General features: G+C 45.1%; 2 protein-coding genes across 4 annotated transcripts; one reads left to right on the forward strand and one right to left on the reverse strand.

Annotated features, from left to right (window-relative positions):
* The first annotated feature begins 77,982 nt into the window (after positions 1-77,982).
* LOC138664901 (uncharacterized) lies at positions 77,983-80,651 on the forward strand. Its single transcript, XM_069751933.1, has 2 exons — positions 77,983-79,561; positions 80,040-80,651. Exons 1-2 carry the CDS (start codon positions 79,142-79,144, stop codon positions 80,565-80,567), a joined length of 948 nt encoding a protein of 315 aa, XP_069608034.1. The 5' UTR covers positions 77,983-79,141; the 3' UTR covers positions 80,568-80,651.
* A 45,623-nt stretch (positions 80,652-126,274) lies between these two features.
* CHD6 (chromodomain helicase DNA binding protein 6) lies at positions 126,275-378,853 on the reverse strand. Of its 3 annotated transcripts, none has more exons than XM_069751935.1 (38): positions 378,776-378,853; positions 320,726-320,775; positions 315,121-315,602; positions 312,653-312,800; positions 305,940-306,089; positions 302,215-302,280; positions 296,671-296,729; positions 286,326-286,443; positions 267,931-268,017; positions 264,739-264,873; positions 257,794-257,915; positions 257,461-257,704; positions 242,052-242,228; positions 239,607-239,750; positions 224,691-224,946; positions 222,141-222,351; positions 209,324-209,519; positions 208,949-209,113; positions 208,462-208,641; positions 208,251-208,361; positions 207,959-208,161; positions 206,958-207,157; positions 182,140-182,299; positions 173,583-173,672; positions 171,598-171,701; positions 164,492-164,618; positions 163,281-163,335; positions 163,097-163,154; positions 162,310-162,523; positions 161,724-161,932; positions 160,120-161,580; positions 145,086-145,136; positions 143,312-143,451; positions 140,876-141,079; positions 138,431-138,874; positions 130,334-130,510; positions 129,389-129,508; positions 126,275-127,260 (listed from the first exon to the last, which is right to left on the reverse strand). In XM_069751935.1, the coding sequence occupies exons 2-38, from the start codon at positions 320,756-320,758 to the stop codon at positions 126,373-126,375; spliced, it is 7,989 nt and encodes a 2,662-aa protein (XP_069608036.1). In that variant the 5' UTR covers positions 320,759-320,775; positions 378,776-378,853; the 3' UTR covers positions 126,275-126,372. The 3 variants fall into 3 exon arrangements, with proteins under 3 accessions (XP_069608036.1, XP_069608035.1, XP_069608037.1); XM_069751934.1 differs by having other exon boundaries at positions 305,940-306,086; positions 378,776-378,851; XM_069751936.1 differs by lacking the exon at positions 145,086-145,136 and having other exon boundaries at positions 378,776-378,851.
* Positions 378,854-576,716: the final 197,863 nt, after the last annotated feature.

Here is a 576,716-nt window from a genome sequence, read left to right on the forward strand (position 1 = left end):
TCGGCAGTTATAACATGGCAGTTAGACAGGGCAGGAGACAGGTAAGACAATCTAAATCTATTCCCTATTCACTTGAAACAACACAAATACTCACCATATTTATTTGCATATTCTATATCCTGGCTGCTGCATTCACTCACATTCACCGCCCTTGCATTAACTCTCTACACTCCATCCATATCGACCCCTCTGTCCTTGCCTCTCCTATGTATAGCACTCATGCTCTGTTCACATTGCTTAGCAGCGCAGATCCATTCAGTCCCACCATCCAACACAAGAGACGCTCTCACAAATCACTTAACCATCTGCTCACTCTTTCGATCCTCCTCCTCCTAGTTGCTGGAGACATCTCTCCAAACCCCGGCCCCCCATGTTATAGCCAGTCAAACCTCCCAATTGCTACACCCAGAAACCCCTCTAACCTTATTAATATTCCCTGCATGCCTTCTGTCTCTTTGAATTGTGCCCTTTGGAATTCTCGCTCTGTGTGTAATAAACTCTCCTTCATCCATGACTTCTTCCTTTCTAATTCTCTTAATCTCCTGGCTCTTACTGAAACCTGGATCCAGCAGTCAGACACCACCGCTGCTGCTGCTCTTTCATATGGTGCACTACACTTTTCTCATACCCCAAGATCGGACAACAGAGCAGGTGGAGGCGTTGGTCTGCTCCTTTCACCAAAATGTACTTTCCAAGTTATCCCCCAAGTACCCTCACTTGTCTTCCCTTCCTTTGAGGTCCATGTGGTCAGACTCTACGTCCCCTTCTCCATGCGAGTGGTGGTGGTGTATCGTCCTCCCGGCCCCTCTCATCAGTTCCTGGATCACTTTGCCACCTGGCTTCCACACTTTCTTTCCTGTGACACCCCCACCCTTATCATGGGTGATTTCAACATCCCTATTGCCTCTCCCCTCTCCCCATCTGCTTCTCACCTTTTGGCTCTAACCTCCTCTTTCGGCCTCTCGCAGCATACTAACTCGCCAACACATGAAGATGGAAACTCCCTTGACTTGGTCTTCTCCCGGCTTTGCTCAGTGGATGATTTCACAAACTCCCCTCTCCCACTCTCTGACCACCACCTTCTTTCATTCTCTATCAAGAACTGCCATCCCGCTCAGGTCACCCCCACTTTCCACACTTATAGAAACATACAGGCCATTAACACCCAGGAACTTATGAAGAACTTGCAGTCCTCATTGGCCCCAATCTCCTCCATCTCATGTCCTGATTCTGCTCTGAAGCATTACAATGAAACCCTGCAAAGTGCCCTGGATGAAGCTGCTCCTCCTATACATAAAACAACTCGGCACAGACGGCAACAACCGTGGCACACGCTGCAAACACGTTTCCTGCAGCGGTGCTCCAGGTGCGCAGAACGTCTGTGGAGAAAATCTAATCTACCCGAAGATTTCATCCATTATAAGTTCATGCTAAAGACATACAATTCTGCCCTTCACCTCTCCAAACAAACCTACTTCAACACCCTCATCACCTCCCTGTCCAATAACCCTAAACGTCTCTTTGACACGTTCCAGTCCCTACTCAACCCAAGAGCGCAGGCCCCAACCACGGATCTCCGTGCTGACAATCTGGCCAATTACTTCAAAGAAAAAATTGACCATATTCGACAGGAAATCATCTCCCAATCTCTTCATACCATGCACTGTCCTCCCTCCCCCACTGCATCTAGTTCACTCTCTGACTTTGAACCAGTTACAGAAGAAGAAGTAAGCAGGCTCCTTGCATCTTCTCGCCCGACCACTTGCACCAGTGACCCCATTCCGTCACATTTCCTCCAGTCCCTTTCCCCGGCTGTCACCTCTCACCTAACAAAAATATTCAACCTTTCCCTCACTTCCGGTATTTTTCCCTCCTCATTTAAGCATGCCATCATACATCCATTACTTAAAAAACCATCCCTCGACCAAAACTGTGCCGCTAATTATAGACCTGTCTCTAATCTTCCCTTCATCTCTAAACTCCTCGAACGCCTGGTCCACTCCCGTCTTACCCGCTATCTCTCAGATAACTCTCTTCTCGACCCTCTTCAATCTGGTTTCCGCTCTTTACACTCTACTGAAACTGCCCTCACTAAAGTCTCTAATGACCTACTAACAGCTAAATCTAATGGTCACTACTCCATGCTAATTCTCTTGGATCTCTCTGCAGCATTTGATACTGTGGATCATCAGCTCCTCCTCACTATGCTCCGCTCCATCGGCCTCAAGGACACCGTTCTCTCCTGGTTCTCCTCCTATCTCTCTGACCGATCCTTCACTGTATGTTTCGCTGGTTCCTCCTCCTCTCACCTTCCCCTTACTGTTGGGGTTCCTCAAGGATCAGTCCTAGGCCCCCTCCTCTTCTCTTTGTATACTGCCCCTATTGGACAAACAATCAGTAGATTTGGCTTCCAGTACCATCTCTATGCTGACGACACCCAACTATACACTTCTTCTCCTGATCTCACGCCTGCCTTATTAGAAAACACCAGTGATTGTCTTACCGCTGTCTCTAGCATCATGTCCTCCCTCTATCTGAAACTAAACCTGTCAAAAACTGAACTCCTCGTGTTTTCTCCCTCTACTAACCTACCTTTGCCTGACATTGCCATCTCCGTTTGCGGTTCCACCATTACTCCAAAGCAACATGCCCGCTGCCTTGGGGTCATCCTTGATTCTGACCTTTCATTCACCCCCCACATCCGATCACTGGCTCGCTCTTTTTACCTGCATCTCAAAAACATTTCTAGAATTCGCCCTTTTCTTACTTTCGACTCTGCAAAAACTCTTACTGTTTCACTTATTCATTCTCGTCTGGACTATTGTAACTCTCTACTAATCGGCCTCCCTCTTACCAAACTCTCCCCGCTCCAATCTGTCCTGAATGCTGCTGCCAGGATCATATTCCTCACCAACCGTTACACCGATGCCTCTACCTTGTGCCAGTCATTACACTGGTTACCCATCCACTCAAGAATCCAGTACAAAACTACTACCCTCATCCACAAAGCACTCCATGGCTCAGCACCACCCTACATCTCCTCTCTGGTCTCAGTCTACCACCCTACCCGTGCCCTCCGCTCCGCTGATGACCTCAGGTTAGCATCCTCAATAATCAGAACCTCCCACTCCCGTCTCCAAGACTTTACACGTGCTGCGCCGATTCTTTGGAATGCACTACCTAGGATAATACGATTAATCCCCAATCCCCACAGTTTTAAGCGTGCCCTAAAAACTCATTTGTTCAGACTGGCCTACCGCCTCAATGCATTAACCTAACGATCCCTGTGTGGCCTATATTAAAAAGAAAAAAAAAATTAATTAACTGGTTCATGCAGCTTTACATGAACACCCAAGCCTTACACTATGGCTGGTCCGAATAACTATAGCAATTGTTACCATCCACCTCTCGTGTCTCCCCTTTTCCTCATAGTTTGTAAGCTTACGAGCAGGGCCCTCACTCCTCTTGGTATCTGTTTTGAACTGTATTTCTGTTATGCTGTAATGTCTATTGTATGTACAAGTCCCCTCTATAATTTGTAAAGCGCTGCGGAATATGTTGGCGCTATATAAATAAAAATTATTATTATTATTATTATTATATATGTATATGTATATATATATATATATATATATATATATATATATATATATATATATGTATATATATATATATATATATGTGTGTGTATATATATATATATATATATATATATATATATATATATAGTATATGTATTTATATTGCATAGATAGAAGAAAAGCCGGCAATTCATCTGCCTTGTTGTGTAAAATCACTGCATAAGCCGACGGGATAGAAGAAATGGATTACATACAGTAAATACAAATAGGATAGGTAGATATATAGATGTCAGTGACAAATACAACCAGTACAGTGATCATGATCACAGTGTTCCAGGGGCATAGGGAAGCATCGCACAGGGAGGGGGCTCCCTGCATACTTCCTTGAGACCCTCTGTACAAGGCGATGTGCTCACCTTGTACAGAGCTTCTCCTCCCTGCAGGCCCCGGATCCAAAATGGCCGCGGGGCTGCATCCAGGTCGTGTAGGGAGGTGGCTTACCAGCGTCTGCTCAGAGCAAGTGCTGGTAAGCCTGCAGCCCTGCTTGTCAGATAGCTGATCTGACACAGTGCTGTGCAAAGTGTCAGATCAGCGATCTGACCGTATAACATGATGATCCCCGGCATGTTATAAAGTAAAAAAAAAAAATTCCTAAATAAAGAAAAAAAATATATTGTTCCCATAAATACATTCCTTTATCTAAATTTTAAAAAAAAACAAGGCTGTGTGCACACATTGCAGATTTTTCGTGTTTTTTCGCTATAAAAATGCAAAAAAAAACGCATACATTATGCATCCCATCATTTAGAATGCATTCCGCAATTTTTGTGCACATGATGCGTTTTCTTCGCGGTAAAAAACGCAGCATGTTCATTAATTTTGCAGATTTCCCACTATATTATTGCATTAAGAACCTCCAGAAAAATCCGCAAAAAAAACACACAAACACGAGAAAAACGCATGTGGATTTCTTGCAGAAAATGTCCTGTTTTGCTCAGGAAATTTCTGCAAGAAATCCTGAACGTGTGCACATAGCCTAAAAGTACACATATTTAGTATCGCCGCGTCCGTAACGACCCGACCTATAAAACTGTCCCACAAGATAACCCCTTCAGTGAACACTGTAAAAAAAAGGCAAAAAACAACCCTTTATTATTATAGCGCCGAACAAAAAGTGGAATAGCACGCGATCAAAAAGACAGATGTAAATAACCATGGTACCGCTGAAAACGTCATCGTGTCCCGCAAAAATCAAGCTGCCATACAGCGTCATCAGTGAAAAAATAAAGTTATAGTCCTCAGAATAAAGCAATGCAAATATAATTTTTTTCTACAAAATAGTTTTTATCGTATAAAAGCGCCAAAACATAAAAAAAATTATCTAAATGAGGTATTGCTGTAATCGTACTGACCCGAAGAATAAAACGGCTTTATCCATTTTACCAAACGCGGAACGGTATAAACGCCTCCCCCAAAAGAAATTCATGAATAGCTGGTTTTTGGTCATACTGCCTCACAAAAATCGGAATAAAAAATGAGCAAAAAATGTCACGTGCCCGAAAATGTTACCAATAAAAACATCAACTCGTCCCACAAAAAACAAGACCTCACGTCTCTGTGGACCAAAATATGGAAAAATTATAGCTCTCAAAATGTGGTAACGCCAAAAAATATTTTTTGCAATAAAAAGCGTCTTTTAGTGTGTGACAGCTGCCAATCATAAAAATCCACTAAAAAAAAACGCTATAAAAGTAAATCAAACCCCCCTTCATCACCTCCTTAGTTAGGGAAAAATAAAAAAATTTAAAAAATGTATTTCCATTTTCCCATTGGGGTTAGGTTTGGGGCTAGGGTTAGGGTTTGGATTACATTTACGGTTGGGATTAGGGTTAGGGGTGTGTCAGTGTTAGGGGTGTGGTTAGGGTTATGGTTGGGGTTAGTTGTGTGTTGGAGTTATGGTGTGGTTAGGGTTGGGATTAGGGGTGTGTTTGGGTTAGGGTTTCAGTTAGAATTGGGGGTTTCCACTGTTTAGGTACATCAGGGCTCTCCAAACGCGACATGGCATCCGATCTCAATTCCAGCCAATTCTGCGTTGAAAAGGTAAAACAGTACTCCTTCCCTTCCGAGCTCTCCCGTGCGCCCAATTAAGGGTTTACCCTAACATATGGGGTATCAGCGCACTCAGGACAAATTGGACAACAACTTATGGGGTCAAATTTCTCTTGTTACCCTTGAGAAAATAAAATTTTGTGGGGCTAAAAAACATTTTTGTGGGACAAAAATGATTTTTTATTTTCATGGCTCTGCGTTATAAACTAGTGAAATACTTGGAGGTTCAAAGTTCTCACATCACATCAAGATAAGTTCCTTGGGGGGGTCTAGGTTCCAATATGGAGTCACTTGTGGGGGGTTTCTACTGTTTAGGTATATCGGGCTCTACAAATGCAACGTGACACCTGCAGACCAATCCATGTAAGTCTGCATTCCAAATGGCGCTCCTTCCCTTCCGAGCTCTGCCATGCACCCAAACGGTGGTTATCCCCCACATATGGGGTATTAGTGTACTCAGGACAAATTGGACAACAACTTTTGGGGTCCAATTTCTCCTGTTACCCTTGGGAAAATACAAAACGGGGCTAAAAAAAATGTTTGAAAAAAAAAAAAGGAATTTATTTTCACGGCTCCGCGTTATAAACTGTAGTGAAACACTTGGGAGTTCAACGCTCTCACAGCACATCTAGATAATATCCTTAGGGGGTCTACTTTCCAAAATGGTGTCACTTGTGGGGGGTTTCAATGTTTAGGTACATTAGTGGCTCTCCAAACTCAACATGGCGTCCCATCTCAATTCCAGCCAATTTTGCATTGAAAAGTCAAATGGCGCTCCTTCCCTTCCGAGCTTTGCCATGCGCCCAAACAGTGGTTTACTCCCACATATGGGGTATCCGGGTACTCAGGACAAATTGTAAAACAACTTTTGGGGTCCATTTTCTCCTGTTACCCTTGGTAAAATAAAACAAATGGGAGCTGAAGTAAATTTTTTGTGAAAAAAAATTAAATGTTAATTTTTTTTTAACCTTCCAAAAATTCCTGTGAAACACCTGAAGGGTTAATAAACTTCTTGAATGTGGTTTTGAGCACCTTGAGGGGTCCAGTTTTTAGAATGCTGTTTCACTTGGGTATTTTCTATCATATAGACCCCTCAGAATGACTTCAAATGTGACGTGGTCCCTAAAAAATAAATGGTGTTGTAAAAATGAGAAATTGCTGGTCAACTTTTTGTGTAAATCATGTTTATTGAATGAGGTCACTTTTACAAAAACCATTGAAGTAAGATAATAGTAAAATGATACAACTTGAAATGACATTTGAGTTATTAACACTGTAGCCAAGAGAAAATATATAAAACAATACTCTCTAATCACACACCATGACTCCGTTATCTTCTTGCTGTAACCAATGATGGCGGAATATGCCTATAGTCACAGTCACAGTGTGGATCTGTTTCTCCGGAACTCCGTTTAACAGCTATGCTCAGAAATATCACCGGAGTAAATTATCCAAATTAAATCCTAATCATAACCCAAACACCTTTATAACCCATACAACAATTAACAGACAAAGAGAAGAGAGTGGGAAAGGATAGATAGAAAAGAAGAGACAAGAGGGGAAGGGTGGGGGGGCAACCGGTCTCCGCTGTCCCATCCAACTCAGCCTGGAATCAAAATCGGTGCTTATTCATTCACAACGCAAGGGGTCCAGTCTGAGAAAATTAAAGATTTGAGTCAGAGACTCCGCTGAGCCATGCAGTCAGACCTGCGGTCTCCCTAAACATTATCCAAGGGGCCCATATGTTTAGGACCTTGTCCAAGGTCCCGGTGTCCTGACCAACCAGTTGCTTCATTCTAAAGAGGTGGTTCAGCTCCACCACAAGCTCGGATCTTGAAGGGGTATTCGTCTGCTTCCAGTAGCGAGGTATTAAGTTACGCGCAGCTGTCAAGAAATGTCTGAGGAGGCCTTTCTTAAATTTAGCTACGGAAAGCTCACAGATAGATAGCAGAGCCACCTCTATTGTGGGTCGGGCTTTATGCATAGATAGCTTATTATGTAGGTTAAACACATCCTCCCAGAAACCTTTAATGCATGGGCAAGACCACCAAATGTGTATGTATGATCCCCTCTCCCCCCAACACCTCCAGCACGTGTCTGGGGTATTTGGGAACATAGAGTGGATGCTGTCTGGGCATCTATACCACCGAGCAAGAAGTCTATAACCTCTCTCTTGGTAGTCCGCACTGCTGGTCAACTTTTAACTCTTTTAACTCCCTAACAAAAAAATAGAATTATTCTTACCGTTAATTCGGTTTCTAGGAACCTTCAACGACGGCATATGGAGGTTGTCTCTTTGCCCTAATGGGGAACAGGAAACAGAGAGGTTAGAAGGACCTCCCACCTCCCACTCGCCAGTGACTTACAACTGAGACCATAGCACCGGTTTACCTTCTGAATCCCAGAATTAATCCAGGAAATATAGAGGGTGGGAAATTAGCGCCGTCGTGGAAGGTTCCTAGAAACCGAATTAACGGTAAGAATAATTCTATTTTCTCTAGTCACCTTCCACGACGGCATATGGAGGAATACCAACTAATTTGGCACTAGGGAGGGACAACGGCCTGAAGAACCTTGCGGCCAAAGACTAAATCCTTATTGGATAGTACATCCAATCTATAATGTTTCGATAAGGTATGGAGTGAGGACCACGTAGCTGCCCTGCAGATCTGCTCCGGAGATGCGCCTGCTCTCTCTGCCCAGGAAACCGACGTAGATCTGGTTGAGTGGGCCTTGATCCCTACCGGAGGTAGTTTATTTTGAGCAAGGTAAGATTCTGATATGGCTCTTTTAATCCATGTAGCAATGGTACTCTTGGCTATCTTCTTCCCCTTATTTTGTCCTGAGGAATGGACGAAAAGATTATGATCAGTTCTAAGATCACGGATTTGATCCAAGTAATGTAGCAGAATACGCCGAACATCAAGAGTGTTAAATCTCCTTTCTTCCGAGTTTGCAGGTTTATTGCTAAAGGTTGGTAAAACGATTTCTTGAGAACGATGAAAATCAGAGACCACTTTTGGAAGGAAAGAAGGATCAAGTCGGAGCACTATTGAGTCTTTTCTAACCAGTAGATAAGGTTCTCTTATTGATAAGGCCTGTAACTCACCCACTCTTCTGGCTGAAGTTATAGCTATCAAAAAAACAGTTTTGTAAGCAAGATTTTGTGGGGAACAGGTAGACAGAGGTTCAAAGGGTGGACCTGTAAGACCTTGGAGCACAACATTAAGATCCCATGGAGGAACAATGACTTGTTTCCTAGGGTTTATTCTAATCGCTGAGGTCATGAATCTTTTGATCCAACGATGGCCTGCTAAATCTTGATCAAAGATAGAACTGAGCGCAGAAACCTGGACCTTCAGAGTACTGGGTTTCAGACCAATCTCCAAGCCTTTTTGTAAAAAATCTAATATCTTCGGTATATATGGCCTGAGGGTCTGGAGGGTTAGGCAGACAAAAAGATGAAAACTTTTTCCAGATTTTATTGTAAATGGCGTTTGTTACTGGTTTCCTGGATCTTTGTAGCGTAGCCATAACAGAGTTTGATAACCCTTTTGCTTTCAATACCTGGGCTTCAGAAACCACGTCGCTAAATTCCATTTCGGGGGGTCTGAGTGGAGAACTGGCCCCTGAGAGAGGAGATTGTCTTTCATCGGTAACATTATTGGTCCGTCCACCTGTAGTTGTATGATCAAGTTGAACCAACTTCTCTTGGGCCAAAATGGAGCAACCAAAATTGTTGGGGTCCCTTCCATCCGTATTTTCCGTAGCACCTTTGCAAGGATCGGGATTGGTGGAAATGCGTAGGCCAGATGAAAATGCCAATCTTGAACTAAAGCATCTACTGCTCTGGGATTTCCTCTTTGATCCAAGGAGAAATATGTTTCGACTTTTGCATTTTGGCGAGAGGCAAAGAGGTCGACTTCCGGGAGACCCCACTTGTTTACCAGAAAGTTGAATGTTTGACGATCCAGGCTCCATTCGCCCGGGTGAATATCCTGGCGGCTCAGATAATCTGCCTGAGTATTGGCAGTACCTTTTAGGTGAGTTGCCGTCAGGGACAGTAAGTGTTTTTCGGCCCAGGCAAAAATTCGAGCAGAGACCTGTTTTAGGCTGGCGAATTTTGTACTGCCCTGGTGTTTGATATGGGCCACCTTGGTCATGTTGTTCGAGTATATCAGAACATGTTGCCTAGAAACCTGACGATTTGCTGCTAAGAGAGCTTCTTCCACAGCTTTGAGTTCTCGGAAATTTGACGATCTCTCTCTGACTGACTGGTCCCAACGACCCTGATAAGGAACCTGATTTATCATGGCTCCCCAGCCTCTCTTGCTGGCATCTGTTTTGATCGTGATTATTGGGAACTGAATCCAACTCACACCCCTGAGAAGGTTCTTGGATTTCATCCACCATGTTAAGGATGCTTTCACCCGACCTGGTGTATGAATCCTTTTGTTTAGAGAGCCGGGACGACCATCCCAATTGTCCAGAATGTGGGTTTGAAGAATTCTTGAGTGTGCTTGAGCCCAAGCCACCGACTGAATGCAGGCTGTCATGGAGCCTAGGAGCGACATCCCTCCCGGAGTGTAGGAGATCTCATCTCTTTGTATTTCCTGATCTTTACTACTAATGGTAGTCTGTGATCGTCTGGAAGAAAGGACATTTGTTTTGCCAAGTCCAGAACCACTCCTAAAAACTTTCTGGTTTTTGAGGGTTAAAGCTGAGATTTCTTTATATTCGGAATCCAACCCAGAGACTTCAATATCTCTAATGTAGTTGACACATGGGATATCAGGGTTATCTCGGTGGGAGCTACTATCAGCAGATCGTCCAGATAGGGCACTATACAGACCCCTTGTCTCCGGATAAATGACACCGCCTCTGCCATTACTTTGGAGAACACCCTCGGAGCTGAAGAAATGCCGAAGGGAAGGACTCCAAACTGATAGAGCTCCACTTGACGACTCCCCTTTATCGCAAACCTGAGATATTTTCTGTGTCTCGGGTGAATAGGAATGTGAAAATATGCGTCCTTTAGGTCGATGGTTGCCATAAAGGAGTGTTGATCTATTAAAGGAATGGCTGATTTTGCAGACTCCATCTTGAACCTTCGATATTTCACATGCTGATTCAGACCCTTTAAATTTATTATTATACGGACTTCCCCTGATGGTTTGCGTACCAGGAATAAACGGGAATAATGTCCCAGAGTCCATTCCGATTGTGGAACTGGGGAGATCACGTTTGCTCTTAGAAGATTTTTGAGACCCAATTTTAATAAATTGTGATCCTTTGTTGAAAGGGTAGTAATCTTTAGACCCTGAGGGGAGGGGGGGGGGAATTAACTCAATCAATAGGCCCTCCTTGATAACATTGAGGACCCAATGGGAACTGGTGATGTTTTCCCACTGACCCACATGTTTTGAGAGTCTTCCCCCCACCGGGTCGGAGTCATTGTTTATCCTGTTGGAATGGCTGCTGCTGCTGTTGTTGAGAGACAAAAATGTTTTTCCCTCTACCTTTTGCATAGCTCCATCTGCCTGTTTTGCCTTTACCTCTCGGTTGAGAGGGCTGAGACAGTGGGGCACGAAAAAAACGTTTTTTCGGTTGTTTTTGCTCCGGGAGCGCTTTTTTCTTGTTCGTAGCTTTGTCAAGAATGTCGTCTAAAGCTGGACCAAAGACATAGTCTCCTTTAAAGGGAATGGCACACAATTTAGCCTTAGAGGTGATATCACCACTCCATAATTTAAGCCAGAGGGCCCTTCTGGCAGAGTTGGAAAGCACTAAAGATCTGGCGGCAATCCTGATGGATTCCAGAGAAGCATCCGCCAGAAGCCCAGTAGCTTTATGTAGTATAGGGAGTGAATCCAACATCTCACCTCTAGAGGTACCTTAAGATATGTGAGATTCTAATTTTTCTAACCAGCAGGAGAGGGCCCTAGCCACACAGGTAGATGCAATATTAGCCCTGAGGATAGACGTAGAAGTTTCCCAAGACTTCTTCAGGAGACTCTCAATCTTCCTGTCCATAGGATCTTTTAATTGTGAAGAGTCCTCAAAGGGGAGTGCCGTTCTTTTGGCAACTCTGGCCACCTGCACATCAACCTTGGGAATGTCAAGTTTGACAAAATCACCTTCTAGAGGAAATCTATGTTTCATCTCTGAAGACATATTAAGGCGCTTTTCAGGGAGTTCCCATTCCTGCTCAATCATATTAACAACATTGGCGTGAACGGGAAACCCAGCCCTTTTCTCCGATCTGAGCCCACCAAACACATGATCCTGTATGGACTGTGGTACAGGTTCCTCTTCAAGACCCATTGTGTTACGGACAGCAGACACTAGGTCCTCAATATAATCTGAGGAAAAGAGGTATTTCCTGACCTCAGCCTTAGGAGATGCTGGATCTTCCCAACCAACAGATGAAGAATGAGAGTGGTCTGAATCAGAATCGGATTCTATGACCTGAATCTTCCTCTTTTTAGCTGGGGCATGTGGTGGCGGAGGTGGGGGGGTGGAGGTGTAAAAGCTGCCAAGGAAGATTGTACCTCCTGTTTAACAAGAGAGCGTATTTCATCTAGTAAGGATGGTTGCTCAGCTTTAAAGGGACTCTGTCACCTGAATTTGGCGGGACTGGTTTTGGGTCATATGGGCGGAGTTTTCGGGTGTTTGATTCACCCTTTCCTTACCCGCTGGCTGCATGCTGGCTGCAATATTGGATTGAAGTTCATTCTCTGTCCTCCATAGTACACGCCTGCGCAAAGCAATCTTGCCTTGTGCAGGCATGTACTATGGAGGACAGAGAATGAACTTCAATCCAATATTGCAGCCAGCATGCAGCCAGCGGGTAAGGAAAGGGTGAATCAAACACCCGAAAACTCCGCCCATATGACCCAAAACCAGTCCCGCCAAATTCAGGTGACAGGTTCCCTTTAATAATCCTGTCAGTGCATGGCTGGCAGAGTTTCTTATCCCAGATAGGAGGGAATTTAACAGAACAGACCGGGCACTTCTTCCTATTAGTAGCTTTAGGGGCAGACTTTTCTCCCTGAAACATAAAGGGAGAGAAGAGTGAGGAGCTAACCCCCTAAAGGACATAATTCCCCCTCCCCCTCCAGGATCCACGTGTGGGACGCCATAGCTCCGACAATGCCGGCCGGCGAAACCTGGAAGTACCGGCTTCAGGGAGATACGAAAACCGGAAGTGACGCGCGTGCGACCGCTGACGTCCCTTCCGGAATGCCAAGCCGAGCAGCATGGAGGGGGAGAAGCCGGGAAGCTCAGAGAGGATCCTGGCTGGGGATCCCCGGCCTGCTTTACCCTCGTGGGGGCGCGGGAAGGCCGGGAAGAGTCCCGAGGTACCTGAATACAGGACGACGGGAGCAGCATAAGGAGAGGCACGGAGCGATCACCAGCTGCCCGGCTAGACAGGTAAAAACCTGTAACAGTAACTGCAGTCGCCGGCCACTACAGCATATGGAAAACCTCTCCCTGTCCCATGGGGAACAGGAAAGACACTGGCGAGTGGGAGGTCCTTTTAACCTCTCTGTGTTTCCTGTTCCCCATTAGGGCAAAGAGACAACCTCCATATGCCGTCGTGGAAGGTGACTAGAGAAAAATTGTTTCCAAAATTGTGCTGATGTAAAGTAGACATGTGGGAAAAGTTACTTATTAAGTATTTTGTGTGACATATCTCTGTGATTTAAGGGCATAAAAATTCAAATTTGGAAAATTGCGAAATTTTCACCAAATTTCCATTTTTTTTCGCAAATAAACGCAGGTAATATCAAAGAAATTTTACCACTATCATGAAGTACAATATGTCTCGAGAAAACAACGTAAGAATCACTGAGTGAGTTATAACCTCATAAAGGGACAGTGGTCAGAATTGTAAAAATTGGCTTGGTTATTAACGTGCAAACCACGCTCGGGGCTTAAGGGGTTAATTAAACCATACTTACGACCTCGCCTAATTCCACCGAAGCCCTCGATCTTCCATAATAAAAGTAAAATTAAAAAAGCAATATACCATATCTGTAGGTTGTTCTGTCCCACCCTGTAATCCATGTCTGGGGATAATTAGTTTTCAACCAGGACGGTGCCAAGATGCAACCTTCCCAGCTGAAAACCACTGGTGAATGAGCTGTTGGGAGCAGAGCTTCAGTGTCAGTGACGTTACTGAGGCTCTGCTCCCAGCCGTGCTGAATTACGTTGACCTCTGGACCGTGGGAAAATGCCAGTGATGAGGTCACCGCAGTTCAAGCACAGTGTCTTCACAGCAGATCACCGTGAAAAATTCTCACAGTGATCTGCTGTGAAGACTCTGCTTTAACTGCGGTGACCTCATCACTGGCATTTTCCCACGGTCCAGAGGTCAATGTAATTCAGCACGGCATGGAGCGCAGCTTCAGTGACGTCACTGACACTGAAGCTTTGTTCCCAACAGTTCATTCACCAATGGTTTTCAGCTGGGATGGTCACATCTTGGCACCATCCTGGTTGAAAACTAATTATCCCCCAGACATGGATTACGGCATTAACATTGATTTCCAAGGTCTAGTGTGAAGTTTCCACAATCAGTGATGGTTTGGGGAGCCATGTCATCTGCTGGTGTAGGTCCACTGTGTTTTATCAACATCAAAGTCAGCACAGCCATCTACCAGGAAATTTTAGAGCACTTCATGCTTCCCTCTGCTGACAAGCTTTTTGGAGATGGAAACTTAATTCTCCAGTAGGACCTGGCACCTGTCCACACTGCCAAAAGTACCAATACCTGGTTTAAAAATAACAGTATCACTGTGCTTGATTGGCCAGTAAACTCGCCTGAACTTAACCCCATAGAGAATCTATGGGGTATTGTCAAGAGGAAGATGAGACACCAGACCCAACAATGCAGATGAGCTGAATGCTGCTACCAAAGCAACCTGGGCTTCCATAACACCTCAGGAGTGCCACAGGCTGATGGCCTCCATGCCACGCTGTATTGATGCAGTAATTGATGCAAAATGAGCCCCAACCAAGTATTCAGGGCATTTACTGAACATACATTTTAGTAGGCCAACATTTCGGATTTTAAAATAACTTTTGAAGCTGGTGTTATAAAGTATTCTAATTTACTGAGATAATGACTTTTAGGTTTTCTTTGGTTGTAAGCCATGATCATCATTAACAGAAATAAACACTTTAAATAGTCATTACAAATAGAGTGATCTATCTAATATACGAGTTTAAATTTTTGTATTGAAGAAATGAAATAAATTAACTTTTTGATGATATTCTAATTGTGTGAGATGCACCTTATATGGTGAAGACTGACCAATAGCTAACTCGATCACTTCAATTACATGCATGCTTTTCTCAGATTTGAGAAGGGGTTCACTGAAAATTTTCCACAGGAAAATTGCCCACACGGAAAATTGCCAATTGCAGTATCACAAAGTTTCAGATCTATGATATTTGAGGTGAAAGGTGAGGATGTTCACATGATGTGTGATCAACTTGTGATTTACAGCTGACCTAGTGCAAAACTGCAAACATGCTGAAGATCTGTGGTTTGTAGCTGTCTGTCATTCTCAGCGATAGAGCCCATCACTGCTATCAGTACCCACAAAAGAATCACTGTATTATCTGTGGAGTTACATGGGACAGCAGGTCAAATCTAATACATTATCATCTCAGTGGGTGCTGCTGGCTGAGATAGATGGTCCTGGAAGCCCAGAAGGCACAGCAGAAAGGTGAGATTCTGTAAGAATCTGTCAGAGGAGCGGAAGTGCCATAGCAGCTCCGCTCTCCCATTGACTTCAGTGGCAGTGGATCTGGGGCCTGCACTTCCTTCCCTGTCCACTTATGACTACCAAGAGTAAGAGTGAACAGACCCTACCTAGTTATGTATCATACACATATACTGCAGGTGCAGGCATAGGATGGAAGGAAATGCAGAGTGGATTTGAATAAGGGTCTCTAGGCCCAGACACACCACAATGAGAGTGGAATAAGGGTCTCTAGGCCCACATACACCACAATGAGAGTGGAATAAGGGTCTCTAGGCCCAGACACACCACAATGAGAGTTGAATAAGGGTCTCTAGGCCCAGACACACCACAATGAGAGAGGAATAAGGGTCTCTAGGCCCAGACACACCACAATGAGAGTGGAATAAGGGTCTCCTTAATAAACTGTTCTTAATAAACTTGTCGGTAGTTTTTATGTGGGCAATTTTCGCCGACATTCTGTGCTGCAGAGCATCTCACCTATAATTCTATACTATTCTCTGTTCTGCAGAGCATCTCACATATACCTGCATACTATCCCCCTGTCCTGCAGAGCATTTAACTTATAGATCTTTTCTATTCTCCATCCTGCAGAGTAACTCACCAATAATTCTATATTCTTCTGCCCTGCAGAGCATCTCATGTATACCTGCATACTATCCCCCTGTCCTGCAGAGCATTTAACTTATCTCTTTGCTATTCTCTGTCCTGCAGAGCTTCTCACATATAATTCTATATCATTCTTCTGTCCTGCAGAGCATCTCACCTATAATTATATACTATTCTCTGTTCTGCAGAGCTTCTCACATATACCTGCATACTATCCCCCTGTCCTGCAGAGCATTTAATCTATAGATCTTTGCTATTCTCTGTCCTGCAGAGCAACTCACCTATAATTCTATATTATTCTTCTGCTCTGCAGAGCATCTCATATACCTGCATACTATCCCCCTGTCCTGTAGAGCATTTAACCTATTGCTTTGCTATTCTGTCCTGCAGAGCTTCTCACCTATAATTCTATATTATTCTGCCCTGCAGAGCATCTCACCTATAATTCTATATTAGTCTTCTGCCCTGCAGAGCATCTCACGTATACCTGCATAATATCCCCGTGTCCTCAAGAGCATTTAACCTATATCTCTTTGCTATTCTCTGTCCTGCAGAGCATCTCGCCTATAATTCTATATTATTCTACCCTGCAGAGTATCTCACGTATACCTGCATACATTTAACCTATATCTTATTGCTATTCACTGTCCTGCAGAGCTTCTCACCTATAATTCTATATTCTTCTGTACTGCAGAGCATCTCACCTATAATTCTATATTATTATTCTTCTGCCCTGCAGAGCATCTCACGTATACCTGCATACTTCCCCCTGTCCTGCAGAGCATTTAACCTATATCTCTTTGCTATTCTCTGTCCTGCAGAGCATCTCACTTATAATTCTGTCTTCTTCTTCTGCCCTGCAGAGCATTTCACGTATACCTGCATACTATCCCCCTGTCCTGCAGAGCATTTAACCTATAGGTCTTTGCTATTCTCTGTCCTGCAGAGCATCTCACCTATAATTATATATTATTCTTCTGCCCTGCAGAGCATCTCATGTATACATGCATATACTATCCCCCTGTCCTACAGAGCATTTAACCTATAATTCAGCCTGTGGGTAATTTTCTGTGGGCATTCTTCACCTTGCACCTCAATTATCATGGATCTGAAACTTTGTGATGCTGCAATTGGCTCTGCAGAGCATCTCACGTATACCTGCATACTATCCCCCTGTCCTGCAGAGCATTTAACCTATATCTCTTTGCTATTCTGTCCTGCAGAGCATTTCACCTATAATTCTGTATTATTCTTCTGCCCTGCAGAGCATCTCACGTATACCTGCATACTATCCCCCTGTCCTGCAGAGCATTTAACCTATAGGTCTTTGCTATTCTGTCCTGCAGAGCATCTCACCTATAATATATTATTCTTCTGTCCTGCAGAGCATCTCATGTATACATGCATATACTATCCCCCTGTCCTACAGAGCATTTAACCTATAATTCAGCCTGTGGGCAATTTTCTGTGGGCATTCTTCACCTTGCACCTCAATTATCATGGATCTGAAACTTTGTGATGCTGCAATTGGCAATTTTCTGTGTGGGCAAATTTCCGTGTGGGCAATTTTCCATGTGGGCAATTTTCTGGTCACCGTGAGAAGAATGATGGAGTCAAGCAAGGACGCCAGGGCATGTGCAGAGAAAATTAAAGTCGGGTCATGTGAAAGAGCCAATCATGTCATCGGATATAATGCGTGTTTGCATGCAGATGTGCAAATGTTCACAACATATGTAGACGAGAGAGGATGTCAAATACCCTAACAAGTTAGTGGATAACACAATCCTAATTAACAATGGCATGCAGAGCTGCAAATTGAATAAACAAACATAATAGATGTCAAAATAGGATAAGTTACCAAAACAGGATAACACAATTAAAAATTGGCTACACAGCTGAAAGAAGTGTCTTAAGGTACCTTCACACTGAACGATATCGCTAGCGATCCGTGACGTTGCAGCGTTCTGGCTAGCGATATCGTTGAGTTTGACAGGCAGCAGCGATCAGGATCCTGCTGTGCCATCGTTGGTCGGAGCAGAAAGTCCAGAACTTTATTTCGTCGCTGGACTCTCGCAGACATCGCTGATTCGGCGCGTGTGACGCCGATTCAGCGATGTCTTCACAGGGCCGCGCTTAGTAACCCGATGTTTACCCTGGTTACCAGCATAAACGTAAAAAAAACAAACACTACATACTTACATTCCGGTGTCTGTCTCCCGGCGCTGTGCTTCCTTCACTGACTGTGAGCGCCAGCCGGAAAGCACAGGGGTGATGTCACCGCTGTGCTCTGCTTTACGGCCAGCCGGCGCTTACACAGTGCAGAGAAGCACAGCGCCGGGGGACACCGGAATGTAAGTATGTAGTGTTTGGGTTTTTTTTACGTTTACGCTGGTAACCAGGGTAAACATCGGGTTACTAAGCGCGGCCCTGCGCTTAGTAACCCGATGTTTACCCTGGTTACCAGGGGACTTCGCATAGTTGGTCGCTGGAGAGCTGTCTGTGTGACAGCTCTCCAGCGACCACACAGCAACGCTGCAGCGATATGGATCGTTGTCTAGATCGCTGCAGCGTCGCTAAATGTGACGGTACCTTTAGTTATTGCCAACACCTGTTAGGTGCCACAGGTAAGTTACAGGTGCTGTTAATTATACAAAATAGAGAAGCATCACATGATTTTTCGAACAGTGCCAATACTTTTGTCCACCCCCTTTTTTGTTTGGTGTGGCATTATATCCAATTTAGCTTTAGGACAATTCTTTTTGTGTTTTTTAATTTAAGACAAATTAAATGAAGATAATAATAACAAAGAATTTGTGTTCGCAATCATTTTCAGGAAGAAACTGAGTATTATCTGACAGAATTGCAGGGGTGTCAATACTTTTGGCCACAACTGTATATAATTTTTTAACCCCTTAAGCCCCGAGGGTGGTTTGCACGTTAATGACCGGGCCAATTTTTACAATTCTGACCACTGTCCCTTTATGAGGTTATAACTCTGGAACGCTTCAACGGATCTTGGCGATTCTGACATTGTTTTCTCGTGACATATTGTACTTCATTTTAGTAGTAACATTTATTCGATATAACTTGCGTTTATTTGTGAAAAAAACGGAAATTTGGCGAAAATTTAGAAAGTTTCGCAATTTTCCAACTTTAAATTTTTATGCCCTTAAATCACAGAGATATCTCACGCAAAATACTTAATAAGTAACATTTCCCACATGTCTACTTTACATCAGCACAATTTTGGAACCAAAATTTTTTTTTGTTAGGGAGTTATAAGGGTTAAAAGTTGACCAGCAATTTCTCATTTTTACAACACCATTTTTTTTTAGGGACCACATCTCATTTGATGTCATTTTGAGGGGTCTATATGATAGAAAATACCCAAGTGTGAGACCATTCTAAAAACTGCACCCCTCAAGGTGCTCAAAACCACATTCAAGAAGTTTATTAACCCTTCAGGGGTTTCACAGGAATTTTTGGAATGTTTAAATAAGAATGAATATTTAACTTTTTTTCACACAAAATTTATTTCAGCTCCAATTTGTTTTATTTTACCAAGGGTAACAGGATAAAATGGATGCCAAACATTGTTGTACAATCTGTACTGAGTACGCTGATAGCCCATATGTGGGAGTAAACCACTGTTTGGGCGCATGGCAGAGCTCGGAAGGGAAGGAGCGCCATTTGACTTTTAAATGCAAAATTGACAGGAATTGAGATGGGACGCCATGTTGCGTTTGGAGAGCCACTGATGTGCCTAAACATTGAAACCCCCCACAAGTGACACCATTTTGGAAAGTAGACACCCTAAGGAACTTATCTAGATGTGTGGTGACCACTTTGACCCACCAATTGCTTCACAGAAGTTTATAATGCAGAGCCGTAAAAATAAAAAATCATATTTTTTCACAAAAATGATCTTTTCGCCCCCAATTTTTTATTTTCCCAAGAGTAAGAGAAGAAATTGGACCTCAAAAATTGTTGGCCAATTTGTCCTGAGTACGCTGATACCCCATATATGGGTGTAAACCATTGTTTGGGCGTATGGCAGAGCTCGGAAGGGAAGGAGCGCCATTTGACTTTTCAATGCAAAATTGACTGGAATTGAGATGGGACGCCATGTTGCGTTTGGAGAGCCCCTGATGTGCCTAAACATTGGAACCCCTCACAAGTGACACCATTTTGAAAAGTAGACCCCTTAAGGAACTTATCTAGATGTGTGGTGAGCACTTTGACCCAACAAGTGCTTCACAGAAGTTTATAATGCAGAGCCGTAAAAATAAAAAATCTTATTTTTTCACAAAAATGATCTTTTCGCCCCCAATTTTTTATTTTCCCAAGGGTAAGAGAAGAAATTAGACCACAAAAGTTGTTGTGCAATTTGTCCTGAGTGCGACGATACCCCATATGTGGGGGTAAACCACTTTTTGGGTGCATAGCAGAGCTCGGAAGGGAAGGAGCGCCATTTGACTTTTCAATGCAAAATTGACTGGAATTAAGTTAGGACGCCATGTTGGTTTGGAGAGCCCCTGATGTGCCTAAACATTAAAACCCCCCACAAGTGACACCATTTTGGAAACTAGACCCCATAAGGAACTTATCTAGATGTGTTTTGAGAGCTTTGAACCCCCAAATGTTTCACTACAGTTTATAACGCAGAGCCGTTAAAATAATTTTTTTTTTTTTTTTCGCAAAAATTATTTTTTAGCCCCCAGTTTTGTATTTTCACAAGGGTAACATAATAAATTGGACCCCAAAAGTTGTTGTCCAATTTGTCCTGAGTACGCTGATACCCCATATGTGGGGGGGAACCACTGTTTGGGCGCATGGCAGAGCTCGGAAGGGAAGGAGCGCCATTTGGAATGCAGACTTAGATGGATTGGTCTGCAGGAGTCACGTTGCATTTGCAGAGCCCCTGATGTACCCAAACAGTACAAACCCCCCACAAGTGACCCCATATTAGAAACTAGACCTCCCAAGGAACTTATCTAGATGTGTTGTGAGAACTTTGAACCCCTAAGTGTTTCACTACAGTTTATAACGCAGAGCCGTGAAAATAAAAATTCTTTTTTTTTTTCACAAAAATGATTTTTTAGCCCCCAGCTTTGTATTTTTACAAGGGTAACAGAATAAATTGGACCCCAAAAGTTGTTGTTCAATTTGTCTTGAGTACGCTGATACCCCGTATGTGGGGGGGAACCACTGTTTGGGCGCATGGCAGAGCTCGGAAGGGAAGGAGCGCCATTTGGAATGCAGACTTAGATGGATTGGTCTGCAGGCGTCACGTTGCATTTGCAGAGCCCCTGATGTACCCAAACAGTAGAAACCACCCACAAGTGACCCCATATTGAAACTAGACCTCCCATGGAACTTATCTAGATGTGTTGTGAAAACTTTGAACCCCCAAGTGTTTCACTACAGTTTACAACGCAGAGCCGTGAAAATAAAAAATCCTTTTTTTTCCCACAAAAATGATTTTTAGCCCCCCAAATTTTTATTTTCCCAAGGATAACAAGAGAACTTGGACCCAAAAAGTTGTTGTCCAATTTGTCTCGAGTACGATGATACCCCATATGTTGGGGTAAACCCCTGTTTGGGCGCACGGGAGAGCTCGGAAGTGAAGGAGCACTGTTTTACTTTTTCAATGCAGAATTGGCTGGAATTGAGATCGGACGCCATGTCGCGTTTGGAGAGCCCCTGATGTGTCTAAACAGTGGAAACCCCCAATTATAACTGAAACCCTAATCCAAACGCACCCCTAACCCTAATCCCAACTGTAACCCTAACCACACACCTAACCCTGACACACCCCTAATTCTAATCCCAACCCTAATCCCAACCGTAAATGTAATACAAACCCTAACCCTAACCCTAGCCCTAACCCTAGCCCTAACCCTAACCCTAATGGGAAAATGGAAATAAATACATTTTTTTTAATTTTATTATTTTTCCCTAAGGCTAGGTTCACATTGCATTAGGGAAATCCGTTTAGCACTAGCGGATTGCGCTAACGCAATGTCTTTTTAGGTGTCGTGTTTAGTGGTCGCGTTAACGTCCCCGCTCTGGAAGATCGGGGATCGGACCTCGGGCGCGCCGCGGACGCTGCAAGCAGCGTCTGAGGCGCGCCACAAAAGAACGGCACCTTGCTAGCGCGAGCCGAAAATGGCACGCTCTAGCGATGCGCTACACCCGAAAATCACATTGCTGTCAATGGTTGTGCTAACGGACCCGTTGCACGGCGTTAATTGTGACATTTTCGCCGTGCAACGCTGTCCGTTAGCGTTAACCCATTAACGCAATGTGAACCTAGCCTAACTAAGGGGGTGATGAAGGGGGGTTTGATTTACTTTTATAGCGAGTTTTTTATATCGGATTTTTATGATTGGCAGCCGTCACACACTAAAAGACGCTTTTTATAGCAAAAAAGTTTTTGTGTCTCCACATTTTGAGACCTATAATTTTTCCATATTTTGGTCCACAGAGTCATGTGAGGTCTTGTTTTTTGCGGGACGAGTTGACGTTTTTATCGGTTACATTTTCGGACATGTGACATTTTTTTATCGCTTTTTATTCCGATTTTTTGTGAGGCAGAATGACCAAAAACCAGCTATTCATGAATTTCTTTTGGGGGAGACGTTTATACCGTTCCGCGTTTGGTAAAATTGATGAAGCAGTTTTATTCTTCGGGTCAGTACGATTACAGCGATACCTCATTTATATCATTTTTTTTATGTTTTGGCGCTTTTATACGATAAAAGCTATTTTATAGAAAAAATAATTATTTTGGCATCGCTTTATTCTCAGGACTATAACTTTTTTATTTTTTTGGTTATGATGCTATATGGCGGCTCGTTTTTTGCGGGACAAGATGACGTTTTCAGAGGTACCATGGTTATTTATATCCGTCTTTTTGATCGCGTGTTATTCCACTTTTTGTTCAGCGTTATGATAATAAAGCGTTGTTTTTTGGCTCGTTTTTTTTTTTTTTTCTTACGGTGTTCACTGAAGGGGTTAACTAGTGGGCCAGTTTTATAGGTCGGGTCGTTACGGACGCGGCGATACTAAATATGTGTACTTTTATTGTTTTTTTTGTTTTTTTTTTATGTAAAGAAATGTATTTATGGGAATAATATTTTTTTTTTTCTGCTTTATTTAGGAATTTTTTTTTATTTTTTTTTTACAAGTGTGGAAATTTTTTTTTTTACTTTTTCACTTTGTCCCAGGGGGGGACATCACAGATCACCGATCTGACAGTGTGCACAGCACTCTGTTAGATCGGTGATCTGACATACAGCCGGGCAGGATTAGAGCTGCAGCTGCAGCCTGATCCTGACCCGGAAGTGCTCCCTGCAGGACCCGGATGCAGCCCGGCGGCCATTTTGGATCCGGGGACTGCAGGGAGAAGACGCTCGGTACACGGTGAGCACATCACCGTGTACCGATCGTCTCAGGGAAGCCCGCAGGGAGCCCTCTCCCTGCGCGATGCTTCCCTGCACCGCCGGCACACCGCGATCATCTTTGATCGCGGTGTGCCGGGGGTTAATGTGCCGGGAGCGGTCCGTGACCGCTCCTGGCACATAGTGCCGGATGTCAGCTGCGATAGGCAGCTGACACCCGGCCGCGATCGGCCGCGCTCCCCCCGTGAGCGCGGCCGATCGCATATGACGTACTATCCCGTCCATGGGAATTAAGTCCCAGGTCACCTGGACGGGATAGTACGTCATATGGGATTAAGGGGTTAAGGGTCACTTCTGTCTGTCTGTCTGTCACGGAAATCCCAAGTTGCTGATTGGTCGCGGCAAAACATCCACGACTAGTGTTGAGCGATACCGTCCGATACTTGAAAGTATCGGTATCGGATAGTATCGGCCGATATCCGAAAAATATCGGATATCGCCGATACCGATATCCGATACCAATACAAGTCAATGGGACATCAAGTATCGGAAGGTATTCTCATGGTTCCCAGGGTCTGAAGGAGAGGAAACTCTCCTTCAGGCCCTGGGATCCATAGGGATGTGTAAAATAAAGAATTAAAATAAAAAATATTGATATATTTACCTCTCCGGCGGCCCCTGGACTCAGCGCGGGTAACCGGCAGGCTTCGTTGTTCAAAATCAGCGCTTTTAGGACCTGAGAATCACGTCCCGGCTTCTGATTGGTCGCGGACCGCCCATGTGACCGCCACGCGACCAATCACAAGCCGCTACGTCTTTGAAAGCCATTAACGCGCTCATTTTTAAAAATGAGCGCGTTAATAGCTTGCGGTGACGTCGCGGCTTGTGATTGGTCGCGTGGCGGTCACATGGGCGGTCCGCGACCAATCAGAAGCCGGGACGTGATTCTCAGGTCCTAAAAGCGCTGATTTTGAACAACGAAGCCTGCCGGTTACCCGCGCTGAGTCCAGGGGCCGCCGGAGAGGTAAATATATCAATATTTTTTATTTTAAATCTTTATTTTACACATCTCTATGTATCCGATACCGATACCCGATACCACAAAAGTATCGGATCTCGGTATCGGAATTCCGATACCGCAAGTATCGGCCGATACCCGATACTTGCGGTATCGGAATGCTCAACACTATCCACGACCAATCAGCGACAGGCACAGTCTGGCGGCAAATGGCCACTCCTTACTCCCCGCAGTCAATGCCCGCTCCATACTCCCTTCCAGTCAGCGCTCACACAGGGTTAATGGCAGCGTTAACGGACTGCGTTATGCCGTGAGTAACCCACTCCGTTAACGCTGCTATTAGCCCTGTGTGACCAACTTTTTTCTATTGATACTGCCTATGCAGCATCAATAGTAAAAAGATTTTTTTAAAAATAATTTAAAAAATAAAAAATAGTTATATACTCACCGTCCGTCGGCCCCTCTGATCCAGAACAGGCCTTTCCCGCTCCTCGTGACGCTCCGGTGGCTGCTCCATGCATTGCGATCTTGCGAGATGATGATGTCATCACAATGCACTCTTGGGACCGGAGCGCGCGAGGAGCATCGGTAAACGCTTCGCCTGGATCCGGGGGCCAACGGAAGGTGAGTATATAACTATTTTTTATTTTAATTCTTTTTTTTAACAGGGATATGATGCCCACATTGCTATATACTACGTGGGCTGTGCAATATACTACGAGGGCTGTGCAATATACTACGAGGGCTGTGCAATATACTACGTGGGCTGTGCAATATACTACGTGGGCTGTGCAATATACTGCGTGGCTGTGCAATATACTACGTGGGCTGTGCAATATACTACGTGGGCTGTGCAATATACTACGTGGGCTGTGCTATATACTACGTGGGCTGTGCAATATACTACGTGTGCTGTGCAATATACTACGTGGGCTGTGCAATATACTACGTGGCTGTGCAATATACTACGTTTCTGTGCAATATACTACGTGGCTGTGTTATACACTACATGGGCTGTTAAATACTACTTGGGCTGTGCTATATACTACGTGGGCTGTGCTATACACTTCATGGGCTGTGTTATACACTACGTGGGCTGTTATGTACTATGTAGTGTCGCAACCAGCGACGGGCACAGTCCGGCCGCGAATTCGCCCTTCCCTACTCCCCTCCAGTCAGTGCCCCCTCCCTACTCCCCAGTCAATGCCCCCATAGCAGTTAAGCAGTCCGTTAAACAGACTGTGTTACACCGCTGCATAACGTGGTGTAACGAAGTCCGTTAACCCTGCTATTAACCCTGTATGACCAACTTTTTACTATTGACAATAGTAAAAAGATCTAATGTTAAAAATAATAATAAAAAAATCATTATATTCTCACCTTCCAGCGCCTTTCCCGCTCCTTGCGATGCTCTGGTCCCAAGAATGCATTGCGGCAATGACCGGAAATGACGTAGCGGTCTTGCGAGATCGCTACATCATCACGTGTTATTGCCGCAAGGCATTACTGGGAACAGAGCGTCATGATGAGAATCGCTGAAGGCCTCGGCTGGATCCGGAGGCCGACCGAAGGGGAGTATATAACTCTTTTTTATTTTAATTCTTTTTTTTACCAAGGATATGGCGCCCACATTGCTATACACTACGTGGGCTATGCTATACACTACGTGGGCAGTTATATACTACGTGGGCTGTGCTATATACTACGTGGCTGGGCAATATACTACGTGGCTGTGCTATATACTGCGTAAGCTGTTATATACTACGTGGGCTGTTATATACTACGTGGCTGTGCTATGTAATACGTGGCTGTGCTATATACTACGTGGCTGTGCTATATACTACGTGGCTGTGCTATATAATACGTGGCTGTGCTATATACTACGTGGCTGTGCTATATATTACGTGGCTGCTATATACTATGTCGCTGTGCTATATACTACATGGGCTGTGTTATATACTACGTGGGCTGTGTTACATACTATGTGACTGTGCTATATACTATGTGGGCTGTGTTATATACTACGTGGGCTGTGCTATATACTACGTGCCTGTGTTATATACTACATGGACTGTTTATATACTACATGGGCTATGTTATATACTGCATGGGCTGTGCTATACACTACTATACATATTCTAGAATACCCGATGCGTTAGAATCGGGCCACCATCTAGTCTACTATATAATCGTCTAATTCTGTCTGTTTGTAACGGAAATCCCGCGTCGCTGATTGGTCTTGCCAGCTACCCGCGACCAATCAGCGACTGGCGCAGTCCGGCCGCGAATTGGCGTGGTATTTGAACCACGCTTCGCTGATTGGTCGTGGCTGGCCGGCTGTGACCAATCAGTGATATTGGCGCGGGATTTAAACACCGCTTCACTGATCATGTATATATTTTACCCGGAAAATCCTGTGTATTCATTGCATTATTCTTAAATCTTTATAAATGAACTACATACATATTCTAGAATACCCAATGCATTAGAATCGGACCACCATATAGTACTATTAAAAGCACCCAGGGCCATCTTTTTTAAGGGATCATAGCCACACATTCTTACCATACAAAGTGGATACAGTGTCATAGTCAGCGCAACTGCAAAAGATCCAACCCACTTATTGTTAATGACCATTTACTGAAAAGACCCATAGCATAAATGATAAGGGCAACGAATTATACCTAAGTTGAACAGAAACACCTCCCATGAGCTGGGGCTGGCAACCTGTTAACCTAGGGGGTCAGTGGGAGTTATGTTCCCTTCACAGGGCACAGCACTCAACCTCTGTCCCCAAAACGGACATCTACTATATAATTGTCAGGGTCACTTCCGTCTTTCTGTCTGTCCCAGATATTCATTGGTCGTGGCCTCTGTCTGTCATGGAATCCAAGTCGCTGATTGGTCGTGGCAAAACGCCCACGACCATTGCCACGACCAATCAGCGACGGGCGCAGTCCAGTGGCAACATGGCCGCTCCTTCCTCCTTGCAGTCAGTGCCCGCTCCATACTCCCCTCCAGTCAGCGCTCACACAGGGTTAATGGCAGCGCTAATGGACCGCGTTATGCCGCGGTGTAATGCACTCCATTAACGCTGCTATTAACCCTGTGTGACCAACTTTTTTAATATTGATGCTGCCTATGCAGCATCAATAGTAAAAAGATCTAATGTTAAAAATAATTTAAAAAAAATAAAAAAAATCATCATATACTCACCTTCCGGCGCCTTTCCCGCTCCTTGCGATGTTCCGGTGACCGGTCCATGCATTCCGCAATGCACTCTTGAGACTGGAGCACGCGAGGAGCGTCGGTAAACGCTTCCTGGATCCAGGGACCAACGGAAGGTGAGTATATAACTATTTTTTATTTTAATTCTTTTTTTAACAGGGATATGATGCCCACATTGCTACGTGGGCTGGGCAATATACTACGTGGGCTGGGCAATGTACTACGCGGACTGTGCAATATACTACGCGGGCTGTGCAATATACTACACAAATTACAGGGACATTGGAGAAGATAGATAAATTCAGATGAACATGTCAGGAAGTGATGTTTGGATGGTTCCTATATGTGAGCCTATATCAGAACGGACAATCCGATCCTTTATGTTCTTAGCTCTTTTATATGAAATCAAAGATGGACTCCTATATTCCACTATTTTTGGAAGACATTTTCCTAGCATTGGCCAATGCCGTTAAATTATGTTGGTAATTTTCCTACTCTCCTCACAGTATGTGGTCACTAATGTCAACCTTTTAGTAACTTCATTCCTATTTGATTTTTTTTCCAGCAACATAGATCTATCCACATAAATCATATTGTTATCCATTTATCAAGGAGTTGTTTCTGGTATTTACGGTCTTAAAACTTTTTTCTCATTCCGTCCAAAGATTTTTCCAATGTAGTAGAATCACTATAGATTCTTTTTGTTTGCAAATATGGGCTATACGGAAGTGATTCCACCATCCTGCTTGGGTGGTAGCTGTCAAATCTTAACACATTATTCCTTTCGGTAGGCTTCACAAACAATGCTGTACTCAATTGCCTATTGTTATTTTTAATCATCACATCAAGAAACTGAATTTCAGTCTCCCAAGTGAACCAAAGTAAATTTTATATCTGGATCCAACCCATTAAGAAAACAATGAAACTCCATAAGTTCATCTAAGGAGCCCAACCATAGGAGGAGGACATTATCTATGTACCTCCCCCACTGCAAAACTTTGCTAAAGTGGTTGGACACAGACGAGGTCATCCTCCATGGCCATCATAGTTAAATTTGCATACACAGGCGCCATATTGGCACCCATCGCGGTCCCTCATTGTTGCATATAAAAGGTGTCACTAAACAGAAAATAGTTGTTTCAATATTAATTTCAACAGTCTTAGAATAAAATCAATCATTTTTGTTGTATAACCAGTTTCAGTTAGTTTCCTCTATACCGCCCTAAGACGTGTATCATGACTAATAGAGATATACAAATATACTACATCAAATTATGCAAAAATGATGTTTTTGACAATTTTTACAGATCCCAATTTTTTAAAAAAATCTGAAGTGTCCAAAATATATGATTCTGTTTGTTTGGCAAGTGGGCCCAATATTCTATCAAGGAAAATACGAATATGACAAAAAATTGAAATCACTACCTGAAAATATTGGACGTCCCGGAGGATTTTCCATTCACTTATGAATTTTAGGTAATATATATCTCATCGGAGTAACCGGATTTTCAATCTGTAGAAATTTATATAGTTCATCAATAATATTCTTATTTTTACCTTCATTAAGTATATTGCTAATTTTCCTCAATATCATAAACTTTGGGTCGCCGTTTCATTTTTTTATATATTTCCACCTCAGATAATTGCCGTTCAATTTCAGCTATATACTTATGCGTGTCTATGACGACAGCACCACCACCTATGACGACTTGATGGTGATATCGCCACAATTGATCCTTTAGGATGCTAATAATAGCACCATTAAAAATGGGGTGAGTCATGTGGCATTATAATCCCTTACAGCTGATTACAGTGCCTTGCGAAAGTATTTGGCTCCCTGGAACTTTTCAACCTTTTCCCACATATCATGCTTCAAACATAAAAGATACCAAATGTAAATTTTGGGTGAAGAATCAACAACAAGTGGAACACAAATGTGGAGCTGAACGAAATTTATTGGTTATTTAAAATTTTTGTGGAAATTAAAAAACTGAAAAGTGGGGCGTGCAATATTATTCGGCCCCTTTAACTTAATACTTTGTTGAGCCACCTTTTGCTGCGATTTACAGCTGCAAGTCGCTTGGGGTATGTCTCTATCAGTTTTGTACATTGAGAGATTGAAATTCTTGCCCAATCTTCCTTGGAAAATAGCTCGAGTTCATTGAGGTTTGATGGAGATCGTTTGTGAACAACAGTTTTCAGCTCTTTCCACATATTCTCAATTGGATTGAGGTATGGACTTTCACTTGGCCATTCTAACACCTGGATACGTTTATTTGTGAACCATTCCATTGTAGATTTTACTTTATGTTTGGGATCATTGTCTTGTTGGAAGACAAATCTCCGTCCCAGTCTCAGGTCTTTTGCAGACTCCAACAGGTTTTTTTCAAAAATGGTCCTGTATTTGGCTCCATCCATCTTCCCATCAATTTTAACCATCTTCCCTGTCCATGCTGAAGAAAAGCAGGCCCAAGCCATGATGCTGCCACCACCATGTTTGACAGTGGGGATGGTGTGTTCAGGGTGATGAGCTGTGTTGCCTTTACGCCAAACATATCGTTTGGCATTGTAGCCAAAAAGTTTGATTTTGGTTTCATCAGACTAGAGCACATTCCACATGTTTGGTGTGTTTCCCAGTTGGCTTGTTGCAAACTTTAAATGACACTTTTTATGGATATCTTTGAGAAATGGCTTTCTTCTTGCCACTCTTCCATAGAGGCCAGATTTGTGCAGTGTACGACTGATTGTTGTCCTATGGACAGACTGTCCCACCTAAGCTGTAGATCTCTGCAGTTCATCCAAAGTGATCATGGGCCTCTTGGCTGCATCTCTGATCAATCTACTTGTTTGAGATGAAAGTTTAGAGGGTCGGCCAGTTCTTGGTAGATTTGCAGTGGTATGATAATCCTTCCATTTCAATATGATCGCTTGCACAGTGCTCCTTGCGATGATTAAAGTTTTGGAAATCATTTTGTATCCAAATCCGGCTTTAAACTTCTCCACAACAGTATTGTGAAGGATTAATATTAAGGCTTCTTTTTGTGCTTTTCGACTTCATCTTGTTGTTTATAAGATAAATTCTGTTATTTAACTAGGTAAAAGTTTATAGTTGTTTAAGGCCAGATTGTTCTAGCCTGAATAAGATATGAGACTGAGGGTGTATTGTTCTGCGAGACATTGACGCACAGGCTGTTATGTTTTTTTTCTATGCCACGTAGACACGGCCATATATGTAGTTTCCGGTTTTCCTGTATTTTTATAAGATAAAGGGACTCTGTCACCCCCTCCAGTCGTTAGAAACTAAAAGAGCCACCTTGTGCAGCAGTAATGCTGCATTCTGACAAGGTGGCCCTTTTAGTTATTGGTGCAGTCAAAGCAGAAATAAAGCATTTTATAATTTCGCAAAAATAACTGTCTTTTGTCCTGGAGGCAGGTCTTAACCCCTCTGCTGCACACGCCACACTGCCGTCACTCAAGGCGTCTTTGGCACCGGGCGCCGCCCCATCTGCGCTGTTTTCAAATCAAATCCGGCACCTGCGCTGTTTTGTTCTGCCTGGGGCAGGTGCAGTGAGCGCTGCCCGTCTGACCTCAGATGCAGTCTCGCAGACTGCGCCTGTGCGGCCACCCAGCTTGTGAATCCCAGCCCCACACTGTGCATAATGCATAACACACTGCGGGGCTGGGATTCACAAGCTGGGTGGCTGCACAGGCGCAGTCTGCGAGACTGCATCTGAGGTCAGACGGGCAGCGCTCACTGCCCCTGCCCCAGGCAGAATAAAACAGCGTAGGTGCCGGATTTGATTTGTAAACAGCGCTGAGGGGGCGGCACCGAAGAAGCCTTGAGTGACGGCAGTGTGGCGTGTGCAGCAGGGGGGTTAAGACTTGCCTCCACGACTAAAGACAGGTATTTTTGCAAAATTATAAAACGCTTTATTTCTGCTTTGACTGCACCAATAACTAAAAGAGCCACCTTGTCAGAATGCAGCATTACTGCTGCACAAGGTGGCTCTTTTAGTTTCTAACGGCTGGAGGGGGTGACAGAGTCCCTTTAAGCGCTGCAAGCATGATTTTATACTATTGGTTGAAGTATAACTTGCTAAATACTACAAAAGAAGTGACATAATAAATGGAGCTTAGAGATCTGCTCGATCCTCCCAAACAGAGACACGTCTCCGTCTGGTCATTTTCAGTTGCCGGCAACGCCCTGTGGATTAATTTGAAAATCACTCGGTCAACCGTGAAGGATCACTTCATATCCTCCCCCAACAGCTTGATGCCCAACGTGGGGCCCCCAAAAAGGGACGCTTCTGCCCCCTGGAGGACAACAAGACAAAGGACCCTTGGACCGGACACAGGCACTGGAAAATTGGGACTGATCATCCCCCACGACAACCACGGTAACTTGGCAGTTATACTGTTCAGACTGACCGTTTGGTGTGGTTTTTGTGGTGTGGTGTTTGTTGCTGCAAAGAGGATCTGAGGTTGTCCCTCAAGGTGGGGTGATTCTTGGGTGGAATCATATAGAGGTGTAGTTCCGTTGGGGGCCCAGTGTTCAAACCGCACCTCATAAGGGACGGACACCCCGGATTGACCAGTGATGTAATTCTCTTTTCGGTCAAAATATCCTGAAATCCTGATCACTGTTAGAATCAGGCGCGGTGAGGTGATCGAAGATTGGGTAGGATACGTAACTGAGGAATATATATATATATATATATATATATATATATATATAATCAGGGGTGTCTGGAGGGATAGTCTAAGACGCCCTCCTCCTTTCACTGAGTAGAGCGTTGGAATTTTGGGTTGTCCCAGTGGGGGACAGACCCGGTGGAGCAGACTGAACGGCCGCTCCAGTACTGTGCACAACTGAAGTAAGGATATTTAGCTCTAAAGGAGAATCATTTTTCCGTGGAAGAAAAAGAAGAGTTTGGATTTGTGTGATGGATCTGATACTATTAGTCTTATGATTCAAAGACGGGGAAAGAAATCTGTCAGGAATGCAGGAATAATATTCTCAATCATGGGTTTTCCTAAGGGGGGAGGCTACAGCCTATGTTATGGGACAAGGGTATCAGAAAGAACAAGGGAAGGTTAACTGATAATGGTTTGCTTAAAGACGCTGAGGAATTCCATGGTCTGGCACATGAATTGTGTGATGAAGGTTATGTGAAAGTAGAAGAGGAAGTGAATTCTGGTTGTTTCTGTTATTGTTACGTTGAAAACGGAAAGTTGTCTACTACTACAAAGACTGGATGTTTTGTGGTGCAAGAAGGAATTGAGAAAGTGACTGAGGGTAATGTGCCAGAAAGACAAACTACTAAAAATGAAGATCTGGGACAGGGGGTCTCCCTGCTAGATAATATGGTCCCTCCCCAGGAAATCACGCCTCTTCTCCCGACTGTAAGCTCCGTTCCCCTCAACCCCAAAGCACCAATATATCCTGGGTTGCCAAAACTCAGTGCACCCCCACCCTATGTTCCTGCCGGGTGGATTTGTGATGTATGCGGAGTTACTAATTCTCAGTGGGAAGAGGTCTGTTACAATTGTGGAGCAAGAAGACCAGAAGTTGTAGCCCCCACCTTGCTAAACGCTGATGGCACTTATTATCAGCCACTGCCAGCACCAGTCCCTGCTATGCCTAGTATTGCTAGTGGTTATGAGTATCCACCCCCTCCTACTTTAGTCACCCGGTCAGAGACAGGATACACAGAGCTAGAAGATTTCCAGGAAATGTAATACAATGTTATTCCTGGACCCCACCGTCATGATGTGTTCTTTAGTATAGGGACAGCAGCAGATTGGGGCCATAGTAAATGCCGCAAATAATCAACTCCACCATGCTGGAGGAGTGGCCGTAACAATTTCACAGAAAGGCGGACCCATGATACAGGAAGAATCTAAATCATATATACAAATGTATGGCCAGGTAGAAACAGGACAGGTCACAGACACCAAAGCAGGACAGCTGCCGTGTCAATATGTAATACATGCAGTGGGACCACAATATAATCCTACCAACATTCCTAGGTCTCAACAATTACTTACCGAGGCTGTCCAGAACGCAATCTTGTATGCCTCTTCTGTCCCCCTCGGTACGATGCTTCAACATACAATGGCCATACCATTAATCTCTGCCGGTATCTTTCAATATCCCAGGAAGGATGCCGCCATGGTCAATAGTATCAGCAATAGAGCGGTGTATACAGGAAAACCCCATAAAATTGGAGGAGGTCCAATTTGTCCTCGATAGCCGCCTAATGGCCAATCAGGCAATACAATCTCTAACTGTAACAGAGCCTCCTGCCCCGCTTCCGCCGCAGTAGCCTCTTGTGCCCGTACTACCGCCACCTCCTCCTGCCCCTGAGTCAGTAATATCCGAATTTGAAGAAGATGATGTGGAAACTACTCCTGACAGGCCAAAGTATACCCCCTTTTCCCCATCCCAAATAAACACCCTTTGCAACCAGTTACCCGATCCAGAAACCTCCCCCATGGCCTTTTATAGACAAATGTCAGCGAATCGAGAGATTTATTCCACTCCCCAGAGAGATCTGTTATACTTACTCCGAGTGAAGGCTGGGGAGGGGTATTTTGCAATTATTGAGGGTGGCATAACACATAATGTGAATTTGGATGGGGGAACATATGAGAGTGGTGTTGATTTCTGCAATGCTTTAAAAGTTTGGGCACAAGATAGACTAGGGGACCAAGCTACCTCCCTCACAGATGTTACACAGGACAAGGGGAGACTGCCAAGAAGTTTTATGGGCGTCTTATGGTAGTGTTTAAAGATTTGGGGTTTTCACTGTATAATAAAGCCCATTCACACCTTTTTGTGGCAGCTTTGATGTCTGGCCTTAAATATGAATTGAAAGAGGCAATAATGTCAGTCAGACCTGATATCGAGACTTCCACTCCAGATGATGCATTGAAAATAGTAAAAAGTTTTCAGAAGAATTTAGCCCGCTCTGCATCAGCAGGGAAATTAAAGGTTAAACCAGCAACTCCAGCAATTCCTACACCAACCCCAGCCCCCTCCCCAACTGCAAGCACACAGCTCCTTCCTTATCAGTGGCCTGCGCAGCAGCAGATTCCAGTTCCTGCCCTCCCACTGTACACAAATCCAGTCCCCTACTCCAATATCCCTTCCCACCCTATGTCTGGGAACCCCCCTCCTCAGCCCTGCCGCACCAGTTCTTGCTTGCCGTGCTGGAGCTGTGTCCGACTCAGTCACTTTCAGAGAGATTGTCATACCCCTGCTGACAGATGCTACCGTCAAGTTCCCCCTTCCAGTCGTAACCTGAATACTGGGAACCCTGGGGGATACTCTAGTTACAGACAGCCCCAAAATCCTGATAATCGCCCATACTGAAGGGGTGGCCAACCAGGGTCTGCCATCACAATGTCCTCCACCAAACCGGGGGCATGCTCATCAGTCACGCTTCCTGTCGGGGACACCCTTGTTAAGTTCATGGTAGACACTGGGGCGGCCAATTCCATAATCAAGTCATCAGATGTACCTATGGATATTCCTATTCAATTCTCAGATCAAGAGCTTGTTTTAATTGGAGTAGATGGTAGACCCAATAAACATACTCTTACAAAACCAATCCCTGTGGGACCTTTCCCTGAAGTTATTGCTCAGTTAGTAATCTCTCCCACATGTCCAGTAAATTTACTGGGGGCAGATTTATTATCACAGTTCCACTCCAGAATAAAATTCCAAGATGATGGTTAGATGGTTCTTACGTTACATAACCCTTATGCAGATGAAGATAGTGAGGAGATCTGTATCTTACACGCCTTTCCCACGGTAATGATGGCCCTGATAGGCCCAGATCCACCCCCAATAATGCCTGAGGACCAGCGACTCACCCCATATCTCTCAGAGATACCACCCAAACTTTGGTCAAAAGGGCCAGATGATATAGGGAAAATGCCTGTAGAACCAGTAAAAGTGTTTCTCAAACCTGGTGCCCCTTTTCCCAAAGTCCATCAATACCCTTTGAAACATGATCAGGAGCGGGGTCTCAAGGGGCAAATACAAATGTTACTCGATAATGGTGCCCTGGTACCCTGTTTTTCCCCATGTAATATGCCCTTGTTTCCCGTTAAGAAAAAGACCCCACCCGGCCAACCCCCTGTGTACCGGCTGATACAAGATCTACGGGCAGCTAATGCAGCTACTGTTCTGGAAACTCCGGTGGTGCCTAATCCACATACTCTTTTGTTCCAGATACCTCAGAATGCTGCTTGGTTCACAGTAATCGACCTTGCCAATGCCTTCTTCAGCATTCCATTACACTCAGATTGCCAGTTTCTGTTTGCATTCACTTATCAGGGATGACAATTGACGTGGACAATTATGCCACAAGGGGCCAAAACAGTCTTAATCAGCTTGCAAAAAATATGGGTGAGTGTCTTTTACCCTGGTAGTTAGATCACCCCTATGTCACGCTGCTCCAGTATGTGGATGATCTTTTGTTGTGTGCACGAACAGAGCAGGAAGCCATTGCTGCCACTGTTAGCCTCCTCAAGTATCTGGCAGATCTGAACTGTCGGGTTTCGGCCTCGAAACTTCAGTTCTGCCTTGGTCGAGTGATATTTTTGGGTCACAGTCTCCTTCAGGGTGTCAGACACCTCATGAAAGAAGGAAAAATAGCTGGCAGCTCCCTTCCTTTTCTGAAAGAGGAGACTGAACTCCAGCGTTTTCTTGGACTATGTACTTATTGTCATCAGTGGATACCGGATGCATCCTGTTGTGAATTCTGTGGCAGAGCTCCCTCCTGTGGTCACAAGTGGTACTTCGGCTGGTTCTCTCTGTGAGCTTCCGTTGGTGGAGGAAAGTGGTACTGCGGCTTCTGAGTTTCCTTCCTCAGGTGATGTGGTGAAGTCGTTAGGTGCTTCTCTATTTAACTCCACCTGGTGCTTTGATCCTGGCTTCCAGTCAATGTTCTAGTATTGGACCTGTTTCCTCCTGGATCGTTCCTGTGGCCTGCTGCTCTGCATAGCTAAGTTCCTCTTTGCTATTTGTTTGCTGTTTTTTTCTGTCCAGCTTGTCAATTTGTTTTTTTCTGCTTGCTGGAAGCTCTGGGACGCAGAGGGTGTACCTCCGTGCCGTTAGTTCGGTACGGAGGGTCTTTTTGCCCCCTTTGCGTGGTTTTTGTAGGGTTTTGTGTTGACCGCAAAGTTACCTTTCCTATCCTCGCTCTGTTCAGAAAGTTGGGCCTCACTTTGCTAAATCTATTTCATCTCTACGTTTGTCTTTTCATCTTAACTCACAGTCATTATATGTGGGGGCTGCCTTTTCCTTTGGGGTATTTCTCTGAGGCAAGGTAGGCTTATTTTCTATCTTCAGGCTAGCTAGTTTCTCAGGCCGTACCGAGTTGCATAGGCAGCGTTAGGCGCAATCCACGGCTGCCTTTAGTGTGGTTGGAGAGGATTAGGGATTGCGGTCAACAGAGTTCCCACGTCTCAGAGCTCGTTCTTGTTTTTTGGGTTATTGCCAGGTCACTGTATGTGCGCTGACCTCTATGTCCATTGTGGTACTGAATTACTTTTCATAACAGCATCCCGCATAATGTAACCCCTTTACAATGCCTTAACAGACGGTATAATTAACTATAAGGAAAGATCACCGGTTTGTATGGAAAGTCTTCATCGTGCCTTCTCTGAATTAAAGCAGCTTATTGCTTCTGCCCCTGCCTTGGGCGTGCCGGACTATACTCGACCATTCCATTTGTATGTGTCTGAAAATGAAGGACATGCAGCAGGGGTACTTACACAATCACATGGCAATAGGCAAAGACCACTGGGCTATTATTCGACCCGCCATTGATCCCGTGGCCCGGCCATCACCAAGTTGCATGAGGGCAGTTCACACCACTTATTTGTTGCTTAACAAGACTGCAGACATAATTCTTGGACATGAAACGCACATTTTTGCCCCGCATGATATTGCGGCAATACTGACTCTCCAACAGCCAAGACATCTGACTGTACAACGACATTTGCGGCTGCAATGTTCACTCGTTTTGCCTGACTATGTCAAATTGCATCGCTGTACTACAATCAACCCCACTACTTTACTGCCGGTCCCCAAGAAAGATGGCTGTGATGAGGATTACCTCCAACATGACTGTTCCCAACTTCTGACTGAAGAGACAGCTACTCCATCAAATGTCAGCAAAAATCCACTTCCAAATCCTGATCTGGTGTTATACACGGATGGTTCAAGATATGCTGATGAGTTTGGCAGATTCCACACCGTATACGCTGTTACTTCGGAAGACACTGTAGTACATGCAGCTGCGCTCCCACCCTCACAGTCAGCACAAGAAGCAGAACTTCAGGCTCTGTCTACTGCATGTATTTTGGCCAAGGACAGGCGGGCTTAAATATACACAGACTCACGGTATGCATTTGGTATTGCTCATGATTTTGGAATTCTATGGGCCAATCGAGGGTTTATTACTACCGCCGGTACTCTAGTGAAGAATGCTGAAGCTGTTAAAACCCTCATGGACTCAATCAAATTACCTACCCAGGTAGCCATTTGTTGTGAATTCTGTGGCAGAGCTCCCTCCTGTGGTCACAAGTGGTACTTCGGCTGGTTCTCTCTGTGAGCTTCCGTTGGTGGAGGAAAGTGGTACTGCGGCTTCTGAGTTTCCTTCCTCAGGTGATGTGGTGAAGTCGTTAGGTGCTGCTCTATTTAACTCCACCTAGTGCTTTGATCCTGGCCTCCAGTCAATGTTCTAGTATTGGACCTGTTTCCTCCTGGATCGTTCCTGTGGCCTGCTGCTCTGCATAGCTAAGTTACTCTTTGCTATTTGTTTGCTGTTTTTTTCTGTCCAGCTTGTCTATTTGTTTTTTACTGCTTGCTGGAAGCTCTGGGACGCAGAGGGTGTACCTCCGTGCCGTTGGTTTTTGTAGGGTTTTGTGTTGACCGCAAAGTTACCTTTCCTATCCTCGCTCTGTTCAGAAAGTTGGGCCTCACTTTGCTAAATCTATTTCATCTCTACGTTTGTCTTTTCATCTTAACTCACAGTCATTATATGTGGGGGCTGCCTTTTCCTTTGGGGTATTTCTCTGAGGCAAGGTAGGCTTATTTTCTATCTTCAGGCTAGCTAGTTTCTCAGGCTGTGCCGAGTTGCATAGGGAGCGTTAGGCGTAATCCACGGCTGCCTTTAGTGTGTTGGAGAGGATTAGGGATTGCGGTCAACAGAGTTCCCACGTCTCAGAGCTCGTTCTTGTTTTTTGGGTTATTGCCAGGTCACTGTATGTGCGCTGACCTCTATGTCCATTGTGGTACTGAATTACCTTTCATAACAGTACTGGAGGCCCAAAGTACTAATGATTCTCAATAGAGGGAAAAAAGAAGTTCTGAGACCATTTTTTTTTCTTTGCACTGTGTTTTGCCTTTTTTTTCCCCTAGACATTTGGGTGGTTCAGGACACAGGTGTAGCAATGGACATTAAAGGTCTGTCTTCATGTGTGGATCAGCTCACGGCAAGAGTACAAAGTATTCAAGACTTTGTGGTTCAGAATTCTATGTTAGAACCGAGAATTCCTATTCCTGATTTGTTTTTTGGAGATAGAACTAAATTTCTGAGTTTCAAAAATAATTGTAAACTATTTCTGGCTTTGAAACCTCGCTCCTCTGGTGACCCAGTTCAACAAGTTAGGATCGTTATTTCTTTTTTTGCGTGGCGACCCTCAGGACTGGGCATTTTCTCTTGCGTCAGGAGATCCTGCATTAAGTAATATCGATGCATTTCTCCTGGCGCTCGGATTGCTGTACGATGAGCCTAATTCTGAGGATCAGGCAGAGAAGAATTTGCTGGCTCTGTGTCAGGGTCAGGATGAAATAGAGGTATATTGTCAGAAATTTAGAAAGTGGTCCATACTCACTCAGTGGAATGAAGGTGCGCTCGCAGCTATTTTCAGAAAAGGTCTCTCTGAAGCCCTTAAGGACGTCATGGTGGGATTTCCTATGCCTGCTGGTCTGAATGAGTCTATGTCTTTGGCCATTCAGATCGGTCGACGCTTGCGCGAGCGTAAATCTGTGCACCATTTGGCGGTATTACCTGAGCCTATGCAGTGCGATAGGACTTTGACCAGAGTTGAACGGCAAGAACACAGACGTCTGAATGGGCTGTGTTTCTACTATGGTGATTCCACTCATGCTATCTCTGATTGTCCTAAGTGCACTAAGCGGTTCGCTAGGTCTGCCACCATTGGTACGGTACAGTCAAAATTTCTTTTGTCCGTTACCTTGATCTGCTCTTTGTCATCTTATTCTGTCATGGCATTTGTGGATTCAGGCGCTGCCCTGAATTTGATGGACTTGGAGTATGCTAGGCATTGTGGGTTTTTCTTGGAGCCCTTGCAGTGTCCTATTCCATTGAGAGGAATTGATGCTACGCCTTTGGCCAAGAATAAGCCTCAGTACTGGACCCAGCTGACCATGTGCATGGCTCCTGCACATCAGGAGGTTATTCGCTTTCTGGTGTTGCATAATCTGCATGATGTGGTCGTGTTGGGGTTGCCATGGCTACAAGTCCATAATCCAGTATTAGATTGGAAATCCATGTCTGTGTCCAGCTGGGGTTGTCAGGGGGTACATGGTGATGTCCCATTTCTGACTATTTCGTCATCCACCCCTTCTGAGGTTCCTGAGTTCTTGTCTGATTACCGGGATTTATTTGATGAGCCCAAGTCCGATACCCTACCTCCGCATAGGGATTGTGATTGTGCTATCGATTTGATTCCTGGTAGTAAATTCCCAAAAGGTCGACTGTTTAATTTATGCCTGAGCACGCCGCTATGCGGAGTTATGTGAAGGAGTCTTTAGAGAAGGGGCATATTCGCCCGTCATCGTCGCCATTAGGAGCAGGGTTCTTTTTTGTAGCCAAGAAGGATGGTTCACTGAGACCTTGTATAGATTACCGCCTTCTAAATAAGATCACGGTTAAATTTCTGTACCCCTTGCCATTGTTATCTGATTTGTTTGCTCGGATTAAGGGGGCTAGTTGGTTCACCAAGATAGATCTTCGTGGTGCGTATAATCTTGTGCGTATTAAGCGAGGCGATGAATGGAAAACTGCATTTAACACGCCCGAGGGCCATTTTGAGTATCTAGTAATGCCGTTCGGACTTGCCAATGCTCCATCAGTGTTTCAGTCCTTTATGCATGACATCTTCCGAGAGTACCTGGATAAATTCCTGATTGTGTACTTAGATGACATTTTGATCTTCTCGGATGATTGGGAGTCTCATGTGAAGCAGGTCAGAACGGTGTTTCAGGTCCTGCGTGCTAATTCTTTGTTTGTGAAGGGATCAAAGTGTCTCTTTGGTGTTCAGAAGGTTTCATTTTTGGGGTTCATCTTTTCCCCTTCTACTATCGAGATGGACCCTGTTAAGGTCCAAGCCATCCATAATTGGACTCAGCCGACATCTCTGAAAAGTCTGCAAAAGTTCCTGGGCTTTGCTAATTTTTATCGTCGCTTCATCTGCAATTTTTCTAGTATTGCTAAACCATTGACCGATTTGACCAAGAAAGGTGCTGATGTGGTCAATTGGTCTGCTGCGGTGGAAGCTTTTCAAGAGTTGAAGCGTCGTTTTTCTTCTGCCCCTGTGTTGTGTCAACCAGATGTTTCGCTTCCGTTCCAGGTCGAGGTTGATGCTTCTGAGATTGGAGCAGGGGCTGTTTTGTCACAGAGAAGTTCTGATTGCTCGGTGATGAAACCATGCGCCTTCTTTTCCAGGAAGTTTTCGCCTGCTGAGCGAAATTATGATGTGGGCAATCGAGAGTTGCTGGCCATGAAGTGGGCATTCGAGGAGTGGCGTCATTGGCTTGAAGGAGCTAAGCATCGCGTGGTGGTCTTGACTGATCATAAGAACTTGACTTATCTCGAGTCCGCCAAGCGGTTGAATCCTAGACAAGCTCGTTGGTCGTTGTTTTTTGCCCGTTTTGACTTTGTGATTTCATACCTTCCGGGCTCTAAAAATGTGAAGGCGGATGCTCTGTCTAGGAGTTTTGTGCCCGACTCTCCGGGTGTATCTGAGCCGGCGGGTATCCTCAAAGAGGGAGTAATTGTGTCTGCCATCTCCCCTGATTTGCGGCGGGTGCTGCAAAAATTTCAGGCTAATAAACCTGATCGTTGCCCAGCGGAGAAACTGTTTGTCCCTGATAGGTGGACGAATAAAGTTATCTCTGAGGTTCATTGTTCGGTGTTGGCTGGTCATCCTGGAATCTTTGGTACCAGAGAGTTGGTGGCTAGATCCTTTTGGTGGCCATCTCTGTCGCGGGATGTGCGTACTTTTGTGCAGTCCTGTGGGATTTGTGCTCGGGCTAAGCCCTGCTGTTCTCGTGCCAGTGGGTTGCTTTTGCCCTTGCCGGTCCCGAAGAGGCCTTGGATACATATCTCTATGGATTTTATTTCAGATCTTCCCGTCTCTCAAAAGATGTCAGTCATTTGGGTGGTCTGTGATCGCTTCTCTAAGATGGTCCATTTGGTACCCTTGTCTAAATTACCTTCCTCCTCTGATTTGGTGCCATTGTTCTTCCAGCATGTGGTTCGTTTACATGGCATTCCGGAGAATATCGTTTCTGACAGAGGTTCCCAGTTTGTTTCGAGGTTTTGGCGAGCCTTTTGTGGTAGGATGGGCATTGACTTGTCTTTTTCCTCGGCTTTCCATCCTCAGACTAATGGCCAGACCGAACGAACCAATCAGACCTTGGAAACATATCTGAGATGCTTTGTTTCTGCTGATCAGGATGACTGGGTGTCCTTTTTGCCTTTGGCTGAGTTCGCCCTTAATAATCGGGCCAGCTCGGCTACCTTGGTTTCACCGTTTTTCTGCAACTCTGGGTTCCATCCTCGTTTCTCTTCAGGGCAGGTTGAGTCTTCGGACTGTCCTGGTGTGGATACTGTGGTGGACAGGTTGCAGCAGATTTGGACTCATGTAGTGGACAATTTGACTTTGTCCCAGGAGAAGGCTCAACGTTTTGCTAATCACAGACGCTGTGTGGGTCCCCGACTTCGGGTTGGGGACTTGGTTTGGTTATCTTCTCGTCATATTCCTATGAAGGTTTCCTCTCCTAAGTTTAAACCTCGTTTTATTGGTCCGTATAGGATTTCTGAGGTTCTTAATCCTGTGTCTTTTCGTCTGACCCTTCCAGATTCTTTTTCCATACATAACGTATTCCATAGGTCATTGTTGCGGAGATACGTGGCACCTATGGTTCCATCTGTTGATCCTCCTCCCCCGGTTTTGGTGGAGGGGGAGTTGGAGTATATTGTGGAGAAGATTTTGGATTCTCGTGTTTCAAGGCGGAAACTGCAGTATCTGGTTAAGTGGAAGGGTTATGCTCAGGAAGATAATTCCTGGGTCTTTGCCTCTGATGTCCATGCTCCCGATCTTGTTCGTGCCTTTCATATGGCTCATCCTGGTCGTCCTGGGAGCTCTAGTGAGGGTTCGGTGACCCCTCCTCAAGGAAGGGGTACTGTTGTGAATTCTGTGGCAGAGCTCCCTCCTGTGGTCACAAGTGGTACTTCAGCTGGTTCTCTCTGTGAGCTTCCGTTGGTGGAGGAAAGTGGTACTGCGGCTTCTGAGTTTCCTTCCTCAGGTGATGTGGTGAAGTCGATAGGTGCTGCTCTATTTAACTCCGCCTAGTGCTTTGATCCTGGCCTCCAGTCAATGTTCTAGTATTGGACCTGTTTCCTCCTGGATCGTTCCTGTGGCCTGCTGCTCTGCATAGCTAAGTTACTCTTTGCTATTTGTTTGCTGTTTTTTTCTGTCCAGCTTGTCTATTTGTTTTTTACTGCTTGCTGGAAGCTCTGGGACGCAGAGGGTGTACCTCCGTGCTGTTAGTTCGGTACGGAGGGTCTTTTTGCCCCCTTTGCGTGGTTTTTGTAGGGTTTTGTGTTGACCGCAAAGTTACCTTTCCTATCCTCGCTCTGTTCAGAAAGTTGGGCCTCACTTTGCTAAATCTATTTCATCTCTACGTTTGTCTTTTCATCTAAACTCACAGTCATTATATGTGGGGGCTGCCTTTTCCTTTGGGGTATTTCTCTGAGGCAAGGTAGGCTTATTTTCTATCTTCAGGCTAGCTAGTTTCTCAGGCCGTGCCGAGTTGCATAGGGAGCGTTAAGCGCAATCCACGGCTGCCTTTAGTGTGGTTGGAGAGGATTAGAGATTGCGGTCAACAGAGTTCCCACGTCTCAGAGCTCGTTCTTGTTTTTTGGGTTATTGCCAGGTCACTGTATGTGCGCTGACCTCTATGTCCATTGTGGTACTGAATTACCTTTCATAACAGCCATTATCAAGGTCAAGGCGCACGGTCCTAGGAACAGTCCAAAGACTGTTGGTAACGCCTTTGCAGATATGCAAGCAAAAGCTGCTGCTCTCCTACCTGTTGAACCGACCATACCAACTATGTTAACCATACGCTCTCAGCGTAAACAGTTACAAGAAACACTGACTCTACAGGAACCTGCTGCTCCACGACAGACTGAGGTTTTCTGTTGGACCCTGCGAGACCGCTTAATGACAATGCAGAGAATGTTCCCAAAGGAAGAAGTGAAGCAGTGGAAGGCTGATGGAGCACGTATGGACAATGGTCTCTGGAAAAAGGACCAACTTCTGTGTCTCCCTAAGCGGATGTACCCTGCTATTGCCACGTGGGCACATGGGCCACACATCGAGGAAAAAAACAGGCCCTAGCCATGGTACAAAAATTCTACTGGGCTCCAGGTGTTTCTACAGTCCTGACAGCACTCAACCGTGCATGTAACATCTGTCAGACCTGCAATCCCAGTCAACTTCAACGTGTACTCCCGAAGCATCTTGCTAAGCCAGACTATCCTTTCCAAAGGCTTCAGGTGGACCACATCACGTTGTCTAAGTCTGGAAGGTATAATAATAATAATAATAATTTTATTTATATAGCGCCAACATATTCCGCAGTGCTTTACAAATTATAGAGGGGACTTGTACAGACAATAGACATTACAGCATAACAGAAATCACAGTTCAAAATAGATACCAACAGGAGTGAGGGCCCTGTTCGCAAGCTTACAAACTATGAGGAAAAGGGGAGACACGAGAGGTGGATGGTAACAATTGCTTTAGTTATTCGGACCAGCCATAGTGTAAGGCTCGGGTGTTCATGTAAAGCTGCATGAACCAGTTAACTGCCTAAGTATGTAACAGTACAGACACAGAGGGCTATTAACTGCATAAAGTGTATGAGAACATGATACGAGGAACCCGATTATGTTTTTTTTTTTTTGTTTTGTTTTTTTATGATAGGTCACACAGGGATCGTTAGGTTAATGCGTTGAGGCGGTAGGCCAATCTGAACAAATGAGTTTTTAGGACACGCTTAAAACTGTGGGGATTGGGGATTAATCGTATTAACCTAGGTAGTGCATTCCAAAGAATCGGCGCAGCACGTGTAAAGTCTTGGAGACGGGAGTGGGAGGTTCTGATTATTGAGGATGCTAACCTGAGGTCATTAGCGGAGCGGAGGGCACGGGTAGGGTGGTAGACTGAGACCAGAGAGGAGATGTAGGGTGGTGCTGAGCCATGGAATGCTTTGTGGATGAGGGTAGTATTGTACTGGATTCTGGAGTGGATGGGTAGCCAGTGTAATGACTGGCACAAGGTAGAGGCATCGGTGTAACGGTTGGTGAGGAATATGATCCTGGCTGCAGCATTCAGCACAGATTGGAGCGGGGAGAGTTTGGCAAGAGGGAGGCCGATTAGTAGAAAGTTACAATAGTCCAGACGAGAATGAATAAGTGAAACAGTAAGAGTTTTTGCAGAGTCGAAAGTAAGAAAAGGGCGAATTCTAGAAATGTTTTTGAGATGCAGATAAGAAGAGCGAGCCAGTGATCGGATGTGGGGGGTGAATGAAAGCTCGGAATCAAGGATGACCCCAAGACAGCGGGCATGTTGCTTTGGAGTAATGGTGGAACCGCACACGGAGATGGCAATGTCAGGCAAAGGTAGGTTAGTAGAGGGAGCGAATACGAGGAGTTCAGTTTTTGACAGGTGGTATGAATATTGTCTGGTGGTTGTCGACATGTTCTCCAGTTGGCTGGAAGCATTCCCCGTTACCAACATGACTGCAAAAATTACAGCAAAGAAACTGGTGATTGAAGTCATATGCAGATATGGTGTTCCAGAAGTCGTTGAAAGTGACCGAGGTCCGGCTTTTTCTTCTCATGTGTATCAGGAGGTACAGACAATGCTTGGAGCCACTGTAGCCCTCCATATTCCGTACCATCCACAATCCAGTGGGAAATTTGAGAAGCTGAACGGCACACTGAAGGGACAATTGACCAAAATGATGCAGGAGACTACGGCTCCATGGCCAGAGCTCCTACCCATTGTACTGTACCACATTCATACTACCCCTATTTCAAAACATCGCCTGTCCCCATATGAGATATTGTTTGGTACCAGGCCCCCAGTTACAAATTTCCAGCCTCAGCAGTTATCAGAAGAAACTGACCGTGCTGTTCAATATGTTATTCAGCTTAGTAAAAATCTTGCTAACACCCATGCTCTAGCTTCTTTTCCCTTCCAGATTCAGCAGAAACCGACACTTGTCACAACTTGAAGCCTGGTGATTTTGTGGTTGTGAAAAGGCAAGTCAGAAAACACGGACTGGAACCCTTGTAAGATGGTCCTTATCAAGTCCTCCTCATCACTCCTACGTCAGTAAAGCTGGAAGGAAGGCCGACGTAGATCCACGCATCACACTGCAAGCTGGTCAAACAGACTAGTAGCAAATAAGGGGTCATAATGTTTTGGTTTTTCGCATTTTCTATAATAACATTGGTAACCGCATGGTACAGCCTAAGTTCCCCAACATCCTTGAATAATAAGTTTGTACAACATCATGAGAAGTTACTGAGAGATTTGTTGGATAATTCCCAGTTTTTGGCAGTCTGTTGGATTTGCACACATTCACCAGTCTCAGCCAGAAGTATCCCCTTTTTGGCTATACCCATCCTGCCTGAGGAGTTGTTTGTCTGGACCAACTGTTCTGACACATTTGCTAACAATGCCACAGATAATGCTAAATTATGGAATACTACTGTTGGTATACCTATTGTGGGATGGGTGGGGTACCCTTGGTGGCAAGGTATCCTTTCAGGGAGCAATGCACACCTTCAATATCTGGCCTATAGGACCTAAGAATAGGATTAGTTTAACCAATCTAGGCCAAGTTCCAACGTATGGTTTACAAATTTGTTTTGATGTGACTTCACACTCTACTGATGCCTTCAAACCAATATTGTTAGAAAGAATGATACATAATACATAATGGAAATTTTCTAGTCTGTTTTTACAAGGTTCTAAAGACATCTGCGCTAGTATTCCTGGCAATATACCTTGTAATGAGTCCTCTGGTATGTGCCAGGAACCCCCACTTGCGGGAATCCTGATGTGGGTTATTGAAGTCCTTTGGGACAGTCTCCGACTTGGTGTTTGCTTCAGAATGTGTCTGCATTTATAGACTTAGTCCATAGATTGGTACTACAACATTCAGCCTTATGGGATTTACCTGTTGATATGTTCTGGGTGTGTGGAGACAATGCTTATACAGTTAGGGCCAGAAATATTTGGACAGTGACACAATTTTCGCGAGTTGGGCTCTGCATGCCACCACATTGGATTTGAAATGAAACCTCTACAACAGAATTCAAGTGCAGATTGTAACGTTTAATTTGAAGGGTTGAACAAAAATATCTGATAGAAAATGTAGGAATTGTACACATTTCTTTACAAACACTCCACATTTTAGGAGGTCAAAAGTAATTGGACAAATAAACATAACCCAAACAAAATATTTTTATTTTCAATATTTTGTTGCAAATCCTTTGGAGGCAATCACTGCCTTAAGTCTGGAACCCATGGACATCACCAAACGCTGGGTTTCCTCCTTCTTAATGCTTTGCCAGGCCTTTACAGCCGCAGCCTTCAGGTCTTGCTTGTTTGTGGGTCTTTCCGTCTTAAGTCTGGATTTGAGCAAGTGAAATGCATGCTCAATTGGGTTTAGATCTGGAGATTGACTTGGCCATTGCAGAATGTTCCACTTTTTGGCACTCATGAACTCCTGGGTAGCTTTGGCTGTATGCTTGGGGTCATTGTCCATCTGTACTATGAAGCGCCGTCCAATCAACTTTGCAGCATTTGGCTGAATCTGGGCTGAAAGTATATCCCGGTACACTTCAGAATTCATCCGGCTACTCTTGTCTGCTCTTATGTCATCAATAAACACAAGTGACCCAGTGCCATTGAAAGCCATGCATGCCCATGCCATCACGTTGCCTCCACCATGTTTTACAGAGGATGTGGTGTGCCTTGGATCATGTGCCGTTCCCTTTCTTCTCCAAACTTTTTTCTTCCCATCATTCTGGTACAGGTTGATCTTTGTCTCATCTGTCCATAGAATACTTTTCCAGAACTGAGCTGGCTTCTTGAGGTGTTTTTCTGCAAATTTAACTCTGGCCTGTCTATTTTTGGTATTGATGAATGGTTTGCATCTAGATGTGAACCCTTTGTATTTACTGTCATGGAGTCTTCTCTTTACTGTTGACTTAGAGACAGATACACCTACTTCACTGAGAGTGTTCTGGACTTCAGTTGATGTTGTGAACGGGTTCTTCTTCACCAAATTAATTATGCGGCGATCATCCACCACTGTTGTCATCCGTGGACGCCCAGGACTTTTTCCCAAGCTCACCAGTCAATTCCTTTTTTCTCAGAATGTACCCAACTGTTGATTTTGCTACTCCAAGCATGTCTGCTATCTCTCTGATGGATTTTTTCTTTTTTTTCAGCCTCAGGATGTTCTGCTTCACCTCAATTGAGAGTTCCTTTGACCGCATGTTGTCTGCTCACAGCAACAGCTTCCAAATGCAAAACCACACACCTGGAATCCACCCCTGACCTTTTAACTACTTCATTGATTACAGGTTAACGAGGGAGACGCCTTCAGAGTTAATTGCAGCCCTTAGAGTCCATTGTCCAATTACTTTTGGTCCCTTGAAAAAGAGGACGCTATGCATTACAGAGCTATGATTCCTAAACCCTTTCTCCGATTTGGATGTGGAAACTATCATATTGCAGCTGGGAGTGTGCACTTTCAGCCCATATTATATATATAATTGTATTTCTGAACATGTTTTTGTAAACAGCTAAAATAACAAAACTTGTGTCACTGTCCAAATATTTCTGGCCCTAACTGTAAATGGTTGTCAGTAGGGGTAAAGGGTACTTGTACTCTAGGTCGATTGACCCCGGCCACCTTTGTCCTCTCAAATAAACAGTTGGATACACAGACTATACCCCAAAATACATTATATAAAAGAGCTGCAGATAACTCATCCCGCTCTTCGTGGCGACCATATGTAGTACAGATGGGTATAGCCAATAAAATTGTCTGTTCTATTTTCATTTACCCTATGATTACACAAATGTGGGATAAATTGGTTAGGGCCACAGACTAGATGACCAAATTTTGGATATATTGGATATACTTAAAGGGAAGGTGCCGCAATTTTGTTTTTGTATTACAAATAATTGTTTATATAAACAATTATTTTTAATACAAAATAATTTTTTTTAACTTTAATATATTTTTTATTATTAATTATTTTTGCAGCCACTGGGCGCCGCCATTTTGCTTTGCAGCAGTGTAAGAGTCCCAGCACGACACTTACACTGTGCAAAATACGGCAGCCCTGGACATAGGAGGCTGCAGTCGGGAGCCGACCCCATAGCTATCATTCTGCTGTGATGTGGCCACGCCCCCTGGGCTGTCTCCACATCACAGCAGAGGCAGGAGATCGCCGCCATCTTGCTTCAGCCTACAGTGGAGTGTACCTGTGAGCTCCACTGTGACTGAGAGCTGTGCTGTTGGAGAGGCAGCTCCATCTGTCTCCCCTCACACTGTCAGCGGCCGTTCCCTGTCCTCTGCTGCCTGGTGTGTGGCTGTAATCCCTAGAGAGGGTGAAGGAGTGCTGCCGTCTGATGTCCTCTATCAGGAGCTGCAGAGAGGTAACAGAGGGGGATGGGGGAGGCTCTGTGCTGCTCCAACCTCACTGCAGCTCTTCACAGGACATCAGACCGTGCATCTCTCACTATACTGTGCTGAGCCATGTATCTAATCCTCTCCTGTGTAATACTGTCTGCTGGCCCCTGTATCTAATCCTCTCGTGTGATACTATGCTGAGCCATGCATCTAATCCTCTCCTGTGTGATACTGTCTGCTGAGCCATGCATCTAATCCTATACTGTGATATTATGCTGAGCCATGTATCTAATCTTCTCCTGTGTGATACTGTCTGCTGAGCCGTGTATCTAATCCTCTCCTGTGTGATACTGTCTGCTGAGCCGTGTATCTAATCCTCTCCTGTGTGATACTGTCTGCTGAGCCGTGCATCTAATCCTCTCCTGTGTGATATTATGCTGAGCCGTGTATCTAATCCTCTCCTGTGTGATACTGTCTGCTGAGCCGTGTATCTAATCCTCTCGTGTGATATTATGCTGAGCCGTGTATCTAATCCTCTCCTGTGTGATACTGTCTGCTGAGCCGTGTATCTAATCCTCTCCTGTGTGATATTATGCTGAGCCGTGTATCTAATCCTCTCCTGTGTGATACTGTCTGCTGAGCCGTGTATCTAATCCTCTCCTGTGTGATACTGTCTGCTGAGCCGTGTATCTAATCCTATACTGTGTGATATTATGCTGAGCCGTGTATCTAATCCTCTCCTGTGTGATACTGTCTGCTGAGCCGTGTATCTAATCCTCTCCTGTGTGATATTATGCTGAGCCGTGTATCTAATCCTATACTGTGTGATATTATGCTGAGCCGTGTATCTAATCCTCTCTTGTGTGATACTGTCTGGTGAACCGTGTATCTAATCCACTCCTATGCACTCCTCTCCCCCCTGCATATCTTTCCCCATTGCACACACAACTCAATGCGTGCGATAACAGGAGCTGCGGGCGTTATGCTGTATTATGGCATTACGTGAGATCTATATGACAGTATTATGTGATCTGTATGGTGGTATTATGCTTGATCAGTATTGTGAGAATTATATGGTGGTATTGTGTGTGATCTATATGGCGGTATTGTGAAAACACTGGCAGTATTATGTGTGATCTATATGGCGGTATGTGAACACTGGTGGTATTATGTGTGATCTATATGGCGGTATGTGAGAACACTGGTGGTATTGTGTGATCTATATGGCGGTATTATGTGAGAACACTATGGCAGTATTATGTGTGATCTATATGGCGGTATTATGTGAGAACACTGGCAGTATTATGTGTGATCTATATGGCGGTATGTGAGAACACTGATGGTATTATGTGTGATCTATATGGCGGTATGTGAGAACACTGGTGGTATTATGTGTGATCTATATGGCGGTATTATGTGAGAACACTATGGCAGTATTATCTTCAGAAAGCAGACCCATTCTATGGTGGTTCTGGCTGAGCACCTGCACGCGGGTCTGGGGTAATAGAGGGGGCAGCATGACCTCCAGTTAGGTGTAGTCAGGAGAAGGCTGGTGAGGTAGCTGAAGAGAGGGGTCTCATTTTTATCGTTACTATATGGCTACATTTCCTTCCCAGCATCACCCCGACTGCGCCTGTCACCTCGCTTTCACATATTGCCAGGACAGGATGGAGAAGACAGGATCTGAGGAGGGGAATGGGGTCTGCATGCAAAGTCTGGATTAGAACAGGCCATCAATCCGCAGAAATGTTTCCTGGATTTCTGTGAAGCAGACGGTCCATCCATGTGCATAAAAGACAGCGCTCTATGCATAATCCCTGGCTGCTCCGCACACCGAATAGGGGGCCCCCATAGACCAGCACACTGCTCTCCTGAAATACTCTGTGCTGCTGTCACCCTGCTCCCTCCACCACATATCTCCCAGAATCCTTGCTGCCTGCCATCCTCGGTGACCGTCTACTTGTCAGTATAAGGCTGCTTTCACACTAGCGTCGGTACGGGCCCGTCGCAGTGTGTCGGGCCGATGTACCGACGTATGCTGTGAAAGAAATGTCCGACGTGGGCAGCAGAAGCAGTCTTACGACGCTTCCGCTGCCCCATTGTAAGGTCTGGGGAGGATGGGGCGGAGTTTCTGCCGTGCATGCGCGGTCGAAAATGGTCGGACTTGACGCACAAACAAACGTTACATGTAACTTTTTTTTGTGGCGGCGGTCCACCAAAACATGACGCAACCGTCGCACGACAGTTGCGACGTGTGGCAATACGTCGATAATGTTAGTCTATGGGGAAAAAACGCATCCTGCAGACAACTTTGCAGGATGTGTTTTTTCTCCTGAACGACGCATTGCAACGTACAGCCAACAACGCTAGTGTGAAAGTAGCCTAAGGCTGCCGTCCACTATCAGTATTTGGTCAGTATTTTACCTCAGTATTTGTAAGCCAAAACCAGGAGTGGGTGATAAATACAGAAGTGGTGCATATGTTTCTATTATACTTTTCTTCTAATTGTTCCACTCCTGGTTTTGGCTTACAAATACTGAGGTAAAATACTGACCAAATACTGCTAGTGTGACGGCAGCCATACTCTGCAGTCACCAACAAAATGGCTGCTCACTGGGTTCCTGAATATCATCCTCTCTAATCCCTTAGCAAACACCCAGAAGGAGAGGAGAGGAGACATCACACAGGTCAGCAGACTCCGCCCATAATTACTGCAGTGCTGTAATGTGAGCTAGTTGTACACTAGGTTTTTCTGAAATTTCAGCAGCTGCTCCCCTTTGTGTTTAAAAGTGGAAATTCCAAAACTTTTCAAATTATTTTTCATATTTTACTAAATTATAAACAAATGATCATATTTTTTAAGAAAATGTAATCATTAATTCTTTACATTTTTACAATTTCTGAAAAAAATTTTTTTTTTGATGGCACCTTCCCTTTAACCCCTTCCCGACCTTTGACGCATACGCTGCGTCATGAAAGTCGGTGCCATTCCGACCCATGACGCAGCGTATGCGTCATGGCAGAATCGCGTTCCTGCAGGCCGGGTGAAAGGGTTAACTGTAATTTCACCCGGCGTGCAGGGACAGGAGGAGTTGTACTTTAGCCCAGGGGGGGTGGCTTCACCCCCTCGTGGCTACGATCGCTCTGATTGGCTGTTGAAAGTGAAACTGCCAATCAGAGCGATTTGTAATATTTCACCTAAAAAACTGGTGAAATATTACAATCCAGCCATGGCCGATGCTGCAATATCATCGGCCATGGCTGGAAACACTAATGTGCCCCCACCCCACCCCACCGATCGCCTCCCCAGCCCTCCGATCTGTGGTCCGCTCCCCTCCGTCCTGTGCTCCGCTCCCCGGTCCTCCTGTCCGCTCCCCCCGTGCTCCAATCACACCCACTGTGCTCCAATCCCACCCCCCTGCACTCCGATCCACCCCCCCGCACTGCGATCCACCCCCCGCACACCGATCCACCCGACCGCACACCGATCCACCCGCCCGCACACCGATCCACCCCCCCATGCTCCGATCCCTCCTCCCCATGATCCGACGCCCCCCCCCCCATGCCCTGATCTCCCCCCCTTATACTTACCGAGCCTCCCGGGGTCCGTCCGTCTTCTTTCCTGGGCGTCGCCATCTTCCAAAATGGCGGGCGCATGCGCAGTGCGCCCGCCGAATCTGCCGGCCGGCAGATTCGTTCCAGAGTGAATTTTGATCACTGTGATAAAACCTCACAGTGATCAAAATAAAAAAAAAAAAAAACAGTAAATGACCCCCCCCTTTGTCACCCCCATAGGTAGGGAAAATAATAAAATAAAGAATTTTTTTTTCCCCCACTAAGGTTGGAGTTAGAACTAGGGTTAGGGTTAGGAATGTGCACACGTATTCTGGTCCTCTGCGGATTTTTCCGCAGCGGATTTCATAAATCCGCAGTGCTAAACCGCTGTGGATTTATCGCGGATTTACCGCGGTTTTTCTGCGCATTTCACTGCGGTTTTACAACTGCGATTTTCTATTGGAGCAGTTGTAAAACCGCTGCGGAATCCGCAAAAAGAAGTGACATGCTGCGGAATGTAAACCGCTGCGTTTCCGTGCAGTTTTTCTGCAGCATGTGTACAGCGATTTTTGTTTCCCATAGGTTTACATTGAACTGTAAACTCATTGGAAACTGCTGCGGATCCGCAGCGTTTTCCGCAGCATGTGCATATACCTTTAGAATTAGGCTATGTGCACACGGTCCGGATTTGGCTGCGGATCCGCAGCGGATTGGCAGCAGTGTTCCATCAGGTTTACAGTACCATGGAAAACCAAATCCGCTGTGCCCATGGTGCGGAAAATACCGCGCGGAAACGCTGCGTTGTATTTTCCGCAGCATGTCAATTCTTTGTGCGGATTCCGCAGCGTTTTACACCTGTTCCCCAATAGGAATCCGCAGGTGAAATCCGCACACTGGAAATCCACGGTAAATCCGCAGGTAAAACGCAGTGCCTTTTACCCGCGGATTTTTAAAAAATGATGCTGAAAAATCTCACACGAATCCGCAACGTGGGCACATAGCCTTAGGGTTAGGGTTGGAATTAGGGTTGTAGTTAGGGTTAGGGGTGTGTTGGGGTTAGGGTTGTGATTAGGGTTACGGCTACAGTTGGGATAAGGGTTAGGGGTGTGGGGGGGTTAGTGTTGGAGGTAGAATTGAGGGGTTTCCACTGTTTAGGCACATCAGGGGGTCTCCAAACGCAACATGGCGCCACCATTGATTCCAGCCAATCTTGTATTCAAAAAGTCAAATGGTGCTCCCTCACTTCGAGCCCCGACGTGTGCCCAAACAGTGGTTTACCCCCACATATGGGGTACCAGCATAGTCAGGACAAACTGCGCAACAATTACTGGGGTCCAATTTCTCCTGTTACCCTTGAGAAAATAAAAAATTGCTTGCTAAAACATCATTTTTGAGGAAAGAAAAATGATTTTTTATTTTCACGGCTCTGCGTTGTAAACGTCTGTGAAGCATTTGGGGGTTCAAAGTGCTCACCACATATCTAGATAAGTTCCTTGGGGGGTCTAGTTTACAAAATGGGGTCACTTGTGGGGGCTTTCTACTGCTTAGGCACACCAGGGGCTCTGCAAACGCAACGAGATGTCCGCAGACCATTCCATCAAAGTTTGCATTTCAAAAGTCACTACTGCCCTTCTGAGCCCCGACGTGTGCCCAAACAGTGGTTTACCCCCACACATCGGGTATCAGCGTACTCAGGAGAAATTGGACAACAAATATTGGGGTCAAATTTCTCCTGTTACCCTTGGGAAAATTTAAAAATTCTGGGCTAAAAAATTATTTTTGAGGAAAGAAAACGTATTTATTATTTTCACGGCTCTGCGTTATAAACTTCTGTGAAGCACTTGGGGGTTGAAAGTGCTCACCACATATCTACATAAGTTCCTTTCGGGGTCTAGTTTCCAAAATAGGGTCACTTGTGGGGGGTTTCTACTGTTCAGCCACATCAGGGGCTCTGCAAACGCAACGTGATGCCCGTAGAGCATTCCATCAAAGTCTGCATTTCAAAACGTCACTACTTCACTTCCGAGCCCCGGCATGTGCCCAAACAGTGGTTTACCCCCACATATGGGGTATTAGCGTACTCAGGAGAAACTGGACAACAACTTTTGGGGTCAAATTTCTCCTGTTACCCTTGGGAAAATAAAAAATTGCAGGCTAAAAAATCATTTTTGAGAAAAGAAATTTATTTTTTATTTTCATGGCTCTGCGTTATAAACTTCTGTGAAGCACTTGAGGGTTCAAAGTGCTCACCACACATCTAGATTAGTTCCTTTGGGGGTCTAGTTTCCAAAATGGGGTCATTTGTGGGGGAGCTCCAATGTTTAGGCACACAGGGGCTCTCCAAACGCGACATGGTGTCCGCTAATGATTGGAACTAATTTTCCATTTAAAAAGCCAAATGGCGTGCCTTCCCTTCTGAGCCCTGCCGTGCGCCCAAACAGTGGTTTACCCCCACATATGGGGTATCTGCGTACTCAGAACAAACTGGACAACAACATTTGGGGTCCAATTTCTCCTATTACCGTTGGCAAAATAGGAAATTCCAGGCTAAAAAATCATTTTTGAGGAAAGAAAAATTATTTTTTATTTTCATGGCTCTGCGTTATAAACTTCTGTGAAGCACCTGGGGGTTTAAAGTGCTCAGTATGTATCTAGATAAGTTCCTTGGGGGGTCTAGTTACCAAAATGGGGTCATTTGTGGGGGAGCTCCAATGCATAGGCACACAGGGGCTCTCCAAACGCGACATGGTGTCCGCTAACAATTGGAGCTAATTTTCCATTCAAAAAGTCAAAAGGCGCGCCTTCCCTTCCGAGCCCTGCCGTGTGCCCAAACAGTGGTTTACCCCCACATATGAGGTATCGGCGTACTCGGGAAAAATTGCCCAACAAATTTTAGGATCTATTTAATCCTATTGCCCATGTGAAAATGAAAAAATTGAGGCGAAAAGAAATTTTTTGTGAAAAAAAAGTACTTTTTCGTTGTTACGGATCAATTTGTGAAGCACCTGAGGGTTTAAAGTGCTCACTAGGCATCTAGATAAGTTCCTTGGGGGGTCCAGTTTCCAAAATGGGGTCACTTGTGGGGGAGCTCCATTGTTTAGGCACACAGGGTCTCTCCAAACGTGACATGGTGTCCGCTAACGATGGAGATAATTTTTCATTCAAAAAGTCAAATGGCGCTCCTTCCCTCCCGAGCCTTACCATGTGCCCAAACAGTGGTTTACCCCGACATGTGAGGTATCGGTGTACTCAGGAGAAATTGCCCAACAAATTTTAGGATCCATTTTATCCTGTTGCCCATGTGAAAAAAAAAATTGAAGCTAAAAGAATTTTTTTGTGAAAAAAAAGTACTTTTTCATTTTTACGGATCAATTTGTGAAGCACCTGGGGGTTTAAAGTGCTCACTATGCATCTAGATAAGTTCCTTGGGGCGTCTAGTTTCCAAAATGGGGTCACTTGTGGGGGAGCTCCAATTTTTAGGCACAAGGGGGCTCTCCAAATGTGACATGGTGTCCGCTAAAGAGTGCAGCCAATTTTTCATTCAAAAAGTCAAATGGCGCTCCTTCCCTTCCAAGCCCTGCCGTGCGCACAGACAGTGGTTTACCCCTACATATGAGGTATCAGCGTACTCAGGACAAATTGGACAACAACTTTCGTGGTTCAGTTTCTCCTTTTACCATTAGGAAAATAAAAAAATTGTTGCTCAAAGATCATTTTTGTGAAAGTTAAATGTTCATTTTTTCCTTCCATGTTGCTTCTGCTGCTGTGAAGCACCTGAAGGGTTAATAAACTTCTGGAATGTGGTTTTGTGCACCTTGAGAGGTGCAGTTTTTAGAATGGTGTCACTTTTGGGTATTTTCAGCCATATAGACCCCTCAAACTGACTTCAAATGTGAGGTGGTCCCTAAAAAAAATGGTTTTGTAAATTTCATTGTAAAAATGAGAAATCGCTGGTCAAATTTTAACCCTTATAACTTCCCAGCAAAAAAAATTTTGTTTCCAAAATTGTGCTGATGTAAAGTATACATGTGGGAAATGTTATTTATTAACTATTTTGTGTCACATAACTCTCTGGTTTAACAAAATAAAAATTCAAAATGTGAAAATTGCAAAATTTTAAAAATTTTCGCCAAATTTCCGTTTTTATCACAAATAAACACAGAATTTATTGACCTAAATTTACCACTAACATGAAGCCCAATATGTCACGAGAAAACAGTCTCAGAATCGCTAGGATCCGTTGAAGCGTTCCCGAGTTATTACCTCATAAAGGGACACTGGTCAGAATTGCAAAAAATGGCAAGGTCTTTAAGGTCAAAATAGGCTGGGTCATGAAGGGGTTAATACTACTGTTGCTGTTCAAAACCAACTTATCATAGTCACTAATCAACATACTATAGTGCTAGATTACTTAACAGCAGCACAGGGTGGTATGTGTCAGGTTATTGGACCCACTTGCTGTCATTATATAGATCCCAATAGCACTATGAAGTTAAAGTTAGAAGACATTCAAAGACTCAGAGATCAATATAATAAAGACAATGATCGTAATAAGGACAGTTGGTGGGTAGACACCTTCTCCTTTCTCAATCCAACCAATTGGTTCAAAGGAATTGGAGGCTGGATAGCTGGAATCTTGCAAAGTTTGTTATTTGGTGTATTTCTGTATGTATTAGGAAATTCTGCACTAAGACAGCTAATGATGATACCAAAAGCGTTGCCACCCCTGCGCTTCTCTACACCGATTTCATGAAGTTATCTGATGAAGATGTTGAGGCCAAGCACATGGCTACCTTCAAAAGATCCCCATCATCAAAAATTGTTATTCGTAAATTCTAGCATACAGGGGGGACGGTTACGCCGCAACAGCCATGGCTAGTAACATGGCACCAGTCATGTGAAGACCAATACCCCTCAAGCTTATAGCTTGGGATAGTACCTCTGATGCTGGACATTAGTTAACAAAATTTATCCAGGGAGGATTGTGAAGGACTAAAATTAAGAAAGAGTAAAGCGGGCTTCATTTTGTGCTTTTCGACTCCATCTTGTTGTTTAGAAGATAAATTCTGTTATTTAACTAGGTAAAAGTTTATAGTTGTTTAGGGCCAGATTTTTCTAGCCTGAATAAGATATGAGACTGAGGGTGTATTGTTCTGCGAGACATTGACGCACAGGCTGTTATGTTTTTTTTTCTATGCCACGTAGACACGGCCATATATGTAGTTTACGGTTTTCCTGTATTTTTATAGGTTAAGCGCTGCAAGCGTGATTTTACTCTATTGGTTGAAGTATAACTTGCTAAATACTAAAAAGAAGTGACATAATAAACTGGGCTTAGAGATCTGCTCGATTCTCCCAAACAGAGACACGTCTCCGTCTGGTTATTCTCAGTTGCCTGCAACGCCCTGTGGATTACCGTATATACTCGAGTATAAGCCGACCCGAGTATAAGCCGACCCCCCTAATTTTGCCACAAAAAACTGGGAAAACTTATTGACTCGAGTATAAGCCTAGGGTGGAAATGCAGCATTTACCGGTGAATTTCAAAAATAAAAATAGATCATTATTTCCCCATAGCTGTGCCATATAGTGCTCTGCACCGTTCATATTTCCCCATAGCTGTGCCATATAGTGCTCTGCACCGTTCATATTTCTCCATAGCTGTGCCCCATATAGTGCTCTGCACCGTTCATTGTGCCCCATATACAGTGCTCTGCACCGTTCATTGTGCCCCATAGCTGTGCCCCATATAGTGCTCTGCACCGTTCATTGTGCCCCATAGCTGTGCCCATATACGGTGCTCTGCACCGTTCATTGTGCCCCATAGCTGTGCCCATATACGGTGCTCTGCACCGTTCATTGTGCCCCATAGCTGTGCCCATATACGGTGCTCTGCACCGTTCATTGTGCCCCATAGCTGTGCCCATATACGGTGCTCTGCACCGTTCATTGTGCCCCATAGCTGTGCCCATATACGGTGCTCTGCACCGTTCATTGTGCCCATATACGGTGCTCTGCACCGTTCATTGTGCCCCAGAGCTGTGCCCATATACGGTGCTCTGCACCGTTCATTGTGCCCCATAGCTGTGCCCATATACGGTGCTCTGCACCGTTCATTGTGCCCCATAGCTGTGCCCATATACGGTGCTCTGCACCGTTCATTGTGCCCCAGAGCTGTGCCCATATACGGTGCTCTGCACCGTTCATTGTGCCCCATAGCTGTGCCCATATACGGTGCTCTGCACCGTTCATTGTGCCCCAGAGCTGTGCCCATATACGGTGCTCTGCACCGTTCATTGTGCCCCAGAGCTGTGCCCATATACGGTGCTCTGCACCGTTCATTGTGCCCCAGAGCTGTGCCCATATACGGTGCTCTGCACCGTTCATTGTGCCCCATAGATGCTCCACATAAATCTCTGCCGCCGCTGCTGCTGCTGCAATAAAAAAAAAAAAAAACACATACTCACCTCCCTTGATTGCAGCTCCCAGCGTCTCGTTCCGGCGCCTCCATCTTCCCGGCGTCTCTGCTCTGACTGATCAGGCAGAGGGCGCCGCGCACACTATATGCGTCATCGCGCCCTCTGACCTGAACAGTCAGAGCGCAGATGCCGGGAAGATGGAGGCGCCGGCCGGGAAGATGGAGCGACGCCCGGCGGCTGGAACGCGGACAGGTGAATATGCTATACTTACCTAGTCCTGGCGATCCTCGCGCTGTCCCTCTGCCTGGTCTTCGGTGCCGCAGCTTCTTTCTCTATCAGCGGTCACCGGCACCGCTGATTAGAGGAATGAATAGGCGGCTCCGCCCCTATGGGAGGTGGAGCCGCCTATTCATTTTTTTAATGAGCGGTCCCACGTGACCGCTGAAGAGGGGAAGACACTGCAGCACAGAAGCCCGTGGGACGGCAGGGACAGCGCGAGGATCGCTGGGACTAGGTAAGTATACCTCAGCGCCCTCACCCCCTCACCCGCCGACCCTGCCACCCACCTTGACTCGAGTATAAGCCGAGAGGGGCACTTTCAGCCCAAAAATTTGGGCTGAAAATCTCGGCTTATACTCGAGTATATACGGTAATTTGAAAATCACTCGTCAACCGTGAAGGATCACTTCAGATCCTCCCCAACAGTATCACAGACCTGCCTGTTGTGTTCCTTGGTCTTCATGATGCTCTCTGTGCTTCAAACAGAACCCTGAGACTATCACAGAGCAGGTGCATTTATACGGAGACTTGATTACACACAGGTGGATTATATTTATCATCACTAGGCATTTAGGACAACACTGGATCAATCAGAGATCCACAATGCACTTCTGGAGTGAGTTTGCTGCACTGAAAGTAAAGGGGTTGAATAATATTGCACGCCCCACTTTTCAGTTTTTGAATTTCCACACAAATTTAAAATAACCAATATATTTTGTTCAACTTCACAATTGTGTTCCACTTGTTGATTCTTCAACAAAATTTACATTTGGTATCTTTATGTTTGAAGCATGATATGTGGGAAAAGGTTGAAAAGTTCCAGGGGGCCGAATACTTTTGCAAGGCACTGTATACTCGTGTATAAGCCGAGATTTTCAGCACAATTTTTTGTGCTGAAAATGCCCCCCTCGGCTTATACATGAGTCAATTGTCCAGAATGCTGGGAGGGGGAGCGGACATGATACTCACTCTCCGTCTCTGCATCTCTGTCACGGCGCCAGCAGCTCTCCTCTCCTGTGCTGAGTGGTTACGTGGTACCGCTCATTAAGGAAATGAATATAGACGCGTCTCCACTCCCATAGGCATGGAGCGCATATTCATTACCTAAATGAATGGTACCACGTGACTGCTGAGCAGAGGAGAGGAGAGCCGCCAACGCCGGACAACGGAGATGCAGACTGGGGGAGTTGAGCAATGTGGGACCGGAGGAGTTGAGCAATGTGGGTTCGGGGGAGCTGAGCTATGCGGGACCTGAGCATTACAGCAATACTGGACCGGGGGAGCCTTGAATACAACAGGCCGAGCCACACATACCAGGACAGTGGGAGCTGTGGCTGTTTGTGAGGTGGCTGTTTGTGAGGTACATGAAAAAATAATTACTTATCCACCATATGAATGTCAATTTCTCATAGTTTGCTATACACTAGGTTATCACGAGGATAAGCTGAGACTTACCCACATACTTATGAATAGTGACTCCTGTGTTCAGGAAATGTGTATATATTAGGCAGGGATAATATATATATACTAGCTGAAGAGCCCGCCGTTGCCTGGGCATAGTAAATATCTGTGGTTAGTTATAGCACGTCACTTCTCTTATTTTCCCATCATGCCTCTCATTTTCCCAATCACATCTTTAATTTTCCCCCTCACATCTCTCATTTTCTCCCTCACACCTCTCTTTTTCTCCCTCACTCTTCTCATTCCCGCCTAACACTTGTCATTTTGACCTCACATCTGTCATTTTCCGATCACTACACTATTTTCCCTCACTCATCTCATTTTGCACTCACACCTTTTCATTTTCACCTCACACCTCTCATTTTCACCTCAGTATATACATGTTTGTCATCTCCCTTATATATAGTATACACCTGTATGTCATCTCCTGTATATAGTATATACCTGTATGTCATCTCCCCTGTATATAGTATATACCTGCTGTGTGTCATCTCCCCTGTATATAGTATATACCTGTATGTCATCTCCTCCTATATATAGTATATACCTGTATGTCATCTCCTCCTATATATAGTATATACCTGTATGTCATCTCCTCCTATATATAGTATATACCTGTATGTCATCTCCTCCTGTATATAGTATATACCTGTGTGTCATCTCCACTGTATATAGTATATATCTGTGCGTCATCTCCTCCTGTATATAGTATATACCTGTATGTCATCTTCTATATATAGCATATACCTGTATGTCATCTCCTCCTGTATATAGTATATACCTGTAGGTAATCTGCTCCTGTATATAGTATATACCTGTGTGTCATCTCCTCCTGTATATAGTATATACCTGTATGTCATCTCCTCCTGTATATAGTATGTACCTGTATGTCATCTCCTCCTTTATATAGTATATACCTGTGTGTCATCTCTCCTGTATATAGTATATATCTGTGTGTCATCTCCCCTGTATATAGTATATACCTGTGTGATCTCCTGTATTAGACCTCGTTAACACGTTATTTGCTCAGTATTTTTACCTCAGTATTTGTAAGATAAATTGGCAGCCTGATAAATCCCGAGCCAACAGGAAGCCCTCCCCCTGGCAGTATATATTTGCTCACACATACACATAATAGACAGGTCATGTGACTGACAGCTGCCGTATTTCCTATATGGTACATTTGTTGCTCTTGTAGTTTGTCTGCTTATTAATCAGAATTTTATTTTTGAAGGCTAATACCAGACTTGTGTGTGTTTTAGGGCGAGTTTCGTTTGTCAAGTTGTGTGTGTTGAGTTGTGTGTGGCGACATGCATGTAGCGACTTTTGTGAGATGAGTTTTGTGTGGCAACATGCGTGTAGCAACTTTTTGTGTGTCGAGTTGCATGTGACAGGTTAGTGTAGCAAGTTGTGTGCAGCAAGTTTTGCGCATGGCGAGTTTTGCGCGTGGTGAGTTTTATGTCTGGTGCCTTTTGAGTATGTGCAAGTTTTGTGTGAGGCAACTTTTGCATGTGTTGCAAATTTTGTGCATGTGGCAATTTTTCCGCATGTGCAAGTTTTGCGTGTGGCGAGTTTTCCATGAGGTGAGTTTTGCACTTGTGGCAAGTTTTGCGTGAGCCTATTTTTTGCATGTGGCGAGTTTTGCGCGTGGTGAGTTTTGAGCGGCGACTTTTGTGTTTCGACTTTTATGTGGCGAGGTTGGTGTATGTGTGGTGAAATGTGTGCTGAGGGTGGTATATGTGTTCAAGCACGTGGTAGTGTGTGGCGCATTTTGTGTGTGTGTTCATATCCCCGTGTGTGGTGAGTATCCCATGTCGGGGTCCCACCTTAGCAACTATACGGTATATACTCTTTGGCGCCATCGCTCTCACTCTTTAAGTCCCCCTTGTTCACATCTGGCAGCTGTCAATTTGCCTCCAACACTTTTCCTTTCACTTTTCCCCATTATGTAGATAGGGGAAAAATAGTTTGGTGAATTGGAGAGCGCGGAGTTAAAATTTCACCTCACAACATAGCCTATGACGCTCTCAGGGTCCAGACGTGTGACTGTGCAAAATTTTGTTGCTGTAGCTGCGACGCCTCCAACACTTTTCCTTTCACTTTTTTCCCCATTATGTAGATAGGGGCAAAATTGTTTGGTGAATTGGAACGCGCGGGGTTAAAATTTCACCTCACAACATAGCCTATGACGCTCTCAGGGTCCAGACGTGTGACTGTGCAAAATTTTGTTGCTGTAGCTGCGACGGTGCAGATGCCAATCCCGGACATACACACACACATACACACACACACACACACATTCAGCTTTATATAGTATATATTATATATATATGCTGCACGGTCAGCTCTACCCTCACCTACTGTATCCTCACCCATCCCTTGTAGATTGTGAGCCCTCGCGGGCAGGGTCCTCTCTCCTCCTGTACCAGTTGTGACTTGTATTGTTCAAGATTATTGTACTTGTTTTATTATGTATACCCCTCCTCACATGTAAAGCGACATGGAATAAATGGCGCTATAATAATAAATAATAATAATAATAATATATATTTATATATCTCATTTATTCTGACATTTCATTGGTGGTAATTTGGTAACTTATTCACATATATACAGCCTCCGTTTTAGAAAAATCCTATGGTAGTGTAGTCCCTCTTTTTCTGGATTATGTACCCTTCTTGCTATGTATAACTTATATATATTTTTATCTGGTTTATATTAATAAAAAATTGATTTTATATAAGTACCGCTGTGGAGATCATTATACGTCTGGTCACCCTGGTAGTGAGATACTATAATGACAATAGCAAAAACTGGTAAGAATACCATTATAAAAGTTTTTTCCCCTGCATGAACTTAACTAAGGCTAAAACATTTAAACTTTGATGGCACTAAAACATTTGACATAAGAAAACATCTGAACGGCACTTCAAAGGGCGTTATACACTACGTAGAATGTCCCTGCCAGAAGATTTCTGGGGCCCTTACCACCAGGGAACTGAAGCTACGGGTGAGGGAACACATCCAAGATATAGATAAGGCAAAAACTGAATGACCTTACCCTCCTCAAAACCATACCATGTCATTTTAAGCAATTTTAGAATTGCAACTCTAGACATTTAAAAATAAAGGGTACAGATCAGATTGATATGGGGCTAAGGGGAGGAGATTAGGGTAAAACCTTGGCCCAATTAGAAAGCAGATGAATCTTTTGTTTGGGCTCTCTGACACCACAGGTCTTAAATGAAACATCACATCAGGAATTGGTTATTTTCTGTAAATTGGCGTTACTGCATATATTTTTTCAGGGTTTTGTTTTTATCTTTATAGTTGTTCGTTTGATTTTGTGTGTCTCATTATAAATATTTTTGTTACTTATTTAGTGTTGGTAGGTTTTCTGTTGGTCAGCATTCGTTGTTTGTTGTTTTCTAATGCACCATTTACCGTACTTATCGTAGAGTGGCGTAATCCCTTTTTTCGTACGTTACATGGTATAAGGAAGATTTTTCTCCAAGGAATCCTCTTCCTTACAACAGCATTTGAGGACTTTTTACCTAGCTTCTAACAAGCATGAGGACAAGAGAATAAGAACGACTATGTTATGCTTTCTATTGATTTCCAGTGTCCCGCCCTCTTCTTTTTATCTTGTTTTTCCTTTTTTCATTGGTCTTTTTATGTAAGCATGCCTATTTGTTTTTGTTTTTTTTTATTTTCAAGTGATGCAAAACTCTTATTACAATTTTCATTCCCGAAATCCCTCTCTCCCCTTTCCCTTCCTTTTATGTTATTCTGTTATTTAAATGGAATGTATGCCTTTATTCGTTTTTTTTTTCTAACCATGTTGACTAATATTTTGCACTATTTTTTATACATACATTTAATAATTCATACTGTATTTTAGAAAAACATATTTCTCTGTTTAAGGTTTTTTTTATATGGGCCTATATTTTTCCCATATCTTCCATTATACATGATTTTATTTAGATTGTTGGTATGTTTTCAATAAAATATTGCTCTCTTTATTCACTCATTTCTTTCATCTCCCCACACCTTATTTTTTCATTCCATTATTGTTTGTTTACAATTTATCTTTACCTTCATCAAACACTCTTTCACTTCAATGGGGGTGTTAACATCTTTTCTTTTTTTCTTTTCTTTACCCATCTACCTTAATACATTATGCTTACACTAATTTTGTATTTCTCACATTATTGTGGGACAATTGGTTGACTACATGACATGGTTCACAATCTTCTTAATTCACTATGGTAGCAGCAGCAGCTCTATATAACCCATGGTCGGTTGGTTGTGCTCATGCGCACCTGACTTCCTGAAGTGCGCTATCACATGACCCGCTTACGTTCTAATAAGTGGTTCACAGTGCATAGTTCAAAAAAGTCCTTTTTGCACAAAAGGGATGCAGCAGGAGTGCAAATGCGCCGCTTATACCAATCAGTGGGCAATCTCCTTCCTGAAGTCACTAGTTCCATAAAATCCCTCCAACAGAGTCTCCTCTTTCATTCTTTTTTACGTTTGTTCTTTTTTCTCCCTGTATACTGTGTGATCTGATTGGACATAGTTACTATATAACATCCTGTCCCCCAGAGTTTAAACATGCCCGGAAGAAGCGTGAGTGAAACAAGCGTTGAGGTGGGGAGGCATGGCTGTCACTTCAATCTCTTCTATGGTCACGGTTATTAGGTAATGTACCGCTTATTCTGTCTTCATATTATGATTGTATCTTTGCATAGTTCACATTATCTCCATGCTTAAACAGGCATTATACATATGAATTTTTTAGCCTTGTAGCATTTAATTATTTTGTGAATTCCTGTATATGCCAACTACTGTATCTTTTTATGCCTTTTGAATTGACCATGCTGTTGTCTAATTGTCTGATTATAATAAATTTTTTGATATACCACTGCACTTACACCTTATTAGTATCCTTCTTTATCCTTCTTTTTTGATGATAATAGGATAACTTCTGAATGAATATTAATATTATGAATATGAATATTATCCTTCCATGGTGTTGAGCTTTATACCGATTTATTGCAAAAGATGAACTCCTGCTTTTTTTGCATTATTATAATTTGACTATGCCTTACTGTGCGTCTCCCTCTTTTTGGAGGTCCATATCCGTTTTTCATCTTTATAGTTTTATTTATGTTTTACTGTTTATGAATCAATAAATATTTTTTAAAAATTTTTAGGATAGAATTTCTTATTCCCCCAGTACTTACCGTATTTTTCGCTTTGTAAGATGCTCCAGATTATAAGACGCACCCCAAATTTTGAGGAGAAAAATAGGAAAAAACTTTTTTTTAATAAATTGGTGCGGCGTCTTATAATCCATGCGTCTTATTACTTACCAGGGGTTGTGGCTGCGCTGGATCAGGGTCCCAGGGTCGTTGCTGGAGGCACGAGTGGGAGCATTGCTGCAGGCTGGGAAGAGGGGGTCTGCAGGGAGGCTTCTGTGCTGCAGGAGGCTCCTGTGCTGCAGGCTGGGATGAGGGGGTCTGCAGGGGGCTCCTGTGCTGCTGGCTGGAATGAGAGGGTCTGCAGGGGGGCTCCGGTGCTGCAGGGGGCTTCTGTGCTGCAGGCTGGGATGAGGGGGTCTGCAGGGGGGCTCCGGTGCTGTGTCCGGTGCTGTGGGGGGCTCTGGCGACATTTTGTGAAAGACCAGAGCCCCCCGGCAGTTCGTCCATGCGTTCCTGTACGAGTGACTCCGGGAAAATGGCCGCCGGAATCTCGATAGATGAGATCTCAGCGCCAAAATCTCGTCAGTCATACAGGAACGCATGGACGAACTGCCAGGGGGCTCTGGTCTTTCACAAAATGTCGCCAGAGCCCCCGCAGCACCGGAGCCTCCAGCATCACCCGGGGCAGCAGCGGTGGCGGGCAAGGTGACAGCGGTGGCGGGCGGCGGCGGCGGACACCCCCTCATCCCAGCCTGTAACGTAAGTGGTATATCTGCTTTGTAAGACGCACCCCATTTTCCCCCCCAAATTTGGGGGAAATAAAGTGCGTCTTACAAAACGGAAAATACGGTATTTCTAATTGTGGGCATTTTTGTTATGATATCGTACAAACTTTCTAAAAAGTTCAACTTTTATCTCTTCAGTCCACAGAGTATTCTCCCAAAAGTCTTGGGGATCATCAAGATGTTTTCTGGCAAGACGGAGACAAGCTTTTATGTTCTTATTACTCAGCAGTGGTTTTTGTCTTGGAACTTTGCCATGCAGGCGATTTTTGCCCAGTCTCTTTCTTATGGTGGAGTCATGGACACAGACCTTAACTGAGGAAAGTTAGGCCTACAGTTCTTCGGATGTTGTTGCGGGGTCTTTTGTGACTTCTAGCTTGAGTTCTCGCTATGGTCTTGGGATAATTTTGGTCAGCCGGCTACTCCTAGAAAGGTTCACCACTGTTACACGTTTTTGTCATTTGTCGATAATGGCTCACATTGTGGAGTCCTAAAGCTTGAGAAATGGCTTCATAACCTTTTTCAGACTGATAGATCTCAATTACTTTGTTTCTCATTTGTTCCAGAATTTCTTTGGATGGCGGCATGAGGTAAAGCTTTTGAGGTCCTTTTGGTCTACTTCACTTTGTCAGGCAGGTCCTATTTAAGTGATTTCTTGATTGAGAACAGGTGTGGCAGTACTCAGGGTGTGCATAGGGAAATTGAACTCCGCTTCCCAAAGATGTGATAAACCAGAATTAATTTATGTTTTAAGGGGGGGAATCGCTTTTTCACACAGGGTGCTGTAGGTTTGGATTTAATTTTCCCTTAATAATAAAGACCTTCATTTAAAATAATTTATTGGCTATTAATCTATTATTCTGTTAGCTTTTTCTAGGCTATCTCATTAGTCAGAATTCATTTTCTGTCTTGAAATCGTCTTCTCCTTGTCTGGCTGATGGTCTCAGACCCAGTTTCATGACCCTGTATGAGCAAATATTATATTTAATTATTCTCAAAAAAATCCGGATTACGTACCGGTAATGCTCTTTTAATGAGTCACGACAGCACCCCACATGAGAGAGAGGGATCCGCCCATAGGAACAGGAAACCTACAGAATAAAAGGAGGCGGTCCCCTCTCCTCCTCAGTTTAGTTTACAGAGTATAAAAAGGGAACTGCAAAAGTGTTAGTATTCATTCTTATTCAATAACATAAAAATTTCTTAACCCTATACAACCATTACTTCTCTGAACTTAAAGAAAAGTGCTGTGCATAATTTAGGGAGGGTAATACATGGGTGCTGTCGTGACTCATTAAAAGAGCATTACCGGTACGTAATCCGGATTTTTACTCTTCGTCACGACAGCACCCCACATGAGAGATTTTCAGAGATTCATTATTTGGGTGGGATTACTGTACTGAGCACAGCTCTACCAAAGGTCAAATCAGAGGAAGCAGAAAGGTCAAGTCTGTAATGGTTGTAAAAGGTAGAAGGTGAGGACCAGGTTGCGGCCTTACATATCATATGGATCGGTACATCTGCATGTTCCGCCCAAGAAGAAGCCATGGCCCGCGTGGAATGCGCTTTAATCCCCACTGGTGGGATTTCGCCCCTTGATGTGTAGGCTAGACAGATGGCTTCTCTAATCCATCGAGAAATGGTAGCCTTTGTGATCCCATATCCTTTCCTCAGGCCCTGAAAGGAGATAAGCAGAGCCCTACTCTGCCTCCATGTTTGAGATCTCTCTATATACGTCAGGATAGCTCTTCTGACATCTAAGGTGTGCAACCTATGTTGTTCTGGGTTTACAGGTGTATTAAAAAAGGAAGGCAGAATTATCTCCTGAGATCTGTGATAGGTGGATGCTACTTTAGGGAGGTATGAGGGATCAGGTTTTAGGACAATTCTATCCTGAAATACCACTAAGAAAGGCGGGTCTACTGATAGAGCCTGGATATCACTAACCCTTCTAGCTGAGGTAAGGGCTACCAATAAGGCGACCTTGTATGTTAGGACCTTTAGAGGTATGGTATCTAGTGGCTCAAATGGGGAGTCAGTTAAGGCCTCTAAGACTAAATTCAAATCCCACGGAGGTAGACGGGGAATATGGACCGGATTGGAACGTTCACAGGATTTGATAAACCTGGAGACCCATTTGTTGGCTGCTATGTTGTCCCCATACAAGGCTCCTAAAGCTGAGATCTGAACCCTTAAGGTGTTCACCGATAAACCTAATTCTCTTCCTCTTTGTAGGAATTCTAGAATCGGAACTATCGGAATCTGCTTAGAGAATGGTTTTGTATGAAAATCTAAGAATTTCTTCCATACCCTGCTGTACAATACGGTGGTAGATCTTTTCCTACTCAACAATAGGGTGTTAACTAGTTGTTCCGAGAACCCTCTAGATCTTAACAACTGCCTCTCAAATTCCACGCCGTCAAGTGAAGACCTTTCACTTGCGGGTGGAAAAATGGGCCCTGAGACAGCAGTTCCCTGTGTGAAGGAAGGATCCATGGATCGCAAAGAGACATGCTCTGGAGACACGAGAACCATGGTCTTTTTGGCCAGAAGGGCGCAATCAGGATTACTCTGGCTTGGTCCCTCCTGATCTTCCTGATCACTAGAGGTATCAGAGACATTGGAGGAAAGGCGTATGCCAGTTTGAAGCTCCAAGGATGGTGAAGAGAGTCCAACATATCTGGGTGATCCATGAGGTTCAGGGAAGCGAATGTCTTTACCTGTCTGTTGTCTCTTGTGGCGAACAGATCTATTTGGGGTACGCCCCATGCTTCTGTTATCATGTTGAATATGTCCTTGTTTAATGACCATTCCCCTTGTCGTAGCCTGTTTCGGCTGAGGTAGTCCGCCTTGGTGTTTTCTGCTCCTTTGATGTGCAGGGCTGTTAAGGATGGAAGATGAACCTCTGCCAACTGGAGGATGTTTGCTGCTACATTCATCAGGGTTCCTGATCGTGTACCTCCCTGACGGTTTATGTACGCCACTGCGGTGGAATTGTCTGACAGAACTCTCACATGCTTTCCCTGAACCTGTGGAAGAAAATGATTTAGGGCATATTCAACTGCTTTTTAACTCCTTCCAATTTGAAGAACACTCCTGCTCTGCCTGATTCCAGGTGTCTTGGATCAGACTATCTTCCATATGTGCGCCCCAACCCACAGGGCTGGCGTCAGTGATAATTGTTTTGGAGGGAATTATCATCCATGGTACACCCCCTGAAAGGTGATCCATGTCTAACCACCAGCTCAGGGATTCAATTACGTCACTGGAGAGAGTGATTTTACCCTCTAAATGTACTTCCTTCTGAATGGATAATATTTCATACTGCAATTGACGGGTATGATATTGAGCCCACAGTACGGCTGGTATACATGAGGACAGTGATCCTAGTAAGGACATGGCCTTCCTCAGGGTCATACGGGGCTTTGATACTGCCTCTGACACCTTTGTTTGAATAATTATTTTCTTTGACTGTGGCAAAAAACTCCTCTGACTTACAGAATCTAGTTGAATTCCCAGAAATATCTGGATGGTGTCTGGATTCAACCTGGATTTTTCGTAATTCACGATCCAACCTAGACCCTGCAAGGATGAGATCGCATTAGATAACCGCATTTCACATTGGTATCTGGAATTTCCGATAACAAGAAAATCATCCAGGTAGGGTATTATAAGAGTGTTTTGCTGGCGTAAGTGAGCCATCACTTCTAGGATCACCTTTGTAAAGATGCGGGGAGCCATAGAAAGCCCAAAGGGCATTGCTACATACTGGAAGTGACGAACCTGTCCTGCCAGGATGACTGCTACCCTTAGATACTGCTGATGTTCGGCATGTATAGGAAGATGATAATAGGCATCTTTTAGGTCGATTCCGGCCATGACACACCTAGGAAACAAGAGCTTGATGGTAGAACTAATAGACTCCATTTTAAAAGTTCGATTATATAGAAAGGAATTTAATTTCTTGAGATTAATGATGGTTCTGAATGAACCATCTGGTTTTTTGATCAAAAACAAAGGGGAGTAAAATCCCCTTCCTCTTTGATCTTGGGGAACCTCTACCAACACTTTTTTAGATAGGAGAGAAATAATCTCGGACTCTAGAGCCTCTTGTTGTTCTTGTCCCTTTGGAGATGTTGTTATAAAAGAATCCCAAGGGATTCTAAAAAATTCTAATTTAAGACCATCTTTTATAATGTCCAGGATCCAACGGTTGGATGTTATATGTTCCCACTTGGATAGAAAAAATTTTAATCTGCCGCCTACTTCAGGGTTAGCGGTACTTGCCACGTTTTGCGTTGTAAGACCCGGTAAACAGGGCTCCTTTTTGCTTAGGGTCTTTCGCCTCCCAGCGATCCCTTTGCTCAAATGGTTTCCTGGAAAAGGGTCGTCTCCTGAATGCTCTCCTGTAAGACGGAAGATACTGATTAGGAAAACCTTTCTTCCGTTCTCCTGCTTTCTTTAAGATCTCATCCAGAGTCTTCCCGAAAAGGAACTCACCCTGGCAGGGGAGCGCACAAAGCTTTGCCTTTGCCTGTGCGTCCCCTTTCCAGTTCTTCAACCAGAGTGCTCGCCGGGCTGTGTTTGTTAAGCCGGCTGACCTGGCTGCTAGGCGTAGCGAATCTACTGAGGCGTCTGCCAGGAATGCTACAGCCTCCTTCATCAGAGGGATCTTTGGTAGAATGGAGTCTCTTGCAGTTCTACCTCTGATCTGCTCCTCCAGTTGTTCCATCCAAACCAGCAGAGATCTCGCCGTACAGGTAGCAGAGATGGCTGGTCGGAATGCCCCTGTATTGGCCTCCCAAGATTTTTTAAGCAGGGCCTCTGCTTTACGGTCCAACGGATCCGTTAGCATCCCTGAATCCTCTACAGGCAAGACTGACTGTTTTGAGGTTGAGGCTACAGCCGCGTCCACTTTTGGCACTTTCGACCAAGTATTCAGCTCCTCGTCGCTAAAGGGATATCGCCTTTTAGAGGAAGATGGTAGAAAACCTCTGGCGCTCTGTTTGTCCCACTCTTTTTTAATTAATTCTTTAACGGTTGCGACAACGGGAAAGGATCTGCGCTTCCTTTGTCCTAACCCCGCGAACATAATGTCCTGAGCTGATTTTTTCCCTTTCTCATCAGGGCACCCCATCGTGTTTCTGACTGCTTTTACCAGGCTGTCCACGCTGCTGTTAGGCAGACATAACCCCCCTTCATCTTCGGATGAACTCGGCCGAGTTTCCGACTCATCTGAGGACTTATGCACCTCCTCCGATTCTGGATTTTCCGGAGATGGGGATCTGCTAGGTTGGCGGGAGCTAGAGATACTAGCCTGTGACAGTCCCTGCATCTCTTCTCGAATCATGGCTCTAACGTCAGATGGAGTCATAATGTTTTCCTGACGCAAGGTCAGTATGATGCAATCTGAGCATAACTTCTTCATATAGGAGTCTGGAAGGGGCTGTGAACATAAAGCACATTCTTTGTGCTTGGACTTGTGTGCCTTTTTCCTGGACTAAAGGAAGGGGACATAGGAGGAACATACATCAGTATATAGGTAGAGAAGTCTTTAAACTCACCCAGAGAAGCTGACAGGTACCGGATCTGGAGGCGGATTCTTTGAGGGATCTTTTTGCTTGGTGGAAGATCGCTCCTGACGACCACCATCTTTAATGCTGCTCCTGGCGCTTTTCTCCTTACTAGGAGAGCGCTCTGATACTACAAGGTGCGTTTCGTCGGCCGGTGAAGCCATACTCACATCCACACACCGGCCGACAGTAGCGCTGCAGCTTTTAAAAGTGGCGCCGAATCTCCTGCCTCCCCGGCCCGAACCCGGAAGTGCTCCAGCGACTTCCGGGTCAGACGCGCCGCTCATTCCTCCATGCGGCAGCGGCTGCTTATTTAGCCGGCCGCTTTGAGCGCGCGCGCCCTCATGGAGCCGGGCGGACCAGCGGTGACCGGACCCGGACCATGGCCATCCATCAGACGAGGGGGGAGGCTGTACACAGTGGCTCCCCCGCCGCTGCTACTGGAACCGCAGCCCCTGCCGTTCCTTACAGAGACCGACGCAGGCGGGTGCATGGCCCAGGATCTTCTGTAGGTACGTCCTGGGATTCCCATAGGAACAGGAAACCTAAACTGAGGAGGAGAGGGGACCGCCTCCTTTTATTCTGTAGGTTTCCTGTTCCTATGGGCGGATCCCTCTCTCTCATGTGGGGTGCTGTCGTGACGAAGAGTAAAACTGTGTCTTATGAAGATTGTTATTTTGTGTCAGTTATCAATGGTATAGCCACGTGATGCATTTTCATAGTCTTTATATTTTTATTGTGTCATTTTATTTGAATTAATAAAAAGTGGATATTTTTAATAATCGATTTGTTGGTAGGCTATTTTGTTGATTATTTAAGGGATCTTTGCATTATTTAGGCTTACTTATCGATTGTCTATGTTATTTTCTCATGACCTTATAGGCCCTCATGGATATAACGGCAAGAGATTCATCTTGGCTTTCACAAGCAAATTTGATTTTTAGTTTCAATAACTTTTATTTTCAATAACATAGCAATTGAACAACAGATTCCTTTACAAGGGAGTTCAATAAGCTTAAATCTAAACAAAGAGGAAAAACCATACATATATTAACTCAAATTCGAAAATACAGATATGACGAGACAAGAACATGGGGGGACATAAAAGAGGGAAAATGGGGAAGGAAATGAGATTCTGCACTTTACTTTATGGTAAGCTGCAGTACATTTACAAGTCAGGATTATACTTTGCTCCATTTTATGAGTTCCACCTCCCACCTCCCCGCACCCCACCCAACGTAGGCTCAACCCCAGTGTCATCAGAATCTCTCACAGGATAATGAAGTCTCAAATAGATAAAGTCAAGGTTTGTTCAAGATTCAAGTTCGTGTTAAGATCCATCCACTGTTTCCAAATTTGGTAGAAGGCCTCCCATAAATCTTCCCTAGTCGCATGTATACGTTCATATAAGAGGATTGTATTCATTTTATCTCTAACTGATTGGACAGAGAGAAATGGCGACCTCCAGTTGGTAGCTATATGTAGCTTAGCGGCCATAAGCAGCTGGCCTATCAACCTGTGGAATTTGTTAGAAAAGCCTGGGTACTTGGCTCCCAAAAGGAATGTGGCCGGATCAAGTTGTATTGCCCCGCCATACATTTTTTCAATTATTAATCCTACTTCCCGCCACATAGTCGAGGCTATCGGACATTCCCACCAAATATGCTTCATATCTCCCACTGCGCCACATCCTCTACAGCATTTATCTGAAATGTTGGGGTATATAGTGTGGAGTTTACTTGGGACTTGGTTTGTTCTGTGTAGGACTTTAATGGATGTCTCTGCCAGGGAGGCTTGATGACTACCCCTGGAAACTGTGTCACAGCATCGCCTCCAATTTTCCAAAGTTAATTGAATACCCAGGTCTTCCTCCCACTGTTTCATATAATGTAATTTTTCGACTCCATGTGCCGCATTGAGAGATTTGTATAGCAGAGAAATAGTTCCCCTTCCCAGTGGGTCGTCCATACACCTCTGTTCAAAGCCAGTCGCGTGAAAAGGGATTTTATGTTGTAGAAACTGTTCCGCAAAATGGAAAACCTGATAGATACGAAAAGTTTCGTTAATGGATGGATTGTATTTATGGAGGAATTCTTGTCTAGATAAAATTATATTAAAGGGTGAGCAGAGGTGTTTTAGAGTGGTAATTCCATTAACTTTCCACCAAGCAAAAGAACGTGGGTCAAGTCCTGGTGGGAACATGGGGTTACAGAAGAGGGGGGTCAGTGGGGAGGACTTAGATTGGAGATCAAATTTAAACCTTTCCTTCCTCCAAAGGATCAGGGAATGTGCTGTGAAAGGTGCTGTAATGTGTAAGCCTTTTGGTAGTTTTTGTGTGGACCACATAAAGTCAGGCAAGGAAAACGGAAGTAAGAAGGACGATTCCAGGCCAACCCATCTCGGAGCATGGTTGGCAGCGCAGGCATTAGTCAATTGGGCCAACTGAGCCGACTTGTAATACAGTGTGAAGTTGGGCATGGAAAGCCCCCCTAACCTTCTGTGTATGAACATTGTTTTTTGACGGATTCTGTTTTTTTTTCCCTGACAAATAAATTTTGAAATCATAGAGTGAATCTCGTGTAAAGTCTTATGGGGCAACGGAATGGGGAGAGAGCGGAATAAGTACAGAAATCTGGGAAGGGAGACCATTTTAATCGCATGCAATCTGCCCAACCAGGTCAACTTCATGGCAGACCATCTAGTTAAGTCAGCTCGAAGGTTTTTTTATTAACGGGAGATAGTTCCACTTGAATAAGGTCGACTTATGAGAGGTGAGATTGACTCCGAGGTAAGTTATATAATGTTCATTTTTTGTAAATTTAAACTGGGAAATAATATTTGTTTGCATGTCCTTAGTGGTGTTAAGAAATAGAGCTTCGGATTTGTCAACATTAATTTTGAGTCCTGAGATCGACTCAAATCTACGTAGGACTGAAAACAAATTTGGGAGAGTGGTAAGTGGACTGGACAAAGTCAGCAATAAATCATCCGCAAATAAGCTTGCCTTATATTGTGCGCCAAGTCCTACAGGCCCAAGTATGTTCGGGTTAAGCCTTATTGCCTCAGCTAGTGGCTCCATGGCCATGGCAAACAGGGCTGGAGAAAGTGGGCAGCCCTGCCTCGTCCCCCTTTGTATGTTGATAGGAGTAGGTCTAGTTGACGGGAGTTTCAAATAAGCTGTAGGGCTGTCATACAGTAGTTGGAGGCATGAAATAAGGGTGCGAGGGATGCCAAATCTGGATAGGACTTCAAATAGGTAGGACCATGAGACAGAGTCGAAAGCTTTCTCTATGTCTAAAGCTAATAGTAGCAGGGGTTGTTTGTGGAAGTTTGCTGAATGTATAATATTTAGATTTCTCCTAATATTGTCGGGGCCTTGTCTATTAGGTATGAACCCCACTTGGTCACGGTGAATAAGGGTAGGTAATAATTTGTTGAGTCTAGTAGTAATGATGGATGTAAAGAGTTTGAGGTCAACATTTTACAACGATATAGGTCTATAATTCTTGGGAAGGAGATGGTCCTTCTTTGGTTTTGGGATTACCGTCACATGGGCAATATAGAATTCAGGGGGCATCTGGGTGCCATTTAGTAGAGCATTACAGTCATTTTTAATGTGTGGTGTGAGGATGTTTGTAAATTTCTTGTAATATAGTGCTGTGAGGCCGTCGGGTCCGGGGGCTTTGTTTTTCTTTAGGTTTTTAATTACTGCAGAGATTTCGTCTTCAGATATTGGCGTATGGAGTTGATCTACAGTGGAGTTGGGGATTTTAGGTATTTTTAATTCATCTAGGAAAGAGGATAAAGATTGTGGCGAGGATATCCGTGGGGAGGTATATAGTTTCTGATAGTAGTCTCGGAATGTTTCGTATACTATATCCGGGTGTGCGGAAATTCTGCCTTTGGAATCTTTGATGGAGGTGACATTATTTAAGAATTCTTTGCATCTGAGCCTACGTGCCAACATGCCAGATGGTTTATTTGCGTATTTACAAAAAGTTGACTTAGGGTACCGTCACACAGTGCAATTTAGATCGCTACGACGGCACGATTTGTGACGTTGCATCGTCGCTTAATTATCGTTTCAAACATCGTAGACTGCGGTCACACTACACGATGCACGACGCTGAAGCGATAAATTCATGACGTATTTGCGATGTAGAAGTCGTATGGGACAGTCGTACGGTCGTGTCACACACGACGATTCAGAGCAAATTTTGCATAATCTGTGCGTGACGTTGTTCACAAGGGGCGTGTTGTGCCACTAGTTAGTGTGGTGATAGGCCAAAGGTTCTGTGCACACAATTGGTTGGAAAATTTGTCACCTGAGCGCTATTGTTCCCAATGCCACTTCACTGCTTTCAAAATTTCCTTTCTTCACTTCGTACTTGGACACTTGGTGGACCTGGACATCTGAATTTTGTACCTCGCTGAATATACCACGCTTTGCACCGCTGCTTCGAGGTATGTAAACCGCTTGGGCGTGGTGGATGGAACGCTGTATGGACGGCATGAGTGCTTCGTTCCACCACTGAAGCGAAGTGGATGGTACACTGTTGTGACTGGAGGGCTACAATGTGGCAGATGGTACGCTGTTGTGCTTGGTTGTGACTGGTGGGCTACAGCGTGGTAGATGGAACTCAGTTTGTTCGGCATGACCGCTTCGTTCCGCCGCTGAAGCGATGCGGATGGTACGCTGGTGTGACTGCTTATGACCGGTTGTGTCTGTTGAGATGGCACAATGGCACAATGTATGGTCACCATGAGCGCTTTGTGTGGCTGCTGTAGGGAAGCGGGCGGTAGTGGCCTATGGCGCGGCAGATGGAAGAAGCGATGCGGATGGTACGCTGTTGTGACTGGTCGTGACTGGTGGGCTACAGCGTGGTAGATGGAACTCAGTTTGTTCGGCATGACCGCTTCGTTCCGCCACTGAAGCGATGCGGATGGTACGCTGTTGTGACTGCTTATGACCGGTTGTGTCTGTTGAGCTAGAGCGTGGCAGATGGTACAATGTATGGTCACCATGAGCGCTTTGTGTGGCTGCTGTAGGGAAGCGGGCGGTACACTGTTTTGGGTTATGGTGGCCTATGGCGTGGCAGATGGAAGAAGCGATGCGGATGGTACGCTGTTGTGACTGGTCGTGACTGGTCGTGACTGGTGGGCTACAGCGTGGTAGATGGAACTCAGTTTGTTCGGCATGACCGCTTCGTTCCGCCGCTGAAGCGATGCGGATGGTACGCTGTTGTGACTGCTTATGACCGGTTGTGTCTGTTGAGCTAGAGCGTGGCAGATGGTACAATGTATGGTCACCATGAGCGCTTTGTGTGGCTGCTGTAGGGAAGCGGGCGGTACACTGTTTTGGGTTATGGTGGCCTATGGCGTGGCAGATGGAAGAAGCGATGCGGATGGTACGCTGTTGTGACTGGTCGTGACTGGTCGTGACTGGTGGGCTACAGCGTGGTAGATGGAACTCAGTTTGTTCGGCATGACCGCTTCGTTCCGCCGCTGAAGCGATGCGGATGGTACGCTGTTGTGACTGCTTATGACCGGTTGTGTCTGTTGAGCTAGAGCGTGGCAGATGGTACAATGTATGGTCACCATGAGCGCTTTGTGTGGCTGCTGTAGGGAAGCGGGCGGTACACTGTTTTGGGTTATGGTGGCCTATGGCGTGGCAGATGGAAGAAGCGATGCGGATGGTACGCTGTTGTGACTGGTCGTGACTGGTCGTGACTGGTGGGCTACAGCGTGGTAGATGGAACTCAGTTTGTTCGGCATGACCGCTTCGTTCCGCCGCTGAAGCGATGCGGATGGTACGCTGTTGTGACTGCTTATGACCGGTTGTGTCTGTTGAGCTAGAGCGTGGCAGATGGTACAATGTATGGTCACCATGAGCGCTTTGTGTGGCTGCTGTAGGGAAGCGGGCGGTACACTGTTTTGGGTTATGGTGGCCTATGGAGTGGCAGATGGAAGAAGCGATGGTAGGCATGAGCGCTTTGTGTGGCTGCTGTTGTTAAGCGTTTGGCACACTGGCAAAAGTATTGTTAATAGGACTCTTTGTCAACCATGTAATTTTTTTTTATAATTACTTTTTAGATGTCAAATCGTGTGGAGTTCATCAGGGATTTCATCGAGATTTATCAGTCTTTTCCCTGCCTCTGGAAAATAAAATCTCCTGAGTATTGTAACAGGGAAAAGAGGAGGGAGGGTTACTTACAGCTCATTGAGCTTTACAATCGTCAGGCACCAGATGAGGCAGCTAACGAAGCAGTTATTAAAAAGAAAATCCAGGCGCTCCGCACGGTGTGGAGGAAGGAGCTGAACAAGGTTCTTCAGACTACAAGGTCCGGAGCTTCCACTGAAGAAGTTTATGTGCCAAAACTGTGGTATTTTGAGCATCTTAATTTTCTGAGGGACCAAGAGGTGCCACGGACTTCAACGTGTCTTCGATTGTTGGCACCTGTGGAACCAATAGTTTCGGAGAACCACGCCGAGCAGGAGTCACAAGGGCAACAAGTAAGTAGCTCTTTGGACGAAAGTTCACCAATGTGTCCTATAATTACATAATTTTTCTCTGCATTTTAGGTTTTATACTTCTGATTATCACATCAGTTTGAAGTTGTTACAAAAACATGTACACATAAGTAACCCTGTCGCAGTCAAGTATTATATGGGGAACTTAATATGTATGAAATGGAGATATATGTAAACCATACCATCTAAGCAATATAGAAAATAGTATCGCTTCAAGCTGCCGATGTACTCTTGTTGAGACTATTTAGACTATAAAATATTGGTCAGGTTCCCATAGCAGTCAGAACAGTGTAGTTCAAAGTATTCAATAAAAGTGAGGGTTAAAGAATATTACTAAGCATCAAATATATTATAATCTTTTTGTTACCTACTACGAATATATAGTTTGGATGCGGTTATGGTGGTACTACTTTTTGTTGCCGGGTTCATAACTTTTTTTTTTTTTTTTTCCCCCCCCCAGGATGACAGTGCGCAGGAGAGTACACTAGACTGTTCACAGGACTGCACAACAACAGATTTAGTGGAGGCTGCACCTGCCAGGACTCAATCGAGGCAAGGTCCAAGAAAACGGAAAGCCATCTCAGACGCCTCAAATGAACTATTGAGCCTGGCAAAGAAGGTGTTGACAAGAAATGTTAGCCCTGCGTTAGAGGGGTTTGGACACTATGTGGTTGACAAACTGGCCAAAATGGACGACAACCAAAGAATACTAGCAGAGCGTCTGATTCTGGAAGCAGTAAACAAGGGTACTGATGGCGATTTGGACAAGAACACTTGTTTGGTCTCTTCCCGGCCAATACAGCGGACAGAGCCATCAAATTTCAATGGTTGGTCACAGGGTCAGACATCGATGCGACACAATCCTCACGTTTCCCACTTCGGCCAGCCACCCCCTAATAACTCCTACACGCCAATACCTTTACATATGGCTTCGCCCATCAGGCACCAAAATTTTCAGCCGGAACAATCGTCGTATCATAATTTGTGATTTCCTAACTACTTTTACATTCCTTTTTATTTTATTGTCTTGTTAAAATAATGTTTCAAATAAAAGCTTTTATTATAAATTCTATCACTACTTTTTGATTGGTGTGTCTCAATCACAGCACTGTATGAGGGAACAAATTAACGTAACAAATTCATGTACAGTTAACTAAAAAAAAAAAATCGAATGAAAGTTTAACAAAATCTTTTAATTGGAACAACAAAAAATGGATTATTGGCCCGCCTACAACTGCTGGCACATGTCCCGCAGCTTCTGCAGCTCCTCCATTGCCACATTGTGCTGCTCCTGAATATGTGCCATAGTGTGGAGTAACTTGTCTATGCCGGCTTCAATATCCTCCTTGTTGACAGTGACGACAGCTGTGGGTCAAAAAACATAACATTAATAACACAGTAGTCTCCCGATGTGTCTTTGCTTCTGTGAATGAAAATAAAAAAAAAAAAGTAAGCAAAACTGACTATGGGGGGAAGGGGGGGGGGGTGGGGGTTTGGGTTGGGGGTGAAAGAGTGGGCCTGCAACAAAATCAAAATAACTTAATTGTGGGAACCTACTAGGATGTTGAGGCACGGAGGGCACTTCGGGATCTGAGTCGCTGTTGAATGCCTCGTGCTGTCGGCGGCGGCGCTGTCTCTTTGCCTCTGTGAAGGAAAAAAAAAAAACAAGGTCTGTCAGCATATATGGCAACAGTGGCTGCCGGGGGAGGGGGGGGGGTGTTAAGAGGGGACCTGCAACTTAATCCAAATCACATAATTGTGGGAACCTACTAGTATCTGGAGGAGTTGACCCGGAGGGCACAGATCCAGGAGAGGCTGGGCGGGATGCCTCGTGGCGGCGGCGGTGCTGTGTCTTTGACTCTGTGAAGAAAAAAAAAAATTAAATTTTATTAAAAAAGGTCTGTTAGCATATATGGCAACACTGGCTGCCGGGGGGGGAAGGGGACCTGAAACAAAATCCAAATCACATTATTGTGGGAACCTACTAGGATCTGGAGGAGTTGACACGGAGGGCTCCGGGACATTTGACCCTGAGGGCACAGAGCCAGAAGAGGCTGGGCGGGATGCCTCGTGGCGGCGGCGGTGCTGTGTCTTTGCCTCTGTGAAGAAAAAAAAAAAAAAAAAAATTTTATTAAAAAAGGTCTGTTAGCATATATGGCAACACTGGCTGCCGGGGGGGGGGGGAAGGGGACCTGAAACAAAATCCAAATCACATTATTGTGGGAACCTACTAGGATCTGGAGGAGTTGACCCGGAGGGCTCCGGGACATTTGACCCTGAGGGCACAGAGCCAGAAGAGGCTGGGCGGGATGCCTCGTGGCGGCGGCGGTGCTGTGTCTTTGACTCTGTGAAGAAAAAAAATAAATAAATTTTTTTAAAAAAGGTCTGTTAGCATATATGGCAACACTGGCTGCCGGGGGGGGAAGGGGACCTGAAACAAAATCCAAATCACATTATTGTGGGAACCTACTAGGATCTGGAGGAGTTGACCCGGAGGGCTCCGGGACATTTGACCCTGAGGGCACAGAGCCAGAAGAGGCTGGGCGGGATGCCTCGTGGCGGCGGTGGTGATGTGTCTTTGCCTCTGTGAAGGAAAAAAATAAAAAAAAAAAAATAAAAAAAAAAAAAGGTTGGTAAGCATATATGGCAACACTGGCTGCCGGGGCGGGAAGGGGACCTGAAACAAAATCCAAATCACATTATTGTGGGAACCTACTAGGATCTGGAGGAGTTGACCCGGAGGGCTCCGGGACATTTGACCCAGAGGGCACAGAGCCAGAAGAGGCTGGGCGGGATGCCTCGTGGCGGCGGCGGTGCTGTGTCTTTGCCTCTGTGAAGAAAAAAAAAAATATATATTTTTTTAAAAAAGGTCTGTTAGCATATATGGCAACACTGGCTGCCGGGGGGGGGGGAAGGGGACCTGAAACAAAATCCAAATCACATTATTGTGGGAACCTACTAGGATCTGGAGGAGTTGACCCGGAGGGCACCGGGACATTTGACCCTGAGGGCACAGAGCCAGAAGAGGCTGGGCGGGATGCCTCGTGGCGGCGGCGCTGTCTCTTTGCCTCTGTGAAGGAAAAAAAAAAGTTAGGTCAGCAGTTCGCTGTGCCACATAGTACTTTTCACCGTTCATACTGTCCCATAGCTGTGGCACTGCAACGTTGAAACTGTCCCATAGCTGTGGCACATAGTGGCTCTGCAACGTTGAAACTGTCCCATAGCTGTGGCACATAGTGGCTCTGCAACATTCAAACTGTCCCATAGCAGTGGCACATAGTGGCTCTGCAACGTTGAAACTGTCCCATAGCTGTGGCACATAGTGGCTCTGCAACGTTGAAACTGTCCCATAGCTGTGGCACATAGTGGCTCTGCAACGTTCAAACTGTCCCATAGCTGTGGCACATAGTGGCTCTGCAACGTTCAAACTGTCCCATAGCTGTGGCACATAGTGGCTCTGCAACGTTCAAACTGTCCCATAGCTGTGGCACTGCAACGTTGAAACTGTCCCATAGCTGTGGCACATAGTGGCTCTGCAACGTAGAAACTGTCCCATAGCTGTGGCACATAGTGGCTCTGCAACGTTCAAACTGTCCCATAGCTGTCCAACATACTTTTGGGTACCTGAGTACTAACCTCTGCTAATCTCCTGGCGAAGCTCCTGCAGGCGCTCTGGCCTTTTCGACTTGAGATCGCCCCATTTTTTAACAATCTGGGCCTTGGTCCGAGTTATCCCAAACCGCTTCCTGAGGCCCTCAGACACCACACGGACAACTTCCTCCTTGTGCTGGTTGCGGTGCAGCACCATCCCTGTGGTTTCATACTGCATCCTATCCATTGTTCCAATAAGGAACTTGAGCTCTGGGATGCCCATAGGTGGACCACGGCGACTGGCAGCCATTATCACGATGTCAGGGGACAAAAACAAGCTAGGGCAGGCACGCAGGAACGCTGTAACGTCATCACGCCGTCATAGACCACGAGCGTACATTACGTGCCGCTCCGGCGTTATATAACGATACTTCGAACGGCATTTACTATGTGCGTTCCTTTCTTAACGCTCAGTCGTCACAAATGTGACGCTGTTCATAAACGGCAACGCTATTGCGATGCCAATGGCGCGGCAGGACGGCGGAGCGCAGCTCCTCCTCTGGGCGTTGCTCTTCAGGGTCATTCCATCTAAAATGGCGGCGAGAATGCGTTCTGCTCCTCTGGGGCAGCCAGAACTCCTTTTTTTTATTTCTCAGATGGATGCCATGGATTACGAGGGTCTGGAGAGCCGCCCTGCCCACCCACACATCCACAAGCGAGAAGTGCTTGGACAAATAACAAGAATGATGGAGAGGAGGTTTGGTGTCTGCCGCAGTCAGCTTCAGCTGCGTAAAAAATGGGCTGACCTCCGCTATAAAACGCCACAAATGTTTGCGGAGTTGCGTGCGGAGGCAAGGCGAGGCAAGTACTATTATGGGGGGATTGGGAGATGCATGCTGTCAGGAGGGGGGGGGGGGGGGGTGGGAGGGAGGCTTGCGCTCATGGTTGCCAACGTGACCTCAAATGCATTAAAACACATGCCCCGGTTTTGTACAATTTAGTTATTCTCCAAGCAGAATATGCGTTGTCCGTGAGAAAACTTGTCGGGTTCCCTAATCTCAACCTCCATCTTGAAATTATTAAGATGTCCATAATTTTTACTTTCTCAATTTCCCATAAATATTAACGGAGGAGGTTGGCCTACAGATGAAATAATACGTTTTCCAAAGACAGGAAGACCATTGAACCCCAGAGCCCACAGACATGTCAGAGTATCGCACCCCTGTAAAGTGTGATCTCTATTTTATGTTTGAGTATATTGTAAGCTTTGATCTTCAGCACTCAACATTTGTGTGTAAACATAGTGATTCTTTACTTTAGGTGTAGAGAGACAGCGGCGGCAAGTCAGACACACCATTGCCACCAGTACCCCATCTTCAGGCACCAGTGGGAGCCCACAGTCCGGGACATCACGTAAGTTCACAATCATTTATTGCATTTTTTTTAACATCACACGGGACATAACAGGGTACCTGAAATATTTGAAGACATTACAGACGCAGTAATGACCCAGCGGCCTACCACACCTCCACCATCTGTTGCGACCATGCACCCTCGCACCCCTGTGAAGTGTGATATAAATTTTATGTTTCAGTATATTGTTAGCTTTGATCTGCAGCACTCTACATGTGTTTTTAAAGATTGCGTTTGTAAACTTTCTGTGTAGAGAGACAGCGGCGGCAACAGGTACCTGCCATTGCCAGCAGCACCACAGCATCCACCACCAGCGGGAGCCCACAGTCCGTGACGTCACGTAAGTTAACAATCATAGATTACAGTTTTTCAACTGCATACGGGACATAAGAGGGTAGCGGAAATATTTGAATACATTACAGACGCAGTAATGACCCAGCGGCCTACCACGCCACCACCAGAGAGCAGACGGCCTCGCACCCCTACACCACCCTCAACACCTCCCTTTCGACACTCCTCTTCCTCCCCCGGGTCCGCGGCATTCTCCCCAGAAGCTAACATACGTAAGTGACCAAAACTGCGAGCGCTTCCCAACGGCGTGTTCCATAGTTAACCAGATCTGTTATTATTTGCTTTTAGGTGCTGCAGCAGTGGCCAGATCGCTGGGATGGGACATTAGCAGCTGTGGTTCTGGCAATGAGGAACCGGCGTCCCTTCTCCGTAAGTATCAAGATAATGCGAGTGGTTTTCTGCTGGATGTCACCATAGACAACCAAAACTGTAAAATTTAATAAAATTTACATCGCCCTGTGGTGCCAGACCAAATAGAAATTTACAACACAGAAAATTAGGTCCTGCCCCAGAGGTCGAGATGTATTTTCAGAGGAATCAACGTTGGTTCTCCAACCTCTTCTATCCACAGAAACGGCCACCGTAAGAGAGCTCCTGGCGAGACAATTGCGACTGGAGCGGACAGCAGCGCTCCTGCAGCAGACAGCAGCGCTCCTCCAGAGTCAAGTGGAGCAGCAGGGCGTGACGCTGCGACACCTCTTGGGCAGGAGATAATATTTTTTTTGGTGGGGGGGTTATGTTATATTTTGTTGTAAAATAATTTAAAACCAAGAAAGTGTTACAAAAAAAACCAAAAATCTTCGCATTCTTTCTTTAATGTTTACCAAGCTATAAGGGTTAACAGCACCATTGTATAGGCATCACATTTAAAGTTATTTAGAGAGGTTTATATGACAGCAAAGCAAAAAAACTAATTTTTATGTTATACGGCGCGATCCTGCCACGGTACAGCTCCAGAACCATTAAAGTACTGACAGTATTTTTCGCGACAGTCCCTTGCATCGTCTGCCTGTCTGCCAGATCCAAGAGCTTGAAGAGCTGTAAAATTTTCAGGTTGTGTACGCCATTCCCCGGGCACAATATCTCCGGTTCTTGCGTCCACTGCATCAATAAACGAAGGAGGAGAATAGGAGTTCTTATCATGACGTCTCAGGAAATTATGGAGCACACAGCATGCCAAAACCACAATGTCTATAGACGGCAGCTTCAAGTTGATAGCTATGTGGAACACTCTAAACCGATTTGCCATTATCCCAAAGGCATTTTCAACCACACGACGGGCCCTCGACAACCGGTAATTAAAGATTCTGCGCTCCGGTGTGAGTGTTCTCTGTGCAAATGGCTTCAGCAAATGTGGATGAAGAGGGAAAGCTTCATCAGCGATGAAGACAAAATTTAGGTTTGCTTTTGTGTCTTCATTTAGTGGCAACAGCAGTTCATTGTTCCTCAAGCTTTCCCCAAATGAAGTGTGTTCAAAAACACCACCGTCGGAGACTCGACCATTCATGCCAACATCCACATCGACAAACTCATAGTTTGCATTGACAAGGGCCATGAGGATCACACTGAAATATCCTTTGTAGTTGAAAAAAAAAGATCCAGAGTTGGCTGGTTGCGTGATGCGCACATGCTTTCCATCTAATGCACCACCGCAGTTTGGAAACTGCCACAGCTCATCAAAATCGGAACCAATCCTCTTCCAGTCATCCGCCGTCTTGGGAAACTGCAAGATGAGAAGGAAACATGTACAAATTAGGTCAAATATATTATGCACATACACTCTCATGTGGACATCCTACAGTGATTGAGGCGCAGTATGGATTAGTATAACAAAGTCAACAACACAGACTATGCAGGCAGCCATTTTTTTACAGATGGCTTCGGTGACTCAGAGGGGGTGCTAAACAATATATCTAAATAATAGAATCAATAAAATTACGTTGGGAGCAGCAAATAAAAAAGGGTGGCGCAGGGTTGGAGCAGCACATATCAGAATGGAGCCGCAAAATGGTAGCAGCACATGTCAGAATGGAGGCGCAGGATCACAGCAGCACATGTCTGAATGGGGGCGCAGGATGGGAGCAGCACATGATATGATGTAGAACATATACCTATAGAAATGCTCGCCATCAGGGCGTAGAACTGGTTCAATAGCTACTATAATATATCGACATAACACAGCAGCCAAAAAAATATAGTAGTACCTCCATATAATGCCTTAAGCTCTGCACAATGGCCTCGCATGTCTCCGGAATCACAACGCTCAGGAAAGGTCTGGAAACAGCTGCGGAAAACTGCAAATCCTGAAGAGACCTTCCTGTTGCCAGGAAGCGCAGTGTCACCGCCAACCTTTCCTCCACGGGCACGGCTGCACGCATCGGCGTATCACACCTTTGTATGAGTGGCGTAACAGCAGACAGAATTATTTTGAAGGATTCCTCGGACATCCGAAGGTAGTTTCGGAAATCTTGAGGGTTATTGTCACGTAACTCTCTTATGAGACCCATGTGTGACAATGTGGATCTTTTCTGCAGCCAGCTCCGGGTCCACATGCGACGTTTTCGTTTAGGACGTCTCTCCTCTTGGAGACGTGCTGCCTCAAACACCAGGGCAGCAGCAACAACAGAACTCTCATCGGAAGTGAGCATAGTTCCTAAAAAGAAAACAAACGTACAATAAATACACGTGCTTACAAAACAATTTTCTGACCATTGATCTAATAACTATATATGTTACTACTGGTATTAAATGGGGCAGTCAACCATCTCGATCTGTAAAAGGATTAATTAATTGGGCCACGCTACAGCTGTGTACCTGAGGTTCTCAGGCCTACTCAAAGGAACAATCAACCACACTCCAACGTTTATCCCCGTTTAAGCGCAACATATGCTACGCTGTAGCGTTATACATACCTTTAGCGGTAAAAGTCTAGTAGTTAAAAGTCCAGGGAATCCAGCGAATTTAGTTCTGTTTACAGCACGTGCTAGAGAGAAATGAATAGCGCGCTCGAGAGCTCCGGTTTTATCCGCTGGGAACAATAGTCCTTTGTCGAATGAGCGCACAGTATTGTACCGCCCAATCAGCACACGGGAGGTGGAGAATTCAGCGCTCCTACGTAGCCAGCTCCTCCGCCCTTTACATCGTATACAATATCGTGCACACCTTTGTCACACCATGCGATCATGCCGCCACAGCGGGACCCTAGACGACGAAAGAAAGTTTCAAACGATGTGCTACGACGTACGATTCACAGCGGGGTCCCTGATCGCAGGAGCGTGTCACACGCTGCGATATCGTACCTATATCGCTCGAACGTCACAAATCGTGCCGTCGTAGCGATCAAAATTGCACTGTGTGACGGTACCATTAGTCCATGTTAACGCTCTCTCTGTTTTATTTGTAAGAATAGTATCTAATTGTAGCTTAGTGTCTCTGATTTGCTTAATCAAAAAGAGGGAAGTGGTGGCTTGGTTAGCAAGTTCAAGTTTCATAAGTTTGGTCTCTAAGCGTGTTTGTAATTCAGATCTTTGTTTCTTTTTATTGAATGCAATTTTGATTAGTGAGCCGGTAATGAATTTTTTGTGTGCCATCCACACTAGTCCAGGGGAAGTGTCATCAGTGGAATTGGTCTGGAAGTACAGTCCCAACTCTTCTTTAATTTTTGAGAGAGCAGTGGGGTCAGTGAGTAAGGATTCGTTCAGTCTCCATTTGAATAATTTAGAGGTGGTGACTTTGAATTTAAATGTTGATAGGACAACATCGTGATCAGACCATGATGATGTAATATGACGAGAGAATAGGACCGATGGGATCGTTCTTGCTGTAGTTAGGTGTAGGTCTATTCGCGAATAGGACTGATGTACAGGTGAGAAGTATGTGTAACCCTTTACAGGACCATTTAATTCCCTCCACACATCGACCAGGCAGTTTTCTTTCATTAGATGTTGGATTTTCTTTTTGTCAGCCTTTGTTATGTCCGAGCGCTTCTGAGCGCTGCTATCTAATTTAGGATTAATGGTAAAGTTAAAGTCGCCGCACCAGATAAGGTGGTCATACGTAAGAGTGACTAGTTTTGATTTAATTAGCTGAAAGACCGACCTCTGGGAAGCTGCGGGTAAATAGCTATTAACAATGCAAATTGTCTGATTTCGTGATGTTCCAAGAGTAATGAGAAATCTGCCCTCAAGGTCCGAATGTGTGCTGATGAGTTGAAATGGGAAGTTATTTCTAATGAAAGTGGCAATACCTCTCGTTTTTTTATCCCAGCTCGACATATAGTGTTGTAAGTAATTGGCATCAAAATGTTTAGGGTGGGAAGAGGTGGAAAAAGGTCTCCTGGAGACAGATAATGTCCGGTACGTGCTTCGAGTAATCAAGAAAGGCTTTCTTACGTTTTATGGGCGAGTTGAATCCTCGGACATTATGAGAAATAACATTACACATTTTTCAGTGAATATTTACCGCTGAAGAATGAGGAGGCCCGAGCGGGGTCCAGATCTGTGTCCTCGATTAGCGGTTGTTGAGTTGACTGATAAGTGCAGTGATAATCTCTGTGGGAAAACAATAGGAAGGAAACAGACTGGGGGGAGACAAAGACAAACATAGCAATTAATATTAACAAACGGATATCAAATCCGAAAAATATGGCGATCTGGTTTACCATATTAGGTGGAGTACCAGGTGTCGCCAAGTTTAGGCAGCATGTTGTAGACCCGACATTTAGGCCCTTGATAGAAAGATAGGTGCAAAGAAGAGGAAAGAGAGAAAGAGTGAAGGGAAAAAAAAAAAAAGGGGGGGGAGGAGGAAGGAAGGGGGGAGGGGAGGAATGGGGGGAGGGGAGAGAGGGGGGAGGGAGGAAGGGAGAGGGGGGAAAGGTGGGGGGGGAGGAAGGGAGAGGGGGGAAGGGATAGGGAAGGAGGGGGGAGGGAGGGGGGAGGGAAGAAGGGAGGGGGGGAAGGAGGAGGAAAGGGGGGGGAAGGGGGAAACTGCAGAATGGGAATTGTTGGGGAGAGAAGGGAGAGCAGGGGGGAATCAGAGAGGGGTAGGGTAGGGAAGAAATAGGGTTGATTAAAGATGTAGGAATCTGATGGACCTCTTGCGTTAAAGCCAGAATAGTTTATCTATGTAAACGATCAGTATACAATTACTAATTCTGGAGGGCTGAAAGGAGAGACGGCAAGGAACTATCATCCCCTTCCCCCCAACTCCAGGAGCATTCAGGGTGAACAATAACAACCCACTTCGCCCCCCAGGAAACAAGGCAGATGATCTTGTAAGTTAGACAGATCAAACGATCCGTGCGTTTTGGCTCCTTGTTCTGGGGGTGTTCTGCCATTCTTTTGATGGTCTTGGTTTTCTCTGTGGCATGGCTGAAGTCTCTATGGAGATCGGGATCCCAGCTTTAATCATGGCCTGTTTCCCTTCTATTGTACGGCAGGTGTATAGTTGAGAGTTGTATGTAAAGATGAGGGCGAAGGGGAAGCTCCATCTGTATTTAATCTGTGCCGTCTGCAAAGCTGTTGTTACTGGTTTGAGGGATCTCCTCCTGGCGAGTGTGGTTGACGCGATATCCGCATAGATATGTACTGAAGATGGCAGTCCCGGCAGATCAGGATTATCTCGAGCAGCATTCAGGATTAGATCTCGTGCCTCCTCATAGTGTAGTTTTAGGATCACATCCCTGGGCACATCATTATTGCGCGGCCTGCCCAGGGCTCTATGGATTCTGGTGATATGCAGCATAGACTGTTCTGTGTCAGGGAGTAGCGCGGTGAAAAGAGCGGTAGCAGTGTCTTTGAGTGCTACAATATTTTCGGGGAGTCCTCTGATCCGCAGATTACCCCGACGTGATCTGTTCTCATAGTCTTCGCATCGGAGTTCTAGCTCTGCGACACGCTCTGCATGTAGTTTGAGGGTTTCACGATCTTCTAAGGCGTCTGCAGTGGCATCCATCTTTTCCTCCAGGGCCACCGTACGCAGCATAATGTCCTGTATCTGGGAGGAGATCTTCTGCATAGCTGAGGTAAGTTCTGACCGGAAAGTATCTTGTAAAGACTTGGTAAGAGCTGCTGTGAAGATTGTTGTCTCCATGTGGTCTCGTCCTGGTCTATAATATCTCCCGCGCTCCCTGCAGAGGCCGAGAGGAAAGATGTCGTAGTAGCCATCTTGGAGGTGCCGCCGCTCTGAAAAAGATCTGCGATGTTACGGCCCGGTGGTTGTGCCTCCCTTCTTAGGCTGCCGTCACACTAGAAGGATTTGGTCAGTATTTTACATCAGTATTTGTAAGCCAAAACCAGGAGTGGGTGATAAATGCAGAAGTGGTGCATATGTTTCCATTATACTTTTCCTCTGATTGTTCCACTCCTGGTTTTGGCTTACAAATACTGATGTAAAATACTGACCAAATACTGCTAGTGTGATGGCAGCCTTAGGCAACGCCAGGAAGAGGGTCACCTGAGAGTGTAGTGAGTCCAATTGTGGTGCGTTTGGTGTAGTTCAGGTTCTAATTAGGGCCTAAATAGGTAGGTTGGGTAGCGGAGATCAGCAAGACATGACTGTCACCGCCGAAGACCGCACATGCCCAAATTTGATTTTTAAAGGTGAGGCGATCCAAGAAAGAGTATCTGAAAATTTGCAAATTCAAAAGATTAGAAATCCTTTTCAATTTCTATTACGAAAACAACTTAGAATTTGGTGAAATAAGATGTTTTTAGAGAATTACCTTTTGAAAAATCTGATTCCTAGGTTTTACCTTTATTCTCATTTGTTGATGAGGTAATTCGAACTAAGAACATTAGAATAAAGTGGGAAGAAACGTGTAATTTGTGCTCTAGATCCTTAATGGAACTCTTAAATTTAACCAATGAAAAGAATTTTGAAGAATTGGAAGGAGAAATTGAAACTATTCGAAACAAACTTACCTCTGAGATGACTGCAGGGGCAATGGAATCCTTTAAAATGGAGATTGACGCACAATTTCCTGTATGGGAGAAAGAGGTCCAAGAAACTAAGTCAAGAAATTTCAGAGAGAACTTCATGACTTCTAAAATAAGAGTATACAAATGGTATACTATTACACCAAAGGAAATAAAAAGGAATAGGTCATCACCTTCTGTTTCCTCTATGTACTCCAGTGGAACTAGTGTGGATTCATACCGCAGAAGAGAACCAGATGTATTTACAAGAAATAAACTCAAAGCTGGTAATCAATAACTGCACAGCAATGGGAAGATGAAACCTCAAAAATCCAAGGACAGCAGGAAATAAATTACAGTTAATCAACTTGTCTAACATTGTTTTAGCACCTGCACACAAAGAAGTGTTGACTTAAGGCCTTACATTTTTCCCTGCCCCCGATCTTTTTGCACTGATTAAGACTTGAACCTCTTTGCTCAAAAATTGGTTTTCAAGAAAATATTTGACAAAGCAGATGGATAAGAGAACATGTGGACTACACGAGAAAGAGTAGCCACTGGAACCCTAGAGAAATTGCAGGGGACAGAAGTGACCACAGAATCTGAAGGTAAACAAGTCGAAACTTTTAACCCCTTAGTGACAGAGCCAATTTGGTACTTAATGACTGAGCCAATTTTTACAATTCTGACCACTGTCACTTTATGAGGTTATAACTCTGGAATGCTTTAATGGATCCCGCGGATTCTGAGATTGTTTTTTTGTGACATACTGTACTTCATGTTAGTGGTAACATTTCTTCGATATTACCTGCGATTATTTATGAAAAAATAATTTTTATGCCCTTAAATCAGAGAGATATATCACACAAAATAGTTAATAAATAACATTTCCCACATGTCTACTTTACATCAGCACAATTTTGGAAACAACATTTTTTTTGTTAGAAAGTTATAAGGGTCAAAAGTTGACCAGCGATTTCTCATTTTTACAACAAAATTTACAAAACCATTTTTTTTAGGGACCATCTCACATTTAAAGTCACTTTGAGGGGTGTACATGACAGAAAATACCCAAACTTGACACCATTCTAAAAACTACACCCCTCAAGGTGCTCAAAACCACATTCAAGAAGTTTATTAATCCTTGACGTGCTTCACAGCAACTGAAACAATGTAATAAATATAGTCCAACCTTTGAACCATTAATAATAAATGGCTACAAAGACCAAATACCATGTGGTGAGGTCTATAGCACCTTTTAACCAAACACTCCTAATTAGAAAAATAATACCGAAGAAAAATGGAGTAATGTCCGCAACATCCCCTTTAGTAAAAATATATAAATTACTAACTATGTCTCAAAATTACATCAATAATGTCATACATAACATCAAGCTTTAAAATCCAGTGGACATGTGGCAGCGGTGTCCGCAATAGTGCAATAATCAATATCTATATAGTATCATATTAAAGTATACGTAAGGGTAAGTGGGAGAAACATAACTATCCCCTCAGCTATTGTCACCGCTAAAGTGCGTATCAGGAATTTTTAATCCTCAGACAAAACCCACAAGAAATACGGTAAACTCATAGCTATCTATCAGTGCTTAACCATGATGAATACGACCACCGCCACGCCGCTGTCGACGCGCGTTTCGCAGACGCTTCTTCAGAACTGAAACAATGTGGAAGGAACAAATGAACATTTAACTTTTTTTTGCGAACATTTTATTCAGAACCAATTTTTTTTATTTTCACAAGTGTAAAAAGAGAAAATGAACCACAAATTTTGTTGTGCAATTTCTCCTGAATACGCCGAAACCCCATATGTGGGGGTAAACCACAGTTTGGGCCCATGGCAGAGCTTGGAAGAGAAGGAGCGCCATTTGACTTTTTCAATGCAGAATTGGCTGGAATTGAGATCGGACGCCATGTCGCGTTTGGAGAGCCCCTGATGTGCCTAAACAGTGGAAACCCCCACAAGTGACCCCATTTTGGAAACTAAACCCATTAAGGAACTTATCTAGATGTGTGGTGAGCACTTTGAACCCCCAAGTGCCTCACAGAAATTTATAACGTAGAGCCGTGAAAATAAAAAATCCCTTTTTTTTCCCTCAAAAATGATTTTTTAGCTCGCAATTTTTTATTTTCTCAAGGGTAACAGGAGAAATTGGACCACAAAATTTGACTAAAATAAAACAAGAGGAAGAATCTTCCCCTGCCGGCCGACACATCACGGCGGGCGCACTTCCTGGAGGAAGATGCCGGCAGCCAGGAGGGGACACAGGAGGACCCAGGGACACCGGTAAGTATAACAGAGTCCCCGAATCCCCCTATTTCTCTGTCCTCTGATGTTCGATCACATCAGAGGACAGAGAATGACGCGCCGCTTTTTTTTTTTAAACGGTTAATTACCGGCGGTCGCAAAACAGGGGTCGGTAAAAACCCACCCCGATCATGTTCTTTGGGGTCTCGGCTACCCCCGGCAGCCGAGACCCCAAAGATCTGCTGGGTGACGGCCTTCGAGCGCACTGCGCCCTCCATTTTTTTCCCGGAAAAAGATGGCGGCGCCCATCGGGAGCCACGAGGAGCATCGGGGAGACAGGCGAGTATCGGGTGCTATCGGGGACCCCATTTCTGTCCTCTGATGTGCGATCACATCAGAGGACAGAGAAATTAAATGTCAAATCGCGTTTTTCTTTTTGCGGCCGCCGGTAAACGGTTATTTACCAGCGATCGCAACCTGGGGGTCGGTAAAAACCAACCCGAATCATGTTCTCTGGGGTCTCGGCTACCCCCGGCAACCGAGACCCCAGAGAAAATCCAACTCTGGGGGCGCTATACACTTTTTACACAGCGCGATTAATTAACGGTGCTGTGGTTTAAGTAACCTTAACTGCCGCCATTAAAAGGCGTATCGGTGGTTGTTAAGGGGTCAAACCCCAATTCTAAAAATTTCCATCTTTGAATCTCCACCGTAATATTGAGATTTTTGTGAAATTGGTATCTGAGAAACTTGAGAAAATCTCAGTGAGACCTAAAAATGCTAATTTTACATCTGAACAGAGGAAAGTCCTCATGGACTTAAAAAGGATGAACTGAGTAGTAATCAAAAAGGCAAACAAAGGATAGCACTATATCCAAGGAACAGCAAAATTTTCTTTATGTTAAATCATAACATCCATTTTTTACGTGGTTCTTCATGCGGTATAAGTGTTTTGGCGACTTTAGTCTTCATGTTGGTACAATTACAGCGATACCAGATTTATATTGTGTTTTTATGTTTGTCTGCTGTCACACACCAAAAGATGCTTTTATTGCAAAAAATATTTTTTTTGCATCACAATATTTTGAGAGGTATAATTTCTCCATATTTTGGCTGACAAGGAGTCATGCGATGACTTGTTTTTTTTGCGGGACGAGTTGACGTTTTTAGTTTGCAATTTTCAGGCACATGACATTTTTAGATCGCTTTCTGTTCTGATTTTTGGGAGGCAGACTGTACAAAAAACAGCAATTCAGGAATTTATTGTGGGTGTTTATGTCATTCCGCGTGTGGTAAAATTGATAAAGCAGTTTTATTCTTTGGGTCAGTGTTACCGCCGCTGTGCCTGCTGTTATGAAGGCAATCCAGTGACACAGTGTGCCAGCAATCAGAGCACATACAGTGATTTGATAATAACCCAAAAACAATAGAACGAGCTCTGAGACGTGGAATCTCTGTAGACCGCAATACCTGAACCTATCCTAAACACAACTAAAGGCAGCTGTGGATTGCGCCTGTCACTACCTATGCAACTCAGCACAGCCTGAGGAGCTGACTAGCCTGAAGATAGAAAAACAAGCTTGACTTGCCTCAGAGAAATACCCCAAAGGAAAAGGCAGACCCCCACATATAATGACTGTTAGCAAGATGAAAAGACAAACGTAGGGATGAAATAGATTCAGCAAAGTGAGGCCCGATATTCTAGATAGAGCGAGGATAGCAAAGAGAACTTTGCAGTCTACAAAAAACCCTAAAGCAAAAAACCACGCAAAGGGGGCAAAAAGACCCACCGTGCCGAACTAACGGCACGGCGGTGCACCCTTTGCGTCTCAGAGCTTCCAGCAAAAACGAATAGACAAGCTGGACAGAAAAAGTAGCAACAAAAGCAAAGAAACACTTATCTAAGCAGAGCAGCAGGCCACAGGAAAGATCCAGAAGCTCAGGTCCAACACTGGAACATTGACAAGGAGCAAGGAAGACAGAATCAGGTGGAGTTAAATAACAAAGCAGCCAACGAGCTCACCAGAACACCTGAGGGAGGAAGCTCAGAAGCTGCAGTACCACTTGTGACCACAGGAGTGAATTCAGCCACAGAATTCACAACAGCCTGCCCGCCGGTCACTTCTGTCGCGGTCCGTCCTCCCGCTGCTGGTTCCGGTCCCTCTGGCTTCTCTCCTGGCGCCCTGTCTTTTCTCGGTCTCGCCGTGTATCTCCTCAGCTTCCGCACACATGCTCTTCCCGGCATCTGCGCATGCGTCGGGTCCCTTAAAGGGCACCCGCGCATTTTCCCTGTAATTTATGCTTTTGTTTGCTTTGGCTCATTAAAACCCGGCAGCCAATCCGGGTGAATCATTGGGTATTTCTGGACACCTCCTCTAAGGGGAGGTGCCTGGTTACTTGCTACTCACTCTGTAACCCTGGCCTGCCGCATCGTGTGCTCATACCCTTACCGCTACTGTATACATTTGCACTGCTATGCCTTCAACCGCACGCTCGTGCCTTTGTATCCTCTCCTGTCTTCTATATACCAGTACTCCAGTACCCTGCCCTAGTAGCATAATCCTCTACCTGTGTTTCGCCTTTTCTTTTCAGTTGCTCCCGTCTGTGTCTTAGTATCTGTGTTCATGGCTCCCGCACCCCTGTATCTCTCAATCTCCCGTCTCTCCATTCAATCATATCTCCTGTTCACTGCTTGAGCCGCCCCTCTTGGTATCGGTCTCAGAGGTTCTAGTGACCTCTGGGCTTGCTCCTGATGATCCCTGTATAGGGGTCGGTCTCTATTAGGTCAGCTCGCCCAGGGGTAGGTCTGTTCCACGGTCCAGCGGGTCCACTCTTAGCATCCGCCTCCCTGCAGCGTCACAGTCAGTACCATTACAGCGATGCCTCATTTATATCTTGTTTGGTTTTGGCGCTTTTACAAAATAAAAATCATTTTGATACTGTTAAACTGTAAAGCGCTGCAGAATATGTTGGCGCTATATAAATAAAGATTATTATTATTATTTTATAGAAAAAGATAATTATTTTGGCATTGCTTTATTCTTAAAACCATAACTTTTTTATTTTTCCGCTGATGGAGCTGTATGGTGACTTGGTTTTTGTGGGACAAGATGATGTTTTCAGCAGTACCATGTTTATATCCTTTTTTATCACGTTTTATTGAACTTTTTGTTTGATGGCATGATAAAGCATTGTTTTGTACCTATTTTTATGGCGTTCACTAAGGGGTTAACTAGTGGGACAGTTATATAGGTTAGGTCGTTCTGGACGCGACAATAACAAATATGTGTACTTTTTTATGGATACAATATGATATCCTGGTTTTTTAATATATATTTTTATAATTATTTAAAAAAAAACTTACTTTTTTACCTTGTCCCACTATGGGACTATCATGTTTTGCCAGCTTAACGCTTGTATAGCATGGGGTGAGGGGTGTGTTCCTCAATTGATGTCTCTCAATTGAAGCTCATCCCCAAACACTTTAAACTAGTGCATGATTGCCATGCAAGAGTTTTAAAAGTAATAAGCATTGATGGAGTACATGTGAATAATAGAGGAGGAGACTTGAAGCAACTAGCACAACTAGAATCACGTTGGATTTGGAGGATTGATACCGTATGCCCAAAAGACCTGAAGGAAATCTTGAGCTTTACACCATTTTTCTGACTTGGGTACAAGTCTCTTTTTTATTTTTAATCTCAATTTTAATCCTATTTTTAGGTTCCTTCATTTTTCCACATCTCCTGCAGTATGACTTTTATAGATTTGGAGTGCCCCCAAGGACCGTGGGGTCCGACAGTTCTTTAAAGGGGATGTGTCACGGCAGCAGTGACCCGGTCCGTGGCCCTAGGCATCCAATAGAAGTGAAATGGTAATTAAAGGGAAAAAAAGTTTATGGGGAATTGAGGAAAATGTTTGTGACGCCACCCGTGGTATTTGGCAATGAGATAGTGGCCGACACTGCAGTTCAGATCCTCTGGGGCAGATGGTGATGCAGCATTGGTGCAGCTCTCCATGGGTAGAGCTAACCCCAGGGCAGATGTAGTGTTGTATGACAAGATGATGGTGGTGGTTATGCTGGGCAGGTGTTGTAGGAATAACGCAAGGACACAGCAAGGTGCAGTTTCCACTTTTACTCACAGTTCTCTAGTCCACAATCGCCAGCCGGATGCTGTGTTCTCCGGGTCAGTGGTCCAGCAAACTCCCAGGCAAATTGGGATGCACCTTTCCAGGACTCCTTTCATATGCCTTTTTTCTGGCCATCTCACTACACTGGCTTCCACTTCTCCTGCCCAACGCCTCACCCACAGTGTCCCAAGCTAGCAGCCACGAATCTGGTCGGGTGACGTCCTTTCAGGTCCCTGGATTCTATATGGCTGCCTTTTTGGCGAATTGTGGGTGGATGTGGCTGTGACTTGCAAAAGCCACAGGCTCCGGTTTCTTAGCTGAACTTGAAGTATCCCACTAAGTTGGGGCCGGTCCCCTGTCTGCGACCTGGTCCCTCCACCCGACTACGGTTGGCTATGAGCCCCACGGGTGGCTTCTGCACTGCTCGTTCCCCTAGGACCCTTTCTGTTCTCCTGGGAGCTTCCTTCTGTCTCTCCCTCTCAATTCTCTTCAGGCTGTCAGGAGCTGCAGACCCTCACGTCTGCTCAGCTCCACTTCTCCTCTCACTCTTCTCTGCACTCTCTTCCTGCCTTCTAAGCTCCTCCCCTTTTCTTATCAACCCCGCCCACTCCCACCACCTATTCCTATCCAGCCTGTGATGAGGCCTTCCTCCCTAAGGGTACGGTCAGGTGCCCTGACTGAACTGGTGTGTGTTGTTGGATGTCAGTGTTAGAGTCCTGGGTGGTGCCACCTCCTTACCTGAGGTGCAGTACCTCTGTGGTGACTGGACCCCAGGGGAGCCACAGACAGGCTACTTCTTAGATCTTTGCATCCTATTGTGGTTTGGAGAGATCAGAATCAATGATTACCCGGAGGCAGTGAGCTTGTGGGACTGGGGAGAGTGGGCAGCCGTTTACTGTAATGGATAGGTTCGTTGGGGGTCTCGTGAGATGGGGGAAAGATGATGAATTCTGTTTTGTCCATGGTACGTTTTAGAAATCTAGCGGAGAAGGATGAAATAGCGGACAGACATTGAGGGATTCTGGTTAGTAGGGTGGTGATATCTGGTCCAGAGATGTAGATCTTTGTGTCATCAGCATAGAGGTGATACTGAAAGCTGTGAAATTCTATGAGCTGTCCCGGGCCAAAGGTGTAAATGGAGAAGAGCAGGGGCCCTAGGACTGAACCTTGTGGGACTCCGACAGATAGGGGGCGAGGTGAGGAGGTGGTGTACGAGTGGGAGACGCTGAATGTCCGGTCTGTTAGGTATGACGAGATCCAGGATAGGGCCAAGTATGTGATGCCAAGGGATGAGAAGGTCTGTAGTAATAGGGAATGGTCCACTGTGTCAAAGGCAGAGGACAGGTCCAGGAGGAGGAGGACAGAGTAGTGTCGCTTGCTCTTGGTGGTTAATAGGTCATTGGTGACATTAGTTAGGGCAGTTTCAGTGGAGTGGTGTGACCGGAAGACAGATTGTAAGTGGTCGAAGAGGGAGCAGGAAGAGAGATGGGAAGACAGTTCAAGATGGATGTGTTCCAGTAGTTTTGAGGCATAGGGGAGAAGTGACATAGGGCGATAGCTAGATACAGAGGATGGGTCAAGAGAGGGCTTTTTGAGGATAGGTGTGATTCAGATGGGTTAGAGTTGGGATGAAGACTGTTGTGAGGTTTGGGATGAAGTGGGATGGGGTCCGGTCAAGTGCACAGGTGGTGAGATGCGATCTTGAGAGTAGAGTGGAGAGTCAATCTTCTGTAATGTTGGAGAAGTTGGTTTTGGAGGTGGATGGCTGGGCAGTTGGGAGGAAGGGCTCTGGGGGTTGTCGACCAAAACTGTCTCTGATGTTATCAGTCTTCTGCTTGAAAAATGAGGCAAAGTCTTCAGCTGAGATAAGTGGGGAGGGCGGACGTGCTGGGGGATGGAGGACAGAATTGAAGGTGTTGAATAGCTTTTTAGGGTTGTGAGACAGGGATGATATGAGAGATGAGAAGTACGGTAGGTTTGTTTAGCTGTGGCGAGTGTGGCCTTGAAAGTAGTGAGGGACTGTTTGAATGTGATGAAGTTGGAGTGTGAGCTTTTCCTTCTCTGCTCAGGCTGGTGTGCCAGGGCTGTCTGTTGATTTTGTGAGCTTTGGTATGTGTGAGAGGGGCAACAGATTCCAAAATTACAGCATTTCTGGTGTTATATAGAGCAGCAGCAGCATCCGCATTGTGTAGGGAGCTTATTTCTGTAAGAGGGAGAACGGATTCAAAGAGTGAGTGTAGATCGAGGTGTTTAAGATTTCTAGGACGGTGTGCAAGTTTGTGGGTTGGGGATTGTAGACAAGGAGTGGAGAGAGAAGAGAATGTAAGTAGGTTGTGGTCAGAAAGAGGGAGAGGTGAGTTAGAGAGCTTAGATAGGGAGCAGAGGCGGGTGAAGACGAGGTCCAGTGTGTGACCATCTTTGTGAGTGGCTGCAGAAGACCATTGAATGAGGCTGAAGGAGGAAGTGAGAGATAGAAGCTTAGTGGCAGCGGAGAGGGAAGTCTCAATGGGGGTGTTAACATGAATTTTAATTTTTTCCCCTAGGTGATCTACTTCCAAAAGATTTGTCTAATTTTAATTTCTTTTGCACTATTTTCGTTGGGGCCCTAAGATCTTTGCCTTTCACCCATGTGATGCACAAATCCTCCCTTCCATTCTCTGTGGCCATAACTGACACAGGGTGATGCAGGTGGTTGGATCCTTGAGCCCCAAAGTAAGTTTGCGGAAGTTGGTTTTCTTTTTTTTTTCTTCTTAGCCCTTTGAAGGGCCTTGGCACTTCAGCACCTTCCCACAGGACCTACCTTCGAGTCCTGTATCTTTTATTGGTGTGCTTTTTTTCACTTTGAATTAAGTTATATATATAAACTAATTAATCATTTAATCAGACGCTGAGACTGGGGCCAGCGACACTCATTGCCATGAAGGCAGTTCCATACATTTACTGAGGTTATTAAGGAACCATTTAAAAGACTGACCTTAGTCTCTGTATACCCCTTCAGAAGAAGCCTACTTGAAATGTGTGTTAGGGGGTCTTAGAACATGGCTGACCTGTACTTAATAGTAGTAATTATTGATGCCTAGTTGTAAAATATGGATATGATACTTGCAGATACTGCACAGCACATGTGCTGGAATTTCCTCAGAATCTGTATTTTTTGCACGTAGCACTTTATAGTTACTGGTAGTAATTTCACCAGTGTTTTATCACTTGTGCTGTTGCATATACTTTACCAAAATATTTATCTTTGTGGGTATCATGTAAGTCCATAGCTAATATTTTATTCCTTATCTATAAGCTAGATCTGTTTATCTATATATCTATGCTATCAGGGATTCGAGTGGAGTAAAATTATTCCTAAAGAATTTTTGACAAATCACAGTCTGCCGTTTACTAATTATCACCACTAGGTGGCAACATAACGTTTGAAAGCCTTCCGCATTATGGCTGGAAATGTAATAGTGCTTATTAAAGATCATTGTGATTAATCGTTTGTGTTACTTGATGTTACTTATCACATATGGCTCCATATCCTTGTTATGCCCATAGCACTTTATTGTCTATTTACCCTTTATTCTGTTAGGTTTTTCTAGGTTATATCATTTGTCAAAATTAATTTTCTGTCTTGGTATCTTCTTCGCCTTGGCTAAGGCCCAGATTCATAACTCTGTATGAGCAGATATGATATTGAATTATTCTCAAAAAACCGTGTCTTATGAAGACTGTTATTTTGTGTCAATTATCTATGGTATAGCCACTTTTTGTTTTTTTGTGTGTGTCATTTTCTTTGAATTAATAAAAATGGTATGTTTTTATTAAAACAAGGCCTTCAATTGTTGATGAGCTGTTTTGTTAATTATTTAGGGGATTTTTGCATTATTTAGGCCCACTTAGTGTTTGCTCACCCACACAGACAGTATGGTATCCCACAGTTAACTTCCCCCCACAGGCCCGGCCCGCAACTCACCAAACATGTACACTATGAGGAAGTCTTCAGAGACTGGACAGACACCTGTCTGAGATGGGTTAGTGAATCCTGCATTGAGCAGGGGGTTGGACATGATGACCCTGGGAGGACCCTTCCAACTCCAACATGTCTCCACAGTCCCTCCACTCATTATGATGGTCCCCCTACTGAAATATAAAAGTACTGAAATGTAAATAACACCCCCCCCCCCCCAGTATAAACACATACAGTATGTACCCTCATTCCCCCTGGCTTGGGTCAGTGCACTGAGAGATAAAATAGAACTTTTATTAATAGTGGCTTTTATCGTGGCCAGTAGTAAAATCTATCTCTGCTCCAGTGCTAGAACCTAATACTCTAGCACAAAAAGAATAGGATATCAGCGTGCTGATGAGCCCAACAAAAACTGTGTCTGTGTGTGTGTTGGCGGTGTTAAATGCTTTGAAGCATATGATACACTGGATGGTGGCCCGATTCTAACGCATCAGGTATTCTAGAATATGCATGTCCACGTAGTATATTGGCCAGCCACGTAGTATATTGCCCAGTCACGTAGTATATTGTCCAGCGACGTAGTATTCAGCAGAGCCATGTAGTATATTGCCCAGCGACGTAGTATATTGCCCAGCGACGTAGTATATTGCCCAGCCACGTAGTATATTGCCCAGCGATGTAGTATATTGCCCAGCGACGTAGCATTCAGCACAGAGCCACGTAGTATATTGCCCAGCCACGTAGTATATTGCCCAGTCACGTAGTATATTGGCCAGCCACGTAGTATATTGCCGAGTCAAGTAGTATATTGCCCAGTCACGTAGTATATTGTCCAGTCGCGTAGTATATTGCCCAGTCGCGTAGTATATTGCCCAGCCGCGTAGTATATTGCCCAGCCGCGTAGTATATTGCCCAGCCACGAAGTATATTGCCCAGCCACGTAGTATATTTCCCAGTCACGTAGTATATTGGCCAGCCACGTAGTATATTGCCCAGTCACGTAGTATATTGGCCAGCCACGTAGCATATTGTCCAGTCACGTAGCATATTGCCCAGTCACGTAGTATATTGCCCAGTCACGTAGTATATTGCCCAGTCACGTAGTATATTGCCCAGCGACGTAGTATTCAGCACAGAGCCACGAAGTATACTGCCCAGTCACGTAGTATATTGGCCAGTCACATAGTATATTGGCCAGTCACATAGTATATTGGCCAGTCACATAGTATATTGGCCAGTCACGTAGTATATTGGCCAGTCACGTAGGTATATAACAGTGCCCACGCAGTATTTAGCAGTGTGTGCACCATATCCCTGTTAAAAAAAAATTAAAATAAAAAATAGTTATATACTCACCCCTGGGATCCAGCGAAGCTGTGTGATGCGGCCGCCATCTTCGGTTCCCAAGATGCATTGTGAAATTACCCAGATGACTTAGCGGTCTCGCGAGACCGCTAAGTCTTCTGGGTAAGTTCGCAATGCATCTCTGGGAACGGAAGATGGCGGCCGCATCACACAGCTTCGCTGGCGCGAGCGCATCGTCAGACGACGGAAGGTGAGAATAGCAGGTTGTTTTTTTATTATTTTTAACATTACATCTTTTTAGTATTGATGCTGAATAGGCAGCATCAATAGTAAAAACTTGGTCACACAGGGTTAATAGCGGATACGGAGTGCGTTACCCACGGCATAACGCGGTATGTGACCGCTAGCATTAACCCTGTGTGAGCGGTGACTGGAGGGGATTATGGAGCGGGCACTGACTGCGGGGAGTATGGAGCGGGCGGCGGGGACACTGACTGCAGGGAGTATGGAGCGGAGCACCGGGGACACTGACTGCGGGGAGTATGGAGCGGAGCACCGGGGACACTGACTGCGGGGAGTATGGAGCGGAGCGCCGGGGACACTGACTGCGGGGAGTATGGCGCGGAGCGCCAAGGACACTGACTGCGGGGAGTATGGAGCGGAGCGCCGGCCGGGGACACTGACTGCGGGGAGTATGGAGCGGGCGACAGAGACACTGACTGCGGGGAGTATGGAGCGGGAGCGCCGGGGACACTGACTGCGGCAAGTATGAAGCGGGCGGCGGGCACTGTGACTGTAGGGGAGGGACTAATCGGACTGTGCCCGTCGCTGATTGGTCGTGGCAGCCATGACAGGCAGCTGCCGAGACCAATCAGCGACGCGGGATTTCCGTTACAGAAGTTGAGGACAGAAAGATGGAAGTACCCCTTAGACAATTATATATATAGATTAAATAGGCACAGGGATGAGTGATATAGATATAAAAAACTGGTGCTAATTTTATTAGAATGCTCTTATTTAATTAGCAGAGGAGCAAATGCATAGGGCAGTACAGTAGGCCTAATTGTGGTGTGACCAGTTCCGCAAGGGAAGGCAGAGGTTTATACAAGATTGGGACCAGTCACCACTATAATGTAACAGCATACCTATCAGTTGCATTACTGTATATACAGTATATGAGGTTAACATTAGTGCTTATATTCTTTAGGGGTTTGATATTATGAGGGCATTAGTGCAATAAGTATTAGTTCAAGATTGGTAAAACAACAGTGTAATCATACTTACCGACCTCTCGAGTCCCTCCCGTTGTCCGTCCGTCTGCTCCGCTCCATGGGCGCCGCCATCTTGGAAAATGGCAGGCGCATGCGCAGTGCGCCCGCCGAATCTGCCGGCCGGCAGATTCGTTACAAGTACATTTTGATTGCTGTGATAGGTTCTATCACAGCAATCAAAATAAAATAAATAATAAATAACCCCCCCCCCCCCCTTTATCACCCCCATAAGTAGGGACAAAAATAAAATAAAGAAAATATATATATTTTTCCCCACTAGGGTTAGGGCTAGAATTAGGGTTAGAATTAGGCTGGGTTCACATTGCGTTAGTGGCAGTTCGCTAACGGAATCCGTTACATAGCGCCACTAACGCAATGTAACGGATCCATTAGCGCAGCCATTGACCACAATGTATCTAACGCATCGCTAACGTATGCCATTTTTGGCATGCGTTAGTGATGTCCCGTTATTTTCTGACGGATCTCGAACGCTGCTTGCAGCATTTTTGGGTCCGTTTTCGCTAGCGCAGATCAGGCATCTGCGCTACCGGGATCGCTACACGCAATCCCTTTTTGTACATTGCGTTAGCGCATTCCGTTAGCGTATGCGCTAAACGGATTGCACTAACACAATGTGAACCTAGCCTTAGGCTATGTGCACATGGTGCGGATTTGGCTGCGGATTCGCCGCTGTGGATTCGTAGCGGTTTTCCATCAGGTTTACCACGTAAACCTATGGAAAACCAAATCCGCTGTGCCCATGGTGCGGAAAATACCACGCGGAAACGTTGTGCTGTATTTTCAGCAGCATGTCAATTCTTTGTGTGGATTCCGCAGCATTTTACACCTGTTCCTCAATAGGAGTCCGCAAGTGAAATCCGCACAAAAAACACTGGAAATCCGCGGTAAATCCGCAGGTAAAGGTAAAACGCAGTGCCTTTTACCTGCGGATTTTTCAAAAATGGTGCGGAAAAATCTCACACGAATCCGCAACGTGGGCACATAGCCTTAGGGTTGGAATTAGGGCTAGGGTTGGAAATAGGGTTAAGATTAGACTGTGGTTAGGGTTATGGTTAGGGGTGTGTTGGGGTTAGGGTTGGGATTAGGATTAGGGTTGGGATTAGGGTTATAATTAGGGTTGGGATTAGGGTTAGGGGTGTGTTGGGGTTAGGGTTGTGACTAGGGTTATGGTTACAGTTGAGATTAGGGTTAGGGGTGTGTTGGGGTTAGTGTTGGAGGTAGAATTGAGGGGTTTCCACTGTTTAGGCACATCAGGGGTCTCCAAACGCAACATGACGCCACCACTGATTCCAGCCAATCTTGCATTCAAAAAGTCAAATGGTGCTCCCTCCCTTCCAAGCCCTGACGTGCGCCCTGGGGTACCTGCATACTCAGGACAAACTGGGCAACAATTATTGGGGTCCAATTTCTCCTGTTACCCTTGTGAAAATAAAAAATTGCTTGCTAAAACATCATTTTTGTGGAAAGAAAAATGATTTTTTATTTTCACGGCTCTGCGTTGTAAACTTCTGTGAAGCACTTGGGGGTTCAAAGTGTTCACCACATATCTAGATAAGTTCCCTGGGGGGTGAAGTTTCCTAAATGGGGTCACTTGTGGGGGGTTTCTACTGTATAGGCACATCAGGGGCTCTGCAAACGCAACGTGACGCCCGCAGACCATTCCATCAAAGTCTGCATTTCAAAAGTCACTACTTCCATTCCGAGCCCCGACGTGTGCCCAAACAGTGGTTCCCCCCCACATATGGGGTATCAGCGTACTCAGGACAAACTGGCCAACAACTTTTGGGGTCCAATATCTCCTATTACTTTTGTGAAAATAAAAAAATGTTGGCTAAAAAATAAATTTTTGAGGAAAGAAAAATGTTTTATTTTCACGGCTCTGCGTTATAAACTTCTGTGAAGCACTTGAGGGTTTGAAGTGGTCACCGCACATCTAGATTAGTTCCATGGGAGATCTAGTTTCCAAAATGGGGTCATATGTGGGGGAGCTCCAATGTTTAGGCACACAGGGGCTCTCCAAACGTGATATGGTGTCCACTAACGATTGGAGCTAATTTTTCATTCAAAAAGTCAAATGGCGCTCCTTCCCTTCCGAGCCCTGCTGTGTGCCCAAACAGAGGTTTACCCCCACATGTGAGGTATCAGTGTACTCAGGAGAAATTGCCCTATAAATTTCAGGATCCATTTTATCCTGTTGCCCATGTGGAAATGAACAAATTGAGGCTAAAAGAATTTTTTTGTGAAAAAAAAGTACTTTTTCATTTTTACGGATCAATTTGTGAAGCACCTGGGGGTTCAAAGTGCTCACTATGCATCTAGATAAGCTCCTTGGGGGGTCTAGTTTCCAAAATTGGGTCACTTTTGGGGGAGCTCCAATATTTAGGCACACAGGGGCTCTCCAAACGCAACATGGTGTCCGCTAAAGATTAGAGCCAATTTTTCTTTGAAAAAGTCAAATGGCGCTCCTTCCCTTCCGAGCCCTGTCGTGTGCCCAAACAGTGGTTCCCCCCCACATATGGGGTATCGGCGTACTCAGGACAAATTGTACAATAACTTTTGGTGTCCAGTTTCCCTTTTTACATTTGGGAAAATAAAAAAATTGTTGCTAAAACATCATTTTTGTGACTAAAAAACTAAAAAGTTAAATGTTCATTTTTTCCTTCCGTGTTGCTTCTGCTGCTGTGAAGCACCTGAAGGGTTAATAAACATCTTGAATGTGGTTTTGAGTACCTTGAGGGGTGCAGTTTTTAGAATGGTGTCACTTTGGGGTATTTTCAGCCATATAGACCCCTCAAACTGACTTCAAATGTGAGGTGGTCCCTAAAAAAAATGGTTTTGTAAATTTTGTTGTAAAAATGAGAAATCGCTGGTCAAATTTTAACCCCTATAACTTCCTAGCAAAAAAAAATTTTGTTTCCAAAATTGTGCTGATGTAAATTAAACATGTGGGTAATGTTATTTGTTAACTATTTTGTGTCACATAACTCTCTGGTTTAACAGAATAAAAATTCAAAATTTGAAAATTGCGAAATTTTCAACATTTTAGCCAAATTTCCATTTTTTTCACAAATAAACGCAAACATTATCGACCTAAATTTACCACTAATATGAAGCCCTATATGTCACGAAAAAAAGTCTCAGAACCGCTAGGATTCGTTGAAGCATTCCCGAGTTATTACCTCATAAAGGGACACTGGTCAGAATTTCAAAAAACGGCCAGGTCATTAAGGTCAAAATAGGCTGGGTCATGAAGGGGTTAAAGGCATGATATTGTAGAAATTTATTTAATTTCCGTAAATTTATGATGGTCCTAAAAGATCCATCAGGATTGGAAATACAACAGTGGAGAGTAAAACCCTTCCCTTTCTTGATCTTTTGGGTCTTCTACAATAACTTGCTTCTTTCTCAACTGCTGAATTTCTATTTCTAATGCCTGCTGTTGGTCCGAAGAATCAAGAGTAGTCAATACATAATGATTTGGAGTCATTTTCTCAAACTCCAGTTTCAACCCTGATGCAACTATACCTAAGATCCAGCTACTAGATGTTATTTTGGCCCATCATTGGTTAAAGAAATATCTTAATCTACCCCCCACTGGGAGATCAGTCTTATCTATAGTTGCGTCTGCGTCTTGATGATGATGAAGAGCCCCCGAAAGTATGCACCTCTTTTCTTTTGCTCTGTTGGTTCCCAATCTCGGTCTGAATGAGGTCTTCTGAAAGGCATTTCTGAAAGTAGGATTAAATACCTTAGGAAATCCTTATTCCTATCCTCTGCCTTCACAAGGATATCATCCAGCACAGGGCCAAATAGGTACTCACCCCTGCATGGAATAGTACACAATTTTGCTCTAGCCTGAGCATCACCTTTCCAGGTTTTTAGCCAGAGCGCTCGCCGCTAAAAAGACCTGCCGATCTGGCTGCTAACTTCAAAGAGTCTACCGATGCATCTGCCAGGTAGGCTCCCCCCTCACGAATCTGAGATAGAGAATCTAGCAGTTTCTCTCTACGAACCTTAGTTTTAAGCTGGTCCTCCAGCTGACTTACCCAGACCATAATAGATCTGGCAGTACAGGTACTGGCAATCGCAGGCTTAAATGCTCCAGATGACGTTTCCCAAACCTTCTTTAAGAACACGTCTGCTTTTCTGTCAGATGGGTCCTTAAGAAGGCCTACATCTTCCAGCGGTAGAGTGGCTGACCTTGATGTAGAAGCCACAGCTGCGTCTACTTAACCTTCGTCCGGCTGAGTAGGTACAATTGTAACTATTCCGTTAAAATTGCAATAACTTTTTTTTAGAAAAGCCGTAGAGGGCTGAAATTTCGTGACATCTCTGCAGTTTTGGTCCAGAATATATTGGCCAAATTTCAATAAAATCTATATGAAGGTACAATTGTACCTCTGCAGCCTGTTAACGTTGTAAAATTATGCAGCCTGACGAAGGTTAAGGGACTTTAACCCACTGAGACAAAAGTTCATCATCAAAGGGGTATCTCCTTTTTGTGGATGATGGTAAAAACCCCTTATCCTGTTTATCCCATTCACGTCTAACCAGATCATTAACTGTGTCTACCATGGGAAAGGATTTGCGATTTTTCTGACATAACCCTGCAAACATATTATCTTGGGTGGACCTAGGTTCTTTATTATCTGCGACTCCCATGGTTGTGCGAACTGCCTTTCCTAACGTATCCATATTCTCTACAGAAAACCATAGTCTTCCCTCCTCATCCAAGGAGGATGGTGAAGAAGAGTCTGAACATTCACCCTCCTGCAGAGATGGGCTGGAATCAGACAATAAGTCCATACTAGGTCTCTCATGCCGTATGCCTTTAAGGGAACATTTGATTTTTTCCCCTGATAACCGCTCAAGTCCAATGTACGGAGGGGAGCTTCTTCCTCTAAAGTAAGACAAATACACACCTGAGACAGCTTTTTAACCCCTTCATGACCCAGCCTATTTTGACCTTAATGACCTAGCCGTTTTTTTGCAATTCTGACCAGTGTCCCTTTATGAGGTAATAACTCAGGAATGCTTCAACGGATCCTAGCGGTTCTGAGACTGTTTATTCGTGACATATTGGGCTTCACGTTAGTGGTAAATTTAGGTCGATAATTGTTGTGTTTATTTGTGAAAAAAATGGAAATTTGGCTAAAATTTTGAAAATTTCACAATTTTCAAACTTTGAATTTTTATTCTGTTAAACGAGAGAGTTATGTGACAAAAAATAGTTAATAAATAACATTACCCACATGTCTACTTTACATCAGCACAATTTTGGAAACAAATTTTTTTTTGCTAGGAAGTTATAAGGGTTAAAATTTGACCAGCAATTTCTCATTTTTACAACGAAATTTACAAAACCATTTTTTTTAGGGACCACCTCACATTTGAAGTCAGTTTGAGGGGTCTATATGGCTGAAAATACCCAAAAGTGACACCATTCTAAAAACTGCACCCCTCAAGGTGCTCAAAACCACATTCAAGAAGTTTAATTAACCGTTCAGGTGCTTCACAGCAGCAGAAGCAACATGGAAGGAAAAAAATGAACATTTAACTTTTTAGTCACAAAAATGATCTCTTAGCAACAATTTTGTTATTTTCCCAAGGGTAAAAAGAGAAACTGGACCCCAAAAGTTATTGTACAATTTGTCCTGAGTACGCCGATACCCCATATGTGGGGGGGAACCACTGTTTGGGCGCACGACAGGGCTCAGAAGGGAAGGAGCGCCATTTGACTTTTTCAATGAAAAATTTACTCCAATCTTTAGCGGACACCATGTCGAGTTTGGAGAGCCCCTGTGTGCCTAAACATTGGAGCTCCCCCAAAAGTGACCCCATTTTGGAAACTAGACCCCCCAAGGAACTTATCTAGATGCAAGGTGAGCACTTTGAACCCCCAGGTGCTTCACAAATTGATCCGTAAAATGAAAAAGTACTTTTTTTTTTCCACAAAAAAGTTCTTTTAGCCTCAATTTGTTCATTTCCACATGGGCAACAGGATAAAATGGATCCTAAAATTTATAGGGCAATTTCTCCTGAGTACACTGATACCTCACATGTGGGGGTAAACCTGTTTGGGTACACGGCAGGGCTCGGAAGGGAAGGAGCGCCATTTGACTTTTTGAATGAAAAATTAGCTCCAATCGTTAGCGGACACCATGTCGCGTTTGGAGAGCCCCTGTGTGCCTAAATATTGGAGCTCCCCCACATGTCACCCCATTTTGGAAACTAGACCTCCCATGGAACTAATCTAGATGTGCAGTGACCACTTTAAACCCCCAAGTGCTTCACAGAAGTTTATAACGCAGAGCCGTGAAAATAAAACATAATTTTTCTTTCCTCAAAAATTATTTTTTAGCCAGCAATTTTTTATTTTCACAAGAGTATCAGGAAATTGGACCCCAAAAGTCGCTGTCCAGTTTGTCCTGAGTATGCCGATACCCCATATGTGGGGGGGAACCACTGTTTGGGCACACGTCGGGGCTCGGAAGGGAAGTTGTGACGTTTTGAAATGCAGACTTTGATGGAATGGTCTGCGGGCATCATGTTGCATTTGCAGAGCCCCTGTTGTGCCTAAACAGTAGGAACCTCCCACAGGTGACCCCATTTTGGAAACTAGACCTGCCAAGGAACTTATCTAGATATGTGGTGAACACTTTGAACCCCCAAGTGCTTCACAGAAGTTTACAACGCAGAGCCGTGAAAATAAAAAATCATTTTTCTTTCCTCAAAAATGATGTTTTAGCAAGCAATTTTTTACTTTCACAAGGGTAACAGGAGAAATCGGACCCCAATAATTGTTGCCCAGTTTGTCCCGAGTATGCTGGTACCCCATAAGTGGGGGTAAACCACTGTTTGGGCGCACGTCGGGGCTCGGAAGGGAGGGAGCACCATTTGACTTTTTGAACGCAAGATTGGCTGGAATCAATGGTGGCGCCATGCTGCATTTGGAGACCTTTGATGTGCCTAAACAGTGGAAACCCCTCAATTCTAACTCCAACACTAACCCCAAACCCCAACTCTAGCCCTAACCCTAATCACAACCCTAACCCCAACACACCCCTAACCCTAATCCCAACACACCCCTAACCATAACCCTAAGCAGAAGCCTAATCTTAACCCTATTTCCAACCCTAGCCCTAATTCCAACCCTAAATCTAATTCCAACCCTAACCCTAAGGCTATGTGCCCACGTTGCGGATTCGTGTGAGATTTTTCCGCACCATTTTTGAAAAATCCGCAGGTAAAAGGCACTGCGCTTTACCTGCGGATTTACCGCGGATTTCCAGTGTTTTTTGTGCGGATTTCACCTGCGGATTCCTATTGAGGAACAGGTGTAAAACGCTGCGGAATCCGCACAAAGAATTGACATGCTGCGGAAAATACAACGCAGCATTTCCACGCGGTATTTTCCGCACCATGGGCACAGCGGATTTGGTTTTCCATAGGTTTACATGGTACTGTAAACCTGATGGAAAACTGCTACGAATCCGCAGCGGCCAATCAGCTGCGGATCCGCAGCCAAATCTGCACCGTGTGCACATAGCCTAATTCTAAGGGTATGTGCACACGCTTAGGAAAATGCTGCGGGATCCGCAGCGTTTCCGCAGCAGTTTCCCATGAGTTTACAGTTCAATGTAAACCTATGGGAAACAAAAAACGCTGTGCACATGCTGCAGAAAAAACTGCGCGGAAACGCAGTGGTTTTCATTCCGCAGCATGTCACTTCTTTCTGCGGATTCCGCAGCGGTTTTGCAACTGCTCCAATAGAAAACCGCACGTTGTAAAACCACAAATCCGCTGCGGAAAAATCTGCAGAGGACCAGAATACGTGTGCACATAGCCTTACCCTAACCCTAGTTCTAACCCTAACCCTAGTTCTAACCCGAACCCTAGTGGAAAAATAAAAGTTCATATATTTTCTTGATTTTATTATTGTCCCTACCTATGGGGGTGATAAAGGGGGGGTTCATTTACTATTTTTTTTATTTTGATCACTGTGATAGGTTTTATCACAGTGATCAAAATGTACATGGAACGAATCTGCCGGCCAATTCGGCGGGCGCACTGCGCATGCGCCCGCCATTTTGGAAGATGGCGGCGCCCATGGAGAAGACGGACGGACACCGGGAGGCTCGGTAAGTATGAGAGGGTGGGGGGAGCACGGGGGGGGGGGGGGGGGGGGGCAGGCTGAATCGGAGCACAGGGGGAGCAGACAGGAGGAAGGATGGGAGCGGACCACAGAACGGAGTACTGGGGAGGAGATCGGTGGCGGGGGGCAGATCAGGGTTTCCAGCCATGGCCAATGATATTGCAGCATCGGCCATTTCATAGTTGAAATATTACAAATTGCTGATTGGCTGTTGCACTTTCAACAGCCAATCAGAGCGATCGTAGCCACGTGGGGGCAAAGCCACCCTCCCTGGGCTAAAGTTCCACTCCCCCTGTCTCTGCAGATCGGGTGAAATTGGAGTTAACCCTTTCACCCAATCTGCAGGGACGCGATCCCTCCATGACGGTACATAGGCGTCACAGGTCAGATTGGAACCGACTTTCATGACGCCTATGTGGCGTCACAGGTCGGGAAAGGGTTAATATAGCTGTCTGGCAAGAGTACTGGGCATAATGCACACTGCTTGTTTAGTTTTTGCTGTTTTTTTTAACCTAAAACAAAGCACAAGAAAAACGGAACACATCAGCTACCAGGTGTAGATCACACACTCACCCAAGGCTGATCAAAGGAGTACCGGTTCCGGAGGAGGTGAATTGCCACGTGACGTCGGGGTGTTTGAACTCTGCCGCCCCCGTACCACTGCGCTGCTGCTCCTTGAACGGCTACTACCGCTCTTTCTGTGCTGCTCGGGCACCTCCGCCTGAAGGTGCTCTGCGTCCCCCACAGAGGACATCTTGCCGCACACTGCTCACCTGCTCCGGCTGTTTTAAACAAAATGCAGTGCGCCTCCTCCCGGCAGTACTGCAACTACTTCCGGGTCACGAGCGCTTATCTTCCTGGGATGAGCGCCTGATTAGCGCCGCGCTCACGCGACCCAGGGCGGCATTCCCCGGCCCCTGGATCGCGACATACATATGGCCAGACGAGGGGGAAGGGGGGGGGAGGTCTGCGAGCAGTACACCCCCGACGCTTCTTCCAGTGCCCCCGTCTCTGCCGTTCCCACAGAGGCTTGATGGACCTGGGTGAGTTTCTTCAACCTGAAGATTCCCGTGCAGGACAGGAACCCAAACTGGAGAGGCGAGGGGGACCGCCCCTTTTTAACCTGTGGGTTCCTGTCCTGATGGTGGGCGAATCCCCTCTCTCGTAGTGGGTGCTGTCATGGTGATAGGAAAACTAAAAATTTCCGATGGGGAGTGCCATGTCCCATAACTTAAGAATTATACAGTATTATATTATGTTATTTTTCAGATTTGTTCTATTTGTCTCCCTGTAGTTCAGCTCTGATGCATGTAACCCATCACTTCTTCTTGTTCAGTTTTCTCTCAGTCTCCATTAACACATGTTACCCTCTCTACATACCCGTCTAAGAATTATCTTTTTACCTGCTGTTACTGTGTGCATAATACAAGAATTGAGCCCGAGAATAATCCCCTACTAGAATCTTCATACATGTCTCTTTAACGGAGATGACACTGGCAAAGTTCTTGGTACAGACATTCATAGAAACACTATCTCAAGAGCGCCACAGTTGCAGCCCAGTTATGGAGTCAGAACAAGACTTCAAAAGGCTATTTTTATGATGACAAGCGATTGTATAATGATAAGCAAATTGCCTCTTCAGAGAAAAAGAGGACTTACACTCTATAGCGCCACCTGTTGGAAGTAGCGATCCTACAAGTCACAATCAACCCTTTAACGAGTCGTGCAATATGACTTAGGATAAAAGCCAAATCAGTATCTCAATTCGCAGACACGGTGTTTTGGGCTGTTGGCCCTCGTCAGTGCGAAGAAACGTTGTCCCTTAGACCTCAGTCCAGAGCCTCTCACCTAGCCAAATTAGTTCTCATGCTTCGCACTGACGAGGGCCAACAGCCCGAAACACCGTGTCTGGGAATTGAGATACTGATTTGGCTTTTATCCTAAGTCATATTGCACGACTCATTAACCCTGCTGTTCTGTTCGGTCTGGGGAGACCTATTTTGAACTTTGGTATTTTTTGGGGTGTTCAAGATGCGGTTCTGAAACTTGTGGTTGATTGACTTAAATGAGGATGGGTCGGTCGGCCACGGGTTTCAGAGCCGCATCTTGAATATTTTAAAGAATATTGAAGTTCAAAGTCGGTCATTTTTGACCAACAGAACAGCAGGGTTAAAGGGTTGATTGTGACTTGTAGGATCGCTACTTCCAACAGGTGGCGCTAGAGTTTAAGTCCTCTTTTTCTCTGAAGAGGCAACTTGCATATTATATTTCCCAGAGGAGCATTGCACGGCGAATAAGCCTCCTTACCTTGACAAGCCAGAGCTGGTATATCACTCTCCACAAGGAGAAACGTTGCCCCTTAGCATTATACAGTACATGGGGTCTAAGAAATTTCATGGCCATGACAATTGCTAGGTAAGTGCAGCTGCTTCTTCAATTTTCTGACGCACATTGAATCTTTCAGCGAAATCACTGTGCAGAACTAACAGACGTTTGACTTTTTTTTTTCATAGGATTTTTCTCCCTAAATAGAAGCAACATCTACAAGCAGTGCTCCCCAACTCCAGTCTGCAAGAGCCACCAACAGGTCATGTTTTCTGTATTTCCTTAGTATTGCTCAGGTGAAATTTGCATTACCTGCACAGGTAACAATTGCATCACCTGTGCAATACCAAGGAAATCCTGAAAACATGACCTGTTGGTGGCTCTTGAGTTCCGGAGTTGGGGAGCACTGATCTACAGGATATGGTATTTAGTGAAAAAAACAAAAAACAAGAAAAAAAATGCACCTAAGGCGTAGGGCAAAAAAAAACACACTTCTTATTTCCGAGAAATGAGAAACAAAATAGAAACGGCTAAAAACACTGTGGGGCTGATGTATAAATACCACAAGACACTGCATAAAAAGTTACTCCAGGATTTGTCAAGACTAGCATTTTGCATGAAGAGTGCATGGAAGTAAGGTGCACCAAATTCATTAAGAAAGCTCCTCTAAATGAATTTGGTGCTGACATGTGCCACGGCAAATACTGTATGTCACTTGGCACTAGAGTACATTTCTGTTATACCTTATGCTACTTTTATGCCGTAAATTATAAATTTTGTCAGGTGAGCTCTAACAAGTTCCGCCTTTTCTTCAAGTTGTCCAAAGTGGACAGTATTTTTGTAATAATTTTTAAAAAAAATTGACACAGGGAAAATATATCTTTGTACCATGTTTGCTAGTAGACAAAAATATTAAAATTTTGAGAGTCCTCAATGGACAATGAACCTTTCACACTCCTTATCTATGAACTGCTCCAATATTTACTGCCACAACTGTTTTCTCCCCTTCCAATATTGATAGTTCTGGTTCATGTCACTTGTCTTATGATCTATTACATTATGCATGTGTCTTGTTGTGCATAAATATGTGACTTTTCAGATTTTGTGTTATTTTATGCTTGATGAAGAGACGCAAGTAATCTTGAAAGCTTGCAATTTTCTACCATCTTTTCAGTTAGCCATTAAAAGACATTAATCACTGAGAACTCTCAAATCTTAATATTTTTCTAAAAAAAAAAAAGTTAATTTTACAATACTTTAAATAGTATACCGCTTACTTTGTGGCAGAAATGTCATCACAATTTTGACACATGATGTTGCATATTAAAGGGACTCTGTCACCTGAATTTGGTGGGACTGGTTTTGGGTCATATGGGCGGAGTTTTCGGGTGTTTGATTCACCCTTTCCTTACCCGCTGGCTGCATGCTGGCTGCAATATTGGATTGAAGTTCATTCTCTGTCCTCCATAGTACACACCTGCACAAAGCAATCTTGCCTTGTGCAGGCATGTACTATGGAGGACAGAGAATGAACTTCAATCCAATATTGCAGCCAGCATGCAGCCAGCGGGTAAGGAAAGGGTGAATCAAAAACCCCAAAACCCCGCCTCCATGGCTGAAGATTGTTCCCTCCAAATTCAGGTGACAGTGTCCCTTTAAGTCAGATTTCCCCCTTGTTAGGGAAGGCACAAAAAGTGTTTAAAATAGAAATACGGTGCAAGTCATAAAAAGTTTTTTTTTTGCCCCAGAATTCCGACACATTTAGCTTGATAAATCTTCCCTGCGAGGGAAACAGCAGTACAGGATAAGAATAACCTGATTAAATATTTATACCTCCTTTTTTATTAATTCCCAGAGTTGGAATAGAGGCCCTGACATGTTTGTTTTAGTAAATACATGAATTGCCATAAAACAATACTGATTCATCTTTCAGAACTCTGCATTATGCCATTCCTCCTGTAAATGTAGGAAGACATTAAAAACTGGGAGTTACTATTCTCACGGTCAATTCACATGGTTCAATGATGGCTGACTGTCAAATTGAGTACGGGCACAAGCCACTCGAAGTGAATTTCAATGTCAAATTGATAATTTACTCATATTTCTGGGAGCAGAAAACTGTTATTTATAGTTACTACAAGTATTTACTGTAACAGGTCAGGAGAATGGATGAATCCTCTTTAAAAGTTTATGGGCAAAAACTGCACCATATGAACAATGCTATAGATGTTAATATAGCTATCCTAAAATGACCAGTCCTCTCCTCCACCCAACAACATACAGCGCACAAAATATCACAGAACTCAGATTATTAACAGCATTTTTATGTAGGAAAACCCAGATGTCAGCATCAGGATGAAGAAAACTAATCAGTTACTTGCACAGTTAACATAGTCTTTCAAAGATCAATTTCATCATATACATCATTAATAATTCCAAGTGTATAAAAGACAAGTGACAAAAGGAAAAAAAAAATCAAATAAATAACTCAGTGGATGAAATGTTACGGTTGTTGTGGACACATCTGGACCATTCCGATAAATTAGTAACACTACAAAAGAAAAAACTAACAGAACAAACAGAAAAAGTACAAAACCATGAGAGCCATTGATATGAGGCAGAGAATAACAGAACAGGTATTTAACACTTCCCTCACATTCAAGGCAATTCATTTATGTTGTCATTTTCTTATAGTACACACTAAAAAAATACCCCCAAATTCATACAATTTCCAATTCATGTTTTTTTTTTGTCTAATGGTATATGTGTGTGCATGAATGTATAGAAATATATATATTCAGAATTTATACATTGTGCGCATAGAGAATGAGTCCTGGATAGAGAGAATGTGACTGGGACGAGGAATAATGCTGTAACGTAACCACTAAATAAGGAGGACACAGTGTAAGTATCAACCTTGGTGCTGACGCAACTCATAGACGTGAATATAAAGAAGTCAAATCATACACCACAGTCATAACATGGCATAGTCTCACCCACACAACTGCAAGTGTCGTCTACCCCAAACTGGCATCATACAGTCACATGATAATGGCTCTGAAACCTTTCCCATTTTCTGCTTGGTATGATTGTGGTGGTCAGGTACGTGCTAAAAGCAATTAGATGGTTGAGCTTTTCGGACTATGGCCGGCACTAGCAAACAGAATTTATTCCCAAACCAAAGGATTTGCTTTGTTCTAAAAATGGATTGTCCGGAATTGGAAAGAAAAAGCCTGGGTTATTCCAATTTACAGCCAAATGACAAGGACAGTATAGCACTGTTCTAGGGGGGAATAAAAAGACTTTTTCTAATTTAAAACCAGTAGCTAAGACAAGGTAAGGCTTCAATGATCACGTCTCGTTCATAATTTATGATGTACAAAATGGTAACATAAAAATCATCCCATATCTAATCGTTATGACCTTTTTAAGTGAATCAATACATATAAACATTTATATATAAGTAATCGAAAAGCTTAAATATTCTGTATATAAATATACATATATACACACACATACATGTACACACTTTAACATGCAATCAGTTGCAAACTTTTCAGGAGAATACAAGGAAATTATTTCCCCCCACCCGCCCCACCATGGACCACTACTGTAAACATTCTAGGTAAGCAGTACATACGCAAGTCCCCCCATCAGTACTAGACTCAAGCTTGGCGGTGTTTCCTATGCCCATCTAGAAGAAAGCATCTATGCAGTGGGTACAGCAACATGGGCATCTCTACAGAAAAGTGATACTGTATTGATTTGTTCATTGCAAGCACAAACTCAGGAGTGTTTACCCTTATCAATCGAGCATACAGTGTTTTATTGGTTACAGGTATGATATGTTTATGCCCCCCGATACATTTACAGGTTGCGTTTTTGCCAAAAGAAAAGAAAAACATCTAAGAATTGTGTTCTTGGTTGTAATATGTACAGGATATTCTACAATCCTAAAGACCGATGATATAAAGTAAGAGCAGTAGTGTAAAAAAGTAGATAAATAACCAGTAAATCGATAGAAAGTAGATATCAACCTAGAGAGAAATAAACCAAGAACTGCCACCATCTACAATTTGGAACCCCCAAAAATATTTTTTCCTGACCTAGAAAAAAAAGTGAAAGGTATTGTCCAGCATCACATCACAGCTGGGGTTCTTTTTGCAGAAACGGCACCACCTTTCGCTACTGGCCCTCTCTGGTACTGCTGCTGTGCCTCATTCACTTTATGGGGGTCCATCTGCAATACCACACAAACCTACTGACAGGAGGAGCGCAGTTTCTGCAGGATGACTTTCTCTAATTAATACAACTCATTTTACGTAACTACATTTTTTTTTTTTTTTTTTTAAATAAAACTGGCTAAAGCTGGGTGCAAAGGGGATTTAGTTACTAAGTGACAAATGTAGAAGTCATAGATGAAGCGCAACAGCAATTTCTTTTCTACATACTTTTCCTTCATTTTCACAATATTAGAAAACATATCATTGAGCGGATTTCTATTGAATCTCCATTGAGCACCCTCAATTCTAACTGTACCTGACTGAAGCAAACACTGGCCGAGAGGTCATCCTAAGTATTCAATACTTACAAGTAGATTCATAATAAAGTGCTAATAATTCTGCAAAAAAAAATGTAACGCCTGAAGTTCCCAGTCTGAGTGCATAGTCAAGTAATCTTTTCGATCATGAATGTACCTTCATAAGGCTAAATAGTATCCATCTCAGAAAAAAATTGTCATTTACCAACCAATTATGACCAATCCAGTAATTCAGCTCAGGCTTCAAGGTTTTCCAACATGACACTCTGGAAGCCATGTTTGAATTTTGGTTGACAGGTCTTAACACAAATCATTTCCCCCCCTAAAAAAATCTGTAATCAGAGGAATGAGTAGAGAAAAATGGTGGTGGCACCATTTTATGAACCACTCGCATGAAATTCAAAGTTCTGGAGTTTTGAGAAGGATAGGAGATACCAGATCAAAAAACAAAACACAATTAATACTGGCCAGAGACATGAGACTGCTGCAGGCCAACTGCTACCAGTCCTGATTTACCCCAAACCAAACTAATTGGTCTCAGACAAATCTTAATGTTTCTGAAGCTCATAACCACATGCGTTGTGCCCTTGTATAAAATGAAGGGCACAAGAGCGCACAATGGACCATACGAACCTCTGTATGAAATCGGAGACATATAGAAGCAAAGTAGACGGCCCTATTGCAATTCTGGACAAGTTGAAGCGGGATGTGCACAAAAACCGGGATAATGGAAACCAATGTGCAAATAATACCTAAATCCAAATATTTGGGGTGTATTTTGCTTCTTAAATGTTAAAAATACCCCAAAATATTTTTATCCGAACCCCTCAATTTCATATTTGTACGTAAAAAAAATATAAAATGAAAGACTGCGTGCCCATGACAACACTTCTGTCCTTATATTTGGTTGCTAAAAGGCCCTTGGTCCCTACTGTGGCATTTTTGGCTTGTGAAACATATCATGGGTATTTTTAAGTTGCATTTTTTTAAAGACATTTTTACCACGCATTTTTTAAAGTCCTAATGTCCTATCGTTGATGACAAGAGGTGCCAGATGTGCATAGTAATTACTTATTGCCTGACATGTACACTCAACAGGTTAAGCAGACTGTGTATATGTATGAATGAGTCAGTGAGAGAGCTGGTGGCCAGATAGGGATCAGAACACCTAACGTGTAACGGTCAGCATAGTTACTCCTTTAGGCCTCATTCAGACATTTGGTTTTTCATCTACAGGCTTGATCCAGTTTTTTCACGGATAGAATACGTACCTATTAGTCTATAGTGCTGTTTATAGATCCTAAGTTTTTGCAGACAGCAGAAAAAAAAAAAAGACTGATACATGACCACCTTTTATCAGTCATGGATTAAACTTGCCAATGCAAAACTACAGGTCCGTGGAAATAATGGACAGCATACAGATGCCTTTGCAATGGGCAAGAAAAGCTTTGCAATATATATATATATATATATATATATATATATATATATATATTTTTTTATTTTTTTTTTTATTTTTTTTTTTTATTTATTTATTTTTTTCATATGAGAAAATCACTGATGAAACACTGATGGCAAAAACTGACACACGGACCAAACACTGATAAAACGCCAACCTTTTTTTTTTTTTCAAACGAGAAAAATAACTAACTTCTAAATGCCTTAATAATATTTTTTCCAAATTTAGTACTTGCTATGTAATTGTATTTGCAAAAAAAACCCATACACATTGAACAAAGTATGTTGTGGGTTGAACAATGGTAATGCCGATATAGTCATTTAACCTGGCCAAAGATGTTCAGTGATATTAGGTAAATATTTTTATATTCGTGCATGGATTAACAAGCTTTCTTTGAACTAAAGAGCTTTCGTAGTGATGAGCAAATGTGCTTGAATAAAGTGTTATCTGAGCATGCTCGGGTGTTAACTGGCATGCTCGAGTAATGTGTTTCAGTTCCCGCAGCTGCATGTCTGGCTGTTGTTCAACAGCCGCAACACGTGCAGGGATTGCATGCACTGTTTGTTAGGCAATCCCTGCATATGTTGCTGCGAGACATGTAGGCGAGGGGACTCAAACGAATGATGTCGAGCATGCCAAAGTCATTCGGTTAGCCCCCAAGCATTCTCAGATAACACCTTATCCCAGTATGCTTGATCATTACTAATCTTTCGTCCAACTTTTCTTTGGGGAAAAAAAAATCCTCCAACTTCATGTCAAATGATTATTGTCTCTGATCAGTCAGCTAAAATGATTTTTGTTCTTAAGGAGTAACCATTATTTTAATCATAGATCAATAGTAGGCACACAAATAAGCAGCTTTATAATATATTTCATTAGAGAAATCTGCTTCTTTCCCCCCCTGGAATGATCCTTCATTTTCCAAATTCTCAATTCCTGGGTAAAATCTGTATTCAGTGATGACAGATTTTCCTATCACTGAGATAGGAGATGGCACTTTCTACAGCTTTCTGTAGCTCTTCCTCCCATCTACATAGAACTTTATCAGCACCAACTGCTATCTCCATTCTCAGTAATAGGAAAATCTGTCTTTACTGAATACAATTTTTATCTGGGAATTGAAAATTTTGAGTCTTGGCGGAGAAAGAAGCAGATTTCCCTGATGAGATATATTACAAAGTTGTTTATGGTATTTTCTTGTGCACTATTGATTTATGAAAACAAAAATTAAAAAGGCAGTTACTCTTTACATGAGGAATGAATGTTTAAGTGGAACATCTTCACGTTCATCAATTTTAATCCAATGTGTATGGGTGCCTTAACCCCATCCTGGCAGGAGTAGGGAAATGAATAACTGTTAGAAAAAAAAGAAAACTTTACAAAGCAACGACAAGAATGTCACAATCAGCTTAATCACTCATCAACCGCAAGATTAAAAAAATATACGACAGTGATTAATATATCTGTCATCAACTACTCATGGACAAATCAATCTATTTTCTTCTTTTTAGAAAAAAGAATGAATATGATTTTTATCTTTTCCCTAAATCATCATTTTATTTATATCTGTACATTTTCATCTACACTAAAACTAGTAAAATATAATAAAATAGGGGAAAACTTTGAAATATTAAGAAAAAAATAAAATAAAATTAGCCCATGATTTTTTTTTCTTTGCTTCGTTTAAGTAAAGATTTTGGCTTACATACGTTAGAAACAAACTAACAATAAAAACCTCTCGATTCATCTTCTCCATAGGATCACATAGGAAAAGTGGCAATAAAAGTTTTGCTTCTGTTTATTTCTATCACCAATTGAATCCGTTCTGCATTTATGGACAGCAGATCTGTGCCAGATTAGTTCAGGTCCTGCTGGGTATGTTTTCTTTAAAGGGAACCTGGCAGCAATTCATGCTGCCCAAACCACTGGCAGCCTGAACCTGAGACCTTGTACATTATTGCAACTAGGTATGTTTTACTCTGAAAAACTATGGCGCATCAGAAAAATGAAATACTTTCACAGGCCAGCCAGGGATCATGAGTCACGGCGGGCTCTCCCCGCACACTACCATAGACTGACAAGTCTATCCTATGTGTGTATAAAGAGACATGCCAATCAAGGTGAGCAAGAAGCCGCTGTCTCTTGGACTAGTCCCCCAACCGGTTGTTAAGATGTTTTCTCTGAGAAGCCAAAGTGTTTCATAGAAAAATATACACGGCTGAAATAGCATAGATAGTCTCCGAATCATGCTGTCCATTAGGGTTGAGCGACTTTTACTTTTTTAGGGTCGAGTCGGGTTTCGCGAAACCCGACTACCTCAAAAGTCGAGTCGAGTGAAATCGGCCGATTATAGCGAAAAGTCGGAGATCGACCGAAACACGAAACCCAATGCAAAGTCAATGGGGATTTTTTTTTTTTGTTCTCTCTCTCGCTACAGCGCACAAGCGACAAGATGGCGATAGGCGTCCACGCCCCTAAGACCTATGTCATCACTCTGCCCACGCTCCTTCATTGGCTGAAAAAATGGCGCCAAGCGCGTCATACTAAACGCGACTTTGGCGCGAAAGTCGCGTACCGCATGGCCGACCCCACACAGGGATCGGGTCGGGTTTCATGAAACCCGACTTTGCCAAAAGTCGGCGACTTTTGAAAATGAACGATCCGTTTCGCTCAACCCTACTGTCCATGGTTCAGGCACCATGAATCTGCTGTCAGGTTCCCTTTAAGAAGCAGTCCCGCTTATAACATTGTTTCGATGCGTCCATTTATAATGCGGTCATCTACTCTACAGTGATTTTCTACCTTATAAACATATATATTTCTCTCACTATATATAAATTTTTCCACTTGCTTAAACTTGGTATACAGAAGGCCATACCTTTACATTTCAAATAAGGTGACTTTTGGATCAAGTGCTCCCTTTAAGCTAAAGTACAAGAGGAATTGGGGGGATAAAATGGGCTAAGTAGAAAGTGCCTAGTATGTAACGGTGCTTTAAATTTAAATGAGTAGTCCAGGATTAAAGAAAAAGATCTGCCATTTTTCTTTGTCCATACACTATGTTAGTGTTGTAGCTAACTAGGGATAAGTTGTAATTAGAAATTAAAACTATCACCATTTCTGGGGGGAAAAAATAACAAAACATGCCCTTTCTTCTAATCCCTGAAAAGTCCATTAAGGCAAAACTTTCAAAATGACTGCGTAACAAGGATTAAACATTAGTCTCTCCAGCGGATGTACACATCCCCAGCCACCTCCAATAGTGGGATTGCCTCTCCTGCCATCTAACACAACCCAAAAGCATATTAAAAATTGTAATAAGGGCGATCGCCAGGCAGATACAATTTACAAAGTATTCTCGGCTTGATGTATATATTGATATCTGGGTATATCAGTGACAATAACAGTTTAAATCAGACATAAAGGCAAATTTTCAGTATGAAATCTATCAGGTTTATTTTTAGCAGCCTAAAGCCGGGGTCACACTAGTGTGATGCGAGAAACACTCATCAATACCCGGCACTGCCGCCGGCACTCGGATGCATGTATTTCTATGCAGCTGAATACTCCGCTCTCGCGTGCCGGGTATTGATCCAAGAGACTCGCATCACACTTGCAAGTGTGACCCCGGCCTAAGTCCCACAAAAAAAGTGTCAGGAAAAGTATGAGGTGGAAATTTAAATGTGAGTAAGCCTTGTATAAAAGGGCTTGGGGTAAAATAGCTTGCCTTGCAATGCATGATAAAAAAATTTGCTCTGGGAGCAAAAATAACATTTTTGAAGATGGCGCGAAAAAACACTGCTTCCTTATTGCATAAAATGGCCATTCATCATTACTAAGGTCCATTTACAAGGTCAGTGGAATATTTTTGGAGCATCTGATGGATAAAACCATCATTACAGCCAGCGGGACCAGATGATATTTTTGCCCAGTGACAGTTCTCACCAGATTCGTGCTAGACTTCAATGGCGAGCGTAAATGGAAACTCAAGTGTGACAATTACAAACTGTGCCACCAATAATGGTGAATTTTAGAGGGGTCAGCCGAGATCAGCAATAAACAATCACCTGGAAACGAACCAATCCCCCAAACCATCAGTTTGAATTGGCATTTAGTAAGCTTAACCCCACTGCCCATGAGCCACCAAAGATTATTTTTGTGAAAAAAAAACAAAACCATGAGTGCACAGAACAGAGGAATCCCCACTGATTTCTTCTACATAAATTCTAAATAAACTTCATGACTAACTGTCCAAATGACAAAACTGACCCTTGAAGGTGTATTTCCATCCCAAAGTGATGGCATCTTGATCCTAAGGATGAAGGAGGTGCACTGATTCAAAGATCTGGCCCCTTCCCCACCTTCTCCTGCACAGATCCATTTAAGTACATGGGCTTGACTGCAGTACCCGGCACAGGTAGGTGGTGACCGGGATGACCAATGTGCAGACAAAAACAGTAAAGGGCCTGCAGAATAGGCTTCAACCTCATGTTTGCTGGGGAAAGGGGAGAGGTCATACCCCAATTACCATTAACTGATGGCAAATAATGGTTTGTGATGCTTTGTGGTTTATGCAGATCTATTTTTTTTTTTGGACCACCTTTTTTATGATCACAGAGTCCACTGCGCAGCCGGTAAACACGTACACACAAACAGGACGTCATACTTTAGATTTAGCTTTCCATCATGGTTGATTGTGGACAGCACCAGTTATATTGCTTTAGCCAAAAAGACCGGTCTTTGGATGAAGGGATTGCTGCTTTAAGGCTTTGTGCTACACTGTGCCTTTAAATCAAGTCAAGAGCCTGATCTGTGTTAAGGGAAAAGGCAAGAAACAGACATAAGTTGCTTTCATAAAAATAATCTATGGAATGGAAATTTAAAAAATAAAATAAAACGTAAATACAATTTTCTGCTTTCCTACAACATCCACGATTTGTGGTTCTGTCTACTATAAGAGTCAAGGTGTTAAAGACATACCACGGAGATAAAGGGGAGCGATTTAGGTAGAATTTTACTGGTGAACACTCCATAATGTAGGAAATATCTATGAGAGAAAGAACTCACAAGTCACAATTTCAAGGAGTCAAGTTCTAATTAGCATTGTCCGGAGATTCTCTCAAACCAGTATCGTCCTTCTCAGATGCCTGTGTTTCATTTGTATCTACATAGTTCTGGACACTGGGAGATGGCTGCTCATGGTCTGGGGATTGAGCAAAGGGCACAGACTCTGGTTCTGAAGTCTGAAGGTCCTCCTTTACTTTCTTTCTCTTCCTCTTTTGTGGATCATGACCACCTGCCTCTGAAGAACGGCTAGACTGCACCCCTGGTATTGCCATGCCAATGCCTGGCGACAGAAACATGGAAGGGTACAGTAGACTTGGGGACATGCCTGGGATAAGGAATGGGTTAAAAGCTACTGGGCAGCTTGCAGTCACTGTGGGATCCGTCTGCTCTTTGAAAGGGGAGCCCGCAGTTTTGTCTGAAGTTGTGGAATCTTGAGTACTAACTTGGCTGGTGTCTTTGTCCTCGGTGGCTTTCTCTGCATGAGTGGCACCACCTTTTATTGTGCTTCCTAAAGATGATGACACAGAGGATGAGATGGGAGAATTTATGATTCCTCCGACGCCAAACATCTGTGGCATGGCAGCCATACCCGGGAGCATCATGGGTAACATACTTAACGTGCTTTTTACGTCCTCATTGGCCGAAACTGTTGCGAATCCAGTAGGAAACCCCACCAGCCCTGTCAGTGGAATACCCTGCATATTTCTCATGTTTTGCAATCCCACTATATCCATTCCAGCGATTAAGCCGTTCATAAAAAGTGGGTTCATGCCAGACGATGAGGTATCAGATCCAACCACGCCTGGGGTCTTTATCAGATCACTACGTGGTCTTCTTCCTCTCCTCCTGGGCCCTGTGTCACATACAAGAGTATCTGACAATACCCTGCCGAACTTTGTTTCAGGAAGAAATCCCTGTGGACAAAAAACAGATGAGAAAACAAATACAAAGCTCAGACACAAAAAAGGACTTAAAAAATCCTCCAAAAATTTGAAAAAAGTCACAGAGAAAAAAGCAGAGATGGTTACCTGCTCAGGCCTCCAAAACAAATGCACTGGCAGGGTGCGGCGGACCCGTTTAATGATGGCAGAAACACGGGTGCCACAATACTGATGAAACAACCACTTTCAATCCAGTGTTGGCTGTTTGGTATTTTAGTGCACAAAAAGACTATTATCTTTTATCTTTCTGTGCACTAAAATACCAAACAGCCAACACTGGATTGAAAGTGGTTGTTTCATCGGTATTGTTGCACCTGTGTTTCTGCCATCATTAATCGGGTCCGCCGCACCCTGCCAGTGCATTTGTTTTGGAGGCCTGAGCAGGTAACCATCTCTGCTTTTTTCTCTGTGACTTTTTTCGGGAAAACAAGTACAAATTTTCCTAACTACAGATACAACTGTGTAGCCTAAGCTCTATGGACAATATAGGGATTCATCAGAGACTGAAGCTATTAAAGGGGTTATCTGGGACTTTTTTTTTCTTCCTATGGGACTAAGAATTTACAGACATGTAGCTGATAACTACTTGCCTGTTCTGCCCTGCGACTATATCTCCCAGCTCAAATGGCGATTCTCCTGCTTCCTTGGACTTCACATCGACAAGCAGTCCTTTCTCTTCGCGTCTGCTCTGTTGATGGGAGTCACTCCCTACGTCATGCTGATTGACAGATAGCTCCCCACAATCATTGGTCTGTGACCTCTCTGAAAGATCATCCCAGGACAGAACAGGCAAGCAATTATCTACTACCTGCCAGAAAGATATTAGCCTAAAAAAAGCCCCAAATAATCCCTTTAAGGCTCTGCACACACAGGCTCTACAGCTTCCAGCTATAATAAAGCTCTTACCGCCAGATCATCGACTTTAAAAAGGAACCTGTCATGTAAAAAAAACACTGCTATCCTGCATATAATGGGTCAATCTGCAGCTTAATAGTGTTAAAGTTGTGCATCCGCCACACAGAGTTTCAGTTAGGCTACTTTCACACTAGCGTCGGAATTCGGCCCGTCACATTGCGTCGGGCCGAGATTCCGACGCTAGCGTTGTTAGCGCCGCACAACGGGTGCAGTGGATGCATTCTCCGGCGCATCCGCTGCCCCATTGTGAGGTGCAGGGAGGTGGGGGCGGAGTTCCGGCCACGCATGCGCGGTCGGAAAAAGCGGTCCGTCTGGAGCAAAAAACGTTACATTTAACGTTTTTTGCTCCCGGCAGTCCGCCACAACACGGCGCAACCGTCGCACGACGGTTGCGACGTGTGTTAATACGTCGCAATGCGTCGGTAATGTTACTTCATGGGGCAAAAACGCATCTTGCAAACAACTTTGCAGGATGCGTTTTTTCCCCTAAACGACGCATTGCGACATATTAAAAAAACCGCCAGTGTGAAAGTACCCTTAATGCTCAGTATGCAGTGAGCAGCGGCTGTAACCACGCTCGGTAGTGACTGATAGCCAGCACTAAATTGAGGAGTCAGCTGTCAGTCAGTGCCGGTGTGGTTACAGCCACTGCTCACAGTATAATGAGTGATGACTGAAGCTGCGCCTCCATGAATCAATGCCGAAGGCTGCCACGGAGAATAAACTTAATTTCCTCCTGGTAGCCAGGAATGCTATTAACCTGCTGATTAACCCAATATTTGCATGTTAATATTTTTTGGTTTTTTTAACAAGACAGGTTCCCCTTTAATGAGGTTCATCAGAATTCCAGAAATTCTTTGCATGACATGGCTATAGTTGCAGGCTGAGCTACTGCTATACAAGCTCCATTTTACAGAATTTTTTATGTAGAATTTCCCCTATAAGCGGTATTTCTAGGGAAGAGTCTACAAGGTAATCATGTATGTGACATCACATAAACCAAAAATGTTTTTATTCTGATGGAGGAACATTGAGATATAGTAGAGACTCCATATAACATATTACAGCTTTATACAAAACTTAGCCATAATATAGAATTGTGCATGAACCTTTAAAATAAATGCAATATTAATCAGCTTGTAATCTCACATAATTACAGTGCAGTATCATGCAGAGGTTATCGTACCCTTCGTCCTGTGTCTTTGTTCGCAACAGCGATCCTATCTTCATTAGTGAGGATGCTGATGTCCACTTTGCTAAGATCCTTGCACCGCTGGCGCCTCGGTTTAGGTTTATCTGAAAAACTCTGCATGACATTAAGAGTTACTTTGGGTTTTCTCATACATTAACTACATTCTCGCTCTTCAAAGTACAAATATGTTGCTCTAATCTCCGACAATTAACCAATTAAGCCCCTTTCACACATCAGTTTTTTGCCATCAGTTGCAATCCTGTGGAATTTGGAAAAAACAGATCTGGCGACTGATGCCGCCGGATCAGTTTTCTCATAGACTTGTATTAGCGACGGATTGCGACAGATGGCCTCGCGTTTCATCCGTCATTCGCCGGATCCATCGAAAATTGTTTGTCACAGCGGCCGGAGACAAAGGACAAATTAACGTTTTTTCTGTCCGTCAAAAGACGTAGCCGTCGGTCGTTTGCTAGAATGTAAGCCTATGGTGCCGGATCCGTCAAATGACTGAATCCGGCGACGGATTCTTTTTTTTTTTTTTTTTTAACTGAGCATGCTCCGATCCAATTATCCAGATCCACTAGTCGGATCCGTCCAAAAACAGATCCGTCACATCAGTTTTTCACAATCTGCGACGGATCCGTCGAGCCAACGGATTGTGACTGATGGCAAAACACTGATGTGTGAAAGGGGCCTTAGTTAGCATCCAAGTAGTTTTACAGAGGGAGGAGGCTCCCTGTCACCTCACTGCTCCCTTTAAAACACAATTGTGGGGTGCTGATAGCAGACATGAAGGAATGGTAACCTATCTATGCATGCCTTTTAGGTCTTGGAAGAGGTTGTCTTTCATAAGCTGACTTTCAGTTTTAAACAGGCAGATGTAATAACTTATGAAACCACAAATGCCCATAATGATGATGACAGAGGTTAGCTACTTACACCTGCGTATGTTGGGATGTCTATTGTGCAGTCCGACTGCTGGCGCAGCCACTCCAGGAGGCTTTTGTTAGGAATCACCTTCTCTGCTTGAGGATTAGTGGCTGTAGCTGAATGTGAAGAAGTGACAGAGCCTTCTGTATGAGTTGAGCTCAGTTGCGTTGGCTCTTCCCTTAACCCCTGTATGCAAAAAACAGAACAGGTAATGGATAAAACAAGCGTGACTCCAAATAGGGTGCACGTTAACCCCTTCACAAACTTGTGATTTTCCATATTTGCCTTTTTGATTTGTGCTCCCCTTCTTCACAGAGCCGTAACTTTTTTTTATCTTTCCGTCAATATGGCCATTTGAGGGCTTGTTTTTTTGCGGAACGAGGTATACTTTTGAAAGAGGAGATTGATTTTACCGTATAGTGTACTGTAAAAGGGGGGAAAAAAATGTAAATGTGGTGAAATTGCCAAAAAAAGTTTTTTTTTGTTTTTTTTTTTTAAATTACCATGGTTGGCTAAATGCTAACAATGACCTGCCATTATGATTCTTCAGGTCATTTCGAGTTCGCAGATGCCAAACATGTCTAGATTCTTTTTTATTTAAGTGGTGAAAAAAGAATGCAAAGTTCGTAAGGGAAAAAAAAAATGGTGCCATTTTCCGAGACCTGTAGCGTCTCCATTTTTTGGAATTTGGGGTTGGGTGAGGGCTTATTTTTTGCGCACAGAGATGACATTTTTTACCGATAGCATTTTGGGGTAGATAAGATGTTTTGATCACCTGTTATTGCATTTTAATGCAATGTTGCAGCGACCAAAAAAGTAATTCTGGTTTTCTTTTTTTTTTCTTGTTACGCCATTTACTGATCAGATTGTTTTTTAGATTTTGATAGATCGAGCATTTCTGAATGTAGGGAGTCCAAGTAGGTGCATTTTTTTAATGTGTTATTTTGAATGGGGCAAAAGGAGGCGATTTGAACTTTTATATATATTTTCTAAAACATTTTTTTGCTACTTTTTACTTGCTTCAATAGCACTCTTAAGGCCCCGTCACACATAGCGAGATCGCTAGCGAGATCGCTGCTGAGTCACAAGTTTTGTGACGCAACAGCGATCTCAGTAGCGATCTCGCTATGTGTGACACGTACCAGCGATCAGGCCCCTGCTGTGAGATCGCTGGTCGTGTCGGAATGGCCTGGGCCATTTTTTGATCGTTGAGGTCCCGCTGACATCGCTGAATCGGCTTGTGTGACGCCGATTCAGCGATGTCTTCGCTGGTAACCAGGGTAAATATCGGGTAACTAAGCGCAGGGCCGCGCTTAGTAACCCGATGTTTACCCTGGTTACCATCCTAAAAGTAAAAAAACAAACGCTACATACTTACCTATCGCTGTCTGTCCTCGGCGCTCTGCTTCTCTGGTCTGGCTGTGAGCGCCGGTCAGCCGGAAAGCAGAGCGGTGACGTCACCTCTCTGCTTTCCGGCTGCCTGCCGCTCACAGCCAGACCAGAGAAGCAGAGCACCGAGGACAGAGCGATAGGTAAGTATGTAGCGTTTGTTTTTTTTTTACTTTAACGATGGTAACCAGGGTAAACATCGGGTTACTAAGCGCGGCCCTGCGCTTAGTTACCCGATGTTTACCCTGGTTACCGGGGACCTCGGGATCGTTGGTCGCTGGAGAGCTGTCTGTGTGACAGCTCTCCAGCGACCAAACAGCGACGCTGCAGCGATCCAGATCGTTGTCGGTATCGCTGCAGCGTCGCTATGTGTGACGGGGCCTTTAGGAGACTTGAAGCTGCTATCATCCGATCGCTTGTGCTGCCCTGCTATGTGTAGCAGAAATCTCCTATGAACACCAACCACGAAACAGCATTCATAGGAGATCTGGAATGTCAAGCACAGAGATCTTCTGCAGACTTGTGGCTGTCATGCCAAACCATCGGCATCCCACGATCATGTGACAAGGGCGTCAAATGGGCGGGGTTTGTGAGTCACTTCCGGTTGGCGCAAGTTAAATACCACTGTCAGAAATTGACAGCGGCAATTAAAACATGTTAACAGCTACGGGTGGATCGCGATTCCACGATCGCGATTAGAGGCATATGACAGCTGAGCAAATCAGCTGTCATGTGTTGCGACAGATGCAGGTTCAGTGCCGGAGCTCGCATTAAAGGGCAAGACACGACCTATACATCATAGGTCATGAAGGGGCTAATAACTAATAAGTTCTCCTTACAGACACAGCCTTTCACTCTCTGTTTTGGGAAGATACTAAGGATGTTTTAGCCATATTTATGAAATATACAGTCATCTAATGAGAACCTAGGTATTAAAAAGAATCTGTCACCAGGTTTTTGCTCCCTGATCGCAGAGCTTACTGAGCTGCTTGCTGCATTTTTATAAAAGAGGGATTTTTGGTTCTTACTGTAAAATCTCATTCTTGGAGCCTTCATTGGGGGACACAGGTAACCATGGGTGTATGCTGCTGTCGCTAGGAGGCTGACACTATGCAAATAAAGAAAAATAACTCCTCCCCGGCAGTATACACCCTTCGACAGGCATCAGGCAACTCAGTTGGTGCAAAAGCAGTAGTAGGAACAAGTATAAACAACTTAACCTATGTACCAACCCACAACAACGGCACGTTGGCCAATACGGTACAACATAAAGGGAGGGTGCTGTGTCCCCCAATGAAGGCTCCAAGAAAGAGATTTTACGGTAAGAACCAAAAATCCCTCTTTCTTTCTCGCTTCATTGGGGTACACAGGTAACCATGGGACGTCCAAAAGCAGTCCCCAGGGCGGTATAATAAGAATAGAGAACTAGGTCAGCCGGTGCGAAACTGCCGCCTGCAGTATCTACCTACCCAGGCCTGCATCTGCAGAAGCCTGAGTGTGCACCTTGTAGAATTTCACAAAGTGTGGATGGGCGACCAAGTTGCGGCCTTGCAAACCTGCGAGGCCGTAGCTTGGTGACAAACTGCCCAAGAAGCTCCCGCAGCCCGGGAAGAGTGTGCGATCACCCCCGGGGGAGGCTGCTTGTCTTGAACACGGTATGCCTCCAGGACTGCCGAACGGATCCATCAAGCAATTGTGGACTTAGAGGCGGGGAGCCCCTTCTGACGACCTTCCGAGAAGACAAACGGAGGGTCGGACTGACAAAAAGGAGTTCTGGCAAGGTAGACTCGGATAGCCCTGACCACATCCAAATTGTGGAAAGATTGCTCCAAAGGATGAACTGGGAAAGGGCACACAGAAGGAAGGACGAGGTCTTCATTGATGTGAAAAGCCGAAACCACCTTTGGCAGAAAAGAGGGGACAGGCCTGATGAAGGACCAGAAAGGGAGAACGCCAGAACAACGCCGCCAACTTGGAAACTCTCCTGATCGAGGTGATGGCGACCGAAAAAGATACTTTCCAGCAAAGAGATGTCCCGAATCGGTTCAAAAGGCGTACACTGGAGGGCGCCGAGCACACTGTTGAGGTCCCAAGGAGCGACCGGAGGATGGTAAGGAGGTGCAACATGAGCAACCCCCTGAAGGAAGGTTCTCACCTGGGGGAGAGAAGCAATGTCTCTTTGAAAGAGAATTGACAAGGCAGAAACATGACCCTTTAACGTGCTCTTATCATGGTTTGTATGACATGTTGAGAAAAAGCTGCGTCCTTCAGGATAGCGGCCTCAACGGCCATACCATTAAATTCAGAGACCGAGAACTCGAGTGGAAGAGGGGACCCTGCGATAGAAGATCTGGACGGTCAGGGAGCCTCAGTGTACCAGGCCCTGCGGGGCCAATCTGGAGCTACTAAGAGAACGGGAACCCCCTCTGACTTTATCCTCTTTACGACCCTTGGAAGTAAGGGAAGAAGTGGGTACAGGTAAGGCATCAAAAACTGAGATCACGAGAGCGTCGCAGCTGATGGCCCTCGGATTCCGGGATCGGGATAAGTACTGGGGAACCTTGTGGTTTGCTCAGGAGGCCATTAGGTCAACGTCCGGCACGCCCCACCTTTGGCAAATGTGGTTGAAGACAGCGGGGAGAAGAGCCCACTTGCCTGACATGAGCCCCTGATGGCTGAGAAAGTCTTGCTTCCTATTTGTCCTCCCTGGGATGTGGACAGCTGATATGAAGGGAACGTGGTTCTCTGCCCACCGCAGAATTTTTTGCCATCTCCGTATGACTTGCTTGTTGCTAGTCCCTCCCTGATGGTTTATATAAGCCACAGCTGTGGCGTTGTCCGACTGAATGCGGACTGGTTTTCCCGAGGAGGGTCTGCAAGCGCAGGAGGGCTAGAAAAATAGCCCTGATCTCCAAGAGATTGATCGGGAGGCCTGCCTCTTGAGCAGTCCAGCGCCCGTGGGCTGTGAAGTGGAGAAAGACATCACCTCACCCCTGGAGACTGTCATCGATGGTGATGACCTGCCAGTGGAGAGGGAGAAATGATCTCCCGCGCAGAATGGAAGTGGATAGCGTCCACCAAGTGAGAGACTGTCTCAAATCGAGAGGGAGGCGAACTGGGCGGTCTAAGGAGAGTGGATTCCTGTCCCAAACTGACAGAAGGGCCAGCTGGAGAGGGCGAGAGTGGAACTGAGCATAAGGGACTGCTTCCATGGAAGCCACCATCTTGCCCAGAACCCTCATGCCGAACCGTAGAGGTAAAGGGGTAGGACACTTTTGGGCTTTGATGCCCCTCCGAAGAGAGAGGAATTTCTTCCTTGGGAGGAAGACCTGAGCTTGAATGGTGTTGAATTCCATGCCCAGGAATGCTAGACGCTGGGTCGGAATCAAGGTGGACTTTTGTTCGCTGATTATCCAACCGAGGCGGGTTAATGTGTCCAGAGTGATTTGGAGACTGTGACCGCAGTCGCGGCGAGACGGACCCTTTACGAGGAGATCGTAGAGATAGGCGATTACGAGAATCCCCTTCGACCGAAGGATGGTCATGACCGCCGCAAATACCTTCGTAAAGACTCTGGGGGCGGACACCAATCCGTAATGAAGAGCCATGAATTGGAAATGTTGGTCCTGGATCGCGAGACGAAGGAGCCTCTGATGCTGAACACAAATCCGAATGTGCAGATACGCATCCCGAATGTCCACAGAGCACAGAAATTCTCCCGGTTCCATGGAGGCGATCACCAAGCGCAAGAACTCCATCTTGAAGTGCCGAATCCGGAGGTGGCGGTTCAACCGTTTTAGGTCCAAAATCGGGTGAAGACAGCCATCTTTTTTCGGAACTACAAATAGATTTGAGTAAAAAACGGAAAATCACTGGTTGGAAGGTACTGGGACGATTACCCCTAAGGCGTGAAGGGAATCGCCCGCATGAAAAAGCCCTGGGACCTGGGAGGGCTGTTTGGGTGGGCGGGAGAGGAAAAAACGTCTTCTTGAGGGCGACGAAAATTCTATTTTGTCACCTGATGTGACAATCTCCCTGACCCAGGCGTCGTCGACCACCGATAACCAAGGCTCTGTGAACAGAAGAAGCCTGCCTCCCACCCTGGAAAGATTTCCAGGTGGGGGTGACCCGTTATTTGGAAGAAAATCTGTGGTCGCCAGAACTGGAAGAGTTGGAGGAGCGGTCTTTAGCTCTCCAGTGAGGTGTAGGCCTGAAAGAAGGCTTCCTTCGGTCCCTTTAAGTGGAAGACTGGTCATGCTGAGAGGCACCACCTGAGGAGGCGAAGGAGTGAAAGGGGCGAAAGGAATGGGGTCCCTTTCTATTGAAGGGACGCCTAGGCTTAGATTGTGGAAGAGAAGTGCTCTTACCGCCCGTGGCGTCTGAGATCATTTGGTCTAGCTGCACTTCAAAGAGCCTGGATCCCTGGAAAGGCAAACCTGTGAGGGATTTTTTGGAAGCGGGATCTGCATTCCACACCTTCAGCCAGAGTACACGGCGAATGGTGACAATATTGCTGTTGAAGCAGCCGCATCCAGAGAAGCATTCAGAAGGTACTTTCCAGGCAGTAAAATCTGATCTGCTAAATCCGCTAGCTCCTGTGCGGGAGTCGAAGCTAAAATGCCTCTGCGTAGGGTGTTGGCCCAGGCCGACACTGCTTTCGCCACCCAGGTAGAGGCGAAATTGGGGCAGAGAGAGGTACCAGAAGCTTCAAAACTGATTTGGTTAGAGCCTCACTTTGTCTGTCCGTGGGGTCCTATAGAGACGCCGCGGCAGGAATGGACAGCACTGTCTGGGAGGACAATCTAGACACAGGTGGATCTACCATAGGAGATTCGGACCATTTGCTAACAAGGTCTGCAGCAAACGGGTATAAAATGTTTAAACGTTAGCTCCCTGAAAAACGTTTACCAGGCTGTTCCCAGTGTCTAGACGTAGTGTTATCAAATTCCTTATGATTGGGAAAAACTCTAGGATGCTTCATCCGTTTGAAAGAAACGGAGATGTCCTGAGAAGCTGCCTCTTCCTCCTTAAGTTCAACCGTTTGAATAATGGTTGAGATAAGGCTGTCAACCATATCCTGCATTGTGGATGTCTGATCTGCATCTGAGTCAGAATCCGACTGAGAGGGTACTTCTGACCCAACGTCCGCCTGCGAAGAGGGGGAACGGGTAGAAAGCGGTATTCCGGCTGACGCAGTTGGATCCGGAAAAGGGGATGAAGAACTAGACAGAAAACGCTTTCTGGTTCTTTTCTCAAGTCTGCCCCTGTGAGGGTCTTGGACAGGTGCGAGCGAATTGCTGTGAGAAGCGTTCGTGGCATTGGTGGCAGTAGTCAGCAGCGGAATACATTCTAGTACTTGAACCAGGGACTGAGACACTTTAGTCAGGTCGGAGACTGACTGAGACATTGCAACATCCCACTCCGGGGGAGGGAGGAGTGCACTCGTCCCGAGCATTAGGGGCCTCCTGAGAGACGGACATGATGGAGGAACTGCCGCGATGCACAGGAGGCAGCTGGCCGGGAAAGCGCAGGCTGCGAGCGTCTGCTCGTGCAGAGAACGCGCCAAACAGTGGGGCGTGGCTGCTGAAGAGAAACCAATCACCCGATAGGCCGGCCGGAAAAAGGGGAGTGTGGCCCGCTGGAGTGCGGCAAATACCAGCGTTGGGCTGCAAGCGAGGTCGTCCAGAGCTGGGGACGAGGAAGAAGGGGCGCAGCCTCCCGGGGCAGAGACTTGCCGGAAAGGAATATGGTGGAAAAAGCGCTCGAGGAAAGAGGCGTGAGATTTAAATAAAAGAGTGCCGATGGCCCCCAAACCCCCTAGCCCGGTAATAGAGTGCCCGTGCAGCGGCGAGTGCTGTTGGATAATAAGGTTAAGTGCCCCTGCATGGAGATTGCGACGATGCGGGGACAGGGGCTGCTGTTGCTTGCAGATCTTCCTACTTGAAGATGAGGAACGCATCAGGATCCCTTGGTGGCAGAGAGGGTCCTAGGAGATGTGGTCCTCCTTCCCGCGCTATATCAACCGGCGCAGAAGACGGCGTCAACCCAGCAGGTGACCACCGTCTTCCTCTCAGCCCACTCCGAGGAGAGGGATTAGGGGGGGGGGGGAGGCAAGGACTGGCCACTGAAAGTCAACATGAACACCCCAGGGTGACATGAAACAAAGTCCTGCCCAGCGGATCCAAGAGGGTGCGATGTGGGTGATACCACAATGTTCTCTCGGTCGTTTAATGCGGAGAATCAGGGTGAGAAGAACTGCACCCTGTAACCCCCAAAAGTCTATCTGAAACGAAAGGGAAAAAGATTAATAAACACACACAATCCCTGAAAGAAATGCGGATCTGGTGCTAGATCCAGGTCCGCCTCCTACAGACACTTAAAGCAAAAAACTGAGTTGCTTGGTAACTGTCGGAGGGTGTATACTTCCGGGGAGGAGTTATTTTTCTTTATTTGCATAGTGTCAGCCTCCTAACGACAACAGCATACACCCATGGTTACCTGTGTCCCCAGTGAAGCGAGAAAGAAATCACTGTTTTATCTACTGTCGATCTACCAGTACTCTAAATGCTGAGCTCTGCATAGTCCCGCCTCCAGCACTGATTGCAGGTGTGTACACTGTGCATAGGCAGAAAACTGCCAATCAGTGGGTAACAAATTTGTCCTTTTTGATTTACAAAGCCAAGAGATCGTATTTTTATTGCCGAAATGTACGCTTACCACAATTCCTGCATGCATCCCTCTGTCTTTCAGAAAAACCAGATCCATCCCCTCCACATTTTTTCTTCTTCCTCGTCTCCTTCTGAGAGAAGTCTCATCCCTCCTCAAACTGCCATTAACAATTTGTCCTGTCACGGGATGGATGAGTCCAGCCTGCAAGATTCCTGACAAGTCCATTCCTAAAGAAGTCTGCAAGCCAGTCATGGCAGCCATCTTGGGTGTGCTGCTATTGATGGAGTAGGTAGAGCTGCCTCCTGCAGCTTGCTCTCTACATAGTTCCATGGCGGTCTCTCTCCATCCATTCAATGCTGCACTGGTTCTGCCAAGTGGAGTTCCGAGATGCTGCATACTTCGGGGCTTGGCATCTGCCCTTTCACTGTCAAACTCAAATGGCCTTCTAGGCTTTCGTTCATCATTTGAAAATGTCGGGGTGGTGAAGGTTTCCTTTAATGGAAACACAAATGGATACTGATTTTACAATGCACATGCATTCTAGAAGAGATATAAAAAGTAGCACAGTTACCCCACACTGTGTGCTATGAGCATTACACCTTTATGCAGGCACTAACTGAACCTTTAAAGTTACAATACAGAATAACGGGCGGTTACGCTGTGCTCTCTAATTGGGGGCTCTTGTGCCTTCACCAGAGCTGGACTGTTTCCATAACTCCATAACAATGAATGCATGTATGCACAGGTACTTAACAGTGGGGAAAAGAAGTATTTAGTCAGCCACCAATTGTGCAAGTTCTCCCACTTAAAAAGATGAGAGAGGCCTGTAATTGGCATCATAGGTAGACCACAACTATGAGAGTCAAAATGAGAAAACAAATACAGAAAATCACCTTGTCTGATTTGCCAAGATTTATTTTGCAAATTATGCTGGAAAATAAGTATTTGGTCAATGCAAGATTTCTGGCTCTCACAGACCTGTAACATCTTCTTTAAGAGACTCCTCTGTCCTACACTCATTACCTGTAGTAATGGCACCTGTTTGAACTTGTTATCAGTATAAAACACACCTGTCCACAACCTCAGTCACACTCCAAACTCCATTATGGTGAAGACCAAAGAGCTGTCGGAGGACACCAGAATCAAAATTGTAGCCCTGCACCAGGCTGGGAAGACTGAATCTGCAATAGGCAAGCAGCTTGGTGTGATGAAATGAACTGTGGGAGCAATAATAAGAAAATGGAAGACATACAAGACCACTAATAATCTCCCTCGATCTGGGGCTCCACGCAAGATCTCACCCTGTGGGGTCAAAATGATCACAAGAACGGCGAGTAAAAATCCCAGAACCACATGGGGGGACCTAATGACATGCATAGAGTTGGGGCCACCGTAACAAAGGCTACCATCAGTAACACACTACACTGCCACAAATTCAGATCCTGCACTGCCAGACGTGTCCCCCTGCTTAAGCCAGTACATGTCCGGGCCCGTATGAAGATTGCTAAAGAGCATTTGGATTATCCAGAAGAGTATTGGGAGAATGTCATATGGTCTGATGAAACCAAAGTAGAACTGTTTGGTAGAAACAAAACTCGTCGTGTTTGGAGCAGACAGAATGCTGAGTTGCATTCAAAGAACACCATACCTACTGTGAAGCATGGGAGTGGCAACATCATGCTTTGGGGCTGGTTCTCTGCAAAGGGACCAGGACGACTGATCTGGGTACATGAAAGAACGAATGGGGCCATGAATCGTGAGATTTTGAGCTCAAACCTCCTACCATCAGCAAGGGCATTGGATGGGTCTTTCAGCATGATAATGATCCCAAGCACAATACCAGAGCAACGAAGGAATGGCTTCGTAAGAAGCAAATGAAGGTCCTGGAGTGGTCTAGCCAGTCTCCAGATCTTAACCCCATAGAAAACCTTTGAAGGGAATTGAAAGACTGTGTTGCCCAGCGACAGGCCCAAAACATCACTTCTCTAGGGGAGATCTGTATGGAGGATTTGGCCTACATACCACCAACAGTAAGTGCCAACCTTGTGAAGACTTACAGAAAACATTTGACCTCTGTCATGGTCAACAAAGGATATATAACAAAATATGGAGATGAACTTTTGTTAATGACCAAATACTTATTTTCCACCATAATTTGCAAAATAAATCTTGCCAAATCAGACATGGTTATTTTCTGGATTTGTTTTCTCATTTTGACTCTCATAGTTGTGGTCTACCTATAATGTCAATTACAGACCTCTCTCATCTTTTTAAGTGCAATTTGTGGTGGCTGACTAAGTACTTTTTCCCCCATTGTATCTATTCATTCTTTTCACCCATGTATGTCATGGCTGCCTCAACAGATGGGTTAGAGGGAACCCTGATTGATTATGACCTAAATGTCCAAGTTGGGAATACCCCTTAAACCCACAAGTTCATTGAAACCTACTTGCTTGTGCCTTACTATATACATGTATGACTAACCAGGCTTACCTTCTGACCATGTGACGCAGGAGAGCCATTGCTATATGTGGGATTTTGTGCTTCTGCAGCGCTGTAGCTGCTCCTTGGACACAGTTTATTATTTAATACTGACGGGACCATGCACTGTGCTTCAAACTGTTGGCTAGAGGATGGCCATTTCCCCTTCAGCACCGAATGGCAAATATTGTCGATCCGGTTAATGATCACTCGATCCTACAAAAGAAGGAAGACATTAAATGGATTCTTCTCATCAATATCAATTCCCTTACATAATGTTATTAGGATCACCTCAAAACTAAGGTTATCATCAAATGGATGCCCTGACTTCATTTTTTAAACTGTTCCCGCCAATTTGTTGTTGTTTTTTTTTTTTTCTTTCCTTCTTTCATGAGCCAGCTTATTTTTTTACGGGACAAGTTGTAGTTTTGAATTATACCATTCATTTAGCATGCAATTGATTTTTAGATTTTGTTTTTATGGGGTTCATTGTGAGGTAAAAATAACCTGGTAACTTGATTTTTAGGTATGTGATTACAGCGATAAACTTTTATTTCTCTTCAGAGGGCCTGTATTTTGTGGACAGTTGATGTTTTCATTGTTACCATTCTGAAATAAATGCAATATTTTGATAATTTTTATTGCAATTTTAAAGAGGTTGAGGCAATAGAAAAATGCCAAATCTAACATTTTCATTCCTTTTCTTATGACATTTACAGTACAGGTTAATTAACTTTATATTTTGATACGTCGGACTTTTATGGACCCCAGCAAAACCACAGATTTGTTTTAATTTTAAAACTGGGTAAAGGTGGTTTAAACATATTCATATTAAACCCACAATTTTAACACAAGTGTGTATGTATATAAAATATAAATCACCCCAATATATATATCTGAATCACCCCATTATATTTTCCCAATTAGAAAATAGAGAAAACAAAAAAAACCTGTCCATAAAAGTCCGATGTATCAAAGTATAAAATGAATTAACCTGTACTGTACATGTCGTAAAAAAGAAAAGATATAAAACAAGATTCATATACCCTAAGGAGGCTGAACATTTAAAAAAAAAAAAGTGTGTATATATTATACACACACATATATATTTTTTAAAATGTTCAGTCTCCTTAAAGGGAACCTGTCACCTCCTCAGACCCTATTAAAGTAAAAGAGCCACCTTCAGCAGCACTAAGGCTACGTTCTGTGAAGGTGGCTCTTATTTATGCTTATTATCCCTAGGAACGCTGAAATAATGAGTTTCATAAATTTCCCGCCATACCTCTATTGAGTCAGGGAGGTATGTTTTCTCCCCCTGACTCAACCATCTCGCAGCTGTCCCTCTGGCCTCCGGGCGCCGCCTCCTCTGCGTCTGTCCCCATATCCCTCCGCCTGTTTCCTCTAGAGATCCTCACTGCGCAGGCTCCAGATTCCCAGCCCCGCAGTGTGAATACATCATAGCCGCTACAAGCAGGCGCGATATCCTTACATCACCTGATCTAAGTTCCTGGGCAGCACGCACGGCGCATGCTCTAGAATGGATTGCAGAGCGCAGACACCGATGAAGTCAAGAGAAAGCGAGGAGGCGGCGCCCGGAGGACAGAGGGGGATGATGGACAGCTGCGAGGCGGTTGAGTCAGGGGGAGAAAACATCCCTCTTTGACTCAATAGAGGTATGGCGGGAAATTTATAAAACTCATTATGTCAGCATTCCTAGGGATAATAAACATAAGAGCCACCTTCACAGAATGCAACCTTAGTGCTGCAGAAGGTGGTTCTTTTACTTTAATAGACCCTGGGGGGGTGACAGGTTCCCTTTAAGGTATATAAATCTTGTTTTACATGCTGCAATGACACATAATTGTAGTATATAGAGAATGTCATTATCACAAGACGCCTTGTCACATGCTGCGCTTCAGAGAAGGCCCAGGGTGTAAACTATGGGTGTCTTCAGCAAGTCTTGGCTGTCGTGACAAACCATTGGCAGTATGCACTCAAGTCATGAGAAGGCTGATGGGAGCAGTTGTAAGTGGTTCTCGGCAACCAGTCCATGTCAAGAGATTGCCAGCAGTATTTAACGGAGTACATAGCAGAAGTCAGAGCAAGTACTGGTCACTGCAGATGCTGGATGTACAAAACAGCTGGCATCTGTTGGGTATAGTGCAGGCGCAGTTCCTGAGCCCACTGCATACTTGCGGACCAGACGCAAAAAGCACTATTAAGGGAAGGGTTAAAGATATGAAATTGTGTGAGAATGCACAATCCACATGGAACTTAACAAACCTTATTGACCTATAATGGGGTTTGTTATAGACCCCCAGCTTTGTTGGTAAGACTAATGCTACATGCTAAGCTACTCTTGCCATTAAAAGTGACAGAACTGCTGTAAATCTGAATAATACACCTGAAAGTGACAAACAATAAAAAATGGCGATTTGATTTTAACACCTTAGGCCACTCAGAAAAAGAGTACAAGGTTTTCTCCTGCAGCAGTTGGGCGATAGTCGGAGCTCTGCCATCTGGAAATTCCTTAGAAGTGGGTATTGTGCAACTTTTAGCTTCCTCTTCTGGATACTTTCCAAGAAGCTCTAGAAAAGACACAGGCACAAGCCAATGAGAGGAAAGAACAAACCAAATATTCAAACTTTAACCTCTATTCATACTAGCATCATGGGTTCCAATGATGTTAAAGGAGCCACAACAAATGTCATTGACTTAAAGGGAACCTGTCACCCCGGTTTTTCAGTACGAGATAAAAATACTGTTAAATAGGGCCTGAGCTGTGCGTTACTATTGTGTATTTTGTGTACCCTGAGTCCACCCCTAAGCTGCCGAAATAACTTACCAAAGTCGCCGTTTTCGCCTGTCAATCAGGCTGGTCAGGTCAGATGGGCGTGGCGACATCGCAGTATCTTCCCCCAGATCTTGCATGTATTTCCGTTGGTGGTGTAGTGGTTTGCGCATGCCCATCTTCTGAATCCACTGGGCAGGAGAAGAAAAAACGCGCGATCGGCGCTATTTCCCTGGTGATCTGTGGGGGCGGCCATCTTCCTGAGGCCGCGTGTGCGCATATGGAGTCCTCTGCTGCCCGGGGCTTCAGGAAAATGGCCGCGGGATGCCGCGCGTGCGCAGATGGAGATCGCGGCGGCCATTTTCCTGAAGTTGAGATGCGAACTCGGCTTCAGGAAAATGGCCGCCGCGATCTCCATCTGCGTACGAACGGCATCCCGCGGCTATTTTCCTGAAGCCCCGGGCAGCAGAGGACTCCATATGCGCACGCGCGGCCTCAGGAAGATGGCCGCCCCCACAGATCACCAGGGAAATAGCGCCGATCGCGCGTTTTTTCTTCTCTTGCCCAGTGCATTCAGAAGGTGGGCATGCGCAAACCACTACGCCACCAACGGAAATACATGCAAGATCTGGGGGAAGATACAGCGATGTCGCCACGCCCATCTGACCTGACCAGCCTGATTGACAGGCGAAAACGGCGACTTTGGTAAGTTATTTCGGCAGCTTAGGGGTGGAATCAGGGTACACAAAATACACTATAGTAACGCACAGCTCAGGCCCTATTTAACAGTATTTTTATCTCGTACTGATAAACCGGGGTGACAGGTTCCCTTTAAGAGCTTCCATTTTCTTTTGACACAATATTGCAATTTAGCTTTTGTTCACATATCCAGTAATCATCCGTTAGAAAAGAGTTGTGCGGAAACAACTTCGTCTGCCTGAAAAATCCTGATTTCAAATGGATCTGGTTTTTTTCTTTTTCCAACAATGAAGTCTATGGAAAATGGATCAGTTAATTAGTCATCTGTGTTTCTCCCATTTGAGTGTTAACAGATCCGTTTTCCATAGGTTTCAATGTTATTAAAAATCAGAAATTTTATTCGAAAGCAGTTTTTTTCAACAGCACAAAAAAGTTGCATTAATTTTTAGTCAACGGATTGCTGCTGGTTCCGTTCTAACTGATAACTACTGGACTTGTCAACTTATGTATAGAGAGGAGTTTGAGGTTTTATCAAGAATGTATAACGATTAAGAATACAATTGTAAGTACCGTATGCAGAAATCAAAATGACAAAACATTAAAAAACAAAACCAAAGAACATAAACTGCTTAATGAAATAGCAATTTGCAAAATTCACAGGTAAACAAAGTAATAAGATGCCCATTTTATAAGAAAGACTTTTCTTCGGCCTAGCAGAATTGACTCTCTAACCTGTGGGTTCAGACTTCCATATCCATGTTCTGCCATAATGTGTGGTATCTTCTGACAGGTGAACATGAGAGAGGAAAAAAAAGAGAAAAATCCCAGGCCAAGTGCTCAGTATTAAATCTGTACAGGCACAAACACACACTGCATGCAGAATGATTGCACACACTGACAATACAATGAAAGGGACAAGCCTCAGCATGAGACCACAACAAAAAAGGCTGAAAAAAATAAATCTGCATGCAATGACATATTTGTTAAGCCAAGACATGGTTTTAAGTGGATTGTGTTTAATTTTATTTCAATTTCCTGACTCCAAAATGACAGGAAGTGTTAGGCTACTTTCACACTAGCGTCGGAATCTCCCCGTCGCAATGCGTCAGGCAGAGATTCCGACGCTAGCGTTTAACGCACTGCACAACGGAGGCAGCGGATGCATTTCTCCGGCGCATCCGCTGCCCCATTGTGAGGTGCGGGGAGGTGGGGGCGGAGTTCCGGCCGCGCATGCGCGGTCGGAAAAAGCGGTCCGTCAGGAGCAAAAAACGTTACATGTAACGTTTTTTGCTCCCGGCGGTCCGCCACAACACGGTGCAACCGTCGCACGACGGTTGCGACGTGTGGCAAAGCGTCGCAATGCGTCGCTAATGTTAATCTATGGGGCAAAAACGCATCCTGCAAACAACTTTGCAGGATGCGTTTTTTGCCATAAACGACGCATTGCGACGTCTGGCAAAAAACGCCAGTGTGAAAGTAGCCTTACCTGCACAGGTGCCTAGCTGCGGCCTACTGCGCTCTCCACATTGTGAGGCTGTGGCCTCTGATACAGCTAGGGGCGCTGTTTGTTCTCTCTCTGCAGACGGATGACGTCCATAGGTGTGCATGAGAGTCACGGATCTCCGGTCCGGGTTTTCCAGGTGGCTGAAGGCCACAGGTTTGTGTGTGTTTAAAAACCCTCCAGTAAGGGGTATTGGTGTCAGGTGTCTGGCCAGGTCAGGTCAGGTGTGCGAGGTGCACGTGAGTGTCAGTCTGGTGTGTGCTGGTCTGCAGAGTGCATAGAGGCCAGCAGAGCCAGCACCCAGGGCAGCTGAATAGCCTGGCACCTGCATCGTACACGGAGATGCAAGTCATCCATGGTACTGTTCTCGGATGTGGACAGTCCTGTGCCCGGAGGTGGATGTCCTGTGCCCGAAAGAGGACTAGCATGTGCAATGATTGCAAACAGGTGGATATGGTGCCTGGCTGCTATCCGGAGAATATCCTGAACTGTGTACGACTGTGTGAGTAAAGAGTCTGTAAAGAGACTGTGATACAGCGATGCAGGACACCCACGAGAACTAGTCAGAGGAGGGCTGGCGTGTGTAGTGTCTGCAACATATGAGGCTGTGTGTATGGAGATGTATAGAGACTGTGAGATGGCGTGCGGTCTCCCAGGGAAACTGGACAAAGGAAGTCTGGCCTGTTTAGGGTCCGCAAATCTAAAGCCATGTGATATGTATTGCTTTGAACTGGTGTAAACTGGTCACTGATAATATCCACTGAAGTTATATGAATTTATGTGAATTTGGACTTTAATGCTGTGAAGAAACACATTAAAAGAGACTTTTGTGTTTGAATTTGTGGGTCACTGCTTCTTCACTGCCTACGATGCTACTGCAGCTTTACATATTGTGGAGAATGCGAGGGGCAGTGTGAACTGAGGCATACCCCAAAGCGTGCTGCATAGCATTGTGCAAAGTCGGCTGGAAATGTTTTTTTTTCTTCTCAAGACAGCTTGCTGTGGCTCAGCGGGGCCATGAAGATTGAAGGCTTCTGGCGGTAACTCGGTGGGGTTACGAAGATTTGCTGTGGATCGGCGGGTCCACGAATTCTGCGAGTCCACGAATTCTGCACAGCAGGAGCTGCAGTTCTGGCAGCAGCAGCTAGAGGCGCTGCAGTTGCAGCAGAGAATGTGTTTATGTACTGTTTTGGGCATAGAACCTGAAAATATTGAGATACCTGCCATAGGGGTCGCCAAATTAGGGTCAGAGTGTAATCCCGATAGGCTTCCCCCTAGAGGTATTGGCAGGAGAAACTGAAAACATTGTTTTGGGCGGGAATGTCACAGGGTCATACTGATGACTTATTATCTCGTGCCCATACGGGGTAACAAGTGTTCAACCCCACAGGTATGAACGGGGGGGTAGGATATGTGAGGCTGTGGCCTCTGATACAGCTAGGGGGCGCTGTTTGTTCTCCCCAGAGTGTGCATGCAGACGGATGAAGTCCATAGGTGTGCATGAGAGTCACGGATCTCTGGTCCAGGTTTTCCACGTGGCTGAAGGCCACGGGTTTGTGTGTGTTTAAAAACCCTGCAGTAAGGGGTATGGGTGTGTCAGGTGTCTGGCCAGGTCAGGCCAGGTGTGCGAGTTGCACGTCAGTGTCAGTCTGGTGTGTGCTGGACTGCAGAGTGCATGGAGGCCAGCAGAGCCAGCACCCAGGGCAGCTAAATAGCTTGGCACCCGCAGTGTACACAGAGATGCAAGTCGTCCATGGTACTGGTCTCGGATGTGGACAGTCCTGTGCCCGGAGGTGGATGTCCTATGCCCGAATGAGTCGGATGTGGACAGTCCTATGCCTGGAGGTGGATATCCTGTACCCGAAAGAGGACTAGCATGTGCAACGATTGCAAACAGGTGGATATGGTGCCCGGCTGCTATCCGGAGGATATCCTGAACTGTGTACGACTGTGTGAGTAAAGAGTCTGTAAAGAGACTGTGATACAGCGATGCAGGACACCCACGAGAACTAGTCAGAGAAGGGCTGGCGTGTGTAGTGTCTGCAACATATGAGGCTGTGTGTATGGAGACATATAGAGACTGTGAGATGGCGTGCGGTCACCCAGAGGAACTGGACAAGGGAAGTCTGGCCTGTTTAGGGACCGCAAATCTAAAGCCATGTGATATGTATTGCTTTGAACTGGTGTAAACTGGTCACTGATAATATCCACTGAAGTTATATGCATTTATGTGAATTGGACTTTAATGCTGTGAAGAAACACATTAAAAGAGACTTTTACCCTTCGCCACGACAGCACCCACAATGAGAGAGGGACCCGCCCATAGGAACAGGAAACCTACAGAGATAAAAGGGCGGTCCCCCTCTCCTCCTCAGTTGGTTTCCTGTTCCTATCGGAAATCCCTGGATAACCTACATGTCGGAGGTGGTTGGAGCACCTCCATCGTACCTGACCCATGCACCCGCCTGTGTGGTCTCCTTGTGAGCAGCAGGGGCTGAGGCATCAGTAGCAGCGTCGGGGGAGCCACTGTATCCAGCCTCCCCCCTCGTCTGGTTATGTTCCCGGCAGGTTCCGGGCCCTAAACCCGGCCTATGGTGAGGAGGAAGGAGGAGCGGCGCTTCTAAAAGCCGGCGGCAGCAGCGTCTCCCGGGTAAGTGCGCTCTATCCTGATTGAACCGGAAGTAGTGAAAGCACTTCCGGTTCGCGGCCTGGTGCGCGGCAGATCACCGCCCATTCAAATATGGAGCCGGGACACAGAGCGGTTGTGCTCGGAATGTCGTCCCCAACGTGTGAAGAGCATCCACCAGCGGTGGAGCAGGTGAGCGCTGGCAAGGACAGCAGCGCTAAGGCCTCAAAGTCCACAGCAGCAAAGAAGAGTGGTCGCTCTGTTAATGAGTCTGACACTCATGTTAGAAGGAGTAGAGAGTCAGATCTACTTAGAAGCCGCACAGCGTCTCCTCCTCCAAGACCGGTACAATGAATGCTTCACTGGGTGAGTGTATTTAATCTTCTACCTATACGCTGATCCCTTCCTTCTCTACCCTCTCCCCATAGGCTAAAATGATCAGTAAAACAAAGCATAAAGAGTGTGCCCTGTGTATACAACCCCTGCCTGATTCATATTCAAAGAGGTTGTGTTAAGATTGCATAAATCAAACCTTACAGGATAAGGCTGCAGTTACCACCACTAACATCAGGGCCATAATTAGGCAGGAGATCCAATCTCTAGGATCAAAAAGCCAAAAGAAACAAGGGAGTAAGAGCTGTCCCCTTCCTTCTAGTTCAGAGTCTGAAGAGGGGTTAATCCGGTCCTCTAATAGCTCGGAATCATCATCCGGTTCTTCTGAGGATGAAAGTGGAGCATGCTTTCCACTGGACAGCATAAATAACCTTATAAAATCAGTAAGGAATACCATGGGTTGTCCAGACACTAAAGGGGTCAGATCGGCCCAGGACATTATGTTCACAGACCTAGGTCACAAAAAACGGCGAACTTTCCCAGTGGTCTCCGCCGTGAAAGATCTTGTAAAGAAAGAATGGGACAAACAGGGAAAAGGGTTCCTTCCCTCCTCTTCCAAAAGGCGTTATCCCTTCAGTGACGAAGAGTTAGAAGTTTGGTCCAAGGTGCCAAAAGTGGATGCGGCGGTAGCATCCACCTTAAAACAATCGTCCCTCCCTGTGGAAGATGCAGGGATCTTACTAGACCCATTAGACCACAAGACTGAAGCTCTTCTTAAAAGGTCATGGGAAACAAATACGGGGGCCTTTAAACCCGCCATATCGGGTACTTGCACAGCTAGTTCACTATTGCTATGGATAGACCAGCTGGAGCAGCAGATTAAAGGTAGAGTGGCAAGAAAAAAAATCTTGCAAGCAATTCCTTTAATTAGAAGCGCTACGGCATTCTTAACAGATGCTTCAGTGGACTCCTTGCGACTGGCAGCAAGATCAGCGGGCCTTGTCAATGCAGCCCGACGTGCCCTTTGTGCATCGCCTTTCCTTCCCTTTAACCAATCTAAATCATGTACGATCCCGTGCCAGGGTGAGTTCCTGTTTGGGAAGGTTCTTGACGACCTACTTAATAAAGCAGGAGAAAGAAGGAAGGGATTCCCTAAACAGTTTCTTCCTTCTTATAGGAGAGCGTTTAGAAGGCGGCCATTTAACAGGAGAAGGCCGTTTGAGCCGCAAAGAGAGCGTTGGGAAACGAAGGAGAAACCGAAAGGTGCTTTATTCGGTAATCCCGAATCATCTAAACATGGCAGATACCATCAATGATGAAATTCCGGTGGGTGGAAGACTGAAGTTTTTTTACCATCAGTGGAAACATACAGTGGGGCAAAAAAGTATTTAGTCAGTCAGCAATAGTGCAAGTTCCACCACTTAAAAAGATGAGAGGCGTCTGTAATTTACATCATAGGTAGACCTCAACTATGGGAGACAAACTGAGAAAAAAAAAATCCAGAAAATCACATTGTCTGTTTTTTTAACATTTTATTTGCATATTATGGTGGAAAATAAGTATTTGGTCAGAAACAAAATTTCATCTCAATACTTTGTAATATATCCTTTGTTGGCAATGACAGAGGTCAAACGTTTTCTGTAAGTCTTCACAAGGTTGCCACACACTGTTGTTGGTATGTTGGCCCATTTCTCCATGCAGATCTCCTCTAGAGCAGTGATGTTTTTTGCTTTTCGCTTGGCAACAAGGACTTTCAACTCCCTCCAAAGGTTTTCTATAGGGTTGAGATCTGGAGACTGGCTAGGCCACTCCAGGACCTTGAAATGCTTCTTACGAAGCCACTCCTTAGTTACCCTGGCGGTGTGCTTTGGATCATTGTCATGTTGAAAGACCCAGCCACGTTTCATCTTCAATGCCCTTGCTGATGGAAGGAGGTTTGCACTCAAAATCTCACGATACATGGCCCCATTCATTCTTTCATGTACCCGGATCAGTTGTCCTGGCCCCTTTGCAGAGAAACAGCCCCAAAGCATGATGTTTCCACCACCATGCTTTACAATAGGTATGGTGTTTGATGGATGCAACTCAGTATTCTTTTTCCTCCAAACACGACAAGCTGTGTTTCTACCAAACAGTTCCAGTTTGGTTTCATCAGACCATAGGACATTCTCCCAAAACTCCTCTGGATCATCCAAATGCTCTCTAGCAAACTTCAGACGGGCCCGGACATGTACTGGCTTAAGCAGTGGGACACGTCTGGCACTGCAGGATCTGAGTCCATGGTGGCGTAGTGTGTTACTTATGGTAGGCCTTGTTACATTGGTCCCAGCTCTCTGCAGTTCATTCACTAGGTCCCCCCGCGTGGTTCTGGGATTTTTGCTCACCGTTCTTGTGATCATTCTGACCCCACGGGGTGGGATTTTGCGTGGAGCCCCAGATCGAGGGAGATTATGAGTGGTCTTGTATGTCTTCCATTTTCTAATTATTGCTCCCACTGTTGATTTCTTCACTCCAAGCTGGTTGGCTATTGCAGATTCAGTCTTCCCAGCCTGGTGCAGGGCTACAATTTTGTTTCTGGTGTCCTTTGACAGCTCTTTGGTCTTCACCATAGTGGAGTTTGGAGTCAGACTGTTTGAGGGTGTGCACTGGTGTCTTTTTATACTGATAACAAGTTTAAACAGGTGCCATTACTACAGGTAATGAGTGGAGGAAAGAGGAGACTCTTAAAGAAGAAGTTACAGGTCTGTGAGAGCCAGAAATCTTGATTGTTTGTTTCTGACCAAATACTTATTTTCCACCATAATATGCAAATAAATTGTTAAAAAAACAGACAATGTGATTTTCTGGATTTTTTTTTCTCAGTTTGTCTCCCATAGTTGAGGTCTACTTATGATGTAAATTACAGACGCCTCTCATCTTTTTAAGTGGTGGAACTTGCACTATTGCTGACTGACTAAATACTTTTTTGCCCCACTGTATAACTTCAAATCAGTGGATTCTCCACCTAGTAAAATCTGGATTAAAATTAGAATTCTTTAAATTCCCACAGGATACTTTCGTTGTTACATTACTGAAAGGGCCGGAACAGCAAAAAGCGCTTCAGTTAGAAATTCTAAGCCTTTTGGCTAAGAATGTTCTCGTAGAAGTACCAAAAAAATCAGGAAGGGAGGGGATTTTATTCCTCTTTATTTCTGGTTCCAAAACCAGATGGTACTTTTCGTACTATAATAAATCTAAAAAGACTAAATTCCTTTCTGTACGATCATACCTTTAAAATGGAATCAATAAAATCTACAATTAAACTTTTGTTTCCTAGGTGCTTTATGACGGGTCTAGATTTGAAGGATGGGAAGGATCATCTTCCCATTTATACGGAGCACCAACAGTATCTCAGGGTGGCGGTAGACCTACAAGGCCGGATCCGTCACTTTCAATTTACAGCCATGCCATTCGGCTTGTCTATGGCTCCTCGGGTTTTCACAAAAGTTATGCTCGAGGTGATGGCTTATTTGCGTCATCAGGAAATGCTAATTGTGCCTTATCTAGATGACTTTTTAATAATTGGAGATTCAGCCTCTCAATGTAAAGAACGATTGACTAATACTATTTCATCATTACAGGCTTTGGGTTGTATTGTGAACTTCAAAAAGTCCAGACTACATCCGGAAACCCGTCAGTCCTTCCTAGGACTAGTTTTGGACTCTGTAAGTCAAAAATGTTTCTTACCAGAATCCAAAAAATTAACAATAATTTCAAAAGTCACTATGGCAAGGGCAAAACCTCAAATGTCCCTTAGAGATGCCGTGTCTCTTTTGGGCTCACTTTCCTCCTGCATTCCTGCGGTCCAATGGGCCCAATATCATACCAGAGCCCTACAGCACCAGACACTTCATGCGCAATCTCGTTGCCATGGTCGTTTAAATACGAAAATTACCCTGTCTAAAGATGTACTTGATTCACTTCACTGGTGATTAGATAAAACCCATTTGTCCAGAGGAGTCTCATGGACAATAACATCCTCTAAATTAGTCACTTCCGACGCAGGGCCAGAAGGGTGGGGGGCCCATCTGGATAAATATATAGCTCAAGGTCGCTGGAATTCGTCAGAGATCCAGCAGTCCTCTAACTGGAAAGAATTGAATGCGGTTTATTATGCCTTGAATTTTTCCCTTCCCCAGCTCCGAGGATCTCATATCAGAATCCTGTCAGACAACACGACGGTCATCGCATATTTAAATCGTCAAGGCGGAACGCGATCTGAAAGTCTGATGTCTTCAGCAGCAAACATCTTCGACTTAGCAGAACTCAATTTTCTATCACTCACAGCTCTCCACATCAGAGGTATAGAAAACTCAAAGGCCGACTATCTAAGTCGCCACACGCTACGCCAGGGAGAATGGACCCTCAATCCTCAAATATTCAGAAACATAGTGGACATGTGGGGTCTTCCGCAGATAGATTTATTTGCAACCAGGAACAACACACAGGTACGGGCATTCGCTTCCTTGAATGTGGCAGACAATCCAGACATGATAGACTCGCTCCAGTATCCGTGGGACTACGATCTGGCATATGCTTTCCCACCAATGATGCTGATCCCATTGGTCATCAAAAAGATAAGGGAGGAGAAAGCAAGAGTAATATTGATAGCACCATTTTGGCCAAAGAGGCCCTGGTTCTCCTGTCTTCGAGCGATGTCAGTCTGCGATCCCTGGATTCTGCCAATGACATCAGACCTACTGTCTCAGGGTCCATTCTACCATCCACAAGTAAAGGGCCTCCACCTTACGGCGTGGAACTTGAGAGGTTAATATACAGCAGAGTATGGAGAAAATTCCTTAATTTCTACATAAAACCCTTCTCTACTAAGGTGCCTATTAAAGCTATCCTAGAATTTCAACAAAAAGGCCTTGCGCTGGGCTTATCAGTCAATACCCTAAGAGTTCAGGTGTCTGCCTTAGGAGCCCTTTATAGTGCTAACATAGCTGGTGACAGGTGGATAGCAAGATTTATTAGAGCATGTGAAAGATGTACACCAGTGCATATTCCACGTTTACCACCCTGGGACTTGAATCTGGTCCTTGATGCGTTGACTGAACCTCCCTTTGAGCCCTTACATTCTATCTCTCTGAAGAATATTACATATAAGGTAGCCCTATTGATAGCCTTGACCTCTGCCAGAAGAGTGGGAGACAGCCAGGCTCTCTCTATAGACCCTTCATTCTTAATGACATACCAGGACAGGGTAGTTCTCAAACCAGATCCATCATATCTCCCCAAAGTAGCAACAAACTACCATAGATCTCAGGAGATTTTTCTGCCTTCCTTTTATGACAATCCGTCAAATCCAGAGGAAGAGAAACTACATATGTTGGATGTGAAAAGAACAATCTTAAAATATATAGAGATAACCCAGTCCTGCAGACAGAGTAGGGCTCTGTTTGTATCTTTTCAGGGTCACCGAAAAGGCCACAGGGTCACAAAAGCTACCTTGTCCCGGTGGATCAAAGAGGCTATCCATCTTGCATACTTGTCAAAAGGCAAAGATCCTCCAGAGGGAGTAAAGGAGCATTCAGCTCGAGCCGTATCATCCTCGTGGGCGGAGAATAAAGACATCTCAATCGAGCTCATATGTAAGGTCGCAACCTGGTCGTCACCCTCGACTTTCTATAGACATTATAGACTTGATCTATCTTCTGCATCTGACTTGGCATTCGGGAGAGCAGTCCTTAGTACGGTGATCCCACCCAGGTGAAGGTTCTCTGAAAATCTCTCATTGTGGGTGCTGTCGTGGTGAAAGGTAAAAAGCCGGATTACTTACCGGTAATGCCCTTTTAATGAGCCACGACAGCACCCTGTCACTTCCCACCCTAATTAATTATGTATAGTTATATATACAGGCTATTCTCATGGGTGATTATAGATAACATACAAACAAATTGCGGATATATACTAATTTAACAACGGCGGTTCCTCTCGTACTCTGAAAAACAACTGAGGAGGAGAGGGGGACCGCCCTTTTATCTCTGTATGTTTCCTGTTCCTATGGGCGGGTCCCTCTCTCATTGTGGGTGCTGTCGTGGCTCATTAATATGGCATTACCGGTAAGTAATCTGGCTTTTTGTGTTTGAATTTGTGGGTCACTGCTTCTTCACTGCGTACGATGCTACTGCAGCTTTACAACATACATAACTAGAGAAATAGACAACACCTTTTTAAGTAGTGATGAGCGAACATGCTCAGAGAATGTGTTATCCAAGTATGTGCGTGTGCTAACTGGGTGTCTTCAGTGTGCTCGAAAAATATGCTCCAGTCCCTGCAGCTGCATGTCTCATGGCTGTTCGACGGCAGCAACACATGCAGGGATTGTCTAACAAACAGGAAATGCTTGTGCGTGTTGTGACTGTCGAACGGCCGTGGAAACTTGAACATATTTTTCGACACTCGGTTAGCACACGAGCATGCACATGTTCGCTCATCACTAATCATAAAAGATGTTGTCTATTTATTTCTTTCTTTCTTTTTTTTTAAATCACATGGCTAAAAACAAATGTAAAAAAGTAACATTCACCACACACAGCTCCCTTTCTAATACTTCATACTTCCCCCTCAATATAGAGGAAATAATCAATTCTTGCTGCTGCAGTGACCTGCAGGAGTCAGTGATTGGCGGCAGCTGATCACATATCCCTGAGTCCAGTGGTCATCAGCACATTAGCCAGTAGATATGGATGGGGGAAAGGAAAGTATCAGAGCAGAAATAAAAAGTGAGGTTACATTTTTTCAGGTGTAAAAAAAAGTGTCAATGATTAAGAGATTGGTTTATTAAAAAAAAAAAAAAAAAAGTTTAAAAATGGAATAATTCTTTTAATTTGGGGAATGAGTGCTGCACAGTTTTTTGCTACTACTTTCAGTGCCTGCACAGTGGTGACACATATTCAATCCTGCCAGCACTAAGAAGGATTCTGACATAATATACATCACCCTGTTCTGGTTGAATGATCTTTTACACCTAAGTGATTGCAGGGGATGCCCAAATCCATTCTACCCTCCTAGTAGCAAGCACTGCCGCTGGGAGATGCCGGCTAAGTGGTGCTCAGTACAGAGAGTTGGTAGAGGAATAGGGATATGCAATCCAGCACTTTGCATCCAACACTGAAAGAGCGCATTATTATTATTTTTTTTTACATCCTTCAATATTGGAAAAGGGGAGTTTACTACTAGCAAAAATGTTTTTGGCTAACTGTCACCAAGGCTACCGGAAGACAGTGATAAAACAGTACTAAGGTAGGGCTGCAGCACCATGAAGCACTGTAGGCCATCTGCTTTAACCCTTTCATGACCCAGCCTATTTTGACCTTAATGACCTGGCCGTTTTTTGCAATTCTGACCAGTGTCCCTTTATGAGGTAATAACTCAGGAACGCTTCAACAGATCGTAGCGGTTCTGAGACTGTTTTTTCATGACATATTGGCTTCACGTTAGTGGTAAATTAAGGTCGATAATTTTTGCGTTTATTTGTGGAAAAAAATGGAAATTTGGCTAAAATTTTGAAAATTTCACTATTTTCAAATTTTGAATTTTTATTCTGTTAAACGAGAGTTATGTGACACAAAATAGTTAATAAATAACATTACCCACATGTATACTTTACATTAGCACAATTTTGGAAACAAAAATTTTTTTTGCTAGGAAGTTATAAGGGTTAAAATTTGACCAGCGATTTCTCATTTTTACAGCAAAATTTACAAAACCATTTTTTTTAGGGCCCACCTCACATTTGAAGTCAGTTTGAGGGGTATATCTATATGGCTGAAAATACCCAAAAGTGACACCATTCTAAAAACTGCACCCCTCAAGGTGCTCAAAACCACATTCAAGAAGTTTGTTAACCCTTCAGGTGCTTCACAGCAGCAGAAGCAACATGGAAGGAAAAAATGAACATTTAACTTTTTAGTCACAAAAATGACCTTTCAAAACAATTTTTTTTATTTTTCCAAGGGTAAAAAGAGAAACTGGACCATGAAAGTTGTTGTCCAATTTGTCCTGAGTACGCCAATACCTCATATGTGGGGGGAGGAACCACTGTCAGGGTGCACGACAGGGCTCGGAAGGGAAGGAGCGCCATTTGACTTTTTCAATGAAAAATTGGCTCCAATCTTTAGCGGACACCATGTCGCGTTTGGAGAGCCCCTGTGTGCCTAAAGATTGGAGCTCCCCCACAAGTGACCCCATTTTGAAAACTAGACCCACCAAGGAGCTTATCTAGATGCATAGTGAGCACTTTGAACGCCCAGGTGCTTCACAAATTGATCCGTAAAAATGAAAAAGTACTTTTCACAAAAAATTTCTTTTAGCCTCAATTTGTTCATTTCCACATGGGCAACAGGATAAAATGGATCCTAAAATGTATTGGGCAATTTCTCCTGAGTACAGTGATACCTCACATGTGTGGGTAAACCACTGTTTGGGCACACGGCAGGGTTCGGAAGGGAAGGAGCGCCATTTGACTTTTTGAATGAAAAATTGGCTCCAATCGTTAGCGGACACCATGTCGCGTTTGGAGAGCCCCTGTGTGCCTAAATATTGGAGCTCCCCCACATATGACCCCATTTTGGAAAGTAGACCTCCCATGGAACTAATCTAGATGTGCGGTGACCACTTTAAGCCCCCAAGTGCTTCACAGAAGTTTATTGGAGTTATTGGAGTTAACCCTTTCACCCGATCTGCAGGGACGTGATCATTCTGTGACACAGCATATGCTTCACAGGTCGGATTGGCACCGACTTTCATGACGCATACACTGTGTCACAAGTCGGGAAGGGGTTGTTCCTTTTCAATTCCATTTCTCCCTTGGCTGCAGTTTGCTGTAAGAAACAGCTAACTGTGCCGCACTCACATTCCCAGGGTCCACTAGGAAGTCTCCGCCGCTGCTCCCGATGTCTGTGACGTCAACACGTCAAACTGCACAGCAGCCAATCAGTGAGCTCCATGGCTTTAGCGAGACATTCCCGTGTAGGCAGAACGCCATCTTCAGGGTCACTGAGCAGACTGATTGGCTGCCTAGCTGTTGACGTGACATCAGTGCCATAGCCAATGGCAGACATTGTGAGCAGTGGAGGAAACTCAAAGGTGGACAGCACGTTTTATTTTTTTTTATAGCAAACTGCAGCGAGGATAGAAATGTAATTGAAAGTGAACAACCCCTTTAATGCTTAATGGTTTCATAGAGCAAAGAAAGACAATTAGGCTGTCCGATTACTATGGAACATTCTCATGATAACAGAATTACTGACATTGCTTATTATAATCATGCCTTTATGTGAGAATACATAGTTTGATAGACTGTACAATACTCATAGTAGCAGGAATCAAATCCAAACTGTCCAGTAATATCTACCGGTGAGCCAGCATATATTTCAATATAAATTAAAAATAAGCAACAGGATGGAGTCCCTTGTTTAATTAATATATGCAATAATCTGATTTATGTAGATGTACTCAGTAATCGGACACTATACATTTCCTGTTATTATTATAAGATTTGACCCCGTTGGTAAACTTTATTACATAGAAAAACTACTGATAAATAAAAGTTTGGTGAGATAAAAATATATTCCTAAAGGAAAACTATCTTTAGAGAATGACCTATTGTTTAAATCCGGTTTTTCCATTTTTTTACATGTCACAATTTATATTATAAATAAACAATTTACACACTGGTCACTGGGTCTTTTTTAGACTCCCAACTTCCTGTTGTTTCAGGAAATGTACATAGCCACAATGATCAGATCCCGACCTCATCTTTTGTAAGGAAATGTCTAATGGGCCTGTGCAGTGACGTAGATGGAGGGGCGCGCAGGGGCGGCTGTGGCATCACCTAGTGGATCCTGTGTAATCAGCTGTATGTACCGGAGTAAAAGCACACCATACACAGTAAGTGGACAAAGGTTAGACAGCCATTCCAATGCACAAGAATGCTTGTCCCACTATGCGCTCCTGTGTTCTCTATGAGAACCACTACCAGGTTTACCTGGCTTTGGTTTATCTCTGGCAGTCCAAAATTGGACATGTAGAGTCCAAATTATTCGGGACTCCCATACACATACAGCTCTCGCTAAAACCCGTCCATATTGTCGCATTTAGCTGACATTAGCCTAATTTGTAGGCGTGGTGGAATGGCTCTCTTTACCTGTGGAAAAGGCAAGGACACCTCCCTGGTTTGGCCTTGACCAGCACACACATTTGCCCACCTTTTTGGAGGGGGTTTACATTTTGTTCCTCCTACTGCTGTTGCATTGGTCAGATGTAGGCTGTTTTTTTTAACAGATGTATTCTTAGTGTCAGCCTACAGGTGGCAGCATTAACCCATGGCTCCATTGTCCGCCAATGAAGCATTCGAGAAAAAAAAAACAATTTAGCTTTTTTTTTTTTTTTTTTTTTTAAACACCGTATTCATTGCATGGTAAAAAAAAAATGACTTGTCAGCATGATTCTCCAGGTCAGTAATTACAGAGATACAAACTTGCGCTTTCCAAGACTTGTATTGTTTTCAGTCAATGACGCTGTATGAGGGCTAGTAACTTTCGTCACAATGTGTTTTTTGCTAACACTATCTGTCTTGATTGCTTCTTATTACATTTTGCTTGCAGAGTTGTTCAATTTTTTTTTTACTCATTATGGCACAGAAATACCAAATATGTGTATTTTATTTATTTTTAATGGGAAAGGGGGATTAAAACTTTTAAAACCTTTTTTTTTCTCGTACTTTGTATTTTATTTTGTAGTCCCCTTAGGGGACTTGAACCTGTGATTGTCAAAACATTTGTACTATACAGTGCAAAACAACAGTATTGGAGTGTATAGTAAAAATCAGTCTCCTGTGAACACTAGCCACAGACTTGTCTTCCTGGCAGTTAAGGGTCCATCAGCAGACTACTGGATGTCATGCCATAGCAAGCCATTATGGACAGACAGCGACATTTACATTGGAGAGCAGAGCTCAGCTCCACGCGATGCTGCCAGAGGCAGATGATGGCTGTATTACATAACCATTATCTGCAGAGCTAAAGTTCATTACAGTGTTGTTAATAGTTTAATAGTGCAAATGTGCTAAACACTCCATTTAAAACTAAAAAAATTAAAATTATAGAAGAAAATGGACTCATTGCAAAGAACTGCACATTAATGGATCCATGGATATGTAAATGAGAATCTATGACTCTACATGCGATAATAAAGTGCACACATCAGACTATACTAAGAGTATAAGATGGGGGAAAAAAGGAGTGCTGTAAATCACTTACTCTTACAACCACAGTCCTCATCGATATTCTCTTTCTTAACTTCACAGACCTCCAATTTCACATTTACATCAGAAAGAGAGCAGTGCATTGGTTTTTCCTCAGAGTCTTTGTCTTTCAAATCCTCGGCATTTTGCTTTAAGAGGCCAGAAAGCATTTCTCCAGTTTTTTGTTTAGACTCGAAAGAGTCTTTATCATCTAGGAGTTGGGCTGTACAATTTTCCTCTGAACTTGAAACATCAGTTTGCACACCTAAATCTTTCACTTTGTGCTCATCACCACATTCTTCTATGGGAAGTTCCTTCATGTCATCTAACTCCTTTTGCCATTTTACAATTGGGTCATCCTTAATTTCCTGGAGTTCAGACCCCCATTCCTCTTTTTCCTCCACTGGGAGATTACAATTTGAGTTTTGAGGACTTTCCCCAATGATATCACAGCTTTTTTCTTCATTAAGACTAGTGCTCAAACCTGAAGGCTCTTCATAAGTTTTGTCCAGAAATTCAAATTCTAAACTTAAGGACTGATCTGCAGATTGGTCAAGGTTTGTACAAAAATGATTATCATTTAGAGTCTCTGAGTCTTTTTCTCCAATCTTTGGAGTCTGTGGTTGTTCTTCATCTCCTGCAGATAAACTGAGATGACTATGATTGCTGTTAAATGGTTTGTCTAATGTATCTTGTCCTTCTAAAGGATCACATTCTTGTCCATTGCTCCCCAGGAAGCAGTCTCTAGATACTGGCTCCTCTTCTGGTGTTAAATTTCCTTCTTTGGTCTTACTTAGAGTGTAATCAGTTGGTGCACTCTTTTCCATGCCCATGAAGCTTGCAACGAGCGAGGTCTGGTCATTGGTGCCAGCTTGCAGAAGAGAGCTGTTACATGCCTTCTCACCGTACATCATGCACATAAGAGAGTCGGGTAGAGAACACTCATCTTGGCTGTTGGACATCATATCACCAACTTGACAGATTAAATTTTCACAGGAAAGATCCTGGGGGCTGCACATTCGACTTTCAATTGGCTCATCCACAGCTTCAGCCTTAATTCCAGTCTCGGCCTCTGTCTTTGCAGCCTCATTTGTTCCTTCCATGTGACAAGGAGAAGCTTCAAATACTTTAGAAGCCATCTGGTAATGACAACACATGTTCTCATCACCATTTTTCTTGTGCTGAGAATAATTTCTGTATGCATCCAAGAAGGAAAGTTGAGGATCATTCATGATGTAGTAATCCGTACGGCTAAGTCCATGTTTGGCCGTACCTATTAAAAGATCTCTATCGTGTTTGCCACATTCCCACCACACAGGAAGATACAAACTAGGCCTACACAGCTTCAGACGCTCAGGAAGTTGTGGATGCCTCAACACTTGCTCTCTGACTTTTCTTAGAAGTTCTATACGATACAAGGTTCTTGCAGCACGCTCTTCTGTTATTGGGTCCAGAAAGAGAGAGGGATCAGCTGAACCTAATTATAAAAAATGTAAAAAAAAAAAAAAAAGGGAAAAAATAAAACACAAGTGGTTATATTTCATTTTCTTAAATTTAGGGATTATCCTACAGAAATAATAGAAAAATTCTGTTCTAACAAGAAGCGAGAGTAGACCTTACCGTCATCCTTTCTGAGTGGGAGACGGCAGACATTTCTACACATGGCTACAAAGCTATGGAAATATTTTTCTAGGCTCTCATCGGTCTTCTTGTCAAGGCGAGACAATGATCTAAACTGCATCCAATCAAAGCACTTCTTGTCTGGGTCATATATTACTCCAAAAGAGGACACCGTTCTGTAGAAGTCAGCTTGTTCTCTTCTGGTCCACCTAAGAAATGAAGACACGGCATGTATGGCTAATCCCAGGCACATTTAATTAAGATGAATTATGGGTGTTCCCCCTGGAAATGCATTAAAAACAATCACAACTAAGTCTGCAATTACCCTTTACTAGTGTGTTTGCTATTACAGCCTGATATGACCTGCAGTAATTGTGCAGTGTCAGATTATGCAGGGACAATGCCCACTGACAAAAAGTGAAGGATAACATTTAGTTCTCAATGTATTCATATATTTCCAGAAGGAGTAGCAGAAGAAAGGCACACCGGAGTTCTAACAAAATGTGCTTAAGTATGGTTATTTCATACAGAATGGCAGTTAACAAATAATAAAAAAAAGGATAAATACAAATACACATATAAATACCTCTTCTGCATTTCTTTCATAATTGGATCCATCTCGGCTCTTCTGACCATTTCTTCTTGAAGCCAATAGCTGTGACTTGTGGGAGCCAAAATCTCTGGCCGTGCCAACTCCTTCCGGTTACACCGCTGATATACAGTAATGAGTCTACGAAGTCTTGCTGTCAGTGCAGATGCAACAGGCCATAACAATCTGTCTGACTCAGGGCTATCCTGGGCTTCAGAGAACATGGAAAATATTAGCAGCAGCATGGCTGGACATTTTATATTGTCATGTGATGTAAGGAAAGTGATTTGCAAGCTAAAGTTGCCCCTATAGAAAATGATGCTGAGGGGAATAAGAAGGACCACGGATGTTGTATTTGAACATTAGATCTTATTGTTTTCAGCTTAGTCAAATATGTCACAATGTGGCTTTCTTTAGTCCAAGGGCAATTGTGGGTGCTGCTTTTGTGTTGTTATAGGCTTACAAACATAAGAAAAGTGATATTTATGTGCAAAATGAGATGAAAAATGAATGTTGCATGAGGTCATTGTTTCTAGGTGTATTGATAAAACAGTGGGAAATGTTAACATTTGATGCTTACACCCCATGGAAAACAGAGGCACACTTGACAGAGCCAGGGGTACACATGTATTAGTTAGACTGGTGGATTAGCAATTGGCCAATGGAGTGTTAGACTGACAGCTGATGAAAACGTATGGTTAGCTTCAGATATAATCTCTCTGGCATTCATGACTATATGAAATTATGTAAATGCTATTATCACATGTTCATGTTAGATGCTCACCTGGATTACTCTCTTCATCTGTCTGCTCCACATTGTTGGTACTGGGATTTGTTTCCACCTAGTCACCAAAAACCAATCAAGGAAAGGTTAAATACATTTAACAAGTTGTCAAGTTGCTTGCGAGTTTCTTCCAAATAGTTTTTCCATACCAAAATGAAAAAAATGACATGGGCTTGTTTCTTACCTCTTGCTGATGCTCTTGTTTACTGTCACTATTTTCTTCTTTTTCTCCACCACTCCTTAATAAAAAAATAAAATATAAATTTGTTGTTTTATGCAGATTTTGATGGTGTCAGGAAAATTGCCAAACTTCAACCAATACTGTATTCCTTAGGGGTTTTGCAGCCGATGCCCAGCACTCAGCATGGCCCCCACTCCAGAGGTCTCTGCAACCGTTATGTGACTCTGTCTCTAGTGCAGGAATCCTGCTTCATTTACTTTAAAGGGAACCTGTCACCCCGTTTTTTCAGATTGAGCTAAAAATACTGTTAAATAGGGCCTGCGCTGTGCGTTACAATAGTGTATGTAGTGTACCCTGATTCCCCACCTATGCTGCGAAATACATTACCAAAGTTGCCGTTTTCGCCTGTCAATCAGGCTGGTCAGGTCAGGTGGGCGTGGTGACATCGCTCTTTTCTTCCCCAGCTTTCCGTTGGTGGCGTAGTGGTGTGCGCATGTCCAAGTTCCGAATCCACTGCGCGCACGTGAAGAAACAGCACGCGATCTGCGCTATTACCCCTGTCATCGGTGGGGGCGGCCATCTTCCTGGGGCCGCGCGTGCGCAGATGGAGTGCTCTGCTGCACGGGGCTTCAGGAAAATGGCCGCGGGATGCCGCGCGTGCGCAGATGGAGATCGCGGCGGCCATTTTCCCAAAGCCGTGACAGGGGTAATAGTGCAGATCGCGCGCTGTTTCTTCACGTGCGCGCAGTGGATTCGGAACTTGGACATGCGCACACCACTACGCCACCAACGGAAAGCTGGGGAAGAAAAGAGCGATGTCACCACGCCCACCTGACCTGACCAGCCTGATTGACAGGCGAAAACGGCGACTTTGGTAATGTATTTCGCAGCATAGGTGGGGAATCAGGGTACACTACATACACTATTGTAACGCACAGCGCAGGCCCTATTTAACAGTATTTTTTATCTCAATCTGAAAAAACGGGGTGACAGGTTCCCTTTAAATGACTGATGTGAAGTGCCAGGCACAGTCAAGGGGTCCTTTTACTATACAGACAGGATCCCAGGAGTCAGATCTCTCCTGATCATATTGGATAGTACATCCAAAGGATAGGCCAAAAGCAGAAAATCTCAGAAAAAAACCATTTCATGTAACCTTTAAATTAGATTGAACACACTGTAAAGCAACTTTAACTATTTCTGTGATTCCTTACCGTTCCGCTACATCAGGAGCCACATCATTAACTCCATCAGCTGATAATGAATTCTTATCGGGCATCCCCACCTTCTCTAGAAAGCAAAGGGCTGGATCTGCTCTCATGGCACAGTATCGTTCATAACCTAAAAAGAGACGAAAAAACAACATACCATAAAAGGCAATACAGTACAAAAAACACCATACCATAAAAGGCAATACAGTACAAAAAACACCATACCATAAAAGGCCATACAGTACAAAAAACAACATACCATAAAAGGCCATAGAGTACGAAAAACAATATACCGTAAAAGGCCATACAGTACAAAAAACAACATACCGTAAAAGGCCATACAGTACAAAAAACAACATACCATAAAAGGCCATAAAGTACGAAAAACAACATACCATAAAAGGCCATACAGTACAAAAAAACAACATGCAGTGCATAATTACAGACCATGTATATGTTGAGGAGCGCAATAAGATCAAATACTTAATTAGCCTCAAGACATAAGAGATTGAGAGAAGCGACCCATAACGTGTATTGTTTAACCTTACATAAGCTTTCTCAGATCAAAGTAAGACACTAAAGATGGCTGCCATTTCCTGTTTCACCACACCATGTGCTGATATCCAAGATGATCAGTGGGACACTAAAGATGGCTGCCATTTCCTGTTTCACCACACCATGTGCTGATATCCAAGATGACGCCCACCCTGATGACCTCATGGATCTGCCCACAGTGACGCCCACCTTGATGACCTCATGCACCAACCCACCCTGATGACCTCATGGATCCGCCCATGGACTTGCTCATTGCCCAACACACTAACCAATGGAATACATCCAATCACTCCCATTTTAGAGCTAACCGAGCCCCCCTTACAGGGGTTATATAAACCTGTGTTCTGACTAAATAAAGACCTTGGAGCTGAGCCATAGATTGATCAAGGAGAGTTTACATCTGACTGTGTGTTATCGGATGTTATTTCTTTAGTGCGCACCTGATCAATATCCATTAGGCCAGGAGTAGGCAACTGGAGTGAACATTTCTTAATTGTTCAACCTAACATATTTGGCGCCCAACGTGGGGCCAGCAGAGGAAGAGCCCTGAACCCTGAGGACTGGCGAGTGGAACAGCAGGACGCGCTGAATACCCTGAACCTGGAGACTGATCACCTCCTTATCAGAACACGGTAAGTTATCACCTGTAGTCTTTATTTGTGTCCTTCGGGGTATCCTTTGGAGATTGCCTGACCGTGTACGGTTTTCGCGGTATCTGTAAGACGGCAGAAGGGTCTCTCCGATGTTGGTCATTTAATTGCAAGAACCGTCACGTTTTAGTTGCCTACTGCCTGTTACGTGTTGTGAAGAGGGGAGATGACTCGTAGTTAGGAGAGCAAGTGGATTTTTCAGCGTTTAAAAAAAAAATTCTTGTCTGTGGTACAGTACACGGTTGTCGCCTGTGATACGATTTTCAGTTCTGTGTAGGAGAAATTAGGACCTGGAGTGAATTGACTCGGCCTAGTAGAGGCCCGTTAACTTGGAGTGAGATGACTCAGTTCGAGTCTAATAAATTTAGTTTTGCCTTGTGACTTGGAGTGAATTGACTCAGCACAGGGCCTGGTAATTTAGGAGTAATTTGATTAAGTAAGGAATAATTGATTTGTAAAGTACGAAACACGGAAGTCAGAAAGGGACCATGTGACAAGAAGGAATAGGAAGTGTGTGCTGCAGACTCAATTCTCTTTAGAATCTCAGGTTTGAGTCATCTCCCCCATCTTATTGTTTGTTTGGTGTTTGTTATCTTGAGATATATATATATATTATATATATAGAAAGATGGAGAAAGTAATGCAGTTCTGCCATATTGGCACTAAGCCAAATTCAGATGGCAAGTTAGACCCGTGTACATTAGTGGCGACTCGTGAAGGGAAGAGTCATGTTAAACAATGTAAAAAGCTCATGAAGTTGTGTGGAATGCCAGAAGGGGGTAGGTTACAGCCCCTGGAGTGGAAGATTGTCTTGAAAAAAAAAAAAAGGTAATGGTTTGTTGTCTACTGCTAGGGCATGCCATTTTGTGGATGGCAAATGTGTTAATGCTGGCAGCAGCCATTTTGTGGATGGAAAATGTGCTAATTCTAATGGTAGCCATTTTGTGGATGGCAAATGTGTTAATTCTGATGGCAGCAGCCATTTTGTGGATGGCAAATGTGTTAATTCTGATAGCAGCCATTTTGTGGATGGGCCATGTGCTTATTCTGATGGCAGCAGCCATTTTGTTGACGGCAAATGTAATTCTGGCGGCAGCCATTTTGTGGATGGCAAAAGTGTTAATTCTAACGACGGCCATTTTGTGGATGGCAAATGTAATTCTGGCGACAGTCATTTTGTGGATGGCAAATGTAATTCTGACGGTGGCCATTTTGTGGATGGCAAATGTAATTCTGGCAGTGGCCATTTTGTGGATGACAAATGTGCTACTCCTGGTGGTTAGACTAAGGCTAAATACCACATCACTAAATCCTTGTTACCAGTAATGACCACTAACGGCCAATACTATATTCCTTCGGGAAGTGAACAGGCTTTACCCATGTTTCCTGTCTCAGTGGTGCCCAGTGGGGCACCGACCCTTTCCCCTATCACTCCTGTCGTGAATCCAGCAATCCTCCTACCTGGATCATCCACGGCACCGACCCTTTCTACTGTCACTTCCACTGCCAATTTAGCCGCACACCCACAGGAGATGCTCCAAGCAACAGTCTTTCCTCCCAATGCTTCCGCTGCAACAGCACTCTCACGCAGTCCACCTAACCCTATACCCAGTACCTCACAGGCTCTCTTGCAGCCAAGCGCACACCTGTATGGGACGGTGGCAACTGTATCAAGGGGGGGGGCTCAATCTGGGAGTGGGATACCAAAAGCACAGGAAGCACAAAGGGGAGGCAATGTTGGCAACCTATTTTTGAAAAAGAACTTCCTGAGGGACCCTTGTTAGTGGTGGGAAAGGGTGACATAACAATGGAAACGGACGATAATTGTTAATGCTGCCAATTCTCGGTTAGAGCACAACGGAGGTGTAGCTAGAGCTACAGTGGAAGCAGGAGGGTCGACTATTCAAGCTGACAGTCGAATCATTGTTGAGTCACGTGGTCAGATAGCTGTTGGGGACAGAGTGGTGACTAAATCTGGCAATCTTCCGTGTAGAATGATCATACACGCTGTGACCCCTACTTTTGACCCTATTCATCCAGACGTTAGTACTCAACAACTTCGTGCAGCAATAACTTGCATTTTAGAGTATGTGAATATTAGTGAGCAGATTGAGACCTTGACAATTCCCGCCTTTGGGGTTGGCACTTTAAGTTTCCCTGTTCATGCATGTACAAGAGAAATTGTTGGAATTATAATAAACAAGTGTAGCCCCCAAAGCATTTGCTGCCTCTCTGAAATAAGGTTAATTAGTAATGAGGACAGGACTGTTAAAGCTTTAAAGACTGCCTGCGTCACCTGGACCCCACAACATATTGGAGCTGCCCAAATAGAGCCCCTCATTCCAAGATTGTTACCTCCTCCTGCTCCTCATACACAAGGGATTAGATCTGTACTCCCGATGCCATCTCTACTCCCGCCTCAGGTGCCACCACCAACAGTGCCAATGCTTATGTCTGAGGACCCACCCTCTATGTCAAGTTTACACCCCAGCAAGCTGCTACTCTGCTGACCCAAGTTCCAGATCCAGAAAAACAGCCAATGCCTTTCTACAGAAGCATGCTACAAATCCAAAGTAATTACCCAGCCACGTGCCAAGATCTCATTTCCCTGGCAAATCTTAAAGCAGGCGATGCATATTGGCCTGTTATGGAAATCGCGTTCAATGATGCCTCACTTACCAGTGACACTACATGGGACTCTGGTGTGGAGTTCTGCCAAAATCTTAAGACATCGGCCTCGGATGAGTTGGCTGACCTATCACTTATTGTCGCCAATGGATTCCAGATGCCTCCAAGCTGATGCAGCCATTGTACGGTGACTTCAAGACGTCAGCGTTTCCACTATGTCCCTAATCCGTGGAAGCTTTCTACGCTCTTAAACAGGCCATACAGACTGCACCAGCTCTTGGAATCCCAAATTCTGATATCATCTTAAGACATTCGGTTCTTTTAATGGCTCCACATGACATAAAAGCTATTCTAGGCCAGACTCAACCTAAACACCTGTGGCTACAGCGTCATGTGAAACTCAAATGTTCCCTCTTGATTGCACCATCCTCAACCTGTCTAAGCTGCCTCCTCTTTCCAGGGGGGATGTGGATGATGATGCTGATGCTCTCAGTGAAGATGCCTCTACACACTCAGAGGAGGATCATGACTGTGTTGAACAAATGCAGGAAGAAGTAGCCTCCAAGAAAAACGTGTCTGAAGATCCATTCCCACATGCTGATCTGACGTTCTTCACTGATGGTTCCAAATTTGCAGATGAAACAGGAAGGTTCCATACAGGATATGCCGTGGTTACACATGACCAGGTTATCTCAGCCAGATCCCTTCCACCGCACATGTCTGCACAAGAAGCGGAACTTAAGGCTTTGACATTGGCTTGTCAGGAAGCGATGGAGAAGCTGGTCAACATCTACATGGATTCAAGATATGCTTTCGGAGTGGCTCATGACTTCGGCAGTATCTGGGCAGCCAGAGGATACCTAATGTCCAGTGGAACTCCTGTAAAACATGCTGCTACCATACAAGAACTTATGGCCGCTCTAGATCTACCTTCGGAGGTTGCAGTGATCAAGATCAAAGCTCATGGGAGATTGGATTCTCCAGAAGCAAGGGGGAACTTCTTTGCTGACAAAACAGCAAAAACTTATGCTGCTTATCCATTTGGGAAAGAGAAAGCAGCTATGTACGTGTCACAAGACACTGAAGAAGGGTCTCAAAGCTTACTTTAGAGGTTTATCCATCTACATCAAGACAAGACACCAGATGATGAAAAGAAGTCATGGCAAGAAAGAGGAGCTAAAAAGGATGAAGATGGGAGTCTAAAGGATAAACAAAGAGGTATGTCTACCCCGTAATCTGTACCCCTCGGTGACAGAATGGGCACACGGTATCACCCACAGAGGCAAGAATCAGATGAATGACCTGATTTGGAAGACTTATATGGCACCTGGGATCTCTACTGTCACGCAAAAATATTGCAATTCCTGCCTTGTGTGTGCAACATGCAATCCAGCACCGCCTCAGAAAGTTACACAGAAACATTTGGCTAAACCACGCTATCCCTTTCAGAGAATTCAGATCAATCACATTCAAATGCCAAAAGTAGGGAAGTATTAGAATGTACTGGTAGTGACTGACATGTTCTCAGGATAACCCGAAGCCTATCCAGTAACCAACATGACTGCCAGAGTGACTGTTAAAGAGACTGATGACTGAAGTAGTATGCAGATATGGGGTCCCAGAGGTCATTGAGAGTGACCAAGGACCTGTGTTCATTGCAGTACTGACTAAGGAAATATGGACATTGGTAGGAGCTGATTTGGATTTACATACTCCATATCACTCACAGAGCAGTGGGAAAGTAGAAATACTGAATGGCACCTTCAAAAATAAAATACTGAAAGCCAGTTAGGAGGTCAGACTTGGACAGACATTTTGCCTATTGCCTCATACTCATTCAGAGACACTCCAAGGGGTTCCACTAAACTCACACCATTCGAGATTCTTTTTGGGGAACCTCCAGGGTTGGGTCAATATTTTCCACAACAGCTAGCCTTAGGAAGTGATACTCTTGTAAATTATGCAATTGTCCTTGCTAAAGAACTGTCAGTAACACATGTACAAGTTTTATCATCCATTCCAGATCCAGATACCAGGGAAGGTACCCATGCTTTCCAACCTGGTGACTACGTGCTGGTAAAGAAGTTCATCAGAAAGACATCCCTGGAGTCGAGATTTGAGGGTCCCTACCAAGTGCACCTGACTACTCCTGCTTCGGTCAGGGTTGCTGAGCGCCTCCTGGATCCATCTCTCACATTGTAAACTTGTTAAGACAGTTAGGGACAGAGTAGGATCTGACCTGCTTGCCAAAGTCCAGCTACAAAGGGAGGTTTTCCACAAGGGAAAACTTGTCTCAAACTGGTGAAAACTCCAATTCCCCCCTCCCGGGCGAGACGGTCAGATCTAGGATGTGTTACATCAGGGTGAATCACATGTGTATTTTATGTAACCATGGAGATGGGAGATTGGAGAGTAATAGATCCAGCAGGTAGGAAAGTCCCAAGGACATGGGTAATGCACTCCGATATACCTCCCCAATATACCCAAAATTGGTCACACATTCTCTGGTGTCAATAGTATCCGTATTGTCATGAAGCCTCTGATTTCATAGTGACACTTAACACTGGTGGGTTAGGCAATCTCGGTGGGATCAAGAAAAGAAAAAAAAAGGTTAATAAAGTATTTAGGGGGGACTGTTGAGGAGAGCCATAAGATCAAATACTTAATTAACCTCAAGACATAAGAGATTGAGAGAAGCGACCCATAACGTGTATTGTTTAACCTTACATAAGCTTTCTCAGATCAAAGTAAGACACTAAAGATGGCTGCCATTTCCTGTTTCACCACACCATGTGCTGATATCCAAGATGATCAGTGGGACACTAAAGATGGCTGCAATTTCCTGTTTCATCACACCATGTGCTGATATCCAAGATGACGCCCACCCGGATGACCTCATGGATCTGCCCACAGTGACGCTCACCGTGATGACCTCATGGACCAACCCACCCTGATGACCTCATGGATCCGCCCACGGACTTGCTCTTAGGTCAACACACTAACCAATGGAATACATCCAATCACTCCCATTTTAGAGCTAACCGAGCCCCCCTTACAGGGGTTATATAAACCTGTGTTCTGACTAAATAAAGACCTTGGAGCTGAGCCATAGATTGATCAAGGAGAGTTTACATCTGACTGTGTGTTGTCTGATGTTATTTCTTTAGTGCGCACCTGATCAATATCCATTAGGCCAGGAGTAGGCAACTGGAGAGAACATTTCTTAATTGTTCAACCTAACCTTATTGTGCATTACTGTTGTGAAAAAATACCTACCATGCTTATAAACACCAACCAGTAGTGATTTATCAGCGTCTGCATCCCACCAGTCCACAGGTATTTCTACATAATCTATCTCAGGTAACAGGACGACCAAGTCTCTATAACAGAAAAGTAACTGATCAGAAATCGTTTTTTGTAATACCGGTTCATAGAGGAATCCTTTTTTCCATTCGTACAAATACTCTATTAAAGAGCTGCTTTAGAATAGTCTGGATTTCTCTTTCAGTGAACCAATAGATAATTTAAAGGGAATCTGTCACCCCAAAAATCGTGTATGAGCTAAGGCCACTAGCATCAGGGGCTTATCTACAGCATTTTGTAATGCTGTAGCTAAGCCCCCGATGTAACCTGAAAGATAAGAAAAACAGGTTATAGTATACTCACCCAGGGGTGGTCCCGATGGGCGTTGCGGTCCATGTCCGGCGCCTCCTAGCTTCATATGATGACGTTCTCTTCTTGTCTTCCTGCCGCGGCTCCGGCTCACGCGTACTATGTTTGCCCTGTTGAGGGCAGTGTAAAACTGCAGTGCGGAGGTGCTGGGCTGGGCCTCTCTGACCTTTCCCGGCGCCTGCGCACTGCAGTACTTTGCTCTGCCCTCAACAGGGCAGACAAAGTACGCCTGGGCTGGAGCCGCGGCAGGAAGAGAAGAAGAGGATGTCATCGTATGAAGATGGGAGGCCCTGGACCTTTACACCCATCGGACCCAAACCGCAGCGGGACCGCCCCTGGGTGAGTATAATATAACCGGTTTTTCTTACCTTTCAGGTTACATCGGTGGCTTATCTACAGCATTACAGAATGCTGTAAATAAGCCCCTGATGCCGGTGGCCTTAGCTCATATACAATTTTTGAGATGACAGATTCCCTTTAAAGGGAGCCTGTCAGCACAGGATGACTATTCAAGGCAAGTACAGGCGCTCGCTGCATCATGGCAGCCAATCACTTATATACATCTTCCCACCTGCTTGGTTTCCATCTTTCTCTAACATTCTCTTGTTCGATGAAGCCAGAAAGGTCACAGAAGAGGAGGGTGGAGATAGAGGGAAAATAAGCAGGTGGAAAGGTGTATATAAATGATTGGTCCCGCTGTGAAGCAACAACAGAGGGACTTAGTTTGAACAGTCATTCTTTGCCGACAATGTCCCTTTAACAGCAAACGGGTATTAAAGTGGTTTTCTGTGAATAACTTTCCCTCCACATCAGCCAGGTTGAAATAATAAACTCAGGTTTTACTAACTTTGTCCTGGTTCAGTGCTGCCTCTCCGTCACTGCTGCAGTTTTGCTAACAGGCTGCAGTGATTACATCACGACCGCAGTGACCCCCTGCTGTTTACATTGGCAGAGCTCAGTGATTGGTTGCAGCAGTCACCTTTGCTGTAGTTGTGACATCACCGCTGCAGCCTATCAATAAAGAAGCAGCATCGGAGAACTGCTGCTGGACCAGGGAAGACGGGGAGTAACCCTTGAGTTTATTATTTTAAAGAGAACCTGTCACCAGAAAAAACGTTATTAACCTGCAAGTTAATAGAGTTGTGAAGCTGCATGGCATCGGCATTTAGGCGAACGCTGTCGGGAGAAAATGAACTTGATCCTCCATAGAAGAGTCCCAGTTTCATTTACAGGGCAGCTCCGACAGCTGTAACCGCGCTCCTGGCGCGGTTACAGTAGCCGCTTTCTATACTCAGAGTGATGACTGAACCATCACCGGCGCCGCCCCGTGACTAAAAGCCAAACACTGCTGGGGAGAATAAAGCTCATTTTCTCCCAGCAGCAATTGGCCATCTGCAGGCGCCAGCCAGGATAGCAACGCTATTAACATGCAGATTAACCCCATATCCGTAGGTTGATAGTATTTTTTTCTGGTGACAGGTTCCCTTTAACCTACTCTTAGGAATTTAAGATCACTTACTCCAGTAATGTAATGTAAACCATCTAAGATGCCATTCAGATGCATCAAAACTAGTTGCTTTTATCCTCACCTCGCATTTACACCTTCCAACGCCTTGCCAGCAGCACTCCCCAAAACTTCTGCCTTGAGGTAGTAAAGCATGCGCACTCGAAGAAGGACCCTATGAAAAGGCAAAGACACTGTTCAGACTAAAGGACATTCTATGCAAAATAAATCTAAATTCAATTACACAAAATCTCAGTAATTTTATCTTCAATAACATTTGCTTTCAGGGCATAATCTTCTAGTAGTTTTTCAGCATTTAGAATACATGAACTTTACCTTACTTATGCCCTGGACTCAAAAGCAAAATGGATGTTGTATTCAAATAATGTTGGCACAAAATATTAAAGGCATTTTCCTCGTTTTTTCTAGAAAAATGGACCCCAAATGGTCATACAGTAGAAAAAAAAGAAATAGTACTCACCTTTAGAAATGGGCAAACCCAAAAAGTAAAATTCGGCATTTGTAGCGAGCACCTACTGTTCAGGCACGGACCTCGAGCAAAATCATTACTTCCAAACAGTCACGGTTCCCACACTATCAAATTACAGCGTGAGGCCACAGCTGTGATCGGAAGAATAAAAGTTTACCTCTGGTCACAGGTTGATGGGACTACAATAGTTATATTGTAAATAAACACACAGGCAGAAAAAAGTCCTTTAACCCCTTAGTGACAGAGCCAATTTGGTACTTAATGACCAGGCCATTTTTTTACAATTCTGACCACTGTCACTTTATGAGGTTATAACTCTGGAACGCTTCAACGGATCCCGCTGATTCTGAGATTGTTTTTTCGTGACATATTGTACTTCATGTTAGTGGTAACATTTCTTCGATATTACTTGCGATTCTTTATGAAAAAAACGGAAATATGGCGAAAATGTTTAAAATTTTGCAGTTTTCAAACTTTGTATTTTTATGCCCTTAAATCAGAGAGATATGTCATAAAAAATAGTTAATAAATAACATTTCCCACATGTCTACTTTACATCAGCACAATTTTGGAAAAAAAAATTTTTTTTGTTAGGGAGTTATAAGGGTTAAAAGTTGACCAGCAATTTCTCATTTTTACAACACCATTTTTTTTTAGGGACCACATCACATTTGAAGTCATTTTGAGGGGTCTATATGATAGAAAATAATGAAGTGTGACACCATTCTAAAAACTACACCCCTCAAGGTTCTCAAAACCACATTCAAGAAGTTTATTAACCCTTTACGTGCTTCACAGGAACTGAAACAATGTGGAAGGAAAAAATGAACATTTAACTTTTTTTTGCAAACATCTTAATTCAGAACCATTTTTTTTATTTTCACAAGTGTTAAAACAGAAATGTAACCATAAATTTTGTTATGCAATTTCTCCTGAATACGCCAATACCCCATATGTGGGGGTAAACCACTGTTAGGGCGCACCGCAGAACTTAGAAGTGAAGGAGCGCCGTTTGACTTTTTCAATGCAGAATTGGCTGGAATTGAGATCGGACGCCATGTCACGTTTAGAGAGCCCCTGATGTGCCTAAACAGTGGAAACTCCCCACAAGTGACACCATTTTGGAAACTAGACCCCTTAAGGAACTTATCTAGATGTGTGGTGAGCACTTTGAACCCCCAAGTGCTTCACAGAAGTTTATAACGTAGAGCCGTGAAAATAAAAAATCGCTTTTGTTTACACAAAAATGATCTTTTTGCCCACAAATTCTTATTTTCACAAGGGTAACAGGAGAAATTAGACCACAAAAGTTGTTGTGCAATTTCTCCTGAGTACGCTGATACCCAATATGTGGGGGTAAACAACTGTTAGGGCGCACCGCAGAGCTTGGAAGAGAAGGAGTGCCGTTTTACTTTTTCAATGTAGAATTGGCTGGAATTGAGATTGGACGCCATGTCGCGTTTGGAGAGCCCCTGATGTGCCTAAACAGTGGAAACCCCCCACAAGTGACACCATTTTGGAAACTAGACCCCTTAAGGAACTTATCTAGATGTGTGGTGAGAACCTTGAATGCCCAAGTGCTTCACAGAAGTTTATAATGCAGAGCCGTGAAAATAAAAAATATTTTTTTTTTCCACAAAAAGATTTTTTAGCCACCAAATTTTTATTTTCACAAGGGTAACAAGAGAAACTGGACCCCAAAAGTTGTTGTCCAATTTGTCCTGAGTATGCTGGTACCCCATATGTGGGGGTAAACCACTGTTTGGGCGCACGGCAGAGCTCGGAAGGAAGGAGCGCCGTTTTGGAATGCAGACTTTGATAGAATGGTCTGCGGGTATTATGTTGCATTTGCAGAGCCCCTGATGTACCTAACCAGTAGAAACCCTCCACAAGTGACCCCATTTTGGAAACTAGACCCCCCAAGGAACTTATCTAGATGTGTGGTGAGAACTTTGAATGCCCAAGTGCTTCACAGAAGTTTAGAATGCAGAATCGTGAAAATAAAAAATATTTTTTTTTCCACAAAAAAGATATTGTAGCCCCCAAGTTTTTATTTTCACAAGGGTAACAGGAGAAATTGGACTGCAATAGTTGTTGTCCAATTTATCCCGAGTACGCTGATGCGCCATATGTGGTGGTAAACCACTGTTTGGGCGCACGGCAGAGCTCGGAAGGGAAAGAGCGCCTTTTTGGAATGCAGACTTTGATAGAATGGTCTGTGGGCATTATGTTGCGATTGCAGAGCCCCTGATGTACCTAAACTGTAGTAACCCCCCACAAGTGACCCCATTTTAGAAACTAGACCCCCCAAGGAACTTATCTAGATGTGTGGTGAGAACTTTGAATGCCCAAGTGCTTCACAGAAGTTTAGAATGCAGAGTCGTGAAAATAAAAAATATTTTTTTTTCACAAAAAAGATTTTGTAGCCCCCAAGTTTTTATTTTCACAAGGGTAACAAGAGAAATTGGACCCCAGAAGTTGTTGTCCAATTTATCCCGAGTACGCTGATGCCCCATATGTGGGGGTAACCCACTGTTTGGGCGCACGGCAGAGCTCAGAAGGGAGGGAGCACCATTTGACTTTTTGAGCGCAAAATTGGCTGTCGTGTTTGGAGACCCCCTGATGTACCTAAACAGTGGAAACCCCCCAATTCTAGCTCCAACCCTAACCCCAACACACCCCTAACCCTAATCCCAACCTCATCCATAATCCTAATCACTAACCCTAACCATAATCACAACCCTTACCCCAAGTCAACCCTAACCATAACCCTAATCAAAACCCTAAATCCAACACACCCCTAATCCTAATCTCAACCCTAACCTCAAACCTAACCCTAATCCCAATACACCCCTAATCACAACCCTAACCTTAACCCTAATCCCAAACCTAACCCTAATCCCAAGCGTAACCCTAATGCCAACCCTAACCCTAATACGAACCCTAATCCAAACCCTAACCCTAATCCCAGCTCTAACCCTAACTTTAGCCCCAACCCTAGCCCTAACTTTAGCCCCAACCCTAACCCTAGCCCTAGGGCTACTTTCACACTTGCGTCGTTTGGCATTCCGTCGCAATCCGTCGTTTTGGACAAGAAACGGATCCTGCAAATGTGCCCGCAGGATGCGTTTTTTGCCCATAGACTTGTATTGCCGACGGATCGTGACGGATGGCCACACGTCGCGTCCGTCGTGCACTGTATCAGTTGTGTTTTGGCGGAGCGTCGGCACAAAAAACGTTCAATGAAACGTTTTTTTGTACGTCGCATCCGCCATTTCTGACCGCGCATGCGTGGCCGTAACTCCGCCCCCTCCTCCCCAGGACATAGATTGGGCAGCGGATGTGTTGAAAAACTACAGCTGCTGCCCACGTTGTGCACAATTTTCACAACGTGCGTCGGTATGTCGGGCCGACGCATTGCGACGGCCCCGTACCGACGTAAGTGTGAAAGAAGCCTAACCCTAAGTTTAGCCCCAACCCTAACCCTAAATTTAGCCCCAACCCTAAATTTAGCCCCAACCCTAGCCCTACCCCTAACCTAACCCTACCCCTAACCTAACCCTACCCCTAACCCTACCCCTACCCCTAACCCTACCCCTAACCTAACCCTACCCCTAACCTAACCCTACCCCTAACCCTACCCCTAATTTTAGCCCCAACTGCTGTTCTCCTGCCGGCCGGCAGATGGAGACAGATGGCGGGCGCACTGGGCATGCGTCCGCCATGTTCTGCTGCCGGCGGCCAGGAGGAGCAGCAAGAGGATCCAGGGACCTAGGTGAGTATGCTAGGGTCCCCGAATCCCCCTATTTCTCTGTCCTCTGATGTGCGATCACATCAGAGGACAGAGAATTACACTTTACTTTTTTTTTTTTTTTTTGCGGTCGCCGGTAAACAGTTAATTACCGGCGATCGCAAAACAGGGGTCGGTAATACCGACCCCGATCGTGCTCTTTGGGGTCTCGGCTACCCCCGGCAGCCGAGACCCCAAAGATTCTCCCGGTGCCGGCCGGCGGGACTGCGCATGCGCCCGCCATTTTGAAGATGGCGGCGCCCACCGGGAGACACGAGGAGCATCGGGGGAGCTAGGTGAGTATTGGGGGGCCACCTGGGACCCCTTTTCTCTGTCCTCCGATGTGCGATCACATCGGAGGACAGAGAAATTAAAAAGAGATCGCTTTTTTTTTTTTTTGCGATCGCCGGTAAACGGTTAATTACCGGCGATCGCAAATGCGGGGTGGGTTAAAAACCCCCCGAATCATGTTCTCTGGGGTCTCGGCTACCCTCGGCAGCCGAGACCCCGGAGAAAATCGGCCTCTGGGGGGCGCTATGGACTTTTTCCACAGCGCCGTTAATTAACGGCGCTGTGGTTTAAGTACCCTTAGCGGCCGCCGTTAAAAGGCGTATCGGCGGTCGCTAAGGGGTTAATTGAAAGAATGACACAGACTCCTTTAATGATTCAAAATTAAACCATATTCACGCCATCGCCCATTCTATTGAAGCGATCGTCTTCTCTAATAAAACAGAAATAAAAATCAATATTATCCCTCACCAGTCCGTCTTTCTGTCCCATGCTGTAATCCATGTCTGGGGATAAACAGATTTCAGAAAAACACACACAAAATTTCAGCTCACCCTTCTTGAATGATCTCCATGAGTTTTAATCAATCCGAGCACGGAAAGGGCTTCTGCCAAAGCTCTCTGGGAACGGTGAAAGTAAGAAAAGAATCCAGCTCAGGAAAATGTATAAAATCGAGTATTCTTTATTCCAAATAATTTTTAAAACGAGAAGAAACACTGCATGTCAAAAATCAACAATATCCAAAAAATGGAAGGACAACCATGGTACAGCTGAACGCGTTTCGAACACAAAGTGTTCTTAGTCCACTGTCTAGGCTGTGGACTAAGAACACTTTGTGTTCGAATCGCGTTCAGCTGTACCATGGTTGTCCTTCCATTTTTTGGATATTGTTGATTTTTGACATGCAGTGTTTCTTCTCGTTTTAAAAATTATTTGGAATAAAGAATTTTCGATTTTATACATTTTCCTGAGCTGGATTCTTTTCTTACTTTCACCATAAACAGATTTCAACCTGGACAGTTCCTAGATGCGACCATCCAGACAGAGAACCACACATGAATGAGTTGCTGAGAGATTCCCGCTAGCACAGTGAGAAAAAGCCTCATGGTGCAGAGGTGAGTTCACAGCAGTTTACCGGGAGAAACTTCTCACAGTGAACTCTCTGAGCTCAGCGTTGCACCTTGAGACTTTCTCACTGTGCTAGCGAGAGTCTCATCGAGAACACTGGAGTTCAGGGTACAGGCTGGAAACGCAGCATCAGTGACTGGCGGTAAACTTGATGATGCCACCACTAGTCACTGATGCTGCGCTCGCAGCAGCTCATTCTCCCAGTGATTCTCAGCCTGAACGTTCGCATCTTGGCACCGTCCAGGTTGAAAACTGTTTATGCCCATACATGGATTACGACGTGGGACAGAACGATGGACAGGTGAGGGATATTATTGTTTTTTTATGTTATTACAGGAGACTGTGGCTTCAATGGAATGGGCGATGACGCGAGTATGGTTTAATTTGGAATCATTTAAGAAGTCCGTTTCATTTGTTTAATTAAAGGACTTTATTCTGGTTGTGTGCTTGTTTGCAATATACCGTATTTTTTTGGGACCATAAGACGCACCGGACCATAAGACGCACCTAGGTTTTAAAGGAGGAAATTAGGGGAAAAAAACTAAAGCCAAAAATGTGGTCAATTCTGTACTTAACATCACCTATCCTGATAAATATGGTCCCCTCATCCCTATCCTGGTATGCATGGCCCTCATCAGTATCGCGCACTGTCAGCCGCCTGCTTCCTGCTGGGGGCGGCGGTCACGTGTGCCGATACTTAAGATAAATGAATATTCAGAATATTCGTTTCTCTAAGTATCGGCACACGTAACCGCCGGCAGTAGCAGGAAGCAGGCGGCTGACAGTGCACGATACTGAAGAGGAATGGATACTCACCGCGATCTCTGATGAACACCCAGTGAGTATTCCGGCAGCTGTGCTCTGCTTGTGAGCAGCGCATGATGGCCCTGCCACGCGCAGCTTACAAGCATTAAGCAGCTGCTGGCACCGGAATAGGATGCTGCGAATGCGAGGGAGCGGAGGAAGGCAAGATTAAAGGTTTGTTTTTTTTAATCTTTTCTGATGGGGCCATGCATAACAGGACTGGCATGGGGCCAATCATACCAGCAAGGATATTGGGCCAATCATACCAGCAAGGATATTGGGCCAATTATACCAGCAAGGGGATGGGGCCAATCAATCATACCAGGATGCCAGGAAGAAATGAATATTGATTGCCCTCCACGCCCATGGGCGTGGAGGGCAGTGCATATTAATTTATCTTTAGCAGCGGGCACAGGATTTAGCTGGAGGCACCGGCTCCAGCTTCCTGTGACCCGATGCTCCACCGAAACCGCTCCCCCACCTCCCCACCACAGCCAGAGCCAATATATCCGGACTATAAGACGCACCCCCCATTTTCTTCCACATTTTGGGAGGAAAAAAGTGCGTCGTATAGTCCGAAAAATACGGTAACTATAGGATTAGTAATGGATATGTGTCTTACAGACGCTTCTCCATTACTAAGTCGTGGGCTTGATGTCACCGGACAATACAAAGGAGATATCAACCCCCCACATATGAACCCCACGTACCACTGCTACAGGGCAAGTGGGAAGAGCTGGGCAAAGCCCCAGAATTGACGCATCTAATGGATGCGCCTTTTCTGGCCGACTGCGGGCTGCTATTTTTAGGCTGGGGGGCAATATCAGTGACATCTTACCAGCCTGAGAATACCAGCACCCAGCTGTCTGCTTTAGCAAGGCTGATTGTCAAAAATGGGGTAACGTCAAGTCGTTTTTTAAAATTATTTATTTAAATAATTTGAAAAAAAAAAAAAAAAAACACCGTGGGGACCCCTCTATTCTTGATAACCAACCTTGCTAACCTTGACAACTGAGGGTTGCTCCCTCAGCTGTCAGTTTTGCCTGGCTGGTTATCAAAAATACAGGGAAATCCAAGCTGTTTTTTTTTTTTTAATTATTTATTTAGAGCGCAGGCTGATGAATACTCCCCATCAGCTGCTCCTGCTCTTGCTGTTATTAGCAGCAGCAGGTGTAGGCTGATGGGAGCAGTAGTCCCATCTGCCGACACCAGTGACCGGAAGTAAACTTTATACCTCTGATCACAGCTGTGGGCTCACAATGTCATTTGACAGCGTGGGAACCGCAGCTCTCTGACCAGTGGTAATGATTTTACCGCCAATCTGTACATGCCAGCATGGAAAACACTGGATGTTCAGGCCCTGGTCCGGGTACTGCTCTGGTACCCCAACTTTGTTTTTTAACTGTTCGTCCTAACCAGCCGGACCCGAACATCCAGGAGTATGCCCATCTCTACTCACCTTCCTCGGTCCAGTGCCGCTTGTCAAGTCTTCTAGTCCAGCATCTTTGTTTTGTCTGTAGTCGTGACATCACAGCTACAACCAATCACTCATATCGACACTCTCCTGTTGTTAATGGCAGCAGATGCCAAGCTCAGTAATTGGCTTAAGTGGTGATGCACGCTGTAGTCATGATGTCAATGCTCCAGCCACTTTTATGCAAGTTAGAACTTCAAATACTTCGAAAAACTACCATACATTCAATCAACCTCTACACATGTAAGTCAAGACAACTTTAAGATCTATTCTCACGCTACAGATTTTGTTGCATGACTTTAAATTAGTTTCATTCTTTCATCAGCAAGCACATCTGCCGTGAATTCTTCAATTGGGTATGTCCACACATTCAGCATTTGCAGCAGTTTTTGTAATACAAATACTGGAGTGTTGGCTGGAAAGACTCTGGGTAAAATATGAATGTTTTTGATGTTTTTTTTTTCACCCATTCACTGGAATGGGTAAAAAAAGATGCAAAAATGGTGAAGGAATTAACATGTTGCAGATTTAAAACAAATTCAAATCTGCAAGGAAAAAAATAAGCAGCGTGTGCATGAGATTTCAGAAATCCCACTTTGCTGATACTGTCAAGCACAGCCTTTATAACTTTGCAAAAATGCAATGTGTGAACAAGTAGATAGACTTACTTATTGCAGTGTTGCTTCAGATGTTTTTTATAGCTGTCATCATGCAGGACAATCTCAGGGTTACAGCTAGCGAGCCAATCTGCGTTCTTGATCTCTGGGAGTAACATCTGGTTCTTTATTTTCTTCCCTTTTCTTCCACGAGGGACTGGTGCAGATAAACCTGCAGCAAATTACATGTATACATCATCAAAATGAGCCTTCTATCTAAAAATATGGTCTGTGAGCTAAATGCATCAGCATCTGCACAAATGTATTCGTTATTTTTCTATATTTTATGCTGGCATCCATGCAATGGTGTCTACAGGCATTGTGGTTTTAATCCCTTCATCCCCAAGCCAAATTTCACAACTCTGACCAGTGTCACTATATGTGGAAACACCTTTTGAATTCTTGAACGGATCCCACTGATACGGAGACTGTTTTTTAGTGAAATATTGTACTTCAATATTGCAACAAGATTGGTTTGATATGACTTGGGTTTATTTGTGAAACAAAAATTGGCAAAAATTTAGCAATTTTCAAACTTTCAATTTTTATGCCCTTAAACCAGAGAGTTATGTCACACAAAATATTACGTAACCTAAATAACATTTCCCACATGTCTACTTTACATCGGCACATTTTTTGGAAACTTAAATTAAGTTAACCAGCGATTTCTTATTTATCCAACAAAACCATTGTTTTTAGGGACCACATCACATTAGAAGTGACTTTGAGGAGCCCAAATGACAGAAAATACCCAAAAGTGACAACATTCTAAAAACTACACCCCTCAAAGTGCTCAAAACCATATTCAAGTAGTTTATTAACCCATCAGGTGGTTCACAGGAATTAATGGAGGCACTTGGGTCTGTTTCAGACCCCAACGTTTTTATTTTTAATTTTTCCTTTTTTTTTTCTGTAAATTTTTATTTTTTAATTAATGGACTGAAGGGGGCGACGGATCCCTTTCAAGGGTCTGTTCTCCCCCGAACCATTAACAGGCGAAAACGCCGAGTATATCTCCCCGTACCCTCTCCTGCGATGACTGGGGCACGCCTAACCTCACTTTGGGGTGACGATTCCTTCATGGTCCCGATCTCCCAACACCTACAAAATGGTGAGCACATGGAGTTTCCTCTTCATGTTCCTCTCCGGAGCCGAAAAACCCATAGCTGGATGGACAGAGGCCCCCACCCAATGGCGTCACTACAGCCCCACGACCGCAGGCGCAAGTCGAACGGATGGTCCTCTCCATCCCCCGCTATAGGGAAGATGGATTGAGGTTTATACCCTTAAGAAAAGAGGAGGCGCTGCACAACTCCGGCTCTGCAGCATCACCTCCGTGAGTATGAGTCCCCTCGTGCTTCCCTGCATCCGAGACGGAAGGTGCGGGTCCTGGTCCCTGGGGAGAGGAGGCACTGGCCCGGTGCCAGCGGCAGTCAGTCTGTGTCCCGTCGCGGCCCCCTTCTTCTCAGCCGGCGCGCACCGCCGGCAGGCCCCAGAAATGTAGCTCCTGGCTTTTAGCCAGATTAGGCCGCAAATTGCATGGCGCCTCACACCGCTGGAGCTACCGCCCACATTCCTGGCACTTCTCATCCTGAATGAGAAGAGCCCTGCTAATCTCGGGGGCCATGATTTTTCAGGCAACCTGTTTTGCAACGGCTGTGGGGCCACGCTGACTGACAGCACCACCAGCAACAGTACAGGACCGCCGAAAATCCTTCTGCGGTTTTCATACCACCGACTTCTTCCCTGGGGACACAGGAACAGGACCTTGGGTAAGCTGCATCAGTGTCTGGAAGAGAGCTTAACCCCTTCTCTGCACCTGTAGGGCATACTCTGTCTTTAACCATTAGGGACACACTATGTCTCAATCTAAGGAGGCCAAACAGGTTAACTAAAAACACACAGTGTTTTTTTTTTACCTCATGTGCCACTTGCAATACTGCCTTGCCACGTGCTCACAATACTCCGTTATGTACGAACTGTGACCCGGCCTGAGCACAGCCACCACTCGCCGTCGCCACAGACCCTACTGAGCCTAGTCCCCCTGAGTGGGCTGCTTCCCTGTCACGGTCTATGGCTTCCCTGGCCAAGCAATAGACTCTCTCCAGGGACTCTCTTTAAGTCAGAACGTCACTTTGTCGACCGCGGAGGACTCTGGCAATGGTAGGGAACAGTCCGTTAGCAGGGGTCGTACTCAGTCAAAGGGGGTTCAGGTCTCTAGAAAAATGACCCATGTCGCGTCCCCCGATCACGCTCGTGCTTCAGCATCTGCGAGCTCAATTTCTCGCTCCCCCTCTCCTGAGGTTCGCAGCACACATGACTCCGAATACAAGTCTGATGCGTCTTTAGTCCAGGATTCCTCGACTTGTCAAGAGACGCTTGATTCCTTTATTGAGGCGGTCAACAAGACCCTGAGGGTGGCCGAGGAATTCATATCCCCTCCGGAACACGTGGTGTCTTTTTAAAAGACTAAACGTGTCCAAAAAGTATTTGCCAATCATCCTGAGTTTAAGGACATTGTCCAGAAACACAGGGACCGACCAGATAAACGGTTCACTGGTCAAAAGCCTATCGAGTCCAAATATCCTTTTGCCCCGGATTTAATGAATGATTGGCTACAGTCCCCTTCAGTGGACCCTGCTGTATCTCGTCCAGAACACTCCTATCCTTGTCCGACGGTTCCTCAGTCAAAAACCCCACTGACGTCAAATTGACTACCTCGCTTGTTCGGTCTTCGAGGCTTCAGGAGCGGCGACCTTTCCATCCTTCACCGCGACTTGGGTGGCTAAGGCAATGGTCGCTTGGGCAGAGCTGCTAACCGCAACCATTCACGACCACAATCTTCCCCCAGAGGCTGCCAACCTCGCTAGTCAGATAGCTCAAGCCAGGGACTTCGTAGTTAACGCTTCGATAGATGCGGCCAATAGCGCAGCACAGGCAGCTGCAAATGCAGTCTCCATCAGAAGGGCCCTATGGCTCAGAGATTGGCGGGCAGATTCTGCTTCCAAAAAATCGTTGACCTCTCTGTCTTACCAAGCTGGTCGCTTATTTGGAGAGAAACAGGACCAAATCATTTCTGACGTTAGGGAAGAGTAAATTTTTTCCTCAACAAAGGCCCACCCGGCTGTTTTGGAATCAACAGCCTCGATCCCGGCCTTTTCGCAACAATTTCAGTTGGTCCTCTACAACCTTCTCTTCTGGATCAGGATGGGTTCCGCATGGAGACAGAGGTTCCCAGGTCTCATACAGACCTAACGATACCTGGAAATCCAGACCAAGGACGTCTGGATCTAAGGGAGCCAGATCCCTTAGATCTTCTACACAATGACTCGTTGCGACATCCGGCGGGCACCGACAAAGTAGGCGGCCGTTTACTTTCGTTCCGTCAAGCCTGGCTCTCAGTCGTCCACGACGAGTGGGTCAGAGAGCTGGTGTCCTCCGGATACAAAATAGAGCTTTCTTCTCCTCCCCGACACGTTTTTTTCCCTTCTTCCCCTTCAAAAACAAGGACAACAGCTTTTCTCCACGTCATACATGCGCTACGAAGGGACGGAGTCATTATTCTGGTTCCTCAGTACGAAAGGTTCAAGGGTTTTTACTCGAACCTACTTGTGGCCTGAAAGAATGATGGATCGCTGCAGCCCATACTGGACCTAAAGCTGTTAAACACGTTTGTCAAGGAACGACGGTTCAGAATGGAATCTCTCCGTACAGTCGTCGCCTCCATGGAAAAAGGAGAGTTTCTAGCATCCATAGACATCAAAGATGCTTACCTTCACATCTCAATTTTTCCTTCCCATCAACAGTTCCTACGCTTCGCATTCCGCGAGGAACACTTCCAGTTCGTTGCCTTGCCCTTCGGCCTCGCCACCGCCCCCAGAGTCTTCACCAAGGTCAAGGCAGCTGTCATGGCCATTCTTCACGCTCGGAGAGTGGTGGTACTTCCGTATCTGGACGACCTACTGATCAAATGTCCATCCCTTCCAGCCTGTGAGGAGTCCGTCGGTATCACGGTGAATACACTTTCTCGCCTGTGCGGGAAAATAAACTTCGAAAATTCTTCTCTGTTACCGCCTCAGCGAATTTCCTTCTTGGTAATGATCCTGGACACTTCCCGCGGGTTGGTCATTCTCCCTCCAGAAAAGGCCTTGGCCTTAAACCAGGGAGCACGGAGTCTTTCCCGCCCAGCCCCTCACTCCATTCATTTCAGCATGGGCATTCTCAGAAAAATGGTAGCAGCGATGGAAGCGGTCCCGTTCGCACAGTTCCATCTCCTCCCTTTGCAACATGCACTGCTGTTGGCCTGGGACAGGAACCTGTTTTCTCTCGACCATTGGTTCCGTCTGACTCTGTGGGTCAGGCAGACCCACAGGTGATGGACGCTGAAGTCCTCCCTGAACCAAAGGAAGTCTTTTCTCCCGGTACGCTGGTTAGTGGTGACCACCGACGCCAGCCTTTTGGGCTGGGGTGCAGTTTTCAGCCACCACACGGCACAGGGTCGTTGGTCCACTTGAGAGTCGCGCCTCCCCATCAACATCTTGGAGATACAAGCGATCAGACTAGCCCTACTGAGTTTTCACCATCTCCTCACAGGTCACTACATCAGGATACAATCCAACAACGCCACGGCGGTGGCGTATATCAATCGTCAAGGGGGAACCCGCAGCAGGACGGCCATGCACGAAGTGAGTCACATCCTCCATTGGGCCAAGAGCAACCATTCGCCAATCTCGGCAATCCACATCCCGGGTGTAGAGAATTGGGCAGCGGACTTTCTCAGTCGCCAGGGCCTTGACTCGGGAGAATGGTCTCTTCATCTGGAAGTCTTTCAGCAGATTTGTCATCGCTGGGGGACTCCAGATGTGGATCTCATGGCCTCAAGGCTAAACAACAAAGTTCCCCAGTTCATTGCCCAATCACATGATCTATGTGCCGTCGGAGCAGATGCCTTGGTTCTGCCGTGGCATCAGTTTCGACTCCCGTACATTTTTCCCCCTCTCCCCTTGCTCCCAGGGGTCATCAAGAAAATCAGAGCAGAGTTGGTACCAGTGATCCTAGTCATGCCGGACTGGCCGCGCCAGGCATGGTACGCGGAACTACCAGATCACATGGATCTACTTTCGCAGGGCCCGATTTACCACCAGAACTCCGGGGCCTCCTGTCTTTGACAGCGTGGATGTTGAATCTTGGATTTTAGCCAAAGCTGGATTCTCTCCTGAAGTGACCTCCATGATTAGTGCTAGGAAGCCAGCGTTCATGCGCATTTATCATCGCACCTGGCGAATCTTCTTCTCATGGTGCAACGCCCATGGACGATCTCCTCTGGTGTTCTCCATCCCTTCCATATTGGAATTCCTACAATCCGGATTAGAGTCGGGTCTCGCGCTTAAGTTTACTCAAAGGACAAGTTTCAGCCTTGTCAGTTCTATTCCAACGCAAGATTGCCACCAGATTACCGGTAAAGACGTTCATTCAGGGAGTGGGTTTCCCGTGTGGCGCCTCCCTATAAAATGCCGTTGGATTCATGGGATCTTAATTTGGTCATCGGAGTTTTACAGGAGGCCCCTTTCGAACTACTGCAGGACGTATCACTAACCTTTCTTTCCTGGAAGGTGGTTATCCTAGTGGCGATTACATCAATCAGACGAGTCTCGAAGTTGGCAGCCTTATCCTGCCGACCCCGGTTCCTGATTTTTCATCAAGACAAGGCAGTCTTGAGGACTTCCCCCACTTTCAAGCCCAAAGTTGTTTCCTCTTTTCACCTCAATGAGGAGATTGTTCTGCCTTCATTCTGTCAGGCACCAGTCCATCGTATCGAGAAAGCTCTTCACACTCTTGATGTGGTTAGGGCTCTTAGACGGTACATCTCGCGGACGGCTCCCTTCCACAAGTCAGATGTCCTGTTCCTGCTTCCAGAAGGGCATAGGAAGGGTCTAGCCGCTTCAAAGGCCACACTAGCCAAGTGGATTTGCTCGGCTATTCAGGAGAGCTACCGTGTAAGGGGCACTCCTGTCCCAGCAGGGATTAAGGCACATTCTACTCGGTCAGTGGGCGCCTCTTGGGCCATTCGGCACCAGGTGTCAGCACAACAGATCTGAAAGCTGCAACATGGTCCAGCTTGCACACTCTTACAAAACACTATCACATTCATTCTCAGTCTTCTGCAGACGCTGCTCTTGGCAGGCGCATTCTGCAATCGTCAGTACCACAGCCGTAAGCCAGTTTTATATGGGGTATTAGCAGTTGTATTGCTCCCCACCCAGGGACTGCTTTAGGACGTCCCATGGTCCTGTGCCCCCCAATGTGGCGTAGGAGATATAGGGATTTTTGTGTACTCACCGTAAAATCCTTTTCTCCGAACCAATCATTTGGGGACACAGCAACAACCCTGTTAGCCTATTGGCTTGTTGTTTAGTTCTTCAGTTTTGATATACCGTATATACTCGAGTATAAGCCGGCCCGAGTATAAGCCGAGACCCCTAACTTTGCCACAAAAATCTGGGAAAACTTAACTCCGGTATAAGCCTAGGGTGGAAAGTGCAGCAGCTACTGGTAAATTTCAAAAATAAAAATAGGTACCAATAAAAGTTAAATTAATTGAGATATCAGTAGGTGTTTTTGAATATCTATATTGAATCAGGAGCCCCATATAATGCTCCATACAGTTCATGATGGGCCCCATAAGATGCTGCATATTAAAATATGCCCCATATAATGCTGCACAAAGGTTAATAATGGTCCCATAAGATGCTCCATAGACACATTTGCCCCATACAATGCTGGGCCCCAAAAGATGCTCAATAGAGATATTTGCCCCATATAATGCTGCACAAATGGTGATTATGGCTCCATAGAGATATTTGCCCCATATAATGCTGCACAAATGCTGATTATGGCCCCATAAGATGCTCCATAGAGATATTTGCCCCATATAATGCTGCACAAATGCTGATTATGGCAAAATAAGATGCTCCATAGAGATATTTGCCCCATATAATGCTGCTCAAATGCTGATTATGGTCCCATAAGATGCTCCACAGAGATATTTGCCCCATATAATGCTGCACAAATGCTGATTATGGCCCCATAAGGTGCTCCATAGAGATATTTGCCCCATATAATGCTGCACAAATGGTGATTATGGCCCCATAAGATGCTCCATAGAGATATTTGCCCCATATAATGCTGCACAAATGCTGATTATGGCCCCATAAGATGCTCCATAGAGATATTTGCCCCATATAATGCAGCACAAATGCTGATTATGGCACCATAAGATGTTCCATAGAGATATTTGCCCAATATAATGCTGCACAAATGCTAATTATGGCCCCATAAGATGCTCCATAGAGATATTTGCCCCATATAATGCTGCACAAACGCTGATTATGGCACCATAAGATGCTCCATAGAGATATTTGCCCCATATAATGCTGCACAAATGCTGATTATGGCCCCATAAGATGCTCCATAGAGATATTTGCCCCATATAATACTGCACAAATTATTATTATTATTATTTATTATTATAGCGCCATTTATTCCATGGCGCTTTACATGTGAGGAGGGGTATACCGTATATACTCGAGTATAAGCCGAGATTTTCAGCCCAAAATTTTGGGCTGAAAGTGCCCCTCTCGGCTTATACTCGAGTCACGGTGGGCGGCAGGGTCAGCGGGTGAGGGGGAGAGAGCGCTGAGGCATACTCACCTAGTCCCGGCGGTCCTGACGCTCCCTCTGCCCGTCACACGGTCTTCGGTGCTGCAACTCTTCCCCTGTTCAGCGGTCACGTGGGACCGCTGATTAGAGAAATGAATATGCGGCTCCACCTCCCATAGGGGTGGAGCCGCATATTCATTTCTCTAATCAGCGGTGCCGGTGACTGCTGATAGAGGAAGAGGCTGCGGCACCGAAGACCGTGTGACAGGCAGAGGGAGCGGGACTCCGGGAGCAGGTAAGTATGCAATATTCACCTGTCCGCGTTCCACACGCCGGGCGCCGCTCTGTCTTCGCGTCCTCTTGCTCTGACTGTTCAGGTCAGAGGGCGCGATGACGCATATAGTGTGCGCGGCGCCCTCTGCCTGATCAGTCAGTGCGGAGAGACGCCGGGACGAGACGCTGGGAGCTGCAAGCAGCGAGGTGAGTATGGCATTTTTTTTTTATTGCAGCAGCAATGGCACAGCTTTATATGGCACAGCTATGGGGCAATAATGAACGGCGCAGAGCACTATATGGCACAGCTATGGGGCAATAATGAATGGCGCAGAGTACTATATGGCAGCTATGGGGCAATAATGAACGGCGCAGAGCACTATATGGCAGCTATGGGGCAATAATGAACGGTGCAGAGCACTATATGGCACAGCTATGGGGCAATAATGAACGGTGCAGAGCACTATATGGCACAGCTATGGGGCAATAATGAACGGTGCAGAGCACTATATGGCACAGCTATGGGGCAATAATGAACGGTGCAGAGCACTATATGGCACAGCTATGGGGCAATAATGAATGGTGCAGAGCACTATATGGCACAGCTATGGGGCAATAATGAACGGTGCAGAGCACTATATGGCACAGCTTTCTATGGTACATCTATGGGGTAATAATGAATGGTGCAGAGCACTATATGGCACAGCTATGGGGCCATAATGAACAGTATGGAGCATCTATTTTTATTTTTGAAATTCACCAGTAGCTGCTGCATTTTCCACCCTAGGCTTATACTCAAGTCAATAAGTTTTCCCAGTTTTTTGTGGCAAAATTAGGGGAGTCGGCTTATACTCGAGTATATACGGTACATAAAAACAGGTACAATAATCTTGAACAATACAAGTCACAACTGGTACAGGAGAAGAGAGGACCCTGCCCGCGAGGGCTCACACAAATGGTGATTACGGCTCCATAAGATGCTCCATAGAGATATTTGCCCCATATAATGCTGCACAAATGGTGATTATGGCCCCATAAGATGCTCCATAGAGATATTTCCCCATATAATGCTGCACAAATGCGGATTATGGCCCCATAAGATGCTCCATAGAGATACTTGCCCCATATGCTGTTGCTGCGATTAAAAAAAAATTGACATACTCACCTCTCATCACTCAGGCCCCCGACATTTGCAATATTCACCTGTCCTCGTTCCACCGCCGGGCTCTGTCTTCAGAGTCCTCTGCACTGACGTTCAGGCAGAGGGTGCGCACTAACTACGTCATCACACCCTTTGACCTGAGCGTCATAGCAGAGGACGAGGAAGACTGAGCCCAGCGGTGGAACGAGGACAGGTGAATATCGCGCAATGTGCTCACCCTCCCCATTATACTCACCTGCTCCCGGTGCGGTCCCTGGAGGCTTCCCTGATGGTCTTCTCTGGGCGCTGACAGCTTCTTCCAGCGTTGAGCGGTCACCGGTCCTGCTCATTACAGTAATGAATATGCGGCTCCACCCTTATGGGAGTGGAGTCGCGTCTATATTAATTACTATAATGAGCGGTACCATGTGACCGCTCAACAGAGGAAGAAGCTGTCAGCGCCCGGAGACCATCAGAGATGCAGGGACCGCGCCAGGAGCAGGTGAGTATGTCACTGCCACCGCTCCCCCGCCGACCCCCCTGAGACAATGACTCGAGTATAAGCCGACAGGGGCATTTTCAGCCTAAAAAAATGTGCTGAAAATCTCAGCTTATACTCGAGTATATACGGTAGTTTATTGTCCTTTGCTTAATACTCCTACTGCTTTGTTACCGAACTGGTTGAGTTTCAGCCAGCGAGAGGGTGTATACTGCAGAGGAGGAGTTAATCTTTTCTGTGTTCACTTAGTGTCCTCCTAGTGGCAGCAGTATAACACCCATGGTCCTGTGTCCCCCAATGATTGCCTCGGAGATAAGGATTTTACGGTGAGTACACAAAAATCCCTATTTTTCACAAAAACCATCTTAAGCAGTGAAATCCCCCACAAAAGTGACCCCATTTTGGAAACTAGACACCACAAGGAACTTATCTAGTTGTGTGGTGAGCACCTTAAACCCCTAGGTGCTTCACAGAAATTTATGACGTTGAGCCATGGAAAAAAAAAAATAATTACATTTTTCCCCAAAAATGTTATTTTAACCCTCATTTTATTTCCACAAGGGTAAAAGGGAAGGAGAAAAAAGGGAAAATGCAACCCCAAATTTGTTGTGTGGTCTCCGGAGTATGTGAATACCCCATATGTGGGGAAAAACTACTGTTTAGGTGCACGGCCGAACTCAGAAAGCAAGGAGTGATGTTTTGGACGACAGACTGTGATGCAGGCTCGGACTGGCCCACCGGAGAACCGTGGCAGGGCCCCCACTGCTCCAGGGCCCCCACTGCTCCAGCCTCCAGGGCCCCCCGCCGCCTGCCTTGAAGACGATACTCACCCTGCTCCAGCGATGGTCTCGGCGTCTGCACTGCAGCTCGTCCTGAACGAGCGGTCACGTGACACCGCTCATTAAGACCATGAATATGCGCATATTCATGACCTTAAATGAGCAGTGTCACATGACCGCTCAAGCAGGAAGAAGGTGCTGCGCCCGTGCGCTGGCGCCTGGAGCCGGGACAGAGCGCGAGGGATGTCGGCACGGCCGTGCAGTGGGACAGGTGAGTACTGTATGAGGGACGGGGGGGATGAAGGAGGACATAAGCCGGCGCGCCGAGCAGGAGCGGATGCGGAGAGATAAGCCATGCATACAGGGGCGGACTATGAGCCATGCATACAGTAACGGGGGAATATAAGCCATGCATACAGGGGCGGACTATGAGCCATGCATACAGTAACAGGGGGATATGAGCCATGCATACAGGGGCGGACTATGAGCCATGCATACAGTAACGGGGGGATATGAGCCATGCATACAGGGGGGAATATAAGCCATGCATACAGGGGGGAATATAAGCCATGCATACAGGGGGGAATATGAGCCATACATACAGGGGGGAATATTAGCCATGCATACAGGGGGGAATATGAGCCATGCATACAGGGGGGAATATGAGCCATGCATACAGGGGGGGGGGGGATATGAGCCATGCATAGGGGGGCGGAATATGAGCTATGCATACGGGGGGGATATGAGCCATGCATACAGGAGGGGGGGGGATGGGATATGAGCCATGCATACAGGGGGGAATATGAGCCATACATACGGGGGGGGGATATGAGCCATGCATAGGGGGGCGGAATATGAGCTATGCATACAGGGGGGGGGATATGAGCCATGCATACAGGAGGGGGGGGGATGGGATATGAGCCATGCATACAGGTGGGGGGGATATGAGCCATGCATAGGGGGGGAATACGAGCCATGCATACAGGTGGGGGGATATGAGCCATGCATACGGGGGGGGGGGGGGAATATGAGCCATGCATACAGGAGGGGTGAATATGAGCCATGCATACAGGTGGGGGGGAATATGAGCAATACATACAGGAGGGGGAATATGAGCCATGCATACATGGGGAGATATGAGTCATGCATACAGGAGGGGTAATATGAGCTATGTATGTGGGATGGGAGGGAGATGAGCCATGCATACAGGAGGGGGGCCGTTATACAGTATGGAGCATCATGTGTGGCCGTTATACAGTATGGAGCATCATGTGTGGCCGTTATACAGTATGGTTTTGTGGCCATTATACAGTATTGAGCATTATGTGGGATCATTATACAATATGGAGAACTGTGTGGCCGTTATACAGTATGGAGCACTATGTGTGGGTGGTCATTATACAGTATGGAGCAATGTGTGGCCATTATACCCATTATACACTATGGAGCATCATGTGTGGCCATTATACAGTATTGAGCATCATGTGTGGCCATTATACAGTATTGAGCATCATGTGTGGCCATTATACACTATGGAGCATCATGTGTGGCCATTATACAGTATGGAGAACTGTGTGTGGCCATTATACAGTATGGAGAACTGTGTGTGGCCATTATACAGTATGGAGCATCATGTGTGGTGTGGCCGTTATACAGTATTGAGCATCATGTGTGGCCGTTATACAGTATGGAGCATCATGTTTGGCCATTATACAGTATGGAGCATCATGTGTGGCCGTTATACAGTATTGAGCATCATGTGTGGCCATTATACAGTATGGAGCACTGTGTGGCCATATTTTTGTTTGCTTACAATTATTGTATATAAAACAGTGTGATCAGCAGTGCTAAATGGCTGCGGTTGGGACGTGGATATGGGTGTGACTAGTTGTGAAATGGGTGTAGTCAGAGGCGTGGCCTAAAATTTGCCACGGCGCACTACGCACGCCGCAAATTTTATACCTCGTTCCCTTCTTCAAAAGTTGGGAGGTATGGTACCGCATCTGCCAGATCACGGCAAGTGCCGCAAATCCCATAGGGAATGAATGAGGCCGAACGCAGTGTTGCCATAAGTGATCCGTTACGCGGCAGATGCAGAAAAACTGCCGGATCTGCTGCAAAAGGCGACTTTCACATCAGTGATTCTTGCCAAAGTCACTGCCGATAGTGTCATACTCACCAAAGGGGGAGGCAGTCCTAAAAGTGCTTAGGGCAGCAGAAACTCTAAATACGGCCCTGGGGCTACATTATATTCTGTGGGGGGACTGCATTATACTCAGGGTACTACATTATATTATGGGGGGCTACATCATACTATATGAGGGGTTACAGTATACTCTATGGGGGGCTGCATTATATTCTGTGGTGGGGCTGCATTATTCTCTCAGGGGACATAATATTATGGGGGCTACATCATACTATATGAGGGGGCTACAGTATACTCTATGGGGGGGCTGCATTATATTCTGTGGTGGAACTGCATTCTCTCAGGGGACTACATTATATTCTGTGGTGGGTGGCATTATACTATCTGAGGGGGGCTGCATTATACCCTATGGGGTGCTACATTATATTCTATGGTGGGGACTGCGTCATACCTGAGAGGGTTGCATTATATTTTGTGGGGTGCTGCATTATATTCTATGAGAGGGGACTGCATTATATTTTATGAGGGGGCTACATCATATTCTGTGAGGGGGCTACCCCAACCCAACATTATTAAGACGTGAACTACCTTATATTATACCCTGATATTAGCACTTTTTACCGCACAATTGGTGGTCTTGTATCTATTTCTATGTAGCTACATAGTGGGCCCCAAGAATGATTTTCTCTGGTGGGCCCAAGGTGCTCCAGTCCGACGCTGCTGTGATGGAATGGTCTGCGGGTGTTATGTCACGTTTGGAGAGTCCCTTATGTGGCTTAACAGTGGAAACTAGTGATGAGCGAATATACTCGTTACTCGAGATTTCCCGAGCACGCACGGGTGTCCTACGAGTATTTTTTTAGTGCTCGGAGATTTCGTTTTTATTGCCGCAGCTGAATGATTTACATCTGTTAGCCAGCACAGGTGCATGTGGGAATTCCCTAGCAACCCCCACATGTTCTTATGCTGGCTAACAGATGTAAATCATTCAGCTGCGGCAATAAAAACTAAATCTCAGAGCACTAAAAAATACTCGGGAGGACAGCCGAGCATGCTCAGGAAATCTCGAGTAACGAGTATATTCGCTCATCACTAGTGGAAACCCCCCCATAAGTGACCCAATTTCGGAAACTAGACCCTCTCAAGGAATTTATCTACATGTGTGGTGAGTACCTTGAAACCACAGGTGATTCACAGAATTTTACAATTTTGATCTGTGAAAATGAAAAAAAAAAAAAATTAAATTCCCACAAAAATGTTGTTTTAGCCCCAAATTTTCTCAAGGATACCAGGAGAAAATGGACCGTAAAATTAGCTGTGCAATGTCTCCTGAGTACATCAATACCCTATAGAACTATGTCTACTTTTGACGCACAATGTAAAGATCAGGATGGAGGAAGCGTCATATTGGAGTTCAGATTTTGCTGGACTGGTTTGAGAGTGCCATGTCACACTAGTAGAGTCCCTAAGGTGCCAGAATAGCAGAACCCCCCATAAGTGACACCATTTTACAAACTACACCACTCAATTAATTCATCTAGAGGTGCAGTGATCATATTGATGCCACATGTGCCACACAGAATTTTATACCATTGATCAGTGAAGAAAGAATAATTACATTTTTACCACTAAAATGTTGTTTAAGCTACAAGTTTTTAATTTGTCTAAGGACTAGCAGGAAAAAATGGATCCAAGTTCGTTGTAAAAAATATCTCCTGAGTGCGCCAATACCCTACATGTAATCACAAAATACTTTTCAGGCACAGTTCCAAGCTCAGCAGAAGGGAAGAAGCGCCATACTATTGTGCAGATTTTATGATTATAGTTTGCAGGTGCCATGACCAACTGGGAGAGCACCTGAAATGCCAGAACAGCAGAACCACTCATATTTAACCTATTTTACAAACTACACCTCTCAATGAATTTCATCTAGGGATGCAGTGATCATATTGACACCACAGGTGTGTCACAAAATTTTATACGATTGGGCAATGAAGAAAAAAGAATTACATTTTTACCAACAAAATTGTGTGTTAGTCCCATATTTTACATTTTCATACTGGGAAATGGGTAAAAATGGCACCAAAATTTGTCCCACAATTTCTTCTGAATATAGAAATACCCCCTATGTGGCTGTGCTCTACTGCTCAGTCATATGGCAAGACTTGGGAGGGACGGAGCGCTATTTGCCTCCTGGAGCACAAATTTTCATAGAATAGTTTACAGAGCCCCAACGTGTATCATACAGAAACCCCGGTTAAGGCGCTCAGCACAGAGTGTAGGATAAATGTGAGCCGAGACTTACTTCTGTCTTTGGGAGACAGAATGGAAAAAATCTTTATTTTTTAGAACTTTATTCTTCAGGTCGGTGCGATTACAGTGATACTAGATTTATTTTTATTTTTTTTATGCATGGCTGCTGTTACACACTAAAAGACGTGTGACATATTTTTATAGCTATAATTTTGAGAGGTAGAATGAACGAAAACCAGCAATTCAGGAATTGTTTTTAGGGATTTTTATTTTTGCCGTTCCTCGTGTGGTAAAAGTGATAGGCAGCTTTATTCTTCGGGTCAGTACAACTTGGCTTTTGCAGAAGAAGATGACAATTTCAGTGGTACCATTTTTATTTAAATTCGACTTTTTGATTGCATTTTATTCCACCTTTTGTTAGGCGGTATGATAAAGCATTTTTGGCTTGTTTTTTTATGTTGTTCACTGAAGGGGTTAACTAGTGTGACAGGTTTATAGGTCAGGCCGCTTCAGCGATACCAAACATTTGTATTTCTACATTTTTTTTTCTTTTCCTTTTTTACTTAGTCCCTCTATGGGACTTCACTTTTTTACTGTGATCGCTTATCAAGCATAGCTCCAGTATTGCTATGCTTTATAAACGGTCAGTGCTACTCTGACATACAAGCTTGATACACCATGCTTTGAGCATTGTGTAACAAGCTTGCTAGTTCTGGTGATCTGGATGTCGCCATGACGACATTGGGTCACCATGGCAATGATCAAGTTCCCTGTGATGACATCTCAAGGGCCCCCGCTAGCAGAGCAGAGGCAAGCCCACCTCCATCTGCCTGCTTTCTAAATGCTGCCATCACTATCGATAGCAGCATGTAGCGGGTTAAACTGCCGGGAGCAGTGCGGGCACGGGTATCATCTGTCCTATGAGTTGAACACCCAGCAACGATCATGCGCAAACAGTTCCTGTTGCATCAAAATCGTTAAGTACTTCCTAAACCAGGGAACATGGATACATCCAAGGCCATGAAGGAGTTAAAGGGAATCAGATGGCCAATTCAAGCTGCCCGAACCACTAACAGCATTAACCCCTTCACGACCTTGGGATTTTCCTTTTCGTCTTTTGCTCCCCTTCTTTCCAGAGCCATCACTTTCTTATTTTTCGGTCAATATGGCTATATGAGGGTTTGTTTTTTTGCGGGATGAGTTGTACTTTTGAACGACACTATTAATTTTATCATATAGTGTACTGGAAAATGGGGAAAAAATTATCAGTGCCGGAGCAAATACAGGAACACAACCTATGACGTACTTATACGTCATAGATGTCAAAAGGAACCTGTCATATAAAATAACGCTACACCATGGTGACAGAGCTGTAGGATGGCTAATTTGTTGCGTGACAAAGTGTAGTTTTTATTGATACCATCTGGAATTCTTAAGACATTTTTGGTTGCTTTTTCTTTCATTTTTTTTTTAAAGCAAAAGGATCACAAAATATATTTTTGGCTTTATTATTATTATTGTGACAAGCCAATTTTGCAACAATGCCAAATTAGTTTAGTTTTTTTTCAATACATTTAAAAAAAACAACAATTTTGCAGGTGTGATGCATAAAACCTAGTGTTACACAGGGACAGGAGGAGCTCACACATTGCCGCTCTCCGATCTCTACAGCCAGTAATTTAATAGGCTATAACTAGGCCTGGATCATAGCTGAAGAAAAGATTCAGGGCTTATTTTAAGGTCATGTGCACACATTCAGTATTTGGTGAGTATTTTACATTAGTATTTGTAAGCCAAAACCAGGAATGGAGCAATCAGAGGAAAAGTATAATAGAAACAAGTCACCACTTCTGCATTTATCACCCACTCCTAGTTTTGGCTTAGAAATACTGAGGTAAAAAACTCACCAAATACTCAATGTGGCCTAAGGCCGACTGCATAGAAATACATACATCCACACACTCCAGTCCTGAGTGCCGGTGGCAGTGCCGGGTATTGATGTGAGAGACTCGCGCGAGTTTCTCACATCACACTCGCAAGTGTGACCCCGGCCTAAAGCTGAGAATTTCAGGCTGAGATGTGGCCATTAGTAGCCAGGACATATCTCATATATCCTTTGCAATATATATATACTAGCTGAAGAGCCCGGCGTTGCCTGGGCATAGTAAATATCTGTGGTTAGTTATAGCACCTCACGTCTCTTATTTTCCCATCATGCCTCTCATTTTCTCCCTTACACCTCTCATTTTCCACCTCACTCCTCTTATTTTCCCCCTCATTCCTCTCGTTCTCCCCTAACACTTGTCATTTCGACCTCACATCTGTCATTTTCCGATCACTCCACTATTTTCCCCTCACACCTTTTCATTTTCACCTCACACCCCTCATTTTCACCTCAGTATATACATGTTTGTCATCTCCCTTATATATAGTATACACCTGTATGTCTTCTCTTGTATATAGTATATACCTGTATGCCATCACCCCTGTAAATAGTATATACCTGCTGTATGTCATCTCCTCCTGTATATTGTATATACCCATGTGTCATCTCCTCCTGTATATATTATATACCTGTATGTCATCTCTTCTGTATATACTATATACCTGTATGTCATCTCCTCCTATATATAGTATATACCTGTATGTCATCTCCTGTATATAGTATATACCTGTATGTCATCTCCCCTGTATATAGTATATACCTGCTGTGTGTCCTCTCCTCATCTATACCTATGTGTCATCTCCTCTTTTATATAGTATATACCTGTATGTCATCTCCTCCTGTATATAGTATATACGCGTGTCATCTCCTCCTGTATATAGTATGTACCTGTAAATCATCTCCTCCTGTATATAGTATATACCTGTGTATTATCTGCTCCTGTATAAAGTATATACCTGTGTGTCATCTCCTCCAGTATATAGTATATACCTTTAGGTCATCTCCACCTGTATATAGTATATACCTGCGTGTCATCTCCACACACATACATACTTACGCACATTAAGCTTTATATATTATATATATATATATTATATATATATATATACACACACACACTGTGTGTATATATATATATATATATATATATATATATATACATATATATATATATATATTTATTATATATATATATAAAGCTGAATGTGTGTGTGTATGTCCGGGACTGGCATCTGCACCGTCATAGTTACAGCCACAAAATTTTGCACAGTCACACGTCTGGACCCCGAAAGCGTCATAGGCTATGTTGTGAGGCGAAATTTTAACCCTGCGCGTTCCAATTCACGAAACAATTTTGCCCCTATCTACATAATGGGGAAAAAGTGAAAGGAAAAGCGTTGGAGGCAAATTGACAGCTGCCAGATGTGAAAAAGGGGAACTTAAAGAGTGAGAGCGATGGCGCCAAAGATTATATCCCGTACAGTTGATAAGGTGGGGCCCGACATGTGATACTCACCACACACGGGGATATGAACACGCACACAAAATGTGCCACACACTACCACGTGCTTGAACACATATACCACCCTCAGCACACATTTCACTACACATACACCAACCTCGCCACATAAAAGTCGAAACACAAAAGTCGCCGCTCAAAACTCGCCACGCGCAAAACTCGCCACATGCAAAACTCGCCACACGTGCAAAATTCACCTCTTGGAAAACTCGCCACACGCAAAACTTGCACACATGGAAAAATTGCCACATGCACAAAAGTTGCAACACATGCAAAAGTTGCCTCACACAAAACTTGCATACTCAAAACTCACCACACAAAACTCGCCATGCGCAAAACTCACCATGCGCAAAACTTGCTGCACACAACTTGCTACACTAACCTGTCACATGCAACTCGACACACAAAAAGTTGCTACACCCATGTCGCCACACAAAACTCATCTCACAAAAGTCGCTACATGCATGTCGCCACATGCAACTCAACACACACAACTTGACACATGAAACTCGCCCTAAAACACACACAAGTCTGGTATTATCCTTCAAAAATAAAAATCTGATCAATAAGCAGACAAACTACAAGAGCAACAAATGTACCATATAGGAAAAACGGCAGCTGTCAGTCACATGACCCGTCTATTATGTGTATGTGTAAGCTAATATATACTGCCAAGGGGGAGGGCTTCCTGTTGGCTGGGGATTTATCAGGCTGCCAATTTAGCTTACAAATACTGAGGTAAAAATACTGAGCAAATAACGTGTGAATGAGGTCTAATACAGGAGGAGATGACACACAGGTATATACTATATACAGGAGGAGATGACACAGGTATATACTATATACAGGAGGAGATGACACACACATATATACTATATACAGGAGGAGATGACACACAGGTATATACTACATACAGGGGAGATGACACACAGGTATATGTATATACAGGGGAGATGACACACAGGTATATATATATATATATATATATATATATATATATATATATATATATATATATATATATACAGGGGAGATGACACACAGGTATATACTATATACAGGTGGAGATGACACACAGGTATATACTATATACAGGGGAGATGACACATGTATATACTATATACAGGAGGACATGACACACAGGTATATACTATATACAGGAGGAGATGACACAGGTATATACAGGAGGAAATGACATACAGGTATATACTATATACAGGAGGAAATGACATACAGATATATACTATATACAGGAGGACATGACACAGGTATATACTATATACAGGGGAGATGAAATACAGGTACATACTATATACAGGGGAGATGACATACAGGTATATACTATATACAGGGGAGATGACACACAGGTACAGTACAGACCAAAAGTTTGGACACACCTTCTCATTTAAAGATTTTTCTGTATTTTCATGACTATGAAAATTGTACATTCATACTGAAGGCATCAAAACTATGAATGTGGAATTATATAGTTAAAAAAGTATGAAACGTCTGAAATTATGTCTTATATTCTAAGTTCTTCAAAGAAGCCACCTTTTGCTTTCATGACTGCTTTGCACACTCTTGGCATTCTCTTGATGAGCTTCAAGAGGTAGTCACCGAGAATGGTTTTCACTTCACAGGTGTGCCCTCTCAGGTTTAATAAGTGGGATTTTTTTGCCTTATAAATGGGGTTGGGGCCATCAGTTGTGTTGTGCAGAAATCTGGTGGCTACACAGCTGATCGTCCTACTGAATAGACTGTTAGAATTTGTATTATGGCAAGAAAAAAAGCAGCTAAGTAAAGAAAAACGAGTGGCCATCATTACTTTAAGAAATGATGGTCAGTCAGTCCCAAAAATTGGGCAAACTTTAAAGTGTCCCCAAGTGCAGTGGCAAAAACCATCAAGCGCTACAAAGAAACTGGCTCACATGAGAACCGCCCCAGGAAAGGAAGACCAAGAGTCACCTCTGCTTCTGAGGATAAGTTTATCCAAGTCACCAGCCTCAGAAATCACAGGCCCAGTGCTGTGACTGTAATTGCAGCCCAGATTAGAGACCAGGCATAGTGAACCAGCATGGCTACCACAGCATCTTGCAACAGCATGCTATTCCATCCGGTTTGCTTTTAGTTGGACCACCATTTATTTTTCAACAGGACAATGACCCCCAAACACACCTCCAGGCTGTGTAAGGGCCTCCACAGTTACCAGACCTGAACCCATTCGAGATGGTGGGGTGAGCTGGACCGCAGAGTGAAGGCAAAAGGGCCAACAAGTGCTAAGCATCTCTGGGAACTCCTTCAATATTGTTGGAAGACCATTCCTGGTGACTACCTCTTGAAGCTCATCAAGAGAATGCCAAGAGTGTGCAAAGCAGTCATCAAAGCAAAAGGTGGCTACTTTGAAGAACCTAGAATATAAGACATAATTTCAGTTGTTTCACACTTTTTTGTTAAGTATATAATTCCACATGTGTTAATTCATAGTTTTGATGCCTTCAGTGTGAATGTACAATTTTCATAGTCATGAAAATACAGAAAAATCTTTAACTGAGAAGGTGTGTCCAAACTTTTGATCTGTACTGTATATGCTATATACAGGGGAGATGACACACAGGTATATACTATATACAGGTGGAGATGACACACAGGTATATACTATATACAGGGGAGATGACACACACACACACATATATACTATATACAGGGGAGATGACACAGGTATATACTATATACAGGAGGATGCCAAAAGGAGAGCAATTCAGAGCAATGATTTATAAAACAAACTTTAATTACCATAAATAATACAAAAACATATATCAAAATATTACATTATCTAATGACTAGAGCACAGGATGAATGTCCCAGGAATGCAGGAAAAGCGCCCATCACCCCACTCCCCCAGATGTAAATACCCTTGTAATGGTATGCATAAGAAAAAGCACCTACACTATCCAACCAAGGTCACCCCAAAGCAGTGGGATTCTATAGTAATGCCATTAAGTATGGTGGTGGAAAAAGGGTGCTAGCACTTACCACTACACAGAGGTAGGGGGGGGCGGTCGGGCGATGGTCCCCAACGCACGTTTCGTGGCCACCAGTGCCACTTCCTCAGGGAGGAGGAGATGAAATACAGGTATATACTATATACAGGAGGAGATGACACACATATATACTATATACAGGGGAGATGACACACAGGTATATACTATATACAGGAGGAGATGACACAGTTATATACTATATAAAGGGGAGATGACATACAGGTACATACTATATACAGGGGAGATGACACAGGTATATACTATATACAGGGGAGATGACACAGGTATATACAGGAGGAGATGACACAGGTATATACTATATACAGGAGGAGATGACATACAGGTACATACTATATACAGGAGGAGATGACAGAGATATATACTATATACAGGAGGAGATGACACACAGGTATATACTATATACAGGAGATGACACACAGGTATATACTATATACAGGGGAAATGACACGTATATACTATATACAGGAGGAGATGACATACAGATATATACTATATACAGGAGGAGATGACACACAGATATATACTATATACAGGAGCAGATGACACACAGGTATATACTATATACAGGAGCAGATGACACACAGGTATATACTATATACAGGAGGAGATGACATACAGGTATATACTATATAAAAGAGGAGATTACACATAAGTATATAGAGGAGATGACATACAGCAGGTGTATACTATATACAGGGGAGATGACATACATGTATATACTATATACAGGGGAGATGACATACAGGTATATACTATATATAGGAGGAGATGACATACAGGCATATAGTATATACAGAAGAGATGACATACAGGTATATACTATATACAGGAGGAGATGACACATAGGTATATACAATATGCAGAAGGAGATGACATATAGCAGGTATATACTATTTACAGGGGAGATGACATACAGGTATATACTATATACAGGAGATGACATACAGGTGTATACTATATATAAGGATAGGTTCACACTTGCGTTGTGCAGTCCGTTCAACAAATCCGTTAAACGGACTGCACTAACGCAAGTGCCGACTTTGGCACTGCGGTAGCGCAGATGGAGCATCTGCTAGCTCCATCTGCGCTAGCAGTGACGGACCCGGAAACGCTGCAGCCCGCGTTGCGGATCCGTCACTCAATGACGTCACATCGCTAGCGCACGCCCATTGTGGGCGTGCGCTAGCAATGCGTTCGCCACTGCAAGTAATAGCGGCGTTAACGGACTACGTTACACCACGTTATTCCGCGGTGTAACGTAGTCCGTTAAACGGGTTCACACAACGCAGTGTGAACCCAGCCTAAGGGAGATGACAAACATGTATATACTGAGGGGAAAATGAGAGATGTGAGGTGAAAATGAGGGATGTGAGTTGAAAATTAAAAGGTGTGAGTGCAAAATGAGAGGAGTGAGGAAAAATAGTGGAGTGATCGGAAAATGACAGATGTGAGGTCGAAATGACAAGTGTTTAGGGGGGCATGAGGAGTGGAGGGGGAAAATGAGAGGTGTAAGGGAGAAAATGAGAGATGTGAGGGGGAAATAAGAGAAGTGAGGTGCTATAACTAACCACAGATATTTACTATGCCCAGGCAACGCCGGGCTCTTCAGCTAGTGTGTGTGTGTGTGTGTGTATATATATATATATATATAATTTTAATTATACAGGGGTTGGACAAAATGATGGAAACACCTGGAAACATCAACAGAAGTTAGTTTAATATGGTGTAGGTACACCTTTTTCGGCGATTACAGCCTCAATTCTCTGAGGTATGGATTCATACAAGGTGTGAACTGTTTCCAAAGGAATGTTAGTCCATTCTGCAGTTAAAACACCCTCCAGTTCTTTGAGCGACGATGGCGGCGGAAATCGACGTCTAACTTGAATCTCTAAAATCGACCATAAATGCTTAATAATGTTGAGCTCTGGGGATTGTGGGGGCCAGATGAGATGCTCAACTTCATTAGAATGTTCCTCGTGGCATGCTTTAACGATTCTAGTTGTATGAATTGGTGCATTATCATCCTGAAAGATGGCGTTCCCCTCCGGGAACAGTGAAAAACATAAAGAAAAAAAAGAGCCCTCACCGTCCGTACAAAAGGTCCGTTCTTTATTTATGGCTTCACAATAAAATAGCAGGACATGGCAGGGAGAAAAAATGGAGAAGGACAGAAGTTCCCTCCGGGAACAGTGCTTGAACCATTGGATGCACTTGGTCGCCCAAAATGCCTAAATAATCTCGGCTGTTAATTCATTCTTCCATGAATGGATATCATTGGCCTGGCGGATCTCCACGAAATAGCACCCCAGATCATCATAGAACCTCCACCATGTTTTACGGTTGGGAGAAGGCAGTCTGGATGGAATGCTTCTTTCGGCTGTCTCCAAACGTATACTCGGCCGGAGGTTGGAAATAGGGTAAACGATGATTCGTCTGAGAATATCACATGTTTCCACTGCTCGAGGGACCAATTCTGGAGGTTTCTACACCACTCTAAATGCTTGGAAACATTTGTCATTGAGAGCAGCGGTTTTCTAATTGCAGCTCTTCCGTGTAATCCAGATTTGTGCAGCTCCCGACGAACAGTTTTCGTGCAAACTGGGTTCTGTGTTCATTGAGCTCATCAGTTATTTTCGGCGCCGTGGACTTGCGATCCTCTCTAACAATTCGCTTTAGAGTCCGACGGTCCATGCTGACGAGATTGCTGTCACTGCATAAACTGTACTATACAATAACACCTATAGCAAGCCCTAAGAGCAAATAATCATTCCATGTGATTAAAAATGATATGAATAGTCAAAATCAGACAGATGAAGCTCTCCATATTCGACTCCCAATTAGTGTATGCAGGGAAGTTTGCATCTAAGTTACAAGGCTAACTGGAGGCTTTGGGAGAGGTTTCTTGCTTAACAGTAGTTTCCAGGATGGAGTAGCTAAACTAGAAACTGTGCCATATGTCCAAATGACTAGTCAGGAAAACTTTGCAGAAACCTCTAATCCACATATGCATTATCTTGATAAATTTGCCTACATGTCTAATAAAATTAAGAAGGACAAGACATAGGGGTGAACTGATAGCTATTTTTGACACGCTGTTCTTTATAGGGCAATTGTCTGACATCTACATGATTATTAGGGATCATTTAGGGGGGCTAGAACAAATACTGACATCTCTATATCGCACTACTTTAAAACTGTATTGACACCTCATATAGGTATGGCATATCCACAGAATTTATCAGAAGTATATGTCAATCTAACCAATAAAATCTGCAGCCATCTCGAGAACAGGACCCACCATACACAGCATTCAGCGGAAAGGTGGTCAACATTTCTATGTAACCACATTTCCACAGACAGCAGTGTGCATCAGAACCCCGTCTTGATGAGAGACGCAGGCCCGAATGATCCACAACATCTATGTGTGTCTGGCATATCCCATAAATTCAGTGATTTCACACACACAAAACTACCTCTACCTATGAAAAGTATCATCCATGCATCACAGGCTGATAAAAACAGAAAATAAATTATTTTAAAAAATATGCCCATACCTGAGTGATTTTGCAGAGCCAGGTTGTATCCGTCCTTTGTGGGAGTGATCAGGTCCCATATGAAACTTTTGATCTTTTCATCTCCTTTGTAATGTTTGACACAGTAAACCAGGAGAGCTCTGCAGATCATCTCCATATCCTTTTCGTTTAAATGCCATTTGAATCGCCCAAGTGTAAGGATATCCTTCCAACGTCCCCAGCTAGAGAATTAAAGATTAAAATGAAAAGGATTGAGCAAATTACAATACTTCTACAGAAAAGCAAAACAGAACTGCAGATCATACTGTGCATACTACAAAGAGGATTGAAACTGGACCTCAATGGGGTAATTTGACAAAATGAGGAGGCAGTCACAGCACTAATTTAAAAGGGAACATGTCATGTTCGATAATGTTATTAACCTGCAGATACAGGGTTAATTTTCAAATTAACAGAGTTATGAAGGTGATTGGCTGCAATTCTGGAAGTGCGGCACCTGGGGAAAATTAATTATTTCTCCCTGGGGCCACCAGCTTTCAGTCAAGCAGATGTGTTGGCATGGCTATAGTCACTGCTAACAGCACCAAGAGTGGCTTCTAAGGACTAGCCCTCTCACTGAACTGGCAACCTTCTCTGCACTGATGAGCCGGCTGTCATTCAGTGCAGGGGCATGCTTACAGCCGCCCCTCTCAGTGCTGTGACTGTAATTGCTCTGGGCACTCCTGCATGACTGAAAGCTGGCAGCTCCTAGGAGAAATAAAGTTAGTTTTCTCCGGAGTGATGCACTTTCAGTACTGAGTCCGGGCACCTTAATAATGCGGTTAACCTGCAAATTAACCCTTTATCTGCAAGTTAATAGACTACTGAACTGTGCAAATGTTACAAATAGCTCCTCCTGTTCTTCACTAATCGAGATATTAAACTCTGTTTAGAACATGCTGAGCTTTGCAAGCGTAGTCACTGGCACAAACTAGAACTAAAATTCTATAAACCATGCTTCCTTTATTACAACAATCACCTACCCGAATATTAGCAAATTCTTCTCTACCCTAAAGCATTCTGCCCGCAGATATCTCCGGGTTTTGTCATTCAATCGTCGGGACCTCGTAGGACGCTCCTCGGTATCACTCTCCAGCTCAGAAAACTCCATCAGTTCATCATCCTCAAATGAATTGTAGTGTTTTGTTTGCTTTCTTACACGGGGGCGGTCAATGACTAAACTGTCCTAAACAAGAGAAGGAGTGCAGAAATTACTGCTGTAGTGAGATACTATACTTGAATGCAAATTACAAAACTATCTGAAGCATCAGTTACCTTCTCATTTTTAGCATCTGTGTCCATCTCTGCAATCTTTGCCCATTTTTGCCAAAAGTTAGGGTCATCTAGAGAGATGTCTGTTCTATTACCAGAAGACACAAAACTGGCCTATGGAGGAATAATTGTATTTTTAGGGTTGATAAAATTCAAAGAATACATTTATGGATCTGTTTCTCTTCGCCACCCTCTTTTACATTGTAGTTCTTACCTTAGCAAATGTAGACCCCTTTCCCTCAGACTGGATGGTGATGGTTTGTGTTCTGCGCTGTAGAATTTGATCAATGTCCTCTTCACAGAATTTAGAACCTTCATCTTCTTCATCCATGAGTGCACCATATGCTCCTTTTCTAAGGAGATCTTCAACTTCTATTTTAGACAATGGCTGTACCTAAACACAACACTCATTTAGATCCTCACAAAATAATTATGTCTATTAAATTGGTCGTACAGGTTTATAAAAAACAAAAAAGTCTCCTTTTGTTCCAGAAACAGTGCCAAGCCTGTCTTTTAATTAACTGATGGACAGGAGTGGAGAGACTTCTGGAAAAAAGCAGACGTCAGTTTGAATCCTGGACAACCCTCTCTATGTATCAACATAGCATAATACAGGGATCCAGATTATTTTTCTGTTACATATAGTCTACAAGTTCTGAGGGACATATCTAAACTCAAACATTTGTGTTAATCACACTTACTCCATTGGTGTTGCCTTTTCTATTAATGTCTTGTAGCACAGCCTTGTCTAGTCCCAACTTAAGACTCGCTTTATCAAACATTTCCCGCTCATAGGAATTCCTGGTTATCAAACGATAAACCTTCACAGCTTTACTCTGTCCAATACGATGACATCGAGCTTGTGCCTAAAAATGTAGAACAAAAAGAAAAAAAAAGATGTACATCCCAGTTTTCTGTATTTTTTGTATTCTTGGGGATAAATTCTGATTTATGATGGTAAGGATCCTTACATTTCAACCTCTATGCTAGTTAATTCAAACATAATGCAAGTGAAAAAGTAAAATAAAAAAGTATTGAAATAAAAAATATTTATAAAGAAACGTGGTTTATCCTACTTGTAGATCATTCTGCGGGTTCCAGTCAGAATCAAAGATAATGCAAGTATCAGCAGCTGTCAGGTTGATTCCCAGGCCTCCTGCCCGAGTGCAGAGCAGGAATACAAAGCGATCAGAGTCTGGCTTACAGAATCGGTCAATAGCTGCTTGACGAAGGTTGCCCCTTACTCTTCCATCTATTCGTTCGTACGTGTACCTGTCAGATTCAAATCAGAACACAGGTTGTAGGTGGATCCTATTATGAGGACGACAATCATATTACACAAATATGTTTTCCACATCCAATATGTCAGGATCAGCAGGTATTCCAAAGTTCAGATCAAATCTTAACAGGTCAGGAAATGTTAAGATGTGAACACCCCTTAAATGTGATCAATATGACACAGATACATTTAAATTTTGTACGTATTTAATGTTCTTATATAAAAATTTAACCAGCATCTACATTTTCACAAAGCAGTTTAAAAAACAAGATTTTGGTTACTCAATGCAAAATCTGTTCCTCGGAGCCTTCATTGGGGGACACAGGAAACCATGGGTGTATGCTGCTGCCACTAGAAGGCTGACCCTATGCACAAAAAAATTTAGCTCCTCCTCAGTGTACACCCCACCGACTGGCACTAGGTTAAACAATTAGTGTGAAAGCAGTAGGAGAAGCAACAAGTAAAAGAAACAAACACAACTCAAGCTGTAACAATATAACACAGTAAGCAGAGCTGATAAACATGGGAGGGTGCTGTGTCCCCCAATGAAGGTTCCACGAAATAGATTTTACAGTGAGTAACCAAAAATCCTGTTTTCTCTATTGCTTCATTGGGGAACATAGGAAACCATGGGATGTCCCAAAGCAGTCCCTCGGGAGGGAACAGCAGAAACTCAGTTCAGGTCGAAGAACTCGCCACTGCAGCCTGCAAGATCCTTCTACCGTGGCTGGCGTCCGCCGAAGCGTAGGCATGGACCCTGTAAAATTTGGCGAACGTGTGGATAGAAGACCAGGTTGCCGCTTTGCAGAGTTGCAGGGCAGATGTCCTATGGTGTACCGCCCAGGAGGTGCCCACTGTCTGGATAGAGTGTGCCTTAATCCCAGGGGGAGGCACTCTGTTCTTAACCCAGTATGCCTCCAAAACTGCTGACCGGATCCAGCGAGCAATCGTAGCCTTGGAGGTCTGGAGCAGGCCGCTACGTGCACCCTCAGGAATGACAGAGAGTCCGTTTTCCTAAAGGGGACGGTCCTAGGCAAATAGACCTGCTCAGTAAACGCTCGAGAGGATGAGTCTGAGCCGGGCAAGGGGAAGGGAGGACAATATCCTCATATAGGAGAAAGGCAGACACCACCTTGGGAGGTAGAGGCCGCAAAACCACCTTGTCCTGGTGGAGAACCAGGAAAGGGGGATGACAGGTAAGAGCCAACAATTCCAAGACGCTTCTAATGAAGGCGATGGCCACAACAAACACCACCTTTCAAGACAGAAAGGACAGAGAGACCTCTTGGACAGGTTCAAAGGGAGAACTCCTAATGGCTTCCAGGACCAGGTTGAGGTACCTGGGGTCCATGGGTGTCCAGTACGGGGGCACAGCATGCGCTACCCCTTGGAGAAAATTTCTGACCCAAGAACGGGAGGATACATTTTTCTGAAAAAGAATAGAAAGCGCTGACACCTGGCCCTTTAGCAAACTAAGAGCCAGATCCACGTCAAGACCCGCCTGTATAAACGCCAGAATGGAATGGACAGCATTAGACTCACACCAGCTGAAAAAGGCTCTCCAAGTCCGATAATAGACCCGGGATGACGACGGCTTTATAGCCTGGATCACCCAATCTGAAAACCCGGATGCTTTCAGAACCACGGTTTCAACAGCCACACTGTTAAATCGAGCGACCGAGAATTCAGATGGCAGATCGGTCCTTAGGACAGAAGATCCGGTCTGTCTGGAAGCCTCCATGGGGTATCCGCAAGATTGATGATCTCTTCGAACCAAGACCAATCTGGTGCTATCCGAATGAACGCCACCCCTTCCGCGTTAATTTTCTTCAACAGCCTGGGTGGAGGGTGAAGGGGAGGAAACGGATTGATCTTTCCTAACTGTGACAGGATATTGCCAGACTGTCGACGCCTACCGCAAGAGAATTGCAGGACATGGAAAACAACAGTGGAACCTTCCTTTTTAGCTGAAACGCCATGAGATCTGTGATGAGGGAACCGCCGCCATCTTGGACTGGCATACTAACAGAGATTGGCGTGACTCCATTTTGTCTCCTGGTCACAGGTCTGCAGAGAGGAGTGCTCCTGGCCCCCACCTTTTCCTCTGAATAAAGTTCCTATTAGTATGGTAATGGGCTGAGCTCAGTGTAAAATGCAGAAGGTACTTCAAAGCTCAGTGAGGAAGCCACGCCAGCAGGGGGCTTGGAAATGCTTGGGGGCTTAATTAAAACACGCATGCCAAGTGGCCACTGGATACACATCTATTATGGCAGCCCAGTCGAACCGTCTCCAACATGGAATTGTGAATTATGGACGCATCGTCCGAGGCACCGGCTCATAAAAATATTCTCCTCGCCCTAAAGAAATTGCGCATCTAACAGTGCGACTCCCGTGTCCGTGGGAGGTCTGAAACCCGAGATATAGGGATCAGCCTCCCACAGGGACCGAATGGGTCCAGGTTTGATCCCAGTACGACCGGCAGAACAAACCACAGGCGCTGGTACTGCCCGTGTGCTGATCCGATCATCCTTGAGAGAAGTTATCCCATTTATTAGATATTGGAATAAATCTTGCAGGGAGGCAGAGGGGGTGGAGATTGCTAAACCCACCCAGCTACAGGCGGCGGGCACAGCCAGGTTTAAGAAGAGCTGAGGGCACTGGGAGACACTCACTCCACAGAAGAAGATGATGATGATATCTTAAGGAACAGGGTATGCCAGCCAGAGGGGAGCAAGCACACGCTTTCTGGGGGCTGCCCGGCAACTAAGTTTTGGACCTGCGGAATGCTGCGCGCCCCGGCTTCCACAAGCGACCTTCAACCTGGTAAATTGACCTCCAGCGTTATACCTTTAAGCCTTGTATTATTATTGTTATAATGTACTCTGACTAACTCTTGATATAGTTTGATTGTATATTTCTTGTAATTACCTAGTGCGCCCTCAAGGCAATTAAATCATAAATTAATTTTGGGCTGATCCTTTTACTCTGATTGCGAATCCTAGAATACCCAGTGTGGGTAACAGGGCAGTCTCCCCGGCGGCCATTTGCTCTAGGTGCAGTTCCTTTACTGACCTGAGAGACAAAGGGGGCGCCGGAGAGCTGGGCCTGTGTAGTGACGTCACGGATTGGTGACGTGGGAGGAAGGGGTAATCCTTCACAAGATCCACATCCGGAGTAACCCATCGAAGGCAAATCTGCTGGAAAACTTCCTGATGCAGAGACAACTCGCCCGCTGCAAGACCCTCGTGGCTGAGAAAGTCAGCGGCCCAATTATCCACGCTGGGGATATGCACTGCGGGATAGTGCCGGATCTGTCGCCTTTGCCCAGAGTAGAAATTTGGATAAGGCCATCGACAAGGTACTCAGAGTTAATCCCTGGTGATTGACATATGCCACCGCCGTGGCATTGTCCATCTGAACTTGGATTGGCAGACCCCTGAGAAGCCTTTCCCAGTGACAGAGGGAAAGAAGAATGGCCCTTTTTTTGAGGATATTGATCGGAGGAAGATTCTTCTGCTGACCAATGACACTGGACAGTCAGGTGACAAAAGACCGCACCCCAGCTGAGAAGGCTGTTGTCCATCATCACCACCTGCCAATGTACGGGAAGGAAGGACCGACCCTGGAAGATGAGAGTGGATGACAGCCACCAATTGAGAGATCGTTTGACTTGGGAGGAGAGCCGAACTGGACGATCCAGAGAGAGAACAGACTTGTTCCACTGAGAAATGATGACCTGCTGAAGCGGTCTTGAATGGAATTGCGCAAAAGGAATTGCTTCCGAGGTGGCCACCATCCTTCCCAGGACCGCCATGGCCGAGCGGAAGTAAGAAATCCGAGGGCCCTGCAGAGAGCGAAGCCCCTGCTGGAGAATTGCCCTCTTCTCCTTGGGAAGAAAACCTTTGTCTGGCAGGTGTTGAACAAGACTTTGCCCTGCTGACTAGCCATCCGCGACAGGGCATCTAGAACGATGGACAGACGCTCCTGGGCCTCATAAAAAGACAGAGACTTAATGAGAATGTCGTTGAGGTAGGATGAGAACTAGACCTCTGATCCTCAAAATGGCCATTAACACTGCCATGATCTTTGTGAAAGCTCTCGGAGGGGATGCGAGCCCGAACGGCAGGGCGACAAACTGAAAATGGTCCTGCCGCAACACAAAAACACAGGAATCAGAGGATGCCCTGGGAAGATAGGAACATGGAGGTAGGGGTCCTGGATGTCTATGGAGCACAGAAACTCCTGCGACTCCATGGAAGCAATTACTGAACGAAGGGACTCGATCCTGAAATGTCGCAGATGGACCCTTTTGTTCAGTAACTTTAAATCCAGGATAGGTTGAACCGCGCCGTCCTTCTTCGGCATAACAAATAGGTTCGAATAAAATCTTGTGAAAGGTTCCTGGTCTGGGATGGGAACAATGACACCTGAACTGAGCAGGGAGGCAATGGACGCAAAGAACCCCGGAACCAGAGAAGTATCTCTTGGAGGACGAGATTCGAAGAATCGATCTCGGAGTCGCAAAACAAAATCTATTTTGTATCCTAAGGATACAACCTCTCTGACCCATGAGTCCTCTACCGAGGTGAGCCAACGTCTCTGAAAATACGGAGACGGCTGCCCAATCTGGGAGATTTCATGGAATCTGGAGGAGAGTCATGCAGAGGAAGATGTGCCAGGTCTAGGCCTGGTGGATGTACCCTGCGCATTACTGGAACGCCAGGAGGGTGTGGGTTTAAAAGAAGCCCTTTTCCTATCCTGGCGAGCCTGTGGCCTCTCTTGGCGGGAAAAATCCTCCATTGCAGAGAAACAGCGAAAACTTGCGCTTCAGAGGTCGGCGAGGTTTGGACTGAGGAAGGAGGGAGCTTGTCCCTCCGGTGGCCTCCTTAATAATTTGGTCCAACTTGGAGCCAAATAGACAGGAACCCTGGAAAGGCAACCTGGTAAGGGACTTTTCTGAAGATAAGTCTGCCTGCCACGCCTTAAAGGTACCTTCACACTCAGCGACGCTGCAGCGATACCGAAAACGATGTCGATCGCTGCAGCGTCGCTGTAGAGCTGTCACACAGACAGCTCTCCAGCGACCAACAATGCCGGTAACCAGGGTAAACATCGGGTTACTAAGCGCAGGGCCGCGCTTAGTAACCCGATGTTTACCCTGGTTACAATCGTAAAAGTAAAAAAAACAAACACTACATATTTACCTTCCGCTGTCTGTCCCCGGCGCTGTGCTTTCCTGCCCTGACTGTGAGCACAGCGGCCGGAAAGCAGAGCGGTGACGTCACCGCTGTGCTTTCCGGCTGGCCAGTGCTCACAGCCAGTGCAGAGAAGCACAGCGCCGGGGACAGACACCGGAATGTAAGTATGTAGTGTTTGTTTTTTTTTACTTTTACGCTGGTAACCAGGGTAAACATCGGGTTACTAAGCGTGGCCCTGCGCTTAGTAACCCGATGTTTACCCTGGTTACCAGTGAAGACATCGCTGAATCGGTGTCACACACGCCGATTCAGCGATATCTGCAGGGAGTCCAGCGACGAAATAAAGTGCTGGACTTTCTGCAGCGACCAACGACATTTGTTTGACCAGCTTAGAGATGCCCTTAATCTGGTAGACTGGGACAATATCCTCAGAAATAAGAATACAGATAATAAATGGGAAATGTTTAAGAACATCCTAAATAGGCACTGTAAGCGGTTTATACCTTGTGGGAATAAAAGGACTAGAAATAGGAAAAACCCAATGTGGCTAAACAAAGAAGTAAGACAGGCAATTAACAGTAAAAAGAAAGCATTTGCACTACTAAAGCAGGATGGCACCATTGAAGCTCTAAAAAACTATAGGGAGAAAAATACTTTCTCTAAAAAACTAATTAAAGCTGCCAAAAAGGAAACAGAGAAGCACATTGCTAAGGAGAGTAAAACTAATCCCAAACTGTTCTTCAACTATATCAATAGTAAAAGAATAAAAACTGAAAATGTAGGCCCCTTAAAAAATAGTGAGGAAAGAATGGTTGTAGATGACGAGGAAAAAGCTAACATATTAAACACCTTCTTCTCCACGGTATTCACGGTGGAAAATGAAATGCTAGGTGTAATCCCAAGAAACAATGAAAACCCTATATTAAGGGTCACCAATCTAACCCAAGAAGAGGTGCGAAACCGGCTAAATAAGATTAAAATAGATAAATCTCCGGGTCCGGAGGCATACACCCACGAGTACTAAGAGAACTAAGTAATGTAATAGATAAACCATTATTTCTTATTTTTAGGGACTCTATAGCGACAGGGTCTGTTCCGCAGGACTGGTGCATAGCAAATGTGGTGCCAATATTCAAAAAGGGCTCTAAAAGTGAACCTGGAAATTATAGGCCAGTAAGTCTAACCTCTATTGTTGGTAAAATATTTGAAGGGTTTCTGAGGGATGTTATTCTGGATTATCTCAATGAGAATAACTGTTTAACTCCATATCAGCATGGGTTTATGAGAAATCGCTCCTGTCAAACCAATCTAATCAGTTTTTATGAAGAGGTAAGCTATAGGCTGGACCACGGTGAGTCATTGGACGTGGTATATCTCGATTTTTCCAAAGCGTTTGATACCGTGCCGCACAAGAGGTTGGTACACAAAATGAGAATGCTTGGTCTGGGGGAAAATGTGTGTAAATGGGTTAGTAACTGGCTTAGTGATAGAAAGCAGAGGGTGGTTATAAATGGTATAGTCTCTAACTGGGTCGCTGTGACCAGTGGGGTACCGCAGGGGTCAGTATTGGGACCTGTTCTCTTCAACATATTCATTAATGATCTGGTAGAAGGTTTACACAGTAAAATATCGATATTTGCAGATGATACAAAACTATGTAAAGCAGTTAATACAAGAGAAGATAGTATTCTGCTACAGATGGATCTGGATAAGTTGGAAACTTGGGCTGAAAGGTGGCAGATGAGGTTTAACAATGATAAATGTAAGGTTATACACATGGGAAGAAGGAATCAATATCACCATTACACACTGAATGGGAAACCACTGGGTAAATCTGACAGGGAGAAGGACTTGGGGATCCTAGTTAATGATAAACTTACCTGGAGCAGCCAGTGCCAGGCAGCAGCTTCCAAGGCAAACAGGATCATGGGGTGCATTAAAAGAGGTCTGGATACACATGATGAGAGCATTATACTGCCTCTGTACAAATCCCTAATTAGACCGCACATGGAGTACTGTGTCCAGTTTTGGGCACCGGTGCTCAGGAAGGATATAATGGAACTAGAGAGAGTACAAAGGAGGGCAACAAAATTAATAAAGGGGATGGGAGAACTACAATACCCAGATAGATTAGCGAAATTAGGATTATTTAGTCTAGAAAAAAGACGACTGAGGGGCGATCTAATAACCATGTATAAGTATATAAGGGGACAATACAAATATCTCGCTGAGGATCTGTTTATACCAAGGAAGGTGACGGGCACAAGGGGGCATTCTTTGCGTCTGGAGGAGAGAAGGTTTTTCCACCAACATAGAAGAGGATTCTTTACTGTTAGGGCAGTGAGAATCTGGAATTGCTTGCCTGAGGAGGTGGTGATGGCGAACTCAGTCGAGGGGTTCAAGAGAGGCCTGGATGTCTTCCTGGAGCAGAACAATATTGTATCATACAATTATTAGGTTCTGTAGAAGGACGTAGATCTGGGGATTTATTATGATGGAATACAGGCTGAACTGGATGGACAAATGTCTTTTTTCGGCCTTACTAACTATGTTACTATGTTACTATGACATCACAGCAGGATCCTGATCGCTGCTGCGTGTCAAACTGAACAATATCGCTAGCCAGGACGCTGCAACGTCACGGATCACTAGCGATATCGTTCAGTGTGACGGTACCTTAAGTCAAATAGTCTGGCAGATGGCCACAATATTGCTGGACGCCTGAGCCGCGCATGAAGCAGTGTCCAGGAAGGCGGATACCATGTACTTCCCTGCATGAGAAATCTGGTCCGCGAAGTCGGCCTATTCCTCCAGTCGGGCTCCAGAAAGAATACCCTGAAGGATTTGTTTAGCCCATGCAGCTATGGACTTTGACACCCAGATGGTGGCAAAGGCAGGGCACAATGTAGAAGTGACCACTTCAAAGGCAAACTTGACAAAAGATCCTGTCATTGAAGTCCTTGAGGGATGCTCCATTCATAAGCGGGAAGACCGTGTTGGTGGACAGTCTGGAAACTGGAGGGTCCATAGTTGGAGAAGCGGTCCAGTTCGCCGTGAGCTCAGGGGCAAAATGATATAGGATTCCGAGGCACTTCCCTCTTTGGAAGCGTATGGTCGGGTTTTCCCATTCCCTGGAAAGTACCTCCTCAAATTCTATGTGTGTGGTATAGACCTTGGGAGCTGGTCTCAACCGTCTAAACAAAGCCGCCTGTTCTGCGGGTTCCGTAACGGTGTCTGTAATGTTAAAGGTCTAATTGACCGCCACAATGAGGCTCTGGACCATGTCTCTCATATTAGAGGCCTGGTCAGAATCCAGGTCCGAGTTATCCTCTGACAGTAAGTCCGAAACCGCCTCGCCTGACTCGGAGGAGGAGGAACGGGAAGAAGTAGTCCGCAGGGAAAGACCAGAGGGAGAGACAGAGCGGGAGGAAGACCTAGAACGATGCTCCTGCCTGGATCTCATTTGTCCAATGCTGGTAGGCACAGACGGTGAGTTCTGCGATCCGCTAGCAACGGCGAAGACAAAAAGGGGCAACCTGTCAAAAGCGTACACCAGGGTCTGCGAAACCTTGGTGAGGTCCGCCACAGATTGTGACAGAGAGGTAGCCCACACTGGGATAGGGGCACCACTCACTCCTGGGGCAGTAGGGGACTCCTGGGCAGCAGGAACGGAGATGCTGATGCAGTCCTGACAGAAGGAAGAGGACTGACCTGAAAGAAGTTTGCATTTACATGAAGAGCAGACAAAGTGCCTGACAAGAGCAGAAGAAGAGGAAGCAGAAGTGCGAGAGCACTCTCCTTTTGGATTAGGCATGATAAAAAGAACAGACCCACTAACTAATGCCAGAAGATAAGGGGACAGAAAGATACATGCTGAGGAGAGTGTCAGTCTGCAGAGCAGAGCTACTCAGAAAGATGCAAGCCCTATCTGGTTACAGGCAGTAGGAGTGCTCCAGGACAATTGCAGGAATAAATGCAGAACTTGCTGCAGAGAAAAGCCACCTTCCGTGTTCCCATGCCGGCAAATGGTGATCGCAGGGAGGAAGAGGAGGGCCCGCAGAGTGAAAAAACACACAGAGATTCCTCGCCACTAGCGGAAAGGGAGTCGTGTGCAGAAGAACTTGCACAGTGAGGCAGGAAAAAAGACTGACATTAAGCTAAAACTGATTAATCTGTACACTGTGGAGGAGGAGCTAACTTTTTTGCGCATAGCGTCAACCTCCTAGTGGCAGCAGCATACACCCATGGTTTTCTGTGTCTCCCAATGAAGCGATAGAGAAATATAATAACCAATCAGAACCTAGCTTATTAGAAATCATGCCTCATTTCTGAAATATGAAGCTGCACTGGCTTAACCTCATAATAATAAAGTGCCATAAATGTATGGTGCCTTGTCCTGTACTTTAATTGCGCTATTGATATGCAGTACGGCTCTTTTTGGTGATCAATCTGGCTGCGCTCACCAAAACAGTTGGCTCCCCAGTGAGTGCCACTAGCAGTCTTTAAATGGCTCTCAATGGACATAAAATGATGGTGTTTGGCAGCAGAAAATCCAATCACCTAGTGATTGCCTGGCTGTGGGTTGGCATAGTTTCTGTCATGGGGGCATGGTTGCAGCTGCTGTGCAGTGAACATCATTTTTGGGGAACCATTTCTTTTTGGTGATTGGGGCCAAATGATCCAGCTTACCAGAGACTCGGACTGTCCATTAGTTCATGCGATATTCTAATGTTTGTTCTACTGTTCTATCTCCAAGCTGTACAAACCATGAATTATCAGCAGTGAGGATTGCTCACGCTGAGGTTTACAGCTGTGCTCAAAAGTGTACATACCCCGGCAGAATTTTTGCTTTGTTGGCCTTTTTTCAGAGAATATGAATGATAACACCAAATCATTTTCTCTACTCATGGTTAGTGGTTGAGTGAAACAAATTATTGTCAAACTACTGTGTTTTCTCTTTTTAAATCATAATGACAACCCAAAACATCCAAATGACCCAGATCAAAAGGTTACATACCCCATTTCTTAATACCGTGTATTGCCCTCTCTAACATCAATGACAGCTTCAAGTCTTTTGTGGTAGTTATGGATGAGGTTCTTTATTTTCTGAGATGGTAAAGCTGCCCACTCTTCTTGGCAAAAAGCCTCCAATTCCTGTAAATTTCTGGGCTGTCTAGCATGAACTGCGCGCTTGAGATCTCCCCAGAGTGGCTCAATGATATTGAGGTCAGGAGACCGAGATGGACACTCCAGAAGGTTCTGTTTTGTTCTGCTGTAGCCAATAACAGGTCGACTTGGCCTGTGTTTTGGATCGCTATCATGTTGGAACGTCCAAGTACATTCCATGCGCAGTTTCCGGGCTGATGAGTGCAAATTTGCCTCCAGTATTTGCGGATAACATGCTGCATTCATCATTCCTTCAACTTTGACCAAGTTTCCTGTGCCTTTGTAGCTCACACATCCCAAAACATCAGCAATCCACCTCCGTGCTTTACAGTAGGAATGGTGTTCCTTTCATCATAGGCCTTGTTGACCTCTTTCCAAATGTAACGTCTATGGATGTGGCCAGAAAGTTCAATTATGGTCTCATCACTTCAAATTACCTTGTCCCAGATGTCTTGAGTCTTGTCTCTGTGTTGTTTTGCGTATTGTAGGAGAGATAATTTGTGGCATTTAAGAAGTAATGGCTTTCCTCTGGCGACTCGACCATGCATCCCATTTTTCTTCAAGTGCCTCCTTAATATGCATTTTGAAACAACCACAATGCTAATTTTCAGAGAGTCCTGTATGTCAGCTGATGTTATTTGTGGGTTTTTCTTTGCATCCCGAACAGTTTTCCTGGCAGGTGTGGACGACTTTTTTGTTGGTGTAGCTGACCGTGGTTTTGTTTATACCGAGCATCTGATTCTCCATTTGTTAATCACAGTTTGAACGCTGCTGACCGGCATTATCAATTCCTTGGATATCTTTTTTAATCCCTTTCCTGTTTTATACAGTTCAGATACCTTTTCCCGTAGATCCGTTGACAATTCTTTTGCTTTCCCCATGACTCAGAATCCAGAAATGTCAGTGGCTGAATGAAAGATGCAAGAGTCTGTCTGGATCCCAGAAACTCAGTCTGCTTTTAGGCTATGTGCACACGTTCAGGTTTTTTCGCGGTAAAAATGCTATAAAAACTCATTTAAAACGCATACATTATGCATCCTATCATTTAGAATGCATTCTGCATGTTTTGTGCACATGATGCGTTTTTTTTCCGCGAAAAAAACGCATCGCGGTAGAAAAAAAAGCACCATGTTCATTAATTTTGCGGATTTTCTGCGTTTTCCCGCTATTCTATGCATTTGGGAAAAAACGCATAAAAAACACACCAAAAACGCGTGAAAAACGCGTGAAAAACGCTGTAAAAACGCATGCGGATTTCTGGCAGAAATGTCCGTTTTTTGTCAGGAAAATTTCTGCAAGAAATCCTGACGTGTGCACATACCCTAATGCACACACATTGATTACAAGCAAACAGATCACAGGTGAGGATGTTACCTTTAGTAGCCATTTAAACCCATTTGTGACAACTTCTGTGCATGTTATCAGGCCAAAGTCACCAGGGTATGTAAACTTTTGATCAGGGACATTTGGATGTTTTGGGTTGTCATTATTATTTAAAAAGAGAAAACACAGTAGTTTGACAATAAATGGCTTCACCCAACCACTAATCATGACTGGAGAAAAAGTTCTGGTATTATCATTCATTCTCTGAAAAACGGTCAAAAAAGCAAAAATTCTGCTGGGGTATTTTTTTTTTTTTTATCAGATAGATTTTTATTATCCGCAAAGAATAAACAATCAGAATATTTCTCATGACAATGTTTCATTAAACATTTACAGATAACTTTTTCCCCCCGACCCAGAGCCCCCCCACCCCGCCCAACCCCACAGACCTCCTGCTGGGGTATTTAAACTTTTGAGCACAACTGTACTTGTCTAATCGTCTTTGAAATCACCTCTTCAGTCCCAATCTTATGACATAGCCAGTTTAAAAGGTAAAAAAAAATCAAGAAAAGTCCTCTTTAAAAACGCTTTTCACTTCCAGGGGATAGAAGAGAAATGCACGATTACAGGGACTTCCAGAAAACACTAGAACAGAGGTCCTAGATCTCCCATGGGTGGTGGCCATAGATGCATGGCCACTATCGCTCTATACAACGCCTATGATACCAATGGTGACAGTTGAGCACTGTCACCAGCAATCCTTGTCAGTCCTAAATACAATGAAATTGGACGAGTGATACATTTTAGTGGTGGGCCGACACCTATAAGTACCCATTAGATTAAAATATTAATTTTTATCTCACTCAATTGATTTCACCATAAAAATGTTTGACAATGTCTCCAACCAGCCTTATTTAGTTTTCTCACCTCCTCTGAATAAGATAGTCCTCCAGGATGTCAAGGCACCTCACCATCTGGGAGAAAATGAGAACTTTGTGTCCACCAGCAATCAACTTTGGCAAGAGTTTATCAATAAGTACAAGCTTCCCTGCTGCTTGAATCATAGCTTGTAGCTGAAAATCAGATGCATCAGGACTATGAGTCTTGCGAAAATCCTCCAGAATCTTCTCTTCCGCACCTAATACATAAATAACATGTTACTGCATATGTGACCAACAAAGTTTTTTCAAATTGTTCAAAGTATTCTTGTCTTAAAGGGAATGTATTACCTTAATTGTCTTTACTAATTAAATCAGGTAGGGAATATATTTTTGTCATTTTCTGATTTTTTTTTTAACTTTATAATTTTGGGGAAGCTCTCTTGCCTTGTTTGAATGTCAACATTGACTTTAGGGGCATGATTTATGACAGCTTCACAGGCCTAAAAATTGAACAGTTTGGAAATGTCCATTGACTTTTCTAAACAGTGACCTAGGCATGCTCTGTGGAGGTAATTGTTACAGAAGCCCTCCTCCCAAAGTTTTTATCCTCTGATTACATTGCAGTCATCATACTATATAGCACTGTGTACTTACAATTGCTCATTGTACCCTTCTGCCCAGCTAATTCTTCTGTTTTCCATTAGGTTTATGACATCACATGAATAAGAACTGACTAGCTAAATCTTTCTAAGCTCTATTTAGAAACAGGAGGTTAATTTTCTTAGCACAAGTCATAACTTACTGCAAAAGTCCTTGGCAGGGGGAGGAGGGAGCAGCTGGGTCAGGAATTGACGAGGGAAATGATAAATGCAGGGACATGAGACTTCCTGTATCTACATAGAAGAATTAGATGAGTAGAAAGGCAAAATGAGCAATTGTAAGTACACAGTGCTATATAATATGATGACTGCAATATATTAAGAGGATATAAACTTTCATGGAAGTGCTTTTTTAAGAGGGTGTGCAAGTGTGTGTGGTAGCAATCTGTGACCATCATTTATAAAGGTGGGATCCTGTGATAACATTATTGAGATGTTATCTGTCCTTGTCTTGTCTGTGATGATAATGAAATGACTGCTAAAAATTAATCAGTACAGGGCAGGAGGTATCAGCCTAATATTAAGCTTACTGGCCAGTGTGAAATATGCAGAATTTCAGGATTTTGTTAATATTGACAATGAAATGTAATTATTTTTTATTTAAAAAAAAAAAACAGAACATAAAATCATAAAATCTTTATTCATGCAATGTGTTATTTTCTGAAGACATCCTCCCTTTAGGGGTTCATAACCCCAGATTTTTTCGGTTTTGCGTTTTCGTTTTTCGGTCCCCTCCTTCCCAGAGCCATAACTTTTTATTTTTCCGGCAATTTGGCCATATGAGGGCTTATTTTTTGCAGGACAAGTTGTACTTTTGAACGACATCATTGGTTTTAGCATGTCGTGTACTAGAAAACAGGAGAAAAATTCCAAGTGCGGTGAAATTGCAAAACAAAGTGCAATCCCAAACACTTGTTTTTTGTTTTGGCTTTTTTGCTAGGTTCACTAACTGTTAAAACTGACCTGCTACTATGATTCTACAGGTCATTACGAGTTCATAGACACCAAACATGTCTAGGCTATTTTTCATCTAAGTGGTAAAAAAAATTCAAACTTTGCTTAAAATTTTTTTTAAAAAAAAACAATTGCGCAATTTTCCTATACCCGTAGCGTTTCCATTTTTCATGATCTGGGGTCGGGTGAGAGCTTATTTTTTTCATGCTGAGCGGACGTTTTTAATTATACCATTTTGGTGCAGATACGTTATTTTGATCGCCCGTTATTGCATTTTAATGCATTGTCGCGGTGACCAAAAAAAACTTAATTCTGGTGTTCTAATTTTTTCTCGCTACGCCAATAAGCAATCAGGTTAATCTTATTTTTTATTGATGGACCAGGCGACTCTGAATGCGGCAATACCAAATGTGTGTAGGTTTGATTTTTTTTTTTTATTATTATTTTATTTTGACTGGGGCAAAAGGTGGGCGATTTAAACTTTGATTTTTTTTATACTTTGTAAAACATTTTTTTTTTAACTCCATGCTTCAATAGCCTCCATGGGAGGCTAGAAGCTGGCACAGCCTGATCGGCTCTGCTACATAGGAGCAATGCTCAGATCGCTGCTATGTAGTAGATTTACTGCATTGCTATGAGCGCCAACCACAGGGTGGCGCTCACAGCAATCCGGCGTCAACAACCATAGAGGTCTTCAATAAACCTCTGGTTGTCATGCCGACGCATCGCTGACCCCTGATCATGTAACGGGGGTCAGCGATGCGCGCATTTCCGGCCCGATGGCCGGAAGCGCTAGTTAAATGCCGCTGTCAGCGTTTGACAGCGGCATTTAACTATTTAATAGCGGTGGGTGGATCGTGATTCCACCCGCTGCTATTGCGGGCACATGTTAGCTGTACAAAACAGTTGACATGTCCCGGTCAGAAGGGGTTAAGTATTTAAGATGTTTCTACCATATGGTTATCTTTATAAAGGATGTTTACCATTAATAAGATATGGATGATTGCAGCACTTGCGTAGCTCCATCATAGTGTTGATAAGGTTAGGCATGTTATGCTGGTTGGCTCCCTTGGCCAGGAATGTAAAATTCTTCTCAAGGATTGCCCGGTAATACTTTTTCTGAATATTGGTCAGTTCCACCTCTATGATGGTCTCCTGTTTTGGAGCCAGGTTCTTTTCTACATCATCCTTTAATCGCCTTAGCATCATTGGCTTTAGGATTGATTGCAATTTTTTCACCTGCAGATAAAGCAAACCATTTTAATATGTCTTTTAGTATTACAATAAAAGTCTGCAATCTAGCTCCCTCTAGCTTTTATATTATGCAAGCCCTCGTTACAAAAATCTGACTTAAAGGGAACCTGTCAGCCGGGTTGTAAACAGTAACCTACAGACAGTGTCAGGTCAGCGCCATTAGCCTGATTAAAATGGTACCTGGTGATCAAATCCATCTTGTGATTGTTGTTTAATCTTTATTTTCAGTTAATGAGACTTTTGTGCTTCAGGGCGGCCTGTGTGTGTGTGTGTGTGGGGGGGGGTGTCTTCATGTGGTGATCTGCTTGGGTAATCATGTACATGACTTTTGACAGGTCACTGATCTTTGTGACCTGCCCCCTAGTTTACATGATGAATATTATATACAGCTCTGGCAAAAATTAAGAGACCACTGCAAAAATGTTCAGTTTGTCTGATTTTTCTCTTTATAGGTATATTTTTAAGTAAAATGTAGCGTATATAATAGAGTATTGAGTATAAACCTAAGGTGGAAAATGCAGCAGCTACCAGTAAATGTAAAAAGTAAAAATAGATACCAATAAAAGTAAAATTAATTGAGACATCAGTACGCTAAGTGTTTTTGAATATCCATATTGAATCAGGAGCCCCATATAATGCTCCATAAAGTTTATGATGGCCCCATAAGATGCTCCATATTAAAATATGCCCCATATAATCCTGCATGAAGGTTAATAATGACCCCATAAGATGCTCCATAGACACATTTGCCCCATATAATGCTCCACAAACGTTAATTATGGCCCCATAAGATGCTCCATAAAGATATTTGCCCCATATAATGCTGCACAAACGTTATGGCCCCATAAGATGCTCCATACAGACATTTGCCCCATATAGTGCTGCACAAACATTATGGCCCCATACAGACACTTGCCCCATATAGTGCTGCACAAACGTTATGGCCCCATACAGACACTTGCCCCATATAGTGCTGCACAAACGTTGATTATGGCCCCATACAGACACTTGCCCCTTATAGTGCTGCACAAACGTTATGGCCCCATAAGATGCTCCATACAGACACTTGCCCCATTTGCTGTTGCTGCGAGAGAAAAAAAATCACATACTCACCTCTCCGTCGCTGAGGCCCCCGGCACTTTCAATATTCACCTGACTTCGTTCCGGCGCAGCTCCATCTTCAGCGTCTTCTGCACTGACGTTCAGGCAGAGGGCGCGAACTAACCAGGTCATCGCGCCCTCTGACCTGAGCGTCACTGCAGAAAACGCTGAAGACGAAGCGGCGCCCGGAACGGGGAGCAGGTGAATATCGTGCAGCGCTGTGCTCCCCTCCCCGTTATACTCACCTGCTCCTGGCGCTGTGCAGTCCCTGGCTTCCCGGCGCCGCAGCTTCTTGCTGTACTGAGTGGTCACCGTTACCGCTCATTACTGTAATGAGCGGTACCATGTGACCGCTCAGTACAGGAAGAAGCTGGGGCACCTGTAAGCCAGAGACCGCGCCAGGAGCAGGTGAGTATAATTAGACAGCCCCCGCTCCCCCCTCCCCTGCCAACCCCTGGATATGACTCGAGCATGAGCCGAGAAAAATGGGCTGAAAATCTCGGCTTATACTCGAGTGTATACGGTAAATTGTTCTTTTAATCTATAAACTACTGACGACATGTCTCAGAATTTACAAGCAATAAATTTTGTATTTATTATCTGAAAATGAGAAATGGTCAAAATAACAAAAAAATTCATTGCTTGCAGACCTCAAATAATGCAAAAAAAGTACATAATCATTTGGAAAAAAGAATACTAATGTTTTAACTCCGGAATCAATTTTTTGTGGAATAACCATGATTTTAAATCACAGCTTTCATGCGTCTTGGCATGCTTTCCACCAGTCTTTTACACTGCTTTTGGGTGACCTTATGCCACTCCTGGTACAAAAGTTTAAGCAGTTCTTTGATGGCTTCTGACTATCCATCTTCCTCTTGATTACATACCAGAGGTTTTCATTGGGGATCAGGTCTGGAGATTGGGCTAATGGTTAGACGGAGACCTGGAGAGGCGTACAAGCCACAGTGTCTTGACCCACTGTGAAATTTGGTGGGGGATCGGTGTTGGTCTGGGGATGCTTCAGCAAGGTTGGAATTGGGCAGGTTGTTCTTTGCGAAGGACGTATGAATCAAGCCACATACAAGGTTATCCTGGAGAAACAGTTGATTCCTTCTGCTCAGGCAATGTTCTCCAAAACTGAGGACTGTTTTCTCCTTCGCCTCATTGGGGGACACAGACCGTGGGTGTATGCTGCTGCCACTAGGAGGCTGACACTAAGTGATACAAAGAAAGTTAGCTTCTCCTCTGCAGTATACACACTCCTGCTGGCTCTCAGCTAACCAGTTCTTGCTTAGTACAGTATCTGTAGGAGGCACACAGGGTCTGGTTCAGATCCCGTTTTTATTTTATTTTTTACTTTATTGTAAATTTTTATTTTTTAATTAACGGAGTGAAGGGGGCGACGGATCCATTCAAGGTTCCGATCTCCCCCGAACCATCAACAGGCGAGCACGGCGAGTATACCTCCCCGTACCCTCTCCTGCAACGTGGGAAGCCATGCCTGAGCTCACTTCAGAGGTGACTGTTCCTTCACGGTCCCGATCTCCCCACACCAGCAGCAGGCGACCACATGGAGTGTCGCCTCCATGTATCCTCTCCTTGACCCAGGGCTAATGCCGGACAACTGGCACTGTCCACCCGGGGACTGAACTCCGTGGATGTACAGAGGCACCCTCTCCATGGCGTCCGAGCAGCCCCCACTGTCCCACCACTGTGAAAGCAGATGGCACAAGGAGGCGGACGGTTCCCATCCACCTCCATAACAAAGGGATGATGGATTGAGGTTTAGCCCTCTATCCCTGCACCGTCCAGCTGCAATACCCGACCTGCAGTCATCCGCGGCAGCTCCATGCCGGGTTGCGCATCGATGGTGAGTGGATCCTGTCAGCGATGAGCCTCTGCAGCGGGATATTCACATGCTCACAGGCAGTCCCAAGCTTCCCTGTGGCCAACCTCCCTGAGGTAACGCTCCGGCCGGCTGCAAAAATTTGGCCCCTGGCTTAAGCCGATGTATAGGCCGCACCCCGGAAGCGCACTATGGTGCCCTAAGACGGCCCTGCCCGCTTTTCTGGCGCTTCTTGCCTGGCACGGAAGCGCTCAATTTTCTCGGCCACTGCAACGCCCCTCACTTCTACTACTGGTATCGCTCCCGCCAGCTGCGGAAACTTAGGCCCCGATATGGGCCTATTCATGGAAGTCTCGAGGCTCCGCCCACATCGTGCCTGTGGCTCCGCCCCCGAATTGGCGCTTCTCGCTCTCTGCGAGATTTTATCACCTCTGCAACTCCCAGTGGCCATCTTGGTCCACCCAGCCGGCTCACACAGGGGCGACGACTTTGTATTAAAAGGGCACAACGACTCAACATGGCATGATAAAGGCACATGACCAGTATTCCCTAGTCCTAAAAGCGCATGACCAGTATTCCCTGGTCTTAAAGGCACATGACCAGTATTCTCTGGTCTCAAAGGCACACGACCAGTATTCCCTGGTCTAAAAGGCACACAACCAGTATTCCTTGGTCTTAAAGGCACATGACCAATCCGAACCCGGTCACCCGAAATGAGTACAGGAGCCCTCCGCCGCTGATCCCAGTTTATCCCAGTGTACCTAGTTCCCTCAGTGGACTTCGTCACTGCCGCAACCCATGGTTTCTCTGACCAAGAGATTGAATCCCTCCGTGGCTCGGAGTGCTCGCAGGACCAATATACATGGTCCCTCTCCTACATGGGATCCGTCGGCAAGCAGGGGTCGCGAGTATTTTAGAAATGTACAGGCATCTAGAAAATGGAAGTTTTCATTTCATGATCTAACTCTCTCCAAGGTTTTGCTGAGAACAAGACTCTGAACATGGATCGGAAATTGCCTTGGACCTGGACTTGCCAGAGCTTCAGTAAAGGATGAACTCGCCTATTTATATCATCAATCTCTGTACACTGACGAGGACTCCGGTCCCACTCTACACTATGCAGTGTCCCTCATAAGGAGACTAAACTCCCTCGTAGAGAATTTGCCATTCAGTCCGGATATACGATTCACTGGACAGGAGCCTCTATGTGGGATGCCATGCCTGGTCTGATTTTTATGGGCGACCGGTGCCCTTTAAAGGACCTATCTCCCCACACCATCAACAGACAAGCACACCATTAACAGACAAGCACACGGAGTGTCGCCTCCATGTATCCTCTTCTGCATCCAGGCCTAACGCCAGACAACCTGCCCTGTCCACCCGGAGACCTGAACTCTGTGGATGTACAGAGGCAAACTTTTCGGGTGTCTGAGTACCCCCCTCTGCATCACCACTATTTAGCAGAAGATGCAAAAAGGCAGACGATTCCGCTCCACTTCCCTGTTAAGAGGATGCTGGATCGAGGGTTCCTAATTTTTAACTCTGTACCGTCAAAAGAGAGCGGCGATGGCAAGAGACTATGACTTGTTGGATGCAGCTGCGCATTCTGCCACTTGGCAGATTAACCAGGTAGAATCTCCTGTGGTATACCTACCAGTATCCCTGCCCAATGTGTCATCAATTGAAAATACCACTGACTGTCAGATAGCAAATCTGGTTCGTTCCGTTCTGCGGCTTCGGGTCCAGCGCTCTACCCTCCCTAGCCGCCGCATGGATTGCTAGAGCAATGGTCTCCTGGCTGGAGACCTTAACTTCTTTGATTCACACCAGTAACCTTTTCCTGAGGACAGTACAACTAGCCAATCAAATCTTTTGAGCGGGAGACTAACAAAGGATTGTACGTTTCTACAGCCCCAACCAGCAGTGGAAGGGTTGTCCAGAACAGCCTAGATCTAAGGGATCTTGGTTCCAAAAAGGGGAATATAAAGTAAGACCGATCCTGGACCTCAAACTTCGAACAACCTTTCACAAGGTTCTCCTTCTTCGAATGGAGTTCCTCTGCTCAGACATTACTTCAACAGAAAAAGGTGGAGTTTCTGGCATCCATCGACATTCGGGATGCTTACCCTCTTCAAAAATTCCTTCGCTTTTCCATTCGTGAACAGCATTTTCAAGTCACGACCTTGTCCTTCGGCCTTGCTATCGCACCCAGAGTGTTCGCAAGGCTCATGGCGGCTGTCATGTTCCTCTTGCACCCTAGAGGCGTGGTCGTCCTTCCCTGTTTGGCCGACTGTCTAGCCGCCCTTCCAGGATTACGCTAAGTAGTCTATATCACTTGCGATACCCTCTCACCTGGGCTGGCAGCTAAACTCAGACAAGTTCTCCTCATTTCCAGCCCAGCAGATATCCTTCTTGAGGATGATCCGGCACACTTCCAGAAGGATAGTAATTCTCCCTCGAGACAAGGTCATGGCCCTTCAACAGGGAGCTCGCGCACTTGATCACTCTTCCCTTCATTTCATTCGATTTGCTGGGAGGGTCCTGAGGAAAAATGGGGACGACAATGGAAGCAGTTTCCTTCCCTCCGCTCGTTTTCAGCAAGTCAAACAAACTTTCAGACAATAGCCTCTGAGCTCCTTCTTCATCCAGGGCCTTTCTCCCGGTTCAATGGTTATTAGTAACTACCAATGCCAGTCTTCTCCTGATCATTGCTCTGGAGATCCGAACGGTAGTCCTACAGCAGGTCCACTGCATTCTGGCGGGTCAACCCATCCGAATTCAATTGAACAATGCCACAGCTGTGCCATACGTCAATCATCTAGCAGGTACCCACGGTCAGGCGCTAAGGCTGAGGTACCTCACATTCTCTGATGGGCCGAAATCTATAATTTGGTTATCTCGGCAGTTCAAATCCCAGGAGTAGAACTCTGGGCGGCGAACATAGTCAGCCATCAGGGTTTCGCCTCAAGTGAGTGGGAACTTCACCCGGAGGTCTTCCATCAGACCTGCCTTCACTGGAGCTCTCCAGTTGTAGATCGGATGGCGTCCAGACTGATCGCCAATGTGCTTGAGTTTGCGGTTTGGCCTCGAGATCCAAGAGCCAGTCATCGCACTGCATGCTCTGGTTCTTCCGTGGTACCAGTTTCCATAACTCCCTTTCCACTACTTCCGAAAGCTTTTCGGAAGCAGAAAGGGCCCCAGTGATGCTTGGAAATCTGCACTGACCACGTCAGTTTTTTGCTTGCGGAGCTGGTAGCTTTCTGCCTTTCTGCACCAAACAGCAAGTAGGGACTTTCTCGCAGAGAGTCTTCACACGTAGTTCTTCCCTATCGCCTACCGTTAGATCATTGGGACCTTAATGGTCCTAGGACTCTTACAGTAGACTCCTTTTTTGATCCGGACAGACTGTACTATCAGGGAAGGTCCCCCTTTTTTCTCTGCGATATCCTCATCCTGACGAGTCTTTGGAGCTAGCTGCTCAGTTCTTTCAAACTTTTTTCCTTCAAGGCAAGGTTGTCCTCGGGCCATCCCCGTCCCTTGTTACCAAGGTGGTATTGTATTACCACTGTTATCAGGGCATAGTTCTTCCCTCATCCCTTTCGGCACCAGTCCACAAAATGGAATGAGTTCCCAATATTCCGGACGAAGTGAGTGCACTGAGTAGGTATGTCTCGAGGACGGGTCCTTCTGAAGGTTGGACACTTTATCTTGGGCTTCCTGATGTTTACAGGAAGGGTTAGCCGTTTCATCGGCCATGTTAGCCTGGTGGATTCCTTTCACCATCCTGGAGTCCTTCCGTGTTAGATGTCAGCCTATCTCCCTGTCTCTCGTGGGTTCTAGGCACCAGGCGTCAACAAGGCACGCCTGCAAGCTTGCGGATTCGTCCAGTCTGCATGCATTCTTGAAGCACTATAATTCCCACACTTCCACAGATGGGAGTCTGAGCAGGCGGACTTTGCAGGCCGTGGTTACACAGGGCCTGATCTGATGTTGTCCCCACCCAGGGACTGCTTTGGGATGTCCCACGGTTTGTGTCCCCCAATGAGGTGAAGGAGAAATAGGGATTTTTGTGTACTCACTGTAAAATCCTTTTCTCCAAGCCGTTCATTGGGGGACACAGCTCCCACCCTGGTATTAGCTTATGTTTGTTTTATAATCTGATATGCTATACTCTCATATATAATATGACATGCTGTAAGCTCATATGTTTTTATTGATCTCCTACTGCTTTTGCACTGAACTGGTTAGCTGAGAGCCAGCAGGAGGGTGTATACTGCAGGGGAGGAGCTCTTTGTATCACTTAGTGTCAGCCTCCTAGTGGGAGCAGCATACACCCACAGTCTGTGTCCCCCAATGAATGGCTCGGAGAAAAGGATTTTACGGTGAGTACACAAAAATCCCTATTTTTCCAGCAGGACAATGCACCATGTCGCACAGCTAGGTCAATCAAGGTGTGGATGAAGGACCACCACATCAAATCCCTGTCATGGCCAGCCCAATCTCCAGATCTGAACCCCTTTGAAAACCTCTGGAATGTAATCAAGAGGAAGATGGATATTCAAAAGCCATCAAAGAAGAACTGCTTAAATTTTTGTACCAGGAATGACATAAGGTCACCCAAAAGCATTGTGAAAGACTGGTCGAAAGCATGCCAAGACGCATGAAAGCTGTGATTAAAAATCATGGTTATTCCACAAAATATTGATTTCTGAACTTTTTTTTTGCATTATTTGAGGTCTGCAAGCAATGCATTTTTTTGGTATTTTGACCATTTCTCATTTTCAGAAAATAAATACAAAATGTATTGCTTGGAACTTCGGAGACATGTTATCAGTAGTTTACAGAATAAAAGAACAATTTACATTCTACTTAAAAATATACCTGGAAAGTGAAAAATCCAACAAACTGAAAAATTTGCAGTGGTCTCTCAATTTTTGTCAGAGCTGTGTGTCTATATACATACATACAGTACATATATATTTATTAAAAAAATTGGAACAGCACCAAACACAGTACCTTAAAGTGCACGCACCCCGAGCCAGCAATCTCAGAAGGCTCCTTGCAATAGTAGAAAAAAAAAGGGAAACAGAACAGCAGGTTTCCAGAAAAAAAAGGAGGTTTATTTGCCCAAATGGCGTGGCGACGTTTCGGATACAATCCTTTCTCAAGCAATATCTACTATATAATTGCCTAAGGGTCACTTCCGTCTTTCTGTCTGTCCTTCTGTCTGTCACGGATATTCATTGGTCGCGGCCTCTGTCGGTCATGGAATCCAAGTCACTGATTGGTCTCGCCAGCTGCCTGTCATGGCTGCCGCGACCAATCAGCGACGGCCACAGTCCGATTACTCCCTCCCTACTCCCCTGCAGTCAGCGCCCGCTCCATACTCCCCGCAGTCACTGCTCACACAGGGTTAATGCCAGCGGTAACGGACCACGTTATGCCGCGGGTAACTCACTTCGTTACCGCCGCTATTAACCCTGTGTGATCAAGTTTTTACTATTGATGCTGCCTATGCAGCGTCAATAGTAAAAACATCTAATGTTAAAAATAATAAAAAATAAATAAAAAATCATTATATACTCACCTTCCGCCACACTGGCTACGCTCCGGTGAGCGCTCCATGCAAGCGGCAGGTTCCGGTGGCAAGGATGGTATGGGAGAAGGACCTGCCATGACGTCACGGTCATGTGACCGCGACGTCATCACAGGGCCTGCGCGAGAAGGACCTGCCATGACGTCACGGTCCTCGGAAGGTGAGTATATGTTTATTTTTTAACCTGTGACATACTATGTAGCTGGGCAATATACTACGTGGCTCTGTGCTGTATACTACGTCACTGGGCAATATACTACGTAACTGGGCAATATACTACGTTGCTGGGCAATATACTACGTGGCTGGGCAATGTCCTACGTGGCTGGGCAATATACTACGTGGTTGTGCAATATACTACGTGGCTGGGCAATATACTACGTGGCTGGGCAATACACTACTTGACTGGGCAATACACTACGTGACTGGGCAATATACTACGTGGCTGGGCAATATACTACGTGACTGGGCAATATACTACGTGGCAGGGCAATATACTACGTGGCTGGGCAATACACTACTTGACTGGGCAATACACTACGTGACTGGGCAATATACTACGTGGCTGGGCAATATACTACGTGACTGGGCAATATACTACGTGGCTGGGCAATATACTACGTGGCTGGGCAATATACTACGTGGCTGTGCAATACACTACGTGGCTGTGCAATACACTACGTGGCTGGGCAATATACTACTTAACTGTGCAATATACTACGTAACTGGGCAATATACTATGAGGCTGGGCAATATACCGTATATACTCGAGTATAAGCCGAGATTTTCAGCCCAAAATTTTGGGCTGAAAGTGCCCCTCTCGGCTTATACTCGAGTCACGGTAGCGGTGGGGTCGGCGGGTGAGGGGGAGAGGGCGCTGAGGCATACTTACCTAGTCCTGGCGATCCTGACGCTCCCCCTGCCGTCCCACGGTCTTCTGTGCTGCAGCTTCTTCCCCTCTTCAGCGGTCACGTGGGACAGCTCATTAGAAAAATGAATAGGCGGCTCCACCTCCCATAAGGGGTGGAGCCGCGTATTCATTTCTCTAATCAGCGGTGCCGGTGACAGCTGATAGAGAAAGAGGCTGCGGCACCGAAGGCCAGCTGTGACAGGCAGAGGGAGCGTCAGGATCGCTGGGACTAGGTAAGTATGTAATATTCACCTGTCCGCGTTCCAGCCGCCGGGCGCCGCTCCATGTTCCCGGCGTCACTCCGTTCTGACTGTTCAGGTCAGAGGGCGCGATGACGCTTATAGTGTGCGCGGCGCCCTCTGCCTGATCAGTCAGTGCGCAGAGACGCCGGGACCGGATGCTGGGAGCTGCAAGCAAGAAAGGTGAGTATGGCATTTTTTTTTTTTTTTTTATTGCAGCAGCAGCAGCAATGGCAGAGCTTTCTATGGCACAGCTATGGGGCAGTACTGAACGGCACACAGCAGTATATGGCAGCTATGGGGCAGTACTGAACAGCACACAGCACTATATGGCAGCTATGGGGCAGTACTGAACGGCACACAGCAGTATATGGCAGCTATGGGGCAGTACTGAACGGCACACAGCACTATATGGCAGCTATGGGGCAATACTGAACGGCACACAGCAGTATATGGCAGCTATGGGGCAGTACTGAACGGCACACAGCACTATATGGCAGCTATGGGGCAGTACTGAACGGCACACAGCACTATATGGCAGCTATGGGGCAGTACTGAACGGCACATAGCACTATATGGCAGCTATAGGGCAGTACTGAACGGCACACAGCACTATATGGCAGCTATGGGGCAGTACTGAACGGCACACAGCACTATATGGCAGCTATGGGGCAGTACTGAACGGCACACAGCACTATATGGCAGCTATGGGGCAATAATGAACGTTGCAGAGCACTATATGGCAGAGCTATCTATGGGGCAATAATGAACAGTATGGAGCATTATATATGGCACAGCTTTATATGGAGCATCTTATGGGGCAATAATGAACGGTATAGAGCATCTATTTTTATTTTTGAAATTTACCAGTAGCTGCTGCATTTCCTACCCTAGGCTTATATTCGAGTCAATAAGTTTTCCCAGTTTTTTGTGGCAAAATTGGGGGGGTCGGCTTATACTCGGGTCGGCTTATACTCGAGTATATATGGTATTACGTGGCTGGGCAATATACTACGTGGCTGGGCAATATACTACGTGGCTGGGCAATATACTACGTGGCTGGGCAATATTCTACGTGGCTGGGCAATATACTAGAGGCTGGGCAATATACTACGTGACTGGGCAATATACTACGTGGCTGTGCAATATACTACGTGGACATGCATATTCTAGAATAACTGATGCGTTAGAATCGGGCCACCATCTAGTATATATTTATCCTGAAATTATCCTGTGCATTAGCAGCTATCGGATCACCGCTAACTGCTACTGAGCAGGCGCGACCGGCACCATTTCAAACAAATTTTTTTTCTTTATGACTTTCAGGATAATCTCAAACAAATGAATTATACACACATTACATATGCGATCAGGGACCCCCGCTGGCAACTATCTTCAGAAGGGGATTTATTTATATATATATATATATATATATATATATATATATATTATATATATATATATATATATATATATATATATATATATATATATATATATATATATATATATATATATATATATAGGTCTTCATGTGGTGATCTGCTTGTGTATGGCTTCTGACAGGTTACTGATCTTTGTGACTTGCCCCCTAGTTTACGTAATGAATTATATATATATATATATATATATATATATATATATATATATATATATATATATATACATATATATATATATATATATATATATATATATATATTATTCATTACGTAAGCTAGGGGGCAAGTCACAAAGATCGGTAACCTGTCAGAAGCCATACACATGAATACCCAAGCAGATCACCACATGAAGACCTCCCCACAGGCCGTCCCGGAGCAAGAGCATATCATTAACTCAAAACTGAAAATAAAACCACAAGACGGATTTATTCAACCACAGTATCATTTTAATCAGTATAATGGGGCCAACCTGACATTGTCTGTAGTTTACTGTGCACAATCCTGCTGACAGGTTCCTTTTAAGGGGTTGTCCAGGACTGAGGACTTGCACTAATGTCAGGAGGTCAGATGTATGTAGTCTACAAAGATTAAACAGCTTGAGTTCTGTACACTACAATGTGGCTGTTCCTGTATAAGGCAGATAATGACAACCTCTTTAACCTCTTCCTTCATGAACATTTGTTTTTACAAATGTATTTATAAAGGAGTATAAAGTTGTGCTCAAAAGTTTACATATCCCGGCAGAATTTTTGCTTTCTTCGCCTTTTTTCAGAGAATGAGCGATAACACCAAAACTTTTTCTACACTCATGGTTAGTGTTTGGGTGAAGCCATTTATTGTCAAACTACTGTGTTTTCTGTTTTAAAATTTAATGACAACCCAAACATCCAAATGACCCTGATCAAAAGTTCACATAACATACCCTGGTAATTTTGGCCTGATAACATGCACAGACGTTGACACAAATGGGTTTGAATGGCTACTAGAGGTAACATCCTCACCTGTGACCTGTTTGCTTGTAATCAGTGAGTGTGCATAAAAGCTGAGTCAGTTTCTGGGATCCAGACAGACTCTTGCATCTTTCATTCAGCCAATGACGCTTCTGGATTGTGAGTCTCGGGGAAAGCAAAAGAATTGTCAGCGGATCTACGGGAGAAGGTAGTTGAACTGGATAAAACAGGAAAGGAATACAAAAAGATATCCAAGGAATTGATAATGCCAGTCAGCAGCGTTCAAACTGTGATTAACAAATAGAAAATCAGGGGCTCTGTAAAAAAAAAAAAAAAAAAAAAAAAAAAAAAGGTCAGGTAGACCAACAAAAATGTCGTCCACAACTGCTAGGAAAATTGTTCGGGATGCAAAGAAAAACCCACAAATAGCATCAGCTGAAATACAGGACTCTCTGAAGACTAGCAGTGTGGCTGTTTCAAGATGCACAATAAGGAGGCACTTGAAGAAAAATGGGCTGCATGGTTGAGTGACCAGAAGAAAGCCATTACTGCGCAAATGCCACAAAGTATCTTGCCTACAATACACAAAACAGCACAGACACAAGCCTCAAAACTTCTGGAACAAGGTAATTTTAAGTGATGACATCAGAATTGAACTTTGTGGACAAAACCAAAAATGTTACATTTGGAAAGAGGTCAACAAGGCCTATGCTGAAAAAAAACACCATTCCTACTGTAAAGCACGGAGACAGATTGCTGATGTTTTGGGGATGTGTGAGCTACAAAGGCACAGGAAACTTGGTCAAAGTTGAAGGAAATATGAATGCAGCACGTTATAAGCAAATACTGGAGGCAAGTTTGCACTCATCAGCCCAGAAGCTGCGCTTGGGACGTACCAACATGACAACGATCCAAAACACAAGGCCAAGTCGACCTGTCACTGGCTACAGAAGAACAAGGTGAAGATTCTGGAGTGGCCATCTCAGTCTCCTGACCTCAAGATCATTGAGCCACTCTGGGGAGATCTCAAGCACACAGTTTATGCTAGACAGCCCAGGAATTTACAGGAACTGAAGGCTATTTGCCAAGAAAAGTGGGCAGCTTTACCATCTGAGAAAATAAAGAACCTTATCCACAACTACAACAAAAGACTTCAAGCTGTCATTGATGTTAGAGGGGGCAATACACGGTATTAAGAAATGGGGTACGTGAACTTTTGATCAGGGTCATTAGGATGTTTTGGGTTGTCATTATGATTTAAAAAGAGAAAACACAGTAGTTTGACAATAAATGGTTTCACCCAACCACGAACCATGAGCGGAGAAAAAGTTTTGGTATTATCATTCATATTTTCGGAAAAAAAGGCCAAGAAAGCAAAAATTCTGCCGGGGTATGTAAACTTATGAGCACAACTATATATGGACAGGGCTCGGGAACTGAGCCCGCTCCAAACAAGCAGAGCGTTGTCTGTTTTGTAAAGCTAACAACAGCAGTATGCTTTTCCAAGACTTAAAAAGCCTACTCTTTTTTTGAGCCAGTAGATTGTCAGAAGCTACTCACAACATAATTCTGCAATGTTAGGCTGGTTTCACATTTGCGGTTGTGTCCGCAGCATTTCTGACGCATACATCCGTATGCGTCTTGATTTCCTATCTTTAAGGCTACGTTCACATAGGCTACGTTCACATTAGCGTTTTGCGGGGCTGCGTCGGGCGCAGCCGCGGCGACGCATGCGTCATGCGCCCCTATATTTAACATGGGGGCGCATGGACATGCGTTGTCTTACGTTTTGTGATGCATGCGTCTTTTTTGGAGCAAGCGTCAGGGCGCAGAGGACGCAGCAAGTTGCATTTTTTTGCGTCCAAAATCATGCCAAAAAAGGACGCATGCGTCACAAAATGATGCATTTTGCATGCGTTATTGTTTGCATTGTGCGTTGCGTCGCCGACGCAGCACCGCACAACGCAAATGTGAACGTAGCCTAACATTGTAGGCGCAGGTGCATGCGTTCGCCTGCCTTTGCTTACGCATGTGTATTTTAGCTGTGTGCGGCTGATGCACCAAGTTAGAATTTTTTTGGCGCCAAATTTCCGCCACCATAGGCATGCGGAAGGAGTGCATCAAAACAACGCATTACAGTTTATGGGAACGCATAGGAACGCAAGGAAGTGCGTTTGCTTGCGTTTGCACAAGGGTCTATATACAGAAATCCCATGAGCCACACCCATTGTGTCAATGAAATTGTCCCTAAAAAAAAATTTCACAACAAAAGCATGCGCATTAACAACGCGAACTCATGCAAAAGTTGCGGTTTTTTTATCCGTCATGCGTAAGTTGATGTGGATAAAAAAATGCAGCGTCATCATGCGTTTGAATGTGTTTTGCATGCGGTTGCGTACGAAACGCTGCGGACTCAACTGCAAATGTGAACCTAGCCTTAGTGCTACTTAGGGGACAACCAACAGTTTTCATTATTATAGTGACATAATAAAAACTTTTTTAATTTTAAGGTACAATTCTCTTGACTCATTTAAGAAAACAATTATGAGAAATACAACTTACTTGTTCCTCAGTCTTTAGGTCTCCAAACTCCTCAAGGAAAGTGTTTTCGCAAGGAAACTGATTTGGTTCTAGAAAGTTGAGCAAGCTATACAACTCTTCCACGGAGTTCTGTAGAGGGGTGCCAGTGAGGAGCACCTTGTGTTCCTAGAAGACACACAGGTAGAAGATTTCAGTGCCCCCCTGAAACACAGTCAATTAAAGGGCACCTGTCCCTGATTCATGCTGCCTGTGATATGGGCAGCATGAATCAGGGATTGGCTGCACAACTACAGGTATGTTTTTCTCTTAAATGCTCAGTGATTTCAGTGAAAGTATAGTTTACAGACCTCAGCTCATACCACTCCTGTGATTGACCAGTCGCTCACGTGTATACACAGGAAAGTATCTTTAACCTCTTCACGAGATGTGCCGCACATGTTGTGTCTCTCTCTTTGATGTGGGTTCTGAGCCAACATCTTTCCCAGCACATGTCAGCTGTTTTCAACAGCTGAAATGTGCCCCTGATATCCGCGGGTGGAATTGCGATCCACCCGCGGCTGTTGATCCGTTAAATGCCGCTGTCAATCTCTGACAACGGCAGTTAATGTGATCGCGCCAGAAGCATGTCACTAATCCCGCCCATCAGCGCCTGTGTCACATAACTGTGGGTCGCCGATGGGTTGGCATGACAACCCGGGGACTGCAGCAGACGCCTGTGGTTGTTATTGCCGGATTGCTATGAGCGTCGCCCAGTGGTCAGCGCTCATCGCAAGCGAGCATTTCTGCTACACACAGGCGATCTGATCATCACCTGTATGCAGAAGAGTTAATTGGACAACTGCAGCTTCTAGTCTCCCATGGAGATTATTGAAGCAAGTTAAAAAAAATACATGTTTTAAAAAATATTAAAAAAATAAATAAAAGTTCAGATCACCCATTTGCCCCATTCAAAATAAAACAATTTAAAAAAAAAATAAAAAAAATACACATATTTGGTATTGCCGTATTCAGAGTCACCCGATCTATCAAGATATAAAAATAATTATTCTGATTGGTAAACGGCATAGCGGGTAAAAAAAAAGTCAAACCGCTGGAATTACGTTTTTTTCGTCCTGTAAAACCACAAGCCCTCAAATGTCCATATTGATGGAAAAATAAAAAACTGATGGCTCTGGAAAGAAACGAGCAAGGGCTGCGGCGTGAAGGGATTAATACTGTAGCATATCAAAGAAACCCATTCATGGCAACAATCATGCTCTGATTCATGCTTTTGGTGGATTGGGCAGCATAAATCTACTGACCAGTTACTTTTAAGAAAATAATAATCATACACTACTAAATTTCTTGAAAAAGGCAAATGATATTAGCCCATTTCCACCACAGCTAACTTTTGGCTTTTCCTTAAAGGGAACCTGTCACCCCCAAAATCGAGGGTGAGCTAAGCCCACCGGCATCAGGGGCTTATCTACAGCATTCTGTAATGCTGTAGATAAACCCCCGATGTATTTTAAAAGATGAGAAAAAGAGGTTAGATTATACTCACCTGGGCGGGTGGTCCGATCCGGTGAGCGTCGCGGTCTGGTCCTTGGCCTCCCATCTTCATGGGATGACGTCCTCTCCTGGTCTTCACGCTGCGGCTCCGGCGCAGGCGTACTTTGTCTGCCCTGTTGAGGGCAAAGTACTGCAGTGCGCAGGCGGCGGGAAAGGTCAGAGAAGCCCGGCGCCTGCGCACTGCAGTACTTTGCTCTGCCCTCAACAGGGCAGACAAAGTACGCCTGCGCCGGAGCGTGAAGACCAGAAGAGGACGTAATCTGATAAAGATGGGAGGCGCCAGACAGGGCCGCGACACCCATCGGACCGGACCGGGACCGCCCCTGGGTGAGTATAATCTAACCTCTTTTTCTTATCTTTTAGGATACACCAGGGGCTTATCTACAGCATTCCAGAATGCTGTAGATAAGCCCTTGATGCTGGTGGGCTTAGCTCACCCTCGATTTTGGGGTGAGAAGTTCCCTTTAAGTCTTTTTATTTTTGTAATAATTAAAAAAAAAAAAAATCTGAATTAATTTTTTGGTCCCACTTGAACCTGTGATTGCGGTATTGCTGCATATATTGTCAATCATGGCTTCATATACAGTTCAGTTATAGGCTGGGTTTCACAGGAGAACTAAGATGGTAGTGACAGCCTAGTTGCCAAGGCATTTCATTGGCATGCCATGATCATGTTGCAGAAGGGCTCAAGGACGTCACTGCATTCACAAACCGGCAACCGAACCATTTAAATACTTCTATCAGTGATTTTCAGCAGCATCTAATAAGCTAAATAGCAACAAATTGGAAAAAACAGCATCTAATAGGTATGGAGTGAGCCCACTATGTAAAGCCATATGCATGAACAGGTTAAATATAAGATATATAATCTGGCAAGTAAGTCTTCGGAAACTATAGAGTTCCCATGTTACTCACTAATCCCATGAGCTTGAGTCCTTCAAGAAGTTTGCAGTTTTTGTTTTTAAGCCGATGAGCTTCATCAATAATGACACCACTCCACCTGATCTTCTTCAGTTCTGGACAGTCTGCTAGAATCATCTCAAACGTTGTGATAATCACGTGGAATTTGAAGATCCCTGGGACAGGCACTCCCTTTACGTGACAAATCATTAAATGGTTATTATATAGGGTATCCCAGTGCAGGTGGCACACAATGAATTCTGCAAATATTAGCTGAATAATACAATGTAATGACAGCACAGTTCAAAGAAGCTTTCCGGTCTCAGATGCGACTGCAGACTGTCAAATTGTGACACTGTGTGATGAATTCACTTACACAATTCCCCGGTATTTCCGTTTACGAGTGGATGGTTACAGTGGGTACGGAAAGGATTCATACCCCTTTAAATTTTTCACTCTTTGTTTCATTGCAGCCATTTGGTAAATTAAAAAAACAGGGATTTTTGTGTACTCACCGTAAAATCCTTTTCTCCGAGCCACTCATTGGAGTACACAGGACCATGGGTGCTATGCTGCTGCCACTAGGAGGCTGACACTAAGTAAACACAAAAAGATTAGCTCCTCCTTTGCAATATACACCCACACACAGGCTCCAGCCAAGCCAGTTCTGCGACAAAGCAGTAGGAAATCAAGAACATTATATAAGAGTATACACATGTCAAACTAAAGAACATACTCAAGCCGTCAGGCCAACAGGGTGGGTGCTGTATCCCCCAATGAGTGGCTCGGAGAAAAGGATTTTACGGTGAGTACACAAAAATCCATGTTTCTCTTTCGCCGGACACATGGCCATGGGACGTCCTAAAGCAGTCCCTGGGTGGGTAACTGACAATACAGATCAAGCCCCATGCAGTGGCTGTCTAAAGATGCACTACCACTGCCTTCAATATCCATCTTCCCAGATCCGCATTCTGTGGAAGCCTGAGTGTGAATGTTGTAGTGCAAAGGGGTGCAGACTGGACCAAGTCGCAGCCTTGCAAACCTGTTCCGCTGGCACCTGGTGCCGAATGGCCCAGGAGGCACCCACCGAACGAGTGGAGTGTGCATTAATCCCCGCTGGGATAGGCTTGCCTCTGACACGGTTATTGTGGAGTTAGAAGCTGTGAATCCCTTCCTGTGACCCTCGGGATGAACGAATAAGGCGTCTGTCTTATGGAAGGACATCGTTCGTGAGACGTATCTTTTGAGAGCTTAACAGTGCATTGGTGTTGGGCAAAACTAGGGCAGGACAATGTCCTCGTTAAAGGGAACTGCCTGGCGTCGCAGTCTTGTCCGGGGCCTCCCATCTTCATGCTGCGGCGGGAAAGGTCAGAGAGGCCCGGCGCCTGCGCACTGTAATGTCTATTGTCTGTATAAATCCCCTCTATAATTTGTAAAGCGCTGCGGAATATGTTGGCGCTATATAAATAAAATTATTATTATAACTCTTTGCAGATGTTGTCCCAGGACTCCAGTGCTGCAAGGCTGCAGTGCTAACCAATGCGCCACCATGCTGCCCCAGACTAGCAGATCTGACTAATTGGATCCTAAATAAATCGGAGCATTCTCAGTTAAAAAAACCGAATCTGTCGCCAGATTCCGTCATTTGACAGATCCGATGCCCATAGGCTTCCATTCGAGCAAACGACTTTTTTTTTTCGAAGTACACAAAAAACGTTACTTTGTCCGTCTCTCCGGCCGCCGGATAAACAATTTTCGAATGCTCCGGTGAACGACAGATGAAACGCGAGTCCATCCGTCGCAAATACAAGTTTATGGGGGAAAAAACTGATGCAGCGGCATATTATGGACTAATATTTTTGGTGTACCAATTGTAAGACTCATGCTGGTGTGGTAGATGGAGGCAGGTATATCTCGCCCAGGTGTTTGTCCTATGTGAATTAGGCCACTCAGTATCTTCAGGGTGCTAATGGGTTAATGATTGCAGGAATAAAAGATGACCAGCTGGGTGTTTCCAGTGTCTGCCTGGGGCACACAGATTGCCTGCCTGTGTGAGACAAACGTGAGTGAAGAGCTCTGCTCAAGATCTGTATGATGTTAGCTGGGTGGGAGAAGCCCCCCAGTTGTTGAGATAGCAACGTATTTGTTTAGTTAGTGCCGGACAGGATAGGATTTATTTTTATGTTTTGTTTTTTGTGTTGCTTTCACGTTAATAAATCTGACCTGAGGTCAGCCTGCTCAGAAACCTGCTGTACACCTCAGATTCAATGCACAAACCACGTGTCCTTTGACCCCAGCAAAGGCGATCCCAGAGTGTTTTGTCACATTGTGGTGGAGAATGCGGGCATACCGTGGCACAGGCGACAGCATGGAAGACGTGGTGAAAGCCTTAGTACAGTCCACTGCCGTACAGCAGCAGGCCACTGCCGCACAGCACGAAGCTAATCGCTTGATGGCCGCACAGCTGAAGGAGTTACTGGACATGACGGTTGCAGACCGCCAACTTCTCCAACAGGTGGCGCAGCGCCTGGTGAGCATGCCTGACGCTAACCCGGAAGCAGAGTCCAGAAGGATCCATGTGAGTCGATACTGGCAAAAGCTGACTGCAGAAGATGACGTCGAGGCATACCTGACAACGTTTGAGCGGACGGCATTGAGAGAGAAGTGGCCGAAGGCACGATGGGCCGATTGCCCCGTTTCTCTCCGGCGAGGCCCAAAAAGCTTACCATGATTTGGACCCGGAGGTCGCTCAGGACTTTGAGAAGCTGAAAGCTGAGATCCTGGCCCGGCTGGGTGTGACGACGGCTGTCCGTGCACAGAGGGTACATCAGTGGACATACCAGCAAGATAAACCAGCGCGGTCTCAGATGTTCGACCTGATCTACTTGACAAAGAAATGGCTGCAACCCGAGGTACTGACAATACCCGAAATAATCCAGCGGGTTGTCCTGTACAAGTACCTGAGAGTACTACCCCAGCGCTGAAAAGGTGGGTAAGCCAAGGAAATCCCACGACAGCGGATCAACTTGTGGAGTTGGTCGAGCGTTATTCCGTGGCAGAAGGACTTCCCGACGACACCGCCAAACCCCGGTCTGTGCCTCCTCCTCGTGGAACCGGTAAGACTGTTCCAGGGACCACGGGTGAAGGAAAATCGCTTAAAACTGTGGGGGAGGAGTCCGGGACTGCTCGCACTCCGAGACCAAGAGTATTGGACGGTGGTCTCAGTAGGGGACCTGTTAGGTGTTTCCGCTGCCATGAGAAGGGTCATGTTTCTGCGAACTGTCCTGTTACCGCTGAACCCATGCAGTGCGACGTTATAGACTCTAGAAAACGCATGTCTTTGGTTACACAGCTAGTGAGTGTGAATGCGGGTCAAAATGATACAGTGAAACACCTGTGTGAATTATCTGTTGATGGGAAAAATGTTGTGGCATTACTAGACTCTGGAAGTGTGGTGACTCTGGTGAAAGCTAGTCTAGTGGCACTTCCGTCTGGTCCGTCTGACAAGTTTTCTGTGACGTGTGTGCATGGTGACACCCGCTCGTACTTAACAGCGGTCATATGGATTTCTACTCCCTATGGGTCAGTGCAGCACAAAGTGGGACTCGTTCCCGCATTGTTACATGATGTAATCCTGGGCAGGGATTTTCCCTATTTCTGGCAGTTGTGGGAGAATCAGTTGCTCCTTCACGGTAGCTGTACCCGTGAATCTTCTCCCATGCCATCTGGAGGTCCCGAGTCCCTAGAGGAGACCCCACAGGAAGATGTTGCTGGGGAGGTTAGTGAATCTAACCTTCAGTACCCCTTCTCCGTCATGGCGGGGGAAACAGAGGAAACTGAGGAACTTCAGCGAGAGGCGGAGGCAGACAGCCATCCGGCACCCTGCCTGCCAGATTTGGGAGTCCAGGTGGATGACTTCCACAGCGAGCAAATGAAAGATCCTACCCTGACTCCGGCTAGGAAAAATGTAAAAATGATAGATGGGGTACCCGTAGAACCTGACACTAGGCTAGCGTACCCATATATGGTTCTTGAAAATGATTTGCTCTACCAGGTAGAAAAAAAAGGGGAAGACACAGTGCAACGGTTAGTGGTACCCAAACCTCATCGGCGGAAGGTACTGGATTTGGCCCACGGACATATAATGGGGGGACATCTGGGGGTACAGAAAACCACAAAAAGGATATTGCATTGTTTTGTGTGGCCTGGAATACATTGTGATGTGCGTAACTATTGTGAGTCCTGTCCAGAGTGCCAAATCGCGGCCCCTAAATCTCAGTTCCGTAGCCCTTTGGTACCCCTTCCTATCATCGGGGTCCCTTTTGAGAGAATTGGGATGGATTTGGTTGGGCCCCTTCCCCGATCCGCACGTGGGCACCAACATATCCTCGTCATCGTGGACTATGCCACTCGTTACCCGGAAGCCGTCCCTTTGCGTAACACAGCTACCAAGACGATCGCCAAGGAATTGGTACAAGTGTTTAGTCGGGTGGGAATTCCAAAACAGATACTCACCGACCAGGGGACTCCCTTTATGTCGAGGGTAATGAAGGAGCTCTGCAGGCTCTTACAAATAGACCCGTTGCGTACGTCTGTCTATCACCCTCAAACAGATGGCCTGGTTGAGCGCTTCAACAAAACCTTAAAACAGATGCTCCGGAAGGCGATAGACAAAGATGGGAAGAACTGGGATTACTTGTTACCCTATTTGCTGTTTGCCATTAGGGAAGTTCCCCAGTCTTCCACAGGATTTTCGCCTTTCGAACTGTTGTACGCCCGTCGTCCCCGGGGACTGCTGGACGTCGCAAAAGAAACCTGGGAAGGTCAAGTCACTCCCTTTAAAACGGTGATCGACCATGTAACACAAATGCAGGATCGTATTGCCGCTGTCATGCCCATTGTTAGGGACCATATGTTACAGGCCCAGGGAGCCCAGAGGCAAAGTTACGATAGAGGCGCTAAGGTCCGTACATTTGCACCCGGCGATAGGGTGTTGGTCCTAATCCCTACGGTGGATAGTAAATTCCTGGCGAAATGGCAGGGCCCATTTGAGGTCCGAGAAAGAGTTGGTGAAGTGAACTATAAAGTGTACCAGCCGGGTAAGAGAAAACCGGAACAGATTTCTCATGTGAATCTGATAAAATCCTGGAAAGACCGCTCTGCCCTAACGGTGGATCTGCCATCTGCCCCGTCCGGTTTGTTCACCTACTATACCAGAGGTGCAGGTTGCTGAGACTCTCTCAGAACGACAAAAATCTGAGGTTAAGCAATTTTTGTTACAGAACCGACAGTTTTTCTCCGAAAAACCTGGCCGGACTAAGTTGGTGAAACATGAGATTGTCACAGAGCCTGGCGTCACTGTTCATGTGAAGCCCTACCGGATTCCGGAAGCCCGCCGTGAAGCCGTCTCCCGGGAAGTGATGGCAATGTTGGACTTAGGAGTCATTGAGGAGTCACACAGCGCCTGGTCCAGTCCAATTGTGTTGATACCTAAACCGGATGGCTCCATCCGGTTTTGTAATGACTTTAGGAAACTGAATGCAGTTTCTAAATTTGATGCGTACCCTATGCCCCGGGTCGATGAGTTGATCGACCGGCTTGGTAAAGCCCGATACATTACGACCCTGGATTTAACAAAGGGGTACTGGCAGATTCCTCTGGCCGAGGCGGCCAGAGAGAAGACGGCATTTGCTACACCGGAAGGTCTGTTCCAGTATGTCTATATGCCGTTTGGACTTCACGGAGCTCCCGCAACGTTCCAGAGATTGCTGGATCGAGTCTTGAGGCCTCACAGACAGTACGCTTCTGCCTACCTGGATGACATCGTAATTTACAGGATGGACTGGGAAACTCATCTCCAGAAGGTACAAGCGGTGATTGATGACCTGCGAGATGCAGGTTTAACGGCAAACCCCAAGAAATGCCACATCGGGCTTGAAGAAGCCCGATACTTGGGCTACGTGATTGGCAGAGGAGTGGTTAAACCCCAGATCGACAAAATACAGGCAATTCAGGGCTGGCCACAACCAGTGAACAAGAAACAAGTGCAGGCTTTCCTGGGGATTGCCGGCTATTATCGCCGGTTCATACCCAATTTTGCAGCCATGGCTACTCCCTTGACGGATCTTACCAAGGGGAAGGGTTCCGTCATGGTAAAATGGACCTCAGCTGCTGAAGAGGCCTTCCACAGCCTGAAACGGGCTTTGTGCTCTCAGCCCGTACTAGTGACTCCTGATTTCAGCAGCGAGTTTGTGGTACAAACTGATGCCTCTGATACTGGTGTCGGAGCTGTACTTTCCCAACTGAGGGACGGAGTCGAACACCCGGTCCTCTATCTCAGTCGGAAACTGAATGTACATGAGCAGAGATATGCGGTGGTTGAAAAAGAGTGCCTAGCCATTAAATGGGCTCTCGACTCCCTCAAGTATTACCTGGCTGGTAGGAAGTTTAGGCTGGTCACCGACCATGCCCCTCTCAAGTGGATGCACCTCCACAAGGACCGTAATAGTCGGGTAACCCGGTGGTTCCTTGCCCTGCAGGCTTACTCTTTTACGGTGGAACACCGACCTGGGGTGCAGATGGGGAACGCCGATGCCCTATCCCGAGTGCACTGTTTCAAAAGTGTTCTTGCTCGACCGGAGTGGTCTGAGCAAGGGGGGGGGGATATGTAAGACTCATGCTGGTGTGGTAGATGGAGGCAGGTATATCTCGCCCAGGTGTTTGTCCTATGTGAATTAGGCCACTCAGTATCTTCAGGGTGCTAATGGGTTAATGATTGCAGGAATAAAAGATGACCAGCTGGGTGTTTCCAGTGTCTGCCTGGGGCACACAGATTGCCTGCCTGTGTGAGACAAACGTGAGTGAAGAGCTCTGCTCAAGATCTGTATGATGTTAGCTGGGTGGGAGAAGCCCGCCAGTTGTTGAGATAGCAACGTATTTGTTTAGTTAGTGCCGGACAGGCTAGGATTTATTTTTATGTTTTGTTTTTTGTGTTGCTTTCACGTTAATAAATCTGACCTGAGGTCAGCCTGCTCAGAAACCTGCTGTACGCCTCAGATTCAATGCACAAACCACGTGTCCTTTGACCCCAGCAAAGGCGATCCCAGAGTGTTTTGTCACACAATGTTAATGTTTTTATTTTTCATATTTTTGTACATTTTTCCCTTTTTTCACTCGTATTTTGTTTTTATATTTATTTTTATATAGATGTATGTTCACTTTGATTATGTATATATTATATGTATTTTATGCACTATGTCATATTTTATTTCACATATTATATTTCGGTACCATTTGGATCAATTATACAACCATTGGCAAAAATTATGGAACCACCGGCCTTGGAGGATGTCCATTCAGTTGTTTAATTTTGTAGAAAAAAAGCAGATCACAGACATAGCACAAAACTAAAGTAATTTCAAATGCCAACTTTCTGGCTTTAAGAAACACTAAAAGAAAATCAAGAACAAAAAATGTGGTAGTCAGTAATGGTTACTTTTTTTAACCAAGCATAGGGAAAAAATTATGGAATCACTCAATTCTGAGGAAAAAAATTATGGAATCATGAAAAAAAAAAAAAAAAAAAAAACACTCCAAAACATCACTAGTATTTTGTTGCTCTGCTTGTGGTAGGACCCAGGATTCAATGACCAAGTCGTTAAACACAGGGCCCCTGAGTTCTGGTGGTAAATCGGGCCCTGGGAGAGCAAATCTGGTCGATCTGGAAGTCGACGACGAGCTGCACCAATTCCGCGTACCACACTGATGCGGCCAGTCCGGAGCAACTAGGATCACTGGAACCCTTTCTGCCTTGATCTTCCTGATGACTAACAGAAGTGGAGGAAACACATACGGAAGATGAAATTGACGCCACGGAAGGACCAGTGTATCCGCCCCAAATGGCCTCTGGATCTCGAGACCGAGCTATGAACTCGGGAACCTTGGCGTTTAGTCTTAATACCATCAAATCCCCGTCCGCAGTCCCCCAGTGATAACAGATCTGTTGGAAGACCTCCGGATGAAGTGACCACTCCCCCCGAGGCAAGACCCTGACGGCTGAGGAAGTCTGCCGCTCAGTTTTCAACACCTGGGATGTGAACTGCTAAGATGACTGAGTGGGTCATCTCGGCCCAGTGGAGAATGAGTACCACCTCGTGCATTTCCACCCTGCTGCGGGTGCCTCCCCTGATGGTTGATATACGCCATGTCTGATTGTATTCGGATGGGGCGACCTGCCAGGAGGTGATGGAATCCCGCAGGGCTAACCGAATAGCCCGGATTTCCAGGACGTTGATCGGAAGAAGCGACTCCCGAGGCGACCAGCACCTCTGAGCATTGCAAAGGCGAAAGACGGCCCCCCCCCCAGTCAAGAAGACTGGCGTCGGTGGTGACCACCAGCCATTGAACCAGGAGAAAAGATTTCCCCTGGGTTAGGAAAGACCACAACGGCTACCACCTGAGCGCCCTCTTGACCCACGGAGACAAGCGCCATAGACGATCGAGAGAAAACGGGTTCCTGTCCCAGGCCAATAAAAGCGCGAGTTGTAGAAGATGGAGGTGTAGCTGGGCAAAGGGAACAGCTTCCATTGCTGCCACCATCTTGTCCAGGACCCCCATGCCGAATCTGATAGAGAGAGGAAACGGGCTCCCTGTTGAAGAGCAAATACCTTGTCTTGAGGGAGAATCACCAACCCTTGGGAAGTGCCCAGGGTCATTCCTAAAAAGGATATCTGCTGAGCTGAGACAGGAGAAGATTTGTTTTAAGTTTATCAGCCAGCCCAGGCGAGAAAGTGTATCCAAAGTGATACGGACGCTCTCCACGCAGGATTGGAAAGACGGGCCCTTAATTAGGAGATCGTCTAAGTAAGGCAGAACGACCATGCCCCGAGAGTGCAGAATGTACATGATGGCCGCCATGACCTTTGTGAACACTCTGGGAGCGGTGAATAAGCCCAGGGGCAAGGCTGCAAACTGGAAATGTTCCTCGCGGACGGAGAAAAACAGGAACCTTAGGTGCGGAGGGAAAAAAAATAAATCGGGATATAAAAGGTAAGCATCCCGGATGTCGATGGATGCTAGGAACTCCCCCTTCTCCATCGAAGTGATGACCGAATGGAGGGACTCCATCCTGAAGTGCCAGACTTTGATGAACTTGTTTAGGAGGTTCAGATCCAGAAAGTGCAGCACCATTCCGTTCTTTTTCGGAACCATGAATAAGTTCGAGTGGAACCCTTTGAACCTCTTGTTTTCTGGGACCGGAATAATGACCCCGTCTTGACGTAGCGAATGGATGGCTCAATGGAAAGCCTGGGCCTCTGTTTCGGTGGGGCGAGAGGGGAAGAACAATCCCATAGGGCAGGAAGAAAACTATCTTGTATCCGGAAGACACCAGGTCCTTGACCCATTTGTCCTCGACGACGGAGAGACAGATATGACTAAACAGGAGTAGACGACCGCCTATTCTGCTGGTGTCGACTGGATAAAGCAGCGAGTCTTTGGACCAAAAATTTATGGGACATAGACCCCTTAGATCTAAATTGCTTAGTTCGGCTCTTCCATGACTGGTTGGTTTTATACGAAACCTGGGGACCCCTGTCCCCCCTCCCATCCCCCCCTCCCCGAGGGAAAAGCCCCGATCCGGAAAAGGAGTTCACATTGGACCAACAGGGATTGCTGCGAAAGGACAGGAGTCAGGTCTGTAGCGGACGATGAAAAGGTCAAGTACACAGACTCCGATACAGATACCATAATCACTAAATAATCCTGGTGAATCCACCCAGGATTTGGGATAACACCCTGTGGCACTTCCTAGTATGTAATAACCATAGAAATTGAAGCATACCATCAACAAGATATAACATCCAGAGCTATTTGAATATAAGGTATCGGTGCACCCAGTAGACAGTGTTACACCATGGAAATAGAACTAGGGCATAAGTAGCAAGGTAAGTCACTATGCACAACCACTATATCATACTAAAGTGCCAGTGCAAAATCAATATAGGGATGGTAACATTGTGCTACTATTGCAAAGGTTAAGAGGGAACTATCTCTATAGTCCAGTGACCCCTCAGTCTAGCAGATGTAAAAGGGACAAAAAGTTCCATCAAATGTCCTTACCAATATTTCCATCCATTAGTGTAAACACGCGCCCCTACGCGCGTTTCGCCCACAGCTTCCTCGGGGGCCCTGGACTATAGAGACTGTGTACTGGGTGCACCGATACCTTATATTCAAATAGCTCTGGATGTTATATCTTGTTGATAATACTTTTGGATTACTGTTTTATAGATTCTATTGTTAATAAAATTACATATTTTTAATATAAAAATTTGTGAGTTGGTATGCTTAAATTTCTATGGTGATGATGATGAAAAGGTCGCCTAGTCTTCTGTGGGGGGGAGGAACTTATTTTTCCTCCTGTGGAGTCCGAGATAAGCTGATACAGCTTCTCTCCGAATAAGCGACTGCTCTGGTAAGGCAGAGACGTTAGATACTTTTTGAACGCAGCGTACACTCACCATTCCCTGAGACTCAGTGACCTTCTGATGGTGATGGCGTTTGATGCTGCAAGTGCAGCACAGTTAGCCATGTCCAGTGAACGTGCATCAAATAATCCCCAACAAGGAAATCTGATTGGCCAGGTCTGCTGCCTCCGGGGGAAGATCACTATCCTGAATGGTTCTGGTCAGGGTATCTGCCCAAGAGACCATAGCTTTAGCCACCCACGCCACTGCAAAGGAGGGAGAGAGTGCCGAGCCCGAGGTTTCGAAAACAGAACAGGCAAGATTCTCTGACGGTCCATGGGGTCTTTAATCAAGGACCCGTCTGGTAAGGATAAGAGGGTTTTGGTGGCCAGGCGGGAGATAGGCGGATCAACTGGAGGGGATTCGGCCCATTCCTTCTGCAGATCCGGGTAAAAAGGGTATCTTGCCCCAAGAGGCTTCTGACCTGCGAAGCGTTTGTCCGGTCACTCCCTATGCCGCCTAACTATGTCCCGAAACTCGGGGTGGTTAGATAAGACCCTATGAGGGCGTTTGGTCCTCTTAAAGAACATCGCGTCATCCGGGACAGAATTGGAGTCCTCGTCAGCCTTCAAAGTCTGGTTCACGGTCCCAATGAGACTGTCCACTGTCGCCTTATAATCCGCAGAGTCTAGATCAAGAGGTATGTCGGAATCGGATTCAGAGTCCTGGTCACTGCAAGCCCCGGGGTGAAGGGGAGCAGGACACGGAGTCCACGGATACAAAGGCACGAGAATGCCCGGGAGATGAGCTATGGGTCCGTTTCCTAGATGCCTGTGGGGTTTTCGAAAGAGCGACACATGCTTGCTGACCGTTCCCGTGAGGTAGAGGAGCCTTCCGAGATAGGCAGACCAATGCCCTGACCCGTGGAGGGATCTTGGAAAGACTCAATTGCATTAACTAGAGAGGCCAAGGACTGCGACAGTGGCAAAGCCCTCTCATGGGGACTAGGTACACTGGGTTCGGTAGTGGCAGAGGGCTGCTGAATGCATTTGTGATCACAGGCCTTGCAGAGTGGCGTACTCTGTCCCCGTGGCAGTGAAGTCTGGCAAGTGGTACATGAGGTGAAAAACACTGTATGTGTCTTGTTATCCTTCTTGGATGCCTTAGAAAGTGACATGATGTACCCCAGTATGTCCCTGCTTTTGCCTATATGCTCCAATAGGGAGTGCCATGGCTTGTAAGTGATTACTGAAGAGAAGTGGCCAATGTGTGTGCCGCAGCTCAGAGTTCTTACCCAGTCATGTGGCCCAACGGTCCTCCCAGTGCACTGTGCCCCTCTGAAATACGATGAGCCTGCCAGCCATGTACTAGTGTGTAGAAAGCCGGCCGGGTGGAGAAAAATGGCCGATGGGAGTTGCAGAGGGGGCGTGAGAAGCGCCAAGAGAAGTCTTGCAGTGAGAAAAAGCGCCAAGATGAGAGCGGAGCCACTGTTGGAAATGTCATCAAGAGGGCGGAGTTCCCGGCCTGCGGCCGAGGATAGGCCCGAGCCAGGGACTACATTTTCGCCACCAGCCGGAGCGTCCCGGGCAGGGAAAGGGGACGCCATGGGGAATAACGCTCCAAGCGCGCCTGCGGGAGCCCTCCGTCCAGGGTTACTGACCCTTCGATGGCCCAGACGCACACCCAGCTCCTCTTACCAGCGGTGTTCATCCCGGCATGGAGCCACCACAGGAGAAAATTAAGCGCAGGACCCGGGCTGTTTCTGCTTCCGGGTCAGCTGCTGTAGCGTGAACGGTGCAGGGGACCCTCCATCCACCACTCCTTAGTCAGAAAGGAGAGGTATATCAGCGGCGTTGGAGTGGGGGCTGCACGGACGCCATAGGTGCCTCTGGACATCCAAGCGGTTCACTCCCCCAGGATGGGACAGAGCTGTTGATCCGGCACATAACGGAGGTGGTTAAGCCTAAATGCAGAGGGGGGTACGTGGAGGCAACACTCCATGTTCCCATCTGTTGTTGGTGAGGGGAAAGCGGTGCCCTGTAGGGAACAGTCTCCCCTAAAAATACCTCAGGCATACTGGAAGCAGACGATGCCGGAGGGGATTCGTGTAGGCAACACTCTGCGTTCCCCCCTGTTGTAGGTTTGGGGATAGCGGCACCTTTAAGGGATTCGTTGCCCCTTGGAATCCGTTGAAAAAAGTTAAGAATAAAAAATAAAAATGAAAAGCTAAAGATGTGGTCTGAAAATAAGACACATGTGCCTCCTACTGACACTAAAGGTACCGTCACACTTAGCGACGCTGCAGCGATACCGACAACGATCCGGATCGCTGCAGCGTCGCTGTTTGGTCGCTGGAGAGCTGTCACACAGACAGCTCTCCAGCGACCAACGATCCCGAGGTCCCCGGTAACCAGGGTAAACATCGGGTAACTAAGCGCAGGGCCGCGCTTAGTAACCCGCTGTTTACCCTGGTTACCAGCGTAAAAAAACAAACAGTACATACTTACATTCAGCTGTCTGTCCCTTGCCGTCTGGTTCCTGCACTGACTGCTGGCCGTAAAGTGAAAGTGAAAGCACAGCACAGCGGTGAGTCACACAGCGGTGACTCACCGCTGTGGCTGTGCTCTGCTTTCACTTTACGGCCAGCAGTCAGTGCAGGAACCAGACGGCAAGGGACAGACAGCTGAATGTAAGTATGTACTGTTTGTTTTTTTACGCTGGTAACCAGGGTAAACAGCGGGTTACTAAGCGCGGCCCTGCGCTTAGTTACCCGATGTTTACCCTGGTTACCAGTGAAGACATCGCTGAATCGGTGTCACACACGCCGATTCAGCGATGTCTGCGGGGAGTCCAGCGACGAAATAAAGTTCTGGACTTTCTTCCCCGACCAGCGATCTCCCAGCAGGGGCCTGATCGCTGCTGCCTGTCACACTGGACGATATCGCTAGCGAGGACGCTGCAACGTCACGGATCGCTAGCGATATCGTCTAGTGTGACAGTACCTTAAGCTAAAAAAGGCTTGGCTGGAGCCTGTGTGTGGGTGTATACTGAAGAGAGGGAGCTAATCTTTTTGTGTTTACTTAGTGTCAGACTCCTAGTGGCAGTAGCATAACAACCATGGTCCTGTGTCCCCCAATGAGGCAAAGGAGAAAGATCATTTTTTTTCTCATTAATGTACACTCTGCACCCCATCTTGACTGAAAAAAAACAAAACAGAAAGGTAGTAATTTTTGCAAATTTATTAAAAAATAAAAACTGAAATATCACATGGTCAAGTATTCAGACCCTTTGCTCAGTATTGAGTAGAAGCACCCTTTTGAGCTAGTACAGCTAAGAGTCTTCTTGGTAATGATGCAACAAGTTTATCACATCTGGATTTGGGGATCCTATGCCATTCTTCCTTGCAGATCCTCTCCAGTTCCATCAGTTTGGATGGTGAACGTTGGTGGCAGCCATTTTCAGGTCTCTCCAGAGATGCTCAATTGGGTTTACGGCAGGGCCAGTCAAGAATGGTCACAGAGTTGTTCTGAAGCCACTCCTTTGTTATTTTAGCTGTGTGCTTAGGGTCATTGTCTTGTTGGAAGGTGAACCTTCAGCCAAGTCTGAGGTCCAGAGCATTCTGGAAAAGGTTTTCATCCAGGATATCTCTGCACTTGGCCGCATTCATCTTTCCTTCAATGACAACCAGTAGTCCTGTCCCTGCAGCTGAAAAACACTCCCATAGCATGATGCTGCCACTATGTTTCACTGTTGGGATTGTATTGGCAGGTGATGAGCAGTGCCTGGTTTTCTCCACACATACCGCTTAGAATTATCACCAAAAAGGTCTATAGTCGTCTCATCAGACCACAGAATCTTATTTCTCATAGTCTGGGAGTCCTTCATGTGTTTTTTTTAGCAAAGTCTATGCAGGCTTTAATATGTCTTGTACTGATGAGAGGCTTCCGTCGGACCACTCTGCCATAAAGGCCCGACTTGTGGCGGGCTGCAGTGATAGCTGACTATGTGAAACTTACTCCCATCTCCCTACTGCATCTGTGGAGCTCAGCCACAGTGATCTTGGGGTTCTTCTTTACCTCTCTCACCAGTTTGGCTGGACGGTCAGGATTAGGAAGACTTCTGGTGGTCCCAAACTTCTTCCATTTAAGGATTATGGAGGCCACTGTGCCCTTGGAACCTTGAGTACTACAGAAATTCTGTTGCAACCATGGCCAGATCTGTGCCTTGCCACAACTTGCCTTGCCTTGGCCAGTTCTTTTGACCTCATGATTCTCACTTGGTCTGACATGCACTGTCTGCTGTGAGGTCTTATATAGACAGGTGTATGCCTTTCAAATCAAGTTCTATCAGTTTAATTAAACACAGCTAGACTCCAATGAAGGAGTAAAACCACCTCAAGGAGGATCACAAGGAAATGGACAGCATGTGACTTAAATATGAGTGTATGAGCAAAGAGTCTGGATACTTATGACCATGTGATAGTGATATTTCAGTTTTTCTTTTTTATTAAATTTGCAAAAGTTTGTACATTTCTGTTTTTTTTCAGTTAAGATGGGGTGCAGAGTGTACATTAATGTGAAAAAAAACTGTTTTGAATTTATCAAATGGCTGCAATGAAACAAAAGTGAAAAATTTAAAGGGGTCTGAATACTTTCCGTACCAACTGTATGTGACCGCATGTATGCGATTTACATACTTGAGCTGAGGACCCACACCGACTAGTCACACCTAGCTTCTTTCCATAGAAGAAAACTGAGTGGAGCCAGATGAAACTAGTTGGCACATGACAACAAGTATACAAATTGCTTGAACACTGTTCTCTTGCACAGAGAATACAGAGATAAATTGGGACACTGTCACAATTAAGACTACAATCACATAGAATGACAGCAAATTTTTTTTTTGCCAAAACCGGAAAACTTGTTTAATGTCACATTTACCTACTGTGGCAGGCTCACCTGAACATCCCTGTAGGACATTTCATACTGGTGGATCATCTGCCGACTAATCTGGCTCCCATGGTACACAACAGTATTCATCTCTGTCCATGTGCGAAACTCTCGCTCCCAGTTTGTGATTGTAGAAAGTGGAGCTATAATGAGAAAAGGTCCACGGATGCCCATAAAGAAAATCTCAGACAGAAAGGTGATAGACTGGATCGTTTTTCCGAGGCCCATCTCATCAGCGAGAATACAGTTCTTCCTACAAATTTAGCATAAAGCCACACATGAGAAAATTGGATAACTCAGAAATAGATGGATGGATGGATGGATGGATGCATAGAATCTCACCTGTTGTACCAATTGAAGAGTAGCCAATTCATGCCCTCCAGCTGGTACTCTCTTAGCTGGTTATTATTTTTGTACGTACGGGAACACTCCAGCTTCTGCCAGCTGTCAGAAGACGGACGCTCCTATATTAAAATACAAAACAAAAAACACTATCAAATATCTACAAAATCTCCACCTCCCACAGCAAATCAAATCATTGTTTGTGCAGCGGGTTACTATGAAGAGCCAAACTACTCACAATTCAAATAATCTCATCAAATGATTGTTGAGTGTTAAAGACAGAGTTGTATTTCATAAATCAAAAGTACATGTGAAAATAAGCAACTCAGATTAGAGTAATCTTCTTTGTCCTCCTGGATTAAGCGTTCCATTTCAATTAATTGATGAAAGGTGTCAAATTGGTTTTCAGTGACTACAGATTTCCTCATTACCGAGATAGGAGATGGCAAAGCCCATAAAAGCCTATGGATGAGGAGCAAGTATTGGACAGAGACCAACATCATACTGCAAATTCTCCTAAAACAACAGTTACACTTTGAGTGTAAGTGGAAAGTATGGAATGTAACACAAACAAAGCCTCAGTGTGTTATTTGCAAAAACAGGATTTTTGGTTGCTTACCGTAAAATCTGTTTCTCGGAGCCTTCATTGGGGGACACAGGAACCATGTGGTGTATGCTGCTGCCACTAGGAGGCTGACACTATGCACAAAAAAAGTTAGCTCCTCCACTGCAGTGTACACCCCACCGACTGGCATTATACACTTCAGTTAGTGAGAAAGCAGTAGGAGAAAAACAATAAGGTTGAAAACATAACCACAAAACATGAGAACTCTGAACGTGAGAACAGTCATAGAACAACAAAAACTGAATAACATGGGAGGGTGCTGTGTCCCCCAATGAAGGCTCCGAGAAACAGATTTTACGGTAAGCAACCAAAAATCCTGTTTTCTCTATTGCCTCTCATTGGGGGACACAGGAACCATGGGACGTCCCAAAGCAGTCCCTGAGGTGGGAAAAACAGACTTCCATCAGGTCAGAAAACTTGCCACTGCCACCTGCAAGATCCTTCTGCTTAGGCTGGCATCCGCAGACCTTGTAAAATTTGGCGAACATGTGGATGGAAGACCAGGATGCCGCTTTGCAAAGCTGTAGGGCGGAAGCCCTGTGGTGTACCGCCCAGGAAGCACAGACTGCCTGGGTAAAGTGAGCCTTTATCCCAGGAGGGGGTACTCTGTTCTTAAACCGGTAAGCTTCCAAAATTGCCGTTCTGATCCAGCGAGCAATAGTCGCCTTAAAAGCCAGCAGGCCTCTACGCGTGCCATCAGGAATGACGAAAAGAGAATCAGTCTTCCAGAAAGCGGCCATTCTAGCCAGGTAGATCTTCACTGCCCTGACGAGGTCCAGCTTGTTCAACGATCACTCCAGAGGATGAGTCGGAGCTGGACAAAAGGAAGGTAGAACAAAGTCCTCGTTGAGGTGGAAGGTGGAAACCACCTTAGGAAGGAAGGAAGGCGGAGGCCCGAGGGCCACCTTGTCCTGGTGGATGACCAAGAAAGGAGGTCGGCAAGAAAGGGCCGCCAACTCGGAAACGTGGCGGATAGAAGTGATGGCCACAAGAAAGGCCACCTACCAAGATAGAACAGACAGGGAAACCTCCCTGAGAGGCTCGAAGGGGGAACCCCTCAGAGCTTCCAGCACAAGATTTAAATCCCATGAATTCACAGAGGCCCTGTACAGAGGGACAGCATGGGCTACTCCTTAAAGGAAGGTCTTAACCTGTGGCTGAGAGGATAACGTCTTCTGAAAAAGGATAGAGAGTGCAGAGACCTGGCCCTTTAGGGAACTAAGAGCAAAGTCCGAATCCAGACCTGCCTGAAGGAAGGCCAAGCTGGAAGTGCAGGGAAAAGGACATAGGCGAAAAGCGGTTGGACTCGCACCAACAGAACTAAGCCTTCCAGGTACGATAGTAGATCCTGGAAGACGCAGGCTTCCTAGCCTGGGTCATGGTGTGAATCACCCAATCCGGAAGGCCAGACGCTCTTAGAACTGCGGTCTCAACAGCCATGCCGTTAAACTGAGCGACCGAAAATTCGGGTGGCAGAACGGACCCTGAGACAGCAGATCGGGCCTGTCTGGAAGGCGCCAGTGGGCGTCCGTGAGAAGATTGACTATCTCTGCAAACCAAGTTCTCCTGGGCCAATCCGGGGCGATCAAAATGACCGGCACCCCTCCGCCTTGATCCCTTTCAACAGCTTGGGAAGCAAGGGAAGAGTTGGGAACAGATAGGGGAGCATGAACTGCGACAAGAGAATGGCCAGAGCGTCGACGCCCACTGCGAGACCTGGAGAAGAACCGAGGAACCTCCCTGTGTTCATTCGGGACGCCGTGAGGTCCATGTCCGGAGTCCCCCATCGAAGAGAAAGCTGATGGAAGACCTCCTGATGCAAGGACCATTCCCCTGCCGCGAGGCCCTCGCAGATGAGGAAGTCAGCGGCTCAATTGCCAACGCCGGGGATAAGCACCGCGGATATCACCGGAACCGTTGCCTCTGCCCAGAGGAGGATCTTGCATACCTCGGCCAAGGAACTCCGAGTCACCCCCTGATGGTTGACATATGCCACCTCCGTGGCGTTGTCCGCCTGGATTTGGATAGGTAGACCCCTGAGAATCCTTTCCCAGAGACGAAGGGAGAGAAAGATGGCCCGAATCTCGAGCACGTTGATCGGCAAAGAAGACTCCTGCGCCGACCAACGACCCTGAACAGTCAGGTGGCGAAACACCGCGCCCCAGCCAAGCAGGCTGGCGTCCGTCTTCACCACCTGCCAGAGAACTGGAAGGAAGGGCCTGACCTGGGAGATGAGAGGTGACGTCAGCCACCAGTTGAGGGACCGTTTGACCCGGGGAGAGTGTCGGATTGGACGATCCAGGGACAAGACAGACCTGTTCCACTGTGACAGGATGGCCTGCTAAAGAGGTTGTGAATGAAATAGGGTGAAGGGTATCGCTTCCAATGTTGCTACCATCCTCTCCAGAACCTTCATGGCCGATCGGAAGGAGGGAAGCTGAGGACCCTGGAGCAAGTGTACGTCCCGATGAAGGATGGGTCTCTTGCCCTCGGGAAATGAAGACTTTGGGCTGACGAGTGTCGAAAATCATGCCCAGAAAAAGGAGGCACTGGGAAGGAACAAGACAGGATTTCTTCTTGTTGACAAGCCAGCCGACACGGGCTAGTGTCGAGGACGATGGAGAGGCTCTCGCGAGCCTGAGAAAAGGACGGAGCCTTGATGAGAATGTCGTCGAGGTACAGAAAAGGTACCAGTCCCCTGACCCTCAAGATGGCTATCAGTGCCGCAATGATCTTCGTGAAAACCCTGGGAGCGGTTAATCGAACGGCAGGGCGACAAACTGGAAAAGGTCCTGGAGCACTGCAAAGCCCAGGAATCTGTGATGTCCCGGGAATATCGGGACATGGAGGTAGGCGTCCTGAATATCTATGGAACACAGAAATTCTTGAGCCTCCATGGAAGCAATTACTGAACGAAGGGATTCCATCCTGAAGTGTCTCAGACGTACTCTCCTGTTCAGCAATTTGAGGTCCAGAATGGGACGAACCTTCCATCTTTTTTCGGTACCACAAAAAGGTTTGAATAGAAACCTGTGAACCGTTCTTTTTCTGGGACGGGAACGATTACCCCGGCTTTGAGGAGAGAAGCGATGGACGCGAAAAAGCCCGGAACTAGAGCGGGGTGTCTTAGAGGTCGGGATTCAAAGAAACGATCCCGAGGTCGTGAAACGAACTCTATTTTGTATCCCAAGGATACAACTTCCCTGACCCATGCGCCCTCTACTGAGGAGATTCAGAAGTTCCTGAGGAAGAGGAGACGGCTGCCCAGCCTGGGAAGTGGGCTGGGGTCCAGTCCTAAACCTGGAGGATCTACCTTGGGAGTAGTGAGAACGCCAGGAAGGAGTGGGCCTAAAGAATACCTTCTTCTCGTGACGTGCCTGTGGCCTCTGCTGCGTGAACCCTGAAAAGGCCGGCTGGTAAGGGACTTTTTGGAAGACAAATCCGCCTGCCAGGCCTTGAGCCAATGGTCCGACGGAAGGGAACAGCATTGCTGGAAGCCTGAGTCGCACAAGACGCGGCATCCAGGGAAGCGTAGACCAGGTATTCACCTGCATGAAAAATCTGGCTGGCAAGCTCCGCTAGCTGTCTAGGTGGAGCCCCGTCCGGGATGCCCTGACGGAGCTGTTTGGCCCATTTGGATACTTCGCAAAGGATTCTATGATTATCATTAGAATCCTTCAGAGATGCTCCGCCAGATAGCGGAAGAAAAGTATTGGTCTTTCAACAGCCTGGAAACCCGAGGATCCACCGAGGGAGAGGCAGTCCAATTAGCAGTGATCTCCGGAGAAAAGGGATATAAAACGCCAAGGCGCTTTCCTCTCTAAAAGCGTCTGGCCGGATTCTCTCTTTCTCTGGTCATGATATCCTCTAATTCAGGGTGAGGAGCGAAAACCTTGGAAGGTGGTTTAGCCCGTCTAAAGGAAACCGCCTGGTCTGCGGGTTCCGTAGCGGAATATGTGATGCCACAGGTCTGATTTATCGCTCCAATGAGGTTCTGAACCATATCCCTTATGCTATAGATTTGGTTTGAATCCAGCGCTGAAATATCCTCCGAAGGCGCAACAGAGAAAGCCTCGCCTGACTCAGGGGAGGAGGACCGGGGAAAAGCCGACCGCAGAGAAGGACCGTGGGGCGAGATGGAACGGGAAGAGGACTCAGACCAGCGTTCCTGTCTGGACCTTTTGCGGCCTATAACGGAAGGCTCAGACGGAGCCTCCTGCAACCCGTTGGCTACTGCGGGGGTCTGCAGGGGCAACCTATCAACCACAGACACAAGGGTTTTAAACAGCGGTGTTAGATCCGCTATGGATTGTGATAGAGAGGAAACCCAGGCTGGAGTGGAGTCTTCGCTCTATAGCAGAACAGCGGGAGGGTCCTGGGCAGGGGTTGCTGCAGGGCTGAGAGAGAGGATTGACCTAAGGGAAGATTGCAGTTCCAAGACGACAACGCAAAGTGTTTGACTAAGGCAGAAGTAGGAGGGCGGGAGCAACCTCCCTTAGAATTAGACATGTGAGAAATGCCAGAAGGTTAGGGGACAGGAAGGCAGAGGAGAGTGTCAGTCTGCAGAGCAGAGCTACTCACGACAGGCGAAGCGATCTTCGGATGGAAAGGATGCATAGCTGCCCAGAGGAGGATCTTGATAGAAGATGCACCTCAGATAGCGATGATGCTTAACGCAGAAATGCAGGCAGACAGCAGACTTCTGGTACACTCTTCTGTCCGGGACCAGCTGCAGCCGCAAGGAGTGGAGCAAGGCATTCCTGGCGCCGAAAAACAAATTTGGGGGAGCAGGAGAAAGTGGGCGGGGCTAACCGTCGGGTCAGTACCGCCAAAATGGCGCCGGTGGGCGGAGCTCACTGAAATGAACCAGTTGGGCGGGAGAAAAACCCGCCCGATGGAAAGCAGGAAGTGGACGGAGTCGCGGCCGGAAGTAGGCCCCGGGAAAAGCCGGGGCCTAAATTAGAGGCCGACGACCGCCGGAGAGGGCCGCGGCGACGGCGGACGTGCAGCCAGGAAAGCCAGCAAGACGGCCGCACCAGGACAGAAAACAGCACGGCCGCAGAAAAAGGCAGCACAGCTGCCTGCAGGCCTGCCGCACCGGCCCTACAGAAAAGCACGGTCGCCGGTGGAAAACAGCGCGGCTGTGTGCCGCCGCGCCAGAGAGGAAGGAGCGGCGGCAGCAAAAAGCAGCGCTCGGAGAAAGGAACAGCTGCAGCAAAAAGGGCAGTACGGTCACCCAGACAGTGCGGGGGAGCAGCGCGAAGGAGACATGACTCCTCCTAGGCCACCCCCGCCAGCCAGAGAAGGACCCAGAGGAAGAGGAGCAGGAATATTCACCTAAACATCCCACGTCGTCCGGTACTAACCTCAAACCGGTGAAGGTATCAGACTTCCAGGGAGCTGTGATGGACGTTCTCGTCTCCTCCAACCGACAGGCTCTGGTGGGCGAGTGGGTGGGGGACGGAGCTAGGACCAGACTTCTGAGCACGCTTGTGTGCTAGGATCATGGTCCTGCTGAGGGATCTATGAGGATATGGGGTGGCAGTACACGCCGTACTCATAGTCCGTATTGTGGGACTACAGGTGTGACTGTTCACCCTGTATCCCTCCAGAAAAAACCTGAAAGAAAACAACGCACGTTGAGGTAGATAAAGGTCTAATGAAAGACCAGTGTCCACCGCCTACTGACACTAAGCTAAACTAAAGTGCATAATGCCAGTCGGTGGGTGTACACTGCAGAGGAGGAGCTAACTTTTTTTGTGCATAGTGTCAGCATCCTAGTGGCAGCAGCATACACCCCATGGTTCCTGTGTCCCCCAATGAGAGGCGATAGAGAAATTCCTAAGACAGACGATAAATTACTGATTGCTGGGGGTCTTGAGCAAAGGGCTCTGGAACCTTGGAATAAGGCTCTGTGCAGCCCTGTATTGAACCGAGTGGAGATGTACATGATCGACCTCTGTTCTATTCATTGTTGGACAGGCAGAGATAGCCACCTTAGAGGGAATAACTCTTTATGGCGGCAATATCCAGTACATACAAGTACGTAGATGATAGAAGTCATGATTGAATGATCGTCTAGTAAGCCATCATTACACAAAGGCAGTCATACACAATTTATTCTATATCGGCTGTTAAAAGCCTTTCAAACTGGCCATACAAGGTCACTGACCACGGCAAATGAACGAACAATAATTCTAAGAATAATCTGCCAGTGAGCAATCAAAGGTCAAAGATATTTCGCTTAACAAAAGATCTTTTGCTGTTCTGTGATGCATGGGTCTTAATTCCACTAATAAATAAAATCTATGTTTCCATACCATTATGTTGATGTCAGGGAGAACTTGCAGGGCTTCAAACTCCCTGACTTTGCCTTGGTCAACATCTTCCTCAAGCTCCCATGTGCTTTCTTCATATGACAGCGAGCACCATTTCACTAAATAATGAGTCACCTCCTGTGAAAAAATACAATTTATGTTCTTTAATTACTATGCTGTCAAATTCTGTGCTGCTTACTGCAGTTTTGATGAAGCAGGAATTTTTTCAAAACTACTATAGGCAGCCCAGTAAGTGGAACATTGCTGAAATCAGAGTCTATGTCTCTATATCATGTTGCTCTCATACTAGTTGGCAAAAATGTGGTAACAGATCCTCTTTACAAGGTTACCCTACAAAGAAAATCCTTTTTAAAAAAAGAACTGAGGCCTACAAATAAATTTTTATGGGTACAGCTTCTTTAACCTCCCTCAATCAGCTCTTATAGCAAGTGGAAGACTGAACTAACCATACATTATATCATATGGAGGAAGGATTTCATGAAGGTTTACTAAACAGGTTCAAGAAGGGCCTGGATGCCATCTCTTAATATGGGTCAATTAGCATCAAAAAGTTAATTTATTTCAGTTCTTCAATATAAAAAGTGAAACTAATCTATAATATAATGCTAGGAGCGTCACTCTGTCCGAAGCCTTTATAGACTGCACAAGCGCGACGCGCCTGAGAAGTCCACAGAGTTACGCATCCGGCAGTAGCGTAGCGTGTGTGGGGGCTGCCTTATACTACAGGGTCTGCCTGTGGGGGGATCCTGCCTTATACTACAGGGTCTGCCTGTCGGGGCGGGCTGCTGCCTTATAGTACAGAGTCTGTCTATGGGGTGCTGCCTTATACTACAGGGTCTGCCTGTGGGGGGTGCGGCCTTATACTCCAGGGTCTGCCTGTGGGGGGGTGCTGCCTTATACTACAGGGTCTGCCTGTGGGGGAGGGGGGTGCTGCCTTATACTAAAGAGTCTGCCTGTGGGGGGGGGGGTGCTGCCTTATACTACAGGATCTACCTGTGGGGGGGAGTTGCTGCCTTATAGTACAGAGTCTGCCTATGGGGTGCTGCCTTATACTACAGGGTCTGCCTATGGGGTGCTGATTTATACTACAGAGTCTGCTTTTGGTGGTGCTGCATTATACTACAGAGTTTGCCTATGGGGTGCTGCCTTATACTACAGGGTCTGCCTGTGAGGGGGTGTTGCCTTATACTACAGAGTCTGCCTGTGGGGGAGTGGGGTGCTGCCTTATACTACAGAGTCTGCATGTGGGGGGAGGGGTGCTGCCTTATAGGTCTGCCTCTGGGGGGGGGGGGTGTTGCCTTATACTACAGGGTCTGCCTATGGGGTGCTGACTTATACTACAGAGTCTGCCTATGGGGGTGCTGCTGCCTTATACTACAGAGTCTGCATGTGGGGGGAGGGGTGCTGCCTTATAGGTCTGCCTGTGGGGGAGGGGGGTTGCCTTATACTACAGAGTCTGCCTATGGGGTGCTGCCTTATACTACAGGGTCTGCCTGTGAGGGGGTGTTGCCTTATACTACAGAGTCTGCCTGTGGGGGAGTGGGGTGCTGCCTTATACTGCAGAGTCTGCATGTGGGGGGAGGGGTGCTGCCTTATAGGTCTGCCTGTGGGGGGGGGGTGTTGCCTTATACTACAGGGTCTGCCTATGGGGTGCTGCCTTCTACTACAGGGTCTGCCTATGGGGTGCTGTCTTATACTATAGAGTCTGCCTGTGGGGGGCTGCTTTATACTACAAAGTCTGCCTATGGGAGCTGCCTTATGCTATAGAGTTGACAGAATGGGGGTGCAGGTAGGGAGCAGCACATGACAGAATGGGGGTGCAAGATGAGAGCACCACATGACAGGATGGGGGCCGCAGGATGAGAGCACCACATGACAGGATGGGGACGCAGAATTGGAGTAGTACCTACCAGGATGGGGGCAGCACATACCAGAATTGGGGCACAGAATGGGAGCACATGACAGGATGAGAGCACACGAAGAGAGTAGCACAAAACAAGATGGAGGTGCACAAAACAGGATGAGGGCTCAGGATGGGGCTGCACATGACAGGAAGGGGGCGCAGGATGGGAGCAGCATACAACAGGGTGGGGGCGCAAGATGGTAGCAGCTCATGACAAGATTAGGGCGCAGGATGGAAGCAGCACATACCAGGATGGAGACCATATACTAATATAAATGATCGCCACCCGGGCGTAGAACGGGTTTAATAGCTAGTATATTATATAGAGTCATTACAAACAGAGAGATCTATTTCAAGTGTTAATTCCTGTTAATGTTGATGATTATGGTGTGCAGCCAATGAAAACCAAAAAGTCATTATCTCAGTAAATTAGAATACTTTATAACACCAGCTTGAAAAAATGATTTTAAAATCTGAAATGTTGGCCTACGAAAATGTATGTTCAGTAAATGCACTCAAAAACTTGGTCGGGGCTCTTTTGGCATCAATTACTGCATCAATGCGACATGGCATGGAGGTGATCAGTCTGTTGCACTGCTGAGGTGTTATGGAAGCCCAGGTTGCTTTGATAGCAGACTTCAGCTCGTCTGCATTGTTGGGTCTCGTGTCTCATCTTCCTCTTGACAGGCCAGGACTCCCCACATTTAGATTTGCTGCAGCAAAATCCCTGGATTTCTTCAGTCAACCACAGAAAGATTTTTTTCTACACCGACCACAACCTGGACTTTGAAGGTATTTGGCATATGAATATCTTGGTTTTATTTATCAGTGGTAAATAAGTAATGGTCCACAAACATATACCTGAGACTTTACCACTAACAATTACATGAAACCAATTGGTTATCGTAACATCTCTGCAGCCAATTGAGGCAAGAAACTGCTATAAAAACTGTTGCAGATTTCTTACAGCACTATCCTTGAATGAGGTTCTAAACTACTAAACTTATAAAAAAAAACTTTCAATCTAAAAATTATATTGGACTATGCTTGATTAAAGGGAACCTGTCACCCCCAAAATCGAAGGTGAGCTAAGCCCACCAACATTAGGGGCTTATTTACAGCATTCTGTAATGCTGTCGATAAGCCCCCAATGTAACCTGATAGATGAGAAAAAGCAGCAGCACCGCAGATTTATCGTATATCCCCATCTACCATTGCATTTACTGTGGACAGTAGGCATGTACATTGAATGAGAAAAATGGTCAACTTACCTCTCCTGTGTCAGAGTCTTTTGTATGAGCAACTTCTAAAATTCTGTCCACTTCCACATAGTCTGGATTAAACATATCTTCATCTGGCTAAGAGAGAAATGTAAACAAAATGTAAGCAACCATGTTTTAGTATTGCATTTCCATTAAAACGATCAGATCAACCTATATGCAAGAAATATACAGTATCTGCTATTCTATTTACAACAATACACTTTAGATCTCTAAGATTATCCAAAAAGCCGTTATGACTAGTGTCACGGATCCCTTCTCCGTGGTGTCACTTATTCGTCACGTGCCTGCTCTCACACATGACTTGGGGTTGTGCCTGCAAGGGTTAATCTATCTCCCCAGTCTCAGTCCCAGCATTCAACCTCTGTCCTATGATGTAATGGGAGCATAAATAACACACTGACCCAGGCCACACACCTGCTCATACGCGCTGCCACCACTCATCGAATACACGAGCGATGAGTCCCGGACTAATAATAATACTAATAAAAATCTGACTATCACTCATAAGGCTCACACACCTTTAGGCTAAGGATTATTTTAGAACATTCAAGGTTCAGCTTGTTAAAGTTTTGTACTTTAAGAACAAAAAGTTCAATGCTTACAATAAGAAAAAGGTATAAAAATATGATAATAAAAAGACATACAACTTATGCAAAACAGTGTCAAAATAAACAGGAGAAAAACTTACAGAAATCATTTAACTGGTAGTTTGCTTTCTGCTCCCTGAGGGGGGGTGAATGGAGTTGGTGGAACACATCAGCTTCTCAGGCTGCCCTCACATGTGAACACAATTCTCTGTCTGCAGCCTAAATTTATAACTTTGGTCTGAGGTCAGGTTTCTAGACCGACCTCCCAGGTTAATATCATAAGTCTGTTTAATTGGGCACGGCCGCTCTACTAATGAATATATTATTTTCTCTTGTGAAAAGGTTCTCAGGAACACATCACCTCAGGCCGCAATTTAGCATCTCCCCTCCAAGACCTCAGAGGTGCCAAATGTTACCTTCTTTTTGGCTCTAGCTAGACCTCCTGGTGAGATCTGGAGACAGAATTTCTACTAGTCCCAAGGAAGTACCTATTAACACCTAGGTGCGACTTGCCTTCAGGACAGAGGTTACATCATCACTGGTCACACATATAACCCTAGACATATATCCCTACACACATATAGATAGATAGATAGATACACATATTTCACCACAACTAGTACTCCGCCAAGAGTCCAGCTGATCTATGCTCTGATGGACACCTGTTTGGGTCATACATGGTTCTGTTCTATCAAGTCTTCCAGCACCACAATGGCAGCTATTGTACACAGTTAGGCTTCTTTCACACTAGCGTCGGAATCTCCCCGTCGCAATGCGTCGGGGAGAGATTCCGATGCTAGCGTTTGCTGCATTGCACAATGGAGGCAGCGGATGCATTTTTCCGGCGCATCCGCTGCCCCATTGTAAGGTGCGGGGAGGTGGGAGCGGAGTTCCGGCCACGCATGCGCGGTCGGAAAAAGCGGTCCGTCGGGAGAAAAAAACGTTACATGTAGGGTTTTTTTCTCCCGACGGTCCGCCAAAGCACGACGCATCCCGTCGCAAGACGGATGCGAAGTGTGCAAATCCGTCGCAAATGCGTCGTCAATAGAAGTCTATGGGGAAAAAACGCATCCTGCAAGCACTTTTGCAGGATGCGTTTTTTCTGCAAAACGACGCATTGTGACGGATTTAAAAAAACGCTAGTGTGAAAGTACCCTAAGGGTCAATTTCCATGGGTTTACAGACAAAGAGCGACAATAGTTTTACATGCTGCAAACATCATGAATGTGCAAACTGTAAAGGGACAAAGAAACATGATTTTGATCAATCGTCTCCATACAGTTTGTAGCATGAGTTACACAGAACATCCTGTCAAGAAGTGATGACTTTTAGGCTATGTGCATACGTCAGGATTCTTTGCAGAAATTTCCTGAACAAAACCAGACTTTTTCTGCAGGAAATCAGCATGCGTTTTTTTCACAGTTTTTGCGCGTTTTTCTCGCGTTTTTTTTTTTGTGTGGATTTTTCCCCATTTTTCTTAGCTTCCCAATGCATTAAATGGCGGGAAATCCGCAAAAAATCCGCAAAATTAATGAACATGCTGCGTTTTTTTTACCACAATGTGTTTTTTTGTGGAAAAAAAAACGCAACATGTGCACAAAAATTGCGGATTGCATTCTATTAATAGGATGCTTAATGGATGCGGTTTTTTGCGGTTTTATCGCATTTTTAGAGCGAAAAATCTGGAACGTGTGCACACAGCCTTATGCATGCATAAGAGATAACATCAGCCAATAAAATATCCCTATCCTGGTGTGCATAGCTCCTCATCCCTATCCTGGTCTGCATGGCTCCTCATCCCTATCCTGGTATGCATGGCTCCTCATCCCTATCCTGGTATGCATGGCTCCTCATCCCTATCCTGGTATGCATGGCTCCTCATCTCTATCCTAGAATGCATGGCTCTTCATCCCTATCCTAGTATGCATGGCTCCTCATCCCTATCCTGGTCTGCATGGCTCCTCATCCCTATTCTTGTATGCATAGATCCTCATCCCTATCCTAGTATGCATGGCTCCTCATCCCTATCCTGGTATGCATGGCTCCTCATCCCTATTCTTGTATGCATGCCCCCTCATCCCTATCCTGGTATGCATGGCTCCTCATCCCTATCCTGGTATGCATGGCTTCTCATCCCTATCCTGGTATGCATGGCTCCTCAACCCCATCCTTGTATGCATTGTCCCCTCATCTCTATCCTGGTCTGCATGGTTCTTCACCCCTATCCTGGTCTGCATAGCTCCTCATCCTTATCCTTGTATGCATGGCTCTTCATCCCTATACTTGTCTGCATGGCTCCTCATCTCTATCCTTGTCTGCATCGCTCCTCATCCCTATCCTTGTATGCATGGCCCCCATCAAAAAAACATAAAAACAAAATATCTACTATATAATTGTCTAAGGGTCACTTCCGTCTGTCCTTCTGTCTGTCACGGATAATCATTGGTCGCGGCCTCTGTCTGTCATGGAAATCCAAGTCGCTGATTGGTCGCGGCAAAACAGCCACGACCAATCAGCGACGGGCACAGCCTGGCGGCAACATGGCCGCTCCTTCCTCCCCGCAGTCAGTGCCCCCTCCATACTCCCCTCCAGTCAGCGCTCACACAGGGTTAATGGCAGCGTTAACCGACCGCGCTATGCTGTAGTGTAACGCACTCGGTTAACGCTGCTATTAACTGTAATGTGCTGCTGCAGTGCAGTATAGAGCAACCTCCACCAGGGGGTGCTGGTTAAGGAAAGGAGGTTGCACACACAGCACAGCAACACTGAACAACAACACAGGTGTCACATGTAATGAAAGGGACATGAAACAAGCCAAGGTCATACACGGAGATAGCAACGCGGTACAGAAGGGGCGAGCAGAGAATAGTCGGGAACAAGCAAGACGTCAGAACCTACCGGGAACGTGGTAATCAAAATGTGAGACGTAAGACGGAGTCGGGGTACAGGCCAAAAGTCAGAACAAGTCATAAACGGGTGCAGTCAGTCAGAGGCAAAGAGGAACACTAGTACAGGGATCCAGGTCAGGAGCTCAAACAGTGCAGGATGAACTATAGCTGACACTGCCCCACAGGCAGCAGAGGACTTAAATAGCTCAGCCAGCTTCAGAGTGAGGCAGAGAGGATTAACTCCCACATGACCAGTCCAGAGACAAGAGAGATGAACATAATCTCAGAACTGGATCATGACATTAACCCTGTGTGATTAACGTTTTACTATTGATGCTGCCTATGCGGAATCAATAGTAAGAAGATCTAATGTTAAAAATAATAATAATTAAAAAAAAAAATCGTTATATACTCACCGTCCGTCAGCCCCTCGGATCCACAACAGGCCTTTCCCATTCGCGACGCTCCGGTAACCAGTCCATGCTGCGATCTCGCGAGATGATGACGTAGCGGTCTCGCGAGGCCGCTACGTCATCATCTCGCGAGACCGCAATGCACTCTTGAGACCGGAGCACGGGAGGAGCGTCGGTAACCGCTTCCCTTGGATCCGGGGGCTCCGGAAGGTGAGTATATAACTATTTTTTATTTTAATTCTTTTTTTAAACAGGTATATGATGCCCACATTGCTATATACTACGTGGGCTTGGCAATATACTACATGGGCTGTGCAATATACTACGTGGGCTGTGCAACATGGCTGGGTAATATACTACGTGGGCTGTGCTATATACTACATGGGCTGTGCTATATACTACATGGGCTGTGCAATATACTACGTGACTGGGCAATATACTGCGTGGCTGGGCAATGAGACTGGGCAATATACTACGTGACTGGGAATATACTACGTGGCTGGGCAATATACTAAATGACTGGGCAATACACTACGTGACTGGGCAATATACTACGTGGCTGGGCAATATACTACATACTAACGTGGCTGGGCAATATACGTGACTGGGCAATATACTACATCGCTGGGCAATATACTACGTTGCTGGGCAATATACTACGTGGCTGGGCAATATACTACGTAACTGGGCAATATACTACATGGCTGGGCAATATACTACGTGGCTGTGCTATATACTACGTGGACATGCATATTCTAGAATACCTGATGCGTTAGAATCGGGCCACCATCTAGTACTATTATACTTACCTTACAGTGCTCCCTCGCAGCGTCTTGTTCTGATGCCAGCAGCTGCTTTATGGCTGGGACGTCATGTGCTGCTCACAAGGAGAGCACAGCTGCTGGAATACTCACCACTCCCCACGCCGGGACTATGTGTATGGAGAGCATTATGTATTCATTGCTATTACAGTATTTTTCAGACTATAAGATGCACTTTTTCCCTCCCAAAATGTGGAGGAAAATGGGGGGTGCATCTTATAGTCTGGATATATTGGCTCTGGCTGTGCTGGGGGAGCGGTATCATAAAAGCAGCGGGTCACAGAGGCAGGAGCCGGCGGCTCCGGCTAACTCCTGTGCCCGCTGCTAAAGAGAAATGATTATGCACTGCATTCCACGCCCATGGGCGTGGAGGGCAATGCATATTCATTTCTTCCTGACATCCTGGTATGATTGATTGGCCCTATCCCCTTGCTGGTATGATTGGCCCCATCCCAGTCCTGGTATCCATGGCCCCATTGGAAAAGATTTTTAAAAAAACCCTTTACTCTTACCTTCCTCTGCTCCCTTGCAGTCGCAGCGTCCTGCTCCGATGCCAGCAGCTGCTTAATGCTTGTAAGCAGCGCATGGCAGGGACATCATGCGCTGCTCACAAGGAGAGCACAGCTGCCTGAATAGTGTTCATCAGATTCCGGTGAGTATCCATTCCTCTTCAGTGGCGCGCACTGTCAGCCGCCTGCTTCCTGCTGCTGCCAGCGGCCATTTCTCTTAAGTATCGGCACACGTGACCACTGTTTTTTTTTTCCCCCTAATTTCCTCCTTTAAAACTTAGGTGCGTCTTATAGTCTGAAAAATACGGCAAGTAGCGCGCACAGTGTCAGCAGCAGCCGGGCGGTCCCGTGTGCCCGCTACTTAAGAGAAATGAATAGTCACTGGGAGTGGAGAGAGGTGAATATTCATTTCTCTTAAGTAGCAGGCACACAGGACCGCCCGGCCGCTACAGGAGACGGCTGCGGCTGACACTGTGCGTGCTATTACAGAGATATGAATATTCACTGCCAGCGCAGTGACTAATCATTTCTCTTTAGCAGCTGGAACAGGAGTTAGCTGCATCAGCCGGCTCCTGCCCCTGTGACCCGATGTACCACCGCTGCCGCTCCCCCATCCATCTTCTGGACCCTCACTCGAGTATAAACCCCCTCGGCCTTTTCAGCACAAAAAATGTGCTGAAAAACTCGGTTTATACTCAAGTATATACGGGTGATGACTGGGCCTGTTTAAAGAGTACCGATCAGCAATCTGAGGCTGCCTTTTTTTTAATTTAAGAATGACACCTATTAAATAAAAGTGCATCTCTCGGGGGTGTGGCTTTGTAGTGGAGCAGGAAAGACGTGCCTGGCTGGAGCTCCGATTACCCTGAACCATAACCCGCAGCTATATTACCCAGAGAGATCTGGTACCGGTATCGCTGGGCTCCCCTGGGCACCTGGAGGCATCCGGCTTCTGAGGAGGTCGGTATCACGGCCGCAGCTGGATTTAATCCAGAGATACCTTGGTGGAGAGCAGTGTCTGCATGAGGCGGCAGCCATTTTCTAACAGTGCACCTGGAAGGAGAGGGACTCGGAGTGCTGGTACTTGGCTCTGGACGGACTAGCTGGAAATCCTGGAGGTATGAGAGGGGGAATGTGCAGTGTGTGCCCTGAGTGCCCTGAGAGACGGGGACCCGTGCTCCCTCATTAACTACATAAACTCTGGCCGGCTCCCAGCGTCTGCATTAGTCTGCATTATTGTCTGTGCTCCTCCCCCCTGCACCGAGGATAAACCTGCTAGAGATCCAACTTATCACTCACCCTGCTGAGTTTCTGTTGTCTCCTATCGCTGGGGCTACTGTTATCTCTCATTACGCTGCAGAGAGGAAGGGAGTGCATTGAACAGAGATACTGTATGCTGGACTCTTTTGGTTCTCAGCCTTGCTTCCCTGACCCTCCTCTCCCCTGGGGTCATAATTGCAACAATTTACTGACTTTACAGTGCACTGTTTTGCTGAGCCTGCAGGCTCCATAGCTACATTGAGCTCAGGGCCGCCATCAGGGCATTACAGCCGTGACTGGCGTAAGGGGCCCGGTGAGCAGAGGGGGCCCGCATTGGGCCCCCTCTTACCTGCTCACCGGGCCCCTACCGGCAGCCGCAGGCTGAACCGGGCCCTTAGCGGCGGCCGGCGCTGCAGCTGTACGCTATTGACATGCGGGCCCGCGCCCGCACGTCAATAGTTAACAGCCGCCAGCCGCAGCGTGCAGGTCGCCGGCGTCTGACGTCATTGTCAGTCGCCGGCGAGTGCACAGTGCAGCTGCGTGGAGAGAGGAGCGCGGCAGGTAAGTAGAACTTTTTTTTTTTTCTATTAAGAGCGGAGAGCGGCGATCGGGGGGGGGGGGGGGGGGTTTGGGCAGAAGGCTGGACACAGAGGGGGCAGAAGGCCGCTGGACACAGAGGGGGCAGAAGGCCGCTGGACACAGGGGGGCAGAAGGCCGCTGGACACAGGGGGGCAGAAGGCAGCTGGACACAGGGGGGCAGAAGGCAGCTGGACACAGAGGGGGCAGAAGGCAGCTGGACACAGGGGGGCAGTAAAGCTGGACACAGAGGGGGCAGAAGGCAGCTGGACACAGAGGGGGCAGAAGGCAGCTGGACACGGGGGCAGAAGGCAGCTGGACACAGGGGGGCAGTAAAGCTGGACACAGAGGGGGCAGAAGGCAGCTGGACACAGAGGGGGCAGAAGGCAGCTGGACACGGGGGCAGAAGGCAGCTGGACACAGGGGGGCAGTAAAGCTGGACACAGGGGGGCAGAAGGCAGCTGGACACAGAGGGGGCAGAAGGCAGCTGGACACAGGGGGGCAGAAGGCAGCTGGACACAGAGGGGGCAGAAGGCAGCTGGACACAGGGGGGCAGAAGGCAGCTGGACACAGAGGGGGCAGAAGGCAGCTGGACACGGGGGCAGAAGGCAGCTGGACACAGAGGGGGCAGAAGGCAGCTGGACACAGGGGGGCAGAAGGCAGCTGGACACAGGGGGGCAGAAGGCAGCTGGACACAGAGGGGGCAGAAGGCAGCTGGACACAGGGGGGCAGTAAAGCTGGACACAGAGGGGGCAGAAGGCAGCTGGACACAGGGGGGCAGAAGGCAGCTGGACACAGAGGGGGCAGAAGGCAGCTGGACACGGGGGCAGAAGGCAGCTGGACACGGGGGCAGAAGGCAGCTGGACACAGGGGGGCAGTAAAGCTGGACACAGGGGGGCAGAAGGCAGCTGGACACAGAGGGGGCAGAAGGCAGCTGGACACAGAGGGGGCAGAAGGCAGCTGGACACAGGGGGGCAGAAGGCAGCTGGACACAGAGGGGGCAGAAGGCAGCTGGACACAGGGGGGCAGAAGGCAGCTGGACACAGATGGGGCAGAAGGCAGCTGGACACAGAGGGGGCAGAAGGCAGCTGGACATGGGGGCAGAAGGCAGCTGGACACAGGGGGGCAGAAGGCAGCTGGACACAGAGGGGGCAGAAGGCAGCTGGACACAGGGGGGCAGTAAAGCTGGACACAGGGGGGCAGAAGGCAGCTGGACACAGAGGGGGCAGAAGGCAGCTGGACACAGGGGGGCAGAAGGCAGCTGGACACAGAGGGGGCAGAAGGCAGCTGGACACAGGGGGGCAGAAGGCAGCTGGACACAGATGGGGCAGAAGGCAGCTGGACACAGAGGGGGCAGAAGGCAGCTGGACACAGAGGGGGCAGAAGGCAGCTGGACACAGAGGGGGCAGAAGGCAGCTGGACACAGAGGGGGCAGAAGGCAGCTGGACACAGAGCGGGCAGAAGGCAGCTGGACACAGAGGGGGCAGAAGGCAGCTGGACACAGAGGGGGCAGAAGGCAGCTGGACACAGAGGGGGCAGAAGGCCGCTGGACACGGGGGCAGTAAAGCTGGACACGGGGGGGGGGGGGGGGGGGCAGAAGGCCGCTGGACACAGAAGGGCAGTAAAGCTGGACACGGGGGGCAGAAGGCTGGACACGGGGGGCAGAAGGCTGGACACAGGGGGGCAGTAAAGCTGGACACAGGGGGGGCAGAAGGCTGGACACAGAGGGGGCAGTAAAGCTGGACACAGGGGGCAGTAAAGCTGGACACAGAGGGGGCAGTAAAGCTGGACACAGAGGGGGCAGTAAATCTGGACACAGAGGGGGCAGTAAATCTGGACACAGAGGGGGCAGTAAATCTGGACACAGAGGGGGCAGTAAATCTGGACACAGAGGGGGCAGTAAATCTGGACACAGAGGGGGCAGTAAATCTGGACACAGAGGGGGCAGTAAATCTGGACACAGAGGGGGCAGTAAATCTGGACACAGAGGGGGCAGTAAATCTGGACACAGAGGGGGCAGTAAATCTGGACACAGAGGGGGCAGTAAATCTGGACACAGAGGGGGCAGTAAATCTGGACACAGAGGGGGCAGTAAATCTGGACACAGAGGGGGCAGTAAATCTGGACACAGAGGGGGCAGTAAATCTGGACACAGAGGGGGCAGTAAATCTGGACACAGAGGGGGCAGTAAATCTGGACACAGAGGGGGCAGTAAATCTGGACACAGAGGGGGCAGTAAATCTGGACACAGAGGGGGCAGTAAATCTGGACACAGAGGGGGCAGTAAAGCTGGACACGGGGGGGGGCAGAAAGCTGGACACGGGGGGGCAGAAAGCTGGACACGGGGGGGGGCAGAAAGCTGGACACGGGGGGGGCAGAAAGCTGGACATGGGGGGGGGCAGAAAGCTGGACACGGGGGGCAGAAAGCTGGACACGGGGGGGGGGGGGGGCAGAAAGCTGGACAGGGGGGGCGGGGCAGAAAGCTGGACACGGGGGGGGGCAGGAAGCTGGACACATGGGGGGCAGAAAGCTGGACATATGGGGGGCAGAAAGCTGGACACATGGGGGGCAGAAAGCTGGACACGGGGCAGAGTGCTGGACAGAGATGGGGCAGAGTGCTGGACAGAGATGGGGCAGAGTGCTGGACAGAGATGGGGCAGAGTGCTGGGCAGAGTGCTGGACAGAGATGGGGCAGAGTGCTGGACAGAGATGGGGCAGAGTGCTGGACAGAGATGGGGCAGAGTGCTGGACAGAGATGGGGCAGAGTGCTGGGCAGAGTGCTGGACAGAGATGGGGCAGAGTGCTGGACAGAGATGGGGCAGAGTGCTGGACAGAGATGGGGCAGAGTGCTGGACAGAGATGGGGCAGAGTGCTGGACAGAGATGGGGCAGAGTGCTGGACAGAGATGGGGCAGAGTGCTGGACAGAGATGGGGCAGAGTGCTGGACAGAGATGGTGCAGGATTGGAAACAGATGGGGCAGGATGGATACGATGGAGACAGATGGGGCAGGATGGGGAGATCATATGGGGTAGAATGGATACTCATGAGGGCAGGATGAGAGAACATATGGCTGGAGCCTGAAATGAGACACACGGTGGCCAGGATGGCGAATATTACCATAGGGGCTAATTAAGGGATATTATTATTGCAGTGATGTATTTATTTTATTTTTTGAGTATACTGTTTTAAATGGGGGGGGCGGTCCTGTTACTGTGTAGAGTGATACTATGTTGCCTTCTTCATGTGGTGTAATGTAGAAGTTGGGAAAATTAAGTAATGTGTTCTACAAGCGGAACTCGAGATAACTGTTTTATTTCCTGCAGAGACGAGTCCTGGCTGGATAAAGTGATGGCGGTCTGTGCTGGATGAAAGATGAAGGACTTCACCTAGAGACGTCACTGGTGAGTCAGTGTTACCTATACACTTACACTATACACTGTATACTATATACAGAGGTCCTGTGTACAATGTCACCAGTGATCACTGTATTATCTATACATTATATACAGAGCTCCTGTGTGTAATGTCACCAGTGATCACTGTATTACCTGTACACAGACACTGCTTACTAATTACAGATCTCCTGTGCATAATGGCACTGATGGTGATAGTATTGTGGGTTTTTTTTGTATTACTGATCAGTATTGTAGTATTCAGTCATTGTTGGTAATATGTGGTCTGGTCATGATGTGGAGGTAATATGTGGTCTGGTCATGGTGTAGCGGTATTTGTTCCTTGTATTTTATATTATTCGATCACTGTGGTGGTAATATGTCATCTGGTCATAGTGTTGTGGTATTTGTTCCTTGTATGTAGTATTATAGGTCATTTTAAAAATTGAAAAATAAATAAAAATATACCTAAATTGTATTGCATATTTTAACAAATATTTAGTAGGTTACAGTAGAGTAGGGCCCGGCCAAAAGCGTCTACCTTGTTGTGGTGGCGGCTTAAAAAATCTTTTGGCCAAAACAAAAGCTGCCGGCTATATGTGTGATCTGGTGATGGGAACTGTCAATGTGTGATAGGTGAGAAGTGGAGATTTTCCAAGAGAGAGTGGTGGGACTGTGGACAGTTCGTGGGGTGGAGCCTGGAGGCGGGGCTGGGGTGGAGCCTGGGCGGAGTTTCAAGGGGGCCCCGAAAATTTTGCCAGTATGGGGCCCCGAAATTTCTAGTGGCAGCCCTGATTGAGCTATACAAGTATACTCTGGCACGCTAGGCTAATTCTGTCTGCATTCCACTAAAGTGTCATATACAGTGGGATAAAGAGGGTGCCCTAGAAGAAAGACGTTTGGTGACACCTAGTGCTCAATCTAAGAACTGGTGATACATTCTATAATACACAAAAAAGACTCAGCTGGTCACCAACCGTCTTCACTGATACAATAGCGCCACCTAGTGTCCATGTTGAGCTCTAATTCCGTGCACATTATGAGGATTACTTAAAAAATCCTCCTCTCGGCTATATACCATCATACCAACCCTCCCATCGCAGTTGGTATTTATCTCTGACAATCCTCCGCCACGTCTCCACCCCAAATAAGCCCAGCTTATAATACACCTTAAGACTTTTGTAATGCCTTAAAGTGCCCCCCCTATATCCGCTAGGGGTCGCTCAGAAATATGTCCTCCTACTGACCCTCTTTCCTTGAACGGGATAAGCACCACGGAGGCCCTTTCCTACTCAACTCGCCCTCATGCCTAAAGCACGCAGAGCTAGCTCAAAACAACCCAGCAACAGATTTGCCGCTTTAACAGATCTGGACGGCGATATGTCTTCTGGCCCCTTCTCCCAGTCAGAATCCTCTAACTCGTCTATACCTGAGGGTGCGGACTCTGAAATGATTCCAGCTTTAACAACCAAGACCCCCAATACCTCAACCTCAGATCAATCTGCCTTACTATCACAGTTTCAATCAATTTTACACTCAGAATTACTCAAAATGTCAGAAAAATTGACCAAGGATTTAACCAAGGAGATCAGAGAACTCGGTTCCCGTACCTCTGACCTGGAGGACAAAATGGACGCTACCCACACAACCCTTGCTACTCACGAGAAAGACATCGAGATGCTACACGACAAAATTCACACCCTTAACAACAGACTGGAGGATTTTGAAAATCGAGCCCGCAGGTGCAACATCAGAATCAGGGGCATACCCGAAACAATCACCGATCTCCAGTCCACGGCGACGGCTCTCTTTCAAGAACTAATACCAGGAATCCCTATAGAGCGCCTAGAAATGGACCGAATTCATAGAGCCCTGAGCAAACGCAAACCGGAAGGTCCACCAAGGGATATCATCCTTAAATTACATCATTACAAAACCAAGGAACAGCTCTTACAGGCAGCAAGAAATTCGTCACCGCTGGTATTCCAAGGCCACTCATATGAACTGTTCTCCGACTTGGCCCCTACTACCATCGCCAAAAGACGTGCTATGAAACCATACCTGGAGGTCCTACGCTCCAACAACATCAAGTACCGCTGGGGCTTCCCATTTAAACTGATCTTCTCTCATCTCGATATGGTCCATACAGTTCTCTCCCCTGAAGGAGCGAGCCGTTGCTTGTCTAAACTACAACTCATGGACCTCCCATCATCCCCCCCACCTTCTTCCTCGAGGCCTCAACCTCCGACCCTCCGTCCCAGACCACGAGATCCACCGGCCCCCCCATGACGTGCTGGATATCCACTAACATTAGTTCGTGCCTATACTACTCCATAGGCTTCTCTTCAGGACAACCTCATAGCGTAGTCCCGGATACAACACGCTAGCCTATACTTTATAATGTTCAATGGAACAAATAGTTCATATGTGTTCTTTTTCAGTTTATTGTTACAGGCGTTCTTGGAGCGTACAGCTCCACTACCTACCCTACAGAAGCCGTTACAGCTTTCGCTTCAACCGAACTTCCAGACTGACAACGCCATTTGACTTGCTCTTCACTTCAGACAAGTGACTATGTTTATTACACGAGTTTTCATAGTGTTTTTTTTTTTTCTCTTTTCTCCTCTTTATAGCGTGTTAAGTTGTAGAATTCTGTCAGGCCTTTTAAATGGGCAGCCAGGTTTCAAATATTTCACTAGACCATATTAAGGCGTTAATTAACTATGTTTAATATAATGGTTATTTTCAGGTCTCGCACTACGCCCTCTATCCCTAATTCCCCCGGCACTATGAAAAGCCCACTCCTAGCCTGTGAAATTGAATTTCCAGTTTAACTTAACCCACTATCTCGTTCTCACTCCCGTTCTTCACGACATTTAAATATGTTTCATTGTGCCCCCTAGCGGACCCTCATGACCCCACAGTGTCCTTGTACACTGATGCTTCGCACTATGTGCTTAGCCAACAACAGTCCCACCCCCCCCCTTCCCAACGAGTTCTTCCTACCCTTTCCTAATCATAGTTATTGTTCAACCTGCCCTCCCTTCCATCCCTACTACTCGCCCGAGTACACTCTACCAATTTGGTCCACCTAACAATAATTTCTCTAACTCCGCCAACGACCCAAAACTTACTGCCAACATAAGCAAATTCAACAACCATCTATCATGCCATTAACGATCCTATCACACAATGTGAGGGGCCTAAATTCCCCTCACAAACGCACTAAGGCCTTTCGTTATTATAGATCCCAACAGGCAGATGTGGTTTGCCTCCAAGAGACGCACTTCTCAACCAGCTCCTACCCCAAATTTATGTCCACTTCGTATCCACTTTTCTACATGGCGAACGCCCCAAATAAAACCAAAGGAGTCGCGGTCTGTTTTAAAAAATCTGTCCCCTTCGTTTTTAAGTCGTCAGTGGCTGATAAGGAAGGACGCTATATCATGGTGACAGGTTCGATATCAGATGAACTGGTCACTTTAGTCTCCTATTATGCTCCCAACTCCCACCAAGCTGCCTTCTTTTCCCAGTTATTGGAATTAGTCTCCGAACATGCCCAAGGCACCACAATACTATGTGGAGACTCCAATTGCATACTGAAAGCTAGCCTCGATAAATCCTCAAGTCCCCATTCCTCTAATCCCCCGCAGCCTTACCCTTCTGCGGATTCAACCGCTCTTAATAAGATTCTCGTCCAACACCACTGGGTGGACTTATGGAGGGAGATCCACCCCTCCAATAGAGACTACACGTACTTCTCCGCACGCCACTTAGTGCACACTAGAATCGACCACATATTCGTTAACCCATCCTTCCTCCCAAACATCTCTAATATATCCATTCTTTCTACACCCTGGTCGGATCACTCCCCAAATCTCCTCACATGCTCGACGCTCCACCCACGGCCCCGTTCATTCAACTGGACTCTGAATGACTCACTGCTCTCTTATCCCGATATTTCTCAAAGGCTGAAAAATCACATTGATGATTATTTCTCCTTGAATCAACATTCAGCTACATCGCCAATCTCCCTTTGGGAAGCACATAAAGCAGTGCTTAGAGGTCTCTGCATTCAAGAGGCCTCCCGCAAAAAAAAAGACAGGAACGCGAGGATAGCTGAACTGGAGGGCAGGGTGTCAGCCTTAGAGTCTCAGATGAAAAGCACTCCTTCACCAACTACGTATCGCGACCTTCTCCATGCTCGCACTGAATTAGATCTTAGTCTCACCGGGCCATACGATGGTCACAGCAACGCTTCTACGCTCTCAATAATAAAAATAACTCTAATTTAGCTCGACGCTTAAAATGCCTACCCTTACCCAGGCCCCCTATTCGAATACGCACACCTGCTGGTATCACATCTAATCCACAACAAATTTCCCACTTTTTCCAACAAAAACTTAGGCAGCTGTACAAGGCCCCAATTACCTCGAATTCAGAAACAATAGAGACATTTTTAGACTCTATTCCCCTTCCAGCTCTTAGCTCCGATTTGATTGAACTCCTCAACCAAGCCGTAACGCCAAGTGAAATCGAACTAGCCATTCAACACTTGAAAACCAATAAAAAACCAGGCCCCGATGGTTTTACGGCCCTCTACTACAAGAAATATGCTCCAATTCTGATCCCCCACCTCACTAATTACTTTAACTCTTTGAGAGAAGGCAATAAGCCAGGTGCAGCCTCTCTAATTGCTGCAATATCTATGATACCTAAACCCAACACAGACCACCTACTCTGGTCTAATTATAGACCAATATCCCTTATCAACATAGATCTCAAAATTTTAGCCAAAATATTATCCCAAAGACTGAACTCTGGCCTGAGTACCCTAATCCACAAAGATCAAGTGGGTTTTGTCCCTCGGAGACAAGCTTCAGACAATATACGGAGGGTCTCCCATCTGTTGCACCTCTGCAAACACCGTGACATACCAAGTATGCTACTGTCATTAGACTTCAAGAAAGCCTTTGACTCTATCTCATGGCCATATTTGTTTGCGGTGCTGCGGAGATGGAAGTTTCCCGACCACTTTCTCTCTTGGATTTACGCTCTCTATAGCTCCCCTTCGGCCTACGTACGTTATAATGGCTTTTCCTCCACGTATTTCCCTATTAGTAGGGGAACCAGGCAGGGATGTCCCCTTTCACCCCTGTTGTTTCTTTTGGCGCTTGAACCTTTAGCTATTCATATGCGCCTTAATTCTGAAGTTCAGGGAGTGGAAGTGGCGTCAGTTTCTCATAAACTTCTTTTATTTGCTGATGACATGCTTTTGCTTTTGTCGTCCCCTAAGACATCCTTGCCGGCCCTCTTACATACCCTAGAAAGCTTCGAAACTATATCCGGCCTCCACTTAAACACCAGCAAATCCTACACTATGAACATATCCCTTTCGCGACCTACTGTATCACTACTTCAGCACAACTTTCCGTTCCAATGGGCCACTGACCATTTGGACTATTTGGGGATTAAACTAACAGCTAACCTAGACTCCCTTTATGCGGCTAATTATCCTCCTATGCTCCGGAAACTTCGCCTTCTGCTCCAATCATGGGAGAAACTACATCTCTCTTGGTTGGGCCGAGTACGTGCGCTAAAAATGACAATCCTCCCTAAATTGCTCTATCTATTTCGCGTTCTGCCTATACCTATCCCCTCACACTTCCTTAAAACGGCCCAAAGATCTATAGACACCTTCGTATGGAGAGGAGGCATCCCGAGAGTTAACAAGGCTACTTTATACCGCCATCGCCTAAAGGGGGGTTTGGGAGTCCCCAACCTCTTGAAATATTACCGCGCAGCTCAATTAGGCCAACTGACTTTATACCATGCTTATAACGAACCCCCATTATGGCTATCCCTGGAAGCATTCGAAATGCAACCCAGTACTCTAGACACAGTACTATGGATCCTCCCAACTCAACGCAAACATATCTCGAACCCCATTATAAAGCATTCTCTTACAATCTGGGACACTTTAAAATATTCCTCACAACTGATCTCACCCTTTTTACCCCTCGCTCCCATTTGGGGTAATACCCTATTCCCCCCAGGCGTGGGATCTATCAAAAGTTTTTATAGATGGGTCGAAGCCGGCATAACCAGGGTTCACCAGCTGTTCAATATTGATGGGATAATCCCATTCGCGGCTCTACAGGAAAAGTACCACTTCCCCTCCGGAGAAATCTTTCGATACTTACAATTAAAAAACTTAGCCAACTCCTTATTAAAAAATTCTACCCCTCCTTACTCCATGACCCCTTTTGAACAAAAGTGTCGTCAAAACCCACATGCCTCGGGGATTATTTCTCTCCTCTACTCATACATTAATGCCCCATCCCATAGGCATTGTTTGAAATATACCGTTCGTTGGGAGTCGGACATCGGATCTACCCTGACAGACTCGGAATGGTCCCAAATTTGGTCCTCATCTACTGGAGGAATGTTAAACACACTCATGTTAGAAACCAACTACAAAGTGTTAACCCGATGGTATCTGACCCCCGCTAGAGTAGCTAAAGCTGTGGCTAACCACTCCCCAAATTGCTTCAGAGGTTGCAATTCAATAGGAGACATGTTCCATATATGGTGGCTTTGCCCGATTGTCAGAAGGTTCTGGATTAGGATATACCATTTGGTTTTTTCCATAGCGAACATTAACCTTAAAAAAAACCCATGGGAGGCACTACTTAACAAGCGCATCCCCAACATCCCTAATCATACCCGATCCCTTATCTCATTTATATTTTTAGCAGCGAAACAAATCATTGCTTTGGCATGGAAAAAACCAAACTTAGACTTTTCCGCGGTCAAAACACGCCTCACCTGGTACATGATCAACGAGAAATTGTCGGCTATACTAATGGACAAAGTTGGAAAATTCGAGAAAATATGGCTCCCCTGGGCGGAATACACCAACCATACCCCTTTTGCCACACCGGTACTATACCCAACTAACTACATTCAGTCGGATTCAGAATAACCTACCAAACCCTTTAGACGTTATACACCTCTTTACTCGGGCTCCCCTCCCCCACTCCCCCTTTCCCTTACTTTGGTTAGGTTGTATGATTGCATGTCAGTTAACCACATGCACTATTGTTCAGATTGTATGTAAAGACTTATCCTGATTTTTTTTTTTTTTTTATTATCTTGATTATCGCGTAAATGTAAACCGAAAACTTTCAATAAAAATTTATTGTTTAAAAAAAAAAAAAAAAAAAAAAAGTGCATCTCTCGCAACCCCCCCCCCCCCAATAGGACCCGACTTCCAGTTTGCAAGAACTGCAGGATCCCATAACCCTCCGCATCTTTTGCAATGAAAGGGTAAGATCTGGCGTTGTTGCATATTTTCATAAGGTAATATCATTAGAACAATTACCGATCAGTGACAGCTAAGAAAAGACTGCTGGGTTAATGCAAGATCTCACTCTTTCACAACGACATGGGCCCTGGTAGGGTTGCGGTGTAACACTCTGTATGCTAGGATCCCACACTCCGGAAGTTCGGATCCAACATTTGCAAGAGCTCTTTTAGGAACACTGAAGACCACTTTTCTTAATAGGGGTTATGTAGAGCATTCAACAAATATGGAGCTGCCCACTCTTGTATTAAAATATTGTCTTAAAATAAGTAATGATCTGGAAACAGCGTTCTATTTTCTAATCATCAACCCATATAAATAAAGGCCCTAACGTTAGATAGAAACCCGACAGATCAAGATCATGGTATCGACATAAGGAACGTGTAAAAAGTAAGAAAAGTAATTTATAAGACAAGCTGACAAGCTGTTAGACCGATAGTAAAATTGTGGGAGTGAAACTGGTCAAGTAAAACAAAAACAATCCATGGAAGAATCGGACATGTACAGCACATACAAGACGGACTAAGAAAAATACAAGAGCAGCATTTTTGTACCGGACGCTATACTAACCTCAGTGAAAATATGCTTCATCTGTGCTTGCTTGTTTCGGAACCTCTTTATTTTCTGCTGAATCCTCGGATCTTTTTCAAGTTCTTCTAGAGTTGCCCACTTACAATGGAGATAGGAACTGGAAAAAGATACCAAGACAAAAGTAGTCATTAGAACTAAAAAAGAAAATAGGGATTTTTGTGTACTCACCGTAAAATCCTTTTCTCCGAGCCACTCATTGGGTGACACAGGACCGTGGGTGTATGCTGCTGCCACTAGGAGGCTGACACTAAGTAAATATAAAAAGGGTTAGCTCCTCCTCTGCAGTATACACCGCCCACTGGCTCCGGATAATACCAGTTCTTAGCAAAGCAGTAGGAGATTAACAAGATTTAGCCATAGGAACAACATGTCAAAGACTAAAACACTCATCATTGGCAACAAGCCAAAAACAAGGGTGGGTGCTGTGTCCCCCAATGAGTGGCTCAGAAAAAAGGATTTTACGGTGAGTACACAAAAATCCCTATTTCTCCATCGCCACATTGGGGGACACAGGACCTTGGGACGTCCAACAGCAGTCCCTGGGTGGGAATTAACAACCCAACAGTGTAAACTTATGGCACCTGCTCTCTACAGGTGCGCTACCGCTGCCTGCAGAATATGCCTACCCAGGCTTGCATCTGAGGATGCCCAAGTATGGACATTGTAATGCTTTGAAAAGGTGTGCAGGCTAAACGAGGTCGCAGCTTTGCAAAACTGCTCTGCAGATGCTTGATTCCGAATGGCCCAGGAAGCACCCACCGACCAAGTGGAGTGTGCCCTGAGACCTGCAGGGATAGGCTTGCCTCTGACGCGATAAGCCTCTTGAATGGTCGACCGAATCATCTGGAGATTGTCGACTTAGAAGCAGCCAGTCCCTTCCGGTGTCCTGCCTGGAGCACGAACAGAGCATCTGTCTGACAAAAAGATGCCGTCCTGGAACGTACTTCCTGAGAGCTCTGACAACATCCAAGGAGTGAAGAGCCTTCTCCACACGGTGCGTTGGAGTAGGGCAAAGAGACAGAAGTACGATATCCTCATTGAGGTGGAAGGAAGACACCACCTTCGGGAGGAAAGTAGGGGACGGTCTGAGGACCACCTTGTCTCGGTGGAACGTAAGGAACGGCGTCAGACAGGAAAGAGCAGCCAACTCCGAGACTCATCTGATCGAGGTAATAGCAACGAGAAAGGTCACCTTCCATGAAAGAAGAGATAAAGGGATGTCCTGCAACGACTCGAAGGGAGATTCCTGCAGGACACCCAGGACCAGATTAAGGTCGCAAGCCTCTAGAGGTGCTTTGTAGGGAGGCACCACGTGAGACTCCACAAAAGAACGTTCTGACCTGAGGTTTGGAAGCAATTTTTCGTTGAAAAAGGACTGACAAGGCTGAGACCTGCCCTTTAAGGGAACTCGGCGAAAGCCCCAAGTCCAGACCGGATTGGAGGAAATCCAGGATGGTAGGGATGTTGAAAACCATCAGAGGGCGACCTCTGCTTCTGCACGAATCAAAGAAGATCCTCCAGGTCCGATGGTAGATGCGCGATGACACCGGCTTTTGGCCATTGATCAAGGTGGAAACTACCTCACGGGAAAAACCTGCCTGAGTCAGAACCCAGGATTCAACAGCCATGCCGTCAAACACAGGGCCCCTGAGTTCTGGTGGTAGATCGGGCCCTGAGAAAGTAAATCTGGACGATCTGGTAGGCACCAAGGAACGTCTATGATGAGCTGGAACAGCTCTGCATACCACGCCCTGCGAGGCCAATCCGGGGCGATGAGAATCACCGGGACACCCTCTGCTCTGATCTTTCTGATGACTCTGGAAAGCAGGGGCAGGGGGGGAGGAACAGGTAAGGGAGGTGAAACTGACTCCAAGGAAGGACTAGAGCGTCCACCCCGATCGCTCTGGGGTCCCGGGACAGGGCCACAAACTGAGGTACCTTGGCATTGAACCAGGAAGCCATCAAGACCACATCCGGAATACCACAACAAAGGCAAATCTGTTGGAATATGTCATGATGGAGAGACCACTCTCCTGAGGCAAGACCTTGCCGGCTGTGGAAATCCGCGGCCTAATTCTCCACTCCTGGAATGTGAACTGCCAAAATAACAGAGTGGTTGTTTTCGGCCCAGCGAAGGATGTGCTCTACCTCGCGCATTGCAGCTCTGCTGCGAGTTCCCCCTTGATGGTTTATATAAGCCACAGCCGTGGCATTGTCTGACTGGATACGGATGGGGCGGCCTGCTAGGAGATGATGGAACCGCTTTAGGGACAGCCGAATCGCACGTATCTCCAGGATATTGATGGGAAGTCCAGGTTCCCTGCGCAGTGTGATGGCGAAAGACCGGTCCCCAGCCTAGGAGGCTGGCGTCTGTAGTGACTACCAGCCAATGGACTGGGAGGAAGGACCTCCCTTGGAGGAGAGAGGATCGGAGCATCCACCACTGGAGTGTCTGCTTGACCCGAGGAGAGAGAGGACACAGTCGGTCGAGCGAAGGTGGACTCCTGTCCCATGCATCCAGCAGAGCGTGCTGGAGGGGACGGAGGTGTAGTTGCATAAATGGAATCGCCTCCATTGCGGCCACCATCTTCCTGAGAATCCTCATGCCGAAATGGATGGAACAGGGGGACGGCTGAAGAAGTTTCCAGACTCCCTGTTGAAGAGCCAAGACTTTGTCCAGAGGAAGAAGCACCAACCCTAGGGAGGTGTCCAGGGTCATGCCCAGGAAAGAGATCCGTTGAGCTGGAACAGGAGATGACTTTTTTTAAATTGACCAACCAGCCCAGCCGAGAAAGAGTATGTAAGTAAATGCGGACGCACTCCTCGCAGGCTTGGAAAGATGGGACTTTGGCCAGTAAGTCGTCTAGGTAGGGAAGCACGACTACACTCCGAGAATGCAGAATGGCCATGACAGCCGCCATGACTTTGTGAAAACTCTGGGGGCAGTGGAGAATCCAAAAGGCAAGGCCGTGAACTGAAAATGTTCCTCTCCGACTGCGAAGCGAAAAAACCTTTGATAAGGTAGGAAGATTAGGAAGTGGAGGTACGCATCTCGGATGTCGATGGATGCTAAGAATTCGCCGTGTTCCATCGAGGCAATGGCGGAATGGAGAGATTCCATCCTGAAATGACAGACTTTGACAAATCTGTTCAAGAGCTTTAGGTCCAGGATGGGCCTTACTGTTTCATCCTTTTTGGGGACCATAAACAGATTTGAATAAAAACCGCAGAACCTTTCATCCTCTGGGACAGGGACAATCACTCAGTCTTGTCGGAGCGACTGAATGGCCTAGTAAAAAGCCCGAGTGCGCATTCCCGCTTCGGGAGGGCGGGAAGCAAAAAAACGGGATGGAGGGGGAGAGGAAAAATCGATTTTGCAACCGGAGGACACCAGATCCCTGACCCACTCGTCGTGAACGAATGCGAGCCAGGCATGACGAAACAAGAGAAGGCTGCCACCTACTTTGCTGGTGTCGTCCGGACGAGATTGCGAGTCATTTAGAAGAAGATGGTTGGGGTCTGGATCCCCTGGACCTAGACTGTGTGGAGTGGCCCCTCCAGGAATGGTTGGGCCTGTTTGAAGCCTGAGGGCTTTTGTCTCTGCCGGCGCGGCACCCCGAACCAGGGGAACTGGCTGAGGAATGCCATGCATAAGTTCCACGAAAGGGCCGAAAACGAGACTGCGACTGTCTTCAGAATGGTTGCCTGAACCTATGCTGGGGGAGGGAAGTACTTTTCCCCCCGTAGTGTCTGAAATCAGTTTGTCCAGCTTTTCGCCAAATAGACGGCCACCGAAATAAGGCAGAGACGTGAGGGACTTTTTAGATACGGAGTCCGCTCACCAGTTCCTCAGGCATAGCGCTCTCCTAATCGCTACAGCGTTTGAAGCCGTAAGTGCAGAGCAGTTCGCCGCGTCCAGGGAAGTGTTTACTAAGTAATGGCCTGCCAGGGAAATTTGATTTGCTAGCTCCGCTATGTAAGGCCTTATGCAGAGAGTCTGCCCAACAAGTAACGGCTTTGGCTACCCAGGTAGCAGCGAAAGAGGGAAAGAGTGCCGAACCTGAAGCCTCGAAAGCTGAGTGGGCGAGACTGTCAACTAGGCGATCTGTGGGATCTTAGTTAGAAGATCCGTCCGGCACGGATAGGACAGTTTTAGAGGACAAACGTGAGACAGGAGGATCAACAGGAGGGGATTCTGTCCATTGTTTGCAGAGATCAGGAGAAAAAGGATATTTGGACTCCAGAGATCTCTGGCCTTGAAAGCGTTTGTCTGGATGCTCCCTATGACGCTGGACTATGTCCTGGAACTCCGGGTGATTGGCAAACACCCTGTGAATACGTTTGGTCCTTTTGAAAGACACCGAATTATCCGTACTGGAGGACGCCGGTTCCTCATAAACCTGAAGGGACTGGTTGACGGCCTCGATGAGACTATCTATAGTGCTCTGATAACCTGGCGACTCCAGATCTAGAGGCCCATCAGACTCAGGATCAGAGTCCTGGTCGGAAGAGGTGCATAAACTCCGTCCAATATGGCCGCCGAGAGTTGAGAGGCGCTTCCCGCAGTGTGCGAGAAGCGCTGAAGCGGTGGGTGGAGCCTAGCGCGTGACGCGGAACGTGGCCTAGCTGAGGCCGAAGCCGGGGACTAAATTAGCTTGTGGTCCTCTTCAGGTGAGGTACGAGGGGAGGTGCAGTCAACCTTAATCCACCACCCTCTTGATGAGGGGGTGGAGAGGGACTGAGGAGCTCCATGCAGCACCGCTGTTCCACAGTGGTGGTGCAGAGGGAGGGCGGCCGGACTGTGCCCAGGAAAAGTGCCTCTGTGTATCCCAAGGGTTCGCTCCCCTAGGATTTCACAGGGCTAGTTCACGGCCGAACATCCCACGTCGCAGGGAAGGGTACGGGGAGTAAACTCGCCGTGTTCGCCTGTTGATGTTTCTGGGGAGATTGGCCCCCTTGAAAGGGTCTGTCGCCCCCTTCATCCTCTTGCGCAAGGTTAAAAATAAAAAAAAATAAAACGTCTGGAAAAAAAAAAATCAGACGCAGTTTGCCTCCTACGGACACGAAGCAAGAACTGGTATTATCCGGAGCCAGTGGGCGGTGTATACTGCAGAGGAGTACCTAACCCTTTTTGTATTTACTTACAAGCTGAGCAGGTGCTGCTGTGGAGTGCACACCAGAAGAGTGACTAATCCCTGGAGGAAGTGGGCGGAGCCAGCCACAGAGGCGCCGGTGGGCAGGACAAATATGTCGGGCGGGAAAAAAGCCCGCCCGCAGACCGGAAGAGAGAGAGCGCGCAAACTGGAAGTAGGCCCCGGAGAAGCCGGGGCCTAAAGTAGGAGCCGGCGGCCGAGGAGGCTAACCGCGGCGCCGGAAAGATGCGCCGGAAAGGCTGCGCCGCTAGAGAAAAGCTGCTGCCGAGAAACCCCCTGCGGCGCCAGAGCAGCGCGCCGCAGGAAGAAGCGGCGCGCCGGTCCGTCAGGGCCGCAGCGCCTGACTGCCCCCGGAAATCGCGGCGCGCCGACCTGTCAGGGCGGCAGCGCCGGAGAGCCCCCAGCAAAAACTGCGGCGCGCCGGCCCGACAGGGCCGTAGCGCCTGTGTGCCCCCTGGAAAACCGCGGCGCAGAGGTCAGTGCGCCGCGGGGAGAAGATGTGGCCCCTACCGAAGGACTAGTAGGAGAAATCGCAGAGCCCACCTCAGGCAAACGGCGCGGCAGCCTATAACGGCCCCGCGTCTGTAAGAGAAAATCTGCAGAGAAACTGCAAGCCCAGGTCGTGCTACGAGAATCCTTGCAAGCAGCGACCCGGGATACGGGAGCCCCTAGTAAGACCCCCAGGAAACTCTAGGAAGGGATGGGGGGAAAACCGCGGCGCCGGATACTTACCTCGAAAATCCCACGCCGGTACTAACCTTTAAAAGGGGGATGAGACGTCCAGGGAGCTGATGGACGTCCTCGTCTCCACAACCGACAGGCTCTGGTGGGCGAGTGGGTGGGGGACGGAGCCAGGACCGGACTTCTGAGCACGCTTGTGTGCTAGGATCTTGGTCCTGGATAGGGATCTATGAGGATACGGGGTGGCAGTACACGCCGTACTCATAGTCCATAATGTGGGACTACAGGTGTGACTGCTCACCCTGTATCCCATCCGGAAACCTGAAAGAAAAACGACGCACATTGAGGTAGATAAGGGTCTAATGAAAGACCCGTGTCCACCTCCTACTGACACTAAGCTAAACTGAGGAGTATAATGCCAGTCGGTGGGGTGTACACTGCAGAGGAGGAGCTAACTTTTTTATTTGCATAGTGTCAGCCTCCTAGTGGCAGCAGCATACACCCATAGTTCCTGTGTCCCCCAATGAGAGGCGATAAAGAAAATAAAAAATCATATTTTTTCACAAAAATTATCTTTTCGCCCCCAATTTTTTATTTTCCCAAGGGTAAGAGAAGAAATTGGACCCCAAAAGTTGTTGTACAATTTGTCCTGAGTACGCTGATACCCCATATGTGGGGGTAAACCACTGTTTGGGCGAATGGGAGAGCTCGGAAGGGAAGGAGCGCCGTTTGACTTTTCAATGCAAAATTGACAGGAATTGAGATGGGACACCATGATGCGTTTGGAGAGCCACTGATGTGCCTAAACATTGAAACCCCCCACAAGTGACACCATTTTGGAAAGTAGACCCCCTAAGGAACTTATCTAGAGGTGTGGTGAGCACTTTGACCCACCAAGGGCTTCACAGAAGTTTATAATGCAGAGCCGTAAAAATAAAACAAAAATTTTTTCCCACAAAAATTATTTTTTAGCCCCCAGTTTTGTATTTTCCCGAGGGTAAGAGGAGAAATTCGACCCCAAAAGTTGTTGTCCAATTTGTCCTGAGTGCGCTGATACCCCATATGTGGGGGGGAACCACTGTTTGGCCGCATGGGAGGGCTTGGAAGGGAAGGAGCGCCATTTGGAATGCAGACTTAGATGGAATGGTCTGCAGGTGTCACATTGCGTTTGCAGAGCCCCTAATGTACCTAAACAGTAGAAACCCCCCACAAGTGACCCCATATTGGAAACTAGACCCCCCCAGGGAACTCATCTAGATGTGTTGTGAGAACTTTGAACCCCCAAGTGTTTCACTACAGTTTATAACGCAGAGCCTTGAAAATAAAAAATCTTTTTTTTCCCACAAAAAATATTTTTTAGCCCCCAGTTTTGTATTTTCCCAAGGGTAACAGGAGAAATTGGACCCCAAAAGTTGTTGTCCTGAGTACGCTGATACCCCATATGTTGGGGTAAACCCCTGTTTGGGCACACGGGAGAGCTCAGAAGGGAAGGAGCACTGTTTTACTTTTTCAACGCAGAATTGGCTGGAATTGAGATCGGACGCCATGTCGCGTTTGGAGAGCCCCTGATGTGCCTAAACAGTGGAAACCCCTCAATTATAACAAACCCTAATCCAAACACACCCCTAACCCTAATCCCAACAGTAACTCTAACCACACCTCTAACCCTGACACACCCCTAACCCTAATCCCAACCCTATTCCCAACTGTAAATGTAATCTAAACCCTAACCGTAACTTTAGCCCCAACCCTAACTGTGGCCCCAACCCTAACCCTAGCCCTAACCCTAACCCTAGCCCTAACCCTAGCCCTAATGGGAAAATGGAAATAAATACATTTTTTAATTTTTCCCTAACTAAGGGGGTGATGAAGGGGGGTTTGATTTACTTTTATAGCGGGTTTTTTAGCGGATTTTTATGATTGGCAGCCGTCAAACACTGAAAGACGCTTTTTATTGCAAAAAATATTTTTTGCGTTACCACATTTTGAGAGCTATAATTTTTCCATTTTCGGGCACGTGACATTTTTAGATCGCTTTTTATTACGATTTTTGTGAGGCAGAATGACCAAAAACCAGCTATTCATGAATTTCTTTTGGGGGAGGCGTTTATACCGTTCCGCGTTTGGTAAAATTGATAAAGCAGTTTTATTCTTCGGGTCAGTACGATTACAGTGATACCTCATTTAAATCTTTTTTTATGTTTTGGCGCTTTTATACGATAAAAACTATTTTATAGAAAAATAATTATTTTTGCATCGCTTTATTCTCAGAACTATAACTTTTTTATTTTTTCGCTGATGATGCTGTATTGCGGCTCGTTTTTTGCGGGACAAGATGACGCTTTCAGCGGTACCATGGTTATTTATATCTGTCTTTTTGATCACGTGTTATTCCACTTTTTGTTCGGCGGTATCATAATAAAGCGTTGTTTTTTGCCCCATTTTTTTTTTTTCTTACGGCGTTTACTGAAGGGGTTAACTAGTGGGCCAGTTTTATAGGTCGGGTCGTTACGGACGCGGCAATACTAAATATGTGTACTTTTATTGTTTTTTTTATTATTATTTAGATAAAGAAATGTATTTATGGGAATAATATTTTTTTTTTTTTCATTATTTAGGAATATTTTTTTTTACACATTTGGAAAAAAATTTTTTAACTTTTTTACTTTGTCCCGGGGGGGACATCACAGATCGATGATCTGACAGTTTGCACAGCACTCTGTCAGATCACCGATCTGACATGCAGCACTGCAGGCTTCACAGTGCCTGCTCTGAGCAGGCTCTGTGAAGCCACCTCCCTCCCTGCAGGACCCGGATACCGCGGCCATCTTGGATCCGGGTCCAGCAAGGAGGAAGGAGGTAGGAGACCCTCGCAGCAACGCGATCACATGCCATTAATTAGGCTACTAATTTTTGATTGGTGGAGATAAAAACTCACTTATCAGCAGTTAGCATAATTTTTTTTTAATCTCGGGCACAACCTATGAGCAAAGATCTGTGTATGCCATGTATTGCAGCTCCGACGCATTCAGTTGGGACAGACGATCTGCTACGCTGGTGATAAGTGTAAGGGGACGCAGAACTGACTGGTGAGCGCTGGCCCTTCATTTTGCTGATTAGTGGAGAAACAAGAAAAGCCATCAATCAGCAATGACTAGAAATAGCGTGACCAGCCAGAAAAACAGGATTTTTTGGTTGCTTACCGTAAAATCTGTTTCTTGAAGCCTCCATTGGGGGACACAGGAACCATGGGTGTATGCTGCTGCCACTAGGAGGCTGACACTATGCAAATAAAAAAGTTAGCTCCTCCTCTGCAGTGTACACCCCACCGACTGGCATTATACTCTTCAGTTAGTGAGAAAGCAGTAGGAGATAATGAAACAAGGTTGAAAAACCATAACCACAAACTTGAGAACTGTAACGTGAGAACAGTCATAGAACAGATAACAGAAAACATTGGGAGGGAGCTGTGTCCCCCAATGGAGGCTTCAAGAAACAGATTTTACGGTAAGCAACCAAAAAATCCTGTTTTCTTTATCGCCTCTCATTGGGGGACACAGGAACCATGGGACGTCCCAAAGCAGTCCCAAGGGCGGGAAAACAGACTTCCATCAGGTCAGAGGACTCACCACTGCCGCCTGCAGGATCCTTCTGCCTAGGCTGGCGTCCGCCGATGCGTAGGTATGGACCTTGTAAAATTTGGCGAACATGTGGATGGAAGACCAAGTTGCCGCTTTGCAAAGCTGTAGGGCGGAAGCCCTGTGGTGCACCGCCCAGGAGGCGCCGACTGCCCGGGTAGAGTGAGCCTTAATCCCAGGAGGGGGCACTCTGTTCTTGACCCGGTAAGCCTCCAAAATTGCCGTTCTGATCCAGCGAGCAATAGTCGCTTTAGAAGCCGGCTGGCCTCTGCGCGTGCCAACCTAAAAAACATCCCACGCCGTACTAACCTTAAAAGAGGGTGAGACATCCAGGGCTGATGGACGTCCTCGTCTCCTCCAACCGACAGGCTCTGGTGGGCGAGTGGGTGGGGGACGGAGCCAGGACCGGACTTCTGAGCACGCTGGTGTGCCAGGATCTTGGTCCTGGTGAGGGATCTATGAGGATACGGGGTGGCAGTACACACCGTACTCATAGTCCGCTTGTGGGAATACAGGTGTGACTGTTCACCCTGTATCCCTCCGAGGAAAACTGAAAGAAAACGACGCACATTGAGGTAGATAAGGGTCTAATGAAAGACCCGTGTCCACCTCCTACTGACACTAAGCTAAACTGAAGAGTATAATGCCAGTCGGTGGGGTGTACACTGCAGAGGAGGAGCTAACTTTTTTATTTGCATAGTGTCAGCCTCCTAGTGGCAGCAGCATACACCCATGGTTCCTGTGTCCCCCAATGAGAGGCGATAAAGAAATTACTGTATATTATTCCAAGCTGAAACCTTTATTTATCTAGTATTTATCAATCACAATAACAAAAAATGTGAAATAACATACAAATTTCTATACTTGACATAGAATTCCTCCACCTCTAATGGTATTCCTCCAGGAGTGAACTGAAAAACAGAAACCAATGTATCAAGCAGTTAAAATATGGTAGGCACAAAAATACACCAGTCCACTATAAGGCATCTTTCACACTTCCGTCGTTTGGCCAACGTCGCAACGCGTTGTTTTGGAGAAAAAACGCTTCCTGCAAAGTTCCTGCGTTTTTTCTCCATAGACTTGCATTAGCGACGCATTGCGACGTATGGCCACACGTCGCATCTGTCGTGCAACAGATGCGTAGTGTTTTTGCGGTCCGTTGTGAAAAAAAAACATTGAATGTAACGTTTTTTCGTCCGTCGGAACCACCATTTCCGACCGCGCATGCGCGTCCGGAAATCCCCCCCGACTCCCTGGACTTCATAATGGACAGCGGATGCGTCGGGAAAACTGCATCCGCTGCCCACGTTGTGCACAATTTTGCACAACGTCTGTCGGGCCGACGGTTTGCGACGGCCCCATACCGACGGAAATGTGAAAGAGGCCTATGAGTGAGGACAAGAAACGCAACACAAGCCAACAAAGATTTATAGACTTGTAAATCACTTAACCTTTAGTGTTCAATATAATGAGCCCCAAATCCTAGATTAACCATTACAATGTATCGAACTTTTGACAAATAGTACATTAATCCCTTAAAGGGAATCTGTCACTCCCAAAAACCGTATATGAGAAAGCCACCGGCATCAGGGGCTTATCTACAGCATTCTGTAATGCTGTAGATAAGCCCCCGATGTAACCTGAAAGGTAAGAAAAAGAGGTTAGATTATACTCACCCAGGGGCGGTCCCGCTGCGGTCCGGGTCCGATGGGCATCGCGGTCTGGGTCCGGCGCCTCCCATCTTCATACGATGACGTCCTCTTTTTGTCTTCCTGTCGCGGCTCCGGCGCAGGTGTACATTGCCTGCCCTATTGAGGGCAGAGTAAGTATTGCAGTCCGCAGGCGCCGGGCCTCTCTGACCTTTCCCGGAGCCTGCGTACTACAGTACTTTACGCTGCCCTCAACAGGGCAGACAAAGTACGCCTGCGCCGACAAGAAGATGACATCACCGTATGAAGATAGGAGGCGCTGGACCCGGACAGAGACGCCCATCGGACCCAGACTGCAGCGAGACCGCCCCTGGGTGAGTATAATATAACTTGTTTTTCTCATCTTTCAGGTTACATGGGGGGCTTATCTACAGCATTACAGAATGCTGTAGATAAGCCCCTGATACCATGGGCCTTATCTCATATACGATTTTTGGGGTGACAGATTCCCTTTAATGACCAAGCCAATTTTGACCGTAATGACCGAGCCAAATTTTAAAAATCTGAACAGTGTCAGTTTATGTGGTAATAACTCTGGAACGCTTCAATCAGTCCCACTGATTCCGAGACAGTTTTTTGGGGGCATATTGTAAATTTTGGTCAATATAATTTGCGTATATTTATGAAAATATCCAAAATTTGACAAATATATTTTAGCAATTTTCAAAATTTTACATTTTTAAGCCCTTAAATCAGATAGTTATACCACACAAAACAATTAATAAATAACATTTCCCACATGTCTACTTCACATCAGCACAATTTTTCAAATATATATATAATTTATTTTTTTTTTACAATTTTTTTTAAGGAAGTTAGAAGGGTTAAAAGTTGACCAGCAATTTCTCAATTTTCCAACATAGTTTACCATTTTTTGTTTAGGGATAATATCACATCTGAAGTCACTTTGAGGCGTCTATATGACAGAAAATAACGAACAGTGACAGAATTCTAAAAACGGCCTCCTTCAAAATTCCATTAAAAAGAAGTTTATTAACCCTTCAGGTTCTTCGCAGGAATTAATAGAATGTGGAAGGAAAAAAATGAAAATTTTTCCTATTTTTCACAAAAATGTTGCTTTAGCCCCAAATTTATGACTTTCACAAGAGTAAGAGGAGAAAATGGAGCACAAAAATTGTTGTGCAATTTCTCCTGAGTATGTCGATTACCCATATGGGGGGAGGACTACTATTTGGACATACGGCAGGGCTCGGAAGGGAAGGAGCACCGTTTGAATTTTCGAACACAAAAATGGCTGGAATCGAGAGCGGATGCCATGTCGCGTTTGGAGAGCCCCTGTTGTGCCATGTGTCATTAGTATTGAGCGTAAGTGCTTGCTACTCGAATTTGCATCAAGGTGCTCGGGTATCCACCAAAGTATTGCAGGTGCTCGAGCGACCCCGATGCAAACTCGAGTTGTTGAGCACTTGCTCAAAAAACGCTAACCCAACCTAACCCTACCTAACCTCAGCCCTATTCTAGTATAGATGGTTAGCACTCGACTAAGTAGAGAACAGGTGCCAGTGAAAGGGAAACCAATGTTCCGTAAAGTCCAAATCAAATATAGAATCACTGCACTCAATAGAAAAGTATGTTTTCAAGTGAAATGAATTTTATTTATGGTGATGGGTGAAGCGACAGAGACGTTTCGGCCGAACTCCGGCCTTTATCATAAAGTCGCCTTGGAGGTCACCGAAAGGATATTGGAACCGTATTTTGGACCACTGCGCCACCGATGTTTCCCAGCTGTCACGGTCAGGAAAGCGCTCCCCTGGCTTACCCCTCTTGGACCATCCACTAAGCTGGATATGTTGCATCAATTTGAGAAATTCCAAAATACGGTTCCAATATCCTTTCGGTGACCTCCAAGGCGACTTTATGATAAAGGCCGGAGTTCGGCCGAAACGTCTCTGTCGCTTCACCCATCACCATAAATAAAATTAATTTCACTTGAAAACATACTTTTCTATTGAGTGCAGTGATTCTATATTTAACCTCAGCCCTAACCCTAATGGCAAATAATGAAAGAAATAAAAAAATTTAATGTGACTAAAGGGATAACATACCAATTATTGGCTTTTGATCACAGTGATCAAAATGATCACTGCCGGCAGGTCTCGGTGGGCGCCCTGTGCATGCGCCCGTCATTTTTTTTCCAGGAAGTATTGGTGGAGGATTGGGGACAGAGCTGGAGGGATGGCTTGGGGATCTCATTTCTCTCTCCTCTGCCATGTATATCATGTAAGAAGAGAGAGAAATGTTCTTAATAGCGGGCACACCTTTTTTTTTTATGTGATTGCCGGTATTTACTCAAAAATCGTGATCACGTGATCGGGGACCAGAAAAAAGGCCCTGATCGTGTCATTTTCTGACGCTGGGGGAAGCTATACCCTCATTACTGATCGCAGTTTTAAAACGACAATGCGGGACCAAAGCCCCTTAACGGCTGCCGTTTTAATGCCTATCGGTGGTCGTTAAAGGGTAGTCCCATCTCCAAAATGCTATCCCAATAGCTAGTAGGTGTAAAAATAATAATAATAATAATGATAAATAACTCAAATTTGAAATGTAGTATAGTTCTTCTGATTCGCTATGTCTCTTTCCTCATGCGCAGGCATTGCAGATCCTTAAGTATTCATGGTTATGACCACTAGCAACTAGCAAACTCACTAAATAAGTGGACATAACCATGACTACCTAAGGTCCTGCAATGCCTGTACATGAGGAAAGAGACATCGTGAATCAAAAAAACTATACACTTCTAATTGGAGGAATTTGCCAATATTATTATTATTAGACCTAACACATATTGGAATAGGATCTTGGAGATGGGAATTTCCCTTTAAGCCAATTTAACCTGAAAATGACCAAGCGCTGTAAGTGTAATCTTGGTCCTTGGCTGTGAGAGGTAGCCAAAGACCCCCTGGGGAGAAGACAGAAGTGGTTTATTACCACGTTTCTGTTCTTTTTCACTCCTTATATAGTGCCCAATGATCACCATGCTGTGAATGGAAGCATCAGCGCGAACAATGCTTTTACAGGACCTAAAGATCACATGATCCTTGGGTGTCTGTTAAGCATAGCAGGCTTGCTGGGTCCTAGCAGACTCAGATTATCTCTACAAGTGACGAGTGATGAAGATGGGGACTATTTTACCCTGTAAAATAAAAAATAATACTCAAAGTTTCCCAGAGATAAATATATTCAGTCATGAAAAAAATCAAACAACACAACCCTGTTTGAAATGTATGATTTTGCATAGCAGGATGTACGGTAATTTAAAGGGAATTTGTCAGCAGGATTTCACCCAATAAACTACGTATAGGTGCATGTATCTTTCAAAGTCAAGTCCAGCAATACCTTTCCAAGGCCAGCCCGTTCCTCCATTACGGAGAAGTCAGCATTCATAATTATAGGCAAATGGCTAAGGTAGATATAAAGCATCTGTCAATCTAGCTCTATTCCCCGCCTCCTCCTACATGACCGACGGCTTCTTTGCCTAAAGTCACACAGCATGGACACCGTCCGTTAAGAAGGAGGCGGCGGCGCTGGGCAAGCACTAGAGTTGGAGTGACAGATGCTTCAGATCTACCATAGTCCATTAGCATATCAATTCAAATGCTTACTGCTCACTAATGGAGGAAGAGACTGTCTATGTAAAGGTATTGCTAGACTTGTCTTTGAAAGAGCAACATGCTCATATAAATAGTTTGGGGGTGAAATTCTGATGGCAGATTCTGTAATTTAATAAAAAAAAGTCATAAAATGTCATAAAATTAGGTAAATAAGACAAATTATATATATTATTTAACAAAAACTAGACAAAATGCAGCAGCAGTGTGTAGAAAACTAAGAACACCATTACTAATTCCATAGTAATTAAGAGGGAAAGTAGAAGTCACATGCTGCTAACCAAATACCCTTAAAGGGGTGGTCTTTTAATAGATTTGTTGGGGACAGGATTTTGTGTACACATATGTATAAAGTATAACAGGTTCTCTGCCTGTACTTGTTAGTGCAGCTTTTTTCACAGACTGCACAGGTCTCCTATCCATACAATGGCTGTAGGTAGAGTAACATGTGACCAGACCTGTCCATCTGCCTGCTCCAAAAAAAATAAACAAAAAACTTCACAAGGGAAAGCTGCATTTCAATTGGAGGAGACTGATGGACTGGTCTGGTCATGTGAGCCAGGAAAGCTGCGAAGTCTGTGAGTTGCACTAACAAGTGCAGGAGGACCCATCATACCTTTCTAATAGTAAGTTGTACCCAAATCATGTCCCCCAACACATCTGTTAAACAAAGATAACAGTGAACAACCAGTTAGTTGTTCATCAGCAAGTGATACCACCTCTTTAAAAGCAGAAGTTTTGTCAGTTTGCAGGCCTGAAGCATTCATGCATGCGTTGAAGGGGTTGTCTAACATGTGCCATTCATGCTCTATGGAACTGCTGGAAAAAGTAGAATGCGATGCTCAGCAGTCTGATAGGGAATAATTGGAACAGAGGTTGAGCATTTGCTCCACTTTAATGAGGATAAAAGATCCCCGTTGTGCCGATTGGTGTTGGTCCCAGTGGTTGGACCCACCGGTCAACAAGTAATCACCTATTCCTTGGACAGTTGATAATTTGTTTTCATTGGACAACCCCTTTAAAGGGGTTCATGCATTCCTGCAATAGTGGCTTACCTCTTTCTGAACTATTCTTGAGGACAGGATTTTTTCAATTATGTTGGCATCATCTTCAGGCGGCTCCTACAATACATAAAAAGGCATGATTTTATAGTTTCCGTTAACTTCTTGTCCATAAACTTCCATTTTTTTGTATACAATCACACTATTCTATACAGGAAAATGATAACTGATCTTCTTATATTTGGTTGATAAGAATATGCTTATATGGCAAATATCACTGCTTGTTTTGAAGTTAGGGTAGAGAAATCACTTCAATAGATGGCACAAATTTTGATCACAGTGGGCATTTGAACAAATCCTACAACACTGTTGATTATGTTGAATATTTTTATGAAAAGCAGCAATGCCTCGTACCAACAATTTTCACGTCTTTAATTACCGTAGTTAAGAAATAACAGAGAAAATAGAGCCAGATGGCAGAATTTGGGCACAAATGTACTTCATTTTCTCCCTGGAGTGATTTTATGTACAAGTATTACAAATTTTGCAACATTTTGCACTGAAAAGCCGTAAAACAGGTTAAAAGGCAAAAAAAAAAAGTATTTTTGATTCTGCGCAAAAGTCAAGAACCACATTCTTGAAAAATTTTGAGATAAAAATATCAACAAATACCAAAAGACAAAAAACAAAACATGCGAATGATGAACTGGGTCCTTAGACTTTTTTTTTTTGCACATTCTTTTTTGCATACTTTCATACGTGCATCAAGAAACATTTAGAGCATTTTGCTAATGACCATCTAATGGTTACTGGCCTTAGGCCGGAGCCACACAACAGTATAACACGGCAGAGTACTATGTGATAAAACATCACATAGCACTCGGCCCAGTGTTACTCTATGGGGCAGCTCCCATCCGCGATTATTTTCTCATGCCGAACTGGAATGCGGAAACAATCGCAGCTTGCGGAGATTGGCAGCGAGAGTCAGCAAGACTCGGCTCACTTGCACCCATATACGTCTATGGCTGCGAGTGACACAAAGCACAGCACTCGGATATCATCCAAGTGCGGTTCGATATATGCCGGCAGCGAGGGGATGGAGAAATTAATTTCTCCACCTCCTCCACAGATGTGCGAGAGGGTCTGAGCACAGTAACATGTTAGCAGCAGAGCAGGAGCCGAGGGTCATTAGCATCTCGCATCAGAGGCGATACACTGGGGTGACTCCAGCCTTAGTCTGGGACTCTCAACTATTTTGCTTGTTCATGACATGGGACCCTATATGCTGTTTCTCAATATTTATCACATTAAAATCCAATACATCAAAGTGTTTATACCAGAAAACATTGCGAAGTTGAGTAAAATGTTGCAGCTTTTGAAGTTTTTACGGTCTACAAAAATGGGAATAGCTGAGGTGGGGCATAGATACGAGGCCTAAGCAAACTCATGGGAAGTGGTGGCCTTTCTATAGACCAAAGCATTACTCCAGTTCCTGATGAGGTGTACCCCACTGATAATATGTGCCAAATTAATTAAAGTGAATCTCTATTTCTATGTAATCTAAAACGGAGACTGATTCCAGTGATATGTCATTTAGTAGGCTGTGTGCTGTAGTTATAAGCAGGAGATTATCACTACAAGACTAGGTGTCTTGTGACTTGTAGTTAACTGCTCTGTGTAAGCCCACCCCCACCACTGATTAGCAGCTTCCTGTCAATATACAGTGCACACAAAAAGCTATGAGCGGGGTTATACAGAGAAAACTGTGATTTTATTAAAACTGCTGAACCCAGTAAACTAAGTGATACATCACTGGAATCAGGGTCTCTGCATCTATATCATGCTGCTTTCAAATGAGGCAGCGAAAACCTGGTGATAGATTCCTTTAAGTGGCGTGCGTCTCTTAATTACTTCAGCACCACTTATTCCTGTATGGCATACAAAACAGTTTTAATGAATTGGGGCTTGAGAATCCTTGGTCGGAGCTTAGGTCTTCACCGGCCTTCTCATCCTGGTTGACAAGTGACTCCTTTGCAAATTGTTTACCCAGGCATTTTGATCACCTCCCTTTCTTGCCCTATTTCCTCTCTTTCTTTCCTGCTTCATCCTTTATCTCTTTGTTCACTCAGTCTGAGATTTTCCACGTGAATAGGATGTAACCTTACATACATACTCTTTACTCTTCCGAGGTCTTGATTTGAGATGGACACTGGATTTTGTTATACATTGTGCTTTATTATGAAGACCAGTGTTAACAACATTGGTCTTGATGAATTGGGCCCAAATAGTGCATATCACAGTCTCTGCAAAACAAAAACTCCAATAAAAATAAATCTGATAGTTTGTGTTGACCGTAGGTCTATCAAGATGAACACTGCAACAAAAGACAGAAAGCCGAACACCTGACGAAGCTTTAGCTCTGTAGCGATACTCGTGGGGATCTCTCCATGCATATTTATTCATTGCGAGTGTGAATTTTGCAAGTTTCCTATGCTTGCAGGTCTTTGGGGTGCTTTATTTTGCATCACACTTTTTTCTATTTATATCCACCTCATTTAATGTGTGCAAACTGTAAAGTGCTGTGGAATATGTTAGAGCTATATAAAAATAAAGATTATTATTATTAATTAATGATAATAATTATTTACTTTAGTCATATTTTCACTTGTTGACAGGTTTCTATAATGTGTCTTATTTTGTGTCACACTTTTTGTTGTCTTTCATTAGTGTCTTAGAATTATTTTCATTCATTCCTTGCAATATATTTCATCTGTTCATGTGAGTATTGCATTTAGCCTCACACTTGTTTATTATTGCTCATTTGCCTGGTTTTTGGAGTTTATTCTTTTTGGATTATTTTATTCATACCCAGTTTGGTTGTACATTCTTGTACCTTTTAATTATTTTTAATGCTTGTCAGTGGCTTCTCTGTTTCAATAAAATGTCATATTTTTATATTTATATTTATTTGCTGCACACTATTCATTCCTTCTGTGCAACCTTTTTCTCCTTGATTACACAATTTGTTTTTTGTACAGTATTAGAAGCACCCTTATACATTATATATATTTTTTGTTGTGTCCGCTGCCTCTTGTCCCTTTATTCAAAAGATAGTCAATATCGCTAAGCAAAACGCCAAGCATTAGCCATGGAAATGTAATGCACGGTACATCACCAAGTGGGCTCATAAGTGGCCACAGTGGTACATGTAAATTTGGTGGAAGAGAGAGATTGTTCTCAAGCTGGCATCGTTATTGGAGAGAACTCAATCCTAAAGCATACAAAAGACATTGTTATGCACTTTGTTTTGTGCATAAGGACAATATCATATTAAAAATATTTTATAAAGTCCAAAAATATAGTGTACAAAGTTGGATACGGAAGATCATGACTAGTTTGCAGATAGCTTCATCACAACCCTTTTATTTGGCGGAACGGGAGTCCTATCTGAAAATCCATGCAACACAACACCCAACACCAGGGCTTAAACTACCCAATATATTTGTGGTTGCATGGAGGCACAATGGAGAACAGGGAATGTGCGGTATCTCCAGGTAGAGTTACTCCAGTTAACAACGTTTCACACATACACAACATATGCTTACCAACCTGATATAAAAGCTTAGCATAGGCCTGAGATTTAAGCGATAAAGAACACTGTCTTTGTGCTTTCATACCTTTTCTAAAGCATTACCTCCAGCATCAAGTCTATGATTACTGTCAGGTCAAATACAGAACACCATACAGATTTTAGGATATACACAAGAAAGCAGTCTGACCTCGGCTTGCCATGCCAGCGTTGATGCAGAAAGTGCAGATGCTCTCCCGGCTCCCAACACAGCGATAGTTTCTCCATCATCATCCACCACTTTGAAATCAAGATCTTCATTATACTTCCTTCGTTTCACTTGACGACCCGACCTCCTCTTCTAAGTAGAAGGGAGATTGTTATTTTACATGAAACCATAAAAAAACCACTTAATTTGGCAATGAGGGAAAAAAAAACGTATAAAAACAAATAACAATGGAAAAATAAGTGATACATTTTGGGATAAATCCTTTACTCTGCCAAAAAGGAATTATTAGATAGCAGTCAAAATGATAAATATGTTTTGTAACTCAAGAGTTTAATAACGTTTGCATTTTCTTAGTGACTCTAAAGTACGCAAAAATTATTTAGATCTGTAAACAGGAGCATAAATAGCATATACCGTACATAAAAAAGGAATATACAGAAAGTTAAAGTATGTGTTGTGTTTCAGATTGCACTCAACATACTGTATGTGCTTTAACCCCTCTGTGACCTTAGACGTACTATCCCGTCGAGGTGCCCTGGGCTTATCTGACCCTGGACGGGATAGTACGTCATAGCCGATCGGCCGCGCTCACGGGGGGAGCGCGGCCGATCGCGGCCGGGTGTCAGCTGCTTATCGCAGCTGACATCCGGCACTATGTGCCAGGAGCGGTCACGGACCGCCCCCGGCACATTAACCCCTGGCACACCGCGATCAAAGATGATCGCGATGTGCCGGCGGTGCAGGGAAGCACCGCGCAGGGAGGGGGCTCCCTGCGGGCTTCCCTGAGCCCCCCGCAGCAACGCGATGTGATCGCGTTGCTGCGAGGGTCTCCTCACCTCCCTCCCTGCTCGAGCCCCGGATCCAAGATGGCCGCGGATCCGGGTCCTGCAGGGAGGGAGGTGGCTTCACAGAGCCTGCTCAGCTGTGAAGGCTGCAGCGCTGCATGTCAGATCAGTGATCTGACAGAGTGCTGTGCAAACTGTCAGATCACTGATCTGTGATGTCCCCCCCTAGGACAAAGTAAAAAAGTAAAAAAAAAAATTTCCAAATGTGTAAAAAAAATAAAAAAAAATATTCCAAAATAATGAAAAAAAAAAAAAAAATATTATTCCCATAAATACATTTCTTCATCTAAATAAAAAAAAAAAACCAATAAAAGTACACATATTTAGTATCGCCGCGTCCGTAACGACCCGACCTATAAAACTGTCCCACTAGTTAACCCCTTCAGTAAACACCGTAAGAAAAAAAAAAAAAAAACGAGGCAAAAAACAACGCTTTATTATCATACCGCCGAACAAAAAGTGGAATAACACGCGATCAAAAGGACAGATATAAATAACCATGGTACCGCTGAAAGCGTCATATTGTCCCGCAAAAAAAGAGCCGCCATACAGCATCATCAGCAAAAAAAAAAAAAAGTTATAGTCCTGAGAATAAAGCGATGCAAAAATAATTATTTTTTCTGTAAAATAGTTTTTATCGTATAAAAGCGCCAAAACATAAAAAAATGATATAAATGAGGTATCGCTGTAATCGTACTGACCCGAAGAATAAAACTGATTTATCAATTTTACCAAACGCGGAACGGTATAAACGCCTCCCCCAATAGAAATTCATGAATAGCTGGCTTTTGGTCATTCTTCCTCACAAAAATCGGAATAAAAAGCGATAAAAAAATGTCACGTGCCCAAAAATGTTTTCAATAAAAACGTCAACTCGTCCCGCAAAAAACAAGACCTCACATGACTCTGTGGACCAAAATATGGAAAAATTATAGCTCTCAAAATGTGGTATTGCAAAAAATATTTTTTGCAATAAAAAGGGTCTTTCAGTGTGTGACGGCTGCCAATCATAAAAATCCGCTAAAAAACTCGCTATAAAAGTAAATCAAACCCCCCTTCATCACCCCCTTAGTTAGGGAAAAATAAAAAATAAATGTATTTATTTCCATTTTCCCATTAGGGCTAGGGTTAGGGCTAGGGTTAGGGCTAGGGTTAGGGTTAGGGTTAGGGCTAGGGTTAGGGTTAGGGCTAGGGTTAGGGCTAGGGTTAGGGCTAGGGTTAGGGTTAGGGCTAGGGTTAGGGCTAGGGTTAGGGCTAGGGTTAGGGCTAGGGTTAGGGCTAGGGTTAGGGCTAGGGTTGGGGCTAGGGTTGGGGCTACAGTTAGGGTTGGGGCTAAAGTTAGGGTTAGGGTTTAGATTACATTTACAGTTGGGAATAGGGTTGGGATTAGGGTTAGGGGTGTGTCAGGGTTAGAGGTGTGGTTAGGGTTACCGTTGGAATTAGGGTTAGGGGTGTGTTTAGATTAGGGTTTCAGTTATAATTGGGGGGTTTCCACTGTTTCGGCACATCAGGGGCTCTCCAAACATGACATGGCGTCCGATCTCAATTCCAGCCAATTCTGCGTTGAAAAAGTAAAACAGTGCTCCTTCCCTTCCGAGCTCTCCTGTGTGCCCAAACAGGGGTTTACCCCAACATATGGGGTATCAGCGTACTCAGGACAAATTGGACAACAACTTTTGTGGACCAATTTCTCCTGTTACCCTTGGGAAAATACAAAACTGGGGGCTAAAAAATAATTTTTGTGGGAAAACAAAAAGATTTTTTATTTTCACGGCTCTGCGTTATAAACTGTAGTGAAACACTTGGGGGTTCAAAGTTCTCACAACACATCTAGATAAGTTCATTGAGGGGTCTAGTTTCCAATATGGGGTCACTTGTGGGGGGTTTCTACTGTTTAGGTACATTAGGGGCTCTGCGAACGCAATGTGACGCCTGCAGACCAATCCATCTAAGTCTGCATTCCAAATGATGCTCCTTCCCTTCCGAGCCCTCCCATGCGCCCAAACGGTGGTTCCCCCCCACATATCGGGTATCAGCGTACTCAGGACAAATTGGACAACAACATTTAGGGTCCAATTTCTCCTGCTAACCTTGGAAAAATACAAAACTGGGGGCTAAAATATAATTTTTGTGGAAAAAAAAATATTTTTTATTTGCATGGCTCTGCGTTATAAACTGTAGTGAAATACTTGGGGGTTCAAAGCTCTCACAACACATCAAGATAAGTTCATTGAGGGGGTCTACTTTCCAAAATGGTGTCACTTGTGGGGGGTTTCTACTGTTTAGGTACATTAGGGGCTCTGCAAACGCAATGTGACGCCTGCAGACCATTCCATCTAAGTCTGCATTCCAAATGGCGCTCCTTCCCTTCCGAACCCTCCCATGCGCCCAAACGGTGGTTCCCCCCACATATGGGGTATCAGCGTACTCAGGAGAAATTGGACAACAACTTTTGGGGTCCAATTTCTCCTGTTACCCTAGGGAAAATACAAAACTGGGGGCTAAAAAATAATTTTTGTGGGAAAAAAATTTTGTTTTATTTTTATGGCTCTGCATTATAAACTTCTGTGAAGCCCTTGGTGGGTCAAAGTGCTCACCACACATCCAGATAAGTTCCTTAGGGGGTCTACTTTCCAAAATGGTGTCACTTGTGGGGGGTTTCAATGTTTAGGCACATCAGTGGCTCTCCAAACGCAACATGGCGTCCCATCTCAATTCCTGTCAATTTTGCATTGAAAAGTCAAACGGCGCTCCTTCCCTTCCGAGCTCTCCCATGCGCCCAAACAGTGGTTTACTGCCACATATGGGGTATCAGCGTACTCGGGACAAATTGGACAACAACTTTTGAGGTCCAATTTCTTCTCTTACCCTTGGAAAAATAAAAAATTGGGGGCAAAAATATAATTTTTGTGAAAAAATATGATTTTTTATTTTTACGGTTCTGCATTATAAACTTCTGTGAAGCACTTGGTGGGTCAAAGTGCTCACCACACCTCTAGATAAGTTCCTTAGGGGGTCTACTTTCCAAAATGGTGTCACTTGTGGGGGGTTTCAATGTTTAGGCACATCAGTGGCTCTCCAAACGCAACATGGCGTCCCATCTCAATTTCTGTCAATTTTGCATTGAAAAGTCAAACTGCGCTCCTTCCCTTCCGAGCTCTCCCATGCGCCCAAACAGTGGTTTACTGCCACATATGGGGTATCAGCGTACTCAGGACAAATTGGACAACAACTTTTGAGGTCCAATTTCTTCTCTTACCCTTGGAAAAATAAAAAATTGGGGGCAAAAATATAATTTTTGTGAAAAAATATGATTTTTTATTTTTACGGTTCTGCATTATAAACTTCTGTGAAGCACTTGGTGGGTCAAAGTGCTCACCACACATCCAGATAAGTTCCTTAGGGGGTCTACTTTCCAAAATGGTGTCACTTGTGGGGGGTTTCAATGTTTAGGCACATCAGTGGCTCTCCAAACGCAACATGGCGTCCCATCTCAATTCCTGTCAATTTTGCATTGAAAAGTCAAATAGCGCTCCTTCCCTTCCGAGCTCTCCCATGCACCCAAACAGTGGTTTACTGCCACATATGGGGTATCAGCGTACTCAGGACAAATTGGACAACAACTTTTTGGGTCCAATTTCTCCTGTTACCCTTGGTAAAATAAAACAAATTGGAGCTGAAGTAAATTTTTTGTGTAAAAAAGTTAAATGTTCATTTTTATTTAAACATTCCAAAAATTCCTATTAAACACCTGAAGGGTTAATAAACTTCTTGAATGTGGTTTTGAGCACCTTGAGGGGTGCAGTTTTTAGAATGGTGTCACACTTGGGCATTTTCTATCATATAGACCCCTCAAAATGACTTCAAATGAGACGTGGTCCCTAAAAAAAAATGGTGTTGTAAAAATGAGAAATTGCTGGTCAACTTTTAACCCTTATAACTCCCTAACAAAAAAAAAAATTGGTTCCAAAATTATGCTGATGTAAAGGAGACATGTGGGAAATGTTACTTATTAAGTATTTTGTGTGACATATCTCTGTGATTTAATTGCATAAAAATTCAAAGTTTGAAAATTGCGAAATTTTCAAAATTTTCGCCAAATTTCCGTTTTTTTCACAAATAAACGCAGGTACTATCAAAGAAATTTTACCACTATCATGAAGTACAATATGTCACGAGAAAACAATGTCAGAATCACCAGGATCCGTTGAAGCGTTTCGGAGTTATAACCTCATAAAGGGACAGTGGTCAGAATTGTAAAAATTGGCCTGGTCATTAACGTGCAAACCACCCTTGGGGGTAAAGGGGTTAAAGGTGCACATTATATTGAAAGGGCTATGCCAAAGCCAAATCCCATGCCACATGCCCTATTAAAGCACGTGGATATCATGGATGAGCGTAGCCTGTCTCTCACTCTGTCAGCCTATCCACCCACCATAGCTACCAGCTAAACCTTGGGCAAACTTCAACCGAAAAATAAATCGTAGTAATCAGACTATTCAATTCATAAGTATTATAGGACTATATTACGGGGGGGTGAGTACACAGTAAGACCGAATAAACAAGTTCATGCATATATAAAAGGGTTTCCCAAACTCCAGTCCTCATGACCCTAACAAATCAGGTTTACAGGATTCCTTAGTACTGTACAGGCGAGAGAACCTGTGGCAATGTCTGATGCCTTTGCAACTCCATGACCTGTGCAATACTAAGGAAATCCTGAAAACATGACCTGTTGGAGCAGTGGGGTGGAGCGTGAGGACTGGAGATTTCAGGAACATTGATATATAGATTTAAAATTCAATTTCAACATTCAAACAAGTGGACGGAAACTCAAATCTCCAACATATAAAAGAAACAATAAACTGGAATGTTGAGTGATGACAATCGATTGCGGAATTTGAAATGTGACCGGTCATTACTGTAATCAATATATTTATGACATCCGTGCCATTCCCCTGTGTACGAATCTAGATTTGCTGATTGTTTGTTAAAGCTTATCCTCTTTACACAGTGATGTAGCTGCAATATTGAAAATGCCAAGTATGAACCAAATACATGGTTGTCACATGCAGTTCCAAAATGTACATTTTAATAGCAGCAATTCATAGAACAATTTTATTTATTAAAAAAAGAAAGTTTATCAGTGCGAAACAAGCGACATTCCCTTGAACAGATTTTTTTTCTCTCCGTTCATTTTGAAAGCAACAAAGAAATTGATGTACTGGTGTATTGATTTATAGTTGTCCTAATGTGGCAGATGATCAATCATTCAAAGCCGGTTTCTTTGACTTTTTTTCCAGAGTATTATGAGACTTATGGGTTGGTGCATTATCCTGCAAAAACGAGAAAGTTTTCGCAAAAGGTCCATCCTTCACCTGACATGGTTACAAGGATGCTGAAAGTGGATGCACACTGCCCGAACCACAGGTAGCATGTATCAGACACTGGCTTTATGATATCAGCCATGTATCCTTCACTATGAAAGTCTGCGGTGTTTAAAAAAAAACAAAAACATATGTTAAAGTCAGCTGGTGACCTTCTCTCTGCCCACTGCCTCACTGGTCTCTCCCTATACATGTCACTCCAGGGAAGATGGCGAGGAGAAGCCACCGGGGACCTGTCTGTCCATCTAGTTTCCTATGCGACTTGGTCCTCGGTCACAATGGCATAACCTTTTCTACTAAAACTCTTGTCTGCTAGAAATATTTACAAAAACTATCATCATCTCCTTATATACGTTATGTGTAATAAGCATGAAATCCTCCATGTGTGAACATACATTAAGTGTACATTCATGGTGCAGACGAGCAGCACTTATACTTGGAGAGAACAGCAATATCCACATACCTGACTGTCTAGAGACTCTGTCGACTCCTCTGTGCTCTGAGAGCCCGAGTTTAACATAGAGAACTCTCCCTCCAAGCTATCTTCACATAATTCTGCTTTCCTCTTCCCTTTCTTCTTTTTCTCCACTGGGGTTGGTCCCTGTTCTTTGCTGTACAGAAAAACAAGACTTATTCATTAGTCATATAGGCAATGTATACCGTACAGTCCCAGGCCCGACATCATATGACTCTTGGAGGACGTCTGTCTGTCTGTCTGCTCAGCTTATTAACTCTGTAATTAAACAATACAAAAGAATACACATATTTCACAATAAAGAGCTAAACGTTTAAACCAGGGGTGTCAAACTGCATTCCTCGAGGGCTGCAAACAGGTCATGTTTTCAGGATTTCCTTGTACTGCACAGGTGATAATTTAATCACCAACTCATTATTTGTGTAGGTGATTAAATTATCACCTGTGCAGTACAAGGAAATCCTGATAACATGACCTGTTTGCAGCCCTAGAGGAATGCAGTTTGACACCCCTGGTTTAAACAACATTAAATAGCACAAGTAAAATAACTGTCTTGCAAATTTGTTTTTGCACTATACATTGTGAAAACAAAAATCTAATCCCTTTTCAATTGCACAGTTTTGCAATACGCTTCTAGGTTTTCTTGTGGTTCTCCATACTCAGAAACGGTTTTGTACATGCAAGTCGTGTAATTTCCTGCCTTACGGTTAAGATTTATGACAATCTATCACACAAAGAGTCAAGACATATGGTCAGTGTCTAGACACAGATACTCGCCATGCAATCTCACTTCAGATTTCCTCCTGGTATATATATTCTAATGAAGCCAACGGAGGAAAATGTTTTCATAAATTCACGTACATGTCACTTATGGCCAATAGCCTCTACTCAGGGGTATGATGTGAACTCTAACAATACATTATTATCAAAGCATGAAGTGATAAACCTATCAGCTCTATTAAAACTGATGAAAACAGGTGCAATGGAAACATGGCAAAAACATGACAATTGTAAAATATATGTGTAACAGGCAACAAGTGAACGGTTGGTTCTCGAATTAACGTGGGAAAAAAAACACCAAGCGAAAGAGTCGGAGTGACTTTGACAAGCGCCAAAATTTTAAAGCTAGACGACTGGGTCAGAGCATCTCAAATAGCAGATCTTGTGAGGTGTTCCCAGCTGTGAACTATCAAAAGTGGTCTGAGAAAAGACTACCAATGACCCAGGCTAACCTTTGTGGTCTGATCCAACGGAATAGCTCCTGCCGCACAAATTGCTGAAAAAGCTAATACTGGAAATGATACAAAAGATGTCAAAATACAAGGGGGTCGATTCATCAAATCTTTTACGCCAGAAAATTTTGAACAAATAGATTTTTTTTTTAACGCAATGTGAAGCTGCGCAAAAAGGTTGCAACTTTTGGCGTCGCCAGTATCAAGAAGCTCCACAAAAATAAGCGGAGCTGAGGATGGGCAGGCATGGGATAAGTGTTACACTGGCCCTTCAAATTCAGCAAATGTGCCAGCATTTTTTTTTATGGCAAAAATGCTACTCTGGTGGAGGCACTAACACACAGCCTACAGGACTGCAAACACCTGGGTGCTAGGTACCATTGGATATACTTAGCCACTAAATTACTTTCACCCTGTTCTTCTTCAGAAACGCCACTGATGTGTATTATTGATCAATGTCATGTTGGAAAAGTGCACAACTATCAAGGGCATGGAGTTATGGTAGCAGCTTCACTATTTTACATAGACTTGTACGGGTGCAAGTGAGCAAAGTCTCACTGCAAATCGCAGCATGCTGTCAAATTGGCATGAGAAAATAATTGCCCAGTGTTATTCTAAGGGGCAGCTCAGATCTGCAGAGTTCTATGCAATGTTTTATCGCATTGCACTCGGCCGTTTTATACGGTAGTGTGACTCCCTCATTACTGTCACGGTAAAAAAAAGTTTTATGAAAATTTTGGAAATCCTTCTTGTGTTCAGCGAGATAATTATTAAAATCTTACTTTTCAAACGGGGTGTACTTCTTATGATAAGCAGTGTGCTTATCAATTGCTCACACTGGAATAAACCTTTAAAAATATCAGATGGACGTAAATAGCAATGAAGTGAAGAGATCTCAAAACATCCACCACAGGACAACAATACTTCAAAATCAAAAATTTGACTATGCAGAATTGTATAGGACGAAGTCACTTAGTACCCGAGTATGATCGATAACACCTTATCCGAGCATGTTCGCTCATCACTAGTGAATACACATCCACATGCCAATTTTTCCAAACCTCAAATGTTACAGAACATCATCTGCAAAAACTTTTTCTGTAGGCAAACATTGCAGCCCAAGTAAATCATCCTGCCATTACATGTTCAGCATAATTACAGTAGTAAATCAGAAAATGTCACACACTCTAAGCTTAGAAAACATTAGTTAAGTGATAAGCCCACCTTGTTTTCTTAGATTTGGGTTTCGTAACAGTTTCTGAATTTGCTTTCTTCTCTTTCGGAGGTTTTGGCTCCTTTGGCTTTCTAGGTTTTTTCGGTTCCTTAGGGTTCTTGGGTTGCTTGGGTTCCTTGGCCTCTTTTACTTTCTTAGATTCTTTGACTTTCTCTTTCTTGGGTTCTTTCTTTTTCTTTGGTTTAGTCTCCTTTTCCTCCCCTTGCTCCTTTTTTTTCCGTTTTTTCTTCACACCCGTCCCACCCCCTCCACTGTCCTCCATCCCATTCAGATTAGTCACTGAACTGAGTTCACAGGTCTCCTCTCCAGGGTATAGTTCATTCTCTGAAAGGAGTAGAGGAGGGGTGTCCAAAAGAGTCACAGGGTGGAAATCTTCAAGGCTAGATTCAGAAAATGGGGCAAGTACCTGGCGCTCACAGGATATTGAGGCACTGGACATTGGTGAATAGCTAAGTGCTTTCAGGTTTGGTAGCTGATGAAAAGGAGAGAAACAGAACAAATTAAAAGGGAATGAGATCAGGTAATGGCCTAATGTTTCAACCAAGTTTCTATGTGTGATGTTTAAAAAAAAAACAAAAAAACTTCAGTAATATTTTTTCGATTTTCCATATTCACTATCGTTATTAAACAAATCTCACTCTGGCCACTGAGCCTAAAATTAGGAGCATAGATTATATGCTGTAGAATTCACTTTCAGCAGTCATCTCAGGCAGGATAACACCACTATGTATACACTATATACAATACATGACGCAGGATCTGCCAAACACCATAGCTGATGGTCACAGCTCATCTCCTCCTCATTCCCGCACAATGACCTCTGTATAGATCACAGAGCATGCTTAGAATAATCTTGTGAAGAAGTTAAGGAGTCAGGTCCTGTATTGGAGAAATAGGCAGGCACACCAAAAACACCAACCAGGAGTGCTAAATCAGCATGTATACAAAGCAACCAATAAAATACCAAAGAAAAAGACAAATTCCAACCAGAAATGCATCTTCAGAATGAGAAATTATGATAATCTTTATTAAATAACACAAAAAACATGACACCATTAAAAGAATTAAGTACATACAAAAAGCAGTGTATTACTACTCCTCCCCCGTAAAAAAAAAGACCAGGGGAATGCCTGTACCATAACACAAAGTGAACCCCAGCCATGGTCCAGCCCAAATGGGCCATGCAAATTTTATATATTTGAGCCAATAGAAGAATAAATTACATCTTACATCAACAGATAAGAGCAAATTTCCAATCCAAAAAAACCCTAACAATTTGGAACCAAACCCAAAATGTTTACAGGTACCTAGACAAAACGAAAGATGCAGCGATTAAACCTTTTGTGTATTGTTCTGTCTTCCTTCCCTCTCCAACCTCACCCATACCAGTATCACAGATACCGGTGACCAAATGGCCGCCTTTTAGGTGTGATGACACATTATTTTATTCAAACTGTACATTTAATCTTATATGCTTATTTCAAACTAGATGGTGGCCCGATCCTAATGCATCGGGTATTCTAGAATGCACAGCCACGTAGTATATAACACAGCCCATGTAGTATATAGCATAGCCACGTAGTATATTACACAGCCCATGCAGTATACAACACAGCCCACGCAGTATATAACACAGCCATGTAGTATATAGCACAGGCCACGTAGTATATTGCACAGGCCACATAGTATATTGCACAGCCCACGCAGTATAACACAGCCAACGCAGTATATAACACAGCCACGTAGTATATAGCACAGGCACGTAGTATATTGCACAGCCCACGCAGTATATAGCACAGCCACGTAGTATATTGCACAGCCCACGTAGTATATAGCACAGCCACATAGTATATAGCAGAGCCACGTAGTATATTGCACAGCCACGTAGTATATAGCACAGGCACGTAGTATATTGCACAGCCACGTAGTATATTGCACAGCCACGTAGTATATTGTACAGCCCACATAGTATATAGCAGAGCCACGTAGTATATAACACAGCCCACGTATACAGCACAGTTTACGCAGTATATAACACAGCCACGTACTATACTGCACAGGCCACGTAGTATATAGCACAGCCCACGCAGCATATAACACAGCCATGTACTATATTGCACAGGCACGTAGTATATAGCACAGCCCACGTAGTAGATTGCACAGCCCGCGTAGTGTATAGCACAGCCAACGCAGTATATAACACAGCCACGTAATATATTGCACAGCCCACCTTGTATATAACACAGGTCACGCAGTATATAACACAGGCCACGTAGTATATAACACAGGCCACGTAGTATATAGCACAGCCCACATAGTATATAACACAGAGTACACAGTATATAACACAGGCCATGTAGTTTATAGCAATGTAGGCACCATATCCCTGTTAAAAAAAAAATTAAAACTCCCGCCCGAATCTCGCAACCAATCAGCAACCCAGGATTTCCGTTACGGAAGTTACAGACAGACAGACGGAAGTACCCCTTAGGCAAATATATATATAAGTATTCTCTTATGGGCTCAAATATGTGACATTTGCAGGTTCCAGTTGGCTTTGGTCCTGGCACAGTAAACCCTAATCTGGGGTATAGTACAGGCATCTCACTAGTCTAGGGATGGAGTAGTAATACATTATTTTGTGTATGCTTTTAATGCTAACATGTTCTGCCAATGTGTTTTTTTGTGGTAGTTAATAAAGATTACTATAATTTATCCTATTCTGGAAATGCATTCCTGGTTTGCATTCATCTTTTTCTTTAGTATGTCATTGAGTTGGACCCTGACTATTGTTGTTTATTGTGCATTTAGTTGCAGCAAAGCATCTTTGTAAATTCTGTTAACAGAAACGAAGGCACGTTGTCTGTCCCAATAATGGTCTACAGAGAATAATTTTTAAAAATCTACAATTAAATAAAAACAGATTAGGAAAAAATAGGAATATGGGATACTGTTTTTAATAATTAAAAAATAATATAGGGAATATATTTCTCTTCGATAATGGAAGGAGAATATTGGAGAATTTGCATAAGGGACTTTATATGGAAACCAAACCTTCTTAAAGTACTGGCTAGCTTTACTAATAAAAGCATTGCTGTTCGGATTTTCCAGCAATATCAAACAACTTGCACAATCAACATAAATCAACTCCCTGAACCAAGAGAATAACGATTACAAAAAACCCTATACATCGGTGTAGGTTTCTCATTACCTTCGAAAACTCTGAACAAACAAACTTGGCTTATCAAACCTAATGCTTGTCATATGACTGCTGAAAGCAATTTACCACGCATGATTATGCAGGACAACACACAAAGAGTGGGCCAGTTTGGGTTCCATATACCCATTTACACAAACAGTCGAAGGCACCTTGATGACCAGGAGCAGAGGGTGGATTAGCAGCACTCTGGGACTTGAGAAAAGCACATATTACATGAGCCTTTTGAATGAATGGCCATCCATGTAATATTTCCCCTGTAATACAGCATGCTCTAATCACCGCATTCCATTCAGTTGTAACCATGATTGACTTCAATAAAGATAGCCTTGCCCATATGTAAAGATTTCTGCAGTCAATGAGGAGAGATGCCACTGTGAATCAGGAAATATAAACCAGAGGATTTTGCAAGATGAAGGCTAAAAGTGCAACCTGCATCTATTTATGCCAAATATGGAAGAACATCCCATAAGGTCCACATTCAGTATTTGGTCAGTATTTGTAAGCCAGAATCAGGAGTGGGTGATAAATACAGAAGTGGTGACGTGTTTCTATTATACTTTTCCTCAGACTGTTCCACTCCTGGTTTTGGCTTAGGCTACTTTCACACTTCTGTCGGTACGGGGCCGTCGCAAACCGTAGGCCCGACGGACGTTGTGCAAAATAGTGCACAACGTGGGCAGCGGATGCAGTTTTCAGACGCATCTACTGCCCATTCTGAGTTCCGGGGAGGAGGGGACGGAGTTTCGGCCGCGCATGAGCGGTGGAAATGGCGGACGCGTCGCACAAAAAAACGTAACACTGAACTTTTTTTTTGTGACGACGGTCTGCCAATTACCGACGCATCCAGTGCACGCCGTATGGACATACGTTGCGATGCGTCGGTAATACAAGTCTATGTGCAAAAAACCGCATCCTGCGGGCAACTTTGCAGGATGCGTTTTTTGCACAGAACGACGCATTGCAACGTCTTTATAAAGACGGAAGTGTGAAAGTAGCCTAACAGATACTGAGGTAAAATACTGACCAAATACTGCTAGTGTGAAAGTGGTCTTATAGTAAATAATGGAAATTACTCTTTCAGCTCTATTTGCTACTCCCCCCTCACACACACTTGCAGGATAATGGGCTATGCTCTTCACCTTAAGGTACCTTCACACATAACGATATTGTTAACGATATCGTTGCTTTTTGTGACGTAGCAACGATATCGTTAATGAAATCGTTATGTGTGACAGCGACCAACGATCAGGCCCCTGCTGGGAGATCGTTGGTCGCTGAATAAAGTCCAGAACTTTATTTCGTCGCTGGACTCCTGCTGACATCGCTGGATCGGCGTGTGTGACACCGATCCAGCGATGTCTTCACTGGTAACCAGGGTAAACATCGGGTAACTAAGCGCAGGGCCGCGCTTAGTAACCCGATGTTTACCCTGGTTACCATACTAAAAGTAAAAAAAAACAAACAGTACATACTTACCTACAGCCGTCTGTCCTCCAGCGCTGTGCTCTGCTCTCCTCCTGTACTGGCTGTGAGCATCGGTCAGCCAGAAAGCAGAGCGGTGACGTCACCGCTCTGCTTTCCGGCCGCTGTGCTCACAGCCAGTACAGGAGGAGTGCAGAGCACAGCGCTGGAGGACAGACGGCTGTAGGTAAGTATGTACTGTTTGGTTTTTTTTACTTTTAGGATGGTAACCAGGGTAAACATCGGGTTACTAAGCGCGGCCCTGCGCTTAGTTACCCGATGTTTACCCTGGTTACCGGCATCGTTGGTCGCTGGAGAGCGGTCTGTGTGACAGCTCTCCAGCGACCAAACAGCGACGCTGCAGCGATCCGGATCGTTGTCGGTATCGCTGCAGCGTCGCTTAATGTGAAGGGGCCTTTACTGATGACCCCCCTATCTGTATTCACTGGCCCTTTTTGACACAGGATGGTACTACTCAGCCAATCAAATTCAAAGAAGCTTTATTGGCAGGACTAAATAAACACGTGTACAGTAGGGAACAGGGAGTAGGGACTGTGGGAACTGGACACAGTGTTGACTTACCCCCGGCAGTGATTGGCTGCAGCAATCATGTCAGGACAATAGTGTAACAGGAAGTAGAGAAAATACAAGACCAGGCAGTGTTGTAACATAAATAATGTGTTCTAGATGTACAGATAATTTTTTTTTATATTTTAACCTATTTTGAGTCTTTAAAAAAAAAAAAAATAGTTGTAAACATTTTGTTAAAATAATTAACTATGCTAGCTATGTTCTGCCTCTTCCTTCTCACTGATCAGGATTCCAGGCTAGCTAACGATTCTGTACCCACAACATCTGAACATGTATTTATAATAAACAATTAATATGCAATCATAGAAAAGATGATTACCAACCTGTTGCTCTGGTTTCTGTATTTTCATGATCATAAATTAAGGTTTCACATCTAGAATACAAACAAGATTGAGGTTTTAACATTTAAACCAACACCTGTAATTTGTCTTGATTTAAAAAAAAAAAGAGCAAATCAAAAGAAAAAAACATGACCACAGCTTGCTATTAAGCACCATGTGAATACATTCCCATAGATCAGTATAAATAATCCAGGGTCTTAACCTGGACATTATACTAATTGGGCCCCTAGTTGTATCCTATAACATGTATAGACCAAAAAGCACATGCTATAGGGAAATTCCTTTTATAAAATTCAACTTCCCATTAATTGGACATATACTACAATGTCTGATCGGTCATGTAAAGATGCATTTAGACAGTCTCATCATGGCTGTTAAACGACCTCCAGCCGCACTTCCACGTGCACAGACTGATCCCTAATTTTCATTTAGGCCGGTTTCACACGTCAGTGGCTCCGGTACGTGAGGTGACAGTTTCCTCACGTACCGGAGACACTGACACACGTAGACACATAAAAATCAATGCATCTGGTCAGATGTCAGTGATTTTTTGCGGACCATGTCTCTGTGTGCCAAACACGGAGACATGTCAGTGTTCGTGGGAGCGCACGGATTACACGGACCCATTAAAGTCAATGGGTCTGTGTAAAACACGTACCGCACATGGACATTGTCCGTGTGCAGTCCGTGTGCCGTGCAGGGGACAGCGCTACGTTAAGCGCTGTTCTCCCCCCCCCCCCCCCCCCACTGGTGCTGAATCCGCGATTCATATCTTCCCTGCAGCAGCGTTTGCTGCAGAGAAAATATGAATAATAGTGTTTAAAATAAAGATCTATCTGTCCCCCGACCTCCCACCCCCTGTGCGCCCCCCCGCTGTTCTGAAAATACTCACCCGCCTCCCTCGTTGGCTGTCGCTGCTTCCTGGTCTGGCCGCATCTTCTCCTGTATGCGGTCACGTGGGGCCGCTCATTTACAGTAATAAATATGCGGCTCCACCTCCCATAGGGGTGGAGCTGCATATTCATTACTGTAATCGGCAGCCCCACGTGACCGCATACAGGAGAAGATGCGGCCAGACCAGGAAGCAGCGACACTATTATTCATATTTTCTCTGCAGCAAACGCTGCTGCAGGGAAGATATGAAACGCGGATTCAGCACAATGCAGGGGACAGCGCTAAACTTTAGCGCTGTCTCCTGCACGGTGCGTGTGGTACCCAGTGGGCACACGGGCGGCACACGTGTGCCACGTGAGCACACGGACACGGATAACTCCAGTACCGATTTTATACGGTACTGGAATTATCTGGACGTGTGAAACCGGCCTCACACACACATTGGCATTGTTCTCGGCAGCAGATATCCTTTTTAAGTTGGAAAATGTGCTGTTGAGAACTATGATTTCTCAGCAGGCTTAAAAATCATCCTTACAACCCCATGTACAAAGGTTGTGAAATATTAGGAATACAGGTAAAAGAAGAAAAAAACATAACTGGTGGAGAAAGGCTGAACTTGATGGACCTAGTTGTTTTTTCACCTGTGTAAGAACACTACAGATCAACAATAATTATAAAGGAAAAAAATCAGAAAATTAACAGACAAGAGGATAGAAGAGCTATGGACCACGGATCCATGCATTAATAAAAGTCCTTACAAAAGTTCCATTAGCAAGTTTCTCAAATATGAGGCCCCCCAATACGATCTTTTTTGTGCTCACTGTACTTACATGGCACCCCTCAGACTTTTCCTTCCAGCCTGGACAATCCCTTTAACTTGTCAGAAAAAGCTCCCAACCTATACTGTAGGTGCAGTGTTTCCATGACAAAAATCACCTCCCTGCCTTCCGAGCACTTTTATTTTTGATCATCATCACACTACCTCTGCAGAGTTTATATGAGTTTTCAAAATTAGGAAAGAGATGCTATTTCTCCCCAGAAGCAGTGCCATGACTGTCATATGTGGTGTCCGGTATTACGGCTCCTCTCCATTCTAGACGCTAAGCTAAATGCTGCACAATGTGAGCAGCTGGCGTGCCAGAAAGTGTAGTACATCCCGTGCACCTCATTTGGAATGACACTTTTCCTGCCTTGTTAATCAATGGGGCATGGAATAAAGAAGAGGTGGGGTGGTAAAGCCGGAAAAGGGATGCGGCCTGAAATTTAAAAAAAAAAAAAAAAATGTTTGGTGCAAATGAATGCAGCAAAGTATAGCAAGTAATAAGTGATGCACACTTAAACAAAATATTGTAAAGATGCGCTACATTTAGCACATAGCATGTGTCTTTGTTCCAAATTTATCACATTTTAAGACGGGCTAAATCTGTCACAGAATGGTGCAGTTTATTAAAAATAAAAGGTACTGAACAACCCTTTCAACTGGTCATAGGCAGATAAATGTGAGCACTTTCCACCGTGCCTTATTCAGGATTTGCTATCGAACCATGGCTTTATTATAGCTGTATCATGCAATGGAGGGGCACCGTTGGGAAGAGAAAAAACCTCTCCCAACCTACTTACCTGCTGCCGCCATACTCATGGTAAGTACATTTGGACTATAAAATACACCCATTTCCCTTCTAAATTGGGGGGGGGGGGTGCGTCTTATAGTCCGAAAAATACGGTAGCTGCCACAGTCAGCATTTACCTAGGCATCTAAGGGGTTCACATTGCAAGGTAAGAATAACAGGTTATATTATACTCACCCAGGGGTGGTCCCGCTACGGTCCAGTCCGATGGGCGTCGCGGTCCGGGGCCTCCCATCTTCATACGATCACGTCCTCTTGTCTTCACGCCGCGGCTCCTGCGTAGGCGTACTTTGTCTGACCTGCTGAGGGCAGAGCAAAGTACTGCAGTGCGCAAGCGCCAGGAAAGGTCAGAGAGGCCCAGCACCTGCGCACTGCAGTACTTTGCTCTGCCCTCCGCGCCAGGAAGACAAGAGGACGTCTTCATATGAAGATAGGAGGCGCCGGACCCGGACCGCGACGCCCATCAGACTGGACCACAGGGGGACCGCCCCTGGGTGAGTATAATATAACCTTTATTTCTCATCTTTCAGGATACATCGGGGGCTTATCTACAGCATTACAGAATGCTGTAGATAAGCCCCTGATGCTGGTGGCCACAGCTCATATACAATTTTTGGGGTCACAGATTGCCTTTAAAGATGCTTTTTCGGGGGTTTTCCTAATTATGTTAATAGAGAACAGAGTGGTTTATTACATTTTTTTTCTGGTTGTTATGTGGCTTTCTACCCCAGCAACCTGAGCCTTGTTACAGGGAACAATGGAGTTACTAGTATTCAGTTTTTTCAGCTGTACTTTATAAGTATTTTTCTATACACATGGTTTAACATGAACTCACGGAAACGTGTATGTACATCCCCATTGGCAATTACCAGTCACTGGTTTCTGCATTGGTGCACTCTCGCAATCCACGACACACAGGTTGGGGAGCCCCATTTATCCTGCCTCCATTCTTCGAGGTGTGTAAAGCATAATTATGTGCCTGTCAGACTCTGCGGCAGCTACAGTCACAGCGTGTGGGTTGTGTTCTGGGCACATGCAACTACTGTAGGACACCGAGGTGCTGGGAACCATAAGAAAAAAAGAAGGAAAACAGATTTCTAAATATCAATGAAGCAAACTAGTAAAATACCAGGAACTACCAGCTGGCTGCGCCTTATTTTTAGAGATGGGTTTGCTACATGGTGCATCCTGACATGAGCCAACACCATCGTATCTCTATGTGACATTTGGGTGCAGAGGAACCTGTGACGTCACATAATGGAGAGCTGCGGCACTACATCTGCCATACAGACGCTGGCTTTCCTCTGCTTTCATTAAGCTCAGCATGTTCCCTATATGTCGCTGCAGTGTTTTAATGATCTCTATGGCCCAGAATCCAATAAGCAAACTTCAGCTCAGCTAAAGGAGCAGCATCTCAGGAGGAAAGAAGCCATGGGGAGACGGAGGGGGTGATAGAGCATCTCCGTCCTTCAACCACCATATATCCCTTGCTAACAGGTCTGAACATTAATCTCCTCCTGGCACAGTCACCTCGCCAGACAGACTTTGCTTTCTGCTGCAATGAGCTCTACAACGGCTGCCAGGTTTGTACAGTGGCAGCGCCGCTTCTTTTTTATGCTTGAGGATCTCGCAGGAACTTGGAGTATAAAAAAAAAAAAAACAATCCAAGCAATATATATATAGCAGGGGACGTGTTGTTACATGCTAGGCATAAAGGATGGGGGCCTGTGCAGCAAACTGAACTTCTCTGCAATGAGTCACTCGTCACAATATATCGCCGTTTTGCTTCAAGGCCTAGCACCCAAGCATCGGCCACATACGTCTGATAGCTGCACAGCTAGAGCCTGATTTCTGTACGCTCTCTCCTCACAAAGATGAGTTTTATTTGATGGCCACATTTATCAGTAGATCTTTGGATACAATTTTAATAGCATATATAGAAGAAAAGTGTAATCGAGGAGAAGCCCTTTCAGATGGTGAGTGCAGGTGTCTTACCAATATATCGTTCACCATGGAACGCGGCACAAAAAGTGCCATTTTGGATCTAAATACTGACCCCTTTTTTTCCCCCAAACAATACCACCGTGCAAGTTAAAGCATACAGAATTAATGACCAAGTGATCAGGCAAGCAAAATGCAGGACCATAAAAATGCATATACATCCATCGAAAGCGCAGACGTGACCTCAAGGTGCATGTAAAAAATACTACATCAATTACAAGGGACATAATTGAATAAACATGTAATTTGTTTAACCCCTTAGTCACAGGGCCATTTTTTTTTTTATCTGACCAGTGTCACTTTATGTGATAAACAACTCTGGAATGTTTCAACATATTCCATTAATTTTGAGACTGTTTTTTTGTGACGCATTGTACTTTATGATAATGGTAAATTAAGCACAATATGTTTAGCGTTTATTTATAAAAAAATATCAGAAATATTACAAAACTAAAAAAAAAATTAGCAATTTTCAAACTCTGAATGATTCCTTTAATCCAGATAGTCAACTCATAGCAAAGCAATAGTAATAAACATTTCTCTCATGTCTGCTTTACATCAGCACCCTTTGTAAAATGTTGTTTTATTTTGTTAGCATTTAAAAAAGTTTAACAATGTAGCAGCAATTTTTCTTTTTTTTTTTTCAGCAAATTTACCAAACCTATTTTTTTAGTGACCTTTTCAGTTTTGTAGTGACTTTGGGGGTCCTATATATTGGAAACCCCCAAAAGTGATACCGTTTTAAAAGCAGCGCCCCTCAACGTATTCAAAATTGCCTTCATGCATCTTATTAACCCTTCAGGTGCTTTTCAGGAATTAATGCAAAGTGACATGACAGGAATGAAAAAAAATATTTTTACCATCTACAGTAGGTACAGAAAGTATTCAGACCCCTTTAAATTTTTCACCCTTTGTTTCATTGCAGCCATTTGATAAATTCAAAAAAGTTCATTTTTTTCTTATTAATGTACACTCTGCACCCCATCTTGACTGTAAAAAAAAAAATGTAGTAATTTTTTGCAAATTTATAAAAAAAAAAACCTGAAATATCACATGGTCATAAGTATTCAGACCATTTGCTCAGTATTGAGTAGAAGCACTCTTTTGAGATAGTACAGACATGCGTCTTCTTGGGAATGATGCAACAAGTTTTGCACACCTGGATGAGAAAAATAATGAGAAAAATAACTTTTTTTGAATTTACCAAATGGCTGCAATGAAACAAAGAGTGAAAAATTTAAAGGGGTCTGAATACTTTCCGTACTCACTGTAAATGCTGCTAACTTCTGAACAGGCTGCTATAGCTGGCAAACTCTAAAGGCCCCTTCACACTAAACGACGCTGCAGCGATCCAGACAATGATCCGGATCGCTGCAGCGTCGCTGTTTGGTCGCTGGAGAGCTGTCACACAGACAGCTCTCCAGCGACCAACGATGCCGGTAACCAGGGTAAACATCGGGTTACTAAGCGCAGGGCCGCGCTTAGTAACCCGATGTTTACCCTGGTTACCATCCTAAAAGTAAAAAAAACAAACGCTTCATACTTACCTTCGGCTGTCTGTCCCCGGCGCTCTGCTTCTCTGTACTGGCTGTGAGCACAGCGGCCGGAAAGCACAGCGGTGACGTCACCGCTATGCTTTCCGGCCGCTGTGCTCACAGTGAGTGCAGGAAAGCAGAGCACCGGGGACAGACAGCCGAAGGTAAGTATGAAGCGTTTGTTTTTTTTACTTTTAGTATGGTAACCAGGGTAAACATCGGGTTACTAAGCGCGGCCCTGCGCTTAGTAACCCGATGTTTACCCTGGTTACCAGCGAAGACATCGCTGAATCGGCGTCACACACGCCGATTCAGCGATGTCAGCGGGAGAGCCAGCGACCAACTAAAGTTCTGGCCTTCTAGCCCCGACCAACGACATCACAGCAGGATTCTGATCGCTGCTGCGTGTCACACTGAACGATATCGCTAGCCAAGACGCTGCAACGTTGCAACGTCACGGATCGCTAGCGATATCGTTTAGTGTGAAGGTACCTTAAGGCTGTTATTTGGCCATGAATTGCCATGGCAAACATCAGGAGCACACGATCAAGATCTCAGGGTGCTGATGGTGTTAAAGGGAATCTGTCACCCCATTTTTCGCCTATAAGTTGCGGCCACCGCCATCAGGGGCTTATCTACAGCATTCTGTAATGCTGTAGATAAGCCCTCGATGTAACCTGAAAGATAAGAAAAACAAGTTAGATTATACTCATCCAGGGGTGGTCCCGATGAGGTCCTGTCAGATGGGTGTCGCGGTCCGGCGCCTCCCATCTTCATGCGATGACGTCCTCTTCCTTGCTTCCTGACGCTGCTACGGCGCAGGCATACTTTATCTGCCCTGTTGAGGGCAGAGCAAAGTACTACAGTGTGCAGGCGCTGGGAAAGGTCAGAGAGGCCCAGCGCCTGCACACTGCAGTACTTTACGCTGCCCTCAACAGGGCAGACAAAGTACGCCTGCGCAGGAGCCCCGACAGGAAGCAAGGAAGAGGACGTCATCGCATAAACATGGGAGGCACCTGACCCAGACGCCCATCGGACCGGACCGCACCGCACCGGGACCACCCCTGGGTGAGTGTAATCTAACTTGTTTGTCTTATCTTTCAGGTTACATCGGGGGCTTATCTACAGCATTACAGAATGCTGTAGATAAGCCCTTGATGGCGGTGGCCGCAGCTTATAGGCGACAAATGGGGTGACAGATTCCCTTTAAAGATGAAGCCTCCACACTCTGTTAGCCATCTAGATACAGAAGTCAATATTGACCCCAGCATTGAAGGAGTTAAATGGCTGTCAGCTATAGTCTACACCCAACAGCTGCTCGATTGTGCCCTGTACGGTGATGCTATTATCTTATATTGCAGGTCAGTAAAAAGATGTATTGGTGGTCACTAAGGGGTTAAGAATAGGACAGGTGTAAAAGAAATGGTCCATTTCAACCAAGTTCCCCTTGTGCATTCATTTTGTGTTCTATATCATGTGTACATCAGACAGTAAGCAGGTACTACTATCTCCTGGACAGTGTGCTTTTATTTTTAGTAAAATTAGTTTCATATTCTGATCTGTAGTAGACAAAACAAAAACCCAGAAAACTTACAACTTTTACATAGCCCACTAAGCCAAATTCTTGACTTATATGTCTTGTTCTTCCATTCATTTTACTAATATACTGAAAAATGGGAAAACATTCACACAATATATTTTTTGTTTGTGGCACAAGTATCCGAGACCCATAACATTTTTACTTTTCCGGCAATTGAGCTGAAGGTTTTTTTTATACCATTCTCAGGTACATATAACATTTTGATGACTTTTTTTTTGCATTTTTTAGGAAGGGGTTTTGACTTTCTCTTCACGTTTTTACAGTATTGGTAATTACATTTTATATTTCAATAGATCAGACTTTTACTAACAACAATACCAAATGTGTTTATTTTTTCTCATTTCTATATTTTTAATGAGGAGAAAAATGGAAGGGGGATTCACATTTTTATATATTTAAAGGGAATCTGTCACCCCCAAAAATCGTATATGCGCTGCGGCCACCGGCATCAGGGGCTTATCTACAGCATTCTGTAATAGTGTAGATAAGCCCCCGAAGTAACCTGAAAGGTAAGAAAAACAGGTTATATTATACTCACCCAGGGGCGGTCCCGGTTCGTTTCGGGTCCGATGGGCGTCGTGGTCCGGCGCCTCTTATCTTCATACGATGACGTCCTCTTCTTGTCTTCCTGTCGCGGCTCCGGTGCAGGCGTACTTTGTCTGCCGTGTTGAGGGCAGAGCAAAGTACTGCAGTGCGCAGGTGCCGGGTCTCTCTGACCTTTCCCGGCGCCTGCACACTGCAGTACTTTGCTATATCTTTTCATTATTTTTTTTTTTTTTAAAACGCTGTGGGGTCCCCCCTATTTTTGACAACCAACCTTGCTAAAGTAGACAGCTGGGGGCTGGTATTCTCAGGCTGGTAAGGGGCCATTGATTTAGGCCCTCCAGCCTAAAAATAGCAGCCTGCAGCTGCTCACGGTAATATGCTGTGAAGACATTGAGCTTAAGGCCATGTTCACACGCTGCGGTTTTTACCGCGAAACCGCAGCGATTTTGCCGCTGCGGGTCCGCTGCAGTTTCCATTGCGTTTCCATTTACATGTAAACCAATGGAAACCGCAAACCGCTGTGCACATGCTGCGGGAAAAACCGCGCAGAAACGCAGCGGTTAAAAACCCACAGCATGTCACTTCTTTGTGCAGAATCGCAGCGATTCTGCACCCATAGAAATGCATTGATCCGCTTACTTCCCGCATGGGGCTGTGCACACCATGCGGGAAGTAAGCGGATAATGTGTGGGTTATACCCGGGGTGGAGGAGAGGAGACTCTCCTCCAGGCCCCGGGAACCATATTTGTGGTAAAAAAAAAAGAATTAAAATAAAAAATAATGTTTTACTCACCTCTGAAGTCTCAGCGCTGCACGCTGCCGTCCGGTCTCAGGTTTGCTATGCGACCAGGACCTGCGGTGACGTCGCGGTCACATGACCGTGACGTCACGAAGGTCCTTCTCGCACAGCATCTTTGGAACCGGACCGCTGCCTGCAGCGCCGAGGAGATCGGGACGTCAGAGGGTGAGTATATCATGATTTTTTTATTTTTAACATTACTATTGATGCTGCATATTGCTGCATATGCAGCATCAATAGTAGGGGTAAAATCCCGCAGCGGAACCCGCAGGACAAAACGTGATAAATCTGCAGTTATAACCGCAGCGGGTTTGCCCTGCAGATTTATCAAATCCGCTGCGGGAAAACCCGCAGGGACAGGACGCAACGTGTGAACATGGCCTAACTGTGGTGACCTCATCACTGACTTTTTCCCACGGTACTGAGGTCACCGCAGTTCAGCCTGGCTGGGAGTGCAGCCTCACTGACCGGCGGTAACGACGATGATGTCACCACTGGTCAATGATGCTGCGCGCGCAGCAGCTCTTACACCAGTGGCTCTCAGCCTGGAAGGTCGCATCTTGACAAAGTCCAAGTTGAAAACTATTTATTCCACAGAATTGGATTACGGCGTGGGACAGAACGACTGAGAGGTGAGGGATATGGTTGTTTTTTTTATTTTTGGTTAATACAGGAGACAAGGGCTTTGAGGGATTTAGGCGATAGATGATTGTGTTTGTTATTTTTAAATAAAAATGGAAAACTGTGTTTTGTTTTATTTGTAATAAAAGACTTTATTCTGGCTGTGTTCTTATTTACCATGTAACTATATGTAAACTTCATTACTAAGCCATGGGCTTGATGTCACTGGACAATACAAAGGTGACATCAACCCCACAAATATGAACCCCACTTGCCACCGCTACATGGAAAGTGGGAAGAGCCGAGCCAAGCTCCAGAACTGATGCGCCTTTTCTGAGCAGCCTCAGGCTGCAATTTTTAGGTTGGGGGGCCCTATATCTGTGGCCCCTTACCAGCCTGAGAACATCAGCCCCAGCGGTCTGATTTAGCAAGGCTGGTTGTCACAAATGGGGGGGGGGAGGGGAAGAACCTCACACCATTTTTTTTATTTATTTAAATAAAAAAATATAGCGTTATTCTTGATAACCAGCCTTGATGCACCTGACAGGTGAGGGTTGCAGCCTCCATGAATACTCCCATCAGCCACTCCTGCTCTGTTATTAGCGGCAGCAGGTGTAGGCTGACAGGAGTAATAGCCCCATCAGCCGCCGCCTGTTGTCATTGTTCACACTCGAATACTACTCTAATCATTCTCTGCCGGCGATCAGCGCGAGCAGGGGAGATTGATGAGAGCCGTCTTCAGAACTCGGCGCTGTGGAACAGCGCTTAATGTAGCACTTCTTCCCTGTGTGTTACATGAGTGCATGTGTGTGGGACGTGTTGCGGCCCGTGCTGACCGTACAAAAAAAAGAAAGAGCCCTTTTAGAAGGTGGGTAACATTTCTACCGGTAATTGCTTTTAGCTAAGCCTAGCCCTGACATAACCAAATTTCATGCTGCATTTCCTGGTGACAAACTCTCACAGATGACAATCACAGTGGCAGCCTTAGGCTATGTACACACGTTGCGGATTTTGATGCGTTTCCATAGCGTTTTTGGATGCACAGAATTGCATCAAATCCGCAGTGTAGTGCACCACCAATGTTAGTCAATGGGAAATTGAGAATTGGTGCGCACATGCTGCAGAAAAATATGCGCAGATTTGCAGCGTTTTATTTTCCGCAGCATGGCAATTATCTTTGCGGATCTGCAGCGTTTCTGCACCCATTGACTACCACTGCGTCAGGCAAATCCACCGCAAAACCACAGGTGTAAAAAGATCTGCGGTTTTGCTGCGGAGTTGCCTGCGATAACCGCTGCAGATCGGGAGGAGGAAGAGTGTGTGGGCGGAGACTGTGTGTGAGCGGAGAACATGTGCGTGTCTGTGTGCATCTGCGTGTATCTGTGTGTGTCTGTGTGTAGGCAGGCATCGTCCTATGAGACTACTAGTCCCATCCGGCTATGCCTGCTACAGTGACAGCTAGCCGATGATGGGACAGTAGTAATACCATCATCCAGCTACTGTGTATAAAAAAAAAAATACATACATATATACAGTACATACTCACTGTACAGCTAATCCCCGATGCCCTCAATCACCTGTAAAAAATAAAATAATAAACCAACAGTATACTCCCTGTTCCGACGTGATCCATTTAATGACGAGTGTCCCACGGCGATCTCCCCTGTAGAGTTCAAAAATAGGGAAAAAGGAAAAAATGGGAAGAAAATAAGTCAGCTCACCAATCCCTCAACAGTGCAATGATGTCCATGCACGGAGCCGCCTTGGTCAAGGGCGTAGTCCAGAGCCAGCAATGAAAAAGAAAAAATAATCTCCAGCATGGATCTTCTAAAAAGTCAATTTATTGAAAACACTTTAAAATGCAAACATTTGCAAAAAAGAGATGGGGGTCCCAGGTGGTCAACGCCGACGCGTTTCGACCATCAGGTCTTAGTCATGGCATGCCATGACTAAGACCTGATGGTCGAAACGCGTCGGCGTTGACCACCTGGGACCCCCATCTCTTTTTTGCAAATGTTTGCATTTTAAAGTGTTTTCAATAAATTGACTTTTTAGAAGATCCATGCTGGAGATTATTTTTTCTTTCCCCTGTAGAGTTGTCACATCGGTAGATGTGACCGCTCTCCATGGCCTCCGGTGATACAATCATTGGAGGTGATCTTCCCGCAGAGGATCACTCCTCTGTCAGAGGTCACTGAAGTTCAAACTGTCACTTGTGGCACCGCTGCATGGGAAAATTCTCATGCAGCAGTGCCGTAAAGTAAGAGCATAAACTACAGTGAACCCTCAGTGATAACACTGCAGGAGCCATTATCTCCTATCAGTGTGTCATTGGAGGCCCTGTAGAGTGGTCACATCAGGGAGTATACTGTTGGTTTATTTTTTATAGGAGATCGAGGGCGTCACATGGATTAGCAGTAACAATAAAGTTGGCAAACTGTGCTTAGTGTTTTACTTCATTAAAATACTTTATTCTGGCTGTGTGTTTACTTAACCTTTTACCAACTATAGGATAGGTATCTTTATTGACGCCTCTCCATTACTAAGCCGGCTTGATGTCACCTTATAATACAAAGGTGACATCAACCCCACAACTATTACCCCATATGCCACTGCTACAGGGCAGTGGGAAGAGAGAGGCTAAGTGCCGGAATTGGCGCATCTTCCAGATGCGCCATTTCTGGGGTGGCTGAGAGCTGGTGTTTGTAGCCGGGGGGCAATATCCATGGCCCCTTCCTAGGCTATTAATATCAGCCCACATCTGTCTGCATAGCCTTTTCTGGCTATTGATTATAGGGGAACCCCACATCATTTTTTGGGGGTCCCCCTATTTTAATAGCAAGTAAAGGCTAAACATACAGCTGCGGACAGATATTCATAGCCTGGGAAGATCCATGGGTATTAACCCATTCCTAGGCTATAAACATCGGCCCCCAGTCGCTGGCTTTCCCTCTCTGGCGCAGAAGCCCACACCTTTTTTTCTTTTATTCAATTTTTTTTTTGTATTTCATGTATTTCTATGCAGCTGAACGCTCTGGTCCGAGTGCCGTCAGCAGTGCCGGGTATTGAGGTGCGAGACTTGTGCGAGTTTCTCGCAAGTGTGACCCAGGGCTAATGCAGATTTTGTGTGTGTGTGTGTGTCTTTATTTAATTCTTTATGTACCATTTCATTATGTTTATTACTAAACATCGAGCTTGGTATTATCTATCTATCGATATATCTAGCTACCCATCTATCGATCTATAGATCATCTATCTATAAATCATCTATCTACAGATCATCTATCTATCTATCTATCTATAGATCTACAGTCATGGCCAAAAGTATTGACACCCCTGCAATTCTGTCAGATAATACTCATTTTCTTCCTGAAAATGATTGCAAACACAAATTATTTGGTATTATTATCTTCATTTAATTTGTCTTAAATGAAAAAACACAAAAGAGAATGAAGCAAAAAGCAAAACATTGATAATTTCACACAAAACTCCAAAAATGGGCGAGACAAAAGTATTGGCACCCTCAGCCTAATACTTGGTTGCACAACCTTTAGCCAAAATAACTGCGACCAACCGCTTCCAGTAACCATCAATGAGTTTCTTACAATGCTCTGCTGGAATTTTAGACCATTCTTCTTTGGCAAACTGCTCCAGTTCCCTGATATTTGAAGGGTGCCTTCTCCAAACTGCCATTTTTAGATCTCTCCACTGGTGTTCTATGGGATTCAGGTCTGGACTCATTGCTGGCCACCTTAGAAGTCTCCAGTGCTTTCTCTCAAACCATTTTCTAGTGCTTTTTGAAGTGTGTTTTGGGTCATTGTCCTTCTGGAGGACCCATGACCTCTGATGGAGACCCAGCTTTCTCACACTGGGCCCTACATTATGCTTATATATAACCGGAGAAGCAAGGAGTCATCAGATACATTTAGATAAAAAGGTATATATTTTATTAAGAGTCCAATAATAGGAAAAAAGTCACCATCAAACAATAGTCATAAAAAATAACACATACACAGGAAAAGAGACAGCAAAGCCCCAGGAACACCCATTGCAAACGCCCGATCATTTATGGTAATATGAAAGTGCTTGTGCAATAATATTACACTGGGCCCTACATTATGCTGCAAAATTTGTTGGTAGTCTTCAGAGTTCATAATGCCATGCACACGGTCAAGCAATCCAGTGCCAGAGGCAGCAAACCAACCCAAAACATCAGGGAACCTCCGAAGTGTTTGACTGTAGGAACCGTGTTCTTTTCTTTGAATGCCTCTTTTTTTCTCCTGTAAACTCTATGTTGATGCCTTTGCCCAAAAAGCTCTACTTTTGTCTCATCTGACCAGAGAACATTCTTCCAAAACGTTTTAGGCTTTTTCAGGTAAGTTTTGGCAAACTCCAGCCTGGCTTTTTTATGTCTCAGGGTAAGAAGTGGGGTCTTCCTGGGTCTCCTACCATACAGTCCCTTTTCATTCAGACGCCGACGGATAGTACGGGTTGACACTGTTGTACCCTCGGACTACAGGGCAGCTTGAACTTGTTTGAATGTTAGTCGAGGTTCTTTATCCAACATCCGCACAATCTTGCGTTGAAATCTCTTGTCAATTTTTCTTTTCCGTCCACATCTAGGGAGGTTAGCCACAGTGCCATGGGCTTTAAACTTCTTGATGACACTGCGCAGGAACAGGAACATTCAGGTCTTTGGAGATGGACTTGTAGCCTTGAGATTGCTCATGCTTCCTCACAATTTGGTTTCTCAAGTCCTCAGACAGTTCTTTGGTCTTCTTTCTTTTCTCCATGCTCAATGTGGTACACACAAAAGACACAGGACAGAGGTTGAATCAACTTTAATTTTAATCCATGTCAACTGGCTGCGAGTGTGAGTTATTGCCAACACCTGTTAGGTGCCACAGGTAAGTTACAGGTGCTGTTAATTACACAAATTAGAGAAGCATCACATGATTTTTCGAACAGTGCCAATACTTTTGTCCATCCCCTTTTTTATGTTTGGTGTGGAATTATATCCAATTTGGCTTTAGGACAATTCTTTTTGTGTTTTTTCATTAAAGACAAATTAAATGAAGATAATAATAACAAAGAATTTGTGTTTGCAATCATTTTCAGGAAGAAAATTAGTATTATCTGACAGAATTGCAGGGGTGTCAATACTTTTGGCCATGACTGTATCTATCAATATATCTATCTATCTGTGTGTGTAAACCTAATTCTTCAATGGAGTATGTAAAAGAAGAGGTTGGACAAGGAAATTACATCACAATTCTTTTTTTTTTTGTTAAATAAATCTTTGTTTAGCTTACAAAAACGCATACAAATCCACATGAAAATCCTCATCAAAAACGCATCAAGTCAGCGCGGATTTTCAAGTGCATTTTCTGCCATGAGAAGAATCTGCGCAGAAAATTCCACAGGCAAATCTGCAACGTGTGCACATACCCTTAGGCTATGTTCACAAGTTGCATTTTTGCAGCAGTTATTTATGCCAAGTTTAAGGCTTCTTTTACACTAGCGTCGGAATCTCCCCGTCGCAATGCGTCGGGGAGAGATTCCGACGCTAGCGTTTGCTGCATTGCACAATGGGTGCAGCGGATGCATTTTTCCGGCGCATCCGCTGCCCCATTGTAAGGTGCGTTGTAGCGTTTTTTTCTCCCGACGGTCCGCAAAAGCACGACGCATCCATCGCTCGACGGATGCGACGTGTGGCAATCCGTCGCAAATGCGTCGTCAATGCAAGTCTATGGGGAAAAAAACGCATCCTGCAAGCACTTTTGCAGGATGCGTTTTTTCTGCAAAACGACGCATTGTGACGGATTGCAGAAAACGCTAATGTGAAAGTAGCCTAAGCTGCTTACAAAAAGCAGGTTTTGCTCAGATTTTGCTGTGTTTTTTTATTAGTTTTTGCCTTGTTTTCGTCATGGTACATTTGTCTCTTGTGCATGCTGATAGATTTTATTTCTGCGATAAATTTTGATTCAACTGCATAAGGTTTTGGCACCAAAAATGCAGCCAAACCAGATACCTGCGTTGTTTGCTTAGTTTTTTCACTAGCCATTGCTTTCAATGGTTAAAAAATGTTTCAAAAACGCTGAAAGAAGTAACATGATGCAGTTTGCAAAAGCCAAGATCTTATTACAAAACCATCAGGAAGAAAAAAACAAGGTGTGTGCATGAAATTTCTGAAATCTCATTGACTTTGCTGGTACCATGAAACGCAGCTGAAAATTAGCAGAAAAAAAAAAGAGGAGAAAAAAAAGTGCAGCAAAAACGCAAAGTGTGAACATACCCTTAGTGTGGTGGCACCCAGAGACTTATCATAGGAAGATATTGTATCTGGTTTTTATGGGGGTTTCCAGACTTCCCCAGAAAGTAAATGGAATCTACAAAAGATTGTTCCGTTTTTGTGATGACGTGTTTTTGTGATGATGTGCTCGGGTAAGGTCTTAACTGAGCATACTCAGGTGCTAACTGTGTGGCTTCGGCGATCCCTGCATGTGTTGTGGCTGTCCAACAGTCACAAAACATGCATCCATGGGGTCTGAAACATTATTGGAGCACTCTAAAGACTCTCACTTAGCACCTGAGCATGCTAACACCTTATCCAAGCACGTTCTTTCATCTCTATTCCTTATCACTAAAGCATACTGCTATATTGATAACCCAAAATCCTTTCCTAGCAGAGTGGAAATCCCTTACTACCTAAAGGTACCGTCACACTGAACGATATCGCTAGCGATCCGTGACGTTGCAGCGTCCTGGCTAGCGATATCGTTCAGTTTGACACACAGCAGCGATCAGAATCCTGCTGTGATGTTGTTTGTCGCTGCAGAAAGTCCAGCACTTTATTTTGTCGCTGGACTTCCTGCTGACATCGCTGAATCGCAGTGTGTGACGCCGATTCAGCGATGTCTTCACTGGTAACCAGGGTAAACATCGGGTTACTAAGCGCGGCCCTGCGATTAGTAACCCGATGTTTACCCTGGTTACCGGCATCGTTGGTCGCTGGAGAGTTGTCTGTGTGACAGCTCTCCAGCGACCAAACAGCGACGCTGCAGCGATCCGGATCGTTGTCTGGATCGCTGCAGCGTCGCTTAGTGTGACGGTACCTTAAGATTTTCAGAATAAGACATGAGAACTGTAGTACAACACTTTGAGGAATATTCTGCTCTCGAGTGCCAAGAACAAAAGTACGGTATATTTTAATCAACAGATCTTGGAATAAACAAACTCCACAATTAGATGTATTTTTTAAAAATGTTGCACAGTTTATGGCTGATGGAATGGGACATGTAAATCGATTAGCACAAACTCTATTGTCATTCAAAACTACAACTCACACAGCACAAAATAGCAATCATATGGCTAAATTGATGGAAACAAAGCGTTATGGCATTGGGAAAGAGACCAAAAACAAAAATTCTCGGGAGGGAAGAAGTTAAAAAGGTGTTCTGTTCACGTAACAACTCAAAGTAATGGCAGACTGTCAATAGTGAAACAGTGAAAACACATCACATGCCTCATAGCTAAGTGAAGTCTGAGGTAGTCACAGGATACATGGTCAATATGGATGCCATGTCATGCAAGGGAGTGATGGAAAATTGGTAAGCTAATTAAAAACATTAAACAGTTTGCTATTTTAACTTTCTCAGTATCCTTGAATATTCTTATAAATACTATTGTTGCACGTTTCTTACCGGGGTATAACTAGAAATCTGTGTGGTTTAGACCTTACTGGTTGTTACTCTGCTTTTCAGGAAACTAAGGCCATGTGCACACATTGAGTATTTGGTCAGTATTTTACCTCAGTATTTGTAGCCAAAACCAGGAGTGGGTGATAAATACAGAAGTGGTGCAGATGTTTCTATTATACTTTTCCTCTGGCTGTTTTACTCCTGGTCTTGGATTACAGATACTGATGTAAAATACTGACCAAATACTGAATGTGTGAATGTGGCCTAAAAGATGGAGATGAATGACCACAACTTCATAAACTAAGACAATTTATTGTGAATTAAAGGCATATAGATAGCTGATCGATAGGGGTCTGACTGCCTGTAACCTACTGATCCTCATGGTGCAGGGGCCCATATTTTACAGTGGCACAGCGGCTTCAACTGATCCTGTATTGTTGATATGCCGGCTCTCTAAAGGTATGTGCACACGTTGCGGATTTGCCTGCGGATCGCAGCAGTTTTCCATCAGGTTTACAGTACCATGTACCACGTGGAAGCGCTATGTATTTTCCGCAGCATGTCAATTCTTTGGTGGATTTTGCAGCGTTTTACACCTGCTCCTCAATAGGAATCCGCAAGTGTTAAAACGCAGGCGAAATCCGCACAAAAAACGCTGGAAATCCGCAGGTAAAACGCAGTGCATTTTACCTGCGGATTTTTAAAAAACTGAGCCGAAAAATCCACAACGTGGGCACATAGCCTAAATATTATTTAAACTGATAAAAAAAAAAAAAAAAAAAAAGCTGACCAGGATACAGTAATCCCTCCTGATTCACAAAAACGCATGCAAATTTAGCCTAAGCAAGAGTGCATAGATTCTTAATGGTGTTAGGCTGGTTTCACATTTGCGTTTAAATCCGCAGCGTTTAAAACGCATCCGCAAGTGGTGAAAAAAACGCATGTAAACGTGTGTTAAAAAACCGCCGCATTTGTACGCGTTTACATGCGTATTTTCCTGCGTTTGCGCTTTTGGTACGCATGATGAGAAATTTCACAAGCTGTTTTTTGTTCATTCTGCTTCACAAAAATCGGAATAAAAAGCAATCAAAAATGTCACCAATAAAAATGTCAGCTCGTCCCGCAAAAAACAAGACCTCACATGACTCTGTGGACCAAAATATGGAAAAATTGTAGCTCTCAAAATGTGGTAACGCAAAAAATATTTTTTTGGAATAAAAAGCGTCTTTCAGTGTGTGACAGCTGCCAATCATAAAAATCCACTAGAAAACCCCTTATAAATAGAAATCAAACCCCCTTCATCAACTCCTTAGTTAGGGAAAAATTAAAAAATTTAAAAAATGTATTTATTTCCATTTTCCCATTAGGGTTAGGGTTTAAATCCCTTTATCACCTTGGTGGTGGGGGGTGGTTTATCAGTGTCTAGACTTGTTTTTCTCTATTGAAACGCATGCGTTCAAAAACGCATCCAAACGCATGTGCTTAAAAACGCATGCGTTTACATAGACAGCAATGCTTTTTTTTACGCAAACTGTGCGCAATCGAACGCATGCGTTTCCTGGCGGCAAATAGACGCCTCTAAAATTACTACATGTTGCATTTCCGCGCCAAGCCGCAAGCGACAAAAAGACGCATGCGTCGTAAAAACGCGGCAAAAAGCGAACAAAAAAAATGCATGCGTTTTTAATGTTAAATATAGAAAAACACGACGCATGCGTTTATATACGGTACAAACGCTGCGGCAAAAAACGCAAATGTGAAACCAGCCTTAGTGATGTTAGCCGCTGTAACGCAACTCTGGTTACTTGCACTGGGTGCGATCAGGCATGCTCGAATCTAACTGCATGGTCCTTCTCCCCCCGCCCAATACCTGCCGAACGGGGAGAGAAGCAAGGACCCTATCCACATTAGACGGTTTGTTTTCTGGAGCTGCCAAAACTATTTAACTCAGCAAACAATGTAATGTGTATGGCCAGCTTTAGCCAATCTGTAGAAAGACTGTATATAATACACAGATCGTTTTCTTGCTTACATAGAGCATTTACCCTAGTTTATTAGGAGTGCTTTATCCACCTCCTTATAACATTTCTAATGATGCTTTTATTACATTATACACGTTACTTTAGTGTGTGTATAACTATTTAATCCTGGCACGCATGTGCCAGCGAGGGACGTCTCCTCCCTGCACACGCCGGTTTGTCATCGTGACTCTGCGGGTGAAATACCTGCGGACTGCAGGGATGAGTGATGGCACTGGGTTTAACCCCTTCATGACCAGGGGATTTTTCGTTTTTCCGTGTTCGTTTTTCGCTCCCCTCCTTCCCAGAGCCATAACTTTTTTATTTTTCCGTCAATTTGGCCATGTGAGAGCTTATTTTTTGCGGGACGAGTTGTACTTTTGAACGACATCATTGGTTTTAGCATGTCGTGTACTAGAAAATGGGAAAAAAATTCCAAGTGCGGTGAAATTGCAAAAAAAGTGCAATCCCACATTGGTTTTTTGTTTGGCTTTTTTGCTAGGTTCACTAAATGCTAAAACTGACCTGCCATTATGATTCTCCAGGTCAGTACGAGTTCATAGACACCTAACATGATAAGGTTATTTTTTATCTAAGTGGTGAAACAAAATTCCAAACTTTGCTAAAAAAAAAAAAAAAAATTGTGCCATTTTCCGATACTCGTAGAGTCTCCATTTTTCATGATCTGGGGTCGGTTGAGGGCTTATTTTTTGCGTGCCGAGATGATGTTTTTAATGATAGCATTTCGGTGCAGATACGTTCTTTTGATCGCCCGTTATTGCATTTTAATGCAATGTCGCGGCGACCAAAAAAACGTAATTCTGGCGTTTCGAATTTTTTCCCCGCTACGCTGTTTAGCGATCAGGTTAATACTTTTTTTTAATTGATAGATCGGGCGATTCTGAGCGCGGCGATACCAAATATGCGTAGATTTGATTTTTTTTTATTGATTTATTTTGATTGGGGCGAAAGGGGGGTGATTTAAACTTTTATGTTTTTTTTATTTTTTTCACATTTTTTTAAACTTTTTTTTTTTTTACTTTTGCCATGCTTCAATAGCCTCCATGGGAGGCTAGAAGCAGGCACAACGCGATCGGCTCTGCTACATAGCAGCGATCTGCTGATCGCTGGTATGTAGCAGAAATGGAGGTGTGCTGTGAGCGCCGACCACAGGGTGGCGCTCACAGCCACCGGTCATCAGTAACCATAGAGGTCTCTAGGACCTCTATGGTTACAATATACAAGCATCGCCGACCCCCGATCATGTGACGGGGGTCGGCGATGACGTCATTTCCGGCCGCCCAGCCGGAAGCGGTAGTTAAATGCCGCTGTCTGCATTTAACTAGTTAATAGGTGCGGGCAGATCGCGATTCTGCCCGCGCCTATTACGGGCACATGTCAGCTGTTCAAAACAGCTGACATGTCCCGGCTTTGATGCGGGCTCACCGCGGAGCCCTGCATCAAAGCAGGGGAGCCGGCATCGGACGGTATAGTACGTCCGATGCCGGTAAGGGGTTAAACATTCTTTATGCACACAGAAAAAGTTAGTTGTAATGGCATCATTAGATTAGCTATAAAAAGTCTGATAAGGCGATAATACATGGTAATTGTTATTCCTCTTGACAGGTTTCAATTAAAGGTACCTTCACACTGAGCAACTTTACAACGAGAACGACAGCGATCCGTGACGTTGCAGCGTCCTGGATAGGATCCTGCTGTGACATCGCTGGTCGTAGCTGAAAGTCCAGAACTTTATTTGGTCGTCAGGTCGGCGTGTATCGTCATGTTTGACAGCAAAAGCAACGATGCCTGCAATGTTTTTTCATGGAGCTAACAACCAGCGAGAACGATAAGTACGTCACTGGATCGCTCCTGCATCGTTCTGGAGTTGCCGTGTTTGACATCTCTACAGCGACACTCCAGCGATCTAGTTTAGGTCGGATCGTTGTCTATATCGCTGGAGCGTCGCTAAATGTGACTGTACCTTAAGGTGGTATTCTCGTTTAGCTTTAAATCCTTGACAGTTGTGGGTCACCCCACTGCCATATTCTCCACAAAGTATATTGGAAAGAACATTGTGATTGCACATAGTCTTCTCTCCATTAACCCTTTCACCTTTCCTCTTCATGACCAGGCCAAAGTTTACAATTCTGACCACTAACTCTGTAACACTTGAACAGATCCCACTGATTCTAAGGCTATTGCAGATTTGCCTGTGGAATTTTCTGTGCAGATTCTGCATCTCTTGGCAGAAAACGCAAATAAAAATCCACGTGGATTTGATGTGTTTTTGGTGCAGATTTTCATGCGTTTTTTTCATGCAGATTTGTATGCGTTTTTGTAGGCTATTTAACACAAAAAAAAGAGAATTGTGATGTCATTTCTTGTCCAACCTATCTAGATGATAGGTAGATGATAGATAGAGATATTAGAAAGATCGAGAGAAAGATAATAAATATGGGATAGATAGATCTATAGATAGATAGATAGAAAGATAATAGATATGGGATAGATAGATCTATAGATAGATCGATAGATAGACAGATAATAGATAGATAAATACCAAACCAGATGTTTAGCAATAAACATAGTAAAATGGTATATAAAGAGTTAAATAAAGACACACACACAAAATCTGCGTTAGGCCGGGGAACACACTTGTGAGAAACTTGCACAAGTCTCGCATCAATACCCGGCACTGCCACCGGCACTCAGACTGGAGCGTTCAGCTGCATAGAAATACATGCAGCTGCACACTCTGGTACCGAGTGCCGGTGGCAGTGCCCGGTATTGATGCGAGACCCTCAGTATAGACCCTGAAACCCTCGGAACGCGATTGTTCCGAGCGTCTACTACCTGCAGTCCCAAGATCCAAAACTTCCACGGGGCTCCTTCTGGGTCCTGCAGGGAGGTGGCTTGCAGGCGCCTGCAAGCCTCCTGCACTGCCTGTCAGATCGCTGATTTGACACAGTGCTTTGCAAAGTGTCAGATCAACTATCTGACACTATATAGTCATGTCCCCCCCCCCGGAACAAAGTAAAAAAATAAATAAATATATATATTTACATGAGTAAAAAAAAAAATCATAAATATAAGAAAAAATATATATTCAGTGAACACCGTAAAAAAAAAAAATGAGGCAAAAAAAATATAGTTCTTACCGATAACGGTATTTCTCTGAGCCCATGAAGGCACCACGGAGAGAGGGGATCCGCCCACCAAGGACAGGAAACCTACGGATAAAAAGGCGGTACCACTCTCCTGCATCAGTTTGTTTACATAGATAACGATGGGAGACTACTAAGACATTTGTAAAATTTTTAACTGTTTAGCATAACAAGATACCGCGTGACTTTAAACTATAAAAGGACTATGACACTATTTCAATGTGTGCACCCATAAGTGAAGGGAGGGAATGTACGGGTGCCGTCATGGGCTCAGAGAAATACCGTTATCGGTAAGAACTATATTTTTCTCTGATCGCCCATGACGGCACCACGGAGAGAATTGCATAGATAGTACATTCAGGGGGGGACCACCGCCTCCAGAACCCTTTTACCAAAAGTAAGGTCTGAAGAGGAGATTAGGTCCAATCTATAGTGCCTATAGAATGTGGATGGTGAAGACCAGGTAGCAGCTCTACGGATCTGGTCTATGGAAGCTCCGGCCTTCTCCGCCCAGGAAGTTGCCACTGCCCTCGTTGAGTGAGCCTTAACCTCTCCGGGAACGGACATCCCACTTGCTGAATATGATAGACTGATGGCGTCTGTGATCCATCTTGCTATGGTGGCTTTAGATGCTTTTTTCCCCTTTCGGGGACCCTGGAAACACACAAACAGAGAGGAATCCTCCCTACTCTCTCTAGTGACTTCTAGGTAGTGTAAGAGACATCTTCTTACATCTAGAGTATGTAGTGTTTGTTCCTCCTTGTTCTTAGGGTTAGGGCAGAAGGAGGGGAGAGATATCTCTTTAGACCTGTGAAATTTTGAAGCCACTTTCGGGAGATATGCTGGGTCTGTTTTTAGGACAACCCTATCCTCTAGAAATTGTGTGTGAGGAGGGTTGGCTGAAAGAGCCTGTAAGTCGCTGACCCTACGGGCAGAAGTGAGGGCGACTAATAGAGCTGTTTTGAGGGATAGCGTTTTTATTGTAGATTCATGTAATGGTTCGAATGGAGGACTGGTCAGGGCTTTAAGGACCAAGTTTAAGTCCCATTGAGGAACCACTTTTACTGGCAGAGGCCTTGATCTTCCTGCTGCCCTAATGAATCTAGAGACCCACCTATTTGAAGCTAGGTCAAAATTAAATAGGGCTCCTAATGCTGCCACGTGAACTTTAAGGGTACTGGTGGCTAAACCCATATCCAACCCGTTTTGTAGGAACTCTAATATGGAATTGATGGGAATCTCTTTCCCTATTTTTGCACCTGAAAAGGACAGAAACTTTTTCCATATTTTGCCGTACTGTTTTGTTGTAACCGGCTTCCTACTTTTTAACAGAGTTGAGATTAACCCCGAAGAAAACCCTCTGATTTCTAATATTTTCCTCTCAAGAGCCAGGCTGTCAAGTGCAAGTTCTTTACTTGTGGATGACAGACTGGGCCCTGTGACAACAGATCCTGGAGGTCTGTAATACCCAAGGGTCGGATATTGACATTTTCCTCATCCATGAGAACCAAGGTCTCTTCGGCCAGAATGGGGCAATAAGAATGACCAGCGCCCCGTCCTCCCGAATCTTCCTCAGAACTGCTGGAATCAGAATGAGGGGAGGAAAGGCATAGACCAGATGGTGACCCCAAGGAATCAGGAACGCGTCCACAGCTACCGGGTTCCCCAGGGGAGATAGGGAGCAAAAGGAGGCTACTTTTTTGTTTAAATGGCTCGCGAAGAGATCTATTTTGGGAACACCCCATTTTTGTGTGATCTGGGTAAATATCTCTGGATTTAGTTCCCATTCCCCCTGTTTTAGGCTGGATCGACTGAGGAAGTCTGCCTTGTAATTGTCTACCCCCTTTATGTGTAGGCTTGTCAGGGATAGAAAGTTGCTCTCGGCTAATTGAAGGATCGAGTTGGTCACTTCCATTAGACTTTTGGAACGGGTACCCCCCTGATGGTTTATGTAGGACACTACCACCCGATTGTCCGACATCACCCTTACATGGTGAGATTGAAGGACTCCCGAGAATTCCTGAAGGGCAAATTTTACAGCCAGGAGTTCCTTCATATTGGAGGAATTGTTTGCAAGAGAAGGAGACCAAATGCCCTGAGCTACCAAGTCGCCCAGATGAGCTCCTCACCCTGAGGGGCTCGCGTCCGTGGTTAGGACCTTTGATATCGGGATTACCCATGGGACTCCCTGGGAAAGACTTTCCTGCAACGTCCACCAAATCAGAGAGTGATTGGTGCGAGGAGATAATGTTAACCGCCCGTCTAAATGCTCTCCTAGGAGGATTTGCTCTGAAAGTAGCTGCCATTGGAGATCTCTTGAGTGTAGTTGGGCCCACTGGACCGCAGGAATGCAAGAGGTCATAGAGCCTAACAGGGACATGCCCTGACGGAGAGTTATAGAGGGGAGAGATTGTACTCTTAACGTTAAGCTCATTATCTTTTGTATTTTGCTCTCTGGGAGCCGGCATTCCATTTTCCTGGAGTCTAGAGTGAGACCTAGGTACTCCTGAACCTGAGAAGGCACCAATCTGGATTTCTCTAGGTTTATTAGCCAGCCCAGGTCTTTTAGAGAATGAATCACTAAATCTAGCTGATTTTTGCAATGTTGCGGGGAGGAGCCTATCACCAGAAAATCGTCCAGATATGGTACGATCAGGGTGTTTTCTTCCCTGAGGTGAGCCATTACCTCCGCGACCAGCTTTGTAAAGACCCTTGGAGCTATTGCTAGGCCAAATGGTAGGGCTGTGAATTGGAAGTGGCTTAGGACTCCCTTGATGTGGATTGCCATTCTGAGGAATCTTTGGTGATCCTTGTGTATTGGGACGTGATAATATGCGTCCTTCAGGTCCAGGACCACCATGAAGCATTGAGGAAACAGCATTTTGATTGATGATTTTATCGTTTCCATCTTGAATGCCTGAACCTCTAGGTAATTGTTTAGGTTCCTCAAATTGATAATAGTCCTGAAGGAACCGTCTGGTTTCTTTCTCAGGAACAGAGGGGAATAGTACCCTTGCCCTCTTTCTTGAGGGGGAACTTCCAGGAGTACTCCTTTTTTTACTAACCCCACAATCTCGTTCTCTAGTGTTAACTGCTCTTCTGCCGAGGATCTTGTAGATGTTATCCTGAAAGAGGGACGAGGGTACCTCTTGAATGTTAATCTCAGTCCTGATTTTATGATGTTTAAGATCCATTGACTGGAGGTAATCTTTTCCCAGGCTGGGAGAAAGAGAGATAATCTCCCTCCCACCTGGGGTGAACCTTCATTGTGGAGGTTTCTTGCTGTCATTGAGGTTTTTGTTGAAGATAAACCCTTTATTCTTGTTCTTCTTATCTTCCCACTTCCCCTGGCCTCTCCCTGGGTTCTTACGGAAAAACCTCTTGTTGCGAAAGGGCTTCCTATAAGAGGGGAGACCTAGAGAGGGGAAGGACTTTTTCTTGTCCCCTGCTTTCTCCAGGATGTCATCTAGAGTCGACCCGAACAGAAACTCTCCTTCGCAAGGGATGGTACACAGTTTCGTTTTCGTCTGCAGGTCACCTGGCCAATTCTTAAGCCAGAGGGCGCGCCTAGCCGCATTAGCAAACACTGCTGCTCTGGCGGACAGCCTGATGGAGTCGGCCGAGGCGTCAGCTAGGAAAGCCGCGGCCCCTCTCATTACGGGTAATGTGTTCAGAATTGAGTCCCGGGAAGTTTTCCCCTTTAATTGACTCTCTAGTTGGTTCAGCCAGATCATCAGCGAGCGTGAAGTGCATGCTGCTGCAACTGCCGGCTTCAGGCCTCCTCCTGCTGCCTCCCAGGACCCCTTGAGAAAGGCATCTGCCTTCTTGTCCATGGGGTCTTTTAGAACCCCCATGTCCTCAAACGGGAGGGCGAATTTCTTTGAGGCTTTAGCAATTGCTACATCTAATTTGGGGGCCTTCTCCCAAAAGGAGCACGATTCCTCCTCAAAGGGGTATTTCCTTTTTGGCGTTAAGAGAGTCTTCCTCATGGGCTTCTTCCATTCCTTCTTAATCAAGGCCGCGATTGCTTCATTAAGCGGAAAAGCTCTTCTCTTTTTCTGTTCTAGGCCCCCAAACATGATGTCTTGTACTGTTTTTTTAGGATGGGGGTCTACCAACCCCATGGTACTTCTCACCGCCTTTATGAGGCCATCAGTATCCTCTAGAGGGAAACAGTTATGTCCCCCTGAGGAAGAAGTAGATGATGCAGATGAATCGGAGGAGACTGATGACATTGAACTCTCACTATCACTTTCGGATTTTGAGACTGGAGATGGGGAACTGTGTTTGGTCTTTCTCCTTTTTTTTTCCACTTTATAGTGACCTAAAGGTGTCCTCTACTTGCTCCTTAATTAGGCTTTTAAGATCTGTTGCAAACCCTGGAAGGTTTTCAGATACAGTCTGCTGAATGCAAGTATTGCATAGTCTCTTATCCCATGTAGGTGGAAGATCCTCTCTACAGATGGCGCAACTTTTGTGTTTAGTTTTAGCTATGCTTTTCCTCCCCTAAAAAGAGACAAATAACACTCTTACTGTCTCTGACATTCACGAAGATCCACTTACCACCTCCAGGACCCATAAATACCGGTTGGGGGTTCTCTGCCTCTGGCTTTCTCCCCGACGCCGTACTGGACTCCTTACTGTGTTGAGACCTTTGGCGTTCCTTGCTGGTGTCCTGGTGCCCTTTCTGCTGTCGCCTTTTTTGCTGCTGCTGCTGCTGTGGCGATGCTGCAGGTGGAGGTGATTCGGGCAAAGGTGATGCCGGGTCGCTCATACTGCTGCTGGTCTGCGGATGCTGCCTCGAGCTTGGCTTAGCTGGCGCTCCTATTCTCTTGAGGCTCCTGCTTATTACTGCAGAGCCACTGGGAGGATATGGATTCTGCTATTTGAATCCTCACGCCGCTCCCCCCACCTGCGCAGTAGCGACCGCCGGCGCCTGCGCATTAATCTTACATGGTGCCAAGACGCTCTAACAGCCGACCCACCGGCGCCTGCGCAGACCGCGCCAAGCGCCCGGCCGGAAGTCCCGCCGGCGCCTGCGCAGAGCGCACCAAGCGCCCGGCCGGAAGTCCCGCCGGCGCCTGCGCAGAGCGCACCAGGCCGGAAGACACGCCGGCGCCTGCGCAAAGCACACTAAGCGCCCGGCCGGAAGGCCCGCCGGCCAGGGAAACACGCCGGCGCCTGCATGAAGCGCCCGGCGCATACCGGCGCACGAGCGCACCACGAGACCAGCCCGCCGAACGGGAAGCAGAATGGCGCTGCTGACCGGCGCCCCCGGTCCTATGCAGACCCTGTAGCGCTTTCTCTGCACGCCCGGCTGGCGGTGCAGCGTGCAGACTTATGCTTGTTTTAGGGAGGGTCGCGCTGCACCTCCCGCAACCACAGAGGACCCCCCTGGATGTTGCCGCTGCTGCATCTTACCTGGGGAGGTGACCGCGAACTCCTTGTCACCTCCCCCGCACACCCTGTCGGCTCACTGGCTCCCAGCGGTGGCGCTTCGGGTCACCACCCTAGCCGAGGCAGAGGGACCCCAGCTGCCTGAATTGGACTGGTTGGCCCCGGAATTCCAACGACGACTGGTAAGTCCGTAGGTCTCCCATCAAGGACAGGAAACCAACTGATGCAGGAGAGTGGTACCGCCTTTTTATCCGTAGGTTTCCTGTCCTTGGTGGGCGGATCCCCTCTCTCCGTGGTGCCGTCATGGGCGATCAGAGAAACAACGCTTTATTATCATACCGCTGAACAAAAAGTGGAATAACACGTGATCAAAATGACAGATATAAATAACCATGGTACCGCTGAAAACGTCATCTTGTCCCGCAAAAAACAAGCCATGATACAGCATCATCAGCGAAAAAATAAAAGTTATAGTCCTCAGAATAAAGCGATGCAAAAATAATTTTTTATATAAAATAGTTTTTATTGTATAAAAGCGCCAAAACATAAAAAAAATTATATAAATGAGGTATCGCTGTAATCGTACTGACCCGAAGAATAAAACTGCTTTATCCATTTTACCAAACGTGGAACGGTATAAATGCCCCACCCCAAAAGAAATTCATGAATAGATGGTTTTTGGTCATTCTGCCTCACAAAAACCGGTATAAAAAACGATCAAAAAAAAGTCACGTGCCCGGAAATGGTACCAATACAAATGTTAACTCGTCCCGCAAAAAACAAGACCTCACATGACTCTGTGGATCAAAATATGGAAAAATTATAGCTCTCAAAATGTGGAGACGCAAAAACTATTTTTTTTGCAAAAAAGCGTCTTTTAGTGTGTGACAGATGCCAATCATAAAAATCCCGCTATAAATAGTAAATCAAACCCCCCTTCATGACCCCCTTAGTTAGGGAAAAATAATAAAATAAAAAAATGTATTTCCATTTTCCTATTAGGGTTAGGGTTGGGGCTAAATTTAGGGTTTGAATTATATTTATTGTTGGTATTATGGTTGGGATTTTATGGTTGGGATTAGGGGTGTGGTTAGGGTTGGGATTAGGGGTGTGGTTAGGGTTATGGTTGGGATTAGGGGTGTGGTTAGGGTTGGGATTATTGTTAGGGGTGTGGTTGGGATTAAGGTTAGGGGCATGTTCCGGTTAGGGGTGCGGTTAGGGTTATGGTTAGTGTGGGATTAGGGCTAGGGGTGTGTTTGGGTTAGGGTTTAAGTTAGAATTGGGGGGTTTCCACTGTTTAGGCACATCAGGGGCTCTAAAAACGCGACATGGCGTCCAATCTCAATTCCAGCCAATTCCGCGTTGAAAAAGTATAACAGTGCTCCTTCCCTTCCGAGCTCTCCCGTGCGCCCAAACAGGGGTTTACCCCAATATATGGGGTATCAGCGTACTCAGGACAAATTGGACAACAACTTTTGTAGTCCAATTTCTCTTGCTACCCTTGGGAAAATATAAATTTGGGGGCTAAAAATAATTTTTGTGGGAAAAAAATTATTTTTTTTATTTTCACGGCTCTGCGTTATAAACTGTAGTGAAACACTTGGGGGTTCAAAGTTCTCACAACACATCTAGATAAGTTCCTTAGGGGGTCTACTTTACAAAATGGTATCACTTGTGGGGGGTTTCCACTATTTAGGCACATCAGGGGCTCTCCAAACGCGACATGGCATCCTGTCTCAATTCCAGTCAATTTTGCATTGAAAAGTCAAACAGCGCTCCTTCCCTTACGAGCTTTGCCATGCGCATAAACAGTGGTTTACCCCCACATACGGGGTATCAGCGTACTCAGGACAAATTGTACAACAACTTTTGGGGTCCAATTTCTCCTGTTACCCTTGGTAAAATAAAACAAATTGGAGCTGAAGTAAATTTTTGTGAAAAAAAGTTAAATGTTCATTTTTTTTTAAACATTCCTGTGAAACACCTGAAGGGTTAATAAATTCTTGAATGTGGTTTTGAGCACCTTGAGGGGTGCAGTTTTTAGAATGGTGTCACACTTGGGTATTTTCTATCATATAGACCCTTCAAAGTGACTTCAAATGTGATGTGGTCCCTAAAAAAAAAATGGTGTTGTAAAAATGAGAAATTGCTAGTCAACTTTTAACCCTTATAACTCCCTAACAAAAAAAAATTTTGGTTCCAAAATTGTGCTGATGTAAAGTAGACATGTGGGAAATGTTACTTATTAAGTATTTTGTGTGACATATCTCTGTGATTTAAGGGCATAAAAATTCAAAGTTGGAAAGTTGCAAAATTTTCAACATTTTCACCAAATTTCCTTTTTTTTCACAAATAAACGCAGGTAATATCAAAGAAATTTTACCACTATCATGAAGTACAATATGTCACGAGAAAACAATGTCAGAATCATCAGGATCCGTTGAAGAATTCCAAAGTTATAACCTCATAAAGGGACAGTGGTCAGAATTGTAAAAATTGGCCCGGTAATTAACGTGCAAATCACCCTTTGGGGTTAAAGGGTTAAGGCAGAGGCATAGCTAGGGTTTTGGTTCAGGGGGGCGAAGCTTCTGAGTGGGCCCCTAACCAGTTAACCTTCATTACAATTTGGTGACGCGCCCTAATAGTGGAGAACCTCAGCAGATGACCGCGCTATTACTGAAGATAATCTCTATATAACAACCAATATGGATATTACCGTCATATGGTCAGTGGTAGATACCAGTCCTACAGAACTTATAAGAGATTATAGCACAGTTACAGATAATGACTTACCGCTGAGGTTTTCTGATGGTATCGTTCACTTTTCCCGTCTTTTCCATCTGGCACAGACCGACATGACAACTTCTTGCAGCCAGGACTCGTCTGCAGAGAATACAACAAAGACATATTTCACTTCTCATATTCCAGCCCCATCACCATCTATTCCCAACCTGCACAAACTCCTCATCCTGCTGATACCCCAATACTGAGCGGCTGCTGCCGTATGTGACTCTATTACTGCACCTGCTGTGCGGTTCTCTGTGCCTTCTAAATTCTAAAGCACCCCTCTATAATATAGTAATGCCGGGTGCAAGTGCCCTAGAAAACAGTGCCCACATTTTGCTCCCTAGAAAGTAATATTGCCATGTGTGCCCCTTTGATAGTCACAGTAACCTGAGATGCTTATAACAAGAAGTGCCCACTTTACATTTAATAATGTCCTGAGTCTGCCCCCCTGTACAGCTCCCCTATACAGTATAATGCCCCCTCACTGTATAGTACCATCTTCACAGTATACTGACCCCTTAGTAGCCCCCAAACTGTTTGATGGCTCCAACACTGTATGATGGCCCCTTCAATGTAATCTCAACACTGTATGATGGCCCACTAGATGGCCTTTATATAGTACAATGCACTTCACATAGGCCTAGTCTATAGCACAAGGCAGCACCCATAGGTAGACTCGATAGCACAAAGCAGCACCCCATTGGCAGACCCTGTAGTATAAGGCATCCCCCCATAGGCAGACCCTGTAGTATAAGGCATCCCCCATAGGCAGACCCTGTAGTATAAGGCATCCCCCCATAGGCAGACCCTGTAGTATAAGGCAGCCCCCCCCCCATAGGCAGACCCTGTAGTATAAGGCAGCCCCCCCCATAGGCAGATCCTGAAGTATAAGGCAGCCCCCCTATAGGTAGATCCTGAAGTATAAGGCAGCCCCCCTATAGGCAGATCCTGAAGTATAAGGCAGCCCCCTTATAGGCAGATCCTGAAGTATAAGGCAGCCCACCTATAGGAGATCCTGAAGTATAAGGCAGCCCCCCATAGGCAGATCCTGAAGTATAAGGCTGCCCCCCATAGGCAGATCCTAAAGTTTAAGGCAGCACCCATAAAAAAAAACAATAAATAAATGCTCACCTCTCTTCATCCTTGTTCCAGCGGTGCTCTGACCTCCCGCTCATCTTCTGACAGCGGGCGCCGGGTGGTGACTTCATCGCGCTCACTTTCAGCGTCGGCAACGCCAGACGCTGACAGGGGGATGATGGGAGAAGTTACAGTAGCGTAGCTCCGGGTGGGCCCCCTCTGAGCACCAGGTCCGGGGCGATGGCCCCCTATGCCCCCCGGTAGCTACGCTACTGGGTTAAGGACCACATCATATTTGAAATGACTTTGAGGGGTCTACAAGTGCTTCTCACTAAATTAGAATATCATCAAAAAGTTAATTTATTTCAGTTCTTCAATATAAAAAGTGAAACTCATATTATGAGTCATTACAAACAGTGATCTATTTCAAGTGTTTGTTTCTGTTAATGTTGATGAATATGGCTTACAGCCAATAAAAACATAAAAGTCATTATCTCAGTGAATTAGAATAATTGACAAAAAACATCTGCACAGGCTTCTTAAGCGTTTAGAAAGGCCCCTTAGTCTGTTTCAGTAGGCTCCACATTCATGGGGAAGACTGCTGACTTGACAGATGTCCAGAACGCAGTCATTGACACACTCCACAAGGAGGGTAAGCCACAAAAGGTCATAATAATCTTTATTTTTATATAACGCTAACATATTCCGCAGCGCTTTACAGTTTCACACATTATCATCGCTGTCCGCAATGGGGCTCACAATCTAAATTCCCTATCAGTATGTCATTGGAATGTGGGAGGAAACCAGCGTACCAAGAGGAAACCCACGCAAATACGGGGACAACATACAAACTCCTTGCAGATGTTGTCCTTGGTGGGATTTGAACCCAGGACTCCAGCGCTGCAAGGCTGCAGTGCTAACCACTGAGCCACAGCGCCACCCATTGCTAAAGAAGTTTGCTGTTTACAGAGTGCTATATCAAAGCATATTAATGGTAAATTGAGTGGAGGGGAAAAAGTGTGGTAGAAAAAGGTGTACAAGCCAGCGGGATAACAGCAGCCTTGAAAGGATTGTTAAGAAAAGGCCATTCAAAAATTTGGGGTAAATTCACAAGGAGTGGACTGCTGCTGGAGTCATTGCTTCAAGAACCACCACACACAGACATATCCAGGACATAGGATGCAAGTGTCATATTCCTTGTGCTAAGCCACTCATGACCAATAGACACCGTCAGAAGCGTCTTACTGGCCAAGGAGAAAAATAACTGGACTGTTGCTCAGAGGTCCAAGGTGTTCTTTTCAGATGAAAGTAAATTTTGCATTTCATTTGGAAATCAATGTCCCAGAGTCTGGAGGAAGAGTGGAGATGCACACAATCCAAGCTGCTTGAGGTCTAGTGAGAAGTTTCCACAATCAGTGATGGTTAGGAGAGCCATGTCATCTGCTGGTGTAAGTCTACTGTGTTTTATGTGCTTCCCTCTGCTGACAAGTTTTTTGGAGATGGAAATTTCATCCTCCAACAGGACTTGGCACCTGTCCACACTGCCAATGTGGCGCCCCGGGGTCCTGGTCGTCACAGTAACATTGCTTTCCTCATAGGGAGAATGATGTTACGTTTGGAAGCGATGAAGAATATCTTATCAGGTAATCACCATACACACAACATGTTCACACTCCAGACCACAAGGGGGAGCTTTTGATCCTATTTCTAGGTGACTCCCCTGCATATGCATATATATTGTGGTTTGGAGGAAAAGTCAGTTAGATAGTGCCAGGAAGCAGACTGGAGCAGTTTGAGGCAGGAAGAACGTATGAGGTGCCGTGCAGCCACGAGAAAGTGCTGCAGCTCCTGGACAGAGAATACCGAAAGTAGAACACCGTTCAGTGAGCGTGAAGGAGAGAGAAGCACAGGAGAGTGATATCAGGGGAGACCAGCTGCCTCCCTCTGAAGCGCAGATAACCGGTAGCCAGAACACCGAGGTTGTAAGGGACTCTACAACTTACAGCAGAGACCGGCAGGACAGCTGAACTGCAAGTTACCTGTCCGCCACACACACCTGAAGACACAGTAACACATAGAGCTCGGGGCGTGATAGAGTCCCTGTAAAAAGGCTCGAGTTACTTGTCATACAGGTATTGTCCTATCCTATATGGGGGACAGAGAGAAGAACTGTGAGGACCTTATCTGAAGCCATAGGCAGTAAGGGACCACAACACCACCACGCTAGAGGAAGGCTTTTAACTCCACCTGGTAAAGGGGAACTCTGGATTCGCTTCCAAGCCATCCGGACTCTGCCAGCCCTGTGATCTGGTACCCTGGACTGTGGCTGCCTGAAGTCTTCAGTAAACCAGGTAAAGAGACTGAAAACCTGTGTCCTCATTCTTTACTGCACCATTCACCATCTTCCATCTATACATCGGGAGCCCTGGGGATATACTTCACCTGTGAGAAGTTATACCATCTAACTGCCATAACATCACCCTAGTGGACCGCTCTAAGCAGCGTCGGTGCCCACTGACCGAATACCACAGGTGGCATCACGACCACAAACTTTATTCAATTCCCCTTTTACATGGGCGCCCAGGGCCATGGACTGGGTCGCCAACGTGACATCCCCCTGTGAACACCGGACCCGGTACCGGGTACCCCACGGCCTTGGCGGGCAACTCACCAAAAGTACTAATACCTTGATTCAAAACAACAGTATCACTGTGCTTGATTGGCCAACAAACTCACCTGACCTTAACCCCATAGTCTCTATGGGGTATTGTCAAGAGGAAGACACCAGACACAACAATGCAAATGAGCTGAAGTCTGCTATCAAAGCAACCTGGGCTTTCATAACACCTCAGCAGTGCCACAGGCTGATCACCTCCATGTCCCGCTGCATTGATTGATGCAAAACGAGCCCCGATCAAGTATTGAGTGCATTTACTGAACATACATTTCAGTATGCCAACATTTCTAATTTTAAAATTATTTTTCAAGCTGGCGCTATAAAGTATTCTAATTTACTGAGATAATGACTTTTGGGTTTTCATTGGCTGTAAGCCATAATCATAAACATTAATAGAAAAACACTTGAAATAGATCGCTCTGTCTGTAATGACTCTATATAATATACTAGATGGTGGCCGGATTCTAACGCATTGGGTATTCTAGAATATGCATGTCCACGTAGTATATTGCCCAGTCCCGTAGTATTTTGCCCAGTCACGTAGTATAATGCTCCATGCAGTTATGGCCCCATAGATCCCCCATATAATGCTCCATGCAGTTATGCCCCCATAGATGCCCCATATAATGCTCCATGCAGTTCATTTTGGCCCCATAGATGCTCCATATAATGCTCCATGCAGTGATGGCCCCATAGATGCCCCATTTAATGCTCCATGCAGTTCTTTATGGCCCCAAAGACGCTCCATACAGCATTGTGCCACATGTAATGCTGCTGCTGCAATAAAAAAAAAAAAATCACATACTCACCTCTCGTCGCTGCTCCTCAGCGTCCCGTCTCTCCGCACTGACTGTTCAGGCAGAGGGCGGCGCGCACACTAATATGTCATCGCGCCCTCTGACCTGCACAGTCACTGCAAGAGGACGGGAAGACGAAGCGGCGCCTGGCGGCTGGAACGTGGACAGGTGAATATGAAATACTCACTTGCTCCTGGCGCTCCTGACGCTGTCCCTGCCTGTCCCATGGTACCGCAGCTTCTTCGCGCCTGCGCGAGAAGGACCTGCCATGACGTAACGGTCACATGACCGTGACGTCATGGCAGGTCCTTCTCGCACAGGGCCTGTGATGACGTCGCGGTCACATGACCGTGACGTCATGGCAGATCCTTCTCCCATACCATCGTTGGCAACGGAACCTGCCGCTTCCATGGAGAGGTCACCGGAGCGTCGCGAGGAGCGGGAAAGGTGAGTATATAATAATTTTTTATTATTTTTAACATTAGATCCTTTTACTATTGACGCTGCATAGGCAGCGTCAATAGTAAAAACTTGATCACACAGGGTTAATAGCGGCGGTAACGGAGTGAGTTACCCAAGGCATAACGCGGTCCGTTACCGCTGGCATTAACCCTGTGTGAGCAGTGACTGCGGGGAGTATGGAGCGGGCACTGACTGCAGGGGAGTAGGGAGGGACTTATCGGACTGTGGCCGTCGCTGATTGGTCGTGGCAGCCATGACAGGCAGCTGCCGAGACCAATCAGAGAATGAATATCTGTGACAGAAAGAAAGAAGGACAGACGGAAGTGACCCTTAGACAATTATATAGTAGATGAGTTTCACTTTTTGTATTGAAGAACTGAAATAAATTAACTTTTTGATGATATTCTATTTTAGTGAGAAGCACTTGTATATGACTGGTGTTTTTATTTTCGCAAGGGTAACAGGAGAAAATGGACCCCATAATGTGCGCAATTGCTCCTTAGCATGCAGATACCCCATATGTGGAGGAAAACCACTGTTTGGACAAACGGCAGGGCTCGGAAGGGAATGAGCGCCATTTGACCTTTTGCAAAATTTGCTGGAATCATTAGCGGACGCCATGTCACGTTTGGAGAGCCTCTTATGAGCCTAAACAGTGAAAATCCCCCACAAGTGACCTCATTTTGGAAACTAGACCCCTGAAGCAACTTATCTAGATATGTGGTGAGCACCCTGAACCCCCAGGTGCTTCACATAAGTTTATAACGTAGAGCCGTGAAAATGTTTTAAAAAATATATATACATAACATTTTCCCACAAAAATGATTTTAGCCCCAAATTTTGCACTTTCACAAGGGTAACAGGAGAAAATGGACCCTAAAATTTGCTATGAAAATAGCCCATATGTGAGGGAAAACTATGGTTTGGGAAGTGGCAGAGGTCAGGAATTAAGGAGCGACGTTTTGGCAGCAGATTTTGATGGAATGGTCTGCGGGTGTCATGTTTGGAGAGCTCCTTAAGTACCTAAGCAATGGAAACTCCCCCACAAGTTACACCATTTTGGAAACCAGACCCCTCAAGGAATTTACCTAGACATGTGGTGAGCACCTTGAACTCACAGGCGCTTCACAGAATTTTATGCTTTAGCCCCAATATTTTTCATTTTCACAAGGATAGCAGGAAAAATTGGACCCCGAAATTTGTTGTGCAATTTCCCCAGAGTACACCGACACCCCATATGTGGTCAAAAACTACTTTTTTTTTTTAAACAATACATTTTTATTGAATTTTACAAATAGGGTGAAGAAAACCTCAATACAGACGTATGTTTACAGCATACGTACAAGAGGGCATATAAACATTTAACAAACAAACAAACAAACAACAGGGTAGGAGGCAAGGGAGGGGGGAGGGAAGCCCGAGGAGGGGGGTATATTATGTCCAGTCCCAGTTAAGTGATTCAATCAGAATCAGTAGGACCTGGATTGGTTAGACAAACTTCAGGTGTGGCAAAGGGGGTGTGGTTGGCATACTCCACCCAGGGAAGCCATATGTCGAAAACTACTTTTGACGCACAGTGCAAAGCTGAAAAAAGAAGAGCCATGTGGAGTTCAGATTTTGCTGGACTGGTTTGAGGGTGCCATGTCACAATGGTAGAGCCCCTGAGGTTCCAGAAAAGCAGAACCCCCCATAACTGATTTCATTTTACAAACTACTCTGCTCAATGAATTCATCTAGGGGCGCAGTGATCATATTGACACCACAGTTGTCACAGAAATTTATGACATTGCACAGTGAAGAAAAAACAATTACATTTTTACCACTAAAATTTTGTTCTAACCCAAAATTTTACATTTTCACACTGGGAAATGAGTAAAAATTACACCAGAATTTGTCCCACAATTTCTGCTGAACGTAGAAATACCCCATATGTGGCTGTACAGCATTGCTTAGCCATACAGCGAGACTCCTGGAGAGCAAATTTTCCTAGAATAGTTTGCAGACTTCATATACAGAACCCATAAGTGCTAGAATAGCAAAATACTCCCTCAAGTGACCCCATTTTAGAAATTATACGTCTTTGGGAATTTATTTACAGGGAAAGTGACAATTGTGATTCCATGGGCATTTTCCAGAAACAAGCAGTTGTGGATATTGCCGAATGAAAATTGCTATCGCATTGTGCCAATGGGAGCAGAGAGGGGGCTCTCTCCCACTGCAATGCTTATCAGTGTTGATGTTACTATTGACAGCAGAATCAGAGTGGTTAAATGCCTGCGATCAGTGCTAGCACCGATCATGGACGTTGCTGCAGAGTGTCAGCTCTCGTATGGAGCTGACACTCGTATTTGCTCAGTGTGAGCACACACAATTGTGAAGAGTATATGTACGGAGGTTTGCAGGACTTCAGGTCTCGCAGCTGCGTACATATATGGCATATGTCGGGAAGAGGTTAAACACTAAGTTTTGAGACTGACACACATTTTAGTTTTCACAAGGTTTGCTACTTCAGTTTTTATTGCATTAACTTGTTTGTTATGAAGATCAGATGAATTGCAAAAACATCGGCAGTCATTCCTTGCCATGAAAATTAACTTAAATCACATAAACCCAATTTCTACTGAATTTCAGCTCTGCACAAAATGACCCACTTGCATCATTTCAGGGATCTTCTCATTAGCTCCAGAAAAAGTATTAATGAGGATAAGGCAGCAGATATCACTGTCATGCTGACTGGTTGCTTTAACCCCTTAAGGACGGAGCCGCTTAGTAGCTTAATGACCAGGTCTCATTTTTTAAATCTGACCACTGTCACTTTATCAGGCAATAACTCTGGAAAGCTTCAATGGATCCACGATTCTGAGACTGCGTTTTTTTTTCATGGCATAGTGTCCTTCATTATAGTGGTAACATTTCTTCATTATGACAAAAATCAGAAATTTGGCAAAAATGTTGTAAATGTTACAATTTTCAAACTTTAATATTTATGCCCTTAAATCAGATATGTTTTATTATACCGTATATACTCGAGTATAAACCGACCATAGTATAGGCCGACCCCCTAATTTTGCCACAAAAAACTGGGAAAACTTAATGACTCGAGTATAAGGGTACCGTCACACAGTGGCATTTTGATCGCTACGACGGCACGATTCGTGACGTTCCAGCGATATACTTACGATCTCGCTGAGTCTGACACGCTCCTGCGATCGGGGACCCCGCTGAGAATCGTACGTCGTAGCAGATCGTTTGAAACTTTCTTTCGTCGTCTAGTGTCCCGCTGTGGCGGCATGATCGCATGGTGTAACAAAGGTGTGCACGATATTGTATACCAAGTGCGCATAGTAACCATCGGCTTCTACATCGCAAACACGTCATGAAATTATCGCTCCAGCACTGTGCATTGTGAAGTGTGACCGCAGTCTACGACGCTGGAGCGATATTGGAGCGATGCTGGAGCATCACGGATCGTGCCGTCGTAGCGACCAAAGTGCCACTGTGAGACGATACCTTAAGCCTAGGGTGGAAAATGCAGCAGCTACTGGTAAATGTCAAAAATAAAAATAGATACCAATAAAAGTAAAATTAATTGAGACATCAGTAGGTTAAGTGTTTTTGAATATCCATATTCAATCAGGAGCCCCATATAATGCTCCATACAGTTTATGATGGGCTCCATAAGATGCTCCATATTAAAATATGCCCCATATAATGCTGCGCAAATGTTGATTATGGCCCCATAAGATGCTCCATACCGACATTTGTCCCATAAAATTCTCCACAAATGCTGATTTTGGCCGCATAAGATGCTCCATAGACACATTTGCCCTGTATAATGCTGATTATGGCCCCATAAGATGCTCCATAGAGATATTTGCCCCATACAGATATTTGCCCCATATAACGCTGCACATGGCCCCATAAGATGCTCCATACAGACATTTGCCCCATATGATGTTGCTGCAATAAAAAAATAAATAAATAAAATATGACACTCACCTCTCGTCGTTCAGGCCCCTGGCACTTGCTATATTCACCGGTCCGCGTTCCACCGACGGCCGCCGCTGTGTCTTACCCGTCTTCTGCACTGACGTTCAGGCAGAGGGCGGCGCGCACACTAATCGTGTCACCGCGCCCTCTGACCTGAGCAGAGGATGGGGAAGACGCAGCGGCGGCCGTCGGTGGAACGGGGAACAGGTGAATATCGAGCACTGCGTTATACTCACTTGCTCCTTGCGCGGTGCAGTCCCTGGTTCTCCAGGCGCTGACAGCTTCTTCCTGTATTGAGCGGTCACATGGTACCGCTCATTACAGTAATGAATATGCGGCTCCACCCCTATGGGAGTCCATATTCATTACTGTAATGAGCGGTACCATGTGACCGCTCACTACAGGAAGAAGCTGCCAGCGCCGGAGAACCAGGGACATGCAGGAACCGCACCAGGAGCAGGTGAGTATTATTAGACAGCTGCCGCTCCCCCTCCTCTGTTGACCACTGGGAATGACTCGAGTATAAGCAGAGAGGGGCAATTTCAGCCTAAAAAAATGGGCTGAAATTCTCGGCTTATACTCGAGTATATACGGTAAATAAAAGTTGACCAGCAATTTCTCATCTTTGCAACAAAATTTTCAAAACTTTTTTTTTATATTTTTTTAGAGACCATGTCAGATTTGAAGTGACTTTGAGGGGTCTATATCAGGGGTCCCCAACTCCAGTCCTCAAGGCCCACCAACAGGTCATGTTTTCAGGATTTCCTTTGCATTGCACAGGTGATGCAATTATTACCTGGGCAAGACTAAGGAAATCCTGAAAACATGACATGCTGGTGGGCCTTGAGGACTGGAGTTGGGGACCCCTGGTCTATATGACCAAAAATACCCAAAAGTGACAGCATTCTACAAGCTGCACCCTTCAAGGTGCTCAGAAGCTCATTCAAGAATTGTATTAACCCTACAGGTGCTTCACAAGAACTTGAAGCAATGTGGAAGGAAAAAAATAAACTTTTTTCACAAAAATGTTACTTACGACCCAATTTTTTTTATTTTCACAAGGGTATAAGGAGAAAATAGACAGCAATATTTGTTGTGCAATTTCTCCTGATTATGGCGATACCACATATATGTGGGGAAAACCACTGTTTGGGCACACGGCGGGGCTTGGAAGGGAAGGAGCACTATTTGACTTTTTGAACACAAAATTGTCTGGATTCGAGAGGACGCCATGTCGCCTTTGGAGAGCCCCTGATGTGCCTAAACAGTAGAAACCCTCCCACTAGTGACCCCATTTTTGGAAACTAGGCCCCCCAAGGAACTTATCTAGATGTGTGCTGAGCAACTTGACCCACAGGTGCTTTGTAGAAGTTTACAACGCATAGCCAAAAAAAAAATGTATTTTCACAAGGGTAACAGGAGAAAATGGATCCCAAACCGTGATGTGCAATTTCTCCTGAGTATGCCAAGACCCCATGTGAGGGGAAAACTACTTTTGAGGCACAGTGCAAAGCTCAGAAGGGAAGGAGCAGCATATTGGAGTTCAGATTTTGCTGTAATGCTTTGAAGGTGCCATGTCACATTGTCAAAACCCCTAAAGTGCCAGAACAGCAGAAACCCCCAATAAGTGATGTCATTTTACAAACTATACCTCTCAATTAATTCATCTAGGGGTGCAGTGATGATATTGACACCACATTTACCTCACAGAATTTTATACCTTTGGACAATAAAGAAAGAATAATTACATTTCTTTCACTAATAATGTTGTTTTCCCATAAATTTTTAATTTCTATAAGGACTAATAGGAAAAAATGGACATCTCAGTTTGTTGTGCAATTTCTCCTGCGTCAATACCCTGCAAGCAATCAGGAACTACTTTTGAGGCACAGTGCAAAGCTCTGAAGGGAAGGAGCGCCATATTATAGTACAGACTTTACTGTTATGGGTTGAGGGTGCCAATATCCACTGGTAGAGTCCCTGAGGTGCCAGAACAGCAGGGCCCCCCCATAAGTGACCCCCTTTTACAAACTAAACCGCTCAATAAATACATCTAGTGACACAGCCACCACAAATGTTTCGCAGAATTTTAGACCATTGGGCAGTGATGAAAAAAAACAATTACACTTTTACCACAAAAATTTAGTTTTAGCCCAAGATCTTACATTTTCACAAGAGGAAATGGGTAAAAAACACCAAAATTTGTCACAATTTCTGCTGAATGTAGAAATACCCCTTATATGTGGCTGTAAAGTACTGCTTAGCCATACGGAGAGACTCAGAAAGGACGCAGCGCTATTTGCCTCCCGGAGCACAGATTTTCCTAAAATAGTTTTCAGACTCCAACCTTATACAGAGCCCCTAAGAATCTCCCCTCAAGTGTCCCCATTTTGGAAACTACCCCTGCCAAACGGGTAGACGCTAAGGCTACTTTCACACATCAGGCTTTTTGTTTCAGGCACAATCCGGCAATTTTTGGAAAAAGCGGATGCGTTTTTTTTTTTTTTTTTATGCCGGATCTGTTTTTTTTCCCATGTTTTTTTTAGCGTCGGATTGTGCCTGATGGCCAGACGTTTCATCCGGTTTTTTTCCGGATCCGTCCAAAATAGTCGTTTCCGGTAGACGGAGAAAACGTCCACTGCAACTTTTTTTGTCCAGCGGAAAAAAACGCACACTGACGGAATCGGCCAAAAACACATGAAACGGAGGTGAGAAACAATGAATCCGGCGCCCGGATCCGGTTTTCATAGCATTTTCCACACAAATCAAGCATTCATTCTCTTTCTCTCTCACCATAAAGTCAAAAAATCCATGCGCATTAAAGAAGACCGGATCCAGCTAAAAAACGGATCCGGTGCATCAGTTTTCAACAATTTACGTCGGATCCGTTTTTTTTTTTTAATTAGCCGGATTTAGCCTGAAAACAAAAAACTGATGTGTGAAGCTAGCCTAATGGACATTGGGGTTCAGAAGTGAGGGAGACATTTGTATTTGGGAGCGCTGAATTTCTTTTGGGTAGGCAAGAAACCATAGCGCTTTTCCAGAGCCTGTGTGCTACCAATAACGTGGAAGCTCCCTATATTCCCGTTACATTATGGATCTGAGTGGGGACTTGCTTTTTTGGTGGATTGAGTTGAAGCTTCTATTGGGAACATATTGAACAGCTGGTGGGGGTGCTGACACTGCTCCTGGTTGTTAGTGCAGAAGCTCGGCTACTGGTAACGCTCAGCTCCTGCACTGATTGGGCAGGAAGTGCTGATATTTCAGCATCTCCTTCGCGACCATGCTGTGATTGGTCAGTCAGATTGACTGACCAATCACAGCGATCTGGGTGCTGGGACCGACAGCATGGGTACCCGCACTTTTTCCCGTGCCTCTTAACTGTCAGTGACAGATGTCGGAAGTGAACTGTTACTGCATGCAAAGATCGTAACTTATGCTTCTTTCAGACATCCATGTCTCGATCCATTTTCACCACAGATAGAACACGTACCCCATAATAATGTATGGTGCTATTCACATGTTCGTGTTTTTTCACGGACCGTGTGTCCATGCGAAACTCAGAGAAACATGTCAATTTTTCTCCAGTATCACAAATAAAAAAGCCAATCCAAGTCTGTGGGTTCATGAAAAATAAGTACAGAACATGAATGGCATCCGTGTGCCATCTGTGTGCTGTCCGTATTTAACATTATGTAATCCAACACAGACTTACATGCTAGTAGCCGCAAGAAGAGAACCATATAGATTAAAATATATAAACTGCTTCATTAAATTATTTTAAGATAAAACAACAAGACCAAACGATATAAATAACAAGGTGTCCAAACAAAAAGAGCCTGACCTCATAACACCACAATATATACACTGCTCAAAAAAAATAAAGAGAACACTTAAACAACAGACTATAAATCCAGGTGAATTATAACTTCTGTGAAATCAAACTGTCCACATAGGCTTCTTTCACATTTCCGTCAGTACTCGACCGTCGCCAAGCGTCGGCGCGACGTACCGACGGAAGTTTGTGAATTTGTGAGTGACGTGAGCAGCGGACGCAGTGTTTCAACGCGTCCGCTGCCCATTGTTAAGTCCCAGGGAGGAGGGGGTGGAGTTCCGGCCGGGCATGCGCAATAAAAAATGCAGGACACAACGTATGAAAAAACGTTCCCTTGAACATTTTTCCGATACGACGGCCCGCCAAATACTGACGCATCCAATGCACGACGTATGGAACGTGTGTCCATATGTCGCGATGCGTCGGTAATACAAGTCTATGTGAAAAAAACGCTTCCTGTGAACAACTTTGCAGGATACGTTTTTTCCACAGAACGACGCATTGTGACGGTCTGCAAAAGACGGAAATGTGAAAGTAGCCTTAGGAAGCGACAATGTTTGACAATCAATCTCACAAGCTGCTGTGCAAATGAAATAGACAACAGATGGAAATTTTTGGCAATTATCAAGACACACTCAATAAAGGAGTGGTTCTGCAGGTAGGGATCACAGATCACATCTCAGTACCAATGCTTTTTGGCTGATGTTTTGGTCACTTTTGAATGTTGGTTGTGCTTTCACACTCGTGGTAGCATGAGCCGGACTCTACAACCCACACAAGTGGCTCAGATAGTGCAGCTCATCCAGGATGGCACATCAATGTGAGCTGTGGCAAGAAGGTTTGCTGTGTCTGTCAGCGTAGTGTCCAGAGGCTGGAGGCGCTACCAGGAGACAGGCCAGTACACCAGGAGACTTGGAGGGGGCCGTAGGGGGGCAACAACTCAGCAGCAGGACCGCTACCTCAGCCTTTGTGCAAGGAGGAACAGGAGCCCTGCAAAATGACCTCCAGCAGGCCACAAATGTGCATGTATCTGCACAAAATGGTTAGAAACCGACTCCATGAGGATGGTCTGAGTGCCCGACATCCATAGATGGGGTTGTGCTCAGAACCTAACACCGTGCAGGATGCATGGCATTTGCCACAGAACACCAGGATAGGCAAATTCGCCACTTGCGCCCTGTGCTCTTCACAGATGAAAGCAGGTTCACACCGAGTACATGTGACAGAGTCTGGAGATGCCGTGGAGAACGATCTGCTGCCAGCAACATCCTTCAGCATGACCGATTTGTGTGTCAGTAATGGTGTGGGGTGGCATTTCTTTGGAGGGCCGCACAGCATTAGGTACCGAGATGAGATCCTCAGACCCCTTGTGAGACCATATGCTTGTGTGGTTGGCCCTGGGTTCCTCCTAATGCAGGACAATGCCAGACCTCATGTGGCTGTTGTGTGTCAGCAGTTCCTGCAAGATGAAGGCATTGAAGCTATGGACTGGCCTTCGCATTCCCTAGACCTGAATCCGACTGAACACATTTGGGACATCATGTCTCGCACCATCCACCAACATCATGTTGCACCACAGACTGTCCAGGAGTTGGCGGATGCTTTAATCCAGGTCTGGGAGGAGATCCCTCAGACCATCCGCCGCCTCATCAGGAGCATGCCCAGGAGATGTAGGGAGGTCATACAGGCACGTGGAGGCCACACACACTACTGAGCATCATTTCCTTCTCTTGAGGCATTTCCACTGAAGTTGGATCAGCCTGTAATTTGATTTTCCACTTTGATTTTGAGTATCATTCCAAATCCAGACCTCCATGGGATATTCATTTTGATTTGCAATGATCCATTTTTATGTTTTATTGTTCTCAACACATTCCACTACGTAATGAATAAAGATTTGCAACTGAAATATTTCATTCAGTGATATCTAGGATGTGGTATTTTAGCGTTTCATTAATTTTTTGAGCAGTGTAGATCGGCTACATTACATACAATATCTAAGTATCCGCTATGTTGCAGATTATACAATATCCATATTAATAACTACAGTATTGTGATATAGTCGATTTATACAGGTGGTTTATTCTGAACCTAGTGCTATACACTGAAATATGAAGATTTATCCTTCCTGATATAGATTATAATGGTCATGGTAATCCACAAAAAATCTCCATCTGCATCATAAATTCCCGGCCTAAATGGCCAAAAACAGATAGCATTTCAGTTCATAAAGTACAATGCAGCACTATATCTTATTTAGATGGTCGCTAAAAAAGCCGAATGATGCGGTGTGTGGACCAGTCAGATCTCCCTCGTGCGCCCCAATGCGCGTGTCTCCTAGAGCTTCTTCGGGGGTGTCATTTAACATTGTAAAGGATATGAGAAGCTTTTTCATTAACAATGCAAAAAGCCGGATTACGTACCGGTAATGCTCTTTTAATGAGTCCACGACAGCACCCCACATGAGAGAGAGGGATCCGCCCATAGGAACAGGAAACCTACAGAATAAAAGGAGGCGGTCCCCTCTCCTCCTCAGTTTAGTTTACAGAGTATAAAAAGGGAACCGCAAAAGTGTTAGTATTCATTCTTATTCAGTAACATAAAATTCTTAACCCTATACAACCATTACTTTTTTGAACTTAAAGGAAAGAACTACACAGAATTTAGGGAGGGTAATACATGGGTGCTGTCGTGGACTCATTAAAAGAGCATTACCGGTACGTAATCCGGCTTTTTACTCTTCGTCACGACAGCACCCCACATGAGAGATTTTCAGAGATTCATTATTTGGGTGGGATTCCTGTACTAAGAACAGCTCTACCAAAGGTCAAATCAGAGGAAGCAGAAAGGTCAAGTCTGTAATGGTTGTAAAAGGTAGAAGGTGTGGACCAGGTTGCGGCCTTACATATCATATGGATCGGTACATCCGCATGTTCTGCCCAAGAGGAAGCCATGGCCCGCGTGGAATGCGCTTTTATCCCCACTGGCGGGATTTCACCTCTCGATGTGTAGGCCAGACAGATAGCTTCTCTGATCCATCGAGAAATGGTAGCCTTTGTGACCCCATGTCCTTTCTTGCGGCCCTGAAAGGAGACAAGCAGAGCCCTACTCTGCCTCCATGTCTGAGACTTCTCTAAATACGTCAGGATGGCTCTTCTGACATCTAAGGTGTGCAACTTATGTTGTTCTGGGGTTACAGGTGTATTAAAAAAGGAAGGCAGAATTATTTCCTGAGATCTGTGGTAGATGGATGCTACCTTAGGGAGGTATGAGGGATCAGGTTTTAAGACAATTCTATCCTGAAAAACCATTAAGAAAGGTGGGTCTACCGATAGGGCCTGGATGTCACTAACCCTTCTAGCTGAGGTTAGGGCTACTAATTAGGTTAGGACCTTTAGAGGTATGGCATCTAGTGGCTCAAATGGGGAGTCAGTTAAGGCTTCTAAGACTAAATTCAAATCCCACGGAGGTAGACGGGGAATATGGACCGGATTGGAACGTTCACAGGATTTAATAAATCTGGAGACCCACTTGTTAGCTGCTATGTTGTCTCCATACAAGGCTCCTAAAGCTGAGACTTGAACCTTTAGAGTGTTTACCGATAAACCTAATTCTCTACCTTTTTGTAGGAACTCTAGAATCGGAACTATCGGAATTTGCCTAGAGAACGGTCTTGTATGAAAATCTAAGAACTTTTTCCATACCCTACTGTATAATAGGGTGGTAGATCTTTTCCTACTCAACATCAGGGTGTTAACTAGTTGTTCTGAGAACCCTCTTGACTTTAATAACTGCCTCTCAAATTCCATGCCGTCAAGTGAAGACCTTTCACTTGCGGGTGGAAAAATGGGCCCTGAGACAGCAGTTCCTTGTGTAAAGGAAGGATCCATGGATCGCATAGAGACATGCTCTGGAGACATGAGAACCATGGTCTTTTTGGCCAGAAGGGCGCAATCAGGATTACTCTGGCTTGGTCCCTCCTGATCTTCCTGATCACTAGAGGTATCAGAGACATTGGAGGGAAGGCGTATGCTAGCTTGAAGCTCCAAGGATGGTGAAGAGAGTCCAACATGTCTGGGTGATCCATGAGGTTCAGGGAAGCAAATCTCTTTACCTGTCTGTTGCCTCTTGTGGCAAACAGATCTATTTGGGGTACGTCCCATGCTTTTGCTATCATGTTGAATATGTCCTTGTTTAAAGACCACTCTCCTTGTCGTAGCCTGTTTCGACTGAGGTAGTCCGCTTTGATGTTTTCTGCCCCCTTGATGTGCAGGGCTGTTAAGGATGGAAGATGAAACTCTGCCAACTGGAGGATGTTTGCTGCTACGTTCATCAGGGTTCCTGATCGCGTACCTCCCTGACGGTTTATGTACGCCACTGCGGTGGAATTGTCCGACAGAACTCTCACATGCATTCCCTGAACCTGTGGGAGAAAATGACTTAGGGCATATTCTACTGCTTTTAACTCTTTCCAATTTGAAGAACACTCCAGCTCTGCCTGATTCCAGGTGTTTTGGATCAGACTATCTCCCATATGTGCGCCCCAACCCACAGGGCTGGCGTCAGTGATAATTGTTTTAGAAGGATTTATCATCCATGGTACACCCCCTGAAAGGTGATCCATGTCTAACCACCAGCTTAGGGATTCAATTACGTCACTGGAAAGAGTAATTTTAGTCTCTAAATGTCGTACTTCCTTTTGGATAGACAATATTTCATACTGCAATTGACGGGTATGATATTGAGCCCACAACACAGCTGGTATACATGAGGACAGTGATCCTAGTAAGGACATGGCCTTCCTCAGGGTCATGCAGGGTTTTGACATTGCCACTGACACCTTTGATTGTATAATTATTCTTTTTGAATGTGGCAGAAAACTTCTGACTTACTGAATCTAGTTGAATTCCCAGAAATATCTGGATGGTGTCTGGATTCAACCTGGATTTTTCGTAATTCACGATCCAACCTAGATCCTGCAAGGATGAGATCGCATTAGACAACCGCATTTCACATTGGGATATGGAATTTCCGATAACAAGAAAATCATCCAAGTAGGGTATTATTAGAGTGTTCTGCTGGCGTAAGTGAGCCATCACTTCCAGGATCACCTTTGTAAAGATGCGGGGAGCCATAGAAAGCCCAAAGGGCATTGCTACATACTGAAAGTGACGAACCTGTCCTGCCAGGATGACCGCTACCCTTAGGTATTGCTGGTGTTCGGCATGTATGGGAAGATGATAGTAGGCATCTTTTAGGTCTATTCCGGCCATGACACACCTAGGAAACAAGAGCTTGATGGCAGAACTAATGGATTCCATTTTAAAAGTTCGATTATATAAAAAGGAATTTAATTTTTTGAGATTTATGATGGTTCTGAATGAACCATCTGGTTTTTTGATCAAAAACAAAGGGGAGTAGAATCCCCTTCCTTTTTGATCTTGGGGAACCTCCACCAACACTTTCTTAGATAGAAGAGATATGATCTCGGACTCTAGAGCCTCTTGTTGTTCTCGTCCCTTTGGTGATGTTATTATAAAAGAATCCCAAGGGATTCTAAAAAATTCTAATTTTAGACCATCTCTTATAATGTCCAGAATCCAACGGCTGGATGTTATATGTTCCCACTTGGATAGAAAAATTTTTAACCTTCCGCCCACTTCAAGGTTAGCGGTACTTGCCACGTTTTGAGTTGTAAGATCCGGTAAACAGAGCTCCTTTTTGCTTAGGGTCTTTCGCTTCCCAGCGATCCCTTTGCTCAAACGGTTTTCTGGTAAAGGGTCGTCTTTTGAATGCTCTCCTGTAAGACGGAAGATATTGGTTAGGAAAACCCTTCTTCCGTTCTCCCGCTTTATTTAAAAGCTCATCCAGAGTCTTTCCAAAAAGGAACTCACCCTGGCAGGGGAGCGCACAAAGTTTTGCCTTTGCTTGTGCGTCCCCTTTCCAGTTCTTCAACCAGAGTGCTCGCCGGGCTGTATTTACTAGGCCGGCTGACCTGGCTGCTAGGCGTAGCGAATCCACTGAGGCGTCCGCCAGGAATGCTACAGCCTCCTTCATTAGAGGGATCTTTGGTAGAATGGAGTCTCTTGCAGTTCTACCTTTGATCTGCTCCTCCAGTTGTTCCATCCAAACCAGCAGCGATCTCGCCGTACAGGTAGCAGAGATGGCTGGTCGAAATGCCCCTGTATTGGCCTCCCAAGATCTTTTAAGTAAGGCCTCTGCTTTACGGTCCAATGGGTCAGTTAGCATCCCTGAATCCTCCACAGGCAAGACCGATTGCTTCGAGGTTGAGGCTACGGCTGCATCTACTTTTGGCACTTTTGCCCAAGTATTCAGCTCCTCATCACTAAAGGGATATCGCCTTTTAGAGGATGATGGTAAAAATCCTCTTGCGCTCTGTTTGTCCCACTCCTTTTTAATTAACTCTTTTACAGTGGTAACAACGGGGAAGGACCTACGTTTCCTTTGTCCTAACCCCGCGAACATAATGTCCTGAGCTGACTTTTTCCCTTTTTCATCTGGACACCCCATCGTGTTTCTGACTGCTTTCACCAAGTTGTCCACGCTGCTGTTAGGCAGACATAACCCTCCTTCATCTTCGGATGAACTTGGCCGAGATTCTGACTCGTCTGAGGACTTATGCATCTCCTCTGACTCTGAATTTTCTGGAGATGGGGACTTGCTAGGATGGCGGGAACTGGTGCTACTGGCCTGCGTCAGTCCCTGCATCTCTTCCCGAATCATGGCTCTAACGTCAGATGGAGTCATAATGTTTTCTTGACGTAGGGTCAGTATGATGCAATCTGAGCATAACCTCTTCATATAGGAATCTGGTAGGGGCTGTATACATAAAGCACATTGTTTGTGCTTGGATTTGTGTGCCTTTTTCCTGGACTAAAGGAAGGGGACATAGGAGGAACATACATCAGTATATAGGTAGAGAAGTCTTTAAACTCACCCAGAGAAGCTGACAGGTACCGGATCTGGAGGCGGATTCTTTGAGGGATCTTTTGGTTTGGTGGAAGATCGCTCCTGTCGACCACCATCTTTAGTGCTGCTTCTGGCGCTTTGCTCCTTACTAGGAGAACGCTCTGGCACAGCAAGGTGCGTTTCGTCGGCCGGTGAAGCCATACTCACATACACACCGGCCGACGCTAGCGCTGCATTTTTAAATATGGCGCCGAATCTCCTGCCTCCCCGGCCTGAACCCGGTAGTGCTCCAGTGACTTCCGGGTTAGACGCGCCGCTCACCTCTCCATGCGGCGGCTGCGTTCATTTAGCCGGCCGCTTGAGCGCGCGCGTCCTCATGGAGCCGGGCGGACCAGCGGCACCAACCCCGGACCATGGCCATCGATCAGACGAGGGAGGAGGCTGAACACAGTGGCTCCCCCGCCGCTGCTTCTGGAACCGCAGCCCCTGCCGTTCCCACAGATACCGACGCAGGCGGGTGCATGGCCCAGGATCTTCTGTAGGTACGTCCTGGGATTCCCATAGGAACAGGAAACCTAAACTGAGGAGGAGAGGGGACCGCCTCCTTTTATTCTGTAGGTTTCCTGTTCCTATGGGCGGATCCCTCTCTCTCATGTGGGGTGCTGTCGTGACGAAGAGTAAAATGATGATACATTGGTCCATATGTTCGCTTTACCATCAAACACTGATGATACCGGTACCATTTTTTCATGTAGGTGTTTAAACACTGACGTAAGAATGAGGCTAAAATACGATTAAAGCAAATCTGTCACAAGGTTTGGCAGACATAAGATACGGCCATCACCTTTCAGGGCTTATCTACAGAATTCTATAATGCTGTAGATAAGTCCCTGATCGGACATGAAAGATAACAAAAATATGTTTTATGAGGCTGCCGTCACACTAGCAGTATTTGGTCAGTATTTTACATCAGTATTTGTAAGCCAAAACCAGGAGTGGAACAAATAGAGGAAAAGTATAATAGAAACATATCCACCACTATCACCCACTTCTGGTTTGGGCTTACAAATACTGATGTAAAATACTGACCAAATACCGCTAGTGTGACGGCAGCCTTATACTCACCTGCGGGTCCGGGCGGTCCGCTCCGATGGGTGTCGCAGGTCCAGTTCTGGCGCCTCCCATCTTTTTATGATAGCCGCCCTCCTGCTTGCTTCATGCCTCCCTGGCATCGCGCTCCTGCGCAGGTGTACTTATCTGCCCTGTTGAGGGCAGAGGAAAGTACTGCAGTGCGCAGGCGCTGGGCCTCTCTGACCTTTCCTGGCGAATGCGCAGTGCAGTACATTCCTCTGCCCTCAATAGGGCAGATAAGTACACCTGCGCAGGAGCCATGAAGCAAGGAGGGTGTCGATCATAAGATGAGAGGTGCTGGACCCGGACCAGTGACACTTATTTTTCTTATCTTTCAGGTCAGATCGGGAGCTTATGTACAGCATTATAGAATGCTGTAGATAAGCCCTTAAAGGCAGTGGCCATATCTTATATCGGCCAAACCTGGTGACAGGTTCTCTTTAACTACAGGACTGGTTGAGCACCAGTGCAGAGCTTGCTCAGAAATGGCAGCATGCGGGCATAACGATCCTAATGTACAGTTGAGACGAAGGGTATTGAAAGTTGGCCTGGTGTCAAGAAAGACAGCAAAGAAGCTATTTTGTAGATTGTAAGCCTTCGCGGGCAGGGTCCTCTCTCCTCCTGTACCAGTTATGACTCGTATTGTCCAGACTCCATTCCCGCACCCTCCTGTACACTTGTACACCTGATGTCCTAATGGATGAATTTATATTTTCTTTCCAATAAAGAGCACGATTATACAGCTACAAAAGGGTGAGTGCCGCATATACTTTTCTTCTTCTGCTTGGTATGACTCGTATTGTTTAAGATTATTGTACTTGTTTTTATTATGTATACCCCTCCTCACATGTAAAGCGCCATGGAATAAATGGCGCCATAACAATAAATATAATAATAACAATAATTCCTTTCCAAGATAAACATCCAAGGACAAACTGACAGTCTGCAGAAAATAAAGGGATCGTTCTGCAGAGCACTGGGGTAAAGTTGTATTATCTGATTATGAATGTCCAAAGACAAGGTGAGCACTACTATGAGTCCTGTGTCAAAGGAACAGTAAGGCTACTTTCACACTAGCGTTAACTGCAATCCGTCACAATGCGTCGTTTTGCAGAAAAACCGCATCCTGCAAAAGTGCTTGCAGGATGCGTTTTTTCCCCATAGACTTGTATTGACGACGCATTGCGACGGATTGCCACACGTCGCATCCGTCGTGCGGCGGATGCGTCGTGCTTTGGCGGACCGTCGGCACAAAAAAACGCTACATGTAATGTTTTTTGCTGCCGACGGACCGCTTTTTCCGACCCCGCATGCGCGGCCGGAACTCCTCCCCCACCTCCCCGCACCTCACAATGGGGCAGCGGATGCGATGAAAATCTGCATCCGCTGCACCCGTTGTGCGGCGCTTACAACGCTAGCGTCAGTAACCTCAGCCCGACGCACTGCGACGGGCCGAGCCCGACGCTAGTGTGAAAGAAGCCTAAAGCATTCTATTCATATATGGGACTGCTTTTCATCCAAGGGAATGGGCTCACTCACAATTTTGCTAAGAACACTGCTATGAATAAAGAATGGGACCTAAACATCCTGTGAAATGACAGTGAATAACCAAGGAAAACTGTAAATGAAAGTAGCGCTGCCCACACCAGGACAAGGATATAAAAGCATACATTTCCTGGTGTGGGCAGTGATACATTCAAATCCAGTTTTCCTTTGGTGTACACTGAAATTTCTGACCTAGGGAACTGGACATAGTCTGATTAAGGCCGGGATCACACACAGCTAGATATGGCCGAGTCTCGCAGGTAAAAACAAGCTCTGGCACCGGCACTCCAGAGCGGAGCGTGCGGCTGCACAGCAATACATGGAGCCGCACGCTCCGCTCCGGAGTGCCGGTGCCAGAGCTTGTTTTTAACCTGCGAGACTCGGCCGTATCTTGCTGTAGTGTGACTCCGGCCTTAGTGTGTTGATACCAGTGCTCTTCAGCGCGGTGCTTGACATTTGCACAGCATCCATTGGTGAGCAGATACTATCCCCTATCATCGTTTCCTACTTTATATAGTTTTACACTACAGAGCACTTCTTAGTTTGTTTTTATCTAAACCTCCTCCGAAAGCAAGTTCCCCAATGATCCAGGAGCAATTTGGTGATGAGCAACGCCTTTTCCAGCATGATGGAGACCATGTCACAAGGTAAAATACAGTTATAACTAGGCGGCTTGGTGAACAAAATATTGAAAGTTTGAATTTTGGCTCCATGGCCGGGAAACTCCCCAGATCTAATTACCATTGAGAACCTCTGGTCAAACCTTAGGAAGTGAGTGGGCAAGCAAAATCATATACATTGCGATCAACTCTAAGTACTGAATAGGTAAGAATGGGTAGTCATCTGTCAGGATTATCGGATATTCAGCATGTCAAAGGGCAGAAGTCTTGAAAAATAAGGTAAATATTGAGTCTTTACATAAAGTTGATGTGTCTGTAAATATAAAAGTTTGTAAACTTATGAAATACTTATATTTGTATTCCCGCAACCATCTGACTAAAAGATCTAAAAGCAGTGAAGCAGCAAACTTTGTGAAAACTTTTCACTACAACCCTATACATAATCACACAAACCCTGTGGATCTGCCATAAACACTCAGGATAGGAATACCACTGCATAAGTTGTAGGCAGCACATCCCAGAGTGACTGGAGAGACCTGTGGCTTGGTGTTCATCACATGGTACAGATGTGTTTCGTACACAGCTATGAAAGCAAATAATGGTAATTTAGAATACTGATCCTGAAAAAACACATCCACATAGTTGCTGTACAATGTAATGTTAATCACAAAAAAACTATCCAAAATTTTGATAGATCCGAACGTCTGTGTGATTTGCAAACTGTATGGTGAATGTAGACGGCCCCCTATATCTAGCTCCATATGTAATACAGAAAGATGGAAAAACGTCAGTAAAGGTGTTCTATCCATGTCTAAGTACTGCTAGAAATCAGAAACTGGTATGTCACCGCAGGATCTATGTGGGGGATGGGAAGCGACAACCTCTCAATGCATACTTATAGCTCAGGCCACAAGTTGCCATATCACAGATTTTATTACGTTTTTAAAACGTGACAGTGGTAAAAATGTTTGCTAGTTACGTGGGCATACTCATCTGTAAATCAGGAGTGGCATTAAAACTGCAGACATATTAAAGTTAAATCTAGGCTACCACAATGTGACACCAAATCACCATTGTAAAGAAACACAAACATAGCAATTAATTAAGAGTATAACATTTCATAAGATCATACATGGCCTGACAACCTACATTTCGTCTAAGCAGTAACTAATAGTACAGTAGTCACGCCCCCTCTCATCCAAAGGACTGTATTGTACACCCCCATTGTAACAAGGAACCATCAGGAAACGGTACCCTTATGGCTCAGGGGTCTTGGGTTTTGAATATGGCCAAGGACAACAGCTGCATGGAGTTTGTGTGAGGTTCCCACGCTCCAATAGTGTACTGATCTGTTTGTATGGCACTGAGATTATGAGGGACCAGTGTGTGTGTGTGACAATCTCTGTACAGCGCTTTGGAATATGAAGGCACTATATACATAAAGACAAATTATTACAACTTAGAAGCAGTCTGTAGCTTAAGATCTTTGCGCCTTTACATGTATTGCTGGCTTACAGCAGTGAGCAGATGCAGAAAGTGGAAGCCTAAGGGTAGGTGCACACGATCAGGAATTGGCAGCGCTTTGGATGCAACACATGTCCGCTGCGTCCAAAGCGCTGCCGGCTATTGAACGCAGGTGATTCCGCATGTGGTCACTGAACCGTGCGGATTCACCGCGTCCGAGTACATTATACGGGTGATGTTTATCTTGTGGAGGCTCGTGTCTTCGCAAGTTAAATAGACATGCTTCGGTCTGGAGAGACGCGACGCATGTCCGTCTCCACAGATAAGCCGTGAGTGTCGGTGCACACATAGTGGGCATGAGATTTCTTGAAATCCCATCCACTATGCTGTAACATCTGGCCGCTGTGGGATGGACGCTGCACAAGTACGCAACGTCCAACCCACAGCATTTACTGATCGCGTGCACCTACCCTTAAACTTGCATGGATGGCATGAAGCAGTCACTCACGAAAACTGTGGGTACAAGTCCACAGGCTCAAATCTCCAGACTCCGGCCAGAGCAGCAAAGGGCCAAAGGCCTCATTCAGCCGTCAGTGATTTTTACCATACTCAGTAAAAGGACAGAATATCGTCATTTTTCTAATAAACGAGAAGGTTTTTCACGTATCTCTTATGCTACAAACATGAAAATCAGACTATGGTGGCACCGCTCAGTCCACAAAATAAACTCGGACATGCGAACAGACACAGAATGTGGCTAAGTTCCCACGATGAGCTTTTATAGCGCTTTTGACACAGTATTTTTGCTGTATCAAAAATGCAGCATCGTACAATTTTAGCAGCAAGGCGGATGGGATTTATAGAAATCTCATGCCCACTGTGCTTTTTTTTTTTTTTTTTACTCCGCGTAAACTGACCTGCGGTACATATTCCAAATCCACAGCATGGCATTTTCTCTTGTGGATACACTAAGTTTTCTCTGCACATTTTCCCCATAGAATTCCATTAGATGGGGAAAATCCAGGGGTATAAAACGCATGTGCATTGTTAGCGTGTCTCCACTGCGGAAACGCATGTAATATGTATCTACATATATCAATAAGGTTTTGTCAGAGCCAAATACCAGGCAGAATCAATAACAAAGCAAATGACACACCAGAGATGAAAACGTGATAAAAATGCTTGTTAAAAAAAAAAAAACACACATAAACCAGATGAAAAGACACAAGTAACGTAATTTAAATGAAAGGAGCAAAAATTCTGCAACATTAAAAAAAAAAAAGCAAGCACCAAAAGTTATTTGTGGGAAGGTAGCCTGAGGCCACATACATGTGTTTTTGGTCAGTATTTTACCTCAGTATGTGTAAGTGGGACAGTCAGAGGAAAAGTATAATAGAAACCTGTCACCACTTCTGGATTTATCACCCAATCCTGGTTTTGGCTTACAGATACTGAGGTAAAATACTGACCAAATACTGATAGTGTGACGGCAGCCTTAGACTATGCTCACATGTTCAGTATTTTACCTCAGTATTTGTAAACCAAAACCAGGAGTGGAACAAATAGAGGAAAAGTATAATAGAATCATATGCACCACTTCTGCATTTATCACCCACTCCTGGATTTGGCTACAAATACTGAGGTAAAATACTGACCAAATACTGATAGTGTGAACGTGGCCTTATGGATACCAATTTTATCAGTGAAAAAAAAATACAGGAAACAAGAGGCCGGGTTCAGAAGGCCGTATTTCACAGTTGTTGCCCGAATCAACAAGAAGTGGCCACAATACAGGATAGGACGATAATGTCAGACATTCAGCTATGGCTCCTAAGGCCACAATGTCATCCCTCACACGTCACAGCCTAGCTCCTGACGATGGACGGTCATGAAACATTAAATTGTGAATGGGCGACATGATGGCATTGTGGAGGGACAGCAGGCCAGCATGTTGGCACTCACCGGGCCCATTCCATTTTCTTAATACCCGGTTGTGGTCCGTTTCTAGCCCAGCTGTTCAGGTGGCACATGTGTCATACACTCCATGCCCACATTTCTTCCCCCTTATTGACACCAACAAGGAGACAGCCCACATACCCCCATGGGATGCTAAACAGCAGCACGTTATAGAACTGCACAGTGTGAACGGGACCCACACACAACGTCATCACTAACACTGCACATCTGAAGGAGGCCATGATCCGGAGAGGCAATAATCAGGGGGCTGCTCAACGTCACATGAGGGGCGCAGGTGAGACCAGGCCTGACGCCAGGTGCCCACACATGACAACAGCCCTTCATCTGCAGTGGCCACACTCACGAGTGACACGGGCATACGCCTGCACCTACACACCGGGCACCTCACTAGGGATGGCTGTGTGGCCTTCATACCAATTCACAGGGCAGCATTTTCATGCCCTTATCGCTTCCAGTTTCCCCACTCCTCCCCCACTTGGTACTGCCCACAGTACACGCTTTGTGCAGTGGGCAGAACCACAGGGGTAGAATGGGGGGGGGACGTTAAAAACCCAAAACACAAGAACCTGCGAGGGACCTAGAGGAAGGGAGACGGAGGAGGGGTTAATAACCTCGCGCTGGCTATACACCCGCATTCTGCCGAGGTGGACACGTTTACAGACACCCCCTCCCACCTCGCTGAAGCACACACAAAAAGCAGAGGAACAGTACGGAAAAATCACAGTTTCATTCATAAGAGATGCCCAGGAAGGGGATGGATGGCCACCACACGCCCGGGGCCACCCACAAACTAGCACAGGTGCTGCAAATTAAAAAGTTAAGAGGAGAACTTACCTAAAATGGCCACTGCTGCAGCCAAAATACAAACAGCTATTATTTGGTGAAGTTTAGCACAAGACACCCTGCAAGGACACCCTAACCTGGTCGGGGAACGCCTCCTCTGCGCGCTCATTGGTTACCTTAGTGGCAGACAGACGAAAAGCTCACTAATGATTGGTCGCTCACATGTCAAACAAGTGGTGGTCGTTTCAAGGCTGGTTGCGGCGCGGTTATTGCTTTGCTCCATTGTGCTGCTATTTGCATGGATGAGATGTGCTCTGCGATTGGCTGAGAGCACAGGAAGGGGGGCTAGAGGGGGTGCAGGGTGAGAGACCAGGGGGGGCTCAGGGGTCCTGCTGAGATCTGAGCTGCTGCTTCCTGCTGTGCTGGAGCATGCCTTGCAGCTGCTTGTGTCACTACACACGGACTTGGTCACATTGTGAGGACCCCCTACATGGCACAGTGTGGAAGGGCCTTGTGAAACTCTGGAGCCCTGACCCTATTTTTAGGAAAGTCACCCAAACCAGGGACAGGTTCTACATTGGAAAAGTTCTGTACCCATCACATCACTGCGACTAATGGGGCAGGTCTATGGTGCAATGTTTCTGTCACCATTGCATTAACTAGACATTGATGAAGTTCCGCTAGTCATCTCACCGCTGCAGCCAATCACTAGTCAGGTGACTGAAGAACAGACTGGTATTTGCACTCCCTGCAGAGACCACTGGTGGCGCTGTAGCCACATGGGACTGAACCAATGGGTATGGGCTCCTTTGTTTTTATTAATGTTAACAGAATGTGAGGTCAGACAATCCCTTTCCCAAGAATGGCATCTTGCTCCATCGGGCCAGTGCTTGGCTAAAACAAAAACGAGCTATTGCTCATGCTCCTTGGTCCAGCGCTGCGTCTCCACCACTGCTCCTGTGATTGCCTACGGACTGCAGCGTTGTCTTAACTAGAGTTGAGCGACTTTTACTTTTTTAGGATCGAGTCGGGTTTCGCGAAACCAGACTTTGTCAAAAGTCGGGTCGGGTGAAATCGGCCGATTATTTCGAAAAGTCGGGGGCCGACTGAAACACGAAACCCAATGCAAGTCAATGGTGAATCAAAGTCTGCAGTGAGTGGAGGACAGGAAAACACCTACAGTGCCCATTTTAATGCCAAAAACATCAATTCTTATTTCTTAAGCTTGTCAATCTTAATTTACTTTATAATAATAGTTAGGCATTGAAAACGGGGTCATTTGGCTAAAATTGTTGGCGGGTAGGGCTGGCTCAAGATTTTCGTGGGCCCAGGGAACGCGGAATACGTCACGGCAGTGGAGCAGGGAGAGGTAAGTATTTCAACTTTGCAAGTGCTGTGATCCTGAGCAAGCAGGGGGGGCCACTTGTTGGCACTGGCACAGGGCCCCTCATAGTACGGCGGTGTGTTTGACGGCGGGTGGCGCCTCCCACTGCCAGAGACACTTTTGCGTACTATGAGGGGCCCTGTGCCAGTGATGTCGCCAACGAGTATGCCCCCCCCCACCTGATGAAGGAACCTGCACTTTCATCTGCACCTTCCACTTTGTCCCTGTGTAAGGTGGTATAGTATGGGGGAAGGGGAACATGACTTTCAGCAGGGTCAGATTCTGGCTGTGTAGAGTGCAAGGGGAATGTAGTGGTCTGGGTCAATGTACCAGCAGACTCATCTAGCAGTGGCTGGGCAATGGACAGGATGAGGAGGAAACACAGATATAGGCCCAAATAAAAAGTAGGCTAAATGCAGTTCAAAATTGGTAACAGGAGGCATAGCTTTGTTCAGTGGAGGACAACGGTAATGAGTGGCGCAGACACAGTTAGTAGGCCCAAAATAAAAAAGTAGGCTAAAAGCAGTTCAATATTGGTAACAGGACTAAAGGAAGCCTTCCGCCAGCTAAAGGACGGGACGCCCTCACCAATATTCCTGTACTGGCTGCACCTGATCCAACTAAACGTTTCCTTGCTCACACAGATGCTTCTATGTTTGGATTGGGGGCAGTACTAAGCCAAGTCGGGCCGGACGGCCAAGAACACCCGGTAGCTTACCTGAGTCGGAAACTACTGCCCCGTGAAGTGAGCTATGCGGCCATCGAGAAGGAGTGCCTGGCAATAGTATGAGCACTCAAAAAGTTACAACCATATTTGTATGGACGACAGTTTTCCCTCCTAACGGACCATAATCCCCTAGTCTGGCTTAATCGGGTCTCCGGAGACAACGCCAGATTACTGCGGTGGAGTTTAGCCCTACAACCTCTGGACTTCACCATCCACTATAGACCCGGCAAACAAAACGGTAATGCCGATGGGCTAAGTCGACAAACGGAACTTGTACCAACCCCATAAACTTCGGTCATCCCCAAACCGATCCGTTATGGATCAGACTGTGTATGCCGATCGCGTCGCTGAAAAGGGGAGCCGTGTTACAGAACCCCCAGCACCAAGTATATATTATGTATAATAGGTTCCATGTGAAATGCATCAGTCCACAGGCTGCGCCCCTGGGCAGAGAGGACACGATATCCCCCTTCTGTCCTCCCTCACCTTTGTAATTCCCTCAGTAAATATCAGCAGGCTCCGGCCCCCTGCGGCTATTGTAATTTATGTCTGGCCTGCTTTTTCTATTGGCCTGCCCTGTGTATCTGTGTTATATATTCTGTGTGCTGTGAATAAAGTGTGTTCTTTTAGACTGGAAATACGTGGAGTAGCAGTCAGCTTTTATATGCTCTCACGTAATCAAGGAATTCCGTTCCTTCATTCAGAATCCAGCAAAGCAGAGTGGACCTCCTGAAACACGGGGGGTGCTGAAAGAGGTACTGCAGCACAGTAGACCCCGTTACAAGGACTAATCAGGTGGCATAGCTAGGTACTGGGGTGGGCTCCTCTGCTGAGTAGCAGACAGTGGTAGTAGGCGCAAAGTATTAACTGGTCTAAATGGAGACCAGGGCCCCTGTATATTTTAACTATCATTTCAACAAATTTGTATTGGCAGTGCCATTGAAGGATTTAACAGCACAGACTACACAGTGGTGGAGCAGGGAGAGGTAAGTATTGCAAGTGGTAGAGCACTGTTCAAGCTCGGGGGAGCACTCTCGTGGGCGGTGGTACTGGCACAGGGCCCCTCATATTACGACCGTGTGTCTGACGTTGGTTGTACACCACCACCGTCAGAGACACTTCATTGTACTATGAGGGACCCTGTGTCAGTGCCGTCGCCCAAGAGTGGGAGCACCCACCTGTCCGGGCAAACGGCACTCGCACGGGTGCTTGCGCCAGGTGGTGACCACGGCCCTGTGGGGGGAGTCAGCCCATTTAGAGAGTTATAAAAATGGCCTATGGTGGACATTCAGCAGCGGCAAATGGCGGAATTGGAGAAGTCAGTAAGAGGATGCCAAAAGCAAGACATTTTTCAGGCAAGCTACGTGTCAGCAGGAGAAGGTGGGGCAAAATAATTTGAAATCCATGATTGGTTAATTTTAATGAAGGTTAGATCATCAACATTCTGGGTAGGCAGAAGTGTCCTTTTTTCGGTCAGTATTGAACCAGCAGCACTGAAGACTCTTTCTGATAGCACACTAGAAGCAGGGCAAGCGAGCTCCTGTAATGCATATTCTGCCAATTCAGGCCAGGTGTCTATTTTAGATGCCCAGTAATCAAAGGGGAGTGACCTGTGAGGGAGAACATCGATAAGGGAGGAAAAGTAGTTGGTAACCATACTGGACAAATGCTGTCTCCTGTCACTTTGAATCGATGCAGCAGTACCTGTCGTGTCGGCGGTCATTGCGAAATCACTCCACAACCTGGTCATAAAACCCCTCTGTCCAACGCCACTTCGGATTTGTGCACCTCAAACACCTCTGCCATGTTGCCCCCTACGGCTCGTGTGAGAACCATCACCGCCGCTGTGTGCTGGGAATGCCTGAACCAGTCTACAAGAGTTGCTTGTTTGGTAGCCAATATTTGCTCAAGGTTCTCATGTGGCATGATATTTTGTAATTTTCCTTTATATCGTGGATCCAGGAGGCAGGCCAACCAGTAATCGTCATCGGTCATCATTTTGATAATGCGGGGGTCCCTTTTTAGGATACGCAAGGCATACCCAGCCATGTGGGCCAATGTTCCAGGTGTCAATTCACTGCTTGTGCTGGGTGGAGGAGCACTTTCTTGCAAATCAACATCACTTGTGTCCCGCAAAAACCCTGTACCTGACCTTGCAACGCCACCAGTTTCTATTGCCCCCTGTGAAGCATCCTCCTCCCATAAATATTCATCCCCATCATCCTCCTCCTCTTCGTCCGCCACCTTGTCCAGGAGAATTCCCTGAGCAGACAATGGCTGACTGTCATCAAGGCTTCCCTCCTCCTCGGCTGCAGAGACCAGCTTCTTAATGCATCAGCAGACGCATTAGTGGGATGCTCATGCTTATGATGGCGTCGTCTGCACTTACCAGCCGTGTGCATTCCTCAAAACACTGAAGGACTTGACAGAGGTCTTGGAGCTTCGACCACTGCACACCAGACAACTCCATGTCTGCCATCCAACTGCCTGCCCGTGTATGTGTATCCTCCCACAAATTAATTACAGCAAGCCTCTGTTCGCACAGCCTCTGAACCATGTGCAGTGTGGAGTTCCACCTTGTTGCAACGTCGATTATTAGGCAGTGCTGGGGAAGAATCAGCGATCGCTGATGGTTCAGCATACAGCTGGAGTGTACAGGCGACCGGCGGATGTTCGAGTAAAGTCTTTGCACCTTCAGGAGCAGGGCTGGTAACTCCAGATAATTTTTGAGGAAGCACTGCACCACCAGGTTCAAGGTGTGAGCCAAGCAAGGGATGTGTTTAAGTTCTGAAAGGGCTATGGCAGCCATAAAATTCTTTCCGTTATCACTGACTATCTTGCCTGCCTCAAGATGTACACTGCCCAGCCATGACTGAGTTTGTTGCTGCAAGTACTCGGCCAGTACTTCCGCGGTGTGTCTGTTGTCGCCCAAACACTTCATTTCTAACACAGCCTGCTAACGCTTACCACTAGCTGTTCGATAATGGGACACCTCGTGTGCAACACTGGCAGCTGCGGATGGAGTGGTCATGCGACTGCGCTCTGTGGATGAGCTTTCGCTTCTGGAGGAGGAGGAGAGGTGGCGACCGCCTACAGCCAACTGTTTCCTAGACCGTGGGTTAGGCAGAACTGTCCCACTATGGCTGTCCCCTGTGGACCCTGCATCCACCACATTAACCCAGTGTGCCGTGATGGACTCGTAACGTCCCTGGCCATGCCTACTGGTCCATGCATCTGTTGTGAGGTGCACCTTTCTACTTAGTAACGAAAAAGAAAATCCAGCTCACCATAGTAACAGTTCCACTCGGAGCACGGAAACGCTGTGTCAAGGCGTGGGGAATCCAAAAAGCAAAAAAAGAATATCCAGCTCAACGAGACAGTGAAAAGTAAAAACTTGGTACTTTATTCACTTCATATAGAAGCAGAGGATAAAAACATCAGCACAATAAGGATAAAAACACTATCTATCTACGCGTTTCAGGTGGCAAAGCACCCTTAATCATGATATCATGATTAAGGGTGCTTTGCCACCTGAAACGCGTAGATAGATAGTGTTTTTATCCTTATTGTGCTGATGTTTTTATCCTCTGCTTCTATATGAAGTGAATAAAGTACCAAGTTTTTACTTTTCACTGTCTCGTTGAGCTGGATATTCTTTTTTTGCTTTTTGCACCTTTCTACTGACTGATTGCCTGAGTGCATCGACAATGCGGTCTTTGACATGCTGGTGGAGGGCTGGGATGGCTTTTCTCGCGAAGAAGTGTCGACTGGGTAGGTCATAGTGTGGTACTGCGTAGACCATCAGGGCTTTGAAAGCTTTGCTTTCAACCAACCGGTAGGGCATCATCTCTAACGAGATTAGTCTAGCAATGTGGGAGTTCAATCCCTGTGTACGTGGAGGAGAGGATGAGTACTTTCTTTTCCTAACGAGAGTCTCTTGTAGGGTGAGCTGGACTGGAGAGGTGCATATGGTGGAACTAGCGGTGGTGGTGGGGGTGAACATGGCGGATTGAGAGAGGGTTGGTGATGGTATTCTCAATGTTGGCCTACATACAGTGTTTCCTACCAATAACCTTGTGATTCCCTGACTGCTTTGGCCTTGTGACCATACCTCCACATTTGCTGCTGGTGGTGTCCTAACCGGTGGGCTTACAGTGAGGGAAACAATGTAGAGTTGCTGACTACCTTCATTCTGAGCAGGTGCACCAACCATACGGGACGTTTGGTAGTTAGTCCAGGCTTGCAAGTGTATGCTGGTTAAATGTCTAAGCATGCACGTTGTATTTAAATTTTGAAGATTCTTCCCTCTGCTAAAGGTCTTTGAGCATTTCTTACAGATAACTTTTGACTGATCATTCGGATCTTGGTTAAAAAATTCCCACACTGTACTCTTCCTACTATGGAATACCTTTTCAGGCATTGCACGCTGTGCTACTTTCACCGGATGGCCACACTGTCCTAACACTGTTTTTGACAAACGTTTTTGGCCTGATACGGGCCTGCCAGATGACAGCTGTTGCGATGTAGATGGCTGCTGCGGATCATCCTCCTCCGCTTCTGAGCTACTGGCAGCGGCACCCTCTTCCCCCAATGGCTGCCAATCTGGGTCAACAACTGGGTCATCTATCACCTCCTCTTCAATGTCACGTGCACCTTCCTCTGTGTCACTGTGCAAGGTACTATAGCTTTCGGGACGGGGCACCATAGTCTCATCAGGGTCAGATTCTGGCTCAGTACACTGCGAGGGCAATGTAGTGATCTGAGTCAATGGAATAGCATTATAATCTAGCTGTGGCTGTGCATCAGTGCACTCCATGTCCGATTCATCTTGTAATGGGCAGTTAACAATTTCCCGTTCTAACTCAGGCATGGTATGTGTAAAGAGCTCCATGGAGTAACCTGTAGTGCCACCTGACGCATCCTTCACTTTTGGTTTGGGTGAAGGACACAAGGAAACGTCTTGTTCCTGACCGGGAGCATCCACTGACGACTCGCTGCTTTTATATTTGGAACTTTCTGAAGAGGAGGCGAAAGAGCTAGAGGCTGAGTCAGCAAGGAAAGCCAAAACTTTTTCCTGCTGCTCCGGCTTTAAAAGCCATTTTCCTACTCCCAGATAAGGGAGCCTTCGAGGCCTTGTGTAGTCAGACGATGATGCTGGCTCAACACCTCCAGCCTTAGGGTACCGTCACACAGTGGCATTTTGATCGCTACGACGGCACGATTTGTGACGTTCCAGCGATATATCCGTGACGTTCCAGCGATCTCGCTGTGTCTGACACGCTCCTGCGATCAGGGACCCCGCTGAGAATCGTACGTCGTAGCAGATCGTTTGAAACTTTCTTTCGTCATCTAGTGTCCCGCTGTGGCGGCATGATCGCATGGTGTAACAAAGGTGTGCACGATATTGTATACGATGTGCGCATAGTAACCAACGGTTTCTACATCGCACATACGTCATGAAATTATCGCTCCAGCGTCGTACATTGCAAAGTGTGACAGCAGTCTATGACGCTGGAGCGATATTGTTGCGATGCTGGAGCGTCACGGATCGTGCCGTCGTAGTGATCAAAATGGCACTGTGTGACGGTACCCTTAGGTGCTATTGTGCTTTTGCTATTACCACCAGATGCACCACCACCATCAGTACCAGCTCCCAACCACCGCCCACGGCCTCTTCCACCTGACTTCCTCATTTTTTGGAAAATCTAACCAAAATAACAACTGTTATATGGTACTGTATGTGATTTTAAATCTCCCTTTTTTGGGGGAGGCTGAACAAAAAATCAGGCCCTGTGCAAAAAAAAAACACAATGTAAGTGGCCGAAAGTGGCTGGCTGATATACCACAAACTAACAGAACTGCAGTATATCCACTTTGTGATAATTTGAGTCTCATTTTTTTGGGAGGGAGACTAAACCAAACCTCAGGCCCTGTGCATAAAACAACACAATGTAAGTGGCCGAAAGTGGCTGGCTGATATACCACAAACTAACAGAACTGCAGTATATCCACTTTGTGATAATTTGAGTCTCATTTTTTTGGGGGGAGACTAAACCAAACCTCAGGCCCTGTGCATAAAACAACACAATGTAAGTGGCTGGCTGATATACCACAAACTAACAGGACTGCAGTATATCCACTTTGTGATAATTTGAATCTCACTTTTTTGGGGGGGAGACTAAACCAAACCTCAGGCCCTGTTGTTAGGTGTCAAGTTCCCACCTCTGCACAGGGGGAATCTCGAACCATCTCTGCTGCGGTCTCCCATTCTTCTCCAGCCACAGTGGAGTCTGCTCAGCAGAGATGTTGTTCCCAGCATCTTGCTCAGTCTCACTCTGTGCATAGGATTACTGCTGCTTTGCCTGCTTCTGCCATTGAGGCCAGTGTTGGGCAGCGGCGAGCAGACGCTTTTGAGATCTAAGTCCTGCTTTTTCCCTTCTCAGCATGCCCAGGGTGAGATCTCCCATTGGAGTTCGAGGGTCACATGCTCAGATGCTGCAACGGTTCCCATTGGTCCTTTATTGGAAGGTCCTGAACGTGCTGCAGCTATATAAGCTGCGCATGACCGCACGGCCATGCGCTAGTGTACATTTGTAAACGTGTGTGTGTTGTGAGTGAAAGTCGTTCATTGAAATCCCCTCCCTATTGGATGACTGTTCGCGGAAGTTGGGTGATTGCTATCTAGCGCCCGACTTAGCCACCAGCACGTTACACACCATACAGTGTCTAATTGCTGTGACCGCCAGTGCGGCGCAGTGCGCTTTCACAGCGCTTTCCTGAACCAAGCCTGGGTGGTTAGTGGCGTCTGCCAGTGCGGCACCGCATGCACTCTCGTGCATCTTTTATTATTACTTTGGTTATGCTGACACCCCATTAGCGGTGTCGAGCGCAAGTAGTCTAGTCGGACTCGGATCCCAAGTCTTGGGACTGAGCTTTGTGACTCCTTGCTTGCGCTCTTGTGTGCGGTACCGCAGCCCTGTGTCTTAACAGGGTTCGCTTCCTTCACACAGGGTGAAGTTAACCCGTGTGTGTATTCTCATTGTACCGCCATATAGTCCATCATTACTTGGCAGCAGGTTCCATCTCTGCACGGTAGACCCCGGCCTGCGAACGCACCTTAATCTATCTTATTATTTGGTGCGTTCCGCTAGCCCTAACATTACACTAGCACCAGGGTCTGGCTAGTAATGACGGACATACAGCAATCCTTGCGGTATATCCAGCAGCTGGAGGATAGGTTGGCGGCTCTCGAAAGCTCAACCTCAGCTGTGGATGTTACCGCAGTTGCTGTACAGGCTACTAGCGTGGCTGCAGCAACCTTGTCCACTGCCACCCCTGTTCCGACATTATCTCGCCTCCCGCTGCCAGAAAAATTTTCTGGAGATAGTAAATCTTGTAGGGGATTCGTGAGTCAGTGCTCTATTTACCTCGAGCTCCTGGGTGCATGTTTTCCCACAGAGCGGGCTAAGGTGGGATTTATAGTGTCTCTCTTGTCGGACAGGGCGTTGGAATGGGCTACGCCGCTATGGGAGCGTGGCGATCATGTGGTGCAGAGTGCTCCGCTGTTTCTGAGCACTCTGAAACAGGTCTTTTTAGGACCTCAAGTCACCCATGACACGATACTCCAACTGCTGGCATTGACTCAGGGTTTGTCCTTGGTCAGCCATTTTGCCGTCCACTTCCGTACCCTAGCATCTGAGCTGGAGTGGTCGGATAAAGCCCTTATCCCCATATTTTGGAGGGGGCTGGCTGACCACATTGAAGGACGCTCTGGCCACTAGGAAGATTCCTGCCACACTGGAGGAGTTAATAACTATCTCTACTCGTATTGACCTCCGTTTTAACGAGCGGAGGTTAGAATGAGCCCAGTGTAGGCAGAGGTTTCGGCTGGCTCCTACCTTCGCCAAACCTCTGGAATCTCCGGTCCTGGTTCCTGAGTCACATGAGGCCATGGAAGTGTCACGAGCGGGATCTAAGTCCCGGACCGCTTGTGCACTCAAGGTCTGTCATGTTTGCCAGCAGTCAGGACATCTTGCCACCAGATGTCCCCAGCGGTCGAGGAAACGTCAGCGTCTAGTGGTAGTGGATGGAGGTACACTAGACACGGCGACATTTGCCTCCAAATTGTCCTTTAAGGGGACAATTATTATAAGCTCATCCTTCCACTCGGTAGAGCTCTGCGTGGATTCTGGGGCGGAGGGCAATTTTATGTCTTCTGCCTTCACCCAACGTCACGCAATACCCCTGGTTATGCTAGCTCAACCAGTAATGGTACGAGTGGTGAATGGGTCGACACTGCCCTCACAGATAACACACCAGACCATCCCTTTTACTCTGTCCATGTCGCCATCCCATCAGGAGATTATATCTCTGCTCATCATTCCTGAGGGAATTGATGAGGTCCTGTTGGGAATACCTTGGCTACGGTACCACTCTCCTCATATCGAGTGGTCCTCAGGCACAATTCTGGGATGGGGTGAATCTTGTGGGGGTAGGTGTCAGAGGTAGTGCGTTCAGGTTGCTACTACAGAGGTACCCGCAGATCTTTCCTCTCTCCCTAAGCAATACTGGTCTTATGCAGACGTGTTCTCCAAAAAGGCGGCAGAGACCCTTCCGCCCCATCGCCCTTATGACTGTCCTTTTGATCTCTTGCCTGATGCTGAGCCTCCCCGGGGTCGAGTCTATCCGTTATCTTTCCCGGAGACGGAGGCAATGTCACAGTACATCCAGGAAAATCTGGCAAGAGGATTCATTAGGAAGTCAGTGTCACCTGCTGGGGCAGGGTTTTTCTTCGTGCAGAAGAAGAATGGGGAATTGCGTCCATGCATAGACTACAGGGGTCTTAACGCCATCACCGTTAAGAATAAGTATCCTTTGCCCTTGATATCTGAGCTCTTCGATAGGCTTCGGGGAGCAAGGGTATTTACTTAATTAGATCTGCGGGGTGCTTACAACCTGATTCGCATCCGTGAGGGGGACGAATGGAAGACGGCTTTTAACACCAGGGATGGGCACTATGAATATCTGGTGATGCCCATCGGGCTCTGTAATGCCCCAGCCGTCTTCCAAGACTTTGTGAACGACATCTTCCGGGATATGCTCTCCACCTCGGTCGTAGTCTATCTGGATGATATTCTCATCTACTCTCCAGATATTGACTCCCACCGGAGAGATGTTTGCAAAGTCTTCGACCTCCTACCGGCAAACTCCCTCTATGCCAAGTTGGAGAAGTGTATGTTCGAGCAGGAGTCCTTACCTTTCCTGGGCTATATCATCTCTGCCCTGGGATTGGCTATGGAGCCTGCCAAACTACAGGCTGTGATGGACTGGCAGGAACCCCAAATTTGAGATCTTTGGTTCCAAACACCGTGTCTTTGTGCGACGCAGAAAAAGTGAACGGATTGACTCTACATGCCTGGTTCCCACCGTGAAGCATGGAGGAGGAGGTGTGATGGTGTGGGGGTACTTTGCTGGTGATACTGTTGGGGATTTATTCAAAATTGAGGGCTTACTGACCCAGAATGGCTACCACAGCATCTTGCAGCGGCATGCTATTCCATCCAGTTTGTGTTTAGTTGTACCATCATTTATTTTTCAACAGGACAATGACACCAAACATACCTCTAGGCTGTGTAAGGGCTATTTGACCAAGAAGGAGAGTGATGGGGTGTACACCAGATGTCCTGGCCTCCACAGTCACCAGACCTGAACCCATTTGAGATGGTTTGGGGTGAGCTAGACCGCAGAGTGAAGGCAAAAGGGCCAACAAGTGCTAAGCATCTCTGGGAACTCCTTCAAGATTGTTGGAAGACAATTTCTGGTGACTACCTCTTGAAGCTCATCAAGAGAATGCCAAGAATGTGCAAAGCAGTCATCAAAGCAAAAGGGGAATACTTTGAAGAACCTAGAATATAAGACATATTTTCAGTTGCTTCACACTGTTTTGTCAAGTATATAATTCCACATGTGTTAATTCATAGTTTTGATGCATTCATTTCTATATATATATATATATATATATATATATATATATATATAGAAAAACTTTTTGTTTCTCCAGCGATCAGTCCAATGGTAGAGTAAAATATACCTTTTATTTATCCATTAAAAAGTTCCAGATTTCCTCAGTAACAATATTGCATACATTCAATCCCTTATGGATGACGTGTTTTGACACCACATGTGTCTTTCTTCAAAAAAGGGAACACTACAATCCCACAACCTAGATATCACTGAATGAAATATTACAGTTGTAAATCTTTATTCATTACATAGTGGAATGTGTTAAGAGCAATAAAACCTAAAAATGATCAACGTAAATCACAACTAAAATACCACGGAGATCAGGAGTTGGAATGATGATCAAAATCAAAGTGGAAATTGAAGTTACAGGCTGATCCAACTTCAGTGGAAATGCCTCAAGACATGGAAATGATGCTCAGTAGTGTGTGTGGCTTCCACCTGCCTGTATGACCTCCCTACAACGCCTGGGCATGCTCCTGATGAGGCGGCAGATGGTCTCCTGTGGGATCTCCTCCCAGAAATGGACTAATGCATCTGGGAACTCCTGATCAGTCTGTGGTGCAACGTGATGTTGGTGAAGGGTGCAAGACATGATGTCCCAGATGTGTTCAGTCGGATTCAGGTCTGGGGAACGGGCGGGCCAGTCCATAGCTTCAATGCCTTCATCTTTGCAGTAACTGCTGACACACTACTAAGGAAGGTGCCGTAGTAGGATCCCACACCACAAAGTAATAAAAATAAACTAGGCACTCAACTTAAAGATTAATTTTTTTACTTTTAATGTAGTCAAGGCAAAACGTTTCGGCTGCATTTGGCCTTTATCAATTACAAACTATACAGGAGTGTCAGGGATTCCTGGGAATCCTGTGGACGCTGCGTCTTTCTCCAGGCACGTGCACACATTCAGGTCCCCTGGCTTGTTTACCTTTGGAATTTTTCCTCTTTAAACACCCCATACACTTGTGAAAGTGACCATACCGAGATGTGCCTCACTAAAAATGCACAGGATTCCCACGAATCCCTGACACTCCTGTATAGTCTGTAATTGATAAAGGCCAAATGCGGCCAAAATGTTTTGCCTTGACTACACTAAAAGTCAAAAAATTTATCTTTAAGTTGAGTGCCTAGTTTATTTTTATTATATTGTCACATGTGCTCAGTGTGAACCTGCTTTCATCTGTGAAGAGCACAGGTCACCAGTGGCGAATTTGCCGATCCTGGTTTCTGTGGAAATTCCAAGCGTCCTGCATGGTTTTGGGCTGTGAGCACAACCCCCATATGTGGACGTCGGGTACTCAGACCATCCTCATGGAGTCGGTTTCTAACCATTTGTGCAGCTACATGCACATTTGTGGCCTGCTGGAGGTCATTTGGCAGGGCTTTGGCAGTGCTCCTCCTTGCTCAAAGGCTGAGGTAGCAGTCCTGCTGCTGGGTTTTTTCCCTCCTACGGCCCCCTCCATGTCTCCTGGTGTACTGGCCTGTCTCCTGGTAGCACCTCCAGCCTCTGGACACTATGCTGACAGACACACCAAACTTTCTTGCTACAGCTCGCATTGATGTGCCATTCTGGATGAGCTGCACTACATGAGAGCCACTTGTGTGGGTTGTAGAGTCTGTCTCATGCTACCACGAGTGTGAAAGCACAACCAACATTCAAAAGTGACCAAAACATCAGCCAGAAACCATTGGTACTGGGATGAGGTCTGTGGTCTCCACTTGCAGAACCACTCCTTTATTGAGTGTGTCTTGATAATTGCCAATAATTTCCATCTGTTGTCTATTCCATTCAATTGCACAACAGCATGTGAAATTGATTGTCAAACAGTGTTGCTTTCTAAGTGGACAGTTTGATTTCACAGAAGTTTGATTTACTTGGAGTTATATTCTGTTGTTTCAGTGTTCCCTTTATTTTTTGAGTAGTGTGTATATATATGTACAGTGGGTACAGAAAGTATTCATACCCATTTAAATTTTCACTTTTTGCTTTATTGCAACGATTTGGTAAATTGAAAAAAAGTTCATTTTTTTCTCATTCTTGTACACTCTGCACCCAATCTTAACTGGAAAAAAAAGAAATGTAGAAATTTTTGCAAATTTATAAAAAATAAAAATAAAAACTGAAATATCACATGGTCATAAGTATTCAGACCCTTTGCTCAGTATTGAGTAGAAGCACCCTTTTGAACTAGTTCAGCCATGAGTGTTTTTGAGAATAATGCAACAAGTTTTTCACACCTGGATTTGAGGATCCTTCGACATTCTTCCTTGCAGATCCTCTGCGGTTCCGTTAGGTTGGATGGTGAACGTTGGTGGACAGCCATATTCAGGTATCTCCAGAGATGCTCAATTGGGTTTAGGTCAGGGCTCTGGCTGTGCCAGTCAAGAATGGTCACAGAGTTGTTCTGAAGCCACTCCTTTGTTATTTTAGCTGTGTGCTTAGGGTCATTGTCTTGTTGGAAGGTGAACCTTTGGCCAAGTCTGAGGTCCAGAGCACTCTGGAAGAGGTGTTCATCCAGGATATCTCTGTACTTGGCCGCATTCATGTTTCCATCAATGACAACCAGTCGTCCTGTCCTTGCACCTGAAAAACACTCATATAGCATGATGCTGCCACCAACATGTTTCACTGTTGGGATTTTATTGGGCAGGTGATGAGCAGTGCCTGGTTTTCTCCACACATACCGTTTAGAATTATCACCAAAAAGCTCTATCTTCATCTCATCAGACCAAAGAATCTTATTTCTCATAGTCTGGGAGACCTTCATGTGAACTTTTTTGAATTTACAAAATGGCTGCAATGAAACAAAGAGTGAAAAATATAAAGGGGTATGAATACTTTCCATACCCACTATATATATATATATATATATATATATATATATATATAGTTAGGTCCATAAATATTTGGACAGATACAACATTTTTCTAATTTTTGTATTAGACATTACCACAATGAATTATAAACAAAACAATTCAGATGCAGTTGAAGTTCAGACTTTCAGCTTTCATTTGAGGGTATCCACATTAAAATTGGATGAAGGGTTTAGAAGTATCAGCTCCTTAACACGTGCCATCCTGTTTTTAAAGGGACCAAAAGTAATTGGACAATTGACTCCGAGGCTATTTCATGGTCAGGTGTGGGCAATCCCTTCGTTATGTAATTCGCAATTAAGCAGATAAAAGGCCTGGAGTTGATTTTAGGTGTGGTGCTTGCATTTGGAAGGTTTTGCTGTGAAGTAAACATGAGGTCAAAGGAGCTCTCCATGCAGATGAAACAAGCCATCCTTAAGCTGCGAAAACAGAAAAAACCCATCCGAGAAATTGCTACAATATTAGGAGTGGCAAAATCTACAGTTTGGTACATCCTGAGAAAGAAAGAAAGCACTGGTGAACTCATCAAAGCAAAAAGACCTGGGCGCCCACGGAAGACAACAGTGGTGGATGATCGCAGAATAATCTCCATGGTGAAGAAAAGCCCCTTCACAACAGCCAACCAAGTGAGCAACACTCTCCAGGAGGTTGGCGTATCAATATCCAAATCTACCATAAGGAGAAGACTGCATGAAAGTAAATACAGAGGGTTCAAGCCCTCATAAGCATCAAGAATAAAAAGGCTAGACTGGACTTTGCTAAAAAAAAATCTAAAAAAGCCAGCACAGTTCTGGAAGAACATTCTGTGGACAGATGAAACCAAGATCAACCTCTATCAGAACGATGGAAAGAGAAAAGTATGGCGAAGGCGTGGTAAAGCTCATGATCCAAAGCATACCACATCATCTGTAAAACACGGCGGAGGCAGTGTGATGGCTTGGGCATGCATGGCTGCCAGTGGCACTGGGTCACTAGTGTTTATTGATGATGTGACACAGGACAGAAGCAGCTGAATGAATTCTGAGGTATTCAGAGACATACTGTGTGCTCAGATCCAGCCAAATGCAGCAAAACTGATTGGTTTTCATTTCATACTACAGATGGACAATGATCCAAAAAATAAAGCCAAAGCAACCCAGGAGTTTATTAAAGCAAAGAAGTGGAATATTCATGAATGGCCAAGTCAGACACCTGATCTCAACCCAATTGAGCATGCATTTCACTTGTTAAAGACTAAACTTCAGACATAAAGGCCCACAAACAAACAGCAACTGAAAACCACTGAAGTGAAGGCCTGGCAGAGCATCAAAAATTAGGAAACACAGTGTCTGGTGATGTCCATGAGTTCAAGACTTCAGGCAGTCATTGCCAAAGAAGGGTTTTCAACTAAGTACTAAAAATGAACATTTTATTTAAAATTATTGAATCTGTCCAATTACTTTTGGTCCCTTTAAAAACATTGTGGCACATGTTAAGGAGCTGAAACTCCTAAACCCTTCATCCAATTTTAATGTGGATATCCTCAAATGAAAGTTGAAAGTCTGAACTTCAACTGCATCTGAATTGTTTTGTTTAAAATTCATTGTGGTAATGTCTATAACCAAAATTAGAAAAATGTTGTCTCTGTCCAAATATATATGGACCTAACTGTATATATATACAGTGGGGCAAAAAAGTATTTAGTCAGTCAGCAATAGTGCAAGTTCCACCACTTAAAAAGATAAGAGGCGTCTGTAGTTTAAATCATAGGTAGACCTCAACTATGGGAGACAAACTGAGAAAAAAAAAATCCAGAAAATCACATTGTCTGTTTTTTTAACAATTTATTTGCATATTATGGTGGAAAATAAGTATTTGGTCAGAAACAAACAATCAAGATTTCTGGCTCTCACAGACCTGTAACTTCTTCTTTAAGAGTCTCCTCTTTCCTCCACTCATTACCTGTAGTAATGGCACCTGTTTAAACTTGTTATCAGTATAAAAAGACACCTGTGCACACCCTCAAACAGTCTGACTCCAAACTCCACTATGGTGAAGACCAAAGAGCTGTCAAAGGACACCAGAAACAAAATTGTAGCCCTGCACCAGGCTGGGAAGACTGAATCTGCAATAGCCAACGAGCTTGGAGTGAAGCAATCAACAGTGGGAGCAATAATTAGAAAATGGAAGCCATACAAGACCACTGATAATCTCCCTCGATCTGGGGCTCCACGCAAAATCCCACCCCGTGGGGTCAGAATGATCACAAGAACGGTGAGCAAAAATCCCAGAACCACGCGGGGGGACCTAGTGAATGAACTGCAGAGAGCTGGGACCAATGTAACAAGGCCTACCATAAGTAACACACTACGCCACCATGGACTCAGATCCTGCAGTGCCAGACGTGTCCCACTGCTTAACCCCTTAGCGACCGCCGATACGCCTTTTAACGGCGGCCGCTAAGGGTACTTAAACCACAGCGCCGTTAATTAACGGCGCTGTGGAAAAAGTGAATAGCGCCCCCCAGAGTCGGATTTTCTCCGGGGTCTCGGCTGCCGGGGGTAGCCGAGACCCCAGAGAACATGATTCGGGGGTTTTTTAACCCACCCCGCATTTGCGATCGCCGGTAATTAACCGTTTACCGGCGATCGCAAAAAAAAAAAAAAAACGCGATCTCTTTTTAATTTCTCTGTCCTCCGATGTGATCGCACATCGGAGGACAGAGAAAAGGGGTCCCAGGTAGCCCCCCAATACTCACCTATCTCCCCCGATGCTCCTCGTGGCTCCCGGTGGGCGCCGCCATCTTCAAAATGGCGGGCGCATGCGCAGTGCGCCCGCCGGCCGGCCCCGCGAGAATCTTTGGGGTCTCAGCTGCCGGGGGTAGCCGAGACCCCAAAGAGCATGATCGGGGTCGGTTTTACCGACCCCTGTTTTGCGATCGCCGGTAATTAACTGTTTACCGGCGACCGCAAAAAAAAAAAAAAAGTAAAGTGTAATTCTCTGTCCTCTGATGTGAACGCACATCAGAGGACAGAGAAATAGGGGGATTCGGGGACCCTACAATACTCACCTGTGTCCCTGGATCCTCTTGCTGCTCCTCCTGGCCGCCAGCAGAAGAAAATGGCGGGCGCATGCGCAGTGCGCCCGCCATCTGTCTCCATCTGCCGGCCGGCAGGAGAACAGCAGTTGGGGCTAAAATTAGGGTTAGGGGTAGGGTTAGGGGTAGGGGTAGGGTTAGGGGTAGGGGTAGGGTTAGGGTTAGGGCTTGGGTTAGGGCTAGGGTTAGGGTTAGGGCTAGGGTTAGGGCTAGGGTTGGGGCTAAATTTAGGGTTAGGGTTGGGGCTAAATTTAGGGTTAGGCTTCTTTCACACTTACGTCGGTACGGGGCCGTCGCAATGCGTCGGCCCGACATACCGACGCACGTTGTAAAAATTGTGCACAACGTGGGCAGCAGCTGTAGTTTTTCAACGCATCCGCTGCCCAATCTATGTCCTGGGGAGGAGGGGGTGGAGTTACGGCCACGCATGCGCGGTCAGAAATGGCAGATGCGACGTACAAAAAAACGTTTCATTGAACGTTTTTTTGTGCCGACGGTCCGCCAAAACACAACTGATCCAGTGCACGACGGACGCGACGTGTGGCCATCCGTCACGATCCGTCGGCAATACAAGTCTCTGGGCAAAAAACGCATCCTGCGGGCACATTTGCAGGATCCGTTTCTTGTCCAAAACGACGGATTGCGACGGAATGCCAAACGACGCAAGTGTGAAAGTAGCCTTAGGGCTAGGGTTAGGGTTGGGGCTAAAGTTAGGGCTAGGGTTGGGGCTAAAGTTAGGGTTAGAGCTGGGATTAGGGTTAGGGTGTGGATTAGGGTTGGTATTAGGGTTAGGCTTGGCATTACGGTTACGCTTGGGATTAGGGTTAGGTTTGGGATTAGGGTTAAGGTTAGGGTTGTGATTAGGGGTGTATTGGGATTAGGGTTAGGTTTGAGGTTAGGGTTGAGATTAGGATTAGGGGTGTGTTGGATTTAGGGTTTTGATTAGGGTTATGGTTAGGGTTGACATTAGGGTTGTTTTGGGGTAAGGGTTGTGATTATGGTTAGGGTTAGTGATTAGGATTATGGATCAGGTTGGGATTAGGGTTAGGGGTGTGTTGGGGTTAGGGTTGGAGCTAGAATTGGGGGGTTTCCACTGTTTAGGTACATCAGGGGGTCTCCAAACACGACAGCCAATTTTGCGCTCAAAAAGTCAAATGGTGCTCCCTCCCTTCTGAGCTCTGCCGTGCGCCCAAACAGTGGGTTACCCCCACATATGGGGCATCAGCGTACTCAGGATAAATTGGACAACAACTTCTGGGGTCCAATTTCTCTTGTTACCCTTGTGAAAATAAAAACTTGGGGGCTACAATATCTTTTTTGTGAAAAAAAAAAATATTTGTTATTTTCACGACTCTGCATTCTAAACTTCTGTGAAGCACTTGGGCATTCAAAGTTCTCACCACACATCTAGATAAGTTCCTTGGGGGGTCTAGTTTCCAAAATGGGGTCACTTGTGGGGGGTTACTACAGTTTAGGTACATCAGGGGCTCTGCAATCGCAACATAATGCCCACAGACCATTCTATCAAAGTCTGCATTCCAAAAAGGCGCTCCTTCCCTTCCGAGCTCTGCCGTGCGCCCAAACAGTGGTTTACCCCCACATATGGCACATCAGCGTACTCGGGATAAATTGCACAACAACTATTGCAGTCCAATTTCTCTTGTTACCCTTGTGAAAAAAAAAACTTGGGGGCTACAATATCTTTTTTGTGAAAAAAAAAATATTTGTTATTTTCACGACTCTGCAGTCTAAACTTCTGTGAAGCACTTGGGCATTCAAAGTTCTCACCACACATCTAGATAAGTTCCTTGGGGGGTCTAGTTTCCAAAATGGGGTCACTTGTGGGGGGTTACTACAGTTTAGGTACATCAGGGGCTCTGCAATCGCAACATAATGCCCACAGACCATTCTATCAAAGTCTGCATTCCAAAAAGGCGCTCCTTCCCTTCCGAGCTCTGCCGTGCGCCCAAACAGTGGTTTACCCCCACATATGGCACATCAGCGTACTCGGGATAAATTGGACAACAACAATTGCAGTCCAATTTCTCCTGTTACCCTTGTGAAAATAAAAACTTCGGGGCTACAATATCTTTTTTGTGGAAAAAAAAATATTTTTTATTTTCACGACTCTGCATTCTAAACTTCTGTGAAGCACTTGGGCATTCAAAGTTCTCACCACACATCTAGATAAGTTCCTTGGGGGGTCTAGTTTCCAAAATGGGGTCACTTGTGGAGGGTTACTACTGGTTAAGTACATCAGGGGCTCTGCAAACGCAACATAATGCCCGCAGACCATTCTATCAAAGTCCGCATTCCAAAACGGAGCTCCTTCCTTCCGAGCTCTGCCGTGCACCCAAACAGTGGTTTACCCCCACATATGGGGTACCAGCATACTCAGGACAAATTGGACAACAACTTTTGGGGTCCAATTTCTCTTGTTACCCTTGTGAAAATAAAAACTTGGGGGCTAAAAAATCTTTTTTGTGGAAAAAAAAATATTTTTTATTTTCACGGCTCTGCATTATAAACTTCTGTGAAGCTCTTGGGCATTCAAGGTTCTCACCACACATCTAGATAAGTTCCATGGGGGGTCTAGTTTCCAAAATGGGGTCACTTGTGGGGGATTTCTACTGTTTAGGCACATCAGGGGCTCTCCAAACGCGACATGGCGTCCGATCTCAATTCCAGCCAATTCTACATTGAAAAAGTAAAACGGCACTCTTTCTCTTCCAAGCTCTGCGGTGCGCCCAAACAGTGGTTTACCCCCACATATTGGGTATCGACGTACTCAGGAGAAATTGCACAACAACTTTAGTGGTCTAATTTATCCTGTTACCCTTGTGAAAATAAAAATTTGTGGGCAAAAAGATCATTTTTGTAGAAAAAATGCAATTTTTTTTTTACACGGCTCTACGTTATAAACTTCTGTGAAGCACATGGGGGTTCAAAGTGCTCGCCACACATCTAGGTAAGTTCCTTAAGGGGTCTAGTTTCCAAAATGGTGTCACTTGTGGGGGGTTTCCACTGTTTAGGCACATCAGGGGCTCTCCAAACGCGACATGGCGTCCAATCTCAATTCCAGCCAATTCTACATTGAAAAAGTAAAACGGCGCTCCTTCACTTCCAAGCTCTGCGGTGCGCCCAAACAGTGGTTTACCCTCACATATGGGTTATCGACGTATTCAGGAGAAATCGCACAACAACTTTTGTGGTCTAATTTCTCCTGTTACCCTTGTGAAAATAAGAATTTGTGGGCGAAAAGATCATTTTTGTGTAAACAAAAGCGATTTTTTATTTTCACGGCTCTACGTTATAAACTTCTGTGAAGCACTTGGGGGTTCAAAGTGCTCACCACACATCTAGATAAGTTCCTTAAGGGGTCTAGTTTCCAAAATGGTGTCACTTGTGGGGGGTTTCCACTGTTTAGGCACATCAGGGGCTCTCCAAACGCGACATGGCGTCCAATCTCAATTCCAGTCAATTCTACATTGAAAAAGTAAAACGGCACTCCTTCTCTTCCAAGCTCTGCGGTGCGCCCTAGCAGTGGTTTACCCCCACATATTGGGTATCAGCGTACTCAGGAGAAATTGCACAACAACTTTAGTGGTCTAATTTCTCCTGTTACCCTTGTGAAAATAAAAATTTGTGGGCAAAAAGATCATTTTTGTAGAAAAAATGCGATTTTGTTTTCACGGCTCTACGTTATAAACTTCTGTGAAGCACATGGGGGTTCAAAGTGCTCACCACACATCTAGATATGTTCCTTATGGGGTCTAGTTTCCAAAATGGGGTCACTTGTGGGGGGTTTCCGCTGTTTAGGCACATCAGAGGCTCTCCAAACGCAACATGGCATCCAATCTCAATTCCAGCCAATTCTACATTGAAAAAGTAAAACGGCGCTCCTTCACTTCCAAGCTCTGCGGTGCGCCCAAACAGTGGTTTACCATCACATATGGGGTATCGACGTATTCAGGAGAAATCGCACAACAACGTTTGTGGTCTAATTTCTCCTGTTACCCTTGTGAAAATAAGAATTTGTGGGCGAAAAGATCATTTTTGTGTAAACAAAAGCGATTTTTTATTTTCACGGCTCTACGTTATAAACTTCTGTGAAGCACTTGGGGGTTCAAAGTGCTCACCACACATCTAGATAAGTTCCTTAAGGGGTCTAGTTTCCAAAATGGTGTCACTTGTGGGGAGTTTCCACTGTTTAGGCACATCAGGGGCTCTCTAAACGTGACATGGCGTCCGATCTCAATTCCAGCCAATTCTGCATTGAAAAAGTAAAACGGCGCTCCTTCACTTCTAAGTTCTGCGGTGCGCCCAAAAAGTGGTTTACCCCCATATATGGGGTATTGGCGTATTCAGGAGAAATTGCATAACAAAATTTATGGTTACATTTCTGTTTTTACACTTGTGAAAATAAAAAAAATGGTTCTGAATTAAGATGTTTGCAAAAAAAAGTTAAATGTTCATTTTTTCCTTCCACATTGTTTCAGTTCCTGTGAAGCACGTAAAGGGTTAATAAACTTCTTGAATGTGGTTTTGAGAACCTTGAGGGGTGTAGTTTTTAGAATGGTGTCACACTTCATTATTTTCTATTATATAGACCCTTCAAAATGACTTCAAATGTGATGTGGTCCCTAAAAAAAAATGGTGTTGTAAAAATGAGAAATTGCTGGTCAACTTTTAACCCTTATAAGTCCCTAACAAAAAAAAATTTTGTTTCCAAAATTGTGCTGATGTAAAGTAGACATGTGGGAAATGTTATTTATTAACTATTTTTCGTGACATACAGTTAGGCCCATATATATTTGGACAGAGACAACATTTTTCTAATTTTGGTTATAGACATCACCACAATGAATTTTAAACAAAACAATTCAGATGCAGTTGAAGTTCAGACTTTCAGCCTTCATTTGAGGGTATCCACATTAAAATTGAATGAAGGGTTTAGGAGTTTCAGCTCCTTAACATGTGCCACCCTGTTTTTAAAGGGACCAAAAGTAATTGGACAGATTCAATAATTTTAAATAAAATGTTCATTTCTAGTACTTGGTTGAAAACCCTTTGTTGGCAATGACTGCCTGAAATCTTGAACACAAGGACATCACCAGACGCTGTGTTTCCTCATTTTTGATGCTCTGCCAGGCCTTCACTGCGGTGGTTTTCAGTTGCTGTTTGTTTGTGGGCCTTTCTGTCTGAAGTTTAGTCTTTAACAAGTGAAATGCATACTCAATTGGGTTGAGATCAGGTGACTGACTTGGCCATTCACGAATATTCCACTTCTTTGCTTTAATAAACTCCTGGGTTGCTTTGGCTTTATGTTTTGGGTCATTGTCCATCTGTAGTATGAAACGACGACCAATCAGTTTGGCTGCATTTGGCTGGATCTGAGCACACAGTATGTCTCTGAATACCTCAGAATTCATTCGGCTGCTTCTGTCCTGTGTCACACCATCAATAAACACTAGTGACCCAGTGCCACCGGCAGCCATGCATGCCCAAGCCATCACACTGCCTCCACCGTGTTTTACAGATGATGTGGTATGCTTTGGATCATGAGCTGTACCACGCCTTCACCATACTTTTCTCTTTCCATCATTCTGGTAGAGGTTGATCTTGGTTTCATCTGTCCAAAGAATGTTCTTCCAGAACTGTGCTGGCTTTTTTAGATTTTTTTTAGCAAAGTCCAGTCTAGCCTTTTTATTCTTGATGCTTATGAGTGGCTTGCACCGTTCAGTGAACCCTCTGTATTTACTTTCATGCAGTCTTCTCTTTATGGTAGATTTGGATATTGATACGCCGACCCCTGGAGAGTGTTGTTCACTTGGTTGGCTGTTGTGAAGGGGTTTCTCTTCACCATGGAGATTATTCTGCGATCATCCACCACTGTTGCCTTCCGTGGGGGCCCAGGTCTTTTTGCATTGATGAGTTCCCCAGTGCTTTCTTTCTTTCTCGGTATGTATCAAACTGTAGATTTTGCCATTCGTAATATTGTAGCAAATTCTCGGATGGGTTTTTTCTGTTTTTGCAGCTTAAGGATGGCTTGTTTCACCTGCATGGAGAGCTCCTTTGACCTCATGTTTACTTCACAGCAAAACCTTCCAAATGCAAGCACCACACCTCAAATCAACTCCAAACCTTTTATCTGCTTAATTGAGAATGAAATAACGAAGGGATTGCCCACACGTGTCCATGAAATAGCCTTGGAGTCAATTGTCCAATTACTTTTGGTCCCTTTAAAAACAGGATGGCACGTGTTAAGGAGCTGATACTCCTAAACCCTTCATCCAATTTTAATGTGGATACCCTCAAATGAAAGCTGAACATCTGAACTTCAACTGCATCTGAATTGTTTTGTTTAAAATTCATTGTGGTAATGTCTATAACCAAAATTAGAAAAATGTTGTCTCTGTCCAAATATATATGGACCAAACTGTATCTCTCTGATTTAAGGGCATAAAAATACAAAGTTTGAAAATTGCAAAATTTTAAAAATTTTCGCCATATTTCCGTTTTTTTCATAAATAATCGCAAGTAATATCGAAGAAATGTTACCACTAACATGAAGTACAATATGTCACGAAAAAACAATCTCAGAATCAGCGGGATCCGTTGAAGCGTTCCAGAGTTATAACCTCATAAAGTGACAGTGGTCAAAATTGCAAAAATTGGCCTGGTCATTAAGTACCAAATTGGCTCTGTCACTAAGGGGTTAAGCCAGTACATGTCCGGGCCCGTCTGAAGTTTGCTAGAGAGCATTTGGATGATCCAGAGGAGTTTTGGGAGAATGTCCTATGGTCTGATGAAACCAAACTGGAACTGTTTGGTAGAAACACAACTTGTCGTGTTTGGAGGAAAAAGAATACTGAGTTGCATCCATCAAACACTATACCTACTGTAAAGCATGGTGGTGGAAACATCATGCTTTGGGGCTGTTTCTCTGCAAAGGGGCCAGGACGACTGATCTGGGTACATGAAAGAATGAATGGGGCCATGTATCGTGAGATTTTGAGTGCAAACCTCCTTCCATCAGCAAGGGCATTGAAGATGAAACGTGGCTGGGTCTTTCAACATGACAATGATCCAAAGCACACCGCCAGGGCAATGAAGGAGTGGCTTCGTAAGAAGCATTTCAAGGTCCTGGAGTGGCCTAGCCAGTCTCCAGATCTCAACCCTATAGAAAACCTTTGGAGGGAGTTGAAAGTCTGTGTTGCCAAGCGAAAAGCCAAAAACATCACTGCTCTAGAGGAGATCTGCATGGAGGAATGGGCCAACATACCAACAACAGTGTGTGGCAACCTTGTGAAGACTTACAGAAAACGTTTGACCTCTGTCATTGCCAACAAAGGATATATTACAAAGTATTGAGATGAAATTTTGTTTCTGACCAAATACTTATTTTCCACCATAATATGCAAATAAATTGTTAAAAAAACAGACAATGTGATTTTCTGGATTTTTTTTTCTCAGTTTGTCTCCCATAGTTGAGGTCTACCTATGATGTAAATTACAGACGCCTCTCATCTTTTTAAGTGGTGGAACTTGCACTATTGCTGACTGACTAAATACTTTTTTGCCCCACTGTATATCCTAGCTATTGAACCCGTTCTACGCCCGGGTGGCAAGCATTTATATTGGTATATGGTCTCCATCCTGTCATGTGCTGCTCCATCCTGCGTCCCCATCCTGTCATGTGCTGCTCCATCCTGCGTCCCCATCCTGTCATGAGCTGCTCCCATCCTGCGTCCCCATCCTGTCATGTGCTGCTCCCATCCTGCGCCCCCATTCCGACACGCGCTGCTCCCATCCTGGGCCCCCATTCTGACATGTGCTGCTCCCATCCTGCGTCCCCATCCTGTCATGTGCTGCTCCATCCTGCGTCCCCATCCTGTCATGAGCTGCTCCCATCCTGCGCCCCCCATTCTGACATGTGCTGCTCCCATCCTGCGCCCCCATTCTGACATGTGCTGCACCCATCCTGCGCCCCCATCCGGTCATGTGCTGCTCCCATCCTGCGCCCCCATTCTGATATGTGCTGCTCCCATCCTGCGCCCCCATTCTGTCATGTGCTGCTCCATCCTGCATCCCCATCCTGTCATGAGCTGCTCCCATCCTGCGCCCCCCATTCTGACATGTGCTGCTCCCATCCTGCGCCCCCATTCTGACATGTGCTGCACCCATCCTGCGCCCCCATCCGGTCATGTGCTGCTCCCATCCTGCGCCCCCATTCTGATATGTGCTGCTCCCATCCTGCGCCCTCATTCTGACATGCGCTGCTCCCATCCTGCGCCCCCATTCTAACATGTGCTGCTCCCATCCTGCACCCCCATTCTGACATGTGCTGCTCCCATCCTGCGCCCCCATTCTGACATGTGCTGCACCCATCCTGCGCCTTCATTCTGACATGTGCTGCACCCATCCTGCGCCCCCATCCTGTCATGTGCTGCTCCCATCCTGCGCCCCCGTTCTGTCATGTGCTGCTGCCATCCTGCACCCCCATTCTGTTATGTGCTGCCCTATTCTGTCATGTGCTGCTCCCATCCTGCGCCCCCGTTCTGTCATGTGCTGCTCCCATCCTGCGCCCCTGTTCTGTCATGTGCTCCCATCCTGCGCCCCCGTTCTGTAATTTGCTGCTCCCATCCATATGCCCCGTACACTGCTCCATAAAGATTTATGGCCCCCATAAGATGCTCCATAGTATATGCCCCGTACACTGCTCCATAAATGTTGATGGCCCCCATAAGATGCTCCATAGTATATGCCCTGTATGCTGCTGCGATATATAAAAAAAATAACATACTCACCTCTCGTCGCTGGGCGCTAAGTGCTGGGGGGCCTGAGCAGGCGGGGACACCGGCATGCTGTGGGGGTCAGGTGCCGGAGTCGCCGCTAGCTCAGGCCCCGACTCTTGCTATAGTCACCTGTCCCGTTCCAGCGTTGCGTGCCGCTTCTTCCGGGTCCTCTGGCTGTGACTGTTCAGTCAGAGGGCGGCGCACATTAAGCGCGTCATCGCGCCCTCTGAACTGTGAATGTCACAGGCAGAGGACCCGGAACACGGAGCCGCACGCAGCGCTGGAACGGGGGACAGGTGAATATATTTACCCTCCTGGCGCGTCCCTGACTCTCCGTTGGAGATCGCGGTGTGCGTTCAGTGTTTACCCCATACCGCGATCTCCTGGGAGCGTCACTCTGTGGGGTCCAGAATGCGACGGCGCTTGCGCTTGCGCAGTCTATAAAGGCTTCGGACAGAGTGACGCTCCCAGCGTTATATTATAGATATATATATCTAAAAAAACAGGCAGCACTCCAGAAATCAAAGCAAAAAACCTTGGCTTTACTGATCCATTAGCAGCAACGTTTCGGCAGATTTCTCTGCCTTTCTCAAGACAGAAAGAAATGCAAAGAAAGGCAGCGATATCTGCCAAAACGTTGCAGCTAATGGATCAGTAAATCCATGGTTTTTCACTTTGATTTTTGGAGTGCTGCCTGTTTTTTTTCTGATTTTCTATTTTGTAGGTTTGGACATCACCTTTACAGGTTTTATTGCACCCATTTTTTTTGTAGTGCTGCCAAATTTTCTTTAATAATTATATATATATTTAAACATTTATTTATAGTTATACAGTGTGTATGTATACACACTGTGTAAATATACATAAATGTTTAAATCAGGTCCCTTTTCACCAAATTCACCAGACTAATAGAATATGGAAATACCGTATATACTTGAGTATAAGCCGACCCCCTAATTTTGCCACAAAAAAACTGGGAAAACTTAATAACTCGAGTATAAGCCTAGGGTGGAAAATGCAGCAGCTACCGGTAAATTTCAAAAGTAAAAATGGATACCAATAAAAGTAAAATTAATTGAGACATCAGTAGGTTAAGTGTTTTTGAATATCCATATTGAATCAGGAGCCCCATATAATGCTCCATAAAGTTTGATGGGCCCCATTAGATGCTCCATATTAAAATATGCCCCATAAAATCCTGCATAAAGGGTAATAAGGGCCCCATAAGATGCTCCATAGAGATATTTGCCCTATATAGTGCTGCACAAACGTTATGGCCCCATAAGATCATCCATAGTGTCAATTGCCCCATATAGTGCTGCACAAACGTTATGGCCCCAAAAGATGCTCCATACAGTCATTTGCCCCATACAGTGCTGCATATGGCCCCATAAGGCTAGGTTCACATTGCGTTAGTGGGTGTCCGCTAACGGACTCCGTTACATGGCGCAATTGTCGCAATTAACGCTATGTAACGGATCCGTTAGCGCACCCATTGACTGCAATGTGCTAACGGATTGCTAACGCATCGTTAACGTATGCCTTTTTTGGCATGCATCAGCGATGTGCGTTAGTTTCGGACGGACCTCAAATGCTGCTTGCAGCGTTCAGGGTCCGTTCTTCGCTAGCGCAGATCGGACATCTGCGCTAGCGGGATTGCCAAATGCAATCCCTTTTTGGACATTGCGTTAGCGCAATCCATTAGCGTATCCGCTAAACGGATTGCACTAACGCAATGTGAACCTAGCCTAAGATGCTCCATACAGTCACTTGCCCCATATAGTGCTGCACATGGCCCCATAAGATGCTCCATACAGTCACTTGCCCCATATAGGCTGCACAAACGTTATGGCCCCATAAGATGCTCCATACAGTCACTGCCCCATACAGTGCTGCACAATTGTTATGGCCCCATAAGATGCTCCATACAGTCACTTGCCCCATATGCTTTTGCTGCGATAAAAAAAAAAAAAATTATATGCTCACCTCTCGTCGCTCAGGACCCCCGGCACTTTCAATAGTCATCTGCTCCTCGTTCCGGTGCGGCTCCATCTTCAGCACTGACATTCACGCAGAGGGCGCGCACTGACCATGTCACCGCGCCCTCTGACCTGAGCGTCACAGCCAGAGGATGCTGAAGACTGAGCCGCACCGGAACGAGGAACGGTGAATATCGCGCAGCGCTCCCCTCCCCGTATACTTACCTAATCCTGGCGCGGTCCCTGCACGTCCCTGCTTCTACCAGCGCTGCATCTTCTTCCTGTATTGAGCGGTCACAGTTACCGCTCATTACAGTAATGAATATGCGGCTCTACCTCTATGGGAGGTGGAGCCGCATATTCATTACTGTAATGAGCGGTACCATGTGACCGCTCAGTACAGGAAGAAGCTGCAGCGCTGTAAGAAGCAGGGACAGTGCCAGGAGTAAATGAGTATAATTACACAGCCCCCGCTACCCCTCCCCTGCTGACCTTTGGGTATGATTCGAGTATAAGCCGAGAGGGGGACTTTCAGCCCCAAAAAATGGGCTGAAAATCTCAGCTTATACTCGAGTATATATGGTATATAGTCCAATAAAGTGAATGCTGAAAGGAAAAAAAAATGTCCAAATTGCTGTTTTTGTAGGTTGTACACCCCACAAAAATAAAAATAAAAAAGCTATATCAAACTGCTATATGTACCCTAAGAAATAATCAAGAAAAAAATACAACTTGATGCTTAGAAAACTAGTTATAACACAGTTCTATGAATTAAAAAAAAATTATTAACTCAGAACATAATGACAAAAGTCAATTTTTTCGTTCCAAACAAGTTCTTCATTTATTTTAACCAATAAAACAGATAAAAAAAACTATTTGAAGAAACAATGGAATAATTGTTCTTTTCTTACCACTTAACCCCACTTGTAATTTTTTTTCTTGTTTTTCAGGATATTATATGGTAAAATGATTAGTGTAATTCAAAACTACAACTTGTCCTGCATGTGGATTGCCTTTGGAAGAAGGGGAGGAAAAAAATGAAAGCACAAAAAGTTTCCTGGTCCTTAAGAGGTTAAATGCATAATAAAGTGAGGGTGAGGAAGTCCCAGCACCTATAGTGGTAACACAATGCTTCTAAAGCATCGAAAAGAGTGGATGACAAGTTACAGAGCATTAGCATCCAGACAGTTCTTGGAAATATTAGACTGTGCACCTAAAACAGTTTTAACTTGTGGAGGATGAGGGCTCCAAGACAATGCTTTTTCACATGTTTTGTGTGAAAGGACCGGTACACTTTTAATATAGCATGTCACATTGGTAGATAAGGCCCACTCTGCATTAAAATGACATACGAGAGTACCTTTTGTTGGTGCGCTAGTTTTAGTAAATATGGAATATTGAATTTTGCCAACATATACCGCAACACGGTAGACTTTCCTTAGTACAAGCCATCAATACTAGATCAGTCGGGGTATGACTCAGCACCCGCGATGATCAGCTGTTTGAGGGAGCTCTGGCACTGGAACTTGATAATGGAGCAAAGCTACAATTCCAAGCGTAGGCATTACAAAATATAGGTACAGTATGTGCTTGTCCCAAGCAAAGTAAAACCCATTATAAACAGTGAAGAAGCTGCATGAAAACTTACAAGCAATTAAGTCTTTAATACTTCATAAATCAGAAGGACCAGATGGCTTTTGACCTCCTATTATAAAAACACATATGCATATCATATCCTACAGATGTGTTCAATAAAGTGGCCACTACAAACTCGGTACCTGATGTAATGTTGGAAGCCACCATCAATAAGCCCCCCGTACAGATAGCTGTCGGCTAGTAACTTTCTTGCTGGACTCTCCTATACTCAAGAATGCTTACTTTGCTTTTGTTTCTTATGAGAGAGCTGTTGGCAGACATTTCGGGTCACAAAACTTATCTATTAGAGAAAAAAGTACCAGCAGTCCAAAATTACACCTGCCACTATCCTTATCTTCCCTGACGATCTTTTGTTGGATGCCCACACATTAGACTGTTGGCTGAACCTGTCGATATCAGTGGGTTTGGCCGACATTAGTCTAATGTGTATTAAGGCCTGACCTTTCTTAAAACTAGGCAACTCTTTCACATGTTCTCAACATTACAGACCTATATTGAATAGAGACAATAAGTTATATGCAAAAGTAGTAGAAAATAGACTCATGGCTATTATACCTCTTCTCAAAGACCTGAATCAAGTTGGATTTGTAATGACTGGCTGGCCTCTGATGGCACACGCCGTTTCATAAACCTGATTCAATTGGCTCATCAGTTTTTTCGAACGTCTTCTCTAATTTTCACTTTAGATGCAGAGAATGCATTTAGTACAGTGCAGTGGGGTTACCTCAGTTTTCTTCTTGAAGTATTTGAAATTCTAGAATTCTTTAAATCATCCCTAATGGGACTATATTGTAACCCTTTAGCTAAGGTTTATTCTTCAGGTTATATTTGAGATTAATCTAAAATTAGTAATGGAATCAGACAGGGTTGTCCTCTCTATCCATTGAGTTTTGCATTTCTAATGGAGCCTCTAGCGAAAGCATGACATTTTTGGAATCACTGTTGGCGACAGGCAACACAAAATTGGACTATATGCCGATGACATAATCTTCTCACTGACAGAATCTCAAAATTTCTTTCAGCTAATCAATACTATTTCAACATTTGGAGAACTGCCCTATTGCATAACAAATGAATATGAGTGAATCTGTTACACTAAATATGGATCCCCAATGTGACATCTGTGTCGGTGCCTGCCCTTCTCTCAGCTTCTGTTATCAGGCGGTGCCACACTCTTGTTGTGGATGATGCAAGGCGACAACTCTAGTTCCGTGTCCTCTGGTACTTGTTCTGTCTGTACTGGGAGTTAACCTTTCAGTGTTTGCTTCCTTCTGTGTGGCCTGGGTGTGGGCTACAGGCTATTTAACCTCCTGAAAGCCTGCTGTCCACTGACAGTTATAATTTGACTTGCTCCAGAGAATTCCTCAGTATCCTGCTTTGACTCCTTGTAGACTTTTCTGATTTTGACTGTGGCTTGGTTTTTTTACTACTCTTCTGCCTTGTGATTTTGACCCTGCACTGTCCTCCAGGTTCTGATCCAGCTACTGGACTATTCTTCTTGCCAGCTCACACCAGTGAACGGCAGCTAATGCCACAGCCTCAGCCTCAGCCTAGGAGTCCTAGTTAAATCCGGGGTCCTTGTTTAGGGGTTAAAGTGAAGGCCAGGACAACCTCTAGGATATGGAAAACAGAACCTGTTTGTGGTAGCCCTCTTTAGAGCTTTTAAGTGACCACAAACTGTCCAATTACACCCTATGTCAATACAGTGCATTCCACTGAAAAAATCTTCATATTAAATACTGAGTAGTGATGAGCGAACGTGCTTGGATGAGGAGTTATCTGACCATGCTTATGTGCTAACCGAGTGTCCTAGTCGTGCTCGAAATAAAATGGTCAAGTCCACGCGGCTGCATGAGTCGTGGCTATTAGGCCATCCCCGCATTTGTTGCAGCTGTCTAACAAACAGGCAATTCTTGCATGTGTTGCGGCTGTATAATAGCCACAAGATATGCAGCCGCAGGGACTCAAACATATTTTTCATGCACGCCAAAGACGCTCGGCTATCACATAAGCATGCTCGGATAAGGTGTTATCGCTAATACTGATGCATTAACCTTACAACTCAACCCACACAATTTTTTTCATTTAACTATGAACTTTTCATTTCTCAAGTTCCCCAGCCACTTAACAAATATTCTTCTTTCCAATATCTTGGTTAGGTAAAGTTACCACTACATAGTGGTTTATTCTTGATATAATATAAATTTCTAACAGGGCTGATTCCTATGCCCAGATCACAGTGTATAAAACTTTGGAAAATGATCAACAACTTTATTTGTCAGAACAAAAAAAAACAAAACACTTTTCTACCATCTCCAGACCCTGGAATATTGCTGAATTTAGGGTACCTAACATTTAAAATGTCATCAGGCAGCAAATTTAGTTCAGAATAAGACATTAGTGGTTATCTAGAGAAGATAAAATGTGGCTCTCAGTAGAGCAGGAGCCGAGGGTCATTAGCATATCACATCCGATGCTCTCACATCGGATGCCATATGTAGTGTGACTCCGGCCTAATAAGACTCCTCCATCACTTCAAGTCTCCAAATGTATCTTTCTATAGAAAACAACAAACCATCCTAATCTTAAAGGAATCTCCATTTTCTATAATGCCACCCTTCATCCTCTTCCATTTTCAAAATCATCTCACATGTGAAGTGGAAAGGAATACTACTTTCCTGACCAGTGATTGGATACAAGCCGCCCAACCGATTTTGTAAAAGAGTAGCCTCAGGGATTCTACAAAAAAAAAAAAAATTACTTTGCTGGTCTTTTACTCCAACATCTATTCATAAATTAACAACATATATTCATAAATTAAACTCTTCCTACCCAGATTCCTGCTGAAGAAATTGTAGAGAAAGGGGTGCCATGTTTCTCATGTGTTGATTATGGCTTTAGAATCATTATTTTTTTGTTATATTTTTCAACATACAGTCATGTCCGAAAGTGTTGGCACCCTTGAAATTCTTCCAGACAATTAATTAATCTCCCTGGAACTTATTGTGTTATACACTTGTTTATTTCCTTTGAAACAACTAAAAAAACAGAGTAGGAAAGGCAAATTGGACATAATTTCAAACAAAATCCCCAAATTGGACCGGACTAAATTATTGGCACCCTCAACTTAATTTTTGGTTGATCACACTTTGGAATAAATACCGTAACTAATCAATCGCTTCCTATAACCATCAGCAAGCTTCTTACACTTCTCAACTAGAATTTTAGACCACTCTTCTTTTGCAGCCTGCTCCATGTCTCTCATACTTGAAGGATGTCTTGTCCCAACAGCAATTATAATATCTCTCCACAGGTGTTCGATGAGATTTGGATCCGGACTCATTGCTGGCCACATCAGAACTCTCCAGAACTTTCCATAAATTTCTGGGTGCTTCTTGAAGTATGTTTGGGATCATTGTAATGCTGGAAGACCTAGGACGCAAACTTTTTTGATACTGGGCACCACATTGCGACCCAAAATCTTTTGATAACTTTAGTAATCATCAGATTTCATGATGCCTTGCATACAGTCAAGGCACACGTGCCAGAGGCAGGAAAACAACTTTGAACCTCCGCCATATTAATTTGAATGTAGGTACTGTGTTCTTTTCTTTATAGGCCTCTTCTTTCCGCTCAGAGAGGTTCCCTTATGTTCAATGCACAAATAATACAACTGTGTTCCGAACCTAAGCTCTGTCTGGAACACCGTAAGTAATGGACTCTTTGTTATGTCTGTATGAACTCTTGTTTGTCACAGAAGTACTTAAACATTATGCTACCACCTTGCATGACAAGCATATAATAATAATAATAATTTTATTTATATAGCGCCAACATATTCCGCAGCGCTTTACAAATTATAGAGGGGACTTGTACAGACAATAGACATTGCAGCATAACAGAAATCACAGTTCAAAATAGATCCCAAGAGGAATGAGGTCCCTGCTCGGAAGCTTACAAACTATGAGGAAAAGGGGAGACACGAGAGGTGGATGGTAACAATTGCTTTAGTTATTCGGACCAGCCATAGTGTAAGGCTCAGGTGTTCATATAAAGCTGCATGAACCAGTTAACTGCCTAAGTATGTAGCAGTACAGACACAGAGGGCTAATAACTGCATAAATTGTATGAGAACATGTTGCGAGGAACCTGATTATGTTTTTTTTTTTTATTATGGGCCACACAGGGATCGTTAGGTTAATGCATTGAGGCGGTAGGCCAATCTGAACAAATTAGTTTTTAGGGCACGCTTAAAACTGTGGGGATTGGGGATTAATCGTATTAACCTAGGTAGTGCATTCCAAAGAATCGGCGCAGCACGTGTAAAGTCTTGGAGACGAGAGTGGGAGGTTCTGATTATTGAGGATGCTAACCTGAGGTCATTAGCGGAGCGGAGGGCACGGGAAGGGTGGTAGACTGAGACCAAGGGAGGAGATGTAGGGTGGTGCTGAGCCATAGAGTGCTTTGTGGATGAGGGTAGTAGTTTTGTACTATATTATATCTATACTATACTATATTATATATTATATCTTATTTGTTTATCTATTTGAATAACCAAATGAAAACTATTGACAAGTAAAAAAAGAAACAGATGAACTGTTCACATAATCTCTGCAGCCACTTCAAACAGATGATCGGCAAAGTGGCCGGGAGGCGAATCCCAACAAATGTGAGGCTGTATCCTTCCTTTCTGAGCTTTTCCCTGTATAGAGCATTAAGAAACAAGGACTTTTATGTCAATAACACAATAACTTTAGCTAGAGAAAACAGAAAAAGGAAATCGGTGACATATTGTATAAATAAAAACATGAACCAAGATTACAACAAAAACATGATAATAGAAAGTTATCCTGGTGATAATTAATTGGTAGTACAACAAGTGTACTATATTTCATTTTAAACCTATCCTGGGCAGGCAAGGACGAAAACCATGCCAAAATTAGGCATATAATATCGCTAAGTTAAGATTGTCATAATGACAACCCAAAACATCCAAATGACCCTGATCAAAAGTTCACATACTCCATTTCTTAATAGCGTGTATTGCTGCGTATTGAACCCTCTAACATCAATGACAGCTTGAAGTCTTTTGTGGTAGTTGTGGATGAGATTCTTTATTTTCTCACATAGTAAAGCTGCCTACTCTTCTTGGCAAAAAACCTAAAGTTCTTGTAAATTCCTGGGCTTTTTAGCATGAACTGCACACTTGTGCACTTGAGATCTTCCCAAATTGGCTCAATGATATTGAGGTCAGGAGACTGAGATGGCCATTCCAGAACCTTCACTTTGTTCTGCTGTAACCAATGACAGGGCAACTTGGCGTTGTGTTTTGGATTGTTGTTATGTTGGAATGTCCAAGTACGTCCCATGCGCAGCTTCTGGGCCGAAGAGTGCAAATTTACCTCCAGTATTTGATGACAACATGCTGCATTCATCTTCAACTTCGACCAAGTTTCCTGTGCCTTTGTAGCTCACACATCCTCAAAACGTCAGCAATCCAATTCCATGCTTTACAGTAGGAATGATGTTCCTTTCATCATCAGCCTTGACGACCTCTCTCCAAATGTAACGTTTATGGTTGTGGCCAAAAAGTTCAATTTTGGTCTCATCACTCCAAATTACCTTGTTTCAGAAGTTTTGAAGCTTGTCTCTGTGCTGTTTTGCATATTGTAGGCGAGATACTTTTGTGGCATTTGCGCAGTAATGGCTTTCTTCGGGCGACTCATTTTTCTTCAAGTGCCTCCTTATTGTGCATCTTCAAGTGCCTCCTTATTGTGCATCTTGAAGCAGCCACACCTCTAGTTTTCAGAGAGTCCTGTTTTTGAGCTGATGTTATTTGTAGGTTTTTCTTTGCATCCCGAAAAAAATTCCTGGCAGTTGTGGATGACATTTTTGTTGGTCTACCTGACCATTTTGTTTTTACAGAGCCCCTGAAAGTTTTGGTGTTATCATTCATATGCTCTGAAAAAAGGCCAATAAAGCAAAAATTCTGCAAAGGTATGTAAACTGTTGAGCACAACTGTGGTGTGTCACTTCCTTGGGGGGGGGGGGGGCATGCTCAGGAGAAATTGCACTACAAATTTTGGGGTCCATGTTTTCCTATTACCCTTGTGAAAATAAAAAAATTGGGTCTAAAGTAAATTTTTGGTGAAAAAAAGTTAAATGTTCTTTTTTTTTCCACATTCCAAAATTTCCTGTAAAGCCCCTGGAGGGTTGATAAACTTCTTGAATGTGGTTTTGAGCAACTTGAGTGGTGCACTTTTTATAATGTTGTCACTTTTGGGTATTTTCTATAATATAGAGCCCTTAAAGTCACTTCAAATGTGTGGTGGTCCCTACAAAAAATGGTTTTGTAAATTTTGGTTGGAAAAATTAGAAATTGATGATCAACTTATAACCCTTATAACTTCCTAATCCACGATGGAGAAGGAATGTCAGGCAATTGTTTGGGCCCTGTAGGGTCTAGCACGCATGCCAATTAACTGTGGAAATGGACCACAACGCCCTCAGCTGGTTCCATATTATATCTGGAACAAATGGGAGGTTGCTATCCTGGAGACTTGTGCTCCAGCAGTACCACTTCACCATTCTCCATAACAAGGGCTGTGATCACGGTAATGCCAACAGGTTATCCTGATGAGGGGATGTTGCGAAGCGGCGCATGGGGGAACACCAGAAAGTGCTGCCCCCTAGCTCCCTCTATGGGAGGGAGGTGGGAAGAATATGGGGGGACTGAAGCAATGCCCATCAATGGTATTATGTCATACTATAATCCTCCTTCAATATATGTATCTATAACAATACACATATCTCAGCAGGTGGCCCTGCCTTCTCCGCTTCAAAAAATAAATTCACACCAGCATAGCTAGTATTCAAACTCCTACATGAAGACCTCCTGCAGAGCCCATGTAGTGTAACTGCTTTGTTCAAACAACTAAGATTTCATAAGGAGAATATGGACTTATTGTACATCCTAGCTACAGACTGTGTACATTTTCGACATCTCTGGAGAGGGCCGAGCGACTTCCAGTGTCTAAATCCGTTCTAGCAACCCAGAGTGGGGAGATACGTAGAATGACTAGTAGGACCCAGGTAGCTAAGCTGTGTTTATTCTCAATGGGTAGCAGGGGCCCATCCAGATCTGATGGTGCCAAAACCCCCTCCCTACGACTGTACATTAACGAGTTATAACCCATCTTACCGTTTGAATTTTTTAGTTGTTAGATGCAAGGAGAGGGGATTTAGGTTCAGCACAGCTGGCAGGAGCGGAGTAACCCCAAGGGGTTAAATGCTCATGTAAAGCATAGCCTATTGCTTTTTCTCTAGGGAGGTCGCGACAACATGTTGTGTGGGAGAAGTCAAGTAACAGAGGGGACCAACAGCCTCCCATATGTCAGCCCCTCCCCCAACCAGCCAGGCCTTTCATCTGACTGGTAATTGACTCTTATAATCTGCATACTTTGTTTTACTACTATTGTATTTGCATATATGAACATTGAATATGTATAACCAGTGTGTATATAGCGTTTTGTCTAGTGTGCCCTAAAGGTGATTAAATATATAATTTAACCATGGGCTGCTTTTTTATCTCTATCCATGAATCCACACGTCCCTGTTCTCAGCGTAACTTTCCATGGGGTTGGTTACTTGCCTGATATAATCCCGTTAATGGACTTGGCTTGTATCTAACGAGGTACTGGTGGCAGTCCTACCAGGCTGGCTACTCGCTGTTTCAGTTGTGCTAGTGAAAGTGACCTCTCAGCCTGTCTGGTTGTGTTATGATTAGGTGGCCTTGGAGCAGCATGAAAACCTTCACTGGAGTAGGTGGTAACTATACTGACCGCAAACCCTGATCTATCACCGCAACTAGAAGTAGCCGTGGGGTGTGCCTAACAAAAACCTAGACACCTCGACACAGCCGGAGAACTAAATACCCCTAAACATGGAAATAGGAAAACTATCTTGCCTTAGAGCAGACCCCCAAAGGATAGGCAGCCCCCCACAAATAATGACTGTGAGTTGGAGAGGAAAAGACACACGCAGGCAGAAAACAGGCTTAGCAAAGGAGGCCACTACTAGCTAAATAGAAAAGGACAGGACAGGATACTAAGCGGTCAGCATAAAAATACTACAAAAATATCCACAGCAGAAAATACAAAACTCCACCACTGTTATGATCCGGTGACCTTGGAGCTGCATGAGAACTTTCACTGGAGAAAGTGGCCACTATACTGACCGCAAACCTGAACTTAATACCGCGACTAGAAGTAGCCGTGGAGTGTACCTAACAATCCTAGACACCTCGTCACAGCCGGAGGGCTAAATTTCCCTAAAGATGGAAATCGGAATACTGTCTTGCCTCAGAGAAAATCCCCAAAGGATAGACAGCCCCCCACAAATATTGGCGGTGAGTCGGAGAGGAAAAAACATACACAGGCAGAAAAAAACAGGATTTAGCACAGGAGGCCACTCTAGCTAGATAGGACAGGATAGGACAGAGTTCTGTGCGGTCAGTATAAAACCCTTCAAATATCCACAGCAGAATATACTAAAACCTTCCTACATCTAACTAAAGATGTAGGAGCGTATATCTGCAACTCCAGTGAAACCAATCAGACTGAAAAAACACAGACACAGTCTAATCTGGACAAAACAAAAACAAACGAATAGTACTGAAAATAAGCACACTGCATGTGTGCCACAGGAAAAGAAACAAACACTTATCTTTGCAGAACTGGCAGATAAGCAGGAGAGGCCAGGCTGAGATCCAACACTTCCAGAGAAACATTGACTACTGGCAAGGGCTAAAGGATCCTGCACACCTAAATATCCCAGTCAGAATTGTAATTATCCGATACACCTGGCCAGGACTGCGAGTCAGAAACAACTGCATTCCCACCAACAACCACTGTAGGGAACCCAAGAGCAGAATTCACAACACACCACCTAACTAAAGATGTGGAGAGTATATCTGCAACTCCAGAGAATCCAACCAGACTGAGAAAAACAACTGACACAGTCTAAGCTGGACAAATAGAAACAAAAGATCAGCACTGAAAAATAAGCACACTGCATGTGTGCTTCAGAAAAAGAAACAGACACTTATCTTTGCTGAACTGGCAGATAAGCAGGAGAGGCCAGGCAGAGATCCAATACTTCCAAAGAAACATTGACAACTGGACAGGACTAAAGAGTCCTGCAAAGCTAAATAGCCCAGTCAGAATTGCAATTAGCGGATACACCTGTCCAATACTGCGGCCCAGAGAACACTGCATTACCATCTACAACCACCGGAGGGAGCCCAAAAGCAGAATTCACAACAGGTTGTGAGTGAGTGTGTTGCCACGTCAGCGACTGCTAAGGCCACATCCTCTCACTCCCCATGCCTTCCTGGCAGTGTTTACTGACCCACCAGAGAACCGGAGAATCCTCCGGTGGGCCCTTGCTTCTACTTCTGGAGAGGTCATAGGGCAGACCTTGCAGTTGCTAAGGGGCTCTTCGGTTGGGGAGAAAGGGGGGCCTTCAGAATCAAATCCTCCGGTGGGCCCAATGTTCTTCAGTCTCACACTGCTTCCTGGGCCCGTGTAGACACGGGGTGTATGTATAAGACTGTGCCAAGCTGACCTCATGTGTCCTCAGGGGGTGTGGAATGTCACGTTGGTGCAAGTGAGGAGAGTGTACCTCGTGATCCCTCGGACGTGTAAGTGATGTCAGGCGCGGTGGCGTGATGCAGTTTCTTCACATGTGGTGGCAGCAGTGGGATTCTGTGCCATCCTTCACAGACCCCGATAAAGTTGCTGTTACTGAATTAATGATCAGCAGGTTGGTTCAGGGAAATAGTAAAGTGGAGGACTCCTGCTCTCAGTTCTGACACTGGGCAGTGGAAACCTCCTGGAATGACCCAGCTCTCTGCAGTCAATTATGCCAGGGTCTTTTTAGCCATATACAACATATAATGGTTTATAGTCCCTCCCTGTTTTCACTGGAAGAGGCTATGTTACTGGCAGTACATTTGTACAGATGTCTTAGGGATATGAACACATTTGTAAGTGTTTTAGTGACTTCTCCCTCACATCCTATTGAGGCAGGAGAACTGATGCAAACTGAGAACTGCAGAGTCCAAGGAGGGAATTTAAATTGAAGTACCTGCGCATTTCTGTTTATAATGCTGTCAAACGGATCATGTAGTGATTCAGTATTTCAGATACAATAATGAATTCCTTAAAGGTAAAGAGAAAGAAAAAAAAACACCAAGATGTAAGGACACTGGTTCTAAGGCCGGCGTCACACTAGGCGTAAGTAAATACGGTCTGTTTTTTACGGCCGTAATACGCAGTAATTGTCCCAAAACACTGTTCCGTATTCAATGCGAGGATGCGATTTTTATGCACAAATTTATCCGTGTGTCATCCGTATGGCATCCGTATGGCTTCCGTTCACGGCGATTTTTTTTCTCGCAGGCTTGCAAAATGGACATATCATGGATCCATCGGCTCAAATATTCTTAAAAACATATATACAGTCTATATATATATATATATATATATATATATGTCAGTGAGACACATATATATATCTACTATATACCGTATATACTCGAGTATAAGCCGAGATTTTCAGCCCAAATTTTTGGGCTGAAAGTGCCCCTCTCGGCTTATACTCGAGTCACGGTCAGCGGTGGGGTCGGCGGGTGAGGGGGAGAGAGGGCTGAGGCATACTCACCTAGTCCCGGCGATCCTGGCGCTGTCCCTGCAGTCCCACTTCTTCGGGTGCCGCAGCTCTTCCCCTGTTCAGCGGTCACGTGGGACCGCTCATTAGAGAAATGAATATAGACTCTACTCCCATAGGGGTGGAGCCGCATATTCATTTCTCTAATCAGCGGTAACGGTGACTGCTGATAGAGGAAGAGGCTGCGACACCCGGAGACCAGCTGTCCGGGAGAAGGAGCGGGACGCCGGGAGCAGGTAATTATCGCATATTCACCTATCCCCATTCCCCACGCCGGGCGCCGCTCTGTCTTCCCGGCGTCTCTCCGCATTGACTGTTCAGGTCAGAGGGCGCGATGACACACACACACATACAGCTCTGCTGCCCGCACACACACACACACATACAGCACCGCACAGACACACACATACATACAGCTCCACGCACACACACACATACAGCTCTGCTGGGTCTCCAGCAGTTAATTTTCTACCTGGGAAGCCCTGACTGCAAGCCTGATGCACTGGGACAGATGGAAACTCCACCAACTGGCCTGGTTGCCTGCAATGCTCTGAACTTTGTACATATTTTCAATTGTCTCATATTGTAACATCTTTATATAACTTTTTATAAACACTGCCTTATCTTTCGGAGTAAAAATATTTAAAGTACTAGTTCGTTCTTCCTGTTCTAAAACGTACCCTAAGTCTTCTGAAGGGAATTACGCTACTGTTTTGGGTTAGCTTCGGACCCGTTTAATCGAAGTTGGTGGCAGCATACGTTTGTACTGGGTAGTTGGGAGTCGTTGTAGCGACTGCGGCGTTGATAATTATTGTTCCTGCCTGAGTGGGAGTAGTTATATCGCCTCGCTGCAGCGTGCCCAATAGCCAGTACATAGCAGGCAGCCTTTCTGGTGACTAATTACCCAGGCGCAGTACCTAATCTGACCTGAGAGTAAGGGGGGTGCCAGAGAGCTGTAAGGTTCAAGTGGAACTGTAAGTGGGATATACATAAATCCCTGCAGTTCGTGGTATATTGAAGAGCAGTGGGATACCTAAAATAAGCCCCTGCTGTAAACTAAGAGGTCAATAGCCTTGTGTGTGTTTTTTCATCACATTGTGGAGTGGAGGGATAACTAAGATAAGCCCCCCTGCACATGTGACAGCCGTCTGTTGGCCTAAAGTAACCCCGATCTGTGACGTGGGGGTGACGGTCACGGTGTGAATTGTGACAGGTGTCAATTATGACACCTATCCATTATTAATCCAATAGTACGAAATGGTTAATAAAACACACACACATTATTAAAAAGTATTTTAATGAAATAAAGACACATGGTGTTTTAATATTTTATTATACTCTTAATCCACCTGAAGACCCTTGTCACCTGAAACAAAGTTAAAAAAAAATAAACAACAATATCTCATACCTTCCGTTATTCAGTTTTGTCCCAAGCTGTAAATTCATCTGAAGGGGTTAAATCATTTTATACCCAGGAGCTCTGCTAATGCAGCTGTGCTCCTGACTGTAAAACTTAGTGAATGAATGGAATGCACGGGAATATACTGTAGTTACCTCGAGTCACGGTGATGTGCCCTCTGCTGGATGAACTCATATGAACTGGAGCGTGGGAAAATATTCTGAAAAGTTCCCAGAATTTAATTTAATTTAATAGCTAGAGACCCCAAATTTGACACAAAGACACTTCTTACATTACTAAAGAGGAATATGTAATAAAAGAAGGGATTTGTGAAGGAGATAGCAAAAGCCGGCAATTGAATTGCCGGCTTTTCTGCTATCTAGCGCTGTATGAAGTATAAATACATATATATATATATATATATATATATATGTATGTGTGTGTCTCACTGACATATATATATATACATATATAATGTATATACCATATGTGTGATTTTACTGTACACCCCACTGAATTGCCGGCTTTTCTATAGAACACCGGTGCGTATTTCTCGCAAGTCACGCGCATGGTCCGTGTGTAATCCGTAATTTTCTTGCCCCCATAGACTTTCATTGGCGTATTTTTTGCGCAATACGCTGACAAACGCAGCATGCTGCAATTTTCTACGCCCGTAACATACTGTATATTACGGATGCGTGTGCAATGCGTATTTTCTGGACGTATTTTCTGCGCTCATACGTCCATAAAACTCGCTAGTGTGACGCCAGCCTAAAGGTTTGAAGTTTTCTTTTATGCATACTACTAGCTGTTTTTTTTTTACAAGTGTCTTTGGTTACCAAATCTGGAGTTATTGACTCTGTATTTGTTGACTCAGGTTCCGCCTTGACAATGATTTTCTTGTCAAGAATGGATACAGCTAAAGTTGTGTTGGGAATAAGCAGGTTGGTGAAACACAATCCTTCTAGCAATTGGGATACTTGCAAGTTTAAAGGGAATCTGTCACCCCCCAAAATCGTATATGAGCTGCGGCCACCAGCATCAGGGGCTTATCTACAGCATTCTGTAATGCTGTAGATAAGCCCCCGATGTAACCTGAAAGATGAGAAATAAAGGTTATATTATACTCACCCAGGGGCGGTCCCGCTGCGGTCCGGGTCCGATGGGCGTTACGGTCCGGTCCAGCACCTCCTATCTTCATACGATAACGTCCTCTTCCTTGCTTCCTGTCGCGGCTCCTGCGCAGGCATACTTTTTCTGCCCTGTTGAGGGTAGAGCAAAGTACTGCAGTGCGCAGGCGCCGGGCCTCTCTGACTTTTCTCGGCGCCTGCACACTGTAGTACTTTGCTCTGTCCTCAACAGGGCAGACAAAGTACACCTGTGCCGCAGCCTCGGCAAGAAGATAAGAAGAGGACATCAGCATTTTGAGGATATTGTTTCTGAGACCGAATATGAAGTTCTTCCCCCTCTTAGGTCATATGATTGTGCTATTGAATTTATTCCAGGGGCCAAATTGCCTAGTTGTCTTCTGTTTAGACTCTGCCTTGCTGAAAGAGATGTCTTGAAAGAGTACATTCTAAAGAGTCTCTCCAAAGGTCACATAAGGCCTTCCACCTCACCAGTAACCTTGGATTTTTTCTTTGTAATTTTAGAGAGATTAAGAAGATTACTGTACATAATCCATACCCATTACCTCTTGTTCCTGATCTGTTTAATCAACAAGCGGGGACCAAGTGACTTTCTAAACTGGATCCTAAAGGGGCATATAACTTTATACGTGTTTGCCAAGGTGATGAGTATAACACTGTCTTTAATACACCCGAGGGTCACTTTGAAAATTTGGTGATGCCATTCGGTTTGACAAATGCTTCTGCTGTGTTTCAGAACTTCATAAATGATGTTTTCTTCTTTGGTGGGTAGATTTGTGGTGATGTAGGATGGAGGGGCCAGGGCCACTGCCATGGCCGACAGCAACCGTTGTATCGCCCCCCCTGGTCCCCTTTCAGCACAAGTTCATGTTTCCTTCTCTGAGTACCTCTGTACTGCTTCTCTGCATCATCTGGGATCTCCCGGTACGAGAGTGTATTTTCTACAGACAGTCACGCAAATAAAGAGTCACAGTCTGGCTTCACTTTAACTTCTTTACTTATCACAGCATTATCCAGGGCACAATCATTCCTTACAATTGGCAACGCTTTCCCTTGCCTCTTCTCTCTGCCGCTAAGCCTGTCCCCGGGATGGTATGTTTCCTCCGGTCCCTCAGTGTCCTCAATGCCCAGAATTCCTGCTTTTCGCAGGGGTATTCTCTGCCATTTCGCACCACTCCTTACAATAGTAGCCCATGCAAAAATCTGCCACATCTTGGATACCTTGCTCCTGTTCCTCTTAGCTTTCTTTCTGTAGCACTGCGGTCCCACTTATACTGCACCGCTATCGCTGGTGTTACTGGTGTTACTGTGCTTCATTCTGTACTCTGGCCCCTGGATACTATCTGCTGGGCCCACTCTTCTGACAAAAGTTGCCCTGGGCTAGCCAGAACTGTGTCCTACACGGGCGCCCTGGTCCCAACTGAACTAAAACAGGAAGCCCTCACTATCTTATTCCCACTGTGCCCCTCCTATGCTAACTATTTTCTGTGATGCCCCATCTAGTGGCCTACTTGGGATTCTACTCCCCTAAGGCTACTTTCACACATCAGGTTTTTTGTTTCAGGCACAATACGGCAAGTTTTGAAAAAAAACGGATTTGTTTTTTTTACGCCGAATTTGTTTTTTTCTCATAGACTTGCATTAGCGCCGGACTGCGCCTGATGGGCAGACGTTTCATCCGTTTTCTCTCTCTCTCTCTTTTGTTCCAAAGTTGAGGGACAAAAGTCCATTCAAAATTCTTTGTGATGGGGTGGTGGTGGGTGCTGTGGAATTCATCTCAGACAACGCATTGTGGAATGTCAGGTTGAGGCACCGGATGGCTTGGCATCCAGCAAGTTTTTTGTGCTTTTCTCGCCCTCGCTTGGTAATGATCTTTTTAATGGAGTGCATGACTCTGTTGTCTGGACATCTTGGAGAGCTGTTCCCAGGTTCTTTTGGTGGCAGAGTACTCGAAAAGATGTTGATGAGTATGTCCATAAGTGAAGAGTTTGCGCCAGATCTAAAGCCCCTCACCAGGACCTGCCAGGGTTTCTGTTGCGTAACCTGTTTCAACCTGCTAACCGCAGATATAGAAGGACCCTGTCTTTAAGGTGGGAGATTTTGTTTGGCTATCCTCAAAAAATCTTAGTCTTAAAGTTCCATCAAGGAAATTTGCTCCTAAATTTGTTGGTCCGTATAAGGTAATTAAGATCATTAAACCTGTAACGGTCAAGCTCCAACTCCTGGTTGCATGAAGGATTAAAAATTCTTTCAATTCCACTCTTCTTAAAAAGTTTGAGGGCATGCCAAGTTGTCAGGACATCATTGCAGTTGGCTGGGAAGAGGACAAGGAGTATGAGATGTAACAAGTTTTGGGTTCCAGATATGTCAGGCATTGACTGCAATATCTCGTTAAGTTGAAGGGTTTTGGTCCGGAGGATAATTACTGGGTTGATGTGAAAGATTTGCATGTGGGTCACCTACTGAGGGTGTGCTATCAGAGGCATCAGCAGTTGGGGATCTTAGTGGGTCCAGTGGTCCCTTCTAGAAGGGGGAAGTACTGTCATTCGTCTGGGTTCAAACCATTGAGCCTGTGCTTTGTGGTCGACTTCTCTGTACGCCGAGCCACAGAAGATATTCCTTTTCTCCAGGTGTTTAGTTTCTGTTATCCTTGTTGCAGTCTTTTTAGGATAACAGGTATTTTCATTTACTCATTTTAGCTGCCCTATCACCTTTCAGGTGCAGCTTTATATACTTCCCCCCCCCCCTATAGGTATTTCCTGCTGGTGATAGTTTCATTTGGATATTTGGAGGTTCAGCCATACTGCTGTAGCTTAAGCCAGTCAGTGAAAGACCAGCTAAGGTTTATCTCTTTGCTGTTTATGATCTTTACCCTGCATCTACTGTATTTTCTGTTTCTATTTAGGAAGTAGGCAGCATATTTTCTAACAGTTCATACTTAATCCTTTATTTTGTATTTTGTGGTTTGTTTCACTCACTCTGGGATCATTTTCTATTTCAGCATACTTTCCCTTCTGTAGGTAATTTACACTCCGCTTTGCCCTCTGATTCTTTAGGAGGATTGCGAAGCACTCAACGGCCTTTCAGGCAGCATAAATCCAATTTGTTATCATCTAGTCTCTGGTTAAGGCTGTCTCTTGTTAAGGCTATCTCAGCTCATGCAGGAACCACTAGGGACTGCGGGGTCAGGATCTCTAATCTGTAGGGAAAGAAAAAGCCAGCTCACCAAAACTCCAGGTGCACGGAACTCTGTCCTGATGAGATGTGAATAGTAGAAAAAAGAGTCTTTGTTCCAGCTCCTTCATGATAGAAGAATTTTTTTCTTCAATTTGTTTAACCCATTTAAAACATAATGAGCTCCAAGACCGCACTATAGTGCACACTGGGACAAGAGAGCAAAGCGTTTTGATCGCAAAAGCAATCTTTGTTAAAGCTCTCTTGTCCCAGTGTGCACTATAGTGCGGTCTTAGAGCTCATTATGTTTTAAATTGATTAACCCCTTAACCCCCAAGGGTGGTTTCCACGTTAATGACCGGGGCAATTTTTACAATTCTGACCACTGTCAATTTATGAGGTTATAACTCTGGAATGCTTCAACGGATCCTGATGATTCTGACACTGTTTCCTCGTGACATATTCTACTTCATGATAGTGGTAAAATTTCTTTGATATTACCTGTGTTTATTTGTGAAAAAAACTGAAATTTGGGAAAGATTTTGAAAATTTCGCAATTTTCCAACTTTGAATTTTTATGCCCTTAAATCACAGAGATATGTGGAACGCCCCCAGACACAGGGCCACGCAATTCCGGTACCAGGCCTCTCTGGTTCGGTTCTGAGGCGGTCACGGTGGCTAGACCCGGTCCGCGACCCTGCTAAGGGGCGTCCAATGAAAGTAGTATTGCAGTCTGTCAGGGGTTCGTGATGCCACCTGTGGTATTCGGTCAGGGTGACCGACGCTGCTGTGGGGTCCACTGGGGTGATGGAATGGCAGCTGGATGGTGTACCTTCTCACAGGTGAAGTATATCCCCAGGGCTTCCCAGTTTGGTGGATGGTGATAGTGTGAGGTGCAGGCAATAACGAGGACACAAGGTTGCAGTCTCTTTACCTTTTTACTGAAGGCTTCAATATACTCAGTCCAGAGCACGTTCAACCGGGCTATCAGAGACCGGCCGGTCCGATGGGCACATCCAGAGTTTCCCTCGCAGATGGAAATCGTTGCCTACCAATAGCGCCTGTGTGTTGTAGTCCTACCCTGCTGAGCATTCAGAATAGTCCTCACAACTGCTGTTCTCCTCTGTTCGTTCTCTACAGCTTTCTCTCTCTCTCTCGTTCTTTGGTTCCAGATGTTGCTAGTTTCTAACGTCCCCCAGGTATATTTTGGCTAGGATGCCACCGGTTTGACGGGAAGGCTTGGAGGTCTTCCGGGACCCTAGAGACGCCCCTCTCCCAATGTTGCCCCCTATGTCTTCGTAGGTGTAGAAGGTAGACAGACAACCTATAATAAACTGTCCAGCGGAATTTGAAGTAAGGCCTGAAGTCAGTTACTCCTATGGTGATCCGGCCACTGACTACGCGCCTCAGTAAGATGTTGCCTTCCTCTCTCGGCACGACTCTTACTTGCTCTCCTTTGTGCTGATCTCGTTTACACTGTTCCACAATATTCTTCCCTTCTCGTCTCTCTCTTAGGATACCTGTTGTGGATTCTGTTTTTGGGCTCCCTCTGGTGGTTACAGATGGTACTGGGTGACTTGTGTTCTCTGCGGTCTCTGGTGTCCACCTGTTCTATCAGGATATGGGAGTTTCCTATTTAACCTGGCTTTCTTGTCATTTCCTCGCCGGCTATCAATGTAATCAGTGTGTCTTGTTACCTCTGCTTCCCGCTTCTGTATTCTTCAGGACAAGCTAAGTTTTTGATTTTCCTGTTCCACGTTTTGCTTATTTTTTGTCTTAGTCCAGCTTGCAGATATGTGATTCCTTTTTGCTGGTTGCTCTAGTGGGCTGATATTACTCCTCATGTTCCATGAGTTGGAACATGAGTTCAAGTAATTTCAGGATGGTTTTTTGTAGGGTTTTTCGCTGACCGCGCAGTTCACTTTTGTATCCTCTGCTATCTAGCTTTAGCGGGCCTCATTTTGCTGAATCTGTTTTCATAACTACGTATGTGCTTTCCTCTCATTTCACCGTCATTACATGTGGGGGGCTGCTATTTCTGTGGGGTGTTTCTCTGGAGGCAAGAGAGGTCTGTGTTTCTTCTAATAGGGAAAGTTAGTTCTTCGGCTGGCGCGAGACGTCTAGAAATCATCGTAGGCACGTTCCCCGGCTACAGCTAGTTGTGTGTTGAGGTTCAGGATCGCGGTCAGCTCAGTTTCCATCACCCTAGAGCTTGTTTTGTTTTTTGTGCTTGTCCTTTTGTGATCCCCTGCCATTGGGATCATGACAGTATAGCCGGCCAAAAAGTGGTAATCGTATTGGCTGAAGTAGGAGGAAAAGTAGTCTGAGGAAGTTTTTTTTTTTTTTTTCCCCTCAGTGTTTGCTGCATAGCCTTAATTGCAGCCTGGCTGCGTCTTACCTCCTCTTAATCCTTGAATGGCTCTGACCTCAGCTGTTTATCATGGACGTCCAGAGTTTGGCTTCCAGCCTGAATAATCTTGCTGCTAAGGTTCAAAATATACAAGATTTTGTTGTACATGCTCCTATGTCTGAACCTAGAATTCCTATCCCAGAGTTTTTTTCTGGAGATAGATCTAGTTTTCTGAATTTTAGGAACAATTGCAAGTTGTTTCTTTCTTTGAAATCTCGCTCTTCTGGAGACCCTGCTCAGCAAGTCAAGATTGTTATATCTTTCCTGCGGGGTGACCCTCAGAATTGGGCATTTGCATTGGCACCAGGGGATCCTGCGTTGCTCAATGTGGATGCGTTTTTTTCTGGCATTGGGTTTGCTCTATGAGGAACCTAACCTAGAGATTCAGGCTGAAAAAGCTTTATTGGCTCTCTCTCAGGGGCAAGATGAAGCAGAAATATATTGTCAGAAATTTCGGAAATGGTCGGTGCTTACTCAGTGGAATGAGTGCGCCCTGGCTGCAAGATTCAGAGATGGCCTTTCTGAGGCCATTAAAGATGTCATGGTGGGGTTCCCTGCGCCTACAGGTCTGAATGAGTCTATGACTATGGCTATTCAGATTGATCGGCGTTTACGGGAGCGCAAACCTGTGCACCATTTGGCGGTGTCTTCTGAACAGGCACCTGAGACAATGCAATGTGATAGAATTCAGTCCAGAAGTGAACGGCAAAACTATAGGCGGAAAAATGGGTTGTGTTTTTATTGTGGTGATTCGGCTCATGTTATATCAGCATGCTCTAAACGCACAAAAAAGGTTGATAAGTCTGTTGCCATTAGTACTTTACAGTCTAAGTTCATTCTGTCTGTGACTCTGATTTGTTCATTATCAGCCATTTCCATCGATGCCTATGTGGATTCAGGCGCTGCCCTGAGTCTTATGGATTGGTCATTTGCCAACCGCTGTGGGTTTAGTCTGGAGCCTCTGGAAGTCCCTATTCCTTTGAAAGGAATTGACTCTACACCTTTGGCTATGAATAAACCTCAGTACTGGACACAAGTGACCATGCGTATGACTCCCGTTCATCAGGAGGTGATTCGCTTCCTGGTACTGTATAATTTACATGATGTCTTAGTGCTTGGTCTGCCATGGTTACAAACTCATAACCCAGTCTTGGACTGGAAAACGATGTCTGTGTTAAGCTGGGGATGTCAGGGGGTTCATGATGATGCACCTCCGATTTCTATCGCTTCATCTACTCCTTCTGAGGTTCCGGTATTTTTGTCTGATTATCGGGATGTTTTTGAGGAGCCTAAGCTCAATTCGCTTCCTCCTCACAGGGATTGCGATTGTGCTATAGATTTGATTCCTGGCAGTAAATTTCCTAAAGGTCGTTTGTTCAATCTGTCAGTGCCAGAGCATACTGCTATGCGGGATTATGTTAAGGAGTCCTTGGAAAAGGGACATATCCGTCCATCTTCGTCCCCTTTGGGAGCAGGTTTTTTTTTTTGTCGCCAAAAAAGATGGTTCCTTGAGGCCTTGTATAGATTACCGTCTTTTGAATAAGATTACAGTTAAATATCAGTATCCTTTGCCATTGTTGACTGATTTGTTCGCTCGCATTAAGGGGGCTAAATGGTTCACTAAGATTGATCTTCGGGGTGCGTATAATCTTGTGCGGATAAAGCAGGGTGATGAGTGGAAAACCGCATTTAATACGCCTGAGGGCCATTTTGAGTATTTGGTGATGCCTTTTGGACTTTCTAATGCTCCTTCTGTCTTCCAGTCCTTTATGCACGATATTTTCCGTGAATATCTGGATAAATTTATGATTGTGTATTTGGATGATGTTTTGGTTTTTTCGGATGACTGGGAGTCCCATGTTCAGCAGGTCAGGAAGGTGTTTCAGGTCCTGCGGGCCAATTCTTTGTTTGTAAAAGGTTCAAAGTGTCTCTTTGGAGTCCAGAAGATTTCTTTTTTGGGGTATATTTTTTCCCCTTCTACTATTGAGATGGATCCCGTCAAGGTTCAGGCTATTTGTGACTGGACGCAGCCTACATCTCTTAAGAGTCTACAGAAGTTCTTGGGCTTTGCTAATTTTTATCGTCGTTTCATAACTAATTTTTCTAGTGTTGTTAAGCCTTTGACGGATTTGACTAAGAAGGGTGCTGATGTTGCTGATTGGTCTCCTGCGGCTGTGGAGGCCTTTCAGGAACTTAAGCGCCGGTTTTCTTCTGCTCCTGTGTTGCGTCAGCCAGATGTTTCGCTTCCTTTTCAGGTTGAGGTTGATGCTTCCGAGATTGGAGCGGGGACGGTTTTGTCACAGAGAAGCTCCGATTGCTCAGTGATGAAGCCATGTGCGTTCTTTTCTAGAAAGTTTTCGCCCACTGAGCGGAATTATGATGTTGGTAATCGGGAGCTTTTGGCCATGAAGTGGGCATTTGAGGAGTGGCGTCATTGGCTTGAGGGTGCTAGACATCGTGTGGTGGTCTTGACTGATCACAAAAATCTGATTTACCTTGAGTCTGCCAAGCGTCTGAATCCTAGACAGGCTCGTTGGTCACTGTTTTTCTCCCGTTTCGATTTTGTGGTTTCATACCTGCCAGGTTCGAGGAATGTGAAGGCGGATGCTCTTTCTAGGAGTTTTGTGCCTGACTCCCCCGGAAATTCTGAGCCCACTGGTATCCTTAGGGATGGGGTGATTTTGTCGGCTGTCTCCTCAGACTTGCGACGTGCTTTGCAGGAGTTTCAGGCGGATAAACCTGATCGTTGTCCGCCTGAAAGACTGTTTGTTCCGGATAATTGGACCAGTAGAGTCATCTCCGAGGTCCATTCTTCTGCGTTGGCAGGTGATCCTGGAATATTTGGTACTAGAGACTTGGTGGCCAGGTCTTTTTGGTGGCCTTCCTTGTCGAGGGATGTGCGTTCTTTTGTGCAGTCTTGTGAAGTTTGCGCTCGGGCTAAGCCTTGCTGTTCTCGGGCCAGTGGATTGTTGTCACCTTTGCCTATCCCGAAGAGGCATTGGACACACATTTCCATGGACTTTATTTCGGATCTCCCTGTCTCTCAAAGAATGTCCGTCATCTGGGTTGTGTGTGACCGCTTTTCTAAGATGGTTCATCTGGTACCCTTGCCTAAGTTACCTTCCTCCTCTGAGTTGATCCCTCTGTTTTTTCAGAACGTGGTTCGTTTGCATGGGATTCCGGAGAACATCGTTTCTGACAGGGGATCCCAGTTTGTGTCTAGATTTTGGCGGACGTTCTGTGCTAAGATGGGCATTGATTTGTCCTTTTCGTCTGCATTCCATCCTCAGACGAATGGCCAGACGGAACGAACTAATCAGACCTTGGAAACTTATTTAAGGTGTTTTGTTTCTGCTGATCAAGATGACTGGGTTACCTTTTTGCCGCTTGCCGAATTTGCCCTTAATAATCGGGCTAGTTCTGCTACCTTGGTTTCTCCTTTCTTTTGTAATTCGGGGTTTCATCCTCGTTTTTCCTCTGGTCAGGTGGAGCCTTCTGATTGTCCTGGAGTGGACATGGTGGTGGATAGGTTGCATCAGATTTGGAGTCATGTGGTGGACAGTTTGAAGTTGTCCCAGGAGAGGGCTCAGCAGTTTGCTAATCGCCGTCGCCGCGTGGGTCCTCGACTTCGTGTTGGGGACTTGGTGTGATTGTCTTCTCGTTTTGTTCCTATGAAGGTCTCTTCTCCTAAGTTCAAGCCTCGGTTCATCGGTCCCTATAGGATCTTGGAAATTCTTAACCCTGTGTCGTTTCGTTTGGATCTCCCGGCATCGTTTGCTATTCATAATGTGTTCCATCGGTCGTTGTTGCGGAAGTATGAGGTACCTGTTGTTCCTTCGCTTGAGCCTCCTGCTCCGATGCTGGTGGAGGGAGAATTGGAGTATGTTGTGGAGAAGATCTTGGATTCTCGTGTTTCCAGACGGAAACTCCAATATTTGGTCAAGTGGAAGGGTTATGGTCAGGAGGATAATTCTTGGGTGGTTGCCTCTGATGTTCATGCTGCTGATTTGGTCCGTGCATTTCATAGGGCTCATCCTGGTCGCCCTGGTGGTTCTCGTGAGGGTTCGGTGACCCCTCCTCAAGGGGGGGGTACTGTTGTGGATTCTGTTTTTGGGCTCCCTCTGGTGGTTACAGATGGTACTGGGTGACTTGTGTTCTCTGCGGTCTCTGGTGTCCACCTGTTCTATCAGGATATGGGAGTTTCCTATTTAACCTGGCTTTCTTGTCATTTCCTCGCCGGCTATCAATGTAATCAGTGTGTCTTGTTACCTCTGCTTCCCGCTTCTGTATTCTTCAGGACAAGCTAAGTTTTTGATTTTCCTGTTCCACGTTTTGCTTAATTTTTGTCTTAGTCCAGCTTGCAGATATGTGATTCCTTTTTGCTGGTTGCTCTAGTGGGCTGATATTACTCCTCATGTTCCATGAGTTGGAACATGAGTTCAAGTAATTTCAGGATGGTTTTTTGTAGGGTTTTTCGCTGACCGCGCAGTTCACTTTTGTATCCTCTGCTATCTAGCTTTAGCGGGCCTCATTTTGCTGAATCTGTTTTCATAACTACGTATGTGCTTTCCTCTCATTTCACCGTCATTACATGTGGGGGGCTGCTATTTCTGTGGGGTGTTTCTCTGGAGGCAAGAGAGGTCTGTGTTTCTTCTAATAGGGAAAGTTAGTTCTTCGGCTGGCGCGAGACATCTAGGAATCATCGTAGGCACGTTCCCCGGCTACAGCTAGTTGTGTGTTGAGGTTCAGGATCGCGGTCAGCTCACTTTCCATCACCCTAGAGCTTGTTTTGTTTTTTGTGCTTGTCCTTTTGTGATCCCCTGCCATTGGGATCATGACAGATACCGCCGCAAGGTGTGCAGGCGCGGTTCCGTTACGTTCTGTTCTGTTCGCTAGGCACCTGCCAGGTTCCCACGCCTGACAGGGACCCCCCTGTGTCTTCTCCCTGCAACACCCCCTGCTACGGGATGTTGCCTGGTTCCAACCCAGTCAGCTTCTGACTAACTTCCTCCCCAGCCCCTAGTTTTACCAGTGTGAGGAGTGGCCCAATAAATAAAGCCTTTTTCTCCCCCTAGTGGCCGGAGTGTGAAGTGTAATGTGTTCTAGTGATACCTGGTCAGGAGAACTCCTTAGTGCCATCAGACGTACCGCTGCTCCCCTTAGTGGCAGAGCGCAATACTGCAACGACCAGGTCTCTGGGGCGCTGCATATGTCACACAAAATACTTAATAAATAACATTTTCCACATGTCTACTTTACATAAACACAATTTTGGAACCAAAATTTTTTTTTGTTAGGGAGTTATAAGGGTTAAAACTTAACCAGCAATTTCTCATTTTTACAACACCATTTTTTTATAGGGACTACATCACATTTAAAGTAACTTTGAGGGGTCTATATGATAGAAAATGCTCAAGTGTGACACCATTCTAAAAACTGCACCCCTAAAGGTGCTCAAAACCACATTCAAGAAGTTTATTAACCCTTCAGGTGTTTCACAGGAATTTTTAGAATGTCTACAAAAAAATGAACATTTACCTTTTTTTTCACAAAAATTTAATTCAGCTGCAATTTGTTTTATTTTACCAAGGGTAATAGGAGAAATTGGACCCCAAAAGTTGTTGTACAATTTGTCCTGAGTATGCTGATACCCCATATGTGGGGATTAACAACTGGCAGAGTTCGGAAGGGAAGGAGAGCCGTTTGACTTTTCAATGCAAAATTGACTGAAATTGAGATAGGACACCATGTCGTGTTTGGAGAGCCCCTGATGTGACTAAACATTGAAATCTCCCACAAGTGACAACATTTTGGAAAGTAGACCCCCTAACGAACTTATCTAGATGTGTGGTGAGCACTTTGACCCACCAAGTGCTTCACAGAAGTTTATAATGTAGAGCCATAAAATTAAAAAAAATCATATTTTTCCACAAAAATGATCTTTTTGCCCCCAATTTGTTATTTTCCCAAGGGTAACAGAAGAAATTGAACCCCAAAAGCTGTCGTGCAAGTTGTCCTGAGTACGCTGATATCCCATATGTGGTGGTAAACCACCGTTTCGGTGCATGGCAGAGCTCGGAAGGGAAGGAGATGGATTGGATAGATGGATTGGTCTGCAGGCATCACGTTGCATTTGCAGAGCCCCTGATGTACCTAAACAGTAGAAACCCCCCACAAATGACCCCATATTGGAAACTAGACCCCCTAAGGAACTTATCTAGATGTGTTGTGAGAACTTTGAACCCGCAAGTGTTTCACTATAGTTTATAATGCAGAGCCGTGAAAATAAAAAATCATTTTTTTCCCCACAAAAATGATTTTTTAGCCACCAGTTTTGTATTTTCACAAGGGCAATAGGAGAAATTGGACCCCAAAAGTTGTTGTCCAATTTGTCCTGAGTACACTGATACCCCATGTTAGGGTTGGCGGAACGCACCGAATATATTTATTAGATGGGATTGGTGCGTTCGCAACCCGGGATCCACCGTGCAAGAAAAGAACCTGCTGCTAAGTAAATGGCGGTACTATATGGCGGTAAGAACCAGCTCTGTTAGCTTCACAGAGCAGCCAAGAAAGCGAAGCTCTGTGCCCTGTTAGACATTCACAGAGACACAGGCTAACTACCCAAACGAGAGCAGTCAGTGGTCATGCATGCACACAAAACATCTCGCTGGAGATGCCAGCATTCTAGGGGCTTATTTCAGCCAGGTCCCTGAATACACACAAACACAATCTCCTTGCTGGAGGTGCCAGCATTCTAGGGGCTTATTTCAGCTGGGTCCCTGAACACATACAAACACATGACCACACTGGCGCAAAGCACATAAAATAGGAAGGTACTAGCACATGCTGTTGTGAATTCTGCTTTTGGGCTCCCTCCGGTGGTTGTAGATGGTAATGCAGTTGTCTCTGGGCGGCAGTCTTGGACAGGTGGATCCGCTAATTGCAATTCTGACTGGGCTATTTAGCTTTGCAGGACTCATTAGTCCTGGCCAGTTGTCAATGTTTCTTTGGAAGTATTGGATCTCTGCCTGGCCTCTCCTGCTTATCTGCCAGGTCAGCAAAGATAAGTGTCTGTTTCTTTTTCTGAGGCACACATGAAGTGTGCTTATTTTTCAGTGCTGATCTTTTGTTTCTATTTGTCCAGCTTAGACTGTGTCAGTTGTTTTTCTCAGTCTGGTTGGATTCTCTGGAGTTGCAGATATACTCTCCACATCTTTAGTTAGGTGGTGGAGTTTTGTATTTTCTGCTGTGGATATTTTTGTAGTATTTTTATGCTGACCGCTTAGTATCCTCTCCTGTCCTTTTCTATTTAGCTAGAAGTGGCCTCCTTTGCTAAGCCTGTTTTCTGCCTGCGTGTGTATTTTCCTCTCCAACTCACAGTCATTATTTGTGGGGGGCTGCCTATCCTTTGGGGGTCTGCTCTGAGGCAAGATAGTTTTCCTATTTCCATCTTTAGGGGTATTTATTTCTCCGGCTGTGTCGAGGTGTCTAGTGTTATGATCTGGTAATTCAGTACCACAATGGACATAGAAGTCAGAGCACATACAGTGACCTGACAATAACCCAAAAACATAGAACGAGCTCTGAGACGTGGGAACTCTGCTGACCGCAATCCCTAATCCTCTCCAACCACACTAGAGGCAGCCGTGGATTGCGCCTAACGCTCCCTATGCAACTCGGCACAGCCTGAGAAACTAGCTAGCCTGAAGATAGAAAATTAGCCTACCTTGCCTCAGAGAAATACCCCAAAGGAAAAGGCAGCCCCCACATATAATGACTGTGAGTTAAGATGAAAAGACAAACGTAGAGATGAAATAGATTTAGCAAAGTGAGGCCCGACTTTCTGAACAGAGCGAGGATAGGAAAGGTAACTTTGCGGTCAACACAAAACCCTACAAACAACCACGCAAAGGAGGCAAAAAGACCCTCCGTACCGAACTAACGGCACGGAGGTACACCCTCTGCGTCCTAGAGCTTCCAGCAAGCAAGAAAAACAAATAAGCAAGCTGGACAGAAAAAAACAGCAAACAAAATAGCAAAAGCGGAACTTAGCTATGCAGAGCAGCAGGCCACAGGAACGATCCAGGAGGAAACAGGTCCAATACTAGAACATTGACTGGAGGCCAGGATCAAAGCACTAGGTGGAGTTAAATAGAGTAGCACCTAACGACTTCACCACATCACCTGAGGAAGGAAACTCAGAAGCCGCAGTACCACTCTCCTCCACCAACGGAAGCTCACAGAGAGAATCAGCCGAAGTACCACTTGTGACCACAGGAGGGAGCTCTGCCACAGAATTCACAACAGTACCCCCCCTTGAGGAGGGGTCACCGAACCCTCACCAGAGCCCCCAGGACGACCAGGATGAGCCATATGAAAGGCACGAACAAGATCGGGAGCATGGACATCAGAGGCAAAGACCCAGGAATTATCTTCCTGAGCATAACCCTTCCACTTAACCAGATACTGGAGTTTCCGTCTAGAAACACGAGAATCCAAAATCTTCTCCACAATATACTCCAACTCCCCCTCCACCAAAACCGGGGCAGGAGGATCAACAGATGGAACCATAGGTGCCACGTATCTCCGCAACAATGACCTATGGAATACGTTATGAATGGAAAAAGAATCTGGAAGGGTCAGACGAAAAGACACAGGATTAAGAACCTCAGAAATCCTATACGGACCAATGAAACGAGGTTTAAACTTAGGAGAGGAAACCTTCATAGGAATATGACGAGAAGATAACCAAACCAAATCCCCAACACGAAGTCGGGGACCCACACAGCGTCTGCGATTAGCGAAACGTTGAGCCTTCTCCTGGGACAAGGTCAAATTGTCCACCACATGAGTCCAAATCTGCTGCAACCTGTCCACCACAGTATCCACACCAGGACAGTCCGAAGACTCAATCTGCCCTGAAGAGAAACGAGGATGGAACCCAGAGTTGCAGAAAAACGGCGAAACCAAGGTAGCTGAGCTGGCCCGATTATTAAGGGCGAACTCAGCCAAAGGCAAAAAGGACACCCAGTCATCCTGATCAGCAGAAACAAAGCATCTCAGATATGTTTCCAAGGTCTGATTGGTTCGTTCGGTCTGGCCATTAGTCTGAGGATGGAAAGCCGAGGAAAAAGACAAGTCAATGCCCATCCTAGCACAAAAGGCTCGCCAAAACCTCGAAACAAACTGGGAACCTCTGTCAGAAACGATATTCTCTGGAATGCCATGTAAACGAACCACATGCTGGAAGAACAATGGCACCAAATCAGAGGAGGAAGGTAATTTAGACAAGGGTACCAAATGGACCATCTTAGAGAAGCGATCACAAACCACCCAAATGACTGACATTTTTTGAGAGACGGGAAGATCTGAAATAAAATCCATAGAGATATGTGTCCAAGGCCTCTTCGGGACCGGCAATGGCAAAAGCAACCCACTGGCACGAGAACAGCAGGGCTTAGCCCGAGCACAAATCCCACAGGACTGCACAAAAGAACGCACATCCCGCGACAGAGATGGCCACCAAAAGGATCTAGCCACTAACTCTCTGGTACCAAAGATTCCAGGATGACCAGCCAACACCGAACAATGAACCTCAGAGATAACTTTATTCGTCCACCTATCAGGGACAAACAGTTTCTCCGCTGGGCAACGATCAGGTTTATTAGCCTGAAATTTTTGCAGCACCCGCCGCAAATCAGGGGAGATGGCAGACACAATTACTCCCTCTTTGAGAATACCCGCCGGCTCAGATAAACCCGGAGAGTCGGGCACAAAACTCCTAGACAGAGCATCCGCCTTCACATTTTTGGAGCCCGGAAGGTACGAAATCACAAAGTCAAAACGGGCAAAAAACAGCGACCAACGAGCCTGTCTAGGATTCAACCGCTTGGCAGACTCGAGATAAGTCAAGTTCTTATGATCAGTCAAGACCACCACGCGATGCTTAGCTCCTTCAAGCCAATGACGCCACTCCTCGAATGCCCACTTCATGGCCAGCAACTCTCGATTGCCAACATCATAATTTCGCTCAGCAGGCGAAAACTTCCTGGAAAAGAAGGCGCATGGTTTCATCACCGAGCAATCAGAACTTCTCTGCGAAAAAACAGCCCCTGCTCCAATCTCAGAAGCATCAACCTCGACCTGGAATGGAAGCGAAACATCTGGTTGACACAACACAGGGGCAGAAGAAAAATGACGCTTCAACTCTTGAAAAGCTTCCACAGCAGCAGAAGACCAATTGACCACATCAGCACCCTTCTTGGTTAAATCGGTCAATGGTTTAGCAATACTAGAAAAATTGCAGATGAAGCGACGATAAAAATTAGCAAAGCCCAGGAACTTTTGCAGACTTTTCAGAGATGTCGGCTGAGTCCAATCATGGATGGCTTGGACCTTAACAGGGTCCATCTCGATAGTAGAAGGGGAAAAGATGAACCCCAAAAATGAAACCTTCTGAACACCAAAGAGACACTTTGATCCCTTCACAAACAAAGAATTAGCACGCAGGACCTGAAACACCGTTCTGACCTGCTTCACATGAGACTCCCAATCATCCGAGAAGATCAAAATGTCATCCAAGTACACAATCAGGAATTTATCCAGGTACTCTCGGAAGATGTCATGCATAAAGGACTGAAACACTGATGGCGCATTGGCAAGTCCGAATGGCATTACTAGATACTCAAAATGGCCCTCGGGCGTATTAAATGCAGTTTTCCATTCATCGCCTCGCTTAATACGCACAAGATTATACGCACCACGAAGATCTATCTTGGTGAACCAACTAGCCCCCTTAATCCGAGCAAACAAATCAGATAACAACGGCAAGGGGTACTGAAATTTAACTGTGATCTTATTTAGAAGGCGGTAATCTATACAAGGTCTCAGCGAACCATCCTTCTTGGCAACAAAAAAGAACCCTGCTCCTAATAGCGACGATGACGGGCGAATATGCCCCTTCTCCAAGGACTCCTTCACGTAACTCCGCATAGCGGCGTGCTCAGGCACAGATAAATTAAACAGTCTACCCTTTGGGAATTTACTACCAGGAATCAAATCGATAGCACAATCACAATTCCTATGCGGAGGTAGAGTATCGGACTTAGGCTCATCAAATACATCCCGGTAATCAGACAAGAACTCTGGAACCTCAGAAGGGGTGGATGACGAAATAGACAGAAATGGGACATCGCCATGTACCCCCTGACAACCCCAGCTGGAAACAGACATGGATTTCCAATCTAACACTGGATTATGGACTTGTAGCCATGGCAACCCCAACACGACCACATCATGCAAATTATGCAACACCAGAAAGCGAATAACCTCCTGATGTGCAGGAGCCATGCACATGGTCAGCTGGGTCCAGTACTGAGGCTTATTCTTGGCCAAAGGCGTAGCATCAATTTCTCTCAATGGAATAGGACACTGGAAGGGCTCCAAGAAAAACCCACAACGCCTAGCATACTCCAAGTCCATCAAATTCAGGGCAGCGCCTGAATCCACAAATGCCATGACGGAATAAGATGACAAAGAGCAGATCAAGGTAACGGACAAAAGAAATTTTGACTGTACCGTACCAATGGTGGCAGACCAAGCGAACCGCTTAGTGCGCTTAGGACAATCAGAGATAGCATGAGTGGAATCACCACAGTAGAAACACAGCCCATTCAGACGTCTGTGTTCTTGCCGTTCAACTCTGGTCAAAGTCCTATCGCACTGCATAGGCTCAGGTTTATGCTCAGATAATACCGCCAAATGGTGCACAGATTTACGCTCACGCAAGCGTCGGCCGATCTGAATGGCCAAAGACATAGACTCATTCAGACCAGCAGGCATAGGAAATCCCACCATGACATCTTTAAGGGCTTCAGAGAGACCCTTTCTGAAAATAGCTGCGAGCGCACCTTCATTCCATTGAGTGAGTACGGACCACTTTCTAAATTTCTGACAAAATACCTCTATCTCATCCTGACCCTGACACAGAGCCAGCAAATTTTTCTCTGCCTGATCCAATGAATTAGGTTCATCGTACAGCAATCCGAGCGCCAGGAAAAACGCATCAATATTACTTAATGCAGGATCTCCTGGCGCAAGGGAAAATGCCCAGTCTTGAGGGTCGCCACGCAAAAAAGAAATAATAATTCTCACTTGTTGAACTGGGTCACCAGAGGAGCGAGGTTTCAAGGCCAGAAACAATTTGCAATTAGTTTTGAAATTCACAAACTTGGCTCTATCACCATAAAACAAATCAGGAATAGGAATTCTTGGTTCTAACATAGGATTCTGAACCACCAAATCTTGAATCTTTTGTACATTTATAACGAGATTATCCATTGAAGAGCACAGACCCTGAATGTCCATGTCCACACCTGTGTCCTGAACCACCCAAATGTCTAAGGGAAAAAAAAAGGCAAAACACAGTGCAAAGAAAAAAAAATGGTCTCAGAACTTCTTTTTTCCCTCTATTGGGAATCATTAGTACTTTGGCCTCCAGTACTGTTATGATCTGGTAATTCAGTACCACAATGGACATAGAAGTCAGAGCACATACAGTGACCTGACAATAACCCAAAAACATAGAACGAGCTCTGAGACGTGGGAACTCTGCTGACCGCAATCCCTAATCCTCTCCAACCACACTAGAGGCAGCCGTGGATTGCGCCTAACGCTCCCTATGCAACTCGGCACAGCCTGAGAAACTAGCTAGCCTGAAGATAGAAAATTAGCCTACCTTGCCTCAGAGAAATACCCCAAAGGAAAAGGCAGCCCCCACATATAATGACTGTGAGTTAAGATGAAAAGACAAACGTAGAGATGAAATAGATTTAGCAAAGTGAGGCCCGACTTTCTGAACAGAGCGAGGATAGGAAAGGTAACTTTGCGGTCAACACAAAACCCTACAAACAACCACGCAAAGGGGGCAAAAAGACCCTCCGTACCGAACTAACGGCACGGAGGTACACCCTCTGCGTCCCAGAGCTTCCAGCAAGCAAGAAAAACAAATAAGCAAGCTGGACAGAAAAAAACAGCAAACAAAATAGCAAAAGCGGAACTTAACTATGCAGAGCAGCAGGCCACAGGAACGATCCAGGAGGAAACAGGTCCAATACTAGAACATTGACTGGAGGCCAGGATCAAAGCACTAGGTGGAGTTAAATAGAGTAGCACCTAACGACTTCACCACATCACCTGAGGAAGGAAACTCAGAAGCCGCAGTACCACTCTCCTCCACCAACGGAAGCTCACAGAGAGAATCAGCCGAAGTACCACTTGTGACCACAGGAGGGAGCTTGTTGTGAGTTCTGTTTTTGGGCTCCCTCTGGTGGTTACTGATGGTACTGGGTGACTTGTCTTTCCTGGGTTTCTGGGTTCCACCTGTTCCATCAGCATATGGGAGTTTCCTATTTAACCTGGCTTTGCTGGCATTTCCTCGCCGGTTATCAATGTATCCAGTGTGTCTTGTTACCTCTGCTCCCTGCTCCTAGAACCTTCTGGTCAAGCTAAGTTTGGATTTTCCTGTTTTGGTGTTTTGCTTTATTTGGTTTTTAGTCCAGCCTGCAGATATGTGATTCTTGCTGCTGGTTGCTCTAGTGGGCTGAAATTGCTCCTCATGTACCATGAGTTGGCACATGAGTTCAAGTAATTTCAGGATGGTTTTTCGAAGGGTTTTTCGCTGACCGCGCAGTTCACTTTTGTATCCTCTGTTATCTAGCTTTAGCGGGCCTCATTTTGCTGAAACTGTTTTCATACTGCGTATGTGCTTTCCTCTCATTTCACCGTCATTATATGTGGGGGGCTGCTATTTCTGTGGGGGATTTCTCTGGAGGCAAGAGAGGTCTGTGTTTCTACTAATAGGGGAAGTTAGATCTTCGGCTGGAGCGAGACGTCTAGGATCATCGTAGGCACGTTCCCCGGCTACTTTTATTTGTGTGTTAGGTTCAGGGTCGCGGTCAGCTCAGGTTCCATCGCCCTAGAGCTTGTTTGTATCTGTGCTTGTCCTTTGGTGATCCCCTGCCATTGGGATCATGACAGTATAACCGGCCCACAAAGTGTTAATTGTATTGGCTGAAGTAGGAGGATAAGTAGTCTGAGGAAGTTTTTTTTTTTTTTTTTCCTTCTCTTTCCCTCAGAGTTTGCTGCCTAGCCTTATTGCAGCCTGGCTACTTCCTCCTCCTCTTAATCTTTGAATGGCTCTGATCCCAGCTGTTTATCATGGACGTCCAGAGTTTGGCTTCCAGCCTGAATAATCTTGCCACTAAGGTTCAAAATATACAGGATTTTGTTGTACATGCTCCTATGTCTGAACCTAGAATTCCTGTCCCAGAGTTTTTTTCTGGAGATAGATCTCGTTTTCTGAATTTTAGGAACAATTGCAAGTTGTTTCTTTCTCTGAAATCTCGCTCCTCTGGAGACCCTGCTCAGCAAGTCAAGATAATTATATCTTTCCTGCGGGGTGACCCTCAGGATTGGGCATTTGCATTGGCACCAGGGGACCCTGCGTTGCTTAATGCGGATGCGTTTTTTCTGGCATTGGGTTTGCTCTATGAGGAACCTAACCAAGAGATTCAGGCTGAAAAAGCTTTGTTGGCCCTCTCTCAGGGGCAAGATGAAGCAGAAATTTATTGTCAAAAATTTCGGAAGTGGTCGGTGCTTACTCAGTGGAATGAGTGCGCTCTGGCTGCAAAGTTCAGAGATGGCCTTTCTGAGGCCATTAAAGATGTTATGGTGGGGTTCCCTGCGCCTGCTGGTCTGAATGAGTCTATGACTATGGCTGTTCAGATTGATCGGCGTTTACGGGAGCGCAAACCTGTGCATCATTTGGCGGTGTCGTCTGAACCGTCACCTGAGATAATGCAATGTGATAGAATTCAGTCCAGAAGTGAACGGCAAAAGTATAGGCGGAAAAAAGGGTTGTGCTTTTATTGTGGTGATTCAGCTCATGTTATATCAGCATGCTCTAAACGCACAAAAAAGGTTGATAAGTCTGTTGCCATTAGTACTTTACAGTCTAAGTTCATTCTGTCTGTGACTCTGATTTGTTCATTATCATCCATTTCCGTCGATGCCTATGTGGATTCAGGCGCTGCCCTGAGTCTTATGGATTGGTCATTTGCCAATCGCTGTGGGTTTAGTCTGGAGCCTCTGGAAGTCCCTATTCCTTTGAAGGGAATTGACTCTACACCTTTGGCTATGAATAAACCTCAGTACTGGACACAAGTGACCATGCGTATGACTCCCGTTCATCAGGAGGTGATTCGCTTCCTGGTACTGTATAATTTGCATGATGTTCTAGTACTTGGTCTGCCATGGTTACAAACTCATAATCCAGTCCTTGACTGGAAAAAAATGTCTGTGTTAAGCTGGGGTTGTCAGGGGGTTCATGATGATGCACCTCCAATTTCTATCGCTTCATCTACTCCTTCTGAGATTCCTGTGTTTTTGTCTGACTATCGGGATGTTTTTGAGGAGCCTAAGCTCAGTTCGCTTCCTCCTCACAGGGATTGCGATTGTGCTATAAATTTAATTCCAGGCAGTAAATTTCCTAAAGGTCGTTTGTTCAATCTGTCAGTGCCAGAGCATACTGCTATGCGGGATTATGTTAAGGAGTCCTTGGAAAAGGGACATATCCGTCCATCTTTGTCCCCTTTGGGAGCAGGTTTTTTTTTTCGTGACCAAGAAAGATGGTTCCTTGAGGCCTTGTATAGATTATCGTCTTTTGAATAAGATTACCGTAAAATATCAGTATCCTTTGCCATTGTTGACTGATTTGTTTGCTCGCATTAAGGGGGCTAAATGGTTCACTAAGATTGATCTTCGGGGTGCGTATAATCTTATACGAATAAAGCAAGGTGATGAGTGGAAAACCGCATTTAATACGCCTGAGGGCCATTTTGAGTATTTGGTAATGCCTTTTGGACTTTCTAATGCTCCTTCAGTCTTCCAGTCCTTTATGCACAATATTTTCCGTGAATATCTGGATAAATTTATGATTGTGTATTTGGATGATATTTTGGTTTTTTCTGATGACTGGGAGTCTCATGTTCAGCAGGTCAGGAAGGTGTTTCAGGTCCTGCGGGCCAATTCCTTGTTTGTAAAAGGCTCAAAGTGTCTCTTTGGAGTCCAGAAGATTTCTTTCTTGGGGTATATTTTTTCCCCTTCTACTATTGAGATGGATCCCGTCAAGGTTCAGGCTATTTGTGACTGGACGCAGCCTACATCTCTTAAGAGTCTACAGAAGTTCTTGGGCTTTGCTAATTTCTATCGTCGTTTTATAACTAATTTTTCTAGTGTTGTTAAGCCTTTGACGGATTTGACTAAGAAGGGTGCTGATGTTGCTAATTGGTCTCCTGCGGCTGTGGAGGCCTTTCAGGAACTTAAGCGCCGGTTTTCTTCTGCTCCTGTGTTGCGTCAGCCAGATGTTTCGCTCCCTTTTCAGGTTGAGGTTGATGCTTCCGAGATTGGAGCGGGGGCGGTTTTGTCACAGAGAAGCTCCGATGGCTCAGTGATGAAGCCATGCGCGTTTTTTTCTAGAAAGTTTTCGCCGGCTGAGCGGAATTATGATGTTGGTAATCGGGAACTTTTGGCCATGAAGTGGGCATTTGAGGAGTGGCGTCATTGGCTAGAGGGTGCTAGACATCGTGTAGTGGTCTTGACTGATCACAAAAATTTGATTTACCTTGAGTCTGCCAGGCGTCTGAATCCTAGACAGGCTCGTTGGTCACTGTTTTTCTCTCGTTTCAATTTTGTGGTTTCATACCTGCCAGGTTCAAAGAATGTGAAGGCGGATGCTCTTTCTAGGAGTTTTGTGCCTGACTCCCTTGGAAATTCTGAGCCCTCTGGTATCCTTAGGGATGGGGTGATTTTGTCTGCTGTCTCCCCAGACTTGCGACGTGCTTTGCAGGAGTTTCAGGCGGGTAAACCTGATCGTTGTCCGCCTGAGAGACTGTTTGTTCCGGATAATTGGACCAGTAGAGTCATCTCCGAGGTCCATTCTTCTGCGTTGGCAGGTCATCCTGGAATATTTGGTACTAGAGACTTGGTGGCCAGGTCTTTTTGGTGGCCTTCCTTGTCGAGGGATGTGCGTTCTTTTGTGCAGTCTTGTGAGGTTTGTGCTCGGGCTAAGCCTTGCTGTTCTCGGGCCAGTGGATTGTTGTCACCTTTGCCTATCCCGAAGAGGCCTTGGACGCACATTTCCATGGACTTTATTTCGGATCTCCCTGTCTCTCAAAAAATGTCCGTCATCTGGGTTGTGTGTGATCGCTTTTCTAAAATGGTTCATCTGGTACCCTTGCCTAAGTTGCCTTCCTCCTCTGAGTTGGTTTTTTCAGAATGTGGTTCGTTTGCATGGGATTCCTGAGAACATCGTTTCTGACAGGGGATCCCAGTTTGTGTCTAGATTTTGGCGGACGTTCTGTGCTAAGATGGGCATTGATTTGTCCTTTTCGTCTGCATTCCATCCTCAGACGAATGGCCAGACTGAACGAACTAATCAGACCTTGGAAACTTATTTAAGGTGTTTTGTTTCTGCTGATCAGGATGACTGGGTTACCTTTTTGCCGCTGGCCGAGTTTGCCCTTAATAATCGGGCTAGTTCTGCTACCTTGGTTTCTCCTTTCTTTTGTAATTCGGGGTTTCATCCTCGTTTTTCCTCTGGTCAGGTGGAACCTTCTGATTGTCCTGGAGTGGACATGGTGGTGGATAGGTTGCACCGGATTTGGAGTCATGTGGTGGACAATTTGAAGTTGTCCCAGGAGAAGGCTCAGCAGTTTGCCAATCGCCGTCGCCGCGTGGGTCCTCGACTTCTTGTTGGTGACTTTGTGTGGTTGTCTTCTCGTTTTGTTCCTATGAAGGTCTCTTCTCCTAAGTTCAAGCCTCGGTTCATCGGTCCCTATAGGATCTTGGAAATTCTTAACCCTGTGTCGTTTCGTTTGGATCTCCCGGCATCGTTTGCTATTCATAATGTGTTCCATCGGTCGTTGTTGCGGAAGTATGAGGTACCTGTTGTTCCTTCGCTTGAGCCTCCTGCTCCAGTGCTGGTGGAGGGAGAATTGGAGTATGTTGTGGAGAAGATCTTGGATTCTCGTGTTTCCAGACGGAAACTCCAGTATTTGGTCAAGTGGAAGGGTTATGGTCAGGAGGATAATTCTTGGGTGGTTGCCTCGGATGTTCATGCTGATGATTTGGTTCGCGCTTTTCATAGGGCTCATCCTGGTCGCCCTGGTGGTTCTCGTGAGGGTTCGGTGACCCCTCCTCAAGGGGGGGTACTGTTGTGAGTTCTGTTTTTGGGCTCCCTCTGGTGGTTACTGATGGTACTGGGTGACTTGTCTTTCCTGGGTTTCTGGGTTCCACCTGTTCCATCAGCATATGGGAGTTTCCTATTTAACCTGGCTTTGCTGGCATTTCCTCGCCGGTTATCAATGTATCCAGTGTGTCTTGTTACCTCTGCTCCCTGCTCCTAGAACCTTCTGGTCAAGCTAAGTTTGGATTTTCCTGTTTTGGTGTTTTGCTTTATTTGGTTTTTAGTCCAGCCTGCAGATATGTGATTCTTGCTGCTGGTTGCTCTAGTGGGCTGAAATTGCTCCTCATGTACCATGAGTTGGCACATGAGTTCAAGTAATTTCAGGATGGTTTTTCGAAGGGTTTTTCGCTGACCGCGCAGTTCACTTTTGTATCCTCTGCTATCTAGCTTTAGCGGGCCTCATTTTGCTGAAACTGTTTTCATACTGCGTATGTGCTTTCCTCTCATTTCACCGTCATTATATGTGGGGGGCTGCTATTTCTGTGGGGGATTTCTCTGGAGGCAAGAGAGGTCTGTGTTTCTACTAATAGGGGAAGTTAGATCTTCGGCTGGAGCGAGACGTCTAGGATCATCGTAGGCACGTTCCCCGGCTACTTTTATTTGTGTGTTAGGTTCAGGGTCGCGGTCAGCTCAGGTTCCATCGCCCTAGAGCTTGTTTGTATCTGTGCTTGTCCTTTGGTGATCCCCTGCCATTGGGATCATGACAGGAGCTCTGCCACAGAATTCACAACAGTCTAGGTTTTGTTAGGCACACCCCACGGCTACTTCTAGTTGCGGTGATAAGATCAGGGTTTGCGGTCAGTATAGTTACCACCTACTCCAGTGAAGGTTTTCATGCTGCTCCAAGGCCACCTAATCATAACAGTACAACTGGCCAACAATGAGTTAAATGCATCTCAGAAGAAGGGAGGAAAGGTCTTGAGCCATTTTTCTTTCTTCAGTCTACTTTGTCTTCTCCTCCCTCTTAATCTCTGGGTGGCTGAAGAGCCTTGTGCTAGCATGAATGTTCAGGAATTAGTTTCTCGTGTAGACCAGCTTGCTGCTAGGGTACAGGATATCTCTGATTACATTGTTGAGACTTCGGCTTTAGAACCGAAGATTCCTACTCCTGATTTGTTTTTTGGTGACAGGTCCAAATTTTTGAGTTTTAAAAACAACTGTAAACTGTTTTTTGCATTGAAACCTCGATCCTCCGGTGATTCCATTCAACAGGTTAAAATCATAATCTCCCTGCTGCATGGTGATCCACAGGATTTGGCATTTTCCCTGGAATCTGGGGATCCTGCTTTGCTTAATGTAGACTCCTTCTTTCAGGCGTTAGGATTACTGTATGATGAACCTAATTCGGTGGATCAAGCTGAGAAGACCTTGTTGGCCCTGTCTCAGGGGCAAGAGGCGGCTGAATTGTATTGTCAGAAATTTAGAAAATGGTCTGTGTTGACTAAATGGAATAATGATGCTTTGGCGGCAATTTTCAGAAAGGGTCTTTCTGAATCCGCTAAAGATGTTATGGTGGGGTTTCCCACACCCTCCAATCTGAGTGATTCTATGTCTCTGGCCATTCAGATTGACTGGCGCTTGCGGGAGCGCAGAACTGTGCGTGCTATGGCGTTATCCTCAGAGCAAATTCCTGAGCCTATGCAGTGTGATAGGATTCTGTCTAAAACAGAACGATAAGGTTTCAGACGTCTCAATAGGTTGTGTTATTATTGTGGCGACGCTTCCCATGTCTTTTCTGTCTGCCCTAAGCGGACAAAGAGGATTGCCAGTTCATTTACCATCAGTACTGTACAACCTAAATTTCTGTTATCTGTGTCCTTGATCTGTTCATTGTCATAATTTTCTGTCATGGCGTTTGTGGATTCAAGCGCCGCCTTGAACTTAATGGACTTTGACTTTGCTAGGCGTTGTGGTTTTCCCTTGCAGCCTTTGCAGAACCCTATTCCTTTAAGGGGCATTGATGCTACACCCTTGGCTAAAAATAAGCCCCAGTTTTGGACACAGGTGACCATGTGCATGGCGCCAGCCCATCAGGAAGATTGTCGATTTCTGGTGTTGCATAATTTGCATGATGCTATCGTGCTGGGTTTTCCGTGGAATCCTGTTTTGGATTGGAAGTCCATGTCTGTGACTAGTTGGGGTTGTCAGGGGGTTCATAATGATGTTCCTCTGATGTCTATCGCCCCTTCTTCCTCTTCTGAAATTCCAGAGTTTTTGTCTGATTTTCAGGATGTATTCGATGAGCCCAAGTCCAGTTTCCTTCCACCGCACAGGGACTGCGATTGTGCTATTGACTTGATTCCAGGCTGTAAGTTTCCTTAGGGCCGACTTTTCAACCTGTCTGTACCTGAACATGCCGCCATGCGGAGCTATATTAAGAAGTCTTTGGAGAAAGGGCATATTCGGCCATCTTCTTCACCGTTGGGAGCGGGGTTCTTATTTGTTGCTAAGAAAGATGGTTCCTGAAGACCCTGTATTGATTACCGCCTCTTGAATAAGATTACGGTCAAGTTTCAATACCCGTTACCTTTGCTTTCCGATTTGTTTGCTAGGATTAAGGGAGCTAGTTGGTTTACTAAGATTGACCTTCGGGGGGCATATAATCTTGTTCGTATTAAGCAGGGTGATGAATGGAAAACTGCGTTTAACACGCCCGAAGGCCATTTTGAATACCTTGTGATGCCATTCGGACTCTCTAATGCTCCATCTGTTTTTCAGTCCTTCATGCATGATATCTTCCGGAATTATCTTGATAAATTCTTGATTGTATATTTGGACGATATTTTGATTTTTTCCGATGATTGGGAGTCTCATGTGCAGCAGGTCAGGATGGTATTTCAGATCCTTCGTGACAATGCCTTGTTTGTGAAAGGGTCTAAGTGTCTTTTTGGGGTGCAGAAGGTCTCCTTTTTGGGCTTTATTTTTTCTCCCTCGTCTATAGAGATGGATCCGGTTAAGGTTCAGGCCATTCATGATTGGATTCAGCCCACATCCGTAAAGAGCCTTCAGAAATTTTTGGGTTTTGATAATTTTTATCGCCGTTTCATTGCTAATTTTTCCAGCGTGGTTAAACCCTTGACTGATTTGACGAAGAAGGGCGCTGATGTGGCGAATTGGTCCCCTGCGGCTGTCTCTGCCTTTCAGGAACTTAAACGTCGTTTTACTTCTGCTCCAGTGTTGCGTCAACCGGATGTTTCTCTTCCGTTTCAGGTTGAGGTTGACGCTTCTGAGATTGGGGCAGGGGCTGTTTTGTCTCAGAGGGATCCTGTTGGTTCCTTAATGAAACCGTGTGCCTTCTTTTCCCGTAAGTTTTCGCCTGCTGAACGCAATTATGATGTCGGCAATCGGGAGTTGTTGGCTATAAAGTGGGCGTTTGAGGAGTGGCGACATTGGCTTGAGGGTGCTAAGCACCGTATTGTGGTCTTGACCGATCATAAGAATCTGATTTACCTCGAGTCTGCCAAACGGTTGAATCCTACACAGGCTCGATGGTCCTTGTTTTTTTTCTCGTTTTGATTTCGTGGTCTCGTACGTTCCGGGTTCTAAGAATATTAAGGCTGCTGCCCTCTCTAGGAGTTTTTTGCCTGATTCTCGTGAGGTCTTGGAACCGGTCGGTGTTCTGAAAGAAGGGGTGGTCCTTTCTGCCATTTCTCCTGATTTACGACGGGTTCTTCAGGAATTTCAGGCTGACAAACCTGACCGTTGTCCTGTGGGGAAACTGCTTGTTCCTGACAGATGGACTAGTAGAGTGATTTCTGAGGTTCACTGTTCCGTGTTGGCTGGTCATCCTGGCATTTTTGGTACCAGAGACTTGGTTGGTAGGTCCTTTTGGTGGCCTTCTTTTGTCGCGTGATGTGCGTTCTTTTGTGCAGTCCTGTGGGACTTGTGCGCGGGCCAAGCCTTGTTGCTCCTGTGCTAGTGGGTTGCTTTTGCCTTTGCAGGTCCCTGAGAGGCCCTGGACGCATATTTCTATGGATTTTATTTCCGATCTTCCTGTTTCCCAGAGGATGTCGGTTATCTGGGTTGTTTGTGACCGATTCTCTAAGATGGTTCATTTGGTGCCTTTGCCTAAATTGCCTTCTTCTTCTGATTTGGTTCCGTTGTTTTTTCAGCATGTGGTCCGTTTGCATGGTATTCCGGAGAATATTGTGTCCGAGAGCGGTTCCCAGTTTGTTTCTAGGTTTTGGCAGGCCTTTTGTGCCAAGCTGGGCATTGATTTGTCTTTTTCTTCTGCATTTCATCCTCAGACAAACGGCCAGACCGAGCAAACTAATCAGACTTTGGAGACTTATTTGAGATGCTTTGTGTCTGCTGATCAGGATGATTGGGTGGCTTTTTTGCCATTGGCCGAGTTTGCCCTTAATAATCGGGCTAGTTCGGCTACTTTGGTTTCGCCTTTCTTTTGTAATTTTGGTTTTCATCCTCGTTTTTCTTCTGGGCAGGTTGAGCCTTCTGACTGTCCTGGTGTGGATTCTGTGGTTGACAGGTTGCAGCAGATTTGGGCTCATGTGATGGACAATTTGGTGTTGTCTCAGGAGGAGGCTCAACGTTTTGCTAACCGTCGTCGGTGTGTTGGTTCCTGGCTTCGGGTTGGGGATCTGGTTTGGTTGTCTTCCCGTCATGTTCCTATGAAGGTTTCTTCTCCTAAGTTTAAGCCTCGGTTTATTGGTCCTTATAGGATTTCTGAGATTATTAATCCGGTGTCTTTTCGTCTGGCGCTTCTGGCCTCTTTTGCTATCCATAATGTCTTCCATAGATCTTTATTGCGGAAATATGTGGAGCCCGTTGTTCCCTCTGTTGATCCTCCGGCCCCTGTGTTGGTTGATGGGGAGTTGGAATATGTTGTTGAGAAGATTTTGGATTCCCGTTTTTCGAGGCGGAAGCTTCAGTATCTTGTCAAATGGAAGGGTTATGGCCAGGAGGATAATTCTTGGCTTTTTGCCTCTGATGTCCATGCCGCTGATTTGGTTCGTGCCTTTCATCTGGCTCATCCTGATCGGCCTGGGGGCTCTGGTGAGGGTTCGGTGACCCCTCCTCAAGGGGGGGGGTACTGTTGTGAATTCTGCTTTTGGGCTCCCTCCGGTGGTTGTAGATGGTAATGCAGTTGTCTCTGGGCGGCAGTCTTGGACAGGTGTATCCGCTAATTGCAATTCTGACTGGGCTATTTAGCTTTGCAGGACTTTTGTATTTTCTGCTGTGGATATTTTTGTAGTATTTTTATGCTGACCGCTTAGTATCCTGTCCTGTCCTTTTCTATTTAGCTAGAAGTGGCCTCCTTTGCTAAGCCTGTTTTCTGCCTGAGTGTGTCTTTTCCTCTCCAACTCACAGTCATTATTTGTGGGGGGCTGCCTATCCTTTGGGGGTCTGCTCTGAGGCAAGATAGTTTTCCTATTTCCATCTTTAGGGGTATTTAGTTCTCCGGCTGTGTCGAGGTGTCTAGGTTTTGTTAGGCACACCCCACGGCTACTTCTAGTTCCGGTGATAAGATCAGGGTTTGCGGTCAGTATAGTTACCACCTACTCCAGTGAAGGTTTTCATGCTGCTCCAAGGCCACCTAATCATAACACCGTGCGGCCATGCGAGCCTTAAATAGTTGCAGCATGTACAGGACCTTCCTAGAAGGACCAATGGAAGTTGCTGCAGTACTGAGCATGTGACCCTAGATCTCCACTGAGAGATCTTGCCCTGGGCATGCTCAGTGTGTGCAAAGCAGGACTTAGTCCCAGAAAAGCCTGCTCGCCGCAGATCAGTGCAGGGTACAATAGCAGAGCCTGGAGAGGCAGTAGTAACCCTATGCACAGCAACAGTCCCAGTGAGACGCTGGGAGCGACGTCTCCGCTGAGCAGGCTCCACTGCGGCCGATGCAGAATGGGAGACCGCAGCAGACATGGATCAAGATTCCCCCTGTGCAGCAGAGGAAACTCGACTCCTAACACCCCATATGTTGGGGTGAAATGTTTCTTTTTAAATTTGTAAAAAAAAAAAAAAAGAATTGTGCCTTTTTCCGAGACCTGTAGCGTCTCAATTTTTTGTGATCTGGGGCTGGATGAGAGCTTATTTTTTGCGCACTGATCTGATTTGACAATTTTGGTGTAGATACAATCTTTTGATCACCCATTATTGCATTTTATTGCAATGTTGCAGTGACCAAAGAAAGGTAATTTTTTTCTCGTTATGGCGTTTAGCAATCGGGTTCATTCTTTTTTTGTACTGATAGATCGGGCGATTCTGAACACGGCGATACCAAATATGTGTAAATTTGATTTTTTGTAATTGTTTTATTTTGAATAGGGCAAAAGGGGGGGGTGATTTGAACTTTTAGATTTTTTAGATTTTTTTAAATATTTTTAAAAACTTTCTTTACCTTTTGCATGCTTCAATAGTCTCCATGGGAGACTAGAAGCTGCAGTACTTTGGTTGCCTCTGCTACACACAGGCGTTGATCAGATCGCCTGTGTGTAGCAGAAATGCTCACTTTCTATGAGAGCCAACCACGGGGCGGTGCTCATAGCAATCTGGCAATGACAACCACAGAGGTCTGCTGCAGACCTCTGGTTGTCATGCCGACCCATCAGTGACCCACGATCATATGACAGGGTCACCGTTGGGTGGGATTAATGACGGACTTCCTGTAAGCGAGAGTTAAATACCGCTGTGAGAGTTTGACAGTGGCATTTAACTAGTTTACAGCAACGAGTGGATCGCGACTCCAACCTAGGATGCTGCAGGCACATGTCAGCTGTATAGATCAGTTGATAGCTGCCCGGAAAGGTGCGGGCTCATTGCTGGAGCCCGCACCAAACAAGGGGAGTCTGACGTGCATACTATTACGCCACATGTCGGAAAGGGGTTAAGAGGCTTTTTTTGCATTTTGATATAATATTGTATGTTTGGCGTGCACTCCACAAGGAATCCACATCAAAGAAATTACATATCACTTATTTTCAACACCTAGGATTTCAAAATCTTGTAAGAAAAATACATTAAATAAACTCATTGTAAGAACAGCAAAGTGTATTTTCCATTGAAATCAATAGGAAGAGTATTCAAAGAGTATGTGACGTGGTTTTGCTCTGGATTTTGGAGTGAATCTGTTTCAAATTCCTTCCTAAAGCTCTAATCTTGTGTCCCAGTGGTAACTCACATGCCTCCTCCACGCCACCCTACTCACCATGGTCACTGTGCAGGGTCTCCTCATGTCTGGCTATCTCATTGAATTGCCTTTTACAGTAGTTCTCTGCATGACTGCATCAGCATGTAGTTTCCATTTGGCCTTAAGGAATTTAACCCTGCTGTGTCCTGCAGAGATTAGGTTCCCTGGCCTACCCCACAGGGCCGCCATCAGGGCATTACAGCCGTGACTGGCGTATGGGGCCCGGTGAGCAGAGGGGGCCCGCATCGGCTCACCGGGCCCCTACCGGCAGCCGCAGGCTGAACCGGGCCCTTAGCGGCGGCCGGCGCTACAGCTGTTTAACACTATTGACGTGCGGGCCCGCGCCCGCACGACAATAGTTAACAGCCGCCAGCCGCAGCGTGCAGGTCGCCGGCGTCTGACGTCATTGTCAGTCGCCGGCGAGTGCACGCTGCAGCTGCGTGGAGAGAGCAGGAGCGGCTGAGCGCGTCGGGTAAGCAGAACTTTTTTTTTTATTATTGAGAGCGGCGATCCGGGGGGGGGGGGGGAGGAGGGTCCAGGGCGGTAAAGCTGGACACAGGGGGGGGGCAGAAAGCTGGACACAGTGGGGGGGGGGGGGGGCAGAAAGCTGGACACAGGGGGGGGGGCAGAAAGCTGGACACGGGGGGGGGCAGAAAGCTGGACACAGGGGGGGGCAGAAAGCTGGGCACGGGGGGCAGAAAGCTGGACACAGGGGGGAGGCAGAATGCTGGACACAGGGGGGGGGGGGCAGAAAGCTGGACACAGGGGGGGCAGAAAGCTGGACACGGGGGGGGCAGAAAGCTGGACACAGGGGGGGGCAGAAAGCCGGACATGGGGGGGGGCAGAAAGCTGGACACAGGGGGGCAGAAAGCAGGACACGGGGGGGCAGAAAGCTGGACACGGGGGGGGGGGCAGAAAGCTGGACACAGGGGGGCAGAAAGCAGGACACGGGGGGGCAGAAAGCTGGACACGGGGGGGGGCAGAAAGCTGGACACGGGGGGGGGGGCCAGAAAGCTGGACACGGGGGCGGCAGAAAGCCGGACACGGGCGGGGGGGGGGGGGGGGGTCAGAAAGCTGGGCACAGGTGGGGGGCAGAAAGCTGGACACAGGTGGGGGGCAGAAAGCTGGACACAGGGGGGGCAGAAAGCTGGACACAGGGAGGGCAGAAAGCTGGACACAGGGGGGGCAGAAAGCTGGACACAAGGAGGCCAGAAAGCTGGACACAGGGGGGGCAGAAAGCTGGACACAGGGGGGGCAGAAAGCTGGACACAGGTGGGGGGCAGAAAGCTGGACACAGGGGGGGGGCAGAAAGCTGGACACAGGGAGGCCAGAAAGCTGGACACAGGGGGGGCAGAAAGCTGGACACAAGGAGGCCAGAAAGCTGGACACAGGGGGGGGGGGGGCAGAAAGCTGGACACAGGGGGGCAGAAAGCTGGACACAGGGGGGGGGCAGAAAGCTGGACACAGGTGGGGGGCAGAGAGCTGGACACAGGGGGGGGGCAGAAAGCTGGACACAGGGAGGGCAGAAAGCTGGACACAGGGAGGGCAGAAAGCTGGACCCAAGGAGGCCAGAAAGCTAGACACGGGGGGGGGGGGCAGAAAGCTGGACACAGGGGGGGCAGAGTGCTGGACACAGATGGGGCAGAGTGCTGGACACAGATGAGGCAGGATTGGAAACAGATGGGGCAGAGAGCTGGACACAGATGGGACAGGGTTGGACACAGATGGGGCAGAGTGCTGGACAGAGATGGGGCAGAGTGCTGGACAGAGATGGGGCAGAGTGCTGGACAGAGATGGGGCAGAGTGCTGGACAGAGATGGGGCAGAGTGCTGGACAGAGATGGGGCAGAGTGCTGGACACAGATGGGGCAGAGTGCTGGACAGAGATGGGGCAGAGTGCTGGACAGAGATGGGGCAGAGTGCTGGACAGAGATGGGGCAGGGTGCTGGACAGAGATGGGGCAGGATTGGAAACAGACGGGGCAGTGCTGGACACAGATGGGGCAGGATTGGACACAGACGGGGCAGAGTGCTGGACACAGATGGGGCAGGATTGGACACAGATGGGGCAGAGTGCTGGACACAGATGGGGCAGGATTGGACACAGATGGGGCAGAGTGCTGGACACAGATGGGGCAGAGTGCTGGACACACATGGGGCAGAGTGCTGGACACAGATGGGGCAGAGTGCTGGACACAGATGGGGCAGGATTGGACACAGATGGGGCAGAGTGCTGGACACAGATGGGGCAGGATTGGACACAGATGGGGCAGGATTGGACACAGATGGGGCAGAGTGCTGGACAGAGATGGGGCAGAGTGCTGGACAGAGATGGGGCAGAGTGCTGGACAGAGATGGAGCAGAGTGCTGGACAGAGATGGGGCAGAGTGCTGGACAGAGATGGGACAGAGTGCTGGACAGAGATGGGGCAGAGTGCTGGACAGAGATGGGGCAGAGTGCTGGACAGAGATGGGGCAGAGTGCTGGACACAGATGGGGCAGGATTGGAAACAGATGGGGCAGAGTGCTGGACACAGATGGGGCAGGATTGGACACAGATGGGGCAGAGTGCTGGACACAGATGGGGCAGAGTGCTGGACACAGATGGGGCAGAGTGCTGGACACAGATGGGGCAGAGTGCTGGACACAGATGGGGCAGAGTGCTCGACACAGATGGGGCAGAGTGCTGGACACAGATGGGGCAGAGTGCTGGACACAGATGGGGCAGAGTGCTGGACACAGATGGGGCAGAGTGCTGGACACAGATGGGGCAGGATTGGACACAGACGGGGCAGAGTGCTGGACAGAGATGGGGCAGAGTGCTGGACAGAGATGGGGCAGAGTGCTGGACAGAGATGGGGCAGAGTGCTGGACAGAGATGGGGCAGAGTGCTGGACAGAGATGGGGCAGAGTGCTGGACACAGATGGGGCAGAGTGCTGGACACCGATGGGGCAGGATTGGAAACAGATGGGGCAGAATGGAGACATATGGGGCAAGATTGGAGACAGATGGGGCAAGATTGGAGACAGATGGGGCAGGATGGATACGATGGAGACAGATGGGGCAGGATGGGGAGATCATATGGGGCAGAATGGATACTCATGAAGGCAGGATGGGAGAACATATGGCTGGAGCCTGGAATGAGACACACAGGGGCTAGGATGGCGAATATTACCATAGGGGCTTATTAAGGGATATTATTATTGCAGTGATGTATTTATTTTATTTTTTGAGTATACTGTTTTAAATGGGGGGGCGGTCCTGTTACTGTGTAGAGTGATACTATGTCGCCTTCTTCATGTGGTGTAATGTAGAAGTTGGGAAAATTAAGTAATGTGTTCTACAAGCGGAACTCGAGATAACTGTTTTATTTCCTGCAGAGACAAGTCCTGGCTGGATGAAGTGATGGCGGTCTGTGCTGGATGAAAGATGAAGGATTTCACCCAGAGACGTCACTGGTGAGTCAGTGTTACCTATACACTGACACTATACACTGTATACTATATACAGAGGTCCTGTGTACAATGTCACCAGTGATCACTGTATTACCTATACATTATATACAGAGCTCCTGTGTGTAATGTCACCGGTGATCACTGTATTACCTGTACACAGACACTGCATACTAAATACAGATCTCCTGTGCATAATGGCACTGATGGTGATAGTATTGTGGTTTTTTTTTTATTACTGATCAGTATTGTAGTATTCAGTCATTGGTGGTAATATGCGGTCTCGTCATGGTGTAGCGGTATTTGTTCCTTGTATTTTATATTATTCGATCACTGTGGTGGTAATATGTCATCTGGTCATAGTGCTGTGGTATTTGTTCCTTGTATGTAGTATTATAGGTCATTTTAAAAATTGAAAAATAAATAAAAATATACCTAAATTGTATTGCATATTTTAACAAATATTTAATAGGTTACAGTAGAGTAGGGCCCGGCCAAAAGTGTCTACCGTGTTATGGTGGCGACTTAAAAAATCTTTTGGCCAAAACAAAAGCTGCAGCTATATGTGTGATCTGGTGATGGGAACTGTCAATGTGTGATAGGTGAGAAGTGGAGATTTTCCAAGAGAGAGCAGTGGGACTGTGGGCAGTTCGTGGGGTGGAGCCTGGAGGCGGGGCTGGGGTGGAGCCTGGGCAGAGTTTCAAGGGGGCCCCGAAAATTTTGCCAGTATGGGGCCCCAAAATTTCTAGTGGCAGCCCTGCTAGCCCATGCCAGCAGGGTCTATATTAGGCAGCTCCTCCCACCACTTTTTGCCTGAACGTTGGTCCCTAGCCTGCTAGCACCTGTTTATGTCTTTTTCAGTATTCAGTCTCCCGTTATCGCCCCAGCCTATTTACCAGGTCAGTGTGACTTCTCCATCTCTGACTCAGGCTTTGTTTGTGAACCTGTGCTGCCTTCCCTAGTCTCAAACTGTCTGGCTACGCTTTTGTCTCGCCCTCTTGTACATCATACCCACACTTCTGACCTTCTGGTAATCTGCTGCAGTGCCAGAGACTTCACTGGAGGGGTTCTTGGTGTCTACTTGCAGCACAGCCTACCTTGACCATCAGAGGCCCTAGTGAAGACCCGGTAGACACTTAATCATGTCCCTCCAGGGTAAGCCCAGCCCGTGGCGCTGTGCAGGGCCGGACTGGGACTAAAATTCAGCTCTGGCATTTGAAGTTACACAGGCCCACTTGTCGCATGGTGAATGTATAATATCTTTGTACACTTGTAGGTAGGGCCGGTTTTAGGCAAAGTGGGGCCCTAGGCAAAGTTTAAAATGGGGCCCCAAATGCTAACATATTGCACATCACACAAAAGCATTTCAGTTGTATTTACATGTGCTGAGTTCAGGCCACTAAATGAGTTTGATTGACAATACTGAAGTTGTTCAACGCTTGTTTCCCGGCCTCTTTCCACCAGCTGAGGAATAATGATGGGACAGAACCATCACTAATAGATCACTAACAGATCATCATACAGTATCATGTTATCAGCAGCACATCTACAGTTTACACCGGCGATGTGCTGCTGCGAACAATGATTTTTGTTCCAGCAAAAACAATCTGAATATGTAGCATTTTACTTGTTTAGTAAAATACACCCCATAGTCTTCCATATATTATAATGTGCACCACAGTCCTCCATATAGTATAATACACTCCCTATAGTCCTCCATATATTAAAATACACTGCTCAGTCCTCCATATAGCATAATACACTCCTCATAGTGCTCCATATAGTATAATGCACCGCCATAGTCATCCATGTAGTACAATTCACTTCCCATAGTATAATGCACCCCACAGTTCTTCATATGGTATAATGTATTCCCCATAGTCCTCGATACAGTATAATGCAGCCCACATATAGTATAATGCAGCCACCACCCTACAGAATATAATGCAGCCACCCCAGAGTATAATGCAGCCACCCCATAGAATATAATGCAGCCCCCCTCATAGTTTAATGCAGCCTCCTCATAGAGTATGATGCAATCACCCCTCAAAGAATATAAATATAATACAGCCCCCCATAGAATATAATGTAGCCCCGAATAGAATTTAATACAGCCCACCTCCCCACAGAATATAATGCAGCCCCATCAAAGAGTATGATGGAATCATCCCTCATAAAATCTACTACAGCCCCCCATAGAATATAATACAGCCTACCTCCCCATAATATATAATGTAGCCCCCATAGAATATAATGCAGCCCCCCATAGTATATAACACAGCCTCCCCATAGAATATAATATACCCCCATAATATATAACACAGTCTCCCCCATAGTATATAATATACCCCCACAATAGTATATAACACAGCCACGTAGTATATAACACGGCCTCCCCATAGATTATATACCCCCCATAGTATATAGCAAAGCCTGCATAGTATATAGCACAACCTGCATAGTATATAGCACAACCCGCATAGTATATAGCACAACCCGCATAGTATATAGCAAAGCCCGCATAGTATATAGCACAACCCGCATAGTATATAGCAAAGCCCACATAGTATATAGCAGGGGTGTCAAACTGCATTCCTCAAGGGCCGCAAACCATGCGTGTTTTCAAGATTTCCTTAGCATTGCACAAGGTGCTGCAATCATTATATGTGTAGGTGATTAAATTATCACCTGTGCAGTACAAGGAAATCCTGAAAACATGACCTGTTTGCAGCCCTCGAGGAATGCAGTTTGACACCCCTGGTATATAGCACAACCCACATAGTATATAGCACAACCCGCATAGCATATAGCACAACCCACATAACAGATACACAGCCCACGTAGTAGTATACAGCACAGCCCACACAGTAGTATACAGAACAGCCCACACAGTAGTATACAGCACAGCCCACGTAGCAGTATACAGTACAGCCCAAGTAGCAGTATATAGCACAGCCCACGTAGCAGTATACAGTACAGCCCACGTAGCAGTATACATCACAGCCCATGTAGTAGTATACAGCACAGTCCACACAGTAGTATATAGCACAGCCCACATAGTAGTATATAGCACAACCCACATAGTAGTATATAGCACAGCCCACACAGTAGTATACAGCACAGCCCACACAGTAGTATACAGCACAGCCCACACAGTAGTATACAGCACTGCCCACATAGTAGTATATAGCACTGCCCACATAGCAGTATATAGCTCAGCCCACAGTAGTATACAGCACAGCCCACACAGTAGTATACAGAACTGCCCACACAGTAGTAAATAGCACAGCCCACACAGTAGTATACAGCACTGCCCACATAGTAGTATATAGCACTGCCCACATAGCAGTAAATAGCTCAGCCCACAGTAGTATACAGCACAGCCCACACAGTAGTATACAGAACTGCCCACACAGTAGTATACAGCATAGCCCACACAGTAGTATACAGCACAGCTCACACAGTAGTATACAGCACAGCCCACATCGTAGTATATAGCACAGTCCACACAGTAGTATATAGCACAGCCCACACAGTAGTATACAGCACAGCCCACAAAGTAGTATACAGCACAGTTCACACAGTAGTATATGGCGCTGGTGGGGGGTGAATCGGCGTGCAGCAGCCCACTACTGGCAACGGCCCTTCTGGCATTTGCCAGAACTGCCGATGGCTAGTCCGGTCCTGGCACTGTGGGTCCACACTCACCAGCGTTACATCTTGAACATAATAAAATTCTGTCCTTGGTTGAAGCAAGTATCAGATGACCTTTGGATAAAGGCCTCAGCAGAAGGTAAGTTCATTGAAAATGTCATGGTTTTGGTTTTCATGCCTGAGGCGCTTAAAAAGCCTCAGATTACCATATGCAATGCTGCAACAGCTGAAATAAAATATGTAAAATATGTTGTTGTTGGTATAAAATTATGAATCTGAATAATAATTTTGGAGGATTCCAAGATAATGTATTTTGTTAAGCTATGTTGTGTCTTTCAGAGATTAGGTTCCCTGGCCTATCCTATGCCAGTAGGGACTATATTAGGCAGCTCCTCCCAACACTCTTTGCCTGAAAATTGGTCCCTAGTCTGCTAGCACCTGTTTATGCATTTCTCAGTACTCTGTCCCCCATTATCGACCCAGCCTGTTTACCAGCTCAGTTTGACTTCTCCATCCCAGACTCAGGCTTTGTTTTGTGAACTCATGCTGCCTACCCTGATCTCGAACTGTCTGAGAACACTTTTATCTCGCCTTCTTGTACATCATACCACATACCTCTGACCTTCCGGTCAGCTGCTGCAGTATCGGGGACTGCCCAGGAGGAGTTCTTGGTGTCTACTGGCAGACAAGTGTATCCTGACCATCAGAGGCCATAGTGAAGGCCCGGAAGACCCTTAGTCACTTCCCTCAAGGATAAGCCCAGCCCGTGGCTCTGTGGGTCCACCCCTTCCAGTGTTACATCGTGAACATAAAAAAATTCTGTCCTTGTTTGAAACAAGTATCAACTGACCTTTGAATAAAGACATCAGCAGAAGAAAAGTTCATTGAAAATGTCATGGTTTTGGTTTTCATGCCTGAGGAGTTTAAAAAGCCTCAGATTGCAATACGCAATGCTGTGGCAGCTGGAATAGTATAAAATATGTTGTCATTATGGTTTAAAATGATGAATCTGATTAATCATTTTGGATGATTCCAAGACAATGTATTCTATTAAGCTATGCAGTGTTATCACTAAAGGTGCATTTCCACTGAAAGAACGTGTCTAGAAAACTCATACACGATAAACTTCCAGTTTAAACAGGCTGACGATCACCCGAAGAAAAAGCAAAACTCTCGTTCATTGGATGAAATGATCTTTTAGGCAGAACAAAGGATCATCGCTCTCAGCAGAACATGTGATTTAAAGAGAACTCATCAGCATGATGTTGCAAGTTAAAGGGAACCTGTCACCTGAATTTGGTGACAGGTTCCCTTTAACATAAAGACATGGCCGTAATGTAGCTGATATTCAGATTAAATGTATACCTGTGGTGAAGAAATCCACTTAATTGTTGTTCTTTAATGAGCAATTGATGTTTTCTGGTAATGAGATTTTGTTGCCCAGGAGCTAGACTTTTCCTTCCTCGTCCCCTCCGACTGCCTTCTGTGTTTGAGTGACAGGTCACAGCTTTATCATTGACTTGCCTCCTGTTTGAAACGTTGTGCTGGTGCCGTCATTCCTGCTTGTGGTGCGTGCAACAACTGATTTCAGGTTGGTCTTCAGTAAAATGGCACAGGGGCAGTGCATGTGCAAATTGAGATATTGGCTCAATGACATCTCTTAAAAACAAAACTGAACCAAAGAAAAGAGGAATAGACCTATTTACAGACAAGCCTCAGTGCACCGAAATCTCATTGCCAGAAAACTTGAAATGGTGATTAAAGAACCACAAAGCAGATTGCTTTACGAAAGGCATAAATTTAACCAATATATCATCCCCATTATGGCCATATCTTTACTTTAACTTGCAAAATCGTCCTGGAAGGTTCTCTTTAAAAAAATGCAAATGAGGAATTGAAACCTGTAGTAACATCATATATTGGCAACAAGGATTGGAAGTTGTTAAGATACTAGGAGGGTCATGGTGGTAACTCACATGCGTTTCCGCCACCGTGCTACTCACTTCACTTGCTGCTGTTGGATCGCCCCCGTAGGGCAGTGGGGTACTCGGTACCGGGTCCTTCGGTTCTCAAAGGGGATGTCACGGTGGCTGACCCGGTCCGTGGCCCTCGGGAGGTCCGTTGTAAAAGGGGGGGGAAAGGTCTTTAACCCCTTACTGACCTCGGACGGGATAGTACGTCCGAGGTCAGCTCCCCTGCTTTGATGCAGGGCTACGCGGTGAGCCCGCATCAAAGCCGGGACATGTCAGCTGTTTTGAACAGCCGACATGTGCCCGCAATAGTGGCGGGTGAAATCGCTATTCACCCGCCGCTATTAACTAGTTAAATGCCGCTATCAAACGCAGACAGCGGCATTTAACTACCGCATCCGGCCGGGCGGCCGGATATGAGCGCATCGCCGACCCCGTCACATGATCGGAGGTCAGCGATGCTTCTCCATTGTAACCATAGAGGTCCTTGAGACCTCTATGGTTACTGATCGCCGGTAGCTGTGAGCGCCACCCTGTGGTTGGCGCTCACAGCACACCTGATTTTCTACTACATAGCAGCAAACAGCAGATCGCTGCTATGTAGCAGAGGCGATCGTGCTGTGCCTGCTTCTAGCCTCCCATGGAGGCTATTGAAGCATGGCAAAAGTAAAAAAAAAAAAGTAAAAAAAATGTGAAAAAAATAAAAGAATATAAAAGTTTAAATCACCCCCCTTTCGCCCCAATCAAAATAAATCAATAAAAAAAAATCAAACCTATACATATTTGGTATTGCCGCGTTCAGAATTGCCCGATCTATCAATAAAAAAAAAGCATTAACCTGATCGCTAAACGGCGTAACGAGAAAATAAATCGAAACGCCAGAATTATGTTTTTTTGGTCACCGCGACATTGCCTTAAAATGCAATAATGGGCGATCAAATGAATGTATCTGCACCGAATTGGAATCATTAAAAACGCCAGCTCGGCATGCAAAAAATAAGCCCTCAACCGACCCCAGATCATGAAAAATGGAGACGCTACGAGTATCGGGAAATGGCGCAATTTTTTTTTTTATTAGCAAAGTTTGGAATTTTTTTTCACCACTTAGGTAAAAAATAACCTAGACATGTTAGGTGTCTATGAACTCGTAGTGACCTGGAGAATCATAATGGCAGGTCAGTTTTAGCATTTAGTGAACCTAGCAAAAAAGCCAAACAAAAAACAAGTGTGGGACTGCACTTTTTTTGCAATTTCACTGCACTTGGAATTTTTTTCCCGTTTTCTAGTACACGACATGGTAAAACCAATGATGTCGTTCAAAAGTACAACTCGTCCCGCAAAAAGTAAGCCCTCACATGGCCAAATTGATGGAAAAATAAAAAAGTTATGGCTCTGGGAACGAGGGGAGCGATAAACGAACACGGAAAAATGGAAAATCCCATGGTCATGAAGGGGTTAAAGGGGAAATGTTCATGATGCCACCTGTGGTATTCGGTCAGGGTGACCGACGCTGCTTAGGGGTCCGCTGGGGTGATGTTATGGCAGCTAGATGGTATACCTTCCCACAGGTGAAGTGTGTCCCCAGGGCTTCCCAGTGTGTAGATGGTGTGAGGCGCAGTGAAGAACGAGGATACAAGTTGCAGTCTCTTTACCTTTACTGAAGGCTTCAGCATCCACAGTCCAGAACACCGGATCACAGGGCAGGCAGAGTCCAGCCAGTTTGGAGGCAAATCCAGAGTCCCCTTATCCAGGTGGAAATCAGTAGCCTTCCTCTAGCGCCTGGGTGTTATAGTACTTTACTGCTAAGCGTCTCATAAGGTCCTCACAACTATTGTAGATGTTCTAGATGTTGTGTCTCTCTCTGTCCCCAGATGGATAGGACCGTATGACTGGTGGCCTGAGGCTTTTTACAGGGACTCTAGCATGCCCCGGCCCCCACAAGTGGCCACCATGCCTCCTGGGTATAGGGCGGATCAGTAACTTGGAATTAGCTGTCCTGCTGGTCTCTGGAGCAAGGCATAAAGGACTGTTGCTCCCTCGGTGTTCCGGCTACCGGATCCTGCGCCTCAGAAGGAGGCAGCCTGTGCAGGGCAGAACTCCTTCTGGTTTTCTCTCCTTTTGCTATGACTTCTTCTCACTCTCTACAAAACAGTTCTCTGTTCGTGTCTCTTTCTTAGGATGCTGCCGCACGTGGGGCAGGCGCAGCTCCGTGGCCTTCTTTCTAGGCCTCTGACAGGATCCCATCCCTGTCAGGGATCCACTACCTGAGCGGAGTTCAGTTAGCAGCTAACTGGGTGAAGCCCAGCCAGCTTCTGCCTATCTTCCTATCCAGACCACCAGTTTTACCTAATTGTGAAGAGTGCCCTAATAAATAAGAGCGTAGCTCCCCCTGGTGGACTGGAGTATGAAATGTGTTGTATGTATGTGTTACCTGGTAAAGAGATCTCCTTTACTGCCTTCAAACGTAACATCACTCCCGCCTAGAGGAGAATTATATTACTGCAACGACCAGGACCCTGGGGCGCTGCACTATGTTTTGCTTGCTGCACTTCCAACTCTGCTGCATATCGCTGATGTCTCCACATGGCTATAAAAGGGTGCTGCCAGATCCTGCAGGAATTTAACCCTGTTTTGTCCTGCAGTGTTTGGATTACCCATCCAATCATCATCCAGCAGGGTCTCCACAGCTTTGCCTAAGCTTAGGTCCCTGGTTCATGTCAGTCTCAGCAATTAGTCCTGTGTTATTTTGTTTTGTCTCACCTGTTAACGACCCAGCTCGTTAACCCATTCTTTCTGACCTCCCTGTTCCTTATTTCGGCCTAGTATTCTGAACCCATGCTACCTGCTCTGATGCCAAATCATCTGACTACGCTTCTGTCTCACCCTTCCTGTAACTTGTATACCTGCTCTGACCCATGGGTCAGCTGTTGCAGGTCCAGACACTGCCCTGGAGTGGTACCTGGCAGCTATTCTGTGGTCCAAGTCTATCCTCACCATCAGAGGCATTAGTGAAGACCAGGTTTCCACTTAGTCACACCCTTTCAAGGTAAGTCTGGCCAGTGACGCAGTGGGTCCACACACACCAGCGTTACAGTAAGGTCAGGTCTTGGACCCCACTGATAAGGCCAGATCTAGAGATCCCAAGTCTCTTGTGTAAGTCCTGTATGAGGAGGTTTGTTCGCAATGTGAAAATCAAGACAAGCTGATGCAGTCTATGAATGTGATGACAACTTAGCTGCAGAATTTATCCACCTCTGTGTCCAACCTGTCCCATGTCTCAACCGTGAAAGCCCTCCTTCCTCAGTATTTTCATCATCTCCTGAGGAGCCGCCTGGAGTTCCAGTGTCTGGTGGAGGACCTAAGCTTAAGCTTCCACTATCGTCCTGCTTCATTGGAGATCCCAAAGAGAGTCACGGTTTCATTAATCATTCCAGATCCACTTCACTCTCCATACTCATCTTTTTCCTTTGGACAAGACCAAGACTGTGTTCATGGTCTCTCTGCTGTCCGGATGAGCTCTGACTTGGGCAAACTCCATTAGGGAACATGGTAGTCCTGAGACTTGTAATGCTGGGAGATTCTTGGAGCTATTCCAGGCAGTATTTGATTAACCTGACTGTACCTCCTCTACCGCTTCCTCTATGTTTACACCAAGACAGGGCATGGATAACGTGGCTCAGTAAGCCTTTTGCTTAAGCACACTGGTGACGAAGCTGGCCTTGAATGCAAATGCCCTGGTGGCGACCTTCTGGCAGGGTCTGTCTGATCAAATTAAGGATGAGTTGGAAAGCCGAGATCTACCATTCTCTCTAGATGCCCTTATACACCTTGCTACTAGAATTACTAGTTGATGTTTATAGGCTGTATTATTTATTGATGATTTCACAAAAGTGTTTGTTTTTTTATAGACTGTGATATACGAGTGTTGCAATATTGTTCCGATGCTATACTCTTTTGTATTGAGTGTTTTTTTTGTTCCTACAATTTTTTATATTGCCATAGTATAAGCATAATGTTGGTCTTTATTTTTGTTGTCTTCATTGATGATGTCATAATGGTGTTTCTTGTTTATAGTTTGTTTTCTAATTTTCTGAAGGTTTCCATTCCCCAATTGCACTTTACTTTGTTGATACGATGCCTGTCCTTTTTATCATGATGTAAAAAACATTCATGACTTAAATTAGAGTATAAAGTAGTTATCTCACAACACTGTTAATATGTATTTCTTGTCTGTCTTCTAGTGTTGCATTACCACAATATTGTTTGTCCTCATTCGTAGGCATTGTTCTTCTGTGTTGATGTGTGCCTTTAACCCCTTAGTGACAGAGCCAATTTGGTACTTAATGACCAGGCCAATTTTTGCAATTCTGACCACTATCACTTTATGAGGTTATAACTCTGGAACGCTTCAACGGATCCCGCTGATTCTGAGACTGTTTTTTCGTGACATATTGTACTTCATGTTAGTGGTAACATTTCTTCGATATTACTTGCGATTATTTATGAAAAAAACAGAAATATGGCGAAAATTTTTAAAATTTTGCAATTTTCAAACTTTGTATTTTTATGCCTTTAAATCAGAGAGATATGTCATGAAAAATAGTTAATAAATAACATTTCCCACATGTCTACTTTACATCAGCACAATTTTGGAAACAAAATTTTTTTTTGTTAGGGAGTTATAAGGGTTAAAATTTGACCAGCAATTTCTCATTTTTACAACACCATTTTTTTTTAGGGACCACATCACATTTGAAGTCATTTTGAAGGGTCTATATGATAGAAAATAATGAAGTGTGACACCATTCTAAAAACTACACCCCTCAAGGTTCTCAAAACCACATTCAAGAAGTTTATTAACTCTTTACGTGCTTCACAGGAACTGAAACAATGTGGAAGGAAAAAATGAACATTTAACTTTTTTTTGCAAACATCTTAATTCAGAACCATTTTTTTTATTTTCACAAGTGTAAAAACAGAAATGTAACCATAAATTTTGTTATGCAATTTCTCCTGAATACGCCAATACCCCATATGTGGGGGTAAACCACTGTTAGGGCGCACCGCAGAACTTAGAAGTGAAGGAGCGCCGTTTTACTTTTTCAATGCAGAATTGGCTGGAATTGAGATCGGACACCATGTCACATTTAGAGAGCCCCTGATGTACCTAAACAGTGGAAACTCCCCACAAGTGACACCATTTTGGAAACTAGACCCCTTAAGGAACTTATCTAGATGTGTGGTGAGCACTTTGAACCCCCAAGTGCTTCACAGAAGTTTATAACGTAGAGCCGTGAAAATAAAAAATCGCTTTTGTTTACACAAAAATGATCTTTTCGCCCACAAATTCTTATTTTCACAAGGGTAACAGGAGAAATTAGACCACAAAAGTTGTTGTGCAATTTCTCCTGAGTACGCTGATACCCAATATGTGGGGGTAAACAACTGTTAGGGCGCACCGCAGAGCTTGGAAGAGAAGGAGTGCCGTTTTACTTTTTCAATGTAGAATTGGCTGGAATTGAGATTGGACGCCATGTCGCGTTTGGAGAGCCCCTGATGTGCCTAAACAGTGGAAACCCCCCACAAGTGACACCATTTTGGAAACTAGACCCCTTAAGGAACTTATCTAGATGTGTGGTGAGCACTTTGAACCCCCATGTGCTTCACAGAAGTTTATAACGTAGAGCCGTGAAAAAAAAAATTGCATTTTTTCTACAAAAATGATCTTTTTGCCCACAAATTTTTATTTTCACAAGGGTAACAGGAGAAATTAGACCACTAAAGTTGTTGTGCAATTTCTCCTGAGTACGTCGATACCCAATATGTGGGGGTAAACCACTGTTTGGGCGCACCGCAGAGCTTGGAAGAGAAAGAGTGCCGTTTTACTTTTTCAATGTAGAATTGGCTGGAATTGAGATCGGACGCCATGTCGCGTTTGGAGAGCCCCTGATGTGCCTAAACAGTGGAAACCCCCCACAAGTGACACCATTTTGGAAACTAGACCCCTTAAGGAACTTATCTAGATGTGTGGTGAGCACTTTGAACCCCCATGTGCTTCACAGAAGTTTATAACGTAGAGCCGTGAAAAAAAAAATTGCATTTTTTCTACAAAAATGATCTTTTTGCCCACAAATTTTTATTTTCACAAGGGTAACAGGAGAAATTAGACCACTAAAGTTGTTGTGCAATTTCTCCTGAGTACGTCGATACCCAATATGTGGGGGTAAACCACTGTTTGGGCGCACCGCAGAGCTTGGAAGAGAAAGAGTGCCGTTTTACTTTTTCAATGTAGAATTGGCTGGAATTGAGATCGGACGCCATGTCGCGTTTGGAGAGCCCCTGATGTGCCTAAACAGTAGAAATCCCCCACAAGTGACCCCATTTTGGAAACTAGACCCCCCATGGAACTTATCTAGATGTGTGGTGAGAACCTTGAATGCCCAAGTGCTTCACAGAAGTTTATAATGCAGAGCCGTGAAAATAAAAAATATTTTTTTTTTCCACAAAAAAGATTTTTTAGCCACCAAATTTTTATTTTCACAAGGGTAACAAGAGAAATTGGACCCCAAAAGTTGTTGTCCAATTTGTCCTGAGTATGCTGGTACCCCATATGTGGGGGTAAACCACTGTTTGGGCGCACGGCAGAGCTCGGAAGGAAGGAGCGCCGTTTTGGAATGCAGACTTTGATAGAATGGTCTGCGGGTATTATGTTGCGTTTGCAGAGCCCCTGATGTACCTAACCAGTAGAAACCCTCCACAAGTGACCCCATTTTGGAAACTAGACCCCCCAAGGAACTTATCTAGATGTGTGGTGAGAACTTTGAATGCCCAAGTGCTTCACAGAAGTTTAGAATGCAGAGTCGTGAAAATAAAAAATATTTTTTTTTCCACAAAAAAGATATTGTAGCCCCCAAGTTTTTATTTTCTCAAGGGTAACAGGAGAAATTGGACTGCAATAGTTGTTGTCCAATTTATCCCGAGTACGCTGATGCGCCATATGTGGGGGTAAACCACTGTTTGGGCGCACGGCAGAGCTCGGAAGGGAAGGAGCGCCTTTTTGGAATGCAGACTTTGATAGAATGGTCTGTGGGCATTATGTTGCGATTGCAGAGCCCCTGATGTACCTAAACTGTAGTAACCCCCCACAAGTGACCCCATTTTGGAAACTAGACCCCCCAAGGAACTTATCTAGATGTGTGGTGAGAACTTTGAATGCCCAAGTGCTTCACAGAAGTTTAGAATGCAGAGTCGTGAAAATAAAAAATATTTTTTTTTTCACAAAAAAGATATTGTAGCCCCCAAGTTTTTATTTTCACAAGGGTAACAAGAGAAATTGGACCCCAGAAGTTGTTGTCCAATTTATCCCGAGTACGCTGATGCCCCATATGTGGGGGTAACCCACTGTTTGGGCGCACGGCAGAGCTCAGAAGGGAGGGAGCACCATTTGACTTTTTGAGCGCAAAATTGGCTGTCGTGTTTGGAGACCCCCTGATGTACCTAAACAGTGGAAACCCCCCAATTCTAGCTCCAACCCTAACCCCAACACACCCCTAACCCTAATCCCAACCTCATCCATAATCCTAATCACTAACCCTAACCATAATCACAACCCTTACCCCAAAACAACCCTAATGTCAACCCTAACCATAACCCTAATCAAAACCCTAAATCCAACACACCCCTAATCCTAATCTCAACCCTAACCTCAAACCTAACCCTAATCCCAATACACCCCTAATCACAACCCTAACCTTAACCCTAATCCCAAACCTAACGCTAATCCCAAGCGTAACCCTAATGCCAACCCTAACCCTAATACCAACCCTAATCCAAACCCTAACCCTAATCCCAGCTCTAACCCTAACTTTAGCCCCAACCCTAGGCCTAACTTTAGCCCCAACCCTAACCCTAAATTTAGCCCCAACCCTAAATTTAGCCCCAACCCTAGCCCTACCCCTAACCCTAACCCTACCCCTAACCCTACCCCTACCCCTAACCCTACCCCTAACCCTACCCCTACCCCTAACCCTACCCCTAACCCTAACCCTACTCCTAACCCTTCCCCTAACCCTACCCCTACCCCTAACCCTACCCCTACCCCTACCCCTAACCCTAACCCTACCCCTAACCCTACCCCTAACCCTAACCCTACCCCTACCCCTAACCCTACCCCTAACCCTAACCCTACCCCTAACCCTACCCTTACCCCTACCCCTAACCCTACCCCTAACCCTACCCCTAACCCTAACCCTACCCCTAACCCTAACCCTACCCCTAACCCTACCCCTAACCCTAATTTTAGCCCCAACTGCTGTTCTCCTGCCGGCCGGCAGATGGAGACAGATGGCGGGCGCACTGGGCATGCGTCCGCCATGTTCTGCTGCCGGCGGCCAGGAGGAGCAGCAAGAGGATCCAGGGACCTAGGTGAGTATGCTAGGGTCCCCGAATCCCCCTATTTCTCTGTCCTCTGATGTGCGATCACATCAGAGGACAGAGAATTACACTTTACTTTTTTTTTTTTTTTGCGGTCGCCGGTAAACAGTTAATTACCGGCGATCGCAAAACAGGGGTCGGTAATACCGACCCCGATCGTGCTCTTTGGGGTCTCGGCTACCCCCGGCAGCCGAGACCTCAAAGATTCTCCCGGTGCCGGCCGGCGGGCGCACTGCGCATGCGCCCGCCATTTTGAAGATGGCGGCGCCCACCGGGAGACACGAGGAGCATCGGGGGAGCTAGGTGAGTATTGGGGGGCCACCTGGGACCCCTTTTCTCTGTCCTCCGATGTGCGATCACATCGGAGGACAGAGAAATTAAAAAGAGATCGCTTTTTTTTTTTTTGCGATCGCCGGTAAACGGTTAATTACCGGCGATCGCAAATGTGGGGTGGGTTAAAAACCCCCCGAATCATGTTCTCTGGGGTCTCGGCTACCCTCGGCAGCCGAGACCCCGGAGAAAATCGGCCTCTGGGGGGCGCTATGGACTTTTTCCACAGCGCCGTTAATTAACGGCGCTGTGGTTTAAGTACCCTTAGCGGCCGCCGTTAAAAGGCGTATCGGCGGTCGCTAAGGGGTTAATATTCATAGACTGAGGAATTAAACTGTGACCCTACTGATGTAGGTTCTCACACAAAAAGTAACCCAAAATATACTGTACAAAATAATCTTGACTGGGAATGATTTTGAAGCCAAGTACTGGTCTCTAGAATCTGTTTTGGTCCTTATTCATAGTTCACTTTTTGTTCCACACATTTCTCTTTGGAGGCAACAACAACATTAACAGAGTTGTTGAATGCAGCATTGTAGACTTTAAAAAATGATGACCCACATTTTTGGTGTCCAGCTGAGAAAAGGCAACCATATTGTGCAATGCCGTCTTTCATAGACTAATGATCATACGAGAGCACTGTCGAAACATGTGTGGCATCCCAGCTGCTGACTCTGGTAATGAAACGCAGGGCCTGGCTGAGTTTAACTACAGTATGTGAGGAGGAGAAAATGTCCAGTCCAGGTGGAGATTCAGCGGCGGCCACAGCCGCAGCCCTCATAATGCAGCCAGATCCAGTGGTGGCCGCAGCCACAGCTTCCATAATGCCATTATCAGTGCCATAGATACCGGGAGCAGCCTGGTTACCACAGTACTCCGGGGAGTCACACACCTTGAGATTTTAACCCCTTTACCCCCAAGGGTGGTTTGCACGTTAATGACCGGGCCAATTTTTACAATTCTGACCACTGTCCCTTTATGAGGTTATAACTCTGGAACGCTTCAACGGATCCCAGTGAATCTGACATTGTTTTCTCATGACATATTGTACTTCATGACAATGGTAAAAATTCTTTGATAGTACCTGCGTTTACTTGTGAAAAAAACGGAAATTTGGCGAAAATTATGAAAATTTCGCAATTTTCCAACTTTGAATTTTTATGCAATTAAATCACAGAAATATGTCACACAAAATACTTAATAAGTAACATTTCCCACATGTCTACTTTACATCAGCACAATTTTGGAACCAAAATTTTTTTTTGTTAGGGAGTTATAAGGATGAAAAGTTGACCAGCAATTTCTCATTTCTACAACACCATTTTTTTTAGGGACCACATCTCATTTGAAGTCATTTTGAGGGGTCTATATGATAGAAAATACCCAAGTGTGACACCATTCTAAAAACTACACCCCTCAAGGTGCTCAAAACCACATTCAAGAAGTTTATTAACCCTTCTGGTGCTTCACAGGAATTTTTTGAATGTTTAAATAAAAATGAACATTTAACTTTTTTTCACAAAAAATGTAATTCAGCTCCAATTTGTTTTATTTTACCAAGGGTAACAGGAGAAAATGGACCCCAAACATTGTTGTACAATTTGTCCTGAGTACGCCAATACCCCACATGTGGGGGTAAACCACTGTTTGGGCGCATGGCACAGCTCGGAAGCGAAGGAGCGCCATTTGACTTTTCAATGCAAAATTGACTGGAATTGAGATGGGACGCCATGTTTCGTTTGGAGAGCCCCTGATGTGCCTAAACATTGAAACCCCCCACAAGTGACACCATTTTGGAAAGTAGACCCCCTAAGGAACTTATCTAGAGGTGTGGTGAGCTCTTTGACCCACCAAGTGCTTCACAGAAGTTTATAATGTAGAACCGTAAAAATAAAAAATCATATTTTTTCACAAAAATTATCTTTTCGCCCCCAATTTTTTATTTTTACAAGGGTAAGAGAAGAAATTGGACCCCAAAAGTTGTTGTACAATTTGTGCTGAGTACGCTGATACCCCATATGTGGGGGTAAACCACTGTTTGGGCGGATGGGAGAGCTCGGAAGGGAAGGAGCGCCGTTTGACTTTTCAATGCAAAATTGACAGGAATTGAGATGGGACGCCATGTTGCGTTTGGAGAGCCACTGATGTGCCTAAACATTGAAACCCCCCACAAGTGACACCATTTTGGAAAGTAGACCCCCTAAGGAACTTATCTAGAGGCGTGGTGAGCACTTTGACCCACCCAGTGCTTCACAAAAGTTTATAATGCAGAACCGTAAAAATAAAAAATCATATTTTTTCACAAAAATTATCTTTTCGCCCCCAATTTTTTATTTTTCCAAGGGTAAGAGAAGAAATTGGACCCCAAAAGTTGTTGTACAATTTGTCCTGAGTACGCTGATACCCCATATGTGGGGGTAAACCACTGTTTGGGCGGATGGGAGAGCTCGGAAAGGAAGGAGCGCCGTTTGACTTTTCAATGCAAAATTGACAGGAATTGAGATGGGATGCCATGTTGCGTTTGCAGAGCCCCTAATGTACCTAAATAGTAGAAACCCCTCACAAGTGACACCATTTTGGAAAGTAGACCCCCTAAGGAACTTATCTAGATGTGTGGTGAGCGCTTTGACCCACCAAGGGCTTCACAGAAATTTATAATGGAGAGCCGTAAAAATAAAACAAAAATTTTTTCCCCCCAAAATTATTTTTTAGCCCCCAGTTTTGTATTTTCCCGAGGGTAAGAGGAGAAATTCGACCCCAAAAGTTGTTGTCCAATTTGTCCTGAGTACGCTGATACCCCATATGTTGGGGGGAACCACCGTTTGGGCGCATGGGAGGGCTCGGAAGGGAAGGAGTGCCATTTGGAATGCAGACTTAGATGGAATGGTCTGCAGTGGTCACATTGCGTTTGCAGAACCCCTAATGTACCTAAACAGTAGAAACCCCCCACAAGTGACCCCATATTGGAAACTAGACCCCCCAGGGAACTTATCTAGATGTGTTGTGAGAACTTTAAACCCCCAAGTGTTTCACTACAGTTTATAACGCAGAGCCGTAAAAATAAAAAATCTTTTTTTTTCCCACAAAAATGATTTTTTAGCCCCCAGTGTTGTATTTTCCCAAGGGTAACAGGAGAAATTGGACCCCAACAGTTGTTGTCCTATTTGTCCTGAGTACGCTGATACCCCATATGTTGGGGTAAACCCCTGTTTGGGCACACGGGCGAGCTCGGAAGGGAAGAAGCACTGTTTTACTTTTTCAACGCAGAATTGGCTGGAATTGAGATCGGACGCCATGTCGCTTTTGGAGAGCCCCTGATGTGCCTAAACAGTGGAAACCCCCCAATTATAACTGAAACCCTAATCCAAACACTCCCCTAACCCTAATTCCAACGGTAACCGTAACCACACCTCTAACCCTGACACCAGTGGCGTAGGAAGGGGGGTGCGGGGGGGGGGGGGGCGGGCTGCCCCGGGCGGCACAATGCGGGGGGCGGGTATCAGCGGCTGCGCGCATTCATTCTCTGCTCCTTCCTCCCTGCATAGTGAGGACTGGAGCAGAGCGCTGGCAGTGCGCGCGGCCGTGCAGAGTTGCTGGCTGCAGTGTAGCAGGGGCACACAGTCACACACGCTGTGACTCACCCCCGCACCTGCAGTCAGCAGCAGAAGCTCCGATCCCTCCCCTCCAGCAGCGTCACAGCTCTCACACTGTGAAGAGCCATGGATGGGCGGGGCTAAATGTCGGGGGCGGAGCCACGGACAAGCAGGAAGAAGAGGCAGAAGGAAATATGAAAATCAGAGCGGGAGACAGAAAGATTTGACTGTGAGAGACAGAAAACACAACAGAGAGGCAAGACACAGGTGAGAAGTTTATATATACAGTTAGGGCCAGAAATATTTGGACAGTGACACAATTTTCGCGAGTTGGGCTCTGCATGCCACCACATTGGATTTGAAATGAAACCTCTACAACAGAATTCAAGTGCAGATTGTAACGTTTAATTTGAAGGGTTGAACAAAAATATCTGATAGAAAATGTAGGAATTGTACACATTTCTTTACAAACACTCCACATTTTAGGAGGTCAAAAGTAATTGGACAAATAAACATAAACCAAACAAAATATTTTTATTTTCAATATTTTGTTGCAAATCCTTTGGAGGCAATCACTGCCTTAAGTCTGGAACCCATGGACATCACCAAACGCTGGGTTTCCTCCTTCTTAATGCTTTGCCAGGCCTTTACAGCCGCAGCCTTCAGGTCTTGCTTGTTTGTGGGTCTTTCCGTCTTAAGTCTGGATTTGAGCAAGTGAAATGCATGCTCAATTGGGTTTAGATCTGGAGATTGACTTGGCCATTGCAGAATGTTCCACTTTTTGGCACTCATGAACTCCTGGGTAGCTTTGGCTGTATGCTTGGGGTCATTGTCCATCTGTACTATGAAGCGCCGTCCAATCAACTTTGCAGCATTTGGCTGAATCTGGGCTGAAAGTATATCCCGGTACACTTCAGAATTCATCCGGCTACTCTTGTCTGCTCTTATGTCATCAATAAACACAAGTGACCCAGTGCCATTGAAAGCCATGCATGCCCATGCCATCACGTTGCCTCCACCATGTTTTACAGAGGATGTGGTATGCCTTGGATCATGTGCCGTTCCCTTTCTTCTCCAAACTTTTTTCTTCCCATCATTCTGGTACAGGTTGATCTTTGTCTCATCTGTCCATAGAATACTTTTCCAGAACTGAGCTGGCTTCTTGAGGTGTTTTTCTGCAAATTTAACTCTGGCCTGTCTATTTTTGGTATTGATGAATGGTTTGCATCTAGATGTGAACCCTTTGTATTTACTGTCATGGAGTCTTCTCTTTACTGTTGACTTAGAGACAGATACACCTACTTCACTGAGAGTGTTCTGGACTTCAGTTGATGTTGTGAACGGGTTCTTCTTCACCAAATTAAGTATGCGGCGATCATCCACCACTGTTGTCATCCGTGGACGCCCAGGCCTTTTTGAGTTCCCAAGCTCACCAGTCAATTCCTTTTTTCTCAGCATGTCTGCTATCTCTCTGATGGATTTTTTCTTTTTTTTCAGCCTCAGGATGTTCTGCTTCACCTCAATTGAGAGTTCCTTTGACCGCATGTTGTCTGCTCACAGCAACAGCTTCCAAATGCAAAACCACACACCTGGAATCCACCCCTGACCTTTTAACTACTTCATTGATTACAGGTTAACGAGGGAGACGCCTTCAGAGTTAATTGCAGCCCTTAGAGTCCATTGTCCAATTACTTTTGGTCCCTTGAAAAAGAGGACGCTATGCATTACAGAGCTATGATTCCTAAACCCTTTCTCCGATTTGGATGTGGAAACTATCATATTGCAGCTGGGAGTGTGCACTTTCAGCCCATATTATATATATAATTGTATTTCTGAACATGTTTTTGTAAACAGCTAAAATAACAAAACTTATGTCACTGTCCAAATATTTCTGGCCCTAACTGTATATATGTATATATATATATTACATCATTGTCTAAGGGTCACACTTCCGTTTTTCTGTCTGTCCTTCTGTCTTTCTTTCTTTCACGGATATTCATTGGTCGCAGCCTCTGTCTGTCGTCGCTGATTGGTCTCGGCAGCTGCCTGTCATGGCTGCCGCGACCAATCAGCGACGGGCACAGTCCGATTAGTCCCTCCGCTGCAGTCAGTGCCCGGCGCCCAGTCCTTCCTCCCCACAATCAGTGCCCGCTCCATAATCCCCTCCAGTCACCACTCACACAGGGTTAATACCAGCAGTAACGGGCCGTGGTGTAACGCACTCCGTTACCGCTGCTACCGTATTAACCCTGTGTGTCCCCAACTATTTACTATTGATGCTGCCTATGCAGCATCAATAGTAAAAATATGTCATGTTAAAAATAATAAAAAAACAAAAAACCTGCTATACTCACCCTCCATCGTCTTTCCCGCTCTTCGCCACGCTCCAGTGCCCGCTCCATGCAAGCGGCAGCTTCCGGTGCCAAGGATGGTATGTGAGAAGGACCTGCCATGACGTCACGGTCATGTGACCACAACGTCATCACAGGTCCTGCGCTCATACCAACCCTGGGACCGGAAGCTGCCTCGTGCGGTACAGGGCCAGAACTTCATCGGAGGGTGAGTATATTTTTATTTTTTATTTTAAGTCTGTGTACTACGTGACTCTGTGCTGTATACTCCGTCACTGGGCAATATACTACGTGGCTGGGCAATATACTACGTGGCTGGGCAATATACTACGTGACTGGGCAATATACTACGTGGCTGGGCAATATACTACGTGGCTGGGCAATATACTACGTGGCTGGGCAATATACTACATGGGCTGTGCAATATACTACGTGGCTGTGTTATATGCTATGTGGGCTGTGCAATATACTACGTGGCTGTGTTATATACTACATGGCTGTGCTATACGCTATGTGGGCTGTGTTATATACTGCGTGGGCTGTGTTATACACTACGTGGCTATGCTATATGCTACGCGGGCTGTGTTATATGCTACGTGGGCTGTGTTATATGCTATGTGGCTATGCTATATTTCTCTGCTGTATCTGCATCATGAATCGTGCTATGTGTTAAAGGGGGGGCCCACTGAGACCCTTTCGCCCGGGGCCCTCTAAAACCGCGGACGGCGCTGCAGCTGTTTAACGCTATTGACGTGCGGGCCCGTGCCCGAACGTCAATAGTTAACAACAGCCACCAGCCATTTGGAGGCTGGCAGCTGAAGTCGGCCGCAGCACACACGTCACCGGCTTCTGACGTCATTGTCAGTCGCCGGCGAGTGTGCGCTGCTGGAGGGAGCTCGCCGCTTGGAGCGCTGGTCAGGTGAGGAGACTCTGTGTGTTTGTTTTTTTTTGATAAGCTAACGGTGGACACACTGGGGCAATGCTGGAGACACTGGGGCAATGCTGGAGACACTGGGGCAATGCTGGAGACACTGGGGCAGATTGCTAGACACACTGGGGGCAATGCTGGAGGACACACTGGGGCAATGCTGGACACACTGGGGCAGATTGCTGGACACACTGTCTGGGGGCAATGCTGAAGACACTGGGGCAGATTGCTGGAGACACTGGGGCAGATTGCTGGAGACACTGGGGCAATGCTGGAGACACTGGGGCAGATTGCTGGACACACTGGGGGCAATGCTGGAGGACACACTGGGGCAGATGATTGCTGGAGACACTGGGGCAATGTTGACGTCATTGTCAGTCGCCGGCGAGTGCATGCTTCAGCTGCGTGGAGAGAGCAGGAGCGCGGTCAGGTAAGCAGAACTTGTTTTTTTTTGCAGTCCCGATCATGAGTGTTGTCCTATTTTTGGTAACCTTTGTGTGTATTGAGCTGAGGGGGGGGGGGGGGCGCCAAACTCGGGAGCAGCCCCGGGCGGCAAAAGCTCTAGCTACGCCCCTGCCTGACACACCCCTAACCCTAATCCCAACCCTATTCCCAACTGTAAATGTAATCTAAACCCTAACTGTAACTTTAGCCCCAACCCAAACTGTAGCCCTAGCCCTAACCCTAGCCCTAACCCTAGCCCTAACCCTAACCCTAGCCCTAACCCTAGCCCTAACCCTAGCCCTAACCCTAGCCCTAACCCTAGCCCTAGCCCTAACCCTAACCCTAGCCCTAACCCTAGCCCTAACCCTAGCCCTAACCCTAGCCCTAGCCCTAATGGGAAAATGGAAATAAATAAATTTTTTTAATTTTTCCCTAACTAAGGGGATGATGAAGGGGGGTTTGATTTACTTTTATAGTGGGTTTTTTAGCGGATTTTTATGATTGGCAGCCGTCACACACTGAAAGACGCTTTTTATTGCAAAAAATATTTTTTGCGTTACCACATTTTGAGAGCTATAATTTTTCCATACTTTGGTCCACAGAGTCAGGTGAGGTCTTGTTTTTTGCGGGACGAGTTGACGTTTTTATTGGTAACATTTTCGGGCACGTGACATATTTTGATCGCTTTTTATTCCGATTTTTGTGAGACAGTTTGACCAAAAACCAGCTATTCATGAATTTCTTTTGGGGGAGGCGTTTATACCGTTCCGCGTTTGGTAAAATTGAAAAAGCAGTTTTATTCTTCGGGTCAGTACGATTACAGCGACACCTCATTTATATCATTTTTTTATGTTTTGGCGCTTTTATACGATAAAAACTATTTTATAGAAAAAATAATTATTTTGGCATCGCTTTATTCTCAGGACTATAACTTTTTTTTATTTTTTTGCTGATGATGCTGTATGGCGGCTCGTTTTTTGCGGGACAAGATGACGCTTTCAGCGGTACCATGGTTATTTATATCTGTCCTTTTGATCGCGTGTTACTCCACTTTTTGTTCGGCGGTATGATAATAAAGCGTCGTTTCTTGCCTCGTTTTTTTTTTTTTTTCTTTTCTTACGGTGTTTACTGAAGGTGTTAACTAGTGGGCCAGTTTTATAGGTCGGGCCGTTACGGACGCAGCGATACTAAATATGTGTACTTTTATTGTTTTTTTTTTATTTATTTAAAGAAATGTATTTATGGGAATAATATATATATATTTTTTTGTCATTATTTAGGAATATTTTTTTTAATTTTATTTTACACATTTGGAATTTTTTTTTTTTACTTTTTTACTTTGTCCCAGGGGGGGACATCACAGATCGATGATCTGACAGTTTGCACAGCACTCTGTCAGATCACCGATCTGATAGCAGTGCAGGCTGCTTCACAGTTCCTGCTCTGAGCAGGCTCTGTGAAGCCACCTCCCTCCCTGCAGGACCCGGATCCGCGGCCATCTTGGATCCGGGCCTGGAGCAACCAGGGAGGGAGGTAAGACCCTTGCAGCAACGCGATCACATCGCGTTGCTGCGGGGGCTCAGGGAAGCCCGCAGGGAGCCCCCTCCCTGCGCGATGCTTCCCTGCACCGCCGGCACATCGCGATCATCTTTGATCGCGGTGTGCCAGGGGTTAATGTGCCGGGGGCGGTCCGTGACCGCTCCTGGCACATAGTGCCGGATGTCAGCTGCGATAGGCAGCTGACACCCGGCCGCGATCGGCCGCGCTCCCCCCGTGAGCGCCGCCGATCGTGCTGGATGTACTATCCCGTCCGTGGTCATGGGGGCCCACCCCACCTCGACGGGATAGTACATCCGATGTCAGAAAGGGGTTAAGGAGAGACTCTGCAGTTTGTTTGAAGTGTACCCCCTGTCCAGGGTAGGACTGGGGCACCGGGACACCAGAGAATCCTCCGGTGGGCCCCGTCCCCAGCTCCAGCCTCCCTCATTTGTGCCTGCCCTGCATCATGCTCATAGTGCGCAGTGCACCCAGCAGTGCACACTTTATTGTATAGCCGGCAGCGGCTGGCAGACTGCACAGGTGATGGGAAGTGCAGGCACAGCTCCTTCACATCACCTGCTGCCGCTGCCATTGCTCTACCACTGCCATTACTCTGCCAGGAGAGCGGTGTGTGCAGAGTGCCGACCCTCACTTCAGCCAGCACAGTCAGAGGAACAGCTGACTGTGAGGCTGAGAGCAGACACCTACACAGCAGCTGACCCGCAGCCTCCTGTCTCCTGTGCTCTGTCCTCTGCTCCTCTTCCACAAATCCCTGGACAGCAGTGTAAGCGCTGATTGGCTGCAATTCAGCCAATCAGCGTTAGTTTTCTTTGTGTGAGCTCACAGCACAGCTCAGGCAAGGAGCTGTGCTGTGATTGGTCAGCAGTCCTACCCAAGCAGCAGTGGAGCAGAGGGAGTCTGATGGCTGCAGTGTGACTGTAAGTACATAACTATATGATGTCGGCACCCTGAGTAGATCTCCGGCCACAGAGGCAGTTAGGGGAGGGGGCCCCATGCATCCTATAGGTGACACGGGTGGGGGCCCACAGTGATATTCTAATTTTCTTGTGGGCCCCCTCCCCTACCTCTATTTTAGGCTATGTGCACACGTATTCTGGGTCCACTGCGGATTTTTCTGCAGCGGATTTGATAAATCCGCAGTGGAAAACCGCTGCGGATTTATAGCGGATTTACAGCGGTTTTTCTGCGGTTTTACAACTGCGGTTTTCCATAAGGGCAGTTGTAAAACTGCTGCGGAGAACGCAGAAAGAAGTGACATGCTGCGGAATGTAAACCGCTGCGTTTCTGTGCGTTTTTTTCCGCAGCATGGGCACAGCGTTTTCTGTTTCCCATAGGTTTACATGGTACTGTAAACGCATGGGAAACTCCTGCTGACCCGCAGCTGCGGAAATACTGCGGATCCGCAGCAAAATCCGCATCGTGTGCACATACCCTTACTGTGGCTTCCCTTTCACTCTCTGAGCAGGCCCATAGGAAATTAGAGGGGAAATAGGGGGCCACAGGAAAATAGAGATGAAACAGTGGGGTAGGGGGCCCATAGAATATTGGGTGACACAGTGGTGAAGGGGGTCGTCAGGTGATTAACACCTTTACGACATCTGCCTTACATGTATGGCACGTGTTAAATGCCAGTGTCAATCTCTGACAGCAGCATATAACACATGCCAGCATGCGTGCGTATCATTCTCTCACCCATTGGTGCCCATGAGGTGATCGTGGGACACCGATGGGTTTTAATGACAGCCAGGGGTCTTCTTCCTGTAGCCGAGCTTTAAAGGAGATCATAATTTCTTCTATATGCAGGGATGCTGTGGCATCACTGTATATAATAGCATATGCGATCGGATGATCGCATCTTCATGTCCTCTAAGGCTATGTGCACATGTTACGGATTAGGCATAGGAATTTCTGGTGCGGATTCTGCCTCTCCTAGCAGAAAACACACCTGTGGATTTGTTGCATTTTTTGTGCGGTTCCGCTGCAGTTCTTGTGCGTTTTTGCTGCGGTTTTCTTGCGGATTTGCTGCGGTTTTTACCCCTGCGGTTTTCTATAATGGAATGGGTACAAAAACGCTGCCGATTCACAAAAAAGAAGTTATAAAGGCACAGATGATTGGCCTCGGGGAGACCAAAACATCCAACACCGCGGAGACACCATCACGTGTTTTTCAACGCAGTGATTCCAAAACACTGCCCCCATCCCTTATGGGAAATATGCAGATGCATGAAAAGAAGCTGCGGAGACACCATCACGTGTTTCTCGACGCAAGCAGTGAATAGCCAGGCCTTTCCCCGGGAAGGAACAACCACGGGAAGGGCAGCATCCTATGAAGGAAAGCCACCTATGCCAAGCATGGTATCCATCCACAGACAGCTGTTTCGGGGTTCACAAAAAAGAAGTGACATGCTACTTCTTTTAAACCGCAGCGTTTCCGTAGCGGATTTTCCGCAAAGTGTGCACAGCATTTTTTTTTCTCATTGATTTACATTGTACTGTAAATCAATTGCGGATCCGCAGAGAATCTGCAACATGTGCACATAGCCTAAGGGGGCTAACTGTACCAGTGAAAGGTAAAAAGAAAATAAAAAAATTCCTAAAAGTTCAAATCACCCTTTTTATCCCATTGAAAATAAATATATGTTAAAAATAAAAAACAACAAATATTTGGTATTGCTAGGTTCAGAAAAGTCCAATCGATCAAACTATAAAAACAATTAACTTGATCAGAAAACACCATAAAAAGAAACAAATGCCAAATGTCCTTTTTTCTGTTCGCTACAATTCCACAAAAAAGCTATAACAAATGATGAAAACATCACATCTATCCCAAAATCGTACTACTATAAACAATGTCTCGCCCCCAACAGAAAGCTTCCCTGTGTGTAATAAAATACGCAGCAGTCGCAGTCTTCTGCCGCTGTGTCGTTGCTTGTGTCTTCATTGCAGTGGAATATGGCCGCCGGTAAGTATTTGACTACACACGCTGGACCTACATTACTGCTCTCCCGTGTGGTGTAGTATATAGAGGATCTGTCAGCTCTCCTGTGTGGTGTAGTATATAGAGGATCTGTCAGCTCTCTTGTGTGGTGTAGTATATACAGGATCTGTCAGCTCTCCTGTGTGGTGTAGTATATAGAGGATCTGCCCCCTCTCCCGTGTAGTGTAGTATATAGAGGATCTGTCAGCTCTCCCGTGTGGTGTAGTATATAGAGGATCTGTCAGCTCTCCCGTGTGGTGTAGTATATAGAGGATCTGTCAGCTCTCCCGTGTGGTGTAGTATGTAGATCTGTCAGCTCTCCTGTGCGGTGTAGTATACAGAGGATCTGTCAGCTCTCCTGTGTGGTGCAGTATATAGAGGATCTGTCAGCTCTCCTGTGTGGTGTAGTATATAGAGGATCTGTCAGCTCTCCCGTGTGGTGTAGTATATAGAGGATCTGTCAGCTCTTCTGTGTGGTGTAGTATATAGAGGATCTGTCAGCTGTCCTGTGTGGTGTAGTATATAGAGGATCTGTCAGCTCTCCTGTGTGGTGTAGTATATAGAGGATCTGTCAGCTCTCCTGTGTGGTGTAGTATATAGAGGATCTGTCAGCTGTCCTGTGTGGTGTAGTATATAGAGGATCTGTCAGCTCTCCTGTGTGGTGTAGTATATAGAGGATCTGTCAGCTCTCCTGTGTGGTGTAGTATATAGAGGATCTGTCAGCTCTCCCGTGTGGTGTAGTATATAGAGGATCTGTCAGCTCTCCCGTGTGGTGTAGTATATAGAGGATCTGTCAGCTCTCCCGTGTGGTGTAGTATATAGAGGATCTGTCAGCTCTCCCGTGTGGTGTAGTATATAGAGGATCTGTCAGCTCTCCTTTGTGGTGTAGTATATAGAGGATCTGTCAGCTCTCCCGTGTGGTGTAGTATATAGAGGATCTGTCAGTTCTCCCGTGTGGTGTAGTATATAGAGGATCTGTCAGTTCTCCCGTGTGGTGTAGTATATAGAGGATCTGTCAGCTCTCCCGTGTGGTGTAGTATATAGAGGATCTGTCAGCTCTCCCGTGTGGTGTAGTATATAGGGGATCTGTCAGCTCTCCTGTGTGGTGTAGTATATAGAGGATCCGTCAGCTCTCCCGTGTGGTGTAGTATATAGAGGATCTGTCAGCTCTCCCGTGTGGTGTAGTATATAGAGGATCTGTCAGCTCTCCTGTGTGGTGTAGTATATAGAGGATCTGTCAGCTGTCCTGTGTGGTGTAGTATATAGAGGATCTGTCAGCTCTCCTGTGTGGTGTAGTATATAGAGGATCTGTCAGCTCTCCCATGTGGTGTAGTATGTAGATCTGTCAGCTCTCCTGTGTGGTGTAGTATACAGAGGATCTGTCAGCTCTCCTGTGTGGTGCAGTATATAGAGGATCTGTCAGCTCTCCTGTGTGGTGTAGTATATAGAGGATCTGTTAGCTCTCCTGTGTGGTGTAGTATATAGAGGATCTGTCAGCTCTCCTGTGTGGTGTAGTATATAGAGGATCTGTCAGCTCTCCTGTGTGGTGTAGTATATAGAGGATCTGTCAGTTCTCCTGTGTGGTGTAGTATATAGAGGATCTGTCAGCTCTCCCGTGTGGTGTAGTATATAGAGGATCTGTCAGCTCTCCCGTGTGGTGTAGTATATAGAGGATCTGTCAGCTCTCCCGTGTGGTGTAGTATATAGAGGATCTGTCAGCTCTCCCGTGTGGTGTAGTATATAGAGGATCTGTCAGCTGTCCTGTGTGGTGTAGTATATAGAGGATCTGTCAGTTCTCCTGTGTGGTGTAGTATATAGAGGATCTGTCAGCTCTCCCGTGTGGTGTAGTATATAGAGGATCTGTCAGCTCTCCTGTGTGGTGTAGTATATAGAGGATCTGTCAGCTCTCCCGTGTGGTGTAGTATATAGAGGATCTGTCAGCTGTCCTGTGTGGTGTAGTATATAGAGGATCTGTCAGCTCTCCTGTGTGGTGTAGTATATACAGTTAGGGCCAGAAATATTTGGACAGTGACACAAGTTTTGTTATTTTAGCTGTTTACAAAAACATGTTCAGAAAAACAATTATATATATAATATGGGCTGAAAGTGCACACTCCCAGCTGCAATATGATAGTTTCCACATCCAAATCGGAGAAAGGGTTTAGGAATCTTAGCTCTGTAATGCATAGCGTCCTCTTTTTCAAGGGACCAAAAGTAATTGGACAATGGACTCTAAGGGCTGCAATTAACTCTGAAGGCGTCTCCCTCGTTAACCTGTAATCAATGAAGTAGTTAAAAGGTCAGGGGTGGATTCCAGGTGTGTGGTTTTGCATTTGGAAGCTGTTGGTGTGAGCAGACAACATGCGGTCAAAGGAACTCTCAATTGAGGTGAAGCAGAACATCCTGAGGCTGAAAAAAAAGAAAAAATCCATCAGAGAGATAGCAGACATGCTTGGAGTAGCAAAATCAACAGTTGGGTACATTCTGAGAAAAAAGGAATTGACTGGTGAGCTTGGGAACTCAAAAAGGCCTGGGCGTCCACGGATGACAACAGTGGTGGATGATCGCCGCATACTTAATTTGGTGAAGAAGAACCCGTTCACAACATCAACTGAAGTCCAGAACACTCTCAGTGAAGTAGGTGTATCTGTCTCTAAGTCAACAGTAAAGAGAAGACTCCATGACAGTAAATACAAAGGGTTCACATCTAGATGCAAACCATTCATCAATACCAAAAATAGACAGGCCAGAGTTAAATTTGCAGAAAAACACCTCAAGAAGCCAGCTCAGTTCTGGAAAAGTATTCTATGGACAGATGAGACAAAGATCAACCTGTACCAGAATGATGGGAAGAAAAAAGTTTGGAGAAGAAAGGGAACGGCACATGATCCAAGGCATACCACATCCTCTGTAAAACATGGTGGAGGCAACGTGATGGCATGGGCATGCATGGCTTTCAATGGCACTGGGTCACTTGTGTTTATTGATGACATAAGAGCAGACAAGAGTAGCCGGATGAATTCTGAAGTGTACCGGGATATACTTTCAGCCCAGATTCAGCCAAATGCTGCAAAGTTGATTGGACGGCGCTTCATAGTACAGATGGACAATGACCCCAAGCATACATCCAAAGCTACCCAGGAGTTCATGAGTGCCAAAAAGTGGAACATTCTGCAATGGCCAAGTCAATCTCCAGATCTAAACCCAATTGAGCATGCATTTCACTTGCTCAAATCCAGACTTAAGACGGAAAGACCCACAAACAAGCAAGACCTGAAGGCTGCGGCTGTAAAGGCCTGGCAAAGCATTAAGAAGGAGGAAACCCAGCGTTTGGTGATGTCCATGGGTTCCAGACTTAAGGCAGTGATTGCCTCCAAAGGATTTGCAACAAAATATTGAAAATAAAAATATTTTGTTTGGGTTATGTTTATTTGTCCAATTACTTTTGACCTCCTAAAATGTGGAGTGTTTGTAAAGAAATGTGTACAATTCCTACATTTTCTATCAGATATTTTTGTTCAACCCTTCAAATTAAACGTTACAATCTGCACTTGAATTCTGTTGTAGAGGTTTCATTTCAAATCCAATGTGGTGGCATGCAGAGCCCAACTCGCGAAAATTGTGTCACTGTCCAAATATTTCTGGCCCTAGCTGTAGAGGATCTGTCAGTTCTCCCATGTGGTGTAGTATGTAGATCTGTCAGCTCTCCTGTGTGGTGTAGTATACAGAGGATCTGTCAGCTCTCCTGTGTGGTGCAGTATATAGAGGATCTGTCAGCTCTCCTGTGTGGTGTAGTATATAGAGGATCTGTCAGCTCTCCCGTGTGGTGTAGTATATAGAGGATCTGTCAGCTCTTCTGTGTGGTGTAGTATATAGAGGATCTGTCAGCTGTCCTGTGTGGTGTAGTATATAGAGGATCTGTCAGCTCTCCTGTGTGGTGTAGTATATAGAGGATCTGTCAGCTCTCCTGTGTGGTGTAGTATATAGAGGATCTGTCAGCTGTCCTGTGTGGTGTAGTATATAGAGGATCTGTCAGCTCTCCTGTGTGGTGTAGTATATAGAGGATCTGTCAGCTCTCCTGTGTGGTGTAGTATATAGAGGATCTGTCAGCTCTCCCGTGTGGTGTAGTATATAGAGGAACTGTCAGTTCTCCCGTGTGGTGTAGTATATAGAGGATCTGTCAGCTGTCCTGTGTGGTGTAGTATATAGAGGATCTGTCAGCTCTCCTGTGTGGTGTAGTATATAGAGGATCTGTCAGCTGTCCTGTGTGGTGTAGTATATAGAGGATCTGTCAGCTCTCCTGTGTGGTGTAGTATATAGAGGATCTGTCAGCTCTCCTGTGTGGTGTAGTATATAGAGGATCTGTCAGCTCTCCAGTGTGGTGTAGTATATAGAGGATCTGACAGCTCTCCTGTGTGGTGTAGTATATAGAGGATCTGTCAGCTCTCCTGTGTGGTGTAGTATATAGAGGATCTGTCAGCTCTCCTGTGTGGTGCAGTATATAGAGGATCTGTCAGCTCTCCTGTGTGGTGTAGTATATAGAGGATCTGTCAGCTCTCCTGTGTGGTGCAGTATATAGAGGATCTGTCAGCTCTCCTGTGTGGTGTAGTATATAGAGGATCTGCCCCCTCTCCCGTGTGTAGTATATAGAGGATCTGTCAGCTCTCCTGTGTGGTGTAGTATATAGAGGATCTGTCAGCTCTCCTGTGTGGTGTAGTATATAGAGGATCTGTCAGCTGTCCTGTGTGGTGTAGTATATAGAGGATCTGTCAGCTCTCCTGTGTGGTGTAGTATATAGAGGATCTGTCAGCTCTCCTGTGTGGTGTAGTATATAGAGGATCTGTCAGCTGTCCTGTGTGGTGTAGTATATAGAGGATCTGTCAGCTCTCCTGTGTGGTGTAGTATATAGAGGATCTGTCAGCTCTCCTGTGTGGTGTAGTATATAGAGGATCTGTCAGCTCTCCCGTGTGGTGTAGTGTACAGAGGATCTGTCAGCTATCCCGTGTGGTGTAGTATATAGAGGATCTGTCAGCTCTCCTGTGTGGTGTAGTATATAGAGGATCTGTCCCCTCTCCTGTGTGGTGTAGTATATAGAGGATCTGTCAGCTCTCCTGTGTGGTGTAGTATATAGAGGATCTGTCAGCTCTCCCGTGTGGTGTAGTATATAGAGGATCTGTCAGCTCTCCCGTGTGGTGTAGTATATAGAGGATCTGTCAGCTCTCCCGTGTGGTGTAGTATATAGAGGATCTGTCAGCTCTCCTATGTGGTGTAGTATATAGAGGATCTGTCAGCTCTCCCGTGTGGTGTAGTATATAGAGGATCTGTCATCTCTCCCGTGTGGTGTAGTATATAGAGGATCTGTCAGCTCTCCTGTGTGGTGTAGTATATAGAGGATCTGTCAGCTCTCCTGTGTGGTGTAGTATATAGAGGATCTGTCAGCTGTCCTGTGTGGTGTAGTATATAGAGGATCTGTCAGCTCTCCTGTGTGGTGTAGTATATAGAGGATCTGCCCCCTCTCCCGTGTGTAGTATATAGAGGATCTGTCAGCTGTCCTGTGTGGTGTAGTATATAGAGGATCTGTCAGCTCTCCTGTGTGGTGTAGTATATAGAGGATCTGTCAGCTCTCCCGTGTGGTGTAGTATATAGAGGATCTGTCAGCTCTCCCGTGTGGTGTAGTATATAGAGGATCTGTCAGCTCTCCCGTGTGGTGTAGTATATAGAGGATCTGTCAGCTCTCCCGTGTGGTGTAGTATATAGAGGATCTGTCAGCTCTCCTGTGTGGTGTAGTATATAGAGGATCTGTCAGCTCTCCCGTGTGGTGTAGTATATAGAGGATCTGTCAGCTTTCCTGTGTGGTGTAGTATATAGAGGATCTGTCCCCTCTCCTGTGTGGTGTAGTATATAGAGGATCTGTCAGCTCTCCTGTGTGGTGTAGTATATAGAGGATCTGTCAGCTCTCCCGTGTGGTGTAGTATATAGAGGATCTGTCAGCTCTCCCGTGTGGTGTAGTATATAGAGGATCTGTCAGCTCTCCCGTGTGGTGTAGTATATAGAGGATCTGTCAGCTCTCCCGTGTGGTGTAGTATATAGAGGATCTGTCAGCTCTCCCGTGTGGTGTAGTATATAGAGGATCTGTCAGCTCTCCCGTGTGGTGTAGTATATAGAGGATCTGTCAGCTCTCCCGTGTGGTGTAGTATATAGAGGATCTGTCAGCTCTCCCGTGTGGTGTAGTGTATAGAGGATCTGTCAGCTCTCCCGTGTGGTGTAGCATATAGAGGATCTGTCAGCTCTCCTGTGTGGTGTAGTATATAGAGGATCCGTCAGCTCTCCTGTGTGGTGTAGTATATAGAGGATCTGTCAGCTCTCCCGTGTGGTGTAGTATATAGAGGATCTGTCAGCTCTCCTGTGTGGTGTAGTATATAGAGGATCTGTCAGCTCTCCTGTGTGGTGTAGTATATAGAGGATCTGTCAGCTGTCCTGTGTGGTGTAGTATATAGAGGATCTGTCAGCTCTCCTGTGTGGTGTAGTATATAGAGGATCTGTCAGCTCTCCTGTGTGGTGTAGTATATAGAGGATCTGTCAGCTCTCCTGTGTGGTGTAGTATATAGAGGATCTGTCAGCTCTCCCGTGTGGTGTAGTATATAGAGGATCTGTCAGCTCTCCCGTGTGGTGTAGTATATAGAGGATCTGTCAGCTCTCCTGTGTGGTGTAGTATATAGAGGATCCGTCAGCTCTCCTGTGTGGTGTAGTATATAGAGGATCTGTCAGCTCTCCCGTGTGGTGTAGTATATAGAGGATCTGTCAGCTCTCCTGTGTGGTGTAGTATATAGAGGATCTGTCAGCTCTCCTGTGTGGTGTAGTATATAGAGGATCTGTCAGTTCTCCTGTGTGGTGTAATATATAGAGGATCTGTCAGCTCTCCTGTGTGGTGTAGTATATAGAGGATCTGTCAGCTCTCCTGTGTGGTGTAGTATATAGAGGATCTGTCAGCTCTCCTGTGTGGTGTAGTATATAGAAGATCTGTCAGCTCTCCCGTGTGGTGTAGTATATAGAGGATCTGTCAGCTCTCCCGTGTGGTGTGGTATATAGAGGATCTGTCAGCTCTCCTGTGTGGTGTAGTATATAGAGGATCTGTCCCCTCTCCCGTGTGGTGTAGTATATAGAGGATCTGTCAGCTCTCCTGTGTGGTGTAGTATATAGAGGATCTGTCAGCTCTCCCGTGTGGTGTAGTATATAGAGGATCTGTCAGCTCTCCCGTGTGGTGTAGTATATAGAGGATCTGTCAGCTCTCCTGTGTGGTGTAGTATATAGAGGATCTGTCAGCTCTCCTGTGTTGTGTAGTATATAGAGGATCTGTCAGCTCTCCTGTGTGGTGTAGTATATAGAGGATCTGTCAGCTCTCCTGTGTGGTGTAGTATATAGAGGATCTGTCAGCTCTCCCGTGTGGTGTAGTATATAGAGGATCTGTCAGCTCTCCTGTGTGGTGTAGTATATAGAGCAGGGGTCCCCAACTCCAGTCCTCAAGGCCCACCAACATGTCATGTTTTCAGGATTTCCTTAGTCTTGCCCAGGTAATAATTGCATCACCTGTGCAATGCAAAGGAAATCCTGAAAACATGACCTGTTGGTGGGCCTTGAGGACTGGAGTTGGTGACCCCTGATATAGAGGATCTGTCAGCTCTCCCGTGTGGTGTAGTATATAGAGGATCTGTCAGCTCTCCCGTGTGGTGCTGCATGGTGGGCCCCAAGAATGATTTTTCTCTGGTGGGCCCAAGGTACTCCAGTCCGACGCTGGTCACATTGCACGACTCGTTAAGTCTAAGTTCACATTAGCGTTGCGCCGCTGTTGCGTCGGCGACGCAGCGGCGACGCAGCGGCGACGCGCCCCTATGTTTAACATAGGGGACGCGTGCGTCTTTTTGGTTGCGTTTTTCGCCACGTGCGTCGTTTCCGACGCTGGCGTCGGACGCACGAAAACGCTACAAGTTGCATTTTCTGTGCGTCCGATTTTGGTCAAAAACGACGCACGCGTCGCAAAACGCGCGCGTTTTTGCGCGCGTTTGCGCGCGTTTTTCGATGCGTCGCGCGTTGCGTCGCCGACGCAGGGCGGCGCAACGCTAGTGTGAACGTACCCTAAAAGGTTGATTGTAACTTGTAGGATCGCTACTTCCAACAGGTGGCGCTATAGAGTTTAAGTCCTCTTTTTCTCAGAAGAGGCAATTTGTATAGAAATTAGTAAATATATTTGTTGGATCTAAGGAACTAATAATTTTAGGCTTACTTTAATTATTACCTAATTATAGATTATTTGATTAGGTTCTGTCCCTTTTCAGTTTAATAATACAATGTTAACAATTCTAGGCTTGATTTCAAAGCTGTTAGATTTCTAAGAAGTGAAAAACATAATGAGGCTTAAAGATAATTAGTTTTGCTGAGAAAATTGAATGTTGTAACTGGTCTTCTTGTCTGCTAATCCTTAATTATATTAACATAAAATACAAATAAAGAATTGTTATTATATGAGAATTTCATTAATATGCTTTTATGTGATGACATGGAATATATTATATTCATTTTCTTTATGTATTCTTCAAAGGTGTTATCCCCTGTGCTTAAGTATTATTAGAAAATTTGGAAGTCACATTAGACGGTGATGGTCTTCACTCTCATTGCAGTAGTTCTCACTTTGGTGTCCTTGGGCTGTCCATATATTGCATGGTCACTTATTTATCCCTTTAATCACCATTTATTTCTACATTTTCCTTGCAGATGCACTACAGAACATCAGATCAGCTATCTGATGATATACAGTAATGTCATCTACTGGGACAATGTAAAAAAGTTAAAAAAAAATATTAAAAAGTGCAAAAATATTTTTTTTAAATCCCCAAATAAAGATAAAAAAGAAACAAATATTTTTTCAATAAATATATTTATTTATGTAAATAAAAACCAAACAATAAAAGTACACATATGTGGAATTGCCACATCTGTAACGACCCTCGCTATAAAACTGTCCCACTGGTTAACCCCTTCAGTGAACACCACAAAAAAAACGAGGCAAAAAACAATGCTTTATCATCATACCGCTGAACAAAAAGTGCAATAAAACGTGATCAAAAAGACAAATTTAAATGAAAATTGTATCGCTGAAAATGTCATCTTGTCCTGCAAAAATCAAGCCATCATTCAGCTCCATCAGTAGAAAAATAAAAAATTGATAGCTCTCAGAATAAAGCAAGGCAAAAATAATTATTTTTTCAATTCAGTAGTTTTTATTGTGTAAAAGGGCCAATAAAAACCCAAAGCTGCCTTACCAACAAAAAACAAAAAGCATTTCCTGAATTGCTGGTTTTTGTTCATTCTGTCTCCGAAAAATAGGAATAGAAAGTGATCAAAAAATGCCATGTGCCCGAAAATGGTACCAATAAAAACATCAGCTTGTCCCGCAAAAAACAAAGCCATAACATGACTCTGTCGGCTGAAACATAGAAAAATTATAACTCTCAAAATATGGTGATGCAAAACCTAGTTTTCGCAATAAAAAGCATCTTTTACTGTATGACAGCAGCCAAGCATAAAAGCCCGATATAAATCTGGTATCACTGTAATTGCACAGACCTGAAGAATAAAGTTGCCTAATCACTTATACCTCACGAGGAACTGTGTAAAAAAATAAATAAAACCAATTCTTCACATGCTGTTGATTTTTTCATTCTGCATCCCAAAGATCACAGTAAGGCTCGGCGCACATTTATCCTGCTTTTTACTCTGAGCGCATACACCGTGGTTTCCTTGTAAATCTCTAAAATATGTCAACAAGACAGAACCCCAGGCAGAAAATTCCCTATAAAGAAGCAGATGGAGGCTGTAATGCTGCTTCAGTGCAGTATAGTGTAACCTCCTCCAGGGGATGCTGGTGAGGGAAGAGAGGCTGCACACACAGCGTAACACTACTGAGTAGCAGCACAAGCGCCACCAAGTGGTGAAAGAGTGGTCAGACGAGCCGTGTCAGTAACTGTAAGGACAAGAAGTACCAGAGGTCACAGCAATGCACGTGGTCAAATACAAGCCAGAAGTCAGAGCCAGACGGGAGCAGATATAACCGAGACGAGAGACAGTAAAACAGGTGAGATGCCAAGCTGGGTCACATACCAAGGGGTCAAAGAACAGGGAGCGAACACAGGGATAAGGTGGGAAGGCAGGAAAGGGAAGTCACGGGAACAGATTTCACGGGCAGAGGACAAACATGGTATCAATTGGTCAGCTGTTCTAGCCTGGAAGCATGAACTATCACTGACACAGGTCTGCAGGCACAGCAGACTGAAATAGCCACACCGTAGCCAAAATAAGGCAGAGAATGTTAACCCCAGCATGACCAGACCGGGGAGAGAATAACATGAAACACACCCCAGCCTGAATCATGACAGTACCCCTCTCTCAGTGGGGGGGCCACTGGACCTCCAGGTTTACCTGGATAACGAGCGTGAAAAGCCCAGACCAACCGATCAGCATGGATCGAATACGCCGGCACCCAGGACCGTAACCCTTCCAATGGACCAAATACTGAAGAGAACTGTGGAGTATATGGGAATCAACAACCCGTTCCACCTCATATTCAGTCTGGACATCCACCACAGCAGGTGGTGGGTGCGAGGGGGACTCACCCGAGGAAGACAGCAATGGCTTCAGGAGCCCCTTATGGAACAAATTGGGGATCCGCAACAACGAAGGCAGGCGCAGGCAAAAGGACACAGGATTAACCACCTCTAAAATTTCAGAATGACCTATAAACTTGGGACTCAATTTAGCAGAAGGAATCCCCAACCTTATATTCTTGATGGATAACCGTACCTTATCCCCCACCTGGAAAGCGGGCCCCACGGAACATCGTTTATCCGCAAAAAATTTGTACTTGATCTAAGCCTCCCCAATGTTTCTCTGAACCTACCTACAGACCTCTCCCAACCGCTGAAAGGCCGAATCAGCCCCTGGACTCCCCGAAACCAGACAGGAAAACTCACCAAAGTGAGGGTGAAACCCATAGTTGTAAAAGAACAGGGAAGTACCAGTGGATTGATTGACACGATTATTGAAAGTGAATTCTGCCATGGGTACCGAAGAGCACCAATCTTCCTATTTAGACGTGGCAAGACACCGCAAGACACCGCAATATCTGTTCCAAAGACTTATTGGTCTTTCAGTCTAACCGTGGGTCTCGGGATGAAAAGCTGATGAAAAGGTCAGACTGATAACCAACCTTTTACAAAGAGCACTCCAGAATTTTGACACAAATTGCATCCATCTATAAGATACCACACTGACAGGCACACCATGCAATCTGACCACATTCTCAATGAATAGTTTTGATAGAGTTTCAGCATTTGGAAGACCCACCAATGGTGCAAAATGCCCCTGTTTACTGCTGCCTCGTTATAGTAAATGGATCCATCGGGGTTTCATTTGTCACGTCACTCGGATATTTAGATAGAAACCCCAATGTAAGTGCTCAGCGTAGATCGCCGGATAAAGGTGATCATAAATGTTATGTAAAATGTTCCCAGTAAAAGCTTCAACTCAATCCACAAAAAAAGCAAGCCCTCCCTCAGGTTCATAATCTGTTAATGGAAATATAGGGGCTTCCTTTTTAGTGGTAGCACAAAGGCTCTGGAAAAGCAAAATGGCTCCTCACCTCACAAAAGAAATTCAGCAATTTCTCCCCTCCCAAATCCAAATGCCCCCCTCACTTCTGAGCCCTTGTGCGCCTAAACGACATTTAGTGCCCTCTTGTTTGGCATTTCTGTAATGATGAGAGCCTGCCTAATTTACAGGTGCGTGTCTCCAGAAGCATGAGCTCGGCATAATGTACTGGTCACTACAACAGCCGTTTGCAATTTTCACTCAGCAACATCCACTGTTGCTTGATTCTGGAAAACACCCATGTAGTAAAAATCATCACTACATCTGTAGATATTTTCCCAAAGGGTTATTATAATTTCCAAAATGGGGTCACTTGAGGGGGGATTCTGCTTTTCTAGCACTTAGGGGTTCTTTATATGGAATCCACAATCTATTCTTGGAAAATCTGCATTCCAGGAGGCAAATAGCGTTCCGTCTCTCCTGAGTCTCTCCGTATGGCTAAGTAGTACTGTACACCCATCTATGGGGTATTGCCACATTCAGTAGAAATCATGGGACAAATTTTGGTGTCATTTTTACCCCTCTCCCAGTATGAAAATATAAAACTTGGGGCTAACACACAATCTTGGTGGTAAAAATGTAAATTATTTTCACTGCTCAATGGTATAAAAGTCTGTGACACATCTGTGGTGTCAATATAATCATTGTACCCCTAGATTCACAGAGAGGTTTATTTTGTAAAATGGGGTCACTTATGGGGCTCTACCAATGTAACATGGCACCCTCAAACAAGTGCAGCAAAATCTGCACTGTAATATGGTGTTTCTTCCCTTCTGAGCTTTGCACTGTGCCTCAAAAGTAATTTTTGACAACATATGGGGTATCCGTGAACTCTGGAGAAATTGCACAATAAATTTTGGGGTCCATTTTGTCCAGTTACCCTTGTAAAAATACAAAATGTGGAGCTAAAAAAGATTTTTTGAGGAAAAATGTGATTTTTTTAATTTTCACGGCTTAACGTTATAGATGTCTGGGGGTTCAAGTTGCTCAATACACATCTATATAAGTTGCCAAAGAGGTATAGTTTCCAAAATGGTGTCACTTGAGGGGGTTTCCACTGTTTAGGCACATCAGGGGTTCTCCAAATGCCACATGGCGTCCTCTAATTATTCCAACAAATTTTGCATTCAAAAAGTCAAATTGCGCTCCTTCCCTTCCAAGCGGTACTGGCATGCTCAGGAGAAATTGCACAACAAATTGTATGGCCATTTTCTTCTGTTACCCTTGCGATAATTTTTTTACTAAGTCTAAAGAAAAAAATTTTTGAAAGAAAATTGAATGTTTATTTTTTCCTTCCACATTCCAAAAATTCCTGTGAAACACCTTAAGGGCTAATAAACTTCTTGAATGTGGTTTTTAGTACCTTGTGGGGTGCCACTTTTAGAATGGTGTAACTTTGGGGTATTTTCTGTCATATAGGCCCCTCAAAGTCATTTCAAATGTGAGGTGGTCCCTAAAAGAAATGGTCAACTTTTAACCCTTATAACTTCCTAACCAAAAAAAATTGGGTCTCAAAAATTGTGCTGATGTAAAGTAGACATGTAGGAAATGTTATTTTATCAATATGACTCTCTGATTTAAGTGCACAAAAATTAAAAGTTTGAAAATTACAAAATGTACAAAATTTTCGCCAAATTTCCGCTTTTTTCACAAATAAATGCATGTCAAAGAAATTTTACCATTATCATGAAGTAAAATATGTAACAAGAAAACAATCTCATAATTAGTGGGATCCATTGAAGCGTTCTAGAGTTATGACCTCATAAAGTGACAGTGATCAGAATTGTAAAAATTGGCCTGGCCAGGAAAGTGAAAACAGGCTTTGGGGCGAAGGGGTTAAACTTTATATAGGATTCTGGATTTACAACAGAGACCCTTATCTGGGATGCTGCTGGCAGGTGAAGAGAGTTGGCAGGGATTAAATAAGAGGCCTGGTGAGTAACAGAAGGACAAAGTCAGGAAAACAATGGCAGAAGTGGTGCAAATGATCCAAGGAAACAAAATCAGCAAGCACAAGGATGGTTAACCGTTCAAGGTCAAGTGTAAACAAATAATTAAAAGGCCAATGGAATAAAAAAGCTGTGTCAGAAATCAAGGTATCAGAAAGGAATAAACACACCAGGAGCAGTAAAACAATGCCACAGCCAGCAGTGATTATGTAAATAATGGAGATCTAAATAAGAAGCCAAGCACTCTGATAGGTTGCCAAAATTGTCCAGTAATTGGTCTCCTTGTGAGCCCAAGGCATTGGCTGGCAAGCAAGCCCTAATTAGAATATAGCTATAGTCAGCATAGCATGTGAAAATATACAGTATTTCAGATGTGCAGAGCAGCAAGCGTACCGCCAGTTATGACTATGGATACAGATGTTAAATGATCAAGGTTGAGGGGTTGTCCACCTTTTTGGACAATATTGTATCCTTATACCAATTATACCAAGAAGGAGCCCAGGATGGAGGACATTATACCAGAATGAGGGACATTATTAAAGCAAGGGGCCAAGGATGCAAGACATTTTTACAGGAATGGGCCAGGATAGGGGACATTTTGCCACAATGGGGGAAATTATTACAAGAAGGGAAAAGGATGGGGACATTAAACCAGGAAGAATCCCAGGATGGGGGGAATTATACCAGAAAGGGGCTTGGGATTGGAGACATTGTACCAGGAAAGGGCTCAGGATGGTGGACATTATATCAGGTAGGGTTCCAGGATGGGGGAAATTATTCCAGGAAGGTGCCCAGGATTATGGACATTATGCAAAAACGGGCTCAGGATAGGAGACATTACATCACAAGTAACTGTATGGACAAATGTCTTTTTTCAGCCTTACTATGTTACTATGTTACATCAGTAAGGGGGTCAGGATGGAGGACATTATGCCCAGAAGGGGCCCAGGGTAGGGAACATTGTAGTAGAATGGGATCCAAGATGAGGAATATTATACCAGCATGGGGGTACATCATTATATGGGGGCAAACATATATATTTTTTTATGGGATGTAAAATGCTACAAGGGTCCATACATCTGACCAACATGCAGCACTGGTGAGTAAAGAGACATACCGGGAACCCTGCCTATCAGAGCAGGACTCCGGCATGTTGCTAACAGTACCTTGTGTGATCAGATGGCTAATCTGACTCAGTTAGTCCAAGATTTGGCCTTGGAACAACACAAACTGGCATCTTCTCAGGCTCAGTTACAGGGCCATATTTCTGGTACTCTTACTGCCATCTCAGACCACTAGTATGACTTCTGAACCATCTGACGTATCTTTGAGCCCCTGAACCTATTATAGCACTCCCTGACAAATTTTCGGGAGAAGATCAGTTCAGAATTTTTAAAGAGTGTTGTAAATTATTGTTTACCTTGCTCCCCCGGTCATCAGGGAATGAGTCACAGCGGGTGGGAATTATAATGTCACTTTTGCAGGGGGGTGGTCCTCAGATGTCTTTTGATGCTTTAGGATAGATCTATGATGAACCTGAAAGGGTCAAGGTTGCAGAGACATGTATCATGAACCTGACACAGGGGAAGCGCACAGCAGAAGACTACTGTACTGATTTTCGTCAGTGGTCTTCTGAGGTCCTGTGGAATGACATAGATCTCAGATGCCAATTCCTCGGGGATCTTTAAAGGGATCTTTAAAGGATGTTCTGGCTCTACATGCTCCACCTGGTTGTTTGGTGGAGGCCATGACTCAGGCTATCCGCATGGATCGGAGGATGCGGAAGTGACGCAAGGTGCAAAAAGAGGTTCAATTTTTTCCAACTGGCCCGGCTTGTGCACCTGAGGTGGAAGCCATGGAGGTTGGTGCTGCCAGATTGAGCATTAAGGAGAGGAGACGCCGTCGGGAACTTGGACATTGTCTCTATTGTGGCCAAGCTGGACATTTCTTAAAGGATTGCCTCCACCCAGTGTCAATCGCACACTTGCTGTTGCCTGTGTAACATTGATCCCTCTGTGCTCCGTGCCTGATCCAGCTTGACTTGATTCTCTTCCCAGACTTAAACCCTTTACTTGTGACCTGACTTCTCTTGTGCCTGCTCCCTGTAAACTGTTTTGTCTCTCTGGCTTTCCTGACCTCAGCTTTTGTATTGGATTTTGTCTCTGACTTCCCTTTGTCGTCCTGCGCCATTTCCTGGACCTGACCTCGAATTTTATTTTTATTATCTGTCATTGTAGTTTTTTTCTCCACTTCTGGGACTAATATTTACTATAGTGACTCGAGTCACATTTGGTACTCAGCTCATTAGTACTCTTGGGTTGCCAAGAGAGTGGTCCAAAAAGTTAAGAGATCATTGCCTTGCTCAAACAAAGGAATGATAGCTAAGGCATTGAATGTTCCTAGAGATGCAGCTAGATGCACAGTTTGCTAGTGCAAAGTTAAACACTGGTTACCCTAACTGGACATGGTAGAAGGAGGAAGCTATCAGCGGCTGCCACTACCTTCCTGAGAAGGCAAGAGGTAAAAATGCTTGAGTTACCGCAAAGGACCTTGCAGCAAGATTTGGTGGCAATATGTGGCAAAGCTAATTATGGCGCCAAAACTGCCTGCAACTACAGTTCTTGCTCCCCATAGATTTTTAGCATCGTATAAAGGTTTTTCTTGTTTTTACCAAATTCTAGCACACTGCTGATGGTTGGAACACAGCTATCTGGCAGGTGTTGACAGGCAGCTTACGTTGAACAGGGACATTTTCTGCCATGGCTGATCTCATGGAGTCAACTGTATGTACCTATAACAGGGTTAAAGTCTTAAAAATTTGTTTCAATACCCCTGCCTAACACTTAGAATGTGAGCTGAGCACACTGCTGGCACTGTATGACATTTTTATATTAAAGCAATTTTCCAATATATTCATGTCTTCATTGTTGATTGTAAACTATAATGGCACTAATTAGCAACATCCCTAAAAAGCAAAATGTGTTATTAACTTAAGGGTAGCTACTAATTTCCACAAGCAACCTAGCAAAATTGATATCTTTGCAGAAAGAATTTTCAGTAATGACCAGATCATCAGCTCTCTCTAAATTCCCAGCACAGAGACAGATGTGGAGCTGGCATGTATCCTGAGTGTGTGAGCTGGCAAGGCTGAGAATCCCCGAATGAAAACAGACTAGGACACATGAAAGACAACAGGATTCTAACCAAGGCTGAATAGAAAATAAGCAGCATTTTATCTGCAAGTGAATAGATTAACACGCAGTGTTTGCATCTACAGACCAAATATGTAGCACGGACTAGCCTTTAGTAAGGCTATTCTGGAATACTTACAACCTAGAATCTAGGTCCTAGATGATACTCAAGATGTTTGGCAATCAACTATATATTGAACATTCTTATTGAAATGTATTTAATACTTCATACTAAAGCCTTTGGTGGTGATGACCACTTCAAGATGCCTCCTGTATGAAGAAACTAGTCACATGCATTGCTCAGGTGTGATTTTGGTCCATTCTTTCACACAAACACTCTTCAAATCCTGAAGGTTCCATGTGCTCCTTCTATGAACTCTGAGCTTTGGTTCCTTCCATAAATTGTGATTTGGATTTAGGTCAGGTGATTGGCTGGGCCATTCTAGCAGCTTTATTTTTTTTTCTCTGAAACGATTTGAGAGTTTTCTTGGCTGTGTGTTTGGGATCATTGTCTTGCTGAAATTTCCTGCCTCGTTTCATCTTCATCATCCTTGTAGATGGTAGCAGATTTTTATCAAGAATGACTCGGTACAGTTGTCCATTCATCCTTGAGTTACATGAAGTTTGCCAGTGCTGTATGCTGAAAAACAGCCCACACCATGATGGTCCCATCTCCAAACTTCACTGTTGGTATGATGTTTTTTTGATGCTATGCAGTGCCTTTTGGCCTCCAAACATAGTGTGTATTATGGCATCCTTTGGTCTCATCTGGCCAGACTATGGTATATTCTCCTAGTATTTCAAGGCTTGTCTTCATGTTGTTGAGCTAACTTTAAACCCCCTTGAACATGCTTTTTGTTTAGTAATGGAGTCTTACATGGTGAGCATGCATAAAGGCCATGAAGTCTGGGTGCAATACTTTTATTTGAAACAATTGTATCTGCTGAACCAGGTATTTCTTTATCTCTCCACAAGTTGTCTTTGGCTTTTGGTCAACTCTTCTGATAATTCTTTTCACTCCTCTGTCTGAAATCTTGTGGGGAGGACCTTATGGTGAAATTATGTTCTTTCCATTTCCAGATTATGGCCCAATAGTGTTCACTAGAACCTTCAGTAGTTTAGAAACTCTTCTGTAACCAATGCCAGCAGTAGATCTGCAAAAATAAAGTTGCAAAGGTCTTGAGACAGCTCACTGATTTTATCCATCATAAGATGGTTCTTGTGTGGCCCATTGGTAGCAAGAAAACTTTTTATAGGCTATCAGTTGATCCAGCTGGTATTATTTTTTTAAGTGGCAGCATTCCTTCATATTTACTTATATATTTCAGCTGGTGTCATGACTTTCCATGGCTTTTTTGCACCTCTCTTTGCTCTTGCGTTCAATACTTTTTCCCTGTGTAATTTCTCATTAACATAGATTAATTTATGGCCATCTATGATTTCATTTCTTTGCCTGTGTAGATTGGATGGATTGCTACTGACATCTGGTGATAATTTCATGTCAATAACACCTTTGGAAATATATTTGCTTAGAAAATTGGTGACATGTTCAATACTTATTTATCCTGCTGTACATATAGAACTTTGTGCTACAATGAAAATATTTTCTATTTTTTTGTAGCAAAAAGAATAATCATCATTCTACTGCCCTTAATGTTTGTCCACTATGTTCATAGTTGGGGAAAAATAATAAAATAAAGAAAATGTATTTATTTCCATTTTCCAATTAGGGTTACAGTTGGGCTAAAGTGAGTTGGGTTAAAGTTAGGGTTAGAGTTAGGGATGGGGCTAAAGTTAGGGTTAGGGTTGGGGCTAAAGTTAGGGTTAGAGTTGCGATTAGGGTTAGGGTTGGGATTAAGGTTTGGATTAGGGCTAGGGTTGAGATCAGGGTTAGGGTTGGGATTAGGGTTAGGGTTGGAATTAGGGGTAGGCTTAGGATTAGGGTTAGGTTTGGGATTAGGGTTATGGTTAGTGTTGGGAATAAAGTTAGGGGTGTGTTGGGATTAGGGTTGGGATTAGGGTTAGGTTTGTGGTTGGAGTTATGGTTAGGGTTATGGTTAGGGTTGGAATTAGGGTTAGGGGTGTGTTGGGGTTAGGGTTGTCATTAGGGTTATGGTCAGGGTTGGGATTAGGGTTAGAGATGTGTTGGGGTTAGGGTTGTTATTAGGGTTATGGTTAGGGTTGGAATTGGGGTTAGGTGTGATGGAATTAGGGTTGTGATTAGGATTATGGTTAGGGTTGGGGTTAGGGGTGTGTTGGGGTCAGGGTTGGAGTTAGATTTGGGGGGTTTCCACTGTTTAGGTACATCAGGAGGTCTCCAAACGCGACATTGCTCCATTGATTCCAGCCAATTTTGCGTTCAAAAATTCAAATGGTGCTCCCTTCCTTCTGAGCTCTGCCGTGCGCCAAAACAGTGGTTTACCCCCACATATGGGGAATCAGCATACTCAGGACAAATTGGACAACAACTTTTGGGGTCCAGTTTCTTCTGTTACCCTTAGGAAAGTGAAAAATTGGGGGCTAAAAAATCATTTTTGTGGAAAAAAAATTATTTTTTATTTTCACGGCTCTGCATTATAAACTTCTGTGAAGCACTTGGGCAAAGTGCTCACCACACATCTAGATAAGCTCCTTTGGGGGGTCTAGTTTCCAAAATGGGGTCACTTGTGAGGGGTTTCTACTGTTTAGGCACATTAAGGGCTCTGCAAACGCAACATGACGCCGGCAGACCATTCCATGAAAGTCTGCAATCCATAACATCATTACTTCCCTTCTGAACCCCGACGTGTGCCCAAACAGTAGTTTTCTCCCACATATGGGGCATCAGCTTACTCAGGACAAATTGGACAATAACTTTTGGGGTCCAATTTCTACTGTTACCCTTGGGAATATAAAAAATTGGGGGCTAAAAATCATTTTTGTTGAAAAAAAATTATATTTTATTTTTACAGCTCTGCATTATAAACTTCTGTGAAGCACTTCATCGTTCAAAATGCTCACCACACATCTAGATAAGTTCCTTAAAAGGTCTAGTTTCCAAAATGGTGTCACTTGTAGGGGGTTTCCACTGTTTAGGCACATCAGAGACTCTCCAAACGCGACATGGCGTCCGATCTCAATTCCAGATAATTCTGAATTGAAAAAGTCAAACGGCGCTCCTTCTCTTCCAAGCTTTGTCGTGCGCCTAAACAGTGGTTTTCCCCTACATATTGGGTATCGGCATATTCAGGAGAAATTGTCCTACAAATTTTGTGGTTCTTTTTCTCATTTTACACTTGTGAAAATAAAAAAAAATTGGTTCTGAAGTAAAATGTTTATAAAAAAAAGTTAAATGTTAATTTTTTCCTTCCACATTGCTTCAGTTCCTGTGAAGCACGTCAAGGGTTAATAATCTTCTTGAATGTGGTTTTGAGCACCTTGAGGGGTGCAGTTTTTAGAATGATGTCACTTCTGGTTATTTTCTGTCATGTACACCCCTCAAAGTGACTTTAAATGTGAGATGGTCCCTAAAAAAAATTGTTTTGTGTGTTTTGTTGTAAAAATTAGAAATCGATGGTCAACTTTTAACCCTTATAACTTCCTAACAAAAAAAATGTTTCCAAAATTGTGCTGATGTAAAGTAGACATGTAGGAAATGTTATTTATTAACTATTTTGTGCGACATATCTCTCTGATTTAAGGGCAGAAAAATTCAAAGTTTGAAAATTGCGAAATTTTAATTTTTTTTGCCATATTTCCGTTTTTTTTTCATAAACAAACGCAAGTAATATCGAAGAAATTTTACCACTAACAATACAATATGTCACGAAAAGCAATCAGCGGGATCCGTTGATGCGTTCCAGAGTTATAACCTCATAAAGTGACAGTGGTCAGAATTGTAAAAATTGGCCTGGTCATTAAGCTGCAATCAGTTCATGAAAGGCATCAGGTCAGGATGCTAATCACAATCACGGCCATCACTCATAACCAAACTCAACTACTAATACATTTGTCAATGTCTTCCAGCCTTTCCTACATGGCAGCCATCTTCAGCATAATTCATTCACTATATCTGAACTGATGCAGAAATCCTTCCCACGTGAAGAATACACTAACCTAAATGTCATCAGGGGCATCAAGCCACAATCATTCTTTCCCCCATTGTTGCTCAAACTGGCTACAGACACCTTAATATAATATTATAAAACACTCCAACCTCATCCCTTTTTCACAGACTGGTAGGACCCTAGGACCTGCACATATGGCACTGCTGCTCTTGCAAGCATTTTAGCATGATGTAGAAATATATGCCCACATTGACTTACAACAAACAGTATATGGCTATAGTGACTCCGAAAATAATTATCTTACAAATTACATATAACTGTTACATGTGCCTGGGTGCTAGCCATTAGATTATTCTAGTCACAAGAAGCACTAAAAAACATGTTTTTGTCAACTGAGAGAAATGTATTACTCTATGGTACCCACAGTTCGAGACTCCCAGACTCAAAAATCCTAAAAAAGACATGCCATGTCTTTCTTCCCTTCATTTTCTTTTTATGCAAGATTCTTGGACCAGATGTTTTTTTTAGATCTAATCACAATTACCAAAGAGGATACGTACAAAAGTCATCTGCTAGAGGTCATGAGCATGAGGCCTGATAAAAGTCAGCCAAATTCACCAACTTATTGAAGATTAATGTGCATGGAGGTGTCCAGACTCTTCCCACAAAAAGATGAGAAGGGGAAAGAAGGATCAGCCATTTTGGAATTCAGCATGCTTGATCCTTTGTTATTATCAGTGATAAGCAGTTGACAAATGTGTCTGATAGCAAATTATTGCCCCATCCATTGGAAAACATGAATGCTTACCTGAGCCAAGTGGGCACATATACAGTGAAGGAAATAAGTATTTGATCCCTCTGATGATGATGTTTGCGCACATGTCAAGAAGAATTTTTGTCCACTACTCTTTGCAGATCATCTCTAAATCATTAAGATCTTGAGGCTGTCGTTTGGCATCTCGGAGCTTCATCTCCCTCCATAAGTTTTCTATGTGATTAAGGTCTGGAGACCGGCTAGACCACTCCATAACATTAATGTGCTTCTTTTTGAGCATGTCCTTTGTTGTCTTGGCTGTGTGTTTTGGGTCATTGTCTTGCTGGAAGACCCTGCCATGACCCATTTTTAATGTCCTGGCGGAGGGAAGGAGGTTGTCACAGGATTTTATGGCTTCATCCATTCTCCCATTGATACGGTGAAGTAGTCCTGTACTCGTAGCAGAGAAACACCCCCAGAACATAATGTTTCCACCTCCAAGCTTAACAATGGGGACGGTGTTCTTTGGGTCATAGGCAGCATTTCTCTTCCTCCAAACACGGCAAGTTGAGTGAATAGTAATAAAAATGTTTTTATTTATATAGCGCCAACATATTCCGCAGCACTTTACAATTGAGCGGGGACATGTACAGACAATAAATTCAATACAAGGTAGGACAGTTAAACAGTGACATTAGGAGTGAGGTCCCTGCTCGCAAGCTTACAATCTATAAGGAAATGGGGGGACACAATAGGTGAAAAGTGCTTGTTATTTCAGGTCTGGCAATTATGATAATTAGGGATTTTCATATAAAGCTGCATGATCCGGTCATCAGCCCGTGTGTTTAAGTGCAATAGTCAAGTATCAAGTGCAGTTATCATGTGCATGGAGGGTGTGGAGACAGAGGAATAGTAGGGTGCAGATTCAGAATAATATTTGGAAGGAGGGAACAGGGCAAAGTTAGTTTACTGAGTAGTTGATGTGGTAGGCTTGTTTGAAGAGATGGGTTTTCAAAGCGCGCTTGAATAGGTCGGGGCTAGGTATCCGTCTGATCGTCTGGGGAAGTGCATTCCAGAGAGCTGGCACAGCATGAGAGAAGTCTTGGAGACGGAGGTGCGAGGTTCGGATTACGGGGGGATGTTAGTCTTAGGTCATTTGTAGAACGGAGGGCACGTGTAGGGTGATAGACAGAGATGAGAGAGGAGATATAAGGCGGTGCAGAACTGTGGAGAGCTTTGAGGGTGAGAGAGATGAGTTTATACTGGGCCCTGTAGCTAATGGGTAGCCAGTTTAATGACTGGCACAAGATGGAAGCATCGGTGAAGCGGCTGCACAGAAATATGACTCTGGCTGCCGCATTCAAGATGGATTGGAGAGGGGAAAGTTTGGTAAGAGGGAGACCGATCAGAAGAGAGTTGCAGTAGTCCAGACGAGAATGAATAAGGGCGACAGTAAGAGTCTTAGCAGTTTCAAAGGTGAGAAAAGGTCGGATTCTGGAGATGTTTTTAAGATGCAGGTGACAGGAGCGAGTGAGTGATCGGATAAAGGGAGTAAAGGAAAGTTCGGTGTCGAATATGACCCCAAGACAGCGGGCATGCTGCTTGGGAGTTATGGTTGAACCCTCCAGGGTAATTTCGATGTTAGGCAGAGTGAGGTTAGTAGCGGGGAGAAACACAAGAAGTTCCGTTTTGGAGAGATATATGCCAAAGAAGACCTCAATTTTTGTCTCATCTGACCACAGCTCCTTTTCCCAATCACTCACAGAATCATCCAGGTGTTCATTGGCAAACTTCAGATGGGCCTGCACATGTGCCTTCTTGTGCAGGGAGAGCCTGCGGACACTGCAGGATTTTAAACCTTTACGGTGTAATGTGTACCAATGATTTTCTTGGTGACTGTGGTCTCAGCTATCTTGAGATCCTTAACAAGTTCCTCCCGTGTAGTTTTAGGCTGATCTGTCACCTTCCTCATGATCAAGGATACCCCACAAGGTGAGATTTTGCATGGTGCCCCAGATCGATGTCTATTGACAGTCATTTTGTATTTCTTCCATTTTCTTACTATTGCACCAATAGTTGTCTCCATCTCACCCAGCATCTTACTTATGGTTTTGTAGCCCATTCCAGCTTTGTGCAATTCAGGATTGTCATTGATTAACCTTGCTTTAGTAATCCTTTGCATTTCTGGTGCATTTAAGTGCATAAAAAACCGCTGCCGATATGCAACAAATCTGCATCGTGTGCACATAGCTTTAATGGTTGGTAGGGTATCAAATACTTATTTGTCACTGCAAAATGCAAATAAATTTATATAATTTATACAATGTGATTTTCTGGATTTTATTTTTGATATTCTATCTCTCAGGCCAGAGTCACTCTAGCGTATTATAACGACTAGAGCTATGCGAGAAAACATCGCAAAGTACTCGGACCAGTATTAATCTATAGGGCAGCTCCAATCGGCGTTTTTTTTCTCGGGTGTATTCTACGTGCAAGAGAAATCGCAACATGCTGCGATTGTATGCGTATATTGACAAGTCTCGCCAATGCAAGTCTATGGGTGCGAGACAAAATCGGACACCACACGGACCATTGTGAGAAATACGCACACATTTTCCTCATTTCAGCCCATTGAGGTGTTAAATTCAATGGGGAAAAGCAGTGAGAAATGTTTTGCTCATTCTGCAAAGTCAGCGCGCCGGTCTGGTGCCATTTGTGAGTAGCTAACATCCGCCAAAGGGATGTTCGACTGATGCCAGATCAGAGAGCTGAATTTGCAGAATGGGCAAAACAAAAATTTGAACAGGACCCTCAGCTTACACGGAACATTATGTTCAGTGATGAGGCAAACTTTTTTGGGTGGGCCACTTATATGGATACACCTAAATAAAATGGGAATGGTGACAGTTTTCTTGTGTAGGGTTTCTTGCATTGAAATCTGCTTCAATGACCCGGGTACTGCGTTCACCAGACATCAACACAATTTCTATCCACTCCTCAAGTGTTAACCTCTGTGACATGTCAATAGCTGTAAACAAAGATAAACTTGTAAATAACTCATGAAAGAATAAAGTTATGTTAAAACCAAGCACACCATTGTTTTTCTTTCGAAATTCTCAATAAGTTTGATGTGTCACATGACCCTCTTCCCATTGGAAAAAATACAGTTGGCTCCAAAATGACTGACTTCAAAATGGCCACCATGGTCACCACCTATCTCCCACCTCTATGATGTTTGTTTGCTCGAGTAGAGAATATAAACAGGAGTTGCCCTAATGAAAATCTCTTTTTAAAATAATCTTTCAGCCAATGGTTTGTCTATTATTTACTACCATGGGAGTAGTTAGATTTGTATGATACAGCCATCCAAAAAACACGCACAAAGCAATACGCATGGAAAATATTTGAAACATTGGCAACCATTTTCCATATATTTGGAAAAAGTTGGCCTTATGAGGGGCACATATTTATATGGTCAATTTTATAAATGTTGTTCTTACATAGTTAATGCAGCTGAGAAAAGACAACTATCCATCAAGTTAAACCAAGGGTTGGGAAAGGACAACGGGAAGGGGCAGATTCACAGCCACAGTGCATGATCCTATCTGCCTAAAAGAAACACATTTTTCCTTTCTGATCCCAGTTGTCAATCCACTGGACCAAATACCTAGGAAATAACTGTATACTGTATTTACATAAATATCTACATAACCCCTTAGTGACCAAGCCAGTTTTTACAATTCTGACCACTGTCATTTTATGAGGTTATAACTCTTGAACGCTTCAACAGATCCCACGGATTCTGAGATTTTTTTTATGACATATTGTACTTCATGAAAGTGGTAAAATGTATTTGATATGACTTGTGTTTATTTATGAAAAAAGCAGACATTTGGTAAACATTTTAGAAAATTTTGCAATTTTCAAACTTTAAATTTTTGTGCCCTTACGCTAATATAACTTAAAGGGACACTGTCACCTGAATTTGGAGGGAACAATCTTCAGCCATGGAGGCGGGGTTTTGGGGTTTTTGATTCACCCTTTCCTTACCTGCTGGCTGCAATATTGGATTGAAGTTCATTCTCTGTCCTCCATAGTACATGCCTGCACAAGGCAAGATTGCCTTGTGCAGGCGTATACTACGGAAGACAGAGAATGAACTTCAATCCAATATTGCAGCCAGCATGCAGCCAGCGGGTAAGGAAAGGGTGAATCAAAAACCCAAAAACCCCACCTCCATGGCTGAAGATTGTTCCCTCCAAATTCAGGTGACAGTGTCCCTTTAATTATAATAGGGGCCAATTGGTTTCAGTTAAGGTGTCCAGAATTTGGTTGATACCATAATGGAAACTAAACAGACCCCATTATAGATAAAGGGATACTTATTATGTTTTTTACGTCTGTAATGTTACAAATACAGTTTTCAACAAAAGTGATGGTGGATCTAGTCCTGTATTCCAGTGCTTATGGTGGTTCTTGTGTCATATTCCTGTTCTAACTGTGATTTTGGTGATGTATTCATGCAGTGATGGTTGCTCTGGTTCTGTGTTCATATACTACTTATGGCTCTGGTGATGTATTCATCTAGTAATGATGGTTCTGGTGCTGTTTTCATCCCCAGAACCATCATCAGTATATGAATACAAAACCAAAATTATCATCAGTACATAAATAGAACATCAGAGCCATCAATAGTACATAAATACAGCACCAGAACTGTAATCTGTAAATAAATAGGTCACTAGAACTACTATCAGCACATTAATACGGCACCAGAACCACCATCAGTACATTAATGAGTCACCAGACCCTCAATCCGTACATAAATACCTCACCAGATCCACGATTAGTACATCGATGCATCACCAGAACCTCAATCAGTACATGAATACATCACGAGATACAATTAATAATTAGATACAATACCAGTACCATCATCAGTACATGTATATGCCACCAAAACAACAATCACTACATGAAGTCATCACCAAGATTACTATGCCAATCAATTGTAATGTCAAGTCAGCCTCATATACATTTGTATCTCGTACATACAACTCCAAGTATGTCCCTAACAATGGTAAGGACTTAAGGTACCTTCACACTCAGCGACGCTGCAGTGATACCGACAACGATGTCGATCGCTGCAGCGTCGCTGTTTGGTCGCTGGAGAGCTGTCACACAGACAGCTCTCCAGCGACCAACGATCCCGAGGTCCCCGGGTAACCAGGGTAAACATTGGGTTACTAAGCGCAGGGCCGCGCTTAGTAACCCGATGTTTACCCTGGTTACCAGTGTAAAAGTAAAAAAAACAAACACTACATACTTACCTACCGCTGTCTGTCCCCGGCGCTCAGCTTCTCTGCACTCCTGCACTGGCTGTGAGCGTCGGTCAGCCGGAAAGCAGAGCGGTGACGTCACCGCTCTGCTTTCCGGCCGCTGTGCTCCTTCAGATATTTGATAAAATCCACCATCATAGATACTAACAGGAGACAAGCATCCAACATCAGTGCCCAGGAGAGAAAGGCCATACAGTCTCTGAAAACCAGCAAAGAAATCATCATCAAACCTGCTGACAAGGGAACTGCTATAGTCATGATGAACACATCAGACTATATGAGGCAAGCAAACAGACAACTTATGGACACACGCTACTACAAAAAATTGGAGTCGGATCCTACACAGGATTATTACAAGGAACTAAACAAGTTGGTATCTTGTCTGCCCGACGAATCCATAAGAACCAATGACCTGATACCAGAAAGTCCAAGAACAGGGACATTCTACATGCTTCCCAAAATCCACAAATCTGGAAACCCAGGAAGACCAATTATTTCGTGTGTGGTCACCCTTACTGAGCAGGTATCTGGATGGGTAGAGGGTATTCTTAAACCCCTGGTAAAAGATACACCCAGCTTCATTCAGGACACAACTGACCTATTGAATAAACTATCAGCAATAGGTCTTCTACCAGAAGGAACCATCCTGGCCACCATGGATGTGGAATCTTTGTACTCCAATATCCCACACCAGGATGGATTAAATGCCTGCAAATTCTTCCTGGAAAACGCAGGGACTGATGCAAATTCTGTGGTGAAACTTATAAAATTCATCCTCACCCACAATTACTTTGAGTTTGACAAGAAGCTCTATCTACAGGAGACTGGCACAGCAATGGGAAGTAAAATGGCCCCACAGTATGCAAATCTTTTCATGGCCAAGCTTGAAAGCGACTTTTTGTCCTCATGCCCCATCAGGCCTCTGGCGTACTACCGCTACATTGATGACATTTTAATCATCTGGACGGAGTCTGAGCCACAGCTAAAGACGTTCCATGATCAGTTTAATCAATTTCACCCTACCATCAACTTGACATTCAACTACTCCTGCACTGAAATTAACTTTTTGGACACCATCATTAAGCTGCAGAACAATAAAATAGAGACATCCCTGTATCAGAAGCCAATCGACCGCCCAACATACCTTAAATGGGACAGTTTCCATCCAAAACACATAAAAAACTCTATTGTCTACAGCCAAGCCATCAGATACAATCGTATTTGTTCCAACTCCATGGATAGGGATGAACACCTTGGTCGCCTCAGAAAGATCTTTTTGAATCAGGGCTACCATCCAAGAACAATTGAAAATCAGATCACAAGAGCCACCAGAATATCAAGGAATCACCTGCTACATTACAAAACTAAAGAAGAAAATAACCGGGTACCTCTAGTAGTTACCTGCAATCCAAATCTGGAGGTGCTAAGGGGAGCTGCACGGAAATTGCAACCTTTACTGCAAAAAGATGCCCACTTACAATCCATTTTTCCAGACCCCCCACTACTGTGTTTTAGACAGCCCCCAAATCTAAGAAGCATCATTGTCAAGAGCTCCCTGTCCTCTCCAACAGCTGCAGGAACCTTTCCTTGCAACCAGAAAAAATGTAAAACCTGTCCATTTATAATGACCACGGACAAGATAAAGATCCCCAATTCACATCAGGACTACAAGATCCCAGGTACTTTCAGCTGCGTCACTTCTAATGTGGTGTACCTAATTATATGTACTAAATGTCCAACTGGGGGTCTGTATGTGGGGGAGACAGGGCAGAAGCTTAGAACAAGAATGAACTCCCATCGCCATACAATAAGAGAAAAAAGAATGGATATACCTGTGGCAATACATTTCTGTTTCCCAAATCATAACATTATGGACATGAAATTACTTGTATTGAAAGGAAACTTCAAATCGCAGAAAGACAGGAGAGTCTGGGAATATAAACTGATGACGACCTTTGACACTCTTAATGCAGGAATGAATGTGTCACATGGATTTATGTCTTTTTACATCAACTAAGGAACTTGCCCCTCAGACCATGAAGGGTCATTACAACAGAGACCCTAATCACAGGACAATAAAACATTCCTTATCTAAGAATTGCCCCAATATTTATGGACGTAACTGTTTATCACCCATGGTAATTCTGCTTCATGTCACCTGGCTTATCCATGTTTTTTTTCCCCTCCTTTTTTTTTCTTTTCCTATACTTTGTTGTGCATAAATATGTGATTCTTCAGAATTTGATTTAGTCTTTGCCTGATGAAGAGACCTGTGTAGTCTTGAAAGCTTGCAATTTGTTACCATCTTTTCAGTTAGCCATTAAAAGGTATCAACCACTGAGGACTCTCAATTCTAAATATTTTTCTATCCACTGGCTAACACGGTACCAAGATATATTTCTTTCCTGCATTTACATCCAGGCACTTTATAGGTGACATATTCTTTTATTGAGTCATTTCTTTCTTTTCGTCTCCATCTTGTCCTGATGTCCATGATGACGTTTACTGTTATGAAAGGTAATTCAGTACCACAATGGACATAGAGGTCAGCGCACATACAGTGACCTGGCAATAACCCAAAAAACAAGAACGAGCTCTGAGACGTGGGAACTCTGTTGACCGCAATCTCTAATCCTCTCCAACCACACTAAAGGCAGCCGTGGATTGCACCTAACGCTGCCTATGCAACTCGGCACGGCCTGAGAAACTAGCTAGCCTGAAGATAGAAAATAAGCCTACCTTGCCTCAGAGAAATACCCCAAAGGAAAAGGCAGCCCCCACATATAATGACTGTGAGTTAAGATGAAAAGACAAACGTAGAGATGAAATAGATTTAGCAAAGTGAGGCCCAACTTTCTGAACAGAGCGAGGATAGGAAAGGTAACTTTGCGGTCAACACAAAACCCTACAAAAACCACGCAAAGGGGGCAAAAAGACCCTCCGTACCGAACTAACGGCACGGAGGTACACCCTCTGCGTCCCAGAGCTTCCAGCAAGCAGAAAAAAACAAATTGACAAGCTGGACAGAAAAAAACAGCAAACAAATAGCAAAGAGGAACTTAGCTATGCAGAGCAGCAGGCCACAGGAACGATCCAGGAGGAAACAGGTCCAATACTAGAACATTGACTGGAAGCCAGGATCAAAGCACTAGGTGGAGTTAAATAGAGAAGCACCTAACGACTTCACCACATCACCTGAGGAAGGAAACTCAGAAGCCGCAGTACCACTTTCCTCCACCAACGGAAGCTCACAGAGAGAACCAGCCGAAGTACCACTTGTGACCACAGGAGGGAGCTCTGCCACAGAATTCACAACAGTACCCCCCCTTGAGGAGGGGTCACAGAACCCTCACCAGAGCTCCCAGGACAACCAGGATGAGCCATATGAAAGGCACAAACAAGATCGGGAGCATGGACATCAGAGGCAAAGACCCAGGAATTATCTTCCTGAGCATAACCCTTCCACTTAACCAGATACTGGAGTTTCCGCCTTGAAACACGAGAATCCAAAATCTTCTCCACAATATACTCCAACTCCCCCTCCACCAAAACCGGGGCAGGAGGATCAACAGATGGAACCATAGGTGCCACGTATCTCCGCAACAATGACCTATGGAATACGTTATGTATGGAAAATGAATCTGGAAGGGTCAGACGAAAAGACACAGGATTAAGAACCTCAGAAATCCTATACGGACCAATAAAACGAGGTTTAAACTTAGGAGAGGAAACCTTCATAGGAATATGACGAGAAGATAACCAAACCAAGTCCCCAACCCGAAGTCGGGGACCCACACAGCGTCTGCGATTAGCGAAACGTTGAGCCTTCTCCTGGGACAAAGTCAAATTGTCCACCACATGAGTCCAAATCTGCTGCAACCTGTCCACCACAGTATCCACACCAGGACAGTCCGAAGACTCAACCTGCCCTGAAAAGAAACGAGGATGGAACCCAGAGTTGTAGAAAAACGGTGAAACCAAGGTAGCCGAGCTGGCCCGATTATTAAGGGCGAACTCAGCCAAAGGCAAAAAGGACACCCAGTCATCCTGATCAGCAGAAACAAAGCATCTCAGATATGTTTCCAAGGTCTGATTGGTTCGTTCGGTCTGGCCATTAGTCTGAGGATGGAAAGCCGAGGAAAAAGACAAGTCAATGCCCATCCTACCACAAAAGGCTCGCCAAAACCTCGAAACAAACTGGGAACCTCTGTCAGAAACGATATTCTCCGGAATGCCATGCAAACGAACCACATGCTGGAAAAACAATGGCACCAAATCAGAGGAGGAAGGCAATTTAGACAAGGGTACCAAATGGACCATCTTAGAGAAGCGATCACAGACCACCCAAATGACTGACATCTTTTGAGAGACGGGAAGATCTGAAATAAAATCCATAGAGATATGTGTTCAAGGCCTCTTCGGGACCGGCAAGGGCAAAAGCAACCCACTGGCACGAGAACAGCAGGGCTTAGCCCGAGCACAAATCCCACAGGACTGCACAAAAGTACGCACATCCCGCGACAGAGATGGCCACCAAAAGGATCTAGCCACCAACTCTCTGGTACCAAAGATTCCAGGATGACCAGCCAACACCGAACAATGAACCTCAGAGATAACTTTATTCGTCCACCTATCAGGGACAAACAGTTTCTCCGCTGGGCAACGATCAGGTTTATTAGCCTGAAATTTTTGCAGCACCCGCCGCAAATCAGGGGAGATGGCAGACACAATTACTCCCTCTTTGAGGATACCCGCCGGCTCAGATACACCCGGAGAGTCGGGCACAAAACTCCTAGACAGAGCATCCGCCTTCACATTTTTAGAGCCCGGAAGGTATGAAATCACAAAGTCAAAACGGGCAGAAAACAACGACCAACGAGCTTGTCTAGGATTCAACCGCTTGGCGGACTCGAGATATGTCAAGTTCTTATGATCAGTCAAGACCACCACGCGATGCTTAGCTCCTTCATGCCAATGACGCCACTCCTCGAATGCCCACTTCATGGCCAGCAACTCTCGATTGCCAACATCATAATTTCGCTCAGCAGGCGAAAACTTCCTGGAAAAGAAGGCGCATGGTTTCATCACCGAGCAATCAGAACTTCTCTGTGACAAAACAGCCCCTGCTCCAATCTCAGAAGCATCAACCTCGACCTGGAACGGAAGCGAAACATCTGGTTGACACAACACAGGGGCAGAAGAAAAACGACGCTTCAACTCTTGAAAAGCTTCCACCGCAGCAGAAGACCAATTGACCAAATCAGCACCTTTCTTGGTCAAATCGGTCAATGGTTTAGCAATACTACAAAAATTGCAGATGAAGCGACGATAAAAATTAGCTAAGCCCAGGAACTTTTGCAGACTTTTCAGAGATGTCGGCTGAGTCCAATTATGGATGGCTTGGACCTTAACAGGATCCATCTCGATATTAGAAAGGGAAAAGATGAACCCCAAAAATGAAACCTTCTGAACACCAAAGAGACACTTTGATCCCTTCACAAACAAAGAATTAGCACGCAGGACCTGAAACACCGTTTCTGACCTGCTTCACATGAGACTCCCAATCATCCGAGAAGATCAAAATGTCATCTAAGTAAACAATCAGGAATTTATCCAAGTACTATCGGAAGATGTCATGCATAAAGGACTGATGGAGCATTGGCAAGTCCGAATGGCATTACTAGATACTCAAAATGGCCCTCGGGCGTATTAAATGCAGTTTTCCACTCATCGCCTCGCTTAATACGCACAAGGTTATACGCACCACGAAGATCTATCTTGGTGAACCAACTAGCCCCCTTAATCCGAGCAAACAAATCAGATAACAATGGCAAGGGGTACTGAAATTTAACCATGATCTTATTTAGAAGGCGGTAATCTATACAAGGTCTCAGTGAACCATCCTTCTTGGCTACAAAAAAGAACCCTGCTCCCAATGGCGACGATGACGGGCGAATATGCCCCTTCTCCAAAGACTCCTTCACATAACTCCGCATAGCGGCGTGCTCAGGCACAGATAAATTAAACAGTCGACCTTTTGGGAATTTACTACCAGGAATCAAATCGATAGCACAATCACAATCCCTATGCGGAGGTAGGGTATCGGACTTGGGCTCATCAAATAAATCCCGGTAATCAGACAAGAACTCAGGAACCTCAGAAGGGGTGGATGACGAAATAGATAGAAATGGGACATCACCATGTACCCCCTGACAACCCCAGCTGGACACAGACATGGATTTCCAATCTAAAACTGGATTATGGACTTGTAGCCATGGCAACCCCAACATGACCACATCATGCAGATTATGCAACACCAGAAAGCGAATAACCTCCTGATGTGCAGGAGCCATGCACATGGTCAGCTGGGTCCAGTACTGAGGCTTATTCTTGGCCAAAGGCGTAGCATCAATTCCTCTCAATGGAATAGGACACTGCAAGAAAAACCCACAACGCCTAGCATACTCCAAGTCCATCAAATTCAGAGCAGCGCCTGAGTCCACAAATGCCATGACAGAATACGATGACAAAGAGCAGATCAAGGTAACGGACAGAAGAAATTTTGACTGTACCGTACCAATGGTGGCAGACCTAGCGAACCGCTTAGTGCGCTTAGGACAATCAGAGATAGCATGAGTGGAATCACCACAGTAGAAACACAGCCCATTCAGACGTCTGTGTTCTTGCCGTTCAACTCTGGTCAAAGTCCTATCGCACTGCATAGGCTCAGGTTTAAGCTCAGGTAATACCGCCAAATGGTGCACAGATTTACGCTCGCGCAAGCGTCGACCGATCTGAATGGCCAAAGTCATAGACTCATTCAAACCAGCAGGCATAGGAAATCCCACCATGACATCTTTAAGGGCTTCAGAGAGACCTTTTCTGAAAATAGCTGCGAGCGCACCTTCATTCCACTGAGTGAGTACGGACCACTTTCTAAATTTCTGACAATATACCTCTATTTCATCCTGACCCTGACACAGAGCCAGCAAATTCTTCTCTGCCTGATCCACAGAATTAGGCTCATCGTACAGCAATCCGAGCGCCAGGAAAATTGCATCGATATTACTTAATGCAGGATCCCCTGGCGCAAGGGAAAATGCCCAGTCCTGAGGATCGCCACGCAAAAAAGAAATAACGATCCTAACTTGTTGAACTGGGTCACCAGAGGAGCGAGGTTTCAAAGCCAGAAATAGTTTACAATTATTTTTGAAACTCAGAAATTTAGTTCTATCTCCAAAAAACAAATCAGGAATAGGGATTCTCGGTTCTAACATAGAATTCTGAACCACAAAGTCTTGAATACTTTGCACTCTTGCCGTGAGCTGATCCACACATGAAGACAGACCTTTAATGTCCATTGCTACACCTGTGTCCTGAACCACCCAAATGTCTAGGGGAAAAAAAAGGCAAAACACAGTGCAAAAAAAAAAAAATGGTCTCAGAACTTCTTTTTTCCCTCTATTGAGAATCATTAGTACTTTGGCTTCCAGTACTGTTATCAAAGGTAATTCAGTACCACAATGGACATAGAGGTCAGCGCACATGCAGTGACCTGGCAATAACCCAAAAAACAAGAACGAGCTCTGAGACGTGGGAACTCTGTTGACTGCAATCCCTAATCCTCTCCAACCACACTAAAGGCAGCCGTGGATTGCACCTAACGCTGCCTATGCAACTCGGCACGGCCTGAGAAACTAGCTAGCCTGAAGATAGAAAATAAGCCTACCTTGCCTCAGAGAAATACCCCAAAGGAAAAGGCAGCCCCCACATATAATGACTGTGAGTTAAGATGAAAAGACAAACGTAGAGATGAAATAGATTTAGCAAAGTGAGGCCCAACTTTCTGAACAGAGCGAGGATAGGAAAGGTAACTTTGCGGTCAACACAAAACCCTACAAAAACCACGCAAAGGGGGCAAAAAGACCCTCCGTACCGAACTAACGGCACTGAGGTACACCCTCTGCGTCCCAGAGCTTCCAGCAAGCAGAAAAAAACAAATTGACAAGCTGGACAGAAAAAAACAGCAAACAAATAGCAAAGAGGAACTTAGCTATGCAGAGCAGCAGGCCACAGGAACGATCCAGGAGGAAACAGGTCCAATGCTAGAACATTGACTGGAAGCCAGGATCAAAGCACTAGGTGGAGTTAAATAGAGAAGCACCTAACGACTTCACCACATCACCTGAGGAAGGAAACTCAGAAGCCGCAGTACCACTTTCCTCCACCAACGGAAGCTCACAGAGAGAACCAGCCGAAGTACCACTTGTGACCACAGGAGGGAGCTCTGCCACAGAATTCACAACAGTTTACATCCACAGCTCTTCCCTCCAGATTCTCTCTTCTTTAGTCTTCTGCAGCACATCCCAACACAGTGCCTATAAAAAAAAGTGTTATTCAGATGCCCTCTGTATAAAAATATCTGTACATACTATGCCCTAAATAAGCCTCCAATGGTATATGGCCTCCATACAGTCTGCCGTAATGATCTATAACCACCACACTGTCTGCTATTATCATGACTGTCCCCTCTCCAATGTTTAACCTTACACTCTCTAGATCTCCACACTGTCTTCCCGCCATACTAACCTCTGCCTACCATGTGTCCTCTCCAAACTGTACCTCCTCCTCACACTGTCCCCCATACATGGTATGATAGTCACCACAGCAGACCAAACAGTATGATATCCAGAATAGGCACCAATATACACTACAAAGTAGTGCCCTATATCCAGTACAGTGTCCACCACAGTCCTCAATATACCGTATGATATCCTCCTGAGCCCAATATACAATTTGGTTACCACAACCCCACATAAAGTATGATGTTCTCAACAGCCCCCTATACCGTATAGTCATCCCAGCCCCCAATACAGTATGATGTCTCCACAGCCTCCACATTAATGTCCTCCACAATCCTCTATGCATTGTGATGCCCCCCATCCAACTATGTAGTATGTTGCCTATCACAACCCCCAGTACATAATGTCCGCCACTACCACCTATACAATATGATGCCCCCCACATATCATAAAAAATTATGTCCCCACAGCCCAAGTATAATGTTCCCCACAGTCTCCTATATAATATAATGTCCCCCACAGTCCCTCTTGTAATGTCCCCACCGCCAGCATTTCTTGTAATGTACACACAGCCAGCTTCTCTTGCAATGTCAACCAAAATAGAAAATAACTCTTAAAAAATTCCTTTATTTCTGCTTTTAAAAGTTTTGTAAATAAAAAAAAGTCAAATATGTGCGAACTCGGCTTCAGGAAAATGGCCGCCGCGATCTCCATCTGTGCACGCGCAGCATCCCGCGGCCATTTTCCTGAAGCCCCGGGAAGCCGAGAAGTACCATCTGCGCACGCGCGGAATAGCGCAGATCGCGCTTTTTTCCTTCACCTGCGCACTGGATTCGCCTGCTGGGCATGCGCACACCACTACGCCACCAACGGAGATCTGGGGGAGAAACAGCGCTGTCACCACGCCCATATGACCAGACTAGCGTGAGTGACAGCCCAAAAACGGCGACTTTACAAAGGTATTTCGGCAGCATAGGTGGGGAATAAAGGCTCCAAAAATACACTAATTTAAAGCACAGCTCTTTAGCACTATTTTTATATCATCTTGAAAAAACGGGGTGACAGGTTCCCTTTAAAGCCGCAATGCTCCTCTGGGAAATATGCAAATTGTCTCTTCAGAGAGGAAGAGGACTAGAACCCTAGTGCCACCTATTGGAAGTAGCTACTTCTAATAGGTGGCACTAGAGTTCTAGTCCTCTTCCTCTCTGAAGAGACAATTTTCACATGACCAGGACTTTTTTGGAAGGTCCACTTTTGCTCTTCTGCCTATGGTCTTGTAGCCGATAAGGTGACCCTCCATTCTGCATAACTTCCTATTGCGTCTTGCTTCTCCTCTATTGGGGTTGGGTGCTGAGATTAGGCAGAGAATAGGTGTTCTGGCTCGTCATCTTCCTTTAGCCAGTATTCATTGGCTCTCCACCACTCTTCACTCCACCTCTTCAAGCACCACCTCCTTCAATATCACTTTCTTGTTTTTTCGGAGGTCTTCCTTCATCACCGCTAAGATTGGACTGGCTCCTCCAGCCACCTCTCCAGCCACTCTTCACCATCCACAGACTCTGCTCACTGGACCAGTTGCTTCAAAAGATCTTCCATATCCTCCCGATCTTCTCACAACTGCAGGAACAAATCGGAATCAAGCATTTTACGGATTAATTTTTCCCATTGTTGGCCTTGATGACCAATCCGGATGATGAACCATCCTGCTAAAAAGGCTGAGAAAAATCCAGAACTTGATTCTAAAGCCTCAAAACTGAATCATACATGACCTCCATATGGGGAGTATCACTGAAATAAAATAGAAGACACAAAGGAAGTAGAAGTAGATACTATTCCCCTCAACTAACCACAATATTCAAAAGGGGGCATATCATCCCACAAAAAGTCATAAGGGCCTGTGAACATGTGTTCCCTAAGGTAAAACGTACCGGGGCCTTTGCATTACATAAATTTTAATGGCATTATTATTATAATGGGTGATGATGGTTTGTTATTGGCACATTATATCTATTGTGGTACATAGAACTGCATGCAAATGTACAGAATTATACTAGCATATACTATACTATGCAAAGAATTGCCATGATGTGCAAACAGTGGAGGAGATGCATATATATGTATTCATTAGATCCAGGTAAGCTGTGGGGGGTGAGCCAATGTTTCCATGGCTAGCATACAATACAATGTAGTCTTAGCAGCATTGTATAGCCATACACATGTGTGTGAGGGAAGTCTCAGCGTGGATGGACGTCGCCTGGTTGCTTGGCTACCAGATCCGTGTATTCCTTGCACGTGGTACTGGTTGCTATGGAAATGCCTCCCCTGGTATCTTGATACTCAGCAGGTCTATGGCGCTTTGCCTCTGGCTTCTGCAGGAAGAAAAGCGAGAAGGAGGGAGGAGAAACAGAGGCAAACACTGAGAAAAAGACTGACTTTTACAGTAAAACACAGTCTATCTCCTTCTCTGACCACGGTGGACCTTATGTATTTAATAATGTTTCCTTATAGGCATAGCCTCCAATGTTATTGGAAAGGTTTTAATTAATTTTGCTTTAAAAAGTTTCATTTTCTTTCCCTCTGTTCTAGATGTCCCTAATCTGAATAGTCTTTGACTTTAAAGGGAACCTGTTATGTTCCCAAATGCTATGTAGGGGATGTAGGGTTAATATGCAGGTTAATAACATTACAATGCTGTTCAGCTGCCTTACTGAAAGCGCAGTTACTGGGAGAAAATGAACTTTATTTCTCCCTGGCTTTCAGTCATAGAGGCATGCCTGAAGACTAGAGTCTACAGTCACTGCTCAGTGCAGTTAGCAGCAGCCATAAGCTCATCCCCGGCATTTTGGCAGCTCACTGTGCACTGCCTCCAATCAAAGTTCCAGGAGCGTCCTTACAGCTGCTGCTCACAGTGCTGTCAGCGGTGACTGCAGCCGATCCAGGCATGCTTCATTGACTGAAAGTCAGTGACTCCCAGGAGGAATAAGGTTCATTTACTCCCAGAAGCTGCGCTTTCACTATGGCAGCTGTAACACTATTAACCTGTATATTGACCCTATATCTGCAGGTTAATGGCACTTGGGGACATGACAGGATCCCTTTAAATGGGTTGTCCATTACCTAGATATTGATTATCTACAGTATGCTTGGGATAGGTCATTATTATCAGTTCGTACACCCAGCACCCAGGTCTGTCCTGTTCCCTCATTGACAAGATGTAAACAGTATACAGAGCCAAGACAACACAGCTTTCTACACTGTAGTAGTCATTCTTGGTTAGTGCAGCTTAAAGGCATTGTCCAATCTTAAGCTACAAGTCTGCAGTCACGGCCATGGGGCCGTGGGGTACTCGGAACCGGGTCCTGTGATCCACAGGGGGATGTCACGGTGGCTGACCCGGTCTGTGGCCCCGGGGATGTCCGTTTAAAAGGGGGGGGAAAGGTCTTTAAAGGGATGTAGAGTTTATGTTCATGACGCCACCTGTGGTATTCGGTCAGGGTGACCGACGTAGCTTTAAGAGGTCCGCTGGGGGGTTGTTATGGCAGCTAGATGGTATACATTCCCACAGGTGAAGTATGTCCCCAGGCCTTCCCTTTGCGTAGATGGTGAATGATGAATGGCGCAGTGAAGAACGAGGACACAGGGTTGCAGTCTCTTTACCTTTACTGAAGACTTCAGCATCCACAGTCCAGGGCACCAGATCACAGGGCAGGCAGAATCCGGCCGGTTTGGAGGCAAGTCCAGAGTCCCCTTGTCCAGATGGAAATCAGTAGCCTTCCCTTGCGCTGCAGTGTTGTAGTTCCTTATTGCCTAAGGCTTCATATAAGGTCCTCACAGATGTAATGTCTTTCTCTCTGTCCCCCATATAGGATAGAACAAACCCGTATGACTGGTGGCTTGATGCGGTTTATAGGGACTGTATCATGCCCCAGCCTCTAAGGGGTGCCACCGTGCCTCCTGGGTGAACAGGTAACGTGAAATTAGCTGTCCTGCCGGTCTCTGGAACAAGGCACAAAGGTCATTACACCCTCGATGTTCCGGCTACCGGGATTCTGCGCCCCAGAAGGAGGCAGCCTGTGTAGTGCTGGTCCTCTTCTGGTATCCACTCCTTTGCTACGACTTCCTTCACGCTCGCTGCAATACAATTCTGCCTTCAATGTCTCTTTCTAGGAGCTGCAGCTTTGAGGGCATGCACAGCTCCGAGTCCTTCTCCTTCGTTCTCTGACAGGATCCCACCCCTGCCAGGGAGCAACCAACTGAGCGGAGCTCAGCCAGCAACTGACTAACTTTCCCTACAGGCGACCAGTTTTACCAATGTGGGGAGTGACTTAACCCTTTCGCCAGCCGCCGTACTAGTACTGCGCTGCCGGCACTGCATAAGTGCCAGCAGCAGTACTAGTACGGCGCACCGATCACCGCGGTCTCGCGCTGAGCGCCGCGGTGATCGGGTGCGGGTGTCAGCTGTATATGACAGCTGACACCACGCAGCAATGCCCACGATCGGCGCTATCGCCGATCGCGGGCATTTAACCCCTCTGATGCCGCTGTCAGTAGTGACAGCGGCATAGAGGGGGATCGCGCAGGGACGGGGGCTCCCTGCGCTCTCCCACCGGAGCAACGCAATGAGATCGCGTTGCTCCGGTGACCCGGAAGGAGTCCCCGGATCCAAGATGGCCGCCGGACTCCTTCCGGGTCATGAAGTGACCTGGCTAGCCGGCGCCTGCTAAGAGCAGGCGCTGGAAAGCCAGCTAAGCTGCCTGTCAGATCGTTGATCTGACAGTGTGCTATGCACAGTGTCAGATCAACGATCTGATCTAATACAGAGATGTCCCACCCTGGGACAATGTTAGAAAGTAAAAAAAAAAAAATAGAATGTGTAAAAAAAAAATTAAAAAAAATCCCCAAATTAAAAAAAAAAAAACATTTCCCAATAAATACATTTATTTATGTAAAAAAAAAACAAAACAATAAATGTACACATATTTGGTATCGCCGCGTCCGTAACGACCCGCTCTATAAAACTATCACACTAGTTAACCCCTTCAGTGAACACCGCAAAAAAAAAAAAAAAAAAACAAGGCAAAAAACAACGCTTTATTATCATACAGGCGAACAAAAAGTAGAATAACACGCGATCAAAACGACGGATATAAATAACCATGGTACCGCTGAAAACGTCATCTTGTCCCGCAAAAAAAAAGCCGCCATACAGCATCATCAGCAGAAAAATAAAAAAGTTATAGCTCTCAGAATAATGCGATGCAAAAACAATTATTTTTTTATATAAAATAGTTTTTATTGTGTAAAAGCGCCAAAACATAAAAAAATTACATAAATGAGGTATCGCTGTAATCGTACTGACCCGAAGAATAAAACTGCTTTATCCATTTTACCACACGTGGAACGGTATAAACGCCCCCCCTAAAAGAAATTCAGGAATTGCTGGTTTTTGTTCATTCCGCCTCCCAAAAATCGGAATAAAAAGCGATCAAAAAATGTCATCTGCCCGAAAATGTTACCAATAAAAACATCAACTCGTCCCACAAAAAACAAGACCTCATATGACTCTGTGGGCCAAAATATGGATAAATTATAGCTCTCAAAATGTGGTGATGCAAAAACTATTTTTTGCAATAAAAAGCGTCTTTTAGTGTGTGACAGCTGCCAATCATAAAAATCCGCCAAAAAAACGCTATAAAAGTAAATCAAACCCCCCTTCATCACCCCCTTAGTTAGGGAAAAATAATAAAATGTAAAAAAATGTATTTATTTCCATTTTCCCATTAGGGTTAGGGCTAGGGTTAGGGCTAGGGTTAGGGCTAGGGTTAGGGTTAGGGTTAGGGCTAGGGCTAGGGTTAGGGTTAGGGTTGGGGTTAGGGTTTCAGTTATAATTGGGGGTTTCCACTGTTTAGGCACATCAGGGGCTCTCCAAACGCGACATGGCGTCCGATCTCAATTCCAGCCAATTCTGCTTTGAAAAAGTAAAACAGGGATCCTTCCCTTCCGAGTTTTCCTGTGTGCCCAAACAGTGGTTCCCCCCAACATATGGGGTATCAGCGTTCTCAGGACAAGTTGGACAACAACTTTTGGGGTCCAATTTGTCCTGTTACCCTTGGGAAAATAAAAGCATAGGGGATAAAATATCATTTTCGTGGAAAAAAATTTTTTTTTATTTTCACCGCTCTGCGTTATAAACTGTAGTGAAACACTTGTTGGTTCAAAGCTCTAACAACACATCTAGATAAGTTCCTTGGGGGGTCTAGTTTCCAATATGGGGTCACTTGTGGGGGGTTTCTACTGTTTAGGTACATCAGGGGCTCTGCAAATGCAACATGACGCCTGCAGACCAATCCATCTAAGTCTGCATTTCAAATGGCGCTCCTTCCCTTCCGAGCTCTGCCGTGCACCCAAACAGTGGTTCCCCCCAACATATGGGGTATCAGCGTTCTCAGGACAAGTTGGACAACAACTTTTGGGGTCCAATTTGTCCTGTTACCCTTGGGAAAATGAAAGCATAGGGGATAAAATATCATTTTCGTGGAAAAAAATATATTTTTTATTTTCACGGCTCTGCGTTATAAACTGTAGTGAAACACTTGTTGGTTCAAAGCTCTCACAACACATCTAGATAAGTTCCTTGGGGGGTCTAGTTTCCAATATGGGGTCACTTGTGGGTAGTTTCTACTGTTTAGGTACATCAGGGGCTCTGCAAATGCAACATGAAACCTGCAGTCCATTCCATCTAAGTCTGCATTTTAAACGGTGCTCCTTCCCTTCCGAGCTCTGCCATGCACTCAAACGGTGGTTCCCCCCCACATGTGGGGTATCAGCGTACTCAGGACAAATTGGACAATAACATTTGTGGTCCACTATCTCCTGTTACCCTTGGGAGAAAAAAAAATTGCGGGCTAAAACATCATTTTGTGGAAAGAAAAAATGATTTTTTAATTTTCACAATGCTACATTCTAAACTTTAGTGAAACAATTGGGGGTTAAAAGTGCTCACCACACATCTAGATAAGTTCCTTAGGGGGTCTTCTTTCCAAAATGGGGTCACTTGTGGGGGGTTTCCACTGTTAAGGCACGTCAGGGGCTCTCCAAATGCGACATGGCGTCCGATCTCAATTCCAGCCAATTTTGCATTGAAAAGTCAAATGGCGCTCCTTCCCTTCCGAGCTCTGCCATGCGCTCAAACAGTGGTTTATCCCTATATATGAAGTATCGACGTACTCAGGACAAATTGCAAAACAACTTTTGGGGTCCAATTTATCCTTTTACCCTTGGGAAAATAAAAAATTTGGGGCAAAAAGATCATTTTTTGTGAAAATTAAATATAATTTTTTTTTTACGGCTCTACATTATAAACTTCTGTGAAGCACTTGGAGGTTCAAAGTGCTCACCACACATCTAGATTAGTTCCTTAGGGGGTCTACTTTCCAAAATGGTGTCACTTGTGGGGGTTTCCACTGTTTAGGCACATCAGGGGCTCTCCAATCGTGACATGGGCTCCGATCTCAATTCCAGCAAATCTCGCATTGAAAAGTCAAATGGCGCTCCTTCCCTTCCGAGCTCTGCCATGTGCCCAAACAGTGGTTTACCCCCACATATGGGGTATCAGCGTACTCAGGACAAATTGTACAACGTCTTTTGTGGTCCAATTTCTCCTGTTACCCTTGGTAAAATGAAACAAATTGGACCTGAAGTAAAAATTTTGTGAAAAAAAAGTTAAATGTTCAATTTTTTTAAACATTCAAAAAATTCCTGTGAAGCACCTGAAGGGTTAATAAACTTTTTGAATGTGGTTTTGAGTACCTTGAGGGGTGCAGTTTTTAGAATGGTGTCACTTTTGGGCATTTTCTGTCATATAGACCCCTCAAAGTCACTTCAAGTGTGAGGTGGTCCGTAAAAAAATGGTTTTGTAAATTTTGTTGCAAAAATGAGAAATCGCTGGTCAACTTTTAACCCTTGTAACGTCCTAACAAAAAAAAATTATGTTTCCAAAATTGTGCTGATGTAAAGCAGACATGTGGGAAATGTTGTTTATTAACTATATTATGTGATATAACTCTCTAATTTAAGGGCATAAAAACTAAGAGTTTGAAAATTGCTAAATTTTCATAATTTCCGACAAATTTTTGTTTTTTTCACAAATAAATGCAAGTCGTATCGAAGAAGTTTTACCACTATCATGAAGTACAATATGTCTCGAGAAAACAATGTCAGAATCACCAGGATCCGTTGAAGCGTTTCAGAGTTATGACCTCATAAAGTGACAGTGGTCAGAATTGTAAAAATTGGCCCTGTCACTTAGGTGAAAACAGGCTTTGGGGTGAAGGGGTTAATAAATAGGAGCAAGAGTTCCCCCTGGTGGCCTGGAGTGTGAAATATGTTGCATGTTTGTGGTACCTGGATGCAGTTATCCTTCTTTGCCTCCAAACGTAGCATCACTCTCCCTGAGAGGAAAGCAATACCACTGCGACGACCAGGACCCTGGGGCGCCGCACTCCCCCATTAAATCCAGGACTCCCGGACTGGCAAAAGAAAACAACAGTTATAGGTTAGCAAAAGACATACAAATTTTTGAAATGCAATGAAAACAAATTAATATACATAACTGATGCTTCCCTTTATGGGAGGTGAGTACTCTTGAATGTTGCATAACAAAAACATATTTACATTGTGTGCACACTTTTAATAAGAATGGAGAACAGTTACTAACTATGAAATAAAATTACCCGAATGGGTATACTATCTATTAAGGCTTCAAAGTGCAAAGTTTCTGTCCAACCCCCGGGGGTTACTTTTGTTTCTCTTCATTTTATTAACAGTGCATCAGGACATCAATACCCATTATCGACTATATTGAAACATCATTCTAACTAGATTCAAGTTTCAGCTTTCAATACTATCTACTATATTAACTCTTCGATATACTTTGTCAAAAGTGCAACTAGCAAACATTCCCTTTAAGGATTTAAACAATATTCAAGTCTCTTTTACTGAGGTAGCGCAAAGTATCAATACTCAAGTCATTTAATAACGTTGTAACAGCAGGAACGAAGCGAGGGACCCGTTATTATCCCCCAACGTTGGACTTGGGTGGGCTACAAGGTGTGTACCCTGACCTGGAATCCTGCCTCGCCAAACGGGTGTTTCTTCAGGTCTCTGTAAAACAAAGCATTTCTCACAGCAAGATTAGAAAGTCTCTTTTAGAAGCAGTCTCTGTAAAAGCTTCCTTTTGTAAAACCAGTAGGAAGTATCTTTAAGAAGGTGAAAACTACTTACAACAAAGTTCTGATCATGCACAGTTCTTGATTCACAGTTCCTTAAAGCAACTTGTGCAAACATAGGATCCTCCTAGAATTGAGGACCCCTTTTAGAAATAACCCTGGTCGGGTTTAGTGAACTTTAGCAGCAAAATGATGGAAATAAACTATGTACAGTAATGGTTCAGGTTTTGTTTCCTCATTTCAATTCTGGAGGTAGCACTGGTGGAGGTAGTCCTTTAGGGTATAGGCGGCTACCAGGTGCTACATATGGGGCTCCTTCAGTTCTGATGGGGGTCTGAATGCCCACTGACCTCAATTCTACAACAGCAGCTTTGGTGCAGGTGACAGTTGGTCCTGTAGCTACTGCAGTCTCTGTAGCAGTGATGGTGCACACTGTTGTCTTGGTAAGGGTGCAGGCAGGAGTGACTGTATCGGTAGTGGTAGTTGCAGCTGCTTTAGCACAAGGGGGCGCTGCTACTGCATCAGGTGGCACAGCTGGTGTCTTGGTGTTAGGTGGCTTAGTGACAGGGTCCTTGTATTTGTGGACATTGAGAGCGAATCACCCTTTGGTGCCAAAGTGCCTGGTGTAGGTGACACGATCCCCTGGGTACAGATCCCTATCCGGGTGTCCTTCCCACAAGTGAGACTCCACGTCCCTCCTGTTTACGAAGATCTCCGCATAGAGTCCCTGTTCCTTGATGAAGCCCCAGCCTCCAGTTAATTTAAAGGCCACTACTATGCCCTGCTTACGCAGGGCCTGGTTAACGGAGCGGTCCTTGCGGGCCTGGGCCTTGGCTTATAGATCTCTTTTATCAAATGCTCTGCGCTGGGCCTGGTGTTCTTCCTCTTGTGCCTCCCACTTGCGGGCGAGTTGTCCCTGGTACTCGTCCCAGGTCAGGACCTCCAGGGTTTCTCCCTCCTGCTTAGCGGTCTGAGGGAACCCCATGAGGTTGGGTCCAGGGTTGACCTAGTGGTACACTGTCTTTTCCGCATACAGTTCACCCGGCAAGGTGGTAGGTGCTATCGGGGCCTTCATGAAGCTCTCCATCCCCGTGACCTGGTCCCATGGTTCAAGATTTTGGAGCCGGCTGGACCCGCAGGGAGGTGGCACTGCTACGGGGCCTACTAACAGTTCCTCGGTCACTGGGGCAGGGTCGGCGTCCTTACCTACCGCAGCCGTGTCTCCGGTGCCGGTCAGTCCTGTCGGCGGCGGAGTCTGAAGCGGTGCTGGCAGCGGTGCTGGTGGGTCTTTCGCAGGCGCCGCCCGACACGTGGCCTTGGCGCCCAGCTGCATCTGCAGGAGCTGGTCTATGAGCTCCTCCACTCCGGCCTGCAGGAAGTCAGGGCCAACGGGTGATGCCTGGCCACGGTATCTTTCCAGGTGGCTGGGGGAGTCCTCTGCTTCCACCCCAAGCTCTGGTTCTGTGCTGCTGGCCATGGCATCCTCCACGTTACTTGCTCCGTCCTGGTCTCTTTCCCATTCTCTCCTCCGGGGGAGGTTCCTTTTTCTTTGTCTCCTCCCACCATTCAGGATCAGGTGGCGGATCTCGGCTGCTGACGGACACATCCTCAAGGTACAGAGGTATCTGGACAGGGCAGCCATTATTTTTCGCGCTTCTCAGTTAGTTCACACCCACGATGACACACCCTTCTTCTCCAGCGCTCCTCGTGGCTCTGTAATGGCGGCGGTTTTGGCAGGAATTTTTGGCGGAAAATCACAGTTCATTAGTCACACAGTCTTTTAGCATAAATCACGGTTAGGCACAGTTCTGGCACAGTCTCTAGGCGCACATGACCCGATTTTTCAGGCTTTAGTAGATCCTGTTTGTGACGCCAAAGTTTGGAACACCCCCATGGGGCCATGGGGTATTCGGTACCGGGTTGTGCGGTTCACAGGGGGATGTCACGGTGGCTGACCCAGTTTTTGGCCCCGGGGACGTCCGTTTAAAAGGGGGGAAAGGTCTTTAAAGGGATGTAGAGTTTATGCTCATGATGCCACCTGTGGTATTCGGTCAGGGTTACCGACGCTGCTTTAAGGGGTCCGCTGGGGTGATGTTATGGCAGCTAGATGGTATACCTTCCCACAGGTGAAGTATATCCCCAGGGGTTCCCTTTGTGTAGATGGTGAATGATGAATGGCGCAGTGAAGAACGAGGACACAGGGTTGCAGTCTCTTTACCTTTACTGAAGACTTTAGCATCCACAGTCCAGGGCACCAGATCACAGGGCAAGCAGAGTCCGGCTGGTTTGGAGGAAAGTCCAGAGTCCCCTTGTCCAGGTGGAAATCAGTAGCCTCCCCTTGCGCTGCAGTGTTGTAGTTCCTTACTGCCTAAGGCTTCACATAAGGTCCTCACAGATGTAATGTCTTTCTGTCTGTCCCCCATATAGGATAGGACAAACCCGTATGACCGGTGGCTTGAGGTGGTTTATAGGGACTCTATCATGCCCCAGCCTCTAAGGGGTACCACCGTGCTTCCTGGGTGTAGGGCGAATAGGTAACGTGAAATTAGCTGTCCTGCCAGTCTCTGGAGCAAGGCATAAAGGTCGCTACTCCCTCGATGTTCCGGCTACCGGGATTCTGCGCCTCAGAAGGAGGCAGCCTGTGTAGGGCTGGTCCTCTTCTGGTATCCACTCCTTTGCTATGAGTTCCCTCACGCTCGCTGCAATACAATTCTGCCTTCAATGTCTCTTTCTAGGAGCTGCAGCTCTGAGGGCATGCACAGCTCCATGTCCTTCTCCTTCTTTCTCTGACAGGATCCCACCCCTGCAAGGGACCAACCAACTAAGCGGAGCTCAGCCAGCAACTGACTAACTTTCCCTACAGGCGACCAGTTTTACCAATGTGAGGAGTGACCTAATAAATAGGAGCAAGAGCTCCCCCTGGTGGCCTGGAGTGTGAAATGTGTTGCATGTTTGTGGTACCTGGATGCAGTTATCCTTCTTTGCCTCCAAACGTAGCAGCACTCTCCCCGAGAGGAAAGCAATACCACTGCGATGACCAGGACCCCGGGGCTCCGCACAGCCATACAGAGTGACCGCAGACTTGTAGCTTAAGACCGGACAACCCCTTTAACACCCATTCACTTCAATAGGAACCGTTATCAATACCTTATTCTGGAGAACCAGTTAATATACTAAGATATTTTAGCAAAGATATCTGAGTGTATTATGTATCATGAGGCTTGTACTCCACAGTCTCAATTTTTACTGACATTAACATAACCTTTCAGTAGAGTGACACCACAAATGCTTGACTGCCGCTCTGATGAAACTACTGTTTACTGCTGTAAGGGGAGATGTGAGGCTCAGGCCCCCCATTCTAGTTACTAGTGGGAGCTGCAGGGTGGGAGCCCAAGCTATGCTAAAACCCAGTTGTCAATATAGGCCTACATTTTCAGGAAGAATAACAGAAGAATGAAAGAATACCGAGTTCTAGGGAAAAATGCTTAGCTTCTGCTATGATCAAAGGGATTTATTGAAGGCATGAGAAAAGGAGTTGTCTGCGAACGTTGCCAAGTCATCTCATGCTAAAAATTTGACAAAGCTCTGTAGTGAACGACTTCTTTTTAGCAGTTGGTGTGATCAGATGAAGCTGAATGATGAATACAGACACTTGCAGATCCACCTTTGCCTTGTTCTGTGACCAGAGTAGGGTTTCTGTTGATGAGATGGAGAACCTACTTGTAGACCCTGTCCATCCGGCTTTGAGGACCCTTGGTGAACGTCTGTTTTTTTTTGTGATAAATGACCTTACCAATCAGACTTTCCCTTTTTTTTTCTATGCTATGTTGTGCATAAATATGTGATTCTTCAGAATTTGTTTTAGTCTTTGCCTGATAAAGAGACCTGTGTAGTCTCGAAAGCTTGCAATTTGTTACCATCTTTTCAGTTAGCCATTAAAAGGTATCAACCACTGAGGACTCTCAATTCTAAATATTTTTTTACCAATCAGAGCACCCAACAATGGCCTAATAAATGCAACATGGCAGATTTAAGCGTTTTGTTGGTGCTGTCATAAAAAGGTAGAGCAAGTAATCAGTAATCAGAAGGTGGTCGGTGTAATATGTATTTTATGGTTTTATAAAAGCTCTGGTGTATGCCCAGATATAGGCTGCAGGACTCCATCAAAGCACTGGAACAGTTATAACTATTACGAGGGTCCGAGCTACCAAGATTATTCTAATGCCATAAAGACATCTGCTCCAGGAAGTCACAAAACATCGCAGATGAACATTTAGGCTATGTTCACACGTTCCTGATTTCCCTCCTTTTTTTTCAGGACTAAAAACCGCAGCTCTTGGCAGAAAACGCAGGTCCTTTTTTTGATGCGTTTTTGGTGCGTTTTTTGATGCGTTTTTTGATGCGTTTTTTAGTGCGTTTTTTAATGCAGTTTTCTATGCAGAGTCTGGCTATGTTCACACGTTCCTGATTTCCCTCCTTTTTTTTCAGGACTAAAAACCGCAGCTCTTTGCAGAAAACGCAGGTCCTTTTTTTGGTGCTTTTTTGGTGCGTTTTTTGATGCGTTTTTTTATGCAGTTTTCTATGCAGAGAGTCTGTGTGTTTTCTAGGAAGTTTTTTAGGTTAAAATGGCTGAAAATACCCTAACCCTACCCCTAACCCTACCCCTAACCCTAACCCTACCCCTAACCCTACCCCTACCCCTAACCCTATTCTAACCTTAGTGAAAAAAAAAAAAATTCTTAATTTTTTTTATTGTCCCTACCTATGGGGGTGACAAAGGGGGGGGGGGTTAATTTACTATTTTTTTTTATTTTGATCACTGAGATAGGTTATATCTCAGTGATCAAAATGCACTTTGTAACAAATCTGCCGGCCGGCAGATTCGGCGGGCGCATTTTGCAAGATGGCGGCGCCCAGGGAGAAGACGGCCGGACGGACACCGGGAGGCCGGGTAAGTATAAGGGGGGAGATGAGGGCACGGGGGGGGGGCGTCGGAGCACGGGGGATGGCATCGGAGCATGGGGGGTGGCATCGGAGCATGGGGGGGTGGGATTGGGGCACGGGGGGCAGCCACACTGCAGCGGTTCTGCACCACAAACCGCAGAAAACCCGCAGGTATTTTTTTCATCTGCGGGTTTTACTGCGGGTTTGACCTCACAATGGAGGTCTTAGTGGAAAAAAAAATTCTTTATTTTTTTTATTGTCCCTACCTATGGGGGTGACAAAGGGGGGGGGGGGTCATTTACTATTTTTTTTATTTTGATCACTGAGATAGATTATATCTCAGTGATCAAAATGCACTTTGGAACGAATCTGCCCGCCGGCAGATTCGGCGGGCGCACTGCGCATGCGCCCGCCATTTTGGAAGATGGCGGCGCCCAGGGAGAAGACGGCCGGACGGACACCGGGAGGCCGGGTAAGTACAAGGGGGGGAGATGAGGGCACGGGGGGGGGGGGGGGCGTCGGAGCACGTGGGGGTGGCATCGGAGCATGGGGGGGGTGGGATTGGGGCACGGGGGGGCAGCCACACTGCAGCGGTTCTGCACCACAAACCGCAGAAAACCTGCGGGTTTTACTGCGGGATTGACCTCACAATGGAGGTCAATGGGTGCAGAACCGCTGCAGTTCCGCACAAAGAAGTGACATGGTACTTCTTTTTTACCGCAGCTATTCAGCGCGGCTTTTTTCGGGATTTTCCGCAATGTGGGCACAGCAGTTCCTGTTTTCCATAGGGTACATTGTAATGTACCCTGCATGGAAAACAGCTGCGGAACCGCAGCGGGAAAATCGCGGCGATTCCGCATTAAAAAAAGGATGGTGTGAACATGGCTTAAAGAGACTTCCTGAGTTAAGGATAGAGTTCCTGTTTCCGCAAAAGTGAGATTAGAATTTATGAGAGCCGGGCGGCAGACACATCACATGCAAGCCTAACATCAGTGCTCCTCTGTCAACCCAGGTAACTGCAATGAGAGCAGGGGAAGTAGTCATATATGGGTCTTAGTGCCTACAGTGGCCCAGAAGGTCCATTTCACCTAGTAGCAGACCAATACCATTAACCCCTTTCGTGACCTTGGGATTTTTCGTTTTTCCGTGTTCGTTTTTCACTCCCCTCCTTCCCAGAGCCATAACTTTTTTATTTTTCCGTCAATTTGGCCATGTGAGGGCTTATTTTTTGCGGGACGAGTTGTACTTTTGAACGACATCATTGGTTTTAGCATGTCGTGTACTAGACGAGTTGTACTTTTGAACGACATCATTGGTTTTAGCATGTCGTGTACTAGAAAACGGGAAAAAAATTCCAAGTGCGGTGAAATTGCAAAAAAAGTGCAATCCCACATTGGTTTTTTGTTTGGCTTTTTTGCTAGGTTCACTAAATGCTAAAAATGACCTGCCATTATGATTCTCCAGGTCAGTACGAGTTCATAGACACCTAACATGACTTGGTTATTTTTTATCTAAGTGGTGAAAAAAAATTCCAAACTTTGCTAAAAAAAAAGAAAAAAAAATTGCGCCATTTTCCGATACTCGTAGCGTCTCCATTTTTCATGATCTGGGGTCGGTTAAGGGCTTATTTTTTGCGTGCCGAGATGACGTTTTTAATGATATCATTTTGGTGCAGATATGATCTTTTGATCGCCCGTTATTGCATTTTAATGCAATGTCGCGGCGACCTAAAAAACATAATTCTGGCGTTTCGAATTTTTTTCTCGCTACGCCGTTTAGCGATCAGGTTAATGCTTTTTTTATTTGATAGATCGGGCGATTCTGAGCGCGGCGATACCAAATATGTGTAGATTTGATTTTTTTTATTGATTTATTTTGATGCAAACTCGGCTTTGGGAAAATGGCCACCGCGATCTCCATCTGCGCACGCGCGGCATCCCGCGGCCATTTTCCTGAAGCCCCGTGCAGCAGAGCACTCCATCTGCGCATGCTCGGCCTCAGGAAGATGGTCGCCCCCACCAATGACAAGGGTAATAGCGCAGATCGCGCGCTTTTTCTTCACCTGCGCGCAGTGGATTCGGCACTTGGACATGCGCACAACCCACTACGCCACCAACAGAAAGCTGGGGAAGAAACAGCGATGTCACCACGCCCACCCGACCTGACCAGCCTGATTGACAGGCGAAAACGGCGACTTTGGTAATGTATTTCTCAGCATAGGTGGGGAATCAGGGTACACTACATACACTATTGTAACACACAGCGCAGGCCCTATTTAACAGTATTTTTATCTCAATCTGAAAAAACGGGGTGACAGGTTCCCTTTAAAGACCAATGATAGATGTGGGCCCGGTTTGAGATTTTGCATTGGGGACTGCAAACATTTCTCTTGGGATGCGTTCTACAGACAGCTGAATCAAGAGTGGAACTGCTGAACAATAGATCAAATCATATATGATGTAACGCATACAACATTCCATAGTAAGTACATTGATTCATCAGTATCATGATGGTATAGTATAATACTTCTGACAATGAAAGCCTTGCCACTATGCAATTCATCACTCCCCTTACAATTACTTGTTACATGGCAGCCATTGAAATTAACATTGTGTCTGCCTTGGGTACATTTTACAGAATGGCTCTCTACTTTGGCTAGTGGAGAGGGTGCTGAAAGGGCTTACAGACAGTGGTAGTCATTTTTTGAGACAAACCCTTTAAAATAGTTGCAATCTGCTTTCAAAGGGAATCTGCCACTAGGTTTTTTTTGCTAGAGCAGCATAATGTAGGGGCTGAGACCCTGATTCCAGCGATATGTCACTTGCTGGGCTTCATGTTGTCATTTTGATACCATCACTATTTTCTCTGCTGCAGATCTAGCAGTGTTCTAATGCTGAGCCCTATATAACCCAGCCCACACTACTGATTGGGATCTTTCTGTGTATGCTATAGAGTATATTGACAAAAAACTGTCAATCAGTGATGTGTGCGGGGTTACACAGCAGTTGACTAGGAGGCATGAGACTCCTAGCCATGTAGTCATAATCTCCTGCTGATAAAACACTGAGTTTATTGAAACAGCACCACACAGCCACATAAGTGAAACATTGCTGGAATCAGGGTCTCAGCCCATACATCATGCTTCTCTTAGATACAAAAAACCTGAATATGTGCAACTGTAGTAACAGGAACATCAAACTGTTTGGAGATGGTGTTATAGCCTTTACCTTTAGCATGTTTGTCCAGAACTTTCTTTCTATTCCCTGAGACAGCTCTCTCCTTAGCTTTCTTTGATCCATATTAAGTGTGGTATAAACTATGATACCAAACAGCACAGTGACTACTTTTCATTCTGTAAGTAGGCAGACCGATCGATTAGAAGTTTGTAGACCCCTGTGATGCTAATTACAGGACACACCCTTAATTTAACATGACCCCAAAAGAATGGAGAAATTAAAGGGCAGGTAAAAAGTTTTTTTTTTTTTAATAAAAAACACTTAATGTTATATTCTATGATTTTCTTGTTTTATTTTTTATTATCTCTTTCTTTATAGCGAGCTAAAATATTCTTATTCAATACCCTTCGATTTCCCCTTTCTTTTTCTTGTCCTACCATTCCTCAAACATGCATGGTAGCTTAATGAGTAAATAGCACAGGACGCAGTGGATTTACCTACAGAGACCTACAGTAGGTTTGCTTCCAACTCCTGTTTCTAGAATAAGTGAATAAACAATTTTATGTTAGCATCAAGCTAAATGATTGGCCAAACCATCAACAATCTAAAGTGTTTGGGGGCTTAAGTCAAACACTTGTTCAACTGACACGTATGGCCTTATTCAAGATGGCTGTATTTTCACTCTTTGTGTTGTCCATGTGTGCAACAGAGAGAACATCACCCCCTTACAAATTAAGGATTACTACATTTTCATTACTACAGTATCAGAAGAATCTGTGCATGTATACATCACCAGAACCACCATTAGTACATGCATACATCACCAGATTAGTACATGCATATATCACCAGATCTATCAGCACATTAATACACCAGAACCATCATCACTACATAATTACAACATCAGAACCCTCCTCAGTACATGAATACAGCACCACAACCACTATCAATAAAAAAAAAAAAATCAGGGGAAGATACTATTAGAGCATTACCTTAGGGTGCCTCACTGTCCTGTAAACACACACACACGATGCACATTTCGGAAATCACTTCCTTTGATTTCCAAAACGCGCGTCGGGTGTGTGTGCGTTTACAGGACAGTGAGACACCCTAAGGTAATGCTCTAATAGTATCTTCCCCTGATGTATGTATATACAGTGGGGCAAAAAAGTATTTAGTCAGTCAGCAATAGTGCAAGTTCCACCACTTAAAAAGATGAGAGGCGTCTGTAATTTACATCATAGGTAGACCTCAACTATGGGAGACAAACTGAGAAAAAAAAAATCCAGAAAATCACATTGTCTGTTTTTTTAACATTTTATTTGCATATTATGGTGGAAAATAAGTATTTGGTCAGAAACAAACAATCAAGATTTCTGGCTCTCACAGACCTGTAACTTCTTCTTTAAGAGTCTCCTCTTTCCTCCACTCATTACCTGTAGTAATGGCACCTGTTTAAACTTGTTATCAGTATAAAAAGACACCTGTGCACACCCTCAAACAGTCTGACTCCAAACTCCACTATGGTGAAGACCAAAGAGCTGTCAAAGGACACCAGAAACAAAATTGTAGCCCTGCACCAGGCTGGGAAGACTGAATCTGCAATAGCCAACCAGCTTGGGGTGAAGAAATCAACAGTGGGAGCAATAATTAGAAAATGGAAGACATACAAGACCACTGATAATCTCCCTCGATCTGGGGCTCCACGCAAAATCCCACCCCGTGGGGTCAGAATGATCACAAGAACGGTGAGCAAAAATCCCAGAACCACGCGGGGGGACCTAGTGAATGAACTGCAGAGAGCTGGGACCAATGTAACAAGGCCTACCATAAGTAACACACTACGCCACCATGGACTCAGATCCTGCAGTGCCAGACGTGTCCCACTGCTTAAGCCAGTACATGTCAGGGCCCGTCTGAAGCTTGCTAGAGAGCATTTGGATGATCCAGAGGAGTTTTGGGAGAATGTCCTATGGTCTGATGAAACCAAACTGGAACTGTTTGGTAGAAACACAACTTGTCGTGTTTGGAGGAAAAAGAATACTGAGTTGCATCCATCAAACACTATACCTACTGTAAAGCATGGTGGTGGAAACTTCATGCTTTGGGGCTGTTTCTCTGCAAAGGGGCCAGGATGACTGATCCGGGTACATGAAAGAATGAATGGGGCCATGTATCGTGAGATTTTGAGTGCAAACCTCCTTCCATCAGCAAGGGCATTGAAGATGAAACGTGGCTGGGTCTTTCAACATGACAATGATCCAAAGCACACCGCCAGGGCAACGAAGGAGTGGCTTCGTAAGAAGCATTTCAAGGTCCTGGAGTGGCCTAGCCAGTCTCCAGATCTCAACCCTATAGAAAACCTTTGGAGGGAGTTGAAAGTCCGTGTTGCCAAGCGAAAAGCCAAAAACATCACTGCTCTAGAGAAGAGCTGCATGGAGGAATGGGCCAACATACCAACAACAATGTGTGGCAACCTTGTGAAGACTTACAGAAAACGTTTGACCTCTGTCATTGCCAACAAAGGATATATTACAAAGTATTGAGATGAAATTTTGTTTCTGACCAAATACTTATTTTCCACCATAATATGCAAATAAAATGTTAAAAAAACAGACAATGTGATTTTCTGGATTTTTTTTTCTCAGTTTGTCTCCCATAGTTGAGGTCTACCTATGATGTAAATTACAGACGCCTCTCATCTTTTTAAGTGGTGGAACTTGCACTATTGCTGACTGACTAAATACTTTTTTGCCCCACTGTATATTTTTTTCCTGAGTCGCTTTTTCGGCACATTGCACTTTGTCATTCTGCAGCTTTGCACAGCTTTCAGGGATTTCACACAGCTCTCTGGGTTTTCCCTATGCACATGTGAGGATTCCTCCCTGAATCTATTTCCACACTTAAGCACTTTACATTACTAGCTGCCATTTTGCACGGCTTTTTTGTGTGTGACCTCCACCAGGGCCGTATTTGCCACTAGGCACTTGAGGGCACGTGCCTAGGGCGGGGACGATGCGGGGGGCGGTACCTGAGCAAGGTTTTTTTTTTTTTTTAAAGTCCTGGGTACCGCCCCCACACCCGCCCCCCGCCTGCCTGCCTGACTCCCACCCACCCTCTTTGAAGACGATACTCACCCTTCTCCAGCGATGCCTGGTCTCAGCATCTGTAGCGTCCCGAGTGAGCGGTCACATGGCACCGCTCATTAAGGTCATGAATATGCGCATACATATAAAAAACATAAGCAATGTATATAGCAATGGGTGGAGGTCCTCCACCCATTGCTATATACATTGCTTATATGTTTTTGTATATTTTTATTTTTTATATTTGTTATATATATTTTTTTGAATGGCATCATTAATTGTTCTTTGTGGTGGCGTTAAATGGATTGTTGGAACAAGAAACTAATTCCCATCGATCCAGCGCAGATGCCCTTATAGTTCTTGCTGGTGTTGATTTGCAGCAGCTGCATGTGACCCCTGCAGCCAGTCAGTAACTCAGCGCTCACATACTGTACTACTGACATTACTGCTTGTCTGTGCTGTCATGGCACCTGAATAATGAGGCTCTGTGGTGAATATTTCTGTGACACTAAATTTGGGGGTATTTGTGGCAGGAGTGGGCCTTTGTGCACTCAGACTTCAGCTGCAGCTCCACAATGGGCGATAGTACTGGCTTCCACAGTTTAACCTCTTACATGCCGCGGTCAACTACAACATTAGCATCTAAGGTGCTTGACAGAGTGAGGGGCTTCCACTATGCGCCAATGCTATTGCAGTGTGCTGATGGGTTTCCATAGCCCCTCATTAGTCCCTGGGTCTGTCATGGGTTGAAGCCTATTGTTCGTGATAGAGGCATGGAGTACTCGTGCGCCTCTCAGTTTTACACTTACAGACAATGGAAAGGCGAAGTATTCTGACGCATTAAAGCAGAGATCAAAATGTTGCATCTTCTGGTGATTAGATAAATAGGGTACTCGCTCAGTCCAGGGGGATATTGTGGGCTTCACAAGCTTTCAGTAGGCCAGTGTTTGTCTCCCAACAGCCCACCTATGTAGGTGACAAGCTTATGTGCCAAGAGATCAACTGCATAGGAGACTGGTGCCTGAGGGGGCACAAAGACGTTTTTACTGCATAAAAAAAACCATTATTATCAATTATACACAACAGATGGGGTGTATCCATTACAAATTTTGGATTTTGCTGATCATGGGGATGCAGAGTATCGGACCCCAATATACTGATGACCTATCCATAGTAATGGACAACCCCTTTAAGATCAGAAGAAGCAATGCTTCATGTAGTTGCAAATGTTTAGATACTGAAATGTCTTCAGAAACTAAAGTATCTTTCAAGGGAGTCTGGGTGGATGCACCGTCCACATGGGAGAGCTCTGATCTTCCTAATATCATCAGTTGGGGACTGTATCTGTGTAGATGTGTGTGTCTGTATTAGTGCCAGTATATATTTGTATATGTGCATATGCGACTCATCTATGTTTGTCAAGCCGTCATTTTTTTTGTCTGTGCACAGGTACCAAAGGTGATTAGTGATGGGAGGAGAATCCAAATTCTGCGATCCAGCTTCATTTTTTACTTGTGTCCCTGCTTGTTCCCAATAAGTACTTTGGCATATCTTTCCACATGAAAGGCTCCCTGGCATTACACCATGACAGATTTGCCCTTTTTATGTATCTGTTATTATGCAGCGTGCATCGCTCTGCTTGTAGTGATTTGCTGCGGTTGCATATGGCAAGCCGAGATGCTGCGTAGAGAGGTGAGCTAATATTCTACATGCAGAGGATGTAGCTGTGCCATCTGTTCTCCACTGACTCACATTTCACTACACAGAGAAGCCACAAGAGGGCGATGTTTGCTCAGCTGTAACTACATTTTGCCGAGAACTCCCGCCACTGGTCAGCAGAAACCTCTCATTTCACCAGACAGACAGGTCCACTGGAATGTTGTTAAGAAGTATAATTTTTTTTTTAGTACTACCCTCAAATGGTATTATATGGTGATAGTAGGTGTATAACACTTTAAAGGGCACCTGTCACCCCGAAAATCGCGGGTGAGGTAATCCCACCGGCATCAGGGTCTTATCTACAGCATTCTGTAATGCTGTAGATAAGCCCCCGATGTTACCTGAAAAAGACGTTAGATTATACTTACCCAGGGGCGGTCCCGCTGCTGGTCAGGTCGGATGGGTGTCTCCGGTCCGCTGCGGCGCCTCCTATCTTTCCATGACGTCCTCTTCTGATCTTCAGCCACGGCTCCGGCGCAGGCGTACTTTGCTCTGCCCTGGTGAGGGCAGACAAAGTACTGCAGTGCGCAGGCGCCGGGCCTCTGACCTTTCCGGCGCCTGCGCACTGCAGTGCTATCCTCTGTCCTCAAGAGGGCAGAGCAAAGTACGCCTGCGCCGGAGCCGTGGCTGAAGATCAGAAGAGGATGTCATGGAAAGAAGATAGGAGGCGCCGCAGCGGACCAGAGACGCCCATCCGACCTGACCAGCAGCGGGACCGCCCCTGGGTAAGTATAATATAATGTCTTTTTCTCCTTTTTCAGGTAACATCGGGGGCTTATCTACAGCATTACAGAATGCTGTAGATAAGCCCCTGATGCCGGTGGGATTACCTCACCCACGATTTTCGGGGTGACAGGTTCCCTTTAAGCTTCCTGTAGAATGTAAGCCCGCAAGGGCAGGGTCCTCGCCCCTCTGTATCAGTCTGTAATTGTTAGTTTGTTTATTGTAAGTGATATCAGTAATTTGTATGTAACCCCTTCTCATGTACTGTAAAGGGTTAAACTAAGATCAAAATTAAAGCAGGCTTCATTTTGTGCTTTTCGACTCTATCTTGCTGTTTTGAGATAAATTTTTGTTACTAGGTAAACTTCACAGCTGTTATGAGACCTTGATTGTTTCAACCTGGACAGGACATGAGACTGAGGGTGTATTGTTCTATGAGACTTTTACATACAGGCTGTTCCTGCATTCTTATAGGTTAAGAACTGTGAGCGTGTTCTTATGCTGATTGGTTGAAGTATAATTTCTAAGATTATGAAAAGTACGACACAATAAATGGGGCTGAGAGATCTGCTCGATCCTCCCAAACAGAGACACACGTCTCCGTCTGCTCATTTTCAGTTGCCGGCAACGCCCTGTGGATCAGTTTGAAAATCACTGAGTCAACCGTGAAGGGTCACTTCAGATCCTCCCTCAACAGTACAACACCATGGAATCAATGGTGCTATATAAATAAATAATAATAATAATTCACTTTTGTGCATTCTCGTCTTGTGATGCATTTTATTTTGCAAAAGCCGCAAAGGAGCCTATGGGGAGGAATATACATGCAAGCTACCGTATTTTTCGGACTAAAAGACGCACTTTTTCCCCCCCAAAAAAGGGGGGAAAATGGGGGGTGCGTCTAATAGTCGCAATGCAGGCTTACCTAGGTGGCAGAGGTGCGGTGGCAGAGGTCCGGTGGCAGAGGTGCGGTTGCGGGGGTGTGGCGGCAGAGGAGGCGCAGTAAGCGGGGTCCCTTTCCCCGGTATGGTGATGCAGCAGGCCCGGTATGCAGCAGAGCCGGGTGAATCCTCTTGTTATCGGTGGTGGCGGCCATTTTCCGGAGGCCGCGCGTGCGCAGATGGAGCGCTCTGCTTCCCGGGGCTTCAGGAAAATGGCCGCCGCGATCTCCATCTGCGCACGCGCGGCCTCCCGCGGCCATTTTCCTGAAGCCCCGGGAGCAGAGCGCTTCATCTGCACACGCGCGGCCTCAGGAAGATGGCCGCGCCCACCGATAACAAGAGGATTCACCCGGCTCTGCTGCATACCGGGCCTGCTGCATCACCATAGCGGGGAAAGGGACCCCGCTTCCTGCGCCTCCTCTGCTGCCACACCCCCGCCACCGCACCTCTGCCACGGACCTCTGCCACCGCACCTCTGCCACCTAGGTAAGCCTGCATGGTACGCCAGGGACCCCTCTCACGCCATACCTCTCACTGCACCTCCTGATCCCAGCACCTCCTGATCCCAGCACCTCCTGATCCCAGCACCTCCTGATCCCAGCACCTCCTGATCCCAGCACCTTCTCATCCCAGCACCTCCTGATCCCAGCACCTCCTGATCCCAGCACCTCCTCATCCCAGCACCTCCTCATCCCAGCACCTCCTCATCCCAGCACCTTCTCATCCCAGCACCTTCTCATCCCAGCACCTCCTCATCCCAGCATCACCCCACCTTGCCTCCTGTGACCCTGCTCTGCCACCGCCATAAGATACTGTAAATTCGGACAATAAGACGGACCCCCATGTTATAAAAAATCTTTTTTTCTGCAATTTTCACCCCAAATTTGGGGTGCGTCTTATGGTCCGGTGCGTCTTATAGTCCGAAAAATACGGTATATATTTCTCCTCCTTCGGGCTAACTCATACAACCGTATAACAGCTGCATTTTCTTGTAGGCTCAAGTATGGGTCTTGTAAGTAGAACTAACAACAGCATTGGCATATAGTCACACCTTGGCATTGAAATTGCAAGTCAATAAGAGAAAACTCTTTAAAGTATAAACACAGTGGGTTAAAAAGTAAATGAAAATATAAAGGAAGAGTTTCTTCCCGCTGGACTAACTTCTGATTTTGGCTCAAAAGCTACATTGAAAACAGTGTGTATTTCCAGGCCTAGTCCTGGGTATGGACATAAGGAAACGCTTGCAAAGATTGCATACCCTTGCGGGACATGGAATCAGTACTCTGGATTACATACATACATTGACTATATAGGCAAAAGTAATGGGACACCTACACACTGCACAAGCTTTTATGACATTCCAACCTAAGTCGTAGGCATTAAAATGGAGTTGGTCTCCATTTTGCAGCTATAAAAGAATCCACTTTTCCCAGAGGAGCATTGCAGGGCAAGTAAGCCTCCTTACCTTGACAAGCAAGATCTGGTATGTCACTCTCCACAAGGAGAAACCTTACCCCTTAGACCTCAGTCCAGAGCCTCTCACCTAGCCAAATTAGTTCTCATGCTTCACACTGATGAGGGCCAACAGCCCGAAACACCGTGTCTGCGAATTGAGATACTGATTTGGCTTTTATCCTATGTCATATTGCACGACTCGTTAAAGGGTTGATTGTGACTTGTAGGATCGCTACTTCCAACAGGTGGCGCTATAGAGTTCAAGTTCCCTTCTTCTCTGAAGAGGCAATTTGCATCCACTTTTCTAGGAAGGTTTTCTACAAGATTTTGGAATGTTTCTGCGGAAATTTTTGTTCATTCATCCATAAGAGCAATTGTGACTTCACATGGATGTTGTACGAGAGGTCCTGGTTCACATTCTAAATTTTAGTTAATCTGAAAAGTGTTGGATGGCTTTGTGTGGCCTGTAAGGTTCTTCCACAACAAACTCACCCAACCATGTCTTTATGGACATAACTTTATGGACAGGGACACCGTCTTGCTATAAAAGAATAGGTCCTTCACCATACTGGTCTCACAAAGTTGTAAGTTACAATTGTCCCACGTGACCGCTCATACAGTAGAAGGTGCGGCCAGGACAGGAAGCAGCGCCAGCGAGGGAGCCGGGTGAGTATTTTAAGAACAGCGGGCGGGCGCACAGGGAGTGGGAGGGGGGTGGGGACAGGAATCTTTATTTTAAACACGAGAAACAAAAAAAAAAAAAAAAAAGGAATATTCATATCTTCTCTACAGCAAACGCTGCTGCAGGGAAGATATGAATGGCGGCTTCAGCACCAGATGCAGGGGACAGCGCTAAACTTTAGCGCTGTCTCCTGCACGGTGCGTGTGGTACCCAGTTGGCACACGGGCGGCACACGTGTACCGCTCATGTGCCACACTGATGTGCCACAGAAACGCACGGGCACACGGACACGGATAATTCCGTTACCAATTTTTCCGGTACCGGAATTATTTGGACATGTGGGACTGCCCTTAGAAGGGTTGGCTCAAAGTTATGGGTGCATCACACCAGGTCTACTAATCAGAAGAGGAGCCAGAGATGCTGGCAGGCAGCAAGTTTGTAGGGCTCTGGCACAGCTGCCATGGATTACCGAGATGGCTCCTGGACCAGGTCCTGCACATCATTGTGCTGAACTCTAGTGCTGCCGGGGAAGGTTGGCGCTCTGCACTTATTGAGTCAGCGAAACATAGGCTATTTTCATGCACTATCTGCCTCAGCATTTAGCAAACCTGTTCTTTAATATTACGTGGTTGCAGTTTACTTTCCAGAATGAAACACGATTGATCATGGAATATGTATTCGTTAAGACTTCACAAACTGACTTGTTTCATCAGTGGCATCATACTTTAGGCCACGCTCAAATTTGTGAATGAAAATCTTATTGTAAAGGCAGACTGCATGGCCGAGTGCTGGATTTTATGCATCTATGGCAATGGAACTGTATTGAAAACCAGAATTTAGTCATTTAGAGGTATATCAAAAGTACTTTGTCCATATAGCCTTTGTTACATACTCTTCGTGGCTGCACAATTGCTGCCGTAGAGCTCAACTCCCAGTGTGTGGTCCTTGATCTGAGGTTGTTAGCAAAGTTATTTTATAATCTGCCCATGCACCAATATATAAGTAAACATAAAATAAATGTACACTAACCAATTTAATCCCCCAACCATTTCAGCATCCTCCCCACTGGTTATCGGTTTAGCTTTGCTGCAGTAGTGACTTTCCAATATACACCTCGTGAGTGCTGCAGCCAATTACTGGCCTCCATGGTTGGGTACCACTGATGCCATTAACATGCGTTGTCAAAAACTTTCTTAAGTCTTCATTGTGATCTAAGGGAAACGGTTCTCTTTGTGGAGAGGGACATGCCTAGACATTCATGTTGATGTGAGGAGGTTTATAAGCCTTGTAATGCTCCTCTAGGAAATTAAATATGCAAATTGTCTCTTCAAAGAGGAAGAGGAATTGAACTCTAGTGCCACCTATTGGAGGTAGCAATCCTAAAAGTCACTATCGACCCCTTAACTAGCCTTATGTTGACCCTTTAACGAGCCAGAATATTGACTTTTATGATTGCTAGATAAAATAGGCGGCACTAGAGTTGAAGTCCTCTTCCGCTCTGAAGCGTCAATTTGCATATTTAAAATCTTAATTAAAATTCTTCTAACATTTTGTTGCTGCAGTGTTTGTAAAGGTGCATTTACATCTGACAACAGTGGCCATTTACAGGCATATCTAGATACGTTGACCAGAATTCTCTGCACACAGAACGATGTGCTGCTGAGAATGATGATTTTTCTCAGTTGTTGGGCAATAGCTGGTATGTTTATGCAGCGCCCCAGAGTCTGGTCGTTGCAGTAATGTCGCTCTGCCACTAAGGGGAGTGATGTTATGTCTGATTGCACTAAAGGAGTTCACCTGACCAGGTATCACAGTCACACATTACACTTCACACTCTTGCCATCAGGGGGAGCAAAAGGCATTATGTATTAGGCCACTCCTCACACTCTGGTAAAACTGGGGGTTGGATAGGAAGTTAGAGAGAAAGCAGCCTGGGGGAGCTCCAGGGAGGACCTGTCAGAAGTGGGTTCCTGACAGGGGCCTAGCAGAAAGGACAGATCGTTGCGGAGCCGCGCCTGCACTACCTTGCAGCGTTATCCAAAGAAAGGACACGAAGCTAAGTATATTGTAGAGGAGTGAGAAACAGGATCAGAGTACGAAGGAGATAGAACCAGAAGGAGTCGTGCCCCTAAAAACATCCTTCTGAGGCGCGTAGCCGGTGGCCGGAGCACTGAGGAAGTAACAGACTCTACGCATTACTTCAAACAGCGGCAGGACAGTTTATTACAGGTTGGCTGTCTCCCTAAAATCACCTAAGCAGACTTCGGAGGCAATCGTGGGAGAGGGGCGACACTAGGGTCCCAGAATAACTCCAGGCCTACCTGTCATACGGGTGCGTCCTAGCCAGATAAACTGGGGGACGGAGAGAGAAAGAACAGATACAACAGTTGTGAGCACTATCCCGTGGTGCTCAGCAGTAAAGGACTACAGCACACAGGCGCTAGAAGGTAGACACTGATTTCCACCTGCAAAGGGAACTCTGGATGTGCCTTCGGACCGGCCGGTCTCAGCCAGCCCTGTTAGCAGTGCTCTGGATTGTGGATCCCGAAGCCTTCAATAAAAAGGTAAAGAGACTGCAACCCTGTGTCCTCGTTATTCCTCGCGTTCTGCACCACGCACTATCACCTTTTATTGGATGCCCCTTAGCAGGGTCACGGACCTGGTCTAGCCACCGTGACCACCCCGGACCGAGTACCCCGCGGCCCTGCGTCTTGGGGTGCTCCAACTTGGTGTCACAAACAGGATGTACTTAAGCCTGAAGAATCAGGTCATGTGTGCCTTGGAACTGTGATTGAACTGTGACTTATTGCAAAGACGGTGTATCGCTATTTGCCGCCAAAAATCCGCCATTGCCACGCCGTGTGGAGCGCGAGGGGAGGAGCCATAACTTTGTGGATGGAGACGGCTGGAAGAGAGCGCAGAGCGGGAAGACGCGGTGAGGTGCCGATCCCGGAAGGAGAACCCCGACCCCGGCGCCGATCCCAGACAGAGAACCCCGACCCCAGCGCCAATCCCGGAAGAAGAACCCCGACCCGGCGCCGATCCTGGAGGAAGAACTCTGACACCGGCAGGTTAGCAGGGGGAGGGAACGGCCATGTCGGATCCCGGAGGAGCGGAGCGGACTCGGGGGTACTTCCAGATTCCGTGGCAGATGCAGCCACAAACCCGGTATCACCATTAGATGCCGCGGGGCTTGCCGCTCCCATCAGCCAGCCAGACACTGCCGCAGCTACGACAGCCATAATGCCCTTCTATATGCCGTACCTACCAGGAGCCGCCTGGCTCCCACGATATTCTGGAGAATCCCATATGTTCACTGACTTTAAAGAGGGGATTTGTAGCCTGCTCGAGTTTTATCCCTTGACAGAGCCCCAGAAAGTTCATATGATAACCGGCCAACTCTTTGGAGCAGCCTTGAGGGAAGTGAAGTCCTGGCCCGTGGCGGATAAGACAACTGCACAACAGGTATTTGCAAAGCTTAAAACCACCTTTGACACCCGCACCGCTACGGAAATTAAATTGACGTTCTATGGGTGCAAGCAGAGGCCGCAGGATAGCTTACGGGACTATGCCCTTAATCTTCAGGAGGCGCTGCGGGCCATCAAGCAAAATGACCCAGACAGCATACAAGATGAAGATAAACTCCTGAAGGAGCGGTTCGTCGAAGGGCTCCTGTGCGGTAACCAAAGGGCCCAGCTACACTTCCTGGCTATGCAGAATCCAGACCTGACTTTTGCGCAATTTAAAGATAAAGCCATCCAGGCACTACCAGAGCGACAGCCCAGCTGTGCCACACTTCCCAGGCGTCAAGCCCTCACATACCACCAGGAGGTGGCACCGGACGCACCTGTTTTCCCCGAGGCCGATGCCCAGACCTTGGAAGATGACTCTCCTGCAGGACTGCGCCTCCAGATACAAGAACTGACCAGGAGCGTTGCTGCCCTAGCCCGGACTGTCCAATCTCTACAGGAGGCCCCCAAGGAGAAGATCCAGTTGGCTTCCAGACCGGAAGATGTCCCCTGGCAGCGACCAAGGAGAGTCCCGTCGACCAGAGGCAGAGATGACGATCACTTTCATCGGGATGGACGACCCATCTGCCGCCGCTGCCACCAGGTGGGCCATCTTGCAAGGTACTGTCATTTAAATGAGCAACCCATGGGGCAGAGGGCCAACCCCCAGGAGTAGAACGGTCAGGCCCGCAGAATTGGAAAGCCAAATACATCGGAGGGCGACCAGTTCTCCCCATCGTGATCGACGGTATCCCCATGAACACTTTGCTGGACACCGGTTCCCAGGTGACAACTATGCCCTACATTCTTTATAGACGTTATTGGGAGGACACCAACATCACCCGTGGCCCCGATGATGATTTTACCATAATATCTAGTAATGGTCAGCCACTGCCGCAAGTGGGGTATAAAGAGGTCACCATTAGGGTGGGGCGGGTAGAATTGAAGGCCCAGGGAATTGTCATTGTTGATATTGACCAACGTGAATGTAACCCCATGATGACCATCGGTACTAATGTCATAGAAAATTGTCTTGCCGAAGTTATTGTCTTGTTGCAGCAGGTAGCAGAGACAGCTGGTTACAGTGAACAACGTGCCCTGCAGAAAGAAATCAGAGCCCTAATGCGGAGACAGCAGGTGGAGCTGACTGGTGGTGAGATTGGCCGGGTCACAGTGAGTGATTCGAACCCCACTGCAATACCCCCCAGGAATGAAATGTTAATATGGTGTCGGGAAGCCATAGGTCTCGGTGGCAAAGACTATCAGGCCCTGGTAGAACCTGTGTATTCAGATAATAGGCCTACCCTCCTGACAGCCAGAGGGGTGGTTGACGTACGCAAGGGGAGGGTGCCAGTACGTGTTCTTAACTGTGGGGAGGAAGAAGTCCACCTAACCAAATATGTCACACTTGCCAAGCTGCTTACTGTTAATACCAGCGTGATACAGGCACCCGGACCCTTGGATCTGTCCAATCCGGCGGAGGACAACGGCTCTGCAGGGCAATCGAAAGATTGGTGTCAAGAATTACATGTGGGCACTGATTCTACTCCATCTCACCAGATGCAGGGGGCCTACAGGGTGGATCATGAGTATGAGCGGGTATTCAGCAAGCACCCCCTTGATTTCGGGCAGGTAAAAGGGATTCAACACCATGTTCCCACAGGAGATCACCCACCCATAAAAGAGAGATACCGTCCTGTACCCCCAGCTCATTATCAGTGTGCCAAGGACATGTTACGAGAGATGAAGGAGGCTGGGGTAGTGAGAGACAGCTGTAGCCCCTGGGCAGCTCCATTAGTTCTCGTTAGGAAGAAAGATGGCACCATGAGGATGTGTGTGGATTATAGGCAACTAAACCGCATTACACATAAGGATGCATACCCCCTGCCTAGGATAGAGGAGTCCTTGGCTGCTTTAAAGTCTGCTAACTATTTCTCTACCTTGGATCTCACCAGTGGGTACTGGCAGGTTCCCGTGGCAGAGGCGGACAAGGAAAAGACGGCCTTCACGACGCCAATGGGTCTCTGAGAGTTCAACTACATGCCCTTCGGATTGTGTAACGCCCCGGGGACGTTCCAGAGGATGATGGAGTGCTGTCTCGGACACAAGAACTTTGAGACCGTGCTGCTATATCTGGACGATGTCATTGTCTTCTCCAAGACCTATGAAGACCATTTGAAGCACCTGGCCGAGGTGTTTGAAGCTCTGTCCAACTTTGGCTTAAAGGTGAAACCGTCCAAATGCCATCTTCTGAAACCCAAAGTGCAGTACCTGGGCCATGTGGTGAGTGCCAAAGGAATGGCCCCAGACCCCGACAAGGTCACGGTGATAAAGGACTGGCCACAGCCCGGTAACCTCCACGAAGTCCGACAGTTCCTCGGGTTGGTGGGCTACTACCGGAGGTTTATCAAAGATTTCACCAAGAAGGCTGCACCGTTGCAAGACCTGTTGGTGGGCCAACCCAAGAAACCCAAGAGTAAGAATACCCCGTTTTATTGGAACGATGGACTGGAAAAATCGTTCACCTGCTTAAAGTCGGCGCTGACGGGAGAAGAGGTACTAGCCTACCCTGAATATGACCAACCATTTGTATTGTATACGGATGCCAGCAACGTGGGGCTGGGAGCTGTGCTGTCCCAGGTCCAGAAGGGCAAGGAAAGAGTAATCGCTTACACCAGCAGGAAACTTCGCCCCACTGAACGGAACCCTGACAACTACAGTTCCTTTAAGCTGGAGTTCCTCGCTGTCGTTTGGGCCGTGACGGAGAGGTTCAAGCACTACCTGGCCTCAGCAAAATTCACCGTCTTCACGGATAATAATCCGCTAACGCACTTGGACACAGCAAAACTCGGTGCCTTGGAGCAGCGATGGATGGCCCGGTTGTCCAATTACGATTTCAAAATCAAGTACCGGGCGGTGCACAAGAATGCAAATGCCGATGCATTGTCCCGGATGCCTCACTTGCCTGAAATGGGGGAAGATCCAGAAGCATTTGAAGAGGTAGAGCTGCCCGCTTTCCATCGCCCCAAGGCAACCCAGTGTTCCCATCAGATGGAGAACAGGCGCAGGAATCAACAGAGCGCCCCGTTGGATCCCCTGCCCCATCACGGGTGGACAGAGAACCAGGATGGTGACCCTGCGGTCCGTCGGGTGAAAGAGCTCCTGACGCAGGCAGGTTTGCATCCCGGCCCGGATGATCCACCAGAGGCATTACAGTTGTGGAAGGAGAGGGGCAAACTGTTTATCCACAATGGCAAGCTGTGCCAGAGGAGCATCGACCCACGCACTCATGAATTGGTATGGCAGATCGTGGTCCCAAGACAAGATGTGCCAATGGTCCTGGGAGCGTACCACGATGGGGCAGGACACTTCGGATGGAGGAAGTTGGAGAGGCTATTCCATGGGAGGTTCTACTGCATTGGCATGAAGAAGGCCATCGAGAAGTGATGTCGAGAGTGTGGCCCCTGTAGCCTACGCCGGTAGGATCGTGACAGCCAACGGGCTCCCTTGCAGCCCATCATCACCAAATGGCCGCTCGAGTTGGTCGCGCTGGATCACGTAAAGCTTACACCTAGCCGGTCAGGTTATATCTACGCTCTCACCATTGTGGACCACTACTCCAGATTTCTTGTAGTCGTGCCGGTCAAAGATCTTACGGCTAGGATGGCTGCCAAAACCTTCCAGCAGTACTTCTGTAGACCCCATGGGTACCCGGAGAAGGTGCTGACCGACCAGGGACCAGCATTTGAAGCGGAGGTGTTCCAGGAGTTCTGCAATTTGTACGGGTGTAAGAAGATCAGAACCACGCCGTACCATCCACAAACCAACGGGATGTGTGAGAAGATGAACCAAGTGGTGATCGACTTACTGAAGACCTTACCTGTAGAGGAGTGGAACTTGTGGCCCACAAAGTTACCAGACTTGGTAGATATGTATAACCACATCCAGGTGAATTCCACCAACTGCACCCCAGCGTACCTGATGCGAGGGAGGTCTAGCAAGTTACCCGTCGATCTGGACATGGGGGTCCTGACCCCCGAAGATATATCGTCAGATGTGGATTGGGATACCGAGAGGCAGTAAAGGTACCGCAAAGTACAGGAATGTGTAGAAAGAAGTCTCACCCAAGCCCGACAAAAACAAGAAAGGGACTACAACCAGTATGCTCCCGCGGCTACATTGTCACCCGGTGAGCAGGTACTTAAATGAAAGAGGAGACTATACAAGCTTGATGACCAATGGGAAGCAGAACCGTATACCATTCTGCCCTCCGATTTTGACAATACGAAGGTCTGTTTCATCAGCAAAGACGGAGGGGAAACCTCAATGGCCATATCCAGAGACCACCTCAAAATATACCCTGATAAGCTGAGAGATGGGGAAACGGACCCCGGGACTTCTCCACCCGTGGAAGAGGAGAAGATGATACACACTGTTCTTGGCAATTTCCCCCAGTCTTAGACTCAAATCAATCAGGCCATTGTGGTACCTGTCTTAACGTTTCGTCAACTGAAACCGCCAGAACTAAATGTGGTGCCAGGTCATCCGGTCCCGCAAGCACAGCTGACCCCACCAGAAGACGCGGTGCCAACAGTCGAGCCGGCGAGCCCTCCCTCTGCTATCGGTGAATCTGCCATGCCCACCATTAGTAGTGGCAACTCTGAGGACTCCAGCATGCCAGTGCTGCCCAGACTCACTAGAAGTGTAGCTAGAAGACAGTGCACTACACTAGCGATAGCAAGCGTAGCAGGCCCTGTCAGGCCAGTAGCAACCCCTGCGCTGCGGAGGTCTACGCATAGCACCAAGAATCAGACTCCACTTCGCTATAAAACTTGGAGATAGTAATGATAGTTGCTATTTGGTTGAAAATGGTTGTGCAAATATCTTTGTTACAGGTTTAAAAATTGACAATGGTGTGATGGACAGTGAATCGCTCCAAAACTTTGTTTACCCGGGGTCCCTGCTGTTCCATGGTTGTACCTACTGAACTGGGAGTCATAAACTGTGCATGACCAACCTTTTGCAATGTTCAAGCGTCCTCACCTTCCATAACGGAAAGCACTGTTATATTTACTTGTTCATAGTATTTGAAAAATTTTGTGTGTTTTCTATTAACATGTATTGTTATTCTTCTTTTCCCAGTCCGGGAGTACTGGATTTAACCGGGGGGGGGGGGGGGGGGAAGGAGTGCAGAAGTGGGTTCCTGACAGGGGCTTAGCAGAAAGGACAGATCGTTGCGGAGCTGCGCCTGCACTACCTTGCGGCGGTATCCAAAGAAAGGACACGAAGCGAAGTATATTGTGGAGGAGTGAGAAGCGGGATCAGAGTACGAAGGAGATAGAACCAGAAGGAGTCGTGCCCCTAAGACCGTGGCAACATCCTTCTGAGGCGTGTAGCAGGTGGCCGGAGCACCGAGGAAGTAACAGACTCTACGCATTACTTCAAACAGCGGCAGGACAGTTGATTACAGGTTGGCTGTCTCCCTAAAATCACCTAAGCAGACTTCGGAGGCAATCGTGGGAGAGGGGCGACACTAGGGTCCCAGAATAACTCCAGGCCTACCTGTCATACGGGTGCGTCCTAGCCAGATAAACTGGGGGACGGAGAGAGAAAGAACAGATACAACAGTTGTGAGGACTATCCCGTGGTGCTCAGCAGGGAAGGACTACAACACACAGGCGCTAGAAGGTAGACACTGAGTTCCACCTGCAAAGGGAACTCTGGATGTGCCTTCGGACTGGCCGGTCTCAGCCAGCCCTGTTAGCAGTGCTCTGGATTGTGGATCCCGAAGCCTTCAGTAAAAAGGTAAAGAGACTGCAACCCTGTGTCCTTGTTATTCCTCGCGTTCTGCACCACGCACTATCAACTTTTATTGGATGCCCCTTAGCAGGGTCACGGACCAGGTCTAGCCACCAAGACCACCCCGGACCGAGTACCCCGCAGCCCTGCGTCTGGGGGCGCTCCATTTACTGATGACAATAATCGGTAAACACTTTTTCCCAATTATCAGCTTCTCTAAACAGGCCTTAGCCTTTCGAGGACCAGGAGACATATTTGACTCATAGTTTTACACTGAAACCAATTCAATTGAATACACTTATGGTCCTTAAAAAGTAACAATTTATTTTCTTAATTTCATTATTAATCAGTCTTTGCAAAGATAAAATAACAGAGTATATTACAAAGATCAATATCTTGTGTCCTTTTCACCAAACTCCATGTTCCTTGTCTGATCACAGGGAGGGGAGAAGAGAAACTCACACAGCGGTATAGATATTTGCAAATCTGCAGTTATCAGCTACTCCACGAACAAGGTAGTTGAAACAGCCCTTTTAGCATGGAGTTTAGGGGAAAAGGACGCAAAATAAGGCAATGAACTACATTACAAAGATTCATAACTTTGCAAATACTGATAAATAAAAAATCTACCGTAGTTAGTCTAAGTTCTTTAGCTCAGTAACCTTCAAAACTGTTACAAATCCAACAAAGCTCCTGACGTCTCTCTCAACACCCTGGATGCGCACAATGCTCACATCAAGCCTATATTACTGAGAGAGACACTAACACATGAGAAATATCTGAAACTTAGATCTGGTGGCAAATCACATTCTCAGGGGGCTGAAGATGAGTGTAAAGGTATGTGCACACGTTGCGGTTTTTGATGCGTTTCCGCTGAATTTTTGGATGCGCAGAATTGCCTCAAATCTGCAGTGCATTGGGCACACAATGTTAATCAATGGGAAATTCAAAAACGCTGTGCACATGCTGTGAAAAAAACACGCAAATTTGCAGCGTTTTTTTTCCGCAGCATGTCAATTCTTTTGGCGGATCTGCAAAGTTTCTGCACCCATTGACTTCCATTGTGTCAGGCCAATCTGCAGCAAAACTGCAGATGTAACAAAGATCTGCGGCTTTGCTGCGGATGAAACGCTGCAGCCCGGGAGGAGGGAAGTGTGTGGGCGGTGTGTGGGCGGTGACTGTGTGCGTGTCTGTGTGGGTGGGTCTGTGGGGATGTGTGTGGGGTCAGCAGGGCTGTGTGCGGGGTCGGCGGGGCTGTGTGGGGGTCTCCCAGGCTGTGCAGGGGTCTGCGGGCTGTCGGGGGGTCTGTTCGGGGGTCTGCAGGCTGTCCGGGGGTCTGCCGGGGCTGTGCGGGGGTCTGCTGGGGCTGTGCAGGGGTCTGCTGGGCTTTCTGGGGGTCTGTGGGGCTGTCCGGGGGTCTGCCGGGGCTGTGCGGGGGTCTGCCGAGGCTGTGCAGGGGTCTGCTGGGCTTTCTGGGGGTCTGTGGGGCTGTCCGGGGGTCTGCCGGGGCTGTGCGGGAGTCTGCGGGCTGTACAGGGGTCTGCGGGGCTGTCAGTGTGTGTGTGTGTGCGTGTGTGTGTGCAGGCATCGTCCGATGGGACTACAAGTCCCATCCAGCTATGCCTGCTACAGTGGCAGTGATTAACACATTAGCCAATGATGGGACAGTAGTAGTCCCATCATCCGGCTAATGTGTTGAATGTAAAAAAACAATTATGGAATCACCCTGTAAATTTTCATACCCCAAAATAACACCTTCATCAAATTAGATCTGCTCGTTAATCTGCATCTAAAAAGGAGTGATCACACCTTGGAGAGCTGTTGCATCAAGTGGACTGACATGAATCAAGGCTCCTACAAGAGAGATGTCAATTAAAACAAAGGAGAGGATTATCAAACTCTTAAAAGAGGGTAAATCATCACGCAATGTTGCAAAAAAATGTTGGTTGCTCACAGTCAGCTGTGTCTAAAAACTGGACCAAATACAAACAACATGGGAAGGTTGTTAAAGGCATAAATGAAGAAAGGTGCCGGCGCACAACCAGTCTATAAATCACTAGATGAGGGGTGCGGAGAAGCGGTAAAGTAACATGACAACTAGAAGAAGAAAGCACCACTCTATATAGTACCGCACACCACTCTTAGGTATATATATATAAAAAAAAGGTAAACTTTATTGATGCAATGACGTTAAAAACATTAAAACATCCCCACAAAAACCCAAGAGATCCCGCCGAATATATAGCTGGTCAAAACTTGCATAACACAAACATATAAATATATGTATAGTATATAAGACACAACATAATGCAAGAATCACATATACATATGACCATAATTATAGTCCTAATACGACAAAATTCTCATCCCCGGGTAACCCATCACAACAACAAATAACCATCATATAGTGTGAAACAGCTAGCTACACTAACCAATGCCTGGGGGTAAAAAAGGCACCTGTATGCCAAAAAGATAAAGAACGGCACAAGATGCAACAAGATCCCTGTATGGGAAATATAGTGACTAGGCAAAAATAATGAGGGTCAGACAAACCTATAATCAGGCATGGGCAGAAGACCAAGAAATATGAAAGTAAACTGCCCACGTAGCCCGGAGAGAGATAGGCATCAATCAGAGTGTGCCAGGTGAAAAGATCCAGGCCGCAATAGGCAAACACCCGGGGAAAGAGAAGAGGACGGCAGGGATCAGCGTGGGGGTAAACCCTACGCGTGTCGCCGTTACCAGGACGGCTTCATCAGGGGAAGGTTGTTAAAGGCAAACATACTGGTAGACCAAGGAAGAAATCAAAGCGTCAAGACCGGAAACTTAAAGCAATATGTCTCCAAAACAGGAAATGCACAACAAAACAAATGAGGAACGAATGGGTGGAAACAGGAGTCAACGTCTGTGACCAAACTATAAGAAACCGCCTAAAGGAAATGGGATTTACATACAGAAAAGCTAAACGAAAGCCATCATTAACACCTAAACAGAAAAAAACAAAGTTACAAAGGGCTAAGGAAAAGCAATCGTGGACTGTGGATGACTGGATGAAAGTCATATTCAGTGATGAATCATGAATCTGCATAGGGCAAGATGATGATGCTGGAACTTTTGTTTGGTGTGGTTCCAATGAGATTTATAAAGATTACTGCCTGAAGAGAACATGCAAATTTCCACAGTCATTGATGATATGGGGCTGCATGACAGGTAAAGGCACTGGGGAGATGGCTGTCATTACATCTTCAATAAATGCACAAGTTTATGTTGATATTTTGGACACTTTTCTTATCCCATCAATTGAAAGGATGTTTGGGGATGATGAAATTATTTTTCAAGATGATAATGCATCCTGCCATAGAGCAAAAATTGTGAAAACATTTGTTGAAAAAAGACACATAAGGTCAATGTCATGGCCTGAAAATAGTCCTGATCTCAATCCAATTGAAAATCTTTGGAGGACGTTGAAGTTGGTCCATGACAAGGCTCCAACCTGCAAAGCTGATCTGGCAACAGCAATCAGAGAAAGTTGGAGCCAGATTGATGAACAGCACAAAATACTAGTGATGTGTTGGAGTGGTTTTTTGTTTGTTTGTTTTTCATGATTCCATAATTTTTTCCTCAGAATTGAGTGATTCCATATTTTTTTCCCTATGCTCGGTTAAAAAAAAGTAACCTTACTGACTACCACATTTTTGGTTCTTGATTTCTTTTAGTATTTCTTAAAGCCAGAAAGTTGCCATTTGAAATTAATTCAGTTTTGTGCCATGTCTGTGATCTGCTTTTTTTCTACAAAATTAAACAACTGAATGAACATCCTCCAAGGCCGGTGATTCCATAATTTTTGTCAGGGGTTGTATCTATCTATCTATCTATCTATCTATCTATCTATCTATCTATCTATCTATCTATCTATCATGGAGTGTGGGTTGGACAAATGTAAAAGAGGAGGTTGGACAAGAAATTACATCACAATTCTTTTTTTTTTGTTCAATAATAGATCTTTTTCAAAAACGCATCAAAAAACACATCAGATCACAAAAAAACATCAAAAACGCACCAAAAACGCACTGATTTTCACCTGCGCTTTCTGCCAAGAGATGCGAATTCAATGCGGAAAAATCTGCAGACAAATCTCCATGTGCACATACCCTAATTATGCGGACTGAAACAATGTAATTTTATTAAAGGGGATTTGTTGCCACCAAACAAGTTATGTGTGGTACTGTTAAATATTAATTATTACCGTAATTGAATTATTCTCAATTCTGCACTGAGCACATTGCTTCTTGCTGAAACTATCAAAAGCTATTTCTGTGTATGTAGCTTAGAGTATAAGTTAACACCATATACAGAGGACACATGGTCTGTAGGAAATGTATATAAACGTCTCTTAGGAGGGTGTGGGGCCTTTTGTCACGTGTGACTGTCACCCCTGCCTTCACCATGGACGTCGGACAGAGAAGGAACAACAGCTGATAGCCATGATGATTTCGGACTTCACACAGACAGACGGGTTTACCATTCAGGACCTTGGGAAAGATGAGTAACAAGACAAGCGCTGAATTTTTCACATGGACAATCTGTTCATAACTATTTCATCTACTTTTATGTTATTGCTGCAATGTGGTTTTCCTATGGACAATTCAATAAACCACTATATTTTTCATGAGAATACCGTGACATTTTTCTTTTAAGAGTAAGCACCTGGTGAATAGTCCTGATTAAATATATGTGCGAAATAACCATTTTTAACATTGGCCAAACCAGCCAGTTTTGATTTTTTGTGCTATTTTTGCGTGAATTTCCTTCAATCTTGCACACGGGGGAAGAGAGAAGAGCTCCGCTAGATGTTATGCAAGTTTTCACTTCAAAACTTCAAGTCACAAAGATCTCATACAAGAGCCTACGAATGACGGAGACTTTAACAGGTGTCAGATGGATTGACAATCACTAGCATCGAATGTGCTGAAGACAGACGTGCTGAAAATAGCCGTGCTGATGACCAGAGCCCAGCGTTGTGCAGCAAAGGGATTACAAGCTGAGACATTTTAAGGTAAGACAAATGGATTTAATTAATTCATATGCTAAATCAAGTCAGATAGAATTTGTAAGTTTATACAAATCTAGCTTAGAAATATTTTGGCTTTCTTTATTTGCAGAATGCAAATTTGCAAATTTAAAGTTAGATTCTAAGCTAATGTCTAGGAAAAAAGAAAAAGAGCAACTGAAAAATATATTACATATGGTTAATGTATTTCACGAGTTTGTTACAGAGAAGTCCAAAAAAGATTGTGTAGAAAGAATTTCTAAGGAAATGGAAATTAATGATGTTCCCAAGATTGACTGTAATGTGAAGAGTGAGGAAGATGTTACACACGTGTGTGTATTGGCCGCCGAAGGTGACTTTGTGACTCATGATGAAAAACAAGTTGGAGGACACGTAGAAGACATGACAACTGACAAAGATGATGTACGAGGGACAGATGTACCATTGCCATTAAAAATAGAAGACGAGGCCCAACTCCAACCTAAATCTAGAAAAATCTTGTTAAAATTATGCAAAATCATTCCTGCATATGATGACAAAATCCATGTGTGCAGAAATTCAGAGATATTTGAGAGTTTTGCTGATAAGTTGATTTGACTAATGAGCAGAAAAATAAATTGTTTAAAATGTGGCTACCAGTAACTTTTATCAGGAGATTTTCATTAAAAATGCAGAATGATGAGTTCCATGAAGACATGACTGATGTTGAAAGATTAAAAATTTTGATATTCTGTGGATTAAAAGAAAATTATCCAGATCTTGATATTCTTCTAAAATTGAGGATTGGCTGGAAAGAATGTACTTTTATATTTATGTCCATTTTTGAAAGGGTTTACAAATTGGTCAGTACGAATTTCAAGAAACAATCTATGATAAGTTGTTTTGTAAACAAATTTAAATTCTTAAATCCTGCATCTCGTGTTATTGCGTCACAGAAAGATTCTTTATATGAATGTGCGCAATCCCTTGATTTTTCTAGAAAACACAAGAATCTTGAAAGGAAAATAAATCATGCTAAGTTTTTTAAAACATGCAGAATTCAATCTTATCAAAAGCCAAAATCAAAATCTGCAAACCTGATCCAAAATCACATCTATGAAGAACGAAGAAAATTACATATTTGTTACAAACCCTATGAAAAGATTCAGTCCAATAAAGAAGTTGCTCTGAAAGGGTTAAAAGCTGAAAGGCCAGATCTGTCTGTAAAGATGGCGGAAATTGACAGATGGAAGCAGGTGAGCATAGGGGGTGCTCAGCTGAACACTCAGTTATCACAACTCATGAGTCTAAAGATGGCAATTTTCGGTTTTCAACAAATTATCAACAGAGAGGTAAATTTTGGTTTAGGAATTGGCTAAAAATGTAATTACTGGTATATTATATGATGAGTTATACAATGCATTATTTATTAATATGTAATTATTTTATTCAATATAATTCTGCAGTTATATATATTAATATAGTATACAGTAAATACTGTATCATATTTGTATAAGTAGAGATTATATTAACTGTATTTTATATGTATAGTGAAATAATTAAAATTTACTCCAGTAATAATATTTAGAATTACATTAAATACATTTATTAAATATATACATATGTATAAGATATTTAAATTATTTTGTTTTTAAATAAATATGAAATTAACCTTTATTTTTCATTTTCCCTTAGAATTTTACTTTCAAAGCAAGAATTGAACAAAAAAATACCTGTTTTATGAATTTATGTCTTATTCACACAGGAAGTTATATTAACTGCATGATTTTTATATATTTAACACTTAAAATAAATAATATATAACTAACAACATAAAATTGGTGTATTGTAAGTCTTTCTGTAACATAAAATAATATTTTTTCCCCACTACATGGCATGACATGTCACACCCCTGTTTCAATTCAGAGCTGTGTAAGAAGAAACCTTAGGAATTTCCTCAGCCTTTACATTCAAATGGATTTGGTTGTAGGCCCTGTCCTTTCCATAGGTTAGAACATAGTGTAATTGAACATAGTGTTAGATAATATTTGGGGAATATTCAAATAAATATTAGAATACTAAATTTAATAGATTACAATGCGCATTGATTGATAATTAGGATACAATATTTTGGGTTAATATATGTGTATTCTTTGTATGTGAAATATGTATTGTGAACTTCTATGTGAGTCACAGTCTGAGTGACAGATGATAGATGAGCGTATGGCAGCTGCTGAGTGGACTTAACGTAAGAGTGAAGTTAACGAAGGAGTGAATATAGTGTGGAATGTGCGGTATGAAACAGGCCTCTTTCAGTCTCATGATTCATGGTATGTTGGAAAAAAAACCTAAACTTGTGTTAATGAGAAAATAAGATGTAGTTAATATTGAATAAGTACAATCACACATCAATATGGTTTATCAAGAAAATCTACATTTAGAACATTTTTCCTAATGATAATTTTATGATATTCAGTGTTTTTTTTAATAGTTACATAGATGAGTACACATCTTCAAACAAATATAAGTCATAAAGCTGATATGACAGTTATAAAAATAATTATTTTTCACTTGGGTTTTTACAAATTAATTTTTTCACAAAATAATATTTTTTGATATTAAGGGGGAAATGTGTTTTTGATCCTGATCACATCATCACATTTCATCAATACCTCTTCTTCACATATTTTAATAAAGAAGAAATATTAATAAGGTATTATTGGGTATAATAACATTAAGTATTATAAAAGTCATTTTTTTTTCTTTAATGAAGGGTATTATATGCAAGGCTGCATAATTTCAATATTTTGGTAATCCAAGGTTATGACAATATCTAGATGATGAAAATATTAAGGAAATGTGTTACTGAGACATAACCTCAGCATTTGTCATCAACATATAAAGGCCTTATTCTTATTCTTATTATTTATTCTCATTTTTATTTTTCATTTTTATTTTTTCATCAACAAATGAAGGCCTTATTTTTATTTTTATTTTTCATTTTTAATTTTTTCTTCATTTTTATTTTTCATTTTTATTTTTTATATCAAGAAAAAAAATCAATATTTCATAAAGTAATGTATAATAGAAGAATATTGCTTTATCAAATATAGTGATCATATGGTTTCATTATATAAGAAATGTTTAAATTCTGAGTTAAATACAACAATTCTTTCTCTCATTCATTCATTTATTCATATATATTCTTGTTTTAGTTCATGGCTACACATTCTTACATATTATTGGTCTAATAATTATAGTTTATTAATAAAGTTTTAAAAATAATAAAGTTTTAGTAATAAAATACTTGTTACATAAAAAGACACACTGACATCTATGGGTTCAAAAAGAAATTACACCTATGACATAAAAATGTCCAATCACATGAAGAATATGGTTAATAATATATCATTTATTATTATTATTTTATTTTTCCAAATATAAACTCCATTTTAATATCATTTAATAATTATATGGATATTATTGATTGCTATGGTAAGCTATGATATTATAAGTTAGGAAAATTACCAGATTTGGTATAGAATAGGGAATGAAGACTTCAATCAAGATACTGACGTTAAGTTAATAAAGATTTTTCATATTTCTAAATTCAATTGATTATTAAAAAGTTGCAAGAAGAAAAAGCCGTTATCCAGAAGTTCCACAAGGTAACAATGCTATGATTTCTGAGTAATAATAGACTGTGTCAAATACAATTCATGTCACCACTCACAACAACGACAGCATCCATCACTGACAAATATGAGTACAGTATCAAAGACGAACTGTGTTATCATGTTCCAGTGGTTTCCTATCACCTATAAGACTTCCATGAAAGCTGGTGAACAATCAGGTAATTGTCAGGAGTCAGGACGCTACAACAACCCTGACATGTGTCCTGTGCACTAAAGACTAGTTATGGTGCTATGTTTAGCAAGGAAGAGTCAATGTAACCCTTGCTGTGCTGACCAAAGACGTCACACCTGTTCCGAGACCAGTGCAGATGATATGAGGATTCCAGATGATTTCCAAGGCGAGCCAATGTAAGTCCAGGTCTCTAAAGGTGACACTGCATAGATATTAAAGCTACATTTCATCTATGAACTTTGTTTTCTTATCAACATTTGAATATATGGACTTTGATTGACACATGACACACAGTCTCTACATATCTACATGCTATCATCTATTTCAAAAGACTTATATTAAAGATTGTTTTAAAAGAACCAAGAAAAAGACATCAAGATGAAGACCAGATGACATCAGATGACATCAGACCTGAGATGCTTCAAGTAGATATAGGGAAGTATAATTATATATTTTATATGAATATTAGTCACGGCTTACCATAACATTAATTTACATGTCATTATATTATTGAGAACATATAACGATATTATTATAGATATTATTTATTAAATTATTTTGCCAATGAAGAAAGTAGATCTTATTAATATTTTTCATTTGAGGGTTCCAATCAATGTCTGTCACCCTCACAAGGGGGAATTGTTAAATATTAATTATTACCGTAATTGAATTATTCTCAATTCTGTACTGAGCACATTGCTTCTTGCTGACACTATCAAAAGCTATTTCTGTGTATGTAGCTCAGAGTATAAGTTAACACCATACACAGAGGACACGTGGTCTGTAAGAAATGTATATAAACGTCTCTTAGGAGGGTGTGGGGCCTTTTGTCACGTGGGACTGTCACCCCTGCCTTCACCATGGACGTCGGACAGAGAAGGAACAACAGCTGATAGCCATGATGATTTCGGACTTCACACAGACAGACGGGTTTACCATTCAGGACCTTGGGAAAGATGAGTAACAAGACAAGCGCTGATTTTTACACATGGACAATCTGTTCATAACTATTTCATCTACTTTTATGTTATTGCTGCAATGTGGTTTTCCTATGGACAATTCAATAAACCACTATATTTTTCATGAGAATACCGTGACATTTTTCTTTTAAGAGTAAGCACCTGGTGAATAGTCCTGATTAAAGGGACACTGTCACCTGAATTTGGAGGGAACAATCTTCAGCCATGGAGGCGGGGTTTTTGGGTGTTTGATTCACCCTTTCCATACCCGCTGGCTGCATGCTGGCTGCAATATTGGATTGAAGTTCATTCTCTGTCCTCCGTACTGCAATCTTGCCTTGCGCAGGCGTGTACTATGGAGGACAGAGAATGAACTTCAATCCAATATTGCAGCCAGCATGCAGCCAGCGGGTAAGGAAAGGGTGAATCAAACACCCAAAAACCCCGCCTCCATGGCTGAAGATTGTTCCCTCCAAATTCAGGTGACAGTGTCCCTTTAAATATATGTGTGAAATAACCATTTTTAACAGGTACGCCCCCTGATGAAGCAAAGGGTGAAACGTATGGCGAGGCACCAAGATCACACACCACATTAGCACGCGCTGTTTTCTTTTCAAATCCGGCGCCGGCGCTGTGTAAATGTTTGTGGGGCAGGCGCAGTAAGCTCTGGCGGTCTGACGTCCCAGCCAGGCTTGGAGACTGCGCCTGTGCTGGCAGTGCGGCCACCGACCTCGGTAATCCCTGCCCTGCACTGTGTTATGCATTGTGCACAGTGCGGGGCTAGGATTCCTGGGCATGCGCACTGCGCTTCTCAGCCTCTCACCCACGTCCCCCGCCTTACAGCGTCTTTATATTGTAATCAGCTGATCGTGCCTCCTCCTTCTCTCACTAGCAGTCGCCGGGAAAGAACCAACATTGGAAACTTGCCTGCTAGCTGGTGTGTGTTTTTTCTAGGTGTATTCTTTAGGTGTATGGAATCTGTTACTAAATTGGTGGCGAAATTTACCCAGCGACAATGAAAGTTATATACTGATGTGGACATAACTTATACTGCACTGTGGATGCATATTGGTTGTTGGGGGGTATTAGACCACACTGCAGCTGAATATACGGAGATATTGGGGAGCATTATGCTGCACATATGCTGTATATTCAGCTGCCCCACAAACATTTACACAGCGCCGGCGCAGGATTCGAAAAGAAAACAGTGCGGAGGGGGCGGCGCCGAAAGCCCCTGAAGATGTGAGTGACGGCAGAATACCGTTCAATCTGGGGAGTGAGGACCCGCCTCCGTGGACAAAGACAGGTATTTTTGCAAAGTTTCAAAACGCTTTATTTTAGTAATACCTGAACACAAAACTAAAAGAGCCACCTTGTTAGAATGCGGCATTACTGCTGCACAAGGTGGCTCTTTTAGTTTATAACGGCTGCAGGCGGGTGACAGTGGCCCTTTAAACAACAGAACTTACAGTAACTCCAAGTAAATCAAACTTCTGTGAATTCAAGCTGTCCACTTAGGAAGCAACACTGTTTGACAATCAATTTCACATGCTGTTGTGCAAATGGAATAGACAACAGATGGAAATTATTGGCAATTATCAAGACACACTCAATAAAGGAGTGGTTCTGCAGGTGGGGACCACAGACCACATCTCAGTACAAATGCTTTCTGGCTGATGTTTTGGTCACTTTTGAATGTTGGTTGTGCTTTCAGACTCATGGTAGCATGAGACGGACTCTACAACCCGCACAAGTGGCTCAGGTAGTGCAGCTCATCCAGGATAGCACATCAATGCGAGCTGTGGCAAGATGTTTTGCTGCGTCTGTTAGTGTAGTGTCCAGAGGCTGGAGGTGCTACCAGGAGACAGGCCAGTACACCAGGAGATGTGGAGGGGGCCATAGGAGGGCAACAACCCAGCAGCAGGACCGCTATCTGAGCCTTTGTGCAAGGAGGAATAGGAGGAGCACTACCAGAGCCCTGCAAAATGACCTCCAGCAGGCCACAAATGTGCATGTGTTTACACAAATGGTTAGAAACCGACTCCATGAGGATGGTCTGAGTGCTCGACGTCCACAGACTGGGGATGTGCTCACAGCCAACACCGTGCAGGACGCTTGACATTTGCTACAGGACACCAGGATTGGCAAATTCACCAGTGGCACCCTGTGCTCTTCACAGATCAAAGCAGGTTCACACTGAGAACATGTGACAGACGTGACAGAGTCTGGAGACGCCGTGAGGAGCGATCTGCTGCCTGCAACATCCTTCAGCATGACCGGTTTGGCAGTGGGTCAGTTATGGTGTGGGGTGGCATTTCTTTGGAGGGCTGCACAGCCCTCCATATGCTCGGCAGAGGTAGCCTGACTGCCATTAGGTACTGAGATTAGATCCTCAGACCCCTTGTGAAACCATATGCTGGTGCGGTTGGCCCTGGGTTCCTCCTAATGCAGGACAATGCCAGACCTCATGTGGCTCAAGTGTGTAAGCAGTTCCTGCAAGATGAAGGCATTGAAGCTATGTACAGCACTTTACAGCAATATGCACAAAAAAACGCTATTTTTTGTGCATAATGCTGTAAAGTGCGTAGTGGTTTATCCCTTGATTCTCTTTTTATATTTTTGGATTAATAAATATGTGAAATTTTATTCAACACTTTTTCCCACTGGATTACTCTTTTTTCATGTCATACTTCCAGTTGCTCTACCTTTTCCATGCGGGAATAGATGTGGAGTAGTTCATATGCAGGTGAGCTGACTTTTTTCTTTTTTCTATTTCAAGCTTTGGCTGGTTTATTTCACTCTTCATAAACCGCATCACAGGAAACTCAAATACATCCCTTGTCCGGCATAAAATAAAACATAAAACTGCAAGTCCGAACAATGGTACTGGTTAGCCTGCTTGGCTTAGAGTCCAGCTTCTTAGCCCTTTACCAAAGGTACTCAATCCATGAGATCTGCACACCTCCATACCCATAGTCAGGTCTCATTTTACACAGTGAACCACAACCAGGGGTGGAGATATGGTGAACAGCTGTCTCTCCCATATCTTCAGCTGCTCATAATCAAACTATCACAGCCAATTAACTCCTTTTAATCCTATATGTACTAAAGCAGTACTCCAGATTTATCTCCCATACACTAGGTGTCCTACAGCCATCTTACATACCTTCCCCTTCTGCCTAAAGCCATGGGCTTGGCACCTTCTACCCCTAGACATGTGATTATTGAGTGGGCATCGACATTATCATGTAACTCCCGGCTCTATGTTTCACATGGAAGCGGAAATTTTGCAGGGCTAGAAACCAGCGGGTCATACGAGCATTTTTCCCCTTTTTCTCCCTCATCCACCTGAGTGGGGCATGTTCTGACACCAATTGAAATTATTGCACTAAGAGGTAGTATCGCAATGTGTCCACCTCCCACTTTATGGCCACGCATTTCTTTTCTACAATGGAATAATTTTTCTCATATGCTGGCAGTTTCCTACTCAGGTAGAGAACAGGATGCTCCTATCAATGAATCTCTTGAGAGAGGACTGCCCTTAATCCAACTTCTGAGGCATTCGTTTGGAGTATAAACTCCTTCTTAAAGTCAGGGGCAACAAAGATCAGCTGCTTACACAGAGTTACTTTCATTTGTTGAAAGGCGATCTCTGCCTCCGACGTCCATTTGGCCATAACTGATTTTGTCCCTTTAAAGGGACACTGTCACCTGAATTTGGAGGGAACAATCTTCAGCCATGGAGGCGGGGTTTTTGGGTGTTTTATTCACCCTTTCCTTACCTGCTGGCTGCATGCTGGCTGCAATATTGGATTGAAGTTCATTCTCTGTCCTCCATAGTACACGCCTGCGCAAGGCAAGATTGCACAGCGTAGGCGTGTACTATGGAGGACAGAGAATGAACTTCAATCCAATATTGCAGCCAGCGGGTAAGGAAAGGGTGAATCAAACACCCAAAACCCCCGCCTCCATGGCTGAAGATTGTTCCCTCCAAATTCAGGTGACAAAGTCCCTTTAAGGAGGTCGGGCAGGGGTGTGGCCACCCTGGCAAAGTTTGGAATATACCTCTCGCAGTACCCCATGATTCCCAGAAAGGCCCTAACTTGTTTTTTTTAAATAGGTTTCAGTCAATTCTGGATTGTGTCTACTTTCTGGGGTTTGATTTTGCCTCTCCCTACTACATATCCAAGGTATTTGGCGTCCTCTTTCCTCATGGTACGTTTTCTGGATTTGTAGATAATCCCACCTTCCTGAGAGCATCACACACTGCCTGGACTATTCCCAGGTGACTTCCCCAGTTCGGGCTAGAGATTATGATATCATTCAGGTATGCCTCAGCGTAATTCTTATGGGGTGCGAGGATCCGGTCCATTGTCCTATTGAAGATGGTCGGAGCTCCCTGCAGGCCTAACGGTATCTGGACATATTGGAAGCAACCATTGGGCATGGCTTCTTGTAACATGGGGATTTACCAATATCCTTTTATTAAACCCAAGGTGGTTATGTAGCTTGCCGGCCCAAGTCTTTCGATCAGCTCATCGACATGTGGCATCGGATGTGTTGAACTTGGAGATTTCATTCAGCTTTCAATAATCATTACCAAATCTTCATCGGGTTTTGGAACAAGGACAATCAGGTTAGACCACCCGCTCTTCTTCATTGACTCAGATTCAGCATATGCATCACTTCCTTGGAGATTAATTCTTGGCAAACCTCAGTAATTTGGTAGGGCTTTGAATTCACATGGGGTACTATCAGAACCTTGTGTTCTATGACACCAGTACACACCTACAAATCTGAGAATAGGTCCTGGTTCTGCTGCAGCAATTCCCAACATTGCTGTTTTTGGACCTTCAATAGCATATCGGCTATTGTGATGTCTTCAATGTCCCCATCTGGCTTAACCAGTAAACACAGCGTTTCAACATGGTCCCTATCTTAGCATGACTTGATTGGTAGTGGCACAAGGGGATTTCGGAAGAGAGAAGTGGAAGCAGTTAATTGGCAAGGGGGACAGAACTTGCAACATTTTAGGAATTAACAGATACACAGCATGAACAGTTCTTGAGTTTTGTGCAACCCAGATGACCACCCAAGACATGTGAATGGACCATTTCCAACACTCTATCTATAGGGTCCTGGTGCCAACAATTGTTCCACTATCCCTTCTCTCACCTTAGTAGCCTAATACAATAAGTCCCAACTCAACATGAAATAGGGAAACCTGGTGTCAGCCCTGTGCTATGCCATTTATAATGCTTACCTTTTGTACTTTTTTTTAGTTAGGTCACTATGTTGGGCGGACCCAAAAGTTTCTCTGGTCACCCCTATCTCAGGAATGTCGGCCTCCAGGGATACTACCTCCTCATCTCCCACGATTACACAGAAGGGAAACCTGTCAGGCTCTGGGTTTGGTGACTTCATTAGGGCCAACTCATCTCTTACCTGAGCAATCTAGGTCTCCACCATTTCCCCATAAGTCCCAAAACAACAGAGTCTCAGCCTATGATAACTGGGTGCAATAAATCCAGGACCACGTCAGCCTTATGGGCCTCAGTACTTTGGGCTGTCTCACTGACCACTGAATAATCTGTAGCATCCCCGAGAATGCAGCGGACACCTTCTTCCCAGAGGTCAATTGTAGAGGGAGTGTGGCCCATCACCAAACTCCCAGAGTCTAGTAGTTCAGTCATTTGCAGACCATTCACTTTTATCAGACAAGCATGAGGTCGCTCGCTGTGGACAGTCCACACTGTAAACCGGATATGCGTAGAAAGAACACTGGCGTCTCATGCTGCAGTCCATTTGCTTGGTGGTCAAGGGCCAGCTACATAACCTGGGCTGTGACATCTCCAGAAAATTACATCCCCCCATATGAGACCTTCAGCATGACCTCCATTGCCCCCTTAGACTTTGAATGCTCCACCCTCTTTTAGCCTCTGCTGCCTGATGGGACCCCCAGCATAGAGTGGGTTGCCTCCCCAAGGAACTATCGACCCCCTGATACCTTTTGACCAGTCCGACCAAGTCAACAGCATTTCAGGGATCTCCCTGATCAACCTAAGTTTGCATCGGTCCATTACAACTCGCTCTACCATCTGCACTGGAGAAGAGAGCTCTGGCAGCAACCACTTTTGGATGATGTGTAGCAAATCAAACATTTGGGAGCAAGGTTTTTTTGTCACATTAATATGTCAAACGGTGGACTTGTGACCTGACAAACATTGTCACCCACAAGCACGTCAAAATTTCAATTTTCAATTTCGCACATTGTTTGGTATCCTGTAAGTCTAAACCATAGTAGGCCTTTTATGGTTCCCCTGTTAAGTATGGTGGCAGGACTTTCGCCCACTGCTCTAGCGGGAGTTTCCTTCAAAAATGGTCACCCGGGATCATTTTCTGCAAGACTCTCCTCACCGCCTACCGGATAGAAAAATCATCAGCTGACCTTGGAGTCAGAGCGGCCACCGTGCCACAAACCACCTGTATGAGTAATTCAGTTTGCTGCCACTGTTGCGGGTGCTACTGCATGAGCTTCTCTTTTGTGTCTTCAGGTTTCTTGGTGGTGTGTGAACATGATCATACAGACTTGTTCACTGTGCAAGTAGCCCATGTGTTCCTGTTTCCATAATTGTTCTCTTGTGTCTACAAGACTGGGGAGTTCCACCACTCCTCTTGGGCTATCTGCACAAAAGCTGTTCTACCCTGTATGCACACATGGATTTTTCCTCTCTGAACCCTGTTCACACAGGTTATATACAGATGATCAGGTTTTTAAATACATCAGATAGGGATTGCATACATTAGTTAGGACTGCTCAGATAAGGGTATACCGTGAAGATTGGTAGAGCAGCTTAGTATACATTTTTTGCAAAAAACGTATCAACCAAATACCCTGTTTTTTACATCTTTTACTAGCACTTGCGGATTACTGCAACATTTTTTCAAACTGAGTGTTTTTGGTTTTACTATTCTCTTTTGTGTCTTCAGGTTTCTTGGTGGTGTGTGAACATGATCATACAGACTTGTTCACTGTGCAAGTAGCCCATGTGTTCCTGTTTCCATAATTGTTCTCTTGTGTCTACAAGACTGGGGAGTTCCACCACTTCTCTTGGGCTATCTGCACAAAAGCTGTTCTACCCTGTATGCGCACATGGATTTTTCCTCTCTGAACCCTGTTCACACAGGTTATATACAGATGATCAGGTTTTTAAATACATCAGATAGGGATTGCATACATTAGTTAGGACTGCTCTGATAAGGGTATACCGTGAAGATTGGTAGAGCAGCTTAGTATACATTTTTTGCAAAAAACGTATCAACCAAATACCCTGTTTTTTACATCTTTTACTAGCACTTGCGGATTACTGCAACATTTTTTCAAACTGAGTGTTTTTGGTTTTACTATTCTCTTTTGTGTCTTCAGGTTTCTTGGTGGTGTGTGAACATGATCATACAGACTTGTTCACTGTGCAAGTAGCCCATGTGTTCCTGTTTGCATGAGCATCTTACTTGTCTCCTGTTGTGCAAGCCATTGCAGCTATTGCTGGGTACTGTTGGGCTTGCACCAGGTGTTTTATTAGGCCCTCCATGCTGTCTGATGTTGCTCCCAGTCTTATAGCTGCCTTAACCCACAAAATGCAGTACTTCTGTAGCAATCACACATGTTCCCCGGGAATGCCGCTCGCACTTCTAACACCAAATGTAACAATGCTACTCACTTGGGAGCGATCTGAAGTATCACAGGAATCATTTCTATTTAAAGTCTGTCTGGGTTATTTAAGTCCGTATAAACTACATCGCAGGAAACACAAATACAGGCCTTGTCTGGCATAAAATAAAACAATAAGTCCATACAATAGTGCTGGTTAGCCTGCCTTGTTTAGAGTCCCAGCTTCTTAGTCCTTTAGCAAAAGTTCTGCACACCTTCATACACACAGCCAGATATGAAACAAGCAGGTCTCATTTTACACAATGAACCACACCTAAGGGTGCAAAATACTTCCCTACCAATTTTTTTCCTTCTGCCCACTAAGTAGATACTGCTCTTGTAGAGTGAGCTTATAAATTTTTAGGAGCGGGTGTCACCTGAAGAATAGGCTAATGAAATTGCTGATCTAACTCATCTTGTCAGAGTCCCTTTAGATGCTGCCTGGCCTTTGTTTAGACCAAAAAAAGAACAAAATGAGAGGTAGTTTCCAGTCACCCAGTTATGTTTTCTAAGTGTTGAACTTAACACCTCCTGACATCTAAAGAAAGGAATCTAGTCTCCTTCTCATTGGGTTCTTTACAAAGTACCAGAATTACTTACCATAATCGTTTTTTTTACAGAACTAATGAGAGCACTCTTCCACCCACCAAGGACAGAAAACCTGAATACTGAAATAAAAGGGAGGTACATCTCCCCGCATCAGTTGGGTGACAGAGCATGAGAGGACCTCCTAACAATTATTTATACAACAAACACTAAGTTATTGTTTCACCCAACACTAACATAATTTCTATAGTGAACACTAAACACAGTGAAATGGGGGAGGGAGGAGGGCCATAAGGGTGATCTCATGGGTTCTGCAAAAACCGATTGCCAGTAATTTTGGTATTTTCCTTTCACCCATTACAACACACCTGAGATATTTAAAGAGAAACAAATCAGCTTAGGGAGGGACCACAACTTGCAGTACCTTTCTATCAAACATTAGGTCAGCAGAGGATAGATGCAGTCTATGGTGCCTAAAGAATGTTGAAGGTGTGGACCAAGTTGCAGCCTTACAAATCCGGTCAACGGATACTTCTGCCTTTTCCTCCCAGGATGCCACAATACCCTCTAGGACCAAAACATCACTGGCGGAGTAAGCTAACCTAATAGTCTCCATAATCCATCTTGCTATGGTACTTTTTTCGACACCTTACACCACCCTTCCTTGCGCCCTGAAAGGCCACAAACTAGCCTGGCTTTCTCCATTGACTTGTTATGGACATATATTCTATCAATTTTCTCCTGACAGCTAGACTATGAAACTTCACCTCTTTTATGTTTCTAGGATTATTAGAAGGTAGCATGATCTCCTGACTCCTATGGAAACTCATAGCTTCCTTGGGGAGATAGAGTTGTGTTGAGACCTGACCAGCCTATCATCAAAGTATAAGGAGGGTTCACCGATAGGGCTTGGATATCATTAACCCTACAAGCCGATGTTAGTGCTACCAATATTATTGTTTTCAAGGTAAGATTCTTAATTGATGATTCTGGCAAAGGTTCAAATGGACCCTTGGTTAATGAATCAAGAACCAAATTTAGAACCCAAGGAGGAATTCTTGGATTAGGGACTGGCTTACATCTGTCACATGATCTTATGAACCTTGATATCCACCTGTTGGCTGCTAGATTTTAATCATATAATGCTCCCAGGGCTGATATCTGAACTTAAGGGTCCTAGTGCTCTAACCCTATCTGGAGGATTCTAAAATCGCTGTAATCGGTACCCCCCCCCCCATGTTTCTCCTGAAAAGTCTAAAAACTGACTCCAGGTTCAGCTATAAATCTTTGTTGTTACTTGTTTCCTACGCTTTAATAAGGTGGAAAATATCCCTGGGGAAAACCCTTTTTGCCTCAACAGTGCCCCTTCAAATTCCATGCTGTCAGATGGAAACCTGTCGACAGAGTGACAGATTGGACCTTGAGTGAGTAGGTCCAGAATCTACAGCAAGATACATAGATCGGACATGGAAATTAGCCTCATGCATGAAAACCATGGTCTTTTTGGCCAAAATCGGTCTCACCCTTGCATGATCCTCCCAGATCTTCCTCAACACCGTTGGAATCATAACTATTGGAGGAAATGCATATGCTAACCTGAAATCCCAAGGGATCTAAAGGGAGTCTACTGCATGGGGTTGAGGTCAGCTGTTTTATGGCCCAGAGGTTATTAACGGAGATGCATCTATAAAGCGTCCCCATTACTAACCCCATAGACAGATTGTAAAAAAAAAAATAAAAAAAAAATAACCAGCCTGAATAAAATCCTTTAATTGAAATAATGACAGACTCCTTTATTTGAAATAGAAAAGCATAATTATACTCAACTTTACACCTAATCCACTGAATGAAGCCCATGTCACCTGTAAAAGACACAAAATAATAAACAATCATAATATTAACTAACGCCTAATCCACCGATGCCTATGTTCCCATGTAAAAGAAGAAAAGTAATAAAACAATGTTCACAAATAGAAAGAGGCAGCACTCACAGTACCTGGCGCAATTCTTTATTCAGTAGAGTGCAAACAGAGGTAGGAGACATGTGTAGACAAATGCAGACCACGTCTGTTTTGCGCTGCGTGCATTTCTACAGGTCCAAAGGCGAGGAGGAAATAACGGGTATCCTGTCTACAGTATATCTAGGCTTAACCGCCAGTACAATGCCTGAAGGCACACCCCTCACCTGTCCTGATAGGCAAATAGCAAGGTGAAATGAAAAAAATAATTACAAGAAACAGGTAATTATAAAAAAAAGGATTTATAAAAGACAAACACTGACTATAAGAATACTGTCATATCAAATTTCTCATTAAAACCAATAGGGCCTTGTGACTGCAAGCGCATAATCCACCTTGCATCTCTTTGTAAGAGGAGTCTATGTAAGTTTCCTCCCTGGTCAGGTAATTCAACCTTTTCAAATCCTGCAAAATGCCTAACTCTAGGGTTAATTGCATGCACCTTACGTATGTGCTGAATTAGTCTGCTTGAACCTTTTCCTGTGGCGATAGATTTAAAGTGTTTATGGAAGTACACAAAGTGGTTGGATGGACTTACTGATAGAAAAAAGCAACATAGACTAAAAATAACGTATACAACGTAAGATTCCATAGGAAATAAAATCATTGACCATTATGTGTAATATCACCTATCTGTAAAGATTGATCTGTAAGGTGATAAGGACAAAAGGTACAGTTCCTGCATGTGGTTTCCTTTTGGTTTGAACCCAGAAAGCCAATTTTTTATCGTTTTAATGCAATTTTGTACTAGAATATCCTTAAGACAAGTCCCTCTTCTAAAGGATATTAAGGGTTTTTTTTGTACGGACTGGATGTACACTACTATAAAGAAATAGATGAAGAAGGCTTTCTGTACAGCTCTGTGGTGAGTGAGCATTTACATAACTAAAACCCCCAAATACCTATAAATAATAAAAAAATATATCTCACCAGAGGACTGTAGAAGCGTATCCCTTTTTCTTATTCCGGAACCTGAGTAAGTACCCCCTTCTACACCAAGGACAAGACTTCCTGTTTCAAGGCCTGTTGCCTTGCTTTCAAGGGCTGGATTTCTGTAACTAAGAATCTTTCTTATGGCCAGGAGGTGAATTCTAGCTTCAAACCTTGACCTATGGTATTTAAAGTCAATTTGTTCCTTGAGATTTCTAACCAGGCAGAAAGAAAAATCCTTTTTAGCCTTCCACCTACTTGGGGTCTGGGATCATTGTCTTCCGGATGTTTTTGGGGGATCCGCAGGACAAAGGTCATAATTGAAGCTTTTCACCATAGCTCTTAGAACCTTCCATCTCTGGTCCTTGTGGACACAAACTGTCTCATTCCAGAAAGACAAAAGGATTTCCTCTGAAACAAATTGGTGGGGAACAATTTCCTGGTATCTGCTGCTTTTGCTAGGATCTCTTCCAGGACTGGTCCGAAAAAGGAATTCCCCCTGACATGGAATGCCGCACAGTCTACTTCAAGATTGGTTGAAGAATTGGTCAAGGAGTCTCCAAAGAGCCTGGCGAGCAGAGTTAGAAAAACAGCACGAGCTGGCCATGAGCTTTACTGTATCTGGCTAAACTTTTTATCTCGCAGACATTTATTTTTAGATCTAACCATACAATTAGGGATCTTGCTGTGCATGTTGCTGCGATGTTTGGTTTAAACTGCTGCCCATGATTCCCAGGTCCTTTTTAGGAAACTTTCTGCATTTTTATCTAAGTGATCTTTCAGAAGGTCCATGTGTGTCATCAAAGGACAAAGCCAATTTGCAGGATACATGCAAAATGGCTGCATTGATTTTGGGGACCTTTTTCCCAATACTGGAAATTTTTCCCAAATATTGGATTCAAGGGATATATTCCTTTAACCCTTTTCAGAATGAAGCCTTTTTTTAATCAGTCTTCCACTCCTTTATCAGGGAGGACACGTTTTTATGTAGTGGAAAACTTTTTTGCTTTCTCACCTCCAACCACCCCAAACATAACATTCTGTAGTTTAGTTTTGGGCTCCTTAATGTCCTCAATTTTTGTTGTGGCCCTAACTGCCTTTACTTATTTATCTATATCTTCTGCTGGAAAAAAAGGATAACCTTATCTATGGAGGAACATGAAACCTCTGAATAGAATCCTACTAATTCCCCATCTTCCAAGTCTTCATCAAAACACATATCCTGCTTCTCAGTAGGAACATAAGGGGACCTACTCTTAAGTCCCTTAAGTGAATTCTGGACTTCTGTTTTAAAGTTTACCACTACTTTGACAATCCCTTCTCATACCCCACTCTTGGTCCTGCTAATATTAAAATTCTTTTACTCCCCTCCTGTGCTGGCGCCGTTCCAGCAGAGTTGGCACTCGCGTTCCCATGGCTCTCGTGTGGTTATGACATGCGAGTCTGGTGCCCAGTCAGTGGGGATGTCAATGTCCCCGCCATCGGACAAATTGATCAGAGGGAGTCAGGGCTGCAGCTGCTGGGACTTTGTTTTGATGTTCAATTTGTCTGAAGGTGGACAGTGACACCAGCGCAGATTGGGTGCCA

This window comes from Ranitomeya imitator, chromosome 2 (assembly GCF_032444005.1).
Source record: "Ranitomeya imitator isolate aRanImi1 chromosome 2, aRanImi1.pri, whole genome shotgun sequence".
NCBI lineage: Eukaryota > Metazoa > Chordata > Amphibia > Anura > Dendrobatidae > Ranitomeya > Ranitomeya imitator.

Excerpts from the sequence above, each read along its gene's own strand:
- LOC138664901 (XM_069751933.1), top strand. The coding sequence starts at position 79,142 with ATGTCAAATCGTGTGGAGTTCATCAGGGATTTCATCGAGATTTATCAG. Across the intron at positions 79,562-80,039 it reads AGGAGTCACAAGGGCAACAA|GATGACAGTGCGCAGGAGAG; the intron begins GTAAGTAGCTCT and ends TCCCCCCCCCAG.
- CHD6 (XM_069751935.1), bottom strand. The coding sequence starts at position 320,758 with ATGATCATGAAAATACAGAAACCAGAGCAACAG. Across the intron at positions 268,018-286,325 it reads TGAAGCATATTTTCACTGAG|CCAGATGAAGATATGTTTAA; the intron begins GTTAGTATAGCG and ends TTTCTCTCTTAG. Across the intron at positions 138,875-140,875 it reads CTGCGTCACATGGTCAGAAG|GAAACCTTCACCACCCCGAC; the intron begins GTAAGCCTGGTT and ends TTTCCATTAAAG.